The sequence below is a fragment of the Pteronotus mesoamericanus genome, unplaced genomic scaffold, assembly GCF_021234165.1.
Source record: "Pteronotus mesoamericanus isolate MK-2021 breed Mesoamerican mustached bat unplaced genomic scaffold, CSHL_Meso_final scaffold_36, whole genome shotgun sequence".
Lineage (NCBI taxonomy): Eukaryota > Metazoa > Chordata > Mammalia > Chiroptera > Mormoopidae > Pteronotus > Pteronotus mesoamericanus.
Genome location: NW_026555313.1, coordinates 7,851,422 through 8,428,137, shown reverse-complemented (window position 1 = coordinate 8,428,137; position 576,716 = coordinate 7,851,422). Strand labels below are relative to the sequence as shown.

Sequence of the window (576,716 nt, the reverse complement as noted above, 5' to 3'; positions counted from 1 at the left end):
GGACTAAAAACAGACACACAGATCAATGTAGCAGAATTGAGAGCCCAGAAACAAATCTACACATATATGGTCAATTAATTTAGCTAAAGGAAGCAAGAACATATTATGGGGGGAGGGCGGGAAGAGTGTCTTCAATAAGTGGTGTTGGTTAAACTGGGCAGCCACATGAGAAAGAATGAAACCAGACTATTATCTTACACTATACATAAAAATTAATTCAAAATGGATTAAAGACTTCATTGTAATACCTGAAGCCATGAAATTCTTAGAAGACATAGGTAGTAAGCTTCTTGACATCAGTCTTAGCAATGTCTTTGTGGATCTCACTCCAGAGGCAAAGGAAACAAAAGTAAAAATAAACAAGTGGGACTGAATAAAACTACGAAAACATTCTTCACAGCAATGGAAACCATCAACAGAAAGGCAACATACTGAACGGAAGAAAATATTTTCAAATCATATATCTGACAAGGGATTAATTTCCAAAATATATTAAGTACTCATACAACTCAATAGCACAAGAACAAATAATCCAATTTAAAAAATGGTCAAAGGAACTGAACAGACATTTTTTTAAAAGATATGTGGATTTCCAACAGATAAACGAAAAGGTGTTCAACATCGCTAATCATCAGGAAAAATGCAAATCAAAACCACAGTGAGGTATCCCTTCAAAACTGTTAGAATGGCTACAGTCAGGAAGACAGAAAGAAATAACAGGTGTTGGTGACAATGTGGAGTAAAGGAAATCCTTACACTCTGCAGCCACTATAGGAAACAATATGCAGAACACTCAAAAAAACTAAAAATAGAAATACCATGATCCATCATTTCCACATATGTGTATTATTCCAAATAAAACAAAAACATTAATTTGAAAAGATACATACGCCCCCATGTTCACACCAACATTATTTACAATAGTCAAGATATGGAATCAACCTAAGTGTACATCTATGAATGAATAGATAAAGAAACTATGATATGTTATTCAGCCCTTAAAAGAGGTTGAAATCTCAGCTCTGCCTGGTGTGGTTCAGTGGATTGTGTGCCAGCCTGCGAACCAAAGGGTCACAGGTTCGATTCCCAGTCAGGGCACATGCCTGGGTTGCAGGTCAGGTCCCCAGTGAGGGGGGAAGTGAGAGGCAACCACACATTGATGTTTCTCTCTCTCTGTTTCTCCCTCACTTCCTCTCTCTCTAAAAATAAATAAATAAAATCTTTAAAAAAAAAAAGGATGAAATCTCTCCATTTGCAACAACATGGATGGGCCTTGAGGGCATTACACTAAGTGAAATAAGTCAGAGAAAGACAAATACCATATATTCTCACTTATATGTGGAATCTAGAAACAAACGAACAAACATAACCAAGCTCATAGTGACAGAGAACAGACTGGTGGTTGCCAGAGGAGGGGATTGAAGGTGGGAGATGAAATAGTTAAGAAGGTCAAAAGGTAGAAACTCTAGTTATAAAATAAATAAGCCATGTGAATGTATGTACAACATGGTGACTATAATTAACAATACTATATTACATATTTGAAAGTTGCTGAAAGAATAAGCCTTAAAGTCTACATTACAAGAAAAATACTGTAACTCTGTATGTATGGTGACAGATGGCATTTAGACTTATTGTAGTAATCATTTCATAATATATACGAATATGAATCACTTCTGTTGTACATCTGAACCTAATATGTTATATGTCAGTTATAGTTCAACTAAATAATTGCATTTCAACATGTCTCAGATGATACTGCTGGTAACAGCTGCTGGAGAAAAGATTCATAAACTAATTAACATTCCCCTGGCAACATAAGCACTCTTCTACTAAGATGGTTTTTGTCAGAGTAAAAATAATAAGGGTAGTCCAGCTGTCCTCATTAGAACTTGTACCAATTTTCCTAAGCAGAAATCTGAGGAAGAGGATGTATGGATGAGAAAATCTCTAAGATATGAAAACCAGGTTTTGATACAGACAGCAGTCAACTAGAGGAACTTTTGAGACCACGAAGTGGCTGAAATAGTCACCAGTTACACAGTCTTGCTTAGCCATGTTTCTGGAGGAAGAAGGGACTGGTAAGAAGAGACACTTACTAGGGGTCTCTTTCCTCACACAAAAGTGATAGGACTTGGCTCTTCCTCTTTACTATTTAAGAAAAGAAATATTTGTTTTTATTTGGTAATATCGCTATTGTGCTTATTTTCTTTATTACCAAATTTAAGATTCAAGCCCATTTCTTACAGTTGCAATTTATTTTTTTCTTGTGATTCCCAATAATTACTAGAAGGTGAATTATACTGTATTTACAGGTACACACACTCAGAGTTCTGTCAATTAAAAGAAAAAGAAAAATCAGCACCAGTCCTCAGCTGCCACTTTTCTTCTGGTTTACTAGGCCCAGGAAGCTCGTCGGCTCCAGCCAATAAGGGCCTTAAGCCTAACCAATCACGTTCCCTCACCTTCTGCTTAAGTGAGACTTCTGAGTCTGACGGGTCTTTACGCTGCTGACTGAAGTAAGGGGTGGGGCTGAGTAGTTGGATGGAGAGCAGGAGTTTCTCTATTCTATCCCCATCTGTTTCTCCCTGCTTTTCTGTTTTTGCCTCCTTTAAGAAACAAGGAAGTCCCTGCTACTTGGCTATAGACTAGATTGGCAACATGAATAAGGCACCTAGATGGAGTCTTTTTACTTTGCTCTCACTCATAATCAGAAAATAGGACCAAGGAGTCAAAACCTGCGCCATAAACACTACCTTTTCTTTCACTATGGAAAAGCTAAAAATGGTACTGAGTTTAGAAGAAATACTTTGGGCTGATGAAATGCTAGAAGCTACCTCTTCAGGTGAAGCTCCTCTCTCCTTTTCCTGCTCCCTTTACTTGGCTGTGGGAAAGCCTGCAGCTGGGGAAGCTTTCAAAGCTCAGCTGAGGGCCCGGGGTGAGAGCGCTGACGAACCCCGCTTTCGTCGGGAAGGACACTTCCTGCATTTACTGCCCCTTACAATGGGGGGCTGTAAAAGGGGCCTTGTGGGATGGATTCGGAGTCAGTTCTAACTTTGGCATAATTTCTTCTTAAAACTAGCCTCACTGTCCTCGACAGAAGAGATTATGGGCTACTTTCTTTCCTATTCTGAAGGGAGAAACCCTGTATCAGAGAGAAGCTCTTTATGTATCTAGACCATTGTCCTCTTCTTGCCTTTACCAGGCTGCCTTTAGCTACCTTGCGCCCCCAAAGCCATCCAAAACTCCTTTCTGGAAGGACTCAGCATGCCCAGACTATTTGTAGGAAGGACACTTGCCTTGTCGGATTTGTTACTGACCTGTGACCTGTAAAGGACTGGCAGGTCCACTCTGGAGTTCGGCAGGTGGAAGCCGAACCATGGGGATGTCTGAAGTGCCTTTATTCAAGGGTGGGTGAGCCAGGCACACTGTAAGCTGCGCCTCTTTAGTGGGAAGCCCCTATCCCCTTATGTACTAAAATACAGACAAAGCCAGCAGGGAGCCAGAATACATTGTGTAACAGCATGATTCTGCACATGCGAGCCCACTTGATGTTCTGGGAACCGTTTCTCTGACCCAGTCTCAAGGCGATGAGAACACAGCTTATCTTGGCTCCCCAGACATCTGGGTGAGAGAGCCAGACTGCCTCCATTTACCCTACAGTTACAAAGCTTTTTTTCAGGGCACAAGGACCATGGCCTAAGTTAAACTTTCTGATTTTTTTTTTCCCGCTGTTCTTAGTAAACCTCATTTTTGTGGCTTTCTAAATCAGGGAGACACAGTGGTGTTCACTTAGGTTCTGATTCCATTTGTGTCTCTCTGAGATTTGAGAGGCAGCCCCAAGGCTAGGGCACAATTTTACTGGATCATTGAACGTAGTGTCCCCAAAGATGTCATATTTCTGCTTTTCGGCTCTCCCTCTTCCTTTTCTTTTCAGGCTCACAACATGGTGTTGATTTTGTCCTCATAGGAAAATCATATGTGGGCCCTCTTACTGTGTAATTTCTGGGCTCCTGCATGTTCCAGTTCTTGAGATTACTCCCCCAAAAAGTAATAAATTGGTTAATAAATAAAGTGAGCTCTTTCAAATCAAAGGAACCACTTTACAACTTAGTTTGAAATAATGGAGGAGCAGCCTGGGAAGCCACACAGGCCTTGTATGAAGTTTAAAACTCTGTTGTCTCTGTCTGGAAATTAGCTTTTGAACAGGAGGCCCTCATTTTCATTTACACTGGGCCTTGCAAATTATGCAACCAATTTTAAATTTGTGAAGCTAATTTAGGTGATAAAATTATAGATATATAAAAATAATAAAGCCAAGATATGCTACCACTTTTAGAATCAGTGTACTTTGCTAAGCATTTAAATGCATCATGCTACTTAATCCCCACAACAACTCAAATGTAGGCCCGATCACACCTAAATCTTACCACTGAGAAAAATGAGGCTCACACAGGTTAACATAACCTATGTAACATGCGTAGAAGTAGCAGGCCTCAAATGCAAGCTGAGCCTCTGCCTTCAAAGTCATGTCTTTAACCACTGTACTGATATTATTCACCATAAGTCACTATATTTATATCATATTTACTGCTGCTGGGAGGGGACAGAAATCCCACTTATGTGAATCTCCCTGTGATAAAAATAAGGATTTTACTGAACAATTGAGCATGGCAAGAGCTCCTTGCAGGAAAATGTCGTGATTCTCTTGTGGAGGGCACAGAGAGACTCCCCAGGAGGAGTCTGCACAGGCAGCCCTGTAGTACTTAAGAAGGAAGACTGGAATGATGGAGTGACATTCACTTAACTCTTAATTTGCTGTTCCATTTTCTCCTATACTCAGTCTTCTCTAGATCCTGCAAAGACATTAGGTGCTTGAACACTGCTGAAGTACTAATTACAATGAATTCTCCACAAATGTGTAGAAAGTCTGTTTTTTCTTTAAAGACGTGGGGGGGCGGTGCCAAGCAAAGTTCCACCCCTTTTTTTGACTTAATTTTTGGAGCAGTTTTAAGTTTACAACAAAATTGGAAGGGAAGTACAGAGATTTCCCCCAGAACCCTGCACCCTCCTACACAAAACTTCTCCTGTTATTGACATCATTCACTCAGAATGGTATGTTTATTACAAAGGATGAATTTGTAACTCATTTTCATTTACACTGGACCCTGCAAATCATATGATGTTGAGAAACATCAAAACTCAAAGTCCAAGTTTACCTTAAGGTTTAGTGTTAGGTTTGTACATTTTATGAGTTTGGATGACATATATCCCTCATAATACCATAGTATTTTCACTCTCCTAAATATCCTCTGGGGTCTCAATTCCTTGGTTTTTTATCGTTTTCCAGCTTCCCTTAATCTTTACCAATTAAGCACAGCATGTTAAGTATTAATTCTTCTTTATTATTCCTTTCTCTGAAAGTTATCAAACCCCTTTGAAGTCAGCACTCAGGGTTGGCTCTACAAAGGGAGAATTGTCTCATGTATTCCATACCTTGGAACAAGACTGCTGGCACATCTGGGAAAGCCATGTCATTTCCAGGGGACTCTTAAAGAATGGTCTACAAACTATGTGCTTAATGAGGGAGGGGATAGACACCCAGTCAAAAAACAAGTGTCTGTACATGCACCCTTAGCTCTTCTGACCTCGTTCCCTGTCAATGTCAATCAGGCTTTTGCCTTGTCTGACCTACCCTGTGCCTGCTAATTCCCACCTTGCCCCTTTCCTCTTGGCATCTCCTTATACTTTATTCACTTATTTATCTTATTTTTTCATGGTAACTCTGCACATTGCTTATTTTCATTTAGAATACTCCGCCAATGCACACACCCACCCCTCACCAGAAAGCTAGTTTCCTCTGATGACAATGTTTTGTGTAGCTTTTTCAATGTCAATAGCTTCAAATTTTATACTCCCTGTGTTTTGGGGCCTCTTTTCTTGGAATTTGACTTGGACTTCCAGACTATTTATTGCCTTTCACAATCCTTCACTTTCACACCCCCTTTCAAGACCAACCAATGAGCCGACTCTATTAAAAAGTCATGGCAGATAATATTAGCTAAAAAAAGCAGGCTTTCCAATAATTACCATTTTGTCCTGTTTATATAGAACTCCTGCCCCTTTGGTAGCAAAGACTTGTTCTACAATACACCTTGCCAGCCCTTATGGGTATTTTGGCCTCTTGTCTCTAAGCAATAGGATTAGTTCATAAAAGCAGTAGAATTATTTCTGAAGGCAAAGATAAACCCAGTGGGTAGAAATTATAAGAATAAATGTTTTAATTTACATCTTCTTGACAACTGGATATATCCATAATGAAATGGGCTGTAGCAAAGAACAGAATTTATGCACAATGGCCATTTTAAGAAAATTAATGAATCATATTTTTAATTCCAATTGAAATTAAATCAGCTACATTAATTCCTACAGGAGAATTAAAAACACATGTGCACACCATGTGCATGCATATATAGTATACTTATCTTACCATTTAGCTATCTGTTAGTGAACAGAAGATGTAAGTGAAAAAAATTAGCAATGCTTTTTAGACATTAAATGCTAATATCAAAAGACGTCTTGTTCAGTTTGCTAAGCAGTTACATTTATAACTTCTCCCTTTCAAGGACTTGTTAAAATAAAGGCAGAGGTGTAAAAATCCTACAGTTCTCAAAGGAAATAAGGTAGGGGTGATCCCAAAAGTAAATTTTCACCAATTGTTTGAGGATGGACAGCAGCCAATAGAGTCTCAGCTGATGAGGCCACCTCCTTGAGCCCCAGGATAGGCAGAGGCCCTACAGGAAGGAGGCAGGTCTACCTGGCAGTGATTAAGACACACGTAATGCTCCTCTCATTCTAACTAAATTTTCACAGGTTTCTTCCTATTATAGACCCTTGACCTACCCTTTCTTAGAGCATTTATTTTTAGAAAACCTACCATTGATAATTCTTTATCTGTACCTTTGGGATGTAAATATTCCCCCAGCATCCTACCAGCTTTACAACCCAGAAATGTCTTTCTCAAGGTCCTAAAAGCCTTCCCTTTGAAACATAGTCATCAAAGATGATAGGAGCAGTCTTCATAGTCTAACTAGAAAAGGATAAGTACCACCAACTAGCAAACACACATGGCCAAATTACATTGACCAACCTCCTCCTTAATATCCTTCAGTAATTTTCCACTAGCTAACCCCAGTGCTTAAAAACCCTCTCAATTTTTGTCACAATGGACTTGAGTTCCGTCTTTCACCCCTACTGCAACAGTCTTGATCTCTACTGCTGAAATCTTCCCTGTCTAACTCCATCCAATGCATTTTTTGCAGCAGCAGCAGAATCAGAATCTTAATAGCTACGACTCCTGTGGTGATGGAGTGCTATCAGAGGAAGATGAGTCATGTACACCGAAGCACCACCTTAGCCTCCAGTTTCCCAAAAATGTGTTCTTCCTGAGCCATACTGTGCTACCAGGGCTGTCTGTGGTCCCCGTAGGTCTCCTGCCTGTCTCTACATTGGTCCCTCCCCCACATTGTGTGATCTAGTTCTCACCTCAGCACACATCTGCCACAGTCAAATCTGTCCTGCCCTGTCAAATTCAAACTGCCTCGGAATTAGGAAGTCCAGAAAGGCTCCTCTACAGCTAAGTGGTTGCCCCAGAGGCTCTTTTGTCCTCTTCTGTGTACTTGCATGTACTGAAAGGCTGTGGTTGAAATTAGATTTAGCTATATAACAACATTAGCATGACTATCTCCCTTAAAGTAGAAGATGTTGTAGAAGATATTCTTTCACTAAGCAAGAGGCTGGCCTATGTTAACTTTAAAATCATGTCCTATCATAGGTTAGCATGATGCCTATGTTATCAGTGTTAATTTTCATCATTAAGAAAGTATTATTTGGTAGAAATTGAAATATTATGCAGATTATGGAGCTGAGAGGGCCAGCAGCATACAAAATCAAGTTTATGTTTTCCACTGAGACCAGGTACATAACTACCCAGCTATGTGACATTCCTTACCCCTCCTCTGCAGTTGGACATCAACTTTGAGTAAATTCTCACCAAAGGATTGTGAGTCAAAGGATGTAAGCCATTGGTGTGACTTCCACTTGCTCTTTCATCTGAGCTCTGGCCCCACCCAGTTTCAACCATGCCGTAGGTATCTAAGAGCAGTACAAGAATGCCCTAGAGACTGGCTAACTGATATGTTGAAAGGAACCTGTCTCCAGGATGATGGTAAGGAAAACCTCCCCACCAACTTGAACTACCCATTTCAGAATGAGGACAGCATAGATTTCTATAGGCTTGAAGCCACTGTATTTTGAAGTTTTTCTAAAACAGCAGCTCAGCCTTCAACCTAATAACTGGTGGACTTTCCAAGTCTAGTTTTATAGCAGTGACAGATAATGTAAATAGCTGCTTCACCTCCGAGTGAACTTGCAGTTTGGAAAAATGATGAAAACTAACATTAATTGAGGACCTACTATATGCTGTCCACTCTGCTGGGAGCAGTCACTAAATCCAAGTGAAGATAAAAACATAGCATGTGTATTTCTCCCAGGGGTTTTCAACAAGCAATGTTTCTACGTTCTTTTGTCTTTTTTATTGAATTTATTGGGGTCATATTTGTTCACAAAACCATACAGGTTTCAAGTATACAATTCCACAAAACATTATCTGCATAGTGTGCCCATCGCCCAGGAAAGGCTGTGTGTTTTGTTTCAAGATAAACTGGATGGGCCTTTCTAAAAGAGGGAGATTGGATAATATTTTAAAGGATGAAGTAAGGCAATTGAAGGGTAATTGCTTCCTGAAGTCAAATCAATAAAGCTGTGAAAAAAGAGGGACAGCTCAGCTAAACTCTCCTTTCACATTCCCACATGAACAGCAAACTGGGAACTCAAACTGAAAGAAATTTGACTTGGTTCATGTTCACTTTGAGAATATTTTCCAGTACTTTGTTTATAAGTTCAGTAACAAGTTGAGGTGATTTTCTTTTAAAGGGAGAGAACATGCAGATCTAGCTACTAATTTTTCTTTGCTGGATTAATAATTTAAATGTCAAGCACTCTTAAGGGGAAAAATTAATTAGAAAGAAGCATAATATTATACTCAGAATGTACAACAAATAATAAAATACACTTCAGTTTAACATCCAAACTAAGTGTAGATATTTTTAAATGCTTGAGAATGAAAAACTTTTATTTGTATACTTTTGCTTTTCCATAAAATGTCATTTAGGATTGCTGTTGATATTGGTTTAATGATTTCCTCTCACTTGTTTAGTACTTTCAGAAGTCCACATGCAGGTTCACCAAGAGTAGGGAAGAAAAGATCCCTCCACCATGGAGCTGCCACCTCTGAATTCAGAAGGGATTCACAGGGCTGGGCGCCCCCCTCCCACTCTCACCATGAGGCCTTAAGCAAGTCACTTGTTACTTGTCAGGTGGTAAATTGTCTCACTAACAATGGTGATTATTTTGTACAAATGTCATCAAGACTGAGCATGTGTGAAACCAAAATGCACAGTACCTAGCATTTAATAAGTGCTCAATAAATGTTTGCTGCCTCACCATTCTTTCTTCATTCTTCCCCACTCCCCTCTTAATGTCATCATCATTTTAAATACAAATATTATCATGATAGTTATACATCCAAGGTCTGTCCGGAAAAAATCCAGCCGTTGTTAACAAAACAAGAATGGTTTGCATGACATCAATGTAACCTGGCAGTGAAGGAGCGTGGACTGGAATGCTCATGTGTGAACAATGATGACTTCACTGTACTAGTCAGTGCAGATGGTAGATGCCGTTGAGTGAGCACCTGTGCTGTGTGGCAATTGCATTCAAAATGACTGAGCAAGTACAGCAACAAATCTGCATCACATTTTGCATTAAGTTTGAAAATTCCTCTGTGGAAACTGTTAAGAAGATTCAGAAGGCTTTCGGGGATGATGCAATAAATGCAGCACAAATAAAAGTGTGGCACAAACACTTAAAAGGTGGTCAAGAATCTGTGGAAAGTGATCCACCTTCTGAAAGTAATGCAAACAGCACACCTGAGAATGTTGAATGTGCAGGGCTGCGATCAACAAATATCAGCTACTGACAGTGCAAGAACTAAAAGCTGATCTGGGGATTCCAAAAACTACAGTTTCCCAGGTTTTAACATAGGATATTGGCATGAAATGCGTCCTGGAAAAATTTGTTCAGCAGCTTCTGCTACCAGAGGAGGAGAAACATCGTGCTGCAGTCGCTAATGACTTGATTCAAACTGCTACCAATGAACCAGATTTCCCCAGGAAGGTCATCCCAGAAATGAATCACAGGTCTATGGCTATGATCCAGAAACGAAGGTCCAGTTGTCCCAATGGAAGTCGCCTGGCTCTCCACACTGGAAGAAGGCATGGCAAAGTCACAGCAAGATCAAGACCATGTTAAGTGTGTTTTTTGATTGGGAAGGTGTTGTCCATCATAAGTATGCCCCTCCAGGTCATACAGTTAATAAAGAATACTACCTCAATGTTCTTCATTGGCTGAGAGATGAACTACAATGAAAACAGACACAGCTATGGGGAACTGGTGATTGGCAGTTCATCACAACAGCACACTCACTCGTGCATCACATCTTGTGAGTTTTTTGGCAAAACATCAAATCACCCCGGTGACTCAGCCCCTGTACAGCCCATTTTGGCTCCCTGCAACTTCTGCCATTTCCCAAAACTAAAATCACCATTGACGGGGAAAAGATTTCAAACCATCAATGGATTCAGGAAAATAAACAGGGCAACTGATGGCAATTGGGAGAATGATGTGAAGTCCCAAGGTGCCTACACTGAAGGCGACTGAGGCATCATTGTCATATGTAGAATGTTTCTTGCATCTTGTATCTTCTTCAAAAAATGTCTCTATTTTTCATATTACATGGTTGGATACCTTCTGGGCAGGCCTTGCGTTAAGCTCATGCACATTTATTTGCTCCTAAGCAGAGAGAGATGGGGCCATATTTAGTTCGGAGGAAGAGATAGAGAAGGGAGAGAACTGAGTTGAAAGGGAGGATGGTCAAAGGCTCAAAATGTAATTTATTAAATCGCAATAGTGCTTAGAATATTGGCACTTAGGGACACAGCCAAAGGCCTGTATTCCCTGCCAATCCTCTAACACCCATAAATCACCATTAGGCGTAAGGGTTTGGCTACTTGATTTAGTAACAGTGCTAGGGGTGGCATCTGCCCCTCTGAGGGAGTGACTCTTACTTGGACCAAACTATATATGAAAAAACTTGTCTTCAGTCTCTTCTTTCTACTTAAAGCAAAGTCCTGCGAGTGGTAGCAGGGAGACCAGGAGCAACGTTTTCCATTTCATTCTTCATCAGACTTCCACAGTGCCCCTTTCTAGAACTACTCTCATAAGCAAGGAAGGTCCTAGGAAAACTTCCCCAAAAGTCATCTATCTTGTTTCTTTCCTCCACTGCTGTATGTTTTAGATTTTCCTATCAGTAAATGATGAAATCTCAGTTTTGAGTGTAATCTCAGAGTTAATAGAGATGGAACACATGGCCTGCCTTCATATTGACTTGTTCAGCCTTGTTAGATAAGGAAGATTGAGTGTTCTCTATAGGGTAGCCTCTTATTAAAGTACAACTTTAATATCTGGGATGAAATAGCCAACTAAATATTACATGGTTTCCTTTCCCTCATTCATGGATCTCCTTCAGGAACCCCTTATGGAAGAAGGACAAAATTTGGGTAGTCTTCTTTCAAGTATCACTATTAATATCCCCGCAAAATACCACCTTTTCATATCACTTTTATGACTTTACCTAAGATTTTATTTATTACAAGAAATTCAAACATAAGGCAACAAAGTAAGTAGATATGCTATTTGCCAAATTACATTTGAATTATTTATTCACAAAAATTTTATCACTAAGAGGAAAAATTATATTAAGCAGAACTACAACCTCTAGATAAAAAAGCCATTTTGAATGCAGCATCTTTTTTTTTTTTAAATCTTCACTAAAATGATGTAAAGGGAAAAGTGTTATCAGGGGAGAAGAAATTATAAAACATTTCTGTTACATAAAATTCAAAAATAAGGGAAAATTTCACTAAACTAAGTGATAAGAGTTTTCAGATTAAACTAACCCATTGTTTGTCCTGCTGAATGGATGAACGTAATCCACACTGAGTCATGTGGTCATGAATTTCCCAAACATCAGGGAGGGAAAAGGGGATTCTTAAGCTACTGAAGAGCAAAAATTAGATCACCTATAAAAGATCAGGAACCAGAATGACCTAAGACTGCTCAACAGCAATCCCAGGTACTAGAGACAGTAGAAAAACACCTCAATTTTGAAAGAAAATAATTTCCAACCTGGAATTCTATAGCCAGCCAAATTTCAATCAAGTTGGAGAGTAGAGTACAGGCATTAAGAAAGGCAACATCTTAAAAAAAAAATTGGCTTTCTTTCTCAGAAAGTGAGTGGAGAATTTTCTCCATCCTCAAAAATAAAAAGATATAGGCTATAGAAAATACAACATGGAGAAGGCAGAGAATAATCTGGATTATTGTAAAGAGATATTCCAGACTGGTAGGTAAACCCCAAGTCCAGAGAAACCAGGCTGGGTTGGAGCAAGTCAGGAGAGACTCTTGGGAAAGTAAATTTAATAGAAACCCTAACATCTCTGAATGTCTTCAGAGGAGATTTAGACATTCGGCAAAGAGTTTGGTGTTAGACAAGTAACCAGTGTATAGAAAACAAATCAGAAAAGGCCAAAAATTAACTCAAGGGAAAACAAAAGATGTTAGGGGAGTGGAGCAGCAATGCAAGCATGTTTTTAAGATGCATACACACTGACATGGGGAAAAGGTGGTTGCCCCCAGGAAAAGGTCAATGGGGGAGGGAAAACTGTATTATTTTTTTATTTTTAAAAATACCTTATGAAACTGACACTTTATGTGCATATATAGCAAATAAAAATAAAAACTTAAAATTTAAACTAAAAGATATTGCATATATTCCAGGAAGAAGCATCTTGCCAGAGAGTGGACAAGAAAAGCTGCAGGTGCAGGCATGGTATCTCACTCAGGGCATCTCCTCTAGTACTGGCCTCTCGGGGAACTCAAGGTTCCACAAATTCCGCAAGGCTTATTTGTGAAGGTTTGTAGGGACTTCCAATTGCACCCTATAAAATAGGTCAAGCATATCAAGAGTCTTTAAAATGTGCATCCTTAATATTTGTATAGAAAATATTTTTATATGAAAACCAAAGTATATTTCTCTATATCTATGAACACATAAAATATTTATGGAAAATACATAAAATCTAGTATCAAAGTAGCCTCTCGCAAGGAGAGGAACTGGGTATATCGGGCACCAGAAGGTAAGGGACTGCATTTTTACTGTATACTATTTGTAACTAGATTTTCTTTAACAAGGTTCATCGATTGCCTTTCAAAAAATAAATTAATGTAAATATAGGGGAAAACTTTTGAATGCTAAACAAAAATAAATCATAGATAAATACATTGATCCTTATCCATTTGGTAGGCACATCAACAGCTACAGAACAGAAGAAACAGTACTGGGCTTGGAATCTGGAAACATTAATCTCAGTTCTGATTTGCTAATTATAGAACTTGGGGTGAGAAAATTTAATCTTTCCAATGCTCAGTTCTTCGTATGTAAAATTTTAAATAATCAAAATCTCGGAGGAAAACTTATAAAAGTGTTATTGGTAAGCCTGCAGCACTTCAGACACATTAAGTGCAGGTTGAAACTCAAATGTACTCTGTAAAGTAAAAGCAAACTTGAAACATTTACTTAACCAAACTCTTCTATATAATAGTAAACTATAGCCAAACCTTCCTAATTTGTTAATTTGCTATATACTAAAACTCCACAAATGTTGTCAACCTTACTGGGCCTTCCTTCCATACTAAGGATGCCAAATATAACCAGGAAAGTACATGAAAAATGTATAAAACTGAGTTTTTCATTCTTTTCTAATAACTTTACTTCTAAATAACAAATCTCTGTTAGTAAACAGTTCCATAATTTTATATGAACACTGTCGGCCACTTGGAAGCCTTCAGATGATTCTTTTGTTCATACAGTCATCCTGGAAAATAATTTAATTTTGGTATATCAGTAAAGCACTTTTATTATGGGGCATCATCAAGGCATGTGAATACATTTGTTACACAGAGTCATGAGGTTTTAAATGAGGTGATGTAGGTACAAGATTCAGCGTAGTGTTAGGCAAATAGTAAACATCCCATAAATAAATAGTAGCTGTTTAAAAACCAAAGTTTATTGAGAAAGTCACTGTAAGTTTGCCAGATGATTTAAGGATTACTAGTCTCGTACTAATTACATATATATACATACTATTCATATGTATGTACACATATAAATATACACACACACACACACACACACACACACACACTATTCCCATATCATGTACATATACATTGTCTGGACAAAGCGCAACCATTGTTAATATAAGGAGAACAGTTTTCAAGACATAGGTGTAATCTGACAGCCAAGAAGAGTGGGCTGGAATGAGCATGGGTGAACAATGATGGCTTCACTGTACTAGTCAGTTGCAGGGGCAGACACCATTGAGTGAGCATGTGTACTCTGTGGCCGTTGCATTCAAAATGACTGAACAAGTAGAGCCAATGTATCCACATCAAATTTTGTGTTAAGCTTGAACGTTGCTCCATGGAAACTATTTGGATGATTCAGAAGGCCTCAGTTATGGGAAACTGGTGATTGGCAGCTTCATCACCACAAGTACCTGCTCATACATCATATCTTGTGCAGAATGTTTTGACTTACCTTCACTGCAGCACAGATTTGGCACACTGTGAATTTTCACTTTTCCCACAACTAAAGTCACCTTTGAAAGGGAAGAGATTTCAAACTGTCGATGAGATTCAGGAAAATACGACGGGGAAGCTGATAGCATTTGGGAGAACTGTGTGAGGTTCCCAGAAGCCTACTCTGAAAGGGACTGAGGTGTCATTGTCTTATGTACAATGTTTCTTGTGTCTTTTATCTTCTTCAATATATGGCTCTATTTTTCATAGTGTATGGCTGAGTACTTTTTGGACAGACCTCATATATATGGCCTATAGGCATTGAGGTGACCAGAGAAGCATCATTTGGAAGGTGAGGAGAATGACAGATGAGGTTGAAGAGGGCCAGCTGGTGTGAAGTGCCAGGCCAGGGCAAGGTGAGAACTCCAGTCTTGCCTACCCACAGCTCCTATCTCATTTTCTAACCTCCCAAAATCATGCTTCTCCAACCATAAGACCATGCTTTGTGTTTTCTGCACCTTCTACCTGTTGCACTCTCCCTGGAGATAGCTCCATGACTGGATCCTTAACTGTATGCAGGTCTGTGTTCCAGCGTACCCCCAGACAGCTAGATTCTGTCTATACCCAGACAGAATCTTGCACCCAATAGACAAGCATCTATTTCTGCATCCTTACTTTTTTAAATAACACCACTACTTGACATTATATAATTTATTTGTCTACTTGGTTTTCTTCCCCATTGAACGTTTTTTCCAAGAGGGCAGGGAACCTTGTGTTTTGTTTTGTTTTGTTTTTTTCACTGTATCCCCTATGCCTAGAACAATGCCTGGGACAGAGCAACTATCAACACTTGCTGAAAGAATGGAAAAATAAGTGAATAAATCAAAGTGTACTAAATTTGCATTCAAGACACTTGGAACTCAGTATTAGTTCTGCTGATACATGCTGATTTTAATTGAATGCCCTTAGGAAAGATCCTTTACTCATTCTCTAGTTATTAATCACCTCGACTATCAGAAGAAAAATGAAGCAGCTGATTCTGCATAGGAGAACCTGGAAAAGCATCTCTGATAAGATGACATTTGATCAGAAATGGGAAAGATCAAATAGAAAAGTGCCACAAAGGACCGAGTTTTCCAGGCAGGGTCTTTCCATCCAGGGCTCTGAGGTGGGAGGGTGCTTGGTGTCTGAAAAAAATGAAGTTACTAATCTGTATTCCCTCAGTTGCCTTACATCTCCCATGCCTTTCATAGTTTGAGCATCTTGTTCAGATAATTATGAATCTTTCTTCTTTTAACCCTAAATATGGTAGAGAACTATATTTTGAATATTGATATTTGTTCATGTGCTGTATAGTTTAGTATGTATTATATAATTGTGGTTATCATTTTTCAGGACAATATCAGGAACAACAAGGGTAAATGGTGTCTATTTTTGTTTTATGAGCTGACTTTTGAACCAAACCTTTTGCTGTGATTTCAAAGTAATTGCCTGGTAGCTATGAAAATAACACATACCAGGTCAAGACATATCATAGCAATTATTTTAAAAAGAACACCTACGTTTACTTTAACAACTGTGTTAAAAGCCTACCATAATTTCCCCCCTTGCAGCTTAACAGTCAAGTATTTCTGCATCTCTTTATGTGCTGGGATGGCATCTGAAGTAAATTCGAGGTGGTGCAGAAATCCTTAGGGTATGTGTGACAGTTGGAAACAGTTCAGCACTTAATTAAAAGTCAATTATGAGCTCTAAGAGCATCCAAATCCAACTAATAATAATAATCATTGCAATCTGAGGTAGTAAAGAAGGCATGATAAGCATTTCTGCTGGAATTAATTGTTTGTTGAGATGGAATCTTTAAGATAGGACTCAAATCAATTTTAAAAATTACCTAGATATAAGAAGTCACCCCCAATTTCCCTCTCACTGTCTTGGGAAATAAAGACATCAACACAACTTTATAATTGACTCAGAAACTTATCTTAACCTTGGGCAAGCACTGGATCAACTCCAAGGATGAGATCTGTGGGGTTTGGCTCAGGTGCGTATAACAAGGTGCTCATGAAGTAAAGCCATGGCTCTGCGGGGTCTGCAGTCCTCCCAGTCATAGATGTTGTTGGTAAAGTTGAGCACCAATAACTTATTGTCACCTTTCTCCCTAAATGTCCATATGACCTAATCACACAGAGCTGTCTATACTAATATCCTGCCTCTCCCATCCTTAGGTCCAGCCTTTGGGAATTTCAAAATGACTATTCAACAATCATTAAATGAATTTGTGCCCGTACAGAAACTTTTATTTCCCACAGTCTTTTCCTTTCTTTTTAGACAATATGCACACTTTTAAAGTGACCTTCTAAAATAACACACCTAGCCCTTGCAGGTGACGTTCAGTGAATTGAGCACCGGCCTGAGAACCAAAGGATTCCAGGTTCAATTCCCAGTCAGGACATATGCCTGGGTTGCAGACCAGGTCCCCAGTAGGGGACGCATGAGAGACAACCACACATTCATGTTTCCCGCTCTTTCTCCCTTCTTCCCCTCTCTCTAAAAATAAATAAAATCTTTAAAAACAAATAACATATCTATTTTCACTCTAGTTAATTAATTTCACCATTGCCTGCAACCAAACTGCTCAGACAAGTGTGCCTATGTTCTGCCAAGTGTAAACTTAGTCCCTGACTATCCCCTTTATTCACCCAGAGGTTAAAAAAAATCTTGAACCCAGCCCATAGATATGTGTGCCTGGTCAGCATAGTATTATAGATCTGCTTCTTTTAATTCTTAACCTTTCTTTTCAATATGGCCCTACCACTACCTATTGTCACACTGTTTTGCTTTTTAATTTTTTCATTTATTTTATTTTATTTTTTCCATCCTTGCAAACTGCATTCCAGGAAAGTGGAAGGACTTCTTGTTTCTCCAAGCTGTTCCTTTTGACACACATCTCTTGCTCATTTTTTAAGGACAAACTTCTTTGTCACTATCCTTCTTAAAGACTTTTTTGACACTCCCTAGAGAGCTTTCTTTCACCCCGATGATCCATAGCATCTTCTATGTTTATCTGAGGACACTTCACTCTTTTGTATTAGTTTTCTGCTACTGCTATAAGAAATTGTCACAAACTGGGTAGCTTAAAACAACATTTAAGTGACAATTTATTCTCTCTCAGTTCCTTAGGTTGGAAATACAAAATTAATAATGGCTTGGTTGAAATCAAGGTGTTGGTAGAGCCACATATACTACATAAGTTCTAAGGATAATGCATTCCTTATCTCTTCCAGCTTCCAGTAGCTGCCAACATTCTCTGGCTTATGGCCATATCACTCCAATTTCTGCTTCTGTGGTTGTATTGCCTCCTCTTGTGTTTATCTCCCTCTACTTCTCTCTTATAAAGACAAGTGATTGCACTTACAGCCCACCTGGATAGTCCAGGATAATCTCTTCATCTCTAGATTCTTAACCTGGTCACATCTCAAAGTCTTTGTCATTTAAGGTAATGTTCACAGGTTTTAGAGATTACGTCGTAGTCATATCTTTAGGGGTTATTACTGAATCTACTACACCTTCCCTATGCACTTGCTCAGAGACCCTAATGGGACAGGAGCAACCTGAAGGCAAAATCATAGACTAGTTCTTCCAAGGGTTTTAGCACCTCACTTTGCACCAGGTAGGGAGTGAAATCAGGAGTGTTATTCAAAATATTTAACAGGTACAGCATGGGCACCAACCAATTAGAATGAATGCTGGCTACAGGGCTATCCCAGGGGTTAAGCATTTAGTTTTGGGATCTTGGGGGAGTATGTGTATTGGGGTAGAAGGTCCCTGAGAAGGATCTGGGGCTACTATGGCTTCCTAAGGAAGGTGGGCATTCAGAGGGACTGGGGAAATAGCTGCTTACAAGCAAGTAATGTATACGTTCTAATAACTGGCGTGATGGCATTGTGTAGACTAAGGCAGCATCAGCCTGAAGAAAGATACGTATCTGTTGAATGGATGAATGGATCAATGAATGCATAAATGAATACTAGAGTTTTTCTCATAAACATGTTATTGAGGGAGATATTCTTGGGTATAAAGACCTATTTTTGCTCTTCAAATAGCATAATGAAGGAGCTGCTTACTTCACCTACAAATCACATGATGGTCCACTCAGAAGAATTTTTGTATTCTATGCATTCATGCGGCCACCTGGTCCTTCCTGTCCAGCAACTTCAACACGCCCACTGTGATCATAAGAAGGATGGTATGAGAAGGAACAGAGGGGCATATGCCTATTCATCCAACTGCTGCTGGAAAAACCACTTGACCTCTGTTACCCTGGTGTAGGATGCAGGAGCACAGCATGAAAATGAGTGATCGCTGTCACACACAGTTGAGGGAAATGAAGCTGAGGGTCAGTGAGTGACAGCACCACATAATTAGTCTGCACAGCCATGGACAGACAAGGTAATTGCAAATGTGCAAAGATTAAAGTGAAAGGTCTAAAATGAAAAAAATAATGACTACTCAAGGAAGCTTTGGCTGAATTCAAGCAATGAATACATCCCAGCCATGTAAGGATTTTTCCAGTGTTTTGATAGGAGAACTGTTTTAAAATCCCCAAAGTAAGAGGGCAAATTTAGCCATGATTAACAGCTTCATTTTGATGAAAGGAGGACTCAAAATACAAATGTCATTCAAGGTGGGGGAAGGGTAAGCCATTTTTGGATGTCACCAGAAAACTTGTTTGCAGCTCCTCTTTGACTCTTCACCTCCTCTCCACCCCCATCACAGAGTTGAAAATGTTAATTCCATAATCATAATAACCTCAGTACTATCTCTTCATACTGGTCCCGTGGCCACCAGCTCCTTATTTCTCTCCTGCACTCCCAAATAATCCACTCACTGCTCACCAGACTCACTCGCTTCCAGCCCATCCTACTCCAGGCTGAAAACTCCTCTTTGGGAGCAGCTCTCAGCAATCAGTCATCCGTCAGTCCAAAGGCCTCTAGGGACTCCTCTGTGAGTCAGCTAAACAGACTCTATGCTTTCTCTCTGTCGCATATTTTTTCCCCCTTAGATCAGGAAGTTGCCTTGTCAGCCATAAGAAACTCCAAACATTCTCAGCCTCCAGAGGAATTAGCCCTTTTTTCAAGAAGACCTGCCTTAAGCTTCCTTCTTTACTCCCAGCCTCTGAAAGGAAACTCTCCTTCCTTTGATTATCTTTAACATCTTATTTTTATTTAGTCTCTGAACTTAACCATGTTTTCCTTTCCCGTATACTGGTTTTTGGGTTTGGTTTTGTTTTGGGTTTTGCGTTGGGGTTTTTTGTTTTTTTGGTTGTTCACAGCCATTTTCTTCTTCCCTAGACTGTAAACTTTTTGGAAAACAAAACATGTTGCTGTTTTGTTCCTGCGCGCACACACACTCAGACCAGACCATGAGGCAAACTAAATCACTTAGTGCTGGCTGAAAACAGGCCCTTGGAAAACAGAGGGCAGGAGATGTATCTAGTTTATCCACCCTTTTATGCCATTATCTATCCTGTGCCTCACACATGGTAGGCATCCCATTGAAGTCTGCTCAGTAAAGAAATGAAGAAGTGAATAAATGAGTGATTAAAAGATGAATATGGAAAAGAGGTAGAGAGGTACAAAAGACAGTCCAAAGTGTCAGAGGACTTGGGACTACAAAGGAAGTGGGGTATCCTCTCAAAATGTCTTGTGCCTCCCGGTTTTTATGTTCCTTCCCTACTCTCCATAGAGCTGATAAGGAAAAAAAAGGAAAAAAAAAAGAAAAACAGTGCTCTGTCTGAGAAAGTAAGCCTGCTGCTACGAGTTTATATGAAAGTACCTGGAAGGAACTGTTGCAGTGCAGCCACCCTGCTGTGTCTGCCGGAAGCCATGGCCTGGAGGGTTTAGAATCCCACGGATGATACAAATGTGCTCTGGCTCCTGCTGCAGCCCCTGCTCAGCATCTCACTACTATTGCCTTGCTGGGGTTCACAGCTGAGGAAACAGAATGGTGTACAGCAGGGACACCCGGGAGACAAGGAAATCAATACTTGTAGCCCTGGTTAAATTTGGGGCACCTTATGTTGTCCAGGCTCACAGTTTTTTAAAGATTAGATGGAGCAATATACAGTGGAAAAGAATAGGATCCCTGAAGAATAAAAATGGAGAAGGTTAATTTGTTCTGTCTGTCACAGGGGATAATCAAGCTGACACATTTCACACTGTTACATTTGAATGTAGCTTCTGATTACATGCTTTTTGTTTAAATCCAAATAACCACAGAACAATTTATAAACTGAAACTTTGCACTCTGAGGACATTTGAACTATTAATCAGTGAACTGGAACACCACTCAGTCATCCTGACAACATCTCTGCAAGATAAGAAGGAAGTGGCATGCTGTCCACCTGGCACCGAGAAAAACTGAGACATGAGCAATGTGCCTATTTATCTACCAGCAAACCCGTGGGTACAAGTGCCGAGAGCATTCACAGGCCTGAAAGCCTCAGTAACCACAAAGTCATTCATTCAACGAAGATTGAGTATCTGCTGTGTTGGACACCTTCTTTTGGTGCCAAATATAAAGCAATAAATAAAACAGACAAAATTCCTGCCTTTAAGGTACTTACATCATTGGGTTAAATATATACATGAAACCAAAATAAAGCAAATAATTAGACAATAAATGTTAAATAATAAATCCAGTAAACAAAAATAATGTGTGAGAAAAAATTAAAGATTGATGGAGGACATGTTCAGGTGTTAATAGTTAAATGTCAATAGACGTGGGAAATCAAGGTATGGCATGAAGCAGCATGCACAAGGGAGCAGAATAAACAAGCAATGCTCCAAGTGGAGGCAGGAGGACTGAGGGCTGCAGTAGTCAGGGAAGGCTCCATTAGAGAACTGGACCTTGAACTTGACTTTGAAATAAAGCGTCCACAATGACTTACAGGCTGGAGAGCAGAAAGTATTATGTGGATAGTAGCAAAATTTGCACAGTACAAACATTAGGAGGTTTAAAAATTAATCCTTCTAATAAGGTGATCTTCTTGAAACCATTCTTAAGTGATTTCTTTTAATATATACATTTGGACATGCACAGCCACGCTCAACGCAAGTCAATGCTCCGTGATGCCAAACCAATGGCTGAGAGATGAAAGATATTGATTGGAATACAATGAATGAATAAATGAATGATTGAATGGTGTTTATCACTGAAGTCAATTCAGTGGCAGTTACTAGAATAGTTTCTGGGCATGGGCAGAAAAGGCCGACTCAGCTGCTTCCCAACCTCATACATCTGGTTAGTCTCAAAGGTTTAAAAATCCCTTTCACATGTATTCCTTAATTTAACTCTATTAACAATCCTATGAAGGGTCATTATTTTTCCTGTTATGGACTAAGGGTTTGTGCCCCTCCCCCAATTCATATGATGAAGCCCTAATCTCCAAGGATGGTATTTGGAAAGCGGCCTTTAAGAGGTAATGGGGTCATGAAGGTGGAGCCCTCATGAATGGGATTGGTACCCTTATAAAACAAGATTGGATAGAGATGATCTCTCTCTCTCTTTCTCTCTCTCTCTCTTTCTACTTGCCCCCCACCATATCAGAACACAGCAAGAAAGTTTTCAGTTGCAATCCAGGAAGAAGCCCTCACCAGCACCTTGACATTGAACTTCTCAGCCTCCAGAACTATGAAAAAGAAATTTCTCTTGTTTAAACCATCTAGTCTATTATATTTTTGTTATTGAAGCCCTAATTGACTAAGGCACCCCTCATATTTCAAGATTTTATTTATTCATTTTTAGAGAGAAGGGGAGGGAGGGAGAGAGAAACATCAGTTGGTTTGCCTCTCACACCCCCTGCAACTGGGAACTTGCCCTGCATCCCAGGCATGTACCCTGACCAGGAATCAAACCAGGGATCTTTTGGTTTGCAGGACAACACCCAACCCACTTAGCCATACCAGACAGGGTGATACTCCTCATTTTAAAAGTTAGAAATTGAGCCTCTGAAAAGGATGACTGACATGTGGAAGTGCCCTCAGTCACTAAGAGGCACATTTCAAGCCTTGTTTCTCTGGCTTTATATACTAAGCATTTCTATTTCTTGGGGCTTGACCTCCTACTTAATCTCTCAGCAAAATATTTATAAATTGTGTAATATATATTACATGCATACACATGTAATACATACGTGTGTGTGTATTCAAGCAATTAGGTTCCAGTGATTCTCTATTGTCCAACTGTAATAACCAATGTTTACTGAATGTACTATGATCCAAGCACTACCTAAGCATTTGTATGCAGTGACTCATTTAAGTCATATAAGAATACTATAAGGTAGTAATAGCTACCATCACCACCTTCATCACCATCCTCCTCTCTATATCACAGATAAGAAGTTAAGGTACAAAAGTGTTAGAAAAAAATGAAAAACATCTCAGATAGCTCATCAGCTCTGGGATTTGGACTCTGGCAATCTGACGTAAGAGCCCCTGTTCTGAATCTCTACACTATACTTCCTGTGCCTGAGACTGGTCATCAGTGTTTCAGCTATTGGAACTGCACCCTCTCAGACATGGTGCATGCACCATCGCTCTGGGCTGAAATAGGTGTTTCAACAAAACTCATTGTTTTGTGTCTCATCATCAGAATCCTATTGTCTAGCATTATTCCCCCATTCATTCATGCGCTCATTCAAGCATTTACTCATTCATTTCTTCAGCAAATAATTATAGATCATTGTCTACATGCCAAGCTCTCTGCTGGTTCATCAGCAGCTGCAGGCCTGGGTCTCACCCATCCTATCTCATGTACTCATGCCTTCATCACAAGAGTCTCACACATCCTATTTGTGTACACATACCTTCATGCCCAAGATTCTCACCCATCCTATCTCGTGTACAGGTGCCTTCATTCTCTATCTATGGTGTCTCCAGCCAGCACAGACCATTTCTGGCATTCAAATCCTCTCTTCAGTTCATATAAAGCACTTTACATTTACTAGCATTCTACTGCTTACAACAAACCCTTAAGGAAGTAGTCATTATTATTGATTCCTAATCACAGATGAGAATTCAACTTCTACTTTTTTAATCAAACTTCTACATCAAACTGTCTCTTAGAAAAGTCTTTCCCGCAGGGAGGCAGCCAGCACAAGGGGGAGGAGCCCATCCGTGGTTCTGAACCGCAGGGATGTGGTACGCTGGCTTACGGCCATCGGCCCTGCTGGTGTCACAACATGATACGAATAATAAAGTTCCAAGGCTTGTGAGTAATTCACTTCTTTTTTACTCTTATCCTTTCTTTTTTTCCTTTATTTTTATTGTTGACACTATTACAGATGTCCCCATTTTGCCCCCCACCTTTGCCCACCTCCACCCAACATTTGCCCCTCTTCCCTCTGGCCATCACCATCCTGTTGCCTGTGTCTATGAGTTATGCATATATGTTCTCTGGCTAATCCCTTCACCTTCTAAAAAATAAATCTGCTTGGCTTCCAAGCTCTCTGTAAGAAACCAGCCTGTACCTGCATTCCTGTGTTCTTTAGCAGAATGTAAGGAAGAGTACCACAGCTCACGGGTGCTGGGCATCACTGTAGCAGCAAACTTCTGGGCCACCACCTGGGAGATGTGGCCATCAGGACTGGTGATTTGTACAAGGGCACAAAGAATAAAGACTAAAACTAGTTCCTAACTTCCTAATTTTTCTTAGCTCATGATAGCCTTTCACCCTTTCCTACCTCAGATGGGCCTGTTAGAGTCAGGCCAGAAAGCTTCTTTTTAGCTGGGGGGCCCAGGGCCATGTTAGGCCAGGATGCATCCATGTACGTTTTTTGGCCACCCATCCAGAATGGATTCTTACAGCACCAACAACTTCTGCCAGGGCCTGCCAAGTGCTCCCAAGCTCAGACCTCCCATTCCTGTCTAATTATTTGTCACCATTTTAAAACAAATGTCTCTTTAGAAAAACTCTGGCCTCTCATTTGTCAAAATTTCTAGGCACTCTGATTTAAAAATAAAAAAAAGAAAGAAAAAGAAAAGGCACTGTCATTTTCATACAAATTGCATAAGTGTATTGTCTAATATCTGAGCCCTGACAGGTTTGAGGCAAAACCAGGAGAAGCGATCACGGAGGTTTTTTATGGACCTCAGCTCATTCATATTCTGCCAATTTACTGAGACAAAGTGAAGTCTGGCAGCAAACGGCTCAGCACTTCATGCTAGAATATTTTGTGTAAATTAAAACCTGCCAGTCTCTTTTTGTGGAGTTGTTTTTTTTTTTTTTTTGAGAAAATATGCTTCTAAAGACAGAATTACTTAATAGTATAGATGTTTAAATTCCTATTTTTAAATGTGCAAAAGTGAACATGAAGCATCTCAATGAAATCAGTCTCTCTGCAAAGGACTGAGCAACAGCCTTCAACTCCTGAAGGACTGGTATTAAAATCAGTGCCTCTTTTTGGTTGCAAATGTGAATTATTTTACAGACAGCCTAGGGAGTGTTACTGTAACTTAAAACAGTTTTAGATCTGCAAACTGCAAAAGACTAGAAGGGATAAGATTCACCATTGTCACACACGCTACAGCTTGGAACTCAGACACAAAGAGATGGTTGAGAGAGAGAGGAGGGAAGCTTTCTTTATATCCCTTTTCGTTCTGACAAAATGAATGATATAAACAGGATTTTGAACTGATTGGCATGTTTATGCAAACACAGGAAGCTAGGGGAAGGAACAAGCCAATAAAGAGATTTTAGTTTTGTTTTTTTCCCCAAATAAATATAAAACACAAAGGAAATGCTGATAAAACAGCTTTGATAACTTACCTCCAAATTTAAAACAGGACACTTTGCCTGGTACAATGCCCTTTGAGTTTGAGAAGTACTTTTGGGGACCTATTGTAATTGTTACTTATAATAGGCTAGGATCACACATTATTTTACTCTGGCCCATTACATTCCAAGCTGGTCTGTGATCACCCAGCCTAAGGTCCATATTTGGCTTCCGGGGTTCACACGAGGAGCCTCATTCTAAAGCAAATTGTCAAAAACAAAGAAGCCCTAATCTAGAGTGTTCTGGTTCTGTAATTGTATGAAATGGAAGTCGGTAGACAGAGGACTTGAGAACTGTATGTCTAATGTGTAACTGTGAGTTATGCTTCTGCTGAGTTCAGCTTCTGCTGAAAGCAATGAGGGTTTAGTTGGGACAGCAGGGTTTCTGGCCTTGGCAGCAGGCTCAGGAATTGCCTTCAAAGGGCTTTATCCTCTTCACATGTATGCACTAAACCAGATATTGACAAGCCAGATGCATGTAAAAAACAGCATTTGTTGAGTACTACCTGCATGTCAGGCACTGTGCTAAGTGCTTTGCATACACAATTTTTTCAACCATCTATGATACATATTCTCATTAACATCCCCAAGAGAAAACAAAGTTAGAAAGGTTAAATAATTTGTCCAGAATGACAGAGCTGATAAGCAGCAGAGACAGGATTTGACCTCATGCTGACAGACCCCAGAACCTTCAGAGTCCAGTGCGGAGAATGCCACTCTCAGGTATGCACAACCAGGTAGAAAGAAGAGAAATAGCCTCTAGAGATCAGGTTGACGCCCCTGAAAAGTCGCATAGCAAGATGCATTCAAGGCTGCACTGAAGGGACAGATTCCAAATGCCAGCTTCTAAGAAATGGAACTTAAATGCTTGATGCAGTCTTACTTTGATCATGCTATTTTTCCAGAGTTGGCTACCTTTGGGGAGAAAACCTATTACCCACACAAGGACAATCATCCCCAAATAAAGGTAAGTAGATTCTTATTTCATAGGCTTTTAGAACAATTGGATAGAAGGTGACTGTCGCCTCTCTTCTTCCTCTTCTCCAGAATGCAAATGGTCCAGACTCTCACAGGCAAGCAGACAAATCCCTGGATGTCAAGTGTGCAATCTACACGTAAGATAGAATCAGGTCACGATCATAGACCCCTCAGGAAGCTTAGGGAAATCAATCCCTTTCTAAGGTGAAAGGGTTGAATTCCCTCCACCCTTCACAATGCGCAGCCTTATATTGTCTATTGGCTGCTCATGTGATGTATTTGTGCTCCCTGAGCTGGTCTGATTTTTGTTTTGGTTTTGCTTTTTATTTTTTGATATATCTACAGGTAATGTTATGGTGACAGTTTATTTTCAAAAGTATTGTTCATGTCAATAAGATGGGGTTTAATTTTCATGGCCTTTCTATCCACCATACTCTCTGGTTCCCAAACTTAATTGCCCATCCTACATCTTGAAATACGAAGTTAGTTGATTTCATACTCAGTGTTTATTTCATTCTTTTATTCCCTCACCTCCCTTTATATCCAATAATGTAGTATTTATTTTGCATATCTGGAAGTTGCACTAAGCCATGAATTTCTTTGTTGAACCCAACCAGATCTTAGATCTTTGTCATCTTTAATAAGGCTCTAGTATCCCTCTTTCTATCTCTTTTATTGTTAGCAATAGCAACTACAATTCATGAAGATCTAGAATTCTCCATCTTTTAATTTTCTGTGGTTTAACCCACTGATGAAACACAAAAAGCCAGGTCACTAGTTACCTAACTTCTACCTAATGCTGCAAGCCCCCAAGTCAGGAGATGCCAGAGCTCAGGGTTCTGGGGCACTGAGTCTATCAAATCTATATCTTACACATTTGTGTTAATCTCCACATTGTCTTTTGATAAGTTTGTCTGCCTTTATTTATGTTTGCCCTGTGGTAGCACAGTGGGTGCATATAATAAATTAAAAAACAAGTCATTAGACTTTAAAATATTCAGTGGGGTTTTTTTCTCTCCTTAAATGAGTATTTCCCTGCAGAGCATCCTTAATCAAACTACTTCATTTGGCTGCCCTAAAACTAAGGAAGTCCACCAACAGATTTTGACATTAAATATACCTAGAGAAAAGATAGAGTTAGTTATTGAACTCCAATTTATGTCCTCACACATCTCTCTCTTTGGGGTACCCATAACTCTCTATTTTTATCACAGGTCTCCTCACATAGAGTTGAATTTACATTTTACATATTAATGTTCATACACCTCACTAGAGAGTAAACACATTAAAAGCAAGAAATACATTTTATTCACTTTTTTAATCTTTACCTTCTATTATTTTAAAAATAAATACATGTTAATTGGTTAAATAGACAAATGAAAAGTTTTAAATCAACTTAATTTTTAAATTAATCTCTTAATTTTTGGCCCTTTCTGTTAAGTTTGAAATATATATGTTAAGTCATTTTCATGTTTCTGAAAATGAGCACAAAAAGCATGATAACATTTCTTGTAAAGGAGGAAGCAGTATTGCGAGTCACAAAGCTTGGACCCAGTCCCACCTAATTTATGAAACTCTCTCCAGTAACTGCAGTCCACACTGACCTTCTTTCTCGGAACCCCTATTGTACTTAGAGACAGTATCACCCACGTTAACACAGAATTCTTCAGTTATTTTTTGTATGTGCAATTTTTGTCTCCTGAACTAAGCAGATCACCCGGAAATGCCTGGTGAACAATGAATAGGGTGACGAATTCTTCGTGGTTTTAGCCTTGGAAGTCCCTGTCCTAGGAAACCCTTCAGTTTCACAAAGACCAGAACAGTTGGTCACCCTGATAGTGGATAAAGTGTTCAATTGACTAAGTGACTAATTTTGTAAGTTAATCATTGATTATAAGTGTCTGGGTAATGTCCATAACCGCCATGGTGTTCCGCCTACTATCTTACATGTGGGTGAGAAACACAAGCATGCAAGCATCTATTCTAACACTGATATTTAGTGGGATTTCTTACTGAGTAAATCCATACAGTATTTTAATTTTCTGCTAGACATGATCTGCACATTTGGGTTGGCCCTTCTCAAGGGAACCTAAGAAACCATCTAATCAAATTTTGATTGAGTGAAACTTAGCAAGATGAAGGGAATTGGCCAAAGTCTCATCAAATTGTGAGAGGGTTTTAAGTATAACTCTGGGCTTTTGTCACTCAGACCTATACTCCATTCCTTGCCCTCCACCTGCAATTTATGATTTGGGTCTAGATCTAAATTTCATACCACAATTTATTTCATTGGACCTTTTTTTGCACTCAAAATAGTCACATCTTGAGGTGACCTAGGTAAATTGAATAACTTCCTTGAGACAAATATAAATAAATCTATTGTAGATCTAACTCTCTCCTAAGATTGCTTACTTGCAGAAGCTGTATTTCTGTACTAAAAGCAAAGACATAATTCCTGTCAGTTGCTATTCCCCTATAATGGACAAGCATTATCCTTTCAAGATTACATCTTTCTATCTGAGAATACAATTAGATAAGCCCTGAATAATCCTCCTGCCATCCATTGTGTTCCTTGTAAGTCAATAGAACTGACAAGTGTGCTAGACTAGTATTCCTCAAAGTGGTAAATGGACCGCCTCCATCAGAATTACCAGGAGTACTTGTTAAAATGTCCACCCTAGAACTTTGACTCCAAAAATTTAAGAGGAGATTCCAGAGAGCCACATTTTATTTTTTAACATATATCTTTAAATATTTTATTTATTTTTAGAGAGAGGGTAAGGGAAGAGAAGGAGAGGGAGAAAAACATCAATGTGAGAGAGAGACACTCTACCCAACTGAGGATGGAACCCACAACCTAGGAATGTGACCTGACTGGGAATCAAACCAGTGAACTTTTGCTTTCTGGGACAATGCCCAACCCACGGAGTCACATTTTAATGAGCACCCAAGGTTATCCGTATGCATGGTAAATTTTGAGAATCATTATACAAGATGCTGGATACAATCCCAGTCAGTAGTCCAGAGATGCTCATAATTTGCCATCTCTCCCTACTTAACTATCATCTCGTAAGTGTAGGAATTTGGCCTTGTTCACCAAAGCAGCCCTAGTGCTGAAAATAGGTGCGGGTACCTACTGAAAGTTCAATAATATATCTGCTGAATAAATGAATCTTGTAATAATTCCTTGAAAGGTACACTACTCCAAAGAATTTTCAGAAATATGACTCTATTGTACCAATAGCAATTGATAGCAATATTAGAAAATTGAAATTAAAGTTGCATTTTCATGGTCTAACTTTAGACAATTTGTTAGAAATTACAATTTATGCCTAAATAACTAATTGCTGTATCCCAGGATTTGAGTAGGCTTTACCATAACTGTCAACACATTGTCACATTTTGTATCATAAAGTTAATCTGAAGAGAGGAACACATGCCGGAGGGGTTTAGTTTCAGCTATGTATAGAAGTGCCAACAAAATGGATTGCTGCAAAAGCAGCTTGAAGTGATTAACTACTATCTTGTGCAATAGTTCCCAGCTTTGCTTGTGCATGGGAATCATCACCTCAAATGCTTGGGTCCCACCCCTAGAGATTCAGATTCAACTGATGAGGTGCAACATGGGCATTCAGATTTTTCCCAGGTGATACTAACTTGCATCTAAGGTAGAAAACCCCTGCAGCAGATTGAGTTTCCGTGGCTAATACTGATATTGCTAATACAGCAAATATTGTTATAAGACCTTCCCCTCGGTTTTAGTCTCTCTGGGCTGCTCTGACAGAATACTATAGACTGGGTGGTTTATAAACACAAAAATTTGTTTCTCACAATTCTGAAGGCTTAAAAGTCCCTGACCAAGGTGCTGGCCGAATTGGATGACCTGATTCCTGGTTCAGAGATGGCTGTTTTGTCATCGTGCCCTCACTTAATGGAAGGAGCGAGGGCGCTCATTGGAATCTCTTCTGTAGGAGCACTAATCCCATTCACAATGTCTCTACCCTCATAACCTGATCATTTCCCAAAACCCACTTCCAAAAACCATTACATTAAAGATTAGGTTTCAACATACAAATTTTAGGGTGACACAAACATTTAATCTATTGCACCTTTTCTCATAAGTCATACAGTTTGTCCTGTACCATTTTAGACTAATCTGATTTCCAGCACTGCTGAGAGAACATTTTTACCCTGCAAATCTCCAATACTCATATACTTTGTTAATTGAAAATAAATTGTGACTTTAACTTGTATTCACAAGCAGCATATCTACTGAGGTGTGCTTAGAACATGAAAATTAACACTTATTTTCCAGCCTTTACTCCGATTAGTGTTGAAAACCTGAGGAAAGCACACTTGAGTCCTCAGTTCTTTTAAAGGAAAATGGAGCAAAACATATTCATTTTCCTGGAGGCATAATATCCTTGAACTTAGACTAATTAAAGCATGAATCATCTAACTAAAGATAATATCCACTGCGTTTCTTCATAAATGTGTGTGTTAAAAAACTGACTCAAATGTTTTTTGATAGTATAAATGCTATGCTTTGCTTCTTTCATGTACGAGAATGTGCAAACTGTTTTAACTAACTATAATTTTATAAAGATGTTTTCAGAAAAAAAAGACTAAAAATTTTTTAAACTTAAAATGATAAACTTCAGGGAGTTGTTCCAAATGTCTATGATCATAAACTGTCACTGTTGCTCCATAGAATACAAATGAATATCATTTATGATTTACTGAAGAATAAAGCATACTAGAAATTAGTTCTGGGACTAACAACAGATCTTAATTTATTCTTGACAATTCACTTTATGGTCCTTCTTTCTCTTGCTTTTTTGCCCCTTTGTCAAGATCTAGGTATCATCTCTTGACAGGCGCTGAAGACCACAGGGCTCAGCTGGCTGCAGATAGCAAACCTCTGAGCTGGAAAGCAGAGGTGCAGCAAGTATAATTCTTTCTTTGTAGAACAAGCACTATTTCCTTCTGGCCAATAGGAAGGCAGAAACAGACACTCCCCTCATCTCCATTCAAATGAAAGAAACATTCCTTCTTCTGACATTTCCTAGGATTTACCAACTCTTGGAAATCTAGTTAGTACTTGATAATTTATGCTAGTTATTATGGACTGACTGTTTGTGCCCCACCCCTTAATCCTCGTGTTGAAGCCCTACCCCTCAGTGTGGTGGTATTTGGAGAAGGACCCTTTTGGAAGTAATTAGGATTAGAGTAGCTATGAGGATGGCACTCTCATTATGGGATTAAAGGTTTTAAAATAAGAGATCTCTTTCTCTCCCTCTCTTCCCCTACCTCTATGCAGGCACAGAGGAAAGGCCATTCAACCACCTCGTGAGGAGGCCAACCAGAAATAGAGTTCTCACCAGGAACCAAACCCTGCCAGAACCTTAATCTTGGACTTCCCAGCCTTTTGTTATATTATCCTCAGCTGACTAATACATAAGTCCTTTCCAAAACTCAGATTAGTTTTGCCTGAAAGCCCATGTTATCAGGACCATATTGGCTATTTTAGAGAGGGGAAGGGAGGGAGAAAGAGAGGGAAACATCGATGTGTGACAGATAAATCAATGTGTGATTGGTACATCAATCAGTTGCCTTTAGCTAGCTAGCCCCCATCTGGGGACCTGGCCCAGAACCCACACATGTGCCCTGTCTGGGTATTGAACCAGGGACCTTTCAGTTCACAGGCCGGCACTCAGTCCACTGAGTAATGTTAGCCAAGGCATATTGGCTCTCTTTAGTTCATATTTCATACTTCATATTTTTATCATGCTTTTTATAAAAACAGCATGGCTGAGCACACTGATTCCATGTGCACTAGTGTATTTCATCACATAAGTTTTGATCTCCAGAAGATATTAAAAGGAAAAGAATTAAATACACTCCATTATATTTTCCAAAAAAAATCCATCTCTTTATTTGCTTTCTACTTTAGTGCAGAGCTTGGAGCCAGAGGAACATAACTGCTTAATTAACCCTTTATGAGACAAACAGATTAAGAATTTAAATTGTGACTTAGCACTGACATTACTCAGGTAGGATAGTTAATTTTCCATCATTGGGAATAAGTCTGAGGCCATTGTTTCTTTATCTCCTGGTTGGAAAAAGGATTAAGGTATGCGTCCTAGTAATAACTCTCCTTCTTGAGGACCACTAATCACTTAGGTCCTTTGAAAAACTAATTGAACAGTGACAACATATCATTCAACTAGTTGGAAACTTATCTAGAGACCTTGTCTCTTCAACCATGTTAAATAGTTTTAGAATAGATCAATTTTAGAATAAAATGAGATAAGTTTTAAAAAGAGAAAGCAGTTCAAACCATTAGTTAAACTCTCTAGAGTTTTTGGATTAGAAAAAGTTGCAGACTATGCTTGTGGGACTTTCACTCTTAATGATTCATTCCACTTCAAGGTTTCTTGGAGACTTTGCTCTGAGAGTCACAAATAGGTTAGGATTTGGCAAGTACAGCCAGAGCAATGCTATTTGTTATTTGTTGTAAATGGGCATACACACTGTAAAACAGTATTTTAAAAGAGAAAATAAATGGGTGCCTATAGAGATGGGGAGCCCAGTTTTCATCACTCTTCAAACATTTTTTTAAGAACAAAAAAAGGGAGGAGGCAGGCTGAGGGGAGGCTACATAGAAGAGATTTTAGGAGATTCTAAATTAACCATTCGATTATATAGGATATTTAAAAAACGATGGCATCATGGTCAGAAAGGAACATGGAAGAAAAGAGCACCGGAGTTCAAGTCCCAAATCTCACTTGTGAGTTCATCCAAACTCTTTTTAATCCGTTTGAGCTTCAGTTTATTCATCAATGAAGATTTATAATAACTCCCTGCACAACTTTGTGAAATTAAAGATAACATAAATCAAAGCCCTTTGAAAACTTGAGACCATGACATAAAGAGCTTCAATTAATAAAATTACTTTTAAAATTTTATCAGTAAAAAATAAAAATTATATATGATCAGCACACCTATAAGTATTTTTGATATCTTTTGTGCACATTCCTGATTATTTTCTAGGAACACTTAGATGTAGAAACACTATGCTAAGAAGCCCAAAGAATTTTATAGATCTTGATATATCAAAGGAAAAAAACATAAAATAAGTAAAATATGCATCTAGATTGAAATTTCAGACTTCTTTCTTACTAAATATGTAATTTGGGTCAATTAAAACTGCTCTAAGCTGAGCACATGAAATGAACGCAACAAATGTCTCTACTCTTCTCTCTCTTCCCAAATGTTACTCTAACAAGAGAATTCAAAGTATTCTTGACAGCCCCCAAGACTACTTAGCTCATTTCTCCTTTTGTAATACAGAAGAGAATGCCTCAAGCTGAATTCGAAGGCAGGTGCCTACATCTTGCTAGAATCCCTGAGGGTTCAGAGCTTGTTTCCAGCAGGACATAGTCTTGTGGTTTTTGTCATTTTACTGTAAAGCAATCGGATCTTGGGAAAAGACTCATCAAGCTCCAAGAGACTTATTTAGAAATCAGCATATCAATTTATTCCTTTAAATAGGAAATAAAATTACCAAGGAAACTAGATCATTCTTGTCAACTAATCATTGTCTTTTCCTACCAGAAACTCTATCAAAAAGACTAAATTTATTTCAGCAATTTATTTTGTGAAACAAGAATGGATTCACCACTCTGGTCTACATTTGTGTGTGTGTGTGTGTGTGTGTGTGTGTGTGTGTGTGTGTGTGTGTTTTCTCTCTCCTGCTGGCCTATGGGTACTTTCATGACTAGAACATCTGTTTCTATAACTGCAATCAGTAGTGCAATGCCTGACATAATCTGAGAGAAAAACTAAAGAAATTTTTTAAATCCTACAAGGCAGAAAAATGGCACAAAATGAAAAGTCAAGGGGTAGAAGAACAGTCTTCAAATACTCAGAAGTGGAGTATACAAACTAACTTAAACCAAAGACCATCTGAATTTCTACCCGTTTGTTTGTGTTATATCATCCACTCATTTTTCAGTTTTATCCTGGGAGACCAGTTACTTGGGCCTAGGGTCGATCAGTGTGCCCATATTAATGTCCATTCCAATCAAGAAATCATACTGAAACAAGCAACAAGAAAAAACATATATCCATCTCTATGAAAATTTCCCTGCTTTGAAATTCCTTAAATGAGTACCAGCAAAATTAGATTTTTAAAGATACACCCTTGACAGCTAGTTTGTGGGGGAAGTTAGGGGGTTGAAGGGATTGAGCAAAAAGGAAAAAGGACCCACAGACATAGACAACAGTGTGGTGACTGCTGAGGGGAGGGGCATATATGGTGACTAAATGGTAATGGAAAAATATATAATAAATGTTTTTTAAAAATAAAAATAAATAAAACTAAAATGGAATATCTAATTTAAAAAGAAAGATCCACTCTTCTCCCTTTATCAATTTTGTGGGCTTGTACAATAGATGAAATATTTATGATTCCTAGTCTTTGAAATGTAAAGATGAATTATCAGAGCAGACTGAGAGGTCTGAGTTAAGTGAAATAAAATTCTAAAAACAAAATTAAAAAACAAATGAGAATCACATTCTTTGAGGGTTTTTTTCGCATTACAGTTACTGATCTTTGTATGACTGAACCAGGAATGAGGGTTTTTTTCATATCACAGTCACTGATCTTTGTATGACTAAACAAGGAAAAGCAGTGCTTATGCGTACATGACACATGAACCTTACTGAATGCAGCCCCATGGAGGATAAAAGACTAAAAGTGATGTAGACACACCCAAATCATGGGTTCATAACTGCCATTCGTTTCTGGGTTACTCAAAATCCTTGTCTAACCAACCAGTTGCTGCACATCATTTTGAAAATAAGGTGGGAATAAATGTTAAATAAAATGAATTTTCTCATCAGTAAATTTAGATGCAAATGCATATTGCATAGTTGTGAGCAAAAAAAGATGAGAGAAGAAAGTCTTTATTAAGCGGTCCCTATGTTCCAGGCATGGGGATGCATGCCTATCGTGAATGACCTCAATTCATACCTTTATATCCCTTCACTTAAAATACAGATTATTATTCTCACTCTACAAATTACAAAACTGTAGCCCACATTAGACAGCTGATAACTGATAGAGCTGGTATTCTATCCCAAATTTGCCTGATTCCATAATTCCATAGCCTAGGCTTAGGAACACATGAGGAATTCTACTCTATACTTCTGGTAATAGCTACTCGTATATCTAACTGTGTGATCTTGGTGAATTAATTATCTATCCTTTTGGGAATCTAGTTTGTTCATGAGTACAATGAGAGAAACGAGCTGATTCTGAAGATTTTTTTCCATGCTATGAATGTATGTTGAGCATGTGTGTGTGTGTAGAAATATGCAACACATATTTCTACAACACGTAAATGAAGAAACAGGTATAAACAAAAAAATTTCTACTAAGATACATTTATTTAAAACAAAAATTATTTATGATGTATACATAAAATTTACCACATATAAACACATTAGGTTTAAGGACAAAGTTCCTAATTCCCAAGCTGGTATTCAGGACAGAGAGCCACTTCTTGTGACTCTCCAACCACATCCCTTCCTTCGTTTGTGTGACCACTGGGTGGCCAAGCTTGGTCTGACCTGTTTGTGGGGGTGGATTTCATGTTTGGTCCTTCAAGACAAGCACTGTTCTCTGAATTTTTGTTCAGCCGTGGCACCTCTGACGAGGCCAGCACAGGGGGACTTAACCAGCTTCATTGGCCCTCTCTCCAGGTCTCACCTCCAGAGGTGGTTTCTTTTACTCTTAGTTCTGGTTTTCTGTACTTGCTTTCACTCACTGAACTATATGTCCAGCTGCCACCAGCAGCTTTGTCATGGGCCTGTTGGGGTCACTTGAGCTTGACCTTGCCATCATACTTACCCTGGAAGTCCAGCGATGTTTGCAGTTCTGGGAAGACAAGTAACTGCATGTTGCCAAAGGACACATGGACAGAATTCGTAGGAGTCCCAGACTGTGACTTGTGAAAGGAAGCTGGGAAATATTTGCTTAGGTGTCTGGAAACTAACACTAACGTCCAGTTTTAGGTTACCTATGTCAAGACAGAACGAAATGGGGAAAAGAGCCCTGGGAAGGGAGTGAGCAGACTCAATTGAGTGACAGTACTGGTTCTGGCTGGTGCAATGTAATCCTGAGCAAAGCAAAAGGAATGGTGGTCATGAAGGACTTAGGAGCCTTGTGACCTATGGTCCTTGTTCTGGTTTTATTGCTCACTTTGGAGCTTCGTGATCTTAGGTGAGTTACTTAATATTTCTGAACCTACCTTCAGAGAAAGGCTAATAATACTTGCCTTACAGGGTTGCTGTGATAATCATATGTAATAATATATTTTGATGACATTGAGAACCTTCAGTTGAAGAAATAATATTGTTTTATAGAATATGAAAACTAATCCTTGAACCCTAATGAGCATTTAAGCTGTATTTGTACAGTTCTGTTTTAGCTCCATCACTAGATTACTTCTTATGGGATACTTTATATAAAAAGTACATTGTAATTCTGCATAAATCTGTATGCTTTCCTACAAAATTCCTCCCATACAGGCGTTACATTTTTAAAATATATAGACAGATATAGCTTTGTACACAGTCATTTCTTTTAGGATAATCATCAAAGAGTAAAATGTAGAAAAAGGAAATTGGAGTAAAAAAAATATGTATAAAGGTTGTCATGCCCCATAGTATGCCTTGAAACAACCCTTCAAGGTATTATGTAATTTTTTAATAAACAGATTTTTCTGGCCAGTCCACCATCGGCATGACAATTCTCACTGTCATCCAAGGTATTTGGATGTCACCCAGCTCTTCTTCAGACGGGCCTCGAAGCTGTAGAGTATTTCCTTAGCTGACAAATGCAGTTTCTCATGAGAGGCAAACATTGTCCTGACATCCTGACTAAGCAGAGCTGTTATTTTTTGCTATAATATAGTTTGGGGATTAAAAATAACTTTATATGCACTGCTGCTTCCAATTAGCAGTTTACCTTATGTGGTTACCATATGCCAATCAATAGATGATGCCCTTGATGTAGCCTCAAGGAGAAAGAGTACAGTTAACAGCAGTGGTAGCATCTAGGGGAAGATATGCAGTCCTCTTACCTAACCAGAGGAAATTGAATATATTTATTTTTTAGTTTCTAACAGATGAGATGACTGACTGTTGTATTTGATCTAAAAAAAATAAATTGAATGCTATGGTCTGGATGATTGTATTTCCCCGAAACTCATATGTTGAAACCTGATTACCAAAGTGATGGTATTAGGAGGTGAGACCTTTGGGAAATAATTAAGTGACCAAAGCATAGTCCTCATGAATGAGATTATTGCTGTCCTCTGTGACCCCAGAGAGACCTTTCACCCCTTTCGCCCTACAGCACACAATTGGCTGTCTACGAACCAGGACACAGCCTCTCACCAGACTCCAAATCTGCTAGCACCTTAATCTCAAATGCTCCAACCTCCAGAACTGTGAGAAATAAATCTCTGTTCATACGCCACCCAGTTTATGGCATTCTATTATAGCAGCCCAGATGAACTAAGACACTGAGCTTGCATGTATGGATCATCTATTAACAGGTTAAGGGCAAGGGCACAAAGTGAAAAAGCAGGATAGATTTTAGAATCTAAACACCTGGGTTGTGCTATACTCTAAGAAACTATGAGACCTTAGGAAAAATCACTGTAAGCCTCCGCCACCATGCCTGTAAAACAGGAGTAAAAACAATGCTTCCCTCACAGGGTTATTTTGAGAACTAAAGGAGATAACCGAGGGAAAATCATCACATGAACAGAAAAGCATCATATATGCGCATAAACACAAATTATTTACATGCTTAAACTTTCAAGAGACAAAAAGAGGCTGAGGACCTACACAAAAAAAGCAAAAGAAGTAATTAATAAATCATTAAGCACTGAGGTTCAGAGTAGTTTACCATTATTGTAAAAAGTGGTTTCCATCAAGGAGTTGAGTTTTAAGAGCTACTGTAGCTACTTCCACTGCAATGCCTCCTTCACCCCTTTCCTGGCAGAACTGGGTGGAACATAGGCCATTCCTAGCAAAGCTTAGAGCCTAGGAAAACCCCTGGGAGTTTTGAAGCAGCTTATCACTAATACCAAGAAAATTTTTAGAAGGAAAAGAAATGTTTCAGAATGGGGAAAGGTGTGTCCATAAGGATTGTCCTGCAGTTAATAAATTGTAACCAGTATTTTATGCCTCGTTTCTTCTCTTCCTTACACTGTACTCATTATTTGGTTGACTTTATATATTGCAATAATTTCAATTTACATCTACATAGAAATGCTACCAAAGTCCACATCTCTGCCTTGAGCATCCTTCTCAGCCCAAATTGCTATTTTGTTCACCTCCACATGGATGTCCCTAAGTTCTTTCAAACTAAATATGTTAAAAAATGATCTAATTATCTTCCTTCTGATCCTGCCCCTTCCTTGGTGATCCAGTCTCAGTTGATCTCTTGGTCCCCTACCCCGTCATCGCAACTACAAACATGAGGCACCCTTGATTCAATTGCTACTGCCATTCACACACTCCTTGAATTTCCACACAGAAATGTCTTGATTCTGCTTTTCTTTCTTTTCAGTTCCTATGTTCTCGGCTCTTACAAGAATGGCCTAGGCAGTTTCTCTTCCATTTGTCCTTTAGGCTCCCATCAATCTTCCATATCTCTTCACACACAGTCAAAATAAATCATCATGTGTTCCTCTGTTTCAAAATTGAGTTCTTTTGTATGAGATTCATATTCTAGCATAGCACTGAAGACATGTCACCCTCTGTTACCAACTAAACTTTTCAGCCTCATCTTCTACCACTTCATATCATATTCATAATCCAGTTTATGAAGCTAATAATGGCGTCTCCCTAAACATACTGCTTAGGGAGAAACAAAATTTTACAACTTCATGCCTTTGTTCTTATTATTTTCTCATCCCAGAATGGACCTGCTGCCCTTCTTTGAAATTTGTCACCCTTCAAGATCCAACATAAATTAAACCTCATGAGCAAGACCTCCAGTCTCTCCAATACCACCACAGAATTTTGTAACATATTAGACAATTGCTCCTCAAACTTCTACCTACCATTCAAAGGGGAACCTTGTTAAACTGCAGGTTCTCATTAAGAAGTCTGGGACTGGGGCCTGGGAGTCTTCATCTTTCACAAGCTCCCAGAGACCCCTTAATTATATTCTGACTAGTAACGTTGTTAAATATAGCTGTTTCAGTCTCACACAAAATTTTGTTTTGGTTTTGTTTTCAAATCCGAAACAATGTCACATTCACTTCTCAAAGCACTTTACCCTGTGTTAAAAAAAGAAATGGATTGAAGCATCACCACCTAGATGCTGACTGAGACACAGAGGGTCACATTGTATCATTCATCTTTGTGAGAAGGACACTAATGACATAAGAACAACCTTCATTTGTTTTGTAATTACTTATGGCAAACCATGTAGTGAGTATCATAATTATCTCATGCACGGTTTTCAAGAACCCTGGGATATAGATACTGTTATCACCCCTATTTAGCATGGGTTGAAAAAATTCCCTAAGAGTCCAAGCTAGTTAATTGTGAAGCTAGATTTCAAGTCCAGGTCTATCTGACTTCAAGCCAGTGCTTTGTCTCATTATGTTCTATAGTCTCCCTTGATAAGGCTTTAGAAACTAAAGATAAAAAGATAGCTAGTCCCCAAAGAGATACCAAATCAAGTGCACACATTTAATAATTGCTTAGAAAAAGAGGGTGTACAGAGTCTAGCAATTCAAAATATGTCATCTCCAAATTTCACAGGGACCTGAACTTTCCCGGCTGTGGTACTGGTCCAGGACCCCAGATAATCAATCACCCACAACACAGCTCCCTTGGGTCATCATCACCGCAGCAACTCCAGAGCACCTGCTGCCACGCTTACTCACACAGAGGGAGAGTTCTGCCGCGGACTGAAATCGTGTTTCTCTGCTCTATGCCACAGACAGGGCTCTATTTATTGCTTAAACTCATAAGGTTTGGACATGGTTCTGGACAATTTAAAACTAATGGACTCAGAAGGAAAGAGACAGTGTACAGAGACATTTTCTACTTCCTCAGAAACAGAGAAATATATGAAAATGTTAGTTGTAATAGTGTCTGTAGTAAATGATCATTTAGAAGCCCACAGAAATGTGCATTTGACAGTTAGATTTTTCTGAATGGCCTATGTCGCATGTGCACAAAAAATGTGGGTCTACCTTAGCTTTTCTCTAATGAATGTGAATCCAAACCATTACTTAAATTATAATCCACATGAACTTTGAACTTTATAGAATCAGAATTTTGGTTTCTTCTTCTTTTTTCCTCTTCCTGCTTCTTTTGGGTGAAGTTTTTTTTTTTCTCTCACAATTATTCATTCCACAATAAAGGAATAGAATATAAAGTTTATTAACCTCCAGATTGTTAATGATCAGACTTTTTTTTTGAAATGTCAGAGATCAATAAATTTTAAGGTATAGCCTGATCTTAATCACTGACATATTTTTAAAATACAATTGACTGCAGCATATTCTTATATTCTTTAAAATTATCATAGTTTAAAAACTACCTTCTCTTCCCTCTATAAAATTCAACAAATGCTTCCAAATTTTATTTACTAAAAAAGGAGCTATAATTTATTTTATTTAAGAGCTAAAATTGTATTTTGAAAACTCAGGCACTTGGTATGACTGGGAATTCATATCTGTCTCATGACCCTAAATTTCAAATTATGATTTCTGTTGGTTTTTTCTTACTTCTGTTTCTTGACATATTTTCCCACATTAATCCCACACCAAAAAAAGCCTCCTTCATGCAGACAGTGTCTCAGCAGCCTCTCACTTTAGAACAGGGACTCCAGACCATGTGCTGTAAATGTATATCCTGTGTCCTTTGAGTCCTACCAAAAGCAAGACATTTTTGTGAAGTCAAACAGAACTGAGGCTATTCAATGATAGCAAAGTACATAAATTACTACTTTTGAATTTGTTAGGTTATCTCCAGGATGAGAATAAAATTTGCAATAGCAATTTCACCTGGAGCAGGTTAGGCATTCAACAAATGTCTTCAAAATAAATAAATGAATAAGTAAACAAATGCAATATGTTAGTATAAACTATCTTTTTTTCTGACTGTTAATGTATATGTATTTTTGTCTAACAAACTATACAGGAACTTCCTTAAATCTTACTTTTTATTCACTTATTCAACAAACAATACTAAACACATAATATTCCAGGCACTATTTCCAGGCAGTGGGAATAAAACAGCTTTAAATAGTCAAAAATGACTGATATCAGTGGTAGTGCACCTCTGTAAATACACTAAAACTCATGAAATCATACACCTGAAATGCTGAATTTTATGGCATTTAAATGCCATAAAATCTGTTTAAAAATTACTGCCATCGTGGGGCCCACATTCTGGTGAACCTGCTTTTTAACTTTTCCCCTATTATAGCTAGCACAGTGTGAGTACAAAATCAGAGCTCATCAAACTCTAGTTAATTGATTTATTGATTCATTCAAGACATTGGTAAATCAGCACATGATTGATATCCTCACGCAGTTCCTTCACTGAGAAGCAGTGACTCTGATGTAACCCAGGCCTCTACGCGAGCTCTGGCTTTGTCAGGACATCCCTGTGTAACTGGGGCATCCTCCCATCTCTCAGGACCTCATTTTCCTGTTCTAAATAGGGCCAGGAATAGTGCCTCCCTCACTGGGAGAAGGAGAGAAGGAGGGGGGTAAGAGAGGAATACCAGTGAAGCAAGATTGGCCATATTTTGCTAATTGTTGAAGTTGAGTGGTACGTATGTGGGGGTTCAGTGCAAGATTCTCTCTACTTTTGTTTAGTAACTAATGAAAAGTTAAAAGAAACCTTATAGATAATGTAGTTAAGTTCTGATTTATAGAAGGCATTGGACAGAAGGTAAGAATTATTATTGATCTGATGTATGATAAAAACAATATTGTTTTTCCTCCTGAAAATAAAGCTGTGGGTATTGCCTATTACTTAAATATCCATATGTGGCAGGAATTACAAATATTTTCATCTATATATTCATATATGACTTTCCCCCAAGATAAATGCAGAAATTGAATCCAGTGGATGTTTGTTCTCACAATACCATTCTTTTAACTCTGTTGCAATGACCATAGAGTGAGTGCAGGAAAAATGGAGACCAGTTTTTCACACTGTTCTTGTCAGCAAGGATTGTCTGCTGGCCTGTCGCAGTGCAGCCTCCTTTTAACTTCCATGTATAAGAAGAAGATTCAAGCTAACTTGTGGTTTTTGTTTTTTGTATTTTTGTTGTCAAATATGGCTTCAACTTTCCACCTGGGCTATGTGAAAAGAATGTACCGTTCCTTGATGAAATGTTCGAAGAACTCCCAGGTCCCTGGGATCTGTATCTTGTTGACCCCATTAGTTTATTGCCCCTTCATTAGACTTAAAGGAAGAGTAAACCACCCATATGAAATTTGTTTTTTCATATTTTGCAATTACCTCAGAATTAAGAAACTTGACAATCACCTTGGCGCTTTCATGGGAGCTGAGGAAAGGGAACAGTTGAAGGCTGAAGCAAGAGAAGGGAACTAGGCTGACCGGATGTCACAGGGACAATTAGAAGTCGAGGAAAGTCAACAGCCAGAAAACCCATAAGGACTAGCTGGGTGCATGGGCTGGAGGATAAGGGACATTCCTTACTGTGGGAGCCAGAAACCACAATGGACTCAATAAAAAGGGCAAACAGCATTGTCATAACCACCTGGAGGCAGGAACCTGGCAGCGGAGGTGAGCTGAGCCCAAATAGCACATCAGAGACAAGCCCTTGGCGTCCTGTCTTTCAGCAAGCCTTTAATAAGCATCTACTTTGTGGCATGCATTGTGACGGTGATATACTAATGGGCAAGACAGAAATAGTTCCTGCCCTTTTGTAATTATATCCCAGCAGTTGACACAGACTGTTATAAGCAATGACACAGTATCTTAAAGGCTATGAGAGCAGAAGTACAGGGTTCTAACGCAGGTTCAAGCAATCTCAAGGAATTTATACCTAATTCAATCCAAACGCATATGCAGGAGTTAGCAGGAGGTGAGACAGGTGTAGGAATGTGTTAGTCAGGATGCCTTCAGCTGAAAAAACAAAACTGGCTTGAACAGCAAGTACTTTTGTTAGATGACGCGCAATCTGGAGGGAGGAGGGCAGGTCTCAAAGCTGGTTGAGCCACAGGCTGAGTGACGTCACGGAAGACACAGGCACTCTGTTCCAGTGCCTGCAGCATTGGCTTCTTCCTGTCCCTGACTCCCCTCGTGCCTGCAGGATGGTGCCCATAGCAGTCACCACTATGTGCTTCCTTGTTCAAACTGAAGAGGGAACAATAAATTCCCCTCATTCTCTCTTAAGACCTAGAAAGACCTTTCCCAGAAGCTTCCAACAAAACACTCCTGTATTACATTGCCCAGAATGGGGTCATAAAACCCAGCACAGACAGTATATATTGGATTACCTGAGGTCAATTCCGCCATCACATTACTGCTCTTCACTGTGGAACAGGTAGAATCAATACCAGGAAATTAACCATGAAGTTCACTGCAATGTGGGGGGTGGAATAAAACCTGCCAGGAAAAAATCAATATCTTTGAACTCCTGGAAGCCAAGGAAAGCATGAGAAAGACAAACACAGGTAAAAGGTGTATAAAAAAGTGGAAGCAGGTCACCTGTTTTCATTCTAGGGCACAGAAAACATAGGCAGAGCGAGAACACCGTGGGAGTGTACAAGGACCCCTACATAACACCCAAAAGCTCCACTGCAGGCAGGCAAGTCCAACATCTTTGAGACTGAGTTGGAAACACTGTAGATAGAATGGTGAAGGGCAGAAGCTGGCAAATAACTCCTCACGAGGGACTCTGTGGAGCCTGGGGCATACTTAGAGCTGGTCCGGAGCCAGCTGCAGAGCCGGGAGAGGATGGATCTCTCATCGTTCTCTGGAGCCACCTCCAGCCTGGTGCTCAGAGATACAGCAGCTTTGGGGGAAACTGAGACCCAGTCCCCTTGGTACACAGTGTCCTCAGGGTAGGCACTAGCAGAGAAGTAGTGGTGAGACTCCAAGTGTCTTTGAGGAAGAAGAAGTCAGTAAATGGTAGTCACCGTAGGAGAGGGAAAAGGTGCTGCTTGGTGTTCACAAGTGACAAATTTGTTTGTGGACATGGCTGAAAATAAATATAAACAGTTCTAGGGGAGCTAAAATCTTGGCTAGAGGTCCAAAGATCATTGTAATATTGTCATTAACATGAATCCAGGTGGCATTAGATTAGTACAAAGGAAAGTTCATGAAGAACAGCAAGCTGACTCCCTGAGAGATGATGAATTATTAATTATCAATTAATTAATTTTAAAGTATCACAATGCAGAGGGGCAATGGCAGATTGTAATTTTATTCCCAATGATGCAATATTCCCTTCTCTGTAGGAAGATTAATATTCCCTGCTAGGGTTGCCAGTCTTAGCAAATAAAAATATCAGCTGCCTGTATTTCAGATATACAACAAATAATATTACAGTATTGGGATGCTCCATGCAATATTTGGGACATACTTATACCAAAATCTTATTTGCTTCTCACTGGCATTTTACCTGGTGACCCTAACCCCTGCCTCTGGACCTGAGACTTGCCGTGCCTCTCTTGGAAGCAGTGTATGCTGCCTCTTCATTGACTTTGGGCTTAAACACATGACATGCTTTGACCAAACAAAGGGGAGTGGATGTGACATATGCTATTTCTGAGAAGAAGCTTTGAGAGGCACCAGAAGTTCTCACCAGCTCTCTGGCTGTTTTCCTCTATCGCACTAGGGACTGCTCCTTCTACCACAACCCCCAGTACAAGATGACACACGGACCCGCAGCCACCCGTATGTAATATGAGGGAAAAGAATGTTTAGGACTGAAACCCATTGAGTTTTTAGAGTCAGCCAAATTTACTGATGCAGAAGTTTTTTTCACAACTTCTGTGAGAAAAAAATGCTGTGAGTGCATGAATAGGAAAGTGGATTTTTCCTAACTCATAAGGTCTATAGGTTTTTCTACTTGTAATATTAATATTTCACCTATATGCCTTTTGACTTTTCTTTTTCCTTTTTAATTAAGGTAAAATTTTTATGCAATCCCTTTATTTTGGGGAAGTCAATGGGGGCCTATTCCTTCTAACTTTTGTATAGGTAATCTTTATAAAAATAATTTATATGTTGTGCAATATGCAGTTCAATTGCTCAGAAATATTTATTCTATAGATACTTTCTGTGTGACAGACCCAGTGATAAACATAAATCATTAGCCTCAGTGGCTGGTAGATATTTACCTTAACTCAAACCACATGAAAATTTATATTTTTCCACTTTGGAAAGTCATGTTTCCTAGGACACTCACCTAAAATACAATTTTTAAAAATTGAAGGTGAGATTGCATTTAAACTGATTTTTTTTTAATTCTCTACGTATCTACTTGACTTTGAAATTTTGCCATCTTCTTCTCAGCAGCCATCCCATTCTCCCAGCATACAATTGACAAAATTTAGGTGTAAGTGATACACACACATGCACACATGAGAAATTTCTGCATCTAAAACTTTTTTTCTGCTTCTCATACTCTACATTCTTCTTGGCTATGTCTATGGCATTTGATTATTGACATAGAATTGTCACAATTTACCACAATGCACTCAGTCTTCATCTAACTCTGCTTCTAGGATGTGGTGTGGCTGACCCAGGTACTCAGATTAATATTAAATAAATATTTGGCCGATCCTTGTACAGTTGACTTTTATCATTGTTGACTGAAGCAGCTATGCTAGACCTGCCTTATAAATGCGCAATCTTGACCATTTACAATGTCAATAATAAACCTCTACCATTTCACTTGGGAATCACCGTCTCTCACCCTCATCTCTACTTTAGCCTTTTGAATGTGTAACTACAGAGACATTAGGGGAATAAAATTATGGGAACATTTTTGTCCTTTCAATCAACACTACTTCTGTATTTCTTCCTGGAACATTCCTGAGGCCGAGCTTGCTGAATTTTATCAACAAGGAAATGTCAGCCAAAACCTGGTATTTAACTAATTTGCACTGTGCAGTTTGCAGCTCACAAGGTGCCAATTAAAAAGCAAGAGGAGAGACAGAAGAGCCTGTCTGTCAGCTTGGTTAGAGAGAGACGTGTTATTAATTATTAAAGGAACTCAACATTAACAACAGCTAAGCCAGAAGAATCATACCTTTCAATTACAATCACCACTGAAAACTGCACTGAGAATTTATTGAGGTAAAATGGTTCCTAGATGCAACCAGAGATAGTTAGAAAAGCTGTTGGGAAGTAGTACCTAACAGAGTTGTTAAATGCCTCAATGATTACCAATAGAGATTTTGGAATCTTGTTTTCTGAAGGTTTAAGTGAAAAAAATATCCAAATGTCTTATAGGGTATTTACTGTATGTCAGTTCTTCCATTAAGCACTATGATTCCTCAATGAACTAGACGGTGAGGTTCTGGCCATTTGGGAGATTACATTCCCCAAAAAATGATGACCCAGTGTCTCCTAAATCACAGACTTTTCTGTCCTTACTCTATCTACTATGGCCCTATTTACTCATCAGATCTGGACCTCCAGGTTCAACTAACATTAACTACTGTGCTTTTCCTCTACACCAGGTGAAGTACCAGGCAACACCATACATATTTCATCCCCACAACAACCCTAAATGGTAAGGATTATTTTATGCATTTATGCAATCTAATTAGTAGCACAAAATCTAAATTTGAGATTAGGTTTTTAAATTACAAGACTCATCTACTGTTTTTCCATCTCACTTTGCTAGTTCTATTTTGCCTTATAACAACAGGGGTACTCAAGATGTACTATATATTACCCCCATCTACATCCTGATAGTTATTTGATGTCTTATCATCTCAAGGACCAAGGTATCAGTCAAGCAGTTCCTCTAATAGCAACCGAGTGTTTTTATGAATGCCTCATGATACTATGAATTTCCAAGTAGATCCTCTAGACAGTACACAGATCTTTGTGCTCTTACAATTTAGTGGCTCTAATGATAGGAGTTTCAATGGTGGCAAGCTGACAAGAAGACAGTTTGGAGGTAGTAGGATCTATTAATGCTCCTCAAATTACATAGTAGAAGGGGACATTTCTATGATTAGGAGTAAAACTAGACCAGTTATGTATTATTGTGAGCAGTGAAAGAGAAACTCTTTTAAGCCCTCCCCAATAAACAAAATAAAGCATCCAAAGATACATATGTAAAGTGGGTGCTTGGAACTAAAAATAGTATTTTCAACGAAGTGTAAAAGTTAAGTGGCAATATTGGTAAAAATGGCAAAGTAAGGACCTTAAGAATTCTCTTCCATAAAAGCAATGAGAAAACTGGCAAAAACTGTAAGAATCTACTTTTTCATAACTCTAGAAATTAACAAAAGGCTTTCCATAATCCAGAGAGTATGTATTAAGGAAATACAGCAAACTATTAGCAAAGACATCAATCTCTGTGAACTTTTAACTTACCATATTGCATCTTTCCCTCTCCAGCTTCCCAGTAGCCTTGAATATCAAGAGCCCACAGCCATGGTAAAAAGCAAACAAAAAACTGTAGCCTTATAGTCACTGAAGAGGACAGCGTTGGTTAGAGCCCCTTTATTTCAAGTCTCATTCCTGAGACTTTTCATTATGGGACCTGTCTGGCGGATCTTGGATCCATCCACCCACCAAGTAATGTTCTTTATATTTGGTTCCAAGCTCACCAAGCCTATTCCCTTGGGTATTTGTCTAAAACAATTAGAGGTAGTTAATTAACTTCACAACTTCCCAAAGTGGTGGATAAAAGTTGTGACAAACAATAAGCTAAACAGAAGACTTAAATAATGTTTAGAGGGGCAACTTTGAAATGCTCTGACATATTCCTGGGAATGTAGAAGGCCACTGCATGTGCCTGGCTGAGTGCTGAAGAGTGCCACAACAGGTACACAGAGCCTCTTGGCAAAAACTGGGAAATTTGTTGGATGCAGTTGTCTAAAAGAATCTCTTTCTACAAGGCTAACAAAGTATAAATTTCAGTGGCCACACAAAACAATGATGAATTCTATATTTGGCAAAACTGCCCTTTAAAAATGAAAAAGAAATTAAGGTATCTTTAGATAAACAAGAACTGAGAGAACTCATTTCTAGTAAACTTGCCCAACAAGAAATACTAACATGAAATCTTCAGGCTGAAATAAAGATACTAGAGAGTAACTAGATTCCACAAAAAGAAATAAAGAGTAACTATATGGACAAATATAAATTATAGTATTAATATATAAATTTTGTTTGTAATTGTCTTTTTGCCCAACTTATTAGGAAAACAAAACAACTACGTAGAGAACCTGTATAGATACTTCTCCAAAGAGGATACACACAAAGATGGCCAATAGAATTATGAAAATATGCTCAATGTCACTAATTACCAGGGGAATGCAATTTAAAACCACAATGAGATATCACATTATACCTCTCAGAATGGCTATCATCAATAAATCAACAAAGTTTTGGCAAGGATGTAAAGAAAAGAAAAAAAAACCTCATGGCCTGTTAGTGGGAACGCAGATAGGTGCATCACTGTGGAAAACAGTTGGAGTTTCCTCAAAAAATAAAAAACAGAATGGCCTTATGACCCAGTGATTCTACATCTGGGTATATATCCAAAGAAGCACAAAACACTAATTAGAAAGAATATATGCATCCCTATTTTCATTGCAGCATTATTTACAATACCCAAAATATGGAAGCAACACAAGTGCCCATCAATAGATGATTGGATAAAGAGGATATGTGGTACACACATACAGTGGAATATTACTTGGCCACAAAAAAGAATGAAATCATATTACCATTTGAAACAGGATGAATGGACCTGTGGGGCATTATGCTAAGGGAAATATCAGACAGTGAAAAACAAATACCATATTATTTCACTTATATGTGGAATCTAAAGTGCAAAATAAACAAATATAATAGAAACAGACTCATAGATAAAGAGAACAAACTGATGATTGTCATAGGTGAAGGGTTCAGGAGCTGGGTAAAAAAGGTAAAGGGATTAAAAAGTACAAATTGGTAGCAACAAAATATTTCCAGGGATGTAAGGTACAGCACAGGGAATATCGTCAATAATATTGAAATAACTATGTATGGTGCCAGGTGGGTACTTGGAATATCAAGGGGACAACTTTGTAAAATATAATTTTCTAACCTCAATGCTGTATACCTGAAACTAATAAAAATAATATTGAACATAAACTGTAATTGAAAAATAAAATAAACAAAATGAAAAATAAAAGCAACTGCATAAAGAAACAATTATAATCTGCGTTGATAGGAACATGATGTATAAAGATGTAAATTGCTTTAGGTGGTGAATACACAATACAATAGACAGACAATGTATTATAGAATTGTACATCTGAAATTTATATAATTTTATTAACTTAATATCACCCCAATATATTCAATAAAAGTTGTTTTAAAAGATGTAAATTGAATGACAATAAAATCACATGATGAAGAGAAGAAAAGAGAGCTATGTAGGAGCTAAATTTTTGAGTATTATTAAAATTAAATTGGTATTTATCCAAACTTTGTTACTATAAATAAAAATATTAATGATAATGCCCAAGGCAACCACTGAGAATTAACTCATAAATATAGTAAAATAAATAACAAGAATATAAACAGTACACTAAAAATATCTGTTTCATATTAAAAAGACAATAATGGTGGAATAGAGGATTAAAAAGGAAAACAAATAATAAAGTGGCAGATCTAAATCCTACCTTATCAGAAATTACAATAAATGTAAATAAATTAAACTTTCCAATTAAAAGACAAAGATTGACCAAATGGAATGAGGAGCATGATCAAACTATATGCTATCTACAAAGGCACATTTTAGATTCAAAAACAAAAATAAGTTGAAAGTAAATGGATGATGAAAGATATACAAAATATATGTGAACAGTAATCAAAAGAGAACTGTACTAATATCAGACAAAAACAATACAAGTATCAAATAAAAGACACTTCTTGGTAATGATTTCTTGGATATAACACCAACACCACAGGCTACAACAACAACAAATAACTGGAACTACATCAAACTAAAAAGCTTCTGCACAGTAAAGAAAGCAGTTAACAAAGGGAACCTTACATATGGAATGGGAGAAAATGTTGTAAACCACGTATCTGATAAGAAACTAACATGTAAAATATAGAAGTAATTCCTGCAACTCAATAGCAGGAAAAAAAAACTCACTAAAAATGGGCAATAGACTGGAATAGACATTTCTCCAAAGACAAAATACAAATGGCAAACAGGTACATAAAGATGCTCATATCACAAATCATCAGGGAAATTAGATGTCATCTCACACTTGTTAATATGGACATTATCCCCAACCACCCATTTCCCCATCCCCTGAAAAAGAAACTTAAAATGAGGGATTGGTAGATTGTGAATAAATTGGAAACTATATGCATTGTTGGTGGGAATGTAATGGTGCAATTATTATGGAGAACATTATGGTGGTTCCTCAAAAAATTAAAAATAGAACTACTATATAATTCAGTAATTCCATTTCTGGTTATTTATCAAAAATAATTTAAATCAGAATCTAAAAGAGATATCAGCACTCTCATGCTCATTACAACATTGTTCACAATAGCCAAGAGGTGAAAATAACCTAAATGTTCATCAATGAGTAAATGGATAAAGAAAATGTGGCATACACATACAATGGAATATTATTCATCTTTAAAAAAAGAAGAAAATGTTGCCATATGTCACAACATAGATGAATCTTGAGGACATTGTACTAAGCAAAGTAAGCCAGTTGCAGAAGGGCAAATACTGCATGATACTACTTATACGTGGTGTGTAAAATAGTCATACTCATAGAAGCAGAAAGTAGAATCATGGCTGCCAGTGAATGGGGGGAAGGGAGAAATGGAGAGTCTCTGTTCAATAGGTATAAAGTTTCAGTAATGCAAAATAAAAAGGAAAAGAGATCTGCTGTACAACATTGTGCTTACAGCTAACACTACACTGTATGTACTATATACTTTCATTGAAGCTATGTGTTTTTTTAATCACAATTAAAAAAAAGGCACCCAGATTTGAAAGAAGGGTGTAAGACTAGCTCTATTTAATACCACCTCATCTGCAGAAAATCCTAAGGAATCCACAAAAAAAAAAAAAAAAAAAAACCATTAGAGCTTGTAGTCAGGTTCAGCAAAGGTGTACGTTACAAGATCAATAAAAAAAAAAATCAGGTGTACTTTCATAATTAGCAGTAAACAACCTGAAAATGAAATCTAGAAAACATCCTATGTGTAATAGCATCAAAAGGAATAAAATAATTCAAAATAAATATAATGAAAGCAGTCTAAGAGTGGTATACTAAAGACTACTAATAATTTAAGTAGTATATACTAAAGATTTAAATAAATGGAAAGATATCTCATGTTTATGCATTGAAACACTTCATATTGTTTGATGGCAATATTCCCTAAATTAATATATAGATTCAAAGTCATATTTATCAAAATCCCAGCTGACATTTTTGGCAGAAATTGACAAGCTGATCCTAAAATTCATATGGCGTTACAAGAGACCTAAATAGCCAAAAAGTCTTGAAAAAGAACAAAATTAGATGGCGCACTTCTCAATCTCAAACTTCTCAAAGTTACTGTAATCAAAACTGTGTGGCACTGGCATAAGGATAGACACATAGATAATAGAAGTGAGAGTCCAAAAATAAACCCCTTAATGTAGAGACAATTGATTTTCAACAACAGTGCCAAGATAACTCAATGGATAAAGTATAGTCTTTTCAACAAATGGTGCTGGGATAAATGGATATTCACATGCAAAAGAATAAAATTGGGCCCCTTACACCATATTAAGAAATTAACTCAAAATGGATCAAATATCTAAATGTAAGAGCAAAGACTATAAAACTCTTAGAACACAGGTATAAATCTTGTGGTCTTAGATTAGGCAATGGTTTTGTGGCTATGACACATAAAGTACAAGCCACCAAAAAAAAAAAAAAGAAAGAAAGATAAATTGAACTTCATCAAAATTTAAAAACTATTGTGCTTGAAAGGATACTCTCAAGAAAGTAAAAATACAATGTTCAGAATGGAAGAAAATAATTGTAAATTATAGATCTGATAAGGGTATAGTATCCAGAACATGTAAATAACTCTTAAAACTTGACAATCAAAATACAGCCCAAAAGAGAAAGTGGACAAAGGATTTAAATAGACATTTCTTTAAAGATACCATACCAAAATCATGTGCAAGAAGGTTCACTGCAATATTGTTTGTAATAATAAAAAGCTATGAATCAATTAGACATCCATCAACATTAAGATCCATTAAATATATTCATATAATGGAAAAACTATAAAGTCATGAAAACATGGAGTCAAATGGTATGTGCACAGCACTATGGTCTAATCTGTGTTAAATAAAGGATAAATAGAAAAATTAAAAGTAATTCTTAGTTTACCAACTTAGTCCACACACAATGAGTTTGTCCATTATTAGTAATGCAGTTATATAATAACCTTGGAAACACACAGACTTGAGACAGAATTTCTATTTTACAAGTTACTGTGAATTTGGGCAAGTTGTGTAGCCTCTCTGAGAATTCATTTCTTTATCTAAAACTGTAGCTAAGACTTCACCACAGAGTGAACATGGAGATAATATGAGCCATGTACATATAAAAGCATTAGATTTCTTCAATATATAGTCTTACATAATATTACTCTAATGTGAGTAAAATAGTTCTCTTAGCAACTCTAAATAGAGAAACCACTCTAAAATTCTTGATTTTTAAATAGATCCAAGATGTTTTATCTGAGCAGCTCCAATGCTTGAGTCTAAGTCTTATCCCTAGAATGCCTTATTTTTCTGAATACTCAGCCCCAGCACCCTAAAATTCTGAACCTAACTGTGCACTGAGCGCCTTCAAGCCCTAAACTTTGAGCAAGTTGTGAAGAGTCAGCAGCAGCAGGGCAGCTCCTGCAATGCTACAGAGGAGGCGTTGCGGGGACGGCTCTGTGTGCAGAGGGCCTGTGCCAGCACTGCGGCTCTGGTGGCAGGAGAGATGGGCGGACACGTCTGTCAGGGTATTTTGACCATGTGTGGTGAGTGTCCAGACATCATAGCCTGTCCAGACAACAAGAAGGGTTAGAGAGACTTCTTGTACTTTGCTTTTTGGTTTGCATATTTATTTTATGTATTTTATATTTTTTTCTGTTGGATGGCAGAGTGGAATTGTGCAAAAGGTAAGAAATAATGAGGACCAAAAAAGCAGAGTTTAAACTGCAGTGCTCTCACCTTCCAGAAAAACAAGTTTTTTAACCCATCTGAGCCACCATGTATTAATTTAATAATAAATACATAAATGCATGCACCAACCTCAGATAGAAAAATTCTCAATATTTTTTCTCCTTCTCTGCCCCTTCCCTTAAGCTATAATGCCATTCACCATCTTGATCTTGGTTAAAGGTGTTCCGTCTTCTTTGCACCCAAAATCTAATGGTGTAGCTATGTCTGTGGCTATGAAGATGTTTCCCCAACATAGTTGTTCCAGATGTCTGAGGACATATTTCAATGATCATTACGCAAAAAGAGCTTAAGTAATAAGACACTGACAATGCACTAGAAAGAATGTCGATTTTATTTCAGCTTTTACAATGTGACTTGTAAAAGCTAGAAATGGGAGGATACTGGGGAAATATAACTTCTATATGTAGCCTCCACATGAAAGTAGAAATCGCTGCTGGCCGAGTCAGCCCCATCTTCACCCTTCACCAGCACTTTGGGTCATGATGCACTTTCCAGTAGGGTCATGCATGGACCTCCCGGTGGTGAGAGGAAGCTGAGGAGTATTCACTTGCCAGTTGACTTCACTGGGTTAAGATAAAAATATCCCTCCCTGGATTCTTTTCTCTACTTGTTCTCATATGCTTTAAAAAGATGAAAGGAGATTTTCCTTATGAGGATTGCTTTGCAGGAATTAAATTCATTCATTTAAAGCAAAATGTAAAACACCTTAAAAATTAGAATGACCTCAAATCTCTTTCTTTTAGAAATGAGTATCTTTGTTTCTATTCAAAAATGTACTCCAGTTCTCATCGTATCTTTGCTGCACCAATTTTGAACTTTTCTTTCTAAAATATATTCATTATTAGATTATACCTTGGAGTTTCTGTACTGGTTTGTTTTTTTCTTCACTGCTTTTTGAATATCTAAATCCATTAGGTTATTTCAGCTCAGATATACCCAATAGGAGCTCCCTGAAATGGAGTGGGGGAAAAATTGCTTTATAATTTTGATTTTTAGAGGGAGCAGCATTTTGATCTCCTCAAATCATAATCAGACAAAGAGGTGTCGTCTGTTAATGATGCTACAGAGAGCCTCATAGTTAATTCCCTTTGTTCTCTCCTGATGGAATAGAGATAAACATATGAGAAGAATGAAATAGTCCCCATGGATTTTTTTTCTAACCATTTAACTTTCCAAAGTAGGGAATGGGATAATTTTTTCATTTTTCTTTCTTTTGACCTCTGGCATAATTCTGCCCCAAAAATATTCCCTCCAGGAGTCAAATTACAAGAGAGCAAGTTGCTGGGATCCAAACTTATAGGCTGTTTTATTTTTCAAAAATAAGGTCTGTTAACATTTTTGTGACCTAAAAAAATCTCACTTTCTGTTGTAAACCTGTTGTTTCTGAAATGAGAGCAAAGCAAAGGGGTGTATATTAATCCAGCTATCTAGGTTTTTCTACCATATCTGGCTGTTCTACATAGCAGAAAAAAATTAGGACTGCAGTCAAATAAAAATAGACTTTTGTTTCAACGACTTCTTCCTTAATCCTTGCAGTCGTCCCAACTTTGGCTGCATATTGAAATCACCTGGTGAATTTTCAAATATACTAATGTCTCTACCTACTCCCAGATATTTTAATTTTATTGGTTTGGCAATAATTTTAAAAGCCCAGCAATTTTTAAAAACTCGCTGGTGACTGTAGTGTATAACCCAGTTGAGAAGTACTGGAAAGCAGAATTCTGGAATAAAGACTCAGGTGCAGGGCCATAGCTCCAAGCCCCACAACCTTCCCTTTATCGTAACTTCACACTGGGTGGTTCTGCATGTTCATGTTTTTTACCTTGGGAGTCTGCTTGTTGCTGGGGGTTTTTTTAAAGAAAAAATTGTCATTCTATTTTTTCTCTTCTGTTATATGGCAGAAGGCTAACATCTCACTCCTCTTCTCCAAGCAGCTTCATGTCACCAAAAAAAAAAAAAAATTTTTCAGCTAGTTTTCTTTATTGTTATATTTCTAACACATCACAAAGATAAATACATGGATAAAAGTTTAGCGATGGTTAATTCTTAGAGGCCTTGAAGAGAGCAGAACTCTTCTGTCCTATGCTCAAGCACTGCAGAGTGATTTAAGGAAGAAAAGAAATCTTTGGAGAAGGAATGGTGAAGAAATAAAAAAGCCTGCTTAGGAATATTAAGATTCCTTGACCTTCTAAAAAAGCTGAATGACTACGGATGTGAATGACACCAATGGCTGAAGTCTCCAGTAGTAAAGGAAATGTATTAAGGCTCCTCAATACCATGTAGTTAATGGATATTACCTGCTGAATGCAAGTCTCCATCAAAATGGGAAAATGAAGTGGTCCAGCACAAAACCCAATAGAAATACCACATATTAATTTAAATAGGACATTTGAAAATCACATGGCTGGATGCTGTTGAATACACTGGTGAAAATTACTCTTTCACTTCCTGCTTTTTTATTTTAAAACTCATGAGTTAAGGAGTAGTAAACCAAAGTGCTAAAGCTCCATGGGTCTAGAGTTCACAGAAGATATCTTTTTAAACTAGTTTTCCTTAAGGGTTAAAGGGGGTTTGTTATAATAATTGCAAAGATTATTTTTTTTTAATTTGAAAAAATATTAAGTCTTTTTCTTCTCTTTGTTTCTCCTTTTTGAGCTCAAAAATTTATTTATACCCACTGTAAAGCTACAAGCCATACAGAAAACAGTAAAATGGCAGAAATAAGTCCTCTCTTATCAGTAATCATTTCAAATGTTAGTAGATTAAACTTCCCAATAAAAGGACAGAGATTGAAAAATGGATTTTTAAAAGAAAAAAAATTATCCAACTATATGATGTCTACAAAAGACACACTTTATTCCCAACAACATATATAGCTTGAAAGTAAAAAAAAAAATAGAAAAGTATATATCATACAAGTATTAACCAAAATATAATTGGTTGCCCATAGTTTTATCACACCAAATAGATGTTGAGCAATGAACTATTACAAGATACAAATATGACACTAATATATTGATAAAAGGGTCAATGTCCATCAAAAAGACATAACAATTATGAATATATAAGCACCACACAACAGAGCTCCAAAATAAACAAAGGAAATATCGACAGAATTGAACGGATAAATATTTCTACAATAATAGTTGGAGACTTTAGTATAATTTTTAATAATGGTTAGAACACCTAGACAGAAATCAATAAAAAATAGAATAACTGAACAACAATATAAAACAACAAATCTGAGAAACATACAATGGGTTCTCTTTATTTGAAATACTAATATCTAATGAACATTCATGTAGTAAATACTAAATTATTCCTCTTAGGAGAAATACAGGATATGGTTCATACATGACTCCACTAATAGCATTTTTATCAACCAATAAATACAAAACCTTTTAAAATGTATGTTTCTGTTTAAAGACATCTTATTTAATATATGTTGTTCATTCATTAACATTGAACTTACAGCTGAGAGAACTATAAGTCGTAACTAAATAAAGCTTATCTAACACACATATTCTCTGTCAGGCACATTACTACCTTCTTGCATGTAAGAACCCTAGGCAACAATTGTGCGGTATACTTGGAAGCCATTTTAAAGAGCAAAATCACCAATAAAATGCACAGAAATATGAAAATTATGGCACTACATAGGTCATGAAAAGGACACTTGTTTATAGTATGAGAGCTAAAATGAAAAGGCAGAGCATAATTTTATTCAATCTGAGCTGGGAATGTACACCTCAAGCTATATATCTTTCACCTCTCTCAGCATGTGAATGTCCACAAATGACTGCAAAAGCACCATGATTATTGATTTCAGGATTAAACATAAATTTTAGTGAGTAGGGTAATTAGGAAATATGGAACATATGAATAATAAAGGTCAATTGTGTATGGAACACTTCACCGAACAACAATATACACATTTATCTCAAGTGCATGTGGAACATTCTCCAGACTAAACCATATGTTATACCATAAAACAATTCTCAGTAAATTTAAAAATATTTGGATCATGCAAAATATTTTCTCTGTCCACATATAATGAAGCTAAAAATTATTTTTTAAAAAGGGAAAACTGGGAAATTTGCAATTATGTGTCAATTAAACAATACAATCTTAATCAATGGGCCAAGGAAAAAATCACAAGTGAAATTAAAAAGCACTTTGAGATGAATGAAAATAAAAACACAATATAACTAAACTTACAGTGTGCAGCAAAAAGAGTGCTCAGAGAGAAATTTATAGCCACAAATGCCTACAATAGAAATAAGATTTTAAACCAATAATCAAAAAACTCTCAGCAAAGAAAAATTTAGGATGAGCTGGCTTCACTGGTGAATTCTACCAAACATTTAAATAAAAATTGTCACATTTTTTTTTCCAAACTCTTCCAAAAAATAGAAGAGGAGAAAATACTTTCTTACTCATTCTATAAAGCCTGCATTATTTTGATAGTAAAGCCAGGAAAAAGACATAACAAGAAAAGAAACCTAAGACAAGTATCCCTTATAAAGACAGATGCAAAAATTCTTAACAAAATACTACCAAACTGAATCCAACAGCATGTTAAAGCCATATTCACCATGACCAAGTGGGATTTATCCCAGGAACACTGAGTGGTTCAGCATAAGCAAGTCAACCAGCGTAATACAGGACATCAGTAGAACCAAGGAAAAAAAAAAAGATCATCTCAATTTTACCAAAATCAGCACCCTTTCATATAAAAACACCCAGAAAACTAGGAACATAATGGAGCTTCCTCAACATAATAAAGAACATTTATGAAAAGCTCACAGCTAAATGATACTAAATGATGAATGACCGAATACTTTCCCACGAATATCAGGAATAAGACTAGGATGCACGCTTTCAACACTGTTGCTTAACATTGCACTGAAAGTAATGCTGGCTATGTAGAATGAGTAAGGAAGTACTCCCTCTTCTATTTTTTTGAAGAGTTGAGGAAAAACTGGTGATAATTTTTATTTAAATGCTTGGCAGAAATTAGAAAAGAAAAAATAAAAAGCATCTAATAATAAAGAAAAAAATTTTTTATTTACAAATAAAATCAAAATCCCAGCAAATACACAAGAAAGTTAGTATAGCTAATAAGCAAATTCAGCAAAGTTAACAGGTACAATATCAAAACAAAAAAAAAGTCAGTTGTTTATATATACTATCAATGAACAGTCTATAAAGGAAGTTAAAAAAGAAATTCCATTTACAAAAGTACTTGAAGAATAAAACAGTTATGAGTAAATTTAATCAAGGAGGTAAAAGACTTATACACTGAAAACTACAAAACTTTGCTTAAAGAAGCTAAAACTACATAAATAAATGAAAGATACCTCATATTTGGTCATAGATATGATGATTTAATATTAAGATATTAATACAATCCAGAATAATCTACAGATTCAATGAAATCTTTATCAAAACTCTAATGCCTTTTTTGCAGAAATGTAAAATCTGATCTTCGAATTCACATGGAATTGCAAGGAACTCTAGAGTCAAAAAAAAATCAAGAAATAACAAAGTTGAAGAATTTACACTCTCTAACTTAAAAACTTACTACAAAGCTACAAGATTCAAGACTGTGTGATAAGGATATAAGAATAGACATATAGACCAATAGAATACAATTGAGAATCCAAAAATATACCTATACATTATTACCAATTGATTTTTGATAAGGATGCCAAGTCCATTCAATGAGAAAAGAATAATATCTTTTAACAGATGATGCCAGGACACTTGTATTTGTACTGCAAAAGTATGCAGTTTAATCCCTACCTCGCACCATATTATAGAATTAACTCAAAGTGGATCAATGACCTGAATGTAAGAGCAAAAACTATAAAATTCTTAGAGGAAAACATAGGACAAAATCTGTTTTAACTATGAATTTGGTGATAAATTATTACATGTAACATCAAAAACACAAACAATAAAAAATAAATAAATTCAACATGAAAAGTAAAACTTTTGTGCAATAAAGTCCATTAATGAGAAATAAAAAAGCAACCTACAGAAAAGGAGAAAATATTGGGAAACCATGTTTGATAATGTATTAATTTCCAAAACATATAAAGAATTCCTACAACTTAACAAAAAGACAAGTAGCCCAAATGAAAAATGGGCAACAAATGTAAATGGACATTGAAATGGCCAATAAGCACATGAAAAATGCTTAATGTCATTCATTATTAAGGAAATGTAAATCAAAACCACAATAATATAACACTTCACACCCAATGAGATAGCAATGATCAGAAGGGAAAAAATGAAAAATAACAAAGGTTGGTGAGGATATGGAGGAAATTGGAACCTCATACAACAGGAATGCAAAGTGGTAGAGCTGCTGTAGAAAACAATTTAGTTGTTACAACAACAACAACAACAAAAACCAAATATAGAAGAACCATATCACCTAGCAATTCTACCTTTAGCTATATAACTAAAAGAGTTTAAAACAGGGACACAAACAGATGAATAGATAAGCAAAATTTGATATATACATACAAGGTCTGCCTGAAAAAAGCCCAGCCATTGTTCATATAACAAAAACAGTTTGCACGACATCCATATAATCTGGCAGCCAAGGATTGTGGACTGGAATGCACATGCCTGAACAATGATAACTTCGCTGTACTAGTCAGTGAGGGCAGTAGATGCTGTTGAGTGAGCATGTGTACTGTGTGGCCATCACATTCAAAATGACTGAGCAAGTAGAGCAATGAATCTGCATCAAATTTTGCATTAAGATTGAACACTCTTGCACAGAAACTCTTCGGATGATTCAGAAGGCTTTGGGAGACAATGCAATGAGTGCAGTGCAAATAAAAATGTGGCACAAACACTTCAAAGGTGGTCGAGAATCTGTTGAAAATGATACCCCCTTCTGGAAGGCCTGCTATAAGCAGAACACCTGAGAGTGTTGAACACATATAGATTGCAATCAACAAAGATCAGTGACTGATAGTGGGAGAACTAGAAACTAGAAGCTGATCTGGAGATTTCAAAAACTACTGTGTCTGAGATTTTGATGCAGGATGTTGACATGAAACATATCCTGGCAAAATCTGTTCCACGGCTTCTGCTACAAGAGCAGGAGAAACATTGTTCTGCAGTTGCTAATGACTTGATTCAAACTGCTACCAATGAACCAGATTTCCTCAGTAAGACCATACCAGAGATGAACTGTGGGTCTATGGCTATGATCCGGAAATGAAGGCCCAGTTGTCCCAATAGAAGTCACCTGGTTCTCCACACCAGAAGAAAGCACAGCAAAGTCGCAGCAAGACCATGACCATGATAAGCATGTTTTTTGATTGAGAAGGTGGTGTCCATCATGAGTACACTTCTCCTGGCCACACAATTAATAAGGAGTACTACCTCAATGTCCTTTGTCAGTTGAGAGATGCAATACAATGAAAACCGACACAGCTATGGGCAAGAGGTGATTGGAAGCTCCATCACAACAGTGCACCCACTTATGCATCACATCTCTTGCAGAGTTTTTTGGCCAAACATCACATCATCCAGGTGACTCAGGCCCCTTACAGCCCATTTTGGCTCCCTGTGACTTCTGGCCTTTCCCAAAACTAAAATCACCTTGGAAAGGGATGAGATTTCAGACCATCAATGAGAGTCAGGAAAATACAATGGGGCAGCTAATGGCAGTTCCAACAAAGGATTGTGCAGTGTTTTGATCAGTGGAACAGATGCTGGGAGAACCGTGTGAGATCCCAAGGTGCCTGCTTTGACGGGGACTGAGGTGTCATTGTCCTATGCACAATGTTTCTTGTATCTTGTATCTTCTTCAATAAATGTGTCTGTTTTTCATATTACATGGCAGGATGCTTTCTGGACAGATGTTCTACCACGGTATATAATTCTAGAATATAAGGAATGTAGTTCTGATACATGCTGGAATTTAGATGAACTTTAGAAATTGTATGCTAAGTAAAATAAGCCAGATAAAAAAGGACAAATATTGTATTTAACATGTATATAAAATATCTAGAATAGCTAAATACATAGAGAAAAATAGATTGTAGGTTATTAGGGGGTGGAGTGAGAGGAAAATAGTGAGTTATTGCTTAATGGTTACAGAGTTTGTTTGTGGTGATGAAAAAAAATTGTAACTAGACAGTGATTATGCTTACACAACTTTGTGACTATAATCAATGCTACTGAATTGTACATTTTAAAATAGTTAAAATGACTAATATTATGTTATATATTACCACAATAAACAACAAGATGACAACCATAAAAGATAGATACTGATTTTCTTTTGTAATTCTTAGTAATTTGATAACCATTCCCAAAATAGCCTATGAGAAAAGCAACAAACTGAAATACGTGGCATTTAAGTACATTATGTTGCCTCCCAAGGGAGATACTTTGAAAGCTAACACGCCTTTAGCTGTCCTGGTCTTCTTGAAAAATCATCGCATCTTGATGCTCTCTCCCTGCTCATTCATGGGAATGAAATGTGTAATGCATGGCTGGCAGTTTCTGGCACACCAGCCACCTTCCTAGAATGACAAGTGTTATTTTGAGATAGCTCTGCTGCAGGTCCTACCACAGACATATTTTCAAATGAATACTGCTCTTTCAGAATCACTCAGCTGAATTTCCAAGTAGTAATATGAAAGTGCACAAGAAATGTAGAGTTCTTAGAAATGAATCAATAACTTGTAGATTTGATTTCTTTACCATTTCTTCACTAATGAGCCTTGGAGTGATCCAGGACTCAGTCTCCAGTGATATTATCTTCTCTACCTGCTTTAACTGTCTAGATAACCTCATCTGGGCATTTGACTTAAAATAGCATCCATGCCTTGACTCCAGATTTCTGCTTACAGCCCAGACTTTTATCCTGAACCCCAAACTCATACATATGCCTATTCAATATTTTATTTGGCATATTATTACATAGCACCTACTTTGTGTTATGCACTGTACCAGGAACCATACATGCATTAATTTACTAAATCTTCATAAGAATTTTTCATTGTGCCCATTTTGTAGATAAGGAAACTTAGGACAGGTAAAGTTAAGTATACCTAGGTCACAAAACAAGTAAGGGGCAAAACTGGGATTTGAACCAGGTGATCAGGCTCTAGAATTCATGCACTTAACGAATACACTATATTATTCTCTACCAGGATGAATAACAAACATTACAAACATAACATGCAAAATTCAACACTTGCTTTATCCCTAAAAGCCTATCCCTCCTCCAACCTTCCCCATGTGAGTAAATAACATCTTTAGCCTTCCAGTTACTTAGTCCAAAAATATTGGATAATTCTTAAGTTACCTCTTTCTCTTGTAGCCTATATCCAATCCATGGAGAAATCTTTCTGGACATGTTCAACACTTTTCTCTCCATCTCCACTGTTACTTGGACGAAAACATCTCACCCCTGGCCTTCTACCTGGCATATGAGCTTTCATTCTTGCTTCTTCAGCCTGTTCTCCACATAGCAGCCAGAATGATCCTTTTAAAACATAATTAAGATCATATCTCTCCAATGCTCAAGACTGTCCCTCTCTAAGTAAAATCCAAAGTGCATTCAATAGCCCACAGTACCCAATGCAATCTTGTCCTCACTGCCTTAGTGACAGAAAAAGTAATCTAGTCTTATTCTCCTTCTTACCCCAGTCTTGTCTCCCTGACCCTCCTGTAATTCCTAGAGCACAGGAAGAGTGCTCCTGCATGTTTTCCTTTTGCCCGTCTGCTTCTTCTTGGAACTATCCCTTGATTGACTCCCTTACTCACATTAAGTTTTCCCTCAAAAGTGCCCTTATAAAGATAACAAGTGCTGGAGAGAATGTTGGAAAAAAGGAAACCCTGGTGCACTGTAGGTAGGAATGCAAAATGAAAAACAGCCGCTATGAAAAACAGTATGGAGCTTTCTCAAAAATTAAAAATAGAACTATTATTATAATATAGCAATTCCACTTCTGGGTATTTTTCCAAAGAAGATGAAATCACTATCTGAAAGAGGTAATCATACTCCCATGTTTATTGCAGCATTATTTGTAGTACCCAAGATTTGGAAACAACGTAAGTGTCCATGGATGGAAAAATGAATAAAGAATATGTGATTGATATAGATATACACATATACACACACACACACACACACACACATATATATACACACACACACACACACACACACACAGTGGAATATTATTCAGCCATAAAAATGAGGAAATTCTGCCATTTGCAACACAATGGATAGATCTTGCTAAGTGAAATAAGCCGGACAAAGACAAAACTATATGATCAAGTTATATGTAAGAATCTTTAAAAAAGCTGAACTAATAGAAACAGAATAGAATTAGGGATGCCAGGCTGAGAGGTGGCAGGCCAGATGAGCGAAAGGGGGCAGGTGACAAATGGGGAAATTCTGGTCGAAGTATACAAACTTCCAAATTAAGTTCTGTGGATCTAAGGTATAGCGTGGTGACTATAGTTAACCATATTGTGTTATATACTTAAAAGTTGCTAAGAGAGTGAGGTCTTAAATGTTCTCTGTCTCAAAAAAAAGAAGGAAATTATATGAGGTAATGGATATATTATTTAATCTTGTTATGCTAATCATGTTGTAATATATAAGTATATCATACCATCATGGTGTATACCTTAAACTTACACAATTTCATATGCCAACTATATCTCAATAAAGCTGGAAGCGTGCCCTTATCAGAAAGGACTTTCTAATACTCTATAGAAATTAGCACCTCCCCGCCCACCCCTGCCGCTCCCTGTCTTCTTTATGCTGCATTCTCTTCTTTAAAGCCCTGTCATTTCCCCCCACATCATTATTGATTTCAGTATTTTTTTTCTTTTTGAGTTTTTTAATTGTATTTTGTCCACTACCATTTATCCCCTTATATCCTCTCCCACCTCCACCCACCCACCCCCAACAGTCACCACCCTGTGGTCCACGTCTATGAGTCCTAACGATCCAAATCCTTGCCCCTGAAATACAAGCTCCTTAAAGACAGGAACTTTGATTTATTCACTGCTATTGCTTGACCACCGGGGAAAGTTCTCCCATAGTGAATATTCAGTGAGTGTTGAGATATGAATTCCTGGAAAGCAGACCTGAGGAAGCAAAAGCTCCGCTCTGTCTCCATGTGGGGACTTAGACCTTCTCAGAAAGGAAACAAGGGTTGTAGATCACGGCAGGACTGAGACCCATCAGAGAGGATAGTAGAGCTGGCTCCTGGATATGCCTTCATGTTTCACAGATTGCACTGATCAACGGTCATTCCCGTGGGGTCATTTTTTAGAAATTTTAGTAGGGAAGCAGAGGGCCAGATGTGTGTATTATCTAGAAATAGCTATTATTTACTGAACTATCACATCATAAGTACTCAATAAGGTTTTCATATAACAATCCTGGAAATGTAAGTACTATTACCCCTATTTCAAAAATGAGCAAATAGACACCGTTAGAGATGGAAGTAAATTACTCAAGGTCACAGAGCAAGAAAAAGTCAAATTTATAAATTGTATAGCCTTAGTTTGGATTGCCTCAAAATCAGACCCAGATTTGGGTGCAAAGATTTGGATGCAAGTAGTTTTTTGAGAAGGTGATCTCAGGAAGCCTGGAGGAGAGGCTGGTAAGAAAGGAAAGCCAGTGAAGCAAACATTAAGGAATGAGTCACTGCTGTGGGAAACTGGGGCCCACTCCTCTGAAAACTGCAGAGAAAGTATGTAGGGCACACCTCAGAACTTCTTATAGATGGTCCAGGAAGCCGGGGTATTTCTCCAACAACAATGTCCCTCACTGGTTAAGGACTGCTCCTGAAATTTTAACTCCCCCACACTTCTGTCCTGAACCACTTGTGGACTGAAGCAGACACAGGAAGTGTTTCAGCCTGAAAGGGAACTGGCCATAGGTGACCTCAGGATAGGCTGAGGGAACACTGACAGGACAGTAAGTGTGTCTGCCGCACATATGCTGGTGGAATCAGAGAGCAAAGCCCAATGCTGCCCAGCTGTTATTCTACCATTAGCCCAATTAGCTGCACCCTGAACCTCAAATTTATGCAGAATTCTTGGACCCAACTGTTCCCTGCATCCTACAGTCCTATAGCCCCATGGATTTATTTTTATTTACCAAGTTTGTTTCACTCATTTCTTCTGCAAATATTTGTAAAGTCTCTTATTTGTGTCTGGTCAAGGAATAGGAACACAACGATGAATAGGGCATGGTTTTGTCCTGAAGAATTCTGCTCTCAGGTTAGTAGGAGAGACCAACAGTGTTGGGGAGACTGCAGTGGAAATGGGTAAAGAAGGAAGCAACTGTAAACATTCCTCAAAACCCATTGAATAACACATTAAAAATGGGTGAGTAAATGATAAAATTGTAAAAATTAGTATGCAAATTATACCTCAACAAAGATGACAAAAATTTAAGTTACCAAAAAATTAGAGGGAAAAGATAAGCAATTAGACCTTAGCACCGCTATTCTAATGTAACACCCCACTAGATAGAGGACACTGTTATAAAAATAAATGCTGAGCTAGAAAAATTTCTAAAACTTTAACTGGTGCCTGAATCACACAGACAGCTTGTAAAACCACAAATGGTAGAGCCTGCCCCCGGAATTTGTAATTCAGTAGATCAGAGGTGAGCCTGAGAATTTGCACTTCTGATAGATTCTCTGGAACACGGATGCTGCCTATCACAAGGCCACACTTGGAGAATCACAGCTCTAGAGAAAATATGCTGCTAAGGAAATTCATTCCTGTCATAGCAAGAGATAGACTGTAGAATGCAACATTTGTACATAAATAATAAGAGGATGTTTATTTTATTTAGAAAGTTATCCTGCAGCATAAGAGGGCTGCCGAGTTGCTACCCGGTTTCTTGATATGGGTAATGGTTACATGGAAGTGTTTACTTTATGAACTTCACTGAGACATACTTAGGATCTGCACATTTCAGTATCAGTCAAATTGAATAAAAATTTTACTTTGTAAAGGAAGAAAATAAGGAATGTGTGGCCCATTTTCATCCAAGCAGCCCCCTTGCTGAGGGCTTTTCAACACAGACTTATGTGTGTTTTATTTAGGGGCTCCGATAACCTGGTATAAGAAGAAATCAGCTTTCATGAACTTTCACTAAAGAGGCTTAGAGGTATGTCCCTGTGTCAGACATTCCTATATAATCCAAGAAGATATGATGGTCTTGATGTTTGGCAGTCAAAGGAAAAAACAGAAAATTAACTAAACACATTTTCTTCATACTCTTAGAGTAGTAGATGGAGATTAGTGTTTGCTAATGGAAAATGCATCCCCGAAGGAGCAATAACTTGGATCTCAAACATTAGAAGGCAATCACAAACAATACTTGGTACAGCCACAAAGCAGTTTTTGGAGAACTGCACTGAACTTCTTCCTTTCACATTTCTTTCAAGAGGTTTTTTGCCATGGGAGCATTTCCAAGAATTGGAGTCCCAATAGCCACAAATACTGCTAGCCTGAAGAACTCTTGGCACTGGAATTGCTATAGTGACTAGTACATTAGGGGGACACATGAGTCAGTGTGTGAGGCTGTGTGCTACCAGGAAAAGAACATGGGTTCCAACAGCACCTGTAAATTATCTGACCTTGTGTAGCATCAGGCAGGACTATTCCCTGCCTCCCGTTTGCTGTGCAATTGTTTACAGTTATGAGATGCCATGTTTTTTCTCCCTGTTGGCATTAAACAGCAATTCCACTGAGGCTATAATAATTGTACTGAGCACTTGTACACCTGTACAGTGCAGAGCCATGGCAAAGGCTCTTGACATGCTGTGTTATATTGATCAGAATCTGTGAGCCCAGCATTCCCGTGCTTGGTGTTAGAGCCCAGCTTTGGAGAAGTGGTCAGTCGAGTGATGTACTTTGATCACCCCCTGGTGTTGGGCCTGTGGAATAGCAACAACATCTGACCTGGCCGTCCCTTCAAAGCAGGTCAGTGAAAGCTAAAGGTGAGTTGATCAACCCCGACTGCTGAGCACGAGATCCAAAAGATTGAATCGCCACAAAAATAGCTTGTGAGTGAGGGAGGTAGGGAGTGGAGGGGAGGAGGAGAAAACTCAGATGTAAGATGAGCCTTTTCTAAGGGAATGCTCTACAGTCATTTTCTGTGAGCTAAAGAGGAGAATCATCCAGGTGCATTGCTATAACACTCAGTTACTCAGGCTCGACAGGACACATCCGGACTCATGAGGGCACCGTCTGCCAGGATGCCCCAGTGGGGGTACAGTGGTGGGGGTGCTGCCGGCCATGGTGACTGAGTTCTTCTGCTTTAGGACTACACTCTTTACTGAAGGATTGGTTGAGAGGAACAAACCCTATCTATAAAATAAACCATAGGCAGTTTACTAGAACTCTCTAGGTCACACATTTATTTATATATCAAATTACGAATTTGGGTAGATAATTATCACCAATGCCTAGACCTAACTTAGCTACTAATTGCCCCTCATTTTAGTACTGAGGGTAGACTGAGCTAAAAATGTCTTGGTGATGTTCTCAGCCTGGTATTGTTCCAGAATGTCTTTACCATACTGGTTCTATGTTTTGATTCAAGTTTTCTTTGTCTACTTCTTACATTAATATGTCTGTTTCTGGTATTATAAACATACAGATTACAAAAAATATCCAGCTGCTTTCAGCCATAATTTAACAGAGATAAAGAGAAATTTTTCATTTTCTATTTTTGCTTCCTCTTCTGTTTCTAATTCCAATTGCACTGAGACACAAAGCATACCAGGTACAAAATGTGGAACTCCCTAAGGGACTGTGAGGTCCTGGGAGGTCTGGCGCCTACTCTACACCTCTAGCTTCATCATGTTCCATTTCTCCATCATACTAGATACACTGGCCTCTTTCTGGTTCTTAACACAACAAGCTGCCCCCCGCCACAGGCCTTTATACATGCTATTGATCTGTCTAAAATCCCCCCTTTTTTTAGTCCCCCATAATAGCCTCCATATAGTTAATTCTTAGGAGTTAAAATAATATATTCTTAAATCGCAGTGTCTGTTACTGTATTGCTCCCCCAGTTATTGGCTAGTCATCTTGGCCAATTTACTTAAATATGCATTATCTGTAAATTTTACTCTTATTACCACCTCAAGGTATGGTTGTAAGAATTATACAATACCTGTAAAGCACTTAGAAAGATCTCTGACAGCTATTATTATTATTATCCATCCTTATATATCAGCTCACAATCACTTCCTCATGGGAGCTTCCTTTAATCCTGGTTGAGATTAGATTCCTTTGTTAGATGCTTTCAGAAGACTTCTGCCTTTACTTTAAAGCATTAATATAATCTGTAACTTAGATTTGTAGTTTCACATACATCTCAGTCTAGAATTTCCATGAGAAATGAGGCCATGTCTGTCTTTTCTTATTACTGTATCTTCAGGTCCCAGCACCTAGTAGGTGGTCAATAAGCATTTGCCTATTATGATTACTGAATGAATATCTGAATCCCCTTGAAGGCTGTCTGTCTGCTGGTAGTGAAAGGGGGAAGGGAAAGGAAGAGAGGGGAAGGGAGGGAAGAGGAGGGGAGGGAAGATATCTCTCTAAATAGAGGCTGAGTGGAGATCATAGTCTAGACTTAAATATTCTTCCTCTCTGTTTATTTCCTGTTCTCTGCTGTGTCGCAGCCAAACTCAAGAGTTTCCATTTTACAACTAAAAAGTGTTTTGTTTGGGGGCTATAAGGCCTTTGTTGTTTAACTGGGGTTCAAAATACATGAGTTAGAAATGTCCTTCAACAACCTGGGTTCTGGGGCAGCCTGACCTTGGAGCTGTAGGATGAGGCTGAAACTGGCCATTGTGTGGATTTGGCCACTGGAATCCCTTTTAATAATAAAACCATCCCTTTCAACCATAAGTAATCATTGTCTTCTCCCATTAAATTGAGTGTTTACTCGGTTCTAATTCCTATGGTCCCAAGACCATTCAGGAACAGTAGCTTGAGAAAATTACAACATTTACACCAGCTATTCCGGTGAGTTTTGGCTTTGGATTTTTAATCTCATTCATTCATTCATTTAGTCAGTCAGTCACTCACTCATATAGACTGGCCCAGCATAGATATGGAAATTGCCTCCAGTATATATTTGGTACTGATTAAATTTATGTTTGGACTAAATAATACATTGGCTACAAGGGGAATGGGTTAATGGGGGAAAATAAATCCAGGCTAAAGCATAAAGACTCTCAATTTGCTTTAGGCCATCAGTCCACCGCCCTAAAGCTTTCTCACAGGGAATTCTTTGTTCTCTTACAGGGAACACATGCAAAGGCTGAGGCCTTGATGGCATCTGAATGTAATCCTGGAATGCAAGCAACTGGATGCTTATCCTCTGGCTAGCCCGTGACTAGAAAATAACCTGAGACTTAGGAAGAAGCGCCAATAAATACATGATGAATTAATAAAAGTCATTTAGAATAGGATGTTACATGCATTTACCAATGCTGAGACAGTTATTACAGTAATATAATCATCTGCATCATCTAAATAACATGCACATGATTGTTGTGATGCCAAATGGTCCTTAAAATTTGGTCCTGTTTAAAATGTCCATGACCGTAATTGATTGTGTCCAAAACACCCATACTTAAAAAGTGTCCCTGGGTTCCAACAGTCCATAATTTATACTTCTGGTTTACATTATTAATACATAGAAAATATTATCACGTTTCATTAATCCAGTAATTGTGTTGTGGCTGTATTGCCAACAAAAACCCTTCTTGCCTTGGTAGCCTAGCTGGTCAGGTAGATGGGCTGAGATTCAAATCCTATAGAACAACAGGGTTTAACTATGGGCCAAATGTCTACATGGACATTTTGGATAGGATCAATTTCAAGGGCCTTTTGGTGTGAATCAGATGTCTCTGTGGATGTTTTAGACAGGACCAAATGTCCTGCAAGGTCTCTGTCAATTACACATTCTCACTGTAACAGGGTAGAGCGGGGGTCAGAAAAAAGTCCCCAAAACCCCCATAAACCTGGCTTGGGGGATGGGAGAAGCAGAGAACAGAGATTGAGAGACTGCATATATATGGCAACTTAGGTAGCTTCATAGTTATGCTAAATAGCTGTGCCTGCTGGTGCAATGGGCGTGACTTTAACCGGTAATGTAACCAGAGCTTGCTGCACCTACACAAGAGCTTGGAGGCCGTTTGCTCTGTATCAGGGGCCATGCCTCCCTGGACCAACCATGGCAGCCGGAGAAAGGCAGAAGATAGGAACCCATTGCGGAAGGAGTCGAAAATGGGGTCCTACAGGAAGATCTGGGCCAGGATTTAAAGTAGGCGCAGCAGCCATTCACACTCTTGGTCATGCAGGTTGAAGGGCTACAGAACCCCCACCTGCCTGCCATGAGGAGGTGCCACACAGTTTTTAATTAAGAGCTTGGAGAACGCGGAGACATGGCTTATGGTACTGGGGATTACAGGTCCTGTCCAGCCAAGTATAGATTAATGGGAGATGCCTGAGATGCTGAACTGAGACCAGGAGAATGCTGAGCTGCAGACTTCTGTTGTTTGTTTGTTTGTTTGTTTCCTGAGAGGCAGTACCTCTGATGAGCATAGTCTAAAAACTGGCTTGATTGGGCAAAAGGGAGGCAGGAGTGTATGTGTGTATGTTCATAGGTGTTTAATAGGAAGTGGGGCTTAGTGGCAGAATTCTGCCATTATTCTAAATCTGTATAAATTTTATATAAACAATTCCTTTCTTTTTTACCAAGCTCTGGCATTGGGAGTCTTGGCAGCGGGCAATAGGGCCCACACATCTGTTTCAGAATTACATAAGCTGGCATTCTGTAACATCAGCATTATCTTGTTTTCTATTAAATGTCCTTTGAGAAAAGTCACCTGCATAATTACCATTAGAAGCTCTGTTAACACTGAAAAGATAAAACTCATTGACCAGAACTCCTGTGCCAGAGATCAATTATTATGAGATTGTGAATAAAAGTGTCAAAATTTGATTTGTGGCAACTTAAATAAGACATAATAAGATATAAAATAACATATGTTAGAAAATCAAGAGATGAGGACTAGCACAGAATGTACTCCTTCCAAACCTAAGAACACAAAAAGGGGGTTGCGAAGGGTCATAGGAGACTTTTGGAAGTAATGGATATTTAGTGATGATTTAATACGTCAAACATTAGCAAATTGTATACTTTACATATATGTGTGTCATATATGTACATACTGTATGTCAGTGATACCCCAATAAAAATGTATATTTTTAAAAATTATATAGAGTCAGTCTTATTTGGCTGATGTTTCTGAGGCCTTGAGCTAAGAACATATATTTAAATCCATTAAAATTGTCTATATATGACTCTGTACTGGCATAGAACTTACCAGTCCAGAGAGTTTGTTTCTGTACTTTTTATATTTAACTTGACACCAACATTGTAAACAAAACTAAACTCAAAGAGAATAAATTAACTTATTCAAGGTCCCAAACCAAGAATACAGGTTATGTGACTCCAAATCCAATATTCTCTCAATTACTCTATATACATATATATGTATATCTACATATATATATCAGTTTTCTATATTATTATATCTTTTCCTTCAATAATAGTGCTCTTAAAAGCATAATTTCTTGTCTATGTTAACTTGCTCAGAGTAAGATTCATTTCTCAATATGCCTTTTTTAAGAAAGGGTGCAATTGCCAGTAAATGTCTGTAAAAAACATTGTGGCTATTTTCAAATAATTTGAAGAGTTTATCATTTCAGAAGAGTCCAAAAGCAGGAGGATGATATCAGAGAGCTATTTCACAGAGGCAATATTCTGCAACTGCAATGCCTAGGCCTTAATCTTTGGCTCTGAGTAAATGCCAAACTCTCTTCCTTTGGAGGAAAATAAACAGGGAAATAAAACTAAACAAATGCATGAAATAAGAGACTCTTCCTGTGGCCATTCAAACGATGTTAAAATGTTCTATTAAAGAAATTGAGAACCTAAACATGTCATCAGCAACCATTTTTGCTGAAATTTCAATGATATGCTAAAGGCTGCTCAGTAGAAAAGAAAGTATTGAAGCCACAATCTCTATCTTTGGGTTGTCTTAGATGGCACAAAAACTGCTGTGACAGATGTAGGTCCATGTGATGAGAAGGACATTGATAAAACTACACTGACCAGGGAAAGTGATATAAAGGTGGAAGGCTCTGGACACACCCCAGACCTATGACCTGTGCCGTCGGTTCATAAGTGTTCCTTCTCGAAAATCACTCCCAGAACTCCACAGGGAACCAACTGTCTGGTTCACTGAGGCCTCTTCAAACTTATTGATGGTAAGAATTACCATATTCATTCCCTTCCCCTGTCCCCAAAAGCTTTATTCTAGATGACTTCAACCCAATAGTGGGTTGTTAAATTATTTTTTAATAAATTGTGTCTTTCTTAACCAAAAAACACACAGCTCATCTCCTCATCTGGGGATTCAGTTAACACAAAGCAGATGGATAAGCATGCGGTTGTCCCATTTTGAGAGGTGGAGAAAAATTGGACTGTAGAGAAGCACTCTACTTCACGCCATACAATCTATCCAGAATTGCAAATTGTCCCACTGAGTGACATGTATAACTAAATATCTGGATGGCTAAAAGCATTGAAAGAATTCATAATTGCAAGTTTTAGAAATGGAATCCATTTCTTTTCCTGCAAAAAGCTTCCAAATTAATAAAAGCAGTGATGAACTAGCAGATAATAAACTCTGCATCACTGATAACAAAGCCTTTTGGTCACAAATTTAACACCCTGCTATTTTATAGTCCCACTAATGAATACATAGTTATGACTTTCAAATGTCGTGCACAGAGACCAATTCAGGGATTTAAGGCACTCATGCCACAAAGCTGTTTTCTATTCATGCTTGCTTAAAACTGCACAGGAGAATAATTGGTGTGTTTCTTTCCTCTTGTGGTTGAACATAACCCTGCTCTGAGTTAATAAAAGTGCAGACATCTCATTCATATTCAGAAGACAGGCTGCAGCAGAGAAGTGCCTGCCACGACCGCAAGTCATGATAAGTTAACCTAGCATCAAATATGTATCACTGGAGTTGCTTAAAAGAAGCACCTGGCCCAAAGCTTTAAATTGTAATCCGGTAGCAGTCACTGAAAAGGCAAAATGGATTTAAGATTGTCATCCTCAGACCAGCAAACAAATAAACCTGGCAAAGACAGAGTGCTAAAAGATTCCTAAGGACTTTTGGTGAAAAGACTTCAGGTTTTTTGATTCAAGGACAGAATAAAATTTCTTGAGTTCTCCACATTCATTTACTCAACAATATTTCTCAAACTCCCATAGTGTGCTGAGCACTGTGCTAGGGACTGGGGTGCAGAGGGGCAGGTTAACCCAGGGTTTCTTCCTGCCTGGAAGTTATATTTAATTTGGACAAATGAGCAAAGTATGTAAGAAACCTGGTTCTTTAAATTATTTCTTTTATTTTCAAAGATCCTTTGGAGGTGTTATTGGCCCGATCATGCCCTGTAGACACCGTGGGAACAGACAAGATCAGTCTGGATCCAGGAGGAATGGCTGGTGAAGTAAGAGTTGGATCAGGAGCTTATCATAACCTAGACTCTAAGTTAATAAAGCATGTCAAGGACAGAGTAATCAACGGGGCCAAATGCTGCTGAGAGTTTTAAAAAAGGTAGCTATTCGTGGGGGGAGGGGGGAGTGGTTAGGGGATGAAGGGATTGAGCAAAAAGGAAAAAAGACCCACGGACACGGACCGCAGTGTGGCTGGCAATTCCTGGCAGCGAGGGGCGTAAGGGGGCTAAAGGGTAATGGAAAAAATACAATAAAGATTAAACAAAATTTCGAAATAAATTAAAAAACAATTTGCATTGGATTGACAATGTGATGCTCATTCTGAAAAAGGTAAGGACAGTGAGTGAAGACAACATTTTTGATAAGTTTGGGAATTTAAAAATAAATAAATAAAGTGATAGCTAAAGAAAAAAAGTGAATAAAGTAGTTCCAATAGTAGTTCCAATAGAGAAGTTAGTTTTAAGAAGAAAAATATCATAGCATGTTTGTGTGCCAATGGGAATGATCCAATAAAGGGAAAATTAATGCAAAGGGGAGTGGATAAATACGGAAGCAGTTATGGTGAGCTCTGTCTCCATTGATGGAAAAGGGCAAACAAGTGAGTGAATGAAGCCCACAGCTTCCCTTCCTCTCCTACCAAATTTGTTGAAAAAGCTGTCTGTCAGTCACGGTTCCCGACCGACTGAGTTTGAACTCTATAACATCCTTGCCCACTCCCACTCCCAGCAGGAACTAGTGCTTGTATTTAGGATGAGGGCCTTGCCTACATTTTTCTATGCCTATCGCAGTGCTGGCCTCTGAAGAGTGACCGAAAGAAGTAGGGAAGCAGGAGGGTCTATTAGAAACCACATGAATTGCCACATCCAGGTAATTCACACTTTCAACTTTAAAGTATGCTACGTTTCTTTCGATGATGTCATATCTTTGCAAACTTGGGTTTAGGCCATTGCTGTGTCAAAAGACAATCACTCCTTGAAAATTAATGTGGGGCAGGAAATGAGGGTGGTGGTATGGAATCTGATCCCGAGGTCTAAAAAAATATGCAGTGTCCAGCAAGCACACTCATATTAGTATAGAATTACTTATTTAAGGATAAAATGCATATCTTCTTTCTTTCCAAAAAAAAATTTAAAAAGAAAGGATGGGATCATCAATAAAAGAGTTGCCACCCAACCACATTGGTCTCCCTGGAAGCCCCAGGCCCCAGGTCCTCACAGACAGAAGCCTGCAGAACAGCCTGGACAGAGTAGTTCTCCCATTCTGACTGATTTTCTACAAGAAATCCTCATGGAGGATTTATGATAAATTAAAATCTCTACCTCACCACACATTCAATCATTCATGTGCACTTTCATCCATTCATGTGATGTGGAGAGAAAAATAAAAGTTAGTTAAGAAACCAAAACAGATTTCATTGTGAGGGAAAAGCAACTGTCTTTCTTTAGGAAACCACAGTATGTAGATGGGTCATTTAGGGGGAAGAAAAATAGTCCTAGTCAGGCCAGGATTTAGGCACAAGAACTAATACATTGCTTTGTACAATGAAGGGTGTATTTGAGTTTCTGCCTCGCATCCTCCATGGAGGAAAGAAATAATTCAGTAGTGCCCCCTTGTCTGTAGTTTCACTTCCTGCAGTTTCAGATACCCACAGTCTCCACGGTCTGAAAATATTAAATTTCTCCAACCATCCACACCTTCTGGTCCTGATAATTCAACCATCCATATCATCATGTCTTGATGATCTAGGATCACTGCAGCAGATGATCTTCCTTCAGACCTATCATTGTCAGTCAACAGTAGCCTAACACTAGGTCACAATGCCATGCCATTCACCTCACTTCATCTTGTTACATAGACATTGTATTATCTTACATCATCACAAGAAGAAAGGGTGGGTACAGCCTAATAAGGTATTTTGAGGAGGAGAAAAAGAGCACAATCAATAATTTTTATTACAGTACCTATTTATTTTTCTACTTATTTGTTATTGTTGTTAATATCTCACTGTGCCTAATTTAAAAATTAAACTTTATCATAAGTATGTACAGGGAAAAAAACATTGCATGTTCGCATTTGTACTATTCATGGTTTCAGGTGTCTGTTGGGAGCCTTGGAACGTATAATCCTTGGGGATGATGGGAATACTGTACTTACCCGGAGGGTGCGGTAGAGGAGAGCCAGGGAGTATTGTCTGGGCTCTGTGGGATGGATTCACCAGTTCAGGAATGGCCAAGACACTTTTAATGACAAGTGTGGTTAATATTTTTTACTGTACTTTAATATACACCACCACCCCTACAAACACAAATATCTCTTTGTGGCCCCAAGTCTTCAATGAATCTGGCTATGCTTATAGTCCTGAGTTGGTGATACTTGAGGAAGTGGAGGCACTGTGTACAAAGGTGCAAAGGCCAGACATGGCGAAGTCATCAGCTTTCCCAGAGGAAGTGTTTCCTGTGCTAGATCTTCAACGATGAAGTGTTTTAAAGAAAGAGAAAGCCAGTTCAGAAGCAAGGAAACACAAATCACTGGCACCAGTTTAGAGAGCAGGACTTTCACATCAGTATAATATAGAGGATACAGCTCAGACTAATGGTTCAACACTCCCACCCTGTCCTCAGGAGCCATGGGTCTGAATTCTGAGAGCATCAGTTGGGTCAGCTGAATAACCTTAGACGAGGTACCTGAGCTCCACTCCCTTCATTTCTTATTGATAAAATAAAACAATAGCAGAACCTATCTTGTAAGGTTATTGTGAAGAATAAAAAAAGTAATACATGGCAGGATGGGGGCTGACTGTGGGAGGGGGGTGTGAACAGGGCAGGGGAGAGCAACAGGGGAACATTGGGACAACTCTAAGAGAACAACTACTTTTTAAAAAGGTAATGCATGTAAGAAGGTTAGCATAGTATCTAGCCCATTGTAAGTGCTCAATAAATGTCTTGTTATTATTTGAAATGGCTTTATGAGGAGAATATTTTCAAGGCCGTTTTGGTGTCTTGACAATCACCCCACACAAGTCACCGCTAATTCTACTTCTATCCGTTTCTTCACAAGGATGGAGGAAGTATCAGCCATTTCCTACATTTATGTCAGGTCATTTTTGGTTAAGATGACTGTGGGCTGGTTGTGAGACCTTTAGGGAAGTTGGCATAACAGGGAGTATAAATATGGCTTTGATTTTTAAAAAAGGGGGATGCTCACCAACTCTTGCAGAAAGCGTGGCCTGGCCCTTCTAAAATGTGATATATGAAGTTGTTCAGGGACGTGGCATACTTGACATTTTCTGTCCCTGGATACAGATATTTCTTTTCCAGGTTGTCTTTCCTTAATATCACTATAGCCAGACTACATTGGGCTAAATGGAATGAATAAATACAACAATCAGCATGCCCCCTCTGTCTCCTATCTAGCCACTGCAAGTTTCCAGAAAACAGCATAGGGCCTGTCCATCACCACCCTTTTATGTGATCTAAGACCAAGAGTTTGTGAAGAAAATGAGAGCTTTTGGAATGGTACAGAGTATAAAGAAGAAAGCTCTAAGTTCCATCTTTACTTGGTAAAAGCCAAGGAGTAGAACATTACCTTACGTCTGAACTCAGTTCCTGAGAGAGGATTAAGGATTTATGTGGAAGGTCCAAGCCCAGGGAAGTAAAGATGGGGGAATAACAAAAGTGAGCAGAGAGGATGCAAAGCAAAAGCATGTGACACATTATCACACGTGCTACTGTTTTACAGCACACTGCAGAGACACAGCAGGCCACTCAGCAGGCATGTTTTCTAAGCAGGAGGAAAGGAAGAGATTTTATCTGCCTAGGACATCCCATCTCCTGTTTCCCATTGATCAAGATTCTGCACTTGGGGAGCTAAGTCCTCTGAGCTTCTGGATTGCATTATCCGGCCCCAGGAAACCAGAGTCAGTATGAGGTGAGCCCACAATGACACTTTAATCAAGTCCAAAAATTACCCGGCATGGATTGAGGTATATCAAAAGTATGGAGGGGTCAAGGGGTAACACTCTACTTACTACTTTGCATTCTTTCCACTGGCTTGGAAACCTGCACGAAGTGCTTTTTCAAATTATTTTTAAGATTATTTCATATAACAAGAAATAATATAATTTAATATAGACTAATCCTCCCTTAATAATACACCACATCCTCCATACACCACATCCATACCTGGGCTGTGCTGCCCACCCCACCCCATTCCTTTGAATAAAGAGTTGCTGTACTTTATAACCTCTAGGTTGTTGCCTAAATGATCTGTTTGTCATTCTATGGGGACAAAATCTCCTTCTGCCTGCCTCTCTCTCTCTCTCTCTATTTTAATTTCTCTCTTCATAGGCTGGCTAGGTAGTCTCTGTAGATTGGATCCAGTGTGAGAATATCACTAGAGTAAGGTCCAGACAATCAAGCTAGAATGTCCATCCTCAAATGTTAGGAGAGTTAAGGAATAGCCTTCATCCCTGCAATGGAAGCAAATGTCCCTGAGCTATGCAAGCTCAGGATTCTTGTTCTCTGTAGGAGAAACAAGAGGTATTTCTAGTTACACCCCTTTTAGGATGGTCTATAAACCATTGAGCAAGCTCTAGTTTGTTCACTCTACATATGATTCATGCACATAGGAGCTCTGCTAGTTCAATCATCTGGCTGTAGATTTTTAGGGGAAACTGAACAACCCCGATAGGATACGGTGGCTCTCTCTGGAACATGGACAGTGCTTAGGGCTGGCATTGATGGGGTCTGTGGCTAGAACTGAGATTAAGAGTTGTTATTCATATACTCACATGCTGCATCAGTGACCAAGAGACAGAAAGGAAGGAGTGTTCCGAGCGCTCTGAGAAGCTTCACAAGTTTTTGTCCCAATAAGCAGAGCTAAGCAAGGAACACAGCTGCCCATTTTTCAGTCCAGGAGGCTTGCCATAAGACTACTTTACCAATGACAGAAATGGACTTGGAAACACCAAGCATATTTCTTTAAAGCCCACTAATAAACATTTATAGGGTGCCAAATTACATAGATATGATTTCTTAAGAAAGAGATGACTCTTAAAATAGTTGCTATTTGGTTTTATTTATGCCTATAGAGAAAGTCACCTTGATCAAACATTCTTCTCAGCACCTCACTGGACTATTCCTTTGGTTATCAAGATGTAAGGATTCTTTCTCTTTATCTTGCTAAATAAACCACATAGCTACAAACTAATATAAACAACACTTGAGTCCAGACAGTCTAACATTAGAACCTGTACTTTTAGCAACCAATGTTAGCCTTGCCACAGATTTTAGGTTATATTAGCATGGTGCTCACAAACAGTTATTAAATAAGTATGAAATGCAATTAAATGATGCATTCTATCACCTTATTTGAGGCAGCAAAGCATAGTGTTTCAATATTAATTCAGCAACTCTTTATTAACTATTTATTTGATAAGAACAGTGGTTCTTGAAGAAAACTTCTAGGTCTGTGCTAACATGTGAGAACTGGCCAAATAAGATTATTGAGCACTTAAAATGTGGCTAGTATAACTGCAAAACTAAACTTCCAAATTTTAGTTCATTTTGATTAAATCTAAATTTTAAAATATACTCAATTCAGGCATTAGAAACATTCAAGGATACTTGAAACAATTTGAGTATGTGAACCTACATCCTCAATGATAAGTTTTATAAAATCTAAAACATATGAAATATTTCAAATGAAAATTTAATATCCAAATTGTCATGTCCTATAAGTATAAAATACTTACCAGATTTCAAACATATTACCCAAAAAATAAACTGATCATTGCCATATTGCCTACACATTGAAAAAAGTTTTATGTATTGAATTAGATAAACTATAATAATTAAAATCATCTGTTTTATTTACTTTAATATGCATAGTGTAAAATTCCAAATGACATACATGGCTAACATTATATTTCTGATGGATAGTGCTGGCTTAAAAGCAAATCCTGACTTCACCACATATAAGTTATAGGCTTTGGCAAGTTACTTTACCTTTCTCTACCTCTATTTTCAAGTCTTTGAAATAAAGCATAAACCAGTACATGCATGATGATTGGGAGAATTAAATGGATTGGCGCATAAATGTTTAAAGTGTCTGACACATGGTAAACTCTAATTAAAGGGTAACTATTATTGCTACTAATGCTAATTTTATCTGTACTATATAGAATTGTAATGCTAATTTTATCATTTCAATGACATCACCATGAGAATAGATTTACAGAGACTCAGAACACATCAAAATAAAGGTTGCCATATTTAGGGTTTTACTTGTAGAAGGATTTTCGAAGGAGATTGTGGTTGTCATTAAGATTAATGGCCTGAGAAATTAGGATTTTTTTTTTCTGGCAGAGCCAGCGTCTCTCTGACATCGTAGGATTTTTGTGCTGCTGCTTATTTGCAATTTTTATTATATTTCAACAAAGAGCCTGGTTTCATCTGAGCTATTAAAATTGTAAAGCAGTATACATAATGAGATGACTTATTTCATCCAACTCACAATAAGCATTGCAGGTTTTTTGTTTCTTTATGAAAAATGTTTTTTTCAATTATAGGAATATTATTCACATTAACATCACCAGAATATTTCCTTGAGGGATAAAACCTGCAGTTTGAGAAAAGGCACATGACTAGAGGACGGAAAGTCAGGGATGTCTTGTTTCGGAGGCATCTGCCTCGTAAAGTGTTATGTACCACTCCCTTCCTCAACAATGGCTGAAGCCACTTTTCCAAACAATTCTCCAAATTAAGATAGCATTATTTTAGGCATTCTGAAGACTTCCTAAATAACCACAAGATATCCTTTCTTGCCTCAAGAAATATTGAGATTCATATGTTGTGGCAAACACATAACTTCAGATGTAGGTTTCTTTCATCAAAAAGTGGGTGACACAGATATATAAAAGTACAGTTGAAACAAACTCCTAGACAAAGAGAACAAACTGATGGTTGCCAGATGGAGAGGAGGTTTGGGAAATGAGTGATAAAGGTGAAAGGATTAAGTACATATTGCCAGTTATGATATTAGCCACAGTGATGTAAAGTACAACATAGGGAATATAGTTGATAATATTGTAATAACTATGTATGGTATCAGATAGGTACTAGACTTATTGGGGTGATCACTTCCTAAGTTGTCTGAATATCTAATCATTATGTTATGCACCTGAAACTAATATAATATTATATCTCAACTGTAGTTGAAGAAAATTGGAGGGATGCATGATCCAGCAGCTGTATGTTAAAGGTGCAATGGAGGCACACAGGAGAAAAGCAGAACCTGCAAAAGGTTAGGGGGAGCAGAGACTCTACTGAGAGGAAGTAGTCTTTGGGTAACTCACTGCTCTGAGACTCAGGCTCAGCACCAGTAAAAGGAAAGAATAGACTAGAAAATCTCCAAGCTGTGATCCTGCAGGAATCTTCCAAAGACACTCAGAACTGCCGTAGACCATGGCCACCAGTGTCCCTTTATCCTTGAATTCCTAACTGATTAAAAAATTGTAGAGGACAGTTGACCAAGATGACAATATAGAAGGTTCTCACATGAACATATCAAATTTACAGCTACACACTGAGTAATTACCTCTGAAAATGAGGAAATATGCATATCAAAACCAGCAGGAAAGACTGAGACACTCTCATTGTAAAACCCTCACCTGGCTTCATGCCACACCAGCAAGGGAAACACCCAACTCCTAGGTTCTCCTGTGGAGTGAAGGCCTTGGACCGTGTATTTAGTGCCCCAACTTTTAAGAATCCCACCCAAGGAATGGGCGCTCAATATAACTAGCTCTGAAAGTCAACAAAGCCAGTGTCCACAAGATCCACAAGACGGTAGAAAACAAAGAGGCAGTTGTTAACAGGTGTTCCAGAACTAGCCATGGTTATGCCCCAGAACTCAGCACAGGTGGAGCAGGAAAAATGGCCATCACCCAGTCTTTCCCTGAAAGGTATCCATCTGCACACTTTAAAAGCATCTGCTTGAGGGTCAGGCTTCTAAAGTAGCACATATTTAGGGGCTAGCTTTGATCCTTCCCAGGGACAGGGAAAGCTGGCTGACACCTCCCTCATCTTATCCTTCTAACCCACTCGAAGTCACCTGGAATGAGCCTGTACACCTGTACGTGCCTCAGCTTTTGTGGCTGATATCCATGAGATGAGTCCCCAGTTGTTGTGGATCTGATGGCCAATTAGGGCTTCCATTCATGAGTCCTATAGAGCAAAGAAGCAATTCTCAACAAACTCAGGAGCAAAGCAGCCTCCATGCGGGCCCTACACTACTGAGCAGGCAAAAACACCCCCTCCCTGTTTCTCCCTAAAAGGGGCGTAACTACATAATACTTTTCCAGCTGCTGCCTGAGCATAGGCCTTCCAACCAGCCTTGATCTAGGTGCTGAATACAATCCGTCCCATGGGAAATTGGATGGATCTGGGCACACCCTCCACCACTGAGAACCACTAAGAACAAGGAAAGGAAGCTTGGACAACCACAAAGTTTGAGAGACATTCAGGAGCTTAGGCAGGTCTGACTGATGAAATTAATCTCTTCATGAAACCACTGTTAAGACTGGGAGAGGTGCCTATTTTATCTCATGTGCAAAACACAGAAAGTCAAATATAGAAGGAAAAAAACATGAAATATTCCAAGCAAAAGAACTTCGAAAAATATATCTCAATGAAACAGACAGAAGTGATTTGCCTGAATGAGATTTCAAAATAATAAGGATGTTGGAAGCGTCATACTTCTTAATTTCAAACTATATTACAAAGCTAAAGTAATCAGATAATACAGTATTGACATAAAGACAGATAACAGATCAATGGAGAGCCCAGGAAAAAATTCAAGTGTACATGGTCAATGAACTTATGACAAAGGCGCCAGGAATATATAATGGGGAAAAATATAGTCCCTTCAAATGGTGTTGGGAAAACTGAATAACCACATGCAAAAGTACAAAACTAGGCTACTATTTTTACATCATACACAAAAAATAACTTGAAATGAACCAAAGACTTGACTGTAAGACCTAAAGTCACAAGACTCCTAAAAAAAATGTAGGCAGTAAGCTCCTTTACATTTACATGGTCTTGGCTATGATGTTTTTAAATCTGACTCCACAAGCAAAGATAACAAAAGGAAAAATAAACAAATGGGACTACATCAAACTAAAAAGCTTCTACACAAAAAAGGAAATCAGCAAAATTAAAAAACAACATACTGGAATGGAAGAGAATATTTGCAAATTTTATATCTAATAAGGAGTTAGTATTCAACTCAATACCAAAAAGTAATAAATAAAAAACCATCCAATTAAAATTGGGCAGACAGAGACATATGAAAGGATACTCAGTATCACTAGCTGTCAGAGAGAGGCAAATTATAACCACAATGAGATACTACTTCACACTGGTCAGAATGGCCATCATAAACAGATCAACAAACAAGTGCTAGTGAGGCCATGGAGAAAAGGGAACCCACACTGTTGGTGGGAATGCAGACGGGTGCAGCCACTGTGGGAAACAGTGTGGTTTTCCTCAGAAAGCTAAAATGGAACTGCCTTTTGACCCAGTGATTCCACTGCTGGGATTATACCCTAAGAATCCCAAAACACCAATTCAAAAGAACCGATGCACCCCAATGTTCATAGCAGCACAATTTACAACAGCCAAGTGTCAGAAATAACCTAAGTGCCCATCAGTAAATGAGTGGATCAAAAAACTATGATGTATTTATACATTGGAATACTACGCAGCAGAAAGAAAGAAGGAGCTCTTACCCTTTACGACAGCATGGATGGAACTAGAGAGCATTATGCTAAGTGAAATAAGCCAGGGGGTACAAGACAAATACCATATGATCTCACCTCTAAGTGGAACCCAATGAACAAAACAAACAAATGAGCAAAATATAACCAGAGACATTGAGATAAAGAACAAACTGACAGTAACCAGAGGGGTGAGGGAGGAGAGATAATGGGGGAAAGAAGGTCAAGGAACATGTATAAAGGAGACAGGGACAAAGCCAAAGGGAGGTTGGATCGAAGGTTAGGAGGCGGGGATGAGTGGGGTGGGGAGCGTGGTGGGAGAAAATGGAGACAACTGTACTTAAACAACAGTAAAAAAAATAAAATTTTAAAAATGGGCAGAGTATCTGAATACACATTTTTTCCCAAAAAGACATAGGGATGGCCATCAGATACATAAAAAGAAATACTCAAACTCAGGGAAATGTAAATCAAAATCACAATGAGATGTCATCTTATAGCTGTCAAAATGTCTATTCAAAAAGACGTGAAATAACAAGTGTTGGCAAGGATGTGGAGAAAACGGACTGTTTTCCCATGCACTGTTGCTGGGACTGTAAACTGTTGCAACCACCATGAAAAACAGTATAGAGTTTCCCCCAAATTTAAAAATAAAACTGCCATATGATCCAGCAATTACAGTTATGAGTATTTATCAGAAGAATATAAAAACATTAACTTTAAAAGATAAATGCTGCTCCATCCTCATTGAAGCATTATTTACAGTAGCTAAGATATGGAAACAAATTGTGTCCATTGATGGGTGAAGGAATAAAAAAGATGTGGTTTATATACATGTATACAATGTAATACCATTCAGCAGTAAAAAAAAAAATTCTTGCCATTTGTCATAACACGTATAATCCTTGATGGCATTCTGCTAAGAGAAATAAGTCAGAGAGAGAAAAACAAATACCATATGATCTCCTTTGTGGAATAAAAAAAGAAAAAACAAGCTCTAGACACAGAAAAATGATTGGTGGTTGTCAGAGGTGGGAGATGCAGGTGAGTACACTGGGTGAAAGGAGTCAAAAAGATACAAACTTCTGCTATAAAATAAACAGGTCATGGGGATGTAATGTACAGCATGGTGAATATAATTCATAATACTCTATTATATATTTGAAGTTTGCTAAGAGAATAGATCTTAAAAGTTCTCATCACAAGAAAAAAGTTCCATGACTATGTATGACGACAGAAGTTAACTAGAGTTATTGTGGTGATCATTTTGCAATATATACAAATATTGAATTATGATGTACACCTAAAACTAATATAATATTGTATATCAATTATGCCTGAAATTAAAAAATTGAGCTGCTGCTTTAAAGATGGTAAAATTGAATACAAATGTACTTATAAATTTATAGATTGCAAGCCTATATTAACTTTTGAATACTTTTTAATATACAATTCTGTGTGCTTATGCACCCATTCACATTGTAAAAGAAATTGAAGAGACATGAAAATATATTTGCACACTCATGTATATTGCAGCATTATTCACAACAGGCAACCGGTAGAAGGCACCCAAATGCCATGGGCTGATGAATGTATAAAGAAAAGCTGTTATATAAATATAATGGAATATTATTCAGCCTTTAAAAAGAAGGGAATCCTGTCACATGCTACAACAGGAATGAATTTTGAGGACATTACAATGAGTGAAATAAGCCAATCACAAAAAGACAAAAACTGTATAACTTCATTAATATGAGATATTGAGGATCTGAATAATAAAACTCATAAAAACACAAAGTAGAATGTTGGTTCCCAGGAGCTGAGGGAAAAAGGAAATGTGCATCGTCCGATGGGTATAGACTTTCAATTTTGCAAGAGTAAAATTTCCAGAGATCTGTAACTGTGAATATACTTAACCCAACTGACTGTATATTTAAAAATGATAAACTTTATGTTCTGTGTATTTTATAATTAAAAAAAGAAATTGGAAAAAAATGACTATTACCTACCTTTCTAGCTTCATCACCTGCCACTCTAATTACCAACCAAGCATTCTTTAAAACAAAAACAAAAGATAAACAAAAAGCACTTACGAATATTCCCCTAGCAACATAAGCTCTCGTCCACTAAGGTGGTTTTATCGGGGTAAAAATAATGAATGCGCTCCAGCTGTCCTCATTAGATTGCACCAGTTTCCCTAAGCACAAAGCTGAGGATGAGAATCTATTGATAAGAGAAACTCTTAGACGTGAAAACCAGGTTTTGCTGTGAACTGCAGCCACCTAGAGAAGAATATTTGAGACCACGAAGTGACTGAATGGTCAACAGTTACACAGTCTTTTTTAACCCAAACATGTTTTTGGAGGGAGAGGGCAGGGCTAGTAAGAAGAGACACTTATTAGGGGTCTCTTTACTCACACAGAAACTGATAGGACTTGGCTTTTCTTCTATATTATTTAAGGAAAGAAATAGTTCTTGTTTATCATATGATATGAGGTAATAACCTGTTTATTATGCTTATTTTCTTCACTATTACATTTAAGTTTCTAGCAAATTTCTGACAGTTGCAACTTTTGTTTTCTTGTGAATCTTGGTAATGTTGAAAGGTGAGTTAGCATACTGCACGTACAGGTGAACACAATTGTTGTGGGGGCGGGGAGGCGGTGTCTCTCAACTTAAAAAGAAAAATCAGCACCAGTCCTCAGCTGCCACTTTTCTTCTGGTTTACTAGGCCTGGGAAGCTCATTGGCTCCAGCCAAGAAATGCCTCAATCCTAACCAATCACATTCTCTCACCTTCTGCTTAAGCGAGACTTCTGAGTCTGACGGGTCCTTACGCTGCTGACTGAAGTAAGGGGTGGGCCTGAATAGTTGGATGGAGAGGTGCAAAAAGGCATTAGTTTCTCTTTTCTATCAGCATCTGTTTCTCCCTGCTTTTCTGTTTCTGTCTCCTGTAAGAAACAGGGAATTCCCTTCTACCAGGCTATGGAATAGATTGGCAACATGAATAAGGCACCCAGATGGAGTTCTTTTTGTTTTCCTCTCTCTCATAATCAGAAAACATGCCTGTGTTGCAGCCAGTCAAGGACTGGTCGGTCCGTCGGAGACTCAGGTAAATGGAAGAAAATGCGTGGAGCCGTAGGGATGCTTGACTTGCCTTTATTCACAGGTTAGCGAGCCACATATGCTGCAAGTTGTGGGTCTGTAGCTGTGCACACAGTGAGAAGTCCCTACCTCCTTAAGTTCTAGAACAAACAAAGTCAGCAAAAAGCCACAGTGTTAGGTAGCATAGCATGAATCTGTGCATGGCAGCCCACTTCCTGTTATGGGAACCATTTTTCAGACCCAGTCTCAAGGCTATGAGAATGCTACTTTATCAGTCCCATTCAAGGTTGTGAGAAACTGCTTCCCATAGTTACCCAGACACCTGGGTGAGGAGGCCAGACTGACTCCACTTACCCTGCAATGACCAAGGAGTCAAAACCTGCGCAATAAACACAACCTTTTCTTTCACTATGGAAAAGCTAAAAATGGTACTGAGTTTAGAAGAAACACTTTGGGCTGATGAAATGCTAGAAGCTACCTCTTCAGGTGAAGCTCCTCTCTCCTTTTCCTGCTCCCTTGTCTGTGGGCTGTGGGAAAGCCTGCAGCTGGGGAAGCTTTCAAAGCTCAGCTGAGGGCCTGGGGTGAGAGCGCTGACGAACCCCGCTTTCGTCAGGAAGGACACTTCCTGCATTTAGTGCCCCTTACAATGGGGGGCTGTAAAAGGGGCCTTGTGGGGTGGGTTCGGAGTCAGTTCTAACTTTGGCATAATTTCTTCTTCAAACTAGCCTCACTGTCCTTGACAGAGGAGATTATGGGCTACTTTCTTTCCTATTCTGAGGGGAGAAACCCTATATCAGAGAGAAGCTCTTTATGTATCTAGACCATTGTCCTCTTCTTGCCTTCACCAGGCTGTCTTTAGCTACCTTCCGCCCCCCAAAGCCATCCAAACCTCCTTCTGGAAGGACTCAGCATGTCCAGACTATTTGTAGTAAAGACACTTACCTTGTCAGGTTTTGTTATAAAGCTTTTTTTTCAGGGCACAAGGATTGTGGCCTAAGTTAAATTTTCTGATTTTTTTTTTCCATTCTTCTTAATCAACCCCTTCTTTGTGGCTTGAAATCAAGGAGTCACAGTGGTGTTCACTTAGGTTCTGATTCCATTTGTCTCTCTGAGATTTGGGAGGCAGCCCCAAGGCTAGGGCATGACTTTACTGAGAATGAATATAGTGTCCCCAAAGTTTTCCTATTTCTGCTTTACAGCCCTTCATCCTCCATTGCCTTTCGAGCTCACTATTTGATGATGATTTTGTCCTCATGGGAGAAATGTATGGGGTCCCTCTTATTGTATATTTTCTGGGCTCTTAGATGTTTCAGTTCTTGAGATTATCTCCCCCACCAAAAAAAAAAAGGATCTACTTTACAATTTAACAAAACTGAAGGTCAGCTTTATGGATGATCACCCTGTGAAGTCCCATAGCCCCTGTGGGTAGCTTATTGCTCTGGTGTCTGTCTTGAAATTCCTAATTTTTGAACAGGTGGACCTCGTTTCCATTGGCACTGGACCCTGAAAATTATGCAGTCAGTTCTAAATTTGCTTGTGAAAACAAGGGCTATAACACTAATATCCCTGACCCCACAAAAGCCACAGTGGGGGACTCTTATCTGTTAGAACTGGGTGAAATCCACTTCCAAACAGTGACCCTGTAAGAACAAGACAGGAGACTTAGCAAGGGATCACCGTGTAAGTTATATACAAGGCCTGTCCTGAAAAAGTCCAGCCACTGTTAATATAATGTTTGTGTGACATTGATGTAACCTGGCAGGCAAGGAGCATGGACTGGAGTACACATGATGAACAATGACAACTTCACTGTACTAGTCAGAGGGGGCAGTAGACACCATTGAGTGAGCATGTGTATTGTGTGGCCGTCACATTCAAAATGACTGAGCAAATAGAGCGATGAATCTGCATCAGATTTTGAATTAAGATTGAACACTCCTCCATGGAAACTATCCAGATGATTCAGAAGGCCACAGCTATGGGCAACTGATAATTGGCAGCTTCATCACAACAACACACCCACTCATACATCATATCTTGTGCTGAGTTTTTTGGTGAATCATCAATTCACCCAGGTGACTCAGCTTCCCTACAGCCCAGATTTGGTGACTGGTAACTTCTGGCTTTTCCCAAAACTAAAATCACCTTTGAAAGGGGAGATATTTCAGACTGTTGTTGAGATTTAGAAAAACACAACAGGGCAGCTAATGGTGACTGGGAGAATTGTGTGAGGTTCCATGGTGCCTAATTTGAAGGGAACTGATGCATCCTTGTCCTGTGTACAATGTTTCTTGCATCTTGTATCTTCTTCAATGAATGTCTCAATTTTTCATGTTACATGGCTGGGTACTTTCTGGACAAACCTCATATATATCTAACTTTTATGCTGTACACCTGAAACTAATATATTGAAGTTCGACTATAAATGAAAAAAAAAAATTTAATTTAAATGGTGGAGAGTGTAGTTGGATTCTAGCTTAGGGGATGGTGGAAACAGGTTAGAACTTAGGTATGTAAGAGTTGAGGGGAAACATGGTTATTGGAGACCTTTCCTGAGCTCCTAACTTAATTCTATGTCTCCCTGACTGGAATAAGATCAGAAATAAGATATTGAATGTACATCTATTTATTCACATGCTTTCTTTTATAAAGGCAGATCTATCCCTTACCTCTACTGTAAATTACCCACAAAGTAGAGCTATCATACCTGCCTCATAAGGTTATTGTGATGCTGTTTTAGATAACAAATAATGGCCATATAAGATAATAGTAAACCCAAGATATGCTACCACTTTTAGAATCAGTGTACTTTGCTAAGCATTTAAGTGCATCATGTCCTCACAACACAAATGTAGCCCTGATCACGCTTAAATATTACCACTGAGAAAAGTGAGGCTCACAGAGGTTAACTTAATATGTAACATGCATAGAAGTAGTAGACCTCTAATGCAAGCTGAGCCTCTGCCTTCAAACTCATGTCTTTAACCACTGTACTGATATAATTATTGACCGTAAGTCACTATATTTATATCATATTTATTTGTAGATCACTTATTGCGGCTGCTGGGAAGGGACAGAATTCCTACTTATGTGAATCTCCCCATGAAAAACATGAGAATTGGACTAACCAGTCAAACATGGCAAGAGCTCCGTGCAGAAAAGTATTGTGATGCTCTTGTGGAGGGCACAGATAGACTCCCCAGGAGGAATCTGTACAGGCAGCCCTGTAGCAGCTAAGAGAGAAGAAAGGAACAGTGGAATGATACTTGATTAACTCCTACTTTGCTGTTCCATTTTCTCCTATAGTCAGTCTTCTCTAGAACTTGCAAAGGGATCAGGTGCTTGAAGGTTGCTGAAGTACTAATCACAATGAATTCTCCACAAGTGTGTAGGGAGTCTGTTCTTTCTTTAAAGGTCATGGGGTCGGGGAGCAGTTTCCAGGCAAAGTTCCACTCCCTTTTTTAGACTTAATTTTTGGAGTTTTAAGTTTACAACAAAATTGAAAGGGAGATACAAGATTTTCCAAATACCCCTGCCCCCACGTATGCATAGCCTTCCCATTGTCAACATCACTCACTCAGAATGGCATGTTTATTGCAAAGGATGAACCTACATTGACCCATCATAACCCAAAGTCCATAGTTCACCTTCGAGCTCAGTGCTGGCATTGTATCCTTTATGAGTTTGGACAAACACATGACATATATCCATTGTAATATCATACAGAGTGTTCTCACTTCCTTAAAAATCCCCTGTGGTCAGAGTCCTCTGTTTTTCATCTTTCTTCCTTAATTTTTACCAAGAAACATACAGTGTTTTAAGGAGTAATACAGCTATATTATTCCTTTTCCTGAAAGTTATCTCACTCCTCCAAATTGTAGGGTTAAGATCAGGGTTGGCTCTACAAAGGACAATTGTCTCAGGTCTTCCATACCTTGGAACAAGTCTCCTGGGACATCTGGGAAAGCCATGTCACCTCTGGGGGAGTCATAAAGAAAGGAGAGTCTATAAACCAGGTGCTTACTTAGGGAAGATGTAGTACACCTAGCACAGAAAAATCCTGTCTGTGCCTGTGAACACGCTCCTCCCTCGGTGCAGACCTCAACAGCCAGGATCCAAAGCACAGACTTACCTTCTCCTGACGTCCTTCCCTGTCAATGTCAATCAGGCTTTTGCCTTCTCTGACCTACCCTGTGCCTGCTAATTCCCATCCTGGCCCTTTCCTCTTGGTATCTACCTAAACTTTTTTTTCTCTTCTTCAAAGTAACTCTCCACATTGCTAATCTTATCAGAACACTCTCTCTACAACAATCATTCCTCACCAGGATTTCTCCTGCTGGCAGGACATTCCTTGCCAGCCATTTCAATGGTGATAGATAGCTTCAGAGTTTGAACTCCCTGTGCCCTGGGACCCAGCCTCCTGGAATCTCACCGTGATTCCCAGACAACTGCTTCCCATAACCCTTCACCCTCACACGCCCTTTCAAGACCAGCCAATGATCTCCCTCCTCATTCTTGTTTCACAACCCCTGTTAACCTGCCCAAGCATTCACTACACTCTTGGCTTAGCCTTTCTCTCCATCTTCCTAAGTAATATCAGGGTTTAACTGGAAGAGCTCAGTGATATCCAAATTCCTGCTTATGGACTGAAAAATATATGAGGTGCATAAGGATCACCCAGGAAAGCTGTTAAAACTAAAAAATCCTTTCATTCACCTCAACCATCTTGGAAAAAGCTCCTGGAATGGAAACTTAAACAGTTTCCCAGATAATTCTGATTCACAGGTTTGATAACTACTGGACTAGACAGAGCTCTTCTCGGGATAGAATACCATCTTACTTACCTTTCTATGTTTAAGGGCATGGCACAATTATTTGCACAGGAGGAATTCATCAAATTTGTATTGTACTCAACTGAAGTGCATGAATGAATGATACAACCAGAGGAAACTCTAGGCTAATTTTATTTTTGCACTCCTCACTTCAAAAACCTAGTACCATGACCACGGCCTGTATTTTTACATCTCTTGGAAGTATCTATCTTGAAATTCTTTAATAACAAATTCCATTTATTAAAGCTTTCTCCCTAGCTTTGTTCAGCAGTCCTTTTTGAGGCCCTTAAATTATAATTCATTTTGACCCACTCATTCCTGATGGAATCCTAACCTGCCACAGACCCTTTATTTCACCCGTGCATGGAGTTAGCTCTGATGATCTGGACCCGAGATTCTGCATGCATGAAGTGTGGGGAGCTGAAGTGTTTCATAAAGAAACATGGCAAATACACCTGAAACCAATACAAAATAATGAAAGTAAATTGTAATTGAAAAATTAAAATTAAAAAAGAAAGACACATGGCAGATACCATCTACTAACAAAGCAGACTTTCCAAAAACCGTTACTGTTTTTGGTCCTATTCGTATGTAATGTCTGCTTAGTTTCCCCTTTTGGTAATTAGACTTGTGCTAGAGCCATGCCTGCCCTTATGGGTATTTTTGCCTCATGTTCTAGAACCAGTCTATGCAACAACATTAATTCATAGAAATAATAGCATTATTTTAGAAGGCAAAGATAAGCCCAATGCATAGAAATTATAAGAAAGAATATTTTCATTTAAAATAGGGTCGAACTTTCCGACAACTGGATCTACCCAACAATGAAATGGACTGTAGCAAGGCACAGCATTTTTATGCACAATGGACAGTTTAAGAAAAAATAATAAATTGATTATTAATTGGAATTGAAATTAAATTAGCTGTATTGATTCCTATAGGAGGATTTAAAGCGCATCCATGTGGATGCACACACAGTGTATGTATGCCTCTTATCACTTAGCTACCTATTTTGCAAACGGAAGACATAAGTGAAAAAAATTAACAATGTTTTTTAGACGTTAAATGCTAATATCCGAAGCCATCTGGTTCAATTTCCTAAGGAGTTGCATTTTAACTTCTCTCTTTTCAAGGACTTGTTAAAATAAAAGCAAAAGTGTAAAAATCCTAGAGTTCTCAAAGGGAATGAGGTAGGTATGATCCCAAAAAAAGATTTTTACCACTTGCTGGAGGGTGGACAGGAGCCAATGGAGCCTTAGCTTATGAGGCCACAGAAACTACTTGGCTTCTTGAGTCACAGGATAGGCAGAGGCCCTGCAGGGAGGAAGCAGGTCTACCTCGCAGTGACTGACTCACTGATCCTGATTATAGGCCCTTGACCTGCCTTTTCTTAGAGCATTTACTTTTAGAAAACTTGCCATTGTAAATTCTTTGCCCTTTGAGATGTAAATCTTCTCCTAGCCTCCTGACAGCTTTATAACCCAGAAATGTCTTTGTTAAGGACTTGGAAACCTTCCCTTTAACATGTAATCATTGAGGAAGATTGGACCTCTGTTCCCTGGTCTTCATAACCTAACTTGGTAAAGATAAGTAATAAGTAGCAAACCATGATTAGTCCAGCTAATCATGGACTAATCATGTTGACTAACTGCCTCCTTATTATTCTCCAGTAATTTTCCACTAGCTAACCCCAAAGTTTACACTCTCTTACATTTTGTTTCCGTGGAATTGAGTTCAATCTTTCGTGCCTATTGCAACAGTCTTTATCTCCACTGCTACAGTCTTCCTTGTCTAATTCCACCCAGTGAAATAAATTTATTTATTTTAATTAATTAATTTATTTATTGCAGCAGAATCTTATAACTACCCCCCCTCCTGTGGTGATGGAGCGCTGGATCAGAGGCAAATGAGTCATGTACACCCAAACACCACCTTAGCCTCAGGTTTCCTAGAATGGTTTTCTTCCTGAACCATACTGCGCTGCCAGGGCTGTTCGTGGTACCAGCCCGTGTCCCTTCATTGGTTCCTTCCCTCTGTTGTGGAATCCAGTCCTGGCCTTGGCATGTATCTGCACAATCAAATCCTACCTGCCTCTTAATTAGGAATTCTAGAAAGGGCCCTCTCTACATCTAAATGTTTGCCCCAGATGCTCTTTCGCCTTCATCTGTGCATTTGCTTGTACAGAAGGGCTGTGTTTGAAATTGAATTTAATTACATAGCAACATTAGCATGCCTATGTCCCTTAAAAAGAAGACAGGTATTATAGAAGAGATTATTTCACTAAGCAGGAGGATGGCCTATGGTAAAGTTAGAATCCTCCCCATCATATGTTAGCATGATGCCTATATTATTGATGTTAGTTTTCCTCATTGAAACTGTGTTATTTGGTAGAAATGGAAATGTCTTAAAGATTATAAGTTGAATGTATTGTGCAGGGTGGGTACTAAGCTCATTGGAGAGATTACTTTTTAAGTTATATAAATATCTAACCACTATGCTGTACACTTGAAACTAATATAATATTGACTGTCAACTGTAACTGAAAAATAAAAACCTATAATTCTCCCTTTAAAAAAAAGATTTGAGTTTCCTAGCTGATGGATATCCATGAACTTGATGGGGGTTCGAATTCCTTCACAATATAATATGCATATCAAGTCATCACTTTATACACTATAAGTATCTTACAATTGTATTTCTCAATTATATCTAATAAAAATCAAAACAACATCATGAAAAAAGTGCATCGTTACATCTCCCATCTTGGGAATTCAACTATCTTTAGCCCCTTCCTCACTTTTTACTCCTTTAATTCTAGGAAATGTGCTGTTGAAAGAGAGAGTGGGCAAGACACACATACAGAAGCTAACTTTTTTTATTATGTTGCAAAGGAGCAGTGATGAATTTTAGCACAGATTAATGTCCTATCCATGTGATGCCTAAATTATGAATATAAAAGTGAGAAGTTACTTAGTTGTATCTTGGCTCTTCATGACACAACCAACTAGTTTGTCTAATTTCCCAACCTCCACCCCCAAATTGAGTTGAAATGGATTGTGGAGCTGTAGCTACAACTAGATATGTCCATAAATGTAATTAATAGTTGCACACATGGTGCTCTGAGGGATGTCTGGAAGGTTTTTGCCCAAATGCTCAAATCCACCAGCCTATGGTATATTAAAGGCAATCTAGATTATTCTTTGAATTAAATCATATGTCCTTTGAAAGCAAGACATATTTCACTTTAGTGGTGATCATCACTTTATCACTGTTGCTCATTAAAATGGGATTGTTGATTGACAGGCATGAAGCTGATTAACATCAATGGGAGGGTAATGCAGAGACATCGAGAAGTAGATCATTTTTCAGATAGGACTGAATGAGGTGAACTAGGGGTGGTGAAATGGAATCAAAAATTTTCATTAGGACCCAAGAGTGATCAAGGCACAGTCTTTACCCCCAAGAGATTTAGCTATTTGGAATGATATATGAGTGGGGACCCCAAAAAACAGAATTTATTAAACCCATTCTTACCCTGAGTGACTTTTTGTTTCCCTGGATGAAAAACGTCCTCAAAGGGAAACATTTTGCCAATGTGGAAGAGGTGAAAAAACGTCAGAAGCACTAAAAGGCATCAAAATCAATGAGTTCAAAAACTGTTTTGAGCAGTGGAGAAAAATATTTCTATAAGTGTGTTACATCAAGTGGAGAGGACTTTGAAGGTGACTTAAGTTTAAACATATAAGGATAAATATGGGTGAGAATGGGTGAATAAGGAGGCTGGCATATGGGGGTCATGCTGTTTTGGATCAAAAACTCCTGAACACTCAGTGCAGTGTGAGCAGGTGTGCTTATAAATCACCCGTCATGAAGCGGACAAAAGTGTTGAAAGAGCCTTCAGCAAAATTCACTGACACCAAGCACAGCCTCTCACAACACCACCAGCTGGTACACTGTTACAAATGGGTTCCTAGACTACTCACCTAGCACGGGAAGCCTGTACTATTGTACAAAAGGCCCACCCTCCAGAAGATAATTTTGTGGTTTTTTGGATCCCCCCTCATAGTGGTCATTTTAAAAGTAGACTAAATGTTATGACATGTCCATAAACTGAATATAGCTTTAACCTTCTCCATAATCACTCACTAGAAGATCATGAAGTCTTCACCTCGGGGATTTTCTAACTAGCACCACCAACACACACCCCCTCACCACACACACACACACACACACACACACACACACACACACGGACACCCCTTACCTATGAAGTTAGACCAGGAGGAAGTTCTACGTCCCCTTGCTTTCTATATGATTTTACTGCTGCCATTTTCATTTTCCCTCATGATATGGCAGCTGGAATAATGAACTCTCCTCTTGATCATAAGGTTTTATAAGACCATGGTTCCCATATTTTACCTGATCCCTTATCTCACAGCAAAGACCTGAAGTCCTGAGATGTTACATGATTATCTCCATATAGTCACATAGCTAGTTACTGTTAAAACCTAGCCTTGAACCCAGCCCCAACTATCAGTCCAGTGTTCTTTCTAATAGATCACACTGGGAAAAAATCTGGCTTGTTTTTGTCAAAGCAATGTACCCATGCTTCCTGGAAATTGCACATACTGACAGCTACATTGCTTTTCTAATAGCTAATGCAGTTTCTCATGAAAGCATATTCTTCTCTTTCAAAGTAAATTAAATGGCATAATCTCCCCATAAACTCAATTTAGTAACATATTTTCTATGATAAACAACATTCCAATCGGAATCACCTCCTCTGCAATATGAAATTGAAGTTTATGTATTTTCTGTTAATGACGATTGACTATAAATGTAAGACCATTTAGTAAGCAAATAAACCACTCAGTTAGGAGGTTACATAATACACAGCAATTTTTATAAATCTCTTTTCATTTTGCCTTTCCACAGGTTTGGAAGAATTAAAAAGGACATTGAAAATGCATTAGGTAAATTGTGATATTAACAATGCCATTTAAATGGTTGGCATGATTTTTGAAAATACGAAGAATAAAAACATACCTTGGGACTGCAAATTTAAGTTTGAGAAGGTTGTTTTCCAACAGAATTTGCTAGAGAATAAACATCTCAATGGTTACCTGGGCAAGAGCAGAAGTGGGGGGAGTCTGGCCAGCCCCCTAATCGGTCAGAGCAGATTTCTTTGTAATGTCTGCACTTTGTGTCTGAATTCTGTAGATTCCATTTATGAAAAGAGTTCCAAGTTCCGAGGCAGGTAGGAATGGAAGGAGGAAGAAAAGAAGGAAGGAAAAGATTGAAAAGCCCCGTTATTGCCTTTGCTGTTTCAGGTAGAACAGAGTACTATTTATCAAACTTCAGCCCAACCTCCATGTTCATTTTATTGCAACATAAACACTTTTTAACTGGCTTGGACAAGCACTACTACATTGAAAGAAAAAACAAACCAGCAGTAATCAGAGGAGAGGAAGAAAGGGGGTAATGGGGAAAAGAAGGGGAAGGGTCAAGTCAAGGAACATGTGTAAAGGAGCCATGGGCAAAGCCAAAGTGGGGGAGGATTGAGGGAGGGAGGTGAGGTGGGTGGGGCAGGGGAAAGTGGTGGCGGGAAAATGGAGACAAATGTATCTGAACAATAAAAATAAAAATAAAAAATAAAATATTAAAACATTTATAAAATGACCACAATTAAAATAACATGTATTGATATAGGTATAAGTAGACACAGATTAATAAAGTGGAATCTATACATCAAGTCAAATTAAAAGAGGATTTTTATAACTTTTATGGGATTGGAGAGCACAGCTAGATCCAAACTGTTGCATTAGACAGTTCTCCAATAAAACAGACCCTAAATGTATATTAAATATATATAAAATATACTATTGGTATATATATAATATATATATTGGTATATGTACATATAGAAAAATACAAATATACATATAGACACATAGAGAAAGACATTATAAGAAATAGAAAGATTCATTATAAGAAATCAGCTCACACAATTATGTAGGCTAACAAATTCCAAGATTTGCTGGCAAGCTAAGAGACCCAGGAAAACCAATGGTGTAGTTCCGGTCCAAAAGCCAGCAACTCAAGAACTAGAAGAGCCAATATTTTAGTTGATATTCAAAGGCAGGAAAAAACTGATGTCCCAGCTCAAGGAAGTCAGGCAGGAGGGGGTGGGTCTGCCTTTTTGTTCACTTCAGGCCTTCAATTGATTGCATGAGGCCCACAAACATTAGAGAGGGCAATCAGTTTTACAGTTTATCAATTTCAATGTCAAACTCATAAAGATATCTTCACAGGAGCACTCTGAATAATGTTTGACCAAATATCTGGACACCCCATGGCTCAATCAACAATTGTAAAATTTCCAGGTTAAAGATTTAAAACAAAAAGAAAGCACAAATAAACTAATGCAGATGAATATTGCTCTTTCTTGGGATGGAGGAGGCCTTTTAAGTTTATAGAAAAATACAAAATCCTTTAAAGAAAACATCAAGAAATTTAGTTACATAAATTTTTTTACTGTGGCAATAATTTGCAACCTTCGTTTTGTTTTATTGGTATTCAAACTTTTTTAGAACCAAGGAAATGGGGAAAAAAAGAATTACATTTGACTTCTGGGAATTGTTTCTTCAACAATTAAGCCTGAGCCAACCAATGTCAATCCTTTGTTCCTTTTTTTTTTTTTTTTAAGATTGGATTGGGAAGGATATATTTAAGGTGTTAAAAAAATTATTCCTACCATTAAGGTAAACAATTGACTCCTTAGTTACATTTATGTGAACAAAGAACAATACTGAAGTTTCTAGAACTTGCCCTAGGCTAAGCTTATTTGCGATTTTTTTCACACTTAGGTCCTCTGCAGCATATGATATATAATTGTTTCCTATTATGAATGTAAATTTTAAGGTCATCCTAAAGTCTACAAATTTTTTCCAGAATTTAGTCAATAAACAAGGTGTTCTCCAGCATGCAAATTGAATCACAAAGTTGTAGGCAGTTGTAAAGACAGACTTCCTTTGCTTGCTCTTATGCTGGAACAAAATTTGTGTAATATCTCAAATGAGATGACTGTTGTTCCAAGCAAATGAGTGGGATTTTGGACTTGATCCATAGAAACTTATTTTTATTGAGCATTTATATGCAGTGATATAATTTGCAATGTGCTGTAGTGGTCATTTTAGTAGCCATATAAATTAAACCGCCACCAAGATGTGCAACAATGAAACATAGATTTGAATGACATCCCTCTTCATTTTAGAAGTTATTACTTCATGAAGATAGAAGATGTTTATATTTTTCAACTCTTGATATTTGATCATATATCACTGCTGCACATTAGGGCCACCCCATCATAACACAACTAGATGGCTGTGTGGATTGGGGCATGAGTCACCTGGTATGATACAAGTGGCATAGTACCCTAGACCTATGAAAAGCTCTACCTTCATAATTGATTATAGCAAACCTCTTCACAAAGTAAACTAAAATATGGCAGTTTTAATCCATATCTCTCTTCAGTGTCCATCTGAAGAAAGGGGCAGACTACTTTGTGGTGTGCTGGACCACCTATAGCTGGCTTGTAAGAGTTGTACGTACACATTTCTTCCCAACTCTATGTTCTGTAACAATATTTTGGTATAATAAAATGGGCCATGGATGAAATATTTATACCATAGAAATCTGAAGAGTATATATCAAGGCTTAAATGAATTATTTTTCTAGAGAGCTGTTTGTTAGACATCATTGGACTCTGCAATGAAGAACTAGAAAGACTGTCTAGATTACACTGGGAAATATCAGCTAAAAACGTAGGTTCACACACTTTGTTTGGAAAGACAGGATTTAAATGCTGCTCCTAGCTTCTACCTAACATACTGTTGGACTCGCTATAAGAAAGATGGAAGAGTCACATTCCTACCCTAAGTTTAATCAAAGGGCCAGTCCTAAGAAGTGGTAAAACACCGAAGCATTCCAAAAGCCTTTATAAAAAAATGTCTCACAATCTCTGAAGGGAAGGCAACAAAAAGGTATAATAGATACACCTTAGCTCTTTTACAAAAAATACTCTGTATTTGTGAATTCCATCAATGAAATTTCAAATTTTCAGTTTGTGCCATATAACCCATACTGACTATAGCTATCCTCTGTTCACCACTGTTGAGTATTCCAGTACATTCTCCAATGTCTTAGGACCTCACCTACCAGAGGTAGAGGTGCATCATGGAAGTTGCAAGAAAACCATTATGAAATATAAGAGCTTCAGAAGTTACAAAAGTGTCAAAGTAAACTTTTCATTATATAATAAAATAAATGTTATATTGTCTGTATATTGTCTTCCACCTTTGTAATGTGCTTTTAGATGTTTTAGTATGAATTATATATTATATATTATATATACATAGGCTGTGTTTAACTTTAGTCTTCACCAAGAACGGAATATCCAAAATAATCTAATCTGAAGATTACATTTGTGGCTTGGTTAGCAAGCACTCAAAAAACTCCAACCTAAATATGCAGTATTGTTTATAATAGTCAAGATATTGAAGCAAACTAAGTGTCCATTGGTAGAAAAATGCACATGTATACAATGGACTATTCCTCAGCCATAAAAAAATGTAATCTAACCATTTGCAACATAGACCTAGAGGGTATTATACTAAGTGAAATAAGTCAGACAGAGAAAGAAAAATATATATTATTTCATATATATGTAGAATCTAAAAAACAAAATAAATGAACAAACCAAACAAACTCATAGATACAGAGAACAAACTGATGGGGCACAGAGGGGAGGGCTGTTGGTGCGCGGGGTGAGGAAGGTGAAAGGATTAAAGAGTATGAAACTGACAGTTAAAAACAGCATGGGGATATAAAGGACGGCATAAATAATAAGTAATATAGTTAGTAATATTGAAATAACTATGTATGGAGTTAGATGGGTACTAGATTTATCAGAGGAATACTTTGTAAATTATATGAATGTCTAACCATTGCTGTATACCTAAAACTAATGTAATATTGAATGTCAAACTTAAATTTAAAAAAAAATTTAAAAATATAGTCCCCAATATACCTTCCAGAAGGTACTCTAAGAGCTTCCAAAATGATCAAATCAATACTAGAGTGATTATGTTAATTAACATAAGGGATGTTAAAAGTCATTTTTATTGGAGAAATGAATAGTATTCAAGATATGGTTGGTTCAAAAATTATATAGGCTCTTCCACCTTTGTATGAAAAAATAAAAGACTACAGCAAGCACAGTAACTTAATACTTTCATGTTTTTACCACAAGTCTAGAACCCAATGTGGTCCGGTGTCCACCTCACTCAAAGAGAGTGCTGTCTCCTAATCCAAATATGATGCTAGATGAGCCTGCCGTAAGCATATTCCATCTTCCTTGCAATTCTATTCCAAGGGAAACTCGTACCCTTTTTCTCCTGGTCATCCAGCTACCCTGCATTTACCAAACTTCCCTACAATTAGGTGAAGCCATGTCACTTACTTCTTCCCAAAGGCATGCAGGCTGAACCTCCAGGTGGAAGAAATCTTAGTCTTCGAATGACTGTATGGAGCAAATCCACCACCTCCAAAGGCCTGTATTAGCTGTGACCTGAATGAGATATAAACATAATTATATCTAGCCATGGAAGCTTGAAGATTACATTGCATTACACTAATTAGCTCATTTGGATTAATGCAGTTAATAACTGTATTATTCAATATTTAAAAAGGAAGTTTGGGGAAAAAACAACTAATGCGATTTATGTCTTCATAAATATACAAAGATTTTTCTACTATAAGAAATGTCTAGACTCGATGCCTAAGGAAAGAAAGAGTATTGAGTATTGAATGTGGCTAAATCAAAGACATAAAGCTTGATAATCCCTATTAAGCTGTCTGAATGGCTCTTAAGAAAGTCTAGGTTTGGTAAGATAGTTTGATGTCCTTCTATCCCTTTCCTCCTCCTAAAAAATGCAATTTAAGCACAAATTTAAAATAGATGAGTAAAATTCAAATGAAATAAAAAACAAGATGAAAATTAGCAGGTGTTATGTTGAGTAAAAAAAGATCACAGGTACTTTTTTGGAATAACATATCTTTGGTTGTTGACTTTCCCTTTCTCTCAAAGATGATCCTGGAAAATATCAATAAAACAATTTGCTTGATCCATTTTATTAAAATAGTGACAACAGAATAAGCAACTTTACTCAATAAAATGTTTCTCTTGTATAAAATCTGACATACAATAGTCTTTAAACTACCATCTGTAATGTTTAAGAGCAATTACACCTTAAAAGATCATTCCCCTAGGCCTCAAAGCACAAGGAAAGCAAAACCAAATTAGATAGATTAACCTTTACTATCTAACAACGTCAAATTATATTCTTTTCATTGTATTTAGTATATTTTTCCATGGCTCATGTAACTATTTAATTTAATTATTTTTAATTTTAGAATAGTTTTAGATTTACAGAAAAGTTACAAAGTTAGTGCAAGGATTCCTATGTAAGCTTTTCCCAGTTTCCCTATTATTACCCTACACCGCCATGGGCCATTTATTACAATAAAACCAAGATTGGCACATTACTGTTACCTGAACTCAGCAGTTTATTCAGATTTTACAAGTTTTTCATCAGTGTCTTTTTTCTGCTCCAGAATCTCATCCAGGGTATCACCTTATACTGTCATTGTGTCTCCCTGGTCTTCTCTGATCTGTGACAGTCTCTCAGACTTTCCCTATCATTGATGACATTAATTTTTTAAAGAGCAGTAGTCAGAGTTTTTGCAGAAAGTCAATGTGGTTTTGTTCAATGTTTTCTCATGTTTATACTGGAGTCATGGGTTTGGGGGAGAAAAACTGTAGAAGTAAGAGGCCATTCTCATCATTCATGTCAAGAGGATATGCTTATCAACATGACTATCATTGATGATATAAGCCTTGGTCACTTGGATGAGAAAATTCTTGCCATGTCTCTACAATAAAGTCACCCCCACTCCTTAACCCTTTCCAAACTCTACTCTTTGGAAGCAAGTCATTAAGTGCATTGGGGCTGGAGTGAAAAAGGTGGCAGGGGTAAGAGAAGATGCAAAGTAGCCAAGCGCTACCTCATGGAGGTGAGGCATGCCTACATAAATTATCTGGAATTCTTTTGTAAGGAAGAATAATCTCTTCTCTTCCATTTATGCACTTATTCAATTTATTTATATTTAGCATGGACTCCAGACTATTTTATGCCTTATATAGTACAGCAAATTTTATTTACCTTATTGTTAAAATTGTTCTAGCTTTGGCCATCAGGAGTACTCATTTTGCTTTTGCAAATCTATATTTCTATAAATAAATACTTTTGAAGGCTGAAGAAGTACTGAGGTTTTATTTTTAGAAGTCACAAGAGATGAAAATTTTGTTTCAAAGAAAATGCAACTTTGCCCTGGCTGGTGTGGCTCAGTGGATTGAGTGCTGGCCTGCGAATCAAAGGGTCATTGGTTAGATTCCCAGTCAGGGCACACGCCTGAACTGAGGGCTAGGTCCCCAGTAGGGAGTGCGCAAGAGGCAACCACACATTGATGTTTCTCTCCCTCTCTTTCTTTCTCCCTTCCCCTCTCTCTAAAAATAAACAAGTAAATTTTTTTTAAAAAATGCAACCTTTTGGAATCAGTATGAGCAGTTAATAAAATGAGTAATTTTTTCAACTTTATGCATTCACATTTAATAAGAGGGAACAAATAAATTCTTAAATACTTTATCTCTGATTTTTCAAATTGGGAAAAAAGTATATTAAAACTTCTGATATGGTATGTCAACTGTAATTGAAGAATTTAAAAAAAAAATACTTCTGAGAGTAAGTTGCATATTGCCACAAAAAATATTTTTTGGAGTGATTTTATCCAAAGGTATGGATCAAGGTTGTATCTTATGTAATTAAAACAAGAATGCAACAAAATTCAGAGGGGAATATTAAGTACAATATTTAAATGGTAAGCCATCATTTTTCAAAGTGTTTTTCACACTGCAGGTCACAACCTATTAGTTGATCCTGAAACTAATTTAGTGGGTCTCAATCTGCATTTTTTCCAAAATTCAAAAAATTCTAATAAATATTAGAGTAAAAGATATCAAAGTACATGAATTAGATTCTACAGAGAAACAGAATCAATGGGATATATATATGTATGTGTATGTATATATTTATATATATAAATATGTATGTATATCATATAGATCTATATCTGTATCTACCTATATACTTATAGAGAAAGGTTTATTTTAAGGACTGGTTCACATGACTGGAGACTGTCAACTTCAAAATCCCTTGGGTAGCCCACAGGCTGGGAGACCTAGCAGTTCAAGTTGCAGTTTGAGTCCAAAGGCATTCTGTGGGTAGATTTTCCTCTTCCTCCTCCGAGGTTGGGTTTGTTTGTTTTTTTCCCATAAGGCCTTCAACTTATTAGATGAGACCCATCACATTGTACAGGGTAATCTGCTTTACTCAAAGTTACCAATTTAAATATTAATCTCATTCAAAAAAAATCAGAAGAATAGCCAGTGTCTGGATACTGTGGCCTAGCCAAGGTCACACATAAAATGAATCATATCATGTGGTAAGAGGTAGTGTTTTTCACAAAACTTTCTTTTATGATCATGGATAGAAGAATTATTTTATAAATCAGAAACTGATAGTCAAAAGTTAGGTAATTAAGCCCATGGTTATACAGCTGAAAAACTATAAAAATTTGAAATCAAGACTGTATATCTTCAAAGCAAATTTTCTTCCCTTTACCTACAGAGTAGCAAATAGGTCCTGACTCAGTGCCTATTTCAGGCAATTTTGTTGAGAAAAGGTTCCACGTGGCTCAGCAGAGAAGGGGGCCTTGTCAAGGGAGCAGAATGTGTTCACATTTGATATCTTAGCTCCCATTATATTGTTTCAAAATTGCATGCAAGATGAAGTGAGCAATTTACTCAAGGTCATTTTTCAATATGATAAGTAGAGAATTTAAAATTCACCAATTTTCAACACTGAATATAAAACTGCATTGTTTATTTCTTTCAGGATCTCATTAGCACATCGTGCAAGTAGTTTTGTTGTGTGTGGACAGAGAAGATTGAGAAATGTAACCTTGTCTGGCAAAAGACAAGGAAGAAAAAATAACTTTTGTGGGTTTTTTCTTTGAAGCCATCACAGTGTCTTTTGCACATTCTCTTTATACACAGGAGCTTAGCTCTAAAGCTTTCTTTGGACTGTTTCAAGACCAACTTAGAAAATGATTATTTTAATAGTTCAGCAGAATAAAAATAATAATGCCTGTGCATGAGATTTAAGGCACTCACATTATCCCAAAGTCAATTCCACAATAAGTTACTAGGAAATTTCTTTCAAGTCCTATGAGATGCTTCTTCTCCCTTTGTTAGACCATGAGAATCGCTATCTATTTCATCCTGCATATCTTTTTATAAGAGATGGCATATAAATGTGGGAAAACCACTGTAGCTTCCCAGAAGAAGGAGGTTACCCGAGCCACACTTTTATGTCTTTTTCTTTTACATATCTATTTTGTGCTGTTAAAGAGTTTGTAATTGTTTCCTTAGCCTGTGAGACTGACTTTCAGGTGTGTGCATGGTAGCACAGCACACCCTCTGCGATAGTCACAGAGCTTCATAGGCAAACTCATTCACCCCCAAAATCTATGAAGGCAAAATCTTCAAAACATAACATTAAAATCCCTGTAAAGTATTATTATTCCTATAGTGATTACCAAGCAAAGAATGAATTGAATTCTCCACAGATCCCCAAATTTTCAAATACAAGTCATTATCATGGCCGTTTCCGCCACTTAGGGGCTTACTAAATGGGTGCCTCTGGTTAACATTCCCAGGTGAATGATGGAGATGGCACTTTTATACAAAATGTAGTATTTTATTTCTCTCTCAGTACTCATTTGTGATATGAAAGGTGAAAACATTATTTAAATTAATATAATTGTTACTTAGGAACCTTACCTCACTCTTTTCTATTTAATTTCCTTTAGGAAGCCTTACCTAAAAAAAAAAAAAAAAAAAAAAAAAGTAGATTCAGAGGACAGCCAAGCAGAGTTGGACACAAGTAACAGAGTTGTTAAGTGTCAGGGAAGAGGCAACGTTTGCCCACGCCTGTCTGCTTACCCAGATTCCTGAATCAGCTGTCTGCTCTGACCGCCAAGAGGTGATGATTCATTTTGGAGCCTCAGCTTTGGCTCCAAAATTGTCCTATCTCCTGTATTCTCTTTTTCACAAACCCGTAAAAGGAAAAGGGAGAATGTTGTCAACATTATTGAGTCTACTAATAAAACACAAATATGAACAGAAGTCGTGTCCTTGCTCATGAAGTTAATCCACATCTAAGATGACCTACACCCACAAGTGATAGAGGAATTATCATCTGAGATATTTGAAACAAGGTTGCACAGAGCTCTTGTGAAATAATTTATAATAAGACCAAATAAGTAGAGAGAAATACATAGAGTGCCGTTTTTCCTTTTGTTCATTTGGAGCTAAGACCCATTTTGTAATTCCCATTCACCCCTCCTAAATCAAGATCTTACAAAAAAATCATTCTGATAGGCAATAGATCTTTAAAATTTTTATTTTAAAGTTAAACTAATGAGTCCTTTACATATTGTCAGATTTGAAAAATCACAGGTGTTTTGTGAAGTACCTATAGATAAGGTTACCATTAATTTATCCATTTTACAAAGTTTAAAGAAATTAAATGGTTAGTTCAAGATGACAAAACTGGTTCTAGTCATAGAAGTGAAATCAGCTTGTAATTACCTCTTATTCTATTACTGACAAAATACTTCATTACTGGTGAAAAAGTAATATACAATTACAAAAGTAATATAATAACAATATAATATATATTTATTTTTAAATTTTAAAACCTAAGCTAGCCAGAATCTAAAACTAATAAGAGGTGAGCCTTGATGGAAATAAAATATAAACTTAAATATAAACTGCTTTTTCAATTACTACACTAAAGCCACTCAAAACCTATGTGACAGATTTTCTAACCTCCAAGCAATTTTAGTACATGTGTCATCCTGGATAAACCCCAAACACTTTTTCCTCTGTAGAATTTCCTACATATCAATGAGGATGAGGAAAGGGAGCCACCAGACCAGGTCAAAGACTGAGTGCCTGGAAGACATAACCTCTGAGCTGAGCCTCAAAGTACACCTAGGAGTTAGTGAGGGGAAGGAGTGGGGGAGTAAGAGGAAGACTAGAGAAAGGCACAGTCTAAACAGATTCAGTGACATACAAAAAGGTCATGCATTTGAGAGACAGTAGTTTATTTGGAGACTTACAAGTTATAGTGAGAAAGATACCAAAGAATAGTGTTTCTTTTCACAGCATCCATCTATCCTATAGGATTTATGCTGTCCTCTGTGTGTGCCTCACCTCCTGCTGTCAGACTACAAGCTCCCAGAGGACAAAGATACCGACTCTCACATCTTCATAGCCCGCAGAGCACTTCGCAGTGGCAGGCACTCAGTGAACTGATGAACGGGTAAATGAGCAGTGTGATGTAAACAAGTCATTAACCTCACTAAACCTTCCTTACCACCCATTACAGGGGTAATAATGGGCCTTACCTGATACTTTTAATATAATAATTGAATAAGTAAAAGCTTGTAGAAATGTTAGTACCATACACAGAATACAGTAAGAGCTCAATAAATCCCAGTTTGGGCATGTTCTTACTGGTGCAAGTGTTTAAGTTCAAAGCAGGGCTCAATGTGAACTGATAAAATCACCACTCAAAATAGAAGCCACAGTGGAAAACTTTGTAGGAAGCAATGAAAATTTCCTCTAATCCTTCCTCCCATCTCTACAAACTTGGAAGATGCTTGTACATCTTTTCAGCATAAATAGAATATCAAATAAGAGGCCAGACACAAGCTGTCATCTGACCTCTCCATACATTCTGCACAGGTCAATAATAAAGAGCTTTGCAAGAATGTTCAAGAGTGAAGGCAAGAAGAGGGGCTCAGTCTCTCTTCTGAGGAAGAAATTTGGATTATTCAGTATTCTATGCAGGAGTGGAAAATACTTCATTACTGGTGAAAAAGTAAACAATATAAATATATATTTATTTTTAAATATTAAAGCCTAATCTAGTCAGAACCCAAAGCTAGTAAGAGATGAGCCTTGATGGTAATAAAATACAATCTTCTCCTTTATTATTCACTGGGCTTGTTTCTCTAGGACGTATAAAGATATAATTTTATTAATATGAATAGCTTATATTTATGGTTTTTACTACATCATTATTTCATTTGAACCCCATAATGTGCCTATGAAGTAGGTATTACTATTAATCCCATTTACAAATAAGGAGACCTAAGGTCCTGGGATTAAAAATTTGTTCAAGGTCATGCAGTTAGAAAGTTGCAGGCTGGGATTTCAGTTGAGCTCTGTCTTATTCTAAACCTAGTACTTTTAATCACTATATTCTAGTAGAGAAACCACCAGTGAATGAATAAATACAGAAATGAATGAATAAATCTGACAATTGATTCTTTTTTATTGACATTATTCTTAAAGTCTAATTATAAATCATATTTCTCGTTACAAAGATTGCTGCATAAGGCTCTTCAACAAGATTGTGACTTAGAAGGCATGATATGATTGGCACATCCTCAAAAAAAATTGTCTCTAATTAAACCAGCGTAGATGGGTAAAGGCCATAAGAGATTCTTTTCCCCAACAGCCTCAACGGTTATAGGTAAAAGGCACTTTCTATTTTTGTGCAGAAGCAAGTCATAAATACTCCTCTTGACAAGGATACAATCATCTCAACACTCCAGGAATCCTGTTATCGATCACCTCTCCTTCAACTTAAATGTCCTTTGTATGCTAATTTAAAATGTCTATGATCTATGCCCATAGCAAGCTCTCTACATTGCAGAGGAAAGGGCCTGTGGCCTTCTAAGAGTTCAGCTCGCAACTGAGACCAACATTGCGATGCGGAAAGATGTCAAAATGACCATAGAGTTTGTTCACATCTTTCAGATATCCTATGTTACAGAAAGAAAAAAATGGTCAAGGATTCCTTCTGCCAATGGGATTATGTATGCCTTTTTGCATTCATATGAAAATCCTTTCTTGAACAAATTTAGAATACGTTCTCTTCTGTATTAAGCATATTAAAAATTTCTCTTTGTGGATATTGATTTCTACCTCCCACCCCCTACCTCCACCTCAAACTTAGCATAGGTTTGGTCTCCTCTCAGCAGTGAGAGAGAAGGATAAATGATCTAGGATTGTGGGGTAAAAATGCTGTCCATCTTACTTTGCCAAAGTCCTGAGTGCCAGCTCCACAGCACGCCATTCACATGGCACTTTGTGAGAACAATGTCCCGTGGAGATGTATGATGTCGTTGCCCTACCATACCCGGTCTTAAACCAAACTGTGTAAGGTGAAGTTGGCCATAGGCCCATCTTACTTCTTATTTCGCTCTTTAAAGTTGTGATCGTCTCTCTCACTTCCCGTCTTCCCCCTCCTCAGCAAAGCATTGCGTGTGCGGTTGGCGCTGGTTTCATGCTTTATGAACTGCGATCTTGGGCAAGTTACTAACCTCTTTTTGCTTCAGGTCTCTGCCTGTAAAATGGTGTCAAGAATGGCATCCACCTCCTGAGTCTGCTGTGAGTACTAAAAGAGGTAAGCTATGTGAAGTATCTAGCTCACTGCCTGGGCCTCAGAAGAATCAGTGAATGTTAGCTCGTTTTAATGCTATTCTCAGATCATAACTGTCATCCAGTTACCCAACTACCAAATACCCAAAACACAAGAAGGTCTTGGCATCCTCTAGGATGAAAACGGGAAAAGTTAGTTAGCCCTAAGGGGTCTAATAGAATATGCAACTCCATCCTTTTACTTTCAGATGAGTTAAAATGAAGCACAGAAATGAAAAATGCCCTAAAATGCATACTGGTTAAAGAACTGGAGACAAGAACTGAGGTCACTGCCTCACAATCTAGTACATTTTTCACTGTCTCAAATATTTGATGAAATTTCCATGGGACCATCAGGCTTCAAGTACCAAGTCTTCAATCATGAACAATTTCAATCAGGCATACGTATTTGGATGATTATAATCAGCTGCTAGGAAACAAAGTCCTGATTGATTAACTGATTTTCATCCTCTTCTCCCTAAAATGGGATTCATGAGACATAAACTTTGACTTATAAATTCATAGCAGTGAAAGGCAGGGGAGTTTAGTGCAGGTCTACTCTCCCCAGTCCCTGTAATAGAGGGCTCACTCTGCGCTGTGCCCCCAACTTTCCTGAAGCCAGAAAAGGGAAACAAACCTGGGAGCCTGAGGGTTGCCTCCTTCAGAGTTGCGTAACAAGGTTTCTCTTTGCCTGGGTTAATCCTACCTGCCCTTGAGAGCTCAGCTCAAGTCCCATTTCTTCTCAGTCTTTTCTCCACCCTCTACACTAGCTTAGTCCCTGTCCCCTACCCATTCTGTTCCACAGCCTCTGGAGTAAATAAGTAGTGCTATCTACACTATTGTTACCGGGAGATATTTTTTGAAGAGGGTCATACTATCATATGTTTTCAGGTTATTTTCCTTTGTGACATTTCACCAAAGAATTCTGGTGTTTCTCTAGTCACTGACATAGCAGTGGGGGTAGGGGGAGATTCTAAATTTTTTATTCTGTTCATCATTTAACCCTTTTTCTGCTTTAGAATACCACGGCATTTAGTATTGTTGTCTTTTAATTAAAGAGCTTAGCACTTTCCATTTTCTGTGACTTGGGATGATCTTTAAAATTCTAGCACCTTATGTTATGCCATTTGCACTGTTTCTGCTGCTTCCTTTTCTTAGATTTCTATTCTACGAATTGATTTTTATTTGAATCATTCACCTTTGTCCCCACCTAGTATGAAATTTATACAAGTGATTTTCTAATCATTTAGTGATGATTCCAGAAATTTTAATAGGCATGATTAATAGCCTTAAGTTAATCAATGTTAACTCCAATCACCTCCCTTCCAAAATGCACATTAATATTTCTAGGAATTTTAATTCTATCTTGTTTTAAGCCATTATACACTCTTACTGTTTTTTATGCAGTTTGTTTAGATGTAGCAACATATTAAACTCTTTCTTTGTATCCGCCCATCTTTCACTTAAGCCTGCTCATCCTAGATTTTTTTTTTCTTTCTAATTGAAATAATTCTGTTGGTAAGGATCTATTGGTGGTAAAATGCCCATTTACCTTAAATAACAACTTTATTTTTTTCATTCTTTCACTGTAGTCGTAGTTCTTTGAAGTTTCAGTGTTAATGGGGGTGGGTGATAGGGAGATGGCCTCATTCCGTCTTCTGTCTCCTATGCCCTTTATAGCCGCCAGACTAGAAAGTCAAGGTTCCCGGGGTGAGCAGACATCACCAAGATGGAAGCTAACATCAGAAATAACACCTTTCTGGAAGGCCAGGTTCACTTCATTAGAACTTAAAGATTTCTTACCATCTTGCTGGTTCATCAATGTATATTTAAAATATTTTATTTATCATGTTTAGTTGTCAGTGGATCTGTTTAGCATATCAGACTGTGACCGACTAAACACAGAATGAGGAATACTTAAACACTACAGGCTCACACTAGAAGCAATTTTCCAAGTTTCACAACCTCCCCCCAAAAAATCACTATATAGTTCAACTTCCAGATACTGATTCTTGGGAGTTTAAAGGTAAAACTAGGAAAACTGTTGAGACTTCAAATCTACTATATTATCTGATGACTAATTATTAAGCTCTCAAATTATTAAAATATTATATTGCTATATTAGTTCATTAAAACTTCTGTGGTAAATTACCACAAACTGGGTGGCTTAAAATGGCAAATTCTTTCATAGTGAAGAAGGCTAGAAATCCAAATCAATCTGTTGGAAGGGCTGTTTCCTTCTAGAATCAGTGAAGGAGGAGCTGGAATCATGGCTCTCCTAGCTTCGTGTGATTCTCGGCAATCTTTGGTACTTCTTGACTTGTAGCTATTTTACTTCGACCTTTGTCTCCATCTTCACATATCTTCTCACTGTCTCTGTATCTTTCCCTCTTCTTGCAAGGACACCAGTCATTGGGTTTAGAGCCCACCCTCATCCAGTACAACTTCATCTTACCCAAATACACCCTTAAATAATATTTCCAAATAAGATCACATTCAGCAGTTATAGGAGGGCATGAATTTGGGGGGAATATTATACAACTCTCTAAAACCACCTTGAGCTTTCTCCTAAAGATAAAGATCCATGTAAGCTGGTAAAACAAATTTATATTGCATCCTATCAGAACATACTTTGGGGCCTAACATCACTTCCCTCTGGCTTACAGTGTCAGGCATGGTTTGCCGTTATCTTTTTTATTTCGGGTAAGTTCATTATGTATTTCTAAGATCTCCTTCAAGGTCTCTATGGCCCAGAGTTTATTACTCCTTTCTTTCCAACATCTGAATTACATATTCTAGGCAAAATGACAGCTCTGAATTCTCAAAATAACCCAGCAGAACACCGTAAGCAATAAAAAATTTAAAAGTATTGAGATTTTCGTGGTGCAGCAAAGCAAGCTGGTCAATTAAACTTCAGCAACAAACTTCATCTAACAAAGGAGTTCCATAATCTGACTCCAATCTAACTCTTCAGCCATATCTCTTGCCAGAATTACTCCCCTACCCACTCTCCTGCCCTTACATTCTTCTCTTTAGAAATACACAGTTATTTGTGATTCTCCAAATGTGCGATATTAAGCCACACCACTGTGCATTTGGACAGCCTGTCCTTTTCACCTGGCATGCTCTGGCACCTCTTGTTCACCTGGTGAGCTCCTAGTACTCATTCAGGAAAAGAAACTGATCATTAATATTCTCCTCCATAAAGGCTCCTCTGATCTACCTGCTCAGGTTATTATTTTACTCATAATTGTCCTAGGTGTACCAGTACCTTCCTAGGTGTACCTAGGAAGTTTGATATTCATGTTCTTAGTGAATTTAATATAATAGTTCATCTTAAATCTCATTACCAGCATGTAAATTCCTGTATGCTCAGCCCTGCACGGACTCTGGTACATGGTTGGCACCTGAAAACAAGTGAAGAGATTCAGCAAGATAACTTGTTATCTACTTATTCACCAGGCACAGCTTATTAGGAATATAAGGATAAATGAGGCTTGATTCTGGCTTTCTGGGTATTTGTATTCTATCTCTCTTGACCTCCACCTGGTAGCATGAACTTTCAAACTCAAGATTTGCTACTTGCTTGCTCAACACAATTCTGGTTTTTAGAGATGCGATTTATTATACTGCTATCACTTCAAACTTACAAGCAAAACCTTTTAAGCCATCATCCACAATTACTTCTAGACTAACAAATGCTCACTCCTCTCTGCCAAAATTAGTTTAATAGTATATTAACCCTTGGCATCTCTACCACCAGACTCACACTTTCATCTTTCACTTTGTGCTCATCGGGTCAGCCACTTCTTATCCACTTAGATTTTGTAAACCTCCTGAACAGAGCACCCTTTTCTAGGCTTAGGTATGTAAACTCTTCAAGTGATTTAATAGACACATCCATGGGCCATCTTGTAAAGCTCTAACTCTTGTTAAGAAAAAACTTGTTCTCCTCCTCCCAACCAATCCATTCTAGAAAGCCTTATTAGATCATTTCTCCTGCCCCATTCTTCTACCTGCACTTCTCTTATCAATGTTCCATCACATATTTAAGGCATAATGTCAGTTATTGAAGTAAGTGAGAATCTGTATTTAAAGGATCTTATGCTACCGTCAATATACTTCTTCACAAGGACCTGGTAGTACAATTATTTCACTTTTTCAAAAATTTTCCTATCAATAGAGTGCAATCTTAGCCTCTGCACTTTAAAATTCTACAATTTTAATTAACAATTTTACTGTATTTTTCTTTTAAATTAGCTGTAAAAGAAAACTTTAGTTTTTTTTTCTGTTTTAGAGATTCTATGATGGGAAATTCTCTGAAAAATTCAAGATATGAATCAAAGTCTTATTCAACATAAAGGCAATTTTGCCTTTGCCCTCCTGGAAGGTAATCTGTAGACTTTTGTGAACAACCTAGGCTGCTAGTTTCAATTCAATCCCTTTATGTCATATAGTGGTCTTATAATACTTTAAATGGTTCATTTATGCTAGTTTTTCTTTGCCCTAGAGAAATTGAAGGGCACTTGAGTTAAATACGGTCCTTCACTTTTTGATAATCTGAGTTTTCCACTTACTAAGTTAAGTACAGAAGTATAATAATATGTATCTGTGGGTGGTGCTGGTGTGGTGGTAGTGGTATGTGTGGTGTATATGGGGGAAGTTCCTTACATGAAAGGCAATAGCGTACGGATCTGGATGATTTTATTATGTGACCTTGGAATATTCCAATAACCTATTTCTCACTAAGTAAATTAATTAGACGTTCTCTATGCCCCTCCTCATTTTAAGACTCTAAAACATCATTGATTTTTGAGACCTGACTTTTGACTTTTACCTGCAAAGAATATAGACACCAGTTTTCCCAGAAAATTTCAGAAGTGCCTAGGAGATACCAGAAATGGCATCCTTCCCCTGGAAGGCTTTCATTTTGTTCTTACATTTATCCAACAGGTCATTGATAAATATTTGTTTCATTCAAACACCAAACACCCTGCATCCATGGCACTTCAACATTTTTCTAGAAGAGCCCTCACCATACTGAATCAAAATAACTGACACCATACTGAATCAAAATAACTGATTAAAATCTGTCAGCTCCATTAGAATGTGAACATCTGCAGGGTACGTAATGTGTTTCCTCCATCTCTATATTCCCTGGATCTCACATAGTGTTGAGTGCCTAGCAGATGCTGAATTACTGTTTCCTAAACTATTTAGAGCTGAGGTAAGAAGGGTCATGAGTCTGAAACTTCACCTTGGAATTAAAATGGACTCCCTTGAGAAGGACAGTTTGAGGTATATTTTAGTGGCATTGTCGACTTAAGTTTTTATCTCTTACTAGACATGTAATTCCCAGCATATGAGTAGTGCTACTTTAAACAAAATGTCATCTCTGTGAGAAGATCAGGATAAATTAGCATTCCTTGGTTACTGAAACTTTCAGAGTCATTGTTACTTTAACACCCTCCCCCCAAATAAGAAGCCAAAACTTTTTTAAAACCTTTCTGATAAGTACATAGAGTGGAAGGAAACCTTTCTGACAACTATACGTAGAAAGGAATAAAACTGTTTTCTCTTTTAGAGAGAATACAATATTTGGAGAAATACTTTCTAGACATCTGGGTAAGGGTATCTTATTTGAAGGAGATTCTGAAACAAAGGGGCTTATTTGGGGCTTATTATAGTAGTCCTGCTCACCCAATCCTTACTCTCCTCATTCAATCTGACATAGAATTTTTAAGTTCTATGTTCTGAATGTACCTTGGCTGCATGCCTCCTGTCCATCCTCATTGCCAGGAACCTATTCATGGATGTACCAACTTCCCTGAACTCTAACAACTGTTTCATAATTGTTCTATGTTTCCTTTTTTTATCTTATATATAATTACATTGCTAATTTTCTAACTGCTTAATTTTTGCTAACCACTTAAAATGTATTTTCTTAGTTAAACCAATAAAATCTGAGAGATAAGCAATTTTTCTTTTATTGACCTTTATTAACCACACAGGATCAAAAACTAGGAGTATCTCTATTAATATTACTTCATAATTCTAGGAGGTTCTCAACCATGAAGGTAAAATTGTAAACAATATTATTGTTTGTCTAAGAAACTTTTTTTAAAAATCCATTTCTCGAAACGGCAGTCTTCTCAACAAGCCTCCTCTTCAGACAACAGACTGCCAACCAGAATTCACAACCCTGGTGGTATAATAAAAAATGTATTCGGTCTTTGTCGCCAGTTACTGGCATGCGGCTCCTAAAACCCTTGGAATTTCCTGAGTTATATGAATGTCTTTTGTTGTTCATAATGAGTCCTTTTCAAAAACACTTGGGTTTATATTGATGAGGTTGTGAGGAGCCCTGAATAGCTTCAGGATGAGGGCTGGTCACCAAAGGAACCAACTTCATGATTAGAGTGTTGGAATTTTTAGCCCCACCCCCAGGCCTCTCTATGGAAAGGATAGGGACTGAAAATCAAGTTCAATTACATAGCTAATGACTTTCTCAATCATGTGTATGTAATGAAACTCCATATAAAAACGCATAAACAATGAGGTTAATAGAACTTCCTGGTTGGTAAACACAGTGATGTGCTGGGAGCGTAACGTGCCCAGAGAGCATATGGAAGTTCTGTCCTCATCCCCATACCGTTTCCTATATATCATTTCATCTGCCTGTTTGTAACTTTTATAATAAACTGGTACTCTTTTTTAAAATATTTTTTAAAGATTTTCTTATTTATTTATTCCTAGAGAGAGGGGAAGAGAGGGAGAAAGAGAGAGAAACATCAATGTGTGGTTGCCTCTCATGTGCCCCCTACTGGGGGCCTGGCCCGCAACCCAAGCACGTGCCCTGTTTGGGAATCAAACCAGAGACCCTCTGGTTCGCATTCTGGTGCTCAATCCACTGAGCCACACCAGCCAGGGATAAATTGGTACTCTTAAGTGTAATGCTTTTCTGGGTTCTGGGAACCCAGTTTGATATAGTGAATTATCAAACTTGAGGGAGAGTTGTGAACACCCAAATTTGTAGTCAGCCTGGCAGAACACAAGTAGTGTGGGGGATACCTGAGACTTGCAACTGGTGTCTGAAGTGGGGGTGGTCTTATGCCCTAAACTTGTGGGGTCTATACTAACTCCAGGTGCTACTGGCCCAAAGTCCGTATGTCTGATGCTTCAAAAGGTTGAAGCTCAAAACATCAGAGTCTGGACTAAAGAAAAATTTATTGGTCAAGAAGGTGCCAGTTGAGAAGTTGAAAGACCTAGTGGTTCTTCAAATCCAGCCTCCTCAAAGTGCAAAGTTTAGGCTTCTTTTTTTTTTTTAAATCCTCACCTGAGGATGCATTTATTGATGTGGGGGTGGGGGGGCAGAGAAACATCAATGTGAGATAGAAATGCTGATTGGTTATTTCCGTATGTGCCCCAGCCAGGGATCGAAGAAGCAACCTAGGCAAGTCTCCTGACCAGGAATCAAACCTGCGAACTTTCGGTGCATGGGATGGCATTCCAATCAAGTGAGCCACCCAGCCAGGGCATTTCAGGCTACTTTTATGTCAAGGGAAGGGGAAACAGGCAGGGAAAGAGGTGACTGACCACTGCAGACATCTGAGTGCAAGTAGGAGTCCAAGGAAGATTGTGCTAGTTGACGTGAGTCCAGTGACCAGGTCCCTGCAAATCTTTGATAAACAATACATATTTCCCTTATCTCCTCAAGCTACGAGAATTCCTCTAATGACTAGTATATCTATTTGCAAGACTAAGAAGAAGCTATTAGCCTGAGGGCTATAAGAATGAAGCAGGCTTGAATAAGGTGGAATCAGAGAGACAGAGCATTTCACTTTTTTTTAAACTTTTGTTTATTAAAAAAAAAACAAAACAAAAAACAAAAAAAAAACCCTCTAGGAACATATAGCAAGGACTCATGGACAAAGCCAAAGGGGAAGAGCTGAAGGAGGGAAGGAGGGAGCGGGCAAGGGAAAGTGGTGGGGGGTAGGCAGAGACGAATGTATTTGAAAAAATAAAATTAAATTTAAAAAAAAAACCTTTTTTATTGCCATTCAATTATAATTGTCCCCATTTTCCCCCATTACTCTCCCCTGCCCTGCCCACCCCCACCTCCTACATTCAATCCTCTTCCCCGTTGTCCTTACACAAGTAGTAGCAGAATTAAATTGCATTGCAGGACATAAAGTTGCAGAATTGTTGGAGTGGAGACATCCTCTCAGGCCAATAGATAGTTCAACTCTGCAAATTCCTCACTGTCAACCAACTGTTGACTCATCAAGGTGTACTTCAAAACTCTCCCTTATGCCCCCCAATCCAAAAAAATACTTTAAACTTTATCCAATACATATCAGATCCTAGTATTGAAAAACTAGCTTAAAGTGACCTAAAACTTTGTAAATATTTTTTCTTTCCCTTATGACACATAGGCTCACTTGATCAAAATGATCTTCCCTCTTCTTGCAGATAGTAATGCACTTGGATCAGCTGTATCATCAAGTTATTTTGGTGGTATTTTTAGGAAGTCAGCAGTCAAAAAATCTTATGAAGATGGTATTATTACTATCTCTATGTTAAATATATGAAATCTATGTCAGAGATTTATAAGGAAACTTGCCCACAGTCACACGCCCACTAAATAATGCAACGCTGCTTCAAGCCCAGGTTCATATAGCTCCAAATTCCAGTGTCTTAACCCTTAAACTGTACTGCCACCCTCCTCAATGCACCCACCTCTCTCCTGTGATGAGGGACTATACTGTGTGTTTTCTAATAGCATGACTTCCAACATTAAGACATTTTCACTCTGGAGAAGATGATGGATAACGGAGCAGCACTCTTACAAAGATCGTGTGGGTAGGGATGATCTTTCTGGAATAAGCCCCTGGATAATTGTTTACATGACTTGCTGGCAATTCATTTTTCAAAATGTAGGTATAAGCAGAGATAAATCATTTTACTTTGTTTTGGGAGGAGGCAGCAAAGTTATGCTCCAGAAACTAATTTTTGTCTTTGCCAGCAATTTATTTAGCGCAGGTTCACTGTGGGAATTAGAGTTTCTCAAGCCAATAGCATACAGAAAAACATCCCTTAATAAGCTGATAAAGAAATAACATACTCCAAACAAATGGCAGGTTAATCACACTATTGTTGCAGGTAAGGGGATGCAAAGGAATGAAATCCAAATTTAATATAAGGTGTACCTTTCTATACAAGGAGGCACTGGGGAGAGACGAGAACAAAACCAGATCTGATTTCCAACTGCCAGACCAGACGTAAGAGTCCCCAGTTGCTGGAACACATTGCTAGGGAAGGAAGATGCTGGTGTTGGCAGGCAGGCTGACTCCTTTGTGGAGCCACTGGGAGACTTTCTGCCACGCCGACAGGAGAGTAGCCCTTATCAGGCAGCAACTGATGCCCCCAAGGGCCTTTGGAGAGTTTTGGGGTAGCAAAGAGACACCCCACTGAAACTGAAACTCTTAGTCCTCACGATCTCTTCAGTATTTATAGTCTAAATGTTCCTTTGCAATATTTGCTTCTTCATGAGGGGATGACATCTTGAAACAACATACTTCATTCTTATATCAAAACAGCTTGACTTCTAAAATCGTCTTTTTTTGTCTTCTTCATAGTTGAGTGCATTTAAAATTTTTACTTAAGTCATAAACAAGTGGATTGGAAATTATATTAAGTCAATTCTCAACACAAATGTTAAATTTTTCCTGATTCTAGTTCAAAAGAAATGTTTGGTGAAATAAGAGTCAGAGCTATTATCTTTCATCATTTTCCAGCTCTTTGAGTACCCAATTACCATGGCCATTCTAAGTTCTATCCTTGCCATTCCAGGTTACATAAGCCATCTCCCTAATGGCTTACGCTAGTTCACGCTGAGTTTCTGTCACTTACAATCCCAGGGTCTAATTCATTGCATTATTTTTTAAATGATAAAAGGAATTTATCAGTTACTTATTACCATTTTATTTTTGAATTGCCCACTAGACAAAATGACCTTCAAATTAACATGGCTCAGATGTATTTAAAACTCAAAGTAGTGAGGTGATAATGAGACAGCACTTAATTGTTTTATCTAAGGATAGGACTCCAGGTTCAGATATAATGTACATCAGGACACTGGAAGTAATTTTACACTTGTTCATTATTGCCATCCTCAGGAGCAATGTTTTAACAATCCTAAAGCAAGTAGAGGAGCATTGCACATAGCCCGATTCTCCTACATGGCTGCAGGAGAATAGATTACAGACAGACATTTCAGAGAAAAACTGGGTATGCCCTTATGGTTAGAGACAAGGGTTACATCTCAGGAGAGATTAGAAACTTCAGAATAGATCAACACTGTGTTCATATTATAAAGCATCCCAGTAGAGAAAAGAAAGTTCGATGTTAAATTTGGAGATAATTTCTACACAAAAACCACCTTGTCCCTTTTTTTAAATATTACAAGTATTGATCTAGATGAAATCATTAGAGGCATATAGATAACACACAGTTGACATCATAGCACAGAATCAAAATTTAAACTGTCATGTTAGTATTAGAAGCCCTAATCAACAACATAACATTTAAAACCCATTGTTCACTGCCCTAAATCCTACCCTCATTATCTCTCATTTAAATGTCTGCAATAAGCTCTAATTTCCATACTTATTCATGGTCTATACTTTTATACCTTACTCTTCTAAGTGCCAGAATATTCTTTAAAATATACAAATCTGATTGCACTTCTCTCATGCTTAAAAAACTCCCACTGTGCCAACACTTCCTACAGGATAGAATTTGAAACCCTCAGTAAGATGAATAAAGTATTTTAAGACAATTTATCACTTCAGCATTGTCCCTTGCATCATCTGCCAATATCTCTTGTGGATTCATCCCAGTAAGTCTCCTGGCATTCCTCAAGCAGAGCCAGGCACTTTTGTAATGGGGTACAGCCAAGGCCCACCCACCAAGGGTATTTGTAACGGGGTCCAGAACTTGGGGTGTCCAAGAAAAATATAAGATATGCCCCCCCTCACAAGAAGGGTCACCATGGGGGTTGGGAGACCTGGAGCAGGGCCATTGAGAGTTACTTTGTGTATCAGTAACAGGCCAGCTTCATACCTGAAGTGGAGCAGGGCCCTTGAGAGTCATTTTGCATGTCAATAACAGGACAGCTTCATCTCAACAGTTATTTCGCATCTCAACAAGGCTAACCAGGAAGGTCAGAAAAACTTTAATACAGGATGTGCTGGGAGAGGGGAGACAGGGCCTGAGGAAGAGACAAAGGGACACAGACTCTGGGGAACAATGTGAAGACCAAGCAGAGGAAAAAGGGAAAAAGGACTCTTGCTAGTGGGCCATAAGAAGGTGCCACATGGTTTTGGATTAAGAACTGAAGATCGCACAACGTAGCAGATGGTGCTGGGAACAGCGAGAGACCTGCCTAGCCAAGCCCCAGACTTCTGTTCTTTTTCTTCTGAAGGACGGTACCCCTGACTGGCCTGACTGGCCTGATTGGGCAAAGCGGGGAAGGCAGGACTGCGTGTGTTGGTGGGTGTTTTAAAAGGTGAGTGTTTTAAAGGGATTTCAAGATTTAAGGACAACATTTAGCCATTAATTAAAACCTGTATAACTTTTGAATAAATAGCTCCTTTCCTTTTCACCAAACTCTGCCACTGAGAGCCGTAATTTCAAGGGTAGTGGACAAAGGACCCACCACCCGAAGGACCCTGGGAAAGGGGGGTGGGGCGTTGTTTCAGTAATAGCATCTGGGCATCCCCCACCACAGGTCCATTGTTCAGTAACACTTACACTCCTGCAAGTCTCTGCACATGCTTCTCCTGAACCTCAGTGTCCTCATCCCCTCTCTACCTGGAAAATCCATTCATCCTTTAAACTGGGACTAGAGCCCTAACCAATGTGGCTCAGTTGGTTGGGCATTGTCTTGCAGAGTGAAAGTGTGCTGGATGGATTCCTGGTCAGGACACATGCCTAGGTTGTGGATTCAGTCCCCGGTCAGGGTGTGTATAGGAGACAGCTGACCAATGCTTCTCTCTCACGTAGAGGTTTCTCCTCCCTCTACCCTTCCCTTCCCCTCTCTCTCTCAAAAAATAAACAAGGAAACAAACAAAAAAAGCAAAACTAAATAAATAAAACAAATAGCTAAACCTAAATGACTAAACTGGGACTGGATGACTGAGGGGAGACTGGCCCGCAGAGTGGGACAGATTCCCTCCAGTGGAGAATGCCGGAGCCCTTCTCTTGAAGTGGCTTTTATTGAATTTAGCTTGTATTGGGATATATGCAATGCACGTGAAGCTCATCAATTAATGTTAAACAGTAATGATTAAAGGAAGGAGATATGGTTTAAAGATAACAGTAAAGGGATTACCAGAGTCTTTCTGAGTCAGATGGTGGTAGACAGAGTGACACCCATTCAGTGACTCGAGGGCATTCTTAGCAAAGCAGGTTTCATAGGATTAAATGCATTTCTTTTCCAGGCCAAATTGTCCCCTTGAACCGCCTGGTCCAGTTTAGGGCTGTACCTGCCTCTAGCATTGCTTCAAGCCTAAGTCAGGTGGGGGGAGTGGAGCAGCCAAGTGATCAGGAGACTTCTTTCAGATGGAACGAGGACTCCAGCCATAACAAAGCCGAGAGGTGAGGGTATTTTGTCCCTTCTCTGTGTACCACAAGTCCTTCCCTGCTGACCCCTATGCGATTGTGTCTGTCTTAGGTTGCTCCTGGCATCAAAGGATCTTACCTGTCATTGAATAACCAGCCATCCTCCCAGGCCAAGGTGGGGTGATGTGAGGGAGGCAGGGACAGGTTTTGTCTCCTCAATGGCCTATTTTCCCAAGGTCTCCTTGCTCAGCTCCAGCCTTGGGGCACTCTGGCCTGTCGGCTAGGCTATAGCCCCAGAAACCAGGCAGGACAGTTCCCAACAGATGCCCTTGCGCCTGCTCATTCAGCCGGTTAGCTATTCCTTTCTCTCTGCTCCCACAACACTCCTTTCAATCTGTAACACTTACACATGTTATATCTGTTTTCTGCCAGTGACTTGAACTAGACATGAGTATTTCCAAGACAGAGATAAAATGATTTTTCTATGAATCAGGAGCCAGATCACCTGGAATTGATTTCTAATGCTTCTACTTCCTAACTGTTTTTACTTCAGTCAAACTACCTACTCCCTCTTTACCTCAGTTTCATCATTTATTATATGGAGATGATATGCATCTGGCTTTGGTGGCATGTCTCCAAATATTTCTGCCTCACTTTCTGACCATGGGCTACTTTGACTTTTGACTCTTTATTTCTGTTTTGGTGGGAGCCAGGAAACCACTAGTAACCAAGAGCCATCAGGGTACAAATGAGAGCAGAGATGGAGAGAGATTACACTCTAAAATAGAAAACAGAGTGAAGACTTTGATATACAGCCTTGCCTTGAATGAATAAATGAGTGGAATTAAGCAACCATCCAAAAAGTGCACGTATGAAGGAAAGAACAAAATCAATATAAAAAGGCTGGAAGATGCACATGACTCATGTGTCAACCCAAATAACAATATGACATAAACATCACTTGAAAATCATGACACTTTGCAGTTTGGAGTTGATCATTTTACTTTATCATAGAATTATAAGCTCATGTTTATTGAGCACTTGTTGCATAGAATCATTGCAAATGTTCTATATTTAGTCTCTCATTAAGTCTTCAAAACAACTCAGTTACAGATGAGGAAACAACATCAAGAGGTTAAGTAAATTGCTCAAGGTCGTTCAGCTGGTAAGAGGTAGAGATGGGAGTTGAACAAAAGTGGACTAGGGACTTTGCCACTAGTCACAATTCAAATGCATGTGAACCTTGTATTCATTAAGAAATTTCAAGTGCTTCAAAAAATGCACAGCTATTCATGATTAGGTGCCAACCTAAAAATTTGCAGCCAGAAATTCTCAGACTTTAACATTTAATGTGGTTCCCCAAACAGAGCAATTTATCTCAAATTCCAAGGTCAAATCACTTGAAATATCAGCATTCAGATATGCTTAGAATTTTCTAATGGTCATTGTGTGTAATAAAAGAGGAGGAAGGTAAAGATGAAGAAAGGTAAGGAAATGAGGGGAAGGATTATTGGCCACAATACTATAGTAATTCTGAGTCAGTAACTGCTTCCTATCAGACACAATTTTTCAGTAAGCCCCAAACAAGAAAGCAGGCATTAAAGCTAAAGTTATTTCATTGCACCTGTTCACTTCAAGAAATACTGAGCTAAGTGCTACTGACTTAGCAGCATAGAGAAACTCAGACTATAGCGGGAGAAAGAGAGGTAAATAGTGGCAAGTGCTGTGATGGAGGGACAAGGAGGAGAGTGCTTGAAATGTCCTGGGACTTGGGAAAGTCTCCTGAAGTGGGGGATTCCTGAGCCAAATCTTTTAAATGTGCTGATAGAACAAGGAGAGATGGACAATAGTAAACTTGGGGGGTTTCTGTCAGGGCAGGAGAAATAACCTGAGCAAATGTTCAGAAGCTGGGTATGAGCAAAGACCTCCAAACCCTATGATGCAGAGAGTTCTGCTGCAACATTCGTTGTGCTGCATGTTGAGGTGGGGAAGGGACATACTTTCCTCAAGGTTCTTTAGGCCGGATCAATGATCAAATAAACATGAGGCAGATTAGCAAGAGTAAATGACCAAATTGAAGACATCCATATGGGAATCCCATGTATATGAGAGAGCCAGAGGCCCCACATGCACGAGAGGTTCAGTGATAGAAAGGATGATTGAGGTATGTAAGACATTCTGAGCTAAGGATGAGTTAAAGCACCTTGGGGTCTCCAATGGGTCATCGCTGGATGATAAGAGCAGATATACAATAAATTAAAGTTTGTTCTACCATATACTTAGGTCAAAAAGAGATTATTTCTGATAATCTCTTATTATTGGCAAGGCCACTAATTCAAGTTTTTATTGGCAGTTAAAGAGAGGGGCAGCAGTTTTTCTCCTGCGCCTGAAGCTAAAATTGCCTTTAACTCAAAACAATCCCCATAGCACAGAAGCACATCTCAGATGGTTTGTTGTGAACCCTGTCACTGACCCCACCCTGTGTACAAAATCATTTCCTAATTCATACAGAAAGGACGAACTGTTTCAGGATTGCCCCCATTTAAACCTGGAAAATCAAATCTGCATCATTTCCCATTTTTCTCCCCTTCTTGTCCTCTCCTCTGGGAAGTCATCCTCCACATCTCCTTGTAATCAGTCTAAACAGACTCATAAAAGAAAACAAATTCTTGTATAAGGAATCTGTACACTTCTACTATATGACCCTCAAAATCCATAATATACCTATTTTATGGAACTACAATACCCATACTTGATCTGCTCCAACATTGCTGTGTACTATTTGGAGCAAGAGACTACACAATGGCTTTATGTATCTTTCCAAAGGGACTTCTTTGTGGTAGAAATCTTTATTTTGATACTGTTTATCTAAAGATGTTTAGGTGCTTATACACTAACAATGAAATCCATAATCTTTATTGCGCTGTAAGTCTTCACATGTACATCTATTGTTGTGGAATGTAGTGTTTGAGTCTGAGATTCTTAAAGTTCTGTGGAGTCATTTGTTTTGAAGTTGAGCTCCTCTAAAGTAACTCATGTCTAAAGGGATGTCTATCCCTATCCAGTGAAAAAAGTGGCAGAATTTTAAATTATTAAATTATGCATTTTATGGGTGTAGTGGACCTTTGTTGACTGCCTTTCTTCCATTTGGTTCATTCTCCCCCTTTCGTAATAGCACCTAGATCTTCATTTGATTATCTCTCAAGGAAATACGTACTTGGTACTTGGCTGACCCCTTGTCTAGCGTTAGGAATGACCTTGAATATTGTAACCCGATGAAGGTGATCTAATTCTCACCACCAGAAGGCCAGACTCACCACCACAAGATTTGGGCATGTAATCCAATTTGTTCTAGTAAAACTTAAAGGAAATTTTCTGGGGGCTTATTAGAAAGAAAATTCCTTGTTGTTCTAAAGGAGACACTTTCTCTCCTTCTAGTCTACATACTGATATAATGTGAATGTGAATCCTGGAACTACAGTAGCCACTTTGCCATTGTAAGGAGAGCTGGCCTGAGAATGAAGCTAATATTCCAAGGAGGGCAGAGCTGAGAGAACCATTACAAAGAATGAGAGCTAGTGTCAAACCATGCCTAATGCTTATATTAAATGTGACATCACTTTTATGAGTCAGTACATCTACTCAGAGAGACTCTGTCTTGCAGCTCTTCTCACGTTAATCCACTGTTGTTATACTGGAACCAACTTGGCTTATGGAAAAGAAGATATATTCTATAATCTAGTGAGTCTCAGCCTTTTTGTGGACCTGTGTCTCTGGGATGTGGCTTCCACAAGAGTTTCTCACCTTTCTCCAGTGGAAAAATGTTTCCCCACCTACTTCCTTATTCTTGTCCTTGTCTATAGAGTCACCAGACAATAACCTGAAATCCCTGCCTCTTTTGACTGTGTCTTCAAATCTCTCCCCCAGCCTCCTTCAGTGAGAAACAGAAAGCTGGAAGGAGGCAGAGATCATCCCTCATTGATTTGTTGGGGAATGGAAGAATTTCAAGCTCACCTCCTTGCCCAGCTCCCTAGTCTAGAGCAGAGCAGCTCGTCACTTCACCCATCTAGTTGCCTCTTAACTCAGGTGGTTCAGGTTTCTCTGGAGCTGTGCTCCCAGGTGAAGAATTATTTGGGAGAGATGATGCCAGAAGGAGAAAGACGTGGAGGGAGATTCTGATTCAGGCTTGTGACCACTCAAGCTTCTTCCTCCGAGAGATCCTTGTCATAGTGTTGGAGGTTTAGTAGCTGCTGAGGAGTTTTCTGGGCAAGGCTGAAGAGTACACTCATTACACAGGTGTTTTAAGAAAGCCCTTTGGTCCTGGCTGGTGTGGCTCAGTGGATTGGGCACCAGCCTACGAACTAAAGGGTCGCTGGTTTGATTCCCAGTCAGGGCTCATGCCTGGGTTGTGGGCCAGGTCCCCAGTCGGGGGCGCAGAAGAGGCAAACACACATTGATGTCTCTCTCCCTTTCTTTCTCCCTCTCTTCCCCTCTGTCTAAAAATAAATAAGAAAAATCTTTAAAAAAAAAAAAAAAAGCCCTTTGACCTTCTGGGACACAAATTGGGGACCAGAAGAAAGGTGAGTCCTACAACTTGGACAGGTCGTTGAAGGGAGCTTCACCGGGTGCCTGAGGCTCTTCATGCTCTACTCAGTTAATGCTCATTAAGCACTTTAAGCACTTGCTGGGAAAGTGACAGGTTTAGTAGTTATTTAATTAACAATTACTCATAGACTGACCTTAGCTGTTTTGAGCTATTTTCTAGTTCTGATCACAAAATGTTAAAGTACAGATTGCAGCATATCTGAGCCTGAATACATCAATTGGGTAAAAAACCATAAACTGTAAAATGTACATGTAAGTTCTTACCATGTAAAATTCTTGCCCAGAGGGCATCTAGTTTATGGCAAATGAGCTATGTGACCTCTAGTGCTTTAGTTCAGAATATTGCCTGAGGTGAAACATGTCTCTTGGGCTCTGTATTTACCACACATGAGTCCCTTCTTTGCCCACAAAATGATGAGAGGGTAGAGTGTGCTTAAAACCATTGTTCTCTCATGACTCTAAACAATACAAATGCATTCTCAAATTTCATGCTTTTCAGATGTTTCAAATTTCTGGTGTTTCTGCCCGGAGATACAGCATATGCAACAGCTGTCCTATGACAGACCCAGTGGTGATGAATAGTCACATGTATGACCACGAGTTCAGAACACGTAGAGGAAATTTGGGGTTTCTCTTGGGCTACAAAATAAATATTTTATTAATTTCTATGACCTTGAAATGTCTCGAATTTCTAAATCTCCGCTTACCAAGCAGAAAGTCTCTAAATTATTTACCTCTGCAGCATTGTACTTGCCTGGCCAAGGGCGGTAATAGCCTCAGGCAATACCTTGTGTTCCCCATTTGACTCAGAGGCAAGGTTACAGAAAAGGCTCTTGAATGCTTTGTGTTCACCTTTGATGCTGAGAGCATGAATTTACAAGATGGCTGGCTAGAGAAAGTGTGCTTGTCTTTCGCTAGGGAACCTACGGTGCACTGTAAATACCTGTGTCCCCACTGCACTGGGGGACAGGGACAATCCTGCAAGCAGGGACAGGGCTGTGTCCCCAGTCGTAAACCTAGCTTGTAGAACAGAGAAGCATATTGTGTCTCCAACAGAGCACATAAAAGGTGCTCATAAATAGTCAAGCTAACAAGTAAAATCAACTAGTAACGAGTCCTAGTTACTGCAAATCCTAAGAAAAAGCTCTTCAACCAAACGTGGAGACTTTGGCAGGACCGCAAGGTTACCAGAGGAAGGGTAAGACTGAATCCTCACCCTGGGCCCTGGGTAGGGCTGAGATCCTGTGGTTGGAGGGTATGTGGGAGATTTCCACAGTAGCCTGCAAAAAAGATAGAGAATGGGTTTCCATTCTCTATGTTCCAAGAAACAAACAAGAAATGATGGTGGTTATGGTTGGGGATAGGAGAATGAAATTCTGAGAACCCACTTCAGCATTAGCTTCTTTGTGACGTTTAGATAAGTCGCAAGCCCTCTCTCTTCCTCTCTCCTCAACCTTCCATCTTATCCCGTCTGCCAGGCTGGCTGCTGCTCCATACTGTTTTGCCAGTGATTGGTACCCTTGTTTATAGTCCTTCAGTATGCTCTCTTCCAAGACAGTCTAAATTAATTTTGAAAATAAGATTTCACAAGGCACCGCGTAATATGCTTCAATGGGATCAAAACATATTACATTTACTGTATATCAGATTAGCAAATTAGCTTTTGCACAGTTTAGAAGTTACTATTTTACTTATGCATTTCATTACTTTTCTCTCCTTTTTTCCCAACTATAAAAGCCGCCTGAAATGACATATCTTGCATAATACATCTTCTCATGTTACAGCTCAGTAGAAATTTTTTCAGACACATGCCACATGGGTAATACTGAACTATGTAATTGCACAGAAGTTCATTAAAAGCAAACTTTTAGGAAAAAAGTCAGAAAGGAAAATCCTATCTTATGAAATACACATGTAGAATTCTGGGCTAAAAATCTAGGAAGAAAAAAATGAATTTTAAGCTTATAAGAAAATTTTCCAGGAATCATTTTGACATTCATGACAGCTTCATGCCTAAGGAGAATAACTGTTTGGTGTCTTATGCTGGTTCAAATAAAATTATTAGTACCTGAAGCTAGAATGTGAGCTACAAAGGCACACAGAGGTACCCAAAGGAGCTGGTGCTTGCTGTTAGGCCTGCCAAACGGCCCTTGCCACAGCAGGCACCAAACAAGTTTCAGACAGGAGTCAGCCTCCGTTCTTGGGCTGTCTATAGTCACTCTATGATGCGTGAGCATTTGTGGAGCCTGTGAGCGTGATAAATGAGAGCAGCGTGTTGATTTCGGATTGTGACATCGCTGTGATTTTTGCGCAATCCTGGTTAGCTATAACTCTAATTTAGCAAATAGATGTAATCTGTAGCCTCTAGGTAAGGGCGGAAAAGTTTGAGCACTGGCCTTGAATGACTCATTTGTAACCTAGAAGAGAAAAGTGGGTTATGAAAAGCAGATGGTATGAGATGTAATGTTTCTCCAAATTCTTTTTTTTTGTACAGGTGTCTATTAAGATGCCAAACATCGACACAGCTGCTTCTGTTGGCATTCTCTGTGGCTTAGAGCTAAGTATTAATAGGGCACAGGAAGGTACTGGAAAACATTTTTGTGCATATGATCTTTTTAGGTTGTGAAAGATGCTTATCCTCAACCTATTAGTGCAAGATGTCTCAAAATAACATAGCTGGTAGCAGAACAAGGAAGTGTGAATACCTAAGGAAAGATTGCTTGGGACATCTGGAGGTTGTGTCGTTTGGGGTATTCAGGGAGGAAAAAAAAAATTACCCTTCTAGGTGATTCGGGTGGTCTAAATTAAACTGACATTAGATGGACTAACAGGAGAAAATAACCAAATTAAAATATATGCATTGTTACATACAGGGGTTCCATAAGAATATGGGACCCAAGGGCAAGGTGGGTGGCTGATGCTTACATAACATCTTGAGCTAAAGAAAAGACCGTAGGGGTTTGGGGCCTGAAAGGAAAGGCAATTCACATGGAGATGGAAAAACAAATGTTTGGCCATGCAGAGACAACGGGTCATAGAGTGGACTCTGATCTGTGGCCCCTGCCAAGTCTCCACTACCTCGCCTAGGTCATATTATACTTTAGTTAACCTATGGTGATAACTTCCTTCCTGGAATAAGCCATCTATCTAAATTCTTTTATGTAGTAAGTGGGAAGGTCAAAGATTCTCCCCTAGCCTTTTGTTTCTTAAAAATAGAATAATCCTCAGGCCAGAAAGGGACAATATGGGGTGGCAAATTTTGCTTCCTTACAGAGCGAAAAAGTCTCCCACACTCCACCCATCTACTCTCTTCTTATTTTTTCTTTTGTTACTAGTTTAACGCCAACAGGAATTCCTAATTTGGGATATAGCAAAGAAGGAGACTTTATTTGGTGCAAACAGTTCAGCAGTGATACAGTATGGCCGTAAAAACAGCACTGCTATGGAACAGTTCAATTCTGGTGCAGCAAGGCTATAAAAACAGTACAGCTGGGAGGGCCGGGCCCCTGGTCTGCTCTGGTGAGACATCCTCATGTTTCAGTCCTGGCCTGGAAAACACAGCCTTTAGTATTCTGTGGAAAGTGGCCTGCCTAAGCCAGAAGAGAGCCAGCTTATATAAACAGAGGTTCCTGATTGATCAGAATACAGCTACTCTGATTGGTTGGCTCTGTGCAGCTTTTAATGGATGGGGAAAGCTTCAGTGCTATTGGTTGAAAAAGAACTCCAGGAATTCCTTTATAAGGCTAGCTCAGATGGCAGAAACACAGTGCGGAGTCAGGCCGTTTAGAGCAGAACCTCCTTCACATAGTGCAGTTTGTGTGAGAGGCCTCTGTGCAGGAGCAGCTGCTGGGTTCTGGTGTTTTGGGGTTTTTTGTCCAGTTTGCCACCAGGAGCCTTTTTTCGTAGGTGACTTTTTTTTCCTTTCAGACCTCACACTTACCTTTCCAGGTTGTTGGGACATTTGGTATATGCTCAGTAAATAATCATTGCCTTTCTCTCATACTAATAATAATCATTGTCAGTAACAGATAAGAAGCTCTTGAGAACCCTATGTAGTATATGTGGAAAAGAGGCGGCCGCTAATTGTTCTGTTAAGTGCTTCTGTAGCAGGGCATTAACTGTTCCACATGAGGCCTGGAGGTGCAGCAGCGATTATTGTCCCTAGCAAGAAAATTGGTATTGCCCTGGTTGGTGTGGCTCAGCTGATTGAGCAACGCCCTGGGAAGCAAAGGGTCGTTTCCCAGTCGGGGCATATGCCTGGGTTGCGGGGCCAGGTCCCCAGTAGGGGGCGTGAGAGAGGTAACCACACATTGATGTTTCTCTCCCTTTCTTTCTCCTTCCCTTCCTTTCTCACTCCCTTCCCCTCTAAAACTAAATAAATAAATAAAATATTTTTTTAAAAGAAAGAAAATTAGAGTTTAATTCCTGTAAGATGAGAGTTACCTAAGTAGATGCTACACATAAACATGTCAAGATTCTGGGAAATCTGTGTAACTCACTCTCAGTACTCTTCTTTAAAGTTACATAATCTTCAGTCAAGAGAATTCTGGGTGGATGTCTTGGAATCTATCATCCTCTGGGTCCTAGGTACTCCTGAGGTACTCAGGAAGGAGCCTTCCCATCCTATCCAGCCAAGCTATAATTAATAATAATGGAAATATAAATACATCATTATAGAACTTTTCTCTTTTAAACATGAAAATACGTAAATAAAATAAATAATTAGTACCTCTCTTTCTCTCCTTTTTGGTTTAATGTTCACATGCTTCTGTTAGAAAAATTCTAGAAAAAATTGGACTCTGTGTCATACTCTTGACTATAGGTAAAATCTATTAATGCCACCCAGTAGAATTTTCTGCAATGATGGAGTGTTCTAATATCTGCTGTGCAATATGTTAGCTACTGGCCACATGTGGCTATTGACAACTTGAAATGTGGTTAACGTAACTAAAGAGTTGAATTTTGAATTTATTTAAAGTTTAAATGTAAATAGCCACATATAGCTGGTGTCTCTTGAGCTGTACAGGTCTGGGCTGTAGATTAGTTTTGCTTTGGTGATTGAAAACCTAAAGCAAAGAAAGATTGGCATTAGGAGGAAATCCATCTATTGCTTCTACTTCTATCTGTTAAATTGGTCTGACCCTCAAGGATAGATAAACAAAATAGAACTATTATTAAATGTGACAATCGCCACATTTTTAAGCAGTAATGTTCCAAACAGGATTACATCATTGTGCCATTTTTGCAAGATTTGACATCAATATTTCAAAACCCAACTGATTGGAATTGCTTGATTATAGTCACTTCCATATGAGAATGTTTGCTAATAGAATTTATATTCAAATCATTGGGCCAAGGGATTTAATTGAAAAGTTTATTATAAAACATATCCTTAATTTTCTCCCTTTCCTTGCCATATCAAAACTGCCACTGTCTTTTCCTAAATCATTACTCATTATCTTACTATGTTTTTAAGCTGCTGACCCATACATGTAGTACTTACTAGGTCAGGCATTATTTCAGGACAAAATATCTTGCCTACCTATCTTCATATTGTAAAAGAGAACATACAAAAGTGCTTTAGGTTTCAAAGTTATAAGAATCCCAACTTTTCATCTCTTTGTCCCTTCAGCCCCAGGGATCGTAACTGCTTCCTCATTTGCCATCCTCTGAGTTTTGTATTTACCCATTTAGTTACCTCCTTACAACTTTATATCTAGTTAACCATTCTTTATATTCAATTCTCTCTGATCAAGTAACAGGTGTCATTTCTGGCTCCTGACTGACACATTCATGAAATGGCCATTTCGATCAATTCATAGACAAAAATGTACCAAAAGTTAACGACTCCTTTTGTAGAGTGACAAACTGGGTGGATTTGGCTAGACTGCATGTTGGCCCTGAGTCACCGGCAGTGGCAGTGGCTGAAGAAGTCCCTGGTAAAATTCAGTCACATGAAGAAGTCACAGGAAAGTGTCCCAAGTCGTATTATATTTGGATGGCCTGCTTCTTTGTCTGTCTTCTGGACTGCAAGCTCTGTGAGGGCAGTGATAGTGTCTATCTACTCTGGGCTTTATCCCAGTACTTATTTATATTTGTTGAATGAACAAATGAATGAAAAATTAAACAGTGAAATTTTTTTTAATTTTTTCTCTCTCTTTTTTGTAAGATTTTATTTATTTTTAGACAGAGGGGAAGGGAGGGAGAAAGAGAGGGAGAGAAACAGCAATGTGTGGTTGCCTCTCACACACCCCCTACTGGGGACCTGTCCCACAACCCAAGCATGTGCCCTGACTGGGAATTGAACCCGTGACCCTTTGGTTCGCAGGCCAAATGCTCAATCCACTAGACCACACCAGCCAGGGCTTAAACAGTGAAATTTTAAGTGACAACAAATTTAACAACATGGCCAAGTATCTCCCTCTAAAATAAAAGTCTAAAAATCAGGCTAAGAGAAAAATTAAAGATTTAGTGCAATTTTAGATTATTTAAATGGGAAATAATCACTTTAAAGAGGTAAAGGTGGACACTTCATATTCTTTTTTTTGTGTCCTCAAGATGTCTGCCTTCTCTTTTTCTAGACTTCCTTGTCAGCTGGCTAGGGCCTTAGTGCTTGTAGCATTATTAATTACCTTAAAACATCATTCAACTGTAGCAGTCTTGGCAATCTTATTATCTCAGAGGGACAAGGAGCAAAGATTAGTTGTTTTATCACTTAAGTAATGAGAATTTTACACTTCTCTAAAGAGATTTATGAGAGTAATTAGCCTAAGCAGGAGTTTTCAGAATGTTATTAGGTGTAATAATTAACCCTAGTGGGGTGAATTACTAACTAACAGCTTAACAATCATTGAGGATGGCATGAAATTTCAGTTTCAGGCATTTGTAAATACATATAAATGTGCATTACTAATAATTGTATAATAAATCATTAAATTTAATTATAAGATTATCAATATAAAAATAAGGGGTCAGCATATTTTATATATCTAATCAATAGCTTATTTTTTCCATGTTAAAATGCAATTACTTGTCAAAGAAACTGGAAGATGGCATAATACCCGAGCAGAGTGCTGGTCTTGGATTTAGACGCCAGCTCTGCCATTTACAGGTTCTGTGAGCCTGGGTAAATCATTTAACCTTCTAACAGCTCGGATTTCTTCAGCTGCAAAACAAGGAGCAGAAGTAGCCATTGAAGGCCTTTTCCAGCCCTGGCCATCTATAACTATAGAAGACACAGACATTGCTTAAATCAGGCACCAACAGTTAGTATCTAGGCCATTCAGGTTATGAACCGAGTTCTTGATTCTGAAAGAGAAAGTAAAATTAGGATTTAAGTGCCTGCTATGTACTACAACTTTTTATATGCGTGATCTTATTTATACTCCTTTAAGTAGGAAGTATGTCCCTGTTATATAAATGAGGATAGTAAAGAAATTTGAGAAACTTGCATAGTAGGTCAAAGTTTGAGTCAACTCAAATATGTTCAAATAGCAGTTCCACTATTTTCCAGGTAACATCTGTGAATGGGGACAATCATGTTTTTACCTTAGGATCCCTGAAAAAAAAGAGATCATGAATGTAAAGTTCTTAATAAAATATCTGCTCAGAATAAACAGTCCATAAATATTAAATATCACTGTGGTTATTTTTTAATAACTACAAACTGTAGTTATTAAAACTACATTTTGAACCCATGTCATTTTGGTTATATTCAATAAAACCCATGAAGATTTAATTATACCATCTTGATAAACTATGAGAACTTGGAAAAGTTTGTTTCTTAATTACTATGCATCTTTTTTCTCCTATTTTGAAGCATAACTAATAGGTTATTACATGAACAGACATTGATTTTATTGTTAGTTATAAAACACAAATAAACTTACCATGTTACTTCATATTTCATTAAGTCAGATTCTATAAATGATAAAATAAGGGTAGCACTTTAAAAGGCATTTTTAAATAAATTAATCTGAATCTAAAACAACTAAAATTAATTTTAGTTCTTTGGTTTAATTTAACAAGGCCCTTAGTAACACCATAATGATTACAGGACTTAATCAATTGGTAGGGGAGTGGTAGGCATCATGTTATCCCTTTTAACCAACATCCAAATCATTTGCCTTAGTCTTTCCTATTTTTGAGTCTTTTTCTGAGTCGCAAAATACAGAAAATTATTGGAGTATTTTCTCCATCTTCCCCAAAGTGGTACATAACTAGTACTTCAAAAGATTTTATCTATCATATTTTTCAAAAATGGAAAATACATCCCTTCCCACATGCTTTTCTTACAATGTGATTTTAACATTCCTCCATTAATAGACATTATTGACATTCTTTCCTCTTGAATCTGAGCAGGTCTGTGTCTAGGGCAGAAAGGATGCTATGTGACTTCCAAGACTAGGTCATGAAAAAATTTTCAATCTTCTCCAACTTTCTTTTTGGTCTTCATGGAAGTGTGCCCTTGGAATTCAACCACTGTGTTGTGAGAAAGCCAAGTAGCCATGAAAAGATCATGTGTAGGTACCTGGTACCAGTCCCAGCTGAGATCCCAGCAGAGATCCCAGCTGAAATCCCAGGCAACAGCCAATGTCGAATGTCAGACCTGTGAGGCCTTAAGATGATTCCAGCCTCCAACCTTTGAGACACTTCCGCTGACTCTGAGAGGAACAAGGACAAGTTGTTTTTAATGAGCACTGCACAAATAAAGATTTGTGAGTGAAATACGTGTACTTGTTTCAAGCTACTAAGTTTTCAAGTGGTTTATTATGTAGTAATGATAATCAGAATAAATATCATTCAAGATGCATTGTATTATATACAATTGGTACCTTAAAGTAGTAGAGCTCATTTTTTATTCAAAATTAGTTAAGTAAACATTAAACAAATGATAATTCTAACTAAAAGCATTCTTTCCTTCTGCAATGGTCTTATTCTTCATATAGAAGGAAAAAATAAATTTTCTTCTACCTTTCTAAGTTCTCCTGGCTGATATAATGATCAAATTGACATGAGACAGATTAATAGGCAAAAATCACCACATTTATTATATACGGGATTCTGTAAGAATATGAAACCTGAGGACAAATCAGGCAGTTGACTCATATGCCATTTTGATCTTGAAGAAAGGAGGGTCGTGGTTTGGGTCTTCAAAAGGCAGGAAGGCAATTCAAATGAAGATGGAAAAACAAATGTTTGTTAAACAAATATTTGCTGGACCATCTTTAACACTGGGACACAGAGAAGACTTTGATCAAGCTGGCTTTGCTAGATTCTTCCCTATCACTCACTGGTTCATATTAAACTGCATTGATTTATGATTGTAGCCCCCTTTTAGGCAGTTAGGCAAAAGGTCAGAAGTTCTGAGTCTTTTCTTTCTTACAAATAAATGACATAAAATAATCAATATTCCCAAAAAAAGACATACGGGATGGGGGTAACAAAATCTGCTTCCCCTCCATCTTCATATAGCTATAGATATAAAGGGTATAAACAAATACTATGAGAGGAAAAGAAATTATGGGATTGATTTTAAGTTAAAAACTTCAGAAGATATTGGATTTTTAAAAATACCATTTCAGCATTTTGCGATCTTATAAAACAAATAGACTGCTGTAATGCATACAAGCCTTTGGGAATATACGACGTACCTCAAAAGATTTATATGACCCCTGATGTGGATAGAGGCCAATGAGAAATGTACTCTGCTTCTGTCAGATAACGATCTCCTTTTCTAACGCTGCACTATGAATTGTCAACAAAGTCACCCCTAACCCTCTTTCAGGTATTTCCACCTATTTGTTGTTCCTGTTTTCGTAGTAGAAACAACGTTAAAAGACGTCTTTTTCAGTCTTTCCTCCTTTCCATTTTAATCAGTGGTCATCGCAGGCACATCTCGCGCCCCTCTCCAGTCAGTCCCCTTACTCCATTGCGGTCCACGCCATCCCAAGGGGTGCTGTCTTCCCCATCTCAGCGCATCTCCCAAGTCTTAACAATTGTGTTATTTCCCTGGACTGCTTACACCTGTCGAAAATATTAAAACTTGGTCAGCTTTCTAAGTTCTACTGTCAATGTTCCAGAGCATTCTTTTGCAGTATCTGGAATTCTTATGCTTGGCTGAGTTTCAGGGAGATTTAAGACCCATAAGGAAGTTATTTTACTCTCAGGGTGGGCTATAACTATGAATTATACAATTAGTTAAGGGTAAATAATAAAATGAAAACTATGTTAATGGCATCTGACGATCACCTGACACACATCCTCCTACTTCCTTTCTGATGCCAATCATGAACATCAATAACCAATTATAATATTTCCTGCTAAGCCCTGGCTTTCCCTAAGAACTCTTTTCTTTTTATTTTTCTTTTTTTACAATAAAAACATTTTAATAATATTGCACACAACATTGACTTTAAATGCCTGTCAGACAATATTAATATATAATTCTATCTCTACATGGTTGTCCAGTATCAATCAAGACTTCTTAGCTCAGCGCTTTGCATGAATTTAATTTTGATAGAATCCCATAGCAATGGAAGATTTGTCCTGCAATGAAATAACATTTGATGAAATGTAGAAAGTTTTTAAAGCTAGACATGGATTATAAATGTAACAAACACATGAGGAGGTCTCCTTAATACAGTTGATTTGCATGTCCATGGCAGACGACAAAGTTTCCAAGGCACTGAGTTCTTTTTCTTTCTCAGTTATCCAAACAGACAGCACCCTTATTGAAACAGTACTCAGGCAGCCCTGACCAACTGCCTGAAAAGAGAAGAGAAGAAGCATATTTGTCAACTCAAACAGGCAGTAACTTAACATGCCATCAGTTCACTCTCCTAGGATAAGAACATTGTTACAAGTTTTCGCATTTTTGGTCAAGGTGTTCTCTTGCAGTCACCAATTTTTAAGTGGTAATAGATTTCCCAGGGTTCCCAGCACTCATTCACAACTGAGTGTTATTCTTCCAAAATTGTTTGCAAGTTAAATGGGGGTAATTTCTTCCATATGTAAAAATGGGCTGGGCTCTAACAAGTTAATGCCAACCAAGGAGTCTGTCATGTGACACTTAGATTTTCTTTGGTGTCCGTTATTGCTAGATGATGATATTACACAATGTATTGCAATCAGAAGGAGGAAGAAAGTCAATTATGATGTTAAAATTTGAAAGAAAAAGAAAAATATCATACATTACCAATTAAGCATTTGTCTGTCTCTTCAAGGACAAGGTGAAAAAGTTTGAGTTTTAGAACCATCATATACTAGTGCTCCTCCAACACGAACAATTTCAATTTTGGAATGATATACACAATTCAACAAAAATAGTAAAATTGTTGGTGTTTCTTTTCAATACCCTTATCTTACTTTTCCCATTGTTATTGTTATTGTTTGTTTGTTTGTTTGTTTCTCTCCTACATGCTCACAGTTCTACTACTAGTATCTATGAAGATCCAAGCCAGGATCCTATCAAAAAAATAGGGAGGGGAAAGAGAGAAGAAAAAAAATCAGCACTTAATCTCTGTAAGTTATAATCCAATAAAATAACATTTTCATCCACATTTTAGGAGTAACTTAAGAAACTATGGGTAAAGTCCTCTGACATCTTATTAGAACCCTGGATGAGAACAGAATACTATGAAACTTAGGGAATTTTATTGGTATGTAAGGGGAAAATGCATTCTGAACCTTGATTCTGATCATTTCTGTTAGCAGCCTTACTTAAACATACTTGAAGGAAAAATATTACTATGGAGTTTTTAATCCCTCTCAGTGACTTTATTTCCATATGCCTTTATTTTTAATAAATTTTATTAAACAGAATATTCTTATAAGGATTGTCTAAAATGTAATTTACAATTCCTTCTGAAAGAGTTTGTTGTCCTTAGAGACTTTCAATAGACAAATTTGCAATTCTCTTCAGTGGACATGTGTGTAGCTGCTTTTAGTTGGGATGTTTCAAATCAGGTAAAATTGCCCAGCATTCCATATACCCAGTGTCTGATTAAAGTTACTCCACAGAGACAAAGAGAATTTATAAAGTGAGCAATATCATTAGGTGTTGATGTATCATCACCTAGAGACAATGGGCTCTAAATAATTGATCATGACCAGACCTGGAAAACACAGGTATGTTGTTGAGTTAGAAGGGTCATTCTGAGCTCTGGCTGGTGTGGCTCAGTGGATTGAGCACTGGCCTGTGAACAAAAGGATCACTGGTTCGATTCTCAGTCAGGGCACCTGTCTGGGTTGTAGGCCAGATTCCAGTAGGGGTTGCATGAAAGGCAACCACACACTGATGTTTCTCTCCTTCTCTTTCTCCCTCCTTTCCCCTCTGTCTAAAAATAAATAAATAAATAAAATCTTGTTTTTAAAAGAAGGGCCATTCTAAGAGTAAAATGATAAAATTTCTGTAAGACACCTCTTGCATAGACACCAGCTCTGTCAATTGCAAAGTAAGCAGTTTCAGCTGCCTTAATTATTCTGGGAATGAAAGATAGATGGCACATACCAAATGGTAATACTCTGAACAAATTCAGCAGCTGCCTTTGTTTACAAGCTATGTATACGGAGTCAGGTGGAAAGATTTTTAAAAGAAAATGGCAATCAACATGGATAATGAACTGGATTAATGTAGCAATTAAAGTTTATTAAAATGAAATATTACTCTTAGACAGAACCTGACAATGATGTAAAGGCTGAGGATCTGCTTTCAAAAATTGAGGTTTAGCAAAGGAAATTTAAATTCCCAGGAGGTTATAAGGCCCCTTGTGAATATGAATGGCCATGCTGTGACAGTTGAGGTTTGAGAAGTAATCTTAGAAGAATGAAGGATTGAGAACAAAGATAGTTAAATATTTTTCATCTAGGAGATAGGTGTCCCTTAGACTAAGTTTGCCAAGTTTTCTGCTAATAAAAGAGTCTCCTGGGGGACAATGCTTTGTTCTTAACTTATTATGACAAAGAAACTTGTAAATTATAAATACTTCTCCTGAAATGCAAAAAGTAAATGGAGATGAGTCTAACAGAGAAAGGAGATGATGCATAAATTATTTTATAAATGTAAAATGAGGCATTTAATGTTAAGGGAGGCTTGCCGCAAAATGAATGAACCTATCCTTAGGAGATAGTTGAAATTATCAGATTTTATTAAATCCCATTATACAGATTATACCCAAAGCAAAGTGGGAACTTGGGCCTTGAATTTTTCTATTACTTCTTTGTAATATTGGGGATGGGAAGGAAGTTATAAAACTGAAAAAGCCAGTGTTCAGGCTGCCTGTCCTCACCAGAACCAATAAGCAGAGCCAGGGATTGAATCTTTACTGGCGTGTTATTCATAGGCCGGTGATCTGAGAAGACAGCAGGTTATTACCCTAACAGACCATCTTATGTTCCATTTCAAATGGACCCTTTTGAAGGAAAGTGTTGATAAGCAGTTTGGCATTCAGAGAAAATGTTAACCAGATAAAAAGCTGCAGCATTCTCTCATCTGGTGACTTGTGATTCTTCATCTGTGTCCTGGGTGGTGGACAGCTCGCCCTGGATTATGACGGCACAAAGGTGGACTGCGTGTGGCCTCCCAGAGTCAGAGTGGGTCATACCCTCACTACCTGAAACAATCGCTTTTTACAGGCATTAATTGCTAAGCCTATTGACTATTACCTAAAACTAAAATTTTCCAGCTCTTGAGCCCCACATCTATTACTCCAGAGAGAATAGGCATATAAAGTTCCCCCAAATTATACTATTACAGTTTGTCAGAGTTTTCACATGAGATTTTCCTCTCTGCTGGGTGCTTTGTTATTATATTTGGTTTGTAATCAATGGTATGCAAACATGAAGTAGTTTTATTTTTCTTTAATAATTGTCCCCACAGGTGCTGTGTTGAATCTCTTTTCCTGGTGTGGTGAGAGGTAAAATACCTTATGCAGAAAACATCGACTTCCAAGTTATTTTACATTCAGTTTAAAATACCATGGATAGAAATCTTCCCCAACATAGCCAGACTCAGTAACCTGACCTGGTAAAGAAAAGTGTGGTCTGATTTTGTTCTTTTTGCTTTGTTTCAGTTTTAGTTTTTTGGTCTGTCTTTTGATTCTTCCTTTCTCACTCACCTTGAAGCAGAGGAAAGATCTGCTCTTGAAACACCTTTTTCATCCCCTTTCAGAGGATTTTGGAAGTTCGCAACTCTAGCTGCTCATTGGCATCACCAGGGATCTTTTTAAAAATAACTCTACCAAGTTCCTCCTAGGTCTCATACAAAATTTTAAAGGTAAGAGAAAAAGGGCAGGTGTTCATTATTTCAAAAGCTACTGGTACTGTCCTCTGTATTAGTTTTGACAGGTTTCCATGGCAGCATTGATATGCTCTGGGTGCCAGGCACAACAAGCGGTGTGGTAGAGGAAGCCCTGTATGTAGAAGGAGTCTTCAGCTGACCACCCCGTTACATGAAGAGCAGGGGAAGATTTGGCTCCAGCCTGACCTCTCCAAAGCTCCTTTAATTCCCTCTCCTGACACCATCAGAGTACAATCATCATCTTGTTACTGCTGGGGTCTCCTTGCCCGAGGGCAGCCTCTTTTAGATGGTAAAATGGCTCTTCCTCAGCTATAGTCCATAGTGTCTGAGCCAATAAGGTGCTAGAGCATCCTGAACAGACACAAACCTGTGAGTGGGGAAGCAGATAGCCCTGCTGCTGCTGCCCTTTGTCCTTACTGTGCCAGCTTCCTTTGAGTGCTTTTTCCCTGCTCAAATAGCAACAGGGTGCATTTCAACGTAGCCTCTGTAGAAGGAGATTAACAAGGGATGGGATACCATGCTCTGCTTCCTGGGGTATCTCAGTAGTTACGACTGATGTGGCCAATACCGCCTTCAATTGGCAGGAGGTAGAGTGGGGAGTTCATGATGTTCTGACTCGAAAGTCCCGGATCTTTCCACTAGGTGATAATGGAGGTAAGAGGGAAATTAGGACACAGAGCACAGAAGTGAGATGGCGGGAATGCTTCGGTTAGCAGCCCTGTGTCAGAAGCTACTTCCAGCACAGGCTGCCCATGATATAATCTGAGGGACTTGCCATTTCTCTAACATTTGACTTCAGCAACTTCTATTGGCAGTATTTCTCAATGATAGAAACAATAATGAATTTAAGCATAACAGAAAATTAGAAACAAAAGTCTACTGCTTATACAATTACAGAAAACTTGATAAAGTGAGAAAGAACATAGTTCCTTTCTCAGATGTACAGGTAATACAATGGGCTTGTCCTTTGGGGAATTTTAATAGGCATAATAATTTTTAAAGCTTCACAAAGCAATTACTTATAAAGTCACAGTGACAGATTTAAGATAAAAGAATATTTTAATAAGTTGATTTTTAGAAGTTTCATTTACACTGATAGGAAAATCTACCTGTGCAGTTTAGCACTAAATCCTAAAATGTGTCCTAATATACAGACCCGAAAAGGACTTCCCACCAACATCTCTCCTCAGATATCGGGTTGGCCAAAAAGGTCTTTTTCCCATAAGTTGACTCTAATGGAGCTTAGCTGTCTATAACTTCATTTGAAACAATTTTGTTAGATTGTATTGTGACAGCTGTCATAGCATTAAGTAGGACATAGCAAACCAAGGCGGGGCGGAGGAGGGAGACATGTCTCTGCCCACTGACTCAGCAGCCCTGAGCCTGGTCCAACAATGCTGCCAGGTGTTCCAGCACCACAAGAAACACCATGCTAATGCGGGAGGAGGGCAGTTCTTGTAATTCTATCTATAGTTTCCACTCTCTGGGAAAGAAAGCCTTGAAACTGTGTATTCATCCCAAGGTCTGAAAGACAGGAGAGGGCCACAGTGCCGAAAGAAAAAGCCCATAAAACAACTTCGATTAATTACCTACCTCTAGTCACTACCTGTTTTATGAGGGGGTCCCTAATGCTTATAGAAAGAGCCCATAAGTAACTTGGGCCCCAACTTTAATTAACTGCCTCCTGTCATGTACCTGGTTTACAGTGAGATAAACAAATGTGGTCTGGAGCAAGATAAGGATTCAGGCTAACAGACCCCTAAGTTCGGGTAGTCACATCAATCGGAAAGCTGTCAGCACCTTTACCCATCAATCAATATGCAGCTTCTTCACTCCCATCCTGCCAACTATATAAGTCCTCAGAACAAAGGACTCTCTCTTGGCTCTCTGGCCGCCCGGACTTAGGCCACACAGGCACACATTTGTCATCCTGTCCTTTGGCCACCCTTACTTTCACTGCCCTTACCCTGGTTTGCGCTTGTTTGGAAGTGCCCTGTTTGATTTCAGGAACAGCAACCCTGCCAACAAGCTGGAGGGCCCCAAGGCTGGAAATAATCAGGAGACCTTGGAGAAACAGGCTCCTAAGGAGCCATAACCTGTGCCCCCTGTCAGGGGCATGGCTCCTGTCTCTGCTTTGCCCTGTGATGGTCTTTGTTGATGACGGGTAAGACCCCTTGAGGGAAGGGCAACCTAAGCCAGACATTGACCAGTACGGGCAGCAGAAAAGAAATTGGGGGACACAGAGAAAGGGCAAAAAGGCCTGCACTTCTTGGCTCAACTTGGACATGGCCAGAGCCCTCATTCTAGGCAAAAGCAGTCTCCTTATCTCTTGGCAGCTCCCTCCCCTCACCTGGCTCAGGCTTGAAACAATACAGGAATCATCCCTAAACCAGATCTGGCAGTTCCCAGGGAAATCAAGCCTAAAAGTAAATTCTTTAAAGTGTGCTTTGTTCTTCCCTCAAAAGCTCTAGCCAGCTCATTCTGGGAAGGAAATTTACATTACTCACAGAGTCTAGCCCTATATTCTTAGGCACTGTTATGTTTACTACGCTCTCATTTTTAGTCGTCTCTCTTGTTTATACTGGTCTCCTCTTGGACCCATGTAAATAGGTGTGTTCCTGCCATTTGTTTTCTTCAAAACATCGCCCATTCTCTGTGAATATTAACATACGGATGTAATGAGATAACCTGTGCATTCCTGTTACCTAGCCCCACTGATAACCTCTTCAATAAAAGTCTTCGGAAAGAGGGATGAGGGGGGCTTCTCCACTAAGAGGGAAGTGCCCACATCTGCTCTCCTGGCAAACAGCGAAGTATTTGTGACATTTCGTGTTAATTCCCCCATCCGTGACAATCCTGGGACGGGCTCTGCGGAATTCAGAGCCCTGCTCTCATCTCAGCTGGTCCCCTTCAGTTTCCCTCAGATTCAGGGGGCGCGGCGCTCCCCTCCCCGCCCCCCGCCGCGTGCGCTCCGTCCCCCTGACGCGGTGGTTGCTGCCCAGACCCAGCAACCCCACGCGCTCCCACAGGCGGCGTGCCCTGCCCCATCGCCGCGCAGCGCCGCATGCTCTGAGCCCATGCTTTTCACCCCCTACCTCGGCAAGGCCCATTCTCTTCCATGAGAACATATCACCAAAAAGCCCTGCTTACATGCTAATAGATTCAAAGATCCGTAATTTTTTTACTGCACCGGTGAGGAGAATTGAGTTTCTGAGAGTTTCTTGCATAACGATAGCAGCGTGCATTTTAAAAAAAAAATTATCAAAATTGGTGAATTTTTGTGTAGCCACTTTATTATTAAAAATACACAACATTTTTGGCATATTATGCGTAATTATTTCAAGAAAGGTAAAAATGCAACTGAAATGCAAGAAAAAAAGATTTGTGCAGTGTATGTTGATCAAGATATCAAGAGTGGTTTGTGAAGTTTCATGCTGGAGATTTCTCTCTGGTTGATCCTCCATCGTCGGACTGACCAGTTGAAGTTGATAGTGATCAAATCAAGACATTAATTGAGAACAATCAATGTTATACCATGTGGGAGATAGCTGATATACTCAAAATATCCAAATCAATAAAATTATTGGTGAAAATGAAAAATTTGTCTTTTACTTTACAGAAAAAGCCACATGAACTTTTAGGCCAACCCAATATACAGCACTGCTTTTAACTCCGGTAGTTGCCTAAAAGATCTGATACTCTGTGAGAAGTGGGTAATTTCAATGTAGAGATATAAGCAATTGAAAACTTAAATTTAAGAAGTATCAGACCTATAGGTAGAATCTCACAAATTATAATAATTTCCTTTTTAAAAATTAGTGAGGGTACTTTTGCTTCTGCTTTCCAATTCTCCTAGCAAAAATAACTGGGAAACATGGAGAAAATATTTTAGAATTCTTGATACATTGGAAATAACCAAACAGGCAAAGGTGACAGTGCAAAGATTAGGGAAAAAAAGAAAATGTGGCGAGAAGAGCCCTGCCTGCAATGGAGACTGTCTCTCTCACAGAAGCGTGTCGACTCTCGGGGGAGCAAATGAAAGGCTGAGAAACTAATACTTGTGATGGTCAAACAGACATGGAGAAACTTTGTAATGTACTTCCACCAGGCAGGAAGGACTCTAGCAAATTCCGCTGCTTTTGGTGGGGACCCAGAAGGACACCGCTTGAGGCTTTGTTCTGAACCATCTCAAACCCCTGAAACTGGATTAAGGTGGCCGACACTCCTATCTGCCCCTCCTTACCAGACTGAGTAGAGCAAATGTGAATCCTGTATGGAGGGATGGAGCAGCATCTAGGACTGCAAACCATTTCTTCAAATTTTCACGTATAATGAATGCCACACAGGGATAAGGTATTGTAAAGAAAAACAAAAGAAGTAATAAAGAGCAGAATAAATGAAGAGCTCCAATATAAGAGTTAATGAGGACATCTTTTAAACAACTAAGCCTATATATTCTGGGAGAAGAAAAATTAAAAATATAGGCAACAAATCAGGAATTATTAAAAGGAATCAAATAGATGTTTTTGAACTAAAAAAGCAGTAACTGAAACTAAGAATACAATAGATGGGTTTAAAAGCGTTTTAGACGTGGCTGAATAAAAATTTAATGAACTGGGATATGGGTTAGATGTAAATATCCCAAGTGAAGTACAGACAGATCAATGAACAAAACTGCAGACAAGAGTTTAACGGAGACAGGGGAAACAATTAGGCCCTAACATAAAAGTAATTGGAGTTCCAGATGGAGGCGAGAGAATGAGCATAGCAGTATTTGAAAATGTGATGTTGAGAATTTCCCAAGCTGACAAAAGTCTTTAAATCACAGATTCAAGAAGAACTTCGAACCAAAGGAGGATAAACACACCAAAGCACAGGTTAAAACTCAGAAATGGAAAGACAATTTTTAAAGCAGCTATGGAAAATATAAATTCAGCGTCAAAGAAGCAAAAATCCCAACCCTAGGAAACCAAATTAAAGATACACTGTCAGAAAGTATATCTTATGCACAAGGTTATTCATTGCAACATTATTTATGATAACAAATGGTTGAAAAAGAAACAAGTATCTATTAGTAAAGGACTTGTTGCATAAAGCATGGTGCCTACCCAAGATACTGTTCTGGGACCTTCAGACCCTGTGTGTCCTCAATATAAACTAACACAAAGTACTACAGCAGCACCTATAAAATATTCTTGTCAGAAACAGTTGATCCTGAATCTTATTGAGTCCTTAGAGTTAACTTCTAATTTATAGCATATATGAGACTGAAGGAACAGATAAATGACTCATTAAGGAAACAAACAGACAAATCCAGAATTTGGGACATTCTCCTGAACAATAAATTCAGATCTTCAACAAGACAATGGCATAAAACCAAAAAAAAAAAAAGGTGGTAGAAGGGAATTTAAAACACAACCAAATAACGTTTTGGGGCTTTTTTCCTAATTGAAATAAGTCAAAGCCATTTTTAAGACAATCAGGGAAATTCAAATAATGACTACCAACAAATTATATAAAGGAATTGTTGATTATGTAAGGTGTGATAATGGCATTGTGGTTAAGTAAGAAAATGATCATGTTTTAGACACACATCCTAAAAGATTTGAGGATAAAATAACATGAGACCTAGGATTTGTTCATGTGCAGCAGAATTCCTATCATCTTGCAAAGTGGGCTATTTGAAGCAACTGCTTTCCCTGTGTCTCCTATGCTTAAATACATACACAGTGTGTCTTTCACTATAATTCAATTTTAGTTACTCTGAACACAAAACTATGTGTCTGAGATGACCTCTTTAAGGCGCTCAATGTGAATTTTGAACAACTCATAGAATTTATACTTTGAGTATATGTTTCTGGAACATCCTCTTCTCCCCCTGTTTGGTTACAATCTGCCTAGCCAATTATACATCATGTGGTAACAAATCAACCAACACAAGCTTCATTTTCTTTATGCAGTTTAAATTCTAACAACAATCCCATGGTAAAAGCATTGATAGCCCAACCTTAGAGATGAAGAAACAATCGTTCAGGAAAATTAAGCAATTTGTGCAAAGTAATGACATAAGATTTTTGCGAATGAAATCAGTCTACCCACCTCCACCCACACCTCCAAATACATGCTCGCAACTTATCTTTGTACCTAAAAGGGCAATTGAAGCAGAAATTTTGTTGGTCATTCCCAATATTAGACAAGGGATATAAGGGGCTGGGATATAAGGGGTAATTCTCAGCTGGTTGAAGACTGACTGTTGCAACTCGCCTAGTGCTGGTTGAAATAAAATGTCATTATGATCAGGTACAAGAGAACTTGAGAGAACTGTATTGAACAAATTAACAACTTCTATTGCATTCATTCTTATCTTCCTCATAAAAATATGCTCTGACTTCATAATCTAATTTTTTAGGAACCGTATAATATAATATGTGAGAATGTCACTTTCCCTTCTATCTCAGCTCAGCCCATCCCTTGTGTTCATCTCGTCACTGGTCCTTGATTGGACTTGACTTTCCAGGGTGGTCCATGAATACGTGGAATACCATCCTGGATAAGTAGAGACATATCTAATTTCCAGAAGCAGAGAGAATGGCAACAATGATTATGTGGTTTAAATAAATATAGCAACAGTAATGCCAACACACTCTATTCCCATGGTGAAAGTAATTTAGCATCCCTGTTCAGACATCTCCTGCTCTCCATCAATTACCAGATCAGCAAGAAATCACAAATTCCAACCAAGCCACCTGGGTAATTGTAGAAGGCTTTTACACTTGCTTAACCCAATGATGCTGGGCAGAAAGCAGGGCTGAGAAAGTCCCATTGCAGCAAAACAGACTTGCTCCTGTTTTTCTTTAGCAGTCTCATTCTGATGCAATGAAACCTGGAATAAGTGGCTTTTCTGTTTTATTTAAAATCCAGCAGCACTCCTCAAATCAGAGTGAGGGTATGCTACACTAGCAACAGTTTCCACTTCTTGGTGAAATGGGAACATTTATTAACAAGGTAATAGTGAAAAGCTGTTAACATTTATTGAATGCTCACTGAACATACATTATCTCATGCCACACTGCAATCTGATTTCCACTTTTACAGACCAAGAAACTAAGCCTGAAGAAGGTTCAGTAACTTGTTTAAGCTATTAGGTGAGAGAGTCTGGCTTCAAATTCAAGTGTTTCTTTGAGCCAAAAACCTGTGTGCTAAATAAATATGTCAGGCAGGCCTTATATTTCAGGAAGGCCTTGTCTTTCTCACTAGTCTAAGGTGCCCAGTGCTGCAAGTAAAGGAAAACATAGAAATGGCTTAAACACCAAGTATTTATTATCTCATTCCATGAGGCATCAAATCCCAGAATAATCCAAGTCTTATTTAGAGGCCCTACAGTGTCATCTGGGACCCGGGTTCCGTTTCCCTCACATTTCTGCCTTGTCATTATGGGTCTGTAGTTCCAGGACAGCTCTCCTCCCACAGAATCTTCAAGATGCCAAAAGACATGAGGTTAGGGGAGGGTTTCTCCACATACCTCCCATTTTTACAGTAAGGAAAGTCATTTCCAGAAATCTCTCTGGAGAGTTTTCTTGCCGTGCAATTTGCCAGGGTGTAGTCATAGCCCACACTTAAACTAATGGTTGTCACTGATAATGACATCACCATGGTTGGTTTTACCCTTATCAAAACTTACCACTCCTACCCCAAAAGCTGGAGAGAAGCCCCATGAAACATAAGCATTTTTTTCATTTCTTTTTTAACTGCGTTTTATTGATTATGCTATTTTTCTCCCTTTACCTCCCTCCACCCAGTACCCCCCACACCCTCAGGCAATCCCTACACCATTGTTCATGTCCATGGGTCATGCGTAGGTTCTTTGACTACTCCATTTCCTTTAGGATATTTCATATCCTATAACTATTCTATAACTACCTATTAGTACTTCTTAAACTCCTGACATTGCCACCCATTCCTCTACACCCCCCTCCCATCTGGCAACCAATCAAAATGCTCTCTGTATCCATGATTCTTTTTTCTTGTTTGCTTAGTTTGTTTTTTAGATTCAGTTGTTGATGGATGTATATATTTGTTGCCACTTAATTGTTCATAGTTTTGATCTTCTTCTTTTTCGTAAATAAATCCCTTTAACAATTCATATAATAATGGTTTGGTGATGATGAATTCCTTTAGCTTTTTCTTGTCTGGGAAGCTCTTTATCTGTCCTTTGATTCTAAATGATAGCTTTGCTGTGTAGAACAATCTTGGCTATAGGTCTCTGCTTTTCATGACTTTGAATATTTCTTGCCAATCCCTTCTAGTCTGCAATATTTCTTTTGAGAAATCAGCTGATTGTCTTACGGGAATTCCCCTGTAGGTGACTAACTTATTTTTTCTTGCTGCTTTTAAGATTCTCTCTTTATCTTTAACCTTTGGCATTTTAATTATGATGTGTCTTAGAGCAGGCCTCTGCATCCATCTTGTTTAGGACTCTCTGTGCTTCCTGGGCTTGCATGTCTTATTTCCTTCACCAAATTAGGGAAATTTTCTGTCATTATTTTTTCAAATAGATTTCCAGTTTCTTGCTCTTCCTGTTGTCCTTTCAGCACCCCATGATGTGAATTTTGGAATGCTTGAAGTTGTCCCAGACATTGCTTACTCTATCCCCATTTTTTTTTTTTTTTGTTCTTTTGTCTTGTTGTTCTGATCGGATATTTTTTGCTTCTTTATATTCCAAATCATTGATTTGATTCTCAGCTTTATCCACCCTACTGTTGTTTCCCTGTAAATTGTTCTTTATTTTAATTAGTGTAAATTTCATTTCTGACTGGACCTTTTTTATGCTTTGAGGTCCTCACTAATTTCCTTGAGCGTCCTTATAACCAGTGTTTTGATAGATTGCTTATCTCTTTTTTGTTGAATTATTTTTCTGGAGTTTTGGTGTGTTCTTTTGTTTAGACCACATTTATTTGTCTCCTAATTTTGGCAGCCTCCCTGTGTTTCTTTCAACATATTAGGTAGAGCTGCTTTGGCTCTGTTTCTAGCTAACATGGCCTAATGTAGTAGGTGTGTTGTATAGGGTCTAGTGGCATAGCCTCCCCTATCACCCAAACTGGGTACTCAAGGTGCACCTTTTGTGTGGGCTGAGTGTACCCTCCTCTTGTAGTTGAGGCTTTATTACTGTTGGCAGGTCAATGGGAGGCATTTACCCTGGCCAGTCAGCTGCAAGGACTGGCTGCGACCACTGATAATCAAGCTCTGCCCTCCATGGAGAATCAGCTGTGAAGGAGCAAGGTGGTGGTGCTCCGATATAGCCTGTAGTTGTCCACTGGGTGCACAGTCTCTGAGGTTACCCTGCCCACTTGTGTTTTGCCCAGGGCTGCCCTGCCTGAACTATGAAGCAATCTGAGATGGCTGCTACTGGTACTGGGCTTGGAGATTCCCATGAGAAACCAAGCTGTGAATCTAGGGTGGTTGCCGCTAGTGCTGGGCCTGGGGCCACTTAGCAAGAGGTATGGGAACTGGGGGCTCTTTCTTGTTTGAGAGGATTTAGGAACTTGTGAAGCATGATCCAAGACTAGCCATTCACATGGAAAAGCAGTTTGGGCAGGCCTGCAAGTTGGGTGGGATAGAGTGCCTGGAGATCTCCAGGGCAGGGTTAGCCAGGAATCTCAGATATGGCACCAGCCTGCAGGCTCTGTGGCTCTTCTCAGGGAGAGTTTAGAAGATGGACAATGGCCTGATTTTTTACCTGGGAGAAGGCTATCTCCCAGCTTTCACCTTCATGTGGACACTTCAGTTCCTCTCTGTATGCCATTGGTGTCTTTCAAGCTGCTTCTCCGCTGCTGGAGCTCAGAGGGAGTATGAGTAAGTCTAGTGTGGGTTCCTTAAGAAGAGCTGTTTGGGACTCCAGAAGTTTCTTCTACCGACTCAATCCCCACTGGTTTTTGTAACCAGAAGTTATGGGGACTTATCTTCCTGGCACTGGAACCCTGGGCCATGAACCTGGTGTAAGGCTGCAACTCTTCACCCTAGAGATATCCTTCCCGAATTTTTATCCACCACACGTAGATGTGGGACCAGCTCATTCCACATCTCTGCCCTTCCTATTATTCTAGATGGATGTGTTTTCTTTAGTTTTGTAGTTGTCAGACTTCCACTGAACTCAATTTCAGATGGTTCTGAGTGATGGTTGTTCTATATTTTAGTTGTAATTTTGATGTGACTGTGCAAGGAGGTGAGCCATCTTTACCTCTTGAGACATCTTTGCATATGCATTTCTAATACCAGAGGAAAATCAAAATCTTTAAATGAGGCAGTCCATAGGGACAGGCAGAGAGAATTTTTAGGTATCCAGCAATAGTCTACACCGTTGGCTTCCTAATATCCATCTGTGCTATTCTTTATGCTAAAAATAACCCCCTCACACTTAACACTTATTCTCCCACTTCCTAAAGGGAGAAAACAACTTCAGGTCTCATCCATTTTTTTATCTGGCTCCAGGTTCTGGACATCTGAGCAATGCGGTTTTCTTTTGGTCCCATATGTTCAATCCAATGGCTGAAAAACAAGCTATCTGCCCATAACATGCAAGTGTACACTGGGAGAAATGGAAGAAGATAATGTCGCAAAGCCTACCCTTGAACAGGGACATAATGAGAGGCGATACAGAGACCCTGGTGCAAACATCCCTATTCATCTGGACAGTCAGTTTCCAGGACAGCCAATGGGAAGCCAAAGTTGGGGCCTCTGTGAAGGTGTCCCTTGTCCATTTCCCTCAGTAGACCTAGTTCTGCCATCTGGGAAGGTTTCTCTTATCCCCTGTCCTACATAAAACTGGTTCTGCTCCCTCAGTGGCTCATCCTCTCTAACCATATCTGAAATGAATGATATGAAACATTTCCTGAAGGATGCACAGATTTAGCTGTTCACATCCTGTTGGTTCAGGTTTAGAGGCTGAAATTTGCCTTAGATGTTGATCATTCAAGTTGTTTTCCACCAGCATCAGGTTTCTTTAGCACAATCGTGGCAATCACTTTCAGTCATTTGCATGGGTCAGCAACCACAGGTAAAATTTTTTATTTGACATTGTCAGTACATTTGAAATTTTTGTTTCCCATCCATTGGCCTTTGACCTCTGCACCCCAACCAACCTTCTTACTTTCTTTGGTTTCATGGCCTCTACATTAGGACCCTTAAGAAGTGTAATCTTTTTTGGAGAAGCCTCCACCTTTATTCACTTTTGGCAGACAGGCTTGCCTTTCTCCCACTTAGAAACAATTAATAACAAGGCATATTTGCAAGAGGCCTAAGGCTCCAAACTTATTAATTTTATTTTCTGATACATCTCCTGTGTTCCTGCTGCTTCATAAAACTAGCTTTAGCTTGTGGGGGGTAGGAGGGTCAGAAAAGACTTATTCGACACTGTAAGACTTCAAATTAAAAGACTCAAAGTCTACTCAGTTTTCAACCTATACGCATAGAATGTGCAAAGCCTGTTTTCTTCCTCTTTGTTCTCATAAAGGCCACATTTAGACAATTTGTCTTTTTCTCATAAAACCTTAATGAAGGAGTCTATAAACAGCCAAAGTTTCTCATACATTGAAATTTAGTTTCTTCTAAACTAAATCCAGATCAAAATGTAATCTGCATCCCTAGGAACAAGTTGCTCTTGGAACAAATATTTTGTGATTACATAACATTTATCTCCAACTTCCCAGATTGGAGTAGTGCAGCCATCTCTGTCCTCCATTCTATCAACTTCATTCAGCAAGTTCTACATTTTATGGTTTGTTCCTTACAGCTTTCTGGAACAAAATTTGTATCATACTAATGCTCTGAACTGTAAATAATGGCATTTCTAATGAAAAGTACTTGTAATTATATGGAACTTACTGTCTCAACGAGTCCAGTGACAAGATATTTCAAAGGTTGTTTTAATCATTGATAACGTTATCAGGAACACATTTTTTTCCTCTTCTCTATTATCCTCAGTGTGTTGGCAACTCAGCTTAACCTAGAGTCCGGCTGTAGAAACTCCAGATATTATCTGCCCACAGAGCTTTATCCAGAGGCAAAGAAAATTAAAAAAAAAAATAGCAGTGGCTGATGCATTTCTGTCTTCTTTCAGAATGAAAAACTTTCCCAAAAGACTCTCCATTTTATCATATTGACCAGAGTGATAGTCCATGCCTATGCCTGTCAAGTGAATGGAATTCTAGTTACTAGTTTGATCAAATCGATGTTCATTCCCTTGAACTAGAGAAGGGCCCATAGCATTCAAGAATCCTTTTGCTGAAAAGGCAAAATGAATGGTTGTTGGGTAGGCACCCACACTACCGAGTAGCCTAGATTTATATTTTATAACAGTGTCTCTCAAAGTGCATGAATCTAGTGTTCTGACTAATATACGCATGTACCTGGGCCCTACTCACACCTAAATTAATAGACATTCCAGTATAAAGTGCAGGAAAATTTTTAACAAGCTCCCAGGTGACTCTTTAGCACATTAAAGATTGAGAACCACTGCAGAAGTCTTTGGGCTCTCACCTGACTCCAATTTATTTCCTCATGTAATCTATATAGAACATTGTCCTTGGTAGATGCTTAATGGAGTTTAATTACTGTCACATTCAGAACTGATGAACTTTTTTTTTCTCTTCTTTTCATTTTCAATTTTCTTTCAAGAAGAAGTTATCTAATTTCTTTACTACTTCCTGTGGGATCAAGCACTTTAGAAACCCAACAAATGCCATTTTAAAGGGTTGTGCTAGTCCCTTTTCTACTAATATTATTCCCAGAAAAAGAACTAAGAGAAAATATGATTTAAAAAAAATAATTAGAAGGAAAAATAAAAGTAAATTCAGTTTTTATATTTTTGAGGAAATCGCTTTTTCTGGGTTCACTCTGATGAAAATAGACATAGAATCTAGACTGAGAGTAAAGTAGAGGTAAAGCATGCTAAAATTTGATAATTTTTAATGTTAATCACTGGATGGCTGCATAGAACATTCTTCTCCAAGGGAAGCTAACTTATCTCCTACTCAACTTGTCGCCTAGGTCTATGCAAGTTTCTCATCCATTATGAATGATTGATATCATTTCATGGGACAAATCATAATAAGAGTTAATAATTATAAGTGCTAACATAGTGCTTACCATGGGCTGGGCACTATTCAGGTGTTTTGTTTATAATATATTAACTTATCGAATCCTGACACCAATCTTTTGAGGCCTGTATCCTCACTATGTCGTAAGCCCTGTTTTACTGACAAGAGAACAGAGGCAAAACATATGAATGACTCACTCATTCATAAGGATAAGGTGAGCATTTGAACTTGAAGTCTGGCTGCAGAGGCTGTTCTTGTAACCATAAATCCATTAAAGCCCCTCAACTGACACCACAAACTACTGTCCTCTTAACCACTGATGGCACGTGTTGAGTTTGTAAAATTTTGTAACTAGTTTGAAGCATCTAAAAACTGACAGAATACTTTTTTAAAATTCTAAATTGTGGCCTTTATTGAAAAATCAGAAGATTTGTGTTGACAATATTAGGCCAGGAATATCCCATGGCAACCGATTATCTGATCTGAGTAGAAAATGTCCCCTTCAGAGGGTCATTCTCCTCTTTGCAAGAGTTTTTCTCACCCCATATTACCTACTGAGGCTGAGGCTGAGAACTTAGGCTATTTTTTTTTACTAGAGTAAAGGCAAGGATCCACAGCTCTATTTAAGAGAAACAATGTAATTTGATGATTGAGTACATTGATTCAGGAGCAACCACTTGATAAACTGTTGTATGATCAGGAGAAGTTACTTAACTTCTCTATGCCTCACATTCCTCATCTGTAAAATAGGGATGATAATAATAATGTCCACTACAATGGTTATGAGTTATTAAATGAATTAACACATGTAAAGTGTTTAGCATCTGGCACCTGTAAGTGCCATGCAGTTATTTTCCTGTTGGAAGTGGGAAAATGAAAGATGGAACAAGAGCGCCCTTGCTTCGTAGAAAATGGAAAAGAGCATATAACCTTGGATAACTGAAGAATCTTCTATGTGATGCTCAACATGCAAACAAGTTTGTGACTTAGCATAGGTAGATTGGGTCCCATCCAACAGCACGGTCCCAGTTCAATTTCTGAAAAGCAAGGAGCAGGGAGAAAGCCTCCCTGTCAGTCTCCAAGAGTTTCCTGCTGAAGAAGCATTATTTCAGTCCACTTTTCACATCTGTGGAGCTTGAGGCTCAGATTGCCCTGTGACTCCACCTATCGTAATGCGGACCTGCGAAGGCAGAGCCAGGACGCGCAGCCAGCCATCCAGGCCAGAAGCGAGGGCCCTTCCACCAAGCCTCCCAGTCCCAAGTCCTACCACCTCGTTGGTATATATTACAAAATGGATTTATTGCACCCAAAGTCATGTTTGAGGCTTTCTGTGTAACTGAAACTTTAGTTCACTTGTAAATGGAAGAGTCAGGGGTTTTTTTGACTCCTGGGTCCATTTTTATATCAATAGTTAAAGATGAATTGATTTGTTTGGGGGGATAAACTTTACTGTTTTCAAATGCTATGCATTTTTTCAACTTGATTCAGAAGTTTGAAAGCTCTCTGTCTTTGCTCATTTCCAGGTGAGGATGCTGTGGGCAGTGATGTTGAGGAAGATAACAGCTCCTCCTTCTCACTCATGGAATCTGCACAAAATGAATAAAACGGCATGTCTTTTAGTGGTTCTGACACACTGTTTCTGATTAGCATATTTTCACTTCCTTTATCCCAATCATCTTACTTAAACATTATCATTCTCAGTTTTTTTAATATACTGAGAAACTAATCATTAGAAGAAAATGTCAAGGTGTCTAACGCATCCTCATGCCATATACAATATAGTTTCCAAGAAAGTGTTGGGTGAATAAACTCACAGAATAAGTAACAAAGCCCTAACTTCGTGGCTTGATATTTAAGAGTCTCCGCAGTCCAGCACCAATATACGTCACTCTAATCCTCAAACGCACCTCACAGCACCTGGCGTGAGGGTTTTGCCACCCCGTCACCATTAGTGCTCCTTCTGCCTACATCTCAGACATTATTGACTCTCAGAAATATTTCTAGATATTTTCTTTTCATTATCACAGAGTTTATCACTTCCTTTTAAAATTACATTTAAAATGCATACCTATAGTTTTCTCTCCCCCTACAACACCATGAGGTCCCTAAGGGCAGAGACTGTGTCTCGGGTTTCTGCTTAAAATTGATTGTATTTATTTAATAATTTTAGTATTTATTTTATAATCTCTAATTATCACACAAGTATTCTTTCAAGATAAGTTGAAAGATAGATCCCTTTAAATTCTCTCATATTAAATAATCAACTGTTTATTTTCCACTGGCTATTCTAGGTTCACTCCAAGTGTTAACATAATTACAAGTGTTCTGGCAGAGCACAGATACCACAGTAATAGCTGATATATATTGAATCTGAACTACGAGCCAAGGTTTCTCTGATGCACTTTATAGTCAATATTTTATTAATAACAAGGTAAGAATCATGTATCAGCATTTCAAGGCTGGAGCCAGGTGGGTTATATAAAGAGCCAAGGCAAGCGGTGGGGTAAACATTCAGACGCCACAACATGGTTTCTCATCTACTGCTCAACGCGGCCTCTCCAAGCAATCTTGGCAATCTGCCCATTTTACAACTGTCATTGTGTCATCATTTGCCATATAACTTAGTGTTTAAGGAATGTATTTATATAATTGCAATGCAAATCATTTCAAAATCCGAAAGGCTATTTTAAAAAAGAAAAGAAATGTCTTATTTATTTGCTTTTTCTCAGAACGTAACACCTTGAATTGTTGTCTCTGTTGGTTTGATTTGATCAGCTTTCTTAGATCTCTACAGGAAAGTGGAGGATCCTCGTCTAAGAGGAAGTGTTTCTCCAGTGAGACACATGCTTTTTAGAAGAGCAAGAAGCATGGTTAGCAGAGCCTGGATTTCTCCTTTGTGCAGCAACTGCAGGGCATGACCCAGAATGAGGGTTTAATACATGTTCTTTCTCTAATTCACACATCAGTTTGGCTGCATCGGTCTTGGCAAAGACCCTGAAATTTTGGACTGATCAAATCGAAACATGTGTACTGTAAATAAATACTTTGCACCATTCTCAGAAATTTTTTGACACCACACATATTTGTGACTTTGGAGAAGTCTATAAACCATCTTCCCACTGTCTCTTGCCGCACCTTTCCTCTTCCTTAATGCCACTTAAGGTGACAAGGGGACATGCTGAGGACTCCTGGTTTGCTGACAGTGCCTTCAGTCATGAGTGTTTTGCTAAAATCCAGCTTTATCAAGCTGCAAGTAACAAGTAATTACCATGCAGCACATCACCTGGAGTGCCATTATGCAAATTTGCATATGGCTCAGCTGCACAGTTTAGACAAATATTTATCATTGTCCTAAAGCCTGCCTTGCAAAGAGAAAACAGGCCAAGTGGTATTCTATCATCGTACATTCCCTATTTTTCAAACCAGAACTAGGCTGTGTTTATCTAGGACACTCAAACTTTTTGGATGAAGTATCCTATTAGTTTTTCGTACAGGAAGGAAATTTTAAAGAAACTTGGATTAACTTGAAGAAGAGACAATTCAAAGAAGACAAGAAAGCTGTCTCCCAACATGTCAAGGGCCATCGTGGAGAAGAGAAAATGAACTTGATTTTCTTGTTCTGAAAGGCCCCTTTGGAATAAGTGGGTCAAATCAAAATCGCAAGGAGACAGCTCTGGGTCAGATTCAGAATGAAAAAGAGACAGCTCTCAACCCAATCTAAGGATCTAAGATAGAACTTTTCCCCAGAGGGGCTATTCTGGGAAAGTTGGACTTTTTTTTACTGCTTACATAGAAAATGTTTATATTCTTTAAAGTTTTGGATTTGCCCCCCACCCCACCATTGAATCAAACGCCAGATGAATATGTTGCTTTCCAAACTGTCACCTTGGAAGGTGATAGAGTTATCCCAGAGACGCTGCCTTAGTCAGGAGAGTTTTAGAGTGCTCCTTGAAGAAGAGACTTCACAGCCTACAGACCATTTTCTCTTGAAATGCTCTGCAATGGCAAATCCTCAGTATTTGATTTGTGAATTGGTTCAAATGCATCCAGACCCAACTCTCTCTTATGAATAGAGTGACTAATGGAGCCAGATGACACTTTTGCAAAAACCAGAACGTCAAAATCAAAATGAAGGTGGTGCCATCCGAGCTATTTAGGGGATTTGTAAAAGTCATTCTTGCTGAGGCCCCCAAAGACCTCCTTAAACCTACTAATTTGGGAAGTGGAGGGTCAGTTGTTCATGTAAGCAGGAAAAATTTTTATATATTTTCCTCTCATGACTAAAACCAAAAGTAGAACAGAAGGACACTGCATCTCATGCTAGAGATGCTCTACGAGCTCCAAGGAATGGAGAGAGGTGATGTGCGACACTTGGACCTGCGTTGAAACCATGGCTCTGCTGCCACCAGCTGGGTTAGGGACTGCATGACATCACCTCTCTGGGTGTCTCTTTCCTCGCCTATAAAATTAGAGTGATAACAACTACCTCAAAGGAATGTTGCGAGAACTTAAAGATATACTAGAAATAAGTATTCAGCATGTGCTAGGCACATATTAACTTCTCAACACATCATAGCTGCTATAATTATTGTTACCGTAATCACTGTTGTTTTAATTCTGAATCACCCTCCTCATTGCACTTCCTCAACTTCATCCATTCTCTTTTGCCTAATTTTAAAATTATTTTGCATAAATACTTCTTAATAACCTTACCAATTTTCAGTCCCCCATAATCCTCTTTAAGGGACTTTGTCAAATTACATGACAGTATTTTCATACACAATGTGAAGTTTGGAAACAAAGCTGTCTTTAGAACGAGTTTTACCATCCAACTATATGCAAACTACATTGAGAGTATCACAGTGTACAAACTAATAAAAATTTGTAAAGAAGTTCTTTAAAGATTTGGGACAAGATTGTTTGGTGTGCTACGAACATGAGATCAGGAGTGCGGCCCCTGGAACAGACTGCTGGGACTGAGGCTCCCTTCCCCGCTCTCCGGCGCTGGGCAAGTTCCCTGACCTTTAAACTGAGTATAAAATAGGGCCTATCTTACAGCAGTAGTGTGAAGACCGAGTGGGTAAAAATATTTTACTTATGAGCAAAGAGCACTTAGAACCGTGTTTGGCATACACTGAGAGCTTAATGAGTAGTGGCTAAGATTACTGTGGTTGGTAGACCATCACAGCAGAGTCATAGAGATCAGAGTTATAGAAGGAATAGACAGAGTAATAGAAATAGTGGATGCAGATATATTCTACAGAAAATATATCTCATTTTGGTGTCCAACATAGCTTCTTAAAGTTCTCTTACTTTGATTAACTGCGGAATACAACCAAGTGTCTAACAGGCCTGCTGCAGAAGGTTATACATACTCCAGACATGATGGGCTTCCAGCTGATCTTTCCCTCTCAGACTTCGCTGCCAAGTCTAACATGGACGACCTTTGGAATCACTCTTCAGTATTCATTAGATATCATATTAAACTTTTTTCCTGAATTACTTTTATATTTGATGCATAGATATTAGATGCATAATTTAGCAGTGGAAAACTTTGTGAGTACAGCAAAAAAAAAAAGTTATATATATTTGAAAAGAAAGAAAATGATAAATAGATGAAGAGTCCTATATCCTTTGTATAAACCCCGAGTCTCCTAGGAATTAGCTGTACTTCGCGCTGGCTAGTCCCTTGTCTTCTGGGCCTCAGTTTCTCCAGCTATGGGAAAAAAAAATATGTCAGTGTTTCCCAAACTTGAGATATCCATAAGAACTTTACAGTTATTGCCATATTCATTTTATACAGTAATATCCCTGAAAACATAGTTTTTTTCACACTATTTAAATTTTTATAATACATATTAAAATAAATATTTACTAAAGTTTTAAAAATAATTGCCTCTTGTGCAATCTAGAATCACATCCTGTACAATTTAGAACTGACTCTTTGGGAAATGTTAGATTAGATGATCACTGAAGTTCCTTACAATTCACAGACTCAGTCATGCTATATCTGGAGAAAAAAAAAAAGATAAAGAACAGTGGGGAGACAAACAACATTTAGTTTTGTAATCTCTGCATGATTTTTTTTTTAAATATATAGTCTTTATTACATTCCTTCCATTAACATTTAGTCCTCTTACCCCTCTTCCTCCCAGCAATCACCACCCTGTTGTCCATGTCCAAGAGTCCTTTTTCTTTTCTTGTGCATGATTTTTAAGAAATTTTCAGTTCAAGGAGCCAGAACCAAGAAAGTTATCTCTTTAAATGAAAGAGTCCATCTAATCTCAAAGTCAATCCTTTGACCAGCATATAACAGATGCTATGTGATGCAAGAAAATTGGCAACCCAAACTACAAAACGGTCCAGAGAGCTGAGTCACACCCATCAACACGGATGGTGACAGGGAAAATGGAGGGCAAGACGGCTTGCGGTGATTTCAACTTGGAAAGGAGTCAAGACATACAAGATAGAAAAGGGTAGGCGTTTCCACAGCAAAAAAACAATGAGGAAGATGAGATGTGAGGACAAGGGGAAAACAAATGTTTGCTCCTTTGCGTTCTCCCACTTATTTTTTCTCAATTGTCATTTTTGTCACATAAAATTTACTGTCTCAAGTGAATTAGAACATCCTAGTAGGTTGCTAATGACCTTCATAAATCAGGTAAATTAGTTATTTTTTTCTTACCATTTTTCTTCTTCAGTGATTTTATGATCAATTTTTACTGCCTCTATTTGAAGAATGAAAGTAGGGCCCTGCCTTTTCTATGTAAGGGAAGTCTAATGGAAACCAAGTGCCTTACCTCATCTGATATTGGCTTCTATTTTTCCTTAAACTCAGGGCTCCGTCTCTGTCCAAGTTGAGAATTGTCCAGAGGCTGGTGGGAGCCAGAGGAAGAATGGAATCTTCACTTTAAGGGCTGAGTCTGAGGTGGTCATCTTGCAGAAATGCAAATATCACCACTTCGGGAGGGATAAAAAGCAGGTGAGAAGGGAGGGCCCTTTGCTGTCCTGTCTGCTGGTTTACTAAAGGGACCTCACTCTCCCTGCTCCCTTATAAGCCTGTGTCTCCAAGTATTGTTGAAGAGGACCCTCAGATTCCCAAGAGTTATCTTGTTAGAGGTATTGAAATACTTGATTTACTGATGGCAAGGAGAACATGCAGAAAAATGTCAACCTCTACACCAGTATCATATAAAATTCAGCCAAAAGCTGAACCCGCAGATGGACCCGAAGAAAGATTCCATAGTTTCACTCTCTCTACCCAGCTTCCTTTTCTTCCACTGTGTCAGTGAATTATTCTCCCTCTCTAGAGAATTGTTCTTATTCTTGAACATAAAATTTGCTCACTCTAACTGTGAAGATTTGTGGGAGCATGTTTCTGATGGTTTTCTTTTCTAAAATTAGTCACTCCCTACCCTCTAAAAGTACACAGAAAGGGATACTATGCATATCCTAGATTTTCAAGGGACTTTAAGCATTTTCCATATGTGCAGCTTCCCAAACTTTTTTGTGGAACATACACTGTCTTTTTGCAAAGTTTAAGTATCCACGTGAGTATACAATCTAAAGTGCACAGAGGTGCTGCTGGGGCTATGCATCTCAGAGAGGCCATGGTGGTAACTCCCGGGTACCTCTCTGCCTCCCCTTCCCCCAGAAACATTCGTGAGCCCCCAGTGAGGAGAATTAATCTACTGACTGTGGATTTCTGTCCTATTTCATAATTGATTACCTTTGGATAGAGGTCCTTTGATGCTTCATTTTTATCAATGGGGGAAATGAGTCACAGAGCAAGGAGAGATTTTTTTCCTAAACTCAATCCTCTTGCAAAAGTCACTTCTTGCTCTTTGTAAGTTTCCTGGCCCACTCTGTCCTAGTACTCATCCTACCGTGAGTACCATGCAACTATAGCTAGGGTTTATGTGATACATCAAATTCCACACAACTCAAGAAACAAAAAGCTCCAATGATGAGAGGCTAACATGATAAAGATAAGTTTTCTGTGCTTACAGCAACTAAGTTAGCACCCTTATCTAAACAGGGCTTGCTGCTCCAAAATTTTCCACATGCCATCCATACTGTCTAAAATGTCTTTTTCCCTCCCTCTTCTTTGCTTGTCAAGCTCTCATTCATCCTTCAAGGCCCAACTCAAGAATTTCAGTGAAGCTTCTACTGGCTTCAACCTGGCTTCCACTGCCCTTTGTTGGCAAACCGACTGTAGCGCTTATGACAGTGAATATAATCGCCTGTTCATACATGTGAGAACTCCACGGTACTGAGAATGTTTAAATCTCATCATCGTGAGTCACACAGCAGACCCAATGCCTTATTGAGTAAACATAATTCCACACTGACAACCTTTCAACTCATAGTAATCTAGCAGGAATAGGAAGGAGATTGTACAAACACCCCCAGTTAGAAACCCAAATTACCTATCACATGGGATTTGTAAAGAGAATTGTTGTCAATCACTGTCCTTCTCAAATGAGATGATAACTAATGCATCCTCATCACAAAGTAGAATGTATGATTGATATTAATCAGGCAAAGAGTGTAGCATGCAGGGATTTTACACCTGAAAATGATTTTGGAGGCCACTTTCACCTCTTTTACAGGACGCCCTCTCCACTGCTTTGATAACTGAACACAAACAGGTCCTATTTTCTACCTGTGAATACTAATGAGTCACTTCATTATGTTGTTTTCAAGTCTCTGCACACAGTGATTTGTGAAGCCTATTTTCTTCTAGCCTTTGTTTTGGCTGGCATGAGCTCATACCCTGAGGATGGAGCAGCTACCTTTACCCAAGCGCTGCCGTGTGTGGAATCACTAAGTAGGTGAACAGCATCCAGTAAAATAGATAAAGGTTTTATGTGCCTTCAGAGAAGCAGTGCAATGTGACTTGAGGTAACCGGCCTAAGTTATGAATGGGCATGGTCGAGGCCACCCCTGATGGATAACTGCCCTGGGAGACTTTTAAGAAACACAGCAAGACTGTGAGAAACACTATGGAGGCGTGAGCACCAAAATGAAAGATGAGGCTTTCTCCCTGGAGCATCAGGTCCTGCTGTGCTAATGTTGAGGCCATAAAACCCTGGCTTTAACCACTATGGGGAGGAGGGTTTCAGCAGTCATCACTCATACTCAGGTAATTACCTTTCCTCTCCCTTCATTGCTCTGCTTCTGTGCACGCTTAGGGTGGAGTCAGGTCACTTACTTCCCATCGTGATGGACTATGTTGTCTGCTCTCCCCCTCCGAGCTGCCAAAGGCCACCCTCATCGTTCCAGATGAAAGATCTTTCTATAATCATGGTAATTGGTGAAGCGAAGTGATCATTAACCAGCACATTAATCCTAGACAAATACACTTCATGACATGTATAGTCAAAAAAACTGTGGGCTCTTTAGTTCCCACAGTGTGAGAAGCTATTCTGCTACATTTCTTTGAAAGGGTTTTAAGATAATTTTCAAACAGAATTGCAGATAGTTTTCAAAAGCAAGTAGGCTGACAGCTTCTTTTTGGACACAACTGCACATGCACCATGGTATAGTGGAAAATATTGAAAGTCAGCAATCCAAGTGCAGCCCCTTCTTAAGCCTGTGACTTTTGACCGTGTTATTAATGACTCAGGCCTTGGTTTCCTCAACAGTAGTACAGAGCTATGAATATTTACTTTGTAAGGCTATCGTGAAAATAATATACATATATACAAATGTTTCCGGCATAAAGTCAGAAACAATCAATAATAGCTTTTAATATGATTCATTATGTTATGATTTTTATCTCGTTCTTTCCCCACATTTACACCTGCACCGAAAAAACCCGTCCTCTTTCACAGCCATCACAGCTGAGTATATTTGTAGAAGCGGTTCCAGGAAACTTAGCTTTTAGTTAAATCTTTAACATAATACCAGATTTCATACACCTTGGAAATGGCAATATTAAGGAACTGTCCTACTTTCCTAACAACTTAACTGGTAAAAATAAACCCATAGGTTGTGGGTAGAAGGGAGGAACGCAGGCCCCTCTGACAGAACATTAGAAAGTTCTGCCAGTCCCACTGAGCAGAGACCCAGAACAGGGGTTCAGAGCCAAAGATATACTGGAAAGCTCTTGGGTGTCTGTTACTTATGATGTAATAAATAAAGTAATGAACAGAATCAAGTTCCTACTTTTCTAGATTTTATGTTCTAGTTGAGGGGAAGAGACAATTAACAAATAAACACATTGGTCTGTGAAAATAAGTACTATAAAGAGAAGTAAAACAGCAAACTAGGGCAAGGAATTGCAGTTGTGGGAGGGGGTGGTGACATTTTAAGATGACCATTAAAATGATAAAGAAAAGCCTCACTGAAAGGTGACATTTGAGCAGAATCTGAAAGAAAATGAAGGAGCTTCCATGTGGATATCTGGGGAAAAAGTGTCATTCATAGGAAATAGCAAATGCTTTGGGAAATTTTTGAACAGAAGAGTAACATAATATGACATACATATTTGTTTAAATCCCTCTGGATGCTCTATTGGGGTTAGATTTTATATCAAGGTCAGAAACAAGGACACCAGGTATGAAGCTAATCCAGGGAAGGCGATAGTGTCATGGCCCAAGGCAGTAGTGAGAAAAGTATTAAGAAGTATAGAATTCGGATGTATTCTGGGTAGCCAAAAGGGTTTCCCAATGAATTGAATGTGAGTTATGAGAAAGGCATGGATAATGTGAACATATTATGCTGAGTATCTGAGAGAGTGAAGGTGTCATTTACTGAGTTAAGGAAGATCGAAAAAGCAGTAGGTTTGGGGAGCAGAAAAAGAGTTGCAGTTTAGACATGGAAGTTTAAAAGACCTATTAGACAAGCAAGGGTGGCTGTTGAACAAGCAGTTGGTTATTTAAGTCTACAGTCTTAGGGAAAGGTCTAGAATAAAGATAGATATAGGTTTTTGAGCCATTAGTTTATAGATGATATTTAAACCTACAGTGCTAAATGAGATCACCTATGGAGTGAATAGAATGGCAAAAGAAGAAATTTGAGGACTCAGGGAAAAGAATCAAGATGGCAGAGGAGTGAGTGGAAGTCACACTGACCTGCTTCCAGGACCAGTCTGGAATTACAACTAAACTGTGGAGAAATCACCTAGAACAAACAACTGAACAATAGCGAGAGAGGAGCCTTATAACCTCGGACTGACAGAAGAATCAGCTTTAGCACAACCTAACTGGTAAGAAGTGTGGTAGAGACTTGAGAAGGCAGGCGGAGCACCCACAGGCAGCAGCGCCAGAAGGATATTGAAACAGCCAGTTGGATCCTCTTGAGAAGAGAGGGGTCTAAACCATGAGCAGGGATCTCCAGCCTATAACACCAGAGCCCAAAAAGTACATAGATAATAGCTAGGTACAAAAAGCAGAAGGATTGTTTTCTGCCAGAAACAAGAGGCTGGAGGCACAAAGAACCATATAAAAGGCCAATGCATTAATTTTCATTTGCAACCATTTACCCTGGGCTTCAGCAAAGGTGGGGGCAGAGTAGGCTAGAGACACCTGAGGAGAGACTGGGTTAGGAAACTTTGGGGAGAGAACTGAGAGATGAACTGGTGGATTCCCAGTGCTGACTCATCCCCCATACGGCAGCAGCCATCTGGCTCAGGCAGACCACTCCCCAGAGTGGTAACACCATGCGAGGACACAATAAGCCCACCCCCAGGCGGGACTCGGCTCTGAACCAGTAGTGCTAAAGCCTGACTGCTGAGTACGGAGTGGCAGCTGCAGATAGTAGATCCCTGGATAAAGTGGGCACAGAGTGGTCTAGAGACACTTGAGGAGAAACTGGAGATGGAGGTTTCAAGAAGAGAATGGAGAGTGTGGCTGGTGGGATCCCAGTGCTGACTCCTCCCCTGTATGGCAACAGCCATCAGGCTCAGGCAGACCACTTCCCTGAGTGGCAGTAGCATGAGAGGACCCAATAACCCCACCTCTAGGAGGAACTCTGCCCCGCCCCATGGTGTCCCTAAGCTGGCCTGCTGAGTGCAGAGTGACTAGATTAACAGCTGAAGGAGACAGCCACAGACAGGAGATTCCTGAAAGTCTCCAACAGACTGCCTAAGGGCAGACAGGGACAACATCTGACATCATCAGAGGCAGATCCAGAAAGAAAAAACAGCAGTCTCCTACCATAGAAGTTCATACCACAAAGACAGGAAATCAAGACAGATCAATTTAAGAAGCAGAAGCAAAAAAGAGGAGTCTCACAAATAATGAGAAGACAAGAAACATCCCCCAGTCAAAGGGAAAGGAGGAATCTCCAGAAAGAGAATTAAACAAAATAGAGGCAAGTAAACTATCAGATATTGAGTTCCAAACAATGGTTCTAAGGAAGCTCAGTGAGCTCAGAGAGAATTACAAAAAACTACAGGGAAACTATGAGGAACTAACTGCAAACTATACCAGCATGAAAAAAGACATAGAAACTATTAATAAGACACAAGAGGACATGAAGAATACAATTTCTGAATTGAAGAACACAGTAGAAGGAATCAAAAGCAGGCTAGATGAAGCAGAGGATCGAATCAGTGAGCTGGAGGACAAGGTAGAAAGAAGCTCCCAGAAAGAGCAAGAAAATGAAAAAAGACTGAAAAAGAATGAAGAGGCATTTAGGGAAATGCAGGACAACCTGAAATGTATTAATATCCATATAATAGGGATACCCGAAGGAGAAGAGGATGGGGAAGGGGTAGAGAACCTGTTTAAAAAAGTAATGATGGAAAACTTCCCTAATTGGAGGAGAGAAAAAGTCACACAAGTCTAGTAAGCACAGAGGGTCCCATTCAAGAGGAACCCAATGAGGCCCACTCCAAGACACATCATTATTAGAATGGCAAATATCAAAGACAGAGAATCCTAAAGAAAACAAGGGAGAAAGAGGTATAAGTTATGAGGGAGCCCCAGTAAAGCTTGCAGCTGACTTCTCGACAGAAACACTGCAAGCCAGAAGGGAATGGCAAGAAATATTCTAAATAATGAAAAGCAAAGGCCTGCAACCAGGACTGCTCTACCCAACAAGGCTCTCAACTAAAATGGAAGGCCAAATAAAGAGTTTCCCAGGCAAAAGAAGGCTAAAAGAATACACCTCCACCAAACCAGCACTGCAAGATATGCTAAAGGGACTGCTTTAAGATGAAGAAAAAGAGTCTATGAATACCCAGTTCCTTTCCCAGTCACCAATACTTGATATTACCAATCTTTTTAATACTTATTAATCTGATTGTGACAATGATTTGCTATTTTGTTACTTTATTATTTGTTGAAACTAAACCTGCTTTTGTATTTTTAAAAAAAAAGAGAGAGAAATTTGAAGATTCAAATGTCATTAAGCAGTCAAAGTGAATGAAACAGAGGTATAATAGAATTATATAGAATCTCCCCAAATCCAATGTATTATAGAAGGGGTGCCACAATTTCTTCATGGTCTGTGATGGACAATGAGCCTCGTTGTTATTGATGGATGGCAAACCTGTAAGGAAAGGTGGGTATACCGGGAACAAGTGGTCCCCAGGTGAGAACAACAGTAAGGTACCAAGGAGATACTCAGCCCTAGCCTGGACCAGGTGGGAAACTGAATCTTTAAGCTTTACCTCCACCAGGATCTGACTCAATCAAGAGAGGAAATCTTCTGAGTTCATGAGCTATAAACTGAACCATCAGATGCCAGGAGGACACCACTGGCCAGAGGAAACATGGCATTGCCTGGGCCTGGGGGAACCAAGAAGATGCTCCAAGGGCCTAGGCACTAAACACAGGGACTGCTCCTCTTCCCTGTCTCCAGGTAGTCACACAGCGCCTTCTTCATATCCCAGATCCACGCTGAAGAGAAGCTGAAATGGAAAAAGCATAAATACAGATTTATCTAAAAGACTGAATTACATATCAGATGTTATGTAAATTAGCAACTGAGTTTAATGAATTAGACTAAGTGTAGTATCCACTCCCATCTGCTAACCAATAAAGGAGGGCTTCTTAACATGATTAGATGAATTATGAAAAATACAGAAGCTGTACTTTCTTTGCATATTTAAATGTGGTATGTAAATTTACAATCAAAGAAATTTATAAAAGCATCTTGTCAACTGTGAAGTATTTAGCCTGAGAGTGTAGGAGTGTGAGAAGCCCCAGAAGTGTCAAGTGTTTGGAACCCAGAACACATATTTGGAAGTTACCATAAGCCTGTGCTTAGGTAAGACTACGAACAGATGAATTAGACTTGCGTACCTGGGAAGAAAACAGATTTAAAGAGGAAATAGTTAATATCTCAGGGAATTGAGTCACATCAAATATTATAAGTTATATGATGTGTTTAGGGCTTTAAGAAGCAAGCTTTCTTATCTTTCATGTTTTTAATCAAATTCAAACCAGTCAAAGCCTAATAGGCCAAATTATCAGAAAATCTAGGGTCTACCCTCTGTTAGAAACTACCCAAGAACCATGGGAATTTAGTTCAAAAGAGTGGCACACCCTGACCTGTCATCCAGCCTGTAGAAACAGCATAGAAGACCTGGATGTCAGAATACCTAACCAGACATCTCAGGTGTGCACAGGCAAGTGGGTCCCTTTCCCAAGATGAGTGTTCCATAGATGGGGCCAAATGCTCCTTTCCCTTGCCAAACACCTGATGTTCAAGTCCAACTAACAGCGCCCAACCAGCAACACAGAGCCTTAGATTTTCTAAAAAGAGACTGATACGGAATCTGTAGCCTAGGTCTCTTCTTCTGGACCAAAGGCACTGATTTCTCCAGCCACTCAGAGATTTGCCTGCTGGTGGCTCACAGCTGAACCCCTGCCCAGAAGAGAGTTTCCTCTTCCTTAGTGCATGCACCTTCCCCTAAGGTAACACATTCAAGGACTGACCAGGGCAGGTTATACAAAGACAGCCACCTGGTCTAAGTCTGGGACAACTCTGAGGAGCATCTCAGCTTCCACGTTGTTCACAGTAAAGTGCACCACTGTTCAACTTCTCTGTGTGGCCAGTCCTGTTGGGCCTGCGCTTTTACATGTGTTGTTCCTGAGAGCTCTCCCCAGTAATCCACCTGGACCCAAATCTCCACCACAGAGTCTGTTCCCGGGACACACCAACCCTGAAAGGTGGTTGGTGATCTTTTGACTTTAAAAGTCTTACCCATTATTATCCTCCCCAATTACATCTCCCATTGCCTAAATTCTATGTTGGATGGTAGTCCCTCTTGAGCCAAAGCCTTTTTCCATTCAGGGCTTAATTTTTGGTCTCTTAATCTTTATTGGGAGGCTGTTCTATCTCCAAATGCCTCAGGAAGATAGATGAAAGCATCTAACTAGTCTACTGTTTCTAGCTGCTTTTATTGTATTCCTGCCACTTTCCCATGTTGTCCCTGTTCAAACCAAATCACTGAACCAGAAGACATTCTATCCTGTCCACTGTGGGACTGAGGGTCTTGATGGCTCTCCACACTTCAGCTGTTTAACTTAACTCTTACATGTTCAGATAAAGTTCACAAAGGGAGCCAACCTGCTGCGATAGCTGGGGTCTGAAGGGGTTTCGTGTACAGTCACAAACTGCCAAAATCAAGTCTCTTCCAGTTACAATCCCATCCAAGGCAGCTGCCATGGGGAGTTTCTCTTAGGGCTATTTATTTATTTATTTATTTATTTATTTTTGCCTTTCCACCTCATCGGAAGATTCTAAACAAAACAGAGAGTTTTTTATAAGATTAATTTCAAACATTTCCCAAGTAAAGGATTTGAAATTCTTAAATGCATTTCTCCCAGGAGATTTCAAGGATTAAATTGATTTGTTTATCCCCAATCCAAGAATTTAGAAAAGTATTGTTCTTGCAGGAGGGAGAGCCTATTTATCCCATCCACATCACTCAGAGAGCCCTGCCCACGACTCCAGAAACAGCACCCAGAAGGTGAGGCCACCGGTAGGTTTTGAGTAAAAGGTTATTCACTTAAAAATAATTAAGTCCATCAAATTAAGCAGTCCAGTACATTACTAAATACTGAATTCTGACTAATTACCAAATGTTTAAACTGCAAATAATAAATCCCTTAATCTACTGCTTATGCTTAATTTCAATTTTTAATTTTTTTAAGCTATTCTCTAAGTTTTCCTAGGGAGTTCCAGTAGAAAATGAAGGCTGAACTTTTTTCCTCTGGGGAAAAATTAAGGATTAACAGAACACAAGCACAATTTAACTGAATAAATTGTTGTGAGGTTTCACAATGATAATTAAAACTAATGGCATAAAATAAACTCATAATCTCTTCTGCTAACAATTACCTTGTTTGTTTGACTTGTAAATAACAGTTCATGAATGTTTATTATTTTTCCCTGCAGTGGATATTAACTTATCTTGGGACTTTGCCTGAGTTGTCCATTTTAGCATACTAAATAAAAACATAAAGAACACTAAATAAATAAGGAGGGAGGGAAGAAAGAAGCGGTACTGTATTATTTCTGTCACAGCTTTCCTTTTGAGACAAGAGACTGAATTCCACATCCTACACCAACACCATGAATTTGAACTTTTCTTGCTCGTCTTGGTGAATAGCACCATTTATCCCAAGCAAAGGATCCAGAGATTGCTCCAGCCATCTCTCCCACACATCCCATCCTCCACCTCACCCTGCATATGCCGCATTTTACAGAGCTCTTCATCCTTGTGCTCCTCCCAGCTCCTACTTCTGCTTCCTTCCTCAGACCCTCTCTTTCAGTTTCTTAGATTCTTGAAGCTATTTCCAAACTGGCCTCCTGGCCACTAATATAACCCACCTCTGTTCTTTCCCCTACATTACCTTTAAATGGATCTTTCTAAAATTGGTCAACTGGATCAAGTCACTTCTTCCCTTACCTCTGTATAATTTTTCAGGGGCTCTACAATGACCAAAACAAAATCCATATCCTTATCCTTAATAGTCCTCACCTGGTAGTTGTATCCCTGGTCTCAACTCCTGAAAATGTACATGTCATGTTCTAGCCCCACTGAACCCCTTACAGTTCCCTGAGTACGCTGTCCTCTCCTGTCGCTGTGTGTCCATGGCACTCCTCAACCTTTGATCGAATGTTTAAGTGCTATCCCCTTCATAATACACTGCAATCTCTAACGCTTCAGGGCAAATTCTTCCCTTCTGTGTATTACCAAACTATTCTATTATAGTCCATTGGCTACAATAGTTACATCACACAGCTATTAGCTAGTTGTACTTCTGTCTTTGTCTTTAGGTTCTACCATCCTTAAGAATAGGGGCAAAGATTTAGGTTTTCATCCCCAGTGAATAGACAGAACCTAGTATTTAACAATTTCTTGGTAAAACTTTGGTGAATGAATGAATACAACAAGGATATATAATAAGTAGTAACCTGGGTTTATATGATTCATTGCCATCTGATACAATTCCCATTTCATTCAGCAGAGAACTTAGCACAACAGTGGCAAAAAAGGTGTTGCTATAAAATTTTTCACCATGAAGTTATACATATACATACATACCTGCAATAGACTCTCAAATGGAAAAAATAAATAGGCTATCAATATATAACCAGGATGGTATCACTTAGAAACTTAATGTTTCTGCTTGTTACAAGTACCCCAGTGGCATAAACAAGTAAAGGGTTATTCTCCTATTGAAATGAAGTTTGAAGACAGACTTTCCAGGGCCAATGGTCTAGGCCTACAACACTAGCAGCTCCACAAAGTCGTCAGGGACCTAAACTTCTCCTGTCTTCTGCTCTCCCAGCCATGGCTGCCAGCCCCCGCCTGAGCTCACAGAATGAAACAGCAGCTGGGGCTGCATCCATCCCATCCACAGACGAGGCGAGAGGAAGAAGAGAGTCAGCCTCCTCCCTTTGAAGGCATCTTCCCTAGTGCCCCACTCAGTGTTTCAACTTAACATCTCATCAGCCAGAACAGGACAATATAACTAAATTTAGTTACAAGGAAAGACAGAAAATACAATTTGCCATTTAGATACTTTGTCCTGGATGTCTATTCTGTATCACTCTTAGTAGGAAATCTTCATTAACATGCTTCATTGTTTTACTTCTATTACTCATGTTATATTCACAACAATCTTATGAGATAGTTCCCCCTTTTCATAGATGAACTTAAGCATCAGGTACAAAGGTGAAGAAATTTCGCCAAAGTCGCACAGCTCATAAGTGTGAGAAATGTGGAGGTAATTGGGACCTAAGAAAAGCATTTAAGAAATGCTAGTTCATTGGCTTTAGGGATCCTTATTTCTTATTTAAAGACAGTGTGTATTAATTGAATAAATATTTACTGAACATTTACTATTTTCCAGATAATATGTTAGGTCTGGGGAATACACACATACACACACACACACACACACACACACACACACTTAAGAGAGATAGGCCCTTGTCCCCATAGAGGTTGCATTTCAAGAGCAGAGACCAAAGACCAAATAAACACCTAAAAATATTTACAGATTATGAACAGTCCTGTAGGCTAGGAGGTTATGCTGTAGGAACAAATAAAGTGCCTCCACTTGTACAATGTGGGTTCGCAGGGGTCCCCTGCTCACTACAGTCAGGCAGGAACAGGCTGAGAGAGGCTCCATATTCACACTCCACAGTCACCGTAGCAAGAGAAGAACTCTGCAGGCTTCACAGCAGTAAAACTGTTCCTCACAAGAGCAATGACACATGCAGTTCTGCTCACATTTCCGGTCAGTGAGTCACATGCAGAGAGGACCCTGTTCCGTGCATACAGAGCAAAGTAGAACGACTTGGCCTGAAGAGGCAAGAGTGCACCCTCTGTTCTGCAGCGAGAGGCTGTGGCAACTCCACCTTCCTGGGCACTTCACCGATGATGCTCTCATACCTACCTTGGATCTGCTGATCAGGGTTTTGTTTGGGATATTTTTCCATAAACACAGAAAGAGACAATCATGCCTGGAATTTCACCAGGTCTGTACCCTCCTCTTTACCATAAGGGTTTCTGATACCTTATGAATTCATTAATAATACCTCTATCATCTTGGTACCACTGGTCACTTTCTCCCCCTAAGCTGCCCATGCAAATCTGAAAGAAGCAATTCATCACTCTGTCAATTGCTTTTACTAAAAGCCCAGAGAATATCTGCAGTCACAGTGACTATGGTGTTTCCTAAATCTGCAATGTCAAGAAAGTTTTGTTTCATGGTATAAAACGTTAATCAGACTCAGCACTCCATTGCAGAGGAAATTTTATAATCACCAATCAAAGTTTTTACTGGCAGAATGTGTCTATGTTCCTATTGCTTTCTTTGGACTCAGTAAGAGGGAAATGATCATCTCATTTCTTGCGGGGCATAATTGGCCTACATCATTAATTTTACTAAATGGTTTCACTACCTGGTGGATCATTGTAATTTTTTGCAAAATTTATAAAATTTGTGGAGCCATCCATCTTCTCTTGACACCTTTCTGCTCTTTGAGTCTCTAATGGTTTCTATCATTTCTTCCTTTGTGATATACTTCTCTAATTTTTTCTTTATTGCTCTGTGGTTGCTGGCGCATTGCTATTTTTGTAAAGAAATTTTGAATCCTGGTATACCCTACATGTTTGGTTCTGATTTATAGTTATTTTTATGAAATGTTACTAAAGCAGAATTAATTTAAAATTGGCCCATTTGAAGCATTCTAAGGCCTACTTTTAAAAACTGGAATTGTGCCAAGCATTTTATATTAAACAACATAAAAAATGAACAATAATTTCCATGTTCATGAACAAAATGCCAATACACTAATTTTGTCCTAAAAAGAACTATTTTTGTATTCAGTATTTCCAGTTTGATTCACTTTAGCTGATGTTCTTGGCTCAGGGATATGATTCAGCCTGAATTAAATATATGTTGTACTAGACACTGCTATTTACTCATTCAGTAGCTATTTTCCCCTTTCTCAATAACAGAATGCAGTTACACTCTGTTGGGCAATGTGCTTGTCTTGGAACTACAATTCCCAGCTTCCTTTGCTGCTAGAATAGCCCTATAACTCAGTTTGTCCAACAGGAGGTAAGTGGAAGTCATTGGACAACACTTCTGGGTGGGTTACTTAAAGAACAGGCTAACTTAAATGTCTTACACGAGTGATAGTGAACCTTTTTCATCTCATGACACACATAAATTAATTACTGAAATTCTGTGGCACACCAAAAAATATATTTTTGCCAACTTGACCAAAAAAAAAAAAAAAAGGTATAATGTTGATTCATTCATACTGGATGGCTATTGTTGTGTTGGTGGTTGTCATTTTTTTATTTGACATTCTAAGGGAAGAGAGATCAGTACTCTTGAATAAATATTGCATGTTTTAAAAATTCGTGGAACACACCAGTATTTTGCAGCAAATTGGTTGAAAATTGCTGCCTTACACACTTGCCCTTGATCTTCCCTCTTCTTCAGTTATGGATTGCAAACATGATTATAAAACAATTGTCTTGTGTTCATAAAATTATATCAGTGACTAAGTTTTTTTAAAGCAAAGATGTGACAATATGTATATGTATATTACATTTTCAGTATCGCTCTAGTGTTTTACTTTTTATGAAGTCCTATTCTAATTTATAATTAAATACCTTGTTGCAACCTTCTAGGTAGAATTTTTAACTTCTCTTTTTGGCACTAACTTTGTTTCCTTGTGGTTTTTGTCTTTTAGTTAATCCATTTGTTGCCTCTATTCATACTGAGCAAAGCTGTCTCTTCCAGTGGCAATAACACTGGTTCCTCACTCTAACCTCAAGGAAAAGAGTCTGCTCTTCATTTACAAATTCTTCACAGATCGTGGCAACTGCTATCATATGAGCTCTTCTGAAAGCCTGTAGTACAAGGCTGATCTCAGACTGTTGCTGAGGAGCTCCTTGCATAGGCCAGTATTTATATGGCAGAGACCAGTCACGCAGGAACTTACTGAGACCTCTCTGCATCTCCATTTCCTCCCAGGCATAAGTATGAGTAAAGGCTAAGCTTTTCTAAGCTGCATAATTAAAAGGAAGCAAGATGGTAAGTAATTCGCAGAAGAAATGGAATAGTCCATCTTCCGAAGCAGAAATTCTTGTATCATTTTAAAAAGGCTTTATAGCTTCAAAAAATACTTTGTTTCAGTCTATCTTGGTTATAATATCATATAAGTTTGTGACCCATTTTTTTAATGTAGTGTTTTGGGGGGATTTCAAGAAACTGATATTTTGTGGGATATGTTTTTTAAAAAAGTTGACATGTAATATGTAGATACTAACAATACACTAATGATATAAACAGTATTATGAAGCATTAAATTAGTACTATTATTCTCAATAGTCCCTATTAGATCAAAGATAACAAAATGTTCACCTGAAAAAAAAATTCTGATTTAAGAAAATAATGTCCAATACAGTAATATTGAAATTGATTTGCAATTATAAATTTCAATGTAAACTGTTAAGCATAAAGGAATGAGGCAGTCTTAAGTTTTAATTCCTCAGTGAAGGAAAGAAGCAATTTATAAGTTTGTATGACAAATTTATATTCTGATGATGCCTAGTAAAGTGACTAACAACTATGACGTTTCATGATCTGTGATTTAAATTATTCCTTCATACTTATTTCAATATTCCAGAATTCCAGGAGAAAATAAAACTCAATTTCAAAAATAGACTTTGCCAGTTAAAATGAAAGCAGGCAAGCTTTTCCCTTGTGTAGAAACGGCTATTTCTAAGTTGCACTGAAATTAATTGACTTGTCAAAGCAGCATTAATAGTCAATGCACAAAGATCGATAGAAGCCTCTTCTTATGAGACCCCTGACCTCAAGCATCTAACTAACTTATTAGAAAGTTGCAAGAAAAAATTCAAAGCTGTGGTAAATGCCTTGTGAGCCAGAGGAGCTTAAGGAAGAAAGTAAGAACATTTAACCGGAGTAGGAAAATCTTCCTAGTAGAGATTTTAACTGGATTTTGAATTACAGCCTCAAAGAATCTGAGACTCTTAGGTTTGGGAATCCAGAGGTGGTAAACTCAGATTCTATACTGGTAGCATAAACAAAAGAAGTGAGCTGAAGCCAAAACAGTTGGGAATATTGGAACTGTGGTTAATAAGGTGCTTGTTCTGTCTAAAGAAAGCAATCTGCTCTTAGGAACACCAGTTGTTGGCAAATGGGAAGCTGACTTAGTGTTACCATATTTTTTGATGTTTTTCCCCAAGAAAACCTGAAATTTCAGATTTTTATGTGAACCTTAACAATTAATCTTGAATCACAAATATTGACCACTAAATCCATCTGCTTTACAGCATGATATAGGCTATATTTAGCTGTGAGCTATTGGTTTGCTATCTCCACTTTAACATCATCAAATCCAACACTTGCTCACTTCAGAATCCTTGGGTTATCCTAGGACTTTTCCACCAAGTGGTCATCCACCTCCGCCTCCTGATTTAACTCCTTCTGCAATGGGAATCTTTTTTTTTTTTAATCCTCACCTGAGGAATGCTAATTGACTTTAGAGAGACAGGAAGAGAGAAGGAAGAGAGAGAAAGGAAGAGAAACATCAATGTGAGAAACATCGATCAGCTGCCTCTCGTAGACACCTGGACTGGGGACCAAACACACAATTTAGGCATGTGCCATGACTGGGATTTGAACCTACAGTCTTTCAGTTTATGGGATGATGCTCCAACCAACTCAGCCACACTGACCAGGGCTACAATGGGAATCTTAATGCCTGACAAGACACATTCACTACTGGAACTTTCTTCCTCACATTTGTCCCCAAAATTGACCTACTCATTGTTATGAGCTACAGAGTTCTTCTACAGAGGGTGCATAAAGTATTTGAAAACAGTCTTTATGTTCCTCATAAATATTGTCTAGTGCGTTCAACTTTTGCTCAACTGGCATGGTTTCAAGTTTCTATCACCTTAGTTAATCTCATCTGGGTGGATTCAGTGATCTGTTTTCCTACCAAGAACTAAGTGAAGAAGGAATGTTATAACCCTTGTTTTAAATATTGTAAGTTATGTAAGTCAGGTATCAGTGTATTGAACTAAAATCACCCTAAATATTTTAGCAGAAAGTTATTTCCATAATACAAAATCATTTGACTTGCTGGAGGAGAGTGAGACAGAGGAACAACACCAGGCTTCACGTATGAGGAAATGCCAAGCTCTCCAAAGAAACTGCACCATTTACGTAAAAACATTGTGTTCTCATACAGCGATAGGTGATGGCTCCAGTTTCTGCTCATCCTCAACAATACTTGTCATAGTCCATATTTAGTTACAAATGTTATATTTTAAAAATATTTAAATGTTTTATGTACATTATACCATAGGAAGAAAAATGAATATCACTGTTTCTCTACTACTACTGTGTTTGTGGGAATTAGTATCAAACGGATGGTTTCATTGTTATTAGAAACACCAAAACAACAGTACTTAGTTCCCTCATCTACCTCATCCAAGGTGTTGTCCCATCCAAGAGGCATATCATGGTCAAAAACTGACTTACCCAAGATACAAGGCCCTTTGCCTTAATTTGGTGCAATCTGTTCTCACCCTCAATTGGGACGACATTGTGATTTCCTTCAGCCCAATTCTATTCTGACTTCCTCAGAGATGTACCACCTAAGAGCACTCTCTAATAAACCTTCTGCCCACCATGTTTTATCTTGGAGTTTGTTTACAAGAACCCAATCTATGGCAGCTTCTCTGGATCTTAGTCCTGCGATCCATTAAAATGAGGATAATACAACTTTGCAAAATTACAGCAAATGGATATTTGACATTTCTCTGAACTTTGTTCTGGGTTTAAGAAACTGGTAGGAAATAGAAATGGTCTCCTCGGGTAGGAGCTGAAAATACTAGATAGTTATTTTTCTAAATGTCTTTACAGCAACGGCGGAGCCCAATGATGTCAGCTCTCCAATGTCTTTCCATTTTCTCAAGCACTGGCAATGTAATAGTAGCAGCTGTGGCTGAAGTTTCATGAGGAAGAAATGGCTGCAACACTGATGGAGCAAGCCTCTGCTGTAAAATTAACTTCTAGCATAGAAGTTGACAATGATCAAAATTTAGTTTTTGTAGCAGCAGCTGTGAATTTCTCTTCAGAAGTTCATGTGGTGTGAGTATTGTTCCAGGTAGCTCAGTCTTGAGTCTGCTTCTCCAGTTCTCCAAATATCTCCATGGTATAAAAAAGGGAGACTTCCTTAATAACATCCTTTTATTTTCAGTCAATCAGAGTTAGCATCTGTTGTTTGCAACTAAATTATTTGATTGAGGATTAAATGGTGAAATGTATGTAAAGCGTGACATAATGTTTAAACTAAGCACATAGTAGGTGCTCAATACACATTAGGTATTATGATTTTGTGGCTTTTCTGATGGCTGTATGGTTTTCAAATCTTGGCTTTGGCCACTGTGAGAAGTACTTGAATTAATAAATATAAAGCATCTAGAACAGCAGCATGCATGTAATAATCATTCAGTACAATTTGCTATTAACATTGATGCCCTCTAATCATCAGATAATTCTTATATACTAAATTGTTAACTCAGGCTGGGTGTATAAGTTTGGGGATTGGGCTGAACCAACATGGCTTTGTCTAGACAAGGTATTAAAATATGATCTGAACCCAGTTCCCCTTAGGGAGACCTGACACCCAAATGTGCAGAGTTCTCTAATTAACAGGTGTTCTGGCACCAAGTCCTGCCATCAGTCCCCGTCCCATGTGTTTGACACTGACAGCTTTATAAATAAGAAAATCGATTTCTCTGTTTACTCTCAAGTCACAGCTGTAATGCCATCAGGTGTCATGGAAGAGAGGCAGATGGTCTCAAAGTGCCTTCACATGAGCATTTGTCAGAAAATTTTACATGCTTTCTATACACTGTGTTTCCAAAAAGAGTTGGACACCCTGGCTGGTGTGGCTCAGTGGATTGAGTGCCAGCCTGCGAAACAAGGTGTAGCTACTTCTGTTCCCAGTCAGGGCACATGCCTGGGTTGCAGGCCAGGTCCCCAGTTGGGGGCATATGAGAGGCCACCACACATTGATGTTTCTCTTCCTCCCTCTCTCTCCCTTCCCCTGTAAAAATAAATAAAATCTTAAAAAAAAAATAAAAATAAAAAAACAAGAAGAGTTGGAAATTTTTAATATCATTTATCGCTAGAAAACTTTTTTAAAATTTCTTGTAGTAAAGTTTATAAATCAAACACTTGGGAGTTGTCCAATGGCTGATTTCCTAGCTTTTGCTAGGTTAAACCTTTGTTTCCTAAAAATAGCACCTGTTTATATTTGCTTCGTTGAGACTGATGCAAACTTTTCCAAGGTCAGGGGAACAATCTCTGACATGGATCTTGACCAAAGGACATGAATCATCAATCTTTATTTTCAATCTGTGAACAGGAAAAAGAACCTTCTGTTAAACTGGAAAAAGCCTCTCCAAATTTAATCTGTTTGTCTTTAGCACTCAAGCAGAGGATAGTGATTGAGTGTGTTTACTTAATTTAGAAGTGGAGATTTTAATAATCAACTGTGTTTTCTGAAAATAACTAAATATTTCAGTTATATTTTTAAGTGTAAGATGTTGCATATGCTTTGAATAAGGTCTGATTTTTCTCCAAGCAAATTAATTTTTGAAATTACAAAGTAATGGGACACCCTGCTCTGCTTCCTGTTTTTGCGAAGTGACTTACCCCACGGGAGGTACGACCTGGGATTGCCCAGTGGATAGTAGTAAGGCTGCTTTACCTAGTGTCCACTAGTAAGACACCCATGATAGTCACTCATCTAAGATACATTCAACATTGCTATCTATACAAATGCTGAAATCTGTCTCCATTTGTCCTATACCAAGTATATCTATTAATTAAAAATTCAAGAAGTAGAGTGCAATTTTTGTTTCCACCACAAACCCCTACAACAGGGTCCCTAATGACATCATGGAACTTATGAATTAATCAGCCTTAGATTTATCCCACCTCTGGACTCTGGTACATGAGAATAGTAAGTTCCACCCTTGAGGCTAAAAGCACGTGAACACATGGCATGTTTCTCCACCTCTCTCCATACTTTCTTCACTTTTAGGGTTTTAAAATACCCAACATAGACTTCTACCTTTTCTACTTTTATTTTACCCATTCAAATATTTATTGAGCATTCTCTCTGTTTCAAGCATAATGCCTCCCAAAGGCAGTCACTTCATCAGTAATCCTCTCTTTTTTCTGTATCTTCAGCCTTTCTTTCTCATTTTTTTCCTTGCCTTCAAGCCTTAAATTTTTCCTTTCCATCAACACCCTGCCCAACCACCCCAAATAAAGTTCATATTATACTATAGCTAATAACTATCTCTTCCATTTTCTTTAAAGGCAGGCTTATTTTAAGAGCTATGTATGCTCACTAGATACAATCTGACTTTTCATTCGTTTACAGATGCATTACATCTGAAGAGACCCCAACACTATGCAATGATTACTCTTCCAAAGTCTCCAAAAGCTCCCAAGTTTAAAAAAAGATATATTTCCTCTTCCCCCTCTCAGCATGTGGCTTCATTGGCCACTGTGTCTGCAAAGCCTGACCCTTTGATGCCACATGGCCGAGCTCTGATGGCTCTCCCCCACCCCTGTGACACTCCCCCTTCAGGCCTCCTCCGGACCCCTCCCCTTCTCATCCTGTAGCGTTTCCATCTTCCCTGCTTTTCACTCTGCAGGCCTCCACCGTTTTCATTTCCATTCAGATGAAAAATTTTTAAACCAGCTAATTTCCCTTGTCAGATTCAAAACAATAATGGTTTTGAACGTGTCTTAAAATAAGAAAAGTGTTTTATAGAATATCATGTAAGAAACACAATTTTGAGGGGAGTGTCTGAAGGGAAGTAGGCACTAAACTGATGTACCGATTTTGTGGAGTGACTTCTTAAATAAAGGTGTGTAAAGCACTAAAGCGGTCATCCGGCTTATTTTGAATGTTTCAGTATCAAATTATTACATCATCAAAGGACATTTCAGACAATTTGGAAGGCTAAAATAATGTTCAAACGTGGAATAGTTCTGAATAAAATATAATCTCCTGCCTAATTAAATACAGTACTAAGGTCAAAACTAAGCGAGGGAAATTTCCAGCTACCAGAAATGAGGAAGAAACTAAAAGCCAGAGAAATAAGTGTCATCACAGCTGAGACAGAAACAGAGGATTTAGGCCTAAAGTATAACGCTCACCCAAGTAGAGGCTTGTGCTTTTAGCTTGTTGGCACCCTGAAACAGCTCTCTGTGGTACGTCAGCAGTCCTGCAGGGCTGATTCACATGTGAACTGGATTCTATAATAGAAAATTTGTTTTCCACCCAAGAACTTGGACCTTCTCTCTCAAATCAGATCCCCGATTTAAAAAAAAATAACACTGAGATATTATAAAATATATGTCTTGAAAAGTAAGGTTACCAATTTAATCATTCTGCTAAGATCTGGCTTTTATGGCACCAATACCCATGGATAAATGGTCAGAATTCATCTTTCTCTTCTCATACAAAATTAAAGGGTGGTCCAGGCTAGGGGGTACCCATAGGCCCTGGACAAAGGAAAACTCAAAACATTTTGTAAGCACACTTCCACAACATTACACCTCCAGAGAAGATAATTAACTAGAACAGGAGATGACGTACTTAGATAAAAAATGATAAAGCACGAAAATAAACAAACTACCATGATAAGAGAATTAATATCCTGAGACCTGAAGAATAAAATTATATGAGAGGGACTTTAAAATAAGTATGCTGAAATTTTCAGAGAGACAAAGAAAAAAATAAAAATTATATGAAAGGACAGAGAAATATAGAAAAAAGAATAAACAGCATGAAAAATAACAAAATAGAGATTTTATAATTAAAATTAAAAACAACCCTCAAATGCTGATTACTCTAATACAAGTCAGGACAGTCAATGAACTGGAAGGAAAATATGAACCTAATACAGAAATAAAAATATGAAAGAGAAGTTAAAAAAATGAGAAAATGTAATGGAAAAACTTAAAAGATTTGTGTTTATATTTGTACAAATACACATGCATGTACATATTGAAGTTCCTAAAGAAGTAAATAGAAAAAAATGAAAGAGATGTAACATTAAAAAAGATAATTAGGATTAAGATGGCAGAGGAGTAAGTAGAAGCGATACAAATCTCCTCCCAGGATCAAACTGTAATTACAACTAAATTGTGGAGAAATCATTTTTGAATAATCAACTGAACACTAGCCAGAGAGAAGCCTTATAACCAAGACAAACAGAAGAAACCAGTTCACCATAACATCATTGTTAGAGAGTGCAGAGGAGGCATAAGAGATCTGGATGGGCTCCCGGGGGTGGCAGCTGACATTCCAGAGGGATATTTCAGTGGCCAAGTGGTTACCCCTGAGAAGCATGAGGCCTAAACTGCAAGCTGGGCTCCCCAGCCTACAGCACCAGAACTGGGAAAGAAACCCAGATAATATCCAGCTGTGAAAATCAACAGGGTTTCTTTCTACCAGGGAGAGATGGCTGGAGATGCAGAGAGCCTCATAAATGGTCAATGCACGAAATTCCATTTGCAGCCACTTACCCTGGGCTCCAGCTGAGGGAGGGCAGAGTGGATGAGAGATGTGTGGGGAGAGTCTGGAGCTGGTGGCGCTCTGGGGAGAGAACTGAGGAAACAGCTGTCAGGATCCCTGTGTTGAGTCATTCCCCATACTGCAGAGGCCATCTTTCTCAGGCATAACACTCCTCTCCAAGTGGCGTCAGCCTGAGGGGAAACAATAGCCCCACCCACAGAAATTACTCTGCCCCACCCTGTGGTGCTTAAGCCCCACTGCTGAGGAGTACAGCTGGAGGATATCTCAGTGATTAAATTTAAAAACTAAGGTGGATCTCTGGGAGATCTGAGACTTTAGCTGACCCTCCCCTGGCCTGGTGCTAGTAAAGATGGACTCTATACATAGCCTGGTTCTTTCTGCACACAAACAGGCACAGAAGAGGGAGCCACAAGATGTGAATGGCTGATAGTGCCAAACAGGTGGCCCAGGCCCAGATACAGGCAGGGGTTGACTTAGGCCTATACCAGAGCCTTTGCATATCTACCTAATGCATAGAAACAAACACAAAGAGGCAGCCAAGATGGGAAGACAAAGAAACAGGCCCCAAATGAAAGAACAAGAGAATCATCCAGAGGAAGAACTAAATGAAAAGGAGGCAAGCAATTTTTCAATATAGAGTTTAGAGTAATAGGTATAAGGATACTCAACAACATTAAAAAAGACATAGAAACAATAAAAAAAATGAGTCAAAATAAAGAATGCAATATCTGAAATAAATAATACACTGGCATGAATAAACAGTAGGTTAGATGAAGCAGAGGATCAAATCAGCGACTTGGTAGACAAGGTAGAAAAAATACCTAAGCAGAGCAGCAAAAAGAAAAAAGAATTAAAAAGAATGAGGAGAGTTTAAGAAACCTTTGGGACAATAAGAAGCATACCAACATCTACATCATGGGAACAGCAGAAGGAGAAGAGAGTGAGCAAATGATCAAAAACCAATTTGAAGATATAATGACAAAAAAATTCCCTAGTCTGGTGAAAGAGAAAGACATGCAAGTCCAAGAAACACAGAGAGTCCCAAAAACATTTGGCCCAAAGAGGCCTACACCAAGACACATCATAATTAAAATGACAAAGCCTAAAGACAAGGAGAGCACCCTAGAAGCCACAATAGAAAAACAGGTAGTTATCTACAAGGGAGCTCCAATTAAACTGTTGCCTGATTTTTCAACAGGAACATTTCGGGTCAGAAGGGACTTACATGAAATATGCAAGGTGATGAAAAGCAAGGACCTACAACCAAGTCTATTTTACTGTCAAGGCTATCATTTAAAATTGAAGGAGAAAAAAAGAGCTTCCCAGACAAGAAAAAGCTAAAGGAGTTTGTTAATATCAAACCAGTACTGCAATATTAAAGGGCTTGCTTGAAGAAAAAGAAGAAAAAGGAAACAGTTTAAAAATAAAATGGCAATAATTACGTATCTATCAATCAACTTAAATGTAATTGGCTTAAATACTACAACCAAAAGACAAAAGATAAGAAAATAAGACATATATATGCTGTCTCCAAGAAACCCACCTTATATCAAAAGATAAACACAAACTCAAAGTAAAGGGATAGAAAAAGATATTTTACGCAAATGAAAGGGGAAAAAAGTGAGGGTAGCAATATTATATCTGACAGATAGACTTTAAAACCAAGACTATAGTAAAAGAAAATGAAAGACTGCATAATGATAAAGGAAACTATCCAACAAGAGGATATAACCCTAGTAAACATTTATGCACCCAACACAGGAGCACCTAAATATGTAAAGCGAATCTGTTTTTTAAAGATTTCATTTCTTTTTTACAGAGAGGAAGAAGTAGGGAGAAGAAAGGGAGAGAAATATGATCAGGTGACCAGGAATTGAACCAGCAACTTTTAGGTTCACAAGCTAGCGCTCAACCAACTGAGCCATACCAGCCAGGGCTGTAAAGGAAATCTTGAAAGACATAAAAGAAAAGATTTACAGAAATACAGTTATAGTAGGGGTTTACAACACCTCATTGACTTCAATTGATAGATCTTCCAGGCAGAAAATCAATGAAGATACAAAAGCCTTAAACGACCCACAAGGTCAAATGGATTTAATTGGTACTTTCAGAGCATTTCACTCCAAAACAGCAGAATATACGTATTTTTCAAGTGCACATGGATAGATCACATGTTAGGACACAAAACAAGTCTCAATAAATTTAAGAAGACTGAAATCATATCAAGCACTTTCTCTGACCACAATGCTATGAAACTGAAATCAATCACAAGAACACTGAAAAGCACTTAGAGACATGGAAGATAAATCACATGTTATTAAACAATGAATGGGTCAACAATGAGATCAAGGAAGAAATCCAAAGATACCTTGAAACAAATGAAAATGAGGACACAACAAACCAAAATCTGTGGGACACTGGGAAAGCATCCTAAGAGGGAAATTCATAGCATTCCAAGCCTATCTCAAGAAATAAGAAAAAGCTCAAATAAATGATCTACCTTTACACTTAAAGGAACTTGAAAAAGAACAACAAACTAAGTCTAAAGTGAGTAGAAGGAAGGAAATAATAAACACTAGAGCAGAAATAAATGAAATAGAGTCTAAAATAATGATATAAAATATCAATAAATCCAACAGTTGATTCTTTGAAAAGATAGCAAGATTGACAAACCTTTAACCAGACTCATCAAGAAAAAAAGAGCTAGGACCCAAATAAATAAAATCAGAAATGAGAGAGGAGAAATAACAACTGACACCAAAGAAATTCAAAGGATTGTAAGAAAATATTATTAACAACTATATGCCAACAAATTGGACAAACTGGATGAAATAGATAAATTCCTAGAAATACACAATCTTCCAAAACTAAATCAGGAAAAATCAGAGAATTTGAGTAGACAGATTACACTTAGGAAATTGAAGCAGTAATCAAAAACCTCCCAACAAACAAAAGCCCAAAACCAGATGGCTTCAAAGGTGAATTTTACCAAACATTCAGGGAAGAACTAACACCTCTCCTTCAGAAGCTAATTCAAAAAATTCAAGAGGAAGGAAAGCCTCCAAGCTCATTTTACAAAGCCAGCATTATCCTAATTTCAAAACCAGTAAAGACACTATAAAAAAAAGAAAATTATAGGCTAATACCCCTGATGAACATAGATACTAACATCCTCAACAAAATATTAGCAAACTGAATACAGCTATATATCAAAAATATCATACACAACGATCAAGTAGGATTTATTTTGGGAATGAAAGGTTGGTACATTTGCAAATCAATAAATGTGATTCACCACATAAAACAATGAAGGATAAAAGCCATATGATCAAGTCAATAGATGCAGAAAAAGCATTTGGTAAAATCTCGCACCCATTTATGAAAAAAACTCTCAGCAAAGTGGGATTAAAGGGAAGATAATTATACATTATAAAGCCCATATATTACAAACCCACTGCCAGCATCAGAAACAATAGGCAAAAACTACAAGCCATTCCACTTGAGTTTTGGAACAAGACAGGGATGTCTGCTTTCACCTCTCTTATTCAATATAGTACTGGAAGTCCTAGCTATAGCAATCAGGCAAGAAGAAATAAAAGGCATCCAAATTGGAAAGGAAGACATAAAACTATCTTTATTTGCAAATGACATGATACTGTACTTAGAGAACCCCAAAGATTCCACTAAGAAACTAGTAGAACTGATGCGTGAATTCAGTGAAGTAGCAGGATTCAGAATTAATATTCAGAAATCGGTTGCATATTTATATGCCAATTATGAACTAACAGAAAAGGAAATTAAGAAAACAATCCCATTTATAATTGTTTCAGAAAGAATAAAATACCTAGAAATAAATCTTACCAAGGCTATAAAAGACCTGTACTCAGAAAATTATAAGACACTGATGAAAGAAACTGAAGAAGATACAAAAAAGTGGAAGGACATCCTGTGTTCACAGATAGGGAGAATTAACATCATTAAAATGTGTGCATTACCCAAAGCAATGTATAGATTCAATGTAATTCCTATCAAGATTCCAATGATGTATTTCACAGAACTAGAACAAATATTTCAAAAATTTATATGTACCCACAAAAAGCCTCACATAGCAACAGCAATCCTGAGAAAGAACAAAGTTGGAGGAATCACATTACCTAATATCAAACTATACTATAAGGTCAAGGTAATCAAAACAGCATGTACTGGCATAAAAACAGACACGTAGATCAATGGAACAGAATAGATAGCCCAGAAATAAACTCACACCTTTATAGTCAATTAATATTCAACAGAGGAAACAAGCACAAAAAGAAATATGCTAAAGATAATTCAATAAATGGTGTTAGAAAAATTGGACAGATCAGTGCAGAAAAATGAAACTAGACTACCTTCTACACCACACACAAGAATAAATTCAAAATGGATCAGAGATCTAAATATTATTCCCAAAACCATTAAAGTCATGGAAGAAAACATGGGCAGCAAAATCTCAGACATTGCTCATAGCAATATCTTATTGACTGTATCTCCACTGGCAAGGGAAATGAAAGAAAAAAATAAACAAATGGGACTACATCAAAGTAAAAGGTTTTGCACAAAAAAGGAGACCATCAACAAAATAAAAAGACAACCCATGAAATAAGAGAACATATTTGCCAATATATCTGATAAGGGGTTAATATCCAAAATTTATAAAGAACTTACAAAACTCAACCAACAAACCAAACAATCCAATTAAAAAATGGGCAAAGCACCTAAATAGATACTTCTCCAAAGAGGAAAGACAGATGGCCAGTAGACATATAAAAAGATGGTCAACATCACTAATCACTAGACAAATGCAAATTAAAATCACAGTGAGATATCTCACACCTGTCAGAATGGCCATCATCTATAGATCAACAAACAGCAAGTGCTGGTGAGGATGTGGGAAAGGGGAACCTTCGTGTACTATTGGCAGAAATGCAGACCAGTGCAATGACAGCAAAAAGCATTATGGAGATACCTCAAAAATTAAAAATCAGTCTGACTTTTCACCCAGTAATCCCACATCTGGTAATATATCCAAAGAATTCCAAAAAACTAATCCAAAAATTCGTAAACACCCCTACGTTCATTGGAGCATTATTTACAATTGCCGAGATGTGGAATTAGCCCAAGTGTCCATCAATAGATGAGTGGATAAAACAACTATGGGACATTTTCACAATGGAATGCTACTTGGCTACTTTTACCCTTTGCAAAATTATGGATGGACAGAGCTGGAAAACGGTATGCTAAGTGAAATAAGCCAGTCAGAGTTGACAAATACCACATGGTTTCACTCATGCGGAATCTAATGAACTAACTGAACTAACCAGCAAAACAGAGACAGACTCATAGAGAGCAGGGGGTGGGGTGAGGGGGTGGAGGGTTTGAGCAAAAGGGAAATGGACTCAGGGACATGGACACAGGGCGGGGATGGCAGGAACGAGGGGATATACAGGTTTTAAATGGTAATGGAAAAAAATACAACAATTTTTTTTTTTAAAACACAGAGATAATTAGGCCAAGAAATTTCTGAAAGATATGGAAAACATGAGTTCTTAGGTTGAAGAAATATGCCAAGGTTTGAGCAGAAAACAGTAAACTAAACCCACTCCTGGACATACAGTAGTAAAACAGTAAACACTTAAGATATTGAAAGCTACTAGAGGAGGTAAACCTTGAAATGCGGTTGTCTTTGCTTATGAAAACAATGCAAGCCACTGGATTATCCAATCATTCTTCATACTTAAGAGTTATATTTAGAATTGTATCCTATTATTTCTAATAAATGGGGAATTTAAAATAACTGAAGTTTTACCATGGGCTTACTAATTTACCCAGATTAGTAGCCAGATTTTGGTTTAACTGCAATCGTCCTGTCTAACTATTTAACAGAACTCTCTTTGTCCCTCAAACCCATGCTCATGTTGACAGCACTGTGTGGTTTTATATGCAAGTCATCTGGCAGCATCTCTAAGTCATGTTCATCGTCACTCTCCCTGGGTCTCAACTTATTTGATTTTTGACTAAAAGCTTTCTGAGGGAGGGTGAGACAATTCAGTATTTTGATCTACAAAAGGGAATATTCCTTTAAGGACCAACATGTCTATTTTAGAATCCAACTAACAATCCTAAATAAGACTCTACCTGCTGCTTTCCCCACCGAACCTCTCCTTAATATTTAACACAAATGGTCACTCTCCCTTGGTTTCCTTTCTCTCTCGGACGGCTGTTTCTTTCTTTCCCTCTTCAGAGAATCCACCTGTGACCTGTATTGCCTTGGTGGAGTATTAATGGGACATCAGAAAGTACTTGTGGAAGGAAAGGTAGATGTGAAGGTGAAAAGGAAGGTTATGTCTAAATTCCAAATATTTTAGCATGGCATATAGGATTCTGCCTCATCTCAAATCTCATTTTCTATCTGTCTTTTTCATCCTTGAGGGTCAACCACACAAAATTATTGTTTTCCCCTAAATCAATGATGCTGAAACAAAATAAATGTTTGTTGAATTAAGGTTGTAAAATGAATAGCTGCCTGAAGCCTAACACTCTAGCAAAAAAAAAAAAAAAAATCTGTATATAACAGATCTACTGAAGAAAGCCTTCCCATGGGCTGACCTGCCCCCGCCCCCAGAACTGTGGGTCCTGCCATGTGGTGCCAGGGCTGCAGAGTGAACCTCACAGCCAACACAACGCAGCTTATGTGTTGGTTGTGGTAGCAAGTCAAGAAATACTAAAATACTGCTTCTTTTTTTAGATGGGAAAAAGATTATACTTAGAGGAGCTGTGTTTCCTAAATTCTGACTGGGATTTTGGCTAAAGATGTTAGATGGGGACTGTGATATTTTCCATCCAAGAGTTGGAAACAAACCAACAGAAGCTGGTTTCCCTCCTTTCCTTTTTCCTCCCTTTTTTCCTTCCTTTTTCCTTCCTTCTTTCCTTTCTTCCTTTCTTCCTTCCTTCCTTCCTTCTTTCCTTCCCTCCTTCCATCTTCTAAGTTCTAATTTTGAAGGTCACAGGCTAGAGAAAGCACCTTATCATCACTTTTGAACCCCCAGATATTTCTGGAGAACAGTGCACAGATAACTAATCCCTAGATGTGTTACTGCTCCATTCTCCTTTGCATTTTGTTCCTTGGTCATTAGTATTCCATACAGATTTTCTATTGCAATTCTTTATTTTTAGCCATAGCCAACCCTGCCCCTACCCCACACCTGTCCTCATTGGTACACAGAATGCAGAGAGAAAAACATTTAATCATGTTCTCTTTTGAAAATAGGGAGTCACGTGTATGGTATCCCACAACACAGCTATAAAACCAACTTCAGAAATGAACAGACTTGGGTGAACCTCATGACCTGAACAAGGATCCAGACGACCGGTGGTGGCTATCCCAGGGCAGAAAGAGGCAGCAGGGCCAAGAGCCCTTTCTCTGTCCTAAGTTACTATGAATTAGACAGAGTTTAGACTGTAATAACTAACCTGTTTCCTTTCAAAACTATGGCCTTTTTCTAGGAAAAACAATCACAGAGTCACCGTCTTTCTAGGAGCCTGACTGACATGCCCCTAAGTCCCAGATCACACAGGCAAAGAGGGGGTAGGGTCTTCACCTCTCCTCTCATCCTCACCTCTCAAGCCTCCTGCTAAGGAGAATGTTTAGGCTTGTCACCAATGACTCAGAGAAAGAGGACGTGGACCTGAAGCGGCAAATATCCTGATGACATGAACCTGAATGCAGCAAATGTCCTATAAATCCCGGGGGGCTAATGCTCCTACGTTCCTAAGGTGGCCTTATTTCTAACAACCACTCACTCACCACCATCTCTCCCCAAACTGGTCTCTGTGATTCTGTTTTCTGCTTCCCCTGATATCTTCCGCTGGATTCTGCAGCAGCAAAACTTACACATAAGAATGTTCCACCCAATAACCCTTTCCTTGGATTTTGCAATCAGGGCCTTCCTCTAATGTTTGGGAATTAGGGAGAAAGAGGAGGCGGCAATGGTTTATACACATTTTATGGATAGCTTCAAGTATCTGCAAATTTTAAGTTTAAGATACAGAATATGACTCATGCTTCCCAATGTGGCCTTATTTATCGCAGAGTTGTGTTTGAAGAAATGTGTCATTTAATATGGCTTTGCAGAGAGATGCACTGAAACCCCAAGACTTCCTGGCACAACTGATAATACTGCTGTAATCAGTGATGAACAGAGTTGAGGCCCGTTGAGAGCAGAAGTGTGACACATACTAATGTAATTGCTTTTCACCTAAGTGAAACCCTTATCTTCATTTACAGTAACGCTTCTGCCTCCAGACCCCAAAAATACAGCCAGATTCTCTGCTGATGAAGAATTGTGTAACTTCCTCCCAACCAGCTCAGAGAGCACCCTGGCTGCAGACACTCTCAGCTCCTGGAAATCTGTTTTGACATTGCAGTTCCTGGCTTACAGCGTACGAACTGTTCTTTTTAGCTGGAAGTGAATAAAGTTCCTAATGCAATCTTGTTCTTTTCTTGGCAACACAGTGTTAAATCTTCTCTTGCCTCCTTCTGAGAAAGGAGGGAAGAACCTCCTGTAGGCAAGGACACCTGGGAAAGATGCAACTGGGAAGGATATGCTTTGAGGAAATTTGAAAGAAGGAGAAGACTTGGACTCCCTTCCTAAAGAAGTTGTCGTTCCAATCAGGGTGCCTGGACCATGCAGCGAGCAGATGTTGCCCACTCCCAAAATCCGAAAGGCCTCACCCACTGCCTGCTGCAGCAGCTCTCAGCCAGCACCCCCACCTCCTCAGACATCAGTCTCTGCAACCCAGATGGGTTTTGTTTTTAACCTCTATTCTGACTGTAACACTGCCTCTCCACTTTTTCTGTTTTACTTAAATTTATCCTCATCAGTGCTGTTCATTGGACTCTGAAACAAATTATTTTAATCTTTCTGGCATTCATTTTTTTTTCCAGTAAAAATAGTCATTCAGAAAGCTGGACCAAAATATTTCCAAAGGCAGGACTGTTCTGTGCTGCTTTCCAGTAGCTCGTTGGCTACAGTTAGGCTGACGTAGACACAGTGGTATGCTGGTAAACTCACTCTAGAGAGAAAATACTCATTATGTGTGCTGACCTGTGGAGTATAAATACCCCCACCGCAGCTAAAGTGAACCTAGTTGTGTGGAGCCACTGAGCGATGAATTTGGGAGAGATGTGCACAGTCAGATCTCCCTGAGTAGTACCAACTGGCCAGAGCAAACCATGTCTCACCAATACCCTACTTACAGTAATCTTCTTAGATTAAAGTATTACATTGTAGAAATGTAACAAATTCAAATTTTCAGTGTTTTCTCAAACTTGGTTAAACAATTCCTCCCCCGCTTCATCCCAACCCTTTTTGTGTGGAGAGACGGAAGTGGTAAAGAGGTTAAGCGTAAGAATGGATAGTAACATGGAGTCCAATTAATTTTATTTTGCTTTTTCTTTGTTAGGAATACCCTTTCTTGGGGTAGAGCTCAATCAATCTATAGAGCAATGGAGTATACTTTCCTCAATCCCCTACTCCAACTCCACTAATCCTAATTCACCTTCCTATTTTAAACTCCATTGATCGACCGTGACATTTTAAAGAGAGCCATGACTTTGCAACATTCCTCCCATGGAAAGGTGAGATCTCTGTCCCTCCCCCTCTATAACTGCATACGCATAGACTATGGTAGAAGTGATGCTCTACCAGTTTCTGAACCTGAGCCCTAAGAGAATAGCAGCTCCCATTTCTTTGCTCTCAGAAATACTTGCTCTTAAACCCACTTACCATGCTATGAGAAAACCCAAACAGCACCATGGATAGATTTGTGTGAGAGGAAGCAAGGGCCCTGCCTAGCTGAGAGCTTCTATTGACTGAACTCCCAGCAAGTAGCCAGTACCTATGTGTCAGTCATGTGAGTGAAACCTCTCAGAAGCGGATGTTCCAGTCCCAGCTGAATCGCACCAGCTGATGTCACATGAAGCAGAGATGAGGTATTCCCAACCCATCTTGACCAATTTGCACATTCCTGAGCAAAGTGAATGATCATTGTTTAAAGTCACTAAATGTTGGGATGGATAATTAGTATATCGATCAACATACATCTCTCTTTCTTTCACTACCTTGTCACAATTAGCACATGAAGTGTTATCTGTCTGGAATGAATCTCTTCCCTTCACACTCATCTTCCAGATCTAACGCATACTGATATTTGTGAGACATCTCAAGTGTCACTCCCTCCTCTTCCCAGCCCTCCCTCCACTCCATCTGGGTTAAGTACTCTTCTTCTCTGTTCTGTAACACTGTGTGAGTCACTTCGCATGCTGTTCAGATCTACACCACTTATCTGAAAACTTTGGGGCCAAATGTGCTTTAGAACTTAAAATTTTTCATCTTTTTGAAAAGTAATGTGATACATATAGCGGATATTACATAAACTTTGCAGTTGAGTCTACAGCAGTACCATATAATCAAAACCAGTGGGTTAAGTAAGAACTATAAATAAGAAAAATAAATAGGCTTTAAGAATTGCAAATAAGATATTGTGGATCAGTAGTCTAGCTTCTAGACCAATTATCTGTCTCTTCTACAGGACATTGAATCCTTTGAAGACAGAACATGCTATTTATATATAGCTCCTCTGCCTGACACATTATTAGGTTGCCAAAAAAAAAACCCATGCTAAATCCACCACACACACACATACACACAACACAAACATACCACTACCCCCACCATCACCACCACAGGAGTTAGTGACACAGACTGTACTTCTGGAACCATATTTGCTTCTGGAAAGGCTGCTAAACTAGAAAACACCTTGGATCTCTTACATTGGACTTATTTGGATCAATGGTATGAACTAAAAGTTCTCTGGTTAATTTGAGTATTTGGTGATGCAGTTTGACTGAGAAGGGAAATAAGATTACTATAAAATACTAAATAATAAGATTTAAACCTAAACCACTAGAAAATGAAATCCATGATGTATCTATAGGACAGTGATTTTCAACCAGGGTGTTGCAAGAATTTTTAAAACATGTGATACCTGACAATTTAGTCAAGCGCACTGACCTCTTTTCCCTTGAATTGTCAAATTAAAAAACGACAACAGACAACACAGCAAAGCAGTCCAGTGTGAATGAAACAAAAGCATACCTATGTTTTGTCAGATCAGCAAAGAAATATAGTGTTTGTTGTGCCACAGAGTTTTAGTAATTCATTTGTGTGTGCAGTGAGATGAAAAATGCTGGAAATGGCTGCTATGGGGTACAGAAGTTTTTTCGCATCCCATACGCTACTTAAACTTCACTTGCTGTTTATGAATTAGACATTTATTTCAAATCAAAAACTATGTTTCGTTTAACTTTGTGCCTCTCAGTAGACAAAATATCAATGATAACACATTAGGTAATTCTCTCGAAGTATGTAGATGACATAAGAAATGATTTTATTATCCATCTCTAGCTCCTCTGCTCTGTTTCATATGTATTATCTCAATGTTTAATTGAAGATAATGAATTCTTACCACTTGCAAATGAATCATGGCAACACTCATTCTGAAATTTGCAAGGTCATCAAATGCTTAAATATTAGCCTGTTTATTCATCTAAGAAGATTACCTTCCCATATGATTGACACTTGAATTGTTTAGTGACAAACAGAGCTGTGTCTAACTTTTAATTAAATTCAATTTTTTGAATTATCTGAAGTACAAACAAGTCATGAAAGAAAAGGAATGAAGAATTTACAGATCTGGAACGTTTCCAATTTCCATTATGTCTGAATATATTTGAAGAATTAAATGGAAGGGGAGACAGTGCACGCAACCATAATTAAAATGGGTTCCATTTAAGCTTCTTCTGACACAGAGCAGATCACAGAGCTAGGCTTCTTTTTGCAATCTTTATGGAAATTGTCAAGGAAAATCACTCATAATCCATGCCTCGCTTGCAAAATCAGATACAATAAATGGCATCCTTGACACATTGCCAGTTTCATATACTAATACGTTATATTTGGGTGCTAAGTAAAGCTTTGGACTTCATTGCAATCATATAAAGCTGAACTGGCTTTTTTATGATTTAGGAATAACTTTTTAATTTATATCAAACAGCTCTTTGAGAGCAGGCTTATTTTTTTCTATGCCAGTTGAATATTCAGGTTTTTAGGTTAGTTCAATAAAAAACCAAATCAGTTCTGGAAATGGCTTCTATAAAACCATGAATACCAAATATCAGGCCAACATGACTCTAAAGTGAGACTAGGGTGTATATAAAACTGCTCACACAAAGGCAGCTTAGAAAGAGTCAACTTTTTCTGCTCTACTTAGTACCAGATGCTGTACCAGACATCATGTGTGATTTCTATCACTAGGAACCTTTGTGTTTGAATACAATTTGTTCCTTTTTCTGTTTTATTTTGTTTTACTTAAAGACTTCTATTTGTAGAATTTCAGAAAAGCTTTGAGATAGCAGTAACTTAGGAAATGAAAGAATCAGGGCTGTTTATTACTCTGGACGCTACAATCTGAAGCTGTTAGTTTTCCCATTTGAATTATTCTAGAATGAGGAACTGCCTGTGTGACTGGATATAGCCGTTTACTAGCTGGGCACCCTGTTATCCACCTCCCACACGCGGATTATGGTCTGTGGCCTCACCGTTTTAACCTCAGGATCTAATTGTCCAGACATTTTTAAATCCTTTGGCCACCATTACTCATTACAGAATCAAATGGAATAAAAGGATATGCAAAGAAGTCCTTTAGAAGGTGGAAATCAATAGAACCGATAACTATTGAAATCAACTAATGAAAGGGATGAATCAAAGATGAAACTAATGTCTCAAAATTGCGCTTAACAAACATTTATTGTCAGTTATTTATCAGTCTGACATAAAAAGCTGGAGACGGACACAGTTTTATGTCTCCAATGAGTCTGTAACATATTCGTTCACAATAGTCACATAATATATATAACTTATATGGCTAGAAAGACTAGATATGAGGGTCAATATATTTGAAAAATGTGAACTTAATCCTTAGAATCTTAAAATTTGACGTGTTCAAGCTTCTCCCTTGAAAATTCCCCTTGTCTCCAGGTGTCTCTCTCCCACAGCATACCAGCTGCCTTTTCTGGGGGAAACATAGGAGCGCATTAATGCCCTACGGTCACCCGAGGGGTCCTGAGAGTACGGAGATCCCAACAGAAGGTGGATGTCTGGATTACTCCCAGGGAGGCTCCAGCATGGAGCGCAGACCTGCTCATCAAGACAAGGCTTGTGGCTTTGCAATTTAAAGATGGGAGTGTTGAATTCAGCTTCTCTTCTGGCGTTCTTACATTAATTACATTGTTCTCTCTGACGTCACACTGAAAGGGTGGAATTTCTCCACCTGCAGAAGGCTCATGGGTTATTTCTGAGTGTGTGTGTGGCCCAAAAACAAGTTGTAGCCATGCCCAGAACAGTGGCTGCCGTAGCAGGGGGGATGGGTCATATACACTTTGACTTCTAATGTAAATAAAAAGATTGTCATCGTTTTCAAGTTCCAGATTTGTGGATAGTTCCTGAGCATAAAATGTTTCTATTTGTTAATGGTGCATTAGAACTCTCCAGAGAAACAGAACTAGTGGGATGTATAATATATAGAAAGAGATTTATTATAAAGAATTGAATTATGGCGCCTAAGAAGTCCTGACAGCTGCAGTCAGCAAGCTGGAGACTCAGGAGAGCTGATGGTGTAGTTTCAGTCTGGAGGCCGGCAAGCCTGAGACCCAATGAAAGCCCAGGTTTTGGTGCCAGTCTAAAGGCAAGAAAAAACTGACGTCCCAGCTCGAGGCAGTCGGGCATAAAAAAGAGTCAGACTTCGGACAGATTGGAGAGGCCCTCCACATTAGGGAGGGCAATGAGTTTAACATTGAAACTCATTGAAAAACTCCCTCATGGAAACATCCAGGATGATGTTTGACCAGATATGTGGCCATCTCATGGCCCAGTCAAGTTGACACATAAAATAAACTATGGCAGTTATTATTCCCGTTTGATAAGTTACTTTTGGTAACCAAACTTTATCGAGTCAATGTCACGGCCATCATCTTCCTCTTATGAAGCCTTCTGGGTATTGGAAACATGAATAGAGTTGGTGAAGTAGGATATGAGTATCAACCCGTGAATAAGAAGAGCTAAGAGCCCTGGCTGGTGTGGCTCAGTGGATTGAGCTGACCTGTGAACCAAAGAGTTGCCAGTTCAATTCCCAGTCAGGGCACATGCCTGGGTTTTGGGCCAGGTCCCCAGACGGGGCGCACAAGAGGCAACCACACACTGATGTTTCTCTCCCTCTCTTACCTCTCCCTTCCTCTGTCTAAAAATAAATCAATAAAATTTTAGAAGACGAAGAAGGAGGAGGAGAAGAAGAAGAGGAAGAGGAAGGGCAGCTAAGAACCTAGGACTTGGAGGAAAAGTCAGAAATAAAGTCTAGGACTCCAGAAAAAAAGGAAGTCACTGTAGCCTCATGACCTCTTAAACAGACCAAATTAAACAAAGTGAAGAGTTTTACACTCAAAATTACATTTCCAGAAACTAAGTTAAAAATTACAAATTCTTGTAGTATAGAATTGATTTGAAATATGTTTCTCAGCTAGAGATCCAAATTCAAGGCTATTTTTAGCATCCTTTTCTACCTTTATTAAGCATTTACTGAATGCAGTGATTATATTGTGGCTTTAAAGAGATTTGTAAGATATACCATAGTTTCATTCCCTAGAAGTTTCTTCTCTCCAAATCAGTAAGACCAAAAACACTGGCTTATCATTTGCTAAATATATTGAATATCACTCTTGGCATGAGGAAAAAATAATGAGGACATCATCTATTTATTTATAATGAGTCATGCAAATGATGTCTTCTATTAAGCATACAATTAGGTTGTAGCTTCTTAGACTCCCCCTTAAAGAATAAGATATACAATCAATTTCCATCTTTGTTATAAAACGTGTCCTTAAAATATATTTAAAAAGTGACATATTCAAAGTCAAAGAGAAGAACTTTGTGTGTTTGTATGTAGGTTATTTCCTAGAAACTAAAACTTTATAAAAATCTTAATAATATTTTGCCTTTTAGAAACAATTTTTAACACATTTCCAGCTTTTAACTTATTTCTATTTTAATTTTTTTCTACTTCTTCATAACTAGTGGCCAGCTGAATTCATTAAGCATCTAATTGGGGCTAAAAAGTCACTGCTTCAGCTTATCTAATGATGACTTCAGTCAGGTTGAGTTTATAATACTGTGCTGTTTAATGTTGGCATGAGCACTTTCATTTCTCCCATTGTACACTTATGTTAATAAAATAATAAGGGCAAAGCATTGAAGTTTCCAGATAACTGGACAACACTGCTAAACAAAGACAGCTAACCATGTGATAGCTCAAAATGCTTATCAGCTAAGGGCAAAAGTTTAAATTTTTACAAAAGACAATTGGGTATCAATGTGCAACGTGTGAAAGCACTGATGTTCAAAGCCTATTACATGGGGGACCCAGGAAACCATTCTATAACCACATGGTGAATTCAGCAGGTTAGTCCATAAGATATTTATACCTGCTGTTGAGGGGAATATTTAGAAGATGCTGGGTATTTTAATTTTGATAGGGTAAACCTCCTCCATGATTATTCTGAATGGCAAGCACATACTTTAAGGAAAAGATTATAACTATACATGTTCAGAATATAATTTTTAATAAAACAATATTTATTAAGACAGCAAAGAATAAATATAAAGGAGTCCTGAAAAATAAATTATGAAAACCATTCCTGTCACTGGATGCCTTACTTATTTATCCATTCAATCTCAAGGCAGGAGCCGCTGGGCTGGCTGGGAGTGAGCGCTGGACACCTGCTTAGGACAACAGACTAAAAACACAAGGGTGTGGTTTGAGAAACATACTCTAAATTTGGCTTGGCTTTGCATGGTTTTCAGTCACAGTATCTAATCGATTTTTTCTTTTTTGACTTTATTTCTTTCTTTATTAAATATTTTACTGTTTGAACTTCAAATAATATAAGTGGGGTGTTTTATTGTTGAGAACTGTCTCGCCTGGTTTCAGGGACAGTAGCCTCGCTGACAGGCAAGAGGACCCCCAAGGCTGGAGCTAATCAAGGAGGCCTTGGGAAAACAGGCCACTGAGGAGACAAAACCTGTCCCCCTGTCAGGGGCTCAGCCCCTGCTACCCTCACATCACCCTGCTTGACCCTGCAATGGTCAGTTAGTCAAAGACAGGTAAGGTCTCTCACAAGGAGGGATGACCTAAGACAGACGCCGCTGGTATGGCAGCAGACAAGGACTTGGGGGACACGGAGAAGAGGCAAAAAGCCCCACACCACTCAACTCTGCTTGGACAGGGCTGGAGTCCTCATTCTATCTGAAAAAAGTCTCTTTATCTCTTGGTGGCTCTGCCCCGCCCACCTGGATTAGGCTTGCAACAATACTAAAGGCAGGCATAGCCCTAAATTGGATCAGGCAGTTCCCAAGGGGAAATCAGGCCTAGAAGCAAGTTCCCTGAAGCATGCTTTGTTCTTCCCTCAAAAGCGATGATACTGGCTCATACTGGGAAGGAGTTTTACATTATTTATTCGTAGACCTTGACCTGAGGCAGATGTCTTGTGTTCCTTCAATTGCTATCTATAATCTATATTTCTTTTCTGTAAACACAGCCTTTTTACATTGATTGAGGAGCTTTGCCTCCATACCCCTGCGCAAATGGTTCTCAATAGAAGCTTTTAGACACAGGGGCTCAGGGCCTTCCCCACTAGAGGGAAGAGCCATGTCCCCTCTCCTGGCAGACAGAGAAGTGTTGCGACAACTAGTGCTTATTCCCCGCATGTGTGACAACCCCGGGTTGGGCTCTGAGGGATTCAGAGCCCTGCTCCCTCCTCAGCTGGCTCTGGACAATAGCTCTCAGATCCAGGGTTGCCCTGCATGGTGCTCCCTGCAACATTTTATGTTTGTCTAAGGAGGTTAAGCATATTAAGAACTGCTGAAAGCCCTGACTGATGTGCCTCAGTGTGTTCGATGTCACCCCACAAACCAAAAGTTTGTCAGTTCCATTCCCTTCTGGATTAGGGGCCAGGTCCCAGATTGGGGGTGTGCCAGAGGCAACCAATCAATGTTTCTCTTGCAGATTGAGCTTTCTCTCCCTCTCTCCCTCCCTTCCCCTCTCTCTCTCTAAAAAGAAATAAATTATAAAGTATTTTAAGAAAAGAACTGCTGAGAAATTCTGCTCTACTCCCAAACAATGACACTTTAAAGGCATTTCTAAGTGGCAAAAAAAAAAAAAAATTGATACAGGCAAATTTTATGTACTATATTTTGTAAAGATAAGAGTAACATGCAACTTGTTAAATAATCTACCTTGAATCTGCAGTCAAGCTTAAGCAGAGAGATTGTTTAAATGTACCAGGAATCTTGCCCAAGCCTTGACATGAGAACAGAATTTCAGGGAGCTCAGAATAAAAGAGAATCACCTTAAAATCTATAGGTGCCTTGTGTATATTTAGACTAAAGTTCAGTATTTTAGTGAAAATTAAACAAAGCTACTCTACATAAAGCGGGAGTATATTGGAAGCAGAAGAAGCTCCATTGTATAAATGCTGGAACTTTACCCCAGAGTCATAAATATTTTGTCTTTGTCTTCCCCTTTTCCTGCCAGTCCTCTCGATTTTTTATTTTTATTTTTAAAGTTCCTTCTTCCAGCCTGTGAAACCATCTACTCTTAACTACTGAATCTCACGCCGCTTGCCCTCCCTCTCTGTCCGCCTACCGCTCTCAGTCTGCATTCCTCCCTACTTAGGATCACCCTAGAGAGACACGAATGGAGCCCATTGTCTCTTTTTACTTTTCTGACACATTTCAGCAGAGAAGTCTCCTCCACCCTCGTGGCCCTGGCAGTGGCCCCCGCTGTTCGCCTAGCTGGAGGCGGCGCACAGAAATCATAGCCTTGAACAGAACAGCCCTGACCCTAACCTCATTACTCACCTCACTCGAGGCTGCATTAGCAAAAGCAGATGGTCTGGCTGCAAAGCCGCAGGTGCCAATCAGGTACACTGTGAGCAAGCACATTCTCTAATCAGGCCCCTTTCAAGTGGCATCTGCTTCTCTCTCCCTGTAGGTATAGGTGATGATTCACAACCTTCTGTACATTTCCTGTTGTGTGTTGGGTCTAACAACACCCTCCCAGAACACAGCTTCCAGCCTAAAATGGGCCGGCTTACCCCCAGCCAAGACAGAAAGGCAAGCTGCAGGACTTCAGCTCAGAGACTCGCAAAGGGCACATGTATATTTGGACCTTTTCTTATGTGTGTGGAGCCGAAGTTTGGAAGGAGAGACATTGAAGCAGAAAGGGACAGTGACAGGTCTTGCTCCTTGTAGTGTAACAGAGGCTGGCCCACCAGGTGAGGGGAAAAATATATTAACACTGTTAGACTGGAAGATAATGTAAGAGAACATACCCATTCATATGATGTCTAAGAACAGGGAAAACTAATATACAGTTATAGAAATCAGAGCAGTCGTTACTTATGAGGAATGAGTGTTGCCCGGCCGGGCATAAAAAACTTCCCGAGGTGCTGGAACGCTCTGTATTTTGATTAGGTTATACTCATATGGATATACACTTGTGAAAAATTATCAAACTGTTGGCCTGTCTTTTTTGATTGTAAGTTCCATTAGAGCTAAGACCATGTCTTTTTATCACCGTTTTATATTTATACTGAGTACAGTGTCTGAAACATTAAAGGTATGAGATAAATATTCATTGAAAGGAAGAAAGGAAAAGAAAGAGAATAAGAGTAAATGAATGAAAATCTTGAGAAGCCATGTCTTTGTCTTTGCCCATCTGAGGGAGGTAGAAAGGAACGCAGTTTTTCAAACCTCAGCCCAGCTCCCAGTTTTATTTCGCTGTCATAGCAGAAGTTTTTCAGCCTGATTAGGACAAGTACTTCCAGATATTAAACATATTAACTATCATGATTAAAATAATGTGTTATTAATGAAGACATACATAGACAGCGTGCTTTTAAATCTTCTCAAAATAACGTGTCATTTCCAATCATATTTCAGTGTCCAGAACAAGTCTTATGGCCAAGAATGATATCAGTGCTGGCACGGTAACTGATAGAGCTTACCACAGAGCGAGTCTGTCTGTCTTCCTTTTATCCTCACCGGAGGATATGTTTATTGATTTTAAAGGTGGGGGCAGCAGGAGGGAGAGAGAGAGAAACATCAATGTGAGAGAGAAAAAAATAGATCAGTTGCCTCTCGTCCGAGCCCTGACCAGGGAGGAACCCGCAACCAAGGCATGTCACCTGACCGAGAATCAAACCCACATTTTGGTGTATATGACAACACTTCAACCAGCTGAGACTTCCAGCCAGGGCTCTTTCTTGAAAAAACTTTTCAGAGACAGTGTTTAGTTGATGGAAAAAAATCAAAAGACAATTTAAAAATATAAGGCTAAATAATGCCAAGCTGCTCACCTGACCTTAGAAAGTGAACTTCACTGAGGAGCTTTGCAAAGGTGCTGGCCCTCCAAGCCCACACATGGAAGGGGCGCCCGGCCCCGCAGAAGCAGACACACGCAGTTCTGTGGCCCTGTCCTACCTCTGCAAAACTCAGAGCTCAGAGACCACCATACAGCCCCCAGAAAACCTCTGCCTGTGTGGTATTACTGTATGATTCTTTCAGTGTGAATGTCTGTAAAGAATTTATAATGATACTAGGAATGTTTTATAGCGTTAAAGAAAAAAGGCAAGAAACTTGTTAATCATGTAAATGCAATTCATTTTTTAAAGACTAAGAAAATACTCCTTTGCCAAAATTATAATAAATAATTTCCTCTAATTTTCTTCAAAAATGTTAAGCTTTATTTATTAATAACTTAACATCATTACACTTCACATGTTTAAAGGGTATAGCTTGGTAAATTGACATATATATGCAACTGTGAAGCCAAAACCACAATCAAGATAATGAACATATACATTATATCGAAAAGTTTTCTCTTGCTCTTTAAAATCCATTCCTCTTTACTTCACCCATCACTATCCAAAGGGAACTTACAACTATATGCTTCAGAACTTCAGAATAAGTTTTAAAAATTCTTACCAAAAAAAAGTTGCTGGTATTTTATTAGGATTGCATTATATCTAGAGATCAGGTTGAGGAGAATTGGCATATGTCATTATCCATTAATTTGCATTTTCTAGAATTTTACTCAAATGGATTATACAGACAAAACATGTATCTTTCTTGGTTTGATTTCTTTCAATGAGCATAATACAAGGCTAAAATTTTCAGATTTGTTCATGTTGTTGTCTGTATCAACAGTTCATTTCTGTTTATTGCTGAATAGTATTCATTCATCCAAAATTGATAGTCACTTTGGTTATTTTCGATCTGTTCTTACTACAGATAAAGCTGTCATAAAGATTTGGGCCCATCTATATGTGGACACGTGCTTTCATTTCTGTTGGGTAAGTTCCTAGGAGTGTAATGACTGGGTAATTGGGTAGGTTTATGTTAAACTTACTAGAAAAATGTCATAATGTTTCCAAAGTGGTTGTGCCATTTTACATCCTTACTAGTGGTTTATAAGAATCCTATGTATTTCCCATCTTCAGAAATAATTTTGACTAGTCCTTTTAAATTGAAACATTCTACTGGTTTTTATATTTCCCTTAAAAAATATGATGCTGATCATCTTTTCATGTGCTTGTTTGTCATCTATATATCTTACTCAGCAAAATGTCTGTTCAGTTTCTTTTATGTATTTTTTATTGGGTAATTTGTTTTGTTATTGTGATGTAAGAGTTCCTTACATATTAATATTTTTAAAGTCCTTTGTCAGATTTGTATTTTCCAAGCTTTCTTTTAATCTTAGGTTCAAGATTTGTCTTTTCATTTTCAAAAAAGTGTCTTGTGAAGAGCAAAAGTTTTAAATTTTAATGAAATTTAATTTAAGAAATTTTTTCTTTTACACTTCAAGCTTTTTGTGTCCTCTTACAAAAACTTTGCCAAGGCTGCTAAGAATATCTCATGTTTTCTTATGTAGTTTTATACTTTTAGAGCTTACACTTAAGCCTATGATCAATTTCTAGCTAATTTCTGTGCCTAAAGAGAAGTAAGGTCAAGGTTCTTTTTTTTTCGTCCATGGCTGCCTGACTGACCCACAACTTTCATCGAAAAAATTTTTCTTCCCTCACTAAATTGCTGTGATGACTTTTTCAAAAATCTATGGACTGTATAATTATGTTTACTTCAATATCTATAGTCTGTTTCTGTAACCTATATATCTATTTTATCCCATTACAATATTGTTTTCATATTTACATTTAAAATAGAGTAATGTAAGAGTTTTGACTAGTGGTTTTTTAAAAAACTGTTGGGATTGTTATAAGTCCTTTGATTTTCTACACGAACTTCAGAATAAGTTTGAAAAATTCTTACCAAAAAAAAGTTGCTGGTATTTTATTAGGACTGCATTATATCTAGAGATCAGGTTGGGGAGAATTGGCATCTCAACAATATTAAGTCTTCCGATCTAGAAACACAGGAATTGCTCCATTTATTTGGGCCTGTTTCAGTTTCTCTAAAGAATACTTTTTTAGTGCTCATGAACATGTCTTGCACATATTTTAACAACTAAACTGTTAAGTGGGGATCATGAAAACCCACACACCTCACAGTTACGGATTAAGTAAGGGAACGTATGCAGTGTGCGTCAGAAGCACACAGCAACCCCACCACCAGCCCCACCTGACAAACAATGAAGAGAACAAATGGTAAAGACTGGGTATTCATTGTAAGGAATATTTAACCAAATAATGATTTGGTAAGTATCATTTGATTCCAGAGTTGCTTTCTTAACCACTATGCTGTTTCCCAATCAAAAACAGTGATGATCAACGTTATAGTGTGCTGGTTTTGGATTTGTTTATTAATGGTTTCAATTAAAAAATTAATTTTAAAATATTTATGAACATAAGTAAAAACAATTGTACTGGCTTCCCCACTCTCTCCCTTCCAAACTCCACCAGTGCTCATCCCTTCTGCTCTACCTCCACCACACACCACAGTGTAGTCATTTATATTAAAACTTGGTGGTTCTTTATGTAATTGCTCTTTTTTTCAAAGTAATTCTTTCCAAATGGAATTGCTAACATATAACACTTTGTTGGACCTTCTTTAGGGGACTAGAATGGAATACCTTCATTCTTTAAACATGAAAAGGTTAGAAGGAGATCCATAGTACATTTTGTGTGATGAATTTCTAACAATACTCCCATAACTTAGATAAATTACTATCTGTTATAGTAAAATAGGGCTCAGTTTGAATAATCTATTTAATACTCTTGATGTCATTACATGAAAAAGGCACATTCTATTCTTTCCTGTGGAATAAATTTCCTCTTTTCTGTGGATTCCTCAAGGTTGAGTACAACAATGGTTTATAGGCTTATTTCAAAGGCATGGCTCAAATGCATGTTTCCCCATGTATAACGTTTAAAAACTTTTTGTCATTTTTATGTTATTTAAGATATTTATTTTGAATATTTCTAATGAAACAGAAAGCAACCCATCTATTCCTGGCAGCTGATAAAGTTTTATGCATTGTTAATATGAAGTCAATTTTTGTTTTAGCTATTCTACAAAGAAAAGTAATTGTCTTCTCTTTTTCTCGCTATCTCCCTCAGCTTTCTCAAGGTTACTTTGCCAGTTTCAAGCCTCGGGACAGGTTGAGGGAAGAAGATGGAGCCCTCGGCAGTTCAACATTCATCCTCTCCTAGGATGAGAAGTTCAGCAAGCTCACAAGGATATAGGGTGCTCCCAGTCCTCTGTGCTTGCTGCGAACAGGGCCTGAAAAGTGGGCTTGTGGAGCATGCTGGGGGAATTCAGGTCAGCACAAGGATGCATCAAAAATAATCTTTCTCTAGAGGATTCAATCCCTGGATTGTTGACCATCTAATACTTAGTAGGCTAAGAAAAAACAGGGAGCTGATTCTCATGTAAGTTTGCCCCAGAATTCTCATTCACATGTCAAAATGTCATCCTACTTAGACACTGCCAAGGTCAAGAACGAGCTGTATATGTGTATCCTTAACACCTTCTCTCACTTCTCCTGAAGTTTTCCAGAATTCTGAATCTACTCACCTTACCTCACTCCATTTTTACTCATTTACTCAGTTTGTTTTGCTATGTACTAGGGATTTAGAAACAAGTAAGTCAACATCTTAACTCAGACATTCATAGCCTAGTTAGTGTCGGGCTGTGATCAAACAATTCAGACTTTTAAATCAGACAGTCAGGCTTCAAATTTTTGTTTTTTTACTCATTAGCTATGTGACCTTGGACAACTTACTGGTCCGAAGCCAAGGTTAGAATTTATACTGAGAAGAAACAGTTTTGGGATGTATGTCTCTATCATCCTATAATGCCAACGTGTCTTTCCAATCTCAATTTCCCCACCTATAATATGGACATAATAAATCACCTACTTCATGAACTTGTAATAAGGATTAAAGATAAAATTTCAAAGATAAAATGAACACATAGTACTGCCATTAACGATTACCTATACAACAGAGGGTAATAATGGCTAGATAGTTGGTTGATGGTATGGGACTGAGGTCCAAGGTAACACCTGAACTACAACCACAAAATTTTTTCAGTTAACGTAGAGGAGAAGGAGAAAATAAGCTTGGTGGGATAGAATTTCTTTTGGAATCAAACTAAGGGAATAAAAGAGAGGGCAACTTTATAACTTGCTTTGAACAGCACTAAAAATAATCTGTACACAGTTCATCAGGCAGTGGGAAGCCATATAGAGTCTCTAAGTGGGAAAAGGACATCATAATGTCCACACTCAGAAAGTTGTGGCTGATGACCATTTAGGGGGTTATTACAAGCATCCAATGAGGCAAGAGAGAGGCCTGAACCAGAAAGAGAAATGTGGTGATAGAGAAGGACAATGAAGCTCTGGAGCAGTGGGTAGGATCAGGGCTGCTTGAGGAAAAGGACCTGCTAATTCATCTGAATCTGGTGATGGCTACAAATATTAAATACTTAACAAATGTCTGTTGAATGAAGAGAAGAAGGAAAAAAATAAATTAAAAAATGAAGATGTAGAAGTAATAAGATTTACAGTGAACTATAGCATGGGATAATTCAAAATTAGGATGAATATGTTGCTACCTCACTAGGGAAGAAAATATATTTTTAATTCAATTTCCTGCGTCAGGATTTTAAAAGTATATTTATATTGTGTGTATGTGCAGGCATACACTGTATGCTAAATGCAGATCATGATTTATAGCAAATGGAGAGTGAAATCCTGTAAATGGGCATTTAAAAATCCCCCTTGTTAACTATACATTGACCTCTACTGCATTTTTCCAAGACTCCAGCACAGCCACCTGCTAACCTCCTCACCTTTGCTCATAATAACCTTGATGGGAATACAATATCCACCAATTTTACAGCCAATCCAAATGCCACCAGGACCAAACCCAGGGAGAAGAAGGAATGGTTTTCCCTCTGGTTTCTGACCAGCTAGGGCCATTCAGATGGCAGCATCGTCTCATGGTAAGACCCCAGGCTTTCTGTTGCATTAGACAAATCTGGAATTTCAATACTGATGCTTTATAATTTTGAAAGTGTTAACAAATCATTCATTTCCCCCTCTGTAAAATGGACATAATATCACCTGCCTTGCAGAGTTGTTGTGGGAACAAAGTAGGATGATGATGTAAATTAAACAGGTGACAATGACAGACTTCTAAGCTCCAGGCCCAGCTCTGTGTATTCTCCATATCCTATCTCATGTGATCCTAAAGTAGCTGTTGTTATTTTTCCACTCTACATAAGATACACTTAATAGTAAATGCTTAATTAACCACTCCAATCTTTTTCTTTTCTTTTTTTTTTAAGAGAGGGGAAGGGAAGGAGAAGGGGAGGGAGAAAAACACTGACGTGACAGAGAATCATTGGTTGGCTGCCTCTCTCACGTGCCCCAACCGAGGACTGATCCCACAACCTAAGCATGTGCCCTGACCAGGAATTAAACTGCAACCTTTCAGTTTATGGGACAACACCCAACCAACTGAGCCACACAGGCCAAGGCAGCGTGTTGTGTTTTGATGTAATAAATTAAGACTGTTACTCATTAGAACTGCAGGGCCCAGAGGAGGCAGAATAGCTGAGAGGGACTTGTCCTCACAGGAGGAGCACCTGGAGCAGAGACACTAGATTGTTCTTCCCTGGGTACACCCGTCAGAGCAGTGTGGAATTTTGTAATGGGTGGGTGGAGGTGAGCTTAGCTACAAGCAAGCGAGAGAGCAAGGGAGGTGGCTGGGGGCTGTGCACTCACACAAATCCACAGCGACACTGCCTGAAAACAGCTGTGCTCCAAGGCAGTTCCAGCTCTGATAAGGGAAGACAGTGCCACGTCTGGAGAAATGCAGGACGGCCACAGAGCAGGGAGGCCAGAGGGTCCCTGAGACCAGAAACAAGAATAAAATCTTGTTCAATCTTCAGTGACTCAAGTGATGTGGGGATATTGTCATATGGAACTTAAACTCTACAGGTTTAATATTTAAACCTCTTGCTAAAATTTTGGGTTTGTTCCTTTAGTTCAGGAAAGCCAAGATGTTCAGTACAGCATATTTTACCAGGTCATGTTTGACCAAAGGGTTACAGAGAAGCAGAGAGGCAATATAGAGTGATATGCTGAAAACATGGTGAGTAATCTGTTCTGACCAGGTCAGCTTCTCACCCCACATCCTCTCTTCTGTTTCCTTCAGGGTCTGATGACCACCATCCTCACCCCAGTGACTATGCCACCTTCACCCCTGGAGGCAAGCCCTACCCACTGAGGCAGTACAGGATGCAAGGACCATACAGGTCTTGCCCTCCAGGGGTTTATATTTGCCATATGCTAGTAGAGTAGTGGAAAGAGCACTTGACCAGGAGTCAGAAGACCCAGATTCTGGTCCTGATACCAATGTTCTCTAGAAATGAGCTTGGAAACAGTTATTCAACCTCTCCAATCCTCAGTCTCTTCAATTAAAAAGGGTAATTATTCAAGTTTACCTCATAGATTTATGAAGAAGATCAAATAATACTAAGAACTAACATGTATATAAAATGTACTCTTTGACAGGCACTGTTCTAAGTGTTTTTTATATGTTATTTGATTCATAAACAACCCTCTCTCATATGTACTAATATTATCTCTATTTAATAAAGAACGAATCTAAGGTACACAAGGAAGAGAACTTGTACAAAGTGACAAAGCTAGTAAGGAGCAGAGCTGGGATTTGAATCCAGACTGTCTGCCTCCAAATGGGTTCAGCCACTGAAAAACATAAAACATTATTCAAATGAGGGATCATTGTTTCTACAAATTGGGATACAGAGAGTGGATGGATATTAAAAAACGGAATAGCAGAGAAGATGGTGAAGGAGTGAATGGGAGTCACGCTGACCTCCTCCCAAGACCAAACTGGAATTGCGACTAAATAGTGGAGTAATTACCTGGAAAACAATGGAACGATAGTGGGAGAGGAGCCTTGAAGCCGCGGACAGTGGATTCGACTCTCACACATCCCAACGGGTGAGAAGTGCGGTGGAGGCTCAAGAGGGTGGGCTGGGTGCCCACGGGCACTGGCACCAGAGGGACATTGAAACGGCCAGTTAGCTTCCCCCGAGAAGAACGGGGTCTGAATCATAAACAGGGACCCCTAAACTACAGCAGCTAAAACCAAGAAAATACAGACAAAACGCAACCCCGAAAAGCTTAGGGGTGCTCTCTGCCAGAGACAGGTGGCTGGGGATGCAAAGAGACATTTAAAGGGCCAACGCAAAAATTGCAGCGGCAGCCGCCCTCCTTGATCTCTGGGTAGAGGCGGCAGCAGGGTGGGCTGGTGCCTGGGAAAAGACTGGTGAGGAAAACTTTGTGACGAGAACTGACACAGCGGCCTGTGGAGCCCAGGTGATAACGCACCTCCCACTCTGCAGCTACCATCTTGCTCAGGCACAAGGGAATCAATTAACCTGCCTTTTGTGCGCTCCGCACACAGCTTGTACGCGTGTGAGCTGCGGGGCTGAGTGCAGACTGGCTGGGAGAGCCTTGAGGAGAGACTGGAGACTTAAGCATTGGGGAAAGAATGGGAGGAGGAACCGGGGAGTCCCGACTCCCTCCCTGTTCGGTAGTCTCCATTGTGGGCTGGGAAGGCGCGCCCCCAAAGAGGCAGAAGCGGTGCGCGCATGAACCAGACTGCCCACGATTGAAACGCAGTCTGCACAGGGGTTGGATCCTTGGTCGAAGGGGTCACAGAACTGCCCAGAGACCCCTGAAGAGAGACTAGAAACGGAGGCGTTGGGGAAAGAATGGGAGGAACTGAGGAGTCCCGACTCCTCCTTGCCGTAGTCTCCATTGCGCAGGAATAGGCCACACCCCCAAAGAGCCAAAAGACGAAAAGCACACATAGACACCCCAAAAACACCCAGTGCAGAGGCGCACACATGCGCCAAGTGACCAGCGAGGGCTGGCGAGTGTGTGTGTGACCCACGCGGGCTGGCGAACACTTGCACCGGCCGGCAAGGCCTCCCACAGATTGGCACCTATAGGGCTTGCAAGGGAGTGCACAGAGCAGCAAGGGGAGGCGTAAATTGACCCTCCCGCCCGCGATTGTGAGTGGACCACAAAATTAGTAGATCCCCGGCCCACGGGGTCACAGAGCTGCCCAGAGTCCCTGGAGGAGAGACCAGAGACAGCATTAACCAGAGAGTCCTGGAGCTGACTTCCTCCCATTTCCGTAGTCCCCATTTGGCGAGGGCAAGCAACGCACCCAAAGAGCCAAAAGCGGGGAAAACACACAATAGAAGACCCTAAACTGACCAGTGCCAGGGAGCTGGCTGGCCGGGGGGCCAGATGAGTACGTGAGGTCACGAATAAGCCCCCTGGTCAGGGGCAAGCACATGTGAGCCCAGGCAGGTGGGGGATCCTGCCACGCCGGGAGCGTGCTCAAGGAGCCCGCGTGAGAGTGCAGCGATCCACAGAAATAGTGGATCCCTGGCCGAAGGGGTCACAGAGCTGCCCAAAGCAGGAGTCAGACACAGAGAGTAGACTCCCGGAAGGCTCAAACAACCCAAGATCATATAGGGTCAACAACTGACATCATCAGAGGCAGGCCCAGAAAGAAAAGTAAAGGACAATACTTAACAGACTCTCACAAAAATGGGAAGAAAAAGAAGTTCCCCCCAAATGAGTGGAAAAGGGGACTCCCCACAGACAGAGCTAAATGAAATAGAAGCAATGAAACTATCAGATACTGAATTCAAAACAGTGGCTCTAAGGAAGCTCCATGAGCTCAGCCAGCTCAAAGACAACTATGAGAAACTGCAGAGAAACTATCAGGATCTTACAGCAAACTATATCAACCTGGAAAAGGACATAGAAACTATCAAGAAGACACAAGGGGATATGAAGAACAGCACTTCTGAATTGAAGGACACAGTAGAAGGAATCCAAAGCAGGCTGGATGAAGCCGAGGATCGAATCAGTGAGATGGAGGATAAGATAGAAACAAGCTCCCAGAAACAACAAGAAATGGAAAAATGACTTAAAAAGGATGAAGAGGCATTTAGGGAAATGCAGGACAACCTGAAACGCAATAATAACCATATAATAGGGATACCAGAAGAAGAAGAAGAGGAGCAAGGGATAGAGAACCTCCTCGAAAAAGTAATGATGGAAAATTTCCCTAATTTGAGGAGAGAAAGGCTCTCATGGATCCAGGAGGCACAGAGGACCCCACTCAAGAGGGACTCAAGGAGGTCCACTCCAAGACACATCATCATTAAAATGGCAACTATCAAAGACAGAGAGAGAATCCTCAAGGCAGCAAGGGAGAAGGAGAAAGTAACATACAAGGGGGCCCCGATACACCTAGGAGCTGACTTCTCAACAGAAATACTACAAGCCAGAAGGGAATGGCAACAAATATTCCAAGTCATGAAAAGCAAGGGCCTACAGCCAAGGCTGCTCTACCCTGCTAGGCTCTCCATTAAAATAGAAGGGGAAATACAGAAGGGGACTGGTTTAAGAAGATGAAGGAAAAGAATGAGAGAGAGAGGAACACAGATACAAAGATAGAAGATGAGTAAGTTTCTATCAGTAATATCTCTCAATGTGAATGGACTAAATGCCCCAATCAAAAGACACAGGGTAGCTGAATGGATAAGAAAATATGACCCACACATATGCTGCCTACAAGAGACCCACCTCAGAGCAAGAGACTAACACTGATTGAAAGTAAAGGGATGGAAAAAAATATTCCAAGCAAATGGGCAAGAGAAAAAGGCCGGGGTTGCATACTTGTATCAGACAAAGTAGATTTCAAAACAAAGGCCATAAAAAGAGTCCCAGAGGGGCACTTTATAATGCTTAAAGGAAGACTCTATCAGGAAGACATCAACATTTTAAACTTATATACTCCCAATATAGGAGCCCCCAAGTTTATAAGGAAATTGTTGGATGACTTCAAAAAAGATACAGACAGCAACACACTGATAGTAGGGGAATTCAACACCCCACTGTCAAAAATGGACAGATCTTCCAAACAAATCATTAATAAACATATTGTGGCGCTGAATGACATACTGAATCAAAGAGACTTAACTGACATATATAGAACCTTACATCCCAAAGAAGAAAAATACACATTCTTTTCAAATGCTCATGGAAGTTTTTCAAAGATAGACCACATGATAGGACACAATGCAAACCTCAGCAAATTCAGGAAAATTGAAATCATACCAAACTTTTTCTCGGACCACATGGGATTGAAACTGGTAATCACCTCAAAGAGACACTTCAAAAACTTGCAAACTCATGGAGATTGAACAGTAGACTATTAAACAATGAGTGGGTCAATAAGGAGATAAGAGAAGAAATCAAAAAATTTCTGGAAACAAATGAAAATGAACAGACAACAGTCCAAAACCTATGGGAGACAGCAAAGGCGGTCCTGAGAGGGAAGTTCACAGCAATACAGGCTTACCTAAAAAAGATAGAAACATTTCAAATAAAAGACCTAACACTACAACTTCAAGAATTGGAGAAACAACAACAAATAAATCCAGAGCAAGTAGAAGGAAGGAAATAGTCAAGATGAGAGCAGAATTGAATGACATAGAGGCGAAAAGAACAATTCAAAGGATCAACCAATCCAGGAGCTGGTTCTTTGAAAAGATAAATAAAATTGACAAGCCTTTAAACAGACTCATCAAGAATAGAAGGGAGAGGACCCAAATTAATAATATCAGAAATGAAAGAGGAGAAATAACAACTGATACCACAGAAATACAAAGGATTGTCAGAAACTACTATGAACAATTATATGCCAAGAAATTTGAAAATCTTGATGAAATGGACAAATTTTTAGAAAAGTATAATCTTCCAACACTGAAGGAGGAAGAAACAGAAAGCTTGAACAGACCGGTAACAGCTGGGGAAATTGAAGCAGTAATCAAGAAACTCCCAGCACACAAAAGCCCAGGGCCGGATGGTTTCCCAGGAGAATTTTACAAAACATTTAAGGAAGAGCTAACCCCTGTCCTCAGACATTTCCAAAAAATTCAAGAGGAGGGAAGACTCCCAGGCTCTTTCTATGAGGCCAGCATCACCCTAATCCCAAAACCAGATAAAGACCCTACAAAGAAAGAAAACTATAGGCCCATTTCGCTGATGAACATAGATGCTAAAATCCTCAACAAAATATTGGCAAACCGCATACAGAATACATTCAAAAGATTATCCACCACGACAAGTGGGATTCATCCCAGGCATGCAGGGATGGTTCAATATATGCAAATCAGTAAATGTGATACATCACATAAATAAAAGAAAAGACAAAAACCACATGATCATCTCAATAGATGCCGAAAAAGCATTCGATAAGGTACAGCACCCATTTATGATCAAAACACTCAGCAAAATGGGAATAAATGGGGCATTCCTTAATGTAATAAAGGCCATATATGAAAAACCTACAGCCAATATCATACTCAACGGGCAAAAACGGAACGCTTTCCCACTAAGATCGGGAACACGCCAAGGATGTCCGCTCTCACCGCTTCTTTTCAACATCGTATTGGAAGTCCTAGCCACAGCGTTCAGACAAGAGAAAGAGATAAAAGGCATCCAAATAGGAAAGGAGGAAGTAAAGCTATCATTGTTTGCAGATGACATGATAGTGTACATAGAGAACCCTATAGACTCTACCAAAAAACTCCTCAACCTAAGAAGTGAATTTGGCAAAACAGCAGGATACAAAGTCAACATTCATAAATCAAGAGCATTTTTGTACACCAGCAGTGCAATAGAAGAAGAAGAAATCAGAAAAAAAATACCATTCGATATAGCAAGAAGAAAAATAAAGTACCTAGGCATAAATTTAACCAAAGAGGTAAAAGACCTGTATGCAGAAAACTATACAACATTGAAGAAAGAAATTAAGGAAGACACAAATAAATGCAAGCATATACCGTGCTCATGGATTGGAAGAATTAATATCATCAAAATGTCCATACTACCCAAAGCAGTTTATAGATTCAACGCAATCCCTATTAAGATACCAATGACGTATTTCACAGAAATAGAACAGACATTTCAAAAATTTATATGGAACCATAAAAGATCCCAAATAGCCTCAGCAATTTTCAGAAAGAAACACAAAGTAGGAGGGATCACAATACCGGACATCAAACTCTACTACAAAGCCACTATACTCAAAACAATCTGGTACTGGCACAAGAACAGACCCACAGACCAGTGGAACAGAATAGAAAGCCCAGAAATAAGCCCAGGTCCCTATGGGCATCTAATATTTGACAAAGGGGACAGAAGCATGAAATGGAGCAATAATAGCCTCTCCAACAAATGGTGTTGGGAGAGCTGGACGGCTACATGCAAAACATTGAAATTGGATCATCAGTTGACACCACACACAAAAATAAACTCAAGATGGATAAAAGACTTATAGATAAGTCGCAACACCATCAAAGTCCTAGAGGAGAACATTGGCAGGAAACTCTCAGATATCCCATGCAGCAATTTTTTCACCGATATGTCTCCTAAAGCAAGGGACATAAAGGAAAGAATAAACAAGTGGGACCTCATCAAAATAAGAAGCTTCTGCACGGCTAAAGAAAACATCAGCAAAATGAAAAGGGAGCCAACCATATGGGAAAATATATTCGCTAATGATACATCAGATAGAGGTTTGATCTCCAAGATATATAAAGAACTCACTCGACTCCACTCCAAGAAGACAAACGATCCAATCCAAAAATGGGCAAAGGACCTGGGTAGACGCTTTTCCAAGGAGGAGATACAGAGGGCCCAGAGGCATTTGAAAGGATGTTCAGCATCACTAGCCGTCACAGAAATGCAGATCAAAACCACCATGAGGTACCACCTCACACCGGCCAGAATGGCCATCATAAACAGATCAACAAACAACAGGTGCTGGCGAGGCCACGGAGAAAAGGGAACCCTAGTCCACTGTTGGTGGGAATGCAGACTGGTGCAGCCACTATGGAAAGCAGTGTGGAATTTCCTCAAAAAGTTGAAAATGGAACTGCCTTTTGATCCAGTGATTCCCCTGCTGGGACTATACCCTGAGAACACCAAAACGCCAATACAAAAGAACCTATGCACCCCAATGTTCATAGCAGCACAATTTACAGTAGCCAAGTGTTGGAAGCAACCTAAATGTCCATCAGTAGATGATTGGATCAAAAAGTAATGGTACATATACACAATGGAATACTACACAGCAGAAAGAAAAAAAGAACTACTACACTTCGCGACAGCATAGATGGAACTGGAGAGCATTATGCTAAGCAAGATAATCCAGGGGGCAAAAGACAAATACCATATGATCTCACCTGTAAGTGGAACCTAACCGACAATACAAAGATGCAAGGAAAAAAAAAAGACCAGCAACACTGAAAGGAAAAGAAATCAACAGAGACAAGAGGGAAGGAGGGAGGCGGGGCACGGAAAAGGAAGAGAAGGGAAAAGTCAAGGAACATATAGCAAGGACTCATGGACAAAACCAAAGGGGAAGAGCTGAGGGAGGGAAGGAGGGAGGGGGCAAGGGAAAGTGGTGGGGGGTAGGCAGAGACAAATATATTTGAAAAAATAAATTAAAATAAAATTAAAAAAAAACTGATTAGCAATCAATTAGCACAGATTCACCTGGCACATCCAGTGAAATGCTCACACCCCAAAAGGATGCTGCAAACATTTCCACAAGGGTTTCCAGTGTGTGGCATTTCCTGGTAGATAAAGAAAGGCAGACACTCTGAGAGCACGTACTTTTGTGTCAGCTGTCCCTGGCAATGCAATCTTGGGGGCCTCGCTATGTGCCAGATGGGCTCTTTTCTCGAACAGTGTTCCTGCCACGGGCACAGTGTTTCAAAGTGGTCATTTAGTATCCATTATCCAAACAGAGAGAGCACGAGCACTTCCATTTACGTGTTCTCCAGTAGTTTGCCAGCTCCTTGTCCACAACGGGCACTCCAAAACTAATTTAAAGTGAGGCTGAGAAGGAACTTCTTTACAGCTCAGAAAGCATGAACAGGGCACAACCTGAAACAAACAAAGCAAGCCTTGGTGAGTTTATTGTCAGCCAAGATGCACAGGACTTATTTGTAAGTGGGTTACACAGCAAAGCAAGCAAAGATTCTGGAAAAACTAACTATGGAATCCGCACGTGTTTCATTTACATCTTGTATTCAATCAACAAATTAGGATCTGGTGGAATTATGTTGAAAGAATTGAAAAATTACTGTGAGGATGTACAACGTTCATATGGTTATGAGGTAATACGCATTTGCAGATGTTGGGCATTATTAGGAATATGTGAATGTAGTAGTTTTTGTAGCTAGCATTTTACTCAGGGTAGACTTTAGATTGAATCAGACCAGAAACAAACAGATTCTTATTATTTTCCCAAAATAAACACACACACTCTGAACGTAAGTGTTATGGAGTCGTAGTTGGGTGGTGAAGACTTGACAAATAGTCTGCTATTAAGAGTCAGTGAGAAGTAGACTCATTCTCTCTTGTGACACATGTTTGAAACAAAATTCAGGGACCAGCACAAATAATGCCCCTCTTTTATTACAAAATCCTAAGCATGTAATTCTGTAACATAACAATCTCACACTCAAGCACACCGTATGACATTTATGACATGTGTGAATTAAAACTTATAAATTATTACACCCGTACTGTTACCCCACCAACCACACTCAAGCAGGCGTTGCTTCTTCCAGATCCAGTGTTTCTCAGCAATTCATGTGACGCCAGTAACCTCAGGGGCAGCCTGGCCAGTTCTGATGGAACAAGAGGCCATGACACTTGATGTCACAGATCTGCTTGTCACCTCTGGCATCAATTCATGCTGGCCCAGTGACTGGGCTGCAGGATGTGTCAACTGCTAATCTTGGAGTGTCAGAAAAAGCAGAGCTGAAGTCTTGACGTTTGTGTCTTCTGTCCTGAGCGCTCTCCCCTGGGCTCTGACGAAGGCACACAGAGGTGCGAGCTGAGTGGAGTTTTGATTAACTGTGCTGGTGTATACCCACTCAGGCTTCACTGAGACTGTGTATTGTCAGTGAGCTGTCTCCTGGGTGCTGAAATCTCATTTAATCTTTTATATTTAACAGGAAAATCAGAGTTTTCTCACACTCTGGAGTTTCAAATGAAGTTCAAATCAGATGTAATTTACAGTTTTATGAAGGCTATGCAATATTGTCTGTCTCTGTAAGTGGCTCAGAAATGGAATCGCCTTTAATGATGATGACTTCCCATTCTCAAATTTGCATTAATGCGTGCTCCCTAACAAGATAAAAACACTTCCCTACCAAGCACATCCAGATGGGGGTCATGCTCATGCATATCAGTGTTCCCAGGTATGGAGCTGCCTTGTTTCAGCTGCCTTGACTTAACTTCTGCTGTTTTAAGAGCAATTTGCATGCATGGGGCTCATTGGAACACAGATGCACTCTCCCTATCCTTCAAAACAATCAGCAGTTAAATTAAAACAGGCTGTGATTAATGTGGGGTTTGCATGGAGATGCAAGCCAACATGTGTCTAATTGTTTAGCAACAAGCATAGACCCCCATCTAAAGCTCTGGAAGTTAACATTCTCTTTAAGAATGAAATCAAATACTACTGTTTCATAGAAAGTGATTTTTGGTGGAGGTCTGTAGATTTTACCAAGGTCTCTAAAAAATTTGAAGTGTTGCTAGTCTTATATATGCATTGAAATTTAATGTCAGTGCCACTTAACAAAGTGGACTTTCCTGATATCCCCTAAAAATCCTCAACAGCCCCACCTTAACAGTGGGGGGGGGTCCCCTGTTTATACAACTGCTGATCCGATAGGTCAAATGAACATGAAAAATTTAAGGGGGATCAGTCAGGGCCCACTCAGGAAAAAAGAAACCATATCACTTACTAAAAAAAGAAACAAACATAACTTAACACAAGAAATTGTTTAAACAGAATTGGAGAACCAAAGCAGCAAAAGAGGGAAGACAGAGGTAACAGAAACACTAACTACCAAAAGCGGCCGCTGCTGCCCAGGACCAGCAGAACGCAGGGACAAGCTGGGCGTCTGAGCGCCTGCTGGTTTGAACCAGGCCTTCAGGGTGTGAGACAGAAGCAGCTACACAGGAGCCCCCTCTCAGAAGGGCCCCACGCTCGGTTGAATGCTCTGCTGTCATCCTCTCATGATTCTTAATAATTTTTTGACAAGGGCTCCTCATTTTCATTTTGCCCTGGGCTCCACAAATAATGCAGCCAGTCCCAGTATGAATTGTAGAAAATGTCTCTCTTTTTAGATCAAACTGTTCCAATACCAGCAATTGCATATGATTCAACATAATAAAAGCTGAGGAAATGGGACTAATATGCCAGGAGAAAAGCTAGCACTAGAGTCTCTAAGAGGTCCAAGCGGCTCCTGCCGGGGAATGAATAAAACTGAGGTCTGAAAGCAACTGCCCCTGCCAGGAAAAAGGCACGTTGCTGGGGGGGGACACGGACAGGAACAGGGAGCACACAGGAATGTGCGTCCCTTGTGCAACTCCAGTCATCCAGTACCCTTCTCGTGTTCTGTTGGCACAGCCAGGGCCCCCCCAAAGGGTATTTGTAACAGGGTCCGGAGACTGGGGTGTCCAAGAAAAAATATATTCTCCCCACCCCAGGGCAGGCCGCCATGGGGGATGGGAGCCTTGAACAGAGCCATTGAGTCAGTTTGCATGTCAATAACAGGATAGCTTTGTTCCTCATTTGCAAAGAGAATTATTTGGCATATCACCAAAACTGATCAGGAGGGTTTAAAAGACTTAATACAGAATGTAACTGGGAGGGAAAGAGGAGAGACAGGGGCCTGCAGGAGAGACAAAGGGACACAGACTCTGGGGAACAGTGTGAAGACCACGTGGGAAGAAAGAGGGGAGAAAGGACTCTTGCTAGTGGGCCAGGAGAAGGTGCCACATGGTTATGGATTAAGAGCTGGAGATCGTGGCGGCGCAGTGGATGGTGCTGAGACCCGGGAGAGGCCTGCCTAGCTGAGCCCCGGACTTCAGTTCTTTTTCTTCTGAAGGACGGTACCCCTGACTGGCCTGACTGGGCAAAGTGGGGAAGGCAGGGTGGTGTGTGTGCTGGTGGTTGTTTTGAAGGGATTTTGAGGTTTAAGGGTGACATTTAGCCATTAATCAAACCTGTATAACTTTTGAATAAGTAGTTGCTTTCCTTTTCACCAAACTCTGCCATTCAGAGCCATAATTCCAAGGGCGGCAGCCAAGGACCCACAACCGAGGGACCCTGGGGAAGGGGGTGTCCTTGTTTCGGTAATAGCATCTGGGCACCCGCCCCCCGCCCGCGCCACAGGTCCTTTTGTTCGGTAACATTGGCACAACTGAACAGGGAGACACCTGGAAAAGGAAAAACAATGGTTTGTAGAGGCCCAGACCCAACTTATAAAGAAAGAATAGAAAGGTGGGCTTGGAGACCAGAGACAGTAGCTTAGAAAATACCTGATAAATACTCCTCAGAACAAGGAAGGAACGAGCGTCACAGACCACTGGAAACAAAGACATGAAGATGAATTGTAATGTATTATCTTGGGTTAGATCCTGAAACCGAGACAGACATTAGTGGAAAAACTAGTGAAAACCACATAAAGCTTGTACTTTAGTTAATAATAATGTAATGGGGTGTAGGTTGAGAGGCCCCAGGGCCCCCCACAGGCCTAGCTCGGGGGAGTGAGTTATTTTGCATATCAATAACAGCTGGCTCCCTAGGGAATGGGCGTGACTTTGACCCAGGATTACAGCGCCTGTGCACGGGAGCGTGGATGTGGTTTGCCCCACACCCTGGGGCCACACCTGCCTGGACTAACTGGTGACTGAGAAAGGCAGAAAAATAAGGGAGTGCTCTCAGGTGTAGCTGATTGTGGGAGGAGTCGGGAATGGAGTTAGGGAGGAAGATCCACAAGGGGATTTAAACCCAGGAGCGGCAGCCAGGCAGGGGCTTAACCACGCAATTCCCGGGAGCAGACAGGGGGCTCCCTTGAGCACCTGGTTTAGAAAGCAGGAAAGCAAGATGTAACAGCGAGGCAGAGCTCTCTCTTAGTGGTTTGGAAGAATGCAGAAGGACTCCTACTGGCCCATCGTGAGGATGCGGTTTTGGATTAAGAATGGGAGTCTAGCTGAGCTACAAACTTCTCTCTTTTCCTGAGATATGGTACCCCTGCCCGGCCTGGTTTGGCAAGGGGAGGAAGGACTGTGTGTGTGTGTGCTTGTGGGTGCTTTAAAGGGACTTTGAAATTTAACAGTGACATTCTTCCACTTCTCTAAACATGTATAACTATTGAATAAATAGTTCCTTTCCTTTATACCAAACTCTGGCACTGAGAGTCGCAGTTCACACCGGTGGCAGGCAAAGATGAACCTAGGACAGAAAGACCCCAGGAGAGGCAGCTTGTTTCCCTAACAGTATCTGGGCTCCCAGACGGGTTATTTCTGTAACAATAATGTATCAATGTTTTTTGTTGTTACAAAGTACCACAGTAATATATGATATTCACAGTCGGAGAATCTAGGTGTGGGGTATTTGTATTTTCTACAAATCTAAAATTATTCCAAAATAAAAAATTTATCTTGAAAAAAACCTATTAGAACTAATGAAAAACACTATTAGGCTGGGTGCATACAAAAATACGCATTAAAATCATAAGTTATACTAATATTAGCAATAAAACAAAAGTTAAGTGTACATACAATAGAACAGCAACTACTAACATTTCTAGGAAAAAATATGAAATCTCAAAACTAGCGTGACCTGAATATATTGAATATAGTGGCTCATTCCTGAAAGGGAATATTTAATATTTAAAAATATTACTAAATCTTTTCCAAATAATATGTATATTTAACTGAATTCCAGAAGTAAATTTTATATAACTATACAGCATAATAATAAAGATCAAATTTAATAATTAATATAGAAAAACTGACAAGAAAATTTTGAAAAACACAAAGGAGACTTGCTGACAAATATTAAAACTTATCAGTAACTTTTACTAATCAAAAACATATGACTCAGAAATAGATAGAAACAGGCTAGTGGAATGGGTCCAAAGGTTGAGAAAGAGATCTAGACAACCTGATGGATGAAAAAGATAACATTTTGGTTAATTTTCAAGTCAACAATTTGCTCATTGAATCAACTCAACAAATATTTGGTGAGTGTGCCTGTGAAGTGTCAGATATTAAGATACAATCAAAAACAAGGTAAGCTAAGTGTCCTCAGGAAGTGTTCATCCTAGCAGGTGAGAAAGATGATAATCAAATATACAAATAGATACATTACCAGGTAGTGCTATGGAGAAAAATAGAGCATGAGAACAACAGAGGAGTCAGAACACCCCTTTTGATGAGGTGACATATGTGACAGAGATCTGTGTGAAAGGAAAGTTTAATTTTTACAAATATTTGAGCAAAACACATTTTTTAAATAGAATAAAGCAAGTACCATGACCCAAAAGTGGGTGAATCTTGTTCTGCTCCAGGAACAGAAATAAGAATAGGCAAGAATCATAGAAGAGAAGGTTGGAAATGTTGCTCAGAGACAGAAAATGTGACACTTTGCTGGCTCCTACTCTGACTGAGATATGGAGCTTCTGGGGGTTGTTGAGTAGAGATTTGACTTATTTTTGTGAAAGAATCACTATGACAACTGTATGGCAAATAGACCACATAAGTCAAGAATGGAAATGAAGAGGAATCTATTGCAACATCCCAGGAGATAAAAGAGATCATGGTGGCCTGGACTAATTGTTAGAGATGGTGAAAATTTGGATTCTCAATATATTTTGAAGGCAGACAACTGGATGTGTTTATAGAATAGATGTAGGATATAAGAGAAGGAGTGAAATCAGAGTTGATTCCAAGGTTTGGGAGCTGAGCCACTGGGGGAAAGATGGTACGTTTTTTTAAAGACGGCAAACTTAGGGGTAGAACAGGGATTTTTTTGTTTGTTTTACATTGGTGGGGAGTAGTTAGTGAGTTCAATAAAAATCAAGGGCTCAATTTAAATCTTTGACTTTCTAACATTCAAGACTGATGTGGAAGAAACATTAACCATGAATCTAGAATTCATAAGGAGATAAATTTGGGAGTTATCAGTTAAGAGAGGAAACCAGAGAACTAGGTAGGCCTGGCACTCCTACTAGAAGTTGGGAAGTGACTAGGAAAGAGGGGCCAGTGAGATGGGACAGAAGCCAGACCCTCCGATCTCCTTAAGGCCAAATGAATAGTGGAAAAAGAGGAATAATCAGTGTGTTAAATCCAGCTACAAAACTGAATGAGATGGAGACTGGGGCTCAATCTTTGTATTTAGCGATGTTGAATGCCTTTTATTAAAATGCAAATAACACAGCCTGTTAATAAGACAAAGCTCAATGCATTGCTTACTGAGTAAAGGAGAGTGCCATCTGAATAAATTAAAAATTACACATGTATTCCACATCATATACAAAAATTTGGATTACCTAATTGTGAAAAACCAAACCAAAATATAGTGTACTTTTTATATTAATATAACACTTGAGGGTTGTGGTAAAAGGGAGAATATAGCTCCTAAGAGAGAGGAAACCCAGAAGCTATAATGGAAAATACAGAGATTTTATCTCAGCCACTGAGAATTTTCTTATGGCAATAGACCTCTGAACAAAGCCAAAATAAATTTTTAAGAGAGAGAATGGGAAAAAAATAGTTAGAAAGCATATGGGAAGCAAAAAGTTAGCAGCACAACTATATCAGGAAGCCCTTCGTATTAGTAAAAAAGAAAATACTAAAAAACCTGGCAACATTAGAAAAGAAAATGTACAATAGAGAAATTGCAAATACCTAGTAAATATATGAAAATATGCTTAATCACACTAACAATCCTTCAATGTAAATGAAAACAGCAATGACCTGTTGTTATCACATTACTTGCAACAGTTAAAAAAGTCAATTACAACCAATACTGATGAGGGTAAAGAATGATGAACTCTCATTTACTATTGGTATGAGGGTAAATGGCTATTTTCTTAAATTAACCTGGCAGCATCTGTTAAAATTAAATAGAAACATGTGATTTGATCCAACAATTTTATATTTTTTAATTAATTTTTTTTTGAAATACATTTGTCTCCCTCCACCACTTTCCCCTGCCCCCCTCCCCTCTCTCCCTCTCAATCCTTCCCCACTTTGGCTTTGTCCATGAGTCCTTGCTATATGTTCCTTGACTTAACCCCTCCCTTCCTTTTCCCCACCCATCCCTCCCTCCTTCCCTCTTGCCTCTGTTGATTTCTTTTCCTTTCAGTGTTGCTGGTCTTATTTTCCTTGCATCTTTGTTTTGTTGGTTAGGTTCTGCTTGTAAGTGAGATCATATGGTATTTGTTTTTCACCCCTTTGCTTATTTCACTCAGCAAAATGCTCTCTAGTTCCATTCATGCTGTCATGAAGTGTAGTTGTTCTTTTTTCGTTTCTGCTGCATAGTATTTCATTGTGTAAATGTACCATAATTTTTTGATCCAATCATCTACTGATGGGCATTTAGGTTGCTTCCAACACTTGGCTACTGTAAATTGTGCTGCTAAGAACATTAGGGTACATAGGTTCTTTTGAATGGTGTTTTGGGATTCTTAGGGTATAGTCCCAGCAGGGGAATCACTGGATCAAAAGGCAGTTCCATTTTCAGCTTTTTGAGGAAATTCCACACTGCTTTCCACAGTGGCTGCACCAGTCTGCATTCCCACCAACAGTGGACTAGGGTTCCCTTTTCTCCACAGCCTCGCCAGCACCTGTTGTTTGTGGATCTGCTTATGATGGCCATTCTGGCCGGTGTGAGGTGGTACCTCATGGTGGTTTTGATCTGCATTTCTCTGATGGCTAGTGATGCTGAGCATCCTTTAAAATGCCTCTGGGCCCTCTATCTCCTCCTTGGAAAAGCGTCTACCCAGGTCCTTTGCCCATTTTTGGACTGGATCGTTTGTCTTCTTGGAGTGGAGTCGAGTGAGTTCTTTATATATCTTGGAGATCAAACCTCTATCTGATGTATCATTAGAGAATATATTTTCCCATAGGGTTGGCTCCCTTTTCATTTTGCTGATGTTTTCTTTAGCTGTGCAGAAGCTTCTTATTTTGATGAGGTCCCACTTGTTTATTCTTTCCTTTATGTCCCTTGCTTTAGGAGACATATCAGTGAAAAAAAAGTGCTGTGTGAGATATCTGAGAGTTTCCTGCCAATGTTCTCCTCTAGGACTTTTATGGTGTTGCAACTTATCTTTAAGTCTTTTATCCATCTTGAGTTTATTTTTGTGTATGGTATCAGCTGATGATCAAATTCTAATTTTTTGCATGTAGCCGTCCAGCTCTCCTAACACCATTTGTTGAAGAGGCTATTTTACTCCACTTTATGCTTCTGCCCCATGTCAAATATTAGTTGCCCATATAGACCCGGGCTTATTTCTGGGCTTTCTATTCTGTTCCACTGGTCTGTGGGTCTGTTCTTGTGCCAGTACCAGATTGTTTTGAGTATAGTGGCTTTGTAGTAGAGTTTGATGTCCGGTATTGTGATCCCTCCTACTTTGGCCTTTATTACATTGAGGAATGCTCCCTTTATTTCCAATTTTCTGAGTGTTTTGATCATAAATGGATGAGGTACCTTATTGAATAATTTTTCTGCATCTATCGGGATGATCATGTGGTTTTTGTCTTTCCTTTTGTTTATGTGATGTATTATGTTTATTGATGAGTATATTGAACCATCCCTGTATCCCTGGGATGAATCCCACTTGATCATGGTGGATGATCTTTTTCATGTATTGCTGAAAGCAGTTTGCCAATATTTTGTTGAGGATATTAGCGTTTATATTCATCAGTGATATTGGCCTGTAGTTTTCTTTCTTTGTTGTGTTTTTATCTGGTTTGGGAATTAGGGTGATGCTGGCCTCATAAAAAGGGTCTGGGAGTCTTCCCTCCTCTTGGATTTTTTGGAATAGTCTGAGAAGGACAGGGGTTAGTGCTTCCTTAAATGTTTTGTAAAATTCTCCTGTGAAACCATCCAGCCTAGGGCTTTTGTGTGCCGGGAGTTTCTTGATTACTGCTTCAATTTCCCCAGCTGTTATCGGTCTGTTCAAGCTTTCTGCTTCTTCTTCATTCAGTGCTGGAAGATTATACATTTCTAAAAATTTGTCCATTTCATCAAGATTTTCAAATTTCTTGGCATATAATTGTTCATAGTAGTTTCTGACAATCCTTTTTATTTCTGGGGTATCAGTTGTTATTTCTCTTCTTTCATTTCTCATATTATTTATTTGGGTCTTCTCTCTTTTTTTCTTGATGAGTCTGCTCAACGGCTTGTTGATTTTATTTATCTTTTCAAAGAACCAGCTCCTGGATTGGTTGATCCTTTAAATTGTTCTTTTCGTCTCTATGTCATTCAGTTCTGCTCTAATCTTGACTATTTCCTTCCTTCTACTTGCTCTGGGATTTATTTGTTGTTGTTTCTCCAGTTCTTGAAGTTGTAGTGTTAGGTCTTTTATTTGAAATGTTTCTATCTTTTTTTGGTAAGCCTGTATTGCTATGAGCTTCCCTCTCAGCACCGCCTTTGCTGTGTCCCTTAGGTTTTGGACTGTTGTCTGTTCATTTTCATTTGTTTCCAGAAACTTTTTGATTTCTTCTCTTGTCTCATTATAGACCCATTCATTGTTTAATAGTTTACTGTTCAGTCTCCATTAGTTTGCAAGTTTTTGAAGTTTCTCCTTGAGGTTGATTTCCAGTTTCAAGCCCTTGTGGTCTGAGAAAATGCTTGGTATGATTTCAATTTTCCTGAATTTGCTGAGGCTTGCTTTGTGTCCTATCATGTGGTCTATCTTTGAAAAACTTCCATGAGCATTTGAAAAGAATGTGTATTTTGCCTCTTTGGGATGTAAGGTTCTATATATGTCAGTTAAGTCCATTTGATTTAATGCGTCATTCAGTTCCACAATACCCTTGTTGATGTTTTGTTTGGAAGATCTGTACATTTTTGAAAATGGGGTGTTGAAATCCCCTCCTATTAGTGTGTTGCTGTCTATATCTTTTTTGAAGTCCTCCACATTTTCCTTATATATTTAGGTGCTCCTGTGTTGGGTGCATGTAAGTTTACAATGTTTATGTCTTCCTGATAGAGTTTTCCTTTAAGTATTATAAAGTGTCCCTCTGGGTCTCTTTTTATGGCCTTTGTTTTGAAATCTACTTTGTCTGATACAAGTATGGCAACCCCGGCCTTTTTCTCATGCCCATTTGCTTGGAATATTTTTTTCCATCCCTTTACTTTCAATCTGTGTAGGTCTCTTGCTCTGAGGTGGGTCTCTTGTAGGCAGCATATGTGTGGGTCATGTTTTCTTATCCATTCAGCTATCCTGTGTCTTTTGATTGGGGCATTTAGTCCATTTACATTGAGAGTTATTATTGATAGAAACTTATTCATTTTTCTCTTTGTACCTGTGTTCTCTTTCTCACTCTCTTTCTTCATCTTCTTAAACCAGCCCCTTTAGAATATCTTGCAATGCTGGTTTTGTGGAGACATATTTCTTTAGCCTTCTTTTGTCTGGGAAGTTCCTTATTTCCCCCTCTACTTTTATTGAGAGCCTTGTTGGGTAGAGCAGCCTTGGTTGCAGGCCTTTGTTTTTCATTACTTAGAATGTTTCTTGCTATTATCTTCTGGCTTGTAGTGTTTCTGTTGAGAAGTCAGCTGCTAGCTGTATCAGGGCTCCCTTGTATGTTACTACCTGTTTCTCCTTTACTGCCTTTAGGATTCTTTCTTTGTCTTTGATATTTGCCATTTTAACGATGATGTGTCTTGAAGTGAACCTCACTGGGTTTCTCTTGAATTATGCTATCTGAGCTTCCTGGACTTGTGAGACTTTTTCTTTCCTCCAATTAGGGAAGTTTTCCATCATTACTTTTTGCTCATCTTGCGCCTCTTCTTCTCATTCTGATATCCCCATTATACGGATATTATTGCATTTCTGGTTGTCCTGCATTTCCTTAAATGCTTCTTCATGCTATTTGAGTCTTTTTTCATTTTCTTGTTCTTTCTGGGAGCTTTTTCCTACCTTGTCCTCCAGCTCGCTGATTTGATCCTCTACTTCATCTGTTCTGGTTTTGATTCCTTCTACTGTGTTCTTCAATTCAGAAATTGTATTCTTCATTTCCTCTTGTCTCTTATTGATAGTTTCTATGTCCTTTTCCATGCTGATATAGATTGCAGTATGTTCCTGATAGTTTCCCTGTAGTTTCTCATAGTTCTCTTTGAGCTGGCTGAGCTCATTGAGCTTCTTTAGAGCCATTGTTTTGAATTCAAATCTGATAGTTCACTTGCCTCTATTTCATTTAGCTCTCTCTGTAGGGATTCCTCCTTTGTGTGTGTGTGTGTGTGTGTGTGTGTGCTTCTGCTTCAATTGATCCATCTAGATTTCCTGACTTTGACTTTGAGGATTAAACTTCTATGGTAGTAGGTGAGTCTTTTTATTTATATATTTTTTCTTTTCTTTTTCTTTCTGGATCTGCCTCTGATGATGTCAATTGTTGACCCTGTCTGACCTTGAGCCATTTGTTTGAGCCTTCCAGGAATTTATTGTCTGTGTCTGTCTCCTGCAATTGTCAATCTGGTCACTCTGCCCTCATCTGTCAGGCTTAGGCACCACCAGGTGGAGCAGTGCCTCCTGATGGCACAACTATTGTGTCCTTATAGGCTGCTGTCACTCAAGGGAGTGGTCCACCTGAGCAAGATGGAGAACATGAAGTGGGGAAGAAGTCAGCACCGGGATCCCCCCAACTACTCCCTTAGGTCTCTGCCCAATGCCTCCACCTCCAGTCTCTCCTCAAGAGCCTGTAGGCAGCTCTGTGTCCCCTTTAGCCAGGGGTCTACTATCTCTGCCGGCAGCTCTGCATTCAGCACCAAGGCCAGCACACAACTCCTGTCCTGGCCAGACAGTCCTCAGGGCAGGGCTATTATTTCCTTTCCCACCGCTGCCTCTTTGGGGCGTGGTCTGCCTGCACAAAATGGAGACTACCAAGTGGGGAAGTAGTGAGCTCCAGGACTCCCCGGCTACTCTTCCAGTTCCTTTCCCAACTTCTCCGTCTCTAGTTTCTCCTCAAGAGTCTCTAGGCAGCTCTGTGTCCCCTTTGGCGAGGGATCGGCTATTTCTGCCAACCGCATTGTACTCGGCCCACATGCACTAACTCTAGGCAGAGTATGACCAGTTATTCTGTGCTTTCCCACTGCTGCCTCTTTTGGGGCGTGGTCTGCCTGTGCAAAATGGAGACTACGGAGTGGGGAAGTAGTTAGCTCTGGGAATCTCCAGCTACTCCTCCAGTTCTTTCCCCAACGCCTCTATCTCCAGTCTCTCCTCAAAGGTCTCTAGGCAGCTCTGTGTCCTCTTTGGCCAGAGAGCCTCTATTTCTTCCAGCCAGTCTGCCCTCAGCACCCCAGCTCATGTGCCTGCGGAGCGCACAAAAGGCGGGTTAATTGATTCCCTTATGCCTGAGCGAGATGGTAGCTGCAGAGTGGGAGGTGAGTTATCACCAGGGCTCCACTGGCCACCGTCTCTGTTCTCTTCACAAAGTTTTCCTTGCCAATCTTTCCTCAGGCACCAGCCCACTCTGCCGCCGCCTCTACCCAGAGATTAAGGAGGGTGGCTGCCACTGCAAATTTTTGTGTTGGTCCTTTAAACATCTCTGTACTTCCAGCCACCTGTCTCTGGCAGAGAGTGCCCCTAAGCTTTTCAGGGTTGCATTTTGTCTGTGCGTTTTCCTGGTTTCAGATGCCATAGTCTCGGGGTCCCTGTTTATGATTCAGACCCTGTTCTTCTCAGGGGTATCCAACTGGCCGTTTCAATGTCTCTCTGGTGCTGGTTCCCATGGACGCCCAGCCCACCCTCTCGAGCCTCCACCGCACTTCTCACCCGTTAGGATGTGTGAAAGTTGATTCCACTGTCTGTCCACGGCTCCTAGGCTCCTCTCACTCTATCGTTCTGTTGTTTTCCAGGTGATTTCTCCACTATTTAGTCACAATTCCAATTTGGTCTTGGGAGGAGGTCAGCATGACTTCCATTCACTCCTCTGCCACCTTCTCTCCTGATCCAACAATTTTAGTTGTAGTTATCTAACTTAGAGAAGTAAAAACATATACACTTAGTAATATTTATTAAAGCACTGTCATTAATAGCCAAAGAAATGAGGAAAAATATGAATCAATTAACAGAAGAATGATAAAATAAATTATACTAAATGTAGACTATGCAGTGTTTTTTGCAACTATAAGTAATGACTGGTGAAACATCTGTGGTACATTTTCAATGGGTTTATTGATATATAATTCACTAACTACAAAACTCACCTATTTAAAGTATACAGTTCATTGAGTTTAGTATATTCATGGACGTGTGCAACCATCACCGCTAAGTCCAGAACACTTTTACCGCCCTGGAGAGAAGCCCTGTCCCCCATCAGCAGCCACTCTCCCACTACCACCAACCCCAGGCAGCTATGCATCTGCTTTCTCTCGACTGCGGTGTTACGGTCAAATGCTTGTGTCCAACTCCACACTTGCTATGTTGAAACCTTAATGCCCAAATATGATCAAATATGATGGTATTTAGAGGTGGGGTTTTTGGGAGATGTTTAGGTTATGAGGGCAGCCGCCTCACCCATGGGGTTAGTGTTCTTATAAAGAAGAGTTGATGTCATTTTTAAAATGCTTCTTGAATTTGTTTTTTTAAAAGGTTTTATTTATTTATTTTTAGAGAGAGGGAAAGGGAAGGAAAAAGAAACATTGATGTATGAGAGGAACATCCAGTGGTTGCCTCTCATATGTGCCCTGATCATGGGCCTGGCCCACAACCCAGACACATGCCCTGACTGGGAATCAAACCAGCGACCTTTCGGTTTGTGGGACAATCCCAAACCAACTGAACCACATCAGTCAAGGTGCTCCTGAATTTCCTAAAACAGACAACCGCAGTGAAAAACGGAGTATGCCTTGAAGTAGAAGATCTGGCAGGAAGCACTTGATTGACAGTTGAGTAGGTGAGGTGGTTGGAAGTGAATGGTTCTCTGCCATGATCCTGGTCACTGACCCGCTACACAGCTTGCACGGAAGCCCAGCCTCGAAAGTGTAGTCTTCTACTAAAAGCAAATTACGAGAATGAAATTTTCAAGCAATTTTTCATGTGGACAACATGGACGACAGCCATTGATAGCACTGTGAGAATTAGAATAGTATCGACAATTAGAAGAACCTTCTCACTGGGGGCTGCAGCTCTACCCCAGAGGGCTTAGATGGGCAAGCCAGCTGCAAGTTGAATTCCAGGCCCCTCTTAACCTTCAGTGAGCACAGACGACACAATCAGAGGGAACGGCTATGGCCAAATCACCAAGTGTGTCAAAGTACACTAGAGGAAGGAAAGGCAGTCTGACTCTTGTGAGAAAGTGACAATGCAAAAGAAGTGGAAGACGGCAGAAACAAATCTGTGTTTCAACCAGTTCTAATCCGTCATGTAGGTTTTCCTCATGAAACAGAAGAATGAAGCATCTAACCTAATGAGAATATCTGTAATCTATTTTCAGGGAGTTGGAAGATAGCAACATTATGAAATGAGGAGAGATCAGGTCAAACTCCATGATAAAAGAAATACTGACTGGAATCATGAGTAGTAAGATTAATGTTTCAAAAACAGATTAAAAGAACAGAAAATAGACTCTATGAACATAAAGAGACTGCAAAAGAAAATAACAAATCAACAATTCAGGAGTGGATGACAAAGTTATAGAAGATACGACATGAAGAAGCAACCCAAGATTAATTGAATTTCCTAAAGGAGAATACAGAACAAATGGGAGAAATTTATCAAGAATGTAACTGAAGAAAACTTTCCAGAACTTAAAAGTACTCTGAAAACTTAAAATTGATACATAGCTTCCAAAGAAAAAAAAGGCAAACTCTAGCATTAGAGCATATTTTAATGGCATTCTCAATCTTTAAGAAAAAGAAATTCTTTGTACTATATGTAAGAAAAAAATTTGCAAAACTGATTTCTTTTAAACAGTTACTTTAACATTTCTGCATGACTAGAAGAAACAGGTTTGACACTTCTTAGTGGGGAGGTGACGTGGTGTTATGGAAATAAAAAATTGTAACATTTCTAAAACGTAGCAGAAAGACATAAGTTGTAAGTCTGAAAAAAAATTACCCTCTATTTTTTCTTAAAAAAAAGAGTTATGATCTAAAAAGTAATGTAACATTTACCTCCACTGCTGTGCAAAATTTGTTCTCATTAAGAACACCAATAATCAACTAATTGCAAAATCCAGTGTTCAGTTTTCAATCCAGACTTTGATTTTTCTATGAAGTTTGGCTTTTGTATAAAACTTGAAAATATTACCCACTTCTTCCTTGAAAAAGTTTTTCTGCCTCAGATTCTGTAACACCTCTTTCTATGATAGCGACTATCATAACCTGAGAAGTTCATTAAAAATTAGATTGCCAGGTTCTCCCAGAGATTCTGATTCTGAAGATCTGATCTGGGCCCAGGAATCGTATCTTAAATAAGTACCCCATGTCCCTTTGAGCCTGCAGACAACTTTGAAAAACATGTTCTTAGTTCTCTTCTACTGCACTGTTGCTTCTCACTCTGTGTCTTTCTCTAGTTCCTCTGACACCAGCCTCCTGAAAATAGGTGGTTGTCAGGGTTCAGTGCTCACCCTGCTGAGGCTCCCCTTCTCCAGTGGCACTTCACCCACTGCCAAACTATCAACTGTCACGGATTTGTTAATAATGTCCAAGCTCTTTCCTGAGTCCCAGGTCCACGATTCCCTTTGTTCAGGAGATTTACACACAAATATCGGGCTGCCACCTCAAAATCAAGATGTCAAAGCCAGATTAATTAGTCTTACATCCTTGAACCTTTCCCCACGCCTAATGCTGTCAGAGAAATGACACCCATCACCCAAGTCAGAAACCTCAGCTTCCTCCATACCCATTCAATTGTCATCGAATGAAGTATTACAAGTATTACAACAAATTATGACTGTAGGAGAGTATCTAATATAAGGAATCTAAGGAAGATTGAGGTGCTATCAGAAAATATTTCACATAGAAAGGGACAATGAGTACAACTTTCATGCATCTCACTCTGTGGGTGCTGGAATGGCCACGTGCCAGGACTCTTGCCAGCACCGTCCAGCCCAGGACACTGCCTTATCCACATGCAGACTTTCACTGAGTGAAATGTCACCTCGCCAGTGATGTATTCCATGCCTATCATGGACAGCCTGCCACTCCCTACCTTTTGGACTCTTCTATCTTGCTTTCCTTGGCACATTGCTAACTGGTGTCTGTGTACATCCTAAAATGGTTTTTATTGCAGTATGGTCTGGATCCACTTGTTTCATTTTGGTTTTCTCTGAATCGCTCCTCTTTTCTCCATTGGCGTTTTTGCTGTGATCCTCATTGTTTTCCGCATGTGGAGTCTCATGAACAAACTGAACTACCAAGGAGAATAGAGGCAGACTCGGAGAACAGGCTGGCAGCTCCGGGGGAGTGAGGCAGGGGGTGGAGGGATTGAGCAGCAAGGCCGTGGACGACTGTGTGGTGGTTATGCGGGCGGGGAGTCTTAGTGGGATAAATGGTAATGGAGAAAAGTACAAAAAACACCAGATGTGGTATTGTGATGACATAAAAATGGTTAATAGTATAAAAAATAAAGATTCTTTGACATTTAGAGAAATTTATTTGTAAAATACAAAACAAAGCTAATCTGAACGTTGTTTGGTGACATTAGCAGGACCAGTCTAGCCCACATTAGATATAAGAGAGTCAATCATGTTATTTTGCTTTAGATTTCAACAGAGTTGAACCGAGGAGAGTTGAGGTTCCAGTTGAGAAAATTACATTATTAAGATAACATTGATTTTAATTTGACCTTGACTAACATTCTTTCTAGTTCAGCTAATGCTGAAATACATTTTTTACTGTTTTTTAAATCTTTCTTCTGATACAAAAAGTTGAAACATTTTATTTTTTATTGTTTTAACTGCGTTAATGTTTCCAAGCTTTGTATCCAAAAAGTCTTCTTGATCTTGGCTGTTCATTGATATTTGAATAAGAAATGCTCTCTAAGCAGTATTTCTGGGTGCTCCTGGAGGCAAAGGCAGGCGCTTTGGAGGGCGCTGAGGTTTCGCAGCTCCCCTCTCCTAGCTCCTGTTCCTTCGACCGCTGCTCCTGCGCGTGGTGTCTGTTTCCTACACCGTGTCACCCTACTGGACTGGCCTTTGATCTTCTCTCCATTAAAAGTACACCTACTCAGGGATGTGTAGCAAGCCTTGCTAATGTTTTGGGTCAATGGATTTAAATTACGTAACACCGCAACTCATGGGGGGGAAAAAAGAATTACACATTAATTTTATACATCTCCCTTCCTAAAATGTCCTCAGTCTTTCCACTTCAGAGATACGGGCCTGACCTATGTTCTACTTAGTCTTCTTGGTATGATGTAAATATAAATTTTCTTACCACTTACTTTTAAACAGATTAATTTTTATTGCCCATTATACCCTTAACTGTAATCCTTGCCTATCCAGTACTCTAGCGATTCTCAGTCCTAGGTGCACAGGGAGGAACTCACTGAGTTTATTTGAAAATACCAATATCTGGGAACCATCTTTATCAATAATCCAAAATGGAAACGGCAGAAGCTTAGGGCTTTTTTAAAAAGCGTTGCAAGTAATTCTAATGTGACTCAAAGTTTAAAGCCACTGTAATACTCCTTGATTTCTGAATTTATATCAAATTGCTGTTTCTAGGTCTTGGTGTTGGTCAGCCGTGGGCACCAATGTAACACGGTACCTTTTCATCCCCATTGGAGGTGCCACCTGTAATGTGGCGGCGCGAAGGGGAACGTCCCTGTTCGAGCCCAATGCGGGGAGCGCGGTGCTCCTGGGATCTGAGGGTTACCGTCCGGGGCCAGGTGAGATGGGATTGGGGACTCTGAATCCCACAGAGCCCTTCCTGAGGGTGTCACGGATGGGGGAAATGGTTCTCTGTTTGCCAGGAGAGGGGACGTGGCACATCCCTCTAGTGGGGAGGCCTCAAGTCCCTTTGTTAAAAGGCTTTTATTGAAAGGGTTATCCGTGGGGATAGGTAACAGGAATGCACAGGTCATCTCATTACATCACTATATTAATGTTCACAGAGAATGGGTGATGTTTTGAAGAAAACAAATGGCAGGGACACACTGATTTACATGGGTCCGAGAGGAGACTGGTAAACAAGAAAGACGACTAAACGTGAGAGCCTAGTAAACATAAGAGTGCCTAAGGATATATGGTTCAGGTCTGTGAATAATGTAAATTTCCTTCCCAGCATGAGATGCCAGAGCTTCTGAGGGAAGAACAAAGCACACTTTAAAGAATTTACTTTTAGATCTGATTTCCCTGGGAACCACCAGAGGCGGTTTTAGGACCGACTCAGGTATTGTTTCGAGCCTGAGCCAGGCTGGGGGAGGGAGCCGCCAAGAGACAAGGAGACTGCTTTCATATTGAATGAGGACTCCGGCCGTGTCCAGGCCGAGCTGACGAGTGCGGGCCTTTTTGCCCTTTCTCCGTGTCCCCCAATTTCTTGTCTGCTGCCAATACCCCATCGATATCTGTCTTAGGTTGTCATCTCAGCACGAGATAACTTACCTGGCATGGATAGCTGATCATCACATGGCAAAGCAGAGGCAGGAGCTACGCCCCTGCCGGGGGGACAGGTTATGTCTCCTCAGTGTCCTGTTTCTCCAAGCCCTCCCTGATTATTTCCATTGGGGCCGTCCCTCCTGTCGGCAGGGTTACAGGTCCTGAAACCAGACAGGGTGTTTCCCAACACCAATACCCATAGAATGCATGGGATCTAAAAGTCACTTGTGTTTGGATAGTAACAAAAAGATAAAATCACTCTAAGTAGCAGAATTAATACAATAGGTCCAAAATCTAACATAGGTCTCTCATCCACATCCTTTGTGCAGGAGGAGTGAATTTGATTAAACAAAGATGTTTCATAGATGGAAGGGAAGAGGATGTGTAATTTGGAGAGTGAAGGGTCTTTGGTGGGAGGGAGGCTAAAGGGAACAGGGAGAAACTGGGGTGGAAGAGAGGATTCCACACACTGTGGGCCAACAGAACCAGGAGGCATTCCCCTCTACCCTTCTGCAGGACTCATTCCTCAACCTTTTATCCCCATCCAGGAGGTGGGAAAAGCCCAAAAAGCTACAGAAGATGTAGTAGCTCCTGCCTCCATTGGAGAAATCCCTGTGGAGTCTGAAAGCTCAATAGCTTGTGTCAAGAATAGCTGAGTCCTTCACTATTGCCCGGATTTGGGCACAGATGCAATGTTGCTATTGTTTGAATTTGGAATTTTAATTCAAATCATCATTCAGCAATTTATTTTGTTTAGAAATCTTCACAAACCAGCTTTGTTTCTTACCTGCTACTTTCTTAAAATTCCAACTAATCCATACTTCTCATGACTTCCTGATTATAGTTCTTCCTCTTTTACCACCAAATCACCATCAGGACACAACCGGATGTTTTTGGTCCTCATGAATGTTTCCTGTACCAAAGTGGATGCTCAATGAAAGTTGGTGGAGTCAAAGTACGATACAACAATGTATAGGACATTTTCTTCCAACCAAGTTGGAGCTACAATGCATTTACCCGCCTATCTAAAACAACAAAAAATGAGCAAAATATACAAAATAGCAAAGATCCTGTAATTGCCCCATCTTACTGCCTTGAGAAAATTTCTAGACTGAAGCACAGAGAAAGAAAACCTATGCAGAGTTTGGCCAACTCTGAAGTTGCAGAATTGCTGCTCAGAGAGCAAGATAGTTAGCATTCTCAGTAAAGAGTACTAGAGAGAAAAGAGTTGCACAGAGAGAAAACTCCAGGGATCTGCAGAGAGTTGAGTACTCAGGTAAGTATTGAGCAGTTCATATGTATGAGGCAACTACTTGAAGCCATGGAAGAAAACACTTAAAATGATTAGAGGTAACAGTGCCTGATTCCACCAGCAAAACTAGAAAACTGGAAATTCACAGAGCACTTGGCAGAGTATACAGCATGTACTTGCTTCAGTTGTGGGGAGTAATTAGCCTTAGAGTGAGCAGTTCTGTGGTCTTAGGTAGCAAATGTTAAAAGCAAAATCTGAAAGCATCAAACTGTTTCCAAGTAACTTAACTGAATCCCAGAATGATATCTAAGAATATTTATATGCTTTACCCAGATTCATCTATTATTATTTTTGTCCTCCTTGCTTGCTTTATAAGCATAATATACATGTAACTCCTCCTGAATATCTGAAAATGTGTAGTGCACATGGCTCTTTACACCGAAGTAATCCAGTGTGTGCTTCCTAAGAAAGAAAACATTTTCTTACAAACCAACAGTGCAGTTACCAACTTCAGTATATTTAACATTAAAATAGGACTTTAATCTATTGTCTGTATTTTAGCTTTGTCAATTTACCTGCCCAGAAATGTCTTCTGCACATTTTTTCCCGCAACCCAGGGCGCAGAGCACATACTGCATTTACTCACTGCAGCTCCTTAGTGTCCTCTAATCTTGCACCATCTCCCGGCTTGTTTTGTCTTAAGTGATACTAAAAAATGAGCCCTGTATTTTTGAAGAATACAGTTCATAGGGCCATTTTTATAACCCCCTTTTTCCATGTGAAAAATTCTTGCCAGAGCTTATCTTTACTCAATCTTTGAAACTGTTTTTTACATCTGGTCAGTCAAGGCTGGAATCAAGCCATACATGCCAATGCTAGAGATACTGATAGGTACAGAGAAACTTTGGAACAGAAAGGTCTAGCAGTAAAGGGAGAGTGAAAGGAGGGTGTGACAAATTGAAGAGTAAGTTCTTTGAAAGCAGGTTACATACATACATATAGCCTTACATGTATATACAGTGTGTGTGTATATACACACACACACACAAGGTAGGCAAAAGTAGGTTTATAGCTGAGTATGAGTTTATTCTTATCATTATTTACTATTGTATTAGTTTCCATACAAATAACTGTAAACCTACTTTTGCCCCATCAAGTCCCCTTCAAGTAGGCACTTTGGGACCTCACACAGTTCTTCCCAGTTGCCATGAGCTGCCCCATCATATTTTCCTGAATTTCATCAAAAGCCTGAAATCTCCTTTGAAAGGTGGTTTTTAGATTTGGGAAAAAGCCAAAAGTCACAGGGCGCCAAATCTGGGTGGTAGGAGGGCTAAGTCACCTGGGTGATTTGAGATTTTGCCAAAAAATTCTGCATGAGATGTGATGCATGAGCAGGCGCATTGTCCTAATGAGGCTGCCAGTCACCAGTTGCCCATCGCTGCTGCCTTCTGAATCATCCGAAGTTTCCATGGAGGAATGTTCAAGCTTAACACAGAATTTGATGCAGGTTCGTTGCTCTACTCAGTGATTTCAAATGCCATGACCACACAGTACAGGTGCTCACTCAACGGCATCTACTGCCCCCACTGTGAAGTCATTATTGTTCATGCATGCGCCTTCCAGTCTACTCTCCTTGGCTACCAGGTTACATGATGTCACCCAAATGGTTCTCATTATATTAATTATGGCTGGACTTTTTCCAGACAGACCTCATTGTATACCACTTACATAAAAAGTGTATAGAAATGATGGAGCTAAAAAGCGGGTGCAGTGGTCTGAGCAGGGTGGCTCAGAGTGGGAGGGTGCGAAGCAGTGGGGCCACAGTGGGATGCAGCACCCAGGTTTCCTCCACTCGCCCTGTCCTCCCTGCTGGCACCTTTCTCCCAACTGGAGAAAAGGAAAGACAAAGTGAAGAAGGACACCTCACCCTGGGAGTAAGCGCACGGAGTGGACCCGCACCCTCAGCAGCAGGACTGCTGCAGAGCTCCAGCGAAGGCACCCGCGAAGCCAGGCCGCAGCGCAGCCTGTGCCGGGTGCCACGTAGCTGGAAGGAGTTGGGAGTCCACTGCAAGTACAGGTTTGGGAGCTGGGGATTGTGTGATGGGGTTTGGGTACCAAAAGCCACAGAGGCACCCTGACGAAGGTGCAGTATAATGCCCAGTGCCAGGGGACAACCTGTGTAACCAAGCCCTGCAACCCCAAGACAAAGACAAGAAAGGGAAGGGAAAGGGTTAGCAGCCAGTCCTGAATGCCAGAAAGCCCCTGGCCTGTCTTCCCACCCACAGGCCCAAGACAGAGCCCGCCATTCCTTCCGTTATTCTTCAGCTTCATCAGTCATGCCCTGCCTACCAACCTACCTACCTACCTACCTATCACCCAACCACCTGGAGCAGTGCCTAGCATCATGCAGTCAGTGCTATCTAAGCCTCAGTTATTAATAGTATATATTGGTCATATACAGTCCATTAGTTTTGAACAAAACTTTACAAAAGAAAGCTGTTTGACTAAACTGTGGTACTATGAAAACAACATGAATCTTTAACCCTTTAAATATAGAAGATCGTAAGACTATCATTTTTATTAAATAATTATGATGCAAATGTCACAGACATAACATTTATTAATGATTCCTTAGATATACTATTTTAAACATCATACCTAAAACACTACTGTGCTGTCATCACCCATTAAAAACCCAATGAGATCAATAACATAGGATAACTATATATTTTGAATTAACATTTCAAATGTAGATGTAACGTATTTTATTTAAAGCTTAAAAAATAAGTGTTTCTTTTTGCTAGATTCTACTGATTTTTCAGAAACAGAGCTGCTCCGCACTGGATCCACTGGTCTTGGTCACCTCCACATGGAACATCCATATTGGTCACCACACGGTCCCTTTCAGCACTTGAGTAAACAGGCAAAGATATGCACTCATCAGGGGAATATGGGCCATATGCTCCCTGTTAAAAGAAAAATAATTTTGTTTTAAAATATATATACTGTTTTGAAGCTGATCATTAGGTAACCAAAGAGACAAACATAGTATCCTCCCAAATAAGTTTTATTTAAAATTTTATTATGAAATGTTTTAAAATGAAGATTACCATAATAAATTCCCATCATTCTGCTGTCACACAGAAAATTTTATCTATAAATATATAAATGTATCTAGAAATGAAACAAAAATATCACAATTGTATCATAATATTTGAAAATATTAACAAGATATTTATTTCATTATCTCATAATTTTAAAAATTTAAAAAATATTTTATTAGAACCATTATTCAAATAAAGCCTGTACTAGCATTTTGTTGATTTTTTATTTTAAAATCATGTTTATTCTATTACAGTTGTCAAAATATTTCCCCCTTTACCCTCCTCCACCCATCCCACCCCACCCCCTCTCCCACAGTCAATTCCCACTCTGTTGTCCATGCCCACAGGTCATACATGTTCTTTGTCTAGTCCCTTCTCCTTTTTTCCACCTTTGTTCTCCTTCCCCATCTGCTCTGATCACTTTCAGCCTGCTCCATGTTTCCATGCCTGTGGTTTATTATGTTTGTTAGTTTATTTTGTTGAATGGATTCCACTTATAGATGAGATCATATGGTATTTGTCTTTCACCAACTGGCTTATTTCACTTAGCATAATATTCTCCAGTTCCATCCATGTAGTCGCAAAAGGTAGGAGTTCCTTCTTTCTTTCTTTTTTCTTTTTTTAAATGCAGATTGATTTTATTTATTTTTTTAAATGTCAAGATCCATTATAAAATATTAAAAAATTTAAATCCATTTTAAAGTCTCAGCAATTAAAACAACATGACACCAGCACAGAAATAATCAAGTAGATCAATGAAATGAGGATTGTAGAAACAAACATATATATCGGTCTAACAATGTAATGTATGATTAAATTGGTATTTCAATTCAATGGGGGAAATAAGGCTTATTCAACAAAGTGCATGGACCACTATTACTTGAAATAAAACAAATATAGAGTCCTATTTCACACATTATGCAAAAAATATTTGGGTGAGTTAAAAAACAGTATGTAAAATCTAAGGAGTTTTTGGAGAAAATACAAAATATTTTTCTTACCCTGAAGTAAAATATTCAAACCCAGAAGCTATAAAGTATAATATTGACAATATGACTATATTAAACATTTAAGGCTATATAGTAATATAAATATAAAAAAAGTAAAAGGACAAGTAATAGAATAGTAAAGTATTTGCAACACATCTAAAAAAGTGTTAATAGTATTTTTTTAGAGAAAAAAATTCTTTAATAAAAAAAATGGATAAAGAATACCAAAAAGTCAGTTAAAGCTTTTTAAAAATAGACATAATAGAAATAGGCAAGAAATATATAAAAACATGTTTAGTTTCAACAAATAATAAAGTAACAATTAAAATAGCATATCATTGTCACAATAAGATTAAGTATTAAAATTATTGGTAATATCAAGTATTGGTGACTAGGAAAGGAACTGGGTACTCATAGACTCTTTTTCTTCATCTTTTTAAAACAGTCCTTTCAGCATATCTTGCAATGATATTTGGTTGAGGTGTATTCTTTTTTTCCCCCCTTCTTTTGTTTGGGAAAGTCCCTGTTGCACTTTCCATTTTAATTGAGAGACTTACTGGGTAGAGCAGTCTTGGTAGCAGGCCTTTGCTTTTGTTTCATGATTTGGAATATTTCTTGCCATTCCCTTCTAGCTTTTAGTGTTTCTGTTGAGAAGTCAGCTTCAAGCTTTGCTGGGGCTCCCTTATATGTTACTACCTCTTTCCCCCTTGCTGCCTTTAGGATTCTCTGTTTGTCTTTGATATTTGCCATTTTAATGATGATGTGTCTTGGAGAGGACCTCATTCGGTTCCTCTTGAATGGGACCCTCTGTACATCCTGGACTTGTGTGAACCTTTTTCTCCTCCAATTAGGTAAGTTTAACATCATTACTTTTACAGACAGATTCTCTATCCCTTGCTCCTCTTCTCCTGCTGGTATCTCTATTATATGGATATTATTACATTTCAGGTTGTCCTGCTATTCCCTCAACACCTCTTCATTCTTTTTGAGATTTTTTTCATTTTCTTGCTCCTTCAAGGTGCTTTTTTGTACCTTACCCTCCAGCTCGCTGACTCGATCCTCTGCTTCATCTATCCTGCTTTTGATTCCTTCTACAGTGTTCTTCAATTTGGAAGGTGTATTCTTCATTTCCTCTTGTCTCTTATTGATAGTTTCTATGTCCTTTTCATGCTGATATAGTTTGCAGTAAGTTCCTTGTAGTTTACCTGTAGTTTTTTGTAGTTCTCTCTAAGCTCACTGAGCTCATTGAGCTTCCTTAGAACCATTGTTTTGAACTCAGTATCTGATAGTTTACTTGCCTCTATTTCGTTTAGTTCTCTTTCTGGGGATTCCTCCTTTCCCTTTGAGTGTGGGGAGGGGTATTTCTTTGTCTTCCCATTATTTATGAGACTCTTCTTTTTTGCTTCTGCTTCTTAAATTGACCTGTCTTGATTTCCTGTCTTTGTGGTATGAACTTCTATGGTAGGAGATTGCTGTTCTTTCTTTCTGGATCTGCCTCTGATGATGTCAGATATTGTCCCTGTCTGCCCTTAGGCAGTCTGTTGGAGACTTCCAGGAATCTCCTGTCTGTGGCTGTCTCCTTCAGCTGTTAATCTAGTCACTCTGCATTCAGCTGGCTGGCTTAGAGACACCACAGGGTGGGGCAGAGTCCCTCCTGAGTGTGGGGTTACTGGGTCCTCACACGCTGCTGCCGCTCAGAGAAGTGGTCTGCCTGAGCAAGATGGCTGCTGCTATATATGCGGGAGGAGTCAGCACTAGGATCCTGCCAGCCACTCTCTCTGTGCTCTCCCCAAAGTCTCTGTCTCCAGTCTCTCCTCAAGTGTCTCTAGACCACTCTGCACCCCCTTTTGCCAGGGATCTTTATCTGTGGCTGCCACTGCACTCAGCCGTCAGATTTTACCACTACTGGGCCAGAGCCAAGGTCCTCCTGGGGGCGGGGCTATTGGGTCCTCTCACTGTGTTGCCACTCAGGGGAGTGGTCTGCCTGAGCCTGATGGCTGCTGCCGTATGAGGGAAGAGTCAGCACTGGGATCTCACCGGCTACTCTCTCAGTTCTCTCCCCAAAGCCTCCTTCCCCGGTCTCTCCTCAGGCGTCTCTAGCCCACTGTATCCCTGCCTTTGCCTGAAACCAGGGTAAGTGGCTGCAAATAAAAATTTATGTGTGGCCCCTTAAATAGCTCTTTGTGTCTCCAGCCTGTTGTCTCTGGCAGAGAACAACTCTGATTCCTTTTATAGCTGGCTGTTATCTGTGTACATTTTGGGCTCTGGTGCTATAGGCTGGAGATCCCCGCTCATGGTTTAGACCCCGCTCTTCTCAGGTGGATCTAACTGGCTGTTTCAATAGTCTTCTGGTGCTGCCACCTGTGGGTGCCCTGCCCACCTCCTCGGGTCACTACCACACTCCTTATAGTTAGGTTGTGCTAAAGCTAATTCTTCTCTTTGTCCAAGGTTATAAAGCTGCTCTCTTGCTATTGTTCAGTTGCTCGTTCCAGGTGATTTCTCCACAATTTGGTTGTAATTCCAGATTGGTCCTGGGAGGAGGTCAGTGTGACTTACATTCACTCCACCGCCATCTTTATTTTCCTCTGTCTCCTATGTCTTCTGAATTTATAAGTTTTTCCTTCTTTTTTTCTTAGCAATTTTCAAAAAACTACCAAAGGGTTTCCCACATTCTGAATTTTATTGGCTACATTCCCATGGTATCATGTTCATCTATCCCCTGTATACTTATAAACTAGATATGGAAGGAAGCTCTGATTAAGATTCAATTTTTGGCAAAAGCACTGCATAGATGGTACTGTATACTTCCTCAAGAGGTTGTTGTCTCTCGTTTTATACATTAAGAGCTATGGTGATGATTATTACACTTAAGATTATAAAATGATAACTTAACTGTTTTTACTTTTTCATTTCCAGGGAGGAGTATATCTATGGAGAGAAACTTTTACTTATCAATTTTTTATTACCAAGATAATTCATAAAGTCTAGATAAATGCTATGTAATTTCCTTTTATTTAGTTATGTTTTCAAAATAATGGATTTATTCCTTAGTATACCCTAAGGGTGATCAATAATCCCCCCTTTTAACATATAATGAAATATGTTTAAATTTACATATTTCATGAGCTTCAACCCAGTGCAGGTATCATATTTTGTCATGTATAACATGCACATGTTTTAGTTCTACTCATGTATAATGTGCATCCTTATTTTCCCCTAAACAATTTGGGCACAGAAGTGTACATTATACATGGAAAAATATGCTATTATCTTACTGATGTTTAAATTGTCAAGTCTTTGTGGAGTGGAAACTCATAAGTTGTCTCCTGAGTTTTTTGATATGTTCCTGTCATCAATAGCTTCCTTGCTTTCCAGGATGTCAGTATGTTAAAAGCTCTTCTTGTGTATTTCCTAACCCAGAAATCAAATAGTCATACTCTGAAGTCCTTTGGTTCCTTTAATGACAAATGGTAGTAGAGATCATAATCTAGGTGCTAGAAATTATCTGTCACTCTCCTAGGATGGAACTGGTAAAGTTACCATAGATAGTGCAGTTGAAAAAAGGTTCTGGCATATGACTATTAGCACCTTAATACTGTTATTCTGTTACTTTTCAAAATGAAAGACAATAGCATTTATGGAAATAAATCATTTTCAGGCTCTGGAGTACTTGTCCAGGAGCACCTGACACTAAGTAAGTTACTCTCTGAGCATCAGGTTCCCTATTTCAAAAGATAAACAACACTCCTCCACCTAACAGGATGTCAATAGAATCTGTGATGTATTAAACAGCTCAAATATAATGTATTATTTATTCAACATCTCTCTCATTCTTTGGACTGCATGTATGAGGTCTGTCCAGAAAAAGTCCTGCCGTTGTTAATATAATGAGGATGGTCTGCATGACATCAACGTAACCTGGCCACCATGGAGAGTGAACTGGAATGTACATGTGTGAACAATGACAACTTCACTGTAATAGTCAGTGGGGGGTGGTAGATGCCACTGAGTGACTATGTATACTGTGGGGCTGTCGCATTCAAAGTGACAGAGTAGGGCAACAAATCTGCATCAAATTCTGCGTTAAGCTTGAACATTCCTCTGTGGAAACTATTCAGATGACTCAGAAGGCTGCACCTATAGGCAACTGGTGATTGGCAGCTTTATCATGACAACATGCCTCCACTCATGCATCACAGTGTGGCAAAGAGTTTTTTGTGAAACATCAAATTGCCCAGGTGATTCAGCCTCAAAAACCCAGATTTAGTGCCCTGTGACTTCTGGCTTTTCCCAAAATCCAAATCATCTTTGAAAGGGAAGAGATTTCAGACCATTGATGAAATTCAGGAAAATAAGATGGGACAGCTGATGGCAACTGGGAGAACTGTGTGAGGTCCCAAGGTACCTACATGAAGGGGGCTGAGGCATCATTGTCCTATGTACAATAATTCTTGTATCTTCTTCAATAAATGTCTCTATTTTTCATATTAAATAGCTGTATATCTTCTGGACAGACCTCATACGTACATGCCTTTTCCCTACTCCCTACTAATTTTCAAATCAACTAAAAAACCAAAACAAAAAACTTAGGCATCCACTATATGTCAGGAATAGTGCTAGAACAAAGAAATGAAGATAGAATGTTTTTAAATTTCCCGTAAAGGAAAACATTTTTTAAGTGTAAATGGGCGTTATATGACATTTCTATTGCCTTTTCAAATCCTTCTCTCCCTCTCTTAAATACTGTCTGACTCTTCTTCCTTGATATACATATCAGTTAAGTCCTTTAGACTATTTTTTCATTCCTAACATTCCTAAATCTTATTCTGATTTACATATAACAATATTCATCCTTTATGGAGAATCATTGCCCAAATACATAAAAACACCATTTGCCCTGTATCTAATTTTTCTTGACTTGTAATAAAGATTCTGTCAGTTATTTATCCCTCCTTTAACAGTATTTTATGTGTTGTGTGTCTAGACTTATAAAGGCTAAGCATTTCAGTGTATATTCAAGTAAAGAAAATAGTAAACTTTGAAGCTTAAAATTTATTTTAGGAAACTATTATAGTATATAATTTTTGGAAAAATGATTACTTTAGAAAACAAAATACTACCCTGGGATATGTTAACCTAACAAGAATTAATGGAGAGAACTCTGGTTAGACCTCAGAAAAGATACAGAATATGAAGTAAAGAGAATATTCAAACATTATTAGTCATTGTCTAATCTTTTACCTTTTCTCCAATTCTGCTTAAATGGCAAAGTTTTAGGATTCAGAAATTTCTGTAATTTTTGTAACTCCTTAGCAATTCCTAAAGTTAATAACCTAGTACAGGCTCTCTTTTGGTGTTGCCTTTAAATTCTTTAGCAAGCAGCAGATAAATATCATATATTTATTGGACTGAAATGATTTGAATCTATGAATGCCTAGTTATAATCCCAGGAAAGGTCTTAAATTATCTTTCTCTACCACCTGATATTTGCTTTGCTTCCCATAGCTTCTATGATCAAAAATAAAAATAGAAACAGTATATTGAAATGGTTTACAATGCTATTCCCTTCTATTCAGGAGATTTTATCTATATCTCTTCATTTTAATGCCAAGCAATTTTCCCTTTAAATTAGGAACTTAACAGTAATGCAAAATTGATTCTTTGCATCTTCAAACTCAATTTACTAGTTCTGTATATATTTCCAAATACTTCCAAATCTGCTTTGGTTATAGGTTTTTTGTATGTTTTGAAGTGATAGTACAAATATTTATATCAAGACCTATAATAGTGTTTTTAAAGTAAAATACTGGTTATTCCTTAAAATTTTGCTTGTCACTTCTCAAAATCCCTTAAATGTTACAATCTTCTGTAAAAAAAAAGTTAAACAACTTGCTCTTAGGTCACCAATAAATAAATTATCAAAGTAGTGAGCTAAGTACTTTGGCATTTTCACTGTTAGTACAATACCTCGTGCTGCTAGAACTTTCATGAATGTTGTTTAACTGAATTAAAATTGAATTCTTATGATACAAGTCCTTCTTTAATATGTTTATTGAAGATATTAGAGACAAAGCATAAGGCCCTGCTGAGCACTGAAATACTTGGATGAAACTAAAACTTTATTCATTAACAAAGACCTTAAGTATTCAATTAATGCAAAATAGGAAATATTCTAGTAAGAATTCATATATGACTTATAAACAAGTTAGTTTAATGTAAATAAAATATAATAATTAAAAATCTATATATTGTGATTTTCTGAAGTTGTTAACGTGTTTATATATCCTACTTTATTAAAATAGAAAGTGGTCTAGTTAGCTCAGTCAGTAATGAGGCTAAAATCTGAAATTGCATACTCATGCCCATAGGAAAGTAACTTAAAAGTACACATATACTACAAATAGCAGGCAAGAGGTTAATATTTGAAAGAAGGCAATTCATTTGACAAAAGTAAATGCTGATATTAAGTACCATTTAGCCAAAAAACAAAGAAAATAACAAAATAAAACAACAAAAACCAAACAAAAACATCCCCCTCCAAGAGAAAACAAAATTATCTAGGTTAATTATGTTAAATATTTTACCTCAATTACATTATAATAAAACTTTTACAAAGGCAAACCAAAATATATCTCTCATCAGTCTGTGCACAAAGTTGAACTAAATTTTAATGCATGCTTTCTGAATGTTTCTGAATCAAGTCAATGAAAAGCCCTTTTTTATAAAAGATGTTAGGAAATCAGAGCTTTCATCTACATAAAAATGGCATAATTTATTAATGCAATCTCAAAAAGATAAATATCTCAAAACAATTTTCCAACAATAAATATTTTGAGAATTGGTTCCATCAAGAATGTCTAACTACTCTTTAAAATGCATTTTGGTAGAAAAATATTTCCCTCGTGTTTTTCAATAACATGATGCTAACAATATTGCTCTCATAGGTCATTAAGGAAAAAATATTGTCATACAGAAAGGATATTAATTTAATCTTTATTTTTTAAACTAGAGTGCATATAAGGAAGAGCTTTCAGTATGTATCTTCTGATATACATGCTGATAATATATTAATATATGTAAAAGTGATGTAAATTTTGTTTGTGTGAGTGACTTATGGAATAATTTTATAGTAGTATTTTCCCTAGAAATTGTTTCTGAAATTGGATTGTCAATTGTAGTGCCTCCTGGAAGGTCTAGGCCAGTGGGATTCAGGCTGCCTGATGAACCCGAAATAGCGTTCTTCGTTGAAAAGATAGAACACATGCAAACTGATGTCCTGTGGATTGTAAAAAAGGGTCTCATCTCAGACTTCTTTACCACATGAAGCAGCATTTCCCAAACAGCATTATGTATCCCATTAGATCCAGATGAAGGGTGGGGTGTAGGTGCAAGAAAAAGTTGTTTTAGGTAATCTTTCAAACTTCTTGGAGTTTTTAATATTCTCAAATACAGCATGAATTTCCAAGGGCAGGGAGTCTCTGGTTACTGAAATTGTTTACTGAACAATTTTTCACAAAGAACCATTATGAAATAAGGTACAGAATACTTTTGGTAAATGCTTTGGAGAAAGTCAGTGCTTTTTTTTGGCGCCGCCCCAGGGAAACCTTCATTCAGACCTATGCTAATTTAACCGCCAACACTGAGCTGGAACTGGAACAACTTTAGAATCTGCATCATGAAAAATATATAAATAAATGAGTGTAAGTTTCCTTACCTTGGTGTAAATAGATAATGATAAATAGAAACACTTGGGAAATATTACTTTTAATTCTCCTTGTGAATTCATAATTCTAATTTTGTTAAGTGGCTAAGTACACTGTGTTTACAATAGAAGCAACGGTAGAGCTCCCCTCTCCCCCAGTGAAAGTCTTACAATTTGTTGCTCATATCCTTACTGTGTTATCACACATTACACCGATGTCAAAGAAGTTCTTCAATCTTAAATGTCCTTTAAAAAATGGAGGTGCTATTTACCTCATAAGAGTACTGTACAAATGACTGGGTTCTTGGGCATGTTTCTGCTGAAATCAGGACTATTAGGTATCAGATAATATTGTGGGAATAATTTGTAAAAAAACAAAACAAAACAAAACAAACAAACAAAACTTGCCTTCTGGCCTAAAAGGAATTAGTCACCGAGGTTCTGAACTACATTATTTCACCCAGGCTCATGAAAGGATTCTGTACTTTCTGCAATAAAGTAGCCATAGAATAAATGACAAAACTAATTATTTTTACTGCTGGCTTACATATATTGATGTTGATGCTTCCTTCTAGTTTATGCTGGTTCCTTTCCTCCCACTAAAAATGCATTAGAATGTTGATGTCCACCCCATCTTTTCTGTAAAACTTACTAAAAAATGGTTATGGCTGCCCTAAAACTGAGCAGAAGTTGGACAGTTTAATAGTTTGTACAGAGTTGGCAAACGTTTTTGTAAGGGATATAATAGTAAATATTTTAGGATTTGTGGGCTCTATTGTCATACTACTCAACTCTGCTGTTACTGTGTGAAGGCAGTTATAGACAATATCTACACAAATGGGAATGACTCTTTTCCAAACACAACTTTATTTATGGACACTGAAATCTGAATTTCATATAATTTTCATGTGTCGTAAAATATTATTCTTCTGAGTTTTTCAACTACTTTAAAATGTAAAAACCATTCACAGCTCACATGGTTATGGGCTCTACGGGTGGCACAAACGTAGCACCCTGGATTAGGCCTGTGGTCTGTAATTTTCCAAACTGTCATTTGTACTGTTAAGCTGGCTCAGTATTAGGCCTAACATATAAGAGCCATTAACTGAATTTGAATCTTAGTTGCCTATCTATTAATATGTTATCTTGGCCAAGTTATATAATCTTTTAAGCTTTGGTTTTCTTAGTTTAAAAATGGAAATGACAGTTCGTATTCAAAAATTTTTAGAAAACCTAAATATATTGTATTTTAAATATTCTGCACAGTGCTTGGCATATAATCAATACCAATAAATGCTAGTTACTGCACAAATGCTAGCACTATCATTGTGGGATCCATAACCAATCACTTAACTTACCTAATTCTCAGTTTCTTCATCAACAAAGCAGAGAGTAAACCTGCTTTACCAAACTCAAGGGATCACTGTGAAAAGCAAGTATAATTGTATTTCACCCTGTGCCAATCAAGCACCCTTTCACTGCTAGACTGATTTTCCAAAACTACAAGTCAGATCTTACCACACTCCTGTTCTAAATTCTTTATGGCTTCCTATTGAACATAAGATGTTGTAACTCCTTGGCATGGCCATGTGGCTTGTCATACTTGGTTCCTGGCCATCCTTTCTAACCATATCCCCTATCGCTATTCCACATGAACCATACACTTCCAGATGTACTAGCAGTTCTCAGAATAACCTAAGTTTTTTGATATTTCCATGCATTTAAATATGTTACCCCTCTATCTGGCATGACTTGCCCCTACCTTTTTTGAATTTGTCTTCTTTCTGAGGTCATCTGACCTTCCCCCGTGTGCTCATACATGATAAGAGTTGAAGCCTCTCTCATCTGCCAAAATACTTTATGTAAACCTCTATAAGTGTACATATAAAACTCTGAACTATAATTGTTTCTTTACTCGTTTGCTCCCCAACTCAACAGAAGAGTTGGATGTGTTAATCAATCACTCATTCAATCAATCAATACAGACACTTCAAAATGCATCTGGAGCTGCCATGCCAGAGGAACTGCCCCGCACATCTTATGTCTCCAGTCTTTGGGATGATAGGACAGGGAAAAATAATTTTTGGAATGGGCCCAGGGCAAAACTGTGTCCTAAGGAACCGTGTGGAAAGGTAACAAGGAAGCAGTTATTATTACTGGACTGAGCATTAAAAAACCCTGTTTATAATTAACATAATCTCCCTTCTATTGATATAATTGTACCCCTTCTCATAAATACCCCTTGTGCCTTTGTTTTCTAAACGAAACATTACTCAGGCTTCTGCCTGAATCAATGCTCCCCGAATAGCTATTCTCATTGATCTCAAATAAACACTTGTTCCCTCTCACTTTGAAAGGCCTTTTTACTTTTAGGTTAACAGATGGAAAAGATTTATCTCTGTAACCCCAGTATTCAGCAGAACATATGGTATATAGGAACCTAACAAATGTGGTAATAAAATTGGATAGAAATGATACATGAAGTAAAATACTGTGGAGGGATAAATTCCTACTTTTGCAATGTCATGTTGTTTTTTACACAATGTACTAACAGACTGGCTTTCCCCCTAACATCATTACATTCCTGATCTGCATTCAGTTTGTGGTCAGTTATGTGGGTATTGCTCCAGAACATTTTCTTCTGCATTTATGCCTACTCAGTTATTCTTCATGATCTATTTTTATTGCTGGGTTTCTCCTTAAGTAAACCAGTTTATACATATCCTAATTTTTCCCCCTCTATCAGGGTCATTATATGGCATTTAATATGGTTTTAATATGGTTAAACACTTCACATAATTTAGATTTACTTAAATTCCTCTGTTTCCATACACAATCTACAACCACTGGCAAATCCCAACCTTAACTCTTGTATATAACTTTCAATTTGGTTCACATACCTAATGTTTGTAATCTATAATTTACCAACCTTTTGAAAGAAATTTCTTAACGTGAAATAATAGCCAGATTGAAATAAAATAAAGATTATTTCAACTTCTCCCCTCTCTGATATGTCACTCTAATATTAGAGAAAATGAAGCTGATGTTGGAGGGAAAATGAGGGACTTCATGGATATGCACGCTCTTTTAGGTCAGAGGAAGCTCTCTGAGTAATGACTGCTGATTACTGATAGTTTTATCAGTCGTGTTTTTAACATTACTCTGATGTTTTTGATTTTTACTTTATAAAGAGAATTACAATAATTCAAGAAAGTATAATTGGAAAATTCAAGGTGCTATTTCCCAGTGAGAAAACTCATTTTCTTGTAGTAAAAGCAGTATATGAAATAGCTTTGTTAGTCCTTAGGTACAGAATCAGAACTGTAAAGTTTTTCACATATTCATTTTGTGGAATTTCATACTTACATTTTAAAATTTTATTAAGTGAAAGTTACATGCTTCATCTACAACCATGTTCTATTTAAAAGGTAAATGTCCCCCAAGTTCTATTTTTGAAAATTCTTTTAATAATTGAAGATTTTGAAAGGGAAAAAGTTAACCAAACAAGTTTTTGTTAAGACTATTTTCTTCATCGGCCTATCTGCAGCACAGTGACATGGTATGACATAAAACCAATGTACATTACCATCTTGATACTGTAAATTTCTGCATGTCTAGCTATGGAGAAGTCATCTAATATGTGTGTCCACACATTTCCTCATTTGAAAATGGGAATAATAATATCCACCTTGCAGGGCCACTCTGAAGAGTATACGAGGTCAAGTTTGTAAAGTACTTAGCACATTGCTGAAAATATTGGACATAATCATGGTAGTTCATATTATCATTAAAGGCTACATATTAATTAGAAATAAACATCATAATGTTATTCTTTCCATTACAAATTAAATATTTTAAAATATCCTACACATTTGAAAAATTATAAAGGATTCAATATTTTGACTGGAAACTTGTTCAAATGCAGGTGAGATTAGAAAGTCAATAAAAATGCATAGGCCAACTATTATTAAAAAGATAAAAAATCTAAGAATGAATTGATTAAATTAAAACTTGAGTCTAATAAAAATATATTACCTGTGGAATCCAGCCCATATAACAAGGGAGAACTGATGACACACTAGGAGAATCATGCTGATTTTCAGAAAGTCGATTTCCATCAAAACTGCATCCTTCCAGTAATAAGCCACTGACCTGTCATGGAAACATAAACCATTAAACTCCACATTAAAGTCTGAAACATCAGGAGTTATTATATTACATCTTATAGGCAACACTGTGACTAGGTATTCCAAATGACACAAAACAAAGATTATAGTATTTTTATCTTAGGATAAAGAAGATGAAGACCTGGACCATTGCTTACGGTGAACTTTAGACTGAATTCTCAAATTTAGCAAAAATTTTCGGAAAAAATATAAGAGCCATCAGTTATATATCTGCAGGAGCCTTAGCATTAGATTAACAGAGATATAATGGTAAAAGCCAAAGTCATTCTTTCTCCAGGAGGGGAAAGAAAAGTATAATTACAAATCAAGAACACGTGTTCCCTGACTGAAATTTTGACATCATTTTTTTAAAGAACAGAAAAAAAATCATATAGTTTAATACAAAAAATTCTAGACATGACATGCACAGCTGAAAGAAGAATGTAAAAAAAGAAGAGTTAATTAATCTCTTTCTCTAAATTAACCTTAATATAAGTTTAAGAAATTATGAAAAAAAATATACTTATTTTGGTGATTTTATTTCATGTTTCTTTTTTAAAAGCATTCATTCTTTCAGCTTCTGCAGTGTTAATCTATCCTGAGTTTATATAAGGGCAACAAATGTAGAGTCAGTATTTTGTATCCAGAAATACATCTATGGTCTCATAATTTGAACTTGATTGAAAATATAAACAAATTATATATGTATGATGTAGTACCTAAATTTTAATATGCTAAAGGAAAGTACCATACAATTTAGAGTTAAGGTAACTCTTTAAGTTGGAAGAGTTAAAATCATTTTTAGCTATATTATAGTATGAGAATGGTTTAGGTACAAGGAGGTACTAGGAGAAAGTATGCCTTGACAAACAGTTTTAGATAGTAGTTTACAGCCAGGTTGTTCTACCATGGACAAGATAAACAACTTTTTAGTGAAAGAGGTGCGATAAAAATATAATTATTTAATCCCTAAAATCAATATTCTTTCTCTATACCACTTATGCGATGATATACATGACAATTAAAGAGTTGCTGAAGTATTTTGGCCTTGAAAAAATGTAAATTAAAATTTAGAGAATGCCTACTAATTTCAGTGCTAGAAACTCTCCAGGTAAATAGTTCTTCTAAGGCCTCTTCTAGAAATTTTATTAAGTTTTAAGCTCAATTAGTTTCCATAGTAATTTATAAAAGCAGTCCCTACTGAGAGTGCCACAACTTGACTATATACTACTATGCACATATCCTGAGATATAAACTCACCATTTTCCTGTTCTAGCCAGGAAGTGGGAAGGGTGAGGAATACTATTCTCTAGTGGCTTTATTCAGGAATTGGCACTACTGACAATGTAGTTGCTGACCTGGGAAACATTCTTGGCTCTTTCCACAAAGCTTTCCACATGGCCATCAAATACCATGTTCTGCCACTTCTGATACACATTTTCTGTTTAAAATTTTTTTAAGATTTTATTTATTTATTTGTAGAGAGAGGGGAAGGGAGGAAGAAAGAGAGGGAGAGAAACATCAATGTGTGATTGCCTCTCATGCGCCTGCAACTGGGGACCTGGCTTGCAATCCAGGCATGCGCCCTGACTGGGTATCAAACTGGTTACCCTTTGGTTTGCAGGCCAGCACTCAGCCCACTGAGCCACACCAGCCAAGGCTAATAAACATTTTCTAAATCTGTCCTTTTCTCTCAATATACTCTATTACTACCCTATTTTGGAATGTAAGTAAATCTGAAGAATGTAAAGTACAGACATTCTTGTTGCTGAAAATGAAGTGAAAACATAAGGATGGAAAAAAAAAGCTAAAACCTACTGTTAATGTACTAAAATGGTAATAGGAATTGGAGTGGTATCAACAAATGGTAAACTGGAGTTCTGCATTAAAAGTAATAAAAGCACATAGTCCCTACATACATCTTCTATACTGAAAAAAATAGTTCAGAGCATATAGCAGGTCTCCAGGCAAATGGGCTTTCTAGTAACAAACTCAAGAATCTGACAAACTTAACTTCTAGTTACACCAGGACTAAGCTAAGGAGCCAACTGCACTAAGTGCAGAGACTCCCCTGAAGGAGCAGAGCAGAATGCGTATGCCCAAAACAAAGCCTAAGGAAGGTGTGGTATTCCGCCCTGGGTTCCTGATTCACACTCATAATCAGATGAAGTGCCTTCTCTCCTGTGGAGGGAGCAGTGAGGGAGAAGGCAGAGGGGTCAATGAGTATCCACATTAGTAAATATCTCTCCACACACAAGACAACAGGAGTGGGAAATAAGAAATCCTCTCTAATAATGTATTTTAAATACTTGGAAAATTGCCTGATATAGAGTAAATGCTCGTAAGCATTAGCTATTATTGTTCATTCATCTAATCCATCTCCTAATTACAAGACATTTAGAATTATTTTATATAGTGTATCCATTTAAGTGAGGCAAAGTAAAGGTCTGAATGGAAATTATTTGAATAATTTCAGTCAAAAAACTTTTTCCTAAAATATTTAATACGCAAAATATTTTCCAAAATTGCTCTGGATAATTGTCTACTCTATTGCTTTATTTATACATCAAAGGGCTAGGTGATATGTAAGAGCATGCTTTCTAATTTTATCATTAGTGTAATTCCACTTTCTTGTTCACACCCATCAAATGGTAAACAATTTAAAAATGCTAAATGCACACACACTTATGGGGCATACTTCACCCTTTTTACTAAGTTTGTTAAAAGTCTGTGTTAGCCATTAATGCCTTACTGTGCATGACACATATCCCTTGGATGCAAAGAAATAATAATTGAAGTGACAGCTCATTTGTTTATATTATATTAAAAGAACCACATTGTTCAGGCTGTCTCTTGACATTTGTACAAATGTACAATTTGAGTCAAATGCAAATAATTAAGTGAAAGGCATCTAAATGTGCATCTCTGTCATAAGATAATTTCCTCTAATTATTCTTGGTTTGATAATAAATGCATAGTTTTCAATTTAGCAGAATATAAACAGTAAAATCACTAAACCAAAAAGAAAAAATCTGCACTCAAATAATGTTAGTCACAAGTGAAACTGATTAAAACGTCTGAAAATTTAAAAGAAAATTTGGTTTTGTTTAGTTTCAAAACATCATTAAAAGGGATAGTGTGGATCAGGATGACCACAAATGCATACATATAGTCCAAATAACTAATCACCATGACTCAGTCAACTCTGAAAGGGATATTTATAAAAGATCTTATTCAACTTTTAGTTTCTCACCTCAAAAGAGGTTAGCAGTAGTAAATTTGTTAATTAAAAACATAACTAAAGCCATTATTTCATATGATGAATTTCTTTTTAGTTTTTAATTCTTGTTTATTCTGTTACAGTTGTCCCAATTTTCCCCCCTTCTTCCTTCTCCGTCCAGCCCACCCTGACACGCGAGAGTCCATCCTCACACTGCTGTCCATGTCCATGGGTCATTCATACATGATTTTTGACTAATCTCTTCCCCTTCTTTCTATCATTCCACCCCGCTATTCCTCTGCCAGCTGTCAGCCTGTTCCCTGTTTCCATGTCTCTAGTTGTTTTGCACATTAGTTTATTTTGTTCATTAGATTCCTCTATTAGTGGATTATATGATATTTGTCTTTCACCAACTGGCTTATTTCCACTTAGCATAGTAGTCTCCAGCTCCATCCATGCTGTTGCAAAAGGTAGGAGTTCCTTCTTTTTTTCTGCTGCCTGGTATTCTACTGTGTAAATGTACCAGTTTTTTAATCCATTCATTTAACTGATTGGCACTTTGGCCATTTCCACCACTTGGTTATTGTATATAGTGCTGCTATGAACAAAGGGGTGAATTTCTTGCATACTTCGGGTTTTAACTTGAATTTAACAGTAAATTTCATGTTAAACTCAGTTTTATTTTGATAAGTTATTATGTGGCTTTATTTGCCAGCACCCTCCTTTTAAAACTTACAAAATATTTCAAACACACATAAAATCATAAAAACATTTTTTAATTTATACATTCCAACCATTCATTTTCACTACACTTTCACATGCAGCCATGTTTATTCCATATTTCTAAGCAAATAAAACATAACAGATATAGTTGAAATCCTCTGGATATACCTTGCTTTTCCTGTTTCTATTCTGCTCTCACCTGACCCAGTCATTATCCTGAATTTAGTTTTACATGAGTGTTTATGAGCTATGTCCAGAAAGTATCCAGCCATACACTATGAAAAGTAGAGACATTTACTGAAGATGATGTAAGATAAAAGAAACATTGTACCTAGGACAATGATGGCTCAGTCCCCTTCAAAATAGGCCCCTTGGGACCTCATCTAGTTATCCAATGACATCAGCTGCCCCATCGTGTTTTCCTGAATATCATCGGAGGTCTGAAATCTCTTCCCTTTTAAAGATGATTTTAGTTTTGGGAAGAGCCAGAAGTCACAGGGTGCCAAATCAGGGCTGTAGGGGTCTGAGTCACTTGGGTGATTTGATGTTTCACCAAAGAACTCTGCACCAGACGTGATGCAGGAGTGCGTGCGTTGTCATGATGAAGCTGCCAATCACCAGTTGCCCATAGCTGCAGCCTTTTGAACCATCCAAATAGTTTCCGCAGAGGAATGTTCAAGCTTATCGCAAATTCTGATGCAGATTCATTGGTCTGCTTGCTCAGTCATTTTGAATGTGATGACCACACAGGACACACACTCACCCAATGGTGTCTACCACCCCCAATGACTAGTACAGAGAGGTGGTCAATATTCATGCACACACATTCCAGTCCACTCTCCTTTGCTTCCAGGTTATGTGGATGTCATGCAAACTGTTCTTGTTATAATAACAATGGCTGGACTTTTTCTGGACAGACTAAAATAAGTGGTATTTTTTTCAGATTTCCAAATTGTGTGTAAAGGGTAACAGACTCTGTTATACCATTTTGTTACCTACTCTCTTCTTTCATCATTGGTCTAGGGGCATTCATTTTATTCTTCCATTTTTAACAGCTGCAAAATATTTTGCTGTATTAACATACAACAAATTATTATTTATCCATTCTTCTACTAATGAACATTTAAGTCATGTTGTTGTGTACTAGTATAACACTAAAATAAACATAAAATGTATGCTTATATACCTTTGCATGACCTTCTCTAGAGAGAGATGAAATTGCTAGATTGATTATATTCTCACTTTCCATAATATTGGCAAATTATTCCCAAAAGTAATTCTATCAATCTATATGCCCATTCATCATGTATAAGAATTTACACTATGCCACAGCATTACTTAGTCTGTTGAGATTCTTATATTTTCATTTCATGCCTTAAACTTGATAGTTTAAGAGCTTTTTGTTTAGTTTGTTTTTGTGTTTGTTTATTTTCTGGAAGTTTTTCCACTGCTGGGCATATTGCCACAACTGGCAGCTCACACTCATTCAAGGAGGATGCTATCTAAACCTCATAACTCCCACAACTGATGGGCATGTTTTCCTCATGAAACTTCAAATGTCTAAGTGTCTAATTTCTTCACTCCTTTAACATTTGTCTCCTAATAAACTCTATGAGGAAGGGAACTGGAATATGAAACAGTATAGTAACAACTTGGTATAGGGGCAGTTTCTAGCCTGGCATGAAGCAGCGGAGGTCAACTGGCAAGCACAGTGGCTCTACAACTACCATGTCCCAAAGAAGCAGCCTCTTTCAGGTACTCTAGGGAATCATGCCTAGAATGCAGCAGTAATGGCCTGACTTACCAAGGCAGAAGAGTCGTTTTGCCTTTTGTGTGTGATGCCAGTAGTAGGAAAAGAGGTAGGTAAGAGCCCCCTAGGTTCGCCAGGGCAATCCTCTCTCTCATCCAAGGACAAGGTCAATTGTGAGGACTGAACGGGAGCCTGATTTATGCATTTTCCAGTACCAAGTTTTAAAATTTCTGTTTAACAAATTACACACACATGCGTGCGTGCACGCATTCTCTTAAGTGGATCTAGAGGGTTTGAGATATCATGTGGAAAACGATAGCCTTGCTTGAACATTTTACTAATTTAATTCAGTCTTGCATGGTAGATACTGAAAAATTCAAAACCGATTAAATTGTAGAGTGACAGTAAAATTCAAATATAATTCAAATCCAAAGTTCTCCTATTGAAATAATACTTTTGTTAAAATTGTGATTAATAAGAACTTAAGTGGATTACTTAACTTGCTGAATTTACCAAGTACAAACACTAAGGAGCTGACGAAGACTTCTTATCTGACAAATATATTCCTGGAAACTATAGGAGAGAAGGTTAGAAAATGTGCTTGTATAGCTGACGTAAATAAGGAGGCAGGAGATGAAAACGTTTATTGAATTACCTTAAACCTCATGTGCAAAGATGGCTTTTTTTACTTAAAGTTGTAGGTATATTAAACTTAAAACATTCCTAAATATAAATATATTTATATATGAGTGACTTTTAGTTTTTAACAATATATCTTATGAATGCTAAATGAAAAATGTAAGAATTTTTCTTTACTAAATAAAAGTAGAGAACTTTATATTAAAACACTTTTGTTTCTAATTAAAAAATAAATATTGCCTAATAAAACAATCCAAATTAAGAGAAATAATAAAAATTACAAACATATATTTTCAGAGATCCCCATAATAAGTGTGTCAAGGAAGTTGTTCAAATCTATTGATAATGAGACAACAGATGCCCAAACTGCTCCATTAATTGCTTTAAAAAGTCACATGGCTCTTTTTTTAAGAACCAAGATAAGAATCTTGTTTTACTGTCAGCCTTTTTCACCATCTACAAAACAACATGTAAGGTTAAGATTTTCTGGTTGTAGATAATTTTATTCCTGATTTGTAAGAATAGGGGCAACATAGTTCTGGAGCTATTAACAACCTTGACACAGAATAAAGTGAGTTTCCCATGCTTTTTATAGCACTATATCTGAACAATGATACTATATACTATATCTGAGCTGCCGGACTCAACAAATCAGGTAAAATACATGGTTCCTGATTACATATCGTGTGTGCCCTTCCTCTCCTTAACATCTGGGCAACAGTGCATGACCACCAGTAATAGCTAAGGTAGTTCGTGTTATGGCTAGAGGCTAAGTTTAAAATAAAATGCAAGGGATGAAAGAGAACCTTTCTAAGTCTTTCAGCTTCAAGGGAAATTTTTGTAGCAATCTATACAGCTAAGAAAAGAAACATCTAGCTTACTGTTAATGGTCAAATTTCTGCCACACTATTCCATTATAGCTGATGCTAATAAAACCTACTACAGTGCCTCATCTATATACTATATGCCCTCAAGTAACAATTCGATAAGGGTTTAACTGAATCCTATTGTTTGAGACATTTTACATACAACCAAACAGGAAAAAAAAAACCCTATTCTCATAGGACTTATATTCTAGTACAGTAAGATAAACAACAAACATAATAAACTATATAGTATGTTAAATAGTGGTAGTGATACAAAAAAATTGTTCAGCTGGGAACTAGAACTATATAAACAGAACTTCTGAAAAGCTAGTTGACTAAGATTAAGTTAAAGAACTACTGTCTTACATTTAATTTATTTAAAAAATAATTGAATATAATGCACAGGACTAGATACTGGGGATCTGAAGAAAAGATCAGACAGTCTTTGTCTTTAATAACATTAGAGTCTCATAAGACAGACCAATATGAGTGTATGGAGATAACCATACTACAATATGCAACGTATCAGCAGTAGGAAAAAATGATGAGGCGATTTCTACATGTGGGAATAGGAAAGAAGAATGGTAGAGAATGCTACTGATGTGAAAGAGGGTTGGAGTTTGGAAAAGAATTTCCATTACACAATCTTTTCATTAGCTTTATTATTAACATTTGAATGATAATCTGTTATTATCTGTTTTAAACTAATGACTTTTTAACAGGAAAGCTAGCTAGGAAAATTTATACTGCAAAAGATGGCTTAACTTTTTTTTTTTTTTTTTTAACATAGATTGCTTGATTTTAATAGTAAATCAATGTACTCACAAACTGCAAATACCTCAAGGACAAGATTTGGTCTATTTTAAAAATTTTATTGAAGTTATAAGGGTATCATTGGTTCGAAGTTATATAGACTTCAAGTATACAATTCTATATCTTCTGTACATTGGATTGTGTGTTCATCACTCAAAGACATCTCTTTCTGTTATCATTTATTTACACCTTTACCCTCTTCTAGCTTCCCTCATTCCTCTTTTGCTCTGGTAATCAGCACACTGTTGTCTGTGTCTATGAGTTGTTTTGTTTTTGCTTAATCCCTTCACCTTTTCCATCCAGCCCCCCAAACTTCTTTCCTGACAGCTGTCAGTCTGTTCTATCTATGGATCTGTTTCTACTTTATTTTCTTCATTAAATTCCAAATTATGTGGTATTTATCTCTCTCTGAATGGCTTATTTCACTTAGCATAATACTCTTCAGGTTCATCCATGCTGTCACCAAAATTAGTATTTCCTTCTTTTTTACTGCTAAGTAGTGTTTCATTGTGTAAATGTACCAGAGCTTTTCCATCCACTCATCTACAGGTGAGCATGTGGGCTACTTCTAAATCTGGGCTATTGTAAATAACACTGCAATGAACACGGGGGCATATATAATGTTTCAAATTGGTGTTTCAGGTTTCTTTGAATATGTTCCCAAAAGTGGAATTGCTGAGTCATAAGGCAGTTCTGTATTTAATTTTTTTTTTGAGGAAACTCCATACTGCTTTCCACAGTGGCTGCACTAGTCTGCATTCCCACCAACAGTGCACAAGGGTTCCCTTTTCTCCACATCCTTGCTGACATGTTTGTTGATTTACTGATAACAGTCATCCTGACAGGCATGAGCTACTATCTCACTGTGATTTTAACTTGCATTTTTCTGATGATTAGTGATGTTGAGCATCTTTTAGATCTCTATGAGCCACCTGTATGTCCTGTTTGGAGAAGTGTCTATTCAGATCATTTGCCTTTTTAAAAATTGGATTGTATGTTCATTTTGGTGTTGGATTATGTAAGTTCTTTATAAGTTTTGGATATTAACCCCAGATATATCACTGATGAATATGTTCTCCCATTCAGTAGGATGCCTTTTCATTTTGTTAATGGTTTCCTTTGATGTGCAAAAACTTTTTAGTTTGATGTAGTCCCATTTGAGTATTTTTTTGTTTGATTCCCTTGCTTGAGATATCATCAGAAAAAGCATTGCTATGAGCAATGTCTGACATTTTATTTCCTATGTTATTTTCTAGAATTGTTATGATTTCAAGCCTTACACTTAAGTCTTTAACACATTTTAAGTTTACTGTTGTGAATTATGTGAGACGGTGGACTAGTTATCTGTTCAATTTTCCCAGCATCATTTATTGAATAGACTGTCTGTCTTTGCCCCACTGTATTGTGTTCTTGCTTGCCTCCTTTGTCAAGTATCAATTGACCATAAAGACACGGGTTATTTTGGAGCTCTCTATTCTGTTCCACTGATCTACATGTCCGTTTTTATGACAGTACCATAATGTTTTGATTACTATGACCTTGTAGTATAGTCCACTATCAGGTAGCATGACACATCCAACTTTGTTTTTCTTTTACGAGACTGCGGTGGCTATTCAGGATCTTTTATGATTACATATAAACTTTTGGAATACTTATTCTAGTTCTATGAAATATGCCACTGGTATCTTGAGAGAAACTGCACTGAATATATGGATTGCTTTGGGTAGTACAGTTATTTTAATGATGTTAATTCTTCCTATCCATGAACACAGTATATGCTTCCAATTATTTGTATCTTCTTCAATTTCTTTCTTCAGTCTTACAATTCTTCTGAGTACAGGTCATTTATATCCTTGGTTACATTTATTTCTATGTATACTTTTCTGATGCAACTGCAATTGGGATCATTTTCTTTGTTTTTCCATCTATTAATATGATTATATGTAATTTTTATCATTCATGTTGTTTATGTGGGATATCACATTTATTGATCTGCAGATATACCTACCATGCATCCCTGGAATAAATTCTACTTGATCATGGTGTATAATCTTTTTTAGTCTATTGCTGGATATGGTTTCCTAATATTTTGCTCAAAATTTTAGCATCTGTGTTCATCAGAGATACTGGCCTACAACTTTCTTTTTTGGTAGTGTCTTTATCTGATTTTGGAATCAGGATAATGCTGACCTGGTAAAATGTACCTGGAAGTCTTCCCTCCTCTTGAATTTTGGAATAGATTGAAAAGGGTATGTGTTAGTTCTTCAGAGAATGTTTAGTAAAGTTCACCTGTTAAGTCTTTCAGGCGATGACTTTTGTTTGTTGGGAGTTTTTAAATTAATGCTTCAATTTCATTAGTTGTAATCAGTCTATTAAGACTTTTGGATTTTTCCTGATTCACTTTTGTAAGATCCTGTTTCTAGACATTTATCCACTTCTTCCAAATTGTCGGCATATAGTCGTTTATAATATTTTCTTATAATCCTTTGGATTCTTTGGTGTCAGTTTTTATTTCTCCTCTTTCATTTCTGATTTTATTTATTTGGGTCATCTTTTTTCCTGCATGAGTCTGGCTAAAGGTCTGTCAATATTGTTCATGTTTCCAAAGAACCAGCTCTTGGTTATCAATCTTTTCTATTTTTTTTAGACTCTCTTTCATTCTGCCTTGATCTTTATTATTCCTTCTCTTCTAGTCACTTGGGATTTTATTGTTGTTTTCAAGTTCCTCTACATGTAAAGTTAGATTGAGATTTTCTTGTTTTTTGTGTTTTTTTTTTTGAGGCAGGCCTGTAATGCTATGAATTTTCCTCTTAGGAATGCTTTTGCTGTGTTCCATAAATTATGGATTTTTGGTTTTTTTTTTCATTTGTCTGAGGGTATCTTTTCATTTCTTCCTTGATCTAATTGTTAACACATTCATTGGTTAGTAATGTGTTATTTAACCTCCATGTGTTGGTGTGTTTTCTATTTTTCTTTTGATTCATTTTTATTTTAATGCCATTATGATAAGAAGAGATGCTTTATATGATTTCAATCTTAAATTTCTTGAGACTTGTTCTGTGTGCTATCATGTGATCTACCCTAGGAAAATGTTCCATGTGTACTTGGAAAGAATGTTTATTTTGCTTTTTTGTGATGTAATTTTCCAAAGATATCAACTGAATCCACCTGCTGTAATGTGTCATTTCTGGCCTGTTTCCTTGTAGATTTCCTGTCTGGGCTATCCATTTGTTGATGTGATTGGGGTAGTAAAACTACTACTATGAGTGTTTTTGATCTCTCCCTTTATATCCATCAAGATTTACTTTAAATATGTAGGTGCTCCTATGCTGGGTGCATAAATGTTTACAAGAGTTATATCCTCTTGTTGCATTGATCCTTTTATCATTATGTAGTGTCCTTCTTTGTTTCTTATGTTGTCTGATATAAGTATTGCTACCTCAGCTTTTTTCATTTCTATTTGCATAAAATATCTTCCCTTGCCTTTATGTTTAGTATGTTTATATCATTTGTAGACAGCATGTTTATGGATCATGTTTATTTTTTCTATTCAGCTACCCTATGTCGTTTGATTGAAGCCTTTAAGCCATTTACATTTAAAATGATTATTGGTAGATATGTATTTATTGCGATTTTCTTTTAATTATGTTCCTCTGTGGTTTCTTTTTTTTCCTTAAAGAATACCCTTTAACAACATCCGTTATAATATTGTTTGGTGGTAATGAACTGCCTTAGCTTTTTCATGTCTGGGAAGCTCTTTACTTCTTCAATTTTAAATGACAGACTTGCTGGGTAAAGTAGTCATGGTTGTAGGTCCTTGCTTTTCAACAATTTAGATATTTCATGCAAATCCCTTCTGGCCTTAAATGTGTCTGTTGAATAATCAGCTGACAGTCTTATGGGAGCTACCTTGGAGGTAACTGTCTTTTTCTTGCTGCTTTGAAGACTCTCTCTTTGTCTTTAACTTTTGCCACTTTAATTATTATGCGCCTTGGTGTGGGCCTCTTTGGGTCCATCTTGTTGGTCACTCTCTGGGTTTCCCATACATGTGTGTCATTTTCCTTTACAAGGTTAAGGAAGTTTTCAGTCATTATTTCTTCAGATTCTCGATTCTTTGCTCTCTCTCTTTTCTTTTTTTCTAAGCATATTTTATTGATTATGCTATTACAGTTACTCCATTTTTTCCTCCCCTTTATCCCCTCTGCCCTGCACCCTCCCTCCCTCCAGCATTCTCCCCACCTTAGTTCATGTCCCTAGGCTGTACATATAAGTTCTTTGGCTTCTCCTCTTCCTATACTATTCTTAACCTCCCCCTGTCTATTTTGTGCCTACCAATTATGCTTCTTATTCCCTCTACTTTTTCCCCCATACTCCCCCCACCCCGTCCCCACTGAAAACCCTCCATGTGATCTCCACTTGTGTGATTCTGTTCTTGCTCTAGTTGTTTGCTTAGTTGGTTTTTGATTTTTACATTCAGTTGTTGATAGTTGTGAGTTTGTTGTCATTTTATTGTTCCTAGTTTTGATCTTTTTCTTAGATAAGTTCTTTTAACATTTCATATAATAATCTTCTCTTTCTGGTTCCCCTATGATGTGGATGTTGTTACTCTTCATGTTGTCCAAAAGGTCACTTAAACTATTTTCATTTTTTAAAATTTGTTTTTATTTTTGTTGCTCTGAATGGCTGTTTTCTGCTATATTGTCTTCCAAATCACTGATTTGATCCTCTGTTTTATGTAACTTATTTTTTATTCCTTCTTGTGTATTCTCCATTTCTGACTGGTTCTTTTTTTATGGTTTCTATATCCTTTTTTCTGCTGTTGTAGGTTTAAGTTCCCTGATCATCATTATAACCATTTCAAAAAATCTGTATCTGATAAATTGCTTGCCTCCATTTAATTTACCTCTTTTACTGCAGATTTCCCATTCTTTCATTTGGGGCATGTTTGTTTGTCCCCAAACAAAATGGGGGCAAACCCATTTTTGGCTGCTGCTTTATATTTGTTTCTTTGTATTAGGTAGATATGCTATGTCTCTGATGGCCTTATATAGTAGGAGATGCAGTCTCCCTGATCACCTGAGCTGGGTACCCCCGGAATGTCTCTTGTGTGGGTTATGTGAGCCCTCCTGAAATAATTGAATCTTGATTGCTATTAGCCCATTTGTGTGTGGGTTCAACCTCAGGTTGGCTGACTGAGAATCAACCCTGACTGTAGTGTAAAAATTGCTTTGCAGGTGCTGACCACAAGAAGTGGATTTTGGCTCAGTAGCGTCTAGTGCCTGCTGAGATCTTTCTTTGGATATGCCACTTGTGAAAGTATTTGGTACTGTTCTTATTTGCCTGAAGCTGACAAATGGGTCTGTTTGTTCTGGCACCTCTTGCAAGGGACTCTAGTGCAGGTCAATATAAGATGCTGCCTATGACTGGCCCTGGGGAATGTGTTTGATGATACAAAGTGATCCATAGTTTGTAGCTTCCTCTGCTGGACCTATGTGTGCATGAGAAAGTCCAAGCTGGGCACGAAGACCAGGGCCTGAAAGAGCCTCTGGCAGTACTCAAGTTGCATGAGGTAGGTTCTCAGTGAGTTACCGGGTAGGGGCAGGTTTGAGACAGGTTCAAACTTGGTGCCACTGCTGAGTCTGAAGCCACCCAGCTAAAGTCCCACCGGGTGCCCACAGACCTTTGGATTGGGGCAGGGTCCCAAGGAGTTATTACGGTGAGACCAGCAGAGTTTATTAGGTCCAAACAGACCAAGACCGGGTCTTGTGAAGGAGGGGCTCTACGCCAGTCGGTTGCAAGGGATAAACTGGTTCCTGTCCTAGAGCCACACCACAGAGTCCCTCTCACATTCTGCTAGGAATTTCTGGAGAGCCCAAGCTCAGTAGGGTGGGGCCACCAGGACTTGAGAGGGTGGTGCCAGTGGATCTTCTGGGAGGGGATGGTGCAATGGTCATGAGAAGGTAAGGTAATGACCTTTGCCTCAGAGCCACACAATTCACCACTAACACCCCATGATCTGCCTGGACTTCTATACCTCACCCCAGGTGTGAGCTGGGCGGGGGGGACAGGGTGGGGATGCTGAATTTCCCCAGGTGAAATATGGCATCTGCAGTGTGTGAAACGGACTCCATACACGGATCCTGGTAGCAGTCCCTTTACCTCTCTCCCCAGAGCCACAAACCCCAGTCTCCTCTCACACAACTCTAGGCTGCCCCACCCTCCCTCTTTCGGAGCCCAGGGTGAGTGGCTGTGAATGAGATTTTGTGTGCTGGCCCTTTAAGAAAGCACCTTGGTTTCTAGCAGACTTCCATCTCTCCCTGGTGGACAGAGTCCCCACTGATTTTGATAGTCAGATGTTATATGGGCACCTCTTCCTGCCTCAGGTGCTTTGGGCTGGGAGGCCCGGCTTGGGTTTGAGGCCCCACGCTCCTCATGGGGTCCTCTGTAGCTGAGATATCCCTCCACAATCTCAGCTGCTATATGACATCCTTTATTTATAGTAACTATTTATTGAATTGAATTTTAGAAAAGGTAATCTAACATAACTTCAAGATTTGTACCATTTTTTACCATTATTTTAAATGTTTTATCCCTAAGGTTCTTACTTTTGCCTTAGAAAAAGTTGTATTTTGTACAAGTTGTTTTCATGCTAAATCTTAACTTACATTGATTTTTCACACAGGTAATACAATTTATCTCTGCAAATCTTACATGATAAAAATAGGTGACTTTGATATTGGAGTTACAGAATCTTTTCCTCAGTTAATAAAAATATAATTTTTAGATTCAGAAAAACATGTAAAATTAGCCGAATACCTTAATCTGAAGCTTTGCTTCTTGCAGTCGACCTTTCCAAGAGGCTACAAATTTAAGGCTATCCATAGAACAGCCCATTGCCCTGTAAAAATAAAGCATCAAATGTTAGAAAGAAAAAATTCTCAGGAGGGACAATATAAAGAGTAATAGAAGATAGATATATTCTTATTTATTTAAAATTAAAATGTTTACACTCTTCAAGTAATAAAAATCTCTGAAGCTAGAATTCACAATATATTTTTAAAGTTAACTGGTTATGACAGTGTCATTTTCAAGGCTGTACAAGTTCCTTATAGGTAGGACTTTTATTTTGCATCCTCCATTTTGACCATCATCATCAAATTCAGGCATATGATGGGTGTGGAATAAATGTTTATTAGCTGAACTGAAATATTAATATGTATAATATTATCCTCAGGCATTATAAATTAAAATCTCCTAAGTCACTAAATAACAACTAAATTTTGTCCAGTATATTTTTTGAAGTGTCCCTTTTTTCCCCATTCTTTTTCAAAAATTATAGAGTATACATGAAATTATATCCAAATTTGCTACAAAAAATAACTTTATCATCAAATATTGGTCCCTACCAAAAAGCCTAGTTAGCACTATTCAACAGAATTTTCTGCAAAGATAAAATTGTTTTCAAGCAGTCCAAAATAATAGCCACCACTCACATGTAGCTATTTGAGCACTTTAAATGCAGATAGTATGAGAAATTATATTCAAAATTGTACTTTATTTCATTTAGCTTTATTTAACTCCATTTTACCTTGTCCTACCATACTGTTCACAAAAGGTCTAGATAAATAAATAACCAAAATTTTAAAAGTTAAATCTTACCTTTTTCAATTCTAATAAAAAACACATCATAATTAAAGAAATAACTTTAAAACTAAAAGTAAACTGTAATTAAAAGTCAAGCATTAGGAAATAACACAACTATTTGGATTGAATAATAAATTTATTTCTTGACAATTGAGGGAATGTAATCAGAAGTGAATAAAGCAAAGTATAATTACCCTCACAGACAAAAAAGTATTTCATTTTAATTACCTTGCAGTTTCTTGGCGAAGAGCATTGAGAAATGTGTCTGGGTGAAAGAGTTCTGACAGGTCAAGTGTATCAGAGAGAAGAGCCTGTCTTTCTGCTTTCTCTACCCAGGTCTAAAGGAGAAAAACAGACACACACACATATTTTAACACTCTGTAAATTTGAAAGATAAAAAGTCCATTAAAGAGTTATTTCATTTTTAGAAAGCTATGCAGTTTCCAAATGCTTTTAAATGGTGTCTAGAGTAAAAGAAGATTTCCCCTGTACATCGTGAGATTTACTACAGTTTTTAACATATCCATTCATCACAAAAAAAAGCTTCCTTGCATAACTTTTTGGTAAAAATCTATTCAAAATGAAAAGTCTAAAATATGAAAATTAGTCTAATACATAGTGTTTCAGCTGGGTTGGCACTTCTAGAGATGACTCACCTCTCAGAGCATGCTGAGGAGACACTGTGAGCACCTGGGTCTAAATCCGGAGTCCCCAGGGCCCCAAGTCTCGGCAACGCAAACTGAACTAGGGTTCCAGGTTTAGATCTGACACTGACTTTGCCTGTTTACTGAGTCAAGTATTACAGTGGAGGGTAATGTCCAGGAAAAATAATTTTTTGTTAAATGGTGTTTTTGAGTAGTCTTTTCTACATATCTGCCATTTTATAAATGAAATTGCATTGCATTTGGAGAAATAATACACAATCATAAAGAATGTTTAATGAGTATAATTAAATTGCCATTTGGAACAAGTAACAAAAACAACATCAAGTTGTTTTTAACTTGTTTTAACACGTATTAACCAAATTATGCTTACCACAACCCTGAATATTAGTATTTATATCCCATTTCACAATGATGAAATAGAGATATGGTGGGCTTAAAGTCAGGCCCCAGGTCACATGGTTAGTGCTGGAGCCAGGAAATAAACTCAGGCAGCATTATGTGATTTTTTTTCTCTGTAATATTTCCTGGAGGTGCTAATGTGCCTTAAGAGGAAGATAGCTTACTGATGATTTTTCAATCAGTCTGTTATTTCAGCTAGTGCATAGAGATGATACCATAGTAATGTTGGCTATAAAAACATGCAGAATTCTCATTTACTAAGTAATTCATTATGCATGCTTTATAAACAGTCTAAGAAAAAATTGTGTTAATTTATTACAGTGCTGAAAGGCTGTGTTTCATGTACTGTAACACCCTGTTATCCACCCAAGCATTGACGTCTGTCAGCCAGGTCTAGGATAAGAGAATTAAAATCACCACTGCTAGTGTGTTTGTATTTTATCTTAATGTATTTGACTGCTACTCCTACACTGTAACAAAAGCGTTCCTACGTCTTCCTATCAATTGAAAACATGTTGATTTTAAGTGTAGAAGAGAGATCATTTAACAAAGTATAATTATTGTTTCTTGGATATTATCCTTTATGATAATAACACTTCATAAAGTATTTTCAATTCAATAATTTAAAATTATGCAGAGCAAATATTATTTACTCCCTATCCAATATTTTTATTCTATTATCTATTGTTCTATTATCAGCCTTCTATTATTACCTAAACAGTCAACAAACATACTTGCATGGCCAATTTTGATTACATAATATTTATTCCTGTTATTTTAAAACAGTTGTTTTTAAAAATATTTACTCTGTGGATATTTCAAATTACACTATTATTTCATTAAAGTCTTTAAAATTAATTTTGAATTTAAAAACTGCAAAAGAGTTTTTGCCAGAAACGGGTGTGCACATGTTCAAATTGATTAAAAATTAGAGTGTGGCTGATGGAGTTTTACCTCATTAACATTTAATTAATGTAATTATTTTCCACAAATAAGAAAATGAATTAATAATGTTAACGGAAGAGTAGACGATTTACATATTTATTGAAACATGTAAGATAGGATCATCCTTAATAGTTATACAAATTTAAAAACTAAGATATGTTTTTAAGACTGGTGGAATGAGGAATGATAATGCTCAAATGTTGGTAAGTATGCAAGATGTATAAAATGTTAGTAGAAACGTTTACTGGAACAATATTTCTATAAAGCAATTTGGTAAAATGTGCCAAAGCTTTAAATATATCCAAGCTATTTCAAATTAGTAATTCCTTTTCTTGAAATATATTTTAAGGTAATAATCTAGAGGTTATTTCACATGGTTTGCTCATTTTAAATTATTTAAAATATTAAGAAATTGGAAGAATAATAATAATAGAAAATAGAAATTAGCTATTAATTAAGTATTAGCTAATTAAATAATGGTACATTAATGCAATACAAAATTGTATAACAATAGAAGGTCATATCTGAAGAACATTTAATGACACTGGAAAATGCTCATGACCTCATCAATTTACCAGAATATAAAAATGCCTACATAGTATGAACCTACTTATGTAAAAACATTACTTGAATACATAGTACAAATATTGAAGGAAGAATATCAAAATATATTATTTCAGCTGGGTCTGGCCAATAGCTTATTAATGACTGTCTTTATTCACATGTAATAGCAATTATTTAGTATAAAATAAAATGTATTACTAAACTGATGCCATTTTATTTCATTTTAATGCTGTGTTCCTATGAAAAAAATGTGTTTAAGGCAAATAAGAAGTAATTTAGGTAATTGTTCTTCTCAATGTGTCTTTTATATTCCTTCATCTTTTCTTCAAAATTATTTAGTATAAATTTAGAGGTTTAAAAATCTGAGAATTCATCAAGAATTAAAATCTAATTTATCCAGAATAAAAATAATACCTCTAGTAATTGTTTTGACTAAACAATGTAAACAAAACATTAAAAGTTATTAGCATGTTAATAACCCAGGGTATAACACTTTTCTCAATTCATTGATAGAACAGGCTGTAATAAAACTGTAGCTCAACAGCAAGGGGATTACCATGAACTATACTGGAATTTAAAACCTTAAGAGTCATTAAACAAGTACAATATTTCTTACTAAAATTGTACGAAATTAAAGAAATAGTGCGTATACTACTACATATTTGCCATTCCCTGAGTCTGAATTTCTCCTAAACTCAAACCTGGGTTTATATGATTATTCAAATCTTGAGTGTTGGGTTTAGTAATTATATTATCTAACCATAGAAGGAAAAAAATTAGTGATTCCCTCCCCCCTCTAAGTTTAATCTTTTGCTTCTCAATCTCAAGTCATCTTTAAGTAGACTTCTAAATTTGGATGAAAAATATGCCTACTTGCCCTGGCCAGGGTAACTCAGTTGGTTAGAGTGTCACCCCAATACACCAAGGTTGTGGGTTTGATCCCCGGTTAGGGCACATACAAGAATCAAACCAGTGAATGGATAAATAAGTGGAACACAAATCGACGTTTCCTGTTTCCTTCTCTCTCTCAAATCAATAAGTGAAAAAAAAAAATTTTTTAAGAAAAATCTATAGTTCAAGAGAATAAGATTGAGTTGAAACAGTTTACTGCAGCTCTAATCATTTTGACTATATGATCCTTAAAAAACAATTTCTTGCTTCACATACTTCATTAATAAGGTTACCTTGCCTACCAATTTTAGAGAACTGTTTTAAAACGTGTGTTGAATAGATTGTAGTTAAGATTCTGCCCATTAATGTTTGGTTATCCATTTACGTTGACGTTAACTCTTTACAATATCTCCCGATTTTGATGTGTTGTAGTGTGACTTTTATTTAGCTAAGTTCATTTCTAATTTTCTTTTATATCTTCTTTGACCCATGAGTTATTTAAAAGTAGGTATTTAATTTCTAAATATTTGGAGATTTTCTACAAATCTTTTTGTTATTCAATTCTAACTTAATTTTATTTTTGTCAAAGACCAATTTTGTGTGGATTAAATACATTTAGATTATTCCAGACTAGTTTGATCTATGTATAGATCTACCTTGGTAAAATTCTGTGTGTACTTGAAAAGGATGTATATTCTTCTGTTACTGGTTGTAATGGTGTATAAATATCAGTTAAATTAGTTAGTAATGTTCAAGGATTCTATAGTCTTACTGATTTTCTGTCTACTTATTCTGCCAATTACTGAGAGACATATTTTGAAATCTCCAACTTTGTGGATTCATCTATTCCTCCTCACAGAAGTATCAATTTTTACATTTTTGCATTTGAAATTGTTATTAGATATGTAAAAGTTTAGTATTGTGTTCTCTTGATGACTTGATGACTTTATCATTACAATATGACCCTCATTATCCCTTGTTACAGTCCTTGTTTTGAAAACTGTTTGCCTGCTATTAAGAGTTGCACAAGCTTTGCTTTGATTAGTGTTATCATATTATATATTTATCCATCAACATCATTTTACTTTTAACTTAAAGTGCAATGCCTTGATGCCTAATGCCATCACCATTAAATTTTATTTTAGCCAATCTGACAATGTTTACTTTTCGGTTGGTAGCTTTGAAAAATTTCAATTACTAAAAATACTACTTGATGATTTATTTTAATATTATTCAGGAAAAAAAATGAGTTATAAATTGCCATATCTTGCACAGGACAATTTTAGAGTTTAGGATGAGCAAAATCAAATTCAGTGAATAAAATTATGGCTTTAATATTAATAACTATCACATCAGTAACATAACATAATTACAGAATAATGATAACATGTACCTCTGTAACAGTAGAAGCTGATATCCTTACAATAGCATACAGAACCCTCATTGCTTGCCCTGGCCCCAATTCCAACCTTCATCTCCCAAATCATAACTTTCTAACCTTTGACTTTTCTGACCACTTTTCTCAAAACTCTCTGCCTCACGGTACTTGCTATTCTCTCAGCTTGAAATTTTCTTTAGCAATTTCCTTGCCTTCTTCAAGTCTCTGTTCAAATACCACCTCATCAAAGAGGTTTTCCCTAATTCTACCATTTCAACACAACAAATTTTCTATATGTTTTACTTCAATATACAAAACTCTGCATGATACTGATAGGAATGAAGAAAGAAAAGGAGAATCTATGGTCATGTTGGTCAAGCTAAGTCAAAAGCTTCTTTCCCCCCATGGAATTGGTTGAAGTTTTCATAAAGTAAGGACTTTATTGATGTTGCTTTTCTGACAGTGTTTCAAAGCAAATCATGTAAGAAACCTAAATTTTCATTTTCCCATTTCCATATTTTTAGGCAATTTATCTCAACCAACTTTGAATGAAAGGTTGTGTTGGCTTTTGAGCGAGTCTTCAATATTATATGCTTATAAATACATTCTGATGTTCTTAGCCACTCTCATCTCTATCAAATCTAGAGATATGCTGAAAGCTGCTGAAACTACAAGACTTCACTTTTTGCCCTACCACTCTTCAATGTGATCTAGTTCCCTGGCAGGCTGGATAAGATTTCTTAATCACTTATACTTCTTTTCCTAAAACACAAAAATCATATTTGGAAATGAGACCTATTTTTCTGGTAATTTCACCTTTATTCATTTTTAAACTCCTTATGAAGATGCTAACCATTTTGTAGAATGTGAATGCCAGGACTAGCAAGTAGATCTGGAGCCATAGCAAAGTAAGATGGTATTTTCTTAAGATATATTTTCAGAAATAGTATTAACTAGACTAGGAAAATCACCCACATACTGATTTATAAATAGACCTGGACATTGTAAATGGTGTTGTAGAAACATATATATACAACATGAACACTCACATTTATTTCAGTGGAAAAAACTACAGATAATAATCTCTTCCCTTTTCTTTCTATTTCTTTAAACTTAATATCCTAATTTTTCTACATAATGTCAATTAATATTTTCTTCTTGTTTTTTAAAACTATGTTTATTGATTTTAGAGAGAAAGGAAGGGAGAGGAGGACAGAAAGAAACATCAATCTGAAAGAGAAACATCAATTGGTTGCATCCCATACATTCCCTGAATGGAGATTGAGCTGCAACTTAGGTATGTGCCTTGATCAGCAACTGAATTAGCAACTTTTTGGTGTATGGGATGATGCTCCTCCAACCGAGTCACATGGGCAAGGGCTATTTTCTTCCTGTTGTAAACCTTGGCATAGTGAGTACAGTACCTGCTTCCACAGGGTTGAAAAATAACACTTTTGAAGGATTTTCAAACTATTTGCAATCTATTGTTAGGCATTCTTGGTAACTGCTTCCGGTGTCTTAAAAGACTAAGGTTTACCCCTGATTATTTATTAGGCAAATTGCAAATGATATAAAAAAGAAAAACAAAAATTTCCAGTATTTTGGGTCCCACTTTAATGATTATTAACATTAGATTGTCAAAAATAATAGTTGTCAAAATATTTGTCAAAAATATTTTTTAAAAACCCCAAACAAAAAACAACCCCAATCTTTAACAAAATAAGGAAAAAGCAAACTACAAAATGTCACTCAAATTAATGAGATATCCAAAACAAACAGAACATTAGTAGTAAACCTAGGTACTTATGAAATTCAAAGCCTGTTACACAATTCTCATTGCTTTAAAAAACAAAGTAGCTAAGATAAACTTTTTAAGAAGAACAAATTATGATCATGTGGTGTAATAATGAATACAGCTTTCGGGACAAATTAACATCTAATATGAATTTGGTAAGGGCATGATAGATACCTAGAAGGCTTACGTCTTCTAACTGTAGTCAACTGGTCTAATTTTTAAAATGTGAACCACTCTGTAATTGGGTTCTGTTAATGGTCGCTCACATTGCATAGTCGACTAAAAAAACCCAAAAAACCAAAAACCCAAACCTCAAGCTGTACAAATGAGCTGAGGAAGAAAACTTTAGCATCTAGAACTGTCTTGAATAAAATGAGTTTTGCTAGCTTGTTTACAGTATTAACTTAATAGACGTGGACTTAACTGATTAGGAACAAACAAAATATAATTTATCTTACCTTTAAAAAAGGATACCTTTACTTTTCTTCTACCCTTAATACGTACACCTATTAGAATACACAGTTGATGACTTTGGCCCTTTTAAAACACTTTCTTCTTTTGGTTTCTTGTTCACCACAGTCTCCCAAGTCTTTCATTTGTCTTCCTGACTAGTACTACTTGGTCTTCATTATTGACTCCTCATCCTTAACTCGATTTCTCAGTATTGGAGTGTATCAGGGCCCGCTATTTGGTCAGTCCTAATATTTTTAAAGACCATCTTTATATGCTGATTGACTCCCAATTTTGAAGCTCTTACTCCAACCTCCATCCTTCACCTGCTTCTCTGACCTTTTCACCTTAATGTCTAAAATGGTATCTAAGCTTAACATGTTTAAATCAGAACTCTTAATTTGTAAAACCATCTTCCTCTTCCCTAAGAAACCTGCTCTATCACCAGTATCCTTCAACTCAGTGAAAAACTCAACCAACTGCTTGGGCCAAAACCTTGAAATCATTCTTCCCATCTCTCTTCCATGTCCCACAGCCAAATCCATAGGTCTAATATCAAAATTTACCATTTCTTCACTCCCACAGCCACCCTTAATCCATAACACCATTATAACCTCACTTGGCTTAGCTTGCTTCCCTTCTTTCCTATAGTATGTTCTTCACACAACAACAGAATAACCTTTTAATCCCCTAATCTCAATCATCTGCTGATTTCCTTTCACTAAGACTCAGTCTAAAGCCTCTTAGCAAGAGGCTTTAAATTTCAGGAATCTCTGTCAGGGACGCTGGGGACGCAGTATCCTCCTTTCCGGTAGCACTGCCCTTTATATACGTGTTCTAGCCACCCTGGCTTCCTTTTTATTCCTTACGCAGGCAACATACATTCCTTTGTTAAAGATTTTGCATTTGCCAATCTCTTTGCCTGGATTTACCCCCTAGATGTTCAGGTTTTGCTTTCTAACTTCATTTAAGACTACTTAGATATTGTCCATTAAAATAGACTTAACTTGACCACTCATACTAAAGCGTTAACCTCTCCAACCTACTCACTTTCTAGCTCCTTTAATGTGTATTTTTCTTTATAGCATCTTGATGTTTATTAAAAATAAAATTCAGTTTAGCTTCAGTATTTGACCAAGACTTATTATTTGCCTTCACTTTCTTGTTTGCCCAATGAATAAATGCCTACTTTAAAATTGTCCTGACAGCCTAAATATGAGCAATATAAGTATTTCTATAGGCACAAATAGGGTCATTACCCTATTTAATAAGTGGAACAAAGCTCTTAATGTCAACAAGACATGACATTTATATTTATTTTAATATTAGATTATTTACTATCATATTTAGATAGGCATTTTATATGCCACTTAAGAGTGAAAATAACACCTATGTGCTTATATGATAAAATCATTTTGGTCTAATTTTTGGTATGTATTCATTATTGCAAGAGTGAAATTTAAAAAATGATGATTGTAAGAACTGTTTATGTAAACAATTAAGAACTTTAGAGTTCAATAAAAAGAAAAACATTGATAATAATACAAATATTGAAAGAATACAATAAGTAGATAAGTGTTAGGAATACTGTTAGGAGCATTTTAGTCAAGGAATAGTAGTAAAAATTTAACTAATACTACAGATAATATACATATATGGCTATGCTTTAATCCAGATCTCATAAAGTTGTTTGGCATATTTTGGCAACATTAAATAAAATTACTTTTTAAGAGCAAAATTCAATTGTAGATTATTTAGTTCTATATAACCATGAATACTTCAAGGGTTAGTCCCAGTTGGGCATACCTGTTGCCTTGTGAGGATGAGATAACAATGAAATATTTCAAAATGAGTATCTTTGCCATCTTAAAAGTTCTCAAGGAGAAAAAAAACCCTAATAGCATCTAAAAAAAAAATCTAGTATAAATCATCTTCGATCCAGGTATAAAAATCAAAAAAAAAAAATAGCTACATCAAATATTTATTTTCTCACAAAATTTCAAAACAAAAAACATTAAAAAGAATACTTATTTAGGTACAATTTTTAAATTGAGCTTTTGCATCCATGAAGGTTTACAAAAAAGCTTGACAAAGTCAATATATATTACAAATCATTTTCAGGATATGAAATACAAGAGAATTTTGAGATTTGTTTCAGCTGTGGACCTTATATTCAAGATTCTTCCTAACAAACATATTACTTAAATATATTTCCCTAAATTATTTTACTATATACAAACAAATTAATATTATTGGTAGTATCATTAAATAGCCTACTTCAAAATTATGTGTTAATAGACAATTAGATAAGCAAATTAGGTAGACTTTTGCATATACATTGCAAAAATCCTTTTAAGTGACAACATGTAAATTAACAATAAAACCAATCACCATTTTCTTTGTTTGTGAAGAGTTATCCAGTTTGCAAATACCTATCAACAAAGTGAATCTGACAGAAGATATATTATAGAATGGAAAATCAGCATTCAATTGTCATTGACAATGGAACGAATCTGGCAAAGGCTATTACTAATTTGGGAATTAAAAGTACACAATGTTTTGCTGACAAGCTTCCATTATATTTTCATAAATAATAACAATATTTGGTAGGACAGACTCATTGACTATAGCAGAAAAACTGTCAATCACTATTATTGTTCTTCTTTAGCCAAAGATAAAACTGTATCTTTATATGTTTATAAAACATAAAAGACACTTTGGAATTGTCTAGTTATATACTAATAAACTATGTTCAAATAAGATGTAATAGAAGCCTTTAACTGGCAAAAATGGCTGCATAAACCAAGGAAAGCCAGCCTGAAGCACTACTTTGAAAATAAGGGCAACAACATCGCAGGTATTTCTAATAGAATCTCTCTTTACTTGCAGGGAAAAGTAGTTTCTTGCTAGAACCTGCTCATTCTTTAAGAAACCAAACTTGTCACAGGAGTTTAAGTATTCTCTGCATGTTTTCTGCTATAAAGGTCCTCTTATTATGCTACTCCAGGAAGATGATAAAATTAGTATGCAAGTGATGAAAGCTGAGACGCAGATAAAAATTCAGGGAAAACTTTGTTATACTGAATGCCAATTATGTTGCTATACTGTCACATTTCTAGAACCAAGATTTATCTTCTGCAAGCAGATCCAATAGCATGGTTTATGGGATTGCTTCTCTAACACTGCAGATCATCATAGACCACAGACTACTGTTTAGTATTCTAAATGTGCAAGATAGTTGACCGTCGGCAGAATTTATCAGCTGACAGTGTTGAGAATTTACTGTCTCTGTGCAAAATTTGACTCATAAAATTTTATACTACTACTGCTATAGTAATACCTGTATTTTACTAATAAAATTTCAGATATATACCTTAAGTTCATTTTATGATGATGGCAATCCAGTTTAAAGTCTGGCTATATATTAATCTTAAAACTCAGGTTTGGGGCCAAGATGTATTTTTCTATGCAATTCCAACATTAATATATTTGTTTATATTTTCTATCACTTTCACTAATTGTAGAATTCCTGTTGGCAAGAATTTCATGTTTTCTTCTCTGCTGTGAATTTTCAGCACTTTGAGAGGTGGGTAGTGTACATAATCAAAGCTCAATAAATATTCACTGAATGAACAAATTAATGACCTAAGGCAGCTATTCTAGCTGAGTATTGTATATAAAAATAGGGATGCTGGAGGTCTAAGACCAGATACAGACTGCTTTTCCAATTTTGTTTATGTACGTATTCTTATAAATGATGTTACTGAGTACCTACTATGTGTAAAATACTGTAAGAGTTACCAGAATGAGTTAGGAATATAAACTTCTCTCTTTTAGGAATGCAAAGTACTGAAGAACCTTCAAAATTAGTGTAAGACACCTCAAAAAATGAATAAAAAATAAACAGTGCAATTTTAATAAGATTACTTTCAAAGTCTGGAATCTTAAGACAAAATAAGACAGTCTCCAAATGTTAGACTGTAGAGGATGGTATAAATTAGAATGTTCATTGGACAGATTTAGATAAAAGCTAAAATCTCAGAAACTTATCATAGGTACTATAGAATACATCTTGGGAGGCTAAATCATGATGATTGGGAAACATGAGAAAGATTTATGTCAGTTTGCTTGAAAATAACCCTGAGATTGACTGAATCACCCATTTATTCAACAGAAATTTATTGAAATTCACAAGCCTACTTGTGAAAGCTATTGTTCTACATTTTGGGATAGTACAGTGAATAAACAAAAATTTCTGTCCTCATGAAGCTTCCATTTTAGTGGAGGAACACAGAGAAAGTAAACAAACAAACAAACAAACAAATAAATAACCAACCCACTCTATTTATTGCTTCAATCTCCCCAGACTTCAAGGTCCCTAATGCTCAATATAAACAAGACCCCATCACAAGAAGGAAGGGTGACAGGATTTAGTAGTATGCAAATGTACTAGTCACTGACTGGCTTGAGTTCTGCCAAAAAAAAAAAAAAAGACTGGGGTTTAAGAAGTCACTATAAATTTTAAAATGAAATACATGGACCCTAAGCAGAAGTTCAGTCTTAAAAAAATGAGCATGTAAAAGTTTGTCATTGACACATGGCACTCCAAGTCTTGTTCACAGAAGAATAATGTGGAGATATTCAGGAGTCCATCAAACATGTCTAAAATAGTAGGTCTGCTTAGCATATTCAAGTCTAACTAGGCACTGGAGATGAAGGTCTGTGAATCCTAACTTAGAATCAATTCATGACTTAAGTTGGAATAAAAACTAAAGGTGCAGCAGACTCAAGGGCTCCAACTGTGAGAAGTTGAGAATACCATAAGATTTATAAACTTGATATAGAACATGCTGGAATTTAAAATGATCAGCACAAAAGAAACAGAATATAACTCAGAGTATATGGGGGAGGTGGGCTATAGGGATTTATCCCATTGCCCAACAGAAAAACAGAGTGTGGAAATCAGAAACGAAAGAAACCCTCATAAGATGGTATTTCTTAAGAAAAGGCAGAAAAATTTGAAGCTAGGAAAATAACTCTAGGTTCCCAAAGAAAATAACTTATCTAGTCCATTTATTTGTTCATTCATTAGTTCACTTATTTATTCAGTGGAGAGTATACCAGATACTGGAAATACAGTAGAATTTTTTTAAAAAAATCCTTGCTTTAAAGATCTTAAGAGTGGAGATTAGAGAATAAATACCAGGCTGCCTGCAAGACTCTCTTTGGCTGAGATTCCTTGAGTACGGAAGGGTTCCCTGGCTTTCTCTAAATTACCAGCATTCAGAGGAGTCTTAAACCTTATACCACAGCTTTGACTCTATCCATATTGTAAAATGATCCCTCTAAAACTTAATCTTATTTCCCTCATTCATATCCTGCAATGGAGTCCTCTTTGGCCTTAGGATCAAATATAATTCCTTAATATAGTCATGACTTGGCCTTTCCCGCTCCCCCTGCTTAATCTCTGAATACCCCTCTTTCTCGCACTCCATGCTGTTTTCAGTTATTTGAAAACACAAGGCTTATTACTAACTCTGGCCCTCCTCTTGTCTGGCACACTCTTCCCTCTCCTCTTCCCTTGGTCTATTCCTACTAAGTCCTCCATGTAAACATCACTTCCCTGTTCCCACATAGGTTACGTACTCCTGCTATTTGATCTCATAACACTGTACTTCCACTTCACTCTTACTATTGTTATTCAGTTGTCTACCTCTTCTGATAAATTGTAAGAATAGCTTTTTAGGATATAATGTATGCCTATTCTATTTATCATTCTATTTTCAGCAACCTCAGCATAGTGTTTAGCACCAAGATAGGAACTATATCTATTTACTAACCACTGCATCTCCAATACTTCACTCACAGCCTAGCATAAAGTAGCTGTTTACAATATTTTGACTCAATAAATAAATAAATAAATAAATAAATAAATAATTCCATCCTCGATCCTTGTCAGTCTCGTCTTATTTGTACAAAACCTTGTAATGAACAGGCACTGTACATGACACTTGTCATGTACATGTACTTGTCATGTCACTGTACATGACCCCTTGGTTTGCAGGCCAGCACTCAATCCACTGAGCCACACCAGTCACTAGGCTTGAATGGAACATGTATCAACAGCTCACATAGCACTGATTTTCTAAATACTACACTGAACAATATGTCCTCAATCAATTATGAACTGCAAGCTAAAGCTGGGTAATTATTTCGAAGTATAAACTACAGATAGAACATCAAAGGACACTCAGAGTAGGTTATTCTGTTTCCCTATGTTATGCCCTAAAAAGAAAGGCTCTGGCATTTAAACTAATTTAAACGTCACCCAAGGATATGTTTATTGATTTTAGAGAAAGAAGAAGGGGACGGGGGAGAGAACGTTGATGAGAGTCATCAGTCGGTTGCGTCCCTACACACTGTGACCAGGGATCAAACCCACAACCCTGGTATGTGCCCTGACCAGGAATCAAACCTGCCATCTTTTGGTGTATGAGATGGTGCTCCAACCAACTGAGCCATCCAATCAGGGCCTTTTTTAAAAAAACTATTTTATTTTATTATTTATTTTTTGGGAGAATTTTAAACTATGGCTGGAACTGGGCTCAAGCTGCTGTGTACTTGTTTGGATTCAGTCGGATGATTATACTTTCATAAAAAAGCAAAAGCCACCATTTTCCTTTGCAAACAGGACTTTTAATTCTCTCTGCCTACCCATGCTCTCCTCTCTTTCTTCCACACCTATGTAGCTACATTGCTCCTCTAAACTTCACAGGCTGCTCTGGGTATGCATCTAGGAAACAGAGAAAGCATATATGAAAAGAAAGCACCTAACAGACCTTGCAATAGATGGAAAGTGATTCCCAAACATTGAAGGTTACTTTAGGGAGGTGGATATTTTTGTGCATTAATAATTGAAAAAATATTAAGGCAGAAAAAAAAACAATAAAAAAGTCTGTAAGTGGTGATAGAAATGATGTATATTACATATTCCCTGGTTGGAAGGACAGAAGATAAGCTACGATTAAACCTCAAAGTTATTTGAGCATTAGAAGGGTATGTTAGCATTACAATTAAGGCTAACTGGCTATAAAACTCTTAAGAAAATTACATAGTAGAAAAGTCTTCAGTTTTGATGACCAGTATTCGATACACTCAGTATAAATAATCATGCCAGAAAAATGTCATAATTTATGTAAATTTTTTAAAAATATTAATTTCAGTATCAACAATACATTATTACATGCACATAGCATAAATACTGTCTACTTACACCTATGGTGAAATATAGCATACCATTGCAACAAATAAAGTTTCTGCCTTTTATAAGAGCATTTCTGTATTCTTCTAAGAACACTGATGCCCTATTTGTCCTTTCTCTCTGCCTCCTCCTCCATCATCCTTCCCTTCCCTCCCTCCATTCTTTTGGCATTTACTGTAGATTATGTCCAGGCATATACACAGCAGATGGATGAGTAAATCAGAGCCCTTGGTCTTCTCTACTTGCTAATTTTAACCTCATTTTCGTATCCAGTAATTTTTCCTCCAATAATCAACAACTTAAAGCTTGGTTTTTTTGAAGCCTACCAAACATCCTGGTCCCTTTAAAGGAGTGCCACTTGTAGACTAGCAGGATAGAGTACGAAGAGAGGAAAAGTGAATACAGAACAACAACCCATCTCCCGGAGGGGATGTATAAAGAGATGATGGCAGATGGAATCCAAGCTCTCAGGATGAGCCTTCAACAGCAGAAAGTCAACTTCTTTTGTATTAGGGAAAAAAAGAGGGTGGGTTCACACAAATGGTAGGTGGGAAATAAGGGTAGGAATTTTCAAGTGGTCATATTTCATAGCTTGCATTTTCTCTGGAAAGAAAAGGTGGTCTGCTAAGGAAAAGGGGAAGCAGTGACAGAATAGAGGTCTTCAGAAAAGTAATGAAGGTCTGGAACAGTCACTGCAGAATATAGAACAGCGCTCAGGGTACGTCCAATACCGAACACTTTATATCTGAGATTTTACTAGCAGACTGTGTATGGACAGAGGCTGATCCAAGTTGAATGGTTTTCAGGAACGATAAAACATGGAGGAAAATCATTAGCATACTAAAGATGGTGGAAAGAGAATGGTTCAAGCTATGTGCCATGGATTCCATACTGAATTGGGCAGGATCAGGGAAAAAGGTAACAGACTGGGAGAACACTGAGAGGAAGAGTCTGGAAAATTTAAGCGAGTGAGAAATTAGGAGGGAAATATGGTTGTGGTAAAAGAGGAATATGTACATTTTAGGGATTCAAAGATGTAGTAGTAATGAGATGATGAGCTTGACAGGAATGTGCACTACTAACACTAGCATGGATGAAGACTGCTGCTTCTAGAAGGACACTAATCAGGTTACTCACATGACATTAGAAGTTGATGTGGTAAAGAAGGTTGTTTGTGAAGCAGGTGCAACAGCGGAGAAGAAGACAGACGACAATGCAAAACCACAGGAAAAGGGATGTGCCGCATCCACCAACTAACCCGCACCATTACATGTATGCATATATGCATGGCCCACGGATGCAGACAGCAGTGTGGTGAAGGCTGGGGGGAGGGCGGGAGCTGAGGGGAGGGGAACAAAGAGCAGAAAATGGGGGACATGTGTGTCAACAATAAAATTTAAAAATTAATTAATTAAATAAAATAAAATCACTCTTTCCCCCTCTGGGTCATTCCTTATTCTATTCACTTTTCCTGCAGTTACCTAATTGTATCACTGTGAAAAAATAAATAAATTTAAGAAGCAGCCTTCTATGGGGAGAGGTGGTGGGAGTCCTAAAGCAAATTAGTCACTCCTATGGATCAGTTTCTGTTTATAATCCGTGTATAATCCATCTGTAGTGTAGACTTTTCTCTAAGTTCTCAAAACTTATAAAAATACACACTAAGCAGAAAAAATAAAGAAAAAATGTTATAGAAAATAAGAGATGACAAAATGAGAGATAAATAAATGGTGCTTTATGTACAAAATCATAATATTCTCATTGGTTGCTAGCCAAAAGGCTCTCTTAATATGCATGTGTATAATATAATAATCATACAGTCAAACAATGCAATATTAAATTATTTAGTCTTACCTGTATTGCAAGGGCACGAGATACAAGACCTCTAAGGTACTGTAAAGGATCTTCTGGACCTTCCCACTTGCTCTGCCATGTGAGAGGGCACTGCAATTTAAAAAGGGTCCAAATTAAGTTTATATATATAATATTATATATTTATAATAGCCAAGATATGGAAGCAACCTAAGTATCTACTGACAGATGGACAAAGAAATTGAGTATTATTCAGTAATAAAAAGGAATGAAATCTTGTCATCTGTGACAACATGGATAGTCCTAGAGAGTATTATGCTAAGTGAAAAATTCAGACATGGAACAACAAGTACCATATATGTGGTATAAACTTGTGGGGGGAATAATCTAAAAAAACAAAATAAAACAGACTCACAGATTCAGAGAATAAACGGATGGTTGCTGGAGGGGAAGAAGGAGGAAAAATGTGTAAAAAATGGTGTAGGTAAATGAAGAGGTACACCTTCCAGTTATAAAATAAGTCATAAAGATGTAATGTTCAGGACAGGGAATATAGTAAAAAGTATGGTAATAACTCCGTATGGTGATAGATGGTTTACTAGACATATAGTGGTGATCACATCATAAGTATATAAGTGTTAAATCACTATGTTGTACACCTGAAACTAATATAACATTGTATGCCAACTATATTTTAATGAAAAATAATATTTTAAAATGATGAGATGCCATGTTTGAGATTAGGTTACAAAGTTCTGTGTCTCTTGCCTAGTTCACTCTCTCTTACTCTCTCCCTCACTCTAAGTATAAAAGTTACCAGGTCATGAACTGCCTTAGGAAGACGCCCATGTAACAAGAAACTGATGTGTTCAGTCAACCATCTGGGAGGGCCGGGGGCCTGCCAACGGCCGTCTCATCTGTGCTCCTAGAAGCTGTGATCTTTGCAGCCCTGACTGACTCCTGACTGTGGCCTTGAGGGAAACCATGAGACACAACAGCTACCTAAGCCTCGCCCATAGTCTCAACCCACAGAGGTTGTGACATACATTTTTGTTGTTTTGTGCCACTAAGTTTTAGGGCAATTTACTATGCAGCAATAGATAACTAAGAGAGTTACTGATATTAGTGGCAGGTATGATACATTAATTCAATAAATGGTTAAGTCCTTATTGTTCATCCATCCTGCAGTTATTTACTGAGTGCGCTATAAGGTCCTTAATAAAATAGACCTTGTATTTTACTGGGACATAAAGGCAAAATATATTATTCATTATAAGAAGAACATTATATATAGTGTTAAATTCTATGTTGAGAATTACAATATATGTAATATAATAAAAGTAATGTGACATTATAGTGATATGATAGAAGACTATGGGGAATAAAAGATAAAATATAGTCGTTATTCTAAACAGCAATAGAACAAAGGTAAAAACAAAAACCAATAAAGGAGATACACAGCTAAAATCCCTTGTGTGCTTTAATAATGGGTTATATTGGGTTGGCCAAAAAGTTTGTTGTCTTCCATAAGATGGTTCCAGTAGTGCTTAGTTGTCCTTAACTTCATTCAAAACAATTTTGTTAGACTGTATTGTGATAGCTGTCATATCAGCATGCATTAAAAAAAAACATCAAAATCGATGAATTTTTGTATAGCCATTTTAATATTGAAGATGGAAGAAAATATGCAACGTTTTTGGCATATTATGTTCTATTATTTCAAGAAATGTAAAAACATAGTTGAAATGCAAAAAAAAAATCATGCAGTGTATGCAGAAGGGGCAGTAACTGATCAAATGCATCAAAAGTGGTTTGAGAAGTTTCTTGCTGGAGATTTCTTACTGGATGATGCTCCACGGTTGGGTAGACCAGTTGAAGTTGATAGCAATCAAACTGAGACAACTGACTGGGAACAGTAAATGTTATACCATGTGAGAGGATAGCCAGCATAGTAAAAAATATCTAAATCAATAAAGTTATTGGTGAAAATGAAAACTGTACCTTTCATTTTATGGGAAAAAACCATATAGACTTTTTGGCCAACCCATCATGTCTGCAGTTTCAATGGGGAAATGGTTTAATCAAGGAAGTCTTAATAGGGAGGTAGCTGTTAAGCTTTGAAAGTTTATTGGATTTTGACTAAAGCAGAAAGAACTGGGTGCTTACTATGTGTTAGTAACGGGGCTGAGTGCTTGATATGCACCATCTCATACAGCACTTACAATAATCCTCAGAAGCAGATAGTATTATAGCTTCCATTTTACAGAGGAGAAAATGGAGGCACAAAGACAACAGCCTTCCCTCAAATCACAGAACAGGTAAATGGCAAGTCCAGGATGTGAACCCAGGCAATCCGGCTCTAGAAACCGTTTGTCAGCATCAACACTACCCTCAACATATTTTACATTTTTTATAGTGCTCCACACATACTACGCAATTTGAAATTAAACACAAGATGATGTATATTGAGAATTAAAATATGATGGGGAAACTGAGGATTTAGAATAGATTTATTTAACTAACCGAAGATTTTAAAAAATGTCAAAGAACTTGAACCAGGTCTAACCCCAAATGTAACATATTTTTGATATCCCACTGTTTTCATGAGCGATATCACAGAAGCACAAGATATGAGCAGTTGTTCATTTGCTCATTCACTCTTTCAAGTTATCAATTAACTGATTATTTAGCAGACATCTGTTAAATAGCCGCTATTTGGAAATCATTTGTTAGGTGCTGGGGATACAAAGTTACAAAACAACCCCTGTCCATAAAAACTTGTCCTAAAGGGGGAAACAGAGAATAAAAGACACAGCTACAGACAATACAGTAAGTTCATGACAAGAACTGTTCTTGTAAAACACAAAGGTGAGGTACACCAAATCCAAACCAAGTATAATGACAGGGGTCAGGAAAGGCTGTCTGTCAGAGATAATGCCTGAAGTGAGTTTCAAAAGATAAACAGCCTATAGTCAAGTAGAGAAAGACAGGGAAAGAAAGGTATGTCAGTAATATAAATCTGAGAGAAGTGGGCTGATGAGTTAAGGACAAGACCAGGAAGTGTTTGAATGTTATTCTAAGGAGTTTAACCTGGAAAGCAATGCTAACACTAAATTAAGCTTTACCCAGCAAAGTGACACAATCAGATACGGGTTTTAGAAAGATAACCTTAGTGAAATGGGGAGAACAGGCATTGTGGGGATGGAACTGCAAACAGGGAAGTCTGGAAGCTACTACAACACAGACTTGAATCAATGAGAACCCATGAAAAGGATAACAGCAGCAAACGCGTCTGTAGCACTTACTAATGCAGGCCCTGTTCTAAGCATTTACTTCTATCAGCACATTGACACTTCACAACAACTCTCTGAACGGGATACAATTAGTATACCCATTACAAACATTTGGAAACTCAAGTAGGAAAGGTTAAGTGACTTGCCCAAGAAAATATTCCAGTGCAGTCTTGAAGGTTTAACTTCTACTATACAATCTTAAAATGTTTATTATATGAACTTTAAAAAGACAGCTACTTCAGGAACTCTTCTCTTTTCAATTTCATGATGTATGGGTTTTTCTATTTTAAAAATTATTTTATTATGAAAAATTTCAAACACACAAAAGTAAAGATATTATAAAGAGTCATATGTAGCCGTTAGCTAGAGGACACAATTTTCAATTCATGTCTAATTTAGTTTAATCCTGCCTACTTTCCTTTCTCCCCTCAGATCACTGATTTTTAACAACTAAGTATTTCGGAAATATAGTCCACCCCCCTTTCTAGTTCTTCATGGCTTGCAGTGTTCTACCATGTCTCCCTGGATCTTAGCTAATTTTCCTTATATTTCAAAAACTGTTTTGAAATTCATATCACATCTGAATAATGTAATTATTTATACTATAGTAATGATTAATGTAATTATATATAATAATTATTTATACTACTGACAGACACCACTATCCCACTAAAAATATAATGTGCTATTCATCAACTATAAGTGTGATACCAGTAATCCACCACTGGCAGCCAGCTGAAGGTAAACTAACAATGGATTTGAGGTTTTAAAAATGTCGTAAGAATTTTCCTTTGATTCACACTTACTGCAGTGCCTGAAAGGGAGAGACAGCACTGTAACTGCTATTTATTTCAAACTTTAGAAGATGTCCTGGGCTTAAAGTGTGCAGGGAAAATAAAAGGATTCAGTTTATAATATTTTTTTAAAAAGAAGGAGGAAACAGAAGTTAATTTTAACATCAATTTTACATGAAAAAATTAACAACGGTTAGTTTTACAAATGATCACTAACTTCTACACTGGTCATAATTTAAAACTTTATACAACTAATTAAATTAACCCACTTAATTTCAGAAACATATACATAAATGGACAATTATATTTCAGAAGAATAAAGATTCAGAGTAAAACAATTTAACAATAACAGAGGCATTACTGTTTATACATAAAAGTAAAACTCAGAAGATGAATGGTATGTGATAAAAGTTAGACTCCAATTTAATCTTATTTAAGGCCTTTGCTTAGCTCCAAAGGTTTCAATTTTCTCATTAGTACAGAGAAAAGATTTATGAAACAGCACCAGAAAAAACTAAAGGCATTCAAATCCAAGACATTTATTTAATCAATTTATTCTCTTCTTAGATATGAATCTAATTATAATTTTTTATTTTTGTGTCTTCCCTTCTCTAAGAAACTCTTATTTGCTTTCTCAGATCATGTAACTTTTAGTTTCAGTTAAAAAACCCATAAAATACCTGGTAAGAGGTTACACTAAGTTATAAAAAGGGGGAAAGAAGGAAGCAAACAAAGCGTTCTCCAATAATGAATGGATAAACAAAATGGAGTAGGTAGGTCCATAAATGGAATATTATTCAGAATTTAAAAGGAAAGAAATGCCGACGTGTGCTGTAACATGGATGAATGTTGAGGACATTATGCTAATTAAACAAGCCAGTCATGAAAAGATAAATGATTCTACTTATATAAGGTACCCAGAGTAGTCAAGTCAAATGTACAGAGACAGAAAGAGAATGGTAGTTGCTGAGGGCTGGATGGTGTGAGCAATGAGGAAATGTTGTTTTCATGAGTTCAAGTTTCAGTTTTGCAAGATAAAAAGAGTTCTAGAGATTGACTGTATGACAGTGTGAATGTAGTTAACACTATTGAACACTACACTTAAAAATGTTTAAGCTGGTAAATGTTATGTGTATTTTGCCACAATTAAAAAAATACTGAAAATAAATTTTAAATTTAAATTTTATTTAAAATACAGTTAAGAAGGACCCCAAACTCATCAATTCCTAATTATATTATGATGTTATTATCTATGTACTTCTGATTATTTATATCTACTGTATCTAAGGTGAGAATATCATTTTTATTGTCCTAATGGGCATCTCTTCCCAACGCCATTCAGTAACCTTGCATTTGTAACTTGAAATCAGCAATGGTAGGAGTATTTACACCACACAAACCAGCACATGCTACAGATTACGGCTTCTTTTTGAGGAAAAGCCAGTTAAATATTTGCCAGCACGACACTGGATTCATCCATATTGTTGCATAAATCAGTGTTGATTTTTTTATTGTTGATTAACTTTCCATTTTATAGAGACATTACAATTTCTTTACCATTTCATCTGTTGAAATTTGGGTTGTTTCCAGTTTTGATTATTAAAACTAAAGCTGCTATGAACACTCATAAATATTTGCATATGCTTTTACTTCTCTTGGGTAAACACCCATGAATTAGTGGGCTCATATGCTAAATGTATGTTTAAGAAAAAGCCAAGCTATCAGCAGTATGGTTCCTGTTGTTCCTTATTCATGTCAACACTTGGTATAATTTGTCATTTTAATTTAAGCCATTCTAGAGGATATGCAGTGTTGTTTCATTGTGATTTTTAAAAATTTCCTTTTTTAGGGATATAATTCACATGCCATAAAATTCAGCCTTTTAAAGTGTACAATTTAGTAGGTTTTAGTTGTTTCATAAGGATGTGCGACCATAACCACTATCTAATTCCTGAAAACTTTCTTCACTCCCTAAAAATAGTGTATCCGTGTAGTCACTTTTGTATTTCCTCATGAACAATAGATGGCTTTCATTTATTTGAGTCTTCTTTAATTTCTGTTTTTAAAGACTTTATTTGTGTATTATCAGAAAGAGGGGACGGGGGAAAAGAGAGGGAGAGAAACATTGATGTGTGAAACACCAATCAGTTGCCTCTCGCACGTCCCCAGCCCAGGACATGGCCCCCAACACAGGCATGTGACCTGACTGGGAATCAGACCAGACAGCTTTCGGTTTGTGAGACAACACTCAACCCACTGAGCCACACCAGTAAGGGCTTCTTTAATTTCTCTCAATGTTATTTTGCAGTTTTCAATGTAAAAATCTTCATAGTTTTTGTTAATTTTATTCCCATGTATTTATTCTTTTCCAGGCTATTATAAATAGAATTACTTAATTTCATTTTGGATACTATAAGTGCTTTATAAACTAGCTTTCGTTGCTGTTTGTATAGAAATACAACTGATTTCTATATGTTGATATTCTCATTGTAATTTTAATTTCCCCAATAACTAGCTATACCAAGCATTTTTTCATGTGCTTCTTTGCCATGCATAGATTAAATGGCTATCCAAATCATTTTTCCATTTTTAAAATTGGGATGTTTGCATTCTCATTATTGACTTCTGATTTAATTAAATATTTCTAGATACATATTCCTTTGTTGGAGATATATATATATATATATATATATATATATATATAGCAAATTTTTTCTCGTAAGTCTGTGGCTTATTATCATAACTGTGTGATCAATTTGGGGATAATTTTTGTATATGTTTTGAGATATAGGAGCAGGCTAATTTTGGGGAGGAGGAAGGCATTGGCTATTTAATCATTCCAGTACCACTTGTAAAAGTGATTTTCCTTTCTCCATGCAAGCCTTAGTATATTTGGTGGAAATCAATTAATCATATTATCCGTAGGTCTATTTCTGTATTATTTATTGTGTCCCATTGAGCTACATATCTATCTTTTGCCAATATCACACTACTTTGATTATGATATCTTCATAATGAAGATGAGTAAGAACTGCCATTTTATTCTTTTTTAAAAAAAATTTAGACTAAACTAGGCCCTTTGCTATTCTGTGGGGGGGGGGGGGGGAAGAGACAGAGGAAAAACATTAGAATCAAATTATCAATCCCTGCAAAAAATCCTGCAGAGGTTTTGATTGGGATTGTGTTGAATTTCTACATCAATTTGGAAAGAAATAACATCTTAACAACATTGGGTCTCCTGATACATGAATATATCTTTCAGTGCATCTTTCTATTTATTTAGGTCTTCTTTAATTTCACTAGTCATGCTTTGTAGTTTTCAGTCTGTAGAAAAGTTTTATACATTTTTTTTCAGATTTATCTCAAGATATATCATTTTTCTGATATTATGGCAAATAATATTTTTAATTTCAATTTTCAATAGTTTGTTTACAGGATATACATTTTTTTATGTATTTACCTTGTATCCTATAACCTTACTAAATTTAAAATTTCTTACTAGCTCTCGAGCTTTTGTGAAGATTTCTTAGGTTTTGTTGATAGATGATCACATCCTCTGCAATAAAAGCAGGGTTTCTTTCTTCCTTCCCAATCTGTATGCCTTTTCTTTTTCTGAAGTTGTCCCACTAGCTAGACTTCAGTACAGGGCTGAATATATAAGTGGTGAGAGTGGACCTCAAAGCCTTATTCCTGATCTTAGGGGAAAAGCGTTTAGTTTTTTACTATTATGTTAGCTGTAGCTTTTTCCTGTGTGCCCTTTATCTGGTTGAGAAGGTTCCCTTCTAATCCTGATCTGATGAAAGTTTTTTATCATGACTGGGTGTTGAATTTTGTCTAATGCCTTTAAGTGGTTAGTGAAATAATCACATAATTTTTCTTTATTAGTCTTCAAAACAGTAAATAATGTTTGTTATTTTTACTAACCCAAATTTGTATTTTTACAATAAATCCCAATTTGTCATGATGCAATATGCATTTTTGTATTTTGTTGAATTCAATTCTTAAATATCTCAAGGACTTTAGTGTCCATGTTCATTAAAGAAACTGGTCTGTAGATTTATTGTGATGTCTTTGTTAAGTTTTATTACTCTCACAGAAAAAACAGAGAAGTGCTTCTGCCTCTTCTATTTTCTGGAAGAGCTACATACAGTTGGTATTACTGCTTCCATTTCATTAAACTTCAGTGAATTCTAGGAGCTCTCTTTGTGGGTAGGTTTTTAATAACAAATCCAACTTCTTTAATAGATACAGGCTATATCTTATCTATTCTTTAATAGGCTTTGGCATTTTGTATCTTTCAAGGAATTTGTATATTTCATCTAAGTTGTTCAATTTATGAGCATAAAGTTATTAATGTATTACTCCCTTATTATCCTTTAGTGACTTTAGAAACTATGTGATATTCTTTCTCTTCTGACTTCTCTATTTCCTGATTTATCTTTTGGATTGACAAAGTTCATGTTTCGATCTTATGTCTTATATAGGCTCATTGTGCATAACTCTGTGGTATTTTCATTTTATTTTTATTGGTTGCTTTAGGGTTTATACACATTTTATTTATTTAGGGTAGTATACACATTTTAATTTACCACACTTACCTTCAAAAAATATTAATAAAAATTCAAGTAATATACATTAATAAAACTTCATGTATAGCATGAAAGTCTTATAACTGTGCACTTGCAATTCCATTGGCTAATGAATAAAAATGGACAAGTCAAAGAATAAACTCTGGAAGTAAAAGTCTCTGCTAAAAAGAGAAAGTATATTTGCTTATCTTGGCACAATGATAGTATTACATTAGGGATACTAAAAGAGAATTTCAAGAGACTAGAGATTCTGGATATATGCAGGCCTCCATGTTCTTACATGCATCAACAGGAAGAGATAATGAGAGCAGTAGATTAGTTAAGGGCTACAAAAACACCCTGTAACTGGTAAAGTATCATATAAAACACAAGCTATCACTTTTTTCTAATGGAAAAACACAAGTTACTCAACATTAGTAATTATCATTTGGTAAAATGGTTTGGGTATGACTTTCCTAAGCACTCGTTTGCATGCAAGTAGTAATTTTTTAAAAGGGGGCCTTTAAAAAAAAGATGTGGCCCTCAATCATGTGATAATAGCTAATCTTTCCTTTCCCCCAAAGACCTGAAGCTGAATGATGGAGGTCACAGATGTTGAAAAAGTGTAGTTGAAGGGGACAGAAAAGCGATGCCCTTTTTGATGGAAATTCTGACTGCAGATCAGAATTTGTCAAACTTGCCATGCACTGAACGATCTCAAGGACTTGACTGCAGGGTAACACAGAGTTCCTAATTCAATACTGTATGGTGGGTCCTAAGACTTCATACTCCTACCAAGTTTTCAGGTGATGCTGACGCTATTGATTTAGAGACCATACTTTGAGAAACACTCCCATAAAGAAGGCAACAGCAGACAAAGGAATGAAAGGCAGAACCTGACTAGCAGGTATCTTAAATCTTAGATGTCCTGGAGTTATATAAGCTCTGTATGTGCCTGCACATGTGTACACATATTTCAAAAGAGTCCATCTCTTTCAATTTGCAAAGGTGTCAGTGATCCAAAAAAGGTTAAAAAACATTTGTCTGCAATCTTATTTTTTTTAGATAGGCTTTATTAGCAATTTTGCTACATTGTTAAAGAACTCCCTGATTTAAAAACTTAAACTAGCCATTAAGTGTTAATATTCAGAACATGAGGATAAATTGAAATGTATAGCCAACACATACACTGGCTTTACAAGGGGTACTTTAAAATAATTTTTAAAGAAGCAATACAGTCTATTAATTTCTACAAAATGATAATTCTCTTAGTGATTATTCAACAAGATGAAATAATTTGACATTGCATCTTCTCAATTTTTGTTGTATCTTTTAAATTACTATTTAAAGCCTTAATTCTAATATGTAAAAAAAGAATAACAATATTTTACAATATAGTTATCTCTGAAAACAAACAAATTGTAACTACTGTGACTTTTTACCAAAAAAAAAAAAAAAATTCAGTAGCTATGAATAAGAGTCATAATTCTCTCTAGGAAAATTTCTACTCCAATCATGTTAGACACAGTAAAGAAGGTATCAACTGAACTATTTCCTAAATACATTAAATCATATCACATAATACAGAACATGTCACATGCAAATATAATAAAACATTAAATTTTTATCTTGAAATAAATAGGATAGTACTAGATTCACAATTTTTGGTAAAACTCTTTAGAAAGCAAATGACAGAAACTATTGTACTGATCTTCTCTTAGTGAAAGTCTGCTTAATCTCATTTGAGTTTCACCAAACATTCCAAAATATTTCCAAAAACACTGTGATATAATTTAAATGTGCTTTGCAAAACACATTTTTCATCCTTTGAAATAAATTTAACAAATTCATTTTCATGCAAATTATAAAAATGTTTTAAAAACAGTGATATTTCTGAGGTTGCATTTTTCATTCAAAGTGTAATATACAGTACTTTATTTAATAAATTAATAATGAGATTGTCTAAATCCTACATCAACATATTTTAATTAAGAAATAAGTCATCAGGTCCTGTTGCTATGACAAATATCTTAAAGGGTCACGGTAAGAGGAAGAAAAGTTATAAAGAATTACGTATCTATTACCTGTTTCTAAAACATCATTCTTTGGCTTAACCAGGAGAAGTAGTTCTTACAACAAAGTCCATTTAGTTCTTTGTTATCTTTCAGTATAACCTAATGTAAGCCATACTGCATTACAATCATAGAAAATAATTTATTCATTTTTTTAAATGTTTATGTTAAAAGTCATCCAACAGTTAACAGGAGAAGCATTAAAAAAAAAAGAGGTTTGCTAATTACCGTTTATATTCTTCATTAATATCATATAGAACCCTCTTGAACTACTATTCTATACCCTAGCCACCTCTTGAGATGAACAGAATAGCCTACAGGATATCCCCACTTCCATAAAATCATTTTGCACAATGCTACAAGACAAATGCTCTAAAAGCTGTTGTTTACATAATAAAATCCCCTAAAGTAATGATAACAAAACCAAGTAACATTTATAGGGTACTGGCTATAAGCCAAGCACTTTACCCACGATTTAATTCTCACAACATTCCCACAAGGTAGGTACCCTAACTATCCCAATTTACAAATGAGAAAACTAATGTTTATAGAGGTTTAAGTGACCTGCCCAAAGTCACACAGCTATTAAGTGGTAGAATAGGATTCAAAAAGGCAGCCCTATTTTTGAGGCCATATTTGTAACCATTTTGCTACAGTATTTCTACATAAGAACATTCTTATTGCCTACAGCAAGTAATAAAAACTTTTTTCTTTGGCTTTAAAGACCTTAAAATCTAATCTAACCTTAATTTTACGACACTTCTTTGTATACCATTTCCACTTAACGTACTGTTCTCTTCTGACATGTCATGTTCTTATATTATTTTTAGTCTCCTAAATTATTCTATACCATACATTTTACCCTTATAAAGCACAGAGTTCATTTTAAAGAAATACTCTCATGAGTATTAACCTTTGATATAAATTTTAAATAATTTACATTTATTATGGCAACCAGACCTGCCCTGGTTCGAATCCTGACTCTGCAACCATTCTCTGTGTGAGTCTGGTTATGTGACCTAACACCGTTCTGCCTCAGGTTTCATACAATAAAATGTGGATAATAGTAATACCATCTAGTAGTTTTAATTTGGTGATTAAATGAGTTAAAGTTCTTCAAAACTCTCGGACTTCTTTCCTACTAATTTCTTCAATGTGTCAAGGAGCTTTCATGACGAATAATGTGCCTACTTCAAATTAAAAATAAATTAGTTATAATTTGTAGTAAAATACAGTACTACAGTATTTTGATAATCACAATTGACTAACAGCAATAATAATCTATGTACAAAGGAAAAACTATGGAACAATGTAAAACAGATTTTTTTTTTCAACGTAAAGGAAAAAGGAACATAAGCTCCTTTGAGTGGGTCTTTTGTGTATGTGGAAAATAATTGGATATCATGATGGAATGAAAGTTTCTGTACCCCAAAATTCATATATTGAAGCCCTAATGCCTGACATAATGATACTTGGAAATGTGGTTTCTCAGATGTAATTAGGTCAAAAGGGTGGGCTTTCATGATGAGATTAGTCCACTCTTAAGAAGACATAGGAGAGAACTTGGTTCCTCCTCTTTCCTGTGCTACGTTAGGACATAGCAATAAGAAGGCCTTTGGCAAACCAACAGGTGGGCCTCTCCAGATACTAGATCTACTGGCAGCTTGACCTTGGATTTCCCAGCCTCCAGAACTGTGAGAAATAAACTTTTGCTGTTTAAGCTACCCAGTTTATGGTAATTTGTTATAGCAGCCCAAACTGACTAAAATAGAAAACATTTTTATTTTAGTGAATAAGATATAGAAAGTTCTAGGAAGGCTATATTTTATATTTAAACAGAGAAGACTTTCAGGTGGATTATCAGAGGATTCTCTATATTAAAGTGAACAGCTTTTTTATTTCTAAATTCCTTTCGAGCCCTAGCGAAATCTTTTCCAGGTGCTAAGTTCTGTAAAGTTTACATTCTCCAAATAGCTAGTTAATCTACTATCTAGTTTCCATCCAATACACCTGAAACATGGATATTACTATCATTTAAAATGGTCCCAATATTTAGTAAGTGATGTGGTGACTTCCCTTTTTTCTGCTACAAGTACCCTGGTTTTCTGCTGGGTACCCATTCTTCCCTTTCCTGCATATATGTGTTACAGGTGGAGCGGAATCTATCTTCAGCTCTTAGGAGAGGAATATGGCTGAAGCCCTAGCCAATGGGAGCTGTGCACACCCTGCCCACATACACACACAATGACTAGATAGGTAGATACATAATACAAGCTGAGATACTTACAATTTTAAGTTCCTGTATTAGGCTGACTTAATGGACTTAATGCTAGCTACCTTGGGTTCTTCAGTTATATCAGCCAATTAATTCCAACATGGCTTAATCTAGTTTAACCTGCGTTTTCTATTACTATTAATTATAAGACTTCTGACAAGTGTATACACAGTGGAGGAGTCACCTATAAAATGAAATAAAAACACATATATTTAGTATAGGCTTACCTTTTGGTCTAATAAAGCACTTGCCAATTTTTGTACTTCTGTACTCAGTAAGGTTGTTCCCCTGATGACTTTGCTAAGAGCAGCAAGAGACTGATGAACACTCTGGACCAAGCGAATGGCATTAAATTGTTCAAGGATGATGAATGATAATATTGGAGATCCTTGTCGATCATTAGGAGGAGACACTTTCTGATGAATCAGATTTGAATTCTAAAAGAATAATAGTTAATATTTATTAAAAAGTAACATCAAATATATTAAAATACTTGAAAATTTATTAAAACCTTTTGTTATTAAAACCTTTTGTTCTTCTACCTGTTTTGATGTACTCTTGTTATAAATGGCCAAATTTATGAAATCTGTAAATACACATAAAGGGAATTCTGAAGTTTACCAATATTTAAGTGGTAAAGGGAGTGGGAACTGAGAAAAGAAGGTGGGAATTTAGAAAGGAGAGCTATACTGAGAAGCAGTAGTCAACATAGTAGAAAAAAAGGAAAGAATGGCACCTTATAATAAGCCAATGCAAAGAGAACAAAATAGCTATAATACCAGTCTACTACTATAAGAGAGGAGAGTAATAGCCTCAATATAAAATGTAAATGGACATTTAATTTGAAAATTACCTGCATACAGCAGGGGGCAAAAGTAGGTTTACAGAGTTTATTCTTGTATTATTTATAAATTATTGCATTATTTACCTGTATTACAACTGTAAACCTACTTTTTCCCCCTTTCTTGTATATATTGGGAAACCATATTAAAGATCTTGTATTCAAGACCAGTATAGATTAGTGTTTATTTTTACATCTATACATTAACAGAAGCTCCGACACATGGGATTTCTAGGGCCTCTCATATTTAAAAAAAAAAACCAACTACAAACCAAAAACAAAAACTCAAGGAGTCCCAGTTGTTTCTAAACAGTGGCTAAAAGGGGAAAATATCACCTTTAATAGTTTCCCAAAATTGTCAAGGAACTGTCAAGAGACAAAATTGGGAAGTCCTGTTCTCTTACCTACTATCCATTATCTCAATTTTCTCTATAGCCTGCTTACAATCCTAGTTAAGGTTCCCTTCTCTTTGTTCTAATAGCTATCACATTCATATGTTCTATGAAGCACTGTCTTTTTTAATCTACTTAGCATGATAAATAATTAATAATATGATGATCTATTATGGCTATTGCCATTAAATAAATCATCATTAAATAAACTTTATTGGCATAAGATCATTTGTGAAGGCAGATTTTTAGACTGTCAGCTCAATTTGGCATTTTTATTTCATTACTGCTATATTTAAAATACTAATGCTGCTGAAATAATTTTTGAGGTACACACGTAATTGTACATATTCAGTAAATAACTGGTGATAAAAACAAAATTGAATCTAGAAGAGACTAAAGTATACCATCAAAATTAATTACATTATCCCTTAGATTGAAACTGAATTAACTATTTGAATGAGAGAACGCAATAAATAATACTTAACACATTGTTGACCTAAATCAACTAAGAAATAAAACTGATGTAAAATTTGGTGTATAGACTTTCCATAATTCTTTATATTAAAACAACATCCCCGTAAGTGAGTAGGTGGTATTTAAATATTTGTGGTATTTAAATATTTATTAGCTTTATGTTAAATGAGATTAGCAATAATTTATCTAAAAATAGATTTTGTGGATTTTTAAACATTCTATTAAGTTGATGTGACTACTTTGCACTGCTGCACTGTTACTTTATAGAACAAGAACACCAAAACTTAGATTATTTAAGTATGATTCTATTTATCTATGATCCAAGGAAAGTATCTAACTTTTAAAAAAAGTTTATTTAGGAGAGTAATGATCAAGAATACTTAAAATCAAATCAAGTTCAGTACAGATGTGCAGTACTGTAAAATAGAAGCTGGATTTCATAGACAATAAAAAAAGATAAAATATTAAATTAATATTTTATATTAATTACATGGTGAAATGATAATACTCAGGATATATCAGGTTAAAGAAAATGTATTCAATTTAATTTCACTTCTTCCTTTGTACTTATTTAAATGTGGCTACTATAACACCAAACTATATATATATGTCTCCCATTTGTGTTTCATATTTTATTTCTACCACAGAGTGGTCTAGAGACTATCAAGAAAAGGGCTGCAAGTTCTGCAGTAACAACAGAACAGAGTTAAAAACAGAATATAGTTGGGTCTCAAAAACTAAAGGATTAATAAAAGATAACAAATTTGTAATGAAAGAATTAAAAATAGTAAAGCAAACTATAGTATAAAATGTAATAAGTTTACAAGTGGGAAAATATAACAGAGCAGAAGACAGTAAAGTATTGTAATTTTTATAACATGATCTACTTCTTATAGACCTTCACAGAATTTTAATAAAAAGTAATGTGAAATTACCCTAACTACAAAAATAAATGCAGATATTTCACATGTTCTAAAAGGATGAAGATTTATAGCAGTAGAAACATGTCAGTTACATACTTTTAAGAAAAAATATCAAATTAAGCATTACTTATTCAAATATAGCTAAAGTCACAAGTAAATTACAACATCTAAACTGTATAATTTTAGTGAAACTACAGAGGCAGTACAGTCGTATTTTAGTCAATTATTTTAAGAAAAGCCTTTTTTTAAAAAAATTGAGTAAATACAATTGACTCAATCAGGTATTTTTAAAGGATGGCTCTGACATTTATAGTTCCTCTTGTAATTAAAAAGCTAAATGTATTCAGAGAAAATCTTATCTGATTATGAGACTGCTGGAGGAAAAGACGATAGGATATTTTAAAATTTAACTTTTATGCAAGGAATACTTATTAGACAAGAAATAGTCCAATTTGGTGGAATTTAGGTTTGAATCCAGAAATTTTGAGTTTTTACTGAAATAGTTTTCTAAGTGGGATGCTATTTCAGGCAAGTAAAATGGATGACACATGAAAGAGAGGGAGGGAGGGGGGAGAGAGAGAGAAGGAGAGAGAGAGAGAGAGAGAGTTTTAGAAAATTGTTCTCTCTCAGGAAGAATTTTAGTCACCAAAGGAAATTCAAGCAATGACTAGATCAGAGGTTAGCAAGTTTTTCTGTAAAGATGCAGAGAGTTAACATGTCAGTCTGTGGGCCATAAGGTCTCTGTCATAGCTACTCAATTCTGCTGGTCTAGTGCAATCTATTTCTTAATAACTCTCTGGAGCACAAACAACTTTTCCTAATTTTTAGTCCATAGAGTTGGGATAGAGTTGACTCAATTTAATTCCAGAAACTGGTATGTAACACAGAGCATAACTAATTACAGCATTCCATTTTCCTGACCAAAGAGATTGGCTCAAAAAAGGCCACATGATGAAACAGAGTTAACAAAATGCAATAGAATTTTGCAATCATGTTGTGACAATAAAGAGAATATGTGAAAAATAGTGCAAACAGAAGAGCTCAGCATATGTATGTATGAATACAAGTGTATACAAATACGTACACATGAGGTCTGTCCAGAAAGTGTGCAGCCATGTACTATGAAAAAGAGACATTGATTGAAGAAGATATAAGATACAAGAAACACTGTACATAGAAAATGACACCTCAGTCCCCTTTAAAGTAGGCACCTTGGGACCTCACATAGTTCTCCCAATCGCCATCAGCTGCCCTGTCATATTTACCTGAATCCCACTGACAGTCTGAAATCTCTTCCTTTTCAAAAGTGATTTTAGTTTTGGGAAAGGCCAGAAGTCGCAGGGCACCAAATCGGAGCTGTAGAGGGGCTGAGTCACCTGGGTGATTTGATGTTTCACCAAAAAACTCTGAACATGATGTGATGCATGAGCAGGGGTGTTGTCATGGTGAGGCTGCCAATTACCAGTTACCCATATCTGCAGCCGTTTTCCTTGTATTGCACCTCTCAACCAACAAAAAACCTTGAGGTGTTATGGACAGGAGAGAGACCTGAAGAGGTTCCCTCCCCTGCCTTGGTTCTTGTCCACAACAGAATAATTCAAGTGAGAGACAGACATGTATAATGGAAATGAGGTAGCAAGTTTACTTAGGAAATACACACAAGCACAAAGCTGCAAGCAGACACCCAAGTAGTCTAAATGTCCCACATATAGAGGAAAGAAAGTTGTTAGCAAGTTGGTGAGTTTGTTCTGTACCCTTGAGCTGAGGATACAAGTGGGTACTTAGCTAATCTAAATACGCCGACTAGTGGAGTTCAAGGGTTATATGAAGTCTGGAAAAAGTCTAACCATTGTTAATATAACAAGCATGCCTTTGTGCAACATCAATGTAACCTGGAAGCCAAGGAGAGTGGACTGGAATGTGCATGCATGAACAATGACGACTTCACTGTCAATAGGTAAGATGTCATTGAGTGAGCATGTGTACTGTGTGGTTGTCACATTCAAAATGACTGAGCAAGCAAAGCAAGAAATCTGAGTAAAATTTTGCATTCACCTTGAATATTCCTCTGCAAAAACTATTCAGATGACTCAGAAAGCCACAGCTATCGCTTCATCGTGACAATACACCTGCTCATGCATCACGTCTTGTGTAGAGTTTTCTGGCGAAACATCAAATCGTCCAGGTGACACTGCCCCTCTACAGACCAGATTTAGTACCTGGCCACTTCTGGCTTTTCCCAAAACTAAAATCACCTTTGAAAGGGAAGAAATTTCATATGATTGATGATATTCAGGAAAATATGATGGGACAGCTGATGGCAATTGGGAGAACCGTGTGAAGTCCCAAGGTGCACATTTTGAAGGGGACTGAGGCATCATTTTCTATGTACAATGTTTCTTGTATCTTATATCTTCTTCAGTAAATGTCTAATTTTCACAGTACGTGGCTGGATACCTTCTGGACAGACCTTGTATACCTTAGTCAGCTTTTAGGTTCCCCCTCCTTCTTCCTTTGGAAATAATGTGCAACGACAAAGGCTTTCTTTCTCAGTTAGTAAATGCTCTGTGTCTTTATGAAATTGTTACAGAGGCCCCCTTTCCTGGCATAGGTGCCCCTTTTCCTCCTGTGTAGTTCCCTCTTGTGATGTTCAGAACAGCCAGCAATCTTAGTAAGATTGTTACAGAAGCCCCCTTTCTCAGCACAGCCTCTAGCACTTTCCCCTCGTCATGCACTATTTCGCTTGTGATGCTCAGAACAACTGGCAATCTTATCAAACTGAGCTCAGGGCTGCTAAGTTAATAGGTGAGGCATGTCGTCCTTTTGCTTCTAGCCTCCTTTCTTTGTTAGATTGTAATGGCAAAGACCCCGCTTTTACTTCCCCTCTGGCCACTCATTCCTCACTGCTATCTAACAGAGGTAGTACTCCTTATTGTTTAGCCTTTAGGGGTGGTACTCATAATGGAAAATACCTTCCCAGTAAAAAACACAGTTAATGTGATCTTGATCTTTTTTTAAAAAAAAATTATTTATTTTAATTTTAGACATAGGGGAAGGGAGGAAGAAAGAGAGGGAGAGAAACATCAAGTTTGGTTGCTTCTTGTGCATCCCTTACTGGGGACCTGGCCTGCAACCCAGGCACGTGCCCTAACTGGGAATCAAACTGACAGACCTTTGGTTCGCAAGCTGGCGCTCAATCCACTGAGCCATACCAGCCAGGGCATCATGGTCTTGATCTTGCTGAAATTTTGCTGCGTTTCCTGACATGGAGAACCAGGCGGCTTCCTTTGGGACAACTGGGCCTCAGTTTCTGGATCATAGCCATGGACGCACAATTCATCTCCGGTTACGACCTTCTTGTGGAAATCGGTTCATTGATAGCAGTTTGAATCAAGTCATTACCCACTTAGAACAATATTCCTTTTATGCTGGTGGCAGAAGCGGAGAAACAAATTTTGCCACAACATGTTTCATGTGTCAAAATCTTGGACACAGTCGTTTCTGGAATCCCCAGATCAGCTTCTAGTTCTTGCACTGTCAGTTGCTGATCTTCGTTGACTGCAGCCCGTCCACATTCAACCTTCTCAGGTGTTCTGCTTGTTGCAGGCCTTTTTGAACCTAGCTGACTTTCAACAGATTCTCAACCATCTTTGAAGCATTTGTGCCACAGTTTTATTTGTGCTTCACTCATTGCATCGTCCCTGAAAGCTTTCAGAATCATCTGAATAGTTTCCACGGAGGAATGTTCAAGCTTAATGCAAAATTTGATGCAGATTCCTTAATCGAATAGCTGTCATTTTGAATGTGGAGGCCACACAATACACATGCTCTCTCAATGGCATCTACCACCCCCACTGACTAGGACAGTGAAGGCATCATAGTTTACATGGGTGCATTCCAGTCCATTCTCCTTGGCTGCCAGGTACATGAATATCATGTAAACTATTTTCATTATATTAACAATGGCTGGCCTTTTTCTGGACAGGCAGGATATCGTATCAGTTTCAGTAAATCAGATCTTTCAGAATATATGTAATAATTGTATATATAATACATATAATATTACTCAGTCCTGATTATGCCTTTCCAAGCTTCTTGAAAGAAGCTGTGACTAAAACCAAATAACTACTTTTTCAGTCATGTGAGTCACAAGTTTCCCTGTTTTGGCCTCCGGCAGTCAGAACTGGGTTTTCCATCATTTGGAATCAAAAGAGTCCTGATGAAGTTCAACAGTCTCCTGTCCCAAGCATTCGTAATCAGAATTGTCAAAAATCTGACATATTTGCATTAAATCATGTCTATTCAGAAGTGGATTTCTGACAAGATTGTGGAAAAGAGAGAACAGGGAAGGGAATTAAAAAAGGAAAGAAAACAGTACTGAGTTGAATGAGTTCGAAGATTTGAAAGCTCTATTATATAGAGTTTCTAGAAGCCCATTCTCCAGGATAGCTGTCTGCTCTATTGTTTTGTTCTATTGTCCTAAGTCCAGGTACTAGCAAAGAATAAAAAAATAAAATAGAGCTTAGATTTCTAAACCTGGTAATAACTATTTCTTTTCATATCAAATTGTCAGGTGAATCAAAGGCAACCAAAGCAGTCATGTTTTAGTGCTCATTTCATTTAGTTTCGTTCCAATTAAAGGTATTTTACTTAAAGCAGAGGTCAACCAGAACAAGCGTGTGCTAACTACTCAATAAATTGTTTAAATCAGAAATGCTGAAACACTAAAATAGAAGGCAAAATTGCTGGTGACTAGCAGGGCACGTAAAGCCAAGGTTGTGAAAGATAGAAGAGGGAGTGTTTGAGTGGGTGTACTGAGGCTAATATTGAAAGCTATTACAGCTTTCTCAAAGAAAAATTGAGAGAAAACTAGCAAGTGAATAGAAAGAAAAAAGGAACTTGTGTTTTAAGTGTAGTTATTTGCTAATATTATATGCCTTGACAATTTCATAGCTTTTATTTAAAATACTACGATATTAATTAACACCAAACCCTACGGTTACTCCTAGGGAGAGAGGCACATGGTTCGCAGACATCATGGTCAAGAGGACTTTTAGCCCTGTCCGCATCCCTGTTTCTGTGATAGAAAGCCATTATTCACACATAACTTAGGTATGTAAAACAAAATGGCAAAAAACATTTTTTTTAAACTAGATTAATTTTTAAAATGGCACAATAATAAGACTATATTTATTTCTAGGAAAGTGTATTTAATAGGTTCTCTGCTCCACATTGGCCAGAGGAATGATTCTGCTGTTCTGTGAAGCTATCAAAAAAAGGTATTTTAGTAGAATAATAGATAGTAACACAATCTCACATTAAACAGATCTAATGCAGACAATGACATTTAAGTGGAAGAATGACTAACATTCTAAAGTACTGACTATGTCACAGGAACATCAGGAATTTCCATATTGTTATTTTGTTACATTTTAATGATTATAGCAATATAAAGAGAAGAGTGGATTGTGAAGAATAGTAAGAATGCCATAGGATTTCAGCATTTTTATCTGTTTAGATCAGTGATTTTCAATTTTTTCATCTCATGGTACATATAAGCTAATTACTAATATTACGTAGCACACCAAAAAATATACTTTTGCTGACCTGACAAATATAGATACAAGTTTAATTTGTTCACACTGACATCTATTGTTGTGTTGGCTGCTGTCATTTTTTAATTTTTACAATCTAAGGGAAAAGAGGTCAGTGCCCCTGAATAAATAGTCAGGTATTGCATGTTTTAAAAATTCTTGCAGCATACCAGTGATCTGTGGCACACCAGTTGAAAATCGCGGGTTTAGAGCAAAGAACAGAACATTTTATTCAAAATGGACCTACAATGGATAGATTTATATCTTCTTCCATGCCCTATTAACAAACAATGTATATTTTTTTCATGACAATGCTTCTTGGTATGTTGATGCGTATGACTGACTTGCAGAAAGACAGTAAGACAGCACAAAGCATGTACATTGTTTTAAAGTCTGAGAAGGCTCTAACTTTCCTAATATTAGGAAAACTGGCTCATAACCTTAAGGCTGAAAGGAACAGTGCACATTTCAAAAGTCAGTTCATAGATTCAGTGAGAAATAATTTTTTAAAAAGCCCAACACTGCATAATATCATTACTTAAGAGAAAAAGAAAGTCTACAAACAAAGCATAATTACTTAAGAGATAGATACATACACCTTATTTTACAATTGCTCAAAATAAGAAATAGGGAATTTCACCTTCTGTCTTTAGCACAAGAATACACTGCTAAAAGCAACTAAATATAATGAATACGATATATAAGCATCTTCTTAACATACACAAATTAACAATGACCTGAGAAGAAAGTAAGGAACAATAAACAACTAAGTGGTGGGATTTTCACCACATCCCAAAAGTGAACACAAGGTATTCTGGATTATAGACAGATTATTAATATCACCTCAGTAAATAATAAGTGTATTGTCTCTACACCTTTGGGATGGTCAGGTGAGAGCCAGATCAATGATCTTATACAAGGATCCAGATGCACTGCAAGTACAAGGTTGGGAAAAGTGGTTATTCTCTATTTTTAAAGAGGAAGGAGGCAGGTGTCCTCTTCCCCTCCAGAGAGAACTGTTCTAGGAAGAAAATGGGCTTGAATTCTAATCAACACTGTGGTGTTTAAGTAACATTCCTCAGAAGCTAAGTGCTCTAGAGAGCCTTCAGGTTTAGGATTTATCCCTTTTGACATGTAAATACCCAGGGAGATAATGCTCTAGTCTCTCTACTCTCTGGGGCTTCACAAGAATTTAGAGTTATAAACTTGGACCCTCTCAGAGAGATAATAAAAGTTTTTTTATCCATTCTGATCAGAGCAATTACCTAGGAAAATGGTTGCAAAGCTAATACTAATGGTGTGTGAAGAGTTACGTAATAAGGCTAGAACTTTTTAAGGGGACAGGAAAAATCCAGAAAGGTTTTACTTCTCCACAGTAAGGGTAACAGACTGGCAAGCAAGTTGCTAAAGTTCACTGACACTAGTGAACCTGACATTTATTATCCCTGGACATGAGCCTGGAGGCCAGAGATAAATTTAGTATTTGTTAAAGGCTGAAGAGGTTAAAACAAGTCCTTCAAAAAAAAAAAACCACCCCTCCCCCAAAAACTCCAAATGACTACACCCTCAGTAGAAGGTGAAATAGAAAATGCTGATTTCTAACCATCACCTCTGTCTCTAAGACTACAAGGAAAATTTCACATTTACAGTTTGGTACTAATTAGAGAGGGGAGGGAATGTGTAAAAATCTCTCCTCAATCACAATTGTCACAATTGAAATTTTAATGTTAGTTTGTACGCACTACCTTGGATGTTACAATAAGCTTCAAAAAGATAATTTAATCTATATGGGTACAGACTAGTGGTATGTCAAAGTATTTGAAAAGAGCCTAATTCTGACCCTGACCCAAACCAAACCCTAATCTTACACTCTAAATTGGATATAGAACCCATTTAAATTCTAAGCCACAAATAATTCCTATAATTATAGTTACCAATATAATTTAGCAGTTCATGGTTTTAATAAAAATACTATACAGGTAAACAAGGCATTAATATGAAGTTATCATATATAATGGAAAAAAATCAAATATACAAAGAATTCAAATACGGGAGTAATCACACATAAAACACAAAAACATTTCTGTTATGTTAAATATTTTAAGAAATGATAAAAAACATTGCAATAAAAAACAAGATTTGGAAAAGAAACAGTCTTTAAAAATAAAATAATTACAATGTAAAATGTTAATACCAGATTAAGCTTAGCTAAAGGGAATGAGTGAACTGGAAGAGAGACCTGTAGAATTGATTCAGAATGCATCTCATAGGAAAAAAATGGGAAACAGGGGAACACAGCAGAGGAGTGAGTGGAAGTCACACTAACCTCCTCCCAGGACCAAACTGGAACTGCCACTAAATTGTGGAGAAATCACCCAGAAAACAACGGAATGATAGAGAGGAGCCTTGGAGACTCGGACAGACAGTGGAATCAGCTTTCGCACATCTTAACGGGTGAGAAGTGTGGTGGAGGCTCCAGAGGGTGGGCTGCATGCCCAGGGGCACCAGCACCAGAGAGATATTGAAATAGCCAATCTCTTGTCACAAAATTTCAATTGTGACAATTGTGATTGAGGAGAGATTTTTACACATTCCCTCCCCTCTCTAATTAGTACCAAACTGTAAATGTGAAATTTTCCTTGTAGTCTTAGAGACAGAGGTGAAGGTTAGAAATCAATGTTTTCTATTTCACCTTCTACTGAGGGTTCCCTCAGTTGGATCCCCCTAAGAAGAACAGGGTCTGAATCATAAGCAGGGACCTCTAGCCTACAACATCAGAACCCAAAAAACCACGCAGACAAAAGACAACCGTGAAAAGCATAGTGGTGTTCTCTGCCAGAGACAGGTGGTTGGAGATGCAAAGAGACATTTAAAGGGCCAACGCAGAAATTTGTAGTAGCAGCCATCCTCCCTGGTCTCTGGGCAGAGGCAGGAGCAGAGTGGGTGGAGCCCGAGGAAAGATTGGTGAGGAAAGCTTTGGGGAGAGAACTGAGACGGTGGCCAGCCAGGCCCTGGTGATGACTCATCTCCCACTCCACAGCTTCCATTTGGATGGGGCATAAAGGAAGTAATAGCCCTGCCCTCAGAACACTCCGCCCCAGCCAGGAGTGGTGCGCAGGTCTGGGTGCTGAGTGCAGAGCGGCCGGTAGAGATAGTAGGTCCCTGGATGAAGGAGACATAGAGCTGCCTAGAGACCCTTCAGGAGAGGCTGGACACGGAGGTGTTGGGTAGAGAAATGAGGGAGTAGCCAGGGGGGATCCCAGTGCTGACTCCTTGCCCATTTCGTGGTCTCCATCTTGCTCAGGCAGACCACTTCCCTGAGTGGCAGCAGCCTGTAAGGACACAACAGTCCTGCCCTCAGGAGGCAGTGCCCTGCCCTGTGGTGCCTAAGCCTGATGGCTAAGGGCAGAGTGACTAGATTAACAATTGCAGGAGACAGACACAGACAGTAGATTCCTGGAAAGCTCAAACAGACTGCCTAAGCTCAGACAGGGTAAATAACTGACATCATCAGAGGCACACCCAGAAGAAAAGAGAAAAAATAAATAAAAGACTCACCTACCACCATAGAAGTTCACACTACAAAGTCAGGAAATTAAGACAGATCAATTTAAGAAGCAGGAGCAAAAAAGAAGAAGAATCTCACAAATAATGGAAAGGAAAAGAAACATCCCCAAATAAGGGGAAAGGACTAATCCCCACAGAGTGAACTAAATGAAAAAGAGGCAAGTAAACTGTCATATATTGAATTCAAAATAATGGCTCTAAGGAAGCTCAATGAGCTCAGCCAGCTCAAAGAGAACTATGAGAAACTGCAGGGAAACTATCAGGAACATACTGCAAACTATATTAACACGGAAAAGGACATAGAAACTATCAATAAGAGACAAGAGGAAATGAAGAATACAATTTCTGAATTGAAGAACACAGTAGAAGGAATCAAAATCAGAACAGATGAAGCAGAGGATCAAATCAGCGAGCTGGAGGACAAGGTAGGAAAAAGCTCCCAGAAAGAACAAGAAAATGAAAAAAAGACTCAAATAGCATGAAGAAGCATTTAAGGAAATGCAGGACAACCAGAAACGCAATAATATCCATAATATGGGGATATCAGAATGAGAAAAAGAGGAGCAAGATGAGCAAAAAGTAATGAAGGAAAACTTCCCTAAATTGGAGGCAAGAAAAAGTCTCACAAGTCCAGGAAGCTCAGATAGCATCATTCAAGAGAAACCCAGTGAGGTTCACTCCAAGACACATCATCGTTAAAATGGCAAATATCAAGACAAAGAAAGAATCCTAAAGGCAGTAAAGGAGAAACAGGTAGTAACATACAAGGGAGCCCCGATACAGCTAGCAGCTGACTTCTCAACAGAAACACTACAAGCCAGAAGAGAATAGCAAGAAATATTCTAAGTAATGAAAAACAAAGGCCTGCAACCAAGGCTGCTCTACCCAACAAGACTCTCAATTAAAGTAGAAGGGGAAATAAGGAACTTCCCAGACAAAAGAAGGCTAAAGAAATACGTCTCCACAAAACCAGCATTGCAAGATATTCTAAAGGGACTGGTTTAAGAACATGAAGAAAGAGAGTGAGAAAGAGAAGAACACAGGTACAAAGAGAAAAATGAATAAGTTTCTATCAATAATAACTTTAAATGTAAATGGACTAAATGCCCCAATCAAAAGACACAGGATAGCTGAATGGATAAGAAAATATGACCCACACATATGCTGCCTACAAGAGAACCACCTCAGAACAAAGGACCTACGCAGATTGAAAGTAAAGGGATGGAAAAAAATATTCCAAGCAAATGGGCAAGAAAAGAAAGCAGGGATAGCAATACTTATATCAGACAAAATAGATTTCAAAACAAAGGCCATAAAAAGAGACCCAGAGGGACACTTTATAATACTTAAAGGAAAACTCTATCAGGAAGACATAAACATTGTAAACTTACATGCACCCAACATAGGAGCACCTAAATATATAAGGAAAATGTGGAGGACTTCAAAAAAGATATAGACAGCAAAATGAGAATAAATGGAGCATGCCTCAACATAATAAAGGCCACATGTGAAAAACCTACAGCCGACATCATACTCAACAGGCAAAAACTAAAATCTTTCCACTAAGATCGGGAACAAGACAAGGATGTCTGCTTTCACCACTTCTATTCAACATAGTATTCAAAGTCCTAGCCACAGTGGTCAGACAAGAAAAAGAAATAAAAGGCATCCAAATTGGAAAGGAGTAAGTAAAATTATCATTATTTGCAGATGACATGATAGTGTACATAGAAAACCCTACAGACTCCACAAAAAAAATACTTGACTTAATAAGTGAATATGGCAAAACAGGGGATACAAAGTCAACATTCAGAAATCAAAGGCATTTTTCTATACCAACAATGAAATATTAGAAGCAGAAATCAGAAAAAAAAATCACATTTGTTATAGCAACAAGAAAAATAAAGTATGTAGGAATAAATTTAACCAAGGAGGTAAAAGACCTGTACACAGAAAACTATACAACACTAAATAAAGAAATTAAGGAAGACACAAATAAATGGAAGAATATACCATGTTCAGGGACTGGAAGAATTAGCATCATCAAAATGTCCATACTACCCAAAGCAATTTATAGATCCAAAGCAATCCCTATTCAAATACCAATGACATATTTCACAAACATAGAACAGACATTTCAAAAACTTATATGGAACCATAAACAACCCCAAATAGCCACAGTAATTTTGAGAAAGAAAAACAAGGCAGGAGGGATCATGATACCGGACATAAAACTATATTACAAGGCCACTGTAATCAAAACAGTCTGCTACTGGCACAAGAACAGACACATAGATTAGTGGAACAAACAGAAAGCCCAGAAAAAAGCCCATGTCTATATGGTCAATTAATATTTGTTAAAGGGGGCAGAAGCATAAATTGGAGTAAAAATAGCCTTTTCAAAAAATGGTGTTGGGAGAGCTGGACAGCTACATGCAAAAAATTGGAATTTGATCATCAGCTGACACCATACACAAAAATAAACTCAAGATGGATAAAAGACGTAAATATAAGTTGCGGCCCCATAAAGGTCCTAGAGGAGAACACTGGCAGGAAACTCTCAGATATCCCACACAGCATTTTTTTTCACCGATATGTCTCCTAAAGCAAGGGACATAAAGGAAAGAATAAACAAGTGGGACCTCATCAAAATAAGAAGCTTCTGTACAGCTAAAGAAAACACCAACAAAATAAAAAGGGAACCAACTGTATGGGAAAATATATTTGCCAATGATACATCAGACAGTCGTTTGTTCTCCAAAATATATAAAGAACCCACACAACTCCACCCCAAGAAGACAAACAATTCAATCAAAAAATGGGCAAAGGACCTGGGCAGACACTTCTCCACGGACAAGATACAGAGGACCTAGAGACATATGAAAGGATACTCAGCATCACTAGCCATCAGAAAAATGCAAATTAAAACCACAGGGAGATACCACTTCACACCGGTAAGAATGGCCGTCATAAACAGATCAACAAACAACAGATTCTGGTGAGGCTGTGGAGAAAAGGGAACCCTAGTGCACTGTTGGTGGGAATGCAGACTGGTGCAGCCACTGTGGCAGTTAGGAATTTCCTCAAAAAGCTAAAAACGGAACTGCCTTTTGATCCAGTGATTCCCCTGCTGGGATTATACCCTAAGAATCCCAAAACACCAATTCAGAAGAACCTATGCACCCCAATGTTCATAGCAGCACAATTGACAATAGCCAAGTGTTGGAAGCAACCTAAACGCCCATCAGTAGATGATTGGATCAAAAAACTATGGTACATTTCCACAATGGAATACTATGCAGCAGAAAGAAAGCATTACCCTTCGCGACAGCATGGATGGAACTAGAGAGCATTATGCTTAGTGAAATAAGCCAGGGGGCCAAAGACAAATACCATATGATCTCACCTATAAGTGGAACCTAACCAACAATACAAAGATGCAAGGAAAATATAACCAGCAATATTGAAAGAAAAAAGAAAACAACAGGGTCAAGAGGGAAGGAGGGGGCGGGGAAAGGAAAGGGAAGGGTCAAGTGAAGGAACATGTATAAAGGACCCATGGACAAAGCCAAAGTGGAGATGGACTGGGGGAGGGAGGGGGGCAGGGGAAAGTGGTGGCATGAAGGTGGAGAGAAATGTATTTGAATAAAAAAATAAAAAAAAAATTAAAAGAAAGAGAAAAAAGGGAAATATGAGAAATAAGATACAAGATGAAGAGAGAGAAAAATCAAACATGTATTTAATTAGAGTTCAGGAAGAGGGAAAGAGTAACATGGAGTCAATATTTATATAAATGATGCCTTTTTAGGTACTGATGAGCAATACTGATCAAAATTCAGAAGTCATTAAATCTTAAGCAAGATGTAAAAATGAATGCATTATAGAGATAAAAAAATCAACATTGAATTTCTTCAGATTAGAACTGCAGAAAACTAAGGCAAAGATATTTTAAAAGCAGCAAGAAAGAAAAGATAGAGCAAAAGAGCAAAAAGTGCTTTCTGAACAGCAAAAATGAAAGTCAGAAAAAAGCATAATTTTATCTTACTATATCTTCAATATAGTGAGACAACAGCTGTAAATATAAAAAACATGTAATTTTGAAACAGAGTATAAATTAAAGGCATTTTCAGATAAATAAGAACTCCTAAGAGTTTTTCGCCAAAGAACTATTTCTATACTTGTGGCATAAGGGATATGACACCAAATGGAAATGCCTGGGAGGCAGGAAAGAATCAAGGACAATATAACTGTAGGAAAAGAAAAACCACTCAAAGGGCTAGTATGCAGACCCACTCAACATGGAAACCAGCCCCAAAAAACCACATTGAAAAGCACGCAGACCATAGGTGAAGGAGATCCACCTGCTACTCAAGAAGTTTCCGCTAGAGGGGCAGGATTCAGGTGGGTCATTCCATGAAAAGTGAGAGCTGGTGGGAGCCATTTTCTGCAGTCTTAATCTATCTTGATAATACTGGCAATGCTGGGGAGCCAATCTGAAATTCTCTCTCAAACCACCAGAGCCAGCAGGTGTGCCCACTGAGAGCCTCACCCACCCCTGCAACCAGGATGCAATATGCAGCCTACCAGGCACCGTCCCTGCCCAACAACAAGCCACACGTCAGTAAAAAAGCAAATTTCAAATAAGCAATTTAACTTTGCACCTCAAAGAACTGGAAAAGAAAAAAACAATCCAAATTCCAAATTGAGAGAAAGAAAGAAATAGTAAATATCCAAACAAAAAATAAATAAATGAAACAGAGACTTTAAAAAAAAGACATTGATTACTAGTAATGGATTAAGTCATTAATCAAAAACCTTCCAACCAAAGTCCAGGAATAGATAGCTGCACCAGCAAATTCTACCAAATATTCAAAGAAGATTTAATTAATAAAATGAAAAGGAGGCAAAATTTCCAAACACATTTTACTAAGCCAATATTACCCTGATACCAAAACTAGACAATAATGCCACACACAAAAAATAAAATTACAGGCCAGGCCAACAACCATGATACACATAGAAGCAAAAATCCTCAACAAAACATTAGCAAACCAAATGCAACAAACATTACAAGGCCATACTCTTATACCGTCATTACTGGAATTTATTCTAGAGATGCAAGGATGGTTCAACACTCACAAATAAACACAATACATCACATCAACAAAAATCATATGACTAATCAATAGCTGCAGAAAAAGCATCTGACAAAATTCAACATATGATAAAAACTTTCCACGAAATGATTATAAAAGGACGTACTGCAACATAATACAAGCTGTATAGAACAAGCCGACAGCTGATATCATAATCAAAAGTTCAGGAACAAGAAAAAATTGTGTCATTTTTTATTCAACATAGCACTCCTGATTGTTCTCCTTACGTCCTCTTTATCTTATTCAAAACTCATATCTACACAATAGCCAGACAGAACTTACGAAATTATAAACAGGATTGTGGCAACTTGATAATTAAGGCTTTTTCATGGCTTCCCATTGCTCTTGGAATAAAATAGAAACTCCTTATTCATTCTTAATCATTCCCCTTATCTCATTCCACACTATCCTTTAGTCCCTTTACTCCAATCCAACTGGCATTAGGTTTATTGAACACGCCAAGCTTTTTCTCTTCTTGGGGAATTTGTGCATGATGCCCATTCTGCCTAGAATGGCCTTCCCCTCTGACTCTGTCTGGCTGCATCTCCTCACTGCTTACTCTCAGATTCTGTTTCACATCTCAAGCAAGCTATTCCCTAACTATCCAGTCCAAAATATGTCTTCTCTTTTTTCTTCATAATAGCATCTGTCCTTTCCTTCCACAGGTGCTATTTTTATTATTTGAAATAATTTTTAGTAATATATTTATTTACTTATTTTCTTGTTTAATTAAAAAACGTCTCTCTTACAAACTAACGGTAAACTCTACAGGGCAGGCACCATGACTGCCCACAACACAGGCCCTAGCATAAATCCACTGAAACAAACTAGGTGCTCAATTAAAATACTCTGAATGCATGACTGATTAGTATATAATTATACAGATAATAAAAGCAATCTTTTTAGAAAAGGGGCAAATGAAGTAGTGGTCATTATAAATCTTTGTACCATCAATAAAAGTAAAATGAATAGTTAACAGAAAATGCTTCCATACGCCATACACAATTATAAAGGCTTTACATACATTAACTCCTTTAATCTTTATGAGATGCCAATGAAGTAAGTATTACCATTATTCCCATTTTATAGGAAAAAGAACTGAGGCACAGAGAAGTTGAGTATTTTTTTCCTAAGTTACATAGCTAGTATGTACTAGAGATATGATTTGAACCCAGAAGTCTGGCCCTGGATGTCACATTCTTATACTACTAGGTTAGATCAGTGATGAGCATTAAAAATATTTAACTGCCAGGTCCCCTACCAGCTGACACAAGGAACATCCATTCAGAACAGAAGCTGGCTGTATCTAAGTGAAATGGCCGTGGAAGTAAGTCAGCCTTGACTATACAGTTTCCTGCAAAGTCTCTAAACAAATTCTCTTCAATCTATTCACCAGAAAACATACAAATTTTCCATCTAGTGGGAACTTTTAACAAGCCGTATTTACTGGATCCCTCAGCAGGAATTAAAAATAGTTATGCCCTAATAATGGCATTATGTACCAAGGCAAATAATTTCATAATTCAAATATTTTTTATATTGACATATAACTTCAAAAACTAAAAGTTTTATTTTAGGAAAGAAAATTATATTCCTTTTTAAGTAGAAATTCTTTACTTATGTTGCTTCGTGTAAAGAAATAACTAGTAAATAGGAAATTTTAAAAAAGTGAATTTTCAACAGATTACTAAAAAGAGGCTGATGTACTAAGCTAAAGATGAAAATAGGAACTAGACTGATCCTTTCTCACATGTATCATTTCTGTAAACCTACACATTAGTTTGTGAGCTTCTCAAGGACAGAGCAAAAATGTACTCATTTTTATCACCACAGTGTTTGTAATGCATATCTCTGCAAGTTATAAAGTGTTATTTGTGTTAAGACTACCAAGAATTTTTAAAATGTTATCCCACTGAACAGAGAGAAAGGAAAGTCTATGCAGAGGAAATCAAAAGTACAAATATTAAAAAAGTAGCTGGCATGTTAAAAACAACAAAGCCCCCAGCAAATATTGAGGTGTAGAAAAACATGACACATTTGGTACAGAGAAGTCAGAATGAATACAGACAGCCATTCTGGGATGAGATCACCAATGCCCATGCTAACAAGCTGGCATTTTATTTTATTCCTAAGCAACCAATTGACTTTTCAAAAAGGTGAATTATATGACCAAAAAAGAAATTAAGAATATGGAATATGAACTCAAAAGTGTGGATCCCAGGTTTAACCCAAAGTCACCTATCTATCTTTAGTAAGAATAATAAAAGCCAAAGGAGCCACATGCCAACGGGTTCAAAAAATTACTACAAAATCTACATTTTAACCTTCCCTTTGATTCTTTGTTTTAGGTTGGGATTCCTTGTTTCCTTCTCCTCTGTGTGGCATTTTAGAATGATGACTCAATTCGAGAGTTTACTAGGCTTATAAATAGGATTTTATATGACTTTATATGACCTTTATATGAGCTTATAAATAGGACTTATAAATATGACCCCTACAATAAAACTTTTCAACATCTTACACTTTAATTGGTGTTTCTTTGCCTAAATTACCTCTATGATGTTGCTGTGATGTTTTACTCTAACCAGGCACCTTCCCTTTTTCCTTTGTATGTAGAAATTGAGGAGTGAGTGTGTGTATTATGTATGACATGAATCCAACATCAGAGAGCTAGTAATGGGACTATATATCTACATCCCAAATAAGAAAAATGAAGAAATGAAGAGTTGGAAAATAAAAAAGATAGAGGATTAATGAGTTTCTAATATTGGGTTGGGTTTTAGAAGGCAAATTATATATATCTTTGAAGTCCCTCCTGTGTTCTTCTTTATGTAATAACAGAAAAAAAATTCTCCAGAGTTACAAAAAAGGTATCTGTATGTATTATCGAAGGGGGTAGGAATGAAAGGGATGGGTCAATAATAAAATATGATGGACATGATGGAGAGAAGCAGGTAGGGCAAGAAAGACTAAACAACATATTCCAGAAAATGTCACACAGTGGGAAAAGTCAACTTCAGGAACTTTAGGAATTGCCTAAATTTAAAAGAATACAGTCCAAGGAAAGTGAGTTAGTAGGTGATACAACTCAGCAATGTGAGATGTCTCTTGCAACTTCACAAATGTTCATTAAAAAGACAAGATTCAGCACGTGCTACCCTAAAGTATGACACTTTGGTACACTGAATATTTTAAATGGAAGGAATGTGAGAAACTATAGGGGCAGAGAAAGAACTCTCTTGACCTTACTGTGAGGTCAAAGCCCTCACATGTGAGCTGTGCCCACTCTATGGCCCTAGAAAGAAACATGCTTTTCTCGGAAGATAGAGGGATGTGTCGAGAGCAATCTAAAACAAGCAGGCCTTGCTAAGTTCTCCCCAGTTTACTCCTTTTAGCTTATACCTCCTTTGTCCTATCATATTTTTCCATGACTTTACATGCTTCATCAAACCTGGTATAAAAATGCTCAGGTTTAACCACTTCTCCAGGTCTTCATTTCCTTATGAAAGCTCTCATGTCACATACAATTTATATTAAATAACTTTGTATACTTTTCCTTGTTAATCTGTCTGTTGTAACAGAGACTCAGCTGAGAATCTAAAAGTGTAGAAGAAAAAAGAAATTTCTCCTCCTTCACATTACAAAATAGTATCACTGAATTTCTTGTGGAATATTTAGATAAAAACAAGAATATCCAATGATAATTCAGAAGCAATAACGGAAAAAATTGTAAGAAATTAAGGTGACAAAATCATGGAGTAGACTTCAATCTTGTAATTCTGACGAAAAGAAAGTCACTCACAGATACCTGGGCTATGTCTCTAAAATGTAAGATGAGATCTTTGCAATAATCAGGATTACTTTTACAATAGGTTTTGTTATTTAATAAGGGATAAACTCAGTCAATTATTCTAATCATTCAATTTCTATCTTATTCTCCAAATAAAGACTGAAAATTTTACATTATTTTTCTCAGAATAAATAGCTGTATTATATAATATACATACATATGAATATATATTTGCTTGTATATGTAAACACATTTTAAGAATTCCATGGGAAATCATCAGAACATTAAAAACAGCCAATGTCATATTAAAAAAAGTCTCTGACTGCTACAAGGAGCTGAGTCTTGACAAGGAGAACATTACCCAAACATCAAGATAAAAAATAAATTGCTAAAGGAGATCAATGAACATTTGTGTAAATCTGGTAATTACTTGAAGATAAGCAAATGTTGGTTTAAAAAAAAGAGAGGGTAAAGAGTATTAATATGAAGAATGGAAATCAGGGTCATGAGTTCATGGTCAGAAATCTGAGAAGTATTTTTATATTATTATTAAACATTTGAATTATAAAGTTATAATTGTTTAATTTCACACAGTAAATCCTTATTCAATAGAAACAGCAATCATAGTACCCTAATGGCTTTGACTAGTGAGCTAACTACTCTTCTATTGTATACAATATAACTATTCTACAATACAAAAACAAGCTGAATCCAGTTGAAAAATTGTTTTTCCTTAGCACTTTCATTCCATGGACATACTTCACCCTTAATAATAATCATTGACTTTATAGAAAGAAAGAGAAGCCAAGATGTAAGCAAAATAGATAGCAGGTATAGAAAATGATATAGGCACATGCCCAGGACAAGACAAACTGCACTGGTTGCACTGCTTCCTGGATTGATCTACTTCTATTAATATAATTTCCTCCATCTCATTCCAGGATATGGTATATATTATGAACAGATCAATGCAAAATTTTACCAACATGGACAATTTGTATATAAAACTGGAAGAAAAGGATAGGGAGAAAAAAGAAAAAAAAAAAAAGAAAACAACCAGAAGGATATTCTACTACTAACCTGGTTTAGTTTCTTCCAGAGATTGAGGACAGGAGAAAGTTCATTAGACCAGATTTCTCTATCAAATTTGCAACCAGCTGTTACTGATCTGCCCAAGATCCTCAACTGTGAAATAACCTGAATGAACAAAATAAATAACAATAAATGAAAATGACTTCAGTCAAACTGAAATAGCATAGGTACAAAAGAGCTGTATTTATTTTATAAAAATGAAGATCAAACATAAATTTTAATCCTGTAATCTCTGTTCAATTTGCTTAATATTTTAATGATTTATTTAAGCAGTTAAAAAACAAAATAACCTAAAAACAGTATGGAGACTCCTCAAAAAATTAGGGATAAAGTTACCATATGATCCAGCAACCCCTCTCCAGGGTTATCTATCCCAAAATTTTGAAGACATTTATTTGCAGATATATGCACCCCTATGTTCACTGCAGCATTATTCACGGTGGCCAAGACATGGAAATAACCTTAATGTCCTTCGACAAATGATTGGATAAAGAAGATGTGATACATAAGAAAAGATGAAGCACTGCCATTTGTGACAACATAGATGGATCTTGAGAATATCATACTCAGCGAAATATGTCAGACAGAAAAAGTCAAGAACCACATAATTTCACTCATATGTGAGATAAAAAATCTAAAAGCAACAAATAAACAAAAAACTAACAAACAAACAATATCTCATAGACATGGACAACAATATGATGGTGACCAGAGGAAAGAGGGGTCGGGTAGTAAAGGGCAAAGGGGGTCAAATATATGGTGATAGAAGAATTTTTGACTTCAGGAGGTAGGCACACAATGCAATATACAGATGATGTATCATAGAATTGTATGCTTGAAACCTATATGTAGATAATTTTATTAACTAATGTCACTCCAATAAATTTAATAAAAAATTATATATTATAATGTCTCTTATCTGAAATGCTGTTTCATTAACCAGAAAGCTCTAATTATCCATTATTAATAACCTCTTAGTGTCTCTATTTGTTCATTTCTGAAATCCAATTTTTTTTTCAGTTTGATTGGTTTAAATTTCATAATTTCAAAATGCTGATAAATTACAGATAATTTTTGTAAAATATAGAATGACAGGAAAGGCAGTTAAATATCATAATGAACTGTATAAAATAGTAAAACAATTTTAAATGGTGGGAAACATCAAAAACTAAGTTTTAAGGCTCTATGTCAAATTGATGTGTCATCTTAATGTTCATCTACATTTAAGACTTAAAAAAGAAAGAAATATAGATCAATGAATTAAAACAATGCAAGGTGAACAATTATTCCCTATTTAGGGCTTTAGTTTCTGTAACTTCCTTGTTATTGCCTTTTTTTATCATTATAATCAAAATCAATTCACTCATATTTTCTTTTTTAAAATAGCGCTAAATAACTTCCATTTTAATAGCATTAGTAAACGTTCTTAATCCTTTGCTACGAATGATACAGAATATTACCTAAATATTCTATTATATTTAGGTAATGATACAGAATATTACTTAAATATTTTAGTCTATTTTATTCTGCTAAATATTTTATTATAGGTATTGGAGTTTATATATGTAAAAATCAGTGAAGTATCCACTGGTTATTCTTCATAAATATGTGAACTAAATATTAAAACTGTGGTCTCTCATTGTTTATCTGACATAAAATAAATCCACAAAATAAGGCATATGTTTTTCCAAACTAGTATTTGAAACATCAATATTTGCAGCATGTTAACTAGCCTTTTTCTATTTTACTTTTTCAAAGATGTTGGTTGTTTCTTTTTTAACAGATTGGACTACATTTCATATTTTGTTGAGTTCTTGTATTACTAAAGTTTAAAATAAGGGCCATAAATCTTTCTGAATGAATGCACTACTTAATTGTTAGAAAACCACAATCATGCTGTTAAACTCAGATAATTCTAGTTTTTGATTGATTTTCTAGTCTTGAAAAAACTGTGGTGATACAGTGTTTCATTTTCTTTGTTTTTCTGATAAATTATTTTCATTTGCTCTAGCCGAACCCCTACAACAGCACCTAATCTATCAGTTTTGCTAGACCACAAAATATCACTAGTGGGTAGTCAGAAGAAGTGCTATTTTAACTTGCAACATTTTCTATCGCTTATCTGCATTTTAAATTTGTCAAATACGACAGAAAAAATTAAGAATGTAAAGAGATGTCTGTAGGAAAGAAGTTTTAAATATTTTTATTATGATGTTAAAAACTATTATAAAAATGTTTTTATAATACATTTTAAAAAAATGTCTGTCAGCCCAAAAAAGATCACACTTTCTGTATTAGAAAAATAACATGTGAGGCTGCTTTTCTTAATAAGAGTAAATAATATTACTTACAGGTATCACCAATATTCTCTTTTACCTTTTAAAATATAGTTGACATTTAATATCATATTAGTTTCAGGTATACGACATAGTAATTTAACATTTATATACCTTACGATGTGGTGACCATGGTAAGTCTAACCATCTGTCACCAGATATAAGTTTTTAAAAAACACATCTGGAAAGTGTACTTTATGTTGCATCACATCAGGAGGCACACAGCGCACGAATGTCTCCTCTTTGTGATATGTATTGATCATTACCCAAGTTGTAACAGCTGACCTGTCTCTTGATCATTTTTCCATCAACCTTCCATCAAATAATTTTAACCTGGGATAACTCTACGAATCAATTATTTTATTAGAATTTTCAAACCATGACTTTTCAAGTTCTGTCATTCCTTCTATATTTGGGATTTAAAATTAATCAACAGAAAATTTTTAAGATCCAAGATGGCAATGGGGTAGGAGGAAGTTATACTTCCTCATTCAAGGACAAAACTGGAATTACAACTAAATTACAGAATAATCAACCTGAATAACCAACTGTAGACTAGCTGAACACATGCCCTATAACCAAGGATTTAAGGAAGAAGCCACATCAGAACTGGTAGGAAGAATCAAGAAACAAAAAGGACTGGCCTCGCACCTGACTGAAGGCACAGAGAATCCAAAGGGATATCGGCTGCAAAGGACCCCCTGAGGAGCGTGAGGTCTCAAACACACCCAGGACTCCACAGCTCGGTGCACAAGAGCTGAAAAGAGGAGCCCATGTAACAACTGGCTGTGAAAATCATCAAGGAGTCTGTCTGCAGGGCGGGGGGGGGGGGGGTGCGCGGGGCGCGGTGCGGGCAGTATTCAGAGGGGGTGAATGGGGGTTGGGAAGATGGGCTCCACAGAGGGGAGACTTAGAGAGGGCTGGAATAGTGCTAGGAGAGACAGGGTTGTGTGATTGAGGAGAGAGCTGAAAGGACAGCTACCAGGATCCTCGTGTTAAGTCTCTCTACTACACGGCTCACAGGCACATACTTTCCTGGGTCGGGACCTCCCCCTCCACAAGGCATTAGCCTGGAGGAATGCTAGCTCTACTCTCCCAACTTCTGACCTACAGAGAGGTCTCAGCTGGCTGTAGCCAGCCTGGGCTCCCAGTGAAACCTTCCCTGGAAGCCTCTCAAGGAGATCCAGGCAAACTTAAGGAGAGACGAAGGTGTGAGTCTCTATGCAGGGGCAATTTTTCCCTCACACACCCAATCAGTGCCACTGTTCCTATGCACAGCTCTCCCTTCACACGGCCCAAACCTCATCTGTTTAGGCCTGATGAACTCTGCTAATCTCACCCTGAAGGCTTCATGAGAGCCCACCCCACCACAAAGAACTGAGAGCACCCAGAGGGTGGAGGCTGGCCTTGGTGTACCCTGAGAATTTTGCTGATTAGCCTCAGATGCAACGATGGCACTGAGTTTGAATCTACATCAGGCTGTTGAAAACCACTCACCCCTACCTGGTGCTTCACTGAGAAACTACATTATGCAACTGAGCCTAAGAGGCAGCTGACAGACCAAGGCAGATCTCAGGCTCCCTTAAGCCTTTTGGGTGCCCTACCCCTACGCTCAAGGTTGGTGGAAGCCAGCCTTCATGCATCGCTTGGCCACACACACACATACCCAGGCCAAGCAGAGGAAGCCACAAAATGTGGATTGCTTTGTAGATGAGCGCCAGACACAGGCAGTGCCTGACACTGACCTGCAAGAGAGACACTTGCCAAAAGCCGCAGAACAAATACACCCAGTGGTGGGCTTCAGACCAAAGCAGAGCATGGCCAAATAGCTCCACACCCAAAAGGAGACCCTGGCAGGCACCAGACCCTGCTGGGGCAAATTCCACTTCATGGGGTCAGTACAACAGCATGTATACTGTGGTTGGGGTCAATCCCAACAGTCAGCCAGCCTGAGAGTAAATCATACCCATGGACCAACAATAATCACAATTCAACTACAACAGAAGGGTTCACATGCCCCTTCTGGGAGTAGCTAGCTCAGGTGATCAGAGAGACTGTGCCACTGAGCCCCACAACACACGTAACTATATAAGGTCCCCATACCAAGAATGGGAGACATAGCAAATCTACCTAATACACAGAAACAAATACAGAGAGGCAGCCAAAATGGGGAGACAAAGAAACATGTCCCAAATAAAACAATAAGAGAAATGCCCAGGAAAAGTACAAAATGAAATGGAAGCAAGAAATCTACCAGATATAGAATCTGAAACAATGGTTATAAGGATATTAAAGGATCTTAGGGAAAAAAAATGAATGACCTCAGTGAGAACTTAAAGAGAGAGTAAGCATCAAAAAAGGACAGAGAAAACATTATTATATGAAGTGTTAAAGGGATTTATCTAAGAAGAAGATCAAAACTATGAACAGTAAAATGATGACAAACTCACAACTATCAACTGAATCTAAAAAAAGCAAAAAACAAAAACAAAACTAAGCAACAACTAGAGCAGGAAGAAAATAACAAATGGAAATCACATGGAGGGTTATCAGTGGGGCAGGGGGAGAATGGGAGAAAAGTTACAGGGAATAAGAAGCATAACTGGTAGGAGCAAAATAGGGGGAGATTAAGAATAGTATAGGAAATGCAGAGGCCAAAGAGCTTATACATACGACCCATGGGCATGAACTAAGGCAGGGGGGAATGCTGATGGGAGGGAGATGCAGGGCAGAAGGGAATAAAGGGGAGAAAAAAATGGAACAACTGTAATCACATAATCAATAAAATTTACTTTAAAAAACTTATAAATGAAGAATGCAATAATTAAACTGGAGCATACACAATAATGAATCAAGAGTAGGTTAAATAAAGCAGAGAACTGGATCAGCAATTTGGAAGACAAGGTAACAGAAAACACCTAATCAGAACAACATAAAGAAAAAAGAATTTAAAAAAATAAAGCATAATTTAAGGGACCTCTGGGACAACACAAAGCATAACAACATTCGCATAGTAGGAGAACCAAAAAAAGAGAGAGAAAAAAAGGACTGTGGAGAAAAGATGGCAGAGGGGTGAATGGGAGTTACATTGACCTCCTCCCAAGACCAAACTGGAATTGCAACTAAATAGTGGAGTAATCACCTGGAAAACAATGGAACGAAAGTGGGAGAGGAGCCTTGGAGCTGGGGACAGATAATGGATTCGACTCTTACACATCCAAACGGGTGAGAAGTGAGGTGGAGGCTCGAGAGGGTGGGCTGGGTGCCCACGGGCACTAGCACCAGAGGGACATTGAAACGGCCAGTTAGCCTCCCCCAAGAAGAACGGGGTCTGAATCATAAACAGGGACCTCTAAATTACAGCAGGTAAAACCAGGAAAATACAGACAAAACGCAACCCTGAAAAGCTTAGGGGCGCTCTCTGCCAGAGACAGGTGGCTGGGGATACAAAGAGACATTTAAAGGGCCAATGCAAAAATTGCAGTGGTAGCCACCCTCCTTGATCTCTGGGTAGAGGCGGCAGCAGCGTGGGCTGGTGCCTGGGAAAAGACTGGTGAGGAAAACTTTGTATAACTGAGACAGCGGCCGGTAGAGCCGCGGTGATAACGCACCTCCCACTCTGCAGCTACCATCTCGCTCAGGCATAAGGGAATCAATTAACCGCCTTTTGTGCGCTCCGCACACAGCTTGTACGTGTGTGAGGTGGGGGCTAAGTGCAGACTGGCTGGGAGAACCTTGAGGAGAGACTGCAGATGGAGGCGTTGGGGAAAGAACGGGAGGAGGAACCGGGGAGTCCCCACTCCCTCCCCATTCCGTAGTCTCCATTGTGGCCTGGAAAGGCGCGCCCCCAAAGAGGCAGAAGCGGGGTGCGCAGGAACCAGACTGCCTGTGATTGAAACGCAGTCGCGGAGGGGGTGGATCTTTGGCCGAAGGGGTCACAGAACTGCCCAAGAGACCGCTGAGGAAAGACTGGAAACGGAGGCGTTGGAGAAAGAACGGGAGGAGGAACCGGGGAGTGCCGACTCCCTCTCCTTTCCGTAGTCTCCATTGTGCAGGAAGAGGCCACACCACCAAAGAGCGAAAAGCTGAAAAGCACACAATAGACACCCCAAAACCACCCAGTGCAGGCGCACGCACTTGCGCCGAGTGGCCAGCAAGAGCTCGCGCGGGCTGGCAAGGCCTCCCACAGGTTGGCACAATATGGCCTGCGAGGGAGTGCGCAGAGCGGCAAGGGCAGGCGTAAATTGACCTGCGTGGCCCGCGATTGCGGAGCAGCTCACAGAATTAGTAGATCCCAGGCCGAAAGAGTCACAGAGCTGCCCAGAGTTCCTGGAGGAGAGACCAGAGACAGGATTAACTGGAGAGTCCTGGAGCTGACTTCTTCCCATTTTCGTAGCCTCCATTTGGCGAGGGCAAGCAATGCACCCAAAGAGCCAAAAGCGGGTAAAGCACACAACAGAAGACCCTAAACTGACCAGTGCTGGGGTGCCCGCCGACCAGGGGGACCAGACGAGTACGTGAGGTCGCAAATAAGCCCCCTGGGCTGGGGAAAGCATGCGCAAGCCCAGGCGGGTGGGAGATCCTGCTGGGCCGGTGAGCACGATCAAGGAACCAGTAGGAGAGTGCAGAGCGATCCACAGAAAAAATCCTTCCTGACCGAAGGGGTCACAGAGCTGCCCCCAGCAGGAGTCAGACACAGACATTACATTCCTGGAAGGCTCAAACAAACAACCCAAGGTCATATAAGGTCAACAACTGACATCATCAGAGGCAGGCCCAGAAAGAAAAGTAATGGGGAAAATAAATAAACAAAAAAACACACAAACAAACAAATAAATAAAAAGGCTCACCTACTACCACAGAAGTTTAATCCACAAAGTCAGGAAATCTAGAAGGCCCAATGGAAGCAAAAGCATAAATAAATAAATAAATAAATAAATAAATAAATAACTTCACAGACTCTCACAAAAATGGGAAGAAAAATAAGTTCCTCCCAAATGAGTGGAAAACGGGATTCCCCACAGAGAGAGCTATATGAAATAAAGGCAAGGGAACTATCAGATATTGAATTCAAAACAGTGGTTCTAAGGAAGCTCCATGAGCTCAGCCAGCTCAAAGAGAACTATGAGAAACTGCACAGAAACTATCAGGATCTTACAGCAAACTATATCAGTCTGGAAAAGGACATAGAACTATCAAGAAGACACAAGGAGATATGAAGAACACCACTTCCAAATTGAAGAACACCGTAGAAGGAATCCAAAGCAGGCTGGATGAAGCCGAGGATCGAATCAGTGAGATGGAGGACAAGGTAGAAAGAAGCTCCCAGAAAGAACAAGAAATGGAAAAATGACTCACAAAGGATGAAGAGGCATTTACGGAAATGCAGGACAACCTGAAACGCAATAATATCCGTGTAATAGGGATACCGGAAGGAGAAGAAGAGGAGCAAGGGATAGAGAACCTCCTCGAAAAAGTAATGATGGAAAATTTCCCCAATTTGAGGAGAGAAAGGCTCTCATGGATCCAGGAGGCACAGAGGACCCCACTCAAGAGGGACTCAAGGAGGTCCACTCCAAGACACATATCATTAAAATGGCAACTATCAAAGACAGAGAGAGAATCCTCAAGGCAGCAAGGGAGAAGGAGAAAGTAACATACAAGGGGGCTCTGAGAGCCTAGGAGCTGACTTCTCAACAGAAACACTACAAGCCAGAAGGGAATGGCAACAAATATTTGAAGTCATGAAAAGCAAGGCCCTACAGCCAAGGCTGCTCTACCCAGCAAGGCTATTAAAATTGAAGGGGACATAAGGAGTTTCCGAGACAAGAGAAGGCTAAAACAATACATCTCTACCAAACTAGCACTCCAAGATATGCTAAGGGTACTGGTTTAAGAAGATGAAGGAAAAGAGTGAGAGAGAGAGGAACACAGGTACAAAGAGAAAGGATGGGTAAGTTTCCATCAGTAATATCTCTCAATGTGAATGGACTAAATACCCCAATCAAAAGACACAGGGTAGCTGAATGGATAAGAAAACATGACCCACACATATGCTGCCTACAAGAGACCCACTTCAGAGCAAGAGACCTACACAGGTTGAAAGTAAAGGGATGGAAAAAAATATTCCAAGCAAATGGGCAAGAGAAAAAGGACGGGGTTGCCATACTTGTATCAGACAAAGTAGATTTCAAAACAAAGGCCATAAAAGGAGACCAAGAGGGGCACTTTATAATGCTTAAAGGAAGAATCTATCAAGAAGACATAAACATTGTAAACTTACATGCTCCCAATATAGGGTCACCCAAGTATATAAGGAAAATCTTGGATGACTTCAAAAAAGATACAGACAGCAACACACTGATAGTAGGGGAATTCAACACCCCACTGTCAAAAATGGACAGATCTTCCAAACAAAACATTAATAAACATATTGTGTTGCTGAATGACACACTGAATCGAAAGGACTTAACTGACATACATAGAACCTTACATCCCAAAGAAGAAAAATACACATTCTTTTCAAATGCTCATGGCAGTTTTTCAAAGCTAGACCATATGATAGGACACATTGCAAACCTCAGCAAATTCAGGAAAATTGAAATCATACCAAACTTTTTCTCAGACCACAAGGGATTGAAACTGGAAATCAACCTCAAACAGAAACTTCAAAAACTTGCAAACTCATGGAGTTTGAACAGTAGACTATTAAACAATGAATGGGTCAATAAGGAGATAAGAGAAGAAATAAAAAGTTTCTGGAAACAAATGAAAATGAACAGACAATAGTCCAAAACCTATGGGACACAGCAAAGGCAGTCCTGAGAGGGAAGTTCACAGAAATACAGGCTTACCTAAAAAAGACAGAAACATTTCGAGTAAAAGACCTAATACTACAACTTCAAGAATTGGAGAAACAACAACAAATAAATCCCAGAGCAAGTAGAAGGAAGGAAATAGTCAAGATTAGAGCAGAACTGAATGACATAGAGACAAAAAGAACAATTCAGAGGATCAACCAATCCAGAAGCTGGTTCTTTGAAAAGATATATAAAACTGACAAGCCTTTAAGCAGACTCATCAAGAATAGAAGGGAGAGGACCCAAATTAATAATATCAGAAACGAAAGAGGAGAAATAACAACTGATACCACAGAAATACAAAGGATTGTCAGAAACTACTATGAACAATTATATGCCACGAAATTTGAAAATCTTGATGACATGGACAAATTTTTAGAAAAGTATAATCTTCCAACACTGAAGGAGGAAGACACAGAAAGCTTGAACAGACCGGTAACAGCTGGGGAAATTGAAGCAGTAATCAAGAAACTCCCAGCACACAAAAGCCCAGGGCCGGACGGTTTCCCAGGAGAATTTTACAAAACATTTAAGGAAGAGCTAACCCCTGTCCTTCTCAGGTTATGCCAAAAAATGCAAGAGGAGGGAAAACTCCCAGACTCTTTTTATGAGGCCAGCATCACCTTAATCCCAAAACCAGATGAAGACCCTACAAAGAAAGAAAACTACAGGCCAATTTCACTGATGAACATAGATGCTAAAATCCTAACAAAATATTGGCAAACTGCACCCAGCAATACATTCAAAAGATTATCCACCACGATCAAGTGGGATTCATCCCAGGCATGCAGGGATGGTTCAATATACGCAAGTCAATAAACATAATACATCACATAAATAAAAGAAAAGACAAAAACCACATGATCATCTCGATAGATGCAGAAAAAGCATTCGATAAGGTACAGCACCCATTTATGATCAAAACACTCAGCAAAATGGGAATAAATGGGGCATCCCTCAATGTAATAAAGGCCATATATGAAAAACCTACAGCCAACATCATGCTCAACGGGCAAAAACTAAAAGCTTTCCCACTAAGATCGGGAACATGACAAGGATGTCCGCTTTCACTGCTTCTTTACACATCATATTGGAAGTCCTAGCCACAGTGGTCAGACAAGAAAAAGAAATAAAAGGCATCCAAATAGGAAAGGAGAAAGTAAAGCTATCATTGTTTGCAGATGACATGAGAGTGTACATAGAGAACCCTGTAGACTCTACCAAAAAACTCCTCAACCTAAGAAGTGAATTTGGCAAAACAGCAGGATACAAAGTCAACATTCAGAAATCAAAGGCATTTTTGTACACCAGCAATGAAATAGAAGAAGAAATCAGGAAAAAAATACTATTCAATATAGCAACAAGAAAAATAAAGTACCTAGGCATAAATTTGACCAAAGAGGTAAAAGACCTGTACGCAGAAAACTACACAACATTGAAGAAAGAAATTAAGGAAGACACAAATAAATGGAAGCATATACCGTGCTCATGGATTGGAAGAATTAATATCATCAAAATGTCCATACTACCTAAAGCAATTTATATATTCAACACAATCCCTATTAAGATACCAATGACATATTTCACAGAAATAGAACAGACATTTCAAAAATTTATATGGAACCATAAATGACCCCGAATAGCCGCAGCATTTTGAGAAAGAAAAACAAAGAAGGAGGGATCACAATACCGGACATCAAACTATACTACAAAGCTATTATACTCAAAACAATCTGGTACTGGCACATGAACAGACCCATAGACCAGTGGAACAGAATAGAGAGCCCAGAAATAAGCCCAGGTCTCTATGGGCAACTAATATTTGACAAAGGGGGCAGAAGCATAAATGGAGCAATAATAGCCTTTCAACAAATGGGGTTGGGAGAGCTGGACGGCTACATGCAAAACATTGAAATTGGATCATCAGCTGACACCATACACAAAAATAAACTCAAGATGGATAAAAGACTTAAAGATAAGTCGCAACACCATCAAAGTCCTAGAGGAGAACATTGGCAGGAAACTCTCAGATATCCCATGCAGCATTTTTTTCACTGATATGTCTCCTAAAGCAAGGGACATAAAGGAAAGAATAAACAAGTGGGACCTCATCAAAATAAGCAGCTTCTGCACAGCTAAAGAAAACAGCAAAGTGAAAAGGGAGCCAAACCTATGGGAAAATATATTCACTAATGATACATCAGATAGAGGTTTGATCTCCAAGATATATAAAAAACTCACTCAACTCCACTCCAAGAAGACAAACGATCCAATCAAAAAATGGGCAAAGGACCTGGGCAGACGCTTTTCCAAGGAGGAGGTACAGAGGGCCCAGAGGTATTTGAAAGGATGCTCAGCATCACTAGCCATCAGAGAAATGAAGATCAAAACCACCATGAGGTACCACCTCACACCGGTCAGAATGGCCATCATAAGCAGATCCACAAACAACAGGTGCTGGCAAGGCTGTGGAGAAAAGGGAACCCTAATACACTGTTGGTGGGAATGCAGACTGGTGCAACCACTGTGGGAAACAGTCTGGAATTTCCTCAGAAAACTAAAAATGAAACTGCCTTTCAATCCAGCAATTCCACTGCTGGGAATATACCTTAAGAATCCTAAAACACCAAGTCAAAAGAGCCTATGCACCCCAATGTTCAGAGCAGTGCAATTTACAATAGCCAAGTGCTAGAAACAGCCTAAGTGCCCATCAGTAAGTGAGTGGACCAAAAAACTATGGTACATTTACACAATGGAATACTACTCAGCAGGAAGGAAGAAGGAACTCCTACCCTTCACAACAGCATGGATGGAACTGGAGAGCATTATGCTAAGTGAAATAAGCCAGGTGGTGAAAGACCATATGATCCCTTATAAGTGGAATGTAATCAAGAAAACAAACAAATGAGCAAAATATAACCAGAGGCATGGAAATAAAGAACAAACCAACAATGACCAGAGGGGTAGGGGAGGGGGATAATGGGGCAAAGGAACATGTATAAAGGACCCATGGACAAAGAAGATGGAGGGGGCAGGGGGCGGAGTGTTGAATGTGGAAGGTTGAGGTGGGTACGGCAGGGGAGAGTAATGGGGGGGAAATGGGGACAACTACAATTGAACAACAATAAAAAAAAGAAAGACTAAGATGGCAATAAATACATACCCATCAATAATCACTTTAAATGTAAATGTCTTAAATGCTCTCGACAAAAGACAAAGTGGCAAAGAAGGATACTACATAATGATAGAGGGATCACTCCAACAAGAAAATATAACCCTTGTAAATATTTATGCTATTTACTAGGTCATTTATTAATTGAAACATTCCCCACTAACCGAAGTTCTGGACCTGATAGCTTCATGGACGAATTTTACCAAACATTCAAAAAAGAATTAATAGACACCCTCTCAAACGATTCCCAAAAATTCAAGAAGAGGGAAAACTTTCAAGTTCATTTTATGAAGTCAGCATTATCCTAATTCCCAAACCAGATGGAGACACTACAGAGAAAGAAAATTATAAACCAATGTCCCCAATGAACATACATGCAAAAATCCTCAACACAATATGAGCGAACAAAATTCAGCAATGCATGAAAAAGATCATATACCATGATCAGGTGGGATTTATTCCCGGGAGGCAAAGTGAGTACAATATCCACAAATCAATTAATATGATACAATTCATAAACAAATTGAAGGATAAAATCATATGATCATACATATCAACAGATGCAGAAAAAGCATCTGACAAAAATCAATCACCCAATTTTGAAAAAAACTCTCAGCGAAATGGAAATAGAGGGAATATACCTCAACATAAGAAGGGCCATGTATGACAAACCCACAGCTAACACCATACTCAAGGAGAAAAACTATTTCCCTTTAAATCAGCAACAAAATAGGAATGTCCACTTTCACCTCTCTTATTCAACAGAGTACTGGAAATCCTAGCCACAGCAATCAGACAGGGAGAAAAAGAAAAAAAACAAACAGCATACTATTGGAAAAGAAGAGGTAAAACTGTGATTTGTAGGTAACATGGTAATTCTATATAGAGAACCCTACGGATGAAAAACTACTAGTACTGATAAATGAATTTAACTAAAGAGCAAGATTCGAAATAAATATTCAATAATTGGTCGCCTTTTTTTACACAAATAATGAATTATCAGAAAGGGAAATTAGAAAAAAAACAACCCCATTTACAATCACAACAAAAAAGAAACAAAACCCCTAGGAATTATTTAATCAAGGAGGTAAAAGACCTGTACTGAAAGTATGTAAGATACTGAGGAAATAAATTGAAGATACGTATAAATATAAGCATATACCATGTTCATGTACAGGAAGAATTATCATTAAAATGTCCACACTACACAAAGCAATTAAGATTCAACACAATTAATATCAAAGTACCAATGGACTATTTCACAGAACTAGAACAAATAATCAAAAACTTATATGGAAACACAAGTCTCCAAATAGCGGCAGCAATCTTACAAATAAGAAAAAAGTTGAAGGTATACTGCTACCTGATATCAAACTATACTACAAAGCCATAGGAATCAACATGGCATGGTACTGGCTAAAAAGAGACATAAAGATCAATGGAACAGAATAGAGAGCCCAGAAATAAACCAACGCCAAATGGAAAACTAATATTTGACAAAGGGGCAAGAACATACAATGGGGTAAAAACAGTCTATTCAATAAGTGGTGTTCTAAAAATTGGACAGATAGGTGCAAAAAATAAAACTAGACCACCTTCTTACATGGTATACAAGAATAAACTCAAAATGGATTAAAGACTTAAGTGTAAGGCGTGTAACCACAAAATTATTAGAAGGAAAACGTGGGCAGTAAAATCTCTGACATTTCTCTTAACAATATTTTTCTCCTTGGGCAAGGGGAACAAAAGAAAAAATAAACAAATCAGACTACCTCATATTAAGAAGTTTTTGCCCAGCAAAGGAAACCATCAACAAAACAAAAAGAGAACTTACTTAATGGAAACACATATTTGTCACTGATACATCTGACAAGGTGTCAAAATTTATAAAGAACTCATATAACTCAACACCAAAAATATAAACCCCATTAAAAAATGTGCATAGGACCTGAATAGGTACTTCTCTAAAGAGGTCATACAGATAGCCAACAGACATATGAAAAGATGCTCAATGTCACTAACTTTCAGAGAAATGCAAATTAAAGCCCCAATGGGATATCTCCTCACGTCTATCAGAATGGCCATCATCAATAAATCCACAAACAACAAGTGCTGACGAGAATGTGGAAAAAGGAGAACCACCATGCACTGTTGGTGGGAACGCAAACTGGTACAGCCACTATGGAAAAACGATACGGAGTTTTTTCAAAAAATAAAAAATGAAATTGCCTTAGACCCAGTGATTCCACTTTTAGGTATATATCCAAAGAAACCCAGAACACTAAGTTGAAAGAATATATGCACCCCTATGTTCATTGCAGTGCTATTTAAATAGCAAGATAAAGAAGCAACCCAAGGGTTTATTAATAGATGAATGGATAAAAAAGTGGTGATACACACACACACACGAATATTACTCAGGCATAAAAAAATGAAATCTTACCATTGGCAACAGCACAGATGTACCTAGAGGGTATTATGCCAAGTGAAATAAGTCAGAGAAAAACAAGTACCATATGATTTCACTTATATGTGGAATCTAAAGGACAAAATAAATGAACAAAATCGAAACAGAGTCACAGGTACAGAGAACTAACTAATGGTTGCCAGAGGTGAGGTGAGTCTGAGTGAAAAAGATGAAGGAGTTAAGAAGTACAAATTGGTAGTTACAAAACAGTCATGGTGATGTAAAGTACAGGATAGGGAATACAGTCAATAATACCGTAATAACTATGTGTGGTGTCAGGCGGGTACTGGAAGTATTGGGGGGAATACTTTGTAAGTGTCTGATCACTTAATCACTATGAGGTAAACCTGAAAATGATTCAAAATAATACTGAATATAAACTGTAATTGAAAAATAAAATGAAAAATAAAAAAACTTTAATCAGCTCTCCTTTCATTACCATGAAATGTAATTCACAACAATAAGATAGATGCTTCATTCTTTCCCTTTAATTGCCATTGTTCAAACTAAGAAACATTTATTTCTTACTAAGTGGTAATTCATAAAATTAAAAACACAAGCCTATAATATTAGTAACTTTAGTATTTCCTTGTAAACATTTAAATGTAATAAATATAAAATCACTGTGGAAGTTACAAAATTAAGTAGGCTGATTATGTTTTCCAATGCACTTACTTCTGTGTAAATGGTCACAAACTCAAAATATGACAACTATTCAAATGTGTATTTGCTTACAGTTATAAGTCAGAAATTAACATACTGTGCATAAAAGTGTATATATATTACCTCCTTTTGTTGATGGTGCTATTCATAAAGTTACAGTTAATATGTTCCTGAAATATGTGCTAATATAGTCAAACACAGAAACCTAGGCAAGAAGAGCACCTTAAGCTGCTTGATTACAAAAAAAAATGATTTTACCAAGACTTTGTGACTTCTCTAATAACTGATAAAAAACGATCTGAGTCACAGTAACTGCAGGTACAGAGCATGAGTAACGACACCTGCTGAGCTCCTAAAAGCCATTCAATGCAATGCTAATAAATTATTACATTATGAATTAATCCTCAAATCTCTGACAATATAAAAACCACCATTACATTTAAAAAATAAATATAAAATTATATTAAGAATTTTGCTTTTGCTCCGGCTGGTGTGGCTCGGTGGATTGAGCGCTGGCCTGCAAACTGAAAGGCCCCTGGTTTGATTCCTAGTCAGGGAACATGCCGGGTTGCAGGCCAGGTCCCCAGTTGGAAGTATGCGAGAGGCAACCGAACGATGTTTCTCTCCTTCTCTTTCTCTCCCCTTCCCCTCTCTCTAAAAATAAGTAAAAATGCCAGCAGAGTGATGTAGTTATTACCAAGGCTCACTCACATGGCTCAACATTACCAAGTCCCCTTTACCTCCACAACCTCCTGGCCTCATAGCCCATCCCTCTCCATCTCCCTCTCCAGTGTGCCTCAGCCACATTGGTTTCATTGCTGTCCCTCCAATTAAAAAGCAGGGATGGCCCATAAATATATCAAAAGATATTCAAAATATTATTAATAACTAAAACTGCAAATTAATATTACAATGAGATACCATTTTAACCCACTAGATTGGAAAATATGAAGGCATCTGAAAATATCAAGTACTGGTGGGAATAAAAGGATGTAGATATTATATACTTTTTATAAGAGAGTAAATTAACACAATCACTAAAAACAATCTGAAACAACTTTTTCTTAAAAACATACCCTAGAGAAGGTCATGCACAAACATACTAGAAAACATGTACAGTGGTGTTCATACTAGTACTGTAACGCCCCCAAAACCAAATAAACAAATTGTGTCATACTTACATAATGAAATATACAGTAATAATAATAAATGAAAGTCCAGCTAAACCAATGACATAAACAAATCTTAGAAAATAATTGTGGAATGAAATAAGCCAAGTCCTAGAACCACACATGTAGTACATTGTTTATAAATGTCAAAATAAGCAAAATGAAACAATGTATTTTAGGTGAGAGAGAGAGAGAGAGAGAGAGAGAGAGAGAGAGAATGCTTGTATTCACTACAACTATTTTTAAAAAGTATCAAACTCTAAAAATGTTATAAAGAAAACAGAATGGTGGCTCCCTCTGTTGCATTTCATACAGCAGAATGAAATAGTAGAGAATCACCCAATTATTGACACAAGTTGGTTATTATATCCTAGGTTCTTGGGTTATTATTGGTTCATGGTGTTCATTATATTATCATGCTCTTAATGTTGTATTTATATATTAATGTTACATAGTCTTTTATATGTATCAAAGATTGTATTTTGAAAAGACAGTAAATATTAAAATTAAAGAAATATTTAGGGTCTGTAGAAACATAAATCATATGCACATAAACCTTATGAAAGAACGCAAAGCAGGTTAATGGGAATAATCAATACCAAGTGTTGAGAGAGAAGTTGCTATTTTATAGAAGTGGTAAAGAAAGGACTTTGATAAAGTAACATTTAGAGACCAGAAGGAAGTAAAAAAATAAGCCATTCAGAAATCTAGGGGATGAATGCTCCAGGCAAAGGAAAGAGAAAATCCAAAGGCTCTCAGGCAGAAGCTTAAGGTAAGTATGGCCAGTGTGGCGAACCCACAGTGAGCATGGAAAGGAGGATTAGAAGATAAAGCAAAGCGGGGAAGGCCTGAGCACTGATGCTTATGAACCTTTGTTATGGGTGTTTTTTCTGAGTTAGATGTTAAGTAACTGAAGGAAAATGACTATTACTCTCAACATCTATAGAATATGACAATGTTCATCCTTTAGTTAGAAGAGCTTATTTTTTGGAAGGCTTTGCGCAGAGGGCAAGGATTTTTGTTTTGTTTGTATTTTGTTTTTAAACTCTATGGAAAGATTTAAGTGTTTGTTTAAATGTGGATTCAAACAATTTTTAAGACTTTTTTTTCCTGAATCAGGATGGGTATTTGACTAGATGCATAAAAGTTAAGTAGTAGTTGAACCAAAATTTTATAGTGATTACCTCAGATTGCTCTAGAGACTCATTCATTTCTGAAGATACTGGGGAAGTAGTTTTGTTGAGGGCTATTTTAAGAATCCAACATACCTCTAAACTTAGTAATCCCACAAATTATAGCTCAAAAGTATTAAAATGTAAAGTCTTAAATATGATATTCAATTATACAACATTTTTTCTTATGCCATGAAACCAAATCACAAACTCAGTAAAAAAAAAAAACACAACAACAAAAAAATAACTTCCTTTCGTTATTTATTTCTTTTTGTTTGGTTTCAAGTGGAAGAACAAAACATGCAGTTATCAAATTCAGGAAATCCCTAGATTTAAAACAGTAATTTGAAAAACATTTCCTAAAAATCTGAATTCTTGGACACAATTTCTATGGGAGGATTTAATAATTCAAGGAAATGGGTTTATAGTGCTGGACCTATTGCATACCAGTGCAAGAAAATAGAAACTCATATCCCCTCTAAATAGTTTTGAAAAGGTTATTTCTAAAGTCTGTTCCAGCTCTATAGTAACTTGGCTGCTAACAGGGGTTTTTTTGTTTGTTTGTTATTAATTCTGTGCCTATAATGAATTTAAGAAATGTGACTTTGTTTTGACCGGATAGTAAAAAAAAATAAAAAATAAAAAAATTTGACATGCAGATTTCATGTCATTTACAATCCAAAATGAGAAATTCTCTGCAGTTTCTCCTAACTTTAATACAGATGGTTTCAAAATTTAGAGAGCCTCTGAATCACCCAAAAATACAGATTCCAAAACCCCACTTTCAAATAGCCTAATTTTACAAATCTTGGCTGGAATTTAGGAAGCTACCTTTTAAAACAAACTTCCCAGAAAACTCTCATGTGTATGGCCAACACCAGCACACTGAAGAGATATTTTCTACGGTTTAACTTGGCTAGAAAGACCATTGTGTCACTTTGATGATTATGTTAACTAATCTGTGATTGTGGGTTACTTGTTAAATTTAAAAAGGGAAAGAAAAGCATTAAGGTCTGAGGCTGTGGCTTTTACAATATCATGGGATATATCTGAGAAAGAGAAAGAGAAAACAGAATTACTTGGTTAGTTTACAGCTTATAGATCTATTGCCAAGATACTGAATGAAATATTTCCGTAAAGAGAGGTGGTATAGAGATGGCAGCTGGATGTTATTGGTGCAGATAAGCACATATGGTTTTTGAACAAAGCAGCTTTCAAAATAATCAAGTAGATAATCTTTTTACTTCTTTGTTTCACTCCAGCTTTGTTTCACAAATACAGTTAAAGCTTTGAGCTCCTTATTAATTTACATACTTAATATCCCAATTCTGGTTGGAATTTTAAATCCCTAATCTTTACAAATATTATGAGATTTTTTTTCTTCCTTCATATGGTCACATTCATTTGTTTTAGACCTATACTTTGTTTTCATATGATAAACTTGTTCTTCACGAAGTAAATTAACACTTTAAGCAACTGTTGACGCATCAATGTTAGTGGAGCTGTTACAGATTTAAAATATTCTAGCTAGCAATAGTTATGATCACTGTCCTTCTATACAGCTTTACCATCTAAGAGTTTAAAATACAATTGTGAGTTTAACATATCCAGCTACGATGGTATCGAGATCAGTAATGAACACAAATTCTATTTTGTCTGGTAATGAATATTTACCACAGAATGATGATGGTATGTTTGAATAATACTGAAGAAGTGGTATGCCTTTCATGAAACTTAAATTACTTTTCCACAAAAGTTTACTTGCCCACAAAGCCCCTTTCAATCAAACTGTAAAGCAATTCCAATAATCTGAAAAATCTCTGAATATATAGGCTAAAAATAATATTTCATAGGCAGTTGATTTAATTGCAAAATATTTATTTTAACGTTAAAATCCTTTAAGAGATTTTCTTAATTTTTCAAGTATTTTATTTATTTATTTATCAGCTAGACTTCCCTATCTGTAAAATACATTAAAATATGTATTTGTAATTAAAGTTTAACCTTAGTTCCTATGTCAACAGGTGATAAAATGCAAAAATAAAGAAATAAATAAACAATTACCAATTACTTTTGTTAAGCAGGAAAAAAAATAATAAAAAACAAAACAAACTCCCCATAAAAGGAGGTTATGTGAAAATTGAAACTTCTCTGGAGAAAACCTACCATGCTTCATAATTTAAAAAAAGCTCAGGTTTGGTGATTTACTACTGCTCTATGAATATGTCACAAATGCATGAACTGGAATTCCCTGACGTGTTTAAGTCCCAATTTATTTACTTACTAAAAGTGTGATCTTGGGTAAAATAATAACTGCCCTTCACCTCAATTACCTCAGCCATAAAAGGAGTTCAATAATAACACCTATGTCATAGAATTATTTTGAGTGAAATAAGATGATGCATGTGAAATGCTTACCACAAAGACTGTTACAGGGCGCTCAATAAATACCAAAATTATCATTACTATCATCAACATGGGTGAAGAGGATGACCACGGATACACACTGAAGACAAGAATCACAATTCTAAAAGAGATCTAAGTAAAGCTACCTGACTGACACAGCATGGTCTGTAACATGATGGCTGGGCTGGTACACCATACCAGTTTTCTGCAATAGAAAATTATATAACTGTTTGAGACAAAAGGCAATCTAAAAGCAAATTTTCAATTTCATACTTTACTTCTTGTTAATGTCTCTTGACCACAGCTTGTTTTTATCCCATCAGAATATCCTGCTTTTCTCCTATATCATAATTTCCATATAACTACATTAATTTGTGTTTTACTTTTGAATCTAGCAGAAGCCTCTGATTAAAAACATCCATATAGATAAAACATTTAAGGAGAATCAAAATGGTGGAAGAGTGACTGTCAGTCACACAGACCTCCTTCCAGGACCAACCTGGAATTACAGCTAAATTGTGGAGAAATCACCTGGAACAAACAACTGAACAATAGCAAGAGAGGAGCCTTATAACCTTGGACAGACAGAAGAATCAGCTTTAGCACAACCTGACTGGTAAGGGGTGTGGCAGAGAATCAAAAGGAGGGTGGGCGCCCATGGATGGCTGCACCAGAAGAATATTGAAACAGCCAGTTGGATCACCCTGTGATGAGCAGGATCTAACCCATAAGTGGGGATCTCCAGCCTACAACACCAGAGCCCGAAAAGTACACAGACAACAACCAGCTGCAAAAAGTGGCAGGGTTGCTCTCTGCCAGAGACAGGTGGTCAGACACACAAAGAGCCATTTAAAGGGCCAATGCACAAATTTTTATTTGCAGTCACTTACTCTGGGTTCTGGCAAAGGTGGGGGCAGATTGGGCTAGAGATGCCTGAGGAGTGACTGGGGAAGGAGGCTTTGGGGAGAGAACTGATAGAGGTGCCAGTGGGACCCCGGTGCTGACTCCTCCCCGATACGAGAGCAGCCACATTGCTCAGGCAGACCACTCCCCTGAGCGGCAACAGCATGAGAGGACCCAATAACCCCGCCCACAGGAGGGACTCCACCCCATCCTGTGGTGTCTAAGGTATCTGCTGAGTGCTGAGTGACTAGATTAACAGCTGAAAGACACAGCTACAGACAATAGATTCCTGGAAGTCTCCAAAAGACTGCCTAAGGTCAGACAGGGACAAACTCTGACATCATTAGAGGCAGATCCAGAAAGAAAAAACAGTGGTCTCCTACCATAGAAGTTCACACCACAAAGTCAGGAAATCAAGACAGACCAATTCAAGAAGCAGAGCCAAAAAAAAAAAAAAAAAAAAGAGTCTCACAAGTAATGGGAAGACAAAGAAACACCCCCCAGTCCAAGGGAAATAAGGGATCCCCAGAAGGAGAACCAAATGAAATAGAGGCAAGTAAACTATCAGATATTGAGTACAAAACAACAGTTCTCTAAGGAAGCTCAGTGAGCTCAGAGAGAATGACAAATAACTACAGAGAAAACATGAGTAACTTACTGCAAACTATATCAGCATGAAAAAGGACACAGAAACAATCAATAAGAGACAAGAGGAAATGAAGAATACAATTTCTGAATTGAAGAACACAGTAGAAGGAATCAAAAGTAGGCTAGATGAATCAGAGGATCGAATCAGTGAGCTAGAGGATAACAGAGAAAAAGCTCCCAGAAAGAGCAAGAAAATGAAAAAAGATTCAAAAAGAATGAAGAGGTGTTGAGGGAAATGCAGGGAAACATGAAATATAATAATATCTGTATAATAGGGATACTGGAAGGAGAAGAGGAGGAAGGGATAGAGAACCTGCTTGAAAAAGTAATGATGGAAAACTTCCCTAACTGGAGGAAAGAAAAAATCACACAAGTCCAGGAAGCACAGAGGGTCCCACTCAAGAGGAACCCAATGACGCCCACTCCAAGACACATCATCATTAAAATGGCAAATATCAAAGACAAACAGAGAATCCTAAAGGAAACCAGGGAGAAAGAGGTAGTAACATATAAGGGAGCCCCAACTGAGCTAGCAGCTGACTTCTCAATAGAAACATGGTAAGCCAGAAGGGAAAGGCAAGAAATATTTCAAGGAACGAAGAGCAAAGGCCTGCAACCAAGACTGCTCTACCCAGCAAGGCTCTCAATTAAAATAGAAGGCGAAATAAGGAGTTTCCCAGACAAAAGAAGGCCAAAAGAATACACCTCCACCAAACCCGCTCTGAAAAATATGCTAAAGGGACTGCTTTTAAGATAAAGAGTCCATGAGTACCCAGTTCCTTTCACAGTCACCAATACTTGATATTACCAATATTATTAATACTTAATCCAATTGTGACAATGATGTGTTATTTTAATTGTTACTTTATTATTTGTTTCAATGAAACCTGTTTTTGTATATTTCTTGCCTATTTCTATTATTTTTAAAAAGCTTTAAATGACTTTTTGGTATTCTTTATCCATTTTTTGAATAAATGTAGAATTTTTTCCTAAAACAAAATAAAACAAAAACTATTAACCTTTTCTAGATGTGTTGCAAATACTCTATTCTATTACTTGTCCTTTTATTTTTTTATATGTATATTAGTATGTAGTCTTAAATATTTAATACAGTCATAGTGTCAGTGTTTTACTTTATAGTTTCTGGGTTTGAATATTTTACTTCAGGGTAAGAAAAATATTAGTTTGCATTTTCTCCTAACACTCCTTAGATTTTACATATTGATTTTTAACTCACCTAAATATTTTTTGTATAATGTGTGAAACAGGGCTCTATATTTGTTTTATTTCAAGTAATAGTGGCCCATGCACTTTAGTTTTTGATTAAGCCTTATTTTCCCCATTGATTTGAAATATCAGTTTAATCATATATTATGTTGTTAGACAGATATATACATTTGTTTCTAGAATGCTCATTTTATTTCACTGATCTACTTGATTATTTCTGTGCTGTTATCGTATTGTTTTAATTGCTGAGACTTTATAATGGATTTAAATATTTTTGTATTTTATAATATATCTTGATATTTAAAAATATAAATAAATAAAATCAATCTTCATTTAAAAAATAAAAACAAAGGAAGAAGGAACTCCTACCTTTTTTTTGTGACAACATGTATGAAACTGGAGAATGTTATGCAAAGTGAAATAAACCAGTTGGTGAAAGTCAAATACCATATGATCTCACCAAAAGGGGAATCTATTCAAAAAATAAGCTAATGAACAAAATAAATCACAGGCACAGAAACATGGAGCAGACTAAAAGTGACCAGAGGGGATGGGGAAGGTGGACAATGGTGGAAAGAAGAAGAAAGGACTAATCAAAAACCATGTATGAATGACCCATGGACATGGACAACAGAGTGGGAATTGACTGTGGGAGAGGGGGGTGAGGTGACACGGGTGGAGGAAGGCAAACGGGGAAAACTTGAGACAATTGTAATAGAATAAACATGATTCAAAAATAAAAAAATTAAAAAAAACTTTCATATAAACAGGCCAGGCAGTTCTGTGATGAAAACCTAGGGAATCAATATTGTAAAGCATTGATAAGATCAGGAACACGTGTTACTAGCCTCCTATAAACTTGTAAGTAGATTATTCCTTCTATTTCCTCATTTCTTCTTTCTAAAAAAAAAGTTAACATTGGCATACAGAAACAAATCATACAATGCTGGAAGATGCTCTAATAATGCACTATTGGACATTAAATCAAAGAAATGCCATAAAACAATTAAGTGACAATGAAAAATATCTCCTAAGTCATTTCCCAAAAAAAGATATTTCAATCTTTTAAAGTCCTAAAGTATTAGAACTAATAAATGAATTCAGTATAAGTTCTAGAATACAAAATTAATAAAGGAATCAGTGGTGTTTCTATCCATTAATAATGAGTTATCAGAAAGAGAAATTAAGAAAACAATCTCATTCACAACTGCATTAAAAAATAAGATATTTAGGAATAAATTTATTTTTTTAAATTTTTTTTTTAATTTAGGAATAAATTTAACCAAAGAGACAAAATACCTGTACTTTGAAAACTATAATAGACTGGTGAAAGAAAGTGAAGACAACACAAAAAAACGAAAGGATATAACAAGCCCATGAATTTAAAAACTTAAATCATTAAAATGTCCCCAAAACAAGTTACAGATTCACTGCAATCTTTATCAAAATACCAACATATTTTTTACAGAACTAGAACAAATACTCTAAAATTTATATGGAATCACAAAAGACCCAGAATAGCCAAAGCAATCTTGAGAAAGAAGAACAAAGCTAGAGGTATCATACTCCCGGATTTCAAATTATACTACAAAGGTAGAGTAATCAAAACATTATGGTATTGGCACAAAAACAGATACATACATCAATAAAACACAATAGACTAGAAAGCTCAGAAATTATTTTACACTTATATGGTCAATTAATCTATGACAAAGGAGGCAGGACTATACCTTGGGAAAAAGACAGTCTTTAGTAAATGGTGTTGAGAAAACTGGACAAATACACTCCCCAAAATAAAATTAGACCACTTTCTTATACAATATACAAAAAAACACCTGAAAATGGTTTAAAGTTTAAATGTAAGACCTTAAATCACAAAACTTCCTGAAGAAAAGGTAGACAGTGAACTTTTTGGTCTTAGCCACAGTGTCTGGGTATGTTTTTTTCAGACAAGGGCAACAAAAGTAAAAATAAACAAATGGAACTACATGAAACCAATATGCTTTTGGACAGTGAAGGAAACCATCAAAAAAATGAAAAAGACAGCCTACTGAATGGGAGGCTATATTTGCAAATAATGTAACCAATACATGGTTAATACCTAACATATATAAAAAAACTCTTAATACTCAACATTTAAAAAGCCAATTAAAAATGACCAGGAAACACATTTCTCCAAAGAAGACACACAGATGGTCAACTGGCATATGAAAAAAAAATGTATCAACAACAAGGAAATACAAATTGAAACCACATTGAAATTCACACCTGTCAGAATGCCTATTTTCAAAAAAACAAATAACAAATTTTGGTCAGGATGTGGGGGGAAAAACAGAATCCTTGTGCACTGTTGGTGGAGCTGAAAATCGATGAATCCACTAAGGAAAACAGTATGGAGGTTCCTCAAAATTTAAAAAACAGAACTATCATATGACCCAGACAGTCCAATTCAGGGTATTATCTAAAGAAAATGAAAACATTCAAAAAGATCTTTGTACCTTTATGTTCAATGCGACATTGTTTATAATAGCCAAGATATGTAAGGAATTTAGGTGTCCATCAATAGATGAGTGCATAAAGAGATGTGGTGTGTGTGTGCGTGCGCGCGCGCGCGCGCGCGCACACACACGGAATATTACTCAATCATTAAAAAGAATGAAATCTTGCCATAGTGGTAACATACATGGACCTAGAGGGTATTATTCTAAGTGAAATAAGTCATACAGAGAAAGACAAATACTGCATGACTTCACTTACATATGGACTTGAATAAAAAAAGAGTAAATTAAAAAAAGAAAGAGACACAGACTCACTGATACAGAGAACACAGTGATGGTTGCCAGAGGAGAGAAGGCTGGAGGATGGGTGAAAATGGTGAAGGGGATTTAGAGGTACAAAACTCCAGCTATTAAAACAAAAAGGTCATGGGAAGTAATATACAGCATAAGGAAAATAATAATTCCATAATAATTTTGTATAGGGACAGATGATTACTAGAATTATTGTGATGATAAAGAATATCAAAGTCAAATAACTATGTTGTATACCTGAAACTAACGTAATATTCTACGTAAAGTATAATATGATTTAAAAATAAAGTATTTCTCATATAATAAAACTCTCTTAAAAGTAAAAACTCTGTACATTTAAAAAATTATTTTCTAAGTCATTACATATCAATACTTTTTTCTTTAGCAAAAGTGAAAATTACATACATTCATAGAGACATGCATTCACAGTATATAAATTTAAATAACCAGGATACATGCTTCTACTTTACTCCTTATAGTTCAGAAATACTTTTTTATACATCTTTTTCCCCACTAGACTGAGTTCCTTCAGAACAAGAACTATTTTTATTCATCTCAAAAAAATAAAAAGGGAACCCACCTAATGGGAGAACATATTTGTCAATGATACATCTGATAATGGGTTATTAATTTCCAAAATATATAAAAAACTTATTCAGCCCTGGCTGGTGTGGCCCAGTTGGTTGGAGCATCGTCTAATAAACCAAAAGGTTTTGGATTAGATCCCCGGTCAGGGCACATACCTAGGTTGCAGGTTCAACCCCCTGGTCAAGGTGCATATGGGAGAACCAACTGATGTTTCTCTCTCACATAGATGTTTTTCTCTCTCTCTCTCCCCCTTCCTCTCTCTCTAAAAGTAATGAAAAAAATGTCCTCAGGTGGATAAAGAGAGAGAGAAAAAAATAAGAACTTACTCAGCCCAACATCAGAAAGACAATCAACCCAGTTAGGAAATGGGCAAAGGACATGAATAGACATTTCTCCGAAGAGAACATACAGATGACCAATAGACATATGAAAAGATGCTCAACATCACTAATTATCAGAGATGCAAATTAAAACCACAATGAGATACTGCTTCATGCCTGTGAGAATGGCTACCATCAACAAACAAGTGTCCATCATGTGTCCTTGGGGTGATGGACACATGATACAAACAAGTGCTGTCAAGGATGAGGAAAGAAAACCCTCATGCATTGTTGGTGGGAATGCAGACTGGTACAGCCACTGTCAAAAACAGTATGGAGTTTCCTCAAAAAATTTAAATATGGAACTGCCTTTGACACAGCAATCCCACTTCTGGGAATATATTCTAAGAACCCCGAAACACTAATTTGAAAGAATATAGGCACTCCTATGTTTATCGCAGGATTGTTTACAATCGCCAAGATCTGGAAAAAGCTGAGTAGATGAGTAGAAGAAAAAGCTGTGTTTCACTTACACAGTAAAATACTACTCAGCAGTAAAACAAACAAACAAAAAACTTACCTTTTGTATAGCGTGGATGGACCTGGAGATTATAATGCTAAATGAAATAAGCCAGTCAGAGAAAGAGGAATACCATATGATCTCACTTATACGTGCAATCTAATGAACAAAATAAACCGATGAACAAAATAGAAACAGAGACATGGATACATGGAGGAGACAAGCAGGTGTCACAAAGGATGGGGATTGGCAGACTGGATGAAGGACAATAAAGGGATTAACCAGAAAACATATATGCAAAACACACAGACACAGACAACAGCATGGTGACAGCCAGAGGAAAGGGGAATGGGGGCTAGGTGGAGATGGGTAACGGAGGGGAAAACGGGGACAAAAAAAGCGGCTTTTCTTGGGGTGATGGACACATGATACAGTGTGCAGGTGATGTTTTATTGAGGTGTACACTTGAAACCTGTAAGGTTTTGCAAACCAACTGTCACCCTAATAAATTCAATTTAAAAATTTATTGGTAAATTTGATTTGAAGTTTTATGGCTATTTGAAATATAAGAATATACTTAGTTTTATATCTGAATCGACATACTTAATATCTTTATAATAATAGTAATTTAAATCCAAAGGAAAAAAGGTAAAGGTGGAATATACTGTGTTAAAATAAAAATTTCAAATAAAAGGTTATAGGGTCTATAGTATTAAATAAAATTTAATGTTACTTCTTTTAGGCTCAGTAGCAACAATTTTTTCTAAAAGTTAATCTTATCTTAGGTTACCTGAGAGCTGATCATGCGCTGAGATGAGCGAGCAATATTGGCAGGCAGACCAAAGAAACCAGGTTTGTCATCCTCTGGAAGTTTTTCAATGACAGCACGATAGTCCTATGTATAAAAAAGACAATTTTTCAAAAGATTGAACTTACAACTTGAAATCATGAAGAATGGATGTTGTGAAGTACTAAATTACTAGTTATTAGTATGTTACATTTTTCTAGATAAATCTCACTTTTATACTGTACCATCAGTTATGTATAAGAAATGTTCTTTGCAATTACTACTTCCTCATACTTAAATTATTTGGCACTCTATTTTCTTATCCTAACTTCCCCAAATTGTTTAAAACAAACATATTTGAGTGGCTATGCCTACTAGGTGTAAAATATTGTTAGTTACCTCTGTGATTATTTTCCTTGTGACCTACTGAGTGCAGTTCTGCTTTTATCAAAATAAATATTTTTTTTAATTTATAGAGACTTGTATGAAAGCACTACTTTGTAAATTACTTTACCATAAAAGAATTCCACTGTTTGTCTTCAGTTAGCTGATGAGGTGTGATGAAATGACTGATAACCCTATCCTTTCATCCCAAGAATTACTGTACGCATTGCAAGCCAAGATTTGCCAAGAATGCATCTGAACAGTTACTCATGACTCGAGGTGGGTAACTGAATGTGGACCAACAGGATTTATCCAGTTTGGCCCAAAGATGTAAATTGTTTTGTTTATTTTCATGAAAATATAAGTTATTGCATATGCATCTAAACTGTTTTTCCTAGAAACAACCACTCTTGGTGAACACACTCATATTCTGCTCTTTGCACATCCTCATCTTTTCTACCCTTGGCAGCTGTCCCTGAAGTATTTCCATGGAAAGAATTGGATTAGATTTTAGGAAGTCCAGGACCTATAAATATGTCAAATTTGAGAGGACATGCTATGCAGAATCTTTGAAATTTTTCCGTTCCTAGAGTTCAACATTTGTAAACTTCCACAAAGGATTCAAGCACCACGTATACCATGTAAATATATATGTATTTCTATATGTGAGTACATGTGAATATAAGTTTATATATGAGGTTTGCCCAGTAGGTATACAGCCATGTAATATGAAAAACAGACATTTACTGAAGAAGATATAAGACAGAAGAAACACTGTACACCTTGTGTCATAATGATGCCTCAGTCCCCTTCGAAGTAGGCACCTTGGGACCTCACATAGTTCTCCCAATCGCCATCACTGCCCTGTGGTGTTTTCCTGAATCCAATTGATGGCATGAAATCTCTTCCCTTTCAACAGTGATTTTAGTTTTGGGAAAAGCCAAAAGTTGCAGAGAGCTAAATCTGGGCTGTAGCGGAGGCCGAGTCACCTGGGTCACTTGATGTTTTACCAAAAAACTGCATGAGTCATGATGCATGAGTACATGTGTTGTCATGATGAAGCTGCCAATCATTCACCAGTTGACTATAGCCGCAGCTTTCTCAATCATCTGAATAGTTTCCATGGAGAAATGTTCAAGCTTAACACAAAATTTGATGCAGATTCATTGCTTAGTCATTTTGAATGTCTTTTTATACGCTTTGTTCATTTTGAATGTGAAGGCCACACTGTACACATGCTCACTCAACAGTGTCTACAGCCCCCACTGACTAGCATGGTGAAGCTGTCATTGTTTACATATGTGCATTCTCATCCATTCTCCTTGGCTGCCAGGTTATACTGATGTCGTACAAACAGTTCTCATTTTATTAACAATGGCTGGATTTTTTCTCAGACAGACCTCATATATGTATGCATTTGTAAATGTGTACATGAAGGGGTATGGGGGGGTGGGTGGGTGTGCGTGTTCCCGTCTCCCTGAAAAACGTCTTAATTCTTCTATCTAGCTCAATTAGATAGAAAACGATCCTATAAATTTAAGACTATTACTTTTTTATACACTTTGTTCATTTCAATATGGCTGTGAAATTTTCTCATCTGGATTGGCTATTTTCTCTACTTAGGACTATACACTGACGTGTTTTCAAAATAATAGCTTCATATCCAAACTGAATTATCCTCACATGGGCACAAAAGAATAATTAATAAGTGAGACTATTTACATGAAGCACAAAAACAGAAAAAAAACCAGGCTATTAAATGGGAACATAAGGTGGGCCTCTGAGGAGCAGAAAATGTTCCGTTTCTTGATGCTGGCGCTGGTTACACTCATGTGTTCAATGTATAAAAATTCATTGTAGTGCACATTTATGATATATTTTTCTGTATGAATTTTTATTTTTCAATTTAAACCTCAAACAATAGAGATGAGAAACTTTTCAGGATGTACTTTCTGAAATATATAATAAATATGTGACATATATCTGTTTGCTCATTCATGCTAAGATTCTCCCAGTAAAAAGTGAACTTCATAGATGTATCAAAGGATCCACAGTGTCTAGAACAAGGCTAATATTGACCAGATGTTCAAAGTATATTATTGAATGAATGAATGAATGAATGAGTGAATGAATGAATGAATGAATAAAAAAACAGATGGGATACTTAATAAGATAATATGTAAGATATAATAATAATATACTTAACATTGATTTTAACCTTTAATTTTTTGACAAAGGAATTTTCTTGAAAAATACTTGAATGAGAAAAATGCACAATACTAAGAGAAAAACTATATAATTGTGTATATATATGTAATTCATGAAGAAATATAAAATCATAATTCTATGTAATAAAAACATTATTTGGGCATTTATATAACTACAGGCTTGTGGTAAAATATTGTAGAATTAAAGTATTTAGACTATATTTTTTACTCTTTTCTGGAAAAGATGACTACATTCTAGGAGGTTTTGATAGGATGACACAAAGCAAAAAGCTACAGCTGGTTAAAATACACATAAACAAAAATGTTTCTATAAAAGCCAGATAAAGTGACTCCATCTTCTGTTTTTAGAACTGCTTTAAATTTATAAGCCTGTAAGTGATGAAGAAATTTGTTAAATGTATTTTATTTCCTTTATATTATTGAATATATTGGAGCATTCTTATGCCTGCTAGGAAACAGCATATTCTCCTTTTCCAGAACTTCACAGCAGTGCTACATTTAAAAAATTTTCCTTAGCTACTCCGTTCAAGATTTACCTAACACATTATATCCTATTATCATCAGTCAATCTTTAGTAAGTATCCAAAAGCATAACTAGAGTTTAGAGGTTGTATATTGGCATATCAAATAATCCGTATTTGTGAATGATAATTACCTGTGCATTTGAAAAGAAACAACATATATCTAACAATGTAAGAAGTGACTCAGTATCTATCTCGTAATACACTGAAAATGATTAATTTTACCTACCAAAATGCTGCAGGATTTTGGTAGAGATAAGGAATATGGAAAAATGCTTTTCTTGTTCCTTTGGTTTAATACATCAATAATTGAAGAATTAAAAAACTGTTTCAGGTATGACTGAAGAACTCTAAGATCAAAATAGTTATCTATACGTCCTCCATAAATAGCATTTTCAAGTAAACCATGTACAAATTCCCACTGTATATCTTTGGTACCTATAATTAAAAAAAAATACTTTTATTAGTTTCATTTCTAAGCTATTAGAAATATTCTAAAAAATATTCTAAAATTTTCTAAAATATCAGCTAAATTCCAGTCTTCAATTATATTTATATAACAATATATATTTAATTCAGCTAAACCATTTCTTAAAATACTCATTAATATTAATAATTAATATTTAATAATCACAATTCCACATGAGGAAGACAAACAGTCCAATTAAAAAAATGGGCAAAGGATCTGAACAGACACTTCTCCAAAGAGGACATACAGAGGGCCCATAGACACATGAAAAAATGCTCAACATCACTAGTCATCAGAGAGATACAAATTAAAACTACAATGAGATACCACTTTGCTTTGGTCAGAATGACCATCATAAACAAATCAACAAACAACCTTAGTACACTGTTGGTGGGAATAAAGACTGGTAGAGCCACTGTGGAAAACGATACAGAATTTCCTCAAAAAACTAAAATGGAACTGTTTTTGATCCAATGATCCCACTGCTGGGATTATACTCTAAGAATTCTAAATCATCAATTCAAAAGAATCTATGCACCCCAATGTTCATAGCAGCACTGTTTACAATAGTCCAGTACTGGAAACAGCATAAGTGCCCATCAGTACATGAGTGGACCAAAAAACTGTGGTAATTTTACACAATGGAATACTAAACAGCAGAAAGAAAGAAGGAGCTCCTACCCTTTGTGACAGCATGGATGGAAGTGGAGAGCATTATGCTAAATGAAATAAGCCAGCTGATAAAAGACAAATATATGATCTCACCTTTAAGTGGAACCTAATCAACAAAACAAAACAAATGAGCAAAATAGAACCAAAGACATGGAAATAAAGAACAGACAGACAGTGACCAGAGGGATGGGGAGAGGGGAATAAGAGGAAAAGAAAGGGAAGGGGCAAGCCCAGGAACATGAATAGAGGACTCATGGGAACAGACAATGGGGAGAGATGAGGAATGAATGTGGGAGTGGGGGGATGGGACAGGGGAGAGCAATGGGGAAATAGGCAGGACAATTGTAACTGAACAACAATAAAAAATATTTAATAATCACAAATGGCTAATATTTACTGAGATTATTTAATCAAATAAAATTTCCCAAACATTTTACATTTATAAACTCAAGCCTCGTAACAAACATAGAATTATTAATATTATCCAATTATACAGATGGAGAAATTGAGGCATAAGGAGTTTGAATCACCAAAATCAGAAAATCACACACTCCCACAGATCCGGACTGAAATGAAGTGCACTTAAACTAGCGCCACATTCATCTGCCACGTAATGCTGCCTCCTTAAACTGAAAATTTCTTAGAAGAACATATTCAAAACGTAATTTTATACAATGATGAACTCAGTTCATAAAATAATCTGATTAATAGTGAAACTACTAAATATATTCACACATTAGTCGTCTCCATGTCATGATTTTTATAGTCAACTGTCCATTTTCTATTCTAATAAAAAAATAATATAGTATAAAAAACCACATGGGACTTATTAATATAAGCTTTCACTCTGAAATAGAGACATCTTCTTAATCACAGTTCAGTGGAAATGTTAAAATATATGAATTATATGTCAAGTCTGCAGTAAATGATGGAACCATACTTATATTTAAAATAGCTAGGTAACATTACTGCTAGTTTACTAGTTTAGTTCTTACTAGTTTAGTTCTATTTCATTAAAATTTTTATAAAATTCAGAGATAATCACAAAGACTGATGGCAGTGTTACTATTTACCTTCGGGCATAGGTGATTTACTATCACCTGCAGAACAAGGGCCCCAGGAGGGCGCATGTAGGACTAGTTAAAGTTGTCTGCCACTTATATCTTACTATCAACAGTGGCTAAGTAGCTATAACAAAGGATTTTACCAAGACCTGCCAATCTCCTAGTTGTGATGTTCAATAAATAATATACTGGTACTGTGTATATCATTCACTCATTCATAAGTCTCTGGGACATAGAAAAACATTAATATACCTTTCAACTTAAAAACAGAGCCATCACAGAGAATATTTTATGAAATTCTTATAAGAAAATCATATTATTTTTCTTATACCCATTGTTCTCAAGACAAGTTTCATTTTGTTTAGGATAAAAGAAAATAAAATAAATTATAACAGCAATATTAATAACAATAATGACTGATAACTTATTCAATATATTACATGCAATCAATGTTAAATGTTTTATGTATCTTTTCTCATTTAAACTTCTCACAAATTGAATCAGTTGAACTAGTGTCTATTATTTGTTCTTATTTTACAGATCAGGAAACTAAGGCTTAAAGGTTAAGAAGCTTTTTCCAGGTCCCAAAGCTAATATTATCTGTAGCAACTACCCCCTATAATTAGAACTCTTTCTCTTTTTTTGCATTTAATTCTATCTATATGGACGTCTCTTAATATCAGGAAATTTATAATCATAAGATTATACAGTTAGAGTTTTACCGTAACATTTAATATTATTTTAAAGCACCTGCCTCTTTTTCCACCAATTCATGGTGTAACAGATGTAAAAAATCATGTGACGCTGTTAATTCCATCACAACCTTGAAATACAATGATAAACAAATCATTCAAACTCTGTGCTTTGGCTTCCTCATCTTAAAAGGGCAATAATAATTTATGCCCCATAGTGGTATTATAAAAAATCAAATAAATGTTCAAAAGCATTTGGAAAATTACCAAGTGTCCATGCAAGGTAAAGTATTAGTATATATTCTCCAAAAAAGTCTTGTGTCAAATTAAATACAACAGCTCACAGAAATTAGGAAAGCGGCTACTCTCAGCACAGAATGGGGAAATGGTGAGTCATGTGCAGACAGGAATAGAGGTGGTGCTTTAGAATGTTGGTATTACTGTTTATTGATTTGGGGCTACTTACATAGGTTGAATTTATAAAAATTTATTAAATTGCACATTTTTGTGTACTTTTCTGATACACAATTCAAAAAAGTTTTTAAATAAAAACTCAGAGTACTATTTGGCATTATTTAATAGCTATTACTTGATGAAATGGAAAGAAGTGAACAGAACCATGTTGTGATTTGGACATGAAAGGAACAGAAACTGTCAAAGCACTGCATGTTTGAGGATGACAAAAGTAAAAGAATCCATGGTGATTCACAGGCTTTGAACTTGAACAACTAACTACAAGAATGGTGGTGCCATTTACTAAAATGGGGCATACTCCGAAAACTAGTTTGACAGGGTTGCAGGATTTATGGGGGGTGGGGAGGGAGATGGGAATCAAGAGCTCTGTTTAGGACTTTTTTTTAAGCTGGAGATTACTATCAACATATTTTCTTTCCTAACCCATCACTGTCTATATTCTGGGGTCTCCTTGCCTTGGGCCTCTGCATAGTAAACTTCAGAGACTGTTTCTGTCTTCAGGAGGCAGAGAGCTTGTGGACTCAGGGGATCAGATTATATGGTCTTGTTTGCTGTCTTATCTCAATCCATTGTTTGTACCTTGATTACTGATTCATGCTTAATCATACAATTGCAACTCTAGAGATTCTTGTTACTGACCTCAGTCCATTCTATTTTTTAATTTAAACAGTTCCCTTGAAAGAGAACTGAGTAATTAAGTTGAACTCTGAAACTTCTGAAGCCCACAAAGTACAGACAGGGTCTTTCTAGCTTTCTCCTTCCTAAGGCTACAGAGCATTAAGAAATCTTAAGAGTTATAACAAAGACAATGACTGTGCCCTGGCTGGTGTGGCTCCGATGGCTGGTGCACCATCTAGTAAACCATAAACTGATGGGTCATGGGTTTGATACCTGGTCAGGGCATGTGCCTAGGTTGCAGGTTCTGTCCCCAATCGGGGCACATACGAGAGGCAGCCAGCCCATCAGTATTTCTCTAACCTTGATGTCTCTCTCACTCTCTTCCCATCTCTCTAAAGTCAATGAACATGTCCTCAGGTGAGGACTGAAAAAACGAAATAAAACAAAAGAAAACAAAACAATGACTACAATAGATTGGAACTCTCAGAGAACTCAGCATGGCAGCCAGAACAGAAATCACAAAATAAAAGGCAAAAAGCAAATTTTATGAAAGTTTAAGTCATTTTTGAAAAAAAAATGTTGTTAATATGATCTCAATTTTTTTTTCCACTAACACTAGGGATAAAAATTTTCATCAATAAAACTTACCATCATACCTCAGACAGGGGTTTGATCTCCAAAATATATAAAGAACTCACATTACTCCATTCCAGAAAGACAAAAAATATAATTAAAAAATGGGCAAAGGACCTGGATGAACACTTCTCCAAGGAGGACATACACAGAGCGCAGAGACATATGAAGGGATGCTCAGCATCACTAGCCATCAGAAGGATGCAAATTAAAACCACAATGAGATACCACTTCACATCAGTCAGAATGGCCATCATAAACAAATGAACAAACAAATGCTGGCGAGGCTGTGGAGAAAAGGGAACCCTAGTGCACTGTTGGTGGGAATGCAGACTGGTGCAGCCACTCTGGAAAACAGTTTGGAATTTCCTCAAAAAGCTAAAAATGCAACTGCCTTTTGACCCAGCAATTGTGCTGCTCGGATTATACCTTAAGAATCCCGAAACACCAACTCAAAAGAACCTGTGCACCCCAATGTTCATAACAGCATAATTTACAACAGCCAAGTACTGGATGCAATCTAAGTGCCCATCTGGAAATGAGTGGATCAAAAAACTATAGTACATTTACACAATGGAATACTATGCAGCAGAAAGAAAGAAAGAGCTACTACCCTTCATGACAGCATGGGTGGAACTGGAAAGCATTATGCTAAGTAAAATAAGTCAGGGGGTGAAAGACAAATATCATTATGATCTCCCCTAGAAGTGGAACCTAACCAACAAAACAAGCAAGGAAAATATAACCAGTAACATTGAAAGAAAAAAGAAACCGACAGTAAGAAGAGGGAAGGAGGGAGGGGTGGAACAGGGAAAGGAAGGGGAAGGGTCAAATCAAGAAACATGTATAAAAGACCCATGGACAAAGCCAAAGGGGGGAAAGATTGAGGGAGTGAGGTGAAGGTGGGTGGGGCAAGGGAAAGTGGTGGCAGGAAAATGGAGGCAAATGTATCTGAACAATAAAAATATTTTTTTTAAAGTAATAAAAATAAAACAAAATAAAATATTTTTTTTAAAAAAGAAAAAAAGAACTTACCATCAAAGAGCCTGTCAATAATGTTGTACCCAGCCCGAAGATCTGATAAAGAAAACTCATAAAATTTGGTCCAACCCTATCAAAACAAATTTTAAAAAATTAAAGAAGTATAAACAGTTCAAAGATATGTATGTATGCATTACTGCCCTTACTATCTTTAAAACAATGTCCAATACATGCTAAAAAAAATCCTGAGAATTTTTTTAAAAATAATAAATCTATAATAGTAGTAATATTTTAAAAGAGATTTATTTACCTCCACAAAATGCAAAAAAACCTTTATAATACATAAAACTTTTTTTATCATTGAAGTATGTGGGAATACAGTCAGAGGGAGAACAAACTGGCATAGTAAATTTTGAGTCTACATACTATATATACATTGAGATAGTTCCCCATAATTTTGAAATTCAGAACTGTGGATTTTCTCCACAAATATGAAAACAGAAAGATGACAAGAAAAATTTTTAAGGGCTCAAAGACATATAGCATTATTTTCTGTACATCTGACCCACAAAGCATTTGTATTGCAACTAAATAAAATATAAACCTACAGCTAATAACTACAATCCTTGAATAAAGAGAACATTCATAGAGGTCTATATTTCGTCAAAAATATATAAAACAATTTAAAAAACTTCCTATGGGGTTCCCATTAACTGTAACTAATTACTTTTATGCAATTAAAATTTTTATGAAATGAGTATTTTTATTACATAAAACTAAAACTACATGTCATGCTCTGGGAATAAAAGAATGAACAAAACATAAATAATTCTGCCCCTCATGAAGCTTTCAGTCAAAAGTGGGGTGGGCAGGGAAGAGTGGGATGGTTGCAATCAATCACTCAAATACATGTACAACTATAAAGTAGGATGCTCTCATGGGGACAGGACTAGAATTGATAGAAAGACAAAAGTATATAGATAAGACAATAAGTTAAATAATTTTTGTACTGGATTATAATGAAGGTAAAGATACAAAGAAGGTATTAATAATGACTTCTAAATGTATGGTTTATTTAAATTGATGGTGGCATTCATTGGTAAGTGGAACAGTGGAAAAATATACGGTTTGGAAAGGGATTTCATGCAATCATTGAACAAAACTGTTCAAACAAAACTTACTGAGTACCTACTATATACCAATCATTATTTTGGTCAATGAGAAACCAACAATGAACAAGACAAAATCTGTGCTCTTCAGAAGCTTATGTTCAAGTATTTGTACCCAGAATATGTGGGATTTTCAGTACTCTGTATACCACTGTCACTGACATAGTATTTGATAATTAATGATTTTTAAAATTATGATACAAAAAATCTGAAAGATAATTTTTGTTATTCATGTCATATCTTCTGATAGGAATAATGCTGTAAATTGTGAAGAGGTTCTTTATACAGCCAATGTACTCCTATTTAGCCCAGTTGGATATCCAGGCTCTGTGTTAAGTGCTCTTATAAAGATGAATGTGGTTAAGGCTGTTATCAGGTGCTCGCAATCTACTAAGAATAACAAAATGTCTGCCCTGGCTGGTGTGGCTCAGTGGATTGAGTGCCGGCCTGTGAACCAAAGGGTTGCAGGTTCGATTCCAAGTCAAGGCACACGCCTGGGTTGTAGGCCAGGTCCCCAGTGGCGGGGTATGAGAGAGGCAACCACACAGTGATGTTTCCCTCCCTCTCTTTTTCCAATATATGTGTATACAATAGAGGATGTTATTTCTGTAAAAATATAGGACTGCAATAAAAAAAATAGCAAAAAATAATCTTCTACTAACATGAGAAATAAAACCTGAGTTGAATTAATAGATCTTTACTTCTGACAGTTGGCATTTCAGGAAAAAATAAGAAAACCAAATTAAGAAAATAGGTAAAATAGAGTTTGTAGAGCTATATATCCATATGACATGGTCTCTATCAATTAATGGTATTCTCAATTTTGTCTGCTTTTACCTCCAATTTTATGGTTTTCATGATATCAAACTTAGAGTCTTAAAAAATATCATTAATTTTTGTGTGTGTATGAAAGTGAATATCTATATTCTCTATGGAAAGCATTTTGATAATATTTATGAATTTTTAAAAATACATATGTAACAGTGTGGTGACTGCTGGGGAGGGGAATATAAGGTGTCTAAATGGTAATGGAAAAATACAATAAAGATTAAATAAAAAAAGTAAAATGAACAATGTGAACAAAATAAAAGATCTACAAGCATAAAAATATAGAAATAAAGATACATATATCTTTTGACCCAAACATTCCACATGTAGAAAATGGCCACCGTAAATAACCGCTAAAAGAGACAAGTATAGGCAAATATTTTGTAACAGCAAAGATTGAAAAGAATATGCATGCCTACTCAGCAATACAAACTGCTTAAAAATATGTATATTGATATAATGAACAGAATATTTTTATATTAGATATTAAATGGGGATTAATATTAATAATCTCTAAAATATACTAGTTATTAAAGCAATGCACAGGATTGTATTTGTAATGTGCTGTCAATAGAGTTAAAAAGAATATGTGAGTGTATTAAAATACATAAAATATGTTTGCATGTTTATATACCATCTTTAAAGGACACCCAAATAATGGTGCAGTTGATGCCCTGACAATAGATGGCAGGAGGATAGAAAGGAGGAGACCAAATTTTAACTGCAAACCTTTTCTTAACTTTTTAATTTATGCTGTGTGAATGTATTATTTAATAAAAATGAAATCTAATTTTATTTAAAAATACGACTTTTCTTTTCTCTATAAAAGTGCATCATTTTCACTATTCTTCAAGTATCCTTCAAGATTAACGATTAACTGATACCTTAGGGTGAGGATGAATGCCAGAAAAATTGGCAGCAAAGGTTTTAGAGAAATTCAATGGGCCTGGCCCTTTCCAAACTCTATAGTTTTTTAGGTATAGTTCCTTCAGCAAGTTAATTACTATTGAGATCCATTCTCCTAATTTGTAAAATGAGAAAATTAAGAATACGTCCCCAGAACTGTAGTGTGTAAATTATATGAAACAATACATTGCTTGTTATTATTTACTATTTCATGAGTTTGATGAGTATTGAGAGACTATGCACCAGGCATTGTGTTAAGCACTTCTGAACATACATTATTTCATTTAATCATCACAAGAAAAATAAGTGTGATTGTTATTCCCATTCTGCAGCTGAGGATACTGTTGCTTACTAGAGTTAAAATAATTTACCCAAGGTCACATAGCTAGGAAATTCTAGAGTCAGGGCTCAAACCCAACTTTGTAACTCCATAACCATGCTCTCTTTTTTTTGACATGTAACTGAAATAGAGAGAGACTAAAAGGGAGGCTGGTAGAGAGGGAAGTCTGAGGAGAGATTATCCCAACAGAATTAGAAGAAGTTGAAAAAACAGGATGGGAAAAATGTAAAGATGAAAGAATGATGCAATTGGTGGCTAAAATAGGCATCTGGCAAGAGGAGATTTCTGGTACCAGGGAGGGCTGCAATGGCATGTGGTCTATTATTGTTTATAACAAGAGTTAACAGCTAGGGTCTATGGTGAGAAAGAGCTTGATGAATCCAAAGTCCATAAGGAAGTCTAGTGTGACTAAGGTGTAGAGAACAAATGGGAACAGAGGCTTAGGAGGATGGTGAAGAGTTAGGCAAATCTTTCCTTCTGGACCATGGTAAGTAATTTGCATATTTTTTTCCCAAATACAACAGAAAGCCATTTGATGGGTTTTAAGGAGAGAAATAAATTTATACATTAAAAAATAATTCTAGCTGCTAACTGGAAAAAGTAGTAAGAGTTGGAAGGCTAACTCAGAAAGTACTACAGGTGAGCCCTGACCTGCATGGCTCAGCTGGTTAGGTAGACATCCTTCCTCAAAGGGAAAAGTTGCCAGTTCTTTCCCCAGTCAGGGCACATGCCTGGGTTGCAGGTTCAGTTCCCAGTCAGGATATGTACAAAAAACAACTAATACATGTTTCTCTCTCACATCAATGTTTCTCTCTCTTTCTCCCTCCCTTTCCTTCTCTCTAAAATTAAATAAAATCTTTAAAACAAAAAAGTAGTATAGGTTAGAGGTAACAGAGCTTAGCAAAAATGGTAAAGAGAAATGACAAATCTGAATTATGTTTTAGAAGTAGAATCACTAGGACTTGATAATGGATTGGGTAGGATGGCTTAGAAAAACAAACCAAGAACTCCTAGGTTTCTAGTTTGAGGAAGTAAATGGAAATCAATGCTTCTTATTGAGAAGATATACTAAAGGAAAAACAGGTATGGGGAATTCAGTAGTAGAACGTTGAAGTGTCTGTGAGATATAAAGCTATAAAAATGATGCCTAACAATTATTGAGGGCTTATGATGGTTTAAATATTTTTCTGAACACTTTAATTCAAAGAAATATGACTAGATAACTATATATAATCCAGGAGATTAACAGAAAAAATTGAATTAGAGATATAAATTTATGACTCATGAGCCAAATTATGAAGTAATTCTAGCCATTTCTACTGAATTATAAAAATATTCTATAAAAATATGTAGAACTTATATGCAAGACTAATCTTACTTACCTGTGGAATATAATTTCTTCTTTCTTGACATGCAGCATGAAACCATGCAAAACTGAAGAGAGCATGAGCTCGATGTATATCACCTTTCTTGCTAATCTGCTCAGGAGTCCAAGATTCATAAGTACGCATTAAATTCTTCTTTAAACCTGGAGGTGACTAAAGAAAAAAAAAATAACAGACATGATATTATTTAAAAAAAAATTAATCAGCATTTAATACACTTGAGAAATATTTTAATGAAGAAAATGTTACATTACCAAACCAACTTAAATTATTATGTTACTTTAAAATGTATAAATATAAAACTCCTTGTACCTAACAGTTCATCTCAATTAAAAATCCAAAGTATTTTTTTTTATTTAAAAAAACCTATAAACCAACACTATTCAAAATAAGACAAGTTTTAGCCCTGGCTGGTGTGGCTCAGTGGACTGAGTGCTGGCCTGCGAACCAAATGGTTGCCAGTTTGATTCCCAGTCAGGGCACATGGCTGAGTTGCAGGTCAGGTCCCCAGTAGGGGGCACGTGAGAGGCAACCATACACAGATGTTTCTCTCCCTCTTTTTCCCCGTCCTTCTCCTTTGTCTAAAAATAAATAAATAGAATGTTTTAAAAAACCTCAGTTTTATATGATCATGAAGGCATTTTAGTAAAATGGTCTTTTATTAAGTACATATTCAAGTTTACTCTTTTAAAATGAAAGTATTTTGTTTATGAAACATTTATAAAATGTTACCATAAAATAGGCCAACTTACCTGAGAACTATTCAATAAAATGACATTAATAGAAAACTGAACAATCATGTAGAGTTTTTAAAAACACTATTCTAAGGTTTATGCAAAACAGATAAATCATATGTAATTACAGAGAAAAATCATACACAAATACAGGCTATTTAAAAAATAAGAAAATGAAAACACTAATGTCAAATTATGAGATAAGGCCAAAGATATTCTTGACTACAAAATCACAAATTCATTTCAATATTTATGCAAGTATATATAACCAACTAAGCATTCAACATAAGAAATCAGGAGGAATAAAAGCAAAAACAAATCTAAGGAACATTAAGAGGAAAAGAAAAAAGCAGCTAATTCAGTCAACAGAAAAGACAAATATGGCAATGGGTATTTGGAATAAATTTTTAAAATGCTTTTGCAACTAATCAAAAAAGACATGTTAACAATAGAATGGAAACTTAACAATTTTTAAAGATAATAATGCATAACTATGTGTGCACATATATGCATATATAGTAATTTTGCAATACATGGTAATAACAATGCACTATGCTATTTCCTAGCACCAAATTATCTACATTGGTATAAGAAATAGCAAACAAATTCACCAAACATTTAAATAAAACTAAAAATTTCCATGAAAATACCATAAAATTATCTCCTTAAAAGAATCCTGGATAGGGTTGCACTTTAAGTTCAACATTAGAAGAACAGTTCCCCTGACGTATTAACTCTTCATTAACTGAAATATTTACTGTGTTCTTTCAACATTCCAAGTATTATGTAATAAGAACAAAAAAGCAAAAACAAAACCAAAAAACTCCCACCCTTATGGTTCGCTCACACAACTCAGTTTTAGAATGCAGTTTAGTAAGGGTATACTGGGTGCATGGCTAAAGAAGATTTGTAAAGGATATTTCTTACTAGACATCATGATGACACTCGTTCAATTAACATGTTTCCAAATATTAAATCGTCTTTGCAGAATCTAGATTAACCCTATCCCTCTTTCTCCTCATATGAGACTAATAACTTCAGATTAAAAAAAGACATACTGATCTAAAAGAAGAGGTAGGTATAACCACTAATAAAACATTTTTCTTTAGAGAAATTATTTTATACAAAGAAATTTCTAAAAACAGAGAAAATGAAAGCAGCATCCTTTTTTACCAATTTTAAAAAGTTTTAATTCAGTTTATTATTTATGACTTTGACCAGTTATATGATATCTTTACAAACACATGTGGTTTGGGATATATCAGGTTTAGGAAGGATCTTCCCAGAATTACTTGTTAGAAGGATGGATAAACTGATGGATGAAAAAAAGGAAGGGAGGAAGAAAACAAACACTGAAAATCTAACTTAACTGTGTCAAAAAAACACATGAAATAAAAATTGGCTATCCATGTGCAAAAAGAATAAAGTTAGACCCTCGCCTTATACCACATACAAAAAATAACTCAAAATGGATTAAAAATCTAAATGTTTAAGGCCTGAAACTAGAATACTCCTAGAATAAAACATAGGGGAAAAACCTCATTACATTAAATTTGGCAATGATTTTTTGGATATGACATAAAAAGCACAGGCAATAAAAAAAAAATGACACTACATCAAACTTAAAAACATCTAAACATCAAAGGAAACATAGTGAACCAGCAAATCTATAGAATGGGAGAAAATATTTGTAAACTATGTTATCTGATAAGGAACTCCTACACTTCAACTCTCAACTCCAAAATATACAGGGTAAGGAAAAAGTAGGTATACAGTGGTGAGTATGCAAAGCAGAGTTTATTCTTGTATTATTATTTATTAATTAGTATATTCTTTTTCATATAAACAACTGTAAACCTACTTCTGCCATACCCTGTAAGGAACTCCTGTAACTCTACAACGAAAATATTCTTATTAAAAATGGGCAACTGACTTGAGTTAGACATTTCTCCAAAGAAAATATACCAATGGCCAAGAAGCATATTAAAGGATGTTCAACATCACTAACATCAAGGAAATGCAAATGACAGCCACAGAGAGATATCACCTCATACTGTAAGAATGGCTGATATTAAAAAAAAAAAACCACACAGAAAAAACAAGTATTGTCCAGGATGCAGAGACAATGTGCACTGTTGGTAGGAATGTAAAATGGTACACTACAATGGAAAACAGTATGGACGTTCCTCAAACAATCAAAATTAGAATTACCATATGATCCCACAATCCCACTACTGGGTATATATCAAAAAAAAAAATTGAAAACAGGATCTTGAAGAGTTATTTGCCCACGCATGGTCACTGCAGCATTATTCACAATAGCAAAGAGTAGGAGGAATAAATGTGCGTGGACTAAAGAATGGATAAGGAAAGGATACAATATACATACAGTAAGATATTATTTATCCTTAAAAAAAGTGTGGTGATTGCAGGGGAAGGGGAATTGGGGGAGGTGGAAAAGAATATAAGGGGGATAAATGGTAAGGGGAAAATACAATAAAAATACATTTTAAAAGTTAAAAAATAAAGAAAAAAAGGAGGAAATACTGACATATGCTACCCATGGACAAACTTTTGAGGGCATAATGTCACATAAAATAAGCCATTTGCAAAAAACACAATGCATCTGCTTCTATAAGATATCTTAAGTAGGAAAATTCATAGAAACAAAGTAGAATGGTGGTTGTCAAGGGTGAAAAGAGAAGGAAATGGCAAGTTGCTTTCAATGGATACAATTTCGGTTTTGAAGATAAAAAATTTCTATAGATCTGTTGCACAATAAGGTACATATAGTTAACACTACTATAGCAAACACTTAAAAATTTTTAAATGGTAAATTTCATGTCATGTATTTTTTACTATGAGAAAAACAACAGAATATAAAATAAAATTTGAAAGAAAAATTAAACATATTTTTATAAATGCCACCTTATGCTATTATTTATGTATATTAATTTCATCAAAACAAAGTTTTATATAATAAATGGTTGTTTACAGAGCTTTGGAAGGCATGTAAAGATTACTGCACATATACAACTAGTGGTTCAAGTTTTATATCTTCTTACCTCATATGTTATCTTCAAACTTGACTGTAATAAAATAGGAGTAAAATTGGGATGAACTTCTGCAGTGAGCCAAAGACGAAAGGTATCTTTAGGTTGAAGAGTATTCAACTCCTTGTTTATAAACACAACAATAATAAAAATCTATTTAAATATGCACACAAATTTCCATTTTATAAATACACTATTACTAAGTAATTTTTCTTACTAAAATCTTTGTGACTTTTTGATATATTTCTTAATATGCTGATTATATTTACTTTAAACATTCAACTTTTCTATTATTAGCTTAGCATAATAGATAAGAACTTGACCTGGAATTTGACCAACAGGCTTGAACTCCAAATTCTGCCACTTACTTGCTATGTGACCTTGGGTTCTATGGCTTACATCATCTCTGAACAAGAATAATAATAGTACCTACCTCATAGTATTGTGTAAAACACTTTGATACATATTTAGTACAAAACAAGTGACAGTTATAAATGCTATGCTAAATTAAGTCATATTTTGGCCTTCAGGTTCCCATTGCTTCAATTCATGCTTCCACAAAAGTTAAATATAGTGGTATCAATTTCTTTATTGACAATTTTTAGTGTATCCTATTGCATATGATATAAATTGAAAACTTTATCATACAAATTCATCTGCCCATGCTACATGCTTTAGTCACTTACTCAAATTTTTATGCCTGTGTCTTTACTCATCATATTCTTTCTGCCTGTTATTCTCTTTATAACCTAACAAATTCTTTATAGAATGAATAAATGAAAGAATGTTAATAAGAAATGTTGATAACTAAAAAAATTTTGATAGTTCCAAAAGTGAACTCTAAAAATCATTTTAATAAGTATAATCTATGTCTAATACTAACATTCAATATTAATGTGAACTTTGAGTTAACCAAAAAATGGCAAAAAAAAATGACTATAAAAAATACCATGCTTGCTTAAAATACTAAGTGATAAAACATATCTTTACCTAATAATGATTTTAAAATGTAAATTTTTAAAATGTAAAGTTTTATCTTTGGTTAGCACATTTTTCAAAAAGTTGATAGAAACAATACAGTTGCAACATAGCTGTATTTAAACAAAATTTGTAAATTTATACCCAAATAATTAATCCAAACTTTTCAGAAGAAAAGAAGCAGTTAAAATTTTTAAAACTTTTGTAATACAATCTACCCTATATGCTTCAAACGTTCTGATTAACTAATAACTGTAATTATATTTTACACAAATTAACAGCTATCAATATACTGTTTAAAACAGAAAGCAAGATTCAAGGATTCACAGGTTTTCTTTATATATTTTAAAACGTGATTCCTCAGATATAAAATGTATATTTTTACACATTAGTTATTTTTACAGAATATTGTAGTAATAATGAATATTTAAATAGTTATATAAAGCTCAGTTCCAAAATCTGTATTGTTAATTAAAAGTAAAGACTTATCATGGGCCATAATTCATTCACTCAGTCATTAACTCAAAGATTTATTGACTATTTTGTGTAAGGTGATATAGTTGCCAGCTTATTAGAACTGCACAAATTTTTAACACATCACAAATAGGCTAGGGCCTCCCTCAAATCACTCTAATTCTGTTTGAATCTATTCTAAATAATACTTCTGGCAGATCAAATAAATTGATTATTAATTTCCCTGCTACAGACCTTCTTTGACTTTCTATGTCCAAGGACAAAAATTCCCAATTCTGTATGTGGTTCTCGGGGTATTCCATAACCGAACTCCTTCAGAGACATCTAACTCCACTGCCCGACATTGCCCTGCCCAGGCCCTTCTAGCATATGCAAGGACACCTTATTCCTTGCACTAGGCATGAACATTTCCACCACTATGTCTCTACCGTATTGCTGAAATTAATCATGACATCCTCCCCCGCTCCCCAACAGTTAGCTCAATCACACAGAGCCTTCAAAGAACATCTTGTCTTCAGAGCTACCTCTAACTACCCAAGGCCACAATCATTTTTGTTAAATGAACACTGGACTTAAATCCAGATTTGCATTTAAAATCTACCCAGCAATTTGTTCCATTTTAAGGTTATTTTCATGTTGGGGCCACTGAGACAAATGAAATAATTGCTTAAGTTTACATCCTAGCTGTCTTAACGACGACGATATTTGTTCTACAGTTCCCTCGAACTTGTCTACATCTTTTCTCACCATATGGGCACAAGAAAACAAGAGCATAAAGAGAAAGTAATGTTATAAATATATCTTCTACAATCCTTTAAAGCACTTCTCTATTTTTTTTTCCTGAAAAAAATTCTCTAAGTCTCCCTTTAGTCCTGATTAATAATTTCTTGGCTTTTCTTAAATGCCTTTAAAAAACGGAGTTTTATAGACTTTCTATTAAAAGATCCATCTTGGTCTGTACAAGGTACATATTTAAGAAGAAAATGCTTACCAAATTTTAAATGATTTCTCAAATATTAATTTTTTTTAAATATCATCATAAATAATGCATGACATATTTTAATACTGATGTCCCTTTAAGATTATTGAATTGAGTATATGTGATATTATGTGTACCACATCTATCTGAATCTACCTTTTCCAGAACTGGGAGCCAAGATACCACAAGATGTAAGTTCTTCAAACAGAGCCAATCTCCATTGTGAGCACATTCTTTTAGCATTTGAATTGCTAAATCAGCTTGACCTTGACCCATGGCAACCTGAAAAACAAAAACGAAAAACAAAACTGAAAAAGTAAATATGACATGTTATAACATGTAATCAAGATTCTCAATTTTTAATAAGAAATATCAGACTCTCTATTTTTCTATTTATTAAAATGTATTATCCTTACATGCTTGCAAGCTACAGAACAGTATAAAAATTATTGAATAGCCTTTTATTACTCATCCCACTATTTCCTGTAATTCTTACCCTCTCAAACATAGACTTTTAAAAAAATTTTTTACATAACTATAGTCTCACTGAATACTTTGAAATTTACTTCTCTTTATGTCTCCAACATTGCACATATTTGGCCCTTAAGTTAATGGTCTATTTAACTGTTATCATGCATTCCCTGGTCCTTCAACATTTAGCAAATCCTAACACGCCAAGGAGCCTTAAGACTGTACACTCAGCCTTCTGCTCCTCCACTGTTTCTCTGAGAGAGGTAGTAGGGAGGAGAGAGAAAAGGGGAGGGGAGAAAATAATGGGGGGAGTAAAAATCCTAATGTCATTGGAATTCTATTCCAATGTTTTCAATCCCCTACAGTACATCAGTACTAGAACAGGCAACTTTATACAATAGAAACTTCCAAGCTTTAAAAGTATTCAGGCAGAAGTGGGAACATCCTAGATACTACTTTCAGTACATAAGATTTCTCTATTATTTAAATGATTGGCGTAGGTGACTACTTAAATCAAAGATTCTTTAAAAGTTTTAGCCAAGAATCTGAAGTAGGTTCATATCAAGTCTAAACTCCTCCAGTGTTTTTAAGGACAATTTATATCATACTTGTATATGAATACTAGTTTTAAATTATATAAATTATACATGTAAATAATTTATAAGTATACATATACTGAGAATCCTAACAAAGTTTTACTAGGTACGTAGTCAAAACGCTTTTGAAAAGTACTGTTATAGATTACTTCAAACAATGGTGATTTCTTTTTTCCTAATGAATACAAGATATCATTTCACTGAATATTTAGTTGACTTTTACAAGTATTGGTGTTGTCTTCAATTAGATTATAAAGTTTTCAAGGGTGGGAACAATGTCTAATTCTTTGCATGCTAAAGCATACAATAAAACAGGCAATATATATTGGTTGGGTTTTTTTTCAATTTTCAAGGTCTAACCTGGAACTAAGTGAATAGAGGGATGAAAGAAATAGTCGTTGAAATGTTTCAATGCACAAATTAGTTTCCCATTAATTAAAATGAAAAAAATAAAATTAAGGAATGTACAACATAATCAGAATTTTAAAAAAATACATATTTTGTAGAACTGAAACAGTAGCTAAAAATAGACAACTCAAATTTTTCCATAAGGCATAAATTGTGTGAAAACAACTTAAGAGATTCATGGAATCTTAAACTATGTTACTATACAAATATTTTTACACACAACAGAAGAATGGTTAGGCTCCCCAAAAAACCCTAACTAGTTTGTTAAAAATTTATTTTTGCATTAACATATTATCCTTAATATACATATTCAGCACAGTAATAAAATTTTTAAATAACAGAAGTATAATTATGTCCATATTTAAAGGTTTTAATACATTAAACAATTTTGCAAGTTCAGTACATAAAACTCTCAAAGTTTAAATAGTCAAACTTACCGTGAATGCAAACAGTTTTATAGTTCTGCCAAGATTGTTGCTAACAGATACAACCTATAGAAAAGACCAGGCTTCCCAGTCCTGGTCTTGTGGTTCAGTAGTCTGAAGTACTGTCCCACACCCCAAAAGCTGGTGGGGCTCAATCTCTGGTCAGGCACACACTTAGGTTGTGGGTTAGATCCCCAGTTGGGGTTAGTATGGGAAGTAATCAATTGATGTTTCTCTTACACTCTTTCCCCCACCTCTATCCCCACCTCACAGTTTCTCTCTCTCTAAAATCAATAAATATATATCTTCAGATGAGAATAAAAAAATAAAAAATTAAAGGGCTCCCCCTCCTCAAGATACTTTATTGATAATTCAATGCTATCCTAATAAATATATTAATATTCTATAACTAGGGTTAAATGAAATTCCCTAAAGCTAAGCTGTGCAAAATATGCACAGTTGAGCCCACCTCTCTGCCTTTCTGCTGTCTTCTATTTATGTTCCTCGTAACATCTAACTTTTCATTTTTGGTTGTGGTGAAGTATTTGCTTTTTTAATCATTATTAATTACTTTCCCAATAGAAAGGTATTTATTCATCTGTGAGAAATGGAAGGTAAATAAGTGATCCAACTTGTGAAGGTAAATAAATTATCAAACTTAGATGCAAACTGAATTGAAGAGGTCACTTGAACAAATTAACACTTCCAAATGTACTTCAAGAAAGATACATTTTTTTAACTTATGTATTTCTTTCATTTCAGTTCTTGCAGGTAAATATTGCTGATTTATTGTAAAAGCATAGAACTAAAATTTTAAAAATTATTCTTAAAATATAAGTAATATATTTTACCTCCTTCTGGAGGTCAGAAGTCTCACTGGTCTAAAATCAAGGTGCTTGTTTGAAAATATGAGTAGCACTAAAAGGCGACATTCTTTCTGGAGGCTTGAGGAGACACTCCTGTCCTTGCCTTCTCCAGCTCTACAAGCCACCAAGAATTCTTTGCTCATGGCCCTTTCCTCTGTTTTCAAAGCCAGCAGCATAAAATCTTCTCATCTCTCCGATCTCTGATGCAGTCATCACATCCCATTCCTTCACTTGGCCTCCTCTGCCTCCCTCTTCTAAGGACCCTTGCGATTATATTGGGTCCACCTTGATAATCCAGGATAACTTCTCCAAATTAGCTTAATTACATATACAAAGTTCCTATTACCACGGAGAGTGATAAATTCACAGGTCCTGAGGATCAGGGCATGGACACCTTTGGGGAACAGTATTTGGTTTACTACAACGACAAGTATCTGTTTCACTAATAGGATCAAGTAGGGCAGGAAGAGCAATAGCTGTTGTATAAACAGTAGGGCATTATGTACTGACCTGGTGGTAACATTCTCCACTCCTTTCAGCATTAGCAAGTTCTTGAAGTTCCTGAGAAGGATCAGCACCCGGAGAAATAATTATCAAGATGGGTTCAATTTCTAGTGTCTCTTTGTACAAACGTTTGAGATTTAGAGGAGGTGGGGACAACTCTTTTAGTCCTAAAAGACACATTAAAGAAATTAAAAATAAGAAGTAAAATGAATCAGAAAAATCTATTAAAACTAATTATATAATATATAATAGACACTAATTATGTGAAGTATAATCCCATGCATACTGAAGTTTTTACACTCTAAAATCATTCACGCACTACTAATAAGATTAATAGAATACTTAGGATGCCAGGCATTTTTCTAAATGCTTTATATCTGTATCACCTAATTATACCATTAAGAGGTTGAGTCCTGATGACCACATTCAACAGATGAAGAACAACACAATGAGTATACAATTTTCTCCCTACAAGACTGACCCAATAGCTCATCTATACAGCTTTTCCTTCCTGTAAGTGATAACAGAGCACCTACTCTGTACAATGAATATGAGGAATCAGATTTTCATAATGATCTGGTAAGCAATTTAACTGTTACGGTACATGATGAAGTTATTTCTTATGTCCATGCATTAAGAGAAGAAAAAATGATACAGAATAAGAAGAATGCTTAGTTCAGACACAGAACTATATAGCTCTCACTTTACGTTTCTTCGATGTATTATGTGATAAAAATACATCAAAATATATATAAAGATAGCACCAAAACCAGGAAAGGAACCCAAAGAATCCAAATGTTTAAAATGACTACTGACTAAAGCATGTGTTTTATTTGGAAAATATATGCAAACAGAGAAACTGTCTTTCAAAATTTAAATTCATATTGCCATATCATTTCTTAATTTAAAAAATTTAAACTGTGAACTCTATGAGGGCAGGAATCGTATCTGTTTTGTTCACCATTTTATATCCAGGGCCTACCATAAATTCATCTATTACTTCTCTAGTCAAAATTCCACAGAAGATATATATATGTTCAGTTCATTTTATACAACATTTCAAATTACTGAAACATTTTGGAATACAAAAAAATCACCCAAAATATCATACCATTTAAGATAACAGGTGACACATTCATGTTACTTGAATTCTTTGTTAGAGATTCTGCCCACAAAACTCCAATAAAATCTCCATTGCATTATAAGTGAACTGAGTCTGTATATAATCATTAGCTTTATTAACACAAGTAATTTTGACTCATTATACCATTAGAACTACAGTGTGAATCATTTAAAACCATTCAACAAAGGTAAAAGCCTCAATATGTTCATTGTATTATGAATTATCATAGTGTAGAACTAGTTGTAAATCACTGAGATATTATAATCTGACCATGCATCTGTCAAATATGTCATTTCTTTTAAAATAACAATGAAGAACTAAAAATAAGTTTAAAAACTTAAAGCTTTATTATACCTTACTTTACTCGGCTAAAATACTGAGGTAATAAAAAAGAAATAATTTTCAGTTTAAAAAGAAAAGAGCGTAACTCCTGCACTTTTCTGGTGTCTACGTAACTTACAAGTGGTAAGTATACTAGATTCATTCTTCCTCATTGAGCTCATCCTCCCTAATGAAACTAATAAGCATCAGGTGTATAAAATTACTCTTCCTTTACTGGAAAGAAAACTCTAAAACTGTACCAAAAACATCAATAAAATAAAGACAATCAGCAATCAATATCTAACTGAATATACACTAACCAAATGGGAAAACACTCTTTAAAAATGAAATAAAAGGAGCTGCAACATGGTGGAGGTATAAGTGGATGCTACACTAGCTACCTCCCAGGGCCAATCTGGAATTACAACTAAACTATAGAGATATCATCATGAATAACCAACTCAACACTAGCTGGAGAGATGCCTCATAATCACAGATACACAGAATAAACGATTTCACTACAACAAAAGAAAAGTGCACAACAAGGGAGTGCGGAGGGGGCTCAAGAGGGCTGGCTAGGATCCCTTGGGCAGCAGCTGAGGTTCTGAAGGGATATTTTGGCAGCTGGCAGATTCCCCCTGAGAAATGTGGGGTCTAAATCCCAAGCAGGGCTCCCCAGCCCACAATACCAAAACTGGGAAAGGAACCCAAATAACATATAGCTATGAAAAGCAGCAGGGAGCCTGCCTGGCAGGGGGAGATGGCTGAAGACTCAGAGAGCCTCCTGAACAGTTAATGCACAAAATTTCGTTAGCAGCCAATTACCCTGGGCTTCAGCAGAGGGAGGGCAGAGTAGACTACAGATGCTTGAGGAGAGTCTGGGGTTGGTGGTTCTGGGAAGAGACCTGAAGGAACATTTGCAAGGATCCATGTGTTGAGTCATTCCCCATACTGCCCAGGCCATCCCTCTCAGGCCGAGCATTCCTCTCTGAATGGCATCAGCTTGAGGGTAAGCAAGAGCCCTGCCCACAAGATTTACTCTGCCCTGCCTGTAGTGCTTCAGTGAGGCAGCAGATTATAGCTTGAGGTTATATCACTAATTAGTTTAACAACCTAGGCAGATCTATGGGAGGTCTATGAGACTTTAGCTCATCCTCTCCAGGGCCAGGTGCTGATAAAAGCCTGGTTTGTTCTGCACACACCGAGGCCTAGCAGAGGGAGTCACAAGCTATAGTGATAGCTCCAAACAGGTTGACCAAGGCCAGTCAAAAGCAGCATCTAGCAAAAGCCTACAATGGAATCTTTGCAGATCTACCTAGTACATAGAAACAAATACAAATAAGCAGCCAAAATGGGGAGACAAAGTAACAGACCCCAAATGAGCGAACAAGACAATTCTCTAAAAGAACTAGATAAAATGGAGGGAAGCAATTGATCATAAATAAGAGTTTAGAGTAGTGATTATAAGGATATTTAAGAGTATGAAAAAAGACAAGGAAACCACAAAAAAGGACTAGTAGAAAATAAAGAATGCAATATCTAAAAGAAATAATACACTGGAAGATATAAACAGTAAGTTAGATAAAGCAAAGGATAAAATCAATGGTTTGGATACAAGGCAGAAAAAAACACCCAAGCAGAGCAGCAAAATGAAAAAAGAATTTGAAAAATGAGGAGAGCTTAAGGAACCTTTTGGACAACATGAAGTGTAACGACACCTGCATCATGGGAATACCAGAAGGAGAAAAAAACGAGCAAGGGATGGAGAACGTACTTGAGGAAACAATGTCCAAAATCTTCCCTATCTGGCAAAGGGAAAAGACACACAAGTCCAAAGAGCTCAGAGAGTCCCAAAGAAGTTGGACTCAAAGAGGCCTATAATAGAAATGACAAGAATTAAAAAGACAAGGAGAGAATCCTAAAAGCTGCAAGAGAAAAGAAGGTAGTTATGTACAAAGGAGCACCAATTAGACTGGCATCTGATTTCTCAACAGAAACTTTTCAGGCCAGAAGGGAGTGGAATGAAATATTCAAAGTGATGAAAAGCAACGCCCTACAACCAAGGTTACTTTACCAGGCAAGGAATATCATTTAAAATAGGAGAAATATAAGGAACTTCCCAGACAAGAAAAAGCTAAAGTGGTTTGTTAACACCAAACCTTACTATAACAAATGTTAAATGGTTTGTATTAAGAAGAAGAGGAGAAAGAAAAAAACGGAGAAAAATAGTCTAACAATAAAAAGGCACAAAATATGTGTTTATCAATAATCACCTTAAATGTAAATGGCTTGAATTCTCTAACCAAAAGGCATAAGGATAGGTGACTGGATAAAAAAAACAAGATGCATATACATGCTGCCATCAAGAGACTGTTTCAGATCGAAAGACACAGACCAAAAGTAAAGCACTGGAAAAAGATATTTCATGCAAATAGAGCAGAAAAATAAGCTGGAGTAGCAGTACTTATATCTAACAAAATAGACTTTAAAGTCAAGGCTACAAAAGAGACAGAGGACACTACATAATGATAAAGGAAACAATCCAACAAGATTATGTAATCCTAGTAAACATTTATGTACCCAAGATCGGAGCACATAAATAGGTGAAGCAAATCTTGATGGACATAGAGGGAGGGATCAACAGAAATATAGCCATAGTCGGGGATTTTAACACCCCATTGACTTCAATGGATAGATCTTCCTGACAGAAAATCAATAGAGGGAACAATGCTTGAGAAGTGTGAACCCAAGTGTTCACTGAAAACCAACAAAGCCATATGATAAGCATTGTTCCCTCATCGACCCCTCTCCCACACACAGCATCACAGCACAGTGACCTGAGATGTCCCGCCCTGGTGAATACCTAAGGTTCTGCCCCTTCCAATGTAATAGGAGCACCGAGACAAAGAAACATGGACCAAATGAAAGGCCAGTTCAAAGCTCCAAATACAGAACTAAGTGATGAAGAGATAGCCTACATATCAGATGCACAGTTCAAAACACAGTTCAGGGATGCTCACTGAATTGGTTGAGTATGGTTGCAAAATGGAAGTGAATGCTATGCAAAGTGAAAAAAAGAAAAATATACAGGGAAACAACAGTGAAGAGAAGGAAACCAGGACTCAAATCAACAATTTGGAGCAGGAGGAAGAGATAAACATTCAACTAGAACAGAATGAAGAAACAAAAATTCAAAAAAATGAGGAGAGGCTTAATGACCTCTGGGACTACTTTAAACATTCCAACATGAGTTTGGAACACTTCGGAATCATAGGGGTGCCAGTAGAAGAAGAGGGAGAGCAAGAAATTGAAAACTTATTTGAAAAAATAATGAAGAACTTCCCCAATCTGGTGAAAGAAATAGAATTCCAGGAAGTCGAGGAAGCTCAGAGAGTCCCAAAGAAGTTGGACCCAAGGAAGCACACACCAAGGCACATCATAATTACATTATCCAAGATTAAAGATAAAGAGAGAATCTTAAAAGCAGCAAAAGGAGACAGTTACCTACAAAGGAGTTCCCATAAAACTATCAGCTGATTTCTCAAAAGAAACCTTGCAGGCAAGAAGGGGCTGGAAAGAAGTATTCAAAGTCATGAAAGGCAAGGTCCTACATCCAAGATTACTCTATCCATCAAACCTATCATTTGGAATGGGAAAGCAGATAAAGTGCTTCCCAAATAAGGCAAAGTTAAAGGAGTTCATCATCACTAAACCCTTATTATATCAAATGTTAAAGGGACTTATCTAAGAAAAAGGAGAAGATCAAAAACTATGAACAGTAAAATTACAACAAACTCACAACTATCAATAACTGAACCTAAAAAAAGAAAACAAAAACAAACTAAGCAAACAAGTAGAACAGGAACAGAATCATAGAAATGGATATCAGAGGGGAGTGGGAGGGGGAAGAATGGGGGAAAAGGTACACGAATAAGCAGCATAAATAGTAGGTACAAAATAGGCAGGGGGAGGTTAAGAATAGTATAGGAAATGGAGACTTATATGTAAGACCCATGGACATGAACTAAGGGAGGGGTGGTGCTGGGTGGAGAGGAATAAAGGGGAGAAAACAAATGGGACAACTGTAATAACATAATCGATAAAATGTATATTTTAAAAAAAGAACAAAGAAAAAAGAGAAAGGACCCAAATAAATAAAATCAGAAATGAAAGAGGAAGAAATAACAACTGACACCAAAGAAATTCAAAGGATTGTAAGAATATATTATGAACAGTTATATGCCAACAAATAGGACAAACAGGATGAAATGGATAAATTCTTAGAAACATACAATCTTCTAAAACTAAATAAGGAAGAATCAGAGAATCTAAATAGAAAGATTACGCCTAGTGAAATTGAAGCAGTAATTTCAAAAACTCCCAACAAACAAAAGCTCTAGACCAGATGGCTTCAAAGGTGAATTTTACCAAAACTTCCAATAATATCCAATACCTCTCCTTCTCCAACTATTTCATAAAATTCAAGAAGAGGGAGACTACCGAACTCATTAGAAAAGGTCAGCATTATCCTAATCACGAAACCAGACAAAAACAGTACAAAGAAAGAAAATTATAGACCAATATCTCTGGTGAAATGGACAGAAAAATTTTCAAAAAAATATTAGCAACCTGAATACAGCAATGCATCAAAAAGATCACACACTATGATCAAGTGGGATTAATCTGGGAATGCAAAGTTGGTTCAACATTCACAAATCAATAAATGCAATTCACCACATAAACAAAATGAAGGATAAAGACCACATGATTACATCAATAGATGCAGAAAAAGCATCTGATTTAACCCAGGACCCATTTATGATTAAAATGCTTGGCAAAGTGGGATTAGAGGGTATATACCTCATTGTTAAAAAAGGCCATATATGACAAACCCACTGCCAGCATCATACTCAACAGGCAAAAACTGTAAGTGTTCTCCTAAAGATTGGGAACAAGACAGGGACGTCCACTTTCACCTCTGTTATTCAACATAGTCCTGGAAATCCTAGCCACAGCAATCAGACAAGAAGAAGAAACAAAAAGCATCCAAATTGGAACAGAAGAAGTAAAACTGCCTTTATTTGCAGATGATATAATACTGTACATAGAGAACTCCAAAGTTTACACTAAGAGACTATGAGAACTGATAGATGAATTCAATAAAGCAGCCAGATACAAAATTAATATCCAGAAATCATTTGCATATTTATATACCAATAACAATCTAACAAAAAGAGAAATGAAGAAAACAATCCCATTCACAATTGCTACTAAATGAATAAAATACCTAGGAATAAACCTGACCAAGGGTGAAAAAACCTGTACTCCGAAAATTATAAAACAGTGAAGAAAGAAACTGAAGAAGATACAAATACATGGAAGCACATACTGTGTTCATGGATAGGAAGAATTAACATCATTAAAATGTCCATGCTACACTGGCTGGTGTGGCTCAGTGGATTGAGTGGTGGCCTGCAAAACGAAGGGTTGCCAGTTCAAGTCCGCCCCCAGTGGGGGGCATGCAAGAGGCAACCACACATTAATCTTTCTCTCTCTCTTTCTCCTTCCCCTCCCCTCTCTCTAAAAATAAAGAAAGAAAGTCTAAAAAATAATGTCCATGCTACCCGACGCAATCTAAAATTTCAATGCAATTCTTATCAAGATTCCAATGATGTATTTCACAGAACTATAACAAATATTTCAAAAATTTATATAGCACCACCAAAGGACCCAAATAGTAAACATGATCCTGAGAAAGAACAACAAAGTTGGAGGAATAACATTACCTCATATGAAACTCTACTATAAGGCCATAGTAATCAAAACAGCATAGTACTGGCATAAAAACAGACACATAGAGCAATGGAACAGAATAGAGAGTCCAGAAACAAACCCACACCTTTATATCCAATTAGTATTTGACAGAGGAAGCACCATACACAATGGGCTAAAGAGAGTTTATTCAATAAATGGTGTCGGAGAAATTGGACAGAATCGTGCAGAAAAATGAAACTAGACCACCTTATACCACATACAAAAGTAAATTCAAAATGAATCAAAACCTTACATGTTAGACCTGAAAACATGAAAGTCATAGAAGAAAACATAGGCAGCAAAATCTTGGATGTTGCTCTTAGCAGTATTTTATTGGATATATCTCCACAGGTAAGAGAAACTAAAGAAAAAAATAAATAAATGGAACTACATCAAACTAAAAGTTCTTGCACAGAAAAGCAAATCATCAACAAAATAAAAAGACAACCCACATAATGAGAGAACATATTCGCCAATACATGTAATAAGGAGTTAATATCCAAAATCTATAAAGAAATTACAAAACTCAACACAGAAACAGCAAACAACCTAATTAAAAATGGGCAAAGGACCTAAATAGACACTTCTCCAAAGAGAACATACAGGTGGCCAAGACATACGAAAAGATGTTCAACATCACTAATCATCAGAGAAATGTAAACTAAAACCACAATGAGGTATCTCACACTTGTCTGAATGGCCATCATCAATAAATCAATAAACAACAAGTGCTGGAGAGGATGTAGAGGAAGGGAACCGTTCTGCACTGTGGGTGGGAATGCAGACTGGTGCAGCCACTGAGGAAAGAAGTATGGATATACATCAAAAAATTAAAAATGGAACCGCCTTTTGACCCAGCAATTCCACTTCTGGGAATATATCTGAAGGAACCCAAAACACTAATTCAAAAAAACATAAGCGTACCTATGTTCATTGCAGCGTTATTTACAATTCCCAAGATATGGAAGTAGCCCAAGTGTCCATCAGTACATGAGTCCATAAAACAACTATGGGACATTTACACAGTGGAATACTACTCAGCAGTAAACAGAAGAAAAGTTTACCCTTTGTGACAGCATGGGTGGAACTGGAGAATATTATGCTAAGTGAAATAGGCCAGTCAGAGAAAGAAAAATAGCATATGATTTTACTCATATGTTGAATCTATTGAAGAAACTGAACTAAGAAGGAAAATGAGGACAGACTCAAGATGGACAGCAGGATGACAGCTGGGAGGTGGGCAGAGGTTAGGGGCTTGTGGGATTGAGCAAAAAGGAAAGAGGACTCATGGACATGAACAAAAACGTGGTGATTGCTCAGAGTCGTTACAAGAGGACTAAATGGTAAAAGAAAAAATACAATAAAGGTTAAATCAAAATAAATGCATAAATAAATAAAAAGTTAGATTTTAACAATGCAATTCAAAAATGGGCAAAGGACCTGAACAGACATTTCTCCAAGGAGGACATACACAGGGCCCAGAGACATACGAAAGGATGCTCAGCATCACTAGCCATCAGAGAAATGCAAATTAAAACCACAGTGAGATACCACTTCACATCGGTCAGAATGGCCATCGTAAACAGATCAAAAAACAGCAGGTGCTGGTGAGGCTGTGGAGAAAAGGGAACCCTAGTCCACTGTTGGTGGGAATGCAGACTGGTACAGCCACTCTGGAAAACTGTTTGCAATTTCCTCAAAAAGCTAAATGCAACTGCCTTTTGACCCAGCAATTCCACTGCTGGGATTATACTCTAAGAATCCCAAAACACCAACTCAAAAGAACCTACGCACCCCAATGTTCATAGCAGCACAGTTTACAATAGCCAAGTGCTGGAAACAACCTAAGTGCCCATCAGTAAATGAGTGGATCAAAAAACTATGGTACATTTACACAATGGAATACTATGCAACAGAAAGAGCGAGCTACTACCCTTCACAGCAGCATGGATGGAACTAGAGCGCATTATGCTACGTGAAATAAGCCAGAGGTGAAAGGCAAATACCATATGATCTCACCTATACGTGGAACCTAATCAACAAAACAAACAAGCAAGGAAAATATAACCAGCAACATGGAAAGAAAAAAGAAACCAATAGTAATGAGAGGGAAGGAAGGAGGAGGGTAATGGGAAAAGAAGAGGAAGGGTCAAATCAAGGAACATGTATAAAGGACCCATGGACAAAGCCACAGTGGGGAAGGATTGAGGGCGGGAGGTCGGGGTGGGTGGGGCAGGAGAAAGTGATGGCAGGAAAATGGAGGCAAATGTATCTGAACAATAAAAACCTACTTTTTTATAAACCTCAAAAAATAAAGTAAAATAAAAGTTTAAAAATGGAATAATAAATAACACTCAAGCCTGGAAAAAAACAAAAAAGTCAAACATTTTGTGGTACACAGGATTCTAAAGATATTCTTTGCAAGATTCCTATCCCTTGGTTGTAATATCAAACACTAATCTAGGTACTGTTGTGAAGGGATACTGAAGATGTAACTAAGGTTATAAACTTAAAATAAAATTATTCTGGATTATCCACGTGGGCCAATTTAATCACTTGAACCCTTAAATGCAGAACACTTTTTCCACCTAAAGTCAAAGTGATGAAGCGGAAGAGAGAAGTAGGAAAGATGAGGCAGAGGAAGAGATCAGAGAGATGTGAAGCATGACAAGAAATCAATCTGCCATTACTGGCTTTAAAGAAGGTGGAAGAGGCTGAGAGACAAAAGAATTCAACTAGACTCTAAAAGCTGAGGACTCCAAACAGCAGAAATGGAAATGGGGACCTCCGTCCTACAATTGCACGTTGCTGAATTCTGTGAGAAACCTCAACTAGTTTGGAAATGGATTCCTCCCAGAGCCTCCCTGTAGGAGCCTAGATGACCAACACCTTGTAGGACTTGGAGCAAAGAAACAAGGTGAGCCCACCAGACTTCTGACTTACAGAATTGTGAGATATGGATATTGTTTTAAGCTAATGTGTGACAATTTATTACAGATCCAATAGAAAATGAATACCTATATCCTTATGTCCTTTCTTTCCCCTTATACACAGACTTTGAGAGACAGACTGAGCAGCTATGGTATCAAGGTGCATGGGATTGGTAGGGGTTGCTGACATCAATAGAAGAAGTAGAAGATTATAAAGCTAGGAAACTGCAAGGCTCAAAAAGGCTTTTTGGAGGAGAGCTTCTAAGAAGTTCTGATTCTGCAGCTACTGCAGCACCTTCTATGAAAATGTACTGTAATACCTCAGTACACAGGCATAATATATTGCTCAGAGTAGTCAAAAAGTCAAATATATCAGAATTATAAAAGTCAGAATATTTTCATCTGGTAATTATTTTCAAAAAGTAATATAGCAGATTTTGCTAGTACATACGGCTTGATTTGTGGGCGTATATTAAAGTGACATGCCTAAAAGTTTTGAGGATTGTTCTACTAACTTCAATCTGCAAATCAAAAGTGCTTTCATTAACACAGTGTTAAGCAACTATTTTAAAATTTATAGATTATAAAAAGAACTGCTAAAACTTAATAGAAATCTTTCCATATGAATGATACACAAGAAATTCCATTAGAAAGCAAATCTCTAAAATTTGATTAAAAAGAAATAGTGCTTGTCATTCCCCAGCACTTTGAAGTTTTAAAACTTCTTCATACAATAAAAACTCCAATATTACATAAAACTGGATTAATAAAATTACTTGACCAAATAAAGTCATCCAGCCATACCCCAGTATATATAACTTTTGCTTAGAAATAGGAAGAATATGGTTTTAGAAAATATATTAAACTTTCAAAGCATTTGAGTATGTGACTATTATGAGGTTTTTATGTATTGCTATTAAACTGTAAATGTTATTTAACCTGAAAATTAAATAGTACCATAACAGAATTATTCCAAAGAGTTAGTAGAGGTCCAAACTACAAAGTCAATGAAATGGGTCATGTGCAATGTGCAACAAAAAGCATATATTTAAAGACTACATGGTCTTTAAAAGACAGACTGCTTAAAAACTCTATGAAAATTACTTTATTTTACTTAAACTTGTATCTAGTTACATAAGCAGACAATAAGTATATAGATATGCCAGAAATACATCAGATAGTGTTATTATGCAGAGATTTAAGACAGGTTGATGCACTGGTACTGACTAGATGGCCCAGAAAAACCTCTCTGAAAATGCAGTTTTAAATTAACATCTGGACATACATAGGAGTCATCCATGAAAAAACAGAACAAAGAGAGCAAAGGTCCTAAGGCTGTTTTGACCACAAATGCACAAGGGGCAAGCAAGAGGGGTACAGAAGGAGGCCAGAGAAGTAAGCAGAGGCCAGGCTTCTGCAGACTTTTAAGCTCATATAAGAAATACAGATTTTATTCTAAGTGTTCTGAGAAGAGTTTGGAGATTTCATGCAGAAAACAAGGATGATTTGGTTTAAGTTTTTAAAACACTACACGGCTTTCTAGATAGTACAGATTGTGGAGGAAGAAGAGATGAAGTAGGAAGACAAATTAGGAAGGCAGTCGTTGATTTAATAAACATTCAGGGTGCCTCTGTGTTCTTTCTGGAAGCTGTTTAAGGCATTGGAGCATAACTGAGAACAAAACAAAAATCTGTTCCCTCATGTAGCTTATGTTCTAGTTGGGGGACAATTAATAAACAGATTAGTAACAATGTGTCAGATAGTTATAACTGTCAAAGAGAAAATAAATAGGGTAAGGGAGGATATAGAGAGCTGAGGAAAGTATGTTATATTTATATAGTGTGTTCAGGGAAATCTTCAAACCTAAAAAGGGTGACGTTTGAGCAGAGAAGTGAAGGAGGTAACTGGGTATAGAGCTCTCTTGGAAGGAGGAATAGCAAACGCTAAGATCTTGAGGCTGCAGAAATACCCCTGAAAACACTAGAAGAACAAAAAAAAGGTGATTGTGGCTGGAAAAGATTTAGCGAAAGTGAGAGTAGTAGGAGATTAGATCTGAGGGGAAGCAGACAACCAGGAGCGGTAAGACCCGGTAAGACTGTAAGGACTCAGAAAGATGAGACACCATCAGAAGAGTTTAAATAGAGTGATGTTATCTGACATATTTCAAAAGGCACTCTGGCTGCTGTGTTGAGAATAAACAGGAAGTGGGGAAGAAAAGAGGACTGAATGGCAATAATCTTGCTTATACGATAGTGGTTTGAAGCAAGTGGTAGATGGTGGTGAAGGTTTGAGAAGTGACAGGATTCTGAATTTATTCTGAAGATTGAGCCAAAGCTATGGCATAACTGAAGTGAGATGATGGTCATCTGCATTAGGGTTACAGTAATGACAAAAGCTAAATGAACTCAGAATAAATTTTAGAGTTAGAATTAAAAGGACTTGCTGGTAGAATATGTATTTGATGTAAAGAAAGAGAGCTCGGACCAGGTGACTCAGTTTGTTAGAGTGCATTCCTGACACAGCAAGGCTGTGAGTTTATTCCCTGGTCAGAGCACATACAAGAAAGAACCAAAGAATGCATAAAAAGTGGAAAAACAAATTGATATTTCTCTCTCTCTCTCCATCCCTCCTTTTCTTCTCTGTACAATTAAAAAAATAAAAAAATTCTTTAAAAAGTAAAGAAAAAAGTACAGTCTCTCTATAAAATTTCATAAACATATATATGGAAAAATTAAATAGAAACAAAGGATTTCTAGAAAAATTGTCAGCACACTATTTTAATGATGCCACTTCTCATTTGCAATATATTTCTAAAACCTCTTGTAGTCTAGAATAATAAAAATCCATTATTCTTGGATGATTCTATGCTTCAACTAAAATACTTCTCATAATCTTTCCTTAACGTAGTTTTTCTAAATTTTCTTCTACAAGTGGAAACATGGTATAGTTTATAATTTCCAAATGATTAACCTTTAATTAAGCCTATCTGAAAGACTTTAAAAAATGTATTATTGCAGTTTGTTTATAATCTTAAAGACACAGAAATGTTCACTTTTTGTTTTATATACAGCAAAAATAACTCATTTTGAAGTCAACTTTTCCTAAAACTATGGTATCTGTATGTTTGCTTTAATTTTCTAAATCAAACATTCAATTCCCTGCTTTGAAATCCTAATCTTGGACAAATGTCTAAATGTCTAAAGTACTTCATAAGAAAATTATTTTTGAAACCTCCAACACCTTAACTAAATAGACGATGTTAATTCTGTATCAAACTTAATACATTAAATAAGGTCATAGTCTACCCTGACTGGTATAGCTCAGTTGCAATTGGACATCATCCCACAAAGCAAAAGTTGCCGGTTCAATTCCCAGTCAATGCGCCTGCCAAGGTTGCGGGTTGAGGACCCAGTAGGGGTGTGTATAAGAGGCAACTGATCAATTTTTCTCTTCTCTTTTTCTCTCCTTTCCCTCCCCCATTAAAAAAAAACAAAACAAAACAACTTTTTAAGAATTTTGGGTCATATCTGACACAAAAATCATTTTTTAAACCAGGTGGAAATTATAAAATAAATAGAAGGAAAAAATACCTGTACTCTTCTAAATTAAGGTCAGCATCAAATACCATGTAGATTAAAAACAAATAACTCAGGTCAGTGGTCTAGTTTTAAAAAAGTATTGCACTTACCCAGAATTTTACATGCAAAGAGGGCCATGGCACTTTGCAGTCTGTCTGGTCTGAGAGCCTGTACCACAAGAACCTTAAAATAAAGTTCAGGATATTTTTAAATAATAAAGTTCCCACAACAGTTGTTTTTTTTAAACTAAACAATAGTTAATGATAACTAAACAAATGTTTACTAAAATGTGTGAATACTTATCACTGTTACTTAATATTTACTATGCCTCAAACTGTCACAACAGGTTTATACAAAGAGAGATCTATATAGGCAAAATTTACTAAAATCCATTTATTTCCTCAAAGCTATCATCAAAAGTAAACAGCAACTATCGGGATCTGTCATGGGGATAGCTACTCCTTCAGGATCTACTAATAAAGGGCAAAATGTCAGAGGCTATAAGGTATGCAGGTAAGGAAACAGGACATGTAGGTAAGGTACTTCTGATGAAAACAGAACAGAGGCCCAAATATCCTTCCTAGTATTTTCAAATCACTATTTTCTGTTGAATCACGTAAACATTTTCAAATAAAGTTTTTCCTTTCTTTTCCCCTTTTTTGTGTTTTAAACATACTTGGTAAAATAGAATTCACCAAGGCGATACAGAGGGAACAGAACCACTTCCAGGAAATGAAAGGGCCACTTCCAGAGTATCAACTCCTATAAAGCTTTCCAATTCTAAGCCTTTTTCCTCCCCAAAAGACTGGGTGGAACCCACTGGAAGGTTTCATCATTCTATTTTGATGCAGAATGAGAAAAATTCTCCTGTTCCTCATCATGACATATGTCCCTTAGATCAAATGCAGCAAAATGAGTGAAAAACCTTGATTTCTTTCTGTGAGACATCTTCTCTATTGCAAAATCACACTTGGGTCAGAGTCAAAGGGAGTTAGGAAAGCTATGGTGGGAAACACCCTACCCAGAAACCTCCCCAGTGATTTTACTGTCCGGATAAGATGACAAAGGCAGAAAGCCCTTCCCCATATGTGCCATATTATGGTTATATGACACCCAAAGGCAGAGCTTTCATTTAAATGGCTTCTGAACAAGAGTAACGTTAAATACTTTAATGCACTTAGATAACTTACCTGCTGAAATAAGGATACTTTCTTTGCAAGAATAGATGGAAACTCTTGCTCACACATTGAATGATGATAGTAAGTGCGCCACAGAGCTACATCTTCAAAGCAGAGGGTCTGATAAAGACTGGGGAGAGCAATCTTGAAAATAAAAGCAACTATATATAGTGAGCTACAAGTCAACATAAGTGTGTATGTGTATACACACACATATATGTATATGTATTAGTATAAAAGGAAATAGAAGCCAATTATTGATAGGTATTTATTAGTTGTTTTCTACTTTATCTTGGCTTATGAAATCATTTATAGGTCAGATAATATGGCAGACTTATTCAATCCATAATTAAATTACAGAAAAAATTTCCAAAATAGTACTAAATCAAAACTTGTAAGTTAACAAATCTTTCCTCTAGCAAAAACATTTGTACTTATCTATCTCCACCTTGTGGAGAAAACAATACTTTCATTAGAAACAAGTGCAAATTTTTTAAAACTTTTTTTTAATAAGTGCAAGTGTTTTTAATTGTGATGTACTTGCTATATACAAGTACCAATTTTCAACATTGCCACAATTGAGTATCACAGATTGTAAAAATATGTCAAATTTCATATCAATATGAAATCCTTAACAAGGTAAGTTTTTCTAAACCCTATTCATTTCTGCCTCTATTTGTGAACATGTTGCTTCCTTTGCCTCTTAAAGTTCTAAATCTACTCATAAATTTCTATTCAGCATTCAATATTCACCTTAAACAATATCATCTCTCAGATGTTTTCCTCAGCCCATTCATTTCCTCTACCTCAAACAGTATTCTCTCTTCCAAACTTTTTTCAACAGTGATCACAAGATCAGAAATGTAAATGTACATAGATGGAGAAGTTTTTAAAAATGATGAATTTGGAAAATCTGTATACAAGTATACAGTATTAAAACTTCATGTAATATAAACATAAATCAAGTACTTAAGAATGCTTTATCCAAATACCTATATTCATTTCTAAATAATTTATTACATTGCCTAAATATCATTCAGTAACTTACTAAAATTACACTGATACGGCAGGAAATTAACAAGGTATACTTCAATTTAATTATTTACAATAAATGATCTAAGCCTACTAGTACAGCACCTGATGCTTGTCTATTAATTTTATTTGGCAATTAATGCATAAAACCCCACTGCCACTAATTTATGTGTGCTACATAGATAGTCAACATGTACGTGGCTAGAAATCTGACAGACTACAAGTAGTTAAGGAGCCCTCTGGCTGCATGTTAGACACTGGGTCAGATCACCAGAGGTGTGACCCTAGTATAGCATCAACTACATCACAAGGTAATTATTTGTTATACTCTCTGCAGTCTATTCAATTATTCAATGCAGAGTCTATTTATATTACTAAATACATATTTGTCATTCTACCAGCACTACATTGAATGGCAGTAGGTACCAAATAAATGATTAATAAAGAAAACAATTAATGATATAATGCAGAATCCACTTATTTTGTTCAACAAATATTTATGAAATAAAGGCAGTATAAATAATGGTATAAAGCTCAGACTCTGCAGCAAAAAGCCCAATTTCGAATCCTGAATCTACTTTCTAAAAGACCATAAGCAAGTGACCATATCATTCTGTGCCTTAGTTTCCTTATCTGTTAAATGACAATTGTAGTAACTACCGAATAATCTTATTGAATATATTTAGTGAGATAATTCATTTTCAAATTCTGAATAATGCCTTGAACATAGTCACCAATAAATGCTAGCTATTCTTACTGCTTTTGCTATGTGCTACCGCTGTACTATTATAATACTTTAGTTGTGAAGAAAATCAGGGGAAGGAAAGCAAGAATGAAAATGTATGTATAGATATTTTTTTTTTTAATCCTCACCTGAGGATAGTTTTTCATTTCTCTTTAGAGAGAGAGGAAGGGAGAGAAACATCTATGTAAGAGAAAAACATCAATCAGTTGGCTGCCACCAGGGACTTTACACGCCTGAACCAAGGATCCAATACACAACCTAGGTATTTGCCTCGACCAGGAATCGAGCCCACAACCTCTTGGTTACGGGACAACACTCCAACCAAGTGAGCCAAACCAGTTCGGGCAATATATATAGATTTTGAGAGAAGTGTATTTGTCTTTTATTCTCCACAAAATCAACACTTTGGCCTGAGTAAAGAACACAGAACTGGTGGGAGCTAGGCTTCTGACTGGCTTTTTCTTCCTCATGCTCCATCATCCCACTACCCAAATAACACTGGGTCAGGGAAAGGGCAAGGAAGAAAGAGATGGAAAAGGGAGGAGAGAGCGAGGTAAAGAAAACGCTGTATCTGAAAAATCTAGATATGACAGGCATGGAGTTTGGTGTCAGAATGCTTGATTTGAAATCATAGTTCCAACACTTCCCAGCTACTTGATCTTGGATTTATTGAACCTTTACAGCTCAGTTTCCTCTTTCCTAAAACAGGCATAATTATGGCTTCATCCTTAGGTTACTGTGATGGTAAAATAAGGTAATGCATCTAAATTATTTAACATGATGTTTAGCATATACTAGGTCCTCAAAAATGTATGAAATTTAAAAGAAACCTTAGATTCATTAACAACTCACTACTGCTGACTCTCTTTTCTGTAGAAAGAGTTAATAACACCTATCGCTTGACTTTTTGTGACAATTAAATGAGATAATTCATCTGAAAATGTTTTGTAAACTGAAATGTATAATATACAACAGTAATGTATACTATAAAACTTTTCTGAATGTAAAGCTGCCTTTCCTAAATGTTTTGCATTTCTTTACTTGTAATCTTTACTTAAACTGTTATCTTTATCAAGTATAACCTCTCAGTATATCAATTGTTCAAACAATAATTATCTGTACCATGTTGATTATTATTCATTTTGATATTAGGAGTACATGAGATAGTTCAGAAATCCTGCTCAATAATACAGAAGTCTATTCAAATTCTATTTTTCACTTTTTACGTTCTATTACAATTGTTTAAAAAAAAAATTTCCTATACTAGGTGATATACAGGTAGGACGCAGGAACTAAGACTTTAATATATCTGTACTCTCCATCCTCAAAGAGCATATTATAAGTACTTAATAAATATTTTAACCCTGTGGGATATATGAACAATGAAAAATTTACCTTATCCATGTGTCATTAGTTTGTCTACTCATGCTCTGAATTTATTCAACAAAAAAGTATTTAACAAAATTTAACCATGCTAAATTTAACTAAATTTAGCTCACTGAATAAACAAAAGAGTAAATGAGTCAGGTTTTGCACTAAATGTTAGGGAAATAAAGTGAAAGAAGGCCAAGATCCTAGGAGAAAAGGCAGACAAATCATTTTGTATCAGTGCTGTAGGTGATATTATTTAAGTATGTCCAAGATATATGCTGACAGAAAAGACAGAATGGATAAATCAAGCAAAAGCCGTATAGGAGGTAATGCTTCGGGTGAGTCCTAAAAATAATAGACATTTGACAGTAAAAACAGTCAAAGGGCATTCCAGGTAGAGGGAATAATGGAAACAACAAATAAAAGAAACATCGAGGGTACTGAGTGGAAGTAAAACTGACGAGGCAGTTAAGAATAGATTGTGAATCATATGATATCCAAAAACACTATGGACTTCATCCTATGAGTGATAAGAAACCGTGAAAAGGTTTTAAATAGGGCACTAACCATATCTCAAGTAAACTCTAAAATATAAAGGATAGAATAAAATGGAGAGGTCTGAGCTTAGAAGCAGAGTCTACTTGCTAAATCCAGTTGAACAATGACAGCCAAAACTAAGGCTGATAGCAAGTCTGGAGAATGGCTAAGGATGAGAGATATTCAAAAGACAAAGAAAGTAAAAGAGTGTGAAATTTGAGAAACTATTTTCAACATAAGTATTATACTGCATCTCATTTCCAATCCTGAATTATTTTATATAGAAGGCTTCCACCTAGCATATTAAAGGATCTTTTATTTACTTATCTTTATATTCTCTATGGGTACACAGCACAGAACATTGTGCAATGTAAAGACCCAAGATGTATATCTTGAATAAAACATGTAATTAATTAATAATTAATGAAAGGACTAATCAGAATAATTCTTTGATATCCTTTTACCCAGAGATTTTTGTCATACATAAATATCAATACTGAATATGAATAATAGCAAATAGAAATATAAACATAACTGAAATACAAAAAAATATTTGAAATATCCCTCACACTGAAAAAGAAATACCTTTAATGTTGCCACTGCCCAGCTTCTTTCCTGATCTATCCAAGATGGAAGTTGATCACGTATTCTTTGTTGAGAGTCCTTTAATAAGAGCAATTATTTTCCTTGGTATATTAGATAAAATTCAACAAAAAATTTCAACAATTGACTAGCTATTTTTATAAACAAATTTTTTAAAAAGTTCATCCTCTGTATTATGTATATATTATGGAAGTTGGTATTGTAAAATTCTATATGATATAAGGTATAGGTAACTATTTAGACAAATGTCGTGTCAATGTAAGAGAGGTCCAAACCTGAAGAGAATTTCTATGAGCTTGTTTGAGCCAAACTGACAACTGCCTGGAAGCAAAATCTCAACAGACTGAGAAAATGCTCCAGAGAATAGCAGTTTTTCAGTTTATTTTATACATTAAGTTCAACTGAGGAGGCCTAAAGGAGGTTACATGAAATCTGTTGGTGGTAGATTAGAAAGGTGGGAGAAAGCAAAGGGGGGAATCCCTGAGATCAGATAAAGCATGAAACGGAGAAACACATACTCGTTTTATACGGGTGTGTACAGTATGGCTAACAGTGAACATTTACAGCACATAAAAAGTTCTGTGCTTTCTCTCCTGCTCTAGTGGGAGACTGTGCCTTCAGGAGTCTGGAAAAGGGGGGATTACTCTGACATCTCAAAGGTATGTTTCATCTTAGATAGAAAAAGAAAACAGGACAGGATCACTTAAGATAAAGGCTGACTTTTATCAAGGAAGATACTGACCTAAGACATCACTACCTGTCCTGACTCACTTTTAGTTTGGAAGTTTTCATTTCAGACCATCCCATGTGGTTACTTTAGGGCTCTGAGTTTGTAAGGCTGCCATGTAGGCCTCCCTGACCTGGTCAGGTTTAGTATGTGGCCCCTTTTTTGTCTACAGTTGCATTCACTTTCATTGTGCTTAATCTTCTGTGAAACTTCAGTAAAAACTCAAACACAAGAAACTGACATAAAATCATATTATTTTTATTATATCTTACATTTCAGACATAAGCTAGGTTTTGCATGACAGTTTAGGTGTGTTCCTTTGAAGAATAATATTATCCATTACATGTTCAAACACAAAATTACTAGATAAAAAGCTAACTTTGAACATAGTTATCGAACATTCTAAAAAGTAACTTTTAAACTTCAATTATATAAAAAAAATTTCAGAAAAAGAAATCATGGACATAGACTACAGTATGGTGATTGCAAGGGGGGAAGAGAGGTAAGTAGAGGTGGAAGAGGGTATAAAGGGGATAAATGATGATTGAAAACAATGTATAAATAATTAAAAAAAGAAAACCAAAAGGAAAAATTTTCTAGTTATAATAAAAGATTTGATTTTCTTAGATTCATAAAAATGTCCTTGGACTAAAATATACATACTGAAAAAAGAAACTTAATTTCTTAGTATTTAATTAATATACTTTGTAAAATATGTCTTCAAAAACAAAAAAAAAAATATGTTTAGGTCCATTTTAAAGAAGGCCAATAAAGACAAGGACATAGTCCTCTAATTTCAACAGTAATCTAAATCCTCTCTGAAGCAACTATATCAATAAAGTCTAAGCCAGAACTATTTTTCCTAAGAGTAGAATAATTTTATTATTTTTACTTACAGCTTTCCGCAACATGTCTCCAACAACCACACCGGTAAACGTGTCCCATTCCTATTGAATAAAAATATAAGGAAAACAACAAATATAAAAATACTAACCAGTTAACAATATACTCTTAATAATCTTGTAAGATGAATTATAATGCAGCTAAGGACATGCAAAAAATGCCAACAAAAAACACCTTTCACATCTTCCCATTTCTAGTACAACATTATCATTATGAGTTCCTTTATCAGCCTGAAACTTTAATATGAAATCTACTAGAAATAATTTTATTAAAACAAAAAACTATACTACATATAAGGGAGTCTCAGTATCCAAAAAATGTAAATCTTACATTCAATTAGCATTTGTCACTCTCTATTAATTTGTCCTATTATACATTATTTGTCATTAATAAGTAAGCAATAAGATGCACCAAAAGTTTAAAAATAGCATATGCTGGGGAAAAAAAACCTATTATATTTTCCAAGAGATAGAGAGAAGACTGTCACTCCTTTTTTTTTTAATATTCAGATTCAAAATGGATTAACTGTTATGAAATCTAGTGCTCTAAGAAAATCTATGTCTTCACCCTGGGTTCCCCTAATAAGATAATAGTGGGCACTATGATACTATTTTTTACACATTCACCAGTAAATAAAGCAAAAAATATATTAAAATTTGAGAGCAATATAGAAACATTGCCAAAGTAACATACTTCCTGCCTCTACTGACCCTGACCACTCACTCTTCTTACTAACGTTATGAAATCACTACTAAATATGAATGATTATTATACTATATGAATCAAAGAAAAGTGTTCTTCCCCAATGATAATTTATTCATTCTCCAGGAAGAAAAAACAGGTAACATTAAGTCTTACAAAGTGTGGAACATACTGATTATAGTGAAAAACATTAACAGAAGGAGATAAAGGCATCAAAGTTACTATTAGAAATAAAAGGGAGTCAAGTTAATAAATTCAGGAGAAACTCTGTAAGTCAGCCAGAATATATGGAGGTAAAGAGAAACAAAGAGCAAACACAGGCATGGTCTGCACTGCTTTAACTATTTAAATGAAGGAAACCCAGAACATCATTAAAATCTGGTCGTGTAACATAAAGGTTACTATGAGGTCCAAGTTGCACTGTCCATGTACTATTCCCTCCCACCCAAGCTAACGGACTCTCACTTTATGATAATGCCATAGTGAAAAAAATTACACACACACACACACACACACACACTTTAATATTAGAAGCACACCGGAGATAGATTAGTTAGCTTTAACTTAAAGGAGGTTCTTTACAGGTTTGAGATGGCATTATATGGCCGCCCAGAAACAAGGTCATAGACAAAGAAGATTAATTATACATTAAAAGACTAACATAAACCTGCAGGCTCAAGGAAGCTTCTGAGAACTACCCACCCTCTTGCTTCACTTGCTGATTCTGAGCAAGTCAAAAGTAATAAATAATGTAGTACACACACACTGTTTTTTGTTTTGTTTTGTTTTTTAATATTTATCAGTGCCACTGCTTAGACCAGGGCTATAGAAGGCTGACTCTTCCGGTGACCTGAGTAAGTAGACTTGAGTTCAGAAAAATCGAGGCTGTGTAGGTGTTACTTGTATTACTTTTTCTGTCTTACCATCACTTCAGAATACTGGATCCATCCACAAGGGAGTAGATTGGATATCAGCATCGTACACTAAATTTCCAACTTGGTAAAAAATTAATAGGTTGATATGTAATTTCCAGCCTAATTTCTAATCTAACCATGAATCTACACATTACCAAATTTCTCTGTAACTCTTTTACATTCCTTACATTTTCTTTACATTTCCTCCTTTACATTCACTTACATTTTCTTGAAAATGTTCAGGATGCATGCCTCGAACAAAATGTAAAGCGAACATCAACTGATCAGCCTGAAAGGAATAACAGATGTTATCTTGCTTTTTCTAAATTTGTGGTTTTGGAAAAGCATAGTTCTTAAATTTTCATTCACAAAATCCATATTCTGTCTTCTAGTTATCTACTTTTATCAATATAAGAAATGACTATTTAAAAATAATTACACAATAACACTTTTAAGTTGGGGATGGGGAGGATAGAGAAAATGGTAAAATTTCTAGAGAAAGTGTTAAGTAAATTAATTATCATTTACATCTCATTAAAAATAAAACAGATTTAACTAGCTGAAATCCAATTGTGAGGTCTGAAATCAGTCTTCACTAACCAGATCATTTGTAATCTTCTTACTCTTGCATTAGTAATCTGCAGTTTGTCATTGTGCATGTTTATATGCTCCTGAATAATCTATATACCTCCAAATCAAGATAATTTATTTCTAGAAATTTATGCAAAGGGATTACAAATGTCCTCCTAGATAAACAATAATAATATTCATTGTAAGACTGTTTAAAATATAGGAAAAACTGAAACGACCTAAAGGTTCAAAGTCTATCATGGAAATACTTAAATCAAAATACACAGCCTAAGCCATATTGTGAAGGAGGAATATGTTTATAAACATTTATGGATATGTATCTGCAAAAACTTTTGGATGTACTTTGGAAAAATTTATCCATGAATATAAGAATTTTGAGATGACAGGCTATTTTTGTTTTCTTCTCTTAGGTGTTTGTTTATTTTTAAATCTTTCGAAAATAAGCTTACCTTCTTTTAGTTAAAAAAGAAGTAAATGTTTACTAACCAAAAAATAAAGAAATAAAACCTCATCTATTAAAATACCCTTTCTCAAAGTTCTAATTTAAACACCTTATTTAGCCTTTTGGTATCGTAAATAATACTTTATATCTAATGTGTATATGATTAAAAATACAGACATAGATAAATATAAAGATAGTTGAGATATGGTCTACACAAAAAAAGACCCTCCTGTAAATACTACCAGCAAGCGATCTCCTTGCCTGCTAAATCCACTCCTCTGTGGGAAAGATATAGTGTATTCGATAATACAAGACAAAATTATTAAGTATGCGTTATGTATATTTCTATATAGGTACAGCAATTATTCAGTAGATGTATACTCATTAAGCAAGTAAAGAAAAAACAAATATGCTCACAACTACAGTGAGCCAATGAGTAAAATAAAAATCCTCAAAACATAAAATTAGGATGGACGTGCCCATCAGTCAGGTGTGCCAAAAAAAAAAAAAAGAAAAAAGAAAAAGATACAACCAACTTCAATCTGTATAAAATAGCTACCATGTAACTTAAAATATATTTTTTAAAAAAGGCATGTAATTTGGGAAGATGTATAGTGTTCTTAGGCATTAGAAGGTGAGAATTTAGATGTGGGGTTGAACAGTAATTAGCTGAATAAGTCACTAAGATGCTTATTTTATAAATTAATGAATATGTAGAATGATTATAATAACAGTTTCCATCTAAGGTAAAGAAATAATAATTAAGATAAATAAGATAATAAGTGTAACTTGGAAGGCTTTATCACTTAAAAATATAATTCTTTATTATAGACATATATTGATACACACAAATTCGTACAGAGTATAACTACACTGATTTAAATTTGAACTAAGGGACAGTAATGTAGTCTCTGGTGTTAATGGAGAGAAGGCATGGTCCTAACACTCTGTGGTTTTCAGATTATCCACTCGAGTCCATGAGCTAATTATTAATGAATACTGATGTCATATTCCAAAATGTTAGCAGAACCAGGCACATTACACATTGTTAATAAATTGGGTAATAGTGGTTACCCTTCTCTTTGTTTTTTGGTCAAAGAAGACACCGTGCCCTCAGGGACAAGTATATAATCACAATTGGGCCAATCATATTATATTGTTCCACAGCTAATTGCACAGGGGACACCATATGCCCCAAGCCAGGCCAACTAGAATCATCTTCTATGTTTTCCAACCTACAGATGGCAGAAGAAAGCTGTTTATGGCAGCTGTCTGATTGCCTACCGGTACCAATGAATCCGTTGAACCATAAGTACTAACAGTTAATATTATAATAGAGAACAGTAATGACTTTAAAAAAAGCTAAAAATGTAATTTACTGAGAGCAGAGAGAAAACATTATTTCCAATTAATGAGGAAAAATTAATAATGAATAAATCAAACTCAAGGATTTTCTGAATGACTTATTTCAGAAAAACAAAAGCAAACCTGTCAATATCCATATCTGAGAAAATATTTTGTACCTCTAATATCCTGGATCTATAGTGCTTATCAGATCAGAAAATATGGGTGTTTTAATTCAATGTCAATTTATCTCAGTATACTTAGGTTCTATTACAAAATAATATCAAGAGGATATAAAATGAGCAAAGTATCTAATGATTATTTATAAAATTAACTAGCTGAAATTTAAAAAAATTAGTAAGAGATGGTCAGCTCCTAGGTGGTAAAAATCAGTCACACATTCCATGCCATCACAGTCATCTAATAAATATTTAAGAACAGTAAAACTATGAAGGAATTAATAATAAATACGAGGGAATCTTAAAGTCAACTTTCTGGTGAGATCAAGTTCACATTTCCACACATAATGGTTCATTTCAGCCACATCCTCTTAGCAAGAAGCCTTCAGCATCAATTCTAATGGATTTGAATTCCAGCTCCACAATTCATCTGAGTAACACAGAGACAGATTACTACCTCTAAATCTTGGTTTCCTCTTTTATAAAACACAATTGTTGTAGGAATTAAATCACAACATATTTAAAGTACTTACATAGTGCCTGGAATATTTTAAGCCTTAAAAGGTAACAGGTAACTTATCTGCTTTAAACCCATATACTATAAGTGTTGAAAAGGGAATTTATTTTAAAAATATTCCATAAACCCCACAATTCTCAGAGACTAAGAAGCAGTGGAAAGTATAATTCATTCATTCCTTCTATTTCTACTCTAAATGTCCATTGCTTTCAAATAGGTTCAATGAAAAGTATAAAGTAGATGTTACCATACGAAGGAATGCCTTGCGTTAATCTCAAATAAATAAATATAGCATAGAACTTCAGTATTCTCATTTGTGCTTCAAGTTAAATCATTAACACAGTAATTGTAAAGCAGTAAGGTATACTGCCAAGATTTAGCAGTGTAATGTTATTTAGGATGGAACCAATTTCATATTTTATTGAAAACTTCTTGGGATTTTAGCCCTCAACATCACATTAAACTGCCTGCCATAGTTTCTTTCATGCTGATTGCACTACTGTGTTGGTAACAGCAGTATGGCAACACTAGACTCTTGAACTAGAGAGAGGTTAGGATTCACATCACACAGAAGTGAAAGCAACTTGACCTGGAATAAAAAATGATTGATTTGTTTTGTAGCAGAAATTTTAGACTTTAATAAAGTAAACCAAACGTGGGAAGCTGTCTAGTAGTTTCAGTTTAGATTATTGGTGTCATTCTTCTTTTTTTCCTCAAGAGATCAAACATGTCTATTTTAGTGGGCTCAGTATTTTAGACGATTATAGGATAAGTAGCATATTTAGTTTCACAAAACCTAAGATTACAAAACTGTGTACAAGTTAGTACTTTCATATAACATTTCTTCATTTCAGTTTATTGTTTGGAATAGATACCAAATCATAGAAACTGTTGGACTATTAAATAATTTCCAACTAAGTTGAGCAAGAATACAGAAAAGTGTTGGAAGGAACATTGGTAGAGCACATATTCTTACTGTTTTCCTTTTCATCATGGAAGTTATCTAAGAGAGATCTGAGAAGATAATATGAAGCATATTTGGTTGTTAGGAAACGTCCTGTCTTGTTTCAGGAACTGTAACCCTGCAGACAGGAGGGACGGCCCCAAAGCAGGAAATAATCAGGGAGGCCTTTGAGAAAACAGGCTCCTGAGAAGACATAACCTGTCCCCCCGGCAGGGGCGTAGCTCCTGCCTCTGCTTTGCCATGTGATGATCAGTTATCCATGCCGGGTAAGTTATCTCGTGCTGAGATGACAACCTAAGACAGATATCGATGGGGTATTGGCAGCAGAAGAGAAATTGGGGGACACGGAGAAAGGGCAAAAAGGCCCGCTCCGTTGGCTCGGCCTGGACACGGCCGGAGCCCTCATTCTATCCGAAAGAAGTCTCCTTGTCTTTTGGCGGCTCCCTCCCCCAGCCTGGCTCAGGCTCGAAACAATACCAGTCAGTCCTAAACCAGATCTGGCAGTTCCCAGGGAAATCAGGCCTAAAAGTAAATTCTTTGAAGTGTGCTTTGTTTTTCCCTCAGAAGCCAACCCATGGCAGCGCTCCCTCAGGCTATACTGGGTGACATGTATAGGAGTTTTCTCACACAAACTCCTTATAAGCTTTGCCCCTGCAGCTCACTCTGCCTCTCTCTCAAAATGTATTTGCTGGCTGAATGAATAAAATTCAGATAAAGATTATCTTTTAAAAATAAAATAGTAATAGTTTCTCACGATTATATATATCTTACAAATTATTTAATTTGGATTCTGGTATTTTATTCCTGTTAAAAGCTGTTTTTTTATAAAAGTGGAAGTTCTGTGCTTGGAGGGTTTAGAAATTTTATAACCAATCTCAGGAAACTTCCAGTCAAGATGGAGGCATGGGGAGATGAACTTTGCTTCTTCACACAACCAAAAGAAGGACAACATCAACTCTAAAAACAAAAACAACCAAAACTGCCTGAAAATCGAACTCTGTGTAAGTGTTACAACCAAGGAGTTAAAGAAGAAACATTCATGTAGACTGGTAGAAGGGGCGGAAACAGGCAGACAGAGTGGAGAGAACCGACGGCAAGGTGGTGGGCCCAGAGGACATGGCAGCAGGTGGCGGACAGGGAGGTCCTGCATTGGTGTGCAGATGACTCAGGAGGAACAACTGCGGAGCAAGACAAACCACACAATCCAGGGTTCTAGCACAGGAAACTAAAGCCTCCAAGCCTCTGGCTGTAAAAATCTGTGGGGGTTGTGGTGGTAGGAGAAACTCCCAGTCTCACAGGAAGAGTCCATTGGAGGGGCCAATGGGGTCACAGGTCGTACACAACCCCACCCACCCAGGAATCAGCACCAGAAGGGCCCAACTTGCTTGTGGGTAGCAGGGGAAGTGACTGAAAGCCAGCAGAGACCTGAGCAAGGGGCATTGTTCCCTCTCTGACCCCTCCTCCACATTCAGCGCCACAATGCAGTGACAGGGGGTACGTTGCCCTGGAGAATACCTAAGGCTCCACTCCTTCCAACATAACAGGCATGCAACACAAAGAAAGATGGCCCAAATGAAAGTACAGATCAAAACTCCAGAAAAAAGAACTAAGTAATGAGGAGATAGCCACCCTATCAAATGGAGAGTTCAAGACACTGGTAATCAAGATGCTCACAGAAATGGTTGAGTATTTTTGCAAAATAGAGGAAAAAGTAAAGGCTATGCAAAGTGAAATGAAAAATGCACAGGGAAGCAACAGTGAAGAGAAGGAAACCAGGACTCAAATCAATGATTTATAGCAGAAGGAAGAGATAAACACTCAACCAGAACAGAATGAAGAAACAAGAATTCACAAAAATGAGAAGAGGTTTAGGAACCTTTGGGACAACTTTAAATGTTCCAACATCTGAATCATTGGGTTGCCAGAAGGAGAAGAGGAAGAGCAAGAAGTTGAAAACATTTGAAAAAATAATGGAGAACTTCCCAAATCTGGCAAAGAAAATGGATTTCCAGGAAGTCCAGGAAGCTCAGACAATTCCAAAGAAATTGGAGCCAAGGAAGAACACACCAAGATCCATCATAATTAAAATACCCAAGATTATAGATAAGGAGAGAATCTTAAAAACAGCAAAAGAAGACAGTTACCTACAAAGGAGTTCCCATAAAACTATCAGCTGATTTCTCAAAAGAAACCTTGCAGGCAAGAAGGGGCTGGAAAGAAATATTCAAAGTCATGAAAGGCAAGGCCCTATATCCAAGATTACTCTATCCAACAAAGCTACCATTGAGAATGTAAGGGCAGATAAAGTGCTTCCCAGGTAAGGTAAAGCTAAAGGAGTTCATCATAACCAAGCTCTTATTATATCAAATGTTAAAGGGACTTATCTAAGAAAGAGAAGAATACAAACTATGAACAGTAAAATGATAACAAACTCACAACTGTCAACAACTGAACCTAAAAAACAAAAACCAACTAAGTAAACAAGAACAGGAACAGAATCACAGAAATGGAGATCACATGGAGGGTTATCAGCAGGGAGGGGGAGAGGAGAGAATGGGGGAAAAGGTACAGGGAAGAAGAAGCATAATTGGTAGGTACAAATTAGACAGGGAAAGGTTAAGAATAGTATAGGAAATGGAGAAGCCCAAGAACTTACATGTACAACCCACGGACATGAACTAAGTGGGGAAGGGGAATGCTGGTGGGAGGGTGGGTGCAGAGCAGAGGGGGATAAAGTGGAGAAAAAGAAAATGGGACAACTGTAACAGCATTATCAATAAAATATAAAAAATTGGGAAAAAATAAAAATAAAAAATTCACCTTAACTAAAATAAAATAATATTTATAATAAAGGAGACTTGCTCTATAAAGCAAAGCTTATTTAAAATACCAAGGAAAAAAAGAAAATCTGACAAATAAACAAAAATGGCAAATAATACAGGAAGGTATAAATAAACTTTAATAAAAATACAGAAAGAATTTTAAAAATAAGGTATTTATGAACTACAACTTGGTTAAAATTAAAGATTGATAATATCCAGGGTTGACAAGGACACAAGGAAGGTGGTAGTCTCCTTACTCTGGGGATAAGAGGATTAACTGATAAGGAACTTAGAGAAGGCAATTTGATAACATTCAACAAAATTTCAAAATGTTTATCCTGTGATTGTATTTCATTGAATAATGTACTGAATAGAAATACCTACTTACACATGCACATATAGATGAATATATTGCACAGGATTTCACTGCATTAATAATAGCAAACAATAAATTGTCTAATATCTACTAACAAAGCAGTAGTTACATTAATTAGCATATAACCACATTATGGAATACCATACAATCACTAAATATAATGAGGTTAACATATTTATGGTTATGGGAAGATCTTCAAGACCTATTGCAACAAGAGATGTAACAGAACAAAAATATTTAGTTAAGGAAAATAAAAACTTATGCATTTGCACATATGACTATGAAATGGAAAGAAAATGGACTATAAGAATCAAATTGAGCTTTGAACTGGTTTACTCTCATGAAGGAGTAAAAGTTGGAGGAAGGGGGTGAAATAATTCTTTAAGGTTTTTTTCTATATAATTCCACAAAGTTTGAGACTCTTCTGAAAATATTTTTTGTGTAATGAAATTTTTAAAGTATTATATGATGATTATGCATTACACAAATGTCAGCAGTATCTGATATCTATAACTGATGAAATTCTACTTATATGTCATCCTCATATCTAGAATCACAGCCTTTTAGTGACATTTGGAATCATTTGCTTGTAATCCCTAATTTTATACAAGTGAAAATAGAGGGTCAAACAGACAATTTTTAGAATGACCATAAAAGAAAAAAATCCACAGTTCTCATTAAAGAAGAAACTGTGCAGAAATGCTCAACTATAATATTTTAAACTTCCAATAATATCCCTAATAGAAGTGCTGAAAAGCACTTTGAAGGATTTATTATCTGTCTCAAGTAAAGATCCTCAACAATATCACTCTAATCAAAAAATTACTATCCCCTTCTAAAGAATATATTAACTATACCTTTTTCACAATTTTCTAAGAAGCCTACATATTTGGACCATAATAACTCTATTTCTCACTCAGGTGTCTTTCCATATCTTAAGCTGTACCCAAGAACTGACATATGTTAAAATCCCTAAATGAAAAGTCTCTGTGTTGTCTGTAATATTAAAAATTTCTAAAATATGTTTCATTCTCTACTCCTCTGTGGGCCTTATAATACAAAGATTTCCATGACAAGTTTCTCTGAACTCAGAATCAAACATTAGTTTACTTTAATACCAGGAATAGGAAACAGGTTTGTCCCCAACCCAAGGCACATTTGGAAATGTCCAGAAATATTTTTGATTATAACAACCAAGGGAAAGAAAATACTACTGGCATGAGTTGGCAGAGGCCAGAGAACATCAACACACAAAATATGATACTGTGGCCTTAAGTGTCAATACTGTTCGAGTCTGACAAACCTCAGCTAGAAAATAACCTACATAACATTGTTGTTTCCTCCTTCAATGGTTCCTGGGATGTCTTGAGCTAAGTCAGCTATCCCAGTGTTTGCTCTCCCTTCTTCTCTGGTCACTTTTCTCCCTACGATGTCCCCAAATGTGGCAAGTCATTCAAGATAGGAATGACTATTATTTTGGAAAAATATCAGAAATGCCAATCTCAGTACCTTTCTAGTAGGTAAAGTTACATAACTGAACTGTAATACTATACTAAATCAAGGGTCAGGTAGTATTTTATAAAAGAAACAGCATTTCTTACCTTAAATAGACAACGACATATATATTCATATACCATATGTTTCAATGAGCTGATAAGAGACTGAATTCGCTGTTCTGTACTTTCAGAATCCTGTAAATTAAAATTTGAATATTAAAAAAATTTAGACAATTTGTAAGGATTTAAAAGGTACTCCATAGTTTAATCATGCTTATAAATTGTTCCTCCAGACTCAAAGCTGATTCTGATACCATTATCTTAGCAATCAAAGATCTAAACAAATAAGTACATTAAACTTGTACACTAATACAATTTAAAAAATGGTATCTTTTTCTTTAATGTAAAGAGCTTAGAAAACCACAGGCCCAAAATGGCATCACATGTGCTAAAGCCCATGATACCAAACCTAGACTTAATACCTGACCTAATTGTGGTTTTGACATTCACCAGAAATGTAATCTTTTATCAACCAGTCTAGAATTTTCTTCTGGTCAAACACCAGTAAGGTAATCTGTCACTTAAGCATAATTCATCCCCTAACCACCCATCCCCGCAACGGAAGAAGAGGCAATCTGCATGATAAAACCCTTGCCATTCCCTTCTTCCAAAAAAGATGAAGTCCAGACTAAAAACCTTTATTTTCTTTTCCTAACAGCGCCCTTCACCCACCTTTCTTGCCATAAAAACTTGCCATTTTGGACAGTGCCTCAAAGCGCCTTTCTATCTGCTAGATTGCTGCCTAATTCATGAATCATTTAATATAGTCAACTACATCTTCCAATTTACTCACTGAATTTTTTGACAGTTAAAGCTTTTACTACATAAAAATTACAATCAATTTCCAATAATTCAATATGAATTAAATTTGCCCATACCACTTTGATTCCTAGCGGAGGGGGAGGGTGAAGGTGGGAGAGGGTATAAGGGGGGCAAATGATCATGGAAAAAAATAAAACAAAAAATAAACCATTAAAAATGCACTACATCAGCCTGGATTAAAACCATCTCATTGTTTCTATTATCATTACCAATCCAGCCACAAAACTGTATGACCAAAACCACCCTATGACAAATTTCTCACCCTCAATGTAAGAACCTGAACAATCTTAAACCATGCCCTTCAGGCTGAATAAAGATGATCAATAACTTTGGTATTGGTGCTATAAAAATTCATACAAACCTTTAGTGTTTCTATTTGCTTCTGTACTTCCATTGTACATGATTGCAATAATTTGGGAAAAAAATGCATTAATGGCTATTTCCTTTGATTCATGAAAAATATCTTGGGGTAGAAACTGGGGAGGAGGTTATGCAGATCATGAAAGCTGGTCCTTTCCCTTAGTGTGATGTGAGTTTTACATCTCACTTCTGGGAGCATCTGAAGAACACATGCTTTGAAAAGTTCAATTCAGGTATAATATCTAGACGAAATTTGTTTGCTTCCTTATAATTATAATTGACAAGAAAAAAATATTAAAATAATTTAGTCAGTTTAAAGAAACACATCCAAGATGAGCACCGTAATGTGTGAAATTGGTAAAAACATCATGAACTGGCATTCAGATGCATCAAACCTAGGTATCTATCCTTGTTAGAAGCATGTGCTGAGAGAGCTCACTGTTAATAGTTCACATGGCAAACTCTCTTCATTTCACTATTTATTACCAAAGATCACATGTGAAATTGAAACTTCGATCCACTAAAAGATACTTTATTATGAGACAGAGTAAAGTGCTGACAAGATTCAACGGATTTTCAAAACATTGGAAAGCAAGTTTTTTACTCCACTTATTTAAGATTTAAAATATATTCAAATGCAAACACACAAGTACACACAAGCACACACACACAAAGGTAAATGTTATTCAATGGCCACATTATCCCAGAAGTATTGTTACTGAAACGATACTCAGTTTATATAAGTTTTTCTAAAGAGTAAATAACTGATATTCTTACTAAGTTTAGTGAGAACTTCTAACCTATTTATCAGTTCTCATACAAATTTAGAGTCAGTGACTTTAACATGAATATTTTTTTTACTGTATATTTTCTAAGTAATATATGAGAAAATTTTAATGCAAAATACAAAAAAAAATGACTCTAGTTTTTAATCTGCTGATATAGTGAATTATAAAAATATCAATCATATATTATAAACCAACACTCACAGACTTTATACCATTCTGTTTTTTATAAAAATGCTCCTATCAGTACATTTTATAAATGGATTGATTACATTTAACCTATTTTAAAATTCAAAAATATTTTTTAAAAACTAAGGACCAAAACTGCAATTATTTATTCTTCTGCCTCTCCCTTGCCTCTTGAAATCTAGAGTTTCTCCAAAGGAAATAACAAATATACAGGACAAAAATGTTTACCTTGTCTACCATGACTGAGTAGACAGATTTTTGCTAAAAACACATACCAGAAAGCATTAGTTCTTCATTTTATCTCAATTTTGAATATAAGAACCACTTCAAATGAGGTACATCAATGAAAAATATCAGTGAAACTTTAATCATTTGTAATAAAATATTTTCTGAAATAACTCATTCATGAAAACAGTAATTAGCCATGCTAATGAAGACAAGAATATCTGTCATATTTTGATCTGTTTATAATGTATAACCCAATACCAAGAAAAATGTCTGACACATAGTGAGTCTGCAATAAATATTAATAGAATAATCATTCCTCAAAAAAGCAGATTTAAGTAAACCTACTTGCATATAACATTTTGTTCCCTGATTTAACTAAAAAAAATTACTTTCCCCCCAAAAAATTATTTTTATAAAACTACCCATATAAGTGTCATACCAAACACAAGAATTATAAAGAATAATTAGATAAATTTTGTCTCATTAAAATATTTTGGAAAAAAGTAAAAGGGTAGGAAAAAATTTCAAAATATTTGCAATATATGACAAGGTTAAACATCCTTAATATGTAAGAAAATCTTAAAATTCAATTTTTAAATATTAATAGCATAGGATGAAAAAATTCAACAAAGAAATAGGAATATAAAATAATTCTGTATCTATATTACAAGTAATATTTATCTTATAAATGGTCAAAGACTTGCAAATACAATAAAATATTTTTCAATGATCTAAAAGAACAAGTATTCAAAAATATATAATATTGACTGTTGGTAAAGGTATAGGTAGGAAAAAAGTATGCATTGCATCATTTTAAGATACTAATAGCATATATTTTCAAAGAGTAATTAGATAATGGTCAAGGCTTACAAATGTGCGTTTTTGCCCCAACTATCCAAATTTAAGAATTTAACTAGGAAAAATAATTGGAGAAGTGAAACAGGAAAAAAAAAGCAAAAAACAAAAACTTATAAAGGTCTGTAGCTGTTTTAAAATATAACCCCCCCCCAATTTTTTGACACTCCTTCCATCAAGAGGTAAAGTCTATTTCCCCATCTCCTTGAATCTGGGTAAGCCTGTGACTACTTCAACCAACAGAACACAGCAGAAATGACATTGATACAAGGCTGGGTAATGCAAGGCAATTCGGCTTCTGCCTTGTCCTCTGGAATACAGGTTTGGGGCTTTAAGATGTAATATGAGAAATCCAACGACTCTCCTGTGAGGAAGCCAAGTTTCACGGCTAATCATCAAGTCCTCCCACCCCAGGCACCAGACTTGCAAGGGAAGGCTCTCCCGCCCCCTCCAAAATTTCACTCTTAAGTCTTCCAACAGAGGTCCCAGACATTGTTAAGCAGAGATTCACAATCCCTGCTCTGCCCTAATCAAATTCCCTACAGAATCCATGATCATAAGAAAAAGTTCATGAGCATAAGAAAAAATGTTTTAATCTGCCAAATTTGGGGGTCAAATATTTGCAGCACAAGTAACCAAAACAATGTCCACACAGGAGGTAAAGTATGGTACAGCATCACAATCTCTATAATATTGCATAACTTTATATTTATGAACATAAAAGTTGTCTACATATACTAATATCTTTTAAAGGACAGTATGACATTTTTTTGGTTAAAGCAATTTGTATCTCTTAACATAGCTTTCCCTCCATTAGAATATAAACTTGATGAAACACTATGTACTCCTGTATCTCCATGTATCTAAAACAACAACTGGCATATCTTACAGCTTCAAACAAGAGAATATAAAAATTTAACTGTTGTTTTCCCCAAATAATAGGAGTATGTGAGTAATTTCTTATCTTTACTTTCCTAAATCATCTGGGTTTTTCAATAAATAATCATCTATTACTTTTCAATTTATACTAAGACCATAAATCATTTCCAGTAAGAAGACTGTCACATTGGGACAGTTTGTTAAGAACATAAAATACTATTAAGGAGTTACTTTCTTTTAAATACAGTTTAAAATTGTTACATGTGGTCCTTTGAAGTATATTTCCAAATAAGTTTGCTCAGGAAATTATTATTATAAATTAATCATCAGTAAAGTGATCTCTCTTACTCAGTCTCAGCTACATAAACCAATTGCATACCTGTTTGTTTTGCAGAGCTCGCTGGAAAAGTCGAAGAAATGCAGCCAAACTAAAACGGTACATGTTATTAATTTTGGACAAGTCAGAGATAATGAAGTACATCTTACTGGCACTTTCTGCCAGAGGAAGATAGGCATCCCGCTCCTGTGGATCATTAATTGGGGGGAGAAAAAAATAAATCTGAGTAACGGTGCTTTACTGCCACCTACAGACCATTAAGCACATATCCAGCCACAGCCTTATTTGTACTAACATCCAAGAAATGAAGATGACAAATTACATAATTTTAAAACTATAAGGAATAGCATGATCCAGTTTTTATTTTTAGAAAACTGAAGGCATTATATTTTAAATACTTCTCTACCCCTCATATTACAGTTACAAGTGGTTCATGGGTTGATCTTAATGAGGACCAAGAGCACCTGTATTAGGAGAAGAGAGTAAGGTGCAATTTTATATTTCAAAAGAGAATCAATTTGAGTAATGGCACTACTAGGCCATCCCTGCAGCAGAAAAAAGTGAGAACTATGAATTTAATATGTGGGACTGGTGTCAGCAAGAACACTGATGTAGCTAGAATAACGAAGACTATAACAGGTGGCCAAATTAAGATAATGAAATACCTAGCACTGTTCAACATAAGCACAGAGAAACCCATAACCACAAGGGCTTTGATTCTGACTGAAGATGAAGGATGACAAAAATAAAGAGGATCACAGACTAAATGATCTCCAGGTTCTGAATATAACTCTAAGAAGGTTCTCCATATTATCTGATCAAAAGCACCAGGATTACAAATATGATACCAGTAACATTATGTCTGTGACTCAGCAATGCCTGTTAAGAAAAAGAAAGCAAAGAGAGTTCAAATCCTCTTTGGTATAGAATGGCAATCAATGACATCAGCCAAATTGAGAGAATGTGGGGTAACTGGATTAGAATTGAACTGTAAATTTGATCTTAATCTAGTTTCTACAAAGCTCTTTCCCAAATGAAAAAAGTAATAATATATAATTGTAAAATCTGACCAAGGGCTGAACAACACTGAAATAAAAATTTGAAGAAGTTATTGAGGTGAATGGGAAAGAATGAAAGATGTCAGTGAAGACCAAGGTCAGGATGGAGCCTGAGAGTTTGTAACAGCATTAATCTGCCTGGTGTCTGACTTTTGTCAAGCAAAGCTCAGTCATTAAAATGCAGGAGAGGAAAAAATATATTGTACTGATAGGGGCTGGAATTTCACAAAAGGAAATATCAAAAAGAGTTAAAAGGATTTTAACCATTTGTAAGAAAATAGTTCAGATCAGCATAACCACATAGTCAAAGATAAGCAGGTAAAAAATGCTTTTAGTGGAAAAATTAGCTTATACCTCTTTTAATTAATATATTTAACTTAAGTTCCAAGAACAACAAAGATCTTTTAACAGTCATGTTTAATATACTCATTATGAATTTCAGTACAAAACTGTAGCTCTAGAATTTCAGAAGATATTATACCTGAGACCAAAGGTGGCAGAGGAATTTAAGTGGAAGCTACACTACCTCCCTCTCTGGACCAAACTGCAACTACAACTAAAATACAGAAAAACCATCCTGAATAACCATGGGAGAAGTCTTATAACCATGGACACAGAGAAGAAGCCATATCACCACAACAAGACTGGTGGGGAGTACAGAGTAGGCACAAGAGGACTGGCTGGGATCCCACAGGCAGCAGCTGAAGTGCTGGAGGGATATTTCAGTGGCTAGGGTGTTCCCCCTGAGAAGTTCTGGGTCTAAACCACAAGCTAGGCTTCCTAGCCTACAGCAACTGAACCAGGAAAGGAACCCAAATAACATACGGATGTGAAAAGCAGCAGGATTTCTGTTCACCAGGGAGAGCCTCTGTAGGGGCAAATGCACAAAATTTCGTTTGCAGTCACTTACCCTGGGCTTCAGCAGAGGGAGGGCAGAGTGGACTACAGAACTGTGGGGAGAATCTGGGGCTGGTGGTTCTGTGCAGAGAAATCAAGGCACAGCTGCCAGGATCCCTGTACTGTTTCCCCGCACTACAGAAGCCATCTTTCTCAGGCAAAGCATTCCTCTCTGTGGCATCAGCCTGAGGGGAAGCAATAACCCCAGCCACAGGAATTACTCTGCCCCACCCTATGGTGCTTAAGCCCTGTTGCTGAGGAATACAGCTGAAAGACACTCACTGATTAGCCCTTCAGAGAGCCTGCAGGCAGAAGCACATCACTGGGAGCTCTGAGACTGTATCTGACCCTCCCCACGGCCCAGTACTAGTAAAAGTCGACATTGGTGCACAGCCTGGTACTTTCTGCACACACAGAGGCCCAGCAGAGGGAGCCACAAGCTATGGATGGCTGATAGTTCCAAACCAGTTGCCAATTACAGGCAGGAGGTGACTTAGGCCAGCACCAGAGATTTGCAGGTCTACCTAATACATGTAAAACAAACACAAAGAGGCAGCCAAAATGGGAAAACAAAGAAAAAGGGACCAAATGAAAGAATAAGAGAATTCTCCAAAAGAAGAGCTAGACGAAATAGAGGGAAGCAATTTATCAGATAGAGAGTGCAGAGTAATGATTACAGCGATGCTCAACAGCATGAAAAAAGGCATAGAAACCATAAAAAAGGACCAGTCAGAAATAAAGAATGCAATATCTGAAATAAATAATACACTGGAAGGAATACACAGCAGATTAGATGAAGAAAGGGATGGAATCGGTGACTTGGAAGACAAGGTAGGCAAAAACACCCAAGCAGAAAAGAAAAAAGAATTTTAAAAAATGAGGAGAGCTGAAGAAGCCTATGAGACAACATGAAGTATAAACCACATTGACATCATGGGAATACCAGAAGGAGAAGAGAGTGAACAAGATACCCAGAGCTTATTTGAAGAAATAATGATTGAAAATATACCTAATCTGGTAAAGGAAAGACACACAAGTCCAGAAAGCTCAGAGAATCCCAAAGAAGTTGGACCCAAAGAGGCCTACACCCAGACACATCATAATGAAAACAACAAGGCTTAAAGACGAGAAGAGACTACTAACGGCCACAAGAGGAAAGCAGCTAGTTATACACAAGGGAGCACAAATTAGATTGGCATCTCATTTCTCAACAGAAATATTTCAAACCAGAAGGAAGTGGCATGAAATATTCATGGTAATGAAAAGCAAGGACCTACAACCAAAGCTACTTTACCCAGCAAGGCTATCATTTAAAATAAAAAGAGAAAAAAATAGACTAACAATAAAATGACACAAAATATGTGTCTATCAATAATCACCTTAAATTTGTAAATGGTTTGAATTCTCCCACCAAAAGACATAGGGTAGCTGAATAGATAAGGTGTCAAGACCCATATATAGGCTGCCTCCAAGAGACCCACCTCAGACTGAAAGAGACACACAGATTAAAAAGTAAAGGAATAGAAAAAGATATTTCATGCAAATTGTAAGGAAAAATATCTGGGGTAACAGTATTTATACACAACAAAATAGACTTTAAAACCAAGGCTATAGTAAGAGACAAAGAAGGAAACTACATAATAATGAAGGAAGCAATCCAACAAGAGAACATAACCCTAGTAAACATTTACATACCAAACACAGGAGCACCTATATATGCGAAGCAAGCCTTGATGGCCATAAAGGGAGAGATCGACAGAAACAGGAGTCATAGTCAGGGATTTTCACAGCAGACTGACTTCAGTGGAAAGATCTTTCAGACAGAAAATCAACAAGGAGACAGAGGCCTTAAATGACAGAGTAGATCAAATGGACTTAATTGATATTTTCAGAGCATTTCACCCCAAAGCACCAGAATATACATAGATTTCAAGTGCGCATGGAACATTTTCAAGGATAGATCGCATGTTAGGATACTGAAGAAGTCTCAAATAATTTAAGAACACTGAAATCATATCAAGCATCTTCTCTGACCACAATACTAGGAAACCAGAAATCAATCACAAGAACACTGAAGAATACCCAAAGACATGGAAGCTAAATGTTAACATGTTATTAAACAATGAATGGGTAAACAAAAAGATCAAGGAAGAAATCAAAAGATACCTTGAAGCAAATAAAATGAGGACGCAACAATCCGATATCTGTTGGACACTGGAAAAGCAATCCTAAGAGGGAATTTCAAAGATTACAGGCCTTCTCAAAAAACAAGAAAAAGCTCAAATAAATTATCTAACTTCACACTTAAAGGGACTTGAAAAAGAACAGCAAACAAAGCCCAAAGTGATTACAATGAAGGAAATAATAAAGATCAGAGCAGATATAAATGGAACAGTCTAAAAAATAATCTATACAATATATCAATGAGTCCAACATCTGGTTCTTTGAAAAGATAAATAAGATTTAACCAGACTCATCAAGAAAAAAAGAGACAGGAACCAATAAATAAAATCAGAAATGAAAGTGGAGAAATAACAACCGACACCAAAGAAATTCTTACACCAAAGGGTTGTAAGAAAATATTATGAAAGAGTATATGCCAACTAACTGGACAATCTGGATGAAATGGATAAATTCCTAGAAATGTACAATCTCCCCCAAACAACTCCCAACAAACAAAAGCCCTGGACCAGATGACTTCACAGGTAAATTTTACCAAACATTTACCAAGAAGATCTAACACCTTTCCCTCTCAAACTATTCCAAAAAATTCAAGAAGGAAGGCTCCCAAGCTCATTTTATGAGACCAGCATAAACAAATTTCAAAACCAGATAAAGACACTACAAAAAAGCAAAAATTATCCCTGATAAACATATCCCTGACAAACATAGATGCAAGTATCCTCAAGAAAATATTAGCCAAATGAATGTAGCAACACATCAAAAAGATCATACATCATGATCAAGTAGGATTTATTCCGGTAATGCAAGTTTTGTACACCATTTGCAAATCAATAAATGTGATTCACCACAATAAAAAATGAAGGATAAAAATCACACGATCATATCAACAGATACAGAAAAAGCATTTGATTTAATCCAGCACCCACTTATGATAAAAACTCTCAGCAAAGTGGGAATAGAGGGAATATATCCAAACGTAATAAAGGCCATATATGACAAACCCACTACCAGCATCATACTCAACAGGCAAAACTACTAGCATTCCCCTTAAGATTGAGAACAAGACAGGGATATCCACTTTCTCCTCTGTTATTCAATATAGTACTGGAAATCCTAGCCATAGCAATCAAACAAGAAGAAGATACAAGAGGCATCCATATTGGAACAAAAGAAGTAAAACTGTCATTATTTACAGATGGCATGATACTGTACATAGAGAACCCCAAAAATTCACCAAGAAACTACTAGAACTGATAAATGAATTCAGAAAATTAGTCAAATACAAAATTTATATCCAGAAATCAGTTGCACTTTTATATGCAAATAACGAACTAACAGAATGGGAAGTTAAGAAAACAATCCCATTCACAACTGCTTCAAAATGAATAAAATACCTAGGAATAAACCTAACCAAGAATATGAAAGACCTTTACTAGAGAAATTATAAGACACAGAAGAAAGAAACTGAAGAAGATACAAATACATGGAAGCACACACTATCTTCATGGACAGAAAGAATTAACATCATTAAAATGTCCCTACTACCCAAAACAGTTTATAGGTTCAATTCAATTCCTATCAAGAGTCCATTGACATGTTTCACACAACTAGAATATTTCAAAAATTTATATGGAACCACAAAAGTACCTGCAGAGCCACAGTGATCCTGAGAAAGAATAACGAAGGTGGAGGAATCATGATACCTAATATGACACTCTACTATAAGGCCACAGTAATTAAAACAGGATAGTACTGGCATAAAAACAGACACATAGGTCAATGGAATAGAAGAGAGAACCCAGAAATAAACCCACACCTATAGAGTCAAGTAATATTCAACAGAGGAAGCAAGCACATACAATGGGCTAAAGATAGTTTATTCAATAAATGGTGCTGGGGAAATTTGACAGATACATGCAGAAAAATGAAACTAGACCACCTTTACACCATATACAAAAATAAATTCAAAACAGGTCAAAGATTTAAATGTTAGACCCAAAACCATAAAAATCTTACAAGAAAACATAGGCAGCAAAATCTCAGATATTGCTTGTAGCAATATTTTATCAGATATATCTCCACAGGCAAGGGAAATTAAAGAAACATAAGTGAGACTACATTAAACTAGAAAGTTCTTACATAGCAAAGCAAATCATCAACAAAATAAAAAGATAACCCACATAATGGGAGAACATACTCGCCAATACATCTGATAAGGAGTTAATATCCAATATTTATAAAGCACTTACAAAACTCAACACACACACAAAAAAAATTAAAAAATGGGCAAGGGACCTGAATAGACACTTCTTCTAACAGGACATACAGATGGTCAATAGACAGACGTATGAAAAGATGTTCAATGTCACTAATCATCAGAGAAATGAAAATTAAAACCACAATGAGATATCATCTCACCTTTGTCAAAATGGCTATCATCAATAAATCAACAAACAACACATCATGACGTGGATGTGGATAAAGTGGAACCCTTTTAAAGGCACTTTAGGTGGGCATGCAGAGTGGGGAAACCACTGTGGAAAACAGTATGAAAATACCTCAGAAAATTAAAAATGGATCTGCCTTTCAACCCAGAGGTCCCACTCCTGAGAATAAATCCAAAGGAACCCAAACACTAATTTGAAAGAACGTAAGAACCCCTGTGTTCATTGCAGCATTATTTACAATTGCCAAGATATGGAAGCAGCCAAAATGCCTATCGGTAAATGAGTGGATTAAATAACTACGGGACATTTACAGATTGGAATTCTACTCAGCTATAAAAAACAAGATAATTTTACCCTTTGCTATAGTGTGAATGGATCTGGAGAACACTATGCTAAGTGAAATAAGACAGAGGAAGACAAATACTATGTAATTTCACTCATACGTAGAATCTAATCAACAAAATGAACTAACAAGCAAAACAGACTAATAGGTGGAGAGAAGACAACAGCTAGTGGAGGCGGTGCTTAGGGCATGGAGGGACTGAGCAAAAAGGAAAAAGGATTCATGGACATGGGCAACAGTGTGGTCATTACGGGGGATGGCCATGGTATAAGGGGACTAAATGGTAATGGAAAAAAAATACAATAAAAACATTGTACCTGAAATAGTAGAACCCAACCGGGAATAATGATCATCAGTCCTTATCCTCCAGGCCCCCAAGATCTCATCACCCTCCCTTTAATAACAACCAGACCCAAGGCTACAGTTTTTTTCAACAGCTTTCTTCTTTGGCAATCACTGCTCCTCTGTATTCCTTATTGCACATTCCTTATTGTACAACATCAATATGAAAGTTAAGGACAACATGTATAAGAACACAAGGAGGAAATAATTACTTGATCAAGAAAAATTTGGAGTTTGTAAGATTCTTTAAGTGACTCTTGAATAAGTGCACTGCTTGCTTTTGTCTGATTCAAAGATTCAATCAAATCCTTATTTTCCAAAATATTGCCTTGGGATGTGGCAAGTGTCTGTAGAAAAATTAACAAAGTAATGTTAACATTATTATATATATTAGTCAATTAAAAAAATTCATGTTAACTACGATTAACTTAATGATGTTTATAACTTATGTTATTGTAAAAGAATTTCAACATTTTACTGCTCATAAGAATGATATAGAAAATCTTTATACTATATCATCAAAGCAGTGCACGTATATCAATTTTATCATTCTAATAAAAAAATTACTGAAAGTTACTAGTTAAATGATAATTTCCTGCTACCTTTTAAAGCCTCTTTGAAATTCTGACCATATAAACTGATAATTAATTAGTGAAATAATCCAGTATAATGACAGTATTTGTTTAAAAATTGCTTGTCTTAAACATTATTTCCTAAAATCTTGTATTCCAAGATATCTAGTTTTTTGTTTGAATTTTGATTTTAAGATATACATTGATAAATCTTTGACACAACCAAAATATGCTGAAGGTACTATTAATTTTTAAGAACACAATACTTTCTTATATTTATTAAAGAATAAAATATAACACAAAACATGTCCCGAATAACTAAATTTTACCTCTAAAAGGGATTCCTCAAGCTTGGCTAACTGTATTTTCTTGTCTTCTTCCTGTTGTAATAGTTTTGTTTTCTGTTCCTCTAAATCAGGTTTTTCATGCTGAATAGTTAAAGCCAAAAGCTTAAATAAAAATTTACAGTCACAGTTATTCTAATGATAAAGTTGAAAGAAAACAAAAGAAAAACTTCCTATACACAGGCCTCATGTTTGACCAAATACTACAAGTATTATCATATTTCTTTGAGTTTTTCTCATTTAATATATGGGACACCTTCACAATTATTTCTGAGAAAAAATAAACTGATTGACAAAGTGTTAAAATTTATAGGACAGGTATAAGAAGGTGCATTATTTAACATATCAACATAGAATATTTAGTTCTAAAATAAGATTATATACATAAAAACTACAGAAGCTAGTATTTTTTAATGGTTAAGTATTCACATAAAGGAATAAGAGCTATCTTACTTAAAATATGATATCATGAAAATAACAGTGGGATATCACTTCACACCCCTTAGTATGGCTACAATTAAAAAGACAAATAATAATTGTTGGCAAGAATGTGGAGAAAGTGGAACACTCATACATTGTTGGTAAGAAAGTAAAATGGCTTAGCCACTTTGCAAAACTTTATGTCCTTCAAAGTGTTAAGTTACCCTAAGAAAAAGCATTACACTAAAAAAAAAAAAAAAAAAAAAATCAATGAACTGTACACTTTATATGGGTCTTTACACTTTGTATGGTATGTGAATTAAATCTTAATAAAGCTATTTCTAAAAACTGCTGTGTCAAATTCTTAATTTTGAAACTTCTATTTAGGGAATGACACTGGCATATTATAAAATGTATAATTCAAAATCTGCTGTATAAGCGTCTTCCCTTAGTTTTTGTTAAAGATCTAAATAGCCACTTTCAACAATTACTATGGAGAGCTTTTAGATAAAGGAAGAAATTTTGACTCTGACCGGGTAGGGTAGATCAGTTGGTTGGAACATAATCCCATACACCAAAATGTTGCAAGTTCAATGGTCTGGGCACATATAAGAGGCAACTAATTGATAATCTCTTGTACTGAAGTTTCTCTCTCTCTCTTCTCTCCTTCTTTTTCTCTCTCTTTCTCCCCCTCTCCCCTAGGGCATGTACAGAAGCACCCGATCTTCTTGAACCAGTATTTTGCTCTTTCTCTTTTTACCCTCCTCCCTTACTCTCTCTGTAAAATCAATAAACATATCCTCAGGTGAGGATTACAAAGAGAAGCAATTTTATCAATTAATTCTGCCACACTTTTGAATAATTTTTCTATTGTTTTATTTATAAGAAATACCAAGTAAAAGATAATGTTCATAAAAATATAGTCAGCTATATATAAGAAAAATATTTTAAAAGTTTTTAAAATTATAATAAAGTAAAAAGTATAGCAAATACACATGCTATCATATAACTCAAAGGAGGAAAAATCTACTCTTGTTAGATGAATAAGAAAAAGGATGATATTCAAAAAGCCAATAAGTATACCTTTAAAGAAAAAAATGAGTAAGGAAATGTCTAGACATTAAAATTTACTTTGAAATTCATACAGTAATGAACCATACACAGATAAAGGGAATTCAAAAAGGCTTATGTTCTGGTAGAAAAGAATAAAGTTGAGTAGGAATCAAGGATACTCAACTACCTTAACATATCATTACATGCAATTTTCACATTTAAACTTAATTTTTTATAATTAAAAAAAGTAACTGATCTTAACCTCTATGATCCTTCCATTTTTCATATTTTACCATACATGACAGAAAAAGACTTAAAATTAAAGTTATACTGAAAGAATCAGCAATTTGCCATTAGCAGCAAACGTACAAGTCTAGCACAAATGATATATGAAATAAACCCAGATGATTTATGTTAACTTGAAAGTATATTTTCAAAATATTAAATGCTAATCAGTTTAAACAAAATTGCTTCCCAGTCAAAATATCTAAAGAGTATACAAAACTAAAAAAGAGTTCTAGAGTAAATAATGATAGATGTATACCTGTCCTCGTAATCCACTTCTTGTTGTAGTAAAGTTAACCTCAGTAACGATGGAAGCTGCATCCGGTGGAATAAAGGGATTTGGGTTTCTCGTTGACAAAAAAAGGCGAAATTCTTCATTGTAGTCAATCATTTTTTCACCTATTTGTACCACATAACGTGGTCCTATTTTTCAAAATGACATAATTAGTTGCCAGAATATTCTGTATTTTGCTATAAATTAAAAATATAATCTAGTATTTCTAAATGTAGTTAATATGATAGGTTTTTCAATAGAGTCCAAAAGATAGCAGCAGTTAGGCTATTCAAGGTTCTATTAACCAAAATGCTTAATTAACTGGCACTTCACATGCAATTTTAAGTAATACTCATTAAGATGACCGTGGAATACTGAAGCATCAAAAGAGTATCTATACTTATATTCAATATGGTTTTAATGTTAACTGTATGTTTTATATTCCAAATTTTTCTAAAATAATACAAATTACAGATTACAAAAAAATGAAAACTCAATTATATATTATTCTATATTTCTAAATTCACCAGTTAAAAAGTATTTATTAAACGAGACTGAAGATGTAATACTAGGAGACAGACTTAACTGGTAAAAACCCAGGATTATCAACATACAAGTAATTACAAAGTTACCATTAATCACATCAATTAGCATTTATTCAGACTGCCATACATGGGTAATTCATGACAAGAAGTTAAACTAAGAAAAACAAAGTTCTGCCTTATAAAGGAGTACATTTTAAAATAAAAAAACAGATATTTACTATAAAATATAGAGAGAAATTAATCCACGATATCCATAACTTATGACTTTGAACTGAAAACAAATAATTGATTTTTAAGTACAAAATACATATCTTCAAAGATCATTTTCAAAGGTTAAGAAAAACACTGTAAGAAATTTTTGAGAGCACCAGAATAAATTGTAAAATTTTACTTAAAAACTTTATGTCAACGTAAAAATAATTTTAAAAGCACTTTGTGATGGAAGAAATACTAATGCCCCATAAAACAAAATCAAAATAGTATTGAATTTTAATTATTATCAGAGAAATACAAAATGTAAAGCCCAATGTAATACCTCTACAATAACTGGGATTATTCAAGAAAGCTTATGCAAAATAAATGCAAAGAAACCCAACCCTCATGACATAGGGGTCAAACCACTAAAAGTTAGTAACAAAGAAACACTTTACGGCATCTAGAGAAAAATGACACATCACCCACAGAGAAGCAACAATAAAACAAGCAGGTTATTTCTCAACAGTAATGACATAAGCTAGAAGATGATGGAATAAAAACTTTCAAGTGCTAAATAAAATAACTATTAACCCAGAATCCATGACAAAGAAAAATCCTTCAAAAGTGAAAGAAGTTTGTGCCCACTGGCCCTTCATTAAATGATAAACTATTCAAGTAAGTTGTTCTGACAGAAAAAAAAAAAATGGATAACCCAGATGGAAATGAGAAGATAAATGAAAGAAATGATAGGAGAATTTAAGAACACTAGAAAGGGTACATATGTATCAATATAGATGTTAAACGTAATTATAACACGCGGAGCATGACAGTGTATCACAACAAAAATGCAAAAGCAGGCAGAGGGTATTGTGGAGTTAAAGTGCAATACTGGAAAGGTGGCAAAGTATATATTTGTATTAAAATAGTAAGTCAAAGGTGCGTATTGTTATATGTAGAGTAACCATTAAGAAATCATAAAAATTGATCCAAAAATCAGGTTTATTAGAAAACTCTACTACTGCACATTAGTTAACTGTATTAACTTTACATATATAGTTATATAGTTAATATATAATTATATATAAAATTTATATTTCAACTTTATATATAGTTAATGTAGTTAACTAATACAGTTAATACAGTTAACTTATATAAAGACTGCATGGTAAATAAAAATGTAAAACCAAATGATTTACCACTGATAAAAGGCACATGTTATAAGACCAACAAAAATGTGAAAGTAAAAGCATGGAAAAGAATTACCATGCACACACTAGCTCCCAAAACCTATTGAAACAGTCCTAATATCAGACTGAAAAATTACAGAAATTTTTAGAAATAAATAAGGACATTTAATAATGCTATAGGAAATAAAACAGGAAGATATAATATTTCCAAATATGTATGCATCTAAAAACATAGCTCCAAAATATTTAAAGCAAAAATTGACAGAACTAAAAGCAAAATGAACAAATTAAAAAATCATAGGGACTTTAGGATATTCTCTGAATACATAATAGGAAAAGAAATTAAACAAAACAGTAAAAACATGGAAGATAACAATACAATTAAGAAATGTCTTAACTGACTTTAGAGAAAATTAAAATAACCTTTAGCAAAATTCACAAGATTTTCAATTGTATGTGGAACATATATGAAAATTAACCAATGTCATATCATAAAGACAGCATCAACGGAATTCAAAAAAATCTGAACACTTCAGAAAAAGTTCTGACCACAATGGAGTTACGCTAAAAAATCAATTACAAAAAAGGTAATTAGAAAACCTTGAACTCCTTGGAAATTAAACACCACCAAATATTGCTAAGTAATTTATAAATCAAAGTAGAAATCAAAAATTGTGATATAAAGCTAAAGAAAAACCTAGAGGGAAATTTATAAATATAAAGGCATATATTAAGAAAAAGAAAAACTTGAATTCCACTATTTTTTGAATACCAAAACTTCTAATTTCTACTTCAAGAGTATTAAAAAAAAGATTAAAAAAATCTAAGTAAAATAATAGGAATGAAATAATAAAGAGTAAAAATCAGTTTAAAAATACAATAGTCAGAGGAATGTACGGTACAGCATAGGCAATGTAAGTCAAAGATATAGTTATATTTCATACAATGATGAAAGGTTAGAAAACTTATCATGATCACAGATGTAAGGTACACAGATGTCAAATCACTGTTGTCCACCTGAAACTAATACAATATGTATGTCAACTATAATTTTAAAAGATTAATGAATATACTGTTTCAAATGTAAGCAATGTTTTTCATGATTGCTAATAAAAATATTCTATCAAATTAAAATGAGATATATATATATATGTAAAAATAAAATAATACAATTGAGAAAAAATCAACAAAGTTAAGAGTTGGTATTTTAAAGAGCTCAGTAAAACTGATAAACCCTTATCCAGACTGCTGATTGCAGTGGCTAGATTAACAACTGAAGGCGTCAGCCACAGAGAGGAGATCCGTGGTGGTCTTGAACAGGCTGCCTATGGCAAGACTGGGGCATCACCTCACATCACCAGAGGAGGGTCCAGAAAGAAAAAGCAGTGGTAAATACTAGAAGCTACCAAAACAAATTCCACCATGGCCTCCTCCATGATTTGTAATATTCCTTTCCTGCATAGTTTTTTAACATTCATTTCTTGTCCTTCAAGTTTATGCGTAATAAGCCACTAGATTTTACATTATAGTTTACGTAATTCTTATGTTTTGCTCCTCCCTTCTTTTACCCCATTTTATGTTCTTCTTTCCTCGTATTGTTTTAGTTTCGAATTTTGTTTTTCCTCTTGCTACAACTTGTTTCCATTCTGCACTCTTACTACTTCTCTCCCCACCGCGCAACCCCACCCACACTCTCAAAACCAATTTTCCTGTCAATGGTCATCTCACATTTTTTTCCCGCTCTTCCAGTATACGCATTCTCCCTCTCTTTAGCAATCGTTGCTCACTGGTTGTGGATGGGGCAGTGGTTGCTGCATTTTTGCAATTTCATCTCTAGATCTTCACTATGCTTGTATTTCAAATCTCAGATTTTACCATCCCCTCTTCTACCTCGTTCTGCCTTCATCCCACCTGTTCTTTTGTTCATCTCAAGTTTTAACTTTTTCTTGTCCAAGCTTGTTTTTCTTTTCATTTACACACACACACACACACACACACACACACACACACACACTTTTTTTTAATCCTGCCCTTTCTTTTTTTAGCTCAAATTTTAATTTTTCCCTTTCTTAGCCTGGTTTTTGTTCCTCACTCTTAGTATTCCCTCTCCACCTATCATCTCAAAATCACTTCCCTTTCCTCTACATATCCCTTAAGCTTTTCTTTATTTTTTCCTCTTATTCCCATCCCACCTATATTAATCTTAGCTCATTTGCTGTTGATGGTGCTGTGGTGGATCTTTTCTCCAATTTGCTTCCTATTTTTTAAATTTTTTATTTACTTTTTTCCTTTTTCTTTCTCTCTCACTCTATTTTTTTTAAATTTTCTGTTTAAATGTAACACTACACTCTTCCCCACTCTTACTCCATTTCACCTTCTTCATTCCCTTTCTTACAATGTACATTTTACTTTCTCTCTTCATATTGCTCCGATTCCCTACTCTTGGTAGTGTGCTTCCCTCAACCCTCTCAAATCATTTTTCTTTCAGTAGGTCATCTCATATTCGCTTCTCTTTTCTTATAATAGTCTTAAACTCTGTACACCCTTATTAATACTGGTCCATTTGCGGGTGGGAGTGATTGTTGTGGGTATGGGTTTGTTTCCTGGACTGTGTGCTTTTGTTCTGACAGTACCAGCACAACAGCACACAAGACTTGTTGTGTTAAGAGACCCTCAGTCAACCAGCTGGAGGAAACAACCCACCAAAGAACCACCCAACAGCAATTAAAACCCAATTTTTTTCAGAAAGCCAACATAAACGGCAGAAAGGGCATCCCAAAAGCATCAAGTTCAGGAGATCAAGGTGCCTGCACCACTGAATCCCACAGGTCTCATAGCAGTTCAAAACACAAAGACAAGGAGTCAAAGCAGATCAATTTAAGAAGCAGAAGCAAACAAGAAGAGTCTCTCCTAAAATGGGGAGACAAGGAAATAACGCCCAATCAAAAGAAAAGAAGGAATTCCCATAAAGGGTGCTAAATGAAATAGAGGCAAGTAAACATTGAGTTCAAAACAGTGGTTTTCAGGAAGCTCAATGAGCTCAGTGAGAATTACTAAGAACTACAGAGAAGCTACAAGAAACTCACTGCAAACTATATCCACATGAAAAAGGATATAGAAACTATCAATAAGAGCCACTAATAAATGAATACAATTTCTCAATTGAAGAACACAGTAGAAGGAATTAAAAGCAGGCTAGCAGAAGAAAAGGATCAAATCAACAAGCTGGAGGACAACCTAGAAAAAAATTCCCAGACAGAGCAAGAAAAGGAAAAACAACTAAAAAAGAAAGAAGAGGGGTTAAGGGAGCCACAGGACAACGAGAAACATCATATCTGTATCATAGGAATACCAGAAAGAAAAGAGGAGCAAGGGATAGAAAACCTGTTTGAAAAAGTAATGATGGAAAACTTCCCTAGTTTGAGGAGAGAAAAAGTCACACAAGTCCAGGAAGCACAGAAGGTCCAAAATTGAGATGAACCTGAAAAGACCCACTCTAAGACATATCATAATTAAAATGGCAAAATTCTAAACAAAGAGAGAATTTTAAAGGCAGCAAGGGAAAAACAGATAGTAACAAAAAAGGGAGCTCCAGTAAGCAGCTGATTGCTCAACAGAAACACTACAAGCCAGAAGGGAATGGCAAGAAATATTCCAAGTAATGAAAAGCAAAGGCCTGCCAACCAAGACTACTCTACCCAGCAAGGCTCTCATTTAAAATGGAAAGTGAAATAAGGAGTTTCCCCAGACAAAAGAGGGCTAAAAGAATACACCTCCACCAAACTAGCACTACAAGATATGCTAAAGGGTCTGCTTTAAGAAGATGAAGAAACAGAGAGAGAGAGAGGAACACAGGTACAAAGGCGGAAAATGGCAATGAGTAAGTGCCTATCAATAATAACCTTAATTGTAAATGGATTAAATGCTCCAATGAAAAGACATAGGGTAGCTGAATGGATAAGAAAACATGAGAGACCTACCTGAGAACAAAAGACCAACACAGTATGAAAGTGAAGGATTGGAAGAAAATAAACCAAGCAAATGGACAGGGCAAAAAAAGGTGGAGTTGCAATACTTGTATCAGACAAAATAGTTTTCAAACCAAAGGCCATAAAAAAGACTCAGAAGGACACTTGATAATACAAGAAGAGAATTCATCAAGAAGGCATCAACATTGTAAATATATATGCACCCAGTATAGGGGTGTCCAAATATGTAAGGAAAATCTTGGAGGACTCCAAAACAGCTATAGACAGCAACACAATTACAGTAGGGGATTTCAACATGCCACTGACAAAAATGGATAGATCTTTCAAACAAAGTATCAACAAGAATATTGTGCCACTGAAAGATGTACTACATCAAACGGACTTCATTAACATATAGAGAACCTTTCACCTCAAAGAAGAAAAATACATAGTCTTTTCAAATGCACATGGAACATTTTCAAAGATAAACCACAAGATATGACACAAAACAAGCCTGTACAAATTCAAGAAAATTGAAATCTATCAAGCATTTTCTCAGACCACAAGGGCTTGAAACTAAAAACCAACCTTAAGGATAAAATTCAAAAACAGTAAAATTCATAGAGACTGAACAGCATGCTATTAAACAATGAATTGGTTAATAATGAGATCAAGAAAGAAATCAAAAAGTTTCTGGAAACAAATGAAAATGAACACACAACAGTCCAAAACCTATGGGACACAGCAAAGGCAGTCCTGAGAGGGAAGTTCATAGCAATACAGGCCTACCTAAAGAAGGAAACATTTCATATAAACAACCTAATCTACAAGAAGTGGAGGAACAACAACAAAGCCCAGAGCAACTAAAAGGAAGGAAATAATGAAGATCAGAGCAGAATTCAATGACATAAAGACTAAAAGAATAATTCAAAGGATCAATAAATCCAGAAGCTGCTTTCCTGTAAAGATTAACAAAATTGACAAGACTTTAACAAGACTTATCAAGAAAAAAAGAGACAGGACCCAAATAAATAAAATCAGGAATGAAAGTGGAGAAATTACAACTGATACCACAGAAATACAAAGGATTGTTAAGAAATTCCTACAAACAACTATATGCCAAGGAATTTGAAAGCCTGGGTGAAATGGACAAATTTCTACAAACAAATAATCTTCCAAAATTGAATCAAGAAGAAGCAGAAAGCCTGAACACACCAGTAACAGCAGGTGAAATTGAAGCAGTAATCAACAAACTCCCAGCACACAAAAGCCCTGGGCCAGATGGTTTCACAGGAGAATCTTACAATACATTTAAGAAAGAGCTAACCCCTGCCCTTCTGAGGATATTCCAAAAAATCCAAGAGGAGGGAAAACTCCTAAACTCTTTTTATGAGGCCTGCATCATCCTAATCCCAAAACCAGATCAAGACAGAAGAAAGAAAGAAAACTACAGGCCAATATCGCTGATGAACACAGGTGCTAAAATCATCAACAAAATATTGCAAACCACATCCAGCAATACTTTAAAAAGATCATCCACCATGACTAAGTGGGATTCATTCCAAGGTTGCAAGGATGGTTCAATATTTGCAAATCAATAAACGTTAACGCATCACATAAACAAAAGGAAAGACAAAAATCACAAGATCATATCAATAGATGTGGAAAAAGCATTCGATTAGGCACAGCACCCATTTATGATAAGAACACTCAGTAAAGTGGGAGTAAAGGGAGCATATCAACATAATAAAGGCCATATATGAAAAACTTACAGCCAGCATCATACTCAATGGGCAAAAACTAAAAGCTTTCCTCCGAAGATCAGGAACAGGACAATGGTGTCCGCTTTCACTACCTCTATTCAATACAGTATTGAGAGTTCTAGCCACAGTGATCAGACAGGAAAAAGAAATAAAAGGCATCCAAATTGGAAAGGAGGAAAACTCTCATTGTTTGCAGATGACATGAGAGTGTACAAAGAAAATCCTACAGACTCCATGAAAAAACTACTCCTTCTAATGTGTGAATTTGGCAAAAGAGAGGGATATGAAGTCAATATTCAGAAATCAAAGGCATTTTTGTACACCAACAATGAAATATCAGAAACGAAATTAGGGGAAAATCCCATTTACTATAGCAACAAGGAAAATAAGTTACCTAGGAATATACTTATTAACCAACAAGGTAAAAAACCTATACTCAGAAAACTTTCCAACCCTGAAGGAAGACACAAATAAATGGAAGCATATACTGTGTTCATCGGTTGGAAGAATTAACATCATCAAAACGTCCATACTACCCAAAGCAGTTTATAGACTCAATGCTGTTCCTATTAAAATACCAATGACATATTTCAAGATATATAATATTTCAAAAATGTATATGTAACCATAAACAACCCCGAACAGCCTCAGCAATTTTGAGAAAGGAGAACAAAGTAGGTAACATCACAATACCTGTTCTCAAACTATATTATGAGGCCACTGTAATCAAAAAAGTCTGGTACTGGGATAAGAAGAGACATGTAGATCAATGGAAAAGAACAGTGATCCCAGAAATAAACCCATGTCTTTATGGTCAATTAATATTCGACAAAGAGGACAGGAAAATAAAATGGAGTAAGAACAGCCTCTTCAACAAATGGTGTTGTGAGATCTGGACAGCTACATGCAAAAAAATAAAATTCAACCACCAAATTACACCATATACAAAAATAAACTCAAGATGGATAAAAGACTTAAATATAAGATACGACATCATAAAAGTCCTAGAGGAGAACATGAGCAGGAAAATCGTAGATATTCCATGCAGCAATATTTTCACTGATATGTCCCCTAGAGCACGGATATGAAGGAAGAATACACAAATGGGACTAAATCAAATTAAATAGCTCCTACACTGCTAAAGAAAATATCAGCAAAATGAAAAGAGAACCAACCGTATGGCAAAACATACTTGCAAATGATACGTCAGACAAGGGTTTCATCTCCAAAATGTATAAATAAAGAACTCACACGTCTCCATACCAGGAAGACAGACAATCCAATTAAAAAATGGGCTAAAGACCTGAACAGACACTTCTCCAAGGAAGACATACACAGGGCCCAGAGACATATGAAAGGATGCTCAGCATCACTAGCCATCAGAGAGATGCAAATTAACTCCACAATGAGATACCACTTCCCACCAGTCAGAATGGCCATCATAAACAAATCAACAAACAACAAGTGCTGGTGAGGTTGTAGAGAAAAGGGTATCCTAGTACACTGTTGATAGGAATGCAAGCTGGTGCAGCCACTGTGGAAAAGAGTTTGGAATTTCCTCAAAAAGCTAAAAATGGACTGCATTTTGACCCAGCAATTCCACTGCTAGGAATATACCCTAAGAATCCTGTAACACCAATTTAAAAGAATCTATGTTCCCCAATATTCACAGCAGCATTATTTACAATCACCAAGTGCTGGAAACAGCCTAAGTGCCCATCAGTAAATATGTGGATCAAAAATCTGTGGTACACTTATGGAATACTACACACCAGAAAGAAAGAAGGACCTCCTACCCTTCATGACAGCATGGATGGAACTGGAGAGTATTATGCTAAGTGAAATAATCCAGGGGGTGAAAGACAAATACCATATGATCTTACCTATAAATGGAACCTAATCAACAAAACAAACAAGCAAGCAAAATAGAACCAAATACATGCAAATAAAGAACAAACTGGCAGTGACCACAGTGGTAGAGCGTGGTAACAGGAAAGAAGGAAAAGGGTCAAGTAAGGAAGGTGTATAAAGGGCCCATGGACAAGGAAAATGGCGGGAGGACTAAATGTGAGCGGGCAGGGCAGGGAAGTGTAATAGGGGAAAAAGGGGGATGACTGTAATTGAACAATAAAAATATTAAAATCATTAAAAAAAAAACAACAGACTGAGATGAGACAACTTTGGAAGGTTATTCCATGTTACAAAAGCAAAAGTCCCACTACTAGAGTTCTATCCACAACATTACCAACCATTGCCAGGCCAAAATAATGATTTGTGGGGTAAAAGGTGATCAACAAACAGTGCATGCTTTGCTATTTCTTTGCTTTGCTCCATTTTCTCCGATTTTCTATTTAAACTGGTAGCACTACCAATGTGTGTGGCGTAAGTATGTCTATGTATATATGTATAAGTACACATCTTTGTGTGCATACATATACACTTTGCATGACACGCACATGTAATTATGTGTATACATTTTGCGTAACGCACTTTCCATTACTTTCTAATCAACAATGTATGGGTTACGTACCCGTATAGAAAAAGAGGGTAACAAAGCATTTGCAGTTGTGAGACTGCTAATCTTAGAAAGGCCTGCTTGCAAAATAGGCCCATAACCAGAATCTGAGAATTTGGATTTGGGGAGGATTCTCACCAATCCCAGGAGTGACTCACTGTGCTTAAACTGTTTGCATAAGAAATGTGGTTTATGATGAATACCTGCTTTCCTTTGGGAATTCTGGAATTTTGTCACATGCCAGAAAGAATGCTTACATAACCAGCCTCCAATGAAAACTCTGGGCACTGGGTCTGTAATAAATTTCCTTGGTAGACAATATTTCAAAAGCACTTTCACAACTCAGTGCTGGGGAAATTAAGCACCTCCTATGTGACTCCAATGGAAAAAGACTCTTGGAAGCCTGCACCTGTATTCTCAACTCCTGATTTCATACAATGTGCATTTCTCCTCGCTGACTGTTTCGCATCCTTTCCCTGAAATAAATTTCAGCTATGAATTTAACTATGCTGGGTCCTGTGAGTCTTCTTAATAAAACACTGGACCTGGGAAGCCTTGGAGACTGCTACACATTGACTCTTCAATAAAGGCATATTAAGAATTTGTTTACTTGCTGTTACTATTAGATTCTGATGACATTTCTGTCACCCTCCCAAAAACGTTTCTAATATTTCCTCAGAGTCAGTGGCAAGTCAAAATAAACTCAGTTAGTTATTTAGTTGATTACTTTGAAAATTTTAAAAGTAATTACTGTATGGAAACTATCATATATTTACCTTGAGCAACCAGATCTCGTCTCAATAATGGATAAAGAACAGGTTCTACGCCATCCATCTCTTGTATAATAAGGGTTTTCCCAAAACGTACTGCCAACTCAAGAGCTGTGATAAAGTTACTATCCTAAGAGAATAAAAAGAGTATATATTAAATCCTTTATTTCCTTAAGACTGATAAAAATCTCTACAAAAAATAATGAATAAAAATATAACAAGAATGCTGTATTTTAAAATTTAATAGGTATGTTAACAATTCAAATTATTTACTATTGCTTTTCTTATTTTAAGTACTTGGCAATGAGTCATTTTTGTTGAATAAATTATCAAATAAATAATTTCACAAATAATTTAAACAGAGATAATAAGGATTTTTACAATAATAAAATTTTTTTCAGTCTTCCATTATAGTTTCAAATTGATACAGAAGAATTAAAGGAAACAATTTTTCAAATTCTGTATGCAATAAGTTACTCATCTAATTCTTTCTTTGTAAGAACTACTTTGCCCCTGGCTGGTCCTGTGGCTCAGTTGGTTGGAGCATCATGCCGTACATCAAAAGGTTGTGGGTCTGGTCCCAGATTGAGGCATGTTTGGGAGACAACCGATTGATGTTTCTCTCTCACATTGATATTCCTCTCTCTCTAAAACTTGGTGAACATAGCTTTAGGTGAGGATTTAAAAATAAGAAGAACTACTTTGGATATTTTCAAAATCAAACACCAGATGGAAAAAAAAAACGGCAAGATAATAAATTCTAGTAAACTTATGTGTAGTAGGCCTAAGCATGGTGAAAAGAACCTATAGACAAAAATTCTATAATCATGTAAGAATTCTGAGGCTTTCTGGCCAGGAACAGAGTAGTTTTGCATATCACTCCAGGCGTCCAACTGTGGTTAAAGTAAATTAAATATCTGAAATAATAACAATTAAGCTTTCCTACTGCAAACCATAAGTGACATTAAAGTACTATGTATATTATCTAATTTACAATTATTCTTAACATATAAATGAGGTAAATATCCCCATCTAATAAGTGAAGTATGCTTTAAAGAGATAATTTTTCAATCACTGGAAGGAAATCTATGAAAATTAATCATATACTAGGACTTCCTCAAAAGAAAAAAAAAAACCTGGCCAAAAAAATTTCCTTTGCAAGGTAAATATGACCGTGAGAAGTCACAACCCAAAAGGAATATGACTAAATTTCAGTGACACTATGTTGACTCTTAGGGCACATCAAAGGTATCCTTGGTGAGTTACAGACACAGGAAATTTTGAGACATTGAAGCTACGAGTATACTAAAAGTGCAGTTCTCCAAGCTAAAATAAATTAGTAACTCTTTTTCCTATAAGATCATATATTTATGACCTTAATCATAATTTAGTATAAATGCTTATTAATTGTCTTTCTAATCTATTAGACTGTCATTTCCATGAGGGCAGAACTGTGACTATTTCACTCACCGTTAAATTCTCAGGACTTACATCAATGCCCTGCACTTAAAAAGAATCTAACAAATATTCTTTTTTAAGTTGATTTTGAGAGAGAAACATTGATTGTTGTTCCACTTATTTATGTAGTCACTGGTTGATTACTGTACATGCCTTGAAAGAGGATAGAATTCGCAACCTTGGTATAATTGGGACAACATTCTAACCAGCTGAGCTACCTGGCTAGGGCTCAAACAAATATTCTTATTCTTTTTTACAAATTAGGAAACTGAGGCTAAGAGAGTTACATTTCTCTCCCCAAATCACAGACCACATAAATTATAGAACTAAGCTTTGAATCTATGTTTTCTAATTGTAGACACAGAGTTCTTTTCACCATAAGATGCCATTGCTAGTTGGTAACTAAATTAGAAGTAATACACACCTGCTGGTTAATAACTTCCAAACGCGAGTCTTTCAAATGCATTTTTAACCATTCTGTAGCTTGGGAAGAAGGGTCTATAAGAAATGGGCATACTCGACTCTAGGTCAAAAAAAAATTATAAGTTTTTATTAAGTGGAAATAACTCCATAAAAGTTATGAATCAATTACTAGTTAGTTTTTCTCTTAGGCTTGGGGAATATAAATATGCAACCATGAAGAATTAAAGGTACAGTTTTCAGTTGCATCAGGGGCCACATTAGTAAGTTTTAGAGTGATCAATAATTAATATTAAGCAATTAAATTTAACCACAGTAACATATACTCCTATATACTACACAGCAACAAACAATGGAAATTAACAGTATAGTAAGCAAGAGCTCTAGAGACAATCAAGTTATTGCCTAGCTTTATATATTCTTTGGCTGAATAAAACAAAAGCCTTAAAAAGAGAAGTATGAACCAATCACAAAAGTATTACTGAACTACTTAGCAATATAATAGCTTACATTTAAAATATTAATTCTTATAAAGCAGTAGGTAAGTTAATATTACAAAATAAGTGTCCTAGAAGAAAAAATTACATAGATTATAATTTAAGAGCTAATGACCTAGGAACTAATAAATACATTACAGAATACCCTTCACTAATTAAACTCTGAAACAAATATATATATGGTCCGTCCAGAAGTTATCCAGCCATATAATATGAAAAAGACAGTTATTGAAGAAGATACAAAATATAAGAAGCATGGTACACAGGACAATGGCGCCTCAGTCCCCTTCAAAGTAGGCACCTTGGGACCTCACACAGCTCTCCCAATTGCCATCAGCTGCCCTGTCGTATTTTCCTGAGTCTCATCAATGGTCCAAAACCTCTTCCCTTTCAAAGGTGATTTTAGTTTAGGGAAAAGCCAGAAGTCACAGTATGCCAAATCTAGGCTGTAGGGGACTGAGTCACCTGGGTGATGTGATGTATCTCCAAAAAACTCTGCACAAGATGTGATGCATGAGCTGGCACATTGTCATGAAGCAGCTGCCAATGACCAGTTGCCCATACCTGCAGCCTTCTGAATCATCTGAATAATTTCCATGGAGGAATGTTCAAGCTTAATGCAAAATCTGATGCAGATTCGTTGCTCTACTTGGTGACAGCCACACAGTACACGTGCTCACTCAATAGCATCTACCAAACCCACTGAGAAGTAAGTGAAGTTGTCATTGTTCAACCATGCACATTCCAATCCACTCTCCTTGGCTGCCAGGTTACATCAATGCCATGTGAATCATTCTCGTTATGTTAACAATGGCTGGACTTTTTCTAGACAGACTATATCTTATACAGATATACACACACATAAATTAAAAATTTAAATATGTGTAAATATATGTAAATTTTAAGTCATCTAATAATCAGTTACCTAGTAAATTAGAGTTAAATAATAATGACTGACCTAATTTATTTTTTAATTTTCACTTTTATTTGAAAACTACAATGCATTTGTGTGCTATAGGGATGAGAAAACACATGAGGTCTAAGTGAAACAAAGACTTCTAGAACTGCAGTATGTCTAATAAGGACAAGATGTGTTTTTCAGTGACATACCAAGAATGAGGTGGGTAATGGGGACCACCTGCCCCAGGGACAAAGAGCATTTTACCAGCAACATTGTTAAAATTGCCAAGATATGGTGATAATAAAGAGATGACTGAGTTTAAAACAGCTTTATTATTGTTTTAAAATTCTCTCTAGACAATGCACCCCCTTTTTGCCTGCACCCAGAACGGACTCCCACCACAATTCCCTCAATGTTACTACTTAAGATCTTCACCCAGCATGGATGTCCAGAAGTTCCACTTACTGTACCATCATGTAAGTCTGTTATTACCAGCAAAATGAGATGGTTAGTAAAGATCTTAAGCATTACTAACAAAACCACACCTGGGGTTTTAGATCTTTCTTTATGTTAGCATTCAATAGCAAATGTTTCACAAGTCTACAGATTTTGTCTAACCATGAAAATATTTTAAGTTTTAGAAAAAGTTCTTACCCATGATATCAAACCAATAATCTGATGCAGTTAAAAAAAAGAAGATAAAGTTTCAGAAAATCATGTTTCTAGCATAGAAAATATTCTTAAGAATTTCAAAGAGTATTTATAATTTGTATTCATTTATTTAACCTTCTCCAGAAAGATTTAGATAAAATCTGTAAGGTATATTTTAGGTCTGAGTTTCATGATTAAAAGTAGTTAAAATCTACATTTAACGAATTATAATAGGTCTAAGAATGTCAAGTTTTTATTTATTCATGTGTTCACTCATCTACAGTATGTTGCAAAACTACCATGTAAGATGATGTGAACCATACATAAATTAGTAAGATATATCTCCTTACCCTCAATGACTTCATATCCAATAAAGAAGCAAAAAATAAAAATTCTATAATGAAAGAGTACACAATATTCTATAGAATCAAAGGTGTAGGTAGTACAGGAAGCTGCTAAGAAGCAACTGAAGTCAAACTAAGAAAGATAAATTCGATTTAGTTAGGCAAAGAGGTGAAAAAGCATTTCAGGCAAAGACAACAGCATAATGGAGAGAGGAATAAAAGGCCTGGGTACATTTGGAAAACTACCAGTAGTTGGGCGCAGTTTGACTAAATAAGTGAAGGCAAAGATGCTATACATAAAATGGCAGGAGTAATTGCAGTCTTTCTGATCAAGAATTTTTCATGCCATGTTTAGGGATAATGAAATTTTTACACTTCAGGAAATTGAAAGTCACTTAAATATATTAATCTAGGGACTCTCATGATCAGATTAACATTTTAAAAAGATCACTACAACAGTAAAAGAAGTGATATCGGGGCAAGGGACAAACTGGTAATAACAATGTATTCCAGGTATAAAATGATAAAGGCCTAAATGAAGCCAATGGCAGTGACTGTAGTTAGAATAGAGTAAAATCATTACACTTCTGAGAAACAGATTCCACAAAACTTGTTGAATAAATGTAAAATTAAAGTGGGGATGACTTGTAGATTGGCAGCTTTCACTACTGGGCCAAGATTTGAGACATCTCTACTGGTAGGAAATAAATGAGAAGCAGTTTACACGGAGTGGGAGGGGAAGAGAAAAATTATTAGAGTGAAGAGCTACCTTTGCCTACCCCTCATGCCCCACTCAACGTATTTCTAATGGAATTATCAATCACCTAGCCTGTACTCAAGGGGTGAGCAAGTGACCCAAGCTATCAACCAGAATTCTTTTGGGGTGCTGGCAGAAATGCACTGAGGGGAGGGGTGGGGCAGAAAGGTGAAGACATACAGTCTGGGAACATACACTCTTATAATGGTAAGTCTGGAGTCACCAATGGCAACCCTTAACTCAGCGTTGAGAGATTTATCTAACAATGAATCTCTCTCTTAAGATAGAGAAAGAGAGAGAAGGGGGCCGGGGGAGAGAGAACACATGCGAGCAATGTCCTGGTAAAAATATATCTACTATATAGGGTTGATTTGACAATTTAATAAGTTAAGTATTTATGTGCTTTACCTGTATAAATTTGTAAATAGTAATATATGCACAACACAATAAGTACTATGTAAATATTATTTTTATTTTGTAATTTGATAAAAAACAATTCCCTATGTGGTTTACCTTTGTAATTTCATATTCTTTAGATTAATATTAATTTTCATTTCCTCATCATACATTGAATGGCAGAAAAAAATAATCTCAGAAATTCTAAATGGTTTAAAGAAAATTAATTTGAAACTGAATTGTCTATATACAGAAAAATCAAATATTCAATACATCTCTTTACAAGAAAAATGTATAATACTGTAAGATTTAAATAAAAAACTTATAATACTGTGACATTTAAATTATTAATCATCCTTTCCATCTTCTTTTTAAATGCTTTTCATGCACACTTTTCTATAGTTTCTAATAGCCTTATACTCTCCATTATCCACTGAGCCCCACAACACTAAAAATATCAAACCAGGACACTTTTGAGAGTAAAAGGAAAACTATAAATAATTCCATCAGGACAACAGGCATAAATCAGAGCAATCCAGGACATATGGGCATCATAACCAAGTTCTCCCCTGCCCCTCAAGGACACAGGTCATGTAAGCTTTCAACTATTCTAATAAAACTAATTCTTGTTACTAGGTCAATGATGGACAATTACTTGACTATTTCCTCTCCCAGACAATATATGCACTTCAATATTTAGCTTCACATAAATATGATCATTTCAAACACGTTTGTAAGACAAAGGAGTAATTTTGACACAAAAGGCTTTTCTTAGCACCAATTAAGTCGGTGTCTACAGCATTAAATGTGGAAAGCCACCCAGAGAGGGAAACTCTTAGAAAAGCTCTAGTATAGTTAATGAAGGGAGGTGCTACCTCTCTGATTCAAAAAATAATTTTTATTCATTATGCTTAGCCATTTTTTTCTCAGGGAAGAATTCCAGAAATCCAATTTGTATGTTTTTAGAGATGTAATTTCGTATACATCCCAGGGTGATGTTAATGAGATATGTGTTCTCCAATCACACCCTTAACTGTAATGGCTTATTGTAAATCTAGTATACTTTAAAATTGAGATACAGTACTGACCATAAAGGCAAATTCATTTTGGCAAAATAACTAATTACCCTAAAAAATTTTTCCAAATGATGTTTGTTTTGTCATAAAAAAACATATAAGTATTTATAAGAAACTTGGCAATATTAAATATAAAATAAATCTAATTATTAAAATTAATTTCAAAAACAAATTTCCCAGTACTTACTATAAAAGGTAACTCAACATACAAAAATATTTCCATCAGTAAAATTAAATTATCATCAGTAAAAAATAAAAAATTGCAATAAATGTATTTTTTCTAAAGGCAAATTCACCCCTACCTCAAATTTCTTAGAATAAAAAGAGAAGAATATTTAAATTGTGTCTTTTAAATCTGAAAACGATTGCTTTCTTAGATTACAGAAAAGCAAGAAGAGGTGATTATAAATCGTTGGAAAAGGAATAACAAATGTAATAAAAGTCACATAGTTTGCAATAATATAATGAATTTGTATCCATACACATTTATTAGAGTTCCAGATCTGTAATTCCAGTGTGAAAAATAAGAATGAAAGATGTTCAAAAATAAATTAAAGAACAAGCCAAATCAAATTAAAAGAAGACAAAACTGTTTAATTTTTGGTCAGCAACTTCCCTACTGGTGAAATGACAATGTAATGAGCCGAAGTACATCAGCTGATTAGTAAGACTAATCAAACTAAATTATCCAGAAATGAACAGAGCTCACAATACAAATCTAATAATTCTATGAGCATTCAGTGCTCATGTTTTCTTTGAGACTCTGGAGTTATGGAATAAAAAAATTGTGTGTAGGAAGAGGGCTGTAGAGAAGACAAACTGGTGTTATGGACTATATGCTATTTAAGATAGAAAGAACAGGAAAAAAGTCACATTATCAAGAGGGGGGGAAATTATCTTCCAAGTTCCATTAACAGAAAGGTAAACCAAGTTAATGGTAAAAATCAAATTTCATTCAAAAAATAATCTGTACACATGATTTGGAGTCCATTTTTCACATTCACTGCTAATAGTTTCAACTTTAAATGACTTGGGAAACATACACTATGTGAAAGAACAATTTTCCAAAATATGCCCATGGTCCTCTCTAATTTAAACTCAAAACTTAACTCATCTTTACTTTGTATGACTTTATTTTACAAAACAAAATTAAAATATAAAATAATACATGCTAGATGAAGGAGCTATACAAACACATGAGAATCAGGTATTCCTAATATATTTCTATTACTATTAGATCAATTTAGCATACTTTGCCACCACCAAAATAATGCCACTTTAGTTTATACCTTTATATTGAGGTAAAAAATAAATTATACTGAAAATTATAGATTCACCAACTGAATCATAAACGGATTTTCACTAGCAAAGTATTTTCACACTTATGTAACTAGGAAAACAACTGAGAAAGCCTAAGAATTTGGAGAAGGTACTTCCTGGAGCAACTTTCAAGAGAATTACTTCTAATGAGAAAATTAAAACTGATTAATTACCTGTAAGATAACAATAGCATTTTCTATGGACAGGTCATCTGATGGTAGGCCTTCACTTTTCCAAATTAACTGCTCACTTTCAGTACAAAGAAATCTCCTTAGATCAAATTCTGAAAAGTTAAAGATATCAATAATATTATACACTTCACTATAATAATCTTGTCCTTGACAAGGGGAAACAACTATTTTGAATATGCTCAAACAAAAACCTCATAACCAGCTTTAATATTAAATCCATTCTTCCCCATTTAACACCAAAAGCTAAGGGGAAAATAAGCTTACAAGTGCAAAGAAATAAAACTCAGTTAATTAGTATTTCTATTAAATGAATGTTTCATAACTATAATAATTTGTGAAAAGCACAAAATTCACAAGGGATTTTGCAGTTCCTGCATCTCATCTTAAGATATGGAATTATAGTAAAAATTAAAGTCATAAAGTGTTTAACTGCATTCATGTGATATCAAAAATAGTTCAGTTGTCTCAGTCTCACTGAATGATTTTAGGATTAAAAGACCATTATAACAAAACAATTCTCAGAACATTTGTAGAATTCAGCAAATCTAAAGTAGCTACAGTGTAGTTTAACTTAGATATTTTTTCCCATTTAAAAAAGTAAAATGACAAAAACCGAAGTACTCATTTTTAGTGTACTGAAATTTCAAATTCATGGATAACTAAATACAAACTTTCAAGACAAGCTGACTTGGTCCATTCTTCCAAACAGCTTTTTCTCCGACCCTCAGGAGCAGCAGAAAGATATGTAATAAACGCAGCAGCTAGTTGAGCTCTTTTAGGAAGAGTAGCTAATTCCTCTGTTATTTCTGCAACCTGGAAAAAAAAGAGAGAGAGAGAGTAATCTATGGACTTGTTTTAACGTGGGCAAAAAAAAAAAAAATGACAGCTGCATAATTAAGAGTTTTGACTATAGAAAAAAAATCATTTATGGATTTAAAGTAATAACCCTTGTCTTGAATACAATTGTCAAAATGTAAAAATATCAACAAGACCTTTGATCCTGCTGATATTAAACAAATGTGTAAAATCCCAATATATTTCTAAAGATGAACATGTTTTGTCACTGAAAGTGTCTAATGATTTTTTATAAAGCAGAAATATCATCACATAGTTTAATATGCCCTATGACTTAACATCACTTTGTAAAATATAATTAAGATACAGAGAGTATGAACAAAGGCACAAAACAAAGATAAATCACTGAGACTCATTAGTTAAAAGCATAGTGTAGCTAAAAAATAAGCTTGAGGAGAAAGAAGAGCAATTCAGAAGTAACGAAAAGAGAAAGGCAGAGGGACTGGATGGAGAAAGGCAGTGAAAGGTCCTGCACGCCATGCGAAGGAGCTTCTATTTTACCCTGTGGTAACAAGGAACCATCAGAAGTGTTTAAACAGGGCAGTGACTAATGTTATGTACTGGGTTTTAGAAAGACAATTAAACTGACAAATGAAGAATAAACCAATTAATTGGTCAGATGGAAGTAAGACAAGTTGGGAGAATTCAGGAGAAAAAAAGAATTGGCATGAAGTAATTAAGGATAGAAGACAACTATGAGAGACATTTGTAAATGGATTATGACAAGCAAACAGAAGAGTCTAAGACAACCACATCTTTGGATTTGATGCCTAGAAGAAAGAATGAGAGCTAGGAAATAAAAGAGATTTCAGATGAGAAAAAGAAAATACGTTCATTTAAACATATTATGTTTGAGTTCCCGAGACAGTTAAGCACATGTATCTAAAGTATAGTTGGAAACACGAATTTAAAACTCAGTAGTCTAGAAATATAGCTCTGGTCAGCATCAGAGTAAAGGTGATATTCTTCCGGATGAAATGACTCCAGAACAGCTGCAAAGAAAGATGAGGGAGGGAATACTGAGGCCAATCAAACATCAGTGGAGGAGCAGATGAGGAGAATGTAGTGAGGGAGGGAATCTAACTGGTTAAAGAGAGCAAGCAAACAAAACACATGAGACAACATTTTAAAAGAGTATTTCAAAGAAGAAATAAATGGCTAACAGTATCAAATCCTAAAATTACTATCCTGGTAAAGGGAGGTTAAAAAAAAAAATCTCTAAAGAATCCTTCATTTTCTATCAACTCTTTTTCATCCCTGCCCTGCCCCTCAATAGCATAGACAAAAAAGAGAAATAGGTTGCTATGTCTAAAACCCATTAATATAAAGATACTTTGCTTAAAGAGTAATTCATTTAACAGTCATTAATATCTAGATAATTTCTTTTAAGCCAGCTGAAAATTAATGGATAGTTCCTTCTTATTTAACAAATACATTACATTATAAATCTCCTATATTTTAAGGAAGCCCTTTTATGTTTCTCTCTTAAACAAACCTGAGCATTCCATCTCTTGTGTTCTCGATCAAGCTGATTAATTAAGACTTCTGCAGCTTTAATTGTTTCTTGTGCTTTGCTTAATTCAGCTTCAAGCTTGGCTGCCTCTGAAGTCCTGCTCTGAAATCTATGAATACATTAAAGGCAAAGAAATTTAAGACAGACTGGATTAATTTATCCTTAGGTGGTAAAACAAACTTATTTCTATGAGAATTTAATTGATAATATTATTTGTTTAAAATATCATTCACAGAACACATATACATATGTATGTGTGTGTATATAGATAGATAGATATAGATATTTATAGATATAGGAGTAGATTTCTCACAAGGCTTTAACCTATTGTACAAACTTCTCCATATGATATTCAAGACCCTGCCATAAGAATAATCCAGTTTATCTTTTCAGGTATATTTCATTCCATTCCAGCCCAACAAAACTCTATATAAACATCTGAGTAATTATTTATTCTCAGAAAATGCTCTATCCTTCATCTGCTGTGCCCTTCTTCCAGATGTTCCATTTGCGTAGAATACCTTCTATCCCTTCCTTATCCCCACCTCACTCCTCATTTTAATTCCCTTAAATATCTACCTATCAAAAATATAAATTTTTTAGATTCACCTCAAATATCTAGTCAAGTATATATATTCTCTCCCTACATGCCCATACACCAAAGTGTGTAACTTTAAAAATTATTTTCCTTAAAAAATGCCTGTACAAATTTATTGTTTTACTAAATAGTAAATTCCACATGGTTACTTAGTTCTTCAACAAATACGCAAGTAGGCACTTACAAAATGCCCAGGATATGGAAATATATCCACAGATTATTACAGAGGTTTCACCAATATTTAGCAGAGGTGCTAAAAATTTATGTGTAGGTTCATCTGATATTAGGCTGCATGAACTTTACAGTACACTTTATGGCCTCTTTAAGTGCTCTTTTCCTTCTTCCCTTAGACATAAAACTCTAGAACTCACATACGCAATATGGTAGCCACTAGCTGCAGGTGGCTATTTAAATTAATGAAAATTAAATAAAATTTGGGATTCCATTCCTCAGTCATATTATCCACATTCCAAGTTCTCAATAGCCACATATCTATCTTTAATGGCTATCATAGTAGACAGCAGAGATTACAGAACATTTCCATCAATTCATAAAAGTCCACTGGACACACTGTTCTAGATCTGGGAACAGAAGCTCCACCTCTGTTCAACTCAACAATTCATACCACACTTTGTACATGATTTTGTGATAAATATTTGCTGAATTAAATTGATTTGCATATTTCTGTTGAAGTTGTATAAAAAATGACAAATGTCTCCTTAACATGGTCAAATTAGGACTTAAAAATTGATAGATCATCCTCACTTTTTCAACTCCCTTATCCCTGTAAATACACAAGAAAATAAGATCATCACTCACAACCTAGAGTCAATTAAATCTTAATTAAGAAGCATGATAAGTAACTGCAGATTAACCAGAATTCATTCATTCTTGATAATGACTCTAAAATGGAAAATGCCATTCTGTATTACTTAAAATTCAAAGCTAATTCTGAAGGTTTTCATAATAATCTTTACAAATATCAGTAATATTTTGTAGTGATTAAAAACAGAAACGTCATGGAGTAGACAAATCTAGAATCAAATTCTAGCTTAGTAATTTACTAGCCGCTCAACTTAGGCAAAAACTGCCTTTTTTACTCTTCAGCTTTCTAATTTGTAAAATGGAAGAATATCCACCTTTCAGTACTGTTTTAAGTACTAAAAACATGCACTAAGTGCCTAGTACAACACTTGACACATGTACAAATTAAAACATCGCTACCATATGCTAACCACTCATTAAATACTGGACAATGAGCTGAATATTAAGTACTGATTCTGAGCATATAATACTTTAAAAAGAATACACTATTTTTTAATGCTTCTCAGAAAATGATGTGATTTTTCCCCTATATTTCTAAAATAAAAATTATTCAGGAATATTGAAAACACTAAATTTATGGGTTTCAGATTCTCTTTTTGGCTTATGTTTTTCGATAAGTAAACATATATAGATAATTATTTCCTGACTACATAGAGAAAAAAATTCATAGTTTTAATCTGATTAATTTATTTCTTGGTACAATAATTTCGATTTTTCCTTAAGGAAAAAAGGATATGTAACACACCACTTGAAAAAAAGTATTTACAGAGAATTTTAGTTTTATAAAACTGAAAGTAAACAATAACATATACTATATTTAATTGCATACAGTAGTCACCCCCGTAGTTTTGCTTTCTACAGTTTCAGTTACCAGTTGTCAACCACAGTCCACAAATATTAACAGAAAATTCCAAAACTAAATAATTCAAAAATTTTTAGCGTGACCCTTTCTCAGTAGTATGATGGTATCTCATACCATCCAGGTCTGCATGCCTGGGAAGTGAATCATCCCTCCTTCCAGGGTGTCCACCCTGTTGTACACGCTACCTGCCGCTAGTCACTTAGTAGCTATCTGGGTTCTTAGATAGCCTGTCGCAGTATCACAGTGCTGTGTTCAAGTAATATTATTTTCCTTAATAGTGGCCTCAAAGCACAAAAGTAGTGACGCTGGTAGTTCAGATATGCCAGAGTAAAGCTGAAAAGTGCTCCTTTACGTGAAAATGAGAAATTTCTCTACTTAGGAAAGGAGAAAAAAAGTCATATGTTGAGGTTCCTAAGATCTATGGTAACAATGAATCTTCTATCCATGAAATTGTGAAAAAGAAAAAAGAAATTCATGTTAGTTTTGCTGTTACATCCAGAACTGCAAAATTTATGACCACATTGCATGGTAAGTACTGAGTTAAGATGGAAGAAGCATTAAATTTGTGGGTAGAACATGAACAGAAAACACGTTCCAATTGATGGCAACATGTTACAGTGAAAAGCAATGTGTGTATATATGAAGACTTCAACAAAGGGTCCCCTAAAACTAGTGACCACATTCACACAACTTTATTATAGTATAATGTTCTAATTGTTCTGTTTTATTATGTTATTGTTCATATTTACTTTAATTCATAGAATAAATTTTATCATAGCCATGTATATAAAAGAAAAAAATATAGTATAAATAGGCCTTAGTATTATCTACAGTTTCAGGCATCAACAGGGGTCTTAGAACATATTCCTCTGTATATCAGAGGGGACTACTCTATGCTCCATCTTCCAATCTTTACATTTTTTTAAAGAAAAGTGTTCCCACATTTATAATAATTGTCATCCTATTATTTTCTACTCTACACTAAATAGCAATTACAGGAACCCAGAAGTACATGAAAAGTTTTGGGATTAATAATATTCATAAATCATCTTTAAATTTGAGTATAATATTTATACAGGGAATATTTTTTTAACACCAAAAAGGACGAAGTTAAAAGAATGGATTTTTTTAATGTGATTATATACCCTCATGGAAAATTATAGAATAGCATCATCTGAAATAAAGGAGCCTAAAATATTAAAGTCAAAACAATAAAGAAACAGGAATACCAAATGTAAACATTCTCAATGTTAACTCATTACATTATATTAATTTTGCTCAATTGTCCAATGCTTGGGAATAAATAAATATATATATTTATATTTATATAGTGATAACTATTCCAATGAAGACTTAAAATATTTTTGTTCTTACCATGAAAACATTTTTAAAAAAAGAAATACCTTTTATATTATTTTATACCTTTTCCAATGTTAGTGATAAATAACAAGAAGTAAAAATAGTAATTATAACAGATTTTTAAAATTACAAAGTAGTTGAGGTATGTTTTCAAAATATACAAAATATAAAACTTACTTCTCTTTGAGTTCTGATACTCTCTGACCAACAGAATTAAGAAGCTCTTCTAGTTTCCTTTTTCTGTCTTCAGTTTTCTTCAAATTTCTAAAATATAATTCAATTTTATAAAATTCATTTCATTTTAGATATCAGCAAAATGAAGCAATAGCACCTTATAATGTCATCTTGCAGTAAGTAAATGACAATTAAAACTGTCAATAATTCAGTAGCCATAATAACCTATAATTTGATTTGAAAAGCAATGCTAAAATTGATTGTATTCTGACTTAACCATACCATTTCCAGTTTATACTTAAAAACACATGTGTGTAGATTTCTGGATAAAAATGGTAAAAATAGATAAATGGTAAATGTTTATCTACTATCCCTTCTGAAAACTCTACCAAATGAAACCAAGGGAATAAAAAAGAAGAAAGATAATAAAGGAGAAAAGTATTACAAAAGAGTGATTTAATAAAATTTTGAAAGGTGATAACTAACATACCAGAATGCAAAAAGCCAAGAGGTGAATGGCTGCAGGAAGAGAAGCTAAAAGAAAAATTCTAAAATGCTCAGGAAATGTAGACAACAGGTACCTCTGAAGATAGTAAGAATGCTAAAAATACAGAGGATTGTTTAATAGTCGACAATGTAAAGATTTTTACCTCAGACTGCCTCCCCCACTGAGGGTGGACTATCTACCTTCTTAACACAATCCTGGAAATCGAGCTTATACCCTCCACCCACCCCCATCCATCCCTGCCTACAAGACAAGCAGAAGCTATGAGGATTCTTCTAGAGAAACACCTGACCTCTTCCCCCCAAAATACCCACAAATGTTGAGAGGCTGCTATCAAATGGCCCAGGGCACACTGCTGTATACTGCTAGGCATTTGTGCATTGCACAATCTCCTGGAAGGTTTGTCAAAACACCGACTGCAAGGCCTCACCCTCCCACCCCCGGTGCATCTGATTCAGTAAGTATGACTGCAGCTCAAAAACATGTACTTTTAACAAGTTCCCAGGTGACACTGAGGCTGCTGGTTCAGGGACCATACCTTGAGAACAATCACAACAGAAAAGGCCTTCAAAATTGTGACATCACACTATTTCTAGCCTAGTGTTCTAAACCCAGCCCAAATGGTATAATATAGATAATTTTAGACATCGAAGGATCTCAAAATATTTTTCATCCCATTTACACTTCCTTAGAAAGCTAATGTGGGGGAGGCACTCTAGAAAATGAGGGACTGAATTAAGAAAGAGAAAGGCAGGGCCCCATAATAAAAGAATACAATCAGAAAATAGCAATGATAATTCCAGGAAAATGGTGAAGATAAGTCTCAGGAAGAACTAATCCACAATGAAACACAACGACAAATGGCTCTAGGAAGGATAATGCTAAGAAAAATTAAATAAAATACATAGATCCTGATTATGTCTTAGGGTCTGAAAGGAAGACCACAAATAAATGTGATATGTAAACATAAAAAAATTATCAATGGAGCCCTAGCTGGTGTGGCTCAAGGGACTGAGCACCAGCCTGTGAACCAAAGGGTCGCCAGTTTGATTCCCAGCGTAGGGCATGCGCCTGGGTTGCAGGCCAGGTCCCCAGCAGAGGGTGTGCAAGATGCAACCATATATCAGTGTTCTCTCCTTCTCTTCCCTCTCCCTTCCTCTCTCTATAAATAAATAAATAAATAAATAAATAAATAAATAAATAAAATCTTCTAAAAAAATTATCAATTGAAAAAACAAATTATTAATATTACAAATAACAAAGAGTTATACAAGAAAGGAAATATACTCAAAACATGTCTCAGCTGTGAAAAATATTTATGTAGGCAAAATAATGTATAAATTTAACATTATTTAACACAAAAACTTCAAATTACATTATGAATTTACTTCTTGTCTAGAGTAGGAATAGATAATGTCAAACAATGAACAATCAAGAACATAGCATCTCTCTTAGTCTGCAGAGAAAAAATGAGATAAAATATTATGCTGACCTAGTAACAATAGTAAATTGAGATTTTTAAGACTCAAAAATAAATGGTTAAATTTTACCCCTACTCACCCTAAACATTTGCTAGGACTTAAAAAGCAAGAGCACATATAAAAGCTCTAAATTTCCAAAACCTACTATTTTGTACTTTAATATTATCCCTTTACAAAACTTTAGCTTTTTCTAAAAATATTTATACCAACTTATCCTTATACTAACTTATTTATACCAACTTATACCAACTTATCCAACTTATGTTTCCTACCAACAACATAATAATGGTAGGAAAAAGAAAGTGATTGATTCTGCTTTCTGTCTCCTTCTATTTGGTTTTTCTTGGTCTCTTTAACATCTAATTTACAATTAACTGGCTCAGTTTATATGTTTTAATGTTGTCAGCTTCCTTTTTAGATATAGACAAGAAATCATAAATAAATCCTAATAATATAACTAAGTCATCAAATTGTTGGTAATAAGTCAAGATTAGAATTGTTTACATTTTATATGTCACTTACGATTCTAATCCTGCCTGCTCAGTTTCCAAAGGCTGTATTCGTTCCAAGACGTGGGAATACTGAACATTTGCTTTAACCCAGGCAGCCAAAGGAGCAGCTGCAGTACTGGCACGCTTAGCATTCTGAAAAACCAATCAGAAGTTATCCAGCATCTTAATTTAAAATAAAAGCCAAGTTAATTCTAGTATATTTTACTTAAGCATTTATTTCATAAATTACCCCCCAAAATGAAGATTTTGCTTTACAGTTCAATGAAAACAAAGTGAATTGCTATTTTGATTAAGGTACTCCTTACTTTTGCTTCAAAATCTTTTTGAACCTCATGCAATCTTTAATATAATAATGTTTTTATCAATATATTAACTACTCTATTTGTCACATTTATGATGAATATGTGTCTGTCCACAACAATATCCAAGTATCCATTTTTTCTCTTCTCTACATGGGATACCTATTATTAAATAAAAGCAATTTTCAAACCATGGTTATTAGTGTCAAAAAAGATGTACACAACATTTAGAATAAGGGATGTAAAATAAAACAGAATCATGGAATTCAAATTTTTCACTGAAATGAGATACAAGTATCCTAACACAGTTATCTGTTATTATATATCAAGTACACAGGAAGGAAGAAAAGCATACCAAGCAAGCTGGGAGTTAAGACCTGATAGACTGGGAACTCACCACTGACAGGAAAGCCTAAGATGTGCACCCCCGCCCCTCCCCCCTCTCCACCTCCAACTTGGATTCTAGTTTACCAAATTTTGTTGGTTAATGCTTCCTAATTATAACATGTATAGCTATTTTATCTTTAGTTATTAGACAAGCTATGCAACTGATAATAACTCATCACTTTTTAATAAGAAGAATATTATATAGTATGGAAAGACAATTTATAGCATAAGTCTTAAAAATTACCTTTGGATCAAAAGATCCTTTATTTTTAAAAAGAAGTTCTTCAACACTCTCTCTTATTTCCTTTGGAATATTTCGTGCATCAAAAGTTGCTATGTCTTCTCTCACACCTCTTTTGGCAAGAAAACTAAAATTAAAGTACATTACATCAAATGGGGTTAAATAAAATTTGCTATTTCTTACAAAAGTATCAATTTAACAAAATGGTGTATATACTAGTTTTAATTTATTAGCTAACAAAATAATAGGGAACTGAAGTATGAAAGCTTCAAATGGACTATCCATTTTTTAAAAGTAAACAAGGAGAAATTCCAAAAAAATGCACAACAGTATTCCTAATATTCTGTGAATAACCTGGTGCACTGAAATACAGGAATTGCAATCCTGTTATCCTACCCACATCCCATTATGTGGATTACTGGGTACTCATATGTTCCAGGATACGCAAGAAATTTTTCTGCTAAGATAGCATTTAAAGTGTTCTCTGAAACTAAATCTCCTCTCCCATCTCCAGACAGAAAAGGACTTTACTATCAATCTAATTCCTAAAATGGAATTGAATACCGTAATAACACTGCTATAATATAAAACCTGAAGATGCATTGTTGCATATTTAGTTACTACTCAGTCTTTTGTAATACACATTCCTCTTGAACTATTTCTGGGGTCCTCATCTCTCAGTCTCTGCCAAGAGTGCAAGACTCTTTGAGGCTAGTGACTGTATTATCTTCATCAGTAAATTATAGTAAACACAAGGTTCTGTACTGTGTAAGGACCAAATATCCCAATAATTTATCATATTTATTGAGAAATTCTTAAAGACTTTAAGGCTTTCCTTTTCTTTTGATACCCTTAAAAGTAACTTATGGATGAAGGAAAATAAAGATCTCAATGTGTGTTACATAGAAAATCTTGAAATATCAGGGTAAAGTGTACAACCAGGCATTAGATGAAGTTCAGTTTGGGAAACAATATAGCAAATATTTTTAAATATGAATATAAAGGAATATATAATTCATTGAAAATAATAACATTGTTCACAACTCTAAAAACTTACCTTTTCATGCTTACCCAAGATGTATCAAAGATGCCCATCAACCTTAAAACTCCTTCAAGAATGTCTCTGATTACATCAGGTGGCATTCGCAGAGAGCGAATTTCTGAAAGTGATTCTGGCTTAATGTTTCCAACTGCTAGTTTTGCTTCATTCACTAGAGGCTAAAAGACAAAAGAGAACCAAAGACATGGAAACATGCAACAGACTGACAACTGCCACAGGAAATGAAAGAGGGAGGAATGGTGGAAAGAAAGGGAAGGGATTAGTCTAAAAACATGTATAAATGACCCATGGACAACTGTTCAGGGTTGGCTGTGGAAGAGGGGAGTGGGCTGGGTGGAGGAGGGCAAAGGGGGAAAAAATTGGGACAACTGTAATAGAATAAACAAAATAAATAAACTGACAAAGGTATTTTTGCTTTCAAAAGATGTACATAAAAATTAACTCATTACAAATTACTGCATATTTGTAATCTTAATAAAAATGACTCAAGTTACTAATGTGCTTTCTCTTCCAATATCAAAATGCTTTAAAGCATATAACATACAAGATATTCAAGCTGAGAATGTAAGAGTTCTTGCCACCATAACTGCAACATCTAATCTGGAAAATCTACTTTGTTTTGAGACAAGCTGCCATGTTCAAGGCTCTTTATATTCTAGAACTAGTTAGTTAATTTAGTCAAGTCTCAAGAAAAAGAGCTAAAAAGTTTGTCCTAATTTACTTACCCACGACACATTTTTTTCCCTCTACATTTAAAACATGATTCACAGAAAACAAAGATTACTTTTTAACTATGATCAGTTAATTTGCTTACTTCTCCTCAAAGACTTCCTTCCTGCTTCTCTATTACAAATAATATTCTTGTTAGAGCCCCGTTTCCTCATATTACTAGAAAATAACTTCAGCAAATATTGTTTAAAGTTCTATACATACAACTGGTAGTCAAAAATGTAAATGGCTCTTACAATGTTTCCATTTTTTAACTTACCTGTACTTCTTTTAATTCATCATCAATTTTGTTTTTTCTTTCTTCAATTTTAACAACTTCATCTGCTATTCTGAGCTTAAGTCTTTCAAGTTCTGTCTTTTGCTCACTCGCATCCTATAAGAATATTTAAATGGCATTCTGATAAACTTTAATGCACTCAGTATTTAAAAGCATAACAAAAATGAGTTATTTTGAAAGGACATTTTCTATTAAATGTTTTTCTAATGTTGACACATCAATTTCTAAAGTGCCTGGGAAACCAATGATGCAATTTACTCTATTTACTATCAAAAAGCTCCTATGGTTTATTTGTTTTCATTTTTTTAAACAGCAAAGCACTAAACTCTTATTATATGTATAAAAACAAAATGAGTCAGAAATATATAAACTAGAAAATGATCATAAAACACATTTAACACTCGCAATAAACAATGTAAAGAGGTTAGTACTATTATGCTCATTTCATAAATGAGGGAACTAAAAATGACGTCTTCTGCAATTCTAATAGTAGAAACTAGTAATTCTTGGAGACTATAATATATTAGAAGTTTGTGTTTCTACACTTTATTTTAGAGATCAATTAACTGAAATCATGACAATAATTTGATGCCAATATATGAACAAAATTAGTAAAACTTCAAAGAACATTAAATTGTATACTAATAATACGTGGATTTTTTTGCTCATGAATGCAAAATCAAGGGTCCTACATACATAAAAATGCTTGAAAAGTGTGAATGTTTGTATCTGGTTTATTGATACTAATAGAAAAACCAAGTAGGTAATTCATCAAGAAACCTGTCAAAAGTCCTTACAACAGGTGTTCTCAGCCATATTATAATCATTTAGGGGGCTTAAAAACTAAAACCTGGTGTCCTATTGCCAAATATGTTGATATACTTAGAATCTGGATGCAGCTAGGGCACAGATATTTTTAAAGACTTCCCAAGTGGTTCCAATTTATAGCCAAAATTGACAATCACTGAACCAACCAAATTTTCCCTATATCCCACTCTTATCTTCAGGTACCTTACACATCATCAGCTCAATAGAATTTTTACATTCCACAAGCATTTCTACCTTTGTATCTCTGCTACCATTCCTAAATAGGGAAAGCATTTTCTCCATCCGCACAAATCAAAAATCTTCCATAAAGGCCCAGCTGAAGTATGCCTTCTTTCTTTAACTTTCTCTTCCAACTGGAAGTTATACTTCTTGTGAATGCTTATTGCATTTAATTTATTCTTTCCTTATGGCAAAAGCTTTAGAAAGTGCACGGTTTGGTATTTAAACTATCACTTCAGATTATACCTTTTTTTTTTTTTTTTTACAAAAATAACAAATAGAAATGTCTGCTATTTACAATTAAGCAAAATTAATTAACTCAGGAGATGCATACTTATTCTTCTGTCAGGCAATAAAACTAGCTACAGTGTTAGAAAAACCTCTTAGAATATCCCAGAGAAAAGAGTATTAAAGCAATGCATATTACTAATGTTCACTAGTCTGAGAGAACACAGGCACACATAGTGCTGAATATTTTCCTTTTATAAATACACAATTATTAACAGTATTATCTTTTATTTAGCCTTTACTTTTTCATATTTCCAATTACTCTTTAAAGGTAAGAAGCACTTGAGAGGTATTTTTAACACTCAGATTGGCTTGCTGTTTTAAATAAATATTTATATAAATTTGGTTCCAAATTGCCTTGAGAAAAAAAATTATGCTGAAGTTTTACAGTATGAAAGTTACATTTGATTTTCTGATATGTTACTTATCAGGTCAGAAACTCAATAGAATTATCTTCAAAACACTGAACGTGTACGTAACCATCAATTATGTGGAAATATTGCCTTTCAAAATTTCCCATATGCGAATGAATTTATTTTGATATATCAGGTGAAATCTTTTCATTAAGTAATTCAAATCAGTCCAGATAACCCTTTTGTGAAGCTCACAATACATAATAAGTCCCCTTCCCATATTCAGATTTCCAATGAAGATGACCAGACAAAAAGAAAGCCACTTCAGTGAATAGTGAGAAGAAAGCAAAAAATAAAATGATGTATTTGAGAAAAAGGAACTTTCATAAAATACCTTCTGAAAACTAAGTAGAGATACTGCAACACTGAAACAAACAAACAAAAAAAAGAACACTGCCATAAGGAAACATTTAGAGGTTTAAAAAACCCTCCTAGAAATAACATAACAAATGAAAAGCTCAGTTGGAGGCCCTGGACAGGTGGCAGGGTTGGCTGGAGCATCATCCTGTGCAACTAAAGGTCGCCAGTTTGATTCCTAGTCAGGACATCTACCTAGTTTGTGGGTTCAGTCTCTTGTTGGTGCGTGTACAGGAGGTAATTGAAAGATGTTTTTCTTTCTTTCTTTCTTTCTCTTTCTCTCTCTCTCTCTCTCTCCCCCACTTCTTCCTCCCTCCCTCTTGCCCCCTCCCTCTCTAAAAATCAATAAATGTCCTCTGGTGAAGATTAAAAAAAAAAAAAAACAGTCAGTAGGAGAATTAGAAACTAAAGTGGAGGAAATTCTAAAGAAAGTAGACCAAAAGTATAAAAAAGAAAACAGGTTAGAAAACAAGAAAATTAGAGAACCAGACAAGGAAGCTCAAAGACGAAATAATAAACATGCTAAAAAGCAAGAACAAAGAAATAAGGAAAAGGAATTATCAAGCAAATAATTTAAGGAAATTACCCAAACTGAAAAAAAAAAAAGTTTTCAGGTGGAAAGAACCCACAGTGCTCAGCACAGTGAATAAAAATAAACCTAGACCAATGCAAATGTTATAACTTTTAGAGCAAGGAAAACAAAGATCTAAAAAGATTTCAGAAGAGAAAAAAGAACAGTTCACATCCAAAAGATTAGGAATTAAATAACTTTGAGCATTTCAGTAACAACAATGGGAGATAGAAAATGTGACAATAGCGATAGCATACTACTCCCACCACCCAACCAACCAACCAAGGACCCAGCAGAATGTTCCTGTATGTGCTATCTCCAAGTTATTTCTCATGTATCCTTTCTGAAGAAGCTCTTTGGGAAACAGACTTCACAGAAACAAAGGAGTAAATCAGGGGTGATGAAGAATGATCCTAGAATGGCAACTGTGTGACCACGCAGAGTTCCATTTCAGCATGAAACAAGTCAGGAGACTATGAGAGACTGCTATAGGCACCTGAGGAAAAATACGGAATACCTGGTGCTTTTTCAACTCTTGCCAAACATTTTTTAAAAGTTTGAAAATACGCAGTTCATGGGAGTCATACCACTCCCCTTCATGACTAGCGTAAGACTGGACAAAAGGTTACTTTTCAGAGAAATTAAGTCAAAGAATTTCTGGACTTGGGATCAACAGGCACACTTAACAACTAGGACGAGGCCTAATGCTGAAAACAAGGGGATTATATTTTTTGGTGACTAATGATTCTGAGCATCTTTACATATGTTTACTGACCCTTCACATATCTTCCTTCATAAAAAGTATGCTCAAATCTGCCCATTTTTAAAATTGGATTTTTTGCTTTATCATTATCAAGTTAAAATACTTTCTATGGATACATATAATTTATCAGATACATGTTTTGTAAATAATTTCTCCCAGTCTGCAATTTTCCTTTTAATTTTCTTCAGAATTTATTTCAATGAGCAGAAATTTTTAATTTTGATGTGATCCAATGTATCATTTTTATCTTCTATTTTGGTATTACATTTAAGAAATCTTTGCCTCAACCAACATCATAAAGATTTTCTCCTATGTTTTCTTCTAAAATTTTATAATTTTATGCTGTACATGTAGATACATGATCAACTTAATTTTCATATAAGTTTTAAGGTAAAAATTCAGTAGTTTTTCACTCCACATAGATATACAAATATTCCAACACCATTTTTTAAGAAAACATTTTCCTTTCCCCACTTAGTTGGTACTTTTGTATGAAATAATTGACCACATATGTGTAAGTCTATTGCTGGACCCCAGAGTGTCCCAATAATCTGTATGTCTATCACTATACCAGTAGTGCCTTGATTACTGTAGCTTTATAAGTCTTCTAATTTTTTTAAGAACTTTTGTGCCACTTTTATTTAGATGTATGCTTTTTGAAGTCTTGTAAATACATGCTTTACATTAGTTTTGTAAATATTTTGAAATAAGTTGAAATAAAAAAGGCATTAGGCTTGAAGTCAGTTTAATGGTCACCAACACTAAAATGGGCAAATATATTTAAGACAAAATCAAGGAAGTAAACCTAACAAAATTTAATGATTCATTAGATGTAAGATCTGAGGGAAAAGAAAGCTAGTATGTTTTTTAACTTCTGTCTTGAATAATTAGCTATATTGTGGTGCCAATAACCAAGGGAAGGAATACAGGAGAGGAAAATTATGAGTTCAGTTTTTAATCTTTTTCAAATTGTAATGTTTATGGACTTCCAAGAAGACATATCTAACATATTATTAGATATTTGAATCTGAAGCTCAGAGGAAGGATTAAGGCTACAAAACAAAAAAGATGGATTCAGTAAGGGTCAGTACGTAGTTAGTGGTACAAAGTAAGCGAATGGGCAAGAGCACCCTGAGAGGGTGTGAAGTCTGAAAAGAGCACCCAGGCAAAGACAGACGTTGGAAAAACCCTTGAAAAGGTTTACAGAAGAAAAGCAATGACAAAAGGGGATGCAATCAAAAAACTGAAAAGATCATGAAAATATAAATAGGATAAAGACATTTCATAAATATTGAGAAAATAAAGGCAGGGAAAACCCTTGTAGCCTAAAGGAGATAATTCTAAACTTTGCAACAGCATGGATGGAACTGGAGAGCATTATGCTAAGCGAAATAAACCAGGGGGCGAAAGACAAATACCATATGATCTCACCTATAAGTGGAATCTAACCAACAATACAAAGATGTAAGGAAAATAAGACCAGCAACACTGAACGGAAAAGAAACCACCAGAGACAAGAGGGAAGGAGGGAGGGGGGGCGGGGCGGGGGAAAGGAAAGGAAGGGGCGAGTCAAGAACATATAGCAAGGACTCATGGACAAAACCAAAGGGGAAGAGTTGAGGGAGGGGGCAAGGGAAAGTGGTGGGGGGAAGGCAGAGACAAATGTATTTGAAAAAATAAATAAATAAATTTAAAAAAAAAAGAAAGTCACAAACAAATAAATAAAATAAAATAAAAAAAACAACTAGCAGAGGATAAACAACATCATTTATAGACAAATCTACATACAGGATTTAGATTAAATATTATATGGTGAACTGAGGAGAATACAGTTAAAATTAAAAAACAAAACAAAACAAAACACCTCATAGACAACAGTATGATCATTACCAGAGGGAAGGGGGAGGCAGGAGAGTGTAAAGGCAGGATAACTGGTGATAGAGACATGACTTGGGTTAGTGAACTCACAATACAATAAAGAGATGATATGTTATAGAACTGTATACCTTAAACCTATATAATTTTATTAACCAATGTTACCCCAATAAATTCAATTTAAAAAATCATGGGAAAAATCATGCTCTTCCACAAAAGCTCAAGTACACAATACTATCAGTCTGACTCACCACAGACAAGCAGTATTTTTTAAATCACGTAACTAAAATGGTATGACAATCAGGTATAAATGGTCTCCCTATAATTCGCATTTTTGCATACACTCTAAACATTACCTGCATTGATACTGTGATCTCTTGAAGAGCAGCATCTGCTTCATCTTGCTTAATTTTAAGTAATACACTTTGTTCTCCAGCTTTTCTGTTCAGTTCATCCACAAGAGCTTTAGCTTCATTTAGTTTAGATACACCAGCCTACATAAATAAAATGTTGGCAATATTTTTTAGACAGAAATTTTATGCTCACACAGGGAAGGAAAGAAAGAAGGGAGGGAGGGAGGGAGGGAGGAAGGGAGGAAAAAGACTGTAAGAATCAAGCAAAAATGTAAATGTGCACATATAAAACATTCACAAGAAAACTTATGATATTTTTGCTATTGCTAATTATACTGATTCACTCAATTGTATACCCATTAATATGTAGTAAAACACTCCACAGAGGTTTAAAGAAAAACAGATTTTAAAACATCACAATAAAGCTGAGCCCTGACTGGCACGGCTCAGTTGGTTGAACGTCATCCGAAAAAGCGAAGAGTCACCAGTTTGATTCCTGGTGAGGGCAAATCTGCGTTGTGGCTGGGCCAGGTCCCTGGTTGGGGCCTGTTTGAGAGGCAACCAATCAATGTTTCTCTCACACATTGATATTTCTCTCTCACTTTCTTCCTCCCTTTCCCTCTCTAAAAATAAATAAAAAAACATTTTTAAAAAATCAAAGTTGAACAGATCAACACATTTTATAGATTAAACACTGGGTTTTTAACTACTGCTTTAAATGGGAAAGAAAATGGAAAGCAAATAAAACCCCAAAAAACCCCTCAGTAAATTTTTTCCATTTTTTAGTCTCACAGACAGGTTGAAAGAACTCAAGGGCCACCCTTCTTATACTGGATAACATTTGGATTTGTCTGTTTAGTACCTATATTTTTTATAAGACACTGCCTCACATAAGATTCTAGCGGGCTATCATTCTAAATGGCTTACCAGTTCTTTGGGTGGTCATTTGACCCTGGCCTGGCAATTATGGTACCCCATCCTACTGTCCATGAAGACCCGAGGAATGGACATAAAAATATTCCCTCTTTTCTATAATATGAGTTGGATGTGTGTCAGAAGATTTTGGGAGATAATAATGGCAAAAAAAGAAATGTAACCAGTATTTACTGAGGCCCCAACATAAAGGACAGGCACCATGCTGGTTCTGTAAATATATACTTTATCAAATACACACATACAACAACTTCTGCCCAATTAAGCTGCAACTCATCAAGTTTAAGTGACTTATCCACAGCATCATACAGAACTAAATCAGGAAATTAACCCTCCCAACGCATGTATAGTTAGTGGCTTAATATACATAAAAGTGAATTACTAGAAAGAAGAATAAAGTTAACTGGAAATTAAGATAAATCCTAGTTATAGCATTAACATACAGAAGCTGGTACTTGGGAAAGGAAGTGCTCTCTGACAAATTCTGAGGCTGGCATTTTAATGCCACATTTAAGTTTAAGCCCCCATTGGAGAAATATAGATTAGAAAAATGTTCAGAATGTACTAAGTGGCACAGATAGAATTTTTCTATAAAATAAAATTTTAATTGTAATGTTTATTATAAAGCATAATCTTGTATATTATGTTTTAATTAACAGGTCTTTCTAAATTTCTAAGCTATAAAAGCACAAAAATACCATACAGTTAAGAAAAGAAACAGTTATTGAATAAAAAATAAATACAAAACCATTACTACAATTTAGTGGACAACACAGGTACATAAGTGAGTTTGTTTTGAGGCATTTAATATCGTACAATATTTATATTAAATATATGCCACATGGATTGTTCTGTATATGAGTGAAATAATTCAAATTACCAATATTATACCTGCAAATGACTCTGTCTTTTTAATAATTCCGTTTTCTTGCTGCTACTAATGGCGGAATACACATGTAAAAAGGTCATGTATCGGCTTGGTGTAGCACCATATGCTTTACAAGATTCGTGGATTAATAAAAATGATTTTAAAAAATCAGGATCAACTGGAAAGAGAAAACAAAGTGACTTAATACATGCGTAATCAATTAGATTCAGAGAACATTACCTTAACTATGTTTAATTCATACCAGGTTCTTCCACCTATATAACTATAAATATGAGATACCATCTTTACTTAAAGGAACACAGACATTCCTAGATATTTATTCATAGCTCCTATTTCCTTATGAATTTTGAATTATTTAATCCCAGTGGTTATTTAATTATTTAATCTTTCTATTATTATATATTTCCCCTGAACACTTTTATTTCTGCTAGAAAGATATATCTACAGGTTGCCGTACAACATAAACTGGAGCAACATTACACATGTAATCCGGAAGTAAGCTCAATAAAAACTGCGTAAGAGGAAAAACAATGCCAAACCAAATTAACACCTATCCACTCCCATTTGATGCAGGGAGAAATTGCATTTCAAATGTCAAAAAATTAAGAATACGTTCATATTAGATTCAACATATCCATGACCAAACAGATCCTCTTCCTCTCATTGCCGCAATCTATTTTCCTCTGCATTCCCTACACCAGTAAATAAAATCAACTGCTAATGATTTTTCTAAGCCAAAAACCTGAGAAAAATTCTTTACTCCTTCCTTGTATGCCATGGCCATTATATAATAAGGTCCCCCTTAGATTACTTCCTGTTTTCTGCCCAAATCCATTCCTTCCTCTGAGTTTATTGCAATAGCTATTCTATAGTGGTCCAATTGCCTTTTGTTTCTCCCTATACCAATCTGTTTTACAGTAACTTAACAAAAAGATGGGCCCAGAAATTTCTCTTTCTGAAACAAGACTCTGGTCATAGCAGTGGAACAGAATAGACAGCCCAGAAATCAACCCCTGACTTTATAGTCAATTAATATTTGAGAAAGGAGGAAAGAGTATATACAATGAAGTAAAAACAGTCTTCAGTAAGCAGTGTTGGGAAAATTGGACAAGTACATGTAAAAAATGAAACTAGACCACCAACTTACACCATACACCAGAATAAACACAAAATGGAAAAAAAAACTTAAATGTAAGTCACAAAACCATTTAAATCCTAGAAGAAAACATAGGCAGTAAAATATCAGACATCCCACATAGCAGCAATTTTTACAGATATATCTCCGAGTGCAAAGGAAACAAAAACTAAACAAATGGGACTACATTAAATTAAAAAGCTTCTGCCTTTTTACAGCTAAAGAAACCACCATCAAAATGAAAATGGAACCTACTGTATAGGAATCCAATGTATAGGAGAACATTTTTGCCAATGATACATCTGACAAGGGTTTAATTTCCAAAATATACAAAGAATTTACATGACTCAATACCAGGAAAACAAAGAATCCCATTAAAAAATGGGCAAAGGACCTGAATAGACACTTCTCCAAGGAGGGCATACAGATGGCCCATAGACATATGAAAAAATGCTCAATGTCTCTACTCATGAGATAGTTGCAAATTAAAACCACAATGAGATTTGAACTCATTCCTGCCAGAACTAATATCATCAATAAACCAACAAACAGTAAGTGCTGGCAAGGATGTGGGGATACGGGAACCCTAATGTACCCTTGGTGGGAATGGAGACTGGTGCAGCCACTGTGGAAACACAGTATGGAGTTTTGTCAAAAATTAAAAATGGAACTGTCTTTTGATCAAGCAATTCCACTTCTGGGAATATATACTATGAACCCTAAAACACCAATTCAAATGAATATATGCACCCCTATGTTCATAGAAATATTATTTATAATAGCCAAGATTGGAAATAGCCTAACAGCCCATCAGTAAATGGGGGGATAAAAAGGCCATGGTACATTTACATAATGGAATACTATGCAGTAGTGAAAAATAAGGAACTCCTACCTTTTGTGACAGCATGGATAGACCTGGAGACTGTTATGCTAAGTGAAATAAGTCAGTGAAAGACTGACAAATAAACCGATCTCACATATATGTGAAATTTAATGAACAAAATAAACTAACAAATAAAATAGAATCATAGGCATAGAAACAAGAACAGATTGACAGTTATAAGCAGGGAGGAGGGTGAGGGAGGGAGGAGGGTGAGGGAGACTAGTTGAAAGAAGGTGAAGAGATTAGCCAAAGAATATACATGGATGACCCACGGACATGGTCAACAGTATAGCGATGGCCTGCACGAATGAGGGCGGGGGGCTTCGTGGAGGAAGGCAAAGGGGGAAAAATTGGGATCACTGTAATAACATAAACAATAAAATATAAAAATAAAATAAAATCTCTCAATTACCCCATATCACACACAAGTTAGAATTCAAAATCCCGTAGTATGACATGGAGGGCTCTTTATTACCTGGCCCTGCCTACCTTTTCTCCTCATCTAGTATTCTACTATTTTTCATCCTATGTTTCAACTGTTTGGGCTATTTAAAGTTCCATAAAATTACTTGTTTTCATTGCTCCAAGCCTTTTACATGCTAGTCACTCTAAACAGAAAACCTTCCCCAAACTGCCTGCCCGGGGGATATTCAACTCCTATAATATCTACCAGTTAGAGGTTTCACTTTCCACAGTACTTCATAAAAACTCCCACCATCACTTATCAAGCTACATCAGTTTTATGTTTATATATAACATAATTCTTACTATTACTAGACTATGAGCTCATAAGTCATCTTTAGTATCTAGCTCAGTACCTAAAATAAAACAAGTTCAATAAGTATTTGATGATTAGATGGTTATATAAATAAATGAATGACTGTATGATAAAAAATATATAGTATCACACTGAAAATTAATTTGGATCTAGAGAACATAATGAGGATATTATACTTAAGAAAATATTATGCCCACACTCAAAGAATATCATGAAACTTTTTCAGGTATAAATTGAGTGCCATGGCATATGTAAGTAATAATATAAAAAGTTTAGCCTATTAGCCAAAGACCCCTAAACAATGCAAGAAGCCCTTCAGATCACTAGGGTCATATATACAGGGTCCAGCAGAAGTTAACACTTGCTTGAGTGTAGTTGGTAGGGCAATAACATAGGTGTAATAATTTATAGTTTAATTTGAACATTTCACCTAACATGTCAAATGGTGTGACTGGGTGTGATACTGCTATGTTCCAGAATTACATGCTTACGATTCTGTAATAAAAAAGGGGCATTATTTGTGCCAGATCCAATATAATTATCAATTTCTTAAATTCAAACAATAGATATTGTTAGGTCTTACATGAAATGACAAATATTTATTTAAAAATAAAGAAGGCTTTAAAGTTTAGTTTTCATCAAAAGAGATATAACTTTGTTAGTTTTGTATTATTCAAATTAATAATCATTGTGACTTCTTAATGGCTCTGTAAGATTAGATAACCATTTCATAAATAAAAATCAGTTTAAATCAATTTCATCAAAATTACCTGAATATTTTTTCTTTTCTTCTTTTCTTTTTTTATCACCATATTTTTCTTCACTACCTGTTTCACTGAGTAACATTTCAGGTATCTAAAAAATGAAGAGCAATTCTTTATATCTCAATTAGTATAAAAAAGTTTAAGTAAATGCAGTATCAGAGGTTAAAAACCTTTCACACACACACACACACACACACACACACACACATTCTCTCTCTCTCTCTCTCTCTCTTTCTTTCTTTCTCTCTCTCTCTCTCTCTCTCTCTCAAAGTATTAATTGCACTTTTCTTCTAGGATTCTTTCCAGACTAAAAGAAAAAAAATCAATATATCCATCTTTAAAAGATATTTCCTAGACAAGATTTTGACAAATATGAACCTTTAATTGATTGTAAATTAATGACATTTAGGGAAAAGCTCCAATATGTCGCTTAAAAGATGATTAGACTTTGAAATGAAGGAAATCACAATCTGGATTAAATTAGAAAATAATCACAAATGCCATTTGAAATAACACAATGATTAAAATATTTGGCATAAAATTAACAAGATGCCTTCATGCCATAAAGGGATAGTAAGGATTCTTAGCTTTCTTGAATAAGAAATATCTAAAAGTAAATGAAAACAATTTCATAATTGATAATTATGAAAACTACTGTCTTGCTGTAACTAGGTTTTTGCCACTATCAAAAATAAAAAAATAAAGTCTCATATGACAGAAAATATAATAATCTCATATAAGATTACTATTTTAAAATATACAAAAACTCTGAGTTTCCCAAAGAGAAAATAAAGTAATTCAACTATGAATTCTTAAAATAAAGCCAAGCTCTGGCTGGTTTGGCTCAGTGGATTACGTGCCACCGGTCCAGTTCCCAGTCAGGACACAAGCTTGGGTTGCAGACCGGGTCCCCAGTTGAGGACATGCCAGAAGTCAATGTATCTCTCACACACTAATGTTTTTGCCTCTTCCTCCCTCCCTTCTCATCTCCCTAGAAATGGATAAATAAAATCTTTAAAAATACAGAAAAATAAAATAAAGCCAAAAAGCTTCATCTTCTATCACCTAATATAGTTATAGCAAGAGAAATCACAAGTAATCTAAGCAATAGGTAAAAAAAAAAATCATTTTCTGATTTTCTCAGAATAAAAGGTAAGCCAAAAGATTCCTGAACTAATGGGAGGATTTGAAAGTGCCAAGACTCTCAAGTCAGAGAATTTTTTTTTTTCAAATAACTTTACTAATTTCTGATAAAACACTTAAGCTTCTGTGGCAATATTTTAAATTTATACTTTAGGCTTTGATTTTCTTCCCCTCTCTCCTAGACTCTGCTTGTCTTCACACTCTCCTGGTTTTCCTCCTATTCTCTACCAGGTCCTTCTCAGTATTTCTGTAGGTTCCTCCTTTTTGTTTCAACTTCTTAATGTTAAAGTGTCCCAGGGATCAGTGCTTGGATCTATTCCCTCTTCTGTCAACATTCAGTCTTTTAGTGACATCATTCAATCTCAGAGCTTTAAATACCGCCTATAGTCTGAAAATTCCAAAATTTTTATCTGTATGTATGCCTGACCCTTCCCCTGAAATCCAGATTCATATACCAGCCTTCTCAACCTTGCATCTTGATTTCCTGGCATTTCATACTTAAAACATATAGCATAGGGATGATAGACTTTTTTTCAAAAAATTAAATATTTTAACTTAAAAATATGCTAAAATTTTTACTGTGATGTTTTTATTATAAGCTAATCTTGATAGGTTAATGAAATTAATATATTTTTAAAAGTACAATAAATATCTGTGGTCCTTAAGAACATAATCTTCGACCTAAGATTCTAGATGAAACTGACTATAATATCATACAAGAATATGAAAAAAATAGCTATCTTCAAACATACAAGAGATGTTCAGTGTCACAATTAAGGGAATTACTATATCAAATACCAAAGGGAAGTTGTGAAAATCAGTAACTTCATATGTGGAATCCAATGAATAAAGTAAACTGATAAACAAAATGGGACCAGAGGCACAGATACATGGAACAGACTGACAGATACTGGGAGTGGGGGGACTGGAAGAGATTAGGCAAAGAACACATATGAATATATGCAAAGCCCATGGACACAGACAACAATGTGGTTAAGGTGGAAGTGCTGGGTAGAGGGGACAGGGTGAGGGAATAGGGAACATATGTAATAGTGTAAACAATAAAAATAAAATAGAATAGTACATAAAAAAAGAATTAAAGAAATTTAAAAATAGAAAACCAGTAACTTAAAAAAGAAAATATGGTTATTTTTTTATTTCCGTATTTAAATGTTAACTTAAACTTACTTTCTTCATGCTGTTTTCTGACCAACCCTCCATCCATAACACCTGGCATTTCTTATGCAATGCTGGATTACTCTCACAGTTTATTATGAAGTTTAAATTTGCAGAATCCATTATCAAGACAATATGCAAGTTTTGTTGAATTCCTAAAAATTATAAGAAAATTGTAATTATGTTACATTACAGCAGTAATAATTGGGGAAACCTACATATGGTCTGGTTTTCTCAAAATTTTCTAGAATGGAAGAGTAGCAACTATTTATTAAAAAGGAGACGCTATGAAACAGTATTGCATTATTTTTATTTTGGTTAAAAAATACTTGTGTGTGTGTGTGTGTGTGTACATATGAACAAAAAATTTCCAGAAGGATACTCATGAAGAAAATAAGTGTGTATAATATATTGCTGTTTTGTATGTTATTTTTCAAATGTGATACTGGATTTTATTTTATTTTTCTTTGAAGGACTTCTGTTTCAATATTCACAAGCAAAATTGATACCTGGTTTTCTTTTAAGAGAAATATCTTTTCCCTGTTTCAATTTCAATGTTATTTTCCCTTCAGAAAAGGAATTTGGAAACTTTCCTACACTTTTAGTTCTGAAACAGTTTAAAATATTGTAGCATTAGGATGATCCATTTCTTAGGGGTGTGTATAATATATTGCTTGTAATATAATTTCCTTGTACACTTGAAAGAGAATGAAGGGAAGATAGCTTTTTAACAACTTTCTCTATTTCATCAATATTAAATGTTCCTTTCAAAAAATAAAGAAGATAAATTTAATAATAATGTCTGAGTGATATTATTGCCTTATTTTTTACTTACTTGATTTCAGATATCTACAGTACACATAAAACTGTTCCTGTGCCCTGGGCAGCGTGGCTCAGTTGGTTAGAGCGCCATCCCATAACTGAAAGGTTATGGGTTCAATTCCTGGTCAGGGCATATACATAGGTTGTGGATTCGATCCCAAGTTTGGGCACTCTGGCCTGCACACATATGGGAGGCCACCAATCGATGCTCCCACATCAATGCTTCTCTTACTTCTTCTCTCCCTTCCTCTCTCTCTAAAAGCAATTAAAAAAATTTTTCCTCACATGAGGATAAAAACATATATTTTAAAAATTGTGCCTGTAATAACAGGTTATTTAGTTTAAAAAAAATCTATAGTCTGACACAAACTAAACAGTTCATTAATTCTCTTAGGAGGTATAAGCACTAATTTTACCACATGAAAACAAAGGCAGTAAAGTAGATACTTCAAAGAACTTTACCACACTTTCATCCTTTCCTTTTGCTAAAATTTTGCTAACCTGTTTTTATTATAAGTTAGCCTTTAGGCTACATTAGTGTTATTTTCTAAAAGCTCCATACAAAAAAAAAGTAGAAATTAATTACCACCTGGACACCAAATTTAAGATACCTTTGCAATCTACAGAAAATAAGGTAAATTAAATATTTATTTCACAGGGACCAGAGTTAGAATTGATTAATAAATTATGTGTCACTTACTATATGTGAAGTAATTGAAAATTGGTCCAAAAAATCCATCCTGTGAAGCCTGATCTTTAAGAGGCAGCAGTAAAGGCTCTAATTCTTCAAGAGTATAAAGTCCAGGAACTTCACCTACCGAAGAACATTACATTTCTTTTGAATTTTAACTGCATTACACTAATTCAAAATACATTTTACATACACAAAGCTTTTTCTATTTTTGTATTAAATAACATCTGCCCTTACTCAATCTTTGTTTCCAAAAATACACAACCCTTATCACCTCAATATTATTCACAAATCTTCATCTGTTGCCTTCACTTAATAAAATTCAAACTCCTAGGCAAGCCATTCAAGGCAATTCATAATCTTTTATCTGTCTTTCAAGATTTTTTTTCAACCATCCCCCACAAGACCTTGGGTTCTAGCCTCAATGAAATTCTCTGTGTTTCGTAAATATAATGAAATACTCCCTCTTTCTGCAATATGAACCCAAAGTCTTCCCCTGCCCCTTATGTTCTTCCAAAATTAACATTTTTCTCTCAAGATACTACTTTGCCAACTGCTACTCCCAAGAGCATTCTTAATTACCTATATACTTGGTAAAGGACCCTCTTCTATTTCATATAATACTCAAACATATCACTGTTTAGCGTTTATCACATCATTTAATAATGAATGAATTACTTGTCTTGCCTGCCAATTAGTTTCTGAATCCCCAGAGGAGCAAATATTTGTTCATGTTCAATATTAACCTATGAAAATCTTAGCAAAGTATCAGGCACACAAGCATTTGTTACATAAATAAATTAGTGAATAGATGGATATGTAAACTTGTACTAGACATCAGAGGAACTAATCCATGAACTGCTAATAGGCAACAGAATAATGAAAGGCAAATCAAAGTTAAGACTACAAGTATTTGCTAGAGGGCCTGAACCATGTCTTGTTCACCTCTCTAAGTCTAGTATTTAGCACTGGGTCTGGCACCCAATAGATGTTTAATAAATATTTGTTAAAACCAATGTATTTATAGTTCATAAGAAACTGTAAGATTAAGTGAAAATTCTTTTGTTATACATACAAAGCACTGCATTCACCTAAGGCTGATCAGTTTGATTTCTACTTTTCTTTACGCTCAACACAAGAGTATCAGACCACTCACCTTTCCTCAAGCTTGTGCATACTCCAACACAGGCACACATATATCTGCTCTGTGTCTTTCTCTAAATTGCAACCATATAAAGAAACATTTTCATTCCTTAAGCTTAATAGAGAGAGTTGGCTCTACTTACACATTATACATGATAGGGAATAAGAATTTGCAATGAAAAGAGAGACAATTTTCTCTTTTTGAGTACTTTCTCCTATTGAAAAACAGTACTTTCTCTGGAAGTATTTTTCAAACATATTTTTGCTGCCCTGACTAGTATAGCTCAGTGGGTTGGACATCATTCTGCAAACCTAAAGGTCACTGGTTTGATTCCTAGACAGGGCACATGTCTCAGCTGTGGGTCAGGTCAGGCAACTGAATGATGTTTCTCTCCCTCTCTCTGTCCCTTTCACTCTCTCTAAAACTGAATAAATTTGTGCGTGCACGTGTGTGTATGTTTTCTCCAAAAATGTTGGCAAAATTTAACTCTACTCATGATTTTTGCAATTATATCTTGATAAAGACCAATTTATCCTGGTAATACAATAATTACTAGGTTAATGCTTATCTGGATATTTGCTTTCACAATGTGAAAGACTGTAAAGCTGGTCTATTTCATCTCAGCCACAAGGAATGAGGTCTCCATCTAGTGACAACTTAAGCAATATGCAGGACTAAGAATATGCACCTTAAAAAAAACGGTTATTCTAAAGAAAGACCAGAAACATTTCATGCTTACTAAAGACCTACCATTTTCACCTGCCATTATCCCTCAACTCTTTAACAGAAATTGGTGTACCACTTGTCTAACTACAGTCCTGGTTTATACTTCTCATTGGGACACAAGTATAGACAGTTCATATTATAAATTACATGTTTTTTTCAACCAGAGCTGTTAAAAATTTTAGATGACTTTATCAACAGCCTACCTGGCATGATACGAAACAAGTACTTATTAGTAACTAATTTAGCCATGACTGGTGTGGCTCAGTTGGTTGGGCACTGTCCTGCAAAGTGAAGGGTCATCAGTTTGATTCCCTATCAGGACACATACTTAGGCTGCGGGTTCAATCCCTGGTCAGGGAACATATGAGAAGCAACCCATCAATGTTTCTCTCTCTCTTTCTCCCTCCCGTACCCTCTCTCTAAAAATAAATAAATAAAATATTTTAAAAGTAAGATAACTGAGTTAAACATAAGCATCATGCAATTTTGTTCTGGGGGCCCCAAAATAGGTGAACCCATACAGTTGAAACTAGCATTTAACAAGGTTTATTTTGTACTCAAATCACAAATAATCTTGGTCCAAGTTTAAAACTCAGCTACCACATACCAGTTCTACTAACAGTGATTACTCATTACAAAGAGATTCTAATAAATTTTGTAAATTCTTCAGAAAAGTAAAAATATGAGAAATTGCAGGCATTCTGCCCAGGAAACCACCAAAAAGGCCAGATGGTTCCAGAGAGAACAGAGATACACCATGATTTGACAAAAATAAGATCTCATATTATCTGGAATATATCTGTATTCATATGTCCATATTAAGATCATACCATAATTATTCAACCATTCCACTAATAATGGACAGTGATGTTCTACAAATGTTTTATTGCAAATTATATTGTGTTATTTCCTTACATACTATTTCTTTTATTTCTGTAAGTTAAATTTCTACAGATAATAAAAAAAATTGCTATATCAAAAGGTACGGCACATTTTTTAATAAGTAAGTACTCATTGATAACTTTTCCAAAGGGGTATAACAGATCACAGTTCCACAAAAAGTTAATGAGAGGACCAATTTTTCAGTATATTCACCAGTATTCAATATTACTAATCATTTAATTTATTTCTTTAATCTTTTGGTTTTATAGAAACAAATTTCTCAATTCTCTTGCTCTCAGCATGTTGAACCCCATGGCACCTTTAATAAAAGCTATGCCAAAAGTTCTCTGAAACATAATTTTACACAAAAAGCTTTTTACTTGCATAATTTTTTCATTATAACTTTGTTGTCTATGATTAGAAGCCATTCACTTGCCTGAAGACAAAAGACTATTGATCATCTCCAAAAATGCAGGATGTACAAACTGGTGATCCTCAAGAAGTAAAACTACCTGTTGTGCTTCAATACCTGCAAGATGCAACACCTGTACAGTAAGAAAACATATTTTGGTACCATTAATATTTTTGGAACAGTTACTTTTCATTCTGTATATAAACTAAGTCATATTCTTTCTTTATTTGTATTTCAGTAGTCAAAATTAAAAATTCAACATTAGCTTTATAGTTTGGAAAGTAAATCCAGTTCATGACAACCAAATACTATTCGGGGAAATTTTAATTACTCTACAGCTAGGACACAATAAAATGAAACTAGAAAACTATTTTTATACTTATCTATATATATTCCATAAAAACTCCTTCTTTTTGTTTCTTTCATGCCCATCTAACATTCCATTCTGGGGTAACTATGAGTTTAAAAATACTAATAGGAATCTTTTCCCTATCTGTACAAAATAACATGATTTTCTGATAATCATGAGAAAATAATCATCAAGATTAAAACAAAGACTATGTTGTATACCAGAGACCTAAAGATCTTTAAAGGCTTTTAGAATAACAACGAATTGTGATTTAAAACCAAATAAAGAAAAACATTGTAACTCACATGTCTGAGATCATTTTTGAACTGCTTGAGTTCATATCCTCTGGAAATCTTTGGAGAGAACAGCACTGCTCCATGCATATGACTGATTAAAGAAGTGATGGTCCGACGGCCCACACCACTGCGTCCTGCTAGTAGGAGTGAGCCTCCAGGAAAACTCAGCACTCTATCTATCCTAGCCATGTACTCCAGGACTTCTTGAAAAAGTAAAATATCTAAATTCTGGTTATCTCGTCCATAATGAATAAGACCCTTTTAAAAAATTACAGAGAATATTTTATAATTAATATAAACCCCAATTACGTAATAAAAATGTTAATATCTGGAGTAAGATAGTCTCTTTAGATGCACTCTAGAAAAAGGGCTAAGCGACTACATGTAAAATCACACTCTGCATTTTATCTGTCCAATAATCAAGCTTTATGGCACTTTCTGTGGAAAAACATGTATGATATCAAACAAGTTCAAGGGTCCACAATAATCAGTAACTTTTGTGCACAATTACTATAACTTGTAAAAGGCAGTGTGAGATACCAGGTTAATTTAAAAAACTTCGAAAACTCTCAAATTTTACCAGTTCTTACAAATCACATCAGTGTACACAGACTTTACATGACAATCCTAAAACTCTAGAAACCTAGTGCCTAGAAAATATTTGTGAATTCTTGCTCTTACCAACGCTTGGAGATGAGTCAAAAGCCCACACAGGTAGTATGACCTGCCAGGAACTATGTGGTAGAGTGAGGGAAGAGAGAGAGGACTAGACCTTTGAAAATCTCCAAACTTGGCAATATCCATTGCAGGCAAATTAATCAATTTAACAGACCATGAAAAACTTTTCTTGATACACAATTCATACTAACTTCCAAAATAAATATAAATTTTTACAGTAATCAGATATAATACTGTTTCTTATTCTTTATTGTAATTAAACTTAAAAAATTTCTAGGGCAGTACTACTGAAAGTTTCAGTGACCAACAGCATCAACATCATCTGCAAAACTGTTAAGAAATTTAGGTTCTTTGGGGCCTATTTACTGACTGACTTCTTCAGGATAGGACCCAGGGATCAGTAATCATCTGGTTTTATGGTCCCTAAAGTTTGACACTACTGCTCTCAGATGATTTCCTAATTAATATTAAGCCTTCTTATTATTTCCAACATCAAGTATCTTAGCAATTTTACATAGATCTCTGTAAGTACATGTGCATCTAATTAGATCTGCCACAATGAACTAAATTCCAAAATAACCAGCTTTGATTATTCTACCATATTGTACTCTATGCCCTCAAAAAGCTTCTACTAAATATTTTCAAAATTGACTATAATAATAACCAAATCCCAATTCAAATTCTTGATCGTAGTATATATACCTTTTTAATAACATCTTTAAAATCTACAGAATTTAGTTTTCCAAGTGGTTTTCCATGTGGAGGCAGTGGTTGTCCTGGAGCTGTCCTTATTCCGGAATCATGTCGGGCACCCCATGTAACATAGAAACTGTCTGTAAGAATAAAAGATTGTTTTATATGTCTTATCTGTAATGGAAGCATCAACAAAATATATTGTTCATTAAATTAGTTTTAAATTAATTTCAAATCAGAAAGGCAATGATAAGTTATTTTAAAGTTTTCCTTGGAAGATCAATATGATCAGTTAATCAAAAAGACTTAAATTGCTATATCAAACTCTACCTGAAAACTAACTGATGGGATCCCTATTTTACCTTTGCATCCTACTTGCTTTACCCCTCAAAAATGACTTCCTTCGAACTTTCTCCTTTGTGTCCCCTTCTAATGTGTCCAATTTTCCTTCTCTTTTTCCAGAATCTCCATATAAAATGTATAGATTTAAAATAGTATATACGCCCTTGGCCTGTGTGGCCCAGTTGGTTGGAGCATCATCCTGTGCACTGAAAAGTGATTGCAGGTTTGATTCCTGGTCATTGCATGTGCCTGGATTGTGGGCTCATACCCTATTTGGGGCACATGCAAGAGGCAACCAATCGATCTCTCTCTCTCTCTCACCCCTTCACCTCTCCCCCCACTTCTCTCTAAAAGCACTCAAAAAATGTCCTTGAGTGAGGATTAAAAAATAACATATAAAATTTTCAAGAAAGTAAAAAAATTTCAAAATTCTTTGAGAAAAAATAGATTTATTAATACAGCCAAAAGCTCTAATTTCTAAAATAAAAGTTAACTGAATTTTAATTAGAAAACAAAAATCCCACACACTTCCTTAAAATTTATCCATAGTAGTGCTCCTGTTACAAGAAAAATCTGTTCATCATTCTATTCACCTTTTCCCTCCCAGTTCCTCTGGGAACTGTTCCATCAATATTCTCCCTGTCACATGCCCAGCTGAGCAGCTTAACCTTCCCTAAACCCAAATTATTTCATGTTCCTCTCCTCTCCTTCATCATCACATTTCTTAGATTATCTTATTATCTCTCTTACATTATCTTCTATCTTCAGAAATCACTAGTCTAACACTCCTATTTCAAAACAAAAGTACTGCCCTAATTGTCAAGTCCAAATCTTTTTTTGCAGTAATTTTTTTGTGTGCAGCTCTTTATTGAAGCTTTTTTCCTTGGTTCTATACGACCATACTCTTCAAGGTATAATCACTACTTCTTTTCAGTTTTCTGTTTATTCCTTATATGTTCAAGTTCAGACTGTAACTCCTTAAATCTAAAGACCCCTCTTGAATTAGTCTTATTCTGTGGTTTAAATATCAACTATTTATATACCCAAAACCCATTCACTGTTTATCTCTAGGCAAGTCTCCCAAGGTCTTGTTTAGACTCATATTTCCCGTTGTTTTAAATAGACATATAATTCAGGCATTCATTCATTAAACACTTAACATGCACCTGCATTTAAACATTGTACTCTGTTAGAGGTAAGTAGTGAGATAAACATGATTCCTACATTTACAAAGCGATAAACTTTATGTAGACTCCCAAAAGACACTCAAAAAGCTTGCAAACATTCCAACACACACCTAAAACTGAACTCACTATCTTTACACCTCGTCATGTCTCACCCCGGCTGTTGCAGTAGCCTCCTACTTTGTATCCCTGCTACAAGTTTCTGCCCCCTCAACTATATCCTCACCGCTACTAGATTAACATGCCCAAAAACCTGATTGTTCCACACCACTCGAGTCAATACATACAGTTTTCCACTGTCAAAACAAACACACACAATTCTCCTCATCAAGGCCCTTTACAATCTGGCTCAGCTGACTGCTTGAATCTCCTATCTCCCTCTTCGCCTCATTATATAGTCCAGCTTTCTCAAGGCTTTGGTCTTTTTCATGTTTTGTTTTGTTTTTTCCATTGTCTGGAATGTCTTCCCCTCTTCTTCACCTGATATAGTCAACCTTTCGGACACAGTCTCTATAATTGCTCAAAAAAAATTAAAACCTTAGGTGTTAATCTAACAAAATATGTATAGGACTTGTACGCTAAAAACTGCACAAAGTTGTTAAAAGAAAACAAAGACTAATAAATAAAGAAATGTATCATGTTCATGGACTAGAAGATGTCAACTCTCTCCAAACCAATATACAGAGTTAATGCAGTTCCTAACAGAATCTCGGCAATAATGCTTATGTAAAAAGAAAGAAACTGAAATAGCTAAAACAATTTTAAAAGTAATAAAGCAGGAGGAATCTGTCTACCCAATTTCAAGACATTATATCTCTACAGTAATCAACACAGTGTGGTATTGGCAGAAGGACACACATATACATTAGCGGAACAGAATAGAGAACCCAGAAATAGCCTAACACAAAACTAATTTTTGACAAAGGTGCAAAAGTAATTCAAGGCAGAAATGTAGCCTTTTCAATAAATGATGCTGGAACAAGTGGATGCCTGTAAGCAAAGAAATAATCCTTGACCTAAATCTCACTCTTTCTAAAAAAAATTAACTCAAAGTGATCAAATGACTTAAAATATAAAACTTTGAGGGGGGGAAGTCTTCAGAATCCAGAACTAGACAGAGCTATTACACTTAACACCTATAGATCCCTAAAAATAAAAAATACTTGGACATTATAAAATGAAAACTGTTTTATCAGTGAAAGACCCTATTAAGAGGATAAAAAGACAAGCTACAGAGTGGGAGAAATATCTGCAAAACACGTATTTACAAAGGACTAGTATCTGGAATACATAACTAACCCTCAAAACTCAACAGTAAAAAAATAAACAATCCAATTAGAAAACAGGCAAAAGATATCAAGAGACATTTCACTGAAGAGGATATACAGATAGCAAATGAGCCCATGAAAAGATGTGAGCATGAACATCATCAGCTGTCAGCAAAAATACCTATCAAAACCACAATGCCATCAATATACACGTATCAGAATGGCTAAAATAAAAAAAAATAGTGGCAACACCAAATGCTGGCAAGGATGAAGAGTAATTCTATCACTGATGTATCACTGATGGAAATATAAAATGATACAGCCACTAGAAAACAGCATGACAATTTAAAAAAAATAGGCATATAAGTACCATACAACCTTATCTATAACTGCACTGATGAGCATTTATCCCAGAGAAGTGAAAAGGTATGGTCACATAAAAACCTGTACATGCATGTTTATCCCAGCTTTCTTCCTAAGAGCAAAAAACTTAAAACTACCTAGATGTCCTTCAACAAAATGGTTAAAGAATTGGTAGCTTGTTTGAATAGCTACTCAGCAATAAAAAGGAACAAACTACTTAAACATGAAACAACCTGCATGTGTACTTCTCCAGAGAATTGTACTGGGTGAAAATAAGATTCTTGAAAAGGTAATATTAAATACAGAACAAACTGGCAGTTTCCAGAGGGTAGATAGGCTACAAAAGGGCAATGTGATAGCTTTTGTGGTGTGTTCTGTTCTTAAGTTTATCAATATCAATATCGAGGTTGTGACATCGTACCATAATTTTGCCAGGTGTTACCACTGGGGGGGACCAAGTAAAAGATACATGTGCTCTCTCTGAATTAATTCTCACAACTGTATGTGAGTCTACTATTATCTCAAAACAAAAAATTTATTTTTCAAAGTTTCAAAGTAACATCCTCAAAAGATCAGTCTCTACCTCTTCTATACCCTTAACATCAAGCATTTATCCCAAATATATTCAGAAAAGTTATTATTAATAATAAAACATTTCATGCTGTTATAATTACCAGTTTAACCACCTACTTGCACAAATGTTTGTGGCACCTAAACATACCAGCGATAGTTCTAACTGAAAACAAAGATTTTCATAACTGTATCTGCCATTGTTACTAGTCTTTTGAACACAGTAACATGTCTAGTTTATTTTTATGTATCAACATTAATTTTTTCTTGATAAATATCGCTCTATATTAAAATCCTATTTTCCTAAATCTAACATATATCGAGCCTGTATTTTAAAAAGATACAAACTTTCATTGAAAAGTAAAATACAGAGGAAAAAAAGCATATATTATTTATTGACTCCTACATAGGAGACTATGAAAAATACCAAACTCTAGAGAATTCAGATACCTAATAAGACACTGGGATACCATCTAATCCCCAAAAGATATGCCACTTTCTTTGTAAGAAGAGATGGTATTAACTCAGTTTTCAGACTGAGAAAGATGCACTGTTTAAGAAGTAAAACCTCTCCACACTAAGCCATGAAAATACAGGCCACAAGGACATAAACCCTCACTAAAAATCAAGCCAACTATGTACTATTATCAGGCTTTTCGCAGCATTTCCTCCTGCCTGAGGTCCTCTTGAACTTATTTCCTGATTGCAAAACTCAAGGAGCACCTAAAAAACTACTTCTATCAATCGCAATATCCTCATACCACCTTCACAATTCATTCTGGCTTATGTAACTTGAGCCTGGGACCAATACTGAATCCAGAAATGTATAAAATACAGGGTTGGGCAAAAGTAGGTTTACAGTCGTGCATTTGGGAAACACAGTTTACAGTTCTGAGTTTGGGAAATATTCTTATATTATTGTTTATTAATTACTGTATTATTTCCACATAAACTACTGTAAACCTTTTTCCCCACCTGTTGGGAAATGCCCCACCTGGTTTCAGAAGCTGTAACCCTGCCCATAGGCTGCAGGGCCCCAAGGCTGGAAATAATTAGGCCTTGGAGAAACAGGCTCCTGAGGCAACTTGACCTGTTCCCCTGGGCAGGGACGCCCCTGCCCCTGTGCTTTGCCTTGTGATGGTTCCTGCCAAGGACAGGTTAAGACCCCTTGGGGGAGGGACAACCTAAGACAGGCACTGACCGATAGGAGGCAGCAGATAAGAAATTGGGGGACATGGAGAAGGGGCAAAAAGGCCCCTGCACCTTTCGGTTTCGCTTGCACACAGCCAGAGTCCTCATCACAGCCGATAAGCAGTCTCCTTATCTCTTGGTAATCCCCCCCCCATGCCCTCCACCCCCCCCTCACCTGGCTCAGGTTTGCAACAATGCAGGAAAAACAGCCCTAAATCAGATCTGGCAGGTCCAGGGTAATCGGGCCTAGAGGTAAATTCTTTGGAGTATGCTCTGCTCCTCCCTGAAATCTCTGATCAGCTCAGGCTGCAAAGGACCTTTGTTTACACCCCTTACCCGGTATTGTTAAGACATTTTCTTTATTTACACTTTTTACCCTATATCTTTAAGCACCTTTAAGTCAACTTCCCCCCTATCTATAGTCTCTATTGTTGATTCTAATCTCCTCTGGGACCCATGTATATCGGTGAATTCCTGTCACTTGTTTTTTTAAAGGTATCTGTTCTTTGTGAACCTTCATATGCTAATGTAATGAGATAACGTACACATTCCTGTTACATACCCAACTGATAAGACTTTCAATAAAAGCCTTGGAACAAAGGGCAACGGGGCCTTCCCTGTTAGAGGGATGTGCCAGGCAGGACCTCCCGCACTGGAAGGATGTACTACGGCCTTATCCAGTGAGAGGGAAGTGCCCCCATTGGCTCTCCCAGCAAACAGAGAAGTGTTTGTGACATTTTGTGTTCTTTCCTTCTCATCCATGACAACCCTCGGACAGGCTCTGCGGGTTTCAGAGCCCTGCTCCCACCACATCTGGCCCCAGTCGGTTTCCCTCAGGTTTCAGAGAGCGCTGCGCTCTCTGCGGTGCTCCCCCACAGCAACGCCCTCCTATAGCTGCTGCACAGTGTGACACCCACCCTGTATCAAAGGTACTATATGAAATATTTTTGAAGCCTCGCTTTACAGTCTGATAGAATAGTAACTCATTTTGCAGCTTGAAAGCTATTTTACTAGGAAATATTTGTGTAATACGGTCCTTTGTTATCAAAGGTCCTTTCACCATGATGATTTTCATTCCATGCATTACTCCCACAGCAGATTTCAAAATGAAAATTTGTTATTAATCAGTCATCATTTCAAAGCATAGCTGCTTTGATTAAATGATGTTATGCTTTGTTTATCATAACAATGGATAAAGCTAGTAACAAGAATTACATAAGAAGTTCCCTGCTGACATTATGAACAGTGACAGGAATGAAAATGGGCATTACTTTCAAGCAAAAGTTCATTATAAACAAATATGAGTTTTCACAATTCTCTTTAATATTCATACATATATAATATATGTATTTAAAAACTTTATTAGTAAAAATCCTTCAGGAAATACAACCTTGAATTGCAAATGTAAAATGTTATGGCCTGAACTCTTTTTTGTCCCCCCAAAAGCTATAATCATCCTTATAGTTTGTTTGGAGTATAATTATTGAAATCTAGCAAAAATGACAGAGCAACCCCTTATGATAAAAATATATTAAAATTATACAAATTTTTTGTTTAGAAATATTAAATCATGCTACTAATAAGTTAAAGTTCCCAGAACATTTATATATTTACATAAACTCAGTAACTATATTACCTGCCATATTGTCTAATATCTCTGACCCCCAATCTCCTTGAAACACCGATGTTAAAATGCTGTCAAATAAATGAAGTTCCTTTGCACCAACGATTCTGTCACGAAATAAGCGCCGTGCTTCATATGCTACAATTTCTAATACATAATCTAGTGGATGGTTTGAAGATCCTAAAAGAGGCAAAATTTTCTTTAATTGTAATAAAATTTGAATGATTTTAAAATGGCCAGTATCAACATATTATTAGAATGAAATAGAGAATAAGAATCTACATACCATAATTTTGGCATCAGATAAACAGAGAAAAAAAAGAAAAAAGTTTAGATTCTTTGGGCTAACAAGTTGGTAAATTTTTTTGATTATTTAAAGTATACATTAAGCACTATTATCTCTAGTTGTTCAATAAAAAATATCAATACCAAAATCATAAATACTTTAAATGAGATAATATAATTATTATAATTTTAATATTAGTTTGTAAATTGAATGTTTATTTAAATTTCATGTTATTTTACTTATAATTTTTAAAATACCATAAATAGTTATAATACTCATTTAATGTATCTATCACGAACAACATATAGCAGAAAAGCAAACAAACATACACATGTGCACAAACACATACTCTGTCACATTCTAAGGAAAAAAAGTAATTTAAAATCATGAAAGCAAAACTTACCTCCTTCTAAATCATATCTGAATAAGCCAAGAACCCACTGGGTAAGGATGCAAGGAGTAAAAACATAGTGACTATGATCATCAACTGTAAATTTGGCCCGCACCTGAAAAAGCAAATATAGTAAATCATATGTCAGCTTTCTTAATGATATAATCATGCTATAAATTTTTCAGTCACCTAAGATTCACATAAATGTCAATTTCTACCAGTGGATGGAACTGTATTTCAATTTAATAGATTTTCTTGATTATATTGTACATTATATTTTATGCAGTTAAAAACATTTTCTAAGAAGGGTTGTTCATCCGCTTCAACAAATTGCCATATGTTGTCCATGGCAAAAAAAAAAAAATTTACTTTAAAAAAAGGTTAAAAAGTGCTGCTAAAGAAAGAAATTCAAACCTAAGCTTTATGAAATGGTAGTTGTGATTCCAAGACACTCACAGATATAGGTAAGACCCATTTTCTAATAATGAGAACCAGAGAGCTAACTTATGTTCAAGAAGCCACTGAACTTTTAACATATCAAAGTGTCACTTTCCAATACATAGCCAGTAAAGAGCCTATCCCTTCCTCTCTATGGACAGAGATATCATTCTTATTCTGGCCTTGATTACTGAATATTTAAATTATTTTTTAAAAAATGACTTTCTTTTTTTAAGATTTTATTTATTTTTTTATAAAGAGGAAGGGAAGGAGAGACAGAGGGAGAGAAACATTGATACGATGGTCTGGTCACCTCTCATACATGTCCCCACTAAAGACCAAACCTGCAACCTAGGCATGTGCCCTGACTAGGAATTGAACCAGTGACCTTTCACTTTGCAAGTCGATGCCCAATCAACTGAGCTATACCAGTGAGGGCTAAAAAATAGGGAGTTTCTTGCTTTCTAACTTATCTTTCCCTATTTTAACTACAATATTATAAAAAGCATCTACCACAAACACTTTCTAACTTTTACATACTATTTACTTTACCTAGGAAGACCTTTCATCTCCAATCACTTCGTAAATTTCTATTCATTTTTTAACAGTAAGATCACATTTCACCTCTCCTTATCAACTACCACATACAACAAAGTTATTTAGTCCATCTTCTATGCTTTCTTTGTAACTTGTGCCACTGTTGTTATACTTGTAACAGTGTATTAATAGCTTAAATATGTGACTAGATCCCTCATTCAACTGTGAACTTCAAAAGAATAGAGACTCAGCCAGCTTTGCATCCCTAGGACTAGCACTAGAAAGATGTCTTCTTCCATCCTTAATGGCTATTTTCAAGTGTTATCCCACTTTACCAAGGGCGGATAATTTAGACATTTCCTCACAGGTAAGGGGAAAGAAACAAACATCAAAAACTACTCTCAGGTTTGAATCCTGGAAGACAGAAACTAACAGAAGTCAGGAAAAGATCTAGTTTTGGAAAAAAGATGAACTCCATCTTAAATATTCTAAAATTAAGCTAATAGTAGAATAACCATCTGCCCACTGATTCATTCAGTCAATATTTATTGAGTCTCTGCTTGAAACTGTGCCAGGGGATAGAATAATGAATAAAGAACAAAGAGCATCTGCCCTCACAGAGCTTACACTCTATTAAAAGGACTAATAAACAATAGGGAAAGAAAGTCTGAACATCAACACAGGTCAGGATTAAAGACAGTCCTTTGGAAGTGATATAAACAGACATTAAAACAACAGTATACTCTAAATAAATATATACCTGTTCATACACTTGTACCATAGATCCTGCTAAGAGATAAATTTTTGATGAAGAACCCCAAATAGGATGATTCTTCAAATTTTTATGTAAAACTGGTTCCAAAAATGCTCCATAAATCGTCTGTAATTGCTCTCTTTCTGGGTAACTAAAAAAGAAAGTTGAAATAAATCATTATTCTAAATTATTATTTTAATGTTGTTTTAGCACTGGTTTTCAAACTGTGTTGCTCTGAGACCACCAAGATTTACTCAGGGGCTAAGGCCAAACTCAATGTCCCTATTTTCACTTCAACCAAATTAAATCCCAAATTATCTGTTTCAAATACTGATGGTCCTAACAGAGGATTCCAGAGAAATCACTTAAAAACATAATTGTTTAAAAAACCACCGAACTTTAGAAAGGGATAAAAGGAACGTTTTGCTTAAGAAAAAGCATTTTGAATTATGTAGAGCCTGTACATACAGCAGTAATATATCTCAGAACTATAACAGTAGAATACAATGAATAAAATCAAACCCTCTACAACTAGTCTATTTCAATACAGCTTAAGTGGTGACTGTAGTATTTCTGAGAAGAATGTTAATAAATGGTTACAATTAGCATGAAAACATGAAAATGAGATTTTATAAGGCATAATATAACAGAGGAGACAGTGACATAACCATAAAATTCAAAAGTCCTGCAACAATTATGGACAATTGAGGTGGGTGGATGTATCAGGAATGCTATCAGCTGTTAAATAACCTAACTCTACTTTCTTCAGATTTAAATTCTATGTTTAGTTATCTTCATAAAATTTGATAGTGTTTGTTTTATGAAATCATAAACCATTGAAATCTAAAAGCTACCATTCTGATATGTCATACTGATATTTTAGATCATAAGTAAGACAAAGCAGTTCTATTTTATTTCTAATATATAAGAAGTATTGAGCCCTGGTTGGAGTGGCTCAGTGGATTGAGCACCAGCCTGCAAACCAAAGAGTCACCAGTTCGATTCCCAGTCAGGGCACATGCCTGGGTTGTGGGTTGCGCCCCCAGTAGAGGGCAACCACACACTGGTGTTTTTCTCCCTCTCTTTCTCCCTCCCTTCACCTCTAAAAATAAATAAATAAAATCTTTAAAAAAATAAATAAAACCTGCATTTAAAAAAGAAAGTATTGATTAAAGCCTTTATTATCCTAAATTATTGCCTATAGTTTGAGAAGGACAGGAAAAAAAGAGAATCGAGTTTAAGTTTGACTATTTGTATGTTCTACATTTAGAATAAATGTCATTTACGGATACCTTTAATAAAATGCAAATATGCCTCCCTCCTCCCTCCAAGTTAAAACACTAAGATACATACTCTACAGCACAAAGACGAACAATAGAGGTAAATCTGGTAGTAAGCTTATGTCTTCCCAGTCTTCCTCCAGCTGACATAGAAGCCACAATATGAATATTTTCTAAACCAACCCATTCCAAATTTTCATCATAAAACCCTTGATATGTCAATACCTATTTGAAAATAAATTTTAAAAAATAAAAGGTTAATGCTTGATATTTTCTAATCATGATATATTTTTGCACAAAACTCAATTGTTTCCAAATGAATGCAATCATCATCTTCTACCTATCTCAAGATTTAAAATTGAAAAATGCTGTAAATTATTACATCATTGAAAATAATACTGTTCAAGACTGTGTTCAATCAATGTTAGCTGAATTATTATCATTTGTACAATGCTTTCTAATAAAACATTAAAGTTCGGGTGACAGTATAAATTCCAAGCCATTATCAAAAAAATGAAAGAAATAAGAATATAAAAAGTTTTTCTCTATAAATATTTTATTATATTTTACAGTTAATGTGGTAGTAGGTAAACTTGAATACACATAAGCATAATAAGTTCTAATTTAGAATTTAGGGTTTCTAATGTGATATGAGACAGATAAATAAAATCTTCCACACTGACTGAGAATGTATGGTCTCCAAATACCTACACAAGCAAAAATGGAGACTAATGAACTAAAGCAGCCAGAATGGGGTATGACTGAGGAAGCCTAACCCCAGCACCATCCTAAGCTCCTGTTTCCTCCTTTTAGGAACGAAGGATATGTAATAGGTATAGATAAAGGCTGTTTTTACTCTTCCTTTCATGTATCAATTCGATGTAATACTAACTTCTAAAGGGGGGAAGATCCGAGAAAGCAGACCTGGAGCAAGACTAAGACGCTTCAAGAGTTTAATTTCTGTGACACATGCTAGATAAAACTGGCTCTAAGGAGGAAAGTTTAAGATTTTTCCTATCTATAAGAAAAGTTAATGAAACTAAGTTGGTTCACAATTATATCAAAACACTTCAAACGATAAAGCTCACCTGTTGTAGGAAAGCTACCAAAGTACTGGTTCCCCATTTATCAAGTTTGGGTAGATTGATATCTTTTAAGTACAAAACAAGTCTTTCACAGTCTTTTGGTCTGTATACTCGGCCAGTATTAGTACTGATTACCATGCAAGTCTGGCTCAACTTCTGCAGGAGATGTCGAGATGTAGTTTGTGCACTACAGTGAACTGTAGCAATCTGAGTGGACCGCAGTTGAGAAAAGGCATACCTGAGCAGCATCCTATGAAAGATGTATAACAATGACTTTGAACATGTAACCAGTAAAATACCATTCATACTCAATATAAAATTTCTATTTCATAAATATTTCATTTTCTAAATTATGTATGACATTTAAGGGGAAAATGGCAAACATAGATATGGTAACTTTTTTTTAGACTGGAAAAATATATTTGTATTTTAAGGCAATTTTGGGACTATTTTAGCAGAAAGGAAAAAAACAAAGTTTACAGAAATAATTTAGTTTGATCAAGTATATATTAAAGATACCAACGGTGTCCCCACAGTTGAAAAAAAAGATTTTAAAATATTAAGTTCCCCAAGTTAAAGTACTATGACTTTATAGAATTGTTAAATTATTGCTTGACATGTGAAACTAATTACCCATGTCTTCTTTATTTCTAGAAACTATACTCAGTAGGCACTAAAAAATAGGCTGAATTCCACTTAATTAAAAGCTATTCTCAAATAGAGAGCTAACGTCAAGATTCACTTTTTTATAAATAAAGTAAATGCTAATTTGAGAATATCTAAGGTATTCATTTTTTGTTTTGATTTTATGAACAGATTATTTTATAAGTATCTTTCAGATTGTTCTCTTTCCATTAGAAAATATATAACCTGGCAGGGGGGGAAAAAATCCTCCTCTACAGTTTTATTATTGTTACAAGTATGATAATGAAAGAATCCTTCATGAAAATTTCAGTGCCAGTTTAACCAAAAGAAAGTAACAAGAGCTGTTAAATCATTCTAAAAGAGGAGAGAAACATAAATTCACAATATGTACCTCCATCAATATTTTTATGCTCTTACCCTTTGCCACAGCCTTCTGGTCCTACAAGAATAAATGGCTGTTTAGTGTCAGAACTTAACCAAGGTCTGAAATAATCTAGACCTCGTTGCATGTCAGGAGTCTGAATGACTGGAAGTGTTTGGCCATTACTGAAATCATCAGCAGTTAAGTTTTCTGGCTTCTTCAGCACATAAGATGCTAATCGTCCTGTACTTGAGTCATAGTAAGTGTCCATTGGTTTGTGAGAGTCTGGAGGAGATTCTCGTGCCCAACTGAAAACCTTAAGAGGAAAAAAATTGGACAAGTTTTCATATACTTCAGAGTATGTGAAATGTTAATTCTTTAAAGTAAATGTCCCCACGTGAAACATCTTAGTCAGAAAAGTTCACATACTATAAGCATATTAAATATCCCTTATAATTAAAGTAAAAATTAAAGTTCTTGTGAACTCTAAATTATAAATTACACAGTGCAGGAATCCTAGGCCTTTCATTTCCAGCATATTCTGGTATTGCCAATTGACTGCTCTCCACCTGTGGAAACTGTTATTTTCCTAAATATAAGGCAGAGAGTTAGCCCTTAATGCTACTTTTTGACACCTTTATTCTGAACCTTAGCAAGGGAGTAACTTCTTAAATGCAATACATAATATGGCATTGAGGGGTAACAATGAGAAGTATTTAATATCTGGCAACAGAATGACCCTAGAAAGGGAAATGATAGAGAAACCAAAGAAGAAACAGAGTAATAAAAATGAAGAAGCATAATATTGGATTCAACTCAAAGGATCCTATGTTCAATTATTTCAACAAAGGTCAACCCTCAAAAATCCCTTAGTATGTAGAATTCAGTTTTATAAACAACTTAGGTAAACTATACCTGTGTAACTAGTCTCAAACCTGGCTTGGGAGATGGTGGGGAGTGGAGGACAACAATTGTGAGGGACTTTCCATATCTATGGCAACTTGTCTAGCTTAATCCTTCTGCTAAAAAGCTGTTCTGCCACTGGGCCCAGGAAGATGGGTGTGACTTTCATTCGTGAGGTGGTTCCCCAGTTACAGGGCCCCTGAGCCAACAGGCCACGGCTGCCCAGACTGATGACAGTTGAAAGTATGTGAACTGTACAAAAAAAACAGGCAGATGTAACCCATTGTGGGAATTGCGGAAATGGGAACACACAGGAAGCGCCTGGCCAGGATTTAAACTAGGCATGGCAGCCATGACACACGCTCTCTCACACTCTCTCTCTGCCATGATGTTTGAAAGGGTGTAGAAGGGCCTCAGCGACCCACCATGATGTCTGGTGTGTAAGGAGTCACCACGAGGTTTTGGATTAAGGGCTGCAGAACATGAAGGCATGACTCACGGTGCTGAGAACTGCAGAGCCTGTGCAGCCAAGCAGGGATTACTGGGAGAAGCCAGAGATGCTGGACTGTGACCAGCGGTGCTGAGCCAAGGACTTCAGTGTTTCTATGAGACGGTACCTCTGACTGACTGACTGACTGACTAAAGCTGGCCTGATTTGTCAAAAGCAGGCAGGACTTTGTGTGTGGATATTTTAAAGGGAGTGGGATTTAATGGCAAAATTCTGCCATCATTCTAAATCTGTATAACTTTTAAATAAACAATTCCTTTCCTTTCCACCAAACTCTGGCATTGGGAGCCACGCGTCGTGGCAACAGGTAATCAGACTCCTCAAAACTGTTTCAGAACTGCATAGGCTTGGAGTTCTGTATAACACCTTTACATTTATTTAAGCAAATATTTATAAAGCCTAATTCATCCTAACAATCTTAACTGCTAAAACTACTCCGGTTAAACAAATAATTTAAAAAATATATTATTCTAAGATTAAAAATAAATAATTACTTATATTCATATAGCTAAACAGGTTCAAAATGTTTAACAAAACAGAACTGTTCCCAATTTTAGCCCATTAAAATATAATTATAAAATTTTAGTATCATAAAATACAAACTAGTTCAAAAGACAAAAATAAGTATACATGCTTATGTATGTACATACATTTATATGTATTATTATTCTAATGAATGCACAAGTTCAAAACTAAAAAGTTCTGTACCCTACAGTTACATTACAGGTAATTGTATTTTGGCAATTAATAGTCAAAAAGCCCTGGGCTGGGGTGGCTCAGTGGATGAGTGCCAGCCTGCAAACCGAAAGGTCGCCAGTTTGATTCCCTGTCAGAACACATGCCTGGGTTGTGGACCAGGTCCCCAATTGGAGGCATGCAAGAGGCAGCCAATCAATATCTCTCTCACACACTGATGCTTCTCTCCCTCTTTTTCTCCCTCTGTTCCCCCTTCTCTAAAAACAAATAAATAAGATCTTAAAAAAAAAAAATAATTAATTTTTTTTTTTTTTTTTTTTTTAGTGTAGACTGAATATAGACTTTAAAACATGTTACCTCTTTGGTAAATTCCAGACGTGATTTCATATTCAGATTTCCACCAAGCCCCCTTATGAGATTAATAATAAATTGGTCATGATTTCTGCATCCACGTAGATGTGACAAACCATTCATCACCGTCCCAACTAAACTTGTTTCTACCACATAGTCATTCTGTTAATTAAAATCCATGATACAGACAAAAAGCAATTAATTAGTTAACTCAGAACCATACAGATTGACAATCTCATACCTCTTCTAAGGATCATTTTTAAATTTATCCCTCTTTTCAACTTGTAGGAAGTTTAGATTTCATTCAATTTATATATACAATACAAACTTTGAAAATAAAAAAGTCATAAAAATAGCTGTATATTTCTAGCTATAAGTACTAGAGTCCTAAAATAGATGCATGCGTTGTTTACTTCCTAAACAATATAAAAAGAAAAGGTAAATCAATGAGCATTGATCTAAAAAGAATGGTTCCTCATTTCCTCTTACTCTTCAAAAAAGAAGCTAGAGAAAAAGAAGCTAGAGGCAAGGACTAGATTAATGGCACTGAACAAAAAAGTCTAGTAAAAGCAGGCTTAAATGAGAAACCATATGGAACTCTGTCTCTATGCAGAATTTCAAAATGAAGGATTGAGGTTGTATAGATGATTTTGATCTGTGGTTCTCTGGGGCCACTGTGTAACTGCCAGGGAGTCAGGAGAGGAAAAGGTTCTCATTAATCTGTAAGCATTTACTGAGAACCAATTGCACACTGCATCTGCATGTAGTGACAGGTGTTTTTTAAAAAGTGATCTAAACAGAGTACGTTTATCATAGAACTCAAATCTAGTAGAGGAGATGGTTAACAAGCTGTGGTAAGAGCTGCAGAGCAGCGTTTTGAAGAAGAGTAAGTCAGGCTGCAGACTCAAGGCCTCTTTGAAAAAGGTGACATTGATACTAATATCTGAAAAGTGAGATCTGGCCATGCAACATATGCAAAGGGTAGCCATTGGTACAATTCAGTAATTAAAAGAAGTGAATGCCTGAGTAAGCAAAGAAAGAGTTGGTTTAGTCAGAGCTGGTAGGCAAGGGTCAGAGTGTGCAGAATTATACAGGCTAGGGTAAGGAGTGCAAATTTTATTTTCACTACCTTTAAGGTGTTTTTAAGTAAGAGTGTAAAATGATCCAATTTGCATTTTTTAGAAAACCACTCTTCCTGCAAAATAAATATTTTTGTAAGAATGGAGAAAGAGGAGGAAGAGCAGGAAAAAGGCGATAGGTAGGAATCCAACTGCTTAGGCCATGCCAAGAGTTCCAGGCTTTACAGGGAAGATGGAGGAAACCCACCTATTTTCCTCCAGATTGCCTAATTTTCTAAATTAATACAAGAAAGCAAACTCTAGTTATAAATAAAATCAGTATTTGACTAGAATATCTACTATGGTATATCTCTCAGGATCTGAACATGGTTAACAAAGTACAGAATAAGAAAGAAGGAACCCTCAACACACAAAAAAAATTTTTATAAATAACAACAGAGACCTGACATCAAATCAGTTTATTTTCTAATTGCATTTTTGATATCAACTCTATGGCTTAATAATCTTATCCTGTCATCATTCCTACAGTCAAAAACCCCTATATATCTACACATTCCATTCAGTATCATTCATATTCTAATTCTTACATTAACAGCATGCAAGTAGGTGATCTCAAGGTATTTGCACTGGAAAGCCTTGTATGTTTCATATTAATGAAAGCAACATATCTACTGAAAAGGCACTATAACATAGGTATCAGGTATTTAATTGAGCACATACAGGCTCATTCATTAACTACTCTGTCATTAGCATAATTGGCTCTGGGGATACAGTAAGAAGTATGACACACTTGGTGCTTGCCCTCAAGGTGCTTACGGTTCAATGTAAGCAATTATAGTTGGAAGACACTAAGGTGATGCAGAACAGAGCAGATAGCTCAGTCAGACTGAGGGCTGGTGGGAGTGGTTCTTTCCCTGAGGCATTCAAGGAAACCTATCTCATTTGCATCACTTCCCACAAATCCCTAGTCTTCCATCTTTTATCCTTACAAAGTCAGAAAAGAAGGTTCAGAAAACTAAAGCAAGTTCTCCATTTCTCTGTATGTCTTATTTAATCCCAAAGTACTGACCTCTTCATCAAGTTCAGATTAAAAGAGATCTTCAAAAAACTCACTACTATTTCTATTTTTTTTTATTGAATTTATTGGGATGATACTGGTTTACGAAATTATACAGGTTTTAGGCACACAATTCCACAGCACATCATCTGTCCACTGAATTGCATGTTCACCACCCCAAGTCTATTCCCATCAGCATATTTCCTCTATTTTTTTGTTCACATTTTTCATAAAAGCAATGACATAAAAGAAAAACCAAGAAAAGTTAAAAAAAAAAAAACATGTGGAATATCTGAAAGCCCTCCAATTGTCTTTTTTGCATGCTAAACTTCTATTCACACTTCAAATTCAAAATTAAGTGTGAATTCCTTTTTATAACCTTCCTAGAAGACAGCAATACTCTCTTCATCCCATTATATTGTGATTACATTTTCACATTCATTTTCCTCCATTAGAAAAACCCTTCTTAAGAAAAGGAATTTTCCTATTAATGATCAACTCTCAAAGTCTTGTCTAGTGGTATATTTATCATATTTTAGATATTTAATAAATTTCTGTTGAATAAACAAAAACTCACCATCCTTCTTTTACTTTAGTAGTCACCTGACATAGTCTTTAGCGTGACATATACATGAGTATTTACTGACACAGTAAAATGTGGCAAGATGGTTTTGCTATTAAAATTTGAAAGACATTCCAATATTCAAGATTTTTGGGTAGGCAATACAAAATATTGTGGATGGGAGAATTAAAATGTTTTAAGACTAATATAATAAAACATTATGCCAAGAGATACCAAAGGACAGCAATATCTACCTGCCACTCCACCCCATATTCTGGCACAGCTCTACTAAAAGGCAACTATATGTAAACAACACTCTTGAACATTATACTTCTCACTTAAGTGATGAATTATGAAATATAATGGTAATTTACCTGCTTCAGAACCCACTGTAAAGCTTTTTCAAAATAATCTCTAATCCAGTTTTCAAGGTTATTCCTATATTTAGGAGGTTGATTCCTCAACCAAGATTTTATCAGAGAATTGATATCTGTCTCTTCATCACTAGAACAGATTAACAAACACATAAATTATTCAAGGGGGTACTGTCTACTTATTTTCAAAAAAAAATTCTGGTCCAATAAACATTCTATAAATATATCTGCTAGTATACAAGAGTTGACTTTAATGACTTCTGTATGCATATGCTTATACACACATATATATGTTACTTCTACACACACACACACACACAACACACAAGGTATCATTTCCTATAAAATAAAGCAAATTAAGTTATTAAACAAACAATTGCATATCTTCAGCTTAGCCAAAAAAAATGGACAAACCCTTCCTACTCAAAGTATTGTCTGCTTGTTGGAAACACAGAATCCCAAATCCCATCCCAGACCTACTGAAGCAAAAAATTTGCTTTAAGAAAATCCCTAGGTGATTCAAATGCACATTAAGAGCTCAAGATGCACTGCACCTTAACACAGACCTTCAAAAATATTTTGTCTTGCCCTGGCTGAGTGGCTCAGTTGCTTGGAGTGTCATGCCATACACCAAAAGACTGCAGGTTCTATTGCCAATCAGGGTGCATACAAGAGGCAACCAATCAATGATGTTTCTCTCTCTCTCCCTCAAAATTATAAACATATACTCATTGTTGATTAAAAAAGTTTAAATTTTTTTTCTTTTTCTCTATCCCAAAAAAGCCAACTACTTAATTCCCACAGCATTATTAAAAAATCTGAGGTAAAATATAATTCTTTTACCAAAGCATTTAATCATATGATTAACATCTAATCACTGCACTAAATATAATATTGACATATTATTCAAAATTATATCTTGCATAATTACAAAATAATAATAGTAAAAACAATTCCTAAATTAATTTTAGAATTAACAGAGGCTCACAAGTTCATTTTTCCTGTCTTCTAACACTGTTTCATAGCAACACTATTAAATACTGAGTCCTTGAATTTCTCCTCTCGCATTTCTATCCAGTGTAATAAGGAAAATAAAAATGGTAAGATCAAAAGTAAGTATTTAAATTACATTAGATCAGCTCAAAACAGACAAGCAAAAGACTCTTAAGATCCTTCAGAATAAAGACCTTGTCATCAATGGTTTATCTTCTCACTGCCTAAGGCAACTATCCATTCCAGGTTTGCCCAAGACAATCTTGGATTATACTAATTACCCCAGAATAATTAATAGCAGTCTCTTTCACTATTTTTTTATTTTACTTTTCAATTAGAGCTTACATTCAGTATTATTTTGTATTAGTTTTGGGTGTATTCTCTTTCACTATTAAAAGGTACTCATAGAGCCTATAGCATAGCAAGTGCTCAATAAATATCTGCTGAAGAAATAATGAAACCTACAAGCAAAATACAAGCTAATTAAACAGCAATGAAAAATATCAGTATGTATTGATATTTTATATGAAATCACACATATTCATTATGTCTCTCACAAACAATAACTGGTTCACAACAATTTTCAAATCTCTACAGCAATATGTGGTATTTTTTCCAGCTAAATATTGATAGCATTCTCTTTACCATTTATTTTATTTATATTGTATCTTGTATTTTAATTGTTTTTATATTTATTTTATCTCCCCTACTTGAAGGTATGCTCCATAAAAACAAGCTCTGTGGAAGTGTTAGTTTTACTCCTTTATTATTTTGTCGATCCTAAAACACCTAACTTAATGTCACATACATAAATAAACATTTCATAAACATTTTTAAATTTAATTATCTTTCATTTTATTCTCTTTTCCTCACAAGGTTTTAAGAATAAGGCTACAGGAAATAAATAAGATAAATTGTGAGATACTGCTACAAAAGCTATAAAATCCAATGTTATATTTTTAATAAAACCTCAATATGCTAAGTACAGTTCATGACAAGTTTAATATAAATGTTTCCTACAATATTATCAAAGAATTAAGCAATGAAATAATTTTGGAAAAAATACAGCTAACATGCCTTTAAATGGCCCTAAAAGAGGGGGGCACTTATATAGACTGATAAATATCAATTTCTAAACATAAATTCAAAAAGTGAAAGAAAATTTTCTAATTACTCATTTCAGGTAATAAAACTGGTTGAAATGTCCATGTTCTGATATGTGACTACTGTACATATCTATAATTAGTTCAGTTATTTATTTTTGCTCTTTAAGGCTCTTCCAGATACATTAAAGAAGAAAGAAAACATTCAGAGGCTTCCAATTTGTAAAATTAAAGGTTGGACCTTAAGATCATTTAAACCTCAAATTCTATAAATCTGAGATTTTATTATTAAAATATTAACACTTAGCGTCTAGTTCCTCATGAGTATGTTGTTTATTCTGAACTCAATCATAGTATTTAAATAAAACAGAAAAAAGAAGACAAATACTTGCTGTTTCACTTAACCAAACAAAAATAATCATTTAGTAGTTGTGATATGACTACACTGCAGAAATAATTCGGTCACAGTAATACAGGAACTCCCTGAATGAATTGAAACCTAAAAATAAAGTTAATAAAAATGAGAAAAACAAATTATACACTACTCACACAACATGTATTTCACTTAGCTATGAAACCAAAATAATAATTGAAGAATATTATAACATAATATATGCAAATGCTTTTATGGTTTACCTAAGAAAAATCATTCCCATTCTAGATATTGTAGCTGGTGAGGCACAACTTAAATCATGAGTTTCAAATACAAAGTTAACATTTGGGCCAAACTGAATCCTTTCTCCACTGGGCATAGTAAGTAGTCGATTATCATCCAGAACCGAATTCAGAGATTCTATCCATTCAGGATCAATATCACCATCACAGATTATCCATGAGCTGACATCTATTTTCAAACCATGTAAGTAAAGACAGAATAAACATACAAGCAATAACAATAATTAAATATAAGGAATTAAATAATTCTCTTATTCTTTAGAAGTAGTTAGCATAAATATTATTTTATATGACTGAAAGTAAATAAAGAACAAAAATTTTAACAAGTTGAAATTTTTCATGTAAATTGACTACAAATGGGCTGGAGAACCCATGGACTATCCTGTCTCAGCTGCCCAAAGATTCAGTTACATACCAATGCTCTGTTTATCTATGAACATATAGAATTGAAATCTCACTAAAGAAAACATAGTGTGCAAGACCTAAGTATTTTTATTTTCATAACCTTGTGAAGTATCCTTCAGACCTTTGTCTTCTACTTTGTCACAAGAACGTATGAATGTTTGGTATGTAATATCTCCTTTATAAAATATTGAGAATTCACTCTTTAGTGCCTGACATGGGAAATTTAAAAAATTCACCACTGCCTAATTTCTTTGATATATAAAAAGATGACTTCAAAGGGAAGAAGCGAGGAACAAGTTATATACACAACTCTTTCCACAAGACAAATTTTTATCCATCCCTCTTAAAATGAGAGGATTTTCAAGTTGTACTAAAAGTGGGGGAAATGAGTACAGGTAGCATCTGGTTTCTACTTAGTGTAACTGTATTGACTACATTGAAAATGAAAAGACTACATTGAAAATCCTTTTCAATGTATTAAGAGTTCTTTCACTCGGGGGCTTAGAAAAACAACTATAATTAAATTATGACCCAACGAAAAGTAGGGAGTCTTCTCTGATTCCAACCAAAAACTCTCTTAAACACCAAACCAAAAAATTTAGACCTTGAAGCCTACTGTTTTATGACTTAGATTTTCAAAATTACTTAGAACACTGTATTCATACTGATGAGTTAAAAGTGTTTGTACAGATACCAATTTTAACTCTAAATAAAAATTTGTCATCTTGTTTATTTATGAGGCATTATGTATCACCTCAGCAATCAAAAATTTTGTGTTTCTTCAATTAATCTAGTTGTGAATTTCAATTCACTGAGATTACTGAGTTTCCATTATAATAAAAGTTGCTACAGAGCATAGGTCAAAGTGATAGCATGCCTCAGGCCCCTCCAAAATAAAATACCAACACACATCATTAAAGCACAGTTCATTCATGGTCATGTATAAGATTTGATAAAAATAACATTATAGACAAAAATCTACCATCCTATAAAATTAAGGCAGGCAATGAATCAGACAACAAAGACCAACCTTGAGGTTCTCGAACTACTTGGCGAGCACTGTTTGTCAAAACGCCATCAGACCATTCCCTTGTATCCATGTCAATATGGCCTAATAATTGATGTCTAGGCATAGCTTTGGGATTCATAGTATACTGTTTTACCACTTTGCCAATTTTAAAAAGTGCTGCCCTTAACATTCTCCAAAGAGTTGATTTTCCAGCACCACTTGGACCAACAATAACAACTCCCATCCTCTGGCGTAATTGTTCATACAATTCTAAAGCCTTCTTGATCTAGTAGAAAAGGAACACATTCACATACAATTTATAGTATACAATCATTCATAGTTGTGCTCTCATTTGAAAACAGTTATTCTATTCCAAACATATAAATGAACCCTTTGATTTCTTCAGTGGAAGATAAAGCCTTAAATTAAAAAATATATATATAGCTAAATGAATCTGAACATATTTACGATGTGATCTTTAAATACAACATTTCCTTAAAAGAAACCAGTATGTTTTGTTATTTGATAATATAACATTTATTATTTTCTTCACTCACCCATTTATCAAATATAATATATTCATTATTTTATTCAGTTCATTAATTTATATATTATCTTCCTCAAAAAAAGAAAAAAAAAGTGTTCATTTAGAACACATACTTATGCTACGTAAAAAGACCTACCTGTTAAAAAGAACTATATATAAAATTTATATAAAATGGGCCTATTCTATGCCCATTTTTAACGGCTCTAGTAATGAAATGGTGAGCAAAGGTAGATACTAACTGGTGAGGGAGACTCAGTATTAATCAAACATATGAAGAAATACCAATTTATATCAAAAAAGTAATGAAAGCATGTAACAAGGTGACCTAACCTGGACCTAAAGATCAGGAAAGGATTCCCAGAGCAAGTGAAATTTAAGCTGAAAGATGACAGGTAAGTTGAAAGATAAAGAAGATAGTTAATTAGGAATTTACTTGGAGGAAGGATAGATATATTCTTAACAGTTACCTGGGTAGGTATGATTTCATAATTGGCCTCTTCAAAGACTTGCTTTAATGCAGCACTCAGTTCATCGTATTCTACTTCTTTAAAGTCAATACCAGGAAACACATCTTTGATCAGTGCATCAAACCGTGTGCAATCAGCAAATGTAAACTTTGACATTGTATTAAGCCTCAATGCTTGTACCACAATATGACTTTCATTAACTAAAGAAAAAGTTTCATTTAAAAATTATTAGTTATGAATTTAATGATAATATAGTGTTTAAGTGCCTTGATATGCATTGTTAGTAATTAAATAAGGCATTATAATTTAGTAACATTTAAAGGCATATGCTATCATGTGAATTGATAAGTTTACATTATTATCTTTTGAATGCTGAAAAATAAGTATCTCGAAGTAGAGTCAGGAACTCTTTTTCATAAAATTTGAAATGCAGGTATGCTCCGCTTTAATTCATAATAAAAATTGTCATTTATATTTGCATAGTACTTTATCATGTTCATGTGAACTTTATAACAACTGTGTAAAGTAAGAAAGAATTACTATTATTAGACTAATCTCACATATGAGAACATTAAATCTCTAAGGGTTTTAATGACTTACCTGAAAGAGCACAGCAGTATTATTTTATATAGCTGGAATTTAAAGCCAAACAAACAAATTCCAGATTCAAGATCTCTCAAAATATACCAGTATTCCCTTCAGACTATGACAAAGAACTAACAAATGGAGCAAAAATCCTGTATCAGCCTTGCTCAAAACGGGTTCATAAACCTATTTTTAAACAGGCACATAAACCTATTTTTAAACCTATTTAAATACTCATATGATTGCCATATTTTTATTTTTTAAGGATATTAGCTGCTGATTTATAAGATATATATAAGAAACTATTTTATGCATATTTTTCTCTGTTTTAATATTTCTATGTCTAAGTATATATGACAAGACTTTGCTACACTAGAGTTTATTTCAAGTGCTGAACTCACAAATTAGCTATCTTTATTTACTATGGGTATACTTTCAATATTTCTTAAAAATCATCAGAGGTAGACAACTGAAAAACAGTAATTTAATTACCTAACCAAATAATTATATCTCATGGCATATGCCCACCTAATAATAGTGCTAACAGAGCTTCCTTTTTAAAGATGTATACTTTGATCACTTAGTCCAAATAAGTAATTTCATGTAATCCTTTTTTCTATGCTGTCTTATTTTCAGTGTTTTTAACTTACTTTTTATTTTTTTATTTTCTAATATTTTTATTTTTCAATTACATTTGACATAAAAATATTATAGTTGTTTCAGGTATATAACCAAGCAATTAGACATTTATATAACTGATGAAGTGATCACTGATAAATCTAGTACCCATGTGATACCATACATACTTGTTACAGTATTACTGACTACATTCTCTATGCTGGATTTTACATTCCCATGACTAGTCTATAACTACTAATTTGTACTTCTTAATCCCTTCACCTTTTTCACCCATTTCCTTAACCCTCCCCCCATCTGGAAACCATCAAAATCTCTGTATCTACGAGCCTGTTTCTAATCTGTTTGTTTATATTTTGTTTTTATGATTCCACATATAAATGAAATCAAATGGTATTTGTTTTTCTCTCTCCAGCTCATTAATTCAGCACTATACCCTCTAGGTCTACTCATGCTGTAGTAATTTCACATAGTCCTTTTTTCTATGCTATCCTATTTTCATAGTCTTTTAGCTTAGTTTTTAACAGTGACCTGAAAAACCTGAACACTCAGCCTTTCATGAAGGCATAGATTCATGGGTGGAGGGAATCATTTATTTTATATAAATGGAAAAAGAAGTGGTAAAGGAAAATAAAATATACATGAACCCATACTCATCTAAATAAATGATTTAATAAATACATATATGGGGAAGAAGAGACAAATCTTTACAGAAGAGTTTCATATAATATCCCCCCACCAAGAGGTGGAGCTAATCCCTGCCACCCCACTTTGAAGATAAACTAGATTTAGTAACTAGTTGCCAACACATAGAGTAAGAAAAGGTGGAAATAACAGTTTTATAGTGGAAAACCCTGACAAGCGCTAAGACAAGTGATGAAGGTGAATATCACCAGTGATATCATGTGGTTATTATGTACCCACTGACATGATCTGATGAGAAGGACATTCCACCTCTGTTGTATTCTTTCCAGATATTCCTTAAGTCAGTCTAATAATGAGAGAAACAAAGAGACTGAGGAAGAGTCTACATGATACCTGACTAGTACTCTAAGGCAGTGTCATGTCATGAAAACAAAAACAGACTGAGAAACTGTCACTAAGCAGAGGAGAATAAGATGTAACCACTAAATATAATGGGGCACCCGAGATTCAATCCTGGAACAGAAAGATCATAATAATAAAACATCAATGAAGTCTGGAGTTAAGTTAATAGTAATGTAACAGTGTCAGTTCCTTAATTTTGACAAATGTACCCTGGTAAATAAGATAAAACAATGGAAATGCTATTTTTGCAACTTTACTGTACATCTAAAATGATTATAAGTTAAAAAGTATTTTTCCCTGGCTGGGTAGTTCAGTTGGTTAGAATGTCATCTCCATAAGATAAGGTTGTAAGTTCAATACCCAGTAAGGGCATACACAAGAATCAACTAATGAATACACAAAATAAGTGGAATAACAAATTCTCTCTCTCTCTCTCTCTCTCTCTCTCTCTCTGCCCCCCTCCTTGCCCCATTTCCCCACCCTTTCTTTCTGTCTCTAAATCAGTAAAAAAAGATTTTTAAAAAGGTATTTTTTTATATCCTTAAGTTTTTTTAAAGTGTTATTTTGTTTGGTATACTATCTCTTTGCATGAAAACATTCATGTGTTTCTAAGGTTTCTGCTCTTGTTTTAAAACTAAAAAAGTTCTTAGGCTCTACTCCAGACCTACAAAATCAGAGACTTTGAGGGTGGAGCCCAACAATATAGCACACCTCCGGGGGATTCTAATGCACTCTAAAGACTGAGAACAAGCGGACTGGACTGTTCCTCTACATATCCCAACTTTGTAACATTTAATCCACATTTTAAAATTAGGATAAAGCAGTAGGCAAAAAACTAGGGACGATCCTAATAAAGTTAAGAACTTCCGTTAAAAAATTATGTATTGATATTGCTTCATTATTTGTGATAAATGTACCACACTCATTTAAAATGTTAACAACAGGAAAAACTAGGAACAGGATTTTCAAAAACCCTATATACTATATTTACAATTTTTCTATAAATCTAAAACTACTCTAAATTAAACTTTAACAAGTAAGATATTTAGAATAATGAACCATACCTTTATGTTTAATGTCAGTTTTCTTCAGTTGTCTAAGAAGATTTCCACTTCCTCTCAGAACTGTTTTCAAAGCTCTCAAACCCCAGTCATAATGTTGCTGAGGTGTCAAAAGTTCCCTTAAGTAAAAACATGAAAATCATAAAGTATCAAAGAGCTATCAGAAATTCCTTTATCATTATATCCAAAGAAATACAGAATATAACTACTGACAACTAGAAATGAGTATTGATGTTCCAGTACTGAAATTCTAGTTCTATCTTTTAAATGATATGGACTAGAATTCTCGATTGCCCAAATAAGCTAGAAGTCAATCTCTATTACCAAAAATAATACATAAGGAAAACTGGAAAAGATTGTCTCCAAAGAACAGTGTTGGTAAATTAGATCAGTGAGTATCTTTTAGCAGGAGCACATAAAAAAATTTTTTTGCAGCAAAAAAGTAAGCTCAGACTTATAGTATTTATGAAAACCAGGCAGTTTTGGCCCCAATTCTTTTATTATTCAAACTAAAATTTTTATTATAAACACCTTAAGTAAAGGCAACACCATATGAAAATCACGGAATAGGTAAATTGGATAAACATGAAAAATAGTCACTAACATCCATAATCAATCACTGAAACCACAAAATATAAAAATATTTAAAACAAGAGAACTCACCGAGATAGATTAAAGATAGCTACCAATTTTCTGCCCAATACTTTAGCATCTTTGAAGCCTTCTGAATAGAGAATAACTTCCGCAATAAGCTCATTGTCTGGACGAGACATGGCTACTGGCCTGAAAAGCTGTTTAAGGTTATCAGGCAGTTTTTGTCTTCCTCCATAACCTTTTCCAGCAGGATTCATCGTGATAAAAATTCCAGAATTAGAATTTATTTCTACCTGGAATTTTAATTAAAATACAGACATCAAATATTTGAAACTATAAATATAAAGCTTACTAATAGAAATTTTATTGTGACATATCCCTATACATAAATCTCATACCTTAACCAAAAAGTAACAACTAATGTGCTTAAATCTCCTTATTCGATATATAATAAACTTCTTAGGAATCACACTGCTTTATAGAGGTTCTTTATAATCAGTTTTTTGAGGCTGAAAGTTTAAGAGATGGTAACTAGTTTGAATGGCTAGTCTTGCAACATATATTTACTGAAATCCTTCCTTGTCTTATGCAGTTTACTCAATACCCAGAGACAACACAACTTGGTACAAAAGTCAGAAATAGTCTATGCCCCTTTAAAGCTTATAGTCTATTGAGTAAGACAAAGAAGCAATCTTAGTGTGATAAATACTATGACAGGGAAGAATAGAATATCATAAGAGTACCTACAAGGAGCATTTCAATAAAGCATGAAGAACATAAGCTAAATTAGAATGCATAAACTATTAATGGGCAATTAGGCAGAATAAACATCTAGAGTATAAAAACCTGCCTGGAAAGGAAAGGAAGAAAGGAAAGAAAAAGAGTGGTTGTTGGAAGAAAAGATGAATTAAGGGAAGGTTTGCTTATGTTTTAATTATATTACACAGGGTTCAGCACAAATTATACCCCTTTTTTATTACAAAATCATAAGCATGTAATTCTGTAACATAACAATATCACACTCAAGCACAACATATGACATTTTAGGTGAAATGTTCTAATTAAAACTGTAAGCTATTACACCCATATTATTTCCCTACCAACCACACTCACGTAGGCATTACTTCTGCCAAACCCTATATAATAGTATTATGTATAATATATTATTAAGAAAGAAAGATTTGATTTTGTTTAAAAGTTAAGGAGGAATGGTAAAGGAAGTAAGACCTGAACAATGGCAGATGGGTTTATCTAAGAGAAGGTACCCGGGAAGCAGATTCCAAAGCCTAGGTGGAAAGGTTAGCAATAGCTGGGAGAAAGAACCACTCTTTTTTGTAAGAGGAAAGAAAAAATGAATGTAGAAGAAAATAAATTTTGATGAGAGGTAAAAACTTAATAGTTTCTCAAGAGTTTAAGCATGAGGTAAATAACATTAATAATTTACAACTGGTCTTACTTTTTTAGCCTACCCAGAAAAACCTGTAATGTGAAAATGTTACTATGGATAAGAGGACAATTTTACAGTTCTTTTAACTTTCAGCATGTTCAACATTACTGCAATAGAACCTACTTCAAAGAATTGTGGGAAGTACTGAGACAATGCATTAAAGCACTAAGCACAGTGCCCTCACAGAATAATCCTCAGTAAATGTTAGCACATATTGTAACTGAATCATTCAATATAGTTTGAAGATGAGAGCAAGAATGAGACCAAAAGGGGGAGAAACCCCAGGGGCAATTCACAAGTAAAAAGATTCAACACACTGGTCACAGGTTAGAAACAGCGCTTCCAGGAGAAATAAAGATAGAAATTTGCCTGAGTATGAGCAATGCAAAGTCTTATAAAATATTTTAATTTTTTTTTAATTCTAAACATATTTCTATACCTCCTTGCCAAGCAGTTCACATACAGTCCTATGGTTCTTCAAAGCATCTTGAATTGTCTGGATTTGCATAGAAACTGCTGACAGCACAGATTCTTCCAGTCTATTGAATTCATCAAAACAGCCCCAGGCCCCACACTTGACCAAACCAACAAATATTCGTCCCATTGACTTCACATCAATGCCCTTAAAAATAACAATAAAAATTATATTCACTAAACAAAAATTGAAATCTGTAATAATTTAATACTTTGTCACTTAGTGATAAGGTAATCATTTCACCCATCTATACCTCTTTTGCTCTTTTTAAAGCAGAGATTAAATAGCTACTCTTTTCAAATTCAGGATGGTTTCAAAAAATAAAATAATCCATGCTGAAGTATTCTGAAAAGCACATAGAACTAAACAAATACAATTTTGCTATAGTTATTATTTAAGTCAAAATACAAATGCTATCAAAATGTTTTAAAATTAAATTTAAAACTTTTCCAGTAAGTCTCTCAATCCTCTAGAATTGTACCCAGCAGGCTCCCCTCAGGGGCCAGCTTGGAACTACTCCTACTGAACCAGCAGAAAGTGCAAAGACCCGTAAGGAGAATATAGACCAAGTAAAAACCGTGTGTAACCCTATTGCCCACAACTCCATTTCCATTAGTCCGAAACAGTGCTCAGAAACAAATTTTCCACCAGTTCTACTTCTCTGATCCCCTCCCCGTTCCACTTCCTTTTCACCTTTCCGGGCGTGATTAGGCAACCAATGCCCTTACACGGGGTACAGAGTAATTCTCAGAGACTGGGAAATCCTGCAATCTCACTTCCCTGAACCTGAGGGGGGTCGGTCTGCCATGGGCAATTCTCACTCTTGCCTGGCTCGCCAAAAACTGTTTCCAAACAAATGGACCCGTTGTGGCGTCTTCTCTTTTCTGTTTTCCTTACTAAAAATATTTTTCTAAACCCTAACATAAATCTTCATTCTGTATTTAAAATTATTTCTTTGCAATAATTCTCTTTAGAATAGTTTCGGGACTATTCTGCAAACTTTCTTAATTTGACTTTTCAAACAAAACATTCATTTTCAAGAGATTTAAAAGTACAGTGGTTTTAAAATAGAATATTTCATATATAAGTACATAAAAACTAATCGAAACATATAACTAGCACACTATAACATAGTTGGATAATTAGTTGTTCTACCTCATCACAGTTAAAAACTAAAACTTGTCTTCCAAGAAGTCCCCCTAAAGCCTTGACTGATTCAGTTTTTCCAGTTCCAGCTGGTCCGTAAGGATTTCCTCCAAGTCCCATCTTCATAGCTTGAGTGAGAGTTAGATAGCACTTGTCTGTCAGTGGAGTATAAACCAGCTTGGGAGCATTACCCTACACAAAAGAAATACAAAGTTTGAATATGCATGTTTTATTTGAAATTCTAGTCAAAAAGATAAAAAGGCAACAAAAGATTAAGGTTTTCAATATAAAAAATATCCAAAATATTTTTTAATGAAAGAAACTTTCTAAAGCACAAACTGAAATTAAACTTAGTTGTTTGTTTTTTAATATATGGATTGAGAGAGAAAGGAAGTGGGGAGGGAGGCAGAAAGGGAGAGCGAAAGAGAAAGAGAGGAAAACATCAATTTGTTGTTCCACTTATTCATGTACTCACCAGCTGAATCTTGTACGTGCCCTGACCTAGGATCAAACCTGCAACTTTGGCATATTGGCACAACATGGGGCTATTTTTAACCCAGGGTATTTAAAACCCAGTTATTTTTCAAGTATGTATTCATTCTTTCCCAATTAATATATTATTAGGTTTTCCAAATAATCACTTGAGATTTTGACAATGGCACAAAGATATACTTCTAAGGCAAACAAATCCAAAAATATATAATAATCAAATGCAAAAAGTCATTTTGTTTATATTCTAAAATTCATGTAAATTATTTTCTTAAAGTTTATGATCGTCACAAATCAGAATTACTTTGGAGACCTCAAAGTTAAATTAATTTGAAAAGCTTCTCATGAAATCAATCATTTTAACTATCATATAATTTTCAAATTTTCTACTAAATTTTAGGGAAAATGGATCCTAATTCCAGCTGCAGTTTATAGAGTTTTTCCTTAATTTCGGTGCACAGACTGGGTCTCAAAATACATTTCCTTTTTGAAAGAGCCATCTGGCAACTCTCCTGACTTTTGCTTATTAACATAATTACCAAAATTTTCTGATTGATTCATTAAAAAACGGCAGAAAGGATACAGATTGATTCTTTTGAGAGTAGGCTGCATGCTTTAAGTTATTTGTCCAAAGCCTGTTTTACCTTAAAAAACATGAAAACATTCAGCAAACACTATGGCATATTTAAAATTGCACTAATGCTGGCCTTGTATAAGGAGGCACAAACCAAATTGCTTCTATTGAGGTTGCCTATATTCAATTTTATCTGAATTAAAGATATATTTCAAATTCTATATAAATGCTATTCTGAGAAAAGGTACACTTGGAGAGTTCAGTACAACATTGCCATTATTTTAAATTTTCTGTAAATAGAATGATTTTTTTGTCCTTTCTGATAAAACATCTTTTTTAATTATGATGAAACAGAAAGACAGTAACAAAAAAATTCTTGAAAGTTATAACTAAAATAAACCTTTCATCCAATAACAAATTTCTTTTAAAGTAAATAATTTATAACAGTAAAATATTTCTGCAACAAGTCATACCTGATACTCATAAGTATACTGAAGTTCAGTATCCACCATTTGAATATAACATGTGTGATCACTTTTCATATAGAATCTGACTTGTTTTTTCCAAGCCCAGTCTTCAGTAGTATGAACTTGAACTTGGTTCAGCTGTTTCACCACATCAATATTATGAATAATGTCAAGGATTAGTGCTTTAAGTTTAAGTTCCAAAATTCCAGATTCTTTATACAAATAAAGATGATTAGAGGACATGTTAGGTTGTGACTTACACATTTTACCGTATCTGTATACAGGTGATTTCTTAATTAATTTAAATAGTAATTTCATGATATATATGAATGGTATAGTAATATAAATCACACAAGCCAAAACATATCAAATCCATGAGTAATAAATACCAATTTCGTAATTTGAAAACTAAGACATCAACACTCAACAGGAGAGAGGTTCTGGTTCCCTATGAAAGGGAGTAAGCACACGCCAGCCATCTTTCCTTCCAATGGCAGATGTGAAAAATACAGACAACATGCACTGAACTGTTATTTAGGACTCTGAAAAGTAAAAAATATTAGGAAAATTGGGTAAGATGACAGAAGCGCCACCAAAAAAGTAAAGAATTTACCTTCTTCTTATTTTGTTTTCCCTTGTCTGGCATCCCTAGTCTGGGCTGCAGTGCAGCCAAAAACCCAGATTGTTGAAGGCAGGGAGAACGCCAGGAGAAGGAGTCTCCAGGTAGCTACAGTGCTGGCAGTTGAGACCCAGAAGTGCCTTAAATTTTGAGGGAAGGAAACATTCCTCTGAAATAAGAGGAGCTACGATCCTAAGAGAGTACGACAAACCCCTACTGCTCTTTTCCTCTCTATGTTCTCCCATCAATTAGCCTGGGACACGATCACAGTCACAGAGAGTGTGCAGGAAATGCAGAATATATGAAACATTAGTTTTCTGGCCAGAGGACCAAAATGGGGGCTGAAAGGAGATTGGAAAAACAATCCGATAAACTTGCTATGAACTCAGGTTCACCCCTTAGCTCTGCAGATCTCATCCTCCACATCGAACGAGAGACTTTGAGAACTGGCCACTAGATGGTACACATAAGGCACAGATCTGAACAACACGGCAGACTGTGAAAACAGAACCCACATTGGGTCCACAAGCCACGGAAGGCTTGCTGATAATTTGTGGCCTGAACCCAACATGATCAACTGCTAACTCAAAAATATCAACATTATCCAGAGGATTCAAACGAGACCCAGACTCACATAACACAACGTTCAATTCAATCCAAAATCATTCAATATACAAAAAACAAAAAAAAAACAAAACAAAAACACACCCACCTCAAGTCACATAACAAAAGTGAGAGGACTAGACATTCTCAGATGAAGAAAATCTATGAGAATTCATAGACAGTAAACAATCCTGCTCTAAAAGAAATGCTAAACAAAGTTCTTCAAAGAGAAAGAAAAATGACACCAGAAGGGAACTTGGAGTATCGGGCTGAAGGAAGGGCAACAGAAATAGTAAGCATCTAGGAAAATATAACAGATTATTTTTCTCTTCAGTCCTTTAAAAATGTATAATGGTTAAAAGCAAAAAATGTTTAACGGTTATATTATAATCTCATGGAGTTTTCAGTGCATATAGATGTAATATATAAAACAACTACAAGACAAAAATGGGAATATAAAGAAACCTATATGATGGTTAAGGTTTCTACATTTCATTTAAGTTCAATATAAAAGTTAAGCATATATAGTGTAACTCCTTAAGTAACGTCAAAAGTTGTTAGCCAGCTAAAAACAATAAATGAATTAACATAGAATCCAAAGAATGTTCAAATAACCGAAACGTAGGCAGAAAAGAGAACACTTTTTCTTACCAGTATCGCCCAAATCCTCAGAACTTGTATCAATGTCAGTATAGTGCTCTAACTTTTTCACCAGTTGTGTTTCAATCTGATGAAGACTATGATCTTGTATAGCATTTTCTACATCTTCAGTAAATTTAATCTGTTCTGCCAAGCATAATATCTATTGAATTAAGAGAAAAGATATTTTTTAAAGGTGAATTTACTTAGAAATATTTTATAAACTTAAGAAAAGACACCTTTTTCCCAAATTTTCAATTGTATATTGCATCTCTGTATCTGGATGCCTTTTTGGTACCTCAAATATTAATAGAGAAATACAGTCATAGAAAAAGCACTGTATGAGACAACCCTTATCTTATTTCTCAGAACTCTTCATATTACTCTCCAATGGCTTATTTGGTGAGTCCTAGAATCCACCAAGCTTACTGTAACATAAAGGACTTCGTACTTTCTTCCCAATTCTCCACATAAATGGCTACTTTCCAAAAGTAGGAAGCAAAGATACCAGTGTATGATACATTCTATTTATTAAAAAAAAAGTAATCTGCTGGCATTCCAAATAATCTCTCAGTATATTACTAAACCCTACCATTTTAAGTTCCAATTTTATCTTAAATTAAGATTTGTCGTATCTTTCCATCTAAATCCATAAAAGGAAACTAGCTATAGATCAGTATCAATAGCTTACATTTACATTAAAAAAATAGGAGACTCAAGATGGCAGAGGTGTGAGTGGAAGTCACACTGACCTCCTCCCAGGACTAATCTGGAATTACAACTAGATTGTGGAGAAATCACCTAGAACAAACAACTGAACAGCATGAAAGGAGCCTTATAACCTCAGACAGACAGAAGAATCAGCTTTAGCACAATCTAACTGGCAAGGAGTGTGGTAGAGACTCGAGAAGGCAGGCGGGGCACCCACAGGTGGCAGCGCCAGAAGGATATTGAAACGGCCAGTTGGATCCCCCTGAAAAGAGCAGGGTCTAAACCATAGCGGGATCTCCAGCCTACAGCACCAGAGCCCAAAAGGTACACAGAAAACAGTCATCTAAGAAAAGTGGCAGGGTTGCTCTCTGCCAGAGACAGGTGGCTGGAGATGCCAAGAGCCATTTAAAGGGCCAACTCATATATTTTTATTTGTAGCCACTTACCCTGGTCTCCAGCAAAGGCGAGGGCAGAGTGGGCTAGAGATGCCTGAGGAGAGACTGGGGAAGGAGGCTTTGGGGACAGAACTGAGAGAGCAGCCGGTGGGATCCCAGTGCTGACTCCTCCCCCATACGGCAGCAGCCATCTGGCTCAGGCAGACCACGCCCCTGAGCGGCAGCAGCGTTTGAGGACCCAGTAACCCCACTGACAGGAGGGACACCACCCCACCCTGTGGTGTCTAAGTCACCTGCTGAGTGCAGAGTGACTAGATAACAGATGAAGGACACAGCCACAGACAGTAGATTCCTGGAAGTCTCTAACAGACTGCCTAAGGTCAGAGAGGGTCAACCTCTGACATCGTTAGAGGCAGATCCAGAAAGAAAAAACAGTGGTCTACTACCATAGAGGTTCACACAACAAAGTCAAGAAATCAAGACAGATCAATTTAAGAAGCAGAGCCAAAAAAAAAAAAAGTCTCACAAATAATGGGAAGACAAAGAAGCACCCCCCAGTCGAAGGGAAATAAGGAATTCCCAGAAGGAGAACCAAAAGAAATAGAGGCAAGTAAACTATCAGTTATTGAGTTCAAAACAACAGTTCTCTAAGGAAGCTCAATGGGCTCAGTGAGCTCAGAGAGAATCACAAAAAACTACAGGGAAACTACGAGGAACTTACTTCAAACTATATCACCATGAAAAAGGACACAGAAACTATCAATAAGAGACAAGAGGAAATGAAGAATACACTTTCTGAATTGAAGAACACAGAAGAAGGAATCAAAAGCAGGCCGGATGAAGCTGAGGACCGAATCAGCGAGCTGGAGGATAAGGAAGATAAAAGCTCCCAGAAAGAGCAAGAAAATGAAAAAGGACTCCAAAAGAATGAAGAGGCGTTGAGGGAAATGCAGGACAACCTGAAATGTAATAATATCCATATAATAGGGATACCAGAAGGAGAAGAAGAGGAGCAAGTGATAGGGAACCTGTTTGAAAAAATAATGATGGAAAACTTCCCTAATTGAAGGAGAGAAAAGAGTCACACAGTCCAGGAAGCACAGAGGGCCCCATATAAGAGGAACCCAATGAGGCCCACTCCAAGACACATCACCATTAAGAGGGCAAATATCAAAGACAAACAGAGAATCTTAAAGGAAGCAAGGGAGAAAGAGGTAGTAACAAATAAGGGAGCCCCGATACAACTAGCAGCTGACTTCTCAAAAGAAATACTACAAGCCAGAAGGGAACAGCAAGAAATATTCCAAGTCATGAAAAGCAAAGGCCTGCAACCAAGGCTGCTCTACCCCACAAGGGTCTCAATTAAAATGGAAGGCAAAGTAAGGAGTTTCCCAGACAAAAGAAGGCTAAAAGAATACACCTCCGCCAAACCAGCACTGCAAAATATGCTAAAGGGACGGCTTTAAGAAGATGAAGAAAAAGAGTCTATGAGTACCCAGTTCCTTCACAGTCACCAATACTTGATATTACCAGTATTTTTTAATATGTATTAATCTGATTGTAATAATGTTATTTTAATTGTTCCTTTATTATTTGTTGAAATTAAACCTGTTTACATATTCATTTTTAACCCACCTGAATATATTTTGTTTAATGTGTGAAATAGGGCTCTGTACTTGTTTTATTTCAAGTAATAGTGGTCCATGCTCCTGATTTGTTTAATAAGCCTTATTTTCCCCATTGATTTAAAATATCAATTTAATCATATATTACATTGTTAGACTGAGATACACGTTTGTTTCTAGAATGCTCATTATATTTCATTGATCTGCTTGATTATTTCTGTGCTGGTGTCATGTTTTAATTGCTGAGACTTTGCAATGGATTTAAATTTTTTAATATTTTATAATAGATTTTGACATTTAAAAAAATAAATAAAATCAGTCTGCATTTAAAAAAAGAAAAAAAAAGAAGAAACTCCTACCTTTTGCGACAACATGGGTGGAACAGGACAATGTTATGCTAAGTGAAATAAGCCAGTCGGTGAAAGACAAATACCTTATGATCTCACCTCTAAGAGGAATCTATTCATCAAAATAAACTAACAAACGAAATAGACCACAGGCAAGGAAACATGGCGCAGACTGAAAGTGACCAGAGGGATGGGGAAGGAGGACAATGGTGGAAAGGAGGAGAAGGGACTAAACAAAGAACATGTATGAATGACCCATGGACATGGACAACAGAGTGGGAATTGACTGTGGGAGAGGGGGGCGGGGTGGGATGTGTGGAGGAGGGCAAAGGGGAAAAAACTGGGACTACTGTAACAGAATAAACACGATTTAAAAATTTAAAATTTTTAAAAAAATGAAATGTTCACACTGCTTCAGAGAGTTTCTTTAATAGTACCTATATAGCAAGGTTACTAATAAATTATGAAAATTATATATTTAAACACTTGTCTTTCAAAACATATTAAAAAGTTTTACACATTTACTAGATGAACAAGGTAAACCAATATGCTCCTTTAAACTAAAAATAATCCATCATATAAAAACACTAAACATATTCATCAATTACTAGTGAACAGACTGTCTTTCTTTTTTTTTTTTTTTTGGTCCAAGCAAAGTGTAAGCAATAAATTTTGCAGCAGTATTTTTTCCAATGACTTGTAAATCCTTTCCCACCCCATATTAAACAAGCAGCTTCCAAAATTTAAGGGTTACATTGAAGAGTCAGAGTATCCGTTACACTTGCATTCTACACACACACAGACACACACACGCGCGCGCCGCGCGACCCCCCTTACATTAGGTTATCTGAGAGGTTTCCTCCCAATTTGGGGAAGAAACTTTTCACATCTTGGACTGTTAACATCTGGTTCTGAATGGAAGAGAGAACACAGCATATACAGCAATTCAAACCTTAAGCGAACCTGCTGATGTTGAACTTCAATCTTAAAATTTAATCCATTCTACACTTTGTATCTTATTTTCCTGTGTATTTGAGTGATCCTTTCCTACCTGTTTTTGGTACAAGTCATCATTTAAGGAAAATTGGACAGTTAAATAACTTTGGTAAACTGAAGTATAGCAATACTTATATGAGCAAAATAGCTCATACCTTTGAAACTGAATTCTACAGTCTAGTGTCACTGAGATCAAACTCGGGCCAGGTCGACCGTGGAAACCGCACGGAAGACTGCCGAGGCAGGACTACTACTCCGTGGGAGCGGATTTCCTGGTTATTTGCCTGTGTCTTTGCACCACTCACAAAAATCACTCAGGAAAAAAACCATTAAAGCTGTGGTGCTCTAACTTAAATCCTTAATTTTTGGCATCTTTAAAGCGTGGAAGTACTTAAAGAGCAGTGCATAAATATAGAACATCTTCCTAGAATATCTTTACATTAACATCTAACATTAAAACAAAAAGCAAATAAATGCATAATCTATGTTCATTTTCAACAGATCAGACTTCCCACAAGCTCTGCCTATCCTCTGAATGGCTTCATCTGACTTTGAAAAGCTCTGTGCCAGCAGATTGGTTACTTCAGCCATAAAATAAAAGCCAAACACAGTTCTTAAAATCTCTGTTTGGAATGTCTAAAACATGTACTGCTTGTGCCCCATCAGGTTGCATAGTCCTGAACAAGCTCTTCACACATGACACAATGTAGCCAGAAAGCAGGCGGGGAGACGTTATTTCAGCTTAACTGCACTGACAATATTTACACCTCTTAACTTACCACACAAAATACTATTGAACTGTCATCTCATTTGTGTGAAATGATTGAAACATACAAAAAAATCAGGACAGGAAAAAATCTAACGTCAGACTTTAAGTGACAATAGTAAAGGCAATCTAAAGAGTAACAGCACAGTTTTCCTTGTTAGTGGTTTTAAAATGCTTATTAAACGAGGGATGAGTTCACTTGCTGAGATATTTGAAATACAACTTTATTCTGATTCTAAATAGAAAGGAACGGGAATGACAGTAACAAACAAGGTTTCTCCACTGAATGTTGTGATGCGACTGCCGCAGTCTTAAGAGTTGAAAATCAATAAGGAAACAACTGCGTTCCAAAACAGCGAAATATGCAGGTCCAACAAATGAAGGTGTTTTTAAACAGCCACATTCACTCCGAAGCCCATTCGCCTCTCAGCACCCCACAGATCAAGCACAGGTTCTACTTAGCTAGATAATAAAGTGGCAAACATGCTGCACCACTAACATCACAGGACAGCTGCCTATAAAACTAGACTTCTGACGCTAGGCTCCAGCTTCCCTTTCTCACAGGTCGTCGTCCTCATGAGGCAGAGCGGTGGTCTGAGCAACCTCGAGGTCGTGCTCATACTGTGCTGCCAACGCTGGGTCCATGACGACCTCCGGTGGGGCGAGAGCAGGCACAGCGGTTTCTAAGTTAGGGTCTCCGATTAGTTTTCTAGCGAGCCAGAGGAAGGGCTTTTAGAGTTGTAGTTACTTTTGGCAGAAATGTCGTAGTACTGAAGGTTCTTCTTTCAGTGGAAGATGATGGACTGCGCCTTGACTTTTCTGTCCTTAATGTCTACCTTGTTGCCACACAGCACGATGGGGATGTTCTTGCACACCCGCACCAGGTCCCTGTGCCAGTTAGGCACGTTCTTGTAAGTGACTCTCGAGGTGACATCGAACATGATGATGGCACACTGGGCTTGGATGTAGTAGTCGTCCCGGAGGCCGCCGAACTTCTCCTGGCCCGCCGTGTCCCAGACGTTGAACTTGATGGGCCCTCGGTTGGTGCGCAACACCAGCGGTTGGACCTCCACGCCCAGGGTGGCTACATACTTCTTCTCAAATTCACCCGTGAGATGGCGTTTCACGAACGTGGTCTTCCCGGTCCCACCGTCGCCAACCAACACAAGTTTGAACTGAACTTGGGGTTCTCCTTGGGCGGCCATGGTGATGTGACTTCCAGAAGCGTCTCCCCGCCCGTCTGATTGAGAGCCCAGACTGTCTTTCTGACATACACTTTTCAGCACCCAGATGAGTATCATCGAATGCTTCAATTTATCAGATTAACTCATTTAGTTCTCTATACACACATCTTACAATTTAATATAGCCAGCTAACCTGTTGTCTTGCTTTAACTTAAAACACTGTGTAAATATCATAGCAGATTTCTTTTATAGAAGAGCAAGCCAATTAGTAACTCTTTCAAGGACAAAGTTATCTGCCATACTTCGTAGCACAAAACTCACCAATTTCTTTAATCAGATATATGGTGAAGCATTTAAACAGATCCAAATCTGCTTTTTTTGTGAAAAGACTTTGCTCTTTAACTTTCACATGAAATTGTTCACTTACCAACTCTACACTAATTCTGATACATAATTCTTTTTCAGCAACACTTGAATTTCTGTATTTTAAATGCAAATCAGTCATCTCAATTTGTAATAGTTTGCTATACAATTTCTGTGAGAGGCTAACAGAAATGACAGTCAAGATACTTTTTGGCTAACTGTCAAGTCAAGTTACCATTAAGACATCTGCACAGGCACTAATATTATTAGTTATCTATAATGTAATGGTCATTAATGGTGCTCTGCAAACATGTTATGATTTAACCATCAAAATGAACCATCAAAGTCAGTATTATTACTCTCTCTTAACTAAGTCTCAAAAAGAATCACTCAGGGAATAACTTGAAAAGGCAGGATTTGAATCAAAGTCTGTCAGATTCTTTCTACTTTAGTAGATTCTTTCTACTAAATGTTTTAATCTGAAAAGCATATAACTTTGAAAACTTTGATAGGTTTTCCTGTGAGAAATCATAGAACATCTCAATGCCTACCTTTCATGGTTCCTAAGAACTAAAGTTCCTGATGTCCTAATCCTATAGGGCTAGTCTCAACCATCAATAAAACAAATCCTGAACGAGGCAGAATACTTAACACAATCCTTAGTTCTACATTTAGGTAAGGCCTGGAAGAAGTTTTGTAAGATTCTTATCTAGTAGCCAGTGTTTCAGGAATGAGTTCCTATAAACATAAAGCTGCAATACCCACTGTGTAACCTAGCTCTCAGCTCTGCTGCCAACACGTTAGTTCAGTGGTATCACCATACTTCACATCTACACTAACACCCTGCTAAATTCCTGTCCGTACCAACATCTTAGGTAATTCCATGGGAGGGGTGGGGGACAGGATTATATATCAGGTGCCTTTCTATCACTGATGGACAAATACATGGACAGAAGAAGCTGCTGCATGACTGATTGTCCCTCCCCATTCCATTCCCCACCACTTGGGTTGCTTAGATCTCAGCATGCCTTCTGCTTGAAAGCATCTGAATTATGCCAAACTAATGGAGAGAGACAAGAACTTTACAATGCAGTTCTTCCCTCACATTGTACATTTGAGGCAACTGAGACTCAGAAGTTAAACAATTTGTCAGCGATAACTGTTAGATAAAGGGAGTACAGAGATGCCAGCTGTCTCAGCCCCATGACCTCCAGGTCAGGGATCATCCCATGATACCGTGTTTACCTTTATTCCAGACATAAGCCTCCTTACCTGTGAAGGGAACAAGGATGGGTCAACTGCACCTTGAGAACTTCGTCCAGTAGTAACACATTCTGTCAACAACTGTCTCAAAGTTTGCTTCATTTCCAAGGCCAAATCATTTAACCAAGTCTGAAAATAAAGTCAGAAGATGTCATAAAAGAGGTATATAATCTGTTGACTAACCCTATTCTTTTATTCCAGGACAGTGGATTATAACTTCTTATTTACTCCTACAAAATACAATGCAAACATTTAAAAAGTAACGCTGTCATTTCATCATTATGACTAATTAAACTAGATAGCTGGACCAATAAATCAGAGGCAAAATAACTAGCTAAGTCCCCTGGCGCACACTATCCTGATGACCTCAAATTCAAAAACTTGCAGCCATAGGAAGAGACTGTTTAGTCAGGATGAAATATGTTATTTGAAAGATTAAGCTGCCTCTTTGAATAAAACTAATTTTGATTCAAGATCAAACAATATATGTTTTCACTCATGTGATTATAGATAAAATAAGTGAAAGTTAAAATAACGATTGATAAAAATTACAATAAATATTTATGAATCACTACTTTAAAAGACTATCATTTGCAATAAATCTAAGGGCAAGAACTACAATCTTAAATAGCTTTTCATCATGACTTACTTTAACACTAAGTTCTAGCTTTTTATCATCACTCTAAGTTCTAGCCTTTCTTTTTAACTTTAGAGCACTTTCTGATATTAAAAACAGCATGATGCTTTACTCAGCTCAAAGCCACAGAAGCAAAATAGTGAGAATCTCTGTACAAAACAACAAAGACACATACTCTGATAATCATCGTAAGAGCTCTCAGACTTCTATTTTCCTTCTCTGCAAATAATTGCTCTAGCCCAGCTAGTAAAACTTAAGCTCTTCCTCTCTCTGTTCATCTGGTCCCAGCAAAACTAAAGAAAGGAAAACAACAGCAAAAAGCAACAAAACTCTCCAACCAACGTGAAAGTTTCTTAACAAAACTGTGCTTTCAATCATCTGATAAAATGTTGAGGCCTAATCAGAGAGAGACCTTTGGGTAAACTGTATAAATACATGCATGATAAGACATGGCCATTGACTTCAGTTGGAAGATAATTTTGAAACCTGAAAATTATACTCCAATGTGATGCAACCTATTGCTATTTGGTTTTGACTGTACACCTGTAATAGGCCTTTGATAGTTCACTTCCAGTCCTACACAACCAATTACTCATAACTATGCTATAAATGCACTAGCATCAAACTTATGAGTGCACCTAAATCATCTTATACATCTCATATTTTAAGAAGAGATCTAAGAAGACTTACCAAGGACTTATGTTCCAAACACTACATAATGTACTTAAAGACAGTTATCTCATTTAATTTTCAATAGAAAGCCTTTGCAACAATAGTAAGATTCCCATTTTACAGATAAGGAAATAGATTCTAAGTCCCATAACAGTAAGTTTTGGAGCTAAGATTAATATCAAAGTCTTTTTGACTCCAAAGCTAAAGCTCCTTTCATACTTACATATATAATGCCTGCCTTCCAAAGACTAAAAATCCATGTTCTCTTTAATATCAAATCATTCTGAACCAAAAAAAAAATCCTTTTCTAAAGATATGAATTTCCTAAAAGGCCTAAATTAGACAACTTTACCCTTCAAATTAACAAAGTAATTTTTGATACAAAGTTTATTTATGTTCATACTTGAAAAAGAATTACTTACCTCTACATTATTTGATAAAAGAACTTTATTTTTAAAAGGTACAACTTCTCCCTCTAAAGATTTCATTGCAGTTATGTGTTTTGATTCCTCATCAAAACACACACTGTTAATGCCTATAATATAAAAGCAACAATTTAAATACAAAATGATTAAAGATAATTATTAAACATCATATGACCACCACATAGTATGTACCTCATAATATACATTACAATGCAGTAAAATTGTGTTTATTCTATTATATAATGTAATGGAACAGCTTTTCATAATCAAAAATGGGAAACAGCCCACGCCCATCAACAGGTAAATGAATAAACTATGGCATAGTCAAACAATGAAATGCTATTTGGAAATTAAAATAATAAAATATAGTTGTAGGTATCTCAAAAACATTATAATGGGGGGGAAGCCATAAATAAATGAATGCACACAAATGATATGACACAAAAAGATGAGAGGAAGGGAGGAGGACAAATAGGACCTTCCCCAAAATCTGCACATCGCTTTATATTTAAAAACAGCAAAGAAAACCTAAACACATTATCTAATTTTGATCCTCAGAAAAACCCTGTAAGTTATTATTTTCAAAATGTCAGAGAGGTAATAATTAATTAACAACTGACTAATAAGTGGTAGAGCCTGGATGCAAGCCTTCTGAGGCCAAGAGCGCTTTCCCCTGCCTCCCATAGCCTACAGTTACAGATATAAACACCTGGAAGCTACGGATGTGCAGTGGTTATAAATACTTCTGTAAAGCACCAGAGAGTAAATATTTTAGGTTTTTACAAGTCACAGGTCTCTGTGTCAACTACTTTAACCAGCACTATTAGCAAAACAGCAGCAATAAAAAATAGTGTTCCAACAAAACTTTATTTAAGAAGAAAAATGGCAATGAGCCAGGTTTTGGCCTGTGCGTCTATATATAGTTTGCTGACCCTAATTATAAGTGAAGATAATGAAAATTTTCGTCTTCTTAAAGTTATTTTGAAAAATATAATTCTTTTCCAACAAATTATTTTAAGAAAAAAAATCATCATTATTTTTGTGGCAAACCAATTCCATTTGCAATTAACCAACAAATGCGATTCAACGAAGTTAAAGAATATAGCACTATTACTCTACACTTTTTTCAGATAATTTTATTTATTTTCATAAAATAATTATTAGCACCATACAATCTTACCTATTTCCATACAGTAATTATTATCTATATACAAATCACTCCTAATCTTACATCTCCATCCCAGCTCTCTCTGCTGCAAATGATTGGCTATTGGATATCTCCACTTGAATGTCATTCAGGAGACCTTAAACTTAGTAAAGAAAGGACATATTCTCCTTTACTTCCAAGCCTCTGCAGAGCCTATTCAGTCTGCCTCCCCATCTTTCTTCTAGCTAAGACCTATACGTTCTTCAGATTTCATGTTAAAAGTCACTGTCTTTGTGATATCCCAAAACTAATTTAAACACCTTCATAGATGCAGGCATAACACCATGTACTTATATCAACCATAGAAATTGCCATTCTATACTTGTCAACTTACTAGCTTATCTCTCACACTAAATTCTAAGTTTTTTTGAGTGTACAACCTCTATTTTAATTAATAGTCTACATAAAAGTCTAATATTACGTCTGGCAAATAGCTGAAACTCAATAAATGTCTATTGAATAAATGTTGAATATTACCAGCAAACAGCTTCTTAAGGTGAGACTGAATTACTGAAGGGTTTGTAGACTGGCCCAGTATTTCTAACAAATCATCATCACCAATAAAATAAAATCTTGGAAATGCTGAGCGTTTTTCCTAATAAAAATAAAACAAAAAGAATAGACTTCTCTTTTCAAATAATTATTATAGTAAGAAGTTTATAATTTATTATATAAAGATTTAAAAAAAGAAAAACATGCCTCCAAAAATTCATTTAATGATTTCTGACATCTTTGAAGCTGATCAAGTATTGTCAGTAGAGAATTTCTGATTCCTGCATGAGCAGTTAACGTTGTGACTCTGTTGTCTTTCTTGATGTCAGTCATTATTGATCTACAGAAGAAAAACAGTCATTTTCACATCTACGGTTTTTGATATTGATATATTTATTTTATTTTTTAATCTGCTTAAAACATACTACATGTAACTATACAACAAGCAACTCATAATTATGCTTCTAATAAATAATACTAAAAATTAATAATATCCCATTATCATTTTTACCTCCCCATATTGCAAATCCTTTCATTTCATTTAGTCATTAATCAAATAGTAAGCCCCACAAAATGGAGCTAGTAGTCTAATGACAAAGAAAAACATTAAATAATTTCTCAAAGCATTTAAGTGAAATTATGATACCTGCTAAAAAGGAAAGTTACAAAGAACTATTAAAGTGGCTAACAGGGCAACCCTAATCTATGGCTTCTTTGAGGAAGTAATTGAAGCTGAGATGATGAATGAAAAGAAAAAGCTGGTGATTACAAGGGAAACAGTCACTGGCAAAGATCCTGGAAGAAGTTTGGTATGCCTGAGAAACTAAAGGCTAGAGCCACTAAAGCAAAACAGAGAGTAGTACAAGAAAGGGTACAGAAATGGACAAGGATCATTCTTTATCCTTAGAGCAAAAGAAAAGCATTTTAAAGTTTTACTTAAAGCAATAAAGGAAAGAAGTGATGAAAACTTCATTTAGAAAAAAATTACTCTAGCTATCGTATGAAAAACTTATTAGAGAAGACAAGAATAGGTCAGAAAGGTAAGCAGCAAAGTTAGTGATAACAAAAAGTATTTTAAAATAAAATCGAACAAATATAAAAGATATGTTAAAATATATTAAGTGGGTTAGAATCAACAGAGATTGATTAATTTAATGGATTTGAAAATGGCAGGAGATGTCAAAGGTATCCTATTTCTGCTTTGAGCAATTGGGTGGTACCATTTATTGAGACAGAAATCTGGAAGATAAAAGATCTGTGGGAAAGGGATAAACTTAAAATTTTAGTTCTGACTTATTGATTAAAAATGCTTAGTATAATCTTAGCTCAGAAGAGAAATATGGGCTTGACATAGAGGTTGAAGAGATATCAGCAAAGAGAAGAGAACTGATGCTTAGAGTGCCTAAGATCCCCTAAGAGAAAATACAGGGTAAGAAAAGAATCGAAGGCTGAAACCTTGGGAATATCTACATTTAAATGTTTTGAGAGGTCTCGGTACTAGGAACTAAGAGTAGAACCAGGGAGACAGGCAAAAAAAAACAGGTGAGGACAGTATCACAGAAGCCAAGGGAAGAGACTTCAAAGAAAAAAAAGAGTTGTTTAACTCTTTAAATATTAATCAGAGATAAATCAAAATAAGGAATGAAAAATGTCCATCAAATTTACAACGGCAAAGGTATACATTGGTTAACTTTCAGAAATATCAGGTATATATACAGAATGATAAATAAGACGCCAATTCAAAATGGTTCAAAAAGTACACAGTTGAACTGGGGGAAACAGCTCCTCAGAAACAGCTATGTATCCAGTAAAGAAAGAACTGGAATGCACAGATGACTCTAATACTGTAAAGGTAATTATCTTCTTTTAAACACCTTAGAATATGAATAAAAACTGCCATTTGTGTCTATGTCTTACGTAGTTGTACTGACCTAAAATCTTCATCGACTCTGTTGAAGCGTGTCTGTTCTTTCGGCAATGCTCCACGGCCAAAAATGGGTTCCAAATACACCCACTTTCTCTGAATATGGTTTAAATTCTGCAGGTACTCATCTAACTCTGCCAGTTTTCTTTCCCAAATTGACACTTTATCTTCAAATCCTTTGTAATAAGGAGAATCCTTTAAGGACTGAAGAAGGCATCTATTATCTCCAACCTGATTTACTATGTCTTTCCAGTCTTTAATCAGCTTGATGTTTCGACTTTGGCTGTCTTCATAATCAGTCAATGTAAATACTGCTCCAACTCCCCAGAGATCAAGTTCACGTAAAGCTTCTCTGATTGTAACTTCACCTTGTGCTCGACTATTTAAATCCTGTTTAACACAAAGTATCCATATTTATTATTTCAACATCAATTATCAAATAAATAAATTGTAAGGAATCTGTTTTATACGAAGATATTTTTATCTGGCTTTATATATGACAAAAAAATGTAAGTGGATATAATTTACACGCAATGAAAGAGAATTATACTGGCTAACGTATCCATGGATATCAGACACCAAGTATCCAGGTTCACATGGTCAAAGTATATACAAAGGTCTGCCTTATGATTTTTACTTCTAAAAAAGAAAAACAGAAAATTCAAGCATCCATAGCAAAACACAAAACAATCTGGTTCATCTGAGGTTTTGCATACCTTATACATTTTATTGTAACTTCATTATAAGTTCTGATACATCTAAAGTGATTAGCAATCATCCACTATGTTTAGATAGAGAATAGAACAGTTTGACATCAGGAGTTCTTTTATTATTATATTGAATGGGCAGAACACAACACAGAAAGTCTGACACTTATGATAGAATTGTGACAAGTTTTACTTTCACCTGAAACCTTTTCTAAATCTGAGTACCAAATTGGTTCTTGGTTTACCTCTCTGCTTTTTTGGTATCCTTTGGCTTCTACTTATAATATACCCCAAGATTTTAAATGTATTACATGTAAGATGATTTGTATTTTTTTCATATTTTGATCAAAGCTGACTCCATTCTTAAAATAAGACATTTTTTTATTTCACATGTTTTCTCTCTCTCAAAGAATGGGTTTATATTATTGTTTCTATAGTCCCATACACAGAGCTAGATATATTCAGATGTATTACTAATGAAAGAATGATGGAATAATGGAACACTGTCACTAAAAAAGGAAAAAAATTTAACTTGCTGTTTTATTATATAACCAAATACAAAGTAAAATCACATGTGCACAAAGGTCAGACATATGAGATACTTATAAAGGTGATTCTTACTTTAAGGTCTGAGGCTTTGGCAACAATTGTATCAGCTAATCTGAGAAGATCACCAAACAGTAACTTCTCTAGACTAGTTCCCCTTGGAAGGCCAAGTAGACGAAAAAGGTCAAGCCAGTGATCTGGAGAAAGATGTTCCCCTCTCACATATTTCAAGACAGGAATTACAATCTGTTAAAAAAAAAAAAAAAAGATATATGTATATACACAGTACACACATATGAGCAAAATGCAAATTTTCATTTACTGTTCTGGTTATTAAGTATAAAAATTTTAATCATTTTATTTAACAATCTTGAAATCACAGTCAAACAGAAATTGTATAAAACTTTTCATTATGGATACACACTAATCACACTTTGTAGCTGGTATTTTTATTTTAGGATATGGCTTATACCCTATATATGCTAAATGATCCATATCCTAAATTTCTTAGGAAATATAGTCTGATTTATAATTTTAGCCAGAAATTTCTTTTATAGCTTCTTTCAGATTGGCAGCAGAAGTATCAATTATTTCTATGGTTTATCTATACTTCCTATTTTATTCATGTAATGGAATTATTGAAAAATATAAGAACTAAGATTACAGTTCAGTCATTACATAATAAAAAGATACATGAAAGTTTCAAGATCATTTGTAAATAGTAAGTAAAACCATCTTACTTTATATTTGTCAACTTCTGATTGTAATTTCACTGTCATTACTGAATGTTCTTCAACTTTCCTTAATCTGTCATGCCAAATCATCAAAAATTCCTCAAACAGGTATGTCTTAGTCCTACAAAATACCACAAACACACCTTAAATTTAACTTGCATCCCAAAAAACATTAAAAACTGTAAAATCTAAATACTGTTTATGAATCAAACCGAAAAGTAATCCAGTCTTCATTGGCCATTTCCTGAAATCCTTGCTGAAACTCTTCATAAAGTGCCCAAATTTGTGCACAGCCCTCAATGTCTTTAGAGATGCTATTTGCCAAAGAGAAGTTGGGCTCTTCTAGTCCAAAATGATGGCAATCATCACTATTAAAAAAACAGTGAAATATCATTAAATTTTCAAAAAAAGGAAAATTGTTAAATATCAATATTATTTAACTGTGTTCCCGGTGTGTGTTATAAGCATGTGTATTTGATAGTGGAGGTACACAGTGCAAGTCTATGCCAATATTACATGAGAATTTTACTTAGTCATGAGCTTTTCCAAATTCATTAATATAAATTTTTTACAAAATAGTCAAAGTGAGGTTGGTAATATATATAAATATATTTTATGTATATTATATATAATATGTAATGAATATTCAAATTGTATATCTTTATGGATTAATCTGAGAATATTCTCAATTGAAAGGGTTATCTTTTAGAATCAAGGATATCCTTCATCTATTTGGTACAATGCCATTTCATAAATGATACTAAAATCTCTATTCACCTATGAAAACAATTAGTTTATAGCTACACTTGCCTAAATAGACCAAACCTAAAACAATGCTCAAATTTAATAGCCTATAGTATTATAACATAAAACAACAAATTCTTTCTTTGAGTTGTCTTTTTTATTTTGCTAGATTCATTTTTTATAAGTCTCCTAATGAAAGTAATTTTCCATTAATATTATATATTCCATGTTTTTAATGAGATCACAGAAAGTATTCCAAATCCCTAATTTAACTTTTCAACAAATTTAATTATCCATTTTTAGACCTAACCAGTATTTGCTTCTCTCTTAATATCCTTATATAATCTAACCGCAACTCCTAGAAAAGCAGTAGCATGAGCACTTGTTATCTGTTGAAGTTTATAGAGAAATACATAAAGATAACAGATATAAGAAATTACTAAAAATATACAAATATAAAACATTTTTTTCAAGTGAGTACTATCGGTTTTAAAGAAAAAACATACACCAGCTTTTTTCTTATGTCTTCAAGATCATCAAATTCAATTTTTTTCTCTTTTATTAACTTTGCACTTTTATCAAGAGTATTTTGCTGGCCTCTCTCAATAACATCATCACCAGGCTTCAGCTGGTTCCAACGAGCTTGAAATTTTTCCAATTCTTGATAATAGATCTGAAGACGTGATTTCACATTTCCTTTCATTACTTCAATCTATAAACCAACAGAGTATCATTTAATTCAGAGTAATATCTCACCTTATTTTCATATTTCTATTTCTATTTTCCATTTCAGTGATAAATAGCAATACCATTTTTCAAAAGATTTTTTTAATTATTGAATTCAAGTTCAATAAAATAATTAAAATGCATAAAATCAGATCACAAATTTACAACAACAGATAATCCACAAACATCGTTTGGAAATAATTCATGTGATTAACAGCACCCACCAGAAAAAGGCAACTTGATTAAAAAAAAGAAAAGGCTACTTAATGACTGCCCGTTATCCTACCTAAGGGCATTCCTCAGTCTCCAGTACAGCTACAGGGTAGACATGAGTGCAACAGATACGTGCACCTTCCAGGCTCACCCGGTAAAAGATACCATACACAGTCAGCAAAGAAATTTTTTATAAGAAAGACTGAAAATAATATTACATGCATTCTTGAATGTCAGTGGGTAAAGATAACCTATGTGAAATGGTCATAATTATATAAAGTTTTTCATTATATAGAAGTACTGAGGGAGGTCAATTTCACTGGCAATATAAAATTCTTATAAACCTGAGTTACAACAGACTACAGATAAGCAAAACATCTTATTGAGAAAAAATTAAGTTTCCACTTTAACGAAACGACTAAAAGGTTCTTACCTGATCTTTAATCATAAGTTGGTGACTCTCCATCATCAACTCAAATTTATCCCATTTAGCTTTCAGATTGCTAATTGTTTCTAAACCTCCACCTGCCACAGTTCGTAAAAGTCTGTTTTTATCTTCAGCTTCTTGAAATAAGGGCAAAATCTAAAGATAAATAAAAAATTTTGTGAAAAAGAACCTACTTTATTAAATTTCTTAAAATTCTATTACTTTTAATTTCAGTTTCATAATTTGCTTTTTAAAAATCAAGATATTTCCTTTTAAATAATTTGTTAAATTCCTGGATATAAAGTTTCTAATGCTTACTTAAGTATTATTATTATATACAAACTCAGCCAGGGCACTCTGACATCAGACGTTAAAAAAGGAAAACAGAAGTGTAAATTTGAGACTGAATAAAACCATAAATCCATAAAGAAAATACTATAGCTGTTCAAAGTAAAAAGGTTTCCAAAAGAACTGAAATGACTGATTATCTCAAAGTGTAAGTTAACTAAGTTATCCTACTTAATGAAGAGAGAAAAGCCATAGAACAGATGAATCAATAAAATCAAACTCCTGCATTCAGTTTCTACTTGAAATGTCCTGAGTTGTGTACAGTTAGTTTGTTCAACACTCTAGGTACAGGAATAGGTGCTAAACTGCTTGAATTGCTTCTAAGTCTTTAAAGCTCTGTAAAACAGCAGCGTCCTTTAAATTAATACATGTACTTTCACTAATCAACAATGCAAAAATGTCCATTGAAAGATTTTTTTAAGTGACTGTGTATACTTAATAAACAACAAAAAAAAAAATCAAAAATATATCAATGACCAGTTTACAATCCCTGAGCAGGATCAGTTCGATCTAAGAAACAAAGAAAACCAAAGGACCAAGGAGCCACACTGTACTATAAAAACCAGTAAGACAAGACAAAAAATGGAATCAGATTCTTATTTTCTACATGAGAACAGAACTGAAGTTAACCTGTAAAGACCACAACAATTTCCTGGTCTATCTGCCTCCATTCTTATACTCCTTCAAAAACATACAGCAAAGGAGAGACATACCGAAACACCATTCTACACATCTTGTTCCTAAAGACCCAGCATGACTCCCCAGTGTCCACAGAACAGAGCTTAACATCTTTAATGTGGCTCACAGGACCTAATTCTGCCTGCCTCTTCATACTGACTTGTGTCACTTCTTTCTGCCTCGTATGTTGTTCCCAGCATACAACATTAATTTCTCTCGGATTTTGTGATGATACACTCCATGCTTTTCCTCCCACTTGTTTCTCAATCTGCTCTGCTGCCACCTCCTCATGGGCTTGAACTCTGAATTTTGGAATGCTCACAACTGCCTATACCTTCTACTGCTTGCTTATCAACAAGGTGGTCTTAATCCAAACCCATGGCTTTAAATACCATGGATGTAAAAATGACTTCCAAGTTTGTATCTCTAATTTTACCTTTACTCCAAATTCAGTATTCCTCATTCATCTCCTACCTGACATCTCAGTGACCACCACTTCCAGTCTCCAAACACCTTCCTAGTCATCCTCATCTCAGCAAATGATACCATTAGCTTTACCAGCTGCTCAAGCATAAAACCTAGGACACATGTTTATTTCTCTTTCTCTAATCCCCCTCTATCTATGCATAAGATCTTCTTGGTTTTAACTCTAAAATATATCACAGATTTCTCCAGTTCTATCCATCTCCTCTGCTGCATGGTACAAATTTCTACAATCTCTCATTTACCAATTGCAACATCCTACCAGTTAACTAGATTCTCTGCCACTTTTATCTCACTCCAATCCATTCCCTACAGAGCTTCCAGAGTAACCTCTTCAAAATGTAAACCACACTGTCACTCCCCTGCTTAAACACCTCTAAGGACTTTCAATTACACTTACAAAAAAATCCATACTCCCTATGATTGTCTAACAGTACTTTCATAAATTGGTCCTTGCATACCTCTCCAATTTCCCCTGATAACCATTTTCTTCCTTGAATACTATGGCTTTCTCAATAACTAACTTTATTTACAATATTTACATCTATCTTTTCCTTGAGCATACCAAGTCCATTTCTACCTGAATATGTTTGTATTTTTTGTTCATTTTACTGAGAATGATATGCCTCCAAATCTCATAATGTGTGGGTCCTTTCCATCCAAGTCTCAGTTCAGACGTCCTATCTCTGAGATCTCTCATGAGTACCGACCATAGAGGTAACACTTTCCCAGCTGAGCATGCTCGCTCTCTCACTTCTCTTACTCCTTCCTTCTCTACCTCTCTCACCCCTCCTTCCCTCCCTCTTTCTTCTTCCCCTCCCTCTCCCACTCCCCACCCACAGGAATGTGTATATGTGCTGCATTCCACAAGAACAGAGCACATTCACAGCTGCAACCGCTACTCATAGCACAATGCCTGGAATACACCTAGTGATCTACAAATATCTGTCAAATAAATAAATGAAGAAAAGCCTCTGTGCTTTAACTAACTGTCACAGCTCCTGTTTCCATCGTTATTTAGTTAATTCCTTCTACTAGACGAGTATATTATTTTGGCTTTAAACTTTCATTTATACATTTAAGCCTACTACATCATAAAAAAGATTGTAATTCCTCCCACTATGAAGGTATATTACTTCACTCACCTTTAAACTGTCAATAACTTTAAGTCTATCACCTAGTAAGGACACATAAAAGTTTATATTCTCATTGGAATTTTTTCTCCTCCTTCCTCTAAACATAACTAAAATCATTCATAACATGTTTTATAAAACTTTGGCTTGCCTCTTCCGGACTCTAGCCTTCTGGACAGCCTTCTGGTTGTTGCTCTCAATCTTTACCGTTCTGTCATCTTTGTCTCTAATTATGAGCTCCTCCATTTTAAGTGTGTGTGTGTGTGTGTGTTGCTAATTCAATTCTAACTTTATACTTTACCATGCTAAGATTACAACCCTGGAAGTAACAGCATGAATTACTTAAATTTAGTATTATTCTAATATGTCATATCATAAAATAGACTGCAATAATAAGCATTATTGTTACTCTTTAATTATACCAACATAACATCAAGAGTCCACTCATGAACTGACCATTTGGACCAGATTATATGGACTTCCTTATAATATTGAAATTCTATATTTCCAAATTGTCACAGATTATCTAATTTAAACATCTCCAGTACAGCAAAAGTAAATTTAAAAATTTACTTTGTGATTCTCACCTCTGGCTTCTGTTCTTGTAGCTTCCTATACTGCATATTTGCATCACCTATCTCTTCCACAGACTGGGGCATAATTGATAAGACTTCCATAGCCTCAGAGACAAATGTATCAATTTCATGCAAATGACCTGAATAAGGAACATTGAAATATAAAAAATACTATTACCACCAAAAATATTCAATTACACAATTTCTAAATCAAGGAGTATTGGAAATAATCTAATGCGTTAAACCCTAAATTATCATTTGTTTTCATAAAACATAATTATAAAATGTGGAATAAGCAAAGAAATTTCTTCTCATAACAATTATTTCACACGGCACTTAAAAGTGTTGAGTAGAAAGATAAAATATACTCATTCTTAGTAAATTTTACTCAAAATTGGGAATTTTTTCAGTTTTAAATAATATGCTAAAATGTCTCAGTTTAAAGGAAAAAAAGAAACCGTATAGTATTTTGGAAAATAATAGTCACTTGAAGAGATGAGGAGGAACACATTACACCAGAATTAGTTACCTGTCTCCCTAACATATGTGACAAACTGACAGAAGCTAAGACTGCAAATAATAAAAATGCCTTTAATTTTTAGACCTCTTAGGAGATGAACATGAATTTTCATATTTTCTTAAGGTTATCATTTTAAGCATATTTTATTTCATAATACTTTCTATATCAGTTTTGATTTTAATCATCACTGGGATTCATATTTCATAACTATCAAAGTACATGCCTCTATAATAAAAATGTAAGTATCTTTACCCTGGATAGACTTCTTCAAAGAAAGAACAAGCACATCAAATAACTTCTGGATGAGATCGTCAATCACAGTCTTCACAGGACTACAATTAATATTTAAACAATCTACCTTGACAGCACTGAAAAATGCCAATAGACATATTTTAACATGAAAAAGAATAACTAGAAGGAAAGATTCTGATTATAATATTATCATTTTGAATTACAAATGTAACTGAAAAGTATTAGTATAAAGCACATTTAGATTTCATTTGGCAAATATACCGTACACATACAATTATGATGTTTTCATTGATTTTGTCATAAAATTAAAGTTTTTATTTTCATCAATCAATTTATTTAAAAGGCAGCAATTATGAATTACTAATACATCAACACAAATATATTTAAATATTCACAAGCTTTACTCGTCATAGCAAGTAACTTCTTTTTATACTTATAAAATACATTCACTATCCTGCAAAGTACAAACAATAATGATAAGGGAAAGAAAATAAGGATAGAAAGTGAATATAGATTATTAAGGTTCTTAGAAAATAAAGTAACACATACCTATCAAACTGACAAAAATGTAATGAATTGTTAATTCATATCTTCAGTTGTGCTCTCAGAACTACCAGCAGGAGTATAGAACAATACAGCTTTTGTGAAGCGCAATTTAGCAATATGTATCACCTAATCTTAAAACAGACATATCCTTTGTCTTAATAACTTCATCTTCATAATTTCTTCTAAGGAAATTGTCAGGGCAGACTACAAGATTATATACAAGTATTATGTATAATAGTAAATATTAGAAATAAGCCAAATGAAGGAATGGCTAAACAAATTATTGTACTATATCCATACAATTAAAAATCAGTTTTGAGAACCAGGTAATAACATAGCAAAATACTACTGAAACAGTGTTAACTAAAAATAGCAGCATACTACAGTTTGATCTAAATTTTGTAAGTATACGTACTAATATATCCAAAACATCAAATATCAACAGCAATTGCCATTGTACTCTTCTGTATTTTAGAAAATTTACAAAACAGGCTTCTGGTCAAGATGGCACAATATGTAAGTGCTGTGCTTGATTCCTCCCATGACCACATCAAAATTACAACTAAACTACAAAACAGCCATCATTGAAAACCACCTGAAGTCCATCTGAACAGAAGTCCTAAAACTAAGGATATACAGAAGAAGCCACATAGAAACTAGCAGGAGAGGTGGAACAGACTGGTCCTAAACCAACATGTGGCAGTTAAAAACCGTAAGGGATATCTCAGCTGCTGAGGTGCCCCCTGAGAACAGGTCCCAGCCTCACACCAGGTTCCCTAGCCCAGGGTTCCAGTGCCAGGAAGAGAAGTCCCCATAACTTCTGGCTGTGAAATCCAATGGGGATTAAGGCTGAGTGAGACAAAGGGCTCTCGGAGTCACAGCTCTTCCCATTAAAGGGCCCATGAACTTGATTTACTTACTCACTCACTCTTAGCCACAGCGCTGGGGCAGCAGCTCAAAAGGCACCAGAGAAATATGGGGAGTAACCGACTTGTTCAGCTTTGTGGACAGGGCTAGAGGAGCAGCTTTCTCCCAGACAGAAGTGCTAAGAGAGCCCATTGTTACTTTGCAGAGCCCTTCTTCCACAGAGGCAGCTGATGGTCACTCTATCTGAGTCTCCATTAACCTGGCAAAACACTGTGAGCTCTACCCGGATGATTCCTAACATCCCACCCCACCCATCCTGTCAACCCACCCAAGCTGCTTCCAGTAACTTTTCCATACAAATGACCTGTCTTGGCTCATGCTGCAGACTGTCCTAAAAATATCTCAAAGGTTCACAAACCCTAAACAAGCAACATATGGCCGTGGTGTACCACATACTTCTTGCTAAGTGGTCCCAAACCAAGCACTCGTGGCAGCTATCCTTGGTTTGGAGTGTAGCCTCTCCCAGGCATCTCTAAAATCAACACAAGTAGTAACCATCTGCAGATTGCTTTGTAGCTAATGCTAAGTGGTCTTGGAAAGGACACAGGTAATGGCTTACCTTGACCTGCACCTCTGGGAAGGCCCAAAACTGAGCATACTCAGTGGCCAGCTTCTGACACGAGGACAACCCAACCACCTTCATAAGCAACATTCTCAGAGGACAAACTGTGCAGGCAAGAAAGCCCCATGAAACAAGTTCTGCTCCATGGGGTTGGGCCCTGCAGAGCAGCTCCTCCACTGTAGTCACCACTGGTCTTCATAGCCAATCGGCCTGGGGGATCAATCCTCCCCACTAAAGTCCCACAACAATCAAGGTTCAACTATAACAGAAGAACGTGTGCAGCCCACATGGGAGGGCATACCTAGAGGACCTAGTTTAGAGGACAAGGAGACTGTACTACTGGGCCCTGCAAGATAACTACTACATACGATGACCCAACCAAGACTCAGAGACATAGCAGGTCTACCTAACACATAGAAACAAACAACTACCAGAACTCAAGGAACTTCAATAGCCTGAAAAACGATATGGAAACTGTAAAAAAAAAAACAAAAAAAAAACCTGCTCAGAAATGAGGAATCAACTAGAGCCCTGACTGTTGTGGCTCAGTGGGCTGGGCATCATCCCACAAACCAAAAGTTCCCCAGTTCGATTCCCAGTCAGGGCAATGCCTTGTTTGAAGGCCCAGTCCCTGTAGGGATCATACAAGGGACAACCAATCGATGTTTCTCTCACACATCAATGTTTTCTTCCTTCTCTTTCTCCCTTCCTTCCCCTCTCTCTAAAAATAAATAAATAAAATTTTTAAAAAAAGATACACTCGGAAAAAATCAATAGCAGCATAGATGAATGAGAGGATCATATCAGCAATTTGGAAGACAAGGTAGCAGAAAACAACCAATCAGAGCAGCAAAAAGAAAAAAGAATAAAAAAAAATGAGGGTAGTCTAAGGGACCTCTGGAATAACATCAAGCATAACAACACTTGTATCATAATGGTATCAGGAGGAAGAGAGGGAGATCAAGCAACTGAGAACCTTTTTGATAAACAATGACTGAAACCTTCTCTGAACTGATGAAGAAAAAAGATACAAGAAGTACAAGAAGCACAGAGAGTCCCAAACAAGATAAATCCAAAGAGGCCCACACTAAGACACATCATAATTATAATGCCAAAGGTTCAAACACAAAGAAAGAATTTTTTTAAAAAGCAACAAAAAAGCAATTACTTACCTACAAGGGAGCTCCCATAAGACTGTCAGCTGATTTGTCAACAGAAACTTTGCTGGCCAGAAGGGATTGGTACACAATATTCGAAGTGATGAAAAGACAAGACCTATAACCAAGATTACTCTACCCAGCAAAGCTATCATTGAAAATCAAAGGAAAAAATAAAGAGCTTCTCAGATAAGAAAAAGCTAAAAATGTTCATCACCAACAAACTAGTATTACAAAAAAAAAATTAAAGGGCATTTTCTTTAAGAAAAAGAAAAAAAGAAAAAATATGAATAAAAAAGTACTACTTAGTCTATCTATTAACAAATATTTTAAATGCAAATGAATTAAATGCTCCAATCAAAAGACACTGGGTGACTGCACGGATAAGAAGATAAGAGCCTTATATATGTTTCCTATAAGAGACTCACTTCAGATGAAAAGACACACACAGACTGAAAGATAAGGGATGGAAGAGATATTTAATAAAATGGAAATTAAAAAAAAAAAGCTGGGATAATACTAGTTATATCAGATAAAACAGACTTTAAAACAAAGGCCTATAACAAGAGACAAAGAAGGATCCAGCAATTCCACTTTGGGTATTTATCTGAAGAATCCCAAAACACTAAATCAAAAAAATAAGACATGCATCCCTATGTTCATTCTAGAATTATTTACAATAGCCAAAATATGGAAGCAACTTAGGTATCCAACAATCAATGAATGGATAAAGAATTGGTGCATATATAAAAATATGATTCAGTCATAAAAAAAAAAAAAACCCTGCCATTTGCAATAACATGGATGGACCTAGAGGATATGTGGTCAGTGAAATAAATCAGAGAAAGACATATTGCACATAATTTGACTTACACGTGGAAACTGAAAATCAAAATAAATGAACAAGCAGAATAGAAACAGACTCATAGGTACACAGAACATTTTGACCATTACCAGATAAATAGAGGTTTGGGGGGATGGGTGAAAAAGGTGAAGGGATTTAGAAATACAAATTGGTAGTTACAGAACAGTCAAGGGAATGTAAAGCATAGCATAAAAATATAGTCAAAAATATTATAATTACTATGTGTGGTGTCAGATGGGTACTATTTTATTAGGGTCATCACTTCATAAATTATATAAATGTCTAATCATTGGGTGGTACATATAAAACTAATGCAATCTTTTATGTTAACTGTAATTGAATTTTTTAATTATTTTTAAAAATTATAAAAAAAATTTAATGATCATGAAAAACATGGAATATATATATATATATATATTTTTTTTTTTTTTTGTTATTGTTGTTCAAATACATTTGTCTCCAATTTCCCACCACCACTTTCCCCTGCCCCCCTCCTCCCCTCCCTCCCTCAATCCTTTCCCACTTTGGACAAAGCCAAAGTGGAATATATTTTTAAGCACACTAATTCTTTGTACTGCACTCTTAATGTAAATTGTATTGTTCTAAGCAAGCAGAGGTTGAACCAGACTTGTTCACCTGAGGAATATTTTACATTTGGCTTAATTTATACAAAGTTTTTTTAGAAAAGTCTGCTATTTTGGTCACAAAGGTTATTTAAAAAGCTACTGCCTCTTTTTAATACGTAAAGCCAGGTAATATTCTTAGAAAACAAGTTACACATGTTAAATTCTCATACTTTTATTTTTTAAATATAATTTTCTCTTAAAGCCTCATTTATTTATTCTTATTCACCCACTAACTGGAGAGATTTAAACTCCAGTTCTTAACCATCAACACATATAAGAGCCAATTTTTGTCTGATCCATAAAGTTTATGTGATTTTTGAGATCCTCACGCAAAAAATGTCAAGATTTCTAATATTTGATACAGAAATATAAATGAGCTTGGTAAACCAAAATAATTCTATTATAGTGTATATGAATTAACATGAAGTGATATGATTAAAGCAGAGCTGTATTCACTGACTACATAATCCTGCAGAGAAAACTAAACTGCAATTTTCACTTGAAAATATTGGTAGCATGCAACTGGGGCTCATTCAGTCATAGATAGAATGGAATAGCCAAGATAGTATATGCCAAAATTATATTCTTACTACTTCTAGTATCTGAAGTACATCACTAGAATGTGGCTTTTCTAAGCATACAGCATATATCCAGAAAAGTACCCATAAAATAAATATCCATGTGTTTCTATGTGTATATTAACTAGAGGCATACATGTTAATTCATTAGCAAGGAATAATGAAGTGTGAGACAGGAATTCTTTTTGCTCCATTTAGGTTTGTCAGGAAAGCAAAAATAGAAAAGCTATCTACAGTAAGGGACAAACAAATAGCATTAGCAGTAGAGGTCCTTCTGCAGTCAGGTGACAGCATGAAGTCAAATAAGGCAAGTCTGGGATCAAAGACAGCATCCGACAGAGATTAGAAACCTCATATACAAGCAGTACAAGAGCTCTATCTTTTCCTTACTTCAAACTAATATTAATAGCACTATCATTATCCCAATCATTTAAGCTCAAACCCTCAAGTCATTTGTCTCTTCTCTATTCCTCATCCCTCAACTTCCTCTACAAATAGTACCTCTTAATACATCATAATAATTCCTCCTCCCCATTTCAAGTCCAAAAATTTAATTCAATTAATTATTACGGGTCTTCTGGATAAGAAACTCCCTCCCTTCCTCTAGAATCTCTCTATTCAGTCATACATAATTATTTCCAACCTAACATCCTTAATGTATAGCTTTGGCACTGACACACTTCTGTTTAGAAATCGTCAATAGCTAACCATTCTAACATGAATAAAATCCAAATTTCCTAATGTAAAATGTCAGGCTCTCCCAAATCTGTATCTATATACCCTTTTCCAGGAGCATCTCCTCTAGGCCCTAATAAAACATTAACCTCAATCAAATTTTTAATTAACCACCTTATTTTCAGCATATGAATCCCTCTCCTAAGAGACTCTGCTTTAACCTCAAATTCTTATTATTACCTGTCAAAATCCTAGTTTAAGTACTTCTACCTTAAAATGTTCTCTGATTTTGTCCCAAAAGGAGGGAATATCACTATCCTGTAAATCTCCATAGCCTAGTTCAATCTCAAATATAGAATATAAACAATCTGGTATTTCTATATGGTATTGTAACAATAACAACTAGCATTTATTGAGAACTTACCCTGTGCCAGGAAGTTATATGCATATTCCTCACTTAATCCTCAAAACACTGAGAGATAAATACTATAGTTGTAACTATTTTAAAGCTGTGGAAATTATGCTCAGAGTCTAAATGACTATCAAAGTCAGCAGCTGGTAAGAGCCACCTAACTCCAGAGCCCACTGTCTGAATGCCTGTGTGCACTTGACATAATCATCAAATATACTTGACTTTTTGTACTACCAGAGAAAAAGCAACTTGATCTCATGTACTCTGTCTTCTTTACCTTTGTACAGGCATAGGACAAGAGTTTACATATTATAAATGCTTGCTATATATTTATTGAAAGAATAAACAAATGAATTAATAAAAGTGATATTATCTTTTATAAATAATATATGCAAAATTAAACAAGGCCTTTCATAAAGCTTATTACAAATAAGTATTATTAAATTAACTTCTAATACCTTGGAAGTCGTTCGGCTTCTTTTCCTTTTATTTTCAGTGCTTTAAAATTTTTTTCCCAATCATGAACAGTAGAAAGATGCTTTTCCACTAGAGTTTCCATATCAACTTGCCCAATTACAATCCATTCCTAAGAATGAAAAATATCATTAAAGAAATAGAGTAAATTAACATTTTAAAGTTTATGGTCCAATTATTAATAGAGATTAGAGTCCAACCAATAAAAAGTGACAAGTGTAACTCTAAGTAAATTTCAACTTAAGTATGTAAATACAATCATTATTGTATCATGTAAAGAATGAACAGGGAAAAAAATGACAATATAAAAATACACTGATATAAAATTTTTTTGAAGAGACTGAAAAAACCATTTCTTTAGATTCTCTTATCAGACATGATACGTACTAAGATCGAATCATCTCTTTTAAGTCAAGAGCCACTACAAGCTACAAATTTAAAAGTATCCATAGTCAATTGATTCTAAAAACTTTAAATGCAGAAGCATTGCAGTGGAAGTTAAAAAACTTGTTAAGCCCTGACCGGTGTGGCTCAGTTGGTTAGAGCATCATCTCATAACCAAGAGGTTGTAGGTTTGATTCGTGGTCAGGGCACACCCCTAGGTTGTGGGTTCAATCCCTTGCCCAGGAGCATATATATAATCCCTAGTCCAGGAGCACATGATCCCATCCAGTTGCATACAGGGGGCAATCAGTCAATGCTTCTCTCTCACATCAATGTTTCTCTCTCTCCCCTTTCCCCTCTCTATAAAAAAGCAATAAAACAATGTCCTCAGATAAGGGGGGAAAAAAGAGGTTTAATTCTCAGCCATAGTCTCAGAGACAGTATAAATGAACAATGAGTGTAATTAGAGTTTAACTTTAGAGTTAGTGGTAATGATGCACTTAAACCAAAGTACGATATTTAATCACCTCAATTTCATTAAATTCAAAGGCATCCCTTCATGGATTGCTCTTGTTCCAAAGAATGAAAAAATATATATATTTCATGAGAAGGAATTAAAATTGACACAACAAAGTTATGTCACATTCCAAGATGACAAAAACAATGTTTCAAAAAACCTGGTGTCTCAATCTTCACACAAAGACATACATCATTTGTGGCATAAATCTACCTTGAATAAGAATCCATAACTCTGGCTCTCTGGTTTGCAATATTTTTATTTTATGCCACACAAGATAAACTATTGGTTTTTCATTTAATACTAATTCAACCAATCAGATGAAATATTATAACAGAAGGCTGGAAAATTACATGTTCCATACCTTATGTTGGTGTAAAACAGCTGACAATCTCCTAAACAGATCTTCTGCTTTCCTGAAAATAGTCAGAAATCCGCTTGCATTTCTATCAATCATAACAGAAAATATAGATTCATCTCCTGCCTCACCCACTCCTTTAAACTGATTAGGAATGCCAATAAATCTCTTCATTTCTCTGTAATATTTAGCACGGATCTCTTCAAAAGGAGGCCTGAATTGCAATCGTCCTTGTCTGAAAGTAAATAATTAACTTTAAAATTTAAAGTATTAGAAAACTTTAGATTGGAAAAAAATGGGGTTTCAAAAAATCTTACTTGTATGTTAAGTCTATATTTATTTCTGGCAGATTCTCATTAAGTGCTTCTAAGCCCATCTGATATTGATGTTCCAGAGCTTTGTACAGTTGATGATTCCAGTGCAGTTTCCACGCATGCATGTCACTTGCTTGGAATCCCTAATATGTTATATTTACATTTTTTATTTAAAAATTAGGTAGTAGAGTAAGGTTTTCATTTAATGCTTTCACATCACATAAAGTAAAATGATAAGCAACAAAAATACTACTTTAAAAATCTTAAAACATGCAACTCCTTAATTGGTACTTGTAGTATGAGAGTTTACATAGTTAAACTAGTAAGAAAATCTCTAATATTCATGTTTTTTAGATAGAAAACACAAAAATTAGGTTAATACTAGATCTATATTTCAGCTTTATTTTATGAAAACATTAACTGGAACAACAGGTTTTTTTGTGAACTTTTTAGTCCTTTTTTGAAATCCCCATCAAGTATAGATCTTTTCTTCCCTTCTGACCCCCTAAACAATCCTTCCACATTTTGAAACACGTAAAATTTAAAATATTAGAGTGCTCAGGATAGTTTACATACTCTTTTGTTTCCACATAATCATAAACATATCAATTCTAGTAATTTGTTTTTTTCTTAAAGTTCTAAGAACAGAAAAATATATGTAAATGTGTAGGACACCTAATTCATATTCAACCAAGATCATACATATTATGTAGCAGGCTTTGTGCTAGCCAGTTTCATATACATCATCTAATATCAAAGTGTATATAACTCTAAAATTTTGCCCAAAAAGAAAAAAGTTATGATAGAGTTATTTTTATCATTAAGCTTCTGCCTAAACTTAACTTTGTGTTCTACAGATGTCACAATCACCTGAAACTAAAAAATGACACATTTGTAAGTACCAAGTCAGAAAAACTATTAACTCTGAATCGAGAGATCTGGCATTCCATAAGACAAATAGAAACTTTTTATATTTTCAAATGTAAATGCAATGTTTTTTTATGGTCTTTATATATAATTCATTCAAATACCAGCTTAATCAGGAATTGATTTGTAAAAATTTATAAGTAAATCTTTATAAACTTTGCATCAATTCATATATTCACATTCCAAAACAGTCATACTTGGAAGTACAGACACATTTTAAAACATACTCTACCTGTGCTTCTACACTTGCTAAGCCAGTTCTGAGTTCCTGTAATCCATCTTTCCAACGCTGTTGCTGCCGAAGCAGATCGATATTCATAAGAATTACCACCTGTTAAAAATAAGAGAATAGTCTCAAAGTATCACCTGAAAAGGCAACTTTTCAGTGGAAAAACTGGACAGACACCATCTTAATTAACTAAGCGATCAATGTTAACTCAATGACAAATCCATACCTGATTGATGCACTGAGAAAGGCAAAAACATCACTTCTGTGGTACTCCTGCCAAAACTGCATAACCCTAATCTAAACATGAGAAGACACCATATAACCCATATCTGAAGATATCCTGGAAAATAACTGACAAATACTCATCCAAAGTTTCAAGGTCATGAATAACAAGAAAAGACTGAGGAAAAGGAGACTACAGAGACTCAACAACTAAATGCAAGGTTGGGTCCTGGATTGGATCCTTGAAAAAAAGAAGATACTGTGAAGAAGTTGAGAAATTCAGAAATAGTTTATTTCCAAGTTTTGTTAACTACACTATGGTTATGTAAGTTCTTAACAAGAGGGGAAGCTGAATGAAGGGTAAGTATGAACAGTGTTCTGTTTTTGCAACTTTAAGTTTCAAATTGTTGCCAAATAGTAAGTTACTTAAAATTATATCCTAATTACTATTTTAAAAAATATTATTCATAGTTTATTCAATTTTATTTCTGAATAAAATAGGTAAATCCCTAGACACATATAATCTAAAACTGAATCAGGAACATTCAGAGAATCTGAATAGACAGATTACAACTAGTGAAATACATTAAAAAGATCATATACCATGATCAAGTGGGATATATTCCAGGGATGCAAGGTTGGTACAATATCCACAAATTAGTAACTGTGATACACTACATAAACAAAATGAAGGATTAAAACCACATGATCATATAGATAGATGCAGAAAAAGCATGTGATTAAATTCAGCACCTATTTATGATAAAAACGTGTGGCAAAGTGGGATTAGAGGGAACATACCTGATCATTATAAAGGCCGTGTAGGATAAACCCACAGCCAACATCATTCATACTCAATAGGCAAAAACTGTTTAGTGTTTTCCATAAGACCAGGAAGAGGACAAGGATATCTGCTTTCACACTTTCACCTCTCTTATTTGACAAAGTACTGAAAGTCCCAGCCACCGCAAACAGACAAGAAGAAGAAATAAAAGGCATCCAGATTGGAAAGGGACAAGTAAAACTGTCATTATTTGCAGATGATATGATACTGTATGAGTATACAGAGAACCATAAGATCCCACAAAAAAACTACTAGAACTGATAAATTCAGTAAAGTAGCTGGATACAAGTAAATATCTAGAAATCAGTTGCATTTTTATATGCCAATAATGAACTATCAGATAAATGAAGAAAACAATCCTACTCAAAACTGCTTCAAAAAAAAAAAAATCTAGGAATAAATTTGACCAAGAATGTAAAAGACCAGTACCAAGAAAATTATAACACAATGAAGAAAAAAACTGAAAAAGATACAAATAAGTGGAAGCATATACCATGTTCATGGACTGAAAGAATTATCACTAAAATGTCCATACTGGAAGGCAGAGACAAATGTATTTGAAAAAATAAAGAAAATAAATTTTTTTAAAAAAAGGAAAAAGAAAACCCACATTTCAGAACAAATTAAAATTAAAAAATAAAAATAAAAAAATAAAATGTCCATACTAACTAAAGCAATAGATCCACTGCAATTCCTATGAAGATACCAATAGTGTATTTCACAGAAATACAGCTATCATGGGGGAGGGTATACTGGGTTTGGGTGAAGGGGTTGAGCAAAAAAAAGAAATAAAAAAGAGGTAAAGCTCATGGATAGGGACAACAGCATGGTGATTGCTAGGGGGATGGGGAGCTGAGGAAGCTGGAGGCAGATGGGGGGACAAACAGTTAGGGAACGAGACTGGATTTGGGGTGGTGGACACACAATACAGTGTATAGAAGATGTGTGGTGGAACTGTTCACATGAATCCTGTATAATTTTGTTAACCAGCATCACTCCAATAAATTCAATTAAAAAATTATAAAGTATACCTTTTCACAAAATGTAGTGTGCCATTTTCTCAGTTTCCTATTCTCAGTGGCAAGTCGTTCAGCAGCATTTTGGAGTTTTTGAATGTAGCCTTCTAATTCCTTAGGATTATCCCAAGTAATTTGTGACTTTTCCCCACTTCCTGCTTTTGAATTCTAAGGTACGACAAAATGACATTAAGTATTTAAATTACTTTTCCAAAGAATTCAATATTCTATATCGTAAATCTAATTAGCCTTAACAACGACCTGCAATAAAAAGAACATATAATAATGTTTCCATTTTATATATGAGAAGGCAATCTAGCCAACACTGAGCAGCCCCATTCCTCCCAGGTTCTCCTTCTTACAAGTGAAAAACCCCATACATAACATAATAAACAAGCATAGGAAAAATGAAAGGTATAAGTAAGAAGAGAGTCAACAAACCTTGGGAATGGAGGAACAAGACACCTAGGTTTCCTTACTGTCTCCTGTATCTCCAGGAAAGGACACTGGAAAAGGACACCTCTAACCTGGAACCACCCATAGGAAGAGACAAATAAAGCTCCAGAAAATGCCTATTTCCTCTAACCAAAGGCCTAGGAAAACAACGGCCTCATAGAAAATTGTCTTAGCAAAACCCAACCTACTCCAGCCAACGCCAATGGAAAAACCACCCCTCTCTCCAATCTCCAGTTGGAGAGCTGAACTTCCATCCCCTGCTTGGCAAAAACAAGCAGTACTCAAACTCCCCTGCCAAGATAATGTCCATGGGGCTGAACTACCCTATTTCTCATGAGCCTCTCAAATCATATTGGATTACTGAAACAAAAATTTTATAACACCATCTGATCTGGTGCTCTATATATGTAAAGAAAATACTTAAGACAAATAATGTAAGAGTAAGAGACAAAAGAAGAAAGGTTTCTATACTTCATCTGAAGTAGTAAGTGGTAAGGCATAACAAACTTCTGGAATACAGTAGACTCACAATAAAGAGCTGATGAATAAATGAAACTAAACAATTATATAATAAACTCAATAAAATACTCTGTGATTCAGCTGGAATGCATTTATTGATAATTACTACATACAACTTAACGTTAGATTGCTTGAGAACATGAAAACAGAGTCCCTCCAATTTTCTACAATATAGTGAGTAGCCAGAGAATTCTAACGAACCTTAGTGTTCTCTCTCCTCCTATCAGTTTTTTATCCACTACCATGTCACATTTAACATGTTACATATAATTATTTAGTTCTCACTACCCAATTTCTTAAAATAAGTTTTCTCTTTAGAAACATCAAATATTATTTTGAATACATTTATTAAAAAAGAGAAAGCTCTAATGGCTTACAAATATAATTTATACATTAAGAAGGTCAAAATAATAAAATATCCCATTTTCAAAAAATACACATGTAAATATGCATAGAAAACAAAGTTTTAAAGGACATACACCAGACTGTTAAAAATGGCCATCTCTTGGTGGTATGATTATAAGACGATTTATTTCTTTTTGTTTACCTGTATTTTCAAGCTTTTCCATTACAGACTTGTATTGAGCTTTGGCAATAGGAAAAAATGTTTTTTATAATATGTCTTCTATAGGTATTATATAATTTTATATACAGATTTCATGTAGATTTATGTAACTCCTAGTTAATTTTAAGCCTGAGTACTGACATGCAGAAAAGAGTTAACGTAGTAGCAACCCTGTTATCCCTTAACCTGCTTAAAAGATCGGCCCTTAGCAGTTATCTGAGAACCACGAATTTGTGAGGGTTGCTACCACACTAACCTCTAAGAGTGGCTCACGACACCAAAGCAATATGGTTTACACTGAACACTGATTTTCTTCTGGGAACCTGGAATTTTGGTACATACTAGGTTAAAGATTTCTGCATGACCAGCCCCCAGTAAAACCTGGGGAATAAGTTGTTAATCATCTGCCCCAGTAAGACAACGGTTCACTGCGTTACAACTTGTTGCTGGGAGAACTGATCATCCCCTGCGTGACTTCACTGGGAGGACTCTCAAAAGCTCCTGCCCGGTTTCCCCAGGCCTGCATCCAGGCACCTTTCCTTTCCTTGATTTTACTCTGTATCCTCTCACTGTAATAAGTCATTGTTATGAGTAAAACTAAACCCTAGTAGGTCCTGTGAGTCCTCCTAATAAATCATAGAACCTGAGGGTAGCTGGTCTTGAGGACCATGACACAGCTAGTCATCTACTTTCAAATTAAAGAAAAATAAAAGGGTATATTCCCCTTCTACATAATTTTTCACATAATTCACATTTATGAAGACTAAAAATGTAGATTTCCAAAAGTTAGCAGTCACACAGTCACATGTACATTTAAAACTGTTGTGGGTTTTCCTAATTTCATATGTGTGAGTATTTCCATAAGCACAGATAAAGAGCAATAAATCTTAAATTACTGTCTTTGTTACTGGCTTTCAAGAGCTAATTTATGATTAAAGATGTTAACCATCTGTCATGTATTCCAAATTCAATATTTTTTTTGTTATTTTACTGTGTGGCGTTTTATTTTTTTGGTTGTACAGAGACTGTATATTGAAATACGATCACGTTCTCTTTTAAATAAATAAATAAAATCAGGAGATAATGGAAAAGCACTAGTCTTGTGTATAAGGATCATGTCCTATTTCAGTGAATAAGTAAGTACAATGGCATACAAATTAGATACTATACATATTATTTCAATTGATCAAAATCAGCACTAAGATATGTAAAACATTACAACTGTGTAAACCTACAGCTGGAAAAAAATGTTACTTGTTAAAAGTGAAGGAAGTCATTTGGGGAGCGAAATAAAGCCTTAGATCAATGCTATATTGAGCTGAAGTGTACACTAAAAAACTAATAAAAAAAAACATTCACATATAAAAACCAATTATAATAACATGAAAAGTCCATTTACCTTAATTATTTGTTCAAATGCTAAGGCAGATTGTAACATCATTGGTCTCTGACTTTGAATCATTTGTTGATCAATAGAATTGTAAAAATGTGCCACCTACAAAAGCCCAATTAGCAAAAATCAGTAATAACACACTTAATTCTTTATTTTTCTTCATTTTGAATTGTCTGGAAATAACACATCAATTCTAAGATTTAACAAAAAGTAGGTTTTTCATCTCTACTGTAGCATTTATATATGTATTATTACATAAAATCAACAAATATGTATTGAATTCCTATAATTGGCCATGTCCTAGGGGCTTATTAAACAAAGATTATAAAAGCCTAGTCTCTAGAATCAGTAAGTACAGCCTCATAAAGAACATAGAGGAAACCAGTAAAGCATGTTAAGTGCTAAAAATAACTGAACTCTTTATCCTTGCAACCCTCCAGACCCGCCGCCTCCCTTTTTCATTATATAATACAGTAATTTCTCCATTTCTCAGACAAAAAAAAAAAATCTCTTTGCCTTGTCCTCACATCCATTATAAGTGAAATTTATTGACTACACAGATATAGTCAATATCAAAATATATATTGGATCCAACCACTTCACCTACCTCCATGAATCCCACCCAAATCCAAGCACCCTGATCTCTTGGCAAGACCAGTGGAATAGTCTCCTAACTGTTCTCTATGTTTTCAATCAGGGCCTCCTATTGTCTATGCAAAGCCTTCAAAGCAACCAGAGTGGTCTTTTCTTAAACACAAAACATATACCTTTCGCTTATGCAAAACCTTCTAGTGAATTTCCAAATCATTTGTGAATAAAGTCCAAAATCTAGAAAACTAGAAGCAACAGAACATCAGGCAATACTCCTATCTATCCAACATTCTATTTCACACTCCCTACTTTAGCTCATATAGTGAAGGTACATATAGATTTTCCCAGTTGTTCTTCCAGGGGTAAATACAAATAGTGTATAATCAGTCATCCGTTTTCTGACCTCCTGTTGTGTTAAGCTGTAAAAGTGAGTGAGACTCTCTGCTTTGGAATATGTAGTCCCTCTCTCCAAAATGATCACCTACTGCAACCCCTTGTGCTCTTAATAAAACATATGTGTACTCTTTCTGACATATCAAACACCATTCCTCTGTAAAGATTTATCTGATACTCCCTCCACTCCTACCTAGGAAAATAACTGAAAGTTACCACCTCTATGCTCGTACAGGACTTTCTCAACACCTATAATATAGTACTCATAATATATTAAATATTGTATCTATATATTCACATATCTGCCATCTCTCTATGAACTGTATTGGAATAAATATGGGCTCTGAAGTCAGAGAAACTTGGTGTCAAATCTCAGCTTCATAACTTGCTTCCTGTGTGGCACTGGGAAAACTGTGTTACAGATCTGATCGCTGATGAGGTCAGTGAGGAGATTAACAATAAATAAGGCATCTACCAAAAGGTTTGATATTTAATGAGAATTGAGTGTTTAGTTCACTCTCTCCCACTAGACCAGTGGTTCTCAACCATAGTTGGTTTGCACCCAAGATGACACTTGGCAGTGTTTGGAGGTATTTTTGATTGTTAGAACTAGGCACATGCTACTGGCCAGACACGCTGCTAAAAACATCCTACAATGCACAAGACATCCCGACAAAAAAGAAACTGGTGCAAAATATCAAAAGTTGAGAAACCCTGCACCAGAGTTTGATAGGAATATCTTTATTTTTATACTCTCACTACACTGTGCCTGGTAATACAGGTGCTCAATGACTTTGTCCAATGACAATATAAGTGAAAGACCAAATATACAAGATACTGTCCCTGCCCTCTAAGTTCTAATAATCAGGTGAGAGAAAAAATGTTTTACAAAAGCCAGAGTGTTGGCACACTACACACAGAGTGTTTGCACACTACACACACAAACTTTTAGTTTATCAACTAAAAGAAATCACAACAAAGAAAGTGAATTTTGAGTTGGGAATTAAAGAAGACCTTGAGTTTTCCAATCAGAAGGAATAGATACCAGTGTATGGAAACACATTCAAATAGCCACAGGGTACCACATGAGGGAAAAGAGTATAGGTGGTTAAAGTCACAACTAGTATAGGGTTAGTCCATAATGAAGTAGTGCCTTGTGTACTTTACCCAAGAGATACAGTGAGGTGATAATAGTTGGTTTTAAACAGGTAAATGATAGGATGGCAATGTGCTGAACAATGACTGAGGAAATGACCAAGAACAGAGACCAGTCCATCAACCTGCTAATTCTCTAAGAAACTGCCCCTCAAAAGCAGGCAGAGGACCCCCTCTAATCAGAAGGTCCTTTAACATCAATGCAAGTAATATACAAGGAAGATGAAAAAACAGAATATTCTATTTTTGTAAGAGCTTTTAAAATGAAAAGCAGTAATAGTATTTTAAATTATTAAATGCCTATATAGTTTACAAAGCAAATTTTGTAAGGTAGTCATTTAGCAAATCAATTTCATAAGAGTTAATAGTCATTTTATTAGCCTAAAAAACCAAAAGTAGAATAGTCATTTTATTAGCCTAAAAAACCAAAAGTAGAAAACAAAGCCCTTAAAATATCCTATACAATGAACTCAGAATAGCCATGTCTTCAAATATATAATCTCATACTTGTTTAAGAATAATTGCTTGCTTGCAGAATTTCTGTGCAACATTTGCAACTTGCTGTATTTTTGCAGGAATAACAAAGCCAAGTGCAGAAAGCTGACGAACTTCTCTCAGAAGAATCACCAACCGATCTGAATAGTGCACTTTAAATGATCCATCATTCGGATCCAATTCCATAATTCTACCATTAGCTTCAATACTACAAAACAAAATTAATAACTTCATTTAAGTTTTATGTTCTCACTTCTTACGAAAAACAACAGGTTAATTAAAAAAAATTTTTAATTATAGTTTTCAATTGGTTATCTTTTTCATATAGCATATCACAATTCAGATCTTGACAATACACTGCAATATCTAAAATATAACATATTTCCACCAAGCAGTTTTGAAGCCAGAAAAATCAATCTCTCAACCATCAGCCAGAACTCAAAAAAGACATCATATCCACCATAAAAAAGTTTTGACTCATTTTTTAAAAGATACTTTTTTTATTCCTCTTTATTACTTCTTTAATACTTTTATTAAAGGTATAATGATAAGAACTTCAAAATAGTAGGAGTCGAGGTAGTCAAAAGTTTCATTTCCCTATTTTTTTTTTCATTACCTAAGACCTGTCCTTTGTTTATATATCTTGTAAAAGCTACAATTTCAAGTTTTACATTGGGGCACTTAAGTCCCCATGGATTGTAAAAATTAAGCTGAGATAATTAAGCATAAAGTATATTTTCATGATCTTTTCTTTCAAGATCAGGTTTATGTAATGTTCATTCTTTTAAGTCACTTCCACATTTAAAAGAACTTGCAGGCCTTAGAAAATAGGCTACTGAAAATCAAAAAACAAATCTATTCACCTTATTTAATAACGCATAAAACAAGGCAGACTTTAAAATGGATTAAAATAATGATTTAACTGAAACTTTCCATGTATGAACATAAAAAGCCTGTCAGAAAATTATAATGGTGATCCTTCCTGCTTTTATTGAACCTAATCTTCAAAATTAGCTTCTACATACCAGTATATCCTAAAATATGTTCCAAAACACACTAACTCTATAGGATAATAATGTTTTACCAAAAAAGAAAGTGAGAGACAGGGTATTTCATTGTCAAATGGGAAACAAACCCTTGGCTGAACAAAGTTCAACAGGCTCTTTATAGGGGGTCTTAGTCCTTTGGCACATAATGAACCTCCACTGGAGCTAGAGTGACGTAAGTGTATATTCCAAAACTAATTGACTAAAAAAAAAATTTTTTTTTTTTAATTTTGGCCTGGAACATCTCTCCTATTTTAAATTCAGATTAGAAAGGGAGAAAGTTAAATGGCACAATGTTATAATCATAATGTTCTAGCACCCTCTGGTTCTTATATTCTCTTACCCAACCACAATGCAAGATAAAGGGAAAAATATCATTATTCAGTTTGAGAAGCTACCATTTTTGGCCCCTGTATCAATATAGGGAAAATAAACAGAATTTCATATTATAAAAAAGTTACTTTTAGAAAGGAACAAGTTTCTAAAAGCTAAAACATGACAAGTCTCTAAAAATACAGACAATATGCTGGGAAAGTATACCAGAACAAAAAAACAATGGTTTTTATAGGCCATTCATTTTAAATACCCATTAAAATAATTAGGTTAACCAATTAAATTGCATTCAATGTAGCTCAATACTTACCAAACCTTTAGGAACTACGTTGGCACCTTAAAAAAAAGCCTTCATCACAAAGAGCTTAAAATTAATGAAACATTACAATTTATAATGTGTCTATGTGTGTATGCATGTACATATACAATATTAATGTAAAAGGGTAGAAAATATATACATATCAATACTGATAACAAAAAAGTCACAGAGGAGGGAAAGCCTAATTCCAAAATGGGAATCCGCAGTTCTGGGAAACAGACATGATAAACAAGGGGGAGGCAGTCAACAAACTGTATCATCTAATTGCCAGCCTTAAAGACTTAAAAACTGATAAACAAAAACTATCAAAAAAATTAAAGGAGCAAGAGTACATTTGAAGAAAGAAGAGAATAGAGATGATTAATTCCATCTTGTCTTTTGGATTAACAATATATAAAAGATTCTTAGGTAGATTTCCCTGTTTAGTATATTTAAACTTACCACAAACCAGATCTAGAATCAGATAAACCAGACTGAATATCCCTGGACCAATCATCAAATTGTTCCTGTTCATATAATTTAAACTGGTCTAAGAGATCCTCAGCACTTCGATGGAAAGAGCGAAATCCTGACAAGTCAGGCAAAAGAGCTTCTGCTATCTTGATAGTATCATCCACCTTAAACCAAATCACAAAAATATATATTATTTAAAAGCTAACAAAATCAGCATAAAATAAGCCCACTTCCCCGATCTGTGATTCAGGAATTATTTTCCCACTTATTTACAAACAGAACAATGGAAGATTTGCCAGTGAATAAGAGAATATCATCCCCTAGTTTGCTTCCCCTTGGTTGTATAATTATACAACCTCAGAATAGCCAGAGTGTAATCCATACAAGCCATAATTTGAAAGGTAAGATAAGGGAAATTCACATGCAACTCCAAGAGTTCAGTAATACTCCTAAAGGTGTTAAGCAGCAATCTGGGCCCTTTGCTACATCCTCTGACTAATATCTCAAACAACAGTTAGGCCAATTTGAATGGCAATTTAAAGGAGAGAAATTCCTTTCCTTCATAACTTTACAAAGAACACTGTAAGCACCCTAGAAAGCTGACATATAAAATTAAGCAAAATATTCCAGAAAATAAAACCTCCAAAATACAAACTTGAATAAATAGAAATCTTAAACATGCTGGCCTTTATAATACTCTGTATCTGTGCAGTGTAAAGGATGGTTTTCCCTTCAATATTTTTTAAGAAGGCAATCACCTATAACAATTGCGACTGTAATGATAAATGATTTGATAATAATCTTTATACAAGGAAGGAGAAGAACCATTACAACCTACTCTGCACACTTTTTCAGAATTCTACATTTCACATGAAAATTAGATGGTTATGCCAAGGAAAACGGAAAATGCTTTTTTAATGTTTTCACTACAGTTCTAGAGTGACGTCTACATTAATTTACCACATTTTACAATTATCATTCTTCAACTTTTATTAAAATGAGTACCTTTAGTTCCAACTGACGGACCCAAACTATATTATTGACAACTTCTGAAAGGTTTTTGCCAGAAAGTGGTCCAGATGCATCACCAGGAATTCCTCGGCATCGATTCTCAAAGTCTAATCGAAAATCTGTAAAATTTAATTCAAATAAATGATAACACATTCAGCAAAGATTTCCTAAATGCTCTCCATGTTCCAAGAGCTATGTCAAATGTAAACAGAAAAATAGTAAGAGTTGAGTCTCTTACCCTCAGGGACCTTGCCATATCAAATAAGACAGCGGGGAAAAAACTGGGTAATTTTTTCAAAAATGTGTCAGAAATAGTAAATATTTGTAACAGAAATAGTAAATTAACCTTCAGCAAATATAGGTCATAAATGTTATCTTAAGCCTAAAGCATATTCAAAAAAGAAAAAGGTAACCTACAAAAATATTTTCTCACGCAAATATTATAATCTCTGATAAACTTTTTACCTTTAATTGAGTCCACAAGCCTTGCCAGTAAAGTTTCTCTTTCTAACATCAATTCTTTGCTTACAATTGGACGCTTCACCAACTCTTTATATTTCAGAAATGCTTGAAGAAGCTAATGTAAAATAAAATAAGTGTATGTTTATCCCAAGTGGACTGACTTGGCAAATACGTATATATCTCTTAAAGTAACTTAAAAAAGATATTAAAAGTAAAATATTTCAGGATTTTACCTGCTGTGGGCTATCTTGAATTTCTGAAATATAATTTTTCAATTTTCCTGCTATTTTTCGTTCCGCAGGTGCAATAATTTTTTCATATTGTGACACTGCAGCTTTCCATAAAGGCTAAACAAATTATCAATATTGTTAGATTTTAATATTTTTAAAATCTTCCTTTAGATACAACACAAACAGAAAATTATATTTAGAAATATATATAGTCAACCTCAGTATATGGATTATATTGCACCGGATTCAGGCCAGTGAAAGGTTCAAATACTCGAGCCAGGATTCTCTCTTCACTAGCAGGTAAAAAATAAAGAAGCTTCTCATGAATTGTTCTAACAGCCAAGACCTAAAACATAAAATATTAAAACAAATTTATTTAAACCAATAAATCTACACACTATTTACTACAGTGTAAATACACTGGGCAAGAATTTCTTTACTTAGGTTCTCTGAAATGAACCATAAAACTGAAACTATAATTATGAGAATTACTACTCATCAACAGTCGAAGTGATACATACTATATCAACACATCAATCAGTGTGCTCAAATCTAGTGAAAATACATAAAATCTAAATATTGTTTAATCCTCACCCAAGGGTATGTTTACTGATTTTTTAAATTTTTAATCCTCATCCAAGGATATGTTTTCATTGATTTTAGGGAGGAAGAGAGAAAGAGAGAGAAACATCAATCAGTTGCCTCCCGTATGCACCCTGACCAGGGATCAAACCCACAGCCCAAGTACACACCATTTTCAGGGATTGAACTTGCAACCTTTTGGTGCACAGGACAACACTACAACCAACTGAGAAAATCTGCCAAAGCTAAAATCTAAATATTTTTAAACTACACTAAAATTTCATTTAAGTTTTAGCTTTTCTCCACCTTAATATATCTAATATTCACAATTCTGCTTTAAATTGTAATTCTGATAATGAAACAATGTTAACAACTCTATTATGTATAATTTACAAATAGTGGGAAAACAAATTATTGTATTTTGTGTTTAAAATTTCCACCAACAATCAAAAGGTCTTCAAAAGATTAAGTAAAAACACTATAATCTTCCATTTATGTCAGAAATATCAGTACAAACTCATGATTTATTTATCTTGCTAAAAATGAAACACCTATTTATAATTCTGCCTACTAAAAAGGCCTAAAAGCATTGATAACTAAGTAAAGTTTAACACTTCCCCAACCAGATTTTTGTTGCCAAATACCATTTTCCACTAAAAAGAACCAGGCTCTTTGGAGAAATGACTAATTCCAGGTATGACACAGATAATGTAAAAGATGGGCTGGTAGGTTCTAGGGGGATTGAAAGCATAGAAGTTACCAAAGAAATACTGGGTTCACTTCAAAATGACATAAGAGCCAACTTACAGGAGGTACTCACTGCCCAAACTTGAAGCAATTTAAATACATAACTGTAACGGATGGAAACACATAAACTATAATAATTCATGGATTCATAATAATACTACTGAAAAATATTTGACTGCATATGGAACTTAACTATGATACTAATTTATTCATTGTTCTAAAAGGTAATAAATAAAAGAAGTAATTGTTTACACTGCTTTTCCTATACAGTCTTTATTTCAAGGTAAGTAATAAGTTAATGAGGAAAAGTTCCTCCATCATCAGTAACAAATGTAGAAAGAACAACAGAATTAGAAAATCCCCATCTTACATCTCCTCATGGTCATTAATGGCTGCTAAAATCATTAAGAAAAAAATTGATGGAGAGCATTAGAACAGTTGGATCAGGCTAAACTACCCTAAAACCACATACCAAACTAAAAGTGGAAAAGAACCTATAAAGTTGCTGAGATAATCAGAAAGAAAAATGAACATTGGTTGGATATAAAACAACATTGACAAATTATTATAATTTGGTTGGATATTACGGTGGTATTATGGTTATGTTTTAAGGGTGAAAGTATATGATTTCTTGAATTGGCTTTGAAAATACTCTAGCAAAAAAATAATAAAAGGCAGAGTCGAAACAGATGGAATAAGAAATGAATAATGTCAAAAACTATTGAAAATGAGTACTGAATACATTGGCATTCATTATATTATTTTACTTTCAAGCATGTTTAAAAGTTTTCATGATAAAAAAGGTTTAAAAATTCCCAAAGAACTATGGTTCCCGTAAGCAGAAAAGGAAAAAATATGCTTTGCAATCTTTGCATATTCTTATTTTCCCTGTCCCTTGAAGTTAAATATGTAATCCTATACCGAAACTCATAACTGAGGAAAATTAAGCAGCTGTTTCAAGTATTTCCATTGAATACCCTCCCTAAAAAGCTCTCCTGCTTAAAAACAATTTCAGTTGCCAAGAGAATGTCTGATGATTTCCATTCATGGCTATAGTGGATTATCTTTATCAGAACGAAGAACACAATAGAAGTTCACAACTTATAAGCTGAACAGTCACACATTAAAGAAAAAGAAAGGAGGTAGAAACCAGCTCTTAGTGAATGCCCACTCTCCACCTAACACTGGACCAGATGACTGTCATAAACTATTTCACATGAACTTTAACCCCTATTCTTTCCCAAAAATATGAATAGTTCCCATCAGATATGTAGTACTTACTAATTAAAAAATACATTCATAAACAAGTGAGGACCTACTTCACATTTGAAGACAAAGAGTAAATAATCAAAGAGTACCTCTTCAAGGCGTTTGCCAAATTTTTCGATTGTTTTAGGGAAATATTTTTCATTTTTCCATGGATGAGGAACATAGCGCTGCCACACCTGGCCTGTTAGATGACTACAGGCAATCACCCACTGTTCACAAATTGAAATACCAGCTTTCAGATTTTCTTTCACAAGATAATAAGGATCTTCCCATAGATTCAAAGTTCCCAACTTTTTCTGAACAAATCTTCCAAACGAACCACCTTATAAATCATAAAGCAAACTTTTTAATGGAAATGTTTTTACAAAAATTATAGGACACATGCTTATGACAAAAGTAATGTACAAATTATCAAACTAAGGTTCTATGAAATACCACATGCACACCTTTAGACTAGCACCGTCAATAACAAGTATTTTTCAAGAAACAGAAGTATTTTTGCACCTTGCAATAGATCACATACATCTTTAAAGTGCCAAAATACATATACATTTTATGTAAGGCTACAGAGCCTACTGTATGGGTGTAGCATTATATAACCAATTCTCAACTGCATTTGTTACAAATAATGCTGCAATCAATATCCTTATTCATATGCCTTATGTACTTGTCTAATATTTCCTTAGGATAATAATGAGAAGGACATTTTCTGAGTCAAAAGTATCTGCACTTTCAATATTGACAGATAAGCCAGTATTTTAACTTTTCAGTTCATTACAAAATAGATTCTAAATTAATACATGCATAGGGACTAAAAATCTATGTAAATTTAGCTGTATTAATGGTCCAAGAATTTTATACATGACTTAAAATAACCAACTATATACACATATCTATTTAAATAATTCTGTAAGATTTGCTTTAAGAGTTACTTGAAGCAACCATTATTATATTAAGGAGCATTCAAAGAAAAAAAGAAATACAACAGGATTCCAAAATTTTTTCTTTACTCGTACCTATGATATCTAAGAGGTGTAACATGCGTGACTCAGGATAATGATCATGCTCTGTTTGTCTCCACACATCATCGACAACATCCCGAGTTGTCTCCACCAAGTCAACAACTTCCAATAAAGACAGACTGTCCAAGTTATAAAACTCCTAAAACCAAAATTCATTCATTTTTAAAAATAATCATATATTTACCTTGGGCACTAAAGTCAAAATGTTCTCAAACTTTTTCAACTACTGCAACTCTAATATTTGCCATGTAATTTACTTCTTTTTCTACCAGATGATATACTTCCTTATGCAAACAAACCCTGTTAGGTTCTTTCACAAATACATATTTCATGAAAGCCAGAAAAACAGTAAGAATTGGAGGGGGGGAAAAAAGGTCTATTCATTTACTTTTACATTTGGCCTAATTTTCCTTCAATTTAGATTCATTTCTTTAATTTACCCAAATGGAGGTAGTCTTAATTCCATATATATACTACCTGTTGTAGTTGGTATGTCTTTATTCATTCATTTGCTATATTGTGTTATGTTTCCAATAATATAATCATAGTACAAGTTTTATTATTCTACATTTCATCAATGCTACAAAAAAAGTTTAAAGCCATTTCAAATACTTCATTTAAACAGTACTAAAATAATACCGGAAACATGCAGAAAATGATTTTATATTTATTTTGAAAAGAACCGATTTTTAATAACCATAATTAAAATGGTCACCTATTTAACCTCTCTGTAGACACATCAAGGAATAATTATCAAATAAGTATAAAACTAAGACTTTTTTAGTTATAGGTTACTTCGAAATCCTAATTTGAAGAAAGTGAACACTCTTTCAAAAGAACATATATTAACTGAATGTAGATAAGCTTCTGTTAGTAGGTTAAGTTTTTGTTTTTCCCTAACATGCAGAAAAGTAATTGTTTGAGAAAAATATTTACTAGCGATTAGAATTTAACTTCTTTAAAACTTTGTATTTTTAAGTTACACTAATATTAAACACACACCTCAAGTAAACCTTGCTATCTGTGAAGGATATATTTTGTTGGCAACCATGAAGTAATGATTTTAAAACAGAGATAAATTTATTAAAAATAGAATCCTAAAGTACTTTTATCAAAAGCCTAATATGTAAATGTATGAATAACATACTCTTGCAATTGTTTCAAATAATTCTTTAAAATAACTGGCTCTTTCTTTACTCGTCTGTTTATTTCCACGATGAGCCTGATCTATCCAAAACTGGAACTCATCATTTGGTGTCAGAATACCTGAAAAAGTGAAAAGAAAAAAACTTATATGTCAATAGAAAATGAAAAGCCAAAAAGTAATCTGACTTATTCGCTGATTTCACATATTTCCTGTATTCTTGAGGATGCATGGAAAAAACGTTTTATAATATCTATCAACAGAAGGTTCTCACCTGAAGCCACTGGAAACATTAACAATACCAGGTTTATATAAATTTCACATCAAGTTTATTGCTCAGTACAATTCTCATGAGCTTTTGTAAATCAATCATACCTATAATGTCAATCTGCTTCTTACATCTAAGAATTTGCTTCTCCAACACAAGGCTTTCCCAAATCTAATTCCAAAACCATTCATGTTATTGAGTATTACCCAAATCGGAAATGATTATGGTTTAATCAAAAAAGTTTGCAATTTAATTTCAAAATATAAGCAAATTAAAATAGTTTTACTTTTAAATTTGCTTTAAATTTTCCAATGAACTGGACAATCTCTACTTTCCTGATCACATGCTAGAAACAAACGCACTATTCTTTGAGTCTGTGGAATTCAAAAAGCATTTCATTTACTAATAGAGCAAAGAATAACATGATATACAATATTTTAAAATAATTATTTGTATATGTCATGCATTTCAATAAATGGCTCATGAGTAATAATTTTTCTATAGCCATAATAAAATTTTAATTAGCTTCAGGTAAAATACATTTTAAAATGACAGTCAATGGCCTATTATCTTTAGAAGGTATATAATTAGGGTCAATTGTCATTATTAAAGGATTCTGGATTCTGAAATTCACCTACTTGCTAACACTTAATTTACCTACTTGCTAATATTTACTTGTAACTTAAAATCAATACTTATAGTGTTTTAGTGGTCTCTTGCAGACATGTGCACAGCAGTGAAAAATTTCAGTTGCCCTGACACAGTTTCCCAGCTGAGGCTGAATAAAGAGGCACTGCCTTCTCATTTCCTATCTCTTAGTAAACAAAATCCTTTACAGTCTTCTGTAATCTATCCTGTGCCACATTTTTCACATTTTTGTGCTTTGTACTGGTGATTTTGCTCGTTAATATGGTCCCCAAACACAGAGCTGAAGTGCTCTCTGGTGTTTCTAAGTAGAAGCACACTGTGATGTGCCTTACAGAGAAAACACTTGTGTTAGATAAGCTTGATTCAGACATGAGTTAAATTGTTGGCCCCTTGATCAATGTTAACGAATCGACAATACATACTTAATAAAATGGTTTTAAACAGAAACACACATATAACAAGTTATGTGTTTAGCAATTGACAAAATGCTATGACCAGAGACTCACAGGAACCTATTCCTGTAATTCCACCCAGGAGCTATGGTTCAGTACTCACTAATTCAGTGTTTATGGTGACTTTATAGCATATAACTACTGCAAGAAACAAGAATCAACTATATTTTCTATTTCCATGAATTGCACATTGTTAAAGAGTACATTTTCATCTTCTCCAAATTTATATAGACCTATCCATATAAAAGCAGCTCAGGCTCAGAGTAGATCTAAAAGTGTAGAAATAAATCTGTGAAGAAATATATTAATTTTCCAATATACTCTTAAGACAATCATTTTTATTTTCTTTGAGTAAGTTATGGTTATATACCTCGTGTGTCATCTTCCTTAAATTTTAATTTTGATAAATTAGTGTCTGATCTGCGTAGCACTACACCCAATCCAGCTTCTAGTTCACTCAAAAGATTCTGAAGTTTGGGATCAAAATTTCTGCTCCATTCCTGATCCTTTAAAAAAAAGTTTAAAAACAAAAACAAACAGACAAGAGCAAATAATTATCAAAAGCTTGCCAATCAAATTCCTAAAATACTATCAAAGAACTAAGTTCAAATACACCTACTTCACTCAAGGCTTGACACTACTTTGTCTCATAAGGGATGAATAAAGTCCTTATGGCAATCTAAGAGCTTATGTGGATTCTACTTTATGTCTTTCTCCAATTTCTCCATTTGTCACCAAAGCTTAATTTTTAATATGTAGTTTAACTGAAAAACTAAAATACTGATGATATTAACAGCATACAAATACTTATATTTGTGTTTTGAAAGTATGTATCCAAATAACCTAAGTTGTTTTTTTTTAATGACTATACAGTTACTCTACTCACCTTTAACAACATTGGTGCAAATACTTGCCGTACTGCTTGATAAAGGGAATTTATAGGTGATTCTAACATAGATGAAACAAGAATGTTATTATGTAGATTCTGATCAGTAATTACTTCAGGGCGCAGCTTGAAAAACACCAGCACTTTATCCTTTGTGTCAGCAAAATCAATCTAAAGTGATAAATAAATGATTTTTAATGTTATCTGCATAACAGTTAGTTATTTGAAAGAAATGTTCCCTATATGTTGTAACACTGTAATGTTATCCCTTGGAACAATAATTATTTTAAAAATAATTATATAGTATATTAAAACCAATTTACCTCTGCTCCTTAAGAATATCTGTGTTTTACAAGGTTTCCCCATTTACATGAGACTGCATCATAAGACTATTTTGATTAAGTGATTTATAAACAGAAAGCACTAAATAAATATTGATGTCATACACTGCTAACTATCCCAGCCAGATTTGGATCAAAGCTATGTGACCCAGATATGCTTCTCCACTTGTTCAGAAAGTCTGTAACAAGGATTTTAATTACCCTCTTACTGGAAACCAGCATTTTAATAGGTTCTTTTTAATTTGTTCATAAACAGAAAACAACCAGAAAGAACTTAGTTGTCTGTCTCTTTATAATAATCTTTACTTTAACCAAAATTTTTTTCTTAAATGTATTTGATCATTAAACTTTTTAATTAAATTACCACATGACTAAATTATTTAAAATTGGAACTGAATTGGAATTTACTAAAGCAAGTATGTTTAAAATATGTCAGTTAATAGTAATAAATTCATTAGCTGAAAAGTATACTGCCTAAAAGAAGTTTTCACATTACATACACATTTCCAGTTGTTATCACTTCTTCTCCCAGAAAGAGAAGTCCATGCATTAAAAAGCTTTCAAACAAGTTTACTGCATACTCATCCTACTTTTCTTTTATCCCATTTTTTTTTTTTTTAGCTATTAGGAAAAACTGGCATTTATTGGTGTAGCTACATTACTCAAACTCTCATTTTCACACATTAGAATTCTGTTCCTAGTATGATCATTTTATTCTAATTACAAGCAAATGGGATAACAAAATGCAGATCTGTAGATGTGAAAAATTCACTCTTTAGTAATTAGGTAGCACACATTCTTGAACTTCCCCCTCTCTCCTATGCAGGAAAAAAATACACATTTTATGATCATATTTTGAAAACAGCAATTATAGTCATTGGCCAAGACTACTTGGGGAGCCAGCCAGGTCAGTAAGTTTTGTCCTAGCCAAAGTGAGAGTTAAAGCAAAGGTGCAGTTGGCTACAGCTACTCATCATTCCCCGAGAAAAGGAAAACTTAAGAGTCAACACTCCTAGCTGCCTCTCCTTCCAGTTTCCCTATCATTGGCAACTACTACTTCCTTTTAATTTTTAGTACATTATTTGATAACTATTCACTCAAGGTATAAAGTTGTTATTTTTGAGGATGCAAAATACCACTATCCCCTACTGGGATAGATCACAGATCAACATACTATAACTGGCTGCCTGTTTATGTACCACCCACAAGCTAAAAAATGGTCTCTTCATTTTTTTTAAATAAAAAAAAATATTTTATGACACATGATCATTATATGAAATTCAACTACTGGTGTCCAAAAATAAAGTTTTATTAGAATGCAGCCATGTTCATTCATTTACCTATTTTCTATGGCAGCTTTCACACCACAATGCAGAGCTGAATTTGTGACAGAGACCTTATGGTCTGCAAAGCCTAAAATACTTACTGTCTGGCCTATTTCAGAAAGCTTTGTCAACCTCCACCCTGAAACATACACCAGATCGGATCTTCCTCTTGCTCAATATTACCAATGACTTAAGCAAATTACCAGTTACTTCCTTTTTCACCCAAAACGTGTACAAGGTGCTAAATGATCAGCCTGTGACATAATCTTCTACACTCTCCAGTTAATCATTCAACTTCAGCAATCACTCTGGATTTTTTTCCTGCCCCTTGAAACCAAGGTGAGACTAAGCTCAGGGCCTCAGTACTTAACAGTCTCTTTTGCTTAGAACACTCTTCCCTTAAATCTTACATATGCCTACAATTCATCATTCAACTCTCACTTCAAAGGTCAGTAATCCAAACAGGCATTCCCTCCTAATCTTATTTTAATAATTCTCTATGCCATCCCCATCACTAATTTTTACTTTAAGAACACTTACCAATACTCAGAATTATGCTATGTTATGTATCTGTTATGCTATGTGTGTGTGTTTAGCCTATCCTTGTCCACTTTAATGTCACTCCTTGAAGACAAACTCTATCATGCTCATGGCTTTATTACTAGCACCTAGAAGAGTGCCAGACATACAGAAGGTACTCAATAAAGTATTTGTTAACTCACTATAAATTATTAAATCATGCTGATTCTCAGACATCTACAGTACAGCTTAAGACATAATAAAACATTTCAAATATGGAAAGTCTATACTGTGGTATATAACTAAAAATACATTGTTGGGCCTTATTAGTAATGGAATTAACTTTTCAAAGTTATAACTTCAATTTTCAATATCCAACCCAAGACATGTGTTGACAAATTCAAACCTCTCCTTATCTTGTTTTCCTATTACACTCTACATTTTTAGTGGTGTTTCCAACAGTATGTCCCAATTTTGTAATTTGTTAAGTATGTCATTGCAGACCACTGGAGTGATGCTCTGGAAGGCAGAAGCAGGGGGTTCTATTCTGACTTAAATACTCCCTATTAGAGAAGTGGAAAAGTTAACACATAGGATGTAACCTTTGTGCCTTACTTTCCTCAGCCATAAAATGGAAATAAAAATAGTTTTAGTGTTATGAATACTAAATATGCCAATACACATAAAGTGCTTAGGAACCATGGCTGACAAGTGTAAACAGAAAATAAATGCTAGCTATGACTATCCATTCCTTCCCCAAGCCTAGAACAATGCTTTGCAAATATTGAGATCCAAATAAAAATGTACTGACTAGAACTGAATTAAAGCCAAGACTAAAGATTCACAGTGAATCGGGTGAATGCTCCAATTATCCTAGAGTATGTGCTCAATGCTTCCTGTGTGTCAAATACTGTTAGACCTATGGATGTGGGTGAACGCAAGAGGAAAAGGTTCAAAAATGTCAAGTTTTTTTGCCATCTTTCATTCATCTAATGAGCCCCTTTAATATGTAAGGCAATTTTTTGTGTATTACTCTAATACATAAATACTTACGTATTTACACAAAATACATAAAAGTATTCGTTAACTTATTAACATACATACCCTGACTACAAATGCAACCATTTCTTAAGCAATCCTGCCAGGAAAGACAGCAGTGCAATAAATAAATACATCACACACTGATAAATAAAAAAGCCATAATTGGCTGCGCCAAGTTGTTAAACGACTTACTATATGAAAAAAAAATCGGAAATAAAGTGCTGGGAAAGGAGCCGGGATTGACAGCAGCCTGGACTTAGATAAACCTTCCAAGATTTAATTTCCTGGGAAATCAGCAGCATAATAGGCGGAGGAGGCAAGGATGCAGCCGGTATACACCAAGTTTTCCCTGGCAAGGAAAATCAGTGAAGATAGGAAAGACTGGGGATAGAGGGAGCGGTACCGCAAACCGGCCCCCAGGGCGTGGCTTTACTTGGGACGAAAGGACCTTGCACTTCTGCACAGTGCTCCAGCCCCGGGGAACCGGAGAGGCACACCACCTTTCCCTCCGGCGCTTTTAGGTCGCCTCCCAGTGACACGCAACCTCCTGCCTGGTGCGGCGGGCTCCTGGAAATCAACTCAGTCTGTCCGCTGAGGCCTGGGAGGGGAATGCCGGACGCTCAGAGAAGAGAACCAGGGGAGAAGGTCCGAGAGGAAGTAATTACCGAAATATTTACAGAAAACACTTGGAAACTGATTTAATTCTTTGTGGGCGGTGGTATTCTGATTCTCTTAGTGTGTCTCTATCACCTACAACCTCCTCCCTTTCCTTGGTCTAGACACCCCCCCCCCCAAATCGGTAAGACACACATTGACATTAATTTCCATTAGATAACTTTCTGGATGTAAGACTAGCCCACTGACTCCCCGCTTCGCAGGATGTTCCAGTCTGGGGCTGGGGGGAGAGTGAGGTCAGTTACTCCACCCTGAGACACCCAGGAAACTCCAAGGTTTTTCTGTACCTAAATGATCCCCCGATTACACTTGACCCGAGAATGCATCTCCTGAGTTCATTTCCGCAGCTGCACATCTTTGTGGCCTGCAAACTCCGAACCGTTTGCAACGCCGTCTACACAGCTTCCCGTGAAACCGACCAGAAAGGCGAGCTAGCCATCCACTAATAACAGCTGCAAAGGTAATGGCTGCAACTCGAGTAACCCAATTATCACAAAAACCCTGTCGGAAGGATAAGAAAAGTAAGCGAAAGTTCACAAATTGATAAATTCCTTTTGCTCAGCTTCGGTTTCCAGCCCCAGAGACTTGTGAGCCTGCTCAGGACAAGCCACTAGCCACCTCTAGAGACTGGGCCAGGCTGATCGAGCCCGCGTGGATGTAAGCGCGCACAGAAGGGATGCGTCCCTCCGCAATCTCTCGAAGTAGCCTCTAAATGAGCCACTCCCGGCCGCCAGTTCCATTTGTTGCGCATTTTTCCTTAGACACAATAAAAGTCAAATTAATTGGGAAAAAAAAGCATCGCATATTGTACATACAAAAATAATTTAAACCTTGTATCACCATTATGTAAAAGATCTGAATTTCTAACTAATCTTTCCCACGAGTAAATTTAACTCCAAAAAGATACACTAGAATTGGCCTCAAAGAATCTCGGGAGAAAAATATTTTTTAATAGCTAAGGAAATTTTTTTTGTGTGGTTGTTGTTTCTGTGCTTGTTTGTTTCTTTTGGTTATAACCAATCTGCAGTCGTCAGGGGAAAATAACTAGAAAAGAATATAACTGTTCTGTTCAAGAGTGTGGACAGGCAATCTCCTTCGGTCAGGAGGGATGCAAGCTCGGAAACAGCCTTTGGCTCTTGAAGAGGATCAATCAGGGAAGGCTGAAGAGGGCGCCCGCATCCCTCTGGGTAAGACAGGGAGCAGAAAGGGAGTTCGGGGCGGTGGTGCTGAGAACCATACCGTGTTAGAAAAAGAGATTCCGGCGTCGGATCGCTGCACCCTGAGGAGCATCTGGTTCCCGTCATCCAAGAAGTTGTTGATTTCAGGACTGTAGTGCAGAGTTGGCTGGTCCCAGGGTTCCGACACCAGTCCAAAATAATTCTGAGTAGTAGCGAAGATGAAAAGCTTCCGAACATCCCCAGTTCCGCCCTCCATGATTTTGGAAGTGGGGGAAGGGAAAACAGGAAAGAGAAGGAAGAAGAAAACCAGTCGTGAGGGAAGTTAGAAGCAGAGCTCCGCTCAAACCCAGAGCCGGCCAGAGGGCCTGCGGAGCCTCGCGGTTGCCAGAGACAGTCGCTATGGCGACTGAGCGCTAAGGCGGTGCAGCCGCCGCCGCCGGCGCGCAGTAGACGTCACCTTCTCGGGCACGCGCACGCAAAGCTCTTAAAGACGATCACTGCCTCCGAGTTCCTTAGCTGCTCACCGCGTTCCTCGATTACAAGGGATTCTGAAAAGTTGGTGTCACGTAGCGAAACCTGCCTTTTCAAAAGTCCCGAGACTCGCAGAGCTTGGGGAGTACGAGGTATTGAAGGAGGCAATGCAGCTAAAAGGGAGGATAAAAGTCCGCCTTTATCTTGGAACCGCAGTGGCTAGCCTCAGCTTAAGTGGAGGTTAAAAATAACATTGCTCAGAACACGAATTAACTTGGATCAAACACATTTTTACAGAATGCTGCAAAATAATCCATGTTGTTTTGGAAGGATTTCTCTTAAATCTTGAATAAATGTAATTTAACGATTTTTTTAAAACTGACTTTTATTCTTTTTACTGATTTTCTGTAACGCATTATTAGGAAAGATAAATCTCGTCTTCAAGTGCTGCAGCAAGACCTGTCTTGAGGAGGGCTGGGTTCCAGTGCTTCCTCTGCAACCGCTCCTGTGAATAAACAACTCTCAGTGTCAGGTTCCACGGTTACAAATAGAAAATACTATGTAGGTTGTAATGAGAGTTTAAAAGATTACCATTTAAAAGAGACTGATTTTTTAAAAAAAATAGTTCAATACAATATTATTTACTTTCTCAATTTTCCTCCACAATTTAACGTGTTGGTTAATTTCCCAAGCTTATTTTTGTTATCCCTGCTATTAATTTCAGAAAACTAATCACTAATTTTTCATCGTACTTATACCGGAACACAAGCCATATTATAATAACAAAAATAAACAATGATTATACCTTGTTAACCTCATTCATTAAAACCCAACCTGTTAATGGCGTCAAAAACCTTCCAGACTGCAATTTGTCCTGAAAGAAAGGGTTTATTGAGCCAAATGGTAGCCGGAAAAGGACCAGGTCCTGGGCAGAGAATCTAAACCACCAGCCACAGAGCAGACAAAAAAGAGGTTCCTTCCTGGGGTGGATGGGGGCTGTTTAACACAATGAGTTTGGGGAAGAAAGATGTTGTTTTGAAATAATGTATTATATTGACTATAAATGGGGTGGCGGGAGAGGGGGCCAAGGTGACTTGGAAATCTCTGGCATAGTTAAGAGTCCAAGGAAATAATACTTGTTTACTTGTTGCAAAGTTCATGCATAGCAGGATGTGGTGGTGTCTTGTGGTTAGCTAATTGCTGGAAGAGCTGCCTGGAATCAAAGTTTCTACATACTTTCAGGAATGCAGGCGATCTTTTGTTGGTTTCAGCCTTTGTCAGCTAACTGATTGATTTCCCTTGCCTCTTCCTCCCATCCTTCATCTTGCTGTAATTTAGGACACCTCAGAATTTCTTTTCTTGTCAGTAGTTTGCACTTATCCAACTCTTTTATCCTGGATTTTTGTAGGTCCCAGAGCTGGAGATCATTTCCAGCTGCCTCTGCTGGCCTCTGATAGTTTTGTTTGGCCAAGACCATCTGATCTAATATGCCAATCTATAAATTCTTAATTGTTAAACAGAGATGCAGAAACTTTGACCTTTTAGGTTCTAGCATCACATTCTATGTGATTTATTTCTGCTTCCTGGTATATCTGTGGAAGAAATTAAAAGTGGAATCAACACAAAGTGTTGCTCAAAAAAGGGGAGATAGACTGATAAATTTAAATCATACTGGATTTGAGAACAGGACATATAGATCTCTTTTCTATGTTCAACTGATGAGGTTTATTCATTGGCTTACTCATTAATGATAGTATAATACAATAATGAGAAGAGATTCTGGAGTTTGACTGCTTTAAATGAAATGACTTGTTAACTTGGTTAATTAAATGACCGTATCTTTTGCTTTCATCAATGTTTTTTCCCACTTTAACTGGATTACTTTTGGATTTGGGACTCATACACACAACCAATTTAAGCATAAGGGATGACTTCAGTTTTGAATCCATTACTCAGTTGCTTACTGATTAAGAATACCAATTTGGGAGTCAGATACACCAGGGTTAAATCCTGGCACCTTCACATTCTAGAGGTGTAACTTCGGAAAAGCTTGGAACCTTTCTAGATAAGCTTCTGTTTCCTCAACTATAGAATGAAAATGATAATAATTGGACCTATTTTATTGGCTCGTGGAGATTAACTGAAATAATTCAGATAAAAAACTTAGCAAGGGCTGAGATAAGGTGAATTCTTAATAAGTGTTGGTGGTGGTGGAAGTCATCATCATCATCATCGTCATCCCTATCATCAGAAGGAAAGGGTCAAAGTGGAAAGGTAACCTGTAAATCTTTCTTATAAGGGTCAAGATGGCAGCAGAGGTAAACATGGCTTGCCTCCTCACCTATCACATCAAAATTTCAACTAAAATATAGACTAGCCATCACTCAGAACAGTCAGAAATTGAGTTGAGTGGAAGTCTGACAGCTACAGAATTAAAGAAACCACATCCAACCAGACCAGTGGGAAGGACGGAGAAGTAGAATGGGCTGGTCCCACATTCACGTGTGGTGGAGGAAAATTCTGGGGGGACTTCTTGGGAGAGAGAAGTCCTAGCCCCACACCAGACTTCCCAGCCCTGGGTTCCAGTGCCAGGAAGATAACTTCTGGCTGCACCAAACCAATACAGATTCAATACAATGAAAGAAACGACTTGAGTCCCAAGCACTTGCTCTCAAAGAACCCACACATGAACTTAATCAGAATCACTCCTTCTGAGCTCCAGCACTGGGGTAGAAGCTTGAAAGTCACCAGTGGCAGATAGGGAGAAAGTGAAGAGGCTGGCCTCAAGGCAAGAACTGCGGGACATCCCTTCCTGAACCTTCCCCCTACAGTCACAGAGCCAGCAGGCTGGTGCCATATGTGAGACTCCATCAAGCTGGCTAACACTGTTTGCCACAACCTGGAGTTCCCCAGAGACTCCATCCCACCCAACTTATGGACCCACCTTAGCTCCTTTTCTAAATGAATGGCTCATCTTGACTCATGCTACACAACTTCCTAAATCCTCTTAAACAAGAAACAGCCAGCCTCACTGAGCCCCCGGTTCTCCATACCTCCTGTTAAGGTCCCCAGGCCAGGCACTAGCAGTAACCAGACTAGATTCACAGCTTGACTTCACCTGGGAATCTCCAAGCCCATCACAAGTAGAAGCCATCTCAGATTGTTTATAGCTCATGCAAGATGGTCCTGGGCAGAACACAGGTGGGGGCTGACCTCAGCCTGTACCACCCAGGAAACCTCCTGCCTGAACACCCAGCAGACAACTACAGACTATGTCGGAGAAACACCACCTTGCCCCTGCACAGCTGATCCTCCACAGAGGGTGGAGGTTGGTGGTCAGTGGTCACAGCCAGTCCTTGCTGCTTACTGACCTGGGTAAACCCTTCCCATTGATCTGCCAACAGGAACCAAAGCTCAATTACAAGAGGAGGGTGTACTCAGCCCACACAAAAGGCGCACCTTGAGTACCTAGCTTGGGTGATAGGAGAGGCTCTGCCACTGGGCTCTACAGGACACCTACTACATTAAACCACACTACTAAGACACAGAGTCAAAGAACCTCTACCTAATACATAGAACTAAACACAGGGAGGCTGCCAAAATGAGGAGACAAAGAAACATGACCCAAATGAAAGAACAGATAAAAACTCCAGAAAAAGAACTAAACAGGAGGGAGAGAAGCAATCTATCAGATGCAGAGCTCAAAATACTAGCTATAAGGATGCTCAGGGAAATTAGTGAGGACCCCAAAAGCATAAAAAAATACCCCGTCAGAAACAAAGGATGCACTAATTAAAATAAAGAACAATTTACAGGGAAACAACAGTAAAATGGATGAAGCCAAGAACCAAATCAATGCTTCGGAACATAAGGAACCAAAATACAACCAATCAGAACAACAAGAAGAAAAAACACAATTAAAAAAACCCAGCATAAAGTAAGCAACCTCTGGGACAACCTTAAATGATCCAACATTCACGTATCATAGAGGTGCAAGAAGAAAAGAGGAAGAGCAAGAAATTGGAAATCTATTTGAAAAAATAAGGAAAGAAAACTTCACTAATTTGGTGAATGAAATATACATGCAAGTCCAGAAAGAACAGAGAGTCCCAAACAAGATGCATGCAAAGAGGCCCACTCTAAGACACATCATAATTGAAACACCAAAGGTAAAAGAGAGGAGAGAATCTTAAAAGCAGCAAGACAAAAGCAGTTGCTTACCTGCAGGAGAGTTCCCATAAGACTGTCGACTGATTTCTCAAAAGATACTTTGCAGATTAGAAGGGAGTGGCAAGAAATATTCAAAGTCATGAAAGGCAGGACCTAACCGCCAAGATTGCTCTACCTAGCAAAGCTATCATTCAGAATGGGCAGATAAAGTGCTTCCCAGACAAGAATAAAGTAGGAGGTCATTACCACCAAACTATTATTAACAAAATGTTAAAGGGACTTATTTAAGAAAAAGAAGATGAAGACTATGAACAATAAAATGGGAATACATATCAATCTATCAACAATTGAATCTAAAAAACAAAGCAAACAAGAACAGAGAGAGAATCATGGACACAGAGAGCATTTTGATGTTTGCCAGATGGAAGTGGGGTATTGGGGAATGGGTGAAGAGGTCAGTGGAGTAAAAAGTACAGATAGGTAGTTACAGAATACCTTTGGGGATGTAGAATATAGCACTGGCAATGGAGTAGCCAAAGAACCTCTGCATGACCCTTCAACATGAACAATGGTGTGGGATTGCCTGAGGTCACGGGGTTGCTTAGTGGAAGTGGCAAAGGGAGAAAATTGGGACAACTGTAATAACATAATCAGTAAAATATAATTTAAAAAATCTTCCATTCTTATGGATGCTTGAGAAGAGCTGGACACTCTGTGTTATCAATGTAAGGAGTGTGATACATTCATGAGAGAGAAATGATGGTCTTGCTGGGGATGGCTATAGGCTGATCATGGACCTAATCATGTCTCTGAGCACACTGCTCTTAGTTTCCGGGTTTATTACTTAACTTACAGCTTAAGAAGTGGAGCTTCTGAAGGATGGGAGCGTGACACATGCCCCTGCAAGTACTCTGTCACTAACAAGGTATTCTAGCTGAGGGACCCGAGACCCTGAAGCTTCCCTATGGATGGTCCAAAATTGAGTCTGGGCAGCTCCTGCTCCCTGGGGTCTCTGCGAGGCAGCTGGCACATCTTCAATGATGAAAATCTACTAGCGACAAATGTATAGGAAAGTGTAACTTCTATTTTCACCACTGAAAGTCACCAGAAGATCAAATGTCCTTTGTCTGTTGCAGAAAGGAAATGGCCACCCACAAATATAACCAGAGCTCTGAAGGTGATTTTTCAGAAAACTCTGCAGAGCTCACAGAGGCACCAGATTTTAAGTACTAGCCTAAACAGCAGCCTCCAGGCTTGTTTTGCTCTGGATGACACCATTGGATTAGAAAACTCTCATCAGATCAGGACCCAGAAAGAAAACGAATGGTTCACTTAGGAAATGGACAGCAAAACAATCAATGAAATTCTCCAGCAACCAGAAATGGCCAACACCGTCCTGCCTCCTTAAAGATGTGAGACCAACCTCTGAAGACAAGTGTTCCAGAGAACCAACTGACTGACTGGGCTGTCAAGTTCTCCCCAGACCCTGAGGAGTCCTGAAAAGCAAGTGGCATCTCCAGAATGAATGTCTGTCAGCCCTGAGAAAGCCTCAGGGGAAAAGTTTATTCTTATTCCTTAGATAAAAGCATGATACCCACCTCTGAAATCCTAAAAAGATCCTCCAGAGTGGCATCCCAAGACAGAACAGAGGCCCTGCAGGGAACGCAGGAGGAAGCTCCCCTTGAGTCCCAGCTTCCTTGGCTGGCCTCCTGGGACACACCCTGAAGGAGCCTGCAGGGAAGGCTGCTGAGTGACCTGCCTGGGGGACCCGGCCACCTGAAGACACCTCTGGTCCTGAGCAGCCCAGACCTTCGGTCCTCAGGAGGAAGAGGCCTAAGACCAGGAGTCTGACTTTCAGAAGAGTGGCCCAGGGGCCAAAGGCTGACTTCTCTGACAGTGGCCCACAAGCGGCCCCTCCCCACTGTGTACTGAAGGAAGAGAGCATCTGGACATCCCTGTAGGCATCTCCAGGCTGGCAAGGGTCTGTTCCCCCACCTGGCGTCTTACCATGTGGCCCTGGACATGCTGGATACCCCAAATTTCAATTGTTTGAGGACGGCTGGGAGGCCTGGCCCCCACAGCAGCCCCTTTGCAAACCCCAGGATGGCCCTGCACTGGGCCTTGTTGTGCAGGGTAGTCACCTCCCAGTCTCCATGCCTGGTGCCTCAGAGGACACTCTCCTGTGGTACAGACCCTGTGGGGACCCAGGTGGAACTGCAAGAGTAAGACCCTTCTAAGTGATATGTGATATATGTGCATACAGGGCTGTCACGTATTGGTGTATAGTGTCTAGAAGCTTAAGCAGATGCTGTTGACATGACAGGAAGCCAGCTGAATGAATGTAACTGCTGATCCTTGTCCCAAGAAAACACTTTAGAGAAATCTTCAGTGGTGAAGAACCTTTTACAAATTTATTTCCAATGTGTTGCAGATCTTTTGTAAGATAAAATGAAAATGAATCGCTAGAGAAAGACAAAATGAAGATAAAGAAACCAGAGGGCCACATATCATGTGTTGGTATACCACAGCAATGTGAAATTAATTGCTGTAAGAGGTTCTAAATACAGTCAATTTCTTTCTTGATCTCATTGAGAAACAGGCAGTGCAGAGACAGGCATTGGTCTGTGAGCCAGACGGAAAGCAGTACAGTTTTACAGATCACCTCCAGGACTCCCACTCCAGCCCTTTATGCCATACCCCTTCCTACTTCCCTTTTCAGGTCAAGTCTACAATGGATTGTCCTGTTGCTGATGACAAACTAATCTTTAAAATTTTTTCTTATTATTCAAGTAGTACGTGTTTGTTACAGAAGTAAAAAAAATGTATATATTTAAAATTCTTCCTTCTGTCACGATTGTTAATATTGCTATTCATACTCATGCATACCTAGGTGTACACATGCACACATTTCAATAGGGGAGGGAGAAGCTAACACAAAGCGCTTACTACAGATAAAAGCATTTAACAAACTGCTCTTTTAAGAATTAGTATATTATGATATGAATCCTTTTCCACGTCAATGGGTATATTTACAGCATCACTTTTAATATTCTCACAGGATTCTATTGTACGAATCCATCATTTTTTTTAACACATCAGTTAGCTTGTCAATATTATTTATTGATCATGTGTTCTTTGCTAGAAATGGGGGATAGAGCAATAGGTCAGAAAACAGTCTGCTTTAAGGGAACTTACACTGTCGGGGGATGAGATAGATAGTAAAAATGTTCTACAAAAAGACATGAAAAGGGTCCTGGATTGTCAGCATCTAACAACCTTCGGTCTTCATCTCCTGCATGAAGCTGGTATGTTCAGGGAGCCTGGGTAAAATGATCTAAGTCAAAATGCCCTGTAAAACTGATTCAGACACGTTTACCCAATTAAAAGGAATTTTTAAAACCCAGTTTTACATTCTTACCTCCAAACCTCAGGATGTATTTAGGAAAATTATATAATCTGCATGAATTAGCTGTAACACTATCTTGTGGTATCTCTCACACATGTATGCCATTTTATACCTTATACCACTAAGCACGATAACAGGAAAAAAACCTCACAATTCCATTTTTATTAAAAGATCCACAAGAGTCCTACTGTCCCATTTATGATTCGTTTTTCACTTTTGTAAAATCAAGAAATGAAGCACTCTCATAGGCTGTTTAGAAGTGTAAATTAATCAACATATTTGAATACAGTTTGGCTGTGTCAAAATTTTTATGTGCACACTCTACTTTTTATGAAGTTATATATATAATATATATATTATGTGTGTGTGTGTGAACTACATGCACATTGTAAAAACAAAATTATACAAAATAAAGGAGTGTATTGGCGTAACACCTCCTATTCATTCCCAACCCCCTTAGTCGCCCTGGTCCTTCCCCAATGACAGTCAGTGTTAGCAGTTTCTGGTATCGCCTTCCAGAAGAGTCAATGCAAAATATCAATGTCATAGCAATTCTCTTCCAACGATGTCTCTAACAAAATTACTTGCACATATACACAAGTAGACAGATAAGGATATTCATTTTCTATGTGCATCAGCAGAATATAGGAACAGTCTGAATGTCCAATAATAATTAATTGTGACATATGCTTACTTAGGAATGCACTTATAAAAAGAATGAGAAAGATCTACCGTATTTTGCCATGTACAATGTGCTCCCGTATATAATATGCACCCATGTTTTTGGCCCAAACTTTCAGGAAAAACAATCATTTTAATTTATTCAATTTTTTTTCAGTGTCAAACAAGTACTTTATTCAGCCTAATATTTGGTTCTGTCATTGCCATCCTGTTTCAGGTTGTAGTTGCCCTTGATGGTGTACAAGGCAAAATACTTGCTTTGTGTACCTCTCCTAGTTCTCTGTCATGCCACAGACAGCCTCTTATCTCTGTTCTAGAATGTATTATTTTTGTTATTTTTTAAAGAAATCTGTTTTATTCTCTTATTTCTTACCATTCAAAATGGACTGAAGACTTAAATGTAAGACCTAAAAACTATAAAACTCCTAGAAGAAAACACAGGCAGTGATCTCTTCAACATCAGTTCTAGCAATAGTTTCTTCAGATGTGTCTCCCAAGCAACAGCAACAAAAGCTGTTAGACGGACCTTAAAGGTATTATACTAGTGAAGCAAGTCAGAGAAAGAAAAACATACACGCTGTGATTTCACTTACATGTGGAATATAAAACAAAATCAACAAAACAAATCAGAAACAGACTCAAAGATACAGAGAAAAGGCTGATGATTGTCATGGGATGGGGGTAGGGAGTATGAGCGAAAAGGTGAAAAGGATTAAGAGGAACAAACTTTACGTTACAAAATAATTCACAGTGATGTAATATACAGCACAGGGAACATAATCAATCATATCATAATAATTTTGAATGGTGACCTATAGCTACTAGGTTATGATAAATCTAGTAAGGTATAGAAATGTCGAATCCCTATGTTGTACACCACTCGAGACTAATGTAATAAGGTACGTCAAGTATACTTTAATAAAAATATATATGTGAATATAAGAATGACGAAATATTTCTTTCGGTCATTAATTATTATGGCAATTATTAGTTGACTTTGACTAGATTAAAAATTAAATTAAAAATTGAGTATACAGGCCTATGCTGGAAAAACAACAGCATAGATCTAATTCCCCTTAGCAGACGTTAGAACTGGATCACAAGCTCCTTTGGGACAGTTCGTATGCCCAGCGATGAGTCCCCAACAGGATTTCCAAGTAGTAAAAAGAAAAATTAGCTGGAACAGAAGCATTGAAGGTAAAGGCAGGCTTCTTCCAGAGGAGGTTAGGAAGGAAGTACATATGACGAACTGGGTGAGATCCCAGGTGAACTGAAAGAAGAGGAAAGTGTTATGATTTCCACCCACGGTCTTTTCCTCAGGACTGGAAAGCATTGTGATGTAATTCTTGCAATGAATTCTATAATCTATAGAAATCAAATATCCAAACAATTTTGACATCAAAAATCATCTGCTCTACCTTACCTTACATCACTTACCTTCCAAAGATACTGCCAACACCGATAATGCCCATCCCATCCACAACAGGTCCCGTGAGCTTTCAGGAGTAGGAAACATTTGACCCTGGTCGAAAGCAATTTCCAATGTAAAATATACAGTGAGGTTAGGAGGTTCCATAGCTGATTCACTTTCCTCCCAAATGACACATAAATTTTGAAGAAGCACCAAATAACTTGTCACCGATATCCTTTCAGTACTGCAGCACACAGTGCTTTCTTCTATTTCTGCCCTGCCTGATTTCCTTGTTTCCACCACTGTACAGGAGGTCTACCTCGAATTAAACAAACATTCACTACTTCTAGACATAATCAAGAAGTCTTGATTACACGGTGATTTTTAAAAATGAAGTAGTTGCAGGAAGAACTTAAAATTGATATATTGATATATATATATACACACATATATATATATATTCATCCCTTTCTCATGTAATTCAATTTTACTCTCTTTTAGTTAACCATTTATGTGAGTTATACTGTATAATTTTTAATTTCATAAAACTGAACCTTCTTAGACATCTTAAATTCTTCATTCTAATGAAAACCTTTCTCCTTCTCCACACATTAAACAGTCTTCAAACTCATCGAAATTTCTAGTCTATGGGCCTCCCTCCCTTCCCTACTCAGCTCACAGTCTGGACGGCGAGGTTGATGGCTCTCACGACACCTCAGATCCCCATGTCTCACCACACCTCTCATTTAAACTCAAATGCAAACTCCTTGTGCCTTCTAGATTTAAAGGAAAGAGGTTTTAGGGACAAGTACATATTGAGGCGCAACACTGAAGGTAAAGCACAGCTCAGCAGATGCCACACAGCTGACCTACAGCTGATCCCTGGTCCTGACTTAGAAATGAGGACCCAGGGGCTCAGGGCACAGTGAAGCGCAGGGCCGGAGCGCGCAATGGCTAACGTCGATTGCAATGCATGTGTAGGCTGCCTTCCACTGGTGATCTGACCACATTCCCTGAGGGGCCAGGATTAGCACCTAAAATCATTACATGCTTTTTCAAGAAGTAATTAGATTAGATAATTGCATAATATATTCCTGCCACATGAGTCTGAAAAGTGACTAATGGATGTGATGATATTTTTTGTTTGCCTAGAGGACCACAATGAGAAGCCTCACTTTAAAGTAATGAGAATTTAAATGTGAACAGAAAAAGAAATATCATTATTAAAGCATAGGGAAAGAGATACTCATAAGTGAATGCATATAAGCAAAAATTATGGCAGCTTATATTTGAACAGATATGGCAAGAAGAGTGACGGATTACAGGCAAGGCATTTCATGAAGGAAGCAGATGCCTTTTCATTTGAATACTTGGAGCACTGTGAGTATCTAGCACCACTTTTAAAATTCTTTGACCCAGAAATCTCTCAGTGATTCAGTTAAAGGACTTGCTTTTATGCAATTCTCTGCAACAGAAGATTACCCAGAGAAATCAAATAATTAATTCAGTGCAGTCACCTACCATCAGTCCCACCAGAAGATATTAAGTGAAAAAGTGGAGGGTGTTGACGCTATTAGATAAAATTTAGTTCTGGGTCACTTGCGAATTGTAATCTTCAGGACCTTCATATCAGTAAATACAGTAATTTTGTGATATTAAAGAGATTTACATATTGGGCATTATAGTTAATATACCCCTACAGAGAATAACATAACAAGAAGTGAACATTCCTTCTTTCAACTCATAACTTCTCTGGGACTTCCACTGAGTGGCATTAAAGTTTGCTAGTATAATAAGGCATCACAAAGTGCTTCAACACTTCTAACCCTCTGAGGTCTCCTACTTCTGGTGGCATGTATTATTTTGTTTGCATCGATTCAATCTTATTAATGAGAAACAAAAAAAACCATGCATAAGAAAATACCCGGTGATACTTCGACTTTTCAGTCATAATAACAAAAGAAAAATAAGAGTGTATGCAGACATGTAGACCATGAAAGGACTAAAATCCCTCATATCCAAACAAAACAGCCCCCTTAGGAAGGAAATATATAAAAGGTATAATAATCTGAAGAGTAAATGGCATGAGTGCCTTTAAATCCATTTTTTTATTTACTCATTACTGTGAGAAAAAAATGTGACCTACTATTGGTACCTCCTATGCTTGGATAACTATTCAGAAATTTTTAACCGATGTTAGCTGGAATCATAATAAAGGATTTACAAACTGAATACAGTCACAACACACATCCTTAGAATTCCTGAGATCTAAGAAAAAATATTCCAGGGAAATATAAATATCTTGAGTTAAAATGTTTTATATGTTCGATACAAATCCCTCATCAGGCGGAATTAGGTGCATTTTGAGTTATGAGATTCCTTACTGCTGCCTCTGGTTTAGTTGAAGATTCACCTTTGTTTGCATTTGCTAAGGATGACATAATAAACAAAGTATGGTGGGGGTGATCCGTTGAAATCCTACAGATGAGCTGTCAGAAAATGAAGACCTACCTGTTTTTTGCAAAATACAAAAAAGTAAAAATTCACAACCCTTTTCCTTTTGCTTAACATTACGATATGTGTTACTGTACTAGATACCATAGTCGGTGATGGGTGTTACGTGTCTGAGAGACAGAGGTCCATGAGGAACAAGAGAGGAATTAAGTAACTTATATGCAGAGTGAGCAGACACAAGAGGAAATCTCCATTTTTGCTCTTATACAGCATAATAAACATGAATGAAAATTTGTTTGTATTTCCATTTCCTAGGATGGGACAGCAGTATATACTTGGTAGAGTGTATAATAATATTAATGTAAAAGAAAAGCAATTGTTATTTTGATTTTCAAGTTTACCTACATTATTGAGGACTGCACGAAATCCTAGATCTTCCTCATCTTCTTGGTCCCTGTTCTAGCTGCCAATTGGCACATAAAAGGCAAAAATTTATACAATAGAATCTTCATTCCATTCCTCCCTCATTAACAAATACAAAATTCATAAACAATACATTTCAAATAGTCTCAAATAGAAGCAAATAATTTATTCTCAGGTAATGATCTTCAACTAGCACAACCACCTAGTGGTTGTTAATAAAAATTCACTAACTACTTTTTTTTTCCGGATCATTCATCTTATTAGAGTCTTTCTGACTGGTATTCCAGATTGAGTCATCGGTAAGTCACAATATTTGATCCTAAATTAAACTGTATTGAGAAATGAAATACTCTGCCTGCTTATATTCCAGTGACTTCTCAGGAGGAGAAATCTGGATCTGAGGGCCATGGTGACCTTGACTCCTGAGAATGCAGTGTGTAAGGAAATGAAATACCCATTATCCTTTTTATGCTAAAACTAACAGGACAATGCACTAGTGGCAGAAATTGGTTATACCTATTATGAGTCTTAGCATCCTTTCCATCCAGCAGAACCATTTTGCTTTTAAGCTTTAAATTGACTGCCATTATAGATATTTAAATATATATATATGATTAGCATAAGCTTAATATTATGTATCATCAATAAAATCTATAAAATACTGCTGTCTTCATGCTTTTTTGCAAACCTTGGAACTCTATAGCTCTCTGCCAGCTCAGAGGAACAGTGTCAGTACAATTTAACTAAAATGACTGACAGGGCTAGATTTTATTGAGAATGAACACAATGTTTTACATGGGGAAAATTATTTTCTTTCATTTACAAAAGTAATTCAGTATAAAAATTCCAGAAAAGCATAAAGCGGTGGGGGGGAAACCTGTAACCACCTGTGATCACATCATTTTTTAATTGCTATTCGAATCCCCCAATCTAGCATTCTGGGTACTTTCCTGTGGCAATTGCAGAGAAATAGGAGAAAACTGACCTCAGTTCTCTTATCTCCATATAAAACTGCATCATTAGAGCTAATTAAGAATAGCTATTCATACCTGAACCTATGTGTACTTTGAGCACTGGACCAAGCACTAGGGATACCAAGAAGTAGACATGATCCATGACACTGACGGATTTATGCCAAAGCTTTGAAAGCACAGGGTAGAAAACTTGGTTGAAATAGACAACCTACCTTCATTAAGCCATTGGCTGCAGAAACCCCAGAATTTTTACCCCAGTGGGAACAGAATGAAATATCCACATATCATGCCCTTCTTCACTTAGCAGGCACCGAAGTAATTTTCAGCTGCTTTCGGTAAGTAATGTTTGCATCCTGGTTCACTGCATAAAGAGCCATCCCTCCAGCTCCAGCTCTCTCGAATGTTGACGGTGTATCTTGCATCGAATAATGAAAGCAAAACACTAAAGCCATCAGCTTTTATAGAACTACAAAATTATACACGATTTATACCATGGAAAAATCAGAATAAATAAAATTATAAGGATTATAAAAAAGAAACATACTTTTTTTAAACTTTTTGTCTTAAAATTAGTTTGTGCAGCAACGACCAACCAGTTTTACTCAGTTCATTGGGCTCCATCCCAATAGGTCATCGGTTTGATTCCTGGTCAGAAGACAAGCCTGAGTTGCAGACTCAGTCCCCATTTGGGGCGTGTTCAACAGGCAACCAATGACTGTTGCTCTCTCACATCGATGTCTCTCTCCCTCTCTCTTTCCCATATTCTCTTTCTAAAATTAACAAAAAATCTTTAGAAAGATAAGTTTGGGCAATTCAAAAGCTATCCTAGACAACCAAAGACAAACTCTACCTTTGGTTTTAAGTTAAGTTACGTTAACTCTACTTACGCTAAAATAAACAGACCAAAGGCAGGCTCAAATAAAAAGTTTAATTACATCAAAATAGATAGATCTTTTGTATTTATTTCAACACCTATCCTTTTTCCTCTTTGATACCGACAAATCAAAACAGCAAAACAAGAAGCTAACACCCACATACTCTACAATGAGCTTAGAATGAAGGCATAAATTCATGCTCTGAGTTCTGTGTATCTGTACAGATACAGTCACTGTATGTCTCTGGACATCATGTCACTTGTAGACACCTAGTTACTTGTCACTGGTCTGAATGTTATGTTCCCTAATAAGGCCCATTTCCTCTTTGGCATTTTTCAGGAAAGCCTGTTTGCCAGTTCTGATGATTTTATATTCTCTTGTACTGAATATCTGAGAATCATGCTAATGAGAAAAAATGCCTGTATTTTTCCATTTCTTTTTGTTTTTATTGTTGATGCTGTTACAAATGTCCCCTATTCCCTCCACCTTTGCCCACCCCCACACAGCCCTCACTCCCCCTCCCCTGGCCTTCACCACATTATTGTTTGTGTCCATGGGTTATACATATCAGTGCTTTCTCCATCACAATTTCCAGCCAATGCTACTGCCTTCAAAAAAACACAATCCATTTATACTACATGTACAGGTACTAAAGGCATCTCATCACTCAGGTCAAAGAAATCTCTACACTAATGTTGAATTTATTTATGTATCAGTGAAATTATATGAAATACAGTATTTTCTTGACTTTTCTCAACAACTCTGATATTGGACAGCTTATATTTCTAAAGAATTGTGCAAAAACAATGGGCTTTATAATACTTAGAGACAATTATATTGGGTTTTTCATGTTACACTTACTTAGTGAGTTAACTATTTCCAATATTAGTTAAACTAAAGAACTGAGAGGAAGAGGAAGGTTGAAAGGGGCTGGAACACTGCATCCTAGCACTGCTTGTCGCAGGTTTGGACTGCAAATGAATAGCAAAGGCTGACTTGCACATTCTGTAATCAGCTAGTTTTATAGATAAATTGGAGAAATTATCAGAAAAATTTTTTTTTGCTGAAAGAGCAGCTGCTGGTAGGAAGTAAAAAGAAGGCACGTGTGAGCTTATTTTCCAAATGTGCTCCTTCTTTTCTAACATTCTGTTTCATCCTGCCCTAAGTTATATAAAACTACAACAGTAATCATGTACGTAAAAGTGAAATCATACTTCATTTGCTTTTGAAATAAATTTGGCATTGACGGAAAGATCAAGTGTATTCTTGCTCAACTATTCTCTTAAGGGCTGCTAGAAAGTCGTACCTTTCTCAATAGGTCTCCATGACTGCAGGATTGTCTAAGCAGGTCTCTGCTAGCCAGTCGCCAACAAACCTCAGAGGTGCTGTGTATGTGTATTTTAGGTCGGGATCATTCAGTACACAAAAAGGAAAATCTTACAATGTCATTATCAGGACTACACAAATCTATTTTCCACTGAGGGGAAAAAAGCAGGTTAACAATGTTTTCCTTCATCTGTTTTCACCATACAACTATTTTAATAATCCAAGTATGTAAATTCATGAAATAATCATCCACTATTCCTTATTATTACTACTATTATTGGAGTAATTAAAAATTATCGAGTAATTGAATATGCTAGGCACTTTCTAGGGTTTATGAATATTAACTCTTTTGATCCTATGAAATGAGTACTATTACCCCTAATTTGCAACCGACTAAATCTAGTCTAAGACTGGGTTACAAAGAGACTAGGTACTTCTGAGCAACCTTACTCCAAAACCCATACTCTCAAGCAATATTTAAACATCATATCATATTGGCTACCAGTGCTGCGATAAAATAATGAATCCTCTAACAATGGAAGATGTCATACAAGCACCCACTACCAACTTACAGTAAGTTGATATTCGCCAATCAGGTGTACATCAGAAGGACTCCACTGTGAATAAACCTTTTAACATTTCATGACTCCTACAAATGCCTCTAGTTTTGTCCATTGTGTGCTGGAAATAAAGCTGTAGTAGCAACCAGACTTTCAATAGCTAATAGGTTAATGTTAGATAAAATATAATAAGATAGTATATTTTCAACACATTTAGAGGGACAGCCTGATTATTTTAACCTGTTTTTTAATATGTGTTTTCTCATGCATTTTCTTTTTTCTGTTTTTTTTCCTTTGTATTTCAACTTCATAGTAGTTATTTCATGTTTATTTCTTACATAACATTCTGGAATTGTACTGAAAGTTTTAGGTTTTTTTTACAAAGGCATGGGGATAAAGTAAGTCAAACTACCACAAGATGGACTGATAAATTGTTCCAAAAGGAAATATGAAGACTTTCTATGCCCCTTACAAATATTAATTTTTCAGACTCCATTTTATAATTTCATATTCATGGGTCAGTAATCCTAAAAGTTTAATAAAATTATTAACTTATTAAAAATATTTAAAGCACAGGAATTTTTTATAACAGTAAAATACTAGTTCAGCGAAAAAAGAAAGTTAACCTCTGAACAGCTGGCATCCAACTCCGTGACCGAGCCCTGGAGACACTCAGGGCGAGACTCTGCTCCTTTTTGGCCCAGAATACCTGTGACCCCAGCTGCCACTCAGAGACTCCAAAACTAGTTGAGTTATACTGTTCTATTTGATATATTGCTCTTTCAGGGAGCCAATATGAAAATAACATATGGAGGTAAATACTTTTACCATTACTACTATTACCACTAACAATAATAATAAAAGCTGTAACTACCATTCATTGAGGACCTGACTATATGTCAGAACTTTTTTTCCATTTTTATCCATTTTAATTTTTCCTAATAGAATATTTTCCATTAATATGAATTATTTTTCATTTACAGGTTATTTTTTATTTGTTAGTATATCTTATTGATTATGCTATTACAGCCGTTCCCCTTTTTTCCCCTTTGCCTCATTCCACCCAGTACCTTCACCCCAGCAATCCCCCCATTAGTTCATGTCCATGGGTTGTACATATAAGTTCTTTGGCTTCCCCATTTCCTATGCTAATCTTAACATTCCCCTGTCTATTTTCTACCTATCAAATATGCTTCTTATTCCTGTACCTTTTCCATCCTTCTCCTCCTTGCCCCTACTCGCTGATAACCCTCCATGAGATCTCCATTCCTGTGATTCTTTCCTGTTTTAGTTGTTTGCTTAGTTTGTTTTTGCTTTTTAGATTCAGTTGTTGATAGTTGTGAGCTTGTTGTCATTTTACTGTTCATAACTTTGATCTTCTTTTCCTTCAATAAGTCCTTTTATCATTTCATATGAGGGCTTGGGGGTGATGAGCTCCTTTAGCTCTGCCTTGTCTGGGAAGCACTGTATCTGCTTTTCCATTCTAAATGATAGCTTTGCTGGATAGAGTAATCTGGGATGTGGATCCTTGCTTTTCATCTCTTTGAATACCTCTTTCCAGCCCCTTCTTGCCTGCAAGGTTTCTTTCGAGAGCTAGCTAATTGTCTTATGGCAGCTCCTTCGTAGATAACTCTCTTTTTTCCTCTGGCTGCTTTTAAGATACATCTTTATCTTTCACACTTGGCATGTTAATTACGATGTATCTTGGTGTGGCCTTCTTTGGGTCCAACTTGTTTGGGACTCTCTGAACCTCCTGGACTTGTATGTCTATTTCCTTCACCACACTGGGAAAGTTTTCCTTCATTATTTTTTTCAAATAAATTTTCCTTTCCTGCTCTTTCTCATCTCCTTCTGGCACCTCCATGATTTAGAATTTGGAACATTTAAAATTGCCCCAGTGCTTCCTAAGCTTCTCCCTGTTTTTTTAAACACTTATTTTTTTTTTCTTTCTGTTCTGGTTGAATGTTTATTTCTTATTTTTGGTCCAAATCATTGATTTGTACCTGGCTTCCTTCCCATCTCTGTTCCCCGTATACTTTTCTTTATTTCACTTTGTACAGCCTTCGCTTCTTCCTTTATTTTGTGGACATACTCAATCATTTCTCGGAGCATCCCGATCACCAGTGTTTTGAACTCTGCATCTTATAGGTTGGCTATCTCTGTGTCCCTTCGTTCTTTTTCTGGAGTTTAGTTCTGTTCTTTAATTTGGGCCATGTTTCTTGTCTCCTCCATTTGGCAGCCTCCCTGTGTTTCTGTGTATTAGGTAGAGTTGCTCTGACTCCCTGTTTTGGCACTCCTGTTCTATTGTGTGGGGCAGAGCCTTAGGCATTTGCCAGGGCAGGGCAATCCACTTTGCTGCATTGAGGCGGCTGTGTGTGGGGGAGGGATCACAGGGGGAACAACTGCACCTGCTTGGCTCTTGCCCCATTTCTAGTCACTTCTGATAAGTGACTGGTGCTCCGGTGATGATTCACAGAGTTGGTGGGTTTGCATATGTTCCTTGACCCTGTGGGCCTTTTAAATGGACCCTCCTGAGAGACCAGCAGTTTCTTCCACTGTCCCAATCCCCAGGCCTTCTTATAGCCAGAGGTTATGAGGCTTTACTGCCCAGTACTGGAACCCTGGACTTCACAGCCTACCCTGGCACTGAGATCGCTCACTTCTCAGTTGTCCTTTCTGGTTTTGAACCACCACACTTGAGTGTGGGACAGTTGTTCTGCTGGTCGCTGCCACTGCTGCTGCCCCTCTGCCAGTGCCCTGCCTCTGCCTCTCCATGCCATACTGCGTCCTCTCCGTCCCTCATACCTGTCAGAGTGAATGTTTCTTCTTTAACTCTTTGGAGTTCAGACCTCCATACAGTATGACTTTCTGCCGGTTCTGGTTGTTTTTTCTTTTTAGATTGGTTGCTCTCCTTCTTATGGTTGTGTGAGGAGATGAAGCATGTCTACCTACAACTCCATCTTTGGCAGAAGTCCAGAACTGCCTTCTCCAGCCCCTGTATTGCCTGTCTGTTTTTCTCCTACATATGTATATGTATGTGCATGTGTGCATACAGTATATAAAATCACTGAACTGTTACCAATATATGTTAGGTATCTTCTCAGCTCATAAACAGGAAACTGAGGTGTCGAGAAGGTCCAAAATGGGAAACTTAGCTTAAACAGTGGTGCTACACAATATTTTGAGAACAATCTCTTATCTCTCTATGACATTGCCTTTTTATTCATGTTTTCCGTTTTCTAGGTAATAAAAGAAAAGTTTAAGAGGTGAGTTGATTGAACATTGTTTTCAATCATATCACTTGAGTATTCTTGAAAGTTCGGGCTAGCATGGAGAGCTCTACTAGGTGCTTGGTGAGAATGTTAGCTTGCAATGCGACCACCTCAATAAATCTATTGAATGGTATCCATCAGACACCATACATAGTTATCACAATATTATTATTGACTATATCTCCTATGCTGTATTTACATCACCATGACTATGTTGTGCCTACCAACTTATACTTCTGTCCCTGCTTGCAGGGAAGTAGCAGCTCAAATACAAGGAAACACCCACCAACTCAAAGCACTGTGAGCCCTCCAAGTGGCCCAGCTGAAGGAAGCATTGGCCCTGCTGCAGGGGACAAAGCCAGAGAACAAGGGTCTGGCAGGGTCTAGGGGCTGGCACAATGCCCACACTAACTCTATGATCCTGGGACAAGGAAGAGGAGTAGGCAGAGTCTGACAGGAGGAGGAGGAGGAGGAAGAAGAGACAAGGAAGAGGAAAAGAAGGAACCTGTGGCATCTCTGCACATCACCCAGGACAATAAACAATTGATTGGACTATCTGGCACTGGGCAAGTAGAACTGACATTTGCTGTGAAGTGGAAGAAAGAGTGAGAGGGAATGGTGGGCATCAGCCTCTGTGGTTAGAAGGGTTCCAACCCCTTCAAGAGAGACAGTGACTGCGCAGAGATCTCAGTGGTGTGAGAAAAAGAACCCTGCAGGCCTGGTCAGTCCAAGTAGTCCAACACCCTGGCCTTGTGGAATGCCAAGCGCCACCAGCAGAACAAGGTGCCTGAGGCGTGGGCACCATGTAGCTGCAGTTGTTGGTGGGAACCCAAAGAATGTGGTCACCCTCAGGCCTCTGTGGCCCCAGGGGGACACAAGTTTCGCAGCCTTTGCCTGTCCCTGTCCCAGCTGGAGACGGAGATATACCTAAGGGTCCTCAAGGGTCACCTGGGTGTGACTCTCCCTCCAGAACCTTGGCAAGGGCATCTCTTCCTGGCACCTATCCCCTGCCCCACACCACACCCTCCCTACTCCACCCTACCCCCCGCCCCCAGGAGTTCCGGCTGTCTCCTAGCAATAGGCCCAACAGTCACTTCTTGGCTTTCAACAATGTTGTTGGCTGCTCAAGGAGCTTGCTGGGATCCTCCAATTTGTTCAAGGACTGACCTCACTGAGGAGCCTGATGGGCACTTTCCTGGGCAGATTCTGCCCTCATCCGCCACCCTGGGTGAGGCTTGACTGTCACAGCCAGCAGCACCCCCTTGTCCTCATGCCTCCATCTTCTCCAAGGCCATCGCGTGCTCATTGTTTGCGTATTTGGTGGCCATGCTGTGTTCCAAAATTCCTGAAGTTGTGTTTCAGGATGCCATTCTGTGAGCCCTGAGCATGTCCCTGCGCCTCCTGAACTCATTCTACAGGCATTGCCATCACAGGGCCCCTGCATACAGTGGGACAGAGATGCCTAACAGCGGGGAGAGTCTGCCGTCCTGGAGGGGCGGGTAGATCGAGGGAGAGGCCCTGAAGACGGATGCCAGCAGAAACCCCAGGCCGCTGTGAGGAGCTTCTGCCCTGAAACGGAAGCCATCACCAGCTCCTATAGCTCCACTGGAGGTTTCCAGCAAGCGGCGCGGAGGTTGCACCCAGCCAGCTGCCGCACCTGGCTGTCCTACAGGCTGTCCAAGACAGTGAGGCAGCAGGGCCCTCAGGCTCCC

The 576,716-nt window shown here is 36.5% G+C and overlaps 1 protein-coding gene and 2 pseudogenes across 1 annotated transcript; 1 reads left to right on the top strand and 2 right to left on the bottom strand.

Annotated features, from left to right (window-relative positions):
• The first annotated feature begins 238,993 nt into the window (after nt 1-238,993).
• LOC129086108 (midkine-like) lies at nt 238,994-239,413 on the top strand (annotated as a pseudogene).
• Nucleotides 239,414-239,972: 559 nt separating this feature from the next.
• Nucleotides 239,973-555,259, bottom strand: DYNC2H1 (dynein cytoplasmic 2 heavy chain 1). Its single transcript, XM_054592495.1, has 90 exons — nt 555,043-555,259; nt 549,903-550,073; nt 549,387-549,522; nt 547,652-547,770; nt 546,499-546,643; nt 545,572-545,804; nt 543,102-543,230; nt 542,888-543,001; nt 542,658-542,769; nt 542,187-542,311; nt 541,170-541,345; nt 539,043-539,238; nt 536,403-536,498; nt 533,479-533,631; nt 531,385-531,483; nt 530,229-530,368; nt 529,918-530,146; nt 528,637-528,764; nt 521,831-521,946; nt 521,071-521,198; nt 517,848-517,997; nt 516,982-517,187; nt 515,944-516,099; nt 515,738-515,852; nt 515,073-515,243; nt 513,752-514,134; nt 512,028-512,160; nt 511,806-511,923; nt 510,119-510,231; nt 508,397-508,516; nt 500,750-500,900; nt 498,883-499,088; nt 497,356-497,538; nt 496,165-496,347; nt 494,348-494,571; nt 493,688-493,803; nt 490,356-490,555; nt 489,363-489,627; nt 487,889-488,096; nt 485,157-485,286; nt 482,091-482,246; nt 479,683-479,942; nt 478,624-478,870; nt 477,609-477,760; nt 476,262-476,406; nt 474,539-474,641; nt 473,862-474,008; nt 467,317-467,447; nt 465,946-466,194; nt 465,316-465,424; nt 462,137-462,250; nt 460,627-460,769; nt 458,302-458,386; nt 454,738-454,892; nt 452,917-453,054; nt 447,229-447,342; nt 446,238-446,398; nt 445,184-445,307; nt 444,264-444,385; nt 441,759-441,845; nt 437,920-438,046; nt 436,241-436,382; nt 435,552-435,661; nt 431,489-431,509; nt 429,441-429,539; nt 427,565-427,688; nt 416,601-416,764; nt 414,569-414,688; nt 413,880-414,014; nt 406,439-406,582; nt 401,987-402,076; nt 393,374-393,439; nt 391,528-391,578; nt 389,887-389,964; nt 385,629-385,760; nt 384,549-384,621; nt 370,679-370,839; nt 367,559-367,684; nt 364,984-365,094; nt 361,182-361,337; nt 356,611-356,686; nt 351,183-351,391; nt 347,824-347,928; nt 319,761-319,877; nt 298,171-298,380; nt 284,984-285,073; nt 269,010-269,119; nt 267,954-268,035; nt 252,996-253,112; nt 239,973-240,131 (listed from the first exon to the last, which is right to left on the bottom strand). Exons 1-90 carry the CDS (start codon nt 555,235-555,237, stop codon nt 239,973-239,975), a joined length of 12,918 nt encoding a protein of 4,305 aa, XP_054448470.1. The 5' UTR covers nt 555,238-555,259.
• Nucleotides 506,009-506,823, bottom strand: LOC129086004 (GTP-binding nuclear protein Ran-like; annotated as a pseudogene).
• Nucleotides 555,260-576,716: the final 21,457 nt, after the last annotated feature.

What these genes read in the sequence shown, in the direction of transcription:
- DYNC2H1 (XM_054592495.1), bottom strand. Translation starts at nt 555,237, where the DNA reads ATGGAGGGCGGAACTGGGGATGTTCGGAAGCTTTTCATCTTCGCTACT. An exon ending in AGTAGTTCGAGAACCTCAAG is followed by an intron (nt 488,097 to 489,362) that starts GTTGGTCTTTGT and finishes GTTTGAAAATAG; the next exon opens with ATGTCAGCTCATGGATAATC. An exon ending in AGATCACAGTATCAATGCAG is followed by an intron (nt 447,343 to 452,916) that starts GTAATGTTTAGA and finishes ATATTCTTATAG; the next exon opens with GATGCGAGTGAGCAAAAGAC.